Source organism: Chaetodon trifascialis, chromosome 3, assembly GCF_039877785.1.
Source record: "Chaetodon trifascialis isolate fChaTrf1 chromosome 3, fChaTrf1.hap1, whole genome shotgun sequence".
In the NCBI taxonomy this organism is placed as follows: domain Eukaryota; kingdom Metazoa; phylum Chordata; class Actinopteri; order Chaetodontiformes; family Chaetodontidae; genus Chaetodon; species Chaetodon trifascialis.
Genome location: NC_092058.1, coordinates 6,660,763 through 7,208,503, shown reverse-complemented (window position 1 = coordinate 7,208,503; position 547,741 = coordinate 6,660,763). Strand labels below are relative to the sequence as shown.

At 42.9% G+C, this 547,741-nt stretch overlaps 20 protein-coding genes and 1 non-coding gene across 47 annotated transcripts; 9 read left to right on the top strand and 12 right to left on the bottom strand.

Moving 5' to 3' along the window:
• The first annotated feature begins 2,149 nt into the window (after positions 1 to 2,149).
• Positions 2,150 to 124,429, top strand: LOC139328679 (membrane-associated guanylate kinase, WW and PDZ domain-containing protein 3). Of its 2 annotated transcripts, XM_070958599.1 has the most exons (22): positions 2,150 to 2,591; positions 84,656 to 84,772; positions 92,672 to 92,791; positions 98,807 to 99,013; positions 102,035 to 102,203; positions 105,027 to 105,106; positions 105,918 to 105,975; positions 107,192 to 107,298; positions 111,618 to 111,809; positions 112,556 to 113,203; positions 115,881 to 115,912; positions 116,619 to 116,781; positions 116,902 to 116,996; positions 117,150 to 117,357; positions 117,539 to 117,721; positions 118,014 to 118,199; positions 118,466 to 118,562; positions 119,349 to 119,454; positions 119,660 to 119,797; positions 121,553 to 121,691; positions 122,359 to 122,448; positions 122,604 to 124,429. In XM_070958599.1, the coding sequence occupies exons 1-21, from the start codon at positions 2,285 to 2,287 to the stop codon at positions 122,406 to 122,408; spliced, it is 3,402 nt and encodes a 1,133-aa protein (XP_070814700.1). In that variant the 5' UTR covers positions 2,150 to 2,284; the 3' UTR covers positions 122,409 to 122,448; positions 122,604 to 124,429. The 2 variants fall into 2 exon arrangements, with proteins under 2 accessions (XP_070814700.1, XP_070814699.1); XM_070958598.1 differs by lacking the exon at positions 122,359 to 122,448.
• A 5,291-nt stretch (positions 124,430 to 129,720) lies between these two features.
• On the top strand, positions 129,721 to 137,624 carry LOC139350837 (complement decay-accelerating factor). Of its 3 annotated transcripts, XM_070992469.1 has the most exons (13): positions 129,721 to 129,962; positions 131,689 to 131,874; positions 131,994 to 132,093; positions 132,564 to 132,634; positions 132,826 to 133,008; positions 134,132 to 134,194; positions 134,288 to 134,371; positions 134,536 to 134,607; positions 135,978 to 136,016; positions 136,096 to 136,137; positions 136,228 to 136,279; positions 136,993 to 137,068; positions 137,303 to 137,624. In XM_070992469.1, exons 1-12 carry the CDS (start codon positions 129,854 to 129,856, stop codon positions 137,048 to 137,050), a joined length of 1,059 nt encoding a protein of 352 aa, XP_070848570.1. In that variant the 5' UTR covers positions 129,721 to 129,853; the 3' UTR covers positions 137,051 to 137,068; positions 137,303 to 137,624. The 3 variants fall into 3 exon arrangements, with proteins under 3 accessions (XP_070848570.1, XP_070848579.1, XP_070848588.1); XM_070992478.1 differs by lacking the exon at positions 136,993 to 137,068 and having other exon boundaries at positions 129,763 to 129,962; XM_070992487.1 differs by lacking the exons at positions 134,132 to 134,194; positions 134,288 to 134,371 and having other exon boundaries at positions 129,766 to 129,962.
• A 20,923-nt stretch (positions 137,625 to 158,547) lies between these two features.
• LOC139329065 (hematopoietic progenitor cell antigen CD34) lies at positions 158,548 to 175,828 on the bottom strand. Its single transcript, XM_070959191.1, has 8 exons — positions 175,611 to 175,828; positions 165,902 to 166,009; positions 164,740 to 164,990; positions 164,090 to 164,182; positions 162,796 to 162,916; positions 162,404 to 162,456; positions 161,273 to 161,422; positions 158,548 to 160,082 (listed from the first exon to the last, which is right to left on the bottom strand). The coding sequence occupies exons 1-8, from the start codon at positions 175,693 to 175,695 to the stop codon at positions 159,894 to 159,896; spliced, it is 1,050 nt and encodes a 349-aa protein (XP_070815292.1). The 5' UTR covers positions 175,696 to 175,828; the 3' UTR covers positions 158,548 to 159,893.
• A 10,114-nt stretch (positions 175,829 to 185,942) lies between these two features.
• Positions 185,943 to 261,889, bottom strand: LOC139328412 (plexin-A2-like). Its single transcript, XM_070958222.1, has 32 exons — positions 261,528 to 261,889; positions 249,223 to 250,567; positions 246,873 to 247,055; positions 231,137 to 231,271; positions 223,809 to 223,909; positions 220,791 to 220,914; positions 219,641 to 219,794; positions 218,973 to 219,069; positions 216,221 to 216,335; positions 214,799 to 214,999; positions 213,865 to 213,961; positions 212,646 to 212,845; positions 210,581 to 210,732; positions 209,417 to 209,534; positions 208,488 to 208,624; positions 207,864 to 208,031; positions 206,231 to 206,324; positions 203,508 to 203,747; positions 202,092 to 202,235; positions 201,390 to 201,624; positions 200,625 to 200,767; positions 199,273 to 199,541; positions 197,639 to 197,705; positions 197,107 to 197,253; positions 195,686 to 195,845; positions 193,387 to 193,490; positions 191,117 to 191,213; positions 190,326 to 190,525; positions 190,067 to 190,236; positions 189,376 to 189,588; positions 188,141 to 188,291; positions 185,943 to 186,511 (listed from the first exon to the last, which is right to left on the bottom strand). The coding sequence occupies exons 2-32, from the start codon at positions 250,444 to 250,446 to the stop codon at positions 186,416 to 186,418; spliced, it is 5,736 nt and encodes a 1,911-aa protein (XP_070814323.1). The 5' UTR covers positions 250,447 to 250,567; positions 261,528 to 261,889; the 3' UTR covers positions 185,943 to 186,415.
• LOC139328428 (olfactory receptor class A-like protein 1) lies at positions 191,112 to 299,496 on the top strand. Its single transcript, XM_070958223.1, has 2 exons — positions 191,112 to 191,226; positions 298,456 to 299,496. Exon 2 carries the CDS (start codon positions 298,467 to 298,469, stop codon positions 299,406 to 299,408), a length of 942 nt encoding a protein of 313 aa, XP_070814324.1. The 5' UTR covers positions 191,112 to 191,226; positions 298,456 to 298,466; the 3' UTR covers positions 299,409 to 299,496.
• ora2 (olfactory receptor class A related 2) lies at positions 292,129 to 293,103 on the bottom strand. Its single transcript, XM_070993881.1, has one exon. The coding sequence runs from the start codon at positions 293,101 to 293,103 to the stop codon at positions 292,129 to 292,131; it is 975 nt and encodes a 324-aa protein (XP_070849982.1).
• A 1,394-nt stretch (positions 299,497 to 300,890) lies between the features above and the next one.
• phtf1 (putative homeodomain transcription factor 1) lies at positions 300,891 to 310,458 on the top strand. The gene is made up of 17 exons (XM_070958257.1): positions 300,891 to 301,224; positions 301,452 to 301,570; positions 302,371 to 302,427; positions 302,521 to 302,590; positions 302,733 to 302,891; positions 303,647 to 303,827; positions 304,089 to 304,209; positions 305,011 to 305,205; positions 305,319 to 305,564; positions 305,860 to 305,988; positions 306,109 to 306,378; positions 306,824 to 306,955; positions 307,063 to 307,149; positions 307,369 to 307,524; positions 307,671 to 307,766; positions 308,536 to 308,661; positions 309,668 to 310,458. The coding sequence occupies exons 2-17, from the start codon at positions 301,541 to 301,543 to the stop codon at positions 309,686 to 309,688; spliced, it is 2,076 nt and encodes a 691-aa protein (XP_070814358.1). The 5' UTR covers positions 300,891 to 301,224; positions 301,452 to 301,540; the 3' UTR covers positions 309,689 to 310,458.
• Positions 310,459 to 310,622: 164 nt separating this feature from the next.
• Positions 310,623 to 320,682, top strand: pfkfb2b (6-phosphofructo-2-kinase/fructose-2,6-biphosphatase 2b). Of its 4 annotated transcripts, XM_070958258.1 has the most exons (17): positions 310,623 to 310,919; positions 311,287 to 311,442; positions 312,029 to 312,154; positions 312,593 to 312,689; positions 314,141 to 314,207; positions 314,407 to 314,481; positions 315,161 to 315,217; positions 315,374 to 315,498; positions 315,737 to 315,944; positions 316,198 to 316,344; positions 316,748 to 316,852; positions 317,201 to 317,330; positions 317,416 to 317,478; positions 317,572 to 317,636; positions 318,402 to 318,569; positions 319,743 to 319,765; positions 320,402 to 320,682. In XM_070958258.1, the coding sequence occupies exons 2-17, from the start codon at positions 311,358 to 311,360 to the stop codon at positions 320,469 to 320,471; spliced, it is 1,611 nt and encodes a 536-aa protein (XP_070814359.1). In that variant the 5' UTR covers positions 310,623 to 310,919; positions 311,287 to 311,357; the 3' UTR covers positions 320,472 to 320,682. The 4 variants fall into 4 exon arrangements, with proteins under 4 accessions (XP_070814359.1, XP_070814360.1, XP_070814361.1 ...); XM_070958259.1 differs by lacking the exon at positions 319,743 to 319,765; XM_070958260.1 differs by lacking the exon at positions 318,402 to 318,569 and having other exon boundaries at positions 310,625 to 310,919.
• A 1,630-nt stretch (positions 320,683 to 322,312) lies between these two features.
• Positions 322,313 to 328,026, top strand: yod1 (YOD1 deubiquitinase). Its single transcript, XM_070959708.1, has 3 exons — positions 322,313 to 322,369; positions 324,691 to 324,903; positions 325,268 to 328,026. The coding sequence occupies exons 2-3, from the start codon at positions 324,696 to 324,698 to the stop codon at positions 325,963 to 325,965; spliced, it is 906 nt and encodes a 301-aa protein (XP_070815809.1). The 5' UTR covers positions 322,313 to 322,369; positions 324,691 to 324,695; the 3' UTR covers positions 325,966 to 328,026.
• A 1,293-nt stretch (positions 328,027 to 329,319) lies between these two features.
• Positions 329,320 to 335,165, top strand: LOC139328898 (specifically androgen-regulated gene protein). Its single transcript, XM_070958972.1, has 4 exons — positions 329,320 to 329,373; positions 332,538 to 332,691; positions 332,916 to 333,111; positions 333,220 to 335,165. The coding sequence occupies exons 2-4, from the start codon at positions 332,587 to 332,589 to the stop codon at positions 334,287 to 334,289; spliced, it is 1,371 nt and encodes a 456-aa protein (XP_070815073.1). The 5' UTR covers positions 329,320 to 329,373; positions 332,538 to 332,586; the 3' UTR covers positions 334,290 to 335,165.
• A 1,449-nt stretch (positions 335,166 to 336,614) lies between these two features.
• kif17 (kinesin family member 17) lies at positions 336,615 to 342,500 on the bottom strand. The gene is made up of 14 exons (XM_070959205.1): positions 342,270 to 342,500; positions 341,594 to 341,740; positions 341,324 to 341,425; positions 340,869 to 341,058; positions 339,934 to 340,386; positions 339,666 to 339,760; positions 339,362 to 339,563; positions 339,081 to 339,184; positions 338,864 to 338,964; positions 338,140 to 338,368; positions 337,527 to 337,803; positions 337,363 to 337,421; positions 337,158 to 337,281; positions 336,615 to 336,813 (listed from the first exon to the last, which is right to left on the bottom strand). Exons 1-14 carry the CDS (start codon positions 342,498 to 342,500, stop codon positions 336,647 to 336,649), a joined length of 2,481 nt encoding a protein of 826 aa, XP_070815306.1. The 3' UTR covers positions 336,615 to 336,646.
• A 1,359-nt stretch (positions 342,501 to 343,859) lies between these two features.
• Positions 343,860 to 348,711, bottom strand: sh2d5 (SH2 domain containing 5). Of its 3 annotated transcripts, none has more exons than XM_070959207.1 (10): positions 348,414 to 348,711; positions 347,846 to 347,911; positions 347,676 to 347,756; positions 347,510 to 347,584; positions 347,264 to 347,410; positions 346,134 to 346,334; positions 345,638 to 345,824; positions 345,125 to 345,233; positions 344,876 to 345,035; positions 343,860 to 344,428 (listed from the first exon to the last, which is right to left on the bottom strand). In XM_070959207.1, the coding sequence occupies exons 2-10, from the start codon at positions 347,894 to 347,896 to the stop codon at positions 344,222 to 344,224; spliced, it is 1,218 nt and encodes a 405-aa protein (XP_070815308.1). In that variant the 5' UTR covers positions 347,897 to 347,911; positions 348,414 to 348,711; the 3' UTR covers positions 343,860 to 344,221. The 3 variants fall into 3 exon arrangements, with proteins under 3 accessions (XP_070815308.1, XP_070815310.1, XP_070815309.1); XM_070959209.1 differs by having other exon boundaries at positions 345,125 to 345,230; positions 348,414 to 348,710; XM_070959208.1 differs by lacking the exon at positions 348,414 to 348,711 and having other exon boundaries at positions 347,846 to 347,923.
• Positions 348,712 to 349,405: 694 nt separating this feature from the next.
• On the bottom strand, positions 349,406 to 357,653 carry hp1bp3 (heterochromatin protein 1, binding protein 3). 2 transcript variants are annotated; one of them, XM_070959240.1, is made up of 13 exons: positions 357,563 to 357,653; positions 357,018 to 357,098; positions 355,631 to 355,808; positions 354,660 to 354,722; positions 354,398 to 354,554; positions 354,163 to 354,306; positions 353,699 to 353,758; positions 353,058 to 353,197; positions 352,853 to 352,943; positions 352,208 to 352,367; positions 351,750 to 351,861; positions 351,433 to 351,588; positions 349,406 to 350,859 (listed from the first exon to the last, which is right to left on the bottom strand). In XM_070959240.1, exons 2-13 carry the CDS (start codon positions 357,082 to 357,084, stop codon positions 350,340 to 350,342), a joined length of 1,848 nt encoding a protein of 615 aa, XP_070815341.1. In that variant the 5' UTR covers positions 357,085 to 357,098; positions 357,563 to 357,653; the 3' UTR covers positions 349,406 to 350,339. The 2 variants fall into 2 exon arrangements, with proteins under 2 accessions (XP_070815341.1, XP_070815342.1); XM_070959241.1 differs by lacking the exon at positions 354,660 to 354,722.
• Positions 357,654 to 359,039: 1,386 nt separating this feature from the next.
• On the bottom strand, positions 359,040 to 410,803 carry eif4g3a (eukaryotic translation initiation factor 4 gamma, 3a). Of its 13 annotated transcripts, none has more exons than XM_070958237.1 (35): positions 410,218 to 410,803; positions 400,889 to 400,961; positions 395,848 to 396,015; positions 393,906 to 393,998; positions 392,957 to 392,989; positions 389,982 to 390,002; positions 387,658 to 387,837; positions 384,426 to 384,537; positions 384,069 to 384,226; positions 382,826 to 382,960; positions 381,289 to 381,574; positions 379,836 to 380,615; positions 378,592 to 378,674; positions 376,186 to 376,474; positions 375,768 to 375,892; positions 374,198 to 374,317; positions 372,409 to 372,564; positions 371,831 to 372,028; positions 371,157 to 371,303; positions 370,781 to 371,017; positions 369,138 to 369,242; positions 367,612 to 367,750; positions 367,173 to 367,285; positions 366,053 to 366,143; positions 365,282 to 365,399; positions 364,956 to 365,179; positions 364,172 to 364,284; positions 363,625 to 363,797; positions 363,074 to 363,199; positions 362,625 to 362,706; positions 362,130 to 362,228; positions 361,859 to 362,005; positions 360,930 to 361,011; positions 360,656 to 360,802; positions 359,040 to 360,070 (listed from the first exon to the last, which is right to left on the bottom strand). In XM_070958237.1, exons 1-35 carry the CDS (start codon positions 410,379 to 410,381, stop codon positions 359,889 to 359,891), a joined length of 5,499 nt encoding a protein of 1,832 aa, XP_070814338.1. In that variant the 5' UTR covers positions 410,382 to 410,803; the 3' UTR covers positions 359,040 to 359,888. The 13 variants fall into 13 exon arrangements, with proteins under 13 accessions (XP_070814338.1, XP_070814342.1, XP_070814343.1 ...); XM_070958241.1 differs by having other exon boundaries at positions 381,289 to 381,523; XM_070958242.1 differs by having other exon boundaries at positions 381,289 to 381,520.
• A 584-nt stretch (positions 410,804 to 411,387) lies between these two features.
• On the bottom strand, positions 411,388 to 434,820 carry ece1 (endothelin converting enzyme 1). Of its 2 annotated transcripts, XM_070958256.1 has the most exons (19): positions 434,761 to 434,820; positions 428,448 to 428,534; positions 424,761 to 424,899; positions 422,641 to 422,853; positions 422,364 to 422,488; positions 422,108 to 422,254; positions 421,636 to 421,701; positions 421,096 to 421,284; positions 420,635 to 420,777; positions 420,300 to 420,414; positions 416,167 to 416,277; positions 415,975 to 416,073; positions 415,699 to 415,776; positions 415,494 to 415,597; positions 415,057 to 415,167; positions 414,226 to 414,293; positions 413,908 to 414,098; positions 413,225 to 413,320; positions 411,388 to 412,454 (listed from the first exon to the last, which is right to left on the bottom strand). In XM_070958256.1, the coding sequence occupies exons 2-19, from the start codon at positions 428,532 to 428,534 to the stop codon at positions 412,278 to 412,280; spliced, it is 2,259 nt and encodes a 752-aa protein (XP_070814357.1). In that variant the 5' UTR covers positions 434,761 to 434,820; the 3' UTR covers positions 411,388 to 412,277. The 2 variants fall into 2 exon arrangements, with proteins under 2 accessions (XP_070814357.1, XP_070814356.1); XM_070958255.1 differs by lacking the exon at positions 434,761 to 434,820 and having other exon boundaries at positions 428,448 to 428,649.
• Positions 434,821 to 437,183: 2,363 nt separating this feature from the next.
• alpl (alkaline phosphatase, biomineralization associated) lies at positions 437,184 to 453,272 on the top strand. 4 transcript variants are annotated; one of them, XM_070959087.1, is made up of 12 exons: positions 437,184 to 437,331; positions 439,744 to 439,909; positions 440,630 to 440,749; positions 441,923 to 442,038; positions 443,503 to 443,677; positions 446,986 to 447,161; positions 447,800 to 447,940; positions 448,083 to 448,152; positions 448,292 to 448,426; positions 451,302 to 451,493; positions 451,629 to 451,748; positions 452,331 to 453,272. In XM_070959087.1, the coding sequence occupies exons 2-12, from the start codon at positions 439,789 to 439,791 to the stop codon at positions 452,594 to 452,596; spliced, it is 1,632 nt and encodes a 543-aa protein (XP_070815188.1). In that variant the 5' UTR covers positions 437,184 to 437,331; positions 439,744 to 439,788; the 3' UTR covers positions 452,597 to 453,272. The 4 variants fall into 4 exon arrangements, with proteins under 4 accessions (XP_070815188.1, XP_070815190.1, XP_070815187.1 ...); XM_070959089.1 differs by lacking the exon at positions 437,184 to 437,331 and adding an exon at positions 437,461 to 437,606 and having other exon boundaries at positions 439,751 to 439,909; XM_070959086.1 differs by lacking the exon at positions 437,184 to 437,331 and adding an exon at positions 438,294 to 438,786.
• Positions 453,273 to 470,843: 17,571 nt separating this feature from the next.
• Positions 470,844 to 470,915, bottom strand: trnap-agg (transfer RNA proline (anticodon AGG)). Its single transcript has one exon. It is a non-coding gene; the product is annotated as a tRNA-Pro (tRNA).
• Positions 470,916 to 473,606: 2,691 nt separating this feature from the next.
• LOC139329541 (guanylin-like) lies at positions 473,607 to 475,307 on the bottom strand. Its single transcript, XM_070959923.1, has 3 exons — positions 475,236 to 475,307; positions 474,918 to 475,104; positions 473,607 to 473,677 (listed from the first exon to the last, which is right to left on the bottom strand). The coding sequence occupies exons 1-3, from the start codon at positions 475,305 to 475,307 to the stop codon at positions 473,607 to 473,609; spliced, it is 330 nt and encodes a 109-aa protein (XP_070816024.1).
• A 4,195-nt stretch (positions 475,308 to 479,502) lies between these two features.
• Positions 479,503 to 480,194, bottom strand: LOC139329317 (guanylate cyclase activator 2B-like). Its single transcript, XM_070959539.1, has 3 exons — positions 480,120 to 480,194; positions 479,688 to 479,880; positions 479,503 to 479,561 (listed from the first exon to the last, which is right to left on the bottom strand). Exons 1-3 carry the CDS (start codon positions 480,192 to 480,194, stop codon positions 479,503 to 479,505), a joined length of 327 nt encoding a protein of 108 aa, XP_070815640.1.
• Positions 480,195 to 499,854: 19,660 nt separating this feature from the next.
• On the top strand, positions 499,855 to 507,239 carry nmur3 (neuromedin U receptor 3). Its single transcript, XM_070959724.1, has 3 exons — positions 499,855 to 500,025; positions 502,360 to 503,285; positions 505,770 to 507,239. The coding sequence occupies exons 2-3, from the start codon at positions 502,442 to 502,444 to the stop codon at positions 506,198 to 506,200; spliced, it is 1,275 nt and encodes a 424-aa protein (XP_070815825.1). The 5' UTR covers positions 499,855 to 500,025; positions 502,360 to 502,441; the 3' UTR covers positions 506,201 to 507,239.
• A 1,004-nt stretch (positions 507,240 to 508,243) lies between these two features.
• lactbl1b (lactamase, beta-like 1b) lies at positions 508,244 to 527,426 on the bottom strand. 2 transcript variants are annotated; one of them, XM_070959722.1, is made up of 8 exons: positions 527,314 to 527,426; positions 522,950 to 523,025; positions 519,115 to 519,286; positions 516,657 to 516,763; positions 514,774 to 514,931; positions 511,686 to 511,933; positions 510,621 to 510,726; positions 508,244 to 509,513 (listed from the first exon to the last, which is right to left on the bottom strand). In XM_070959722.1, the coding sequence occupies exons 2-8, from the start codon at positions 523,007 to 523,009 to the stop codon at positions 508,535 to 508,537; spliced, it is 1,830 nt and encodes a 609-aa protein (XP_070815823.1). In that variant the 5' UTR covers positions 523,010 to 523,025; positions 527,314 to 527,426; the 3' UTR covers positions 508,244 to 508,534. The 2 variants fall into 2 exon arrangements, with proteins under 2 accessions (XP_070815823.1, XP_070815824.1); XM_070959723.1 differs by lacking the exons at positions 522,950 to 523,025; positions 527,314 to 527,426 and adding an exon at positions 519,497 to 519,609.
• Between the last annotated feature and the right edge of the window lie 20,315 nt (positions 527,427 to 547,741).

The following is a 547,741-nucleotide window of genomic DNA, read 5'->3' as shown; positions in this document are numbered from 1 at the left end:
ACGAGGGAAGGCGTCTTTGCAGGATTTGATTTTAGGTTACGTGTAGTTCCAGGCACCGGGGTCTTAACCACAACATGATTTCTGGGCACACCATGGAACGATTTAAAAGGCCGAGCCATCTATAATCTGGATTTAGTCATGTCAAGCCAACACAAAGCCAGCTAATGTGGGCCTTAACAAAAAAAAAACAAAACGTTAGCCCATCATCAGCCTTGACGTTAAGGAAAAGAGCTCGTTTTTCTCTTTTTTAGTCCCTCCACCACAAATCCAGCAGAATCCTCGAAAAACAGTCGATACGAGTTTGACCGCAGTGTTCAGCCTTTTAAAGGCCGCAGTTTGTTTGGATCCCCGCTCCCCATCAAAGACACGGTAGCATTGTTAATCATCCTCCACGAGGCGATGAATTATTCAGCACAATGTCCAGGGTGGCAACTCTGTATTTAAACACACACTTCTAATGCATCACACCCGGGGAACAGAAACTACTGCTGCTTCATAAATACTACAGAAGGTGCGTTCCCTGCTTCCAGTCATGACGTTAATTAACTTGACCACATGATGCTGACATACACTGTCCTGTGAGTCAACGCGCCCGAATTGTCAAAATCCATCATGCTGTATTGGAGAGGTTTTTGGCAAAAGCAAACTGTGCATCATTTATAACACACTGTGAAACATGACTGCTGATCTCCGGGGATGAAATGACATTTATAAAGCTTAATTAACTTCCACAGCTGCACTTAAACACCACTTCAGTTTTGCATCATCCTGAATTTTTCATGGAGCATCAGAAAACATTTGTCATGCAGCCGGCGTTTCAAGACAAAGGAGCTGTTCCGTACCTCACGAACAGGTTGATGCCAACACACACAGGTCCATGTAAATGCACGAGCTCATGCAGCGCGTGCGCTCCCGGGCCATGAAATGTGTAGGCTTCGCATGTAGGTGGGAACACAGTTTCCCCTTGAGAAAAGGTCAGATTTTCAGCACTAAAACATCCTCAAATAATGGTAATTTATGCATGGACGCGGTACTGAGGCGAGTGCAAGCATGTTCTGTCTAAACAATTAGAAAACAAAGCTGCGGTGTTAATTAACGATTAAATCAGCTCAGAAGCATCTTATCGGCCATGCATGGATAAACGCAGTTGAACGCAGCCAAGCGTGGTGGTGTGTAGGTACGCCGGTGCAAGCCAGAGACCTCGGGGAGTGATGAACTGGAGCAGGAAATTGTTTGGATTTCTCTGGCTGTGTCGCTAGGTGGCGCTGTGGAGACGCTTATTTGGATGAGCAGGAACGTCCTGCCCATGCACACTTACCTCACTCTGTGCAAATGAAGCGTCTTAATTAGGAGTAATTTGTTTTACACGCTTGACGTTAGGATTACACGCTCTGTGTATTTTTAGTTAATCTTGTGCGTTACGCTTATTTTACCAAATGTTCAAGACCTTAAAAGAAATGCAGATAAACATTGGTTCTACATTTTAGACTAAGACTGAAATGACAGCAAGTTACATCGCTGGACTCTTGATTTTTTTTTTTTTTTTTTTTTTTTTTTTTTAATTTAGTACCACAACACACCGGAGGATGGAGCCAGCACGCGCGTCTAGAAGGCGCTGCTGCCGCTGAGCGTAAAAGGGGCGTTTCTGAGCTTGGCAACATCTCTCTTGGCGGTGCCAGGTGTGTTCAAACCTGTAGCAGACAAACGCTCGCAGATGTCTCTCAGCTCAGTCACCGTGGGCTGGCTCTCAACTGCAAAAACCGCCTACCGGTGATCGCTGCCGCCTGTCTGTTTTCAGCCTGCCCACAGGTATGAGGGATTTCTCGTTGACGCACTACATTTCAGCGACAGATACTCCACAGTCCGCCGCCGTGTGAGTAAAATCCTCTCTGTTTACATTTTGTTTTGACTACCTGGCGTCGGGAGGCTCCGCTAGAGACGAAGCAAAGCGCGGACGTGGTTCCAGAGTAGCGATGGAGAGCATGAAACCTGATTTCCTCCCCTTTTGACCGTCTTGCCGCTATCAACTCTCCTGTTTTACGCACAAGGAGCGCTTGGAATTATTGCAACACAAGCAACTGCGCGCACACCGGAGCGTAAGCCCGTGGGATGACAGAGCTCGGCGGCAGATTCACTAAATGTCAGGAAGATGAAATCCCCAGCACGCCGGGAGAATAACTCAGGAGGGTTCATCAGGCCGCGTCACTTCGCCTTCGTTTAACAACATCAAACCGAGGCGACTGTAACCAGTTCGATCGTTAGTTGTTCCAGAAAGGGAGTAACCATGTCCAGAACACTGAAGAAGAAGAAACACTGGTCCAGTAAAGTGGTGGAGTGCGCGGTGTCATGGGGAAACCTGGGGGACTTTGGCTCCGTGGTGGAGGTCCTGGGAGGAGCAGAGCTGGGGCAGTTCCCCTACCTGGGCCAGATGAAGCTGGACGTGCTGGTGTGCCACGTCGGGAAGCTGCCCTACTACGGGGACGTCTTGCTGGAGGTGAACGGGACGCCCGTCAGTGGACTTACAAACCGTGACACCCTGGCTGTCATACGCCACTTTCGGGAGCCGATTCGCTTGAAGACGGTCAAACCAGGTGCGTCCCCGCTTTCTGTTCTGTGTCCCTTGAGCTCTGTTTGTAAAATGAGCGTTTTTGTTTTTTTTTTAAAATATGTGGCATCCACCAAACACAGCATGGTGATACACAAACGATGAAACGCCGGTACTGCCAGTGTGTGATCATCTCAAGTCAAACATCCTCAAATTTCTATACAAATAACATTAAAGGTTTGTTCTTAAACTCCCACTCACATACATTCCAGTAGGTTTATATCTCTCCCTGTGATTTCAGGATTTATACATGTCCGTAAAGTTGACAAAAACACTTCAATAGAACAAAAGGGTCAATAAAGTGAGTTTAGCTGAGTCTGCTTCCCTGCACACTTCCAAAAGGATATCCCAGACGTCTATTGTAAACCTCCTATACTGTCCCATAACTTCTAATTGACTGATTCTCTCACCACTTTGTCAGGGAGATCGAATAGTGATAATGGCAATAATGGCATGTAGCCCAGTTGGAGCCATCTAGGCTAAGTGCACTTACATGCATAGAAATAATGGCTAATTACATCCTCCATTATTCAAGCTGCTCCGCTGCCATTGGCCGCAGAAGCTGGAGTGGTTAGCTGGGTTGCGTCTCATCGTCTCATCGCTGTGCATCCAGCTCTCCAAGGATGCTGGCTGCAGCATCTAAACACTCTGATAATGAGGTCTAATGGCTGCGATGGCTTGGAGATCCTGCTGCTCTGCGCTGTGCTGGTTCTGACCCAAGCTGAGGTCCTCAGGTGAAGGCTTTTAGCTGGTGCTGGAGTTACAGTTGTGTGTATATGAGTGAGGAAGATGGTCTTACTGTGCCTGTGTGCTGAAGCTGGAACGTCTCAACAACAACTGAGACTCTTCCAAAGGTTACATCAGCAGCAGCAGCAGCTGAGACCCAGCAGGATCCCTGAAGATCAGCTGTGTGCACGCACATGTGTGCTTACGGTGTGTGTCGGCGCATGTGTAGTCATTCCTGAGAGCATTTTTATTAATATTCTATCAAATTTTAGATCTTTTATAAGCAAACAAGAGCTGAATGGAAGAATGTTTGCCTGGATTTATGAGCCCAGTGCCCATTAGTGTGCATGCACATGAAGGTGTGTGTGCATTTCATGGCTCCACACTCCCAAGAGCTCCTAACGCCACGCTCTCTGCCCCACTAACCAAGGATGATTAATAAAGGCCATGGAGGAACGACAGAGTGAGGGAGAGAGAGACGCACAAAGAAACAGAAGGGGAGAGAGAGAAGCATGGGGAGAGAGACATGAAGAGAGATGGGGAGAAAATCGGCTCTGCCTTTGGCTCCAGGCTTAACTCCCACGCGAGGCTGTTTTTGCTCTTTACAGCTCACAGGGAAGTAATAGGTGGCGAAGATGGCGAAATTCCTCATCACCCATTTCTTCATCGTCACTTTTACCAGTCTGGCCTATATGTCCATAGTCTCAGTCATATGGGAGGTTACAGCCAGCGTGCATCAGCTCCTCAGTGTTCTGTTCGCAAAAAGGCCTCACAAAGCCCCTCTGGCATCAGCATACAGATGGGGTTGTTATATTGTATGATTACGTATAGCGCATATGTGTCTGCGCTGTGTATACATTCCTGTGTGGTAGCCTCATGTTTAATTCACACCTCTTGCATAATTGAGTTAGCGAGTGGATTTTCTCCACTCTGATGGAGGCAGTGGGCCTGGAGGATCAGCTGTTAGCAGGAAGCCCGGGAAGCCGCGATGACATGACGGCGGCCGGCAGCGACGGACAGGCTCCGAGGGTCTACCAGATGTTCTCCCGTGCTCTTCCCAAGATCCTCCTGCGCTCCGCCTGCCTTGCCCTCTGGAGCTGGTGGGCTTCCCGTGCTGCTGCTGCTGCTGCTGCTGCTGCTGCTGCTGCCTCCGCCGCCGCTACTACTGCTGACAGCTGGGGTGGAGCTAGGAGGGGAGAGATGGAGAGTGTGCCAAGATGCAAAAGCAAAAATGGGGATTTGAGGCAAGAGTAGCGAGAGGCAGAATGCAAGATGCGAGTCTCTATGGAGGCTATTATCTATCTGAGCCATTGATCGAAAGGAATGTGAGCTGAAGGAGTTACGCTCAGCACTTCACTTCTTTTCTTTTCTGTTGCTGCTTCTGGTGCATCATATGTTCTCTAAGGAGAGCCAAGAGTCTTCTCTCACATGCATACGTCCTCACACACATACACTTTCGCTGCTTTGAAATGAAGAAGTTCACACTAAGCCTGCGCCAGGATTTCACAATGTACCGTGAGGTGGATGAGCCCATTTTCCTGGTATCTTTGATTAAGCTGGGAGACGCCTCTATTAAAAGCTCGGTGCTCGGTGCAGGAATCTATTTCTGCCAGTACCCCCAGCTAAGGATCGGAAAAGATGCCTGATGAAAAGCTTCATGAATGGCATCCCAGAATTCTCTTTCCGCTGCTCGGTTATTTTCTGCTGTGCCTCCTATATGTCTGCAGCTTCAATCACTGTGCAATCAAAACATACGTACAACCTGTAGCCATTTATATGCAGCTGAATGGATGATGACTCTGACATCAAATGAATAATTTCTCAGCGCAGCTCACAGTGGAGCCCGTGCAAAAAGCTCTCTTTTGGATGATTAATATGAGCCGTGTGAATGTATGAAACACATGCATACAAGCCCTCTCTCTTTAAAATTGATGCGCCCTCCCTCTACGGCTCTTTATGCCTCAGCCAGACTGTTGGAATTAGTTCTATGATATTTAATATAGTCAGGAAGTCTAACAGTAGTCACCGGATTGCAGGTGTGTTTAAATGAAACTCATTTAAATGCTCAGACCCTGTTGGGGAGTTGGAATCACAGCATTTTGATTGGAAGACAGTCATTTTATCTTTATTGATTTTAATTGTTGATCGTGATCGGTGTGATAATGAGAACATATTAAGTCTGCAGAATGGCATAACTCTTCTGTTTCTGGAACATGCTGAGCTTCATAGACTCTTTCTGCTCTTAATTATCTTTGAAATTTGAAGATCAGATTGCATAATGGGGTTCGCATAAAGCAGCGGCGGGTTCTGCTGGAGCTTACATTGAGAGTTGTCTGCTTCTGCTCACACATCAGCGTATTTTCCATTACCTGCTGATCATGCCAATAGAGAAGAATACAGGGTGACATGAGCCCCTAAGCCCCTGTATCAAACAGCAATAGTGAGTGTGGGTTAATCACATTAATGCACCTCTCATATCAGGAAGTGCCTCTCAATGGAATCATCCTCTTGACAGGCGATGCTTTGTCGCCGCAAAGAGATTTGCAGTCAGCTGCAAAAAAAAAAAAAAAAATGGGGATTGAGAGTGAGAGTGGAATACTGCAGCCCAGAGAGCCTGGTCAAATAGCTAGAGACATCTGCTCTCGCCTTAGAGACGTTTCTGACAGTCAGCTGAATGGAGCAGGAGAGCCATCACGTACACTGCCCCTTTGACACGAAACTCATAATAGAGGAGCTAATTTAAGGCTGAATGAGCTCTTAGTGATTTCAAAGTGGTTATGAGGTTTTTTTTTTTTTTTGCAGATTCAATAAGACTTTTGTTTGCTGCTCTATTGTGGGATTGTTAGCTGTTTGGTGCTTGCGTAGCTACTTTTGCACCTCTTTGTAATTTTAATTGCACTGTTGCCCGCCACGCATGTTACTGTATGTTGTCGACAGCTGTCTTGATGCTGCAGTGTAGGCCAGGCGTCCTTTGGAGAAAACATTCATCGGTGCCAACTGGCTGCATGAAGGCTGCTGAACAAATAGACAGGTAGATAAACTGATTACTGTACACACAGTGAACTATAGGTGGTGGAGAAATCTCATGTGCCTCATTAATATGTTACAATGCTGGTAACAGAATATAAAAAGGAAACTTGGCACTCACATGAAATATAAGCAGAATGGTGCATCAGCCCCTCTTCTGCTGCTGTCTTTGTTGAAACACCGCAGCTCTGATGTGCTCCTATATCGAAGAGCTTAAAGGACCATGCTGGTGTGTGTTGGCACATTTCAGCCCATTCACTGGAAATTTGTACTACGCTCCATTTTGCTGCTGACCATTTTGCGAAGCACGCTGAAGTGTTTCAGATTGCTCTGCTGTTTGCAGTTCATTTCACCCGCATCAAAGTAGGATTCATCTCCTGGGCACCATGAATATCTGTGCAAAATGCTGTGCCAGTACTTCTGGAAGAGCTTTGTCACAGTAGAAGTTAAAACTTTGACCTGTTGATGGTGCTAATGGAGATTTCAGGGGAGCACAAGAGTCCTAAAGATTCATCATCGTGGGACCATGAATGTCTCTGTGGTAATCCATTAAAAAGTGGGCCACAAGGATGGACCAGAAGACCGACACTGCCACCCCAAGAGCCACAGCTCTCGCGTGGCTAAAAGCATTATAACAGTATACACTTTTATATTAGGAAGTGTTAAATAGCATACAATTGAAAATCCATTCATCAGAGCACATTTGGAACTTCACTCCTGGAGTCTATGAAGGCCCACCATCACTGTTGGGAACCACCACTCTTAAAGCGTACTCCAGGAAGGCGCTGATGATTTGTCAGTCTGGGTACTTAACCCCTCGCAGCGTTTAAGAGGAGAGGCACAGCAGCAAACACTCGATCACGAGCCCTCCTGTTTTGTTAACACCGCCAGGCCAGTGGCATGCCACCGCATTCATCAGCCACCGAGGGTTCGCTCGTGCTGCACGGGGACACTTGAGCAAGGCTGTCAAACGGTAAATGCAAGACGGTTGCCACAGCGCCAGAGCACGACAATTAGCAGGAGTGTGTGTTCTCAACCTTCTAACCTCGCCTCATTAATGTCTGACTAACTTTCATAGCTGTCTCTCTCCGCGCTGCCTCTCCTGCTCACTTTGACTCGGAAAGACGTGAAGCTTCGGCGGTGATTTCGATCTTCTGTCGTCGTTCTCGTGATGACTGATGCATTTCGATGGCATTTATTGTGCTGAAGTGTGAGGCCTTTAACCAAATCCAATAAAAAAGTATCTTAGTGATTAAAAGCCTGCGAGTATCCTAAAAACTTGAGTGGCTCACACTTTTAAAATACTTTAAACTAGACGGAAAGGAGGATATGTCTATTTTCCTTCCTTTTTATTTGCTTCTTTGTAACCACTCCATGCTTTTTGTATCTGTTTGGCCTTTTGCTATATCATCCTACAAAGCATTTTGTTGATATACAGCTTGTTTGTCCTCAGTGACTCTCATCAAGCCTCTCCTGTATGTGCCTGAGGCAGCTGTCAGACTTGTAGTGAAGTGCTGCTGTCTTACTACACACACACACACGCACATGTTTGTACTTCTATCCTTCTGAGGATGCTAACTGACATAATGCATTCCCCAGCCAATAACCACTAACCATAACCTTAACCATCACAGCTCAAAGTCCAACCCTAACCTAAACCTTTAAACCGAGTCTGAACCCTCAAACAGCCCTTTGAAGGCCAGCCAAAACATCCTCACACCCAAAGTCTAAACCTCAGCACACATGCGCAGGTCTAAAAGTACACTGCAAAATGTCCATCTTGACACATACTTGAAATTAGACCTAAGACCTAAGATCAGATTTTTTCCCATAGATCTGCCTGATGCTGACCTATATAAATATGTTGCATCAGAAACAGTTCTTGCTTTCTTCTTGGTGAAATCAGATATCAAGATCGATGACTTGTTATATTGTTGTTGTTGTTGTTTTTTGCAGTGCAACCACCACTTTCCCCAAACATTACTACAAAGCAGAGCTGCCAACATCCCATAGCACTTTAGTTGAGCGCCCACTCTCTAATGCCTCGCAGTGAGTTTGCGGGGGCAGAGGAGGAGGGAGTCTGTGGGAGGAGGCGTAACGCCACTACAAAACAAACGAGCGTAAAGTTGCTCCCAACCCTACTCCAAGTCCTCAATAATTCATCAATACTAGAGCCGGATACTCCGCTCGTGTGTATGTGTGTATCTGTGTGTGCGTGATATTGGAGTAAAGCGTCAGGCTGCAGTCAAAAAGCATAGCGTGACTCCCGCTCCCCAGCACGCTGTCATTACTCCCACTTTAATCAAATTGCCGCTGCTCTTCTCGCAGCACATGCATTGACTGCATCTTAAACAGCATGATTAATGAGATGGTTTGGAGCCGGAGCTGTACGTTTTGAAAGTGATGATGAGTGTGTTTCGTGATGATTGCCCTGTAGATGTGCACTTTTGCTTCATGGATGTCATTCAGGCTCATATCCAGTGATGTAGATGTGAGTAGAATAGCTGGTAAAAAGTGATTTCTGGTTGATTTCAGCACTTTGCAAATAACCAGTGTAAGAAAGTTGGAACAGCATTTTCTGATAAGCATTAACGCCTTTTTGTCCAACGCCGTATCTTTCAATAATCAGGCCTGTTTGTCATGGCTACATTCTGGGGGGAAAAGAAAAGGCTATGGTAAAATGTAAATGGTTTATCCTTCGCACTCCTGTTTGTATTTGCTGAACTGGGAGGAAATCCTTCATGTCTTTAATCCTAAGGCCACCTATAGAAAGAGAATAAGTATCTTTAGAGTATAAAATAAGAAATATGAAATTGTGTAGCTTCAACAGTGTGTGGACTGACAGGAAGTTGTTCAGTATCCTCCATTTTTGGGCCCATGTTGTAAATTACTTTGTCATGGCGAGATGTTTGGTCAGGCTTCGGGGCATACAAGGGTGATCATGTTCCCCTGGGAGCTGACCGTGGTGACACAGGTCATAGTGACAGTGTTTAATGAGCAGCGTGTGTGTGTGAGAGAGAGGCAGAGGGGGGATGGTGAGGGGATGGAGGGGTCGTACCAGTACAAGCAAACCGCCTAATCTCTCCAACTCAACATATGCTACATGGAAAAAGCCCATTATGGGGAGTTGCATCTCCAGCATGGCAGAATTTACCCTCTAATTGCATCATCTATAACAGCTTACAATGGCATTGGTCATAAAGCTGTAAAGCATACAAATATCATTTGGGTGTTTATAGTATGTTGAATTTCCTCTGGTGTGTGTGTGTGTGTGTGTGTGTGTGTGTGTGTGTGTGTGTGTGTGTGTGTGTGTGTGTGTGTGTGTGTGTGTGTGTGTGTGTGTGTGTGTGTGTGTGTGTGTGTGTGTATATATGTTTCTATCAGTGGGAGGTTCTGGGGGATTTCAGTTCCTCGCTGCCTTCAGTCCCCATTCCAATTAAAGGCTGTGTTGTTGTCTTAAATGCCTGTTAGCGCTCGCACTGCGGTATAATGGCTAATTCTAATCCTGGCCCAGTGAATATGTATTTATTAGGGGCTCATAAAATAGTTTGTTGCATTTTAGTCGTATGTGGGGCTGTAACAGCGGAGGCAAATTTGCAGTTGGGGTGGGTTTCACTGCTGACTGAATAGATGAGGAGGAGGAGGCGACTAATGGGTACTGAAAGTGGTTATTTTTGCTTTGACCTGCATCCTATTTGCTCCTGTTATCTACTATTCTTTCTGCCTGCTTTGTGAGGAGCTGTGCTTTTCTCTGAGCATCACCACAACAGTGTGATATCTGCCTATCTATCTCCCTGTGACACAGATGTGTCACTCATCATTCTTTTCAAAACACGTTATATTTCCTCATGCATCCGCACAGTAGATGTCCAGATACCTGCCGCACAACCCCTGCAGCTGGTTGTACCATAAAAATTGATTTAGTGTTATCATTTCACCCCCTGGAAACTGCAGAAATCCCTAAATATGTAATCGCCCAAATAGGATCACAACAGGAGCTCAAAATCCCCAAAAGATGTTTATATGTAATACAGCTACAACACGAGTCTTCATCCCCAGTGTGACTTTCTCCTTCTTCTTCTCCTCCTGCTGCCTCATTCCTCAGAGTGCATCAGTCACATCCTGTACATGTGAAAGAGAATTGGGGAGGCGTGGGTCGTCTTTTGGTTGAGCATCGTCTCTGTCAGTGTCTGGGAGCAGATTGGAGGGGACGGCTGGTGAGGAGTCACTCCTCAGTCTGAGAGTCTTGTTTATTTTACCAGAGGCACAGCAGCCATACGGCGGCTGACTGACCCAGCACTGTCATGAAGGACGTTATCTTTATGCAACAATGATCGCTACACGCCACGGTCCCTCCACCCCCCCTTCAGCTGCGTTCGGTGATTGCACACTTGGCCAGCGTGCCGCTACCCACTTTCCTATTATCCAGATGTGCATTATCCTCCAACTGGTGTTTATCGCTGCAAGATAGGGGCTCAGGTCACCTCTAGACAGCTCACAGGTAATGGGCCTTGACATCTGAATTAGTCTGCTCTTTCAAAGGGTGATTAGCAAGCAGCTTAGGATTCTTGGGGGAAGCTGATAGGCAGACATAAACAGGCAGGGGCGACGGGCCGGTGGGGTGCTGCCTCTCTGTGGTTCATGATGGGAGGCTTGCCAGTAATACGGCTCATCATGAAATGGTCACGGTGTGGTTTTTGCAGATGACAGAGGGCGGGATGCAGGGGCCGACTGGGGGCAGTGCGATTATGTGTTGGCACTGGTGGTTTAGCCGCTTGAAGTATATAATTTTCATTATCTGATACTGCAGTGTGAACAGTGAACTGCGCTGCTGCCCTCATAAACTTTATGAATAGAAAGGCTTTCAAATTTTACACCGAAATCTTTTTCCTGTCTCTGTGTCTTGGCTGTGTGACTGGCTGGCCCAGCTGTTCTGCCCATCCCTTCCCCGGCTCTTTTATTATTCCTTGGCTGTGCGATTCGCTGTGTGCTTGTGGCGGCAGGGGAACGGCTGGCTTTGTAGAATCTTAATAGCGGTGAGCTAGCGCCAAGCCTTCCTTTCGCCGTTTGCTGCAGGCGTGTGACTGAATGCCAATGAGACATTAGGGTTGAGATGGGATGGATCAGGCCAGGCTGTGGCAGGCGGGATCAGAGGGACTGTGGAGCCCTTAACCAGGTGAGGAGCGTGCATGTCTGCTCCCAGAGGCTGCACAGCAAGAGGCGCTCTGTGTGTCGGGGTTATCGCAGCGCACCTAATCATCAGGATGCGCCCTCTTCGGTGCCTCTCTGTCAAAAGGGAGATAATCTAAGTGCATTCTGTTCGACTTTGACTTTGCGCCGCTCCCTCTGTAACATACTGCCCCAGAAAGTGAAGCTGTTAGATTAGACCTGTTAGATTCTGATTCAGGAATGACACAATGATAAATGACACCGAAGCAAGGGACACAGTGTAGAGTCTGTCTAAATCTACAGAGGTATGACCATGTACAGCTCAGCCCAGCTCTTCTTCTCTTCTCTTCTCTTCTCTTCTCTTCTCTTCTCTTCTCTTCTCTTCTCTTCTCTTCTCTTCTCTTCTCTTCTCTTCTCTTCTCTTCTGTAATTTGCATCCTCCCCTTTGGGTCAGGCTGGGTGATAAAATGTGATATTTTTCTTCATTTTCAGGGCGTAATAGTGTTTGATGATATTTGCTTTTTTCTGTTGAAAATGCGTGAATGTGATGTCTTATTAAAGCCTCCCTTCTAATAACACTGCTTATGCAGCTGCTTTCCGTCAACACGATCTCTTCTTGTTTGCTTATCATCGCAAATTATTTATTATTGCCTCTGTATAATCTGATGATGAGTGAATAAATAATACATCACTGACAACTGAAGGTTTCCTCTGGCAGGAAACCCAGTGTCACGCGTATGAGGTGAGGGATGACTGAAGTGTGTCTGCATGGACGTGAACCAGGAGTCTTCTTAATTCTGTAGGCGACACAGAAAGCACAGGCTGTAAACAGCACAGGACCTGTAAATGGAGAGCTGTAATGCTCACAGTCTCTTGTTCATGCACACACACACACACACACACACGCATCAGCACATTAATCTGTCTCTTTCACAGCATGCACATGGTTCTCCACATGACGCAGATGTTGCTAACAGTGGGATGGAGTGATGGGTGGATGCAGAAGCCCCAGTCACCCAGTCACTGCCTAATCTGATTACAGACGGCTTCACACAGTCGTCCCGACTGATGAGGAGAGGGCATCAGGGAACGGACAGATGGACGAGCCACGGTTGTTAACAGCTGTGGTTAACTCTGTTGTGTAATATACAGTTGTGGTGTTCAGGAAGAGGAAGGATAGCATTCCAATGTGTCGTATTAGCGGCTGTGTGGCGCCGCGGCTTTGATGCATTTGTGACACAGAAATCAGCCGATGCACGTGTTTGTCCGGTGCTGTGTTTTCAAGTCCTGAAGTTTACAGTCAACGTGTGTCGTCAAACATTTCTCTTCAGACTTCAGACTTGGCATTACTGAACCGTGGGTGGCTGTGACCCAGGAGCAAGAGCGAATTGACAAGAGCGAATTGCTCTCAATGGTCAGGAGAGCATCATGCACGGTAGCTCGGTGTGAGCGTCTGCGTGAATGAGCAGCAAAAACCTTTTAAAACGCTTTTGATAAAAGCGCTATATAAATGTAGCCATTTACTATTTCCATGTCCCATTATTCACCCTTGCTGTAGCGTTTTGCAATCGTCTATATTTCCAGTGTGAGACAGGATCCAGAATGGTAACACAGTGCACAAAGTACACAGGCTGAAGTAGAAAGAATGAAGTGCGTTTATATCAGATTGCATATAGCACACGTTTTACCATGGATTAATTAAGATAAACAAAATCAAGAAGCAGAGTGGCTCATGCTGATTAACATCACGCTCATTATGTTTTTTAGCCCCCCCACCCCACCAAAAGAAAAAAAAAAATCTGACTTTATGAGAGTTGCAACCAGAGTTGAGTGTTGGCAGCTGTAGCTGGAGGAGCTCGCTGTCAGATCCGCGGGGGAGCGACATACAGAAAATGTAGTGGAGTGAGCAGAGCTTCGGCTATTTCCTGTTAATTTTTGTTCTAAATGAGAAGCACATATTGAAGAAATGACTATTTGATTACCCCAGCAGACCAATTAGGATTTTTGAACAATTCACTAATGCATTTTTTTCGGCCTGTCACACAAAAATAATGAAGTCATAAAGGGGCATTGGTAACTCGTCTCTTCAATTATGTGCTGCTGCACTCACATCACATCTGGTTTTCTGTGCTAGTTGCAACATATATATCCAGCAGTCGCTTTAAAAGCCAACAGCGCTCGGCCTGCTCTGATCCAACTCTGCTGAAATACTGCAACACCTGCTGCTTCTCAGCATTTCATGAGCGAACCTGCCTGCCAACAGTCCCGCCGTGTCTTCAGGATGGCTTTTTTTCGAGCAAATAAACATGTTTGGGCCTCAAACTTGCACTTAAATCTGGAATCTGAAATGCTGGCAGCTCGGAGCCGCGGCGCCTCTTCCCAAAGGTTTCATTCCCTTGAGAGTGCAGATGCCGGGAATTACAGATACACTTCGTCAAATTAAAAAGATTTGCTGTGCGCACTAATATACATAATGTGAGTCAATGTCTTGGCTTTGTTCAGTCAGTGTTTGTGTGTTTGGCAAATATCAGTTCGCTAATGTTGTGAGGTTGCTAGCTGGCTGTTTTATTGCTCCCTTGCGGATCTTGTGGGCCCTGTCATTGCTGTCTGTGCTCATTTCTGGTCTTATGCTGCTGCCAGTGATGTGCAGTTAATTTGCATTGATATTAATTATGAATTAATGTCTTGTAGTGGATTAGCTTATTTTTCTTTTGTTAGGTGTTGTGCATTATGATGCTGGTAATTTGGGTAATGATGAAATATAAATACTCTAAAAACGTGAATTTTGACAACTCTGCTGTGATGAAAGTGACTTCTTTGAGGTCAGTTCTTTGCAGTCATTTTAAAACGCAGTGTTAAGCTGTGATTCATTTCTTATGTATGGAAACTTCATTCTTTATTGGCTCATTATGATGATGATGAGCTTCCTTTGTCAGACTTTGCACAGTTGAATGATGTGAAAGAAAAAATCCTCCGAGGTTGTTCATTTTACATTGAGGTGGCATCATGATAATGAAGCTCAGAACATGTCTTTCTTAAATTAATTTGCACAATTTGTCTCTCTTTGTTTGGTGTGAAGTGTTTAATGATCTGTTTTTCGTTGGTAATATAATGTATTGCAGAAGCCAAAGACAAATTTCCACTAAGGTGGACAATAAAGTAAATTTAACAACCTGGCAGCGGCATGGAAAGTCCTGACATAATAGATAAAATATTAAACAGCAAACATAAAGCGTAGAAAGAGATGTGATGTAAGTGCATTAAAAGCAGTCTGTCCATTTGTCTGGTTGCGGATCATGGAAGCTTTCTTACCGTGTTTAAGCTTTAACGACGGTCATCAACAATGAATCCTGGTACTCAGGCTATCTTGAGCTCCACATTTCTGACTAATTCAGACTCATAAATATGAAGGAAGCTTTCCTAAAGTGGCCTTTATAAATAATGATATTGCAGTGACTAAGTCTTTGCATGTCCGGAGAAACAGACTGGCCTCAGCATGCAAGGTACAATGATGAGTCAGGTATTTACAATTTTTAAGAAGTGCATCTCAAAGCGCCGGGATAAACAACAGCTGACATCCAAAGGATCTGTGCTGATGCGAACGAATTCCCATAATCCAGTAAAACAAGTTAAAAAAACTACAATATTTATTTGTTCTCGAACTCAACATGAAAGCAAGCAACATGAAAGTTTGTTTCTCAGGTAAAATCCTCCAATAAGCCTTTGAAAAAGTTTTCCCATTGTGGATTAAAAGAGAGACAGCCATCAATTAAAATCCAGTTTGACACCAGACTGCTGCTGCTTCCCTTTTGTGTGCTTACAATACGTGAAGTGCTTTGAAGTGTGTTTCTCACACTGGAATACGTCTTCTTTGATTCATCTGCGTTTCAAACTTACTGGAGTTCATATAGCTTGCGCTAAATATAAAACGTCTGTTGCGTGCGTTCAGACAATACACGTCAGCGTCACCGCTCTCTGAATTAAAACATGTCTGCGTGCTCATACGAGCAGGTGCCGCTGACGGGCTTTTATCCCGTCAGAGCTGCAAAGTGGCCAATAAAACTGAACACTCGTACGCTCTCCTCCCATTGTTCAAGGACTAGCCGCTCTCTGCTCTGTTGCACTTTGGTCTGTGTCTGCAATTTCATACGGAACGCCAGTGAAGCGTTCTCCAATTGTGGTTTTACCTCTGAAATTTTGATACAGATCTGTTGACTCTGTGTGTTTCTTCTCCGTCTGACCTCATGCCTTCTGTGCAAGTCGAGGCCTGTTGTGCTGCAGAGGAGTTAAGTGAGGAGTTAGGTTGTGTCACATGCGTAACTGCTCTATTTATTTGGAGATCTGAGCTCCATTTTAAAGCCAACAAAGAGCCTTGTTGTATGAATTGATGGAAAGTGTGTGAAACAGAGCATCTGGTGCCTAAAAACCAAGGGGTTTTTAAGGGCTGCAATTAAAAAAATTATTAAGAATTCATGTGCAAATTATGATGTTGATTAAAGGATTAACAGTTTGGTTGATTTAATGTCGGGAAATAGTGCAGAATTCCCATCAGAATTCTTCAAATGGCTTGTTTTGTTCAACCAACACTTCAAAACCAAAAGTTGTTGGGCTTATTTTCATAGAAGACTCAAAAAAACTAGAAAATATTCACATCTGAGAAGCTGGAGATTCTACATTTTGTGCATTTTTCTGTAAAGAAAAAGGTGTTTAATGACAGTGATCCTTTATCAAAGTCATTGCTGATTGAGTTTCTGTCAGTAAAATAATCAGTTGGTTTGAAGGAATGACTGTTTTCTTCCCCCAATGAGTAAAATGTGCAACAAATATCAGTGAAACACTAAAGGACGTCAAATCTCGATGTTCTCTTGTGAAAGCTGAACTTTGTGGGACCTCTGTCGCGGTTATACCATCTCAACAGATCTGTTAGTTTTCAAGCAGGGGTTGAGGCCCTGCTGTGACGCTTCAGGCCAGATGATGCAGCGTGGCATTATGTTCTCTCCTCTGATTCATTACAGACTCAGCCAGTTTGTGTTTTGACATGGCTGACTCTGACCCCGAGCCCCAGTCTGTCTGGATGGCTGTTTTTATACCTGGCTGAGCAGCCCTGCCACTGGCATTCACCCACACATGAACGTACCTACAAACAAATCCAAAAAGACACACTCACATGTGCGCACGGACACACGTGCTCAGAGCTGTCGGGGCTGGACGAGGCGAGGGCGGAAGCGGGTAAAAGGCGGTCTAGCTGTCCATCAAGCTGAGGTTTATTTCCAGGTAATTTGTGTAGGATGATAAGTGTTTTTTGCTTTGAAATTAGCATCAAAGTCTGACATTAACGATATTAATTTTATTATGGTGAATGTGATTGTGGCTGTCTGCAGGTTGACATTTGAACAGTTAATGAAACAGAAAAGGTTTCGCTGGGTAGACTAATGCTTGGGCCAGCAGAGACGACGCTCGTGAAAGTTAATTTAAAAATATGGCATGAAAAAGATGATGAAAATGACATTTTTAGCCCCGTCTAATATTGCGAGATGGAGGTTCATACCCATCCTTTCCTTGTTTGTTTGGTGCTGTCATTTTCAATAATGCATAGAATCACTTATGAGGGATATTATTTTGCACATTATTAACTTAAGGGAAATATAATCTTGCGTGCTAGTAAATCGCAAATTACAGAGCCTTCTCTATTGTGTTTTACACTTCATGTGATATCCAATTAACAAAAAAAGAATGAGTTGGAAAGCTCATATTTTCCCCCACTTGTCAAAACACAGCAGCGGCTCAGCTTGAGGAATCCTGCTGTCTATTGTCTGACAGCGTTCTTATAAATGTGCTTCAAATTACAGCATTGTTGTCTGCGCCTCTGTGGAGAAAATTAATAATAAAAACTCCAACTCCAACTAATATGCAGCTTGTGTGTTGACTGTATGGGGAGATGCAAAAGTCCACTACTGGACAGATTTTCAAGCACATTTTTTCATTTAAGCCCTCTCAAGCATCAAAACAAAACATGTTGCTCCTGGAGATTTTTGTGAGGGGGAACAAAAATCCAATTTTTGTATTGATAAAAATCCCATTTATGGCCCAGCATCGTAGATATATAGTTCTCTATTTGTGAGTCAGATGGCCTGGAAGGACCTCTGCCGTTTGAATTTTTAGGTTGTATTAACAGTAAAAGGATGCAAAATTGAAAGAACAATGCAGCCCTGGAAAATAGTCCGTTTGGCAGACTCTGTCTCGCACAGTGTCCCAGGCTCACAGCCGTGTACCAAAGCAATTTTGTTACTTTGGCACATAGAAACCAAAATTGATCTGTGTAAATAGACTGGATTGCTGCTGCACTGGAGGGGCCTTACGGAGGAACACAGATGAATATATCCACTTATCCATCCGTCCATCTGTCCATTCACCCGTCCAGCCAGACATCGCTTTCCTGACAGGGATGTTGCTCACTGTGACAGGCTTATTGACAGGCCAGAGAGGAGCTCGGGATTATGGGACTAGAGGACGACACGAGGGCTTGTCAGGCTGATGTGTAGGCTAAGGCTTACATGTTGTAGACAGAGCGAACACACCTCTGCGGCATGCATGGAATTCATGTGGCTGCACCTCGACAGAGAGGGAAGCTGTCTGATGAGAACCAGTGGAACCAGTGGCACCGTCGGACACGCATGTCGCTGCCTGCTTTTTATTTATCTGTCTCGCTCAGGACAAGGGTGGATACATGGGAGCTGATTTAATTGTGTTGCTGACCTTTAAAAGGGAAAGAAGAAAGCTATTAAATTAATTCATTTCATGGTCTGGCTGGTAAGCCGCTGAGGGAAAAAAACTTCTCTGTACATAATGTAATGCGCGTTGTATATTCATCGACAAAGCTCTGTCAGTAAAGCCTCTCGATCAAGGCGGTAATTCACATTGGGAGGAATCTGCTTTTTTAATATTTGCCAGCGTAAATGGAAGGAGTGGGTTCAAACGTTGTATAACTTGCAGACAATTTCACAATTTGAAACATAAGCATTATAAATGGGAACAGTTTTTCCATTGCAGTTCTGGGATTTTGAGGGGGATTAAGAAGGGATGCTGTGCGCCTCCACTGACTTCTTCAAGTCCAGCTCAAACTCTACATTTCACCATATTTTCACTTTTTACTGTTCCCAACAAAATTGGGTAAAACCACTCTGTGCTTCCGTTTCAGTTTTGTGTGACTTGAATTTATATTTGACTTTAAAGTTGTCTTTCAGGTTTCCCCCAGTCGCCTCTCACTCTTTCATAATCCCAGTTACAACATGTGCCAGCAGCTGATTGGAGCCTAACTTGATCCCAAACGGAATCTTGATAAATGTTGTAAATGCATATAAAATATGACCATGCATGCAAGATGTACTGTGTATATGAAATTAAATCATTTAATCATTTCTTAATCACTTACTCACACAGTGTCTTTTATGCATTCTTTTGAAAATACATAGCTTTGACAAACATACCTTTTTATAAAGTCGAGCATTTTAAGCATCTTGTTGACCACAGCATGGATGAGCGATCACGTTGCTTTTCATCCCCCCTCCAGGACATGAAGTCCAACCTGACACTACATATGACTTGCAACATTGAGGACAGACTTAGCCTTGGGTTATTTGTCAATTCTAATGTTCATATGTGAGAGGACGGGTCTGCACATTTGTATGTATGTGGCTGAGAGATATCGGATGATGTCTGCGCCTTCAGTGTTTCATGTCTGATGTTTTCATGTCAGTAATTAATCCAAATCTTGAGGGAGCACCTTTTTAAATGGGCAAAACGGAGAGGCGGGCGTGGATAAATAGATTTGTTTTTTGACTGTTTATCCTGATACTTGAATTCTGAAACATGTCTGAACCACAGGTGTGGAGAGGAGCAAGCTGCCACTGCAAAGCCCTGCCTGCCTTTGTGCAGAGAATGGGTTGAATCATCCTGTTCTGCAAAGCCAGTGATTAAGACATCGGTATTCAGATCCGCCCAGCCAAACCAATGATGATCCCCAGCTTCATATTTTAACTGCACCCTGCTACAACAGCTTCAAATCCCTGCAGCAGCATCTTCCTCTTAAACATGTTAAAAGCCTCCAAACAATATAGTATCCAAAAACATCATAATTTTGATATGTTTGGAGGGCCGTTCAGCAGGAGGTGCAGATTCCACAGTCGTATTTTGGTAGCGGATTTCACGCTGTGAGGTTTCCAGTTTACGTCTGAAAAGCAATTGTTGCTGCGATAGAGCTGGATTTCATTTTCCAGCGGCAGCCATTGCCCTCTTATCGCTCCTTTCACTTTGACGCCTATTATAATAGCTTTACACAGACATGGGAAGAATCCCAGCAGCCTATTACCCCTACCTGCATTCAATTTACATCAGCTCTTCCTGAAACGCTAACCCCACCCTGTCCCACGCTGCATTACACTGCTTTTTTATGAGATGAAAGAGGGAAAAGAGGAAAAAAAGGTCTGAAAAGCAGGGAGGAGTGTACACGCATGTGTATAATTTTGCAGACGGCCTTTCTTGGAATATAAACGTCTAATGTTTCCAATACAGAAACCTTTGAGAGATTACAGAGTGAGGAAATGAACGCCCAGGCTCAAACATGTTAAAGGATTCAATGTGGGAAGAGCTTCAATGCTTGCAGTGCTTTTATATTTTGACATTTTTCATTCAACTGTAAAGTACTCTCAATGGTTGAAAAACAACACCCTTTTATACAAAATACAACAGGATGCTCCAGAGAATACGATGAGAAATCTCAAAGCAAGTCTGTGTATCTTTTGCTGAGCACCATTCACTGTGGCCACAACTAAGGCATGATGATAAAATGTCCATATTTAGTTAACATTAGTAGGCGTTACCCACCGTTAGCTGCTGGTCATGCCTAAGCAGCAAGCGCCAAAAACTGCAGTTCCCCAAATGGCCACTTGAGGCTGGCTGGAGTCCGTCCCCATAGACCCCCACATAAAAACAACCTTACATGTCATTTATTTTACATTTCAACATGTTTACAGCCAGGGGCAAAAAAAAATGGTTTTGGTCTCTATGGCTTTAAGTTATGTTTAAATATGACTGTCGGCCAGTCACTGGGTTTCACCAAACAGGCTTCAATCGACCCGCCTCAGCTTCATCCGTGCTGGAGCCACCATCGCTGACCCTCACGAAGGCTCTGCGGGAACCTGTGGGTGACGTCGCAGAGATTACGTCCATGTTTTATACAGTCTGTGGTCAAAAATTATGATGACACTGACTGCAAACGTAATTCACTCTCCGCAGGGAAGCTTTAAAGCGGTGCTACTGGCCTATCAAAGAGATTTAAATTGATTTTCCAGTATAATGTAGACTTTGTGTAGCCTTATTATGCACTGTGCAGCTGTGTTATGGAGGACTTCAGTTGAATGTCCTTCATTCTTGATTCTTCTGTATGGATTATGGAAAACTTGGGATGTGGTTCAGGAGGGCAGGGTTGATTTGTAGATCCTGGGGCAGAAGACAGTTGCCTTTTTGTGATGTAATGGAAGACGTAATGTTCATGCCTGACAGATATTTCACCTCTGCAACAGTATAAGGACTTAAAAATCCATTAATACATACATATATGATATGATAAATACTGGAGTGCATGTGGTATTATTGGATAGGAGCAAGAAAAAAAAGGTAACTGGGCCATTTGACTGAGCCCTTTGACGGTATAATCAAGCTCATGGTGCATTTCATCATCCGTCCTTTACATAAGCAGATATGCAGATATTTATATCAGGTGCTCTTGTTACCATGATTTCATAGAACGGGCAGTGTGATCATGGAGACTTGTGAAAGCTGTTGCCAGGTCAAAGACATTTTTGTAACATGGCCTTGTCAGCTGCTCTCACATCAGATCTCCTTATCTTAGAAACGCTGTGTTTATGACCCTTGGCAGTTGCAGCACATTTAGAAACAAAGCACAAGCACAGGAAAGGAAACTTGGTAAAAGGGTAAAATTAGCCATCTTGAATAATAAGTCTAGACTCGAGGTACAAGTTTCCATGGTAACAGTGCTGAAGCGTGCTCTGCCAAAACCGAAAAGTTAACCAGTCTCACTGGGATAAATCAGACCTCACACAGGATTTACTTGTTTGCATCAGCGCCTGAGATGGGTAGCTGTCGCTGAGACGGCTGACCTCTGGCTACCCCACGGCATCCTTACTCATCGCCTCGCGTGCGGGAGCTCCACCCCTTCATCCGGGCGTTTAGGCCCGAGCATTTCTATTATTGGGCTCTCCTGCATTCATCTGTCAGCGGATGCTCCGTGATGTGAGGTGGCAGGCCGCAGAGGCACTGAAGCATTTCCGCTCCAAGTGCCCTCTCTCCCCATTTCCCCTCTTCTTTTTCTTCTTCTCTTTTGCTACCATCCTCTTTTATTTGGCTCCGTTCCTCTCTTTTGCCCATCTGGCTCTTGAACAGACAAGTGCACGAGGACACACATACTGTACACACATCCATTGTGCTCTCAGTCTCACACACGCACACGCTCTTGCTTTGCCATGGGGAGCTGTGCTAAGGTGTGTGTCTGTGTTGAACCGCTTGCCCTCAAGTCAAGGACTAGATCATTCAAGCATCGCCTGTAAAGAGCAAAACAGTATTTTTTTTTTACTCGTAGCTTCTAATGCGTGCTTACATTGTGCTTACATAGATAGAGTTAAGAGCTGTGTGTGCATTTGTGTGTGTGTGTGTGTGTGTGTGTGTGTGTGTGTGTGTGTGTGTGTGTAGGTGGGTGAATGAACATGCCCACATGTGTCCCGGGAGCTGACAGAAAGAGAGGCTTTAGATAAATAGTCCATTGTCTGCTGCAGAGCTGGACGGGAGTGCACTGCTCTTGTTGCTCGAGTAGAAAGCAGAGGTGGATAACTGGATGTGCCTGCCTTACTGTTGATTTAGAGGAAGGATATGAGCCACCTCTGGCTAGTCGCTGCTGCTCTCTGAGCCGGTATTTCCAGATCCAAGGCGTGTCATTTACCATAGCATGTCAGCAGCCATGTGTGTTCTTGTATTGGTGTACTCAGGAGCAGCAGGGGAAGAAATGTTCTTATTCTCTCGATCTTTCAGTGAAGTCCTCATGGGACCACTTTTCTATCATTGAGTAAACAGACCACCCTGACTCAGTGACATGTTTTATGTATATTTCACATCATATTCAGTCCGTAACAAGTGCACAATTAACCCCAAAGAGCGAATGCACTAACTGCAGGAAGTGTAAAATGAGCAATTTAGATGAGCTAGTTATTTTTTGTGAATATTGCATCAGAGAGTTTTAGGAACTTTTTATGCAAGTCTGCTTTTATTTTTAACAATCATACGTACTTAACAGGCTTCTTGTGTGAATATAGTTTGTATTCAGGTCTGTGCCCTCATGCAGTGAGATTTTTTTAAAGGTTATGTTTTTAAAAAATCATCTAAGATTTAGAGAAAATGAGTGAAATGCTGAGATATAGCCCTAATGTATATTTTCATATTAAGATACACATATTCACCATTAACAAGTTGCCCACTATTGTGCATATTAGCAGCATATTTGCTCTTTATTAGTCATCATAAAACACTTAATGCCTTTTTTTTGGGGTGTTAGGGGTTAAGGTTAGGCTATTAATGTGGTAATTCATGTACAACAGCTCCCTCACTGTCTATCAGCAGTCCTTAGGAGGTTATTGAGGGAAAACCCTTGAAAAATGAATAGTAGTTGGAGAATAGAGTCGTGAAAAATAAGGCACTTGCTCTATGTGACCATTCAGTTGTCAGTTATTCTGAATTAGAATCAGCTTATGATAAGGGCTGTTATGTGAATGCCGTCAGTTATATAATGCCGTGCGTATGGATGCACATTTAGATGTGTGTGTTTCCGCTGTCAGAGTGAGATCTTCCATCTGAAAGCTTTAGGTTTTCCCTTGATGTTTGACAGAGATGGAGATGACTCCATCACGCGCACGTTCAGGTCAGCAGTCAGGAGTATTTCTGCGCTACTCCGAGCACACGCGTTAAATGATCAAATGCGGCTCAGTTGTTCAGGACCTGAGTGAGTTTGTATTTGTGTGTGTTATTTATAGACCACTTTGTAGCTGCATTGAAGGTTTCCCATTATGAGGGAAACAAACGTACTCCTGCAGATGCAGACAATCGCAGCATGTGGCTATAAACCTTTCTGAACTGAATATCGCATTAAAAGTGCGTTTTTTAATGGTGCCACAGCAGAAAATTGTGCATACACAGTTGACTTAAAAACAGGTGCAGAATTGGGGCTCGATAGCATTTTGTCAAATCTGGATCCAGTATCAGATCAGATGATGTGAATCCTTTAAGTCTTTTATCAGATCTTTTCAGATGAAGTCTGTTAAAAAGTTAGACGTAAGTTGAATTTTTAAAAACTCAAATTGACATTCAGAGAACTCAACAAAGAAGACAGATGAAAGATTAACTTAAATCATGACGTTAATTAAGTTATTAACTTGGAACTGGATCCACACTGTTTGATCTTAACCCTGATGATTCGTCAAACACTGACAGGGACTCGCCAGATGCTGAGATCTCTGCCTTTGCAAATTTCTCACAACCTTGAAGCAGATAGAAGTCACATCAATGCCTGATTTTAAATTTGACCTCTTATTCATTAGTTTAATATCTCTACTCGATGCTGTCTGAGTTCTTCTACTGCAGAAAACTACATCCTCCGTGCTCCTGCGAGGAACGTTTAAAGACTATGACCTATTTTACATGCGTACATCATGAAATGCGATCTGAAACGGCAGCCTCAGCAGAGTTTTTTACAGCGAGGATATTTCTCTCAAAGTTTGTTAGTTATCAGATATATCCTTCAGTGATGAAAAATCTCATTTCCATCTGCTCTGTCAGGCTACTAAGATCCTGCTGCTGATTTCACGTCACGTACAATCAGCATGCTTTGAGCCACCGGCTCACATTCAGTCTTTGAAGTAGTCTGCTTTTCCCTTCCCTGGTCCCTTCTCCCATGCCAATACTTTTCCCTCCCTCAAAGCTGTGTTCCCATCAGTCCCTGCTTATAACTGGGGCATGGCTGCGATTGTTGTGCAGCATTTTTTTTACTGAATAGGGCTGAGTTTTTGTGATAAATGCATACATCAGGATTTCCTCTTATGCATGCAGTTTTGAGTTTGGCCTGTGCGTACATGCAGGCCAGAAGAGAGAAACACTTGTGCTGATACGCACCGCTCCCTGTCCTGTCTGCACAGAGACCTGTGAAATGATCAATTTGCATAGCGCCAGGCCTGTGCTTGACAGAGTCTCTGTGTCGTGAGATGGATTGTGATTTTTGTTCGGCTCTCGAGAGGGCTTCCTCCCGTGGAGTGCTTAAACGCAGAATTGATCTGTTTACTTCACCCTCGAACATGGAACTGGTTCAATTGGAGCTCGAGCTGATTGAAGATCTTGGAGTCAATTGCACCAAAATGAAAATCACTAACCAGTTACATCTCACTCTTAGCGGATGACTGCATGACTCCAGTCGACACCCTGTCATGTAAAATCATTTCCCCTCCAATCATTCAGAATTATGTCGTATGTGTTGTTTTTTGTTTTTTTTTTAAAGCAGCGGCCGTTATCAAGCAAAAATGAATATGTCCTATCAGGCCCCTGAAACGTGCTTTTAGTTTTGGGCTGTTGGTCGCACAGTTTCTGACATTTTATTGATCCAGTGATTATTCAGTTAATCAACAGGCAATAATCAATCATTATACCATGGTCTGTGTGAGTACTCGATTCTGATTGGCTGCAGGGTGTCCGTTAAAAAGTACTGTAGGACACCTTTAAAAAAGTTCCGGTCAAATAGCCCGATTGTTCTAAATGATTGCGCTGGCTCGAACGCTAGTTGGTAACCGTGGCAACAGAAACTCAGAACATACGTTAGCATACGTTATTTCACAGTTTATTTATCGCAACGGCAAGACAGCAGACAACAGGAGTGATTTTATAGTTTCCTTTAACCTATTTGGTGAATTTGATAATTTTGAAGACTGGGATGCAGCAGAAGAGAAAGAGAGAAGAGAAGATAAGAAGAAGGAGGTGCGACACGAGGAGGTGACAGCGGAGGACCGAGCTCAGGTTCTGTGGCCAGAGCCGGTTACCTTGGCAACGCGTCACGACGACAGATATTAAATAGTCCACTCAGCCGCTTCTTGTGAAAAACTTACTATTTTAATGGTAAAAGACAACATTAACGTATGAATAATTGATTTAATATTTATTTCTTTCGTAAGTGACCGTGGTATAAGCAGGATAATGCCCTTCGAGGTGTCCATTATCAGAAATGAATGGACGACGCAGAGGTGTGAACAGTCCGACGCGAATGCTGCACCTCGTCGGGCGTTATCCCTTACATATAAGCTTGAGTTGCACCTTTAAATGTGTTTTTTGTGAAAATAAATTCACATGCATTCCTGTCCATTGATTAGCACACGAGCAGGTATAAACGTTCCTTAAGTATGTGAGATATGTATCGGCTCAGTTCAGTATCACACCAAATTCCAGCCTTAATTAGACCAGATTTAATGTTTTACCACCATAATCTGGCCATCTAAATCACAGCTGGCCTGTTAGAGCTACTCATCTGTCCTGGTGGACTCTCTGCTTATTGACTCGTGAGACTCAGTACATGACTCGCATAGCGTACGTGTCTAATAGATTTGCAAGGAATCATTTCCAGCTTCGGCTGAAATAATTAAGTTGACATTCTCTCCCCGATGCAATTAACAATGAGCGCTGTCCAATCTGTGACCTGTTAGATGTTTGATTTCATGGACTGCGTCTTACATTACAAGCCCGAGATGCAGAGCACTTCCTAACAGGAGGCAGCATGTGAAACTCATCAGGGATACATGGTGTTAAGAGGACGCTGCCTGTGAGGCATATCTGGTTCACTTAGCTAATTTTCTTGAGGTGTTGTGAGCTCTGCTTGCTTGTGTACAAATTACTGTCACGTTGCTGTGCTGTGTTGGTGTAAATTAGCAGGCTTGTGCAATAGATTGTTTTTGAATGTCTTTACTCGGACTGCGAGTGAACAACTTTTATTAACTCACACCTGTGATTAATCTTACAAATATCCGTGTGAGTGTTTCTTCTCCACGTCCTTCTTTGCTGTTTTGATTAATTACATCTGTGTGTCTTTGCGCGTCTTTGGCGTTTCATATGTGTGTGTGTCTGTGCGTACATGCGTTACCTTGATGTACAGTAGATCAAGCAGCTCCTCAGATCAGATTGAGTGGCTGAGAGCAGGATGCTGTGAAATTCAGATGCACCATGTGCTGGAAGGGAGGCAGCCTCTGATGTATTTTTAGACGGGCTAAATAATGAATGCCTGAAAAGACTGCTAGGACCCCAGCTGCCAAACCTTCCCCTTTCCTCTGTGCTCACCTGTTCTTCTTGTGTGTGTCTTCAGAAGGAGGGTAAGGAGGAGGGTGTCTCCACCTTCACCAAAGCAGCCTGCTGCCTCTGTCACCGGCTGTCACCGGTTAAAGATCCCGGGCGGCTCATCTGGATTCAGTTCTAGACTGTTACTGCTCTTAATGTGCAGGAACTGGGTGAGACTACTGTACGTCACCTGCTCTCAATGCAGCTTCAGCTCTTTTGTTTTCTAATACTTTGGCAGTTTTTTAATCAGGCAATTAAGGAAATTCAACCACCTGGTTCAACTCAACTCATTTGAGACATTTCTTATTCAAGTTTAGTTTTACTGGTTAGCAGTGAAATCACACAAGACTTTCAGGATGAAATAGAAGATGAAAGCTTCTCTAAGATTGGCTAAAATATGATTGTTTGATATCTGACCGCATATTTTTACTTGATGCTGAAATGATCAGATGATTTATTGATTATTCAAACTGCAAAAAATGTCCAGCTATTTTGATCATTTAACCAGCAAAGATGCCAAACGTTGGCTGACTCCAGCCTCTCTAATGCTGCTTTTGGACTGTTCATCAAACAAAACATTTGACGATGTATTCTTGGGCTATGGAAAACTATGATCGCTGTTTACCGCCATTTCCCCGCATTTTATACATAAATGACTCATCAGTTAATGCTAGATATTAACAGGTCAGTCACTGGTGAAAATTATCATTATTTGCAGCCTTATTTTTAGTTATCAAACTGAGGCAGTAAACGGTTTCCATTATGCATCGTGTTATTGCACTTTTCATACCATAACCGAGCTGTTCCTCTCTCACACTAACACAGAAACAACCCCGGAAGGGATAAACTGTTATTTAGAGCAATTGAGATTTATTTTTTTCTCCCAGAAGGATGTGACTAGTTTGTCCGTATCAGCAGAGCTTTTTTTAAATAAAAAATAGTCAAGTAATTCCGATCAATCAAGCTGCACCACCCTCTCGCACGCGGGGACCGGTGACAGGGTGATGATGGATCAGATTGCGCGTAAAGATGGTGGAGGCCTCTGGGCACGGCGAGGAAAGATCCATGAATAGAGATGATTAAGGAAGAATGGATGGAAGAACGGGAGATGCAGAATGGAGTGTGTGTGTGTCTCGGATGGCATGTGGCAAAACTGGGGGCCTTAGAGGAAGAGCCCGGCTGAGCTTCCTCACAAACTAAATGTCTTAAATTCCAGCCCATAAATGCTTCGGGGCCGATTAAAGGGATGATTACACAGGCAGCAGGGCACTCATTAAAATATACCACGGATAACAATGGCTGTGTCACCATCTATATTCCAACTGCTACATCACCACCAATTTACAGTTAAATATAGAAAATTTGAACCTGCTGGCTGATTTCTCAGCTGTGAAAGACAAGCTGAGATTTGGTAAATCTCTTGCGAAGAGCTCATTAGTTGGTGTTGGAGAAGAACGATCAGAGATGGTTTTACTGGCTGTGCGGGCGCCTCAGAGGTGTGTGTGTGTGTGTGTGTGTGTGTGTGTGTGTGTGTGTGTGTGTGTGTGTGTGTGTGTGTGCGTGTGCGTGTGTTGTCAGTCGCGGCATCTTTCCTTGTGTTTTCCTTGCCGTGCTCCTTCCTCCTCTGAAAGCATCACTATTGTAGTTTGATGGATTTGTCGCTGTTGACATGAGGTCAGTCCGGCAGCTTAAGTCTCTCACACCTTCACAACACTTCTTAAAATGTATGTATTTATTGTAGATGTGTATATTTTATTGCAAAAGAAGTTTGTATAATTGATGTTGTCTCCATCTCGGCCCTGGGGGTAATGCTTCAGGGCCAACGTATCTGGATAATGGATATCCAGGACAAGACTTCCTCCTCTGTGCACCAATCAGCGTTTACAGTCCGATTAGCAGCTTGATTATCAAACTAAACAGCGACTCAACACTTCAGCTGAGATCTATGAACGGAAAGCTGCATATGAATGCAGATGATATCATCATCTTTTGTTCTCCATACCGACTGTTTCCCTGTTTGCCTGCTCAAATGTGATTGGTCAGTACTACTCGGACTACAGGCCAGAGAGCTTCCAATATCAAAATCTTGTCACTTTCCTGCAGATTCATACACAGATGTCTGTTTAAAGAGACGACTGTGGTCTTGAAATGAATGTACAACCGGTGCCCAACACAGCAGTGGTTCGTGGAGTTTGCTTGCCAAACAATCTTTCCGACACTTCAGTTATACCCCAAAAAACAAGGTCTCAAATAGAAACTTGCGTGGCTCTTCTTAGCTGTCTCATCCAAACAACAGAATCCAGCATTTCAAGAAGTTGAGACGCCCCGAGGTCTTACAGCCTTCACAGCCAGACAGTCTGAACCTCACGTGCTGAGCAGAGGATGACAATGCAGAAACATACATTTTATACCCAGCAAGAAAATTTCTACCACCGTTATCTTCAACCACAAGCTACAGAGTGTTAGACAACACTTAAAGGTTCACATTTTTCCAGTTCTGTTTTAAAACAATCCTCCCAAATGTGCATTGAAAGAGTTATTGATCGCTGCCGTTGCTCCTCTGGTTCATCCTGATGATGATGATGCAGTGTGAGACACGCGCAGGACAAAAGTCACAGTCCTCATTCTGTGCAGAAACGCTCTCCAAAGTTCAAGTCAAGTCAGTTTTATTTATGTAGCTCCAACTCATAATAGAAGTTATCTCAGGGCACTTTTCACATGGAACGAGTCCGGACCGTTTAGAGAGACCCTCAATTCCCAGCACTTGGAGAGAGAGAGGGGGAAAAGAGCAAAATGCAAGTTTCACGTAGAGATGAAGTAATAGTAATGGCATTAATAATAATATAATAATCCTGACTGCAGCTCTGGAGGCAGACGTACCTGCAGACAGTGACGAAGCTTAAATGAGGCCTCAGCAGTCGACTCGGTCACATCAAGTCTGTTTCCTCCAAAGTCTTTCTAGTCCAGTGTTGGAGGGACGGAAACACAAAGAGGGAATGTTGTTCCAAATCCACAGTAACTTTCATTTGACCATATTCAACGCACACGTGAGCTTTTTTTGTATTGTTTGAACACAGACTTTAAGGATAAGATGGAGCTTAAAGGTGAAAATCTGAAATATGTACAGTGCCAAAAATACAGACAGGTTAACGGTAAGGATCAAACGCTCTGGTCAAAGGTGAACTAATCCTTTAACTGCATCATGAAGTCTTTGCCTTTTTTATTTATTTATCCATATCACCTTGTCTGTTGTGTATTTATTCAGTTTGAACCCTGTGACTGAGCCTGTTTTTGTTTAGTATTAATTATATTAATGGTGTTTAGTCGAAGTAGTTGTATTTTGTAGTTTTTTTTAGTGTACCTTCATTAGTCTTTACTCAACTCTCTGTTGTCGTTCTTCTTCTTTTCCCTCTGTGGACGCTGAAGAAAGAAAAGTGTTAGTATAGTAATTAAGTTACACTAAAGTTGGCCTCATAAAACAATAATCGCTATCACAAATGGTTTTTATTTTAAACCTTCCTCTCCATTAATCCTCCAAAACATTGTTTTTAGATGTTATGTAACCCCGAGGTCTAATTAAGAAATATGTTTATTTAAACAATGAAAGAAAACAAACGTTGTATCATATAAAAAAAGACACGTGAATATTCACACTTTAACAGAGCATTTTCACACAATTCCCACAATGTTTTCATATGGAAAATAATGAAATAATTGCAGCAGAGTTTGCGCTATACAACATGGCTGCATCTTTACTAGAGTAACACTCACACAGATGTCTGTGGGTGTCCTGACCAGTTCAAACCCTGCGAATAACGGTTTATTTTTCAGCTCAGAGCTAATCGTGATGTCATGATCAGTCCTCACAATTTCCATCCAAAGGCAGCGAGGCAGGTAGAGTGTGGAGCTTTTGAGAAAACCTGTTGTTAGATGGCAGTTTGAACAAGCAGCAGACTGAAACTAAACAGGAGATGAAACCACTCTTGTGCGTAAAAGCAAAATAAGGCTAATGGAAGCCGTGGTGTGAAGACATGGTGTCACCGCGGTGGAAAGATGGCCGATGAATAAATGCTGGTCAGAAAACACTGGGGGATCGCGGGGGCTGCTCTGTGGATCGGTGAGGTGCGGTGTCACGTTTTCTCTGCAGCTGCTGCGCCGCTCTTTCCTTGTTTCGCTTTTATCAATATGGCTCCTTTGATGTTTGTTTTTTGGAGTCGTATCTCTGAGGTCAGCTTTTCTGCTCCTTATCTCTGTGTCAGCACTTCTCTTGATGTAGGGGAGGAGGCCATGTACATGTCCTGAGGGCTCTGTCCAACTTTTGAGCCTCACTAGTCAAAGCTAAACACCTGTCACTTCCACACTCCACTTCCTTCCCCCTGTCACCGGCAGCACACGGGGTTTTGATGGGCCTTGTCCCGCCTGTTTAGCGTCAACGTGTATGAAAAAGAAAAGGCTTTCTCCTTCTTCTTCCCTTTAATACAAAAACACACAGTGAATATGAGTTTTTCTTCCCCGTGTCGAGTTGCATTAAGCTCACTTCAGCATCTGTTCAGGATGTCTTGCTGCACTAACTGATTTAAATCTAATTTTGTTTTATGATTTGTCGCATGGGGTAATCAGGGGAGCTCCTTCTTTCCTAATAATCTTAAAGAAATTAGCTTCAAGTGAGGAGAAACAAATTTTCATCATCAGAGTGGAGAGCTGTGCAGCTGTGCTGCAGTGATTGGTCTGATGACAGTTTCAGCTGGAAGAAATTGCATCATGAAAATAACCACCTTGTATGGTGCATGCTTTAATGCACATAAGGATATTTGGGGCTATAATCTGCTTATCCCATGATAACATCCCCGAGTAGCTGGCTCCTAAGTTAACGTCTTAATACCATAAGAGGAGATTTGCTCGGCTTGGTTACAGTGACCAGCTTTTAGTCCGAAAACCTCTTTTCTCTGGCCGCAGTATCTTAAGGGTGAGGATGGAAAACATTTTTGTTTGTGCTAAACATGACTGCATCCCTCCCCGGCGTTTGACCCGAAGCCAAAATGTTGCACTTTGGCTAAATTTGACAGGACAGAGGCAGGGAACTGTAAATCATCTGAGACCAAATTATTAATACCCACGAACAAGAGCGTGTTTGCATTCAACAGAGAGCACAGAAACATCCGAACGCACTCAAGAATGGAAAACATCTCATAATCTCCCCCTGATGTCACCACACATGTCACCACACGGAGGAAGCGGGGTACAGAGGAGTGTAATCGCCTCTTTGTTTTCAGGGCTACATCTCCTTTAATGGTGTCCTTAAATGTAGCTAAAAAAATGCTGTGTTCTGTGTTCTTGTCCCTGCTGCGGTTGCCATAGATACCCAATGTGCCCTACAGGACGAAGACACTCACAGAAATGTTTAGACACCAGACTGGCTCCATAAGAGCAGAATAACAGCTCCATCAAACAAACAGCACACGGCTGCAAACACCACAGGAGCAGTGAAACACAGAGAGCGTAACCACCTAAACTGAGAGGCTCTCAAACATTTATTACATCATATTTTAGACATTGCTGTCGTCCACAGCAGCTAACAGGGAGGACAGCTGAGCAGGCCTGGAAAGCCGATGTTATAATCATCGTCAGATGCAAATCAGTGTGCTCACCGAAATCCCCAAAGCCATCACCTTTTCTGCCAGGACAGCAATTTTCAAATTTATTGTTCATATTTTTCATCATGGCGGCACGGTGGCGCAGCAGGTAGTGTGCGTGCCTCACAGCAAGAAGGTCGCCGGTTCAATCCCTGGGTTGGGCGGGGCCTCTCTGTGTTAAGTGTGTATGTTCTTCCCGTGCATGCGGGGGTTCTCTCCAGGGACTCCGGCTTCCTCCCACAGACCAAAAACATGCTCATTAGGTTAATTGGTGACTCTAAATTGTACTTAGGTGTGAGTGTGAGCGTGAATGGTTGTCTGTTCACCGGTCCAGGGTGTACCCCGCCTCTCGCCCGTTGGCAGCTGGGATAGGCTCCAGCCCCCCCGCAACCCCAAAAAGGGATAGTCGGTATAGACAATGGATGGATGGATGGATATTTTTCATCATTGAAGGAAACAAAAACGTTATTTAGAGATAAATCAGAGATGCCCCTTTTTGAGAGTGTGCGCTTGATTGACAGCTGAGCCGGGAGGGCCACCAAGACACGATGTAAACAAACTCCTGCCGCAGCTGCAGCTCACAAGCCAAGGAGAGAGAAGTGATTTGTTAGCAGTCGTACAAGCCAAGAAAACGCATAAACAGTGAGTGAATCAATACTTAAAGATTACTGATACAACAGGTTCATACGGAAAAAAACAACAAACTCTGCTAATGGTGTTTTCAGTCTGCTGCTGCGTTCATGTGTGCAGTGATCACACAATAAACACTTATTTACCATTAAAGACTGCAGCAGTGCTATTGAAGAATATGAGGACCAGAGCGCCTGATGTCTAAACCCATCTTGACATTTTTTAAGTGCTACAGTTGACCAGCTCTGGATCAGGCCTGCCAGAGCACTCACGCCAAGCACTTTTCCCTGGTGGATGTTTGTATGGCGGCTCATCCAGGGAGCCAGAGTACAGGATGAGACATGCTTATAGATAAGGAGACGTTCGCTAGCAAGTTCAAATTTGCGATGTGAGAGGCTGCTGTGTGGCTGTTTGCCAGTGTCACTGTCACTGTCACTATGGTACTGCTTCAAATACAGTTCAAATGAAAAGATTTGACTTGTATTTGTATTCACAGAATTTCTTTGTCTATATAGAGAGACAATGGCGTTCTGACTCATTCATACACAAGCAGGGAACACAGCATTAAAACCAAAAAATATCAAATATTCATTCTCCCCTTTTGGACACGATTTTTTAAAATTTATCTATGCAATGCTGCAGTTTAAATTCAAATTTTAAGAAATAAATCAGAAGTATATACCTACAGCAGTGGATTAAGACAAAAAAAGCCATACGAGGGCGGTAAACAGTATTTTTATTTGCCCTTATTCCTGTCGGTCTCCCTTTCTGACAGAACCTGGGATGAATTCAGTCGACTCTATTCAGCTCTCTCCTCCTGTACGTCACAGAGGCAGCAGCAGTAGCAGTGGCGGTGTTGTGTCAGGCTATCTGTCTCTTCCAGACAGACTAGCCATGCATGCGGCTCAGAATAGAGCAGCTGGGCTGGCTCTTAGACTGGGCCAGCAAGTGCTGTCTGTGGTCAGAGAAGAGCAGGCAGAGATATGCCCCGTTAAGCCGAAGCCAGACACGGCCCTGCTGAGAGCCCGTATCAGCTATTCAGCAAAGCCTTCGGGCTCTGAGAGGCACTGGAGTAACAACAGACAGATAGACAAACTGGATGAGGAGCGTGAGTGACGGCGCTCTGGATATGCCCTGCTTGCTTCTCTCCGTAAGTCATATAGTCACATAAAGAAGAAGACCTCACACAAAACAGCTGCGTGCACTTTCTCCCCCCTTACGTGGACTCATCAAAAATGCATGCTCTCTAAGACAGGCATCAACACACGCTCCCTCTGCACCTCCCTCCCCGCCTGTCTGTGCTCTGGCGTCCGTGGATTACATCTTTCTGGAGTCACAGCTCTGAGTTTGAATCTCTGGACATGCTCACCGCAGCAGAGCGTCCTGGTCCAGCCACAGGTGTCCTGACAGCCACGCAGGCTGATCGATCAATTAGGAGAATAAATAATCCTGCGCAAACTCTGTCCCAGCTTGTTCACTCTGTGATTGATTCTCCACATGCTACCAATACTTAGGAGGGATTATTGGCTGATTATTTGGAGAGCCGCAACCTTTTGTTCCACAAATCTTCTAAAAGCCAGCTCTGTACCCTGAATAACATGTATCAGAACTCAGGGTATTGATCACGGGGATGTGATTCAGTCTGACAGTGTTATTAAAGTGTGGAGTTATGATGGAGCTGCTGGTGAAAAGAGGAGTCGGTCACCAATATTCTGCCTCAGCTCCTCTTTGATCGGAAGGATCTTTATTCTCCTTTTGTCTCACATGCACACATGCTGATGACTTTTGCTCTCTCCGTCTTTGCTTTTTCTTCCCATCCATCACATCCATTTCTGTTTGTCCTGATCTCTTTGTTTCACTTTGGTTACTCAACATAACTGGAGTTGAAAAGCTTTGCAGTGTTTCTCTAAAAACATTTCAATACTTCAAATAGAAGCTTATCTGTGTGAAAGAGCCACCCAAATCTGTCTTCGTCACAGAGAAAGGGACGAGGCACTTTGAAAACTTTTTCAATTACAGCATTGATTGGTGCTACCTATTTGATACAAAATGCTCAATGATTCGCTAATTGCCTCCAAACTGGTGTGGCTTTGTTTGTCCAATCTTTATGTATGAGGCACCAGTCTGGACAAAAAGTCAAAGCCAAATTTATGCGAGAGAGAGATGCGAAGAGGAAGCAGCATTTGTGGGGATGAAATGTGTATTGAAGAGGCTTCTGCAAACAAATGAAAGAATCTCTTTTGTACAGCATTTGTTCAATACTTGTGCAGGGGTGACTGAGTGCCTGCACGCACGGTAAATATAAAACCTCACACAGCTCTCAGGAGCATTTAGGAGCAAGATATTGATGCACCTATTGCATTGTTTCTCCCCTAATACTGATCCCAGTGCTCACGGTGTCATATACCGATCTGATGCCAGTTGTCTTTCCTATTTCAAGTTAAAATCTGTATACTCACTGCGCGGTGTTGGTTGGCATCACTTTCTCAACTAGTAAAAAAACATGACGCCGTTTTTCTGCAAGACCTTTTAACCGCAAAATTTGATGGCAACTCTGTTATTCTTAAGTGTAGGATATTAATCATAATCCTGCAATAACACCAAGGTAACTAAGACTACTCGGTTAAGCTTCGGCAAAGATTGTGGTTGTGGTTAAACATGAGCAATTGTGGTCTGAGACTGGATTTCCTAAATGCTCCGAACGTCCTGGCTAACGAGGCGGACCTCACATTGTGAAAGCAGATGAGCTCCTGCTAGCTTGTGAAGCTACCGAACCCTGAGGGACATTTTGTAAGCTGCACTTATTCACAACCTTTCTGACAGTTCGATGAGAACATTGATTCCACTCGTGCACCTTAAATGTAGACCTGGATTTAGGACAGGCTGTGGTTAGCTTAGCTTAGCATAAACACTGAAAGCAGAGGGAAACCGCTAGCATGGCCCTCTCCAAAGTTCAAACATCTACCTAGCAGCACCTCCTATTTCAGTATCTCTTAAACTGCTGCTGTGGAAGCACTGATGCACGCAGCCATTGATTTTACTTTAAGCAGAAACTTTCATTCTGTGATGAACATTTCACGGTAACACACTCTACTTTCCTTTTCAGTCCCTCACACGCTGCTTGCTTTTCGTCCGTCTGAGTATCCCATTGACCATCAAAATGAAAAGGTGCCAACAGTCCTCAGTTGGAGCACGTAGACCACACAGTCCAGCCGGTATACTAGGTTTCGACCTCTTGTTTCACAGTGACAGCTCAAAGTTGTGGGTGATGCTGCTGCAGTATTGATCCGGCAGTACCTGGGTCAGACAGCGGACCGCTGAACCACTCGTTTACTCCTTTAGTTTCCTTTCATATTCTCCCACTGGCACTTCGCTATCATCGGGCATAAGGTGGGTCTCCAGACAATACTGACTTTGGCAGTGCTGTGGTATCCAACAAATACCTCATACCTGATGTTGTGGACTTGTCAAGTCAGAATTGGCGAACCAGGGTTTCTTTTTAAAGGATGATTGTACCACTTTGAATGCGAATGCTCCACAGGAGCAAGAAAAGAGCTGTTTTTCTGCAAGGCCACGTTGTGACTCTGCTCACGAGCAGACTGTCTTTGCACAGCCTTTCACTACATCAGAACAGAAATGGGACTGAGCTCTCTCTCCGGTAACCTTGACCACACTCACCAATCACATTGTAAACAAGCTCCCCTTTTCTTAGGCATGTTTGTTATTACTTTGGACGCTGACACACTCAAGTAATAACATCAGAGCTATGGTGATTGTCTCTCTTAGGGGCAGACAGCAGACTAATTGGTCCCATCTCCTCTTGAGTAGATGTTCCAGGAGCTGGGCATAATCTCATTAAGCAGAGGCGATCAGCGACTGCTGGGCTGTGTGGGGAGAAAAAGGAAGTCCCCTTGTCCGTGTTGAGCTGGCCAGAGGCAGAAATCCTCCTGTGAGACCGACGGGCGTATGGAAACTGTGTCAGCTAGGACTTGTCAGGCTGACAGCTCTTTGTGTGTGTGGACTTGCGCGAGGATGCATTCATGTGAATGTACGAACGAGAAATGGATGTTGTTATGCTTTCTGGGAAAAGCGTCGTCTTCTGAATAGCACAGGTGCAGCTGCTGTTGACACAGTGACTAGCTTTTCTAACAACTGCAAGCATTTCCCTCTTCGGTAAAATTACAGGTGCCAGAAGGCTGAGTAATGCACAATGAGGAATAATTTGTGACTAGGCCATTCAAAGGTTAGCATCACAGCTTCGCCAGAATTCTCCTTACCATGATTGTACAACCTGCTAAAAGGCTCATTTACTTGGCAACACATTAGCTGGAACATTTCATTAGAAGTTAGATGTGACAGCCTGTTTTGGTCAGCAAGTTTGATTAAGGCAAATCGTTTCTTCAGAGGGATATGAAAGGAAAAGCTTGAAATTCTGGTAAAGGAAAACAACTTTTTACTGCAAACTTCTGAATCAAGTATAATGCTGTGAGGGAAAAATACTCTCATTCATGTGAACGGACAAAGATCACGGTCTGTGCTGACACGAGCAGCACGCAGAACATCAACCAAAGTTCACCGCACTTATTTCCCATGCATGTTCAACTCTTTCCAGACATTGCATTATGTCTATACAAATTGCAGAATCATGTCTGCGCTGTCACGTACGTCTCGCTGTTTCTTCTAAATGCAGGAGATGAAGCAGAAATAGACTTGAGTGGCAAACACCAGACATCACTGAGAAAAGACGACATCACACAGACGAATCGAGACAGTTTGTCAATTTACAGTGTGGAGATACAGGGAAGCCGTTTCACTGAGCCTGGGAACTGCTTCGCTCAAATCCTTTTGTGAAGTGTTTCATTTCCTCGAAAATGTTCCACCTCTATAAACATGCTCTTGGTTTCCCCATCAATTATTAATCCATGTGTTTTGCAAAGAGCACACTCTTCAATTTTCAGTCCTGTCGCCACCAGTGGCTTAGAGATATATGTATTGTGATCTCCCGTTCGTATTTCCAATAACACTCCCCTGCACCCCCTGCCCTTACATCTGAAGTTATTGCAATGTCAGACAGCAAGCCATCATCATCACTAATCATTCTCTGAGCCAGCAGGTCTAAGTACTCAGTTGAAGCTATTTAGGTACTTGTCAACAGCACTTTCCAGAGTGTGCTGCCTTTGGCTTTCAATACTAATCAACCTAGATAAGAGTCTACCGACAGCAGGCAGGCCATCTCCTCCTCACCTCCAGCTCATCATACAGGGGCATTAAAGATCTGTTTGTCATCACCTACCTGCACGATTAAGCTTGAATCCAGCTTTCTTATTCATCTTCTTTAATTGATAGAGCTCTCATAGGAGGAGGTATTAATCATCTGCTACCTTTGTTGCTAAGGGGTTGAAGAGCTGCAGATCTTTGGCTTCATTAAAGCGAGCAAAGGACTCCGTCAGTGAGTTATCTGCATCATTAGACTTCTATCCATCTGACAACAGAGACGGGCAGGTAGCGCTGCTCCATTTCAGCTGAGATGAAAAGTCAGCTAGCATCAGATTGCAAACAGGATTTCCTGAAGTCCTTCTCCCTCGGCCTTCCCTCAGAGCTCCTGCCAAAGTGACGGCACTTTAATGCCTCTTATCAATCTCATAGCAAACGATAGTCGAGTTCACAGTCAGGTTCTTCCCCTGTTACCTCTGTTTGGCTCTCTGGCTCCGTCTTGGCTATCTCTTCATCCTTCCAAAGGATGTCATCAACTTTTTTTTGTCCTTATTTACTGGTATTTGTTTCAGTCTGTGTTATTTGTTTCCCTGCATAGCCACAATTATTATGTCACAGCCAAGCTGTCAAACACAATCATTTAGTGATTTAATCTGGCAACAGAGGTGGGTGGATAGCTATGGGTGGATGCAGTTTTAGTGGAAAAAAGCGAAACTAAACCCGTTTGGGCAACATTCACGACTCAGAGCAGAGTGCAAGACTACATGTTGCCAATGGTAACTGGCAGAGACCACTCAGCCTATTAGAGACGGTATACTAAAATACCAGCAATGCTTTGAACAAGATTCCAGTCTTTATAATAATACACAAGGACTTTGTCAACTCTGCAAAGTCAGATTTTACTGCCTCATTTTTTTTTTCAGTTGCAAGAAAACCCCTTCGAATCAGGCTTGAAAAAGACTCAGACGAGTTCATGAGACATCTTTAGATAGACACTGCACTGTAACAGTTTTACCCACTAAAAGCTCAATTGTGCGATACATGAAACTTTTATTTAATGACTAATATGCCTATTTCTGATAACGCTTAACAACTCTTAATATTTGCATTGAAGACGAGCATTGATTTAATATATGAGACCCAGCAGATATTCTTTACCATTACTTAAACCGTCATTTAAATGAACATTTCAGTCACAGTTACACTCAATGTTCCAGCTTTTGGTGTCTCACATTATCCATACATTAATCAACATGTCAGTATTACACGTCTATATTAGCCCCTCTTCTTTTACCATAGGAGGTTCCCATCATACACTGGGACATGCCTCTTCCTCTCGTTCCACATTTGAAGAAGTGTGTTGTTACCATGGTAACCGCTGCCTTATCACACTTACATGAGCATCATTTAAGCTGCCAGCGGTTATTAGAAAAAAGCAGGGTTTAAAAGTGCAAGTGTAAGTCAGAGGAAACTTGTTGAGGCGTCCTTATACACTTCTTAACTGTTAATTACTTGTCTGCATAATTTTGTGTGTGAACATCACTTGCTAATTATATGACGCCTGACGAAACTGTTATAAATATAAATAATAATTAATTAAATGGGGCACCCTTCATGCATTTTCAGCTGTTTAAGATGTTAATGTAAGTAGTTAAGTGCACATTAAAAGTATCTGAAGTATTATGAATGTGAAGCTTCCACACATGCAGATCTGCAGGGACATACTGTACGTCCGTTATATATATATGGCCGTGTGCAGTAAAATACACACATTTTAAATACATTTAGAGCTAATGTGCAGAATGTGCATGTTTGGATGTCTGTATAGCAGCAATATTACCATAATAACAGTGTGTGTGAGTCCTTATGACATCATACATTTTCTTTAAGTTCAAAGAAAAGGTTTCAGCCACGTTGCCTTGCAGGCCCAACTGCCGCTGTCTCCTCTGATCACTGTGATTATCAGAGCGCGTTTGCTATCAAACACACCAATGCCATGTGTTCAGACAAATGGTACAAAGTGAAGGTAGATGATCCACATCCCACAGGCAACACTGTGATCCTGTGTGCTGGAGCAGGGACTGCAAGGTTGGAAAATCGTTAAAGTTATTGATTCAAAATGATGTCATTGCTCGACGGCATTACTGCAAGACTCTTTCCGAACAGCTGTGCCTAAACCATATGTGGAGTTACACTAAAATGATTATCGCAGTGTTTCTCAGTCCAGATTAGTCATGTCATGAAATCAATCCTCCAACAGCTTTGTGGTTTGCAGTGATGATGATGGTTTAGCAGTTCTTCGTAGTGCCTGCTTAGGCCTTTACGATAATTCACGTACTAAAATTGTTTGAAGTGGAATTACGGATAATTATGATACGTAACTCAAACATGAAATGATTCATCGAGCGAGGGAATTCCTCTGAGAGCTCACATGAAACGATGGCCCTCGTTGCTGGCTAGACAAGAGAGGCTGATGGTTATTATTTCCTGGTATTGTTAGAATTAACAATCTTAATTATTATGAGCAGGAGCAGGTCTTTTCCAGTTTAGTGATTCAGACAGCAGTCCAGTTTCGCTGCGCACACTTTTACTACCACTACACAAGACACACTGCACAAGACACACAAGAGAAAAGGAACTCTTAACCACACCTGGTAAAATGATAAATGGCAGCTGCTGTGGATTTGGACTTAATATGAACAGCTGACTGATTGGTTGAATTTACCTGAGCAGCAGAGGGTCAACTCAACAGCACGATGACTTGAGGATTAATTGCCATTTTGGGTTACAGGTTACCGAAAGCTCCAGTTGCAGAACGTTATTAGAGGGTTTGTGAGGATGCTTGCGTGCTTTCTGGGGAGTCTTCCTGTTGGAGTGCAGCTCGTGATTCTGAAGGATGCTTGAGTCTTGACAGATTTGCTTCGGCTGCATTCTTGTAAGTGGAGTCCACTTTGTGCGACTTTCTGCGAGTTTGCCCCCTCCCTGCATGTTGAGGGTAAAATCCAGCTTTTACTTAATGGCACTGGGACGGGTGAAATAGTCTTTGGCCAAACCACATGTTCATCGCAGTGTGTTTTACTGAAAGTTGTTGTTGTTTGGTGCTCGTGTCTCAGTGTGTCCCAGGGGCACAGATTTTGTTGTGCGGTAAGTTTTGGATGGTGTTTTTCCTTGACTAATTGTTGCAAGGCTGCATTCTTGGAGCCTGGCACTCACTTGTTTATGCCCGCGTTGCTCATGGTTGTTTGTGTGACGACGCCACGTCGGATCTCATCCAGTGTTCGAATACCGCTGAAGCATAATTCAAGTAATGGTTTAGCACTGGCACCAGCTGACTTGCGCGCTCAGCTTGTTCTGAGGTGGCGGTGAAAGCAGATGTGGAGTCTTTACCAGGTCTGGTCAGACTGTGAGGTGAATTGAATTGTTTAAGGTGCCTGGATGGTCACTGGAGGAGGTCTGTACATCAAAGATGGCTCTGTTTGACTTGTCCACTGGCCACCCAGGAGATAAGATGGGTCAAGTTATTTTGACACTGGCTATTGCCTGGACAACCTCTATACAGTTGTCCTGATTCCTGTTGGCCGGCATCATGGGGGGCTACAAATTCCACAAGCAATGTCACCATCACTGAATACATGTTTTAGATCCTTTTAGTGAAAATCAGTTGAATTAAACAGCTTGTTGACTTTGCCCCAACCTTAACATGTGTGTCTCAGTAGTGGAGGGCTCCTGTTCAATCACTGTGGACGTGTCACTGGTCAAGCTGGGGGGCGGTTCAGCGTCATTGTTTGTCGCTGAATAATTGGTTGGTCGTTTGACAAAAAGATAATTCTGATAATCAGTTAATCATTTAAGTCATTTCATTTTGCAAAAAAATTCACATTATCTGTTTCAAGCTTATCAAATGTGAGTTTTTCACTTGATGCTTCTGACTGTTACTCTGTCCCCTCTGCGACTGCAACGCTGCTAATTCCCTTGCTGTGTAGTTGATAAAGGATTATCTTATCTCATGCAGCGCTTTCTATATATAAGTTGAGTATCTCTGGTATTTGAAGAATTAGAAAGACGTCAGTAGATTGATAAAAAATCGAGATGATCATTAGTTGCAGCCAAGTCATGATAATAATTTCCAATAAATTACAGAAGCTAACAATACAGAAGTTTTTAATTTACAGATGTTTGAGTTGTTTGATGTAGGGGAGCACAGCTTATTGCTTTATTTTTCTTATTTTATGTGTAGTTTAGAGTATTTGGTGGCATCAATTTCAGGAAATGTCTTTAATTAATTCGTACCATGAGGCCTTGGTGACACTGTCGTTGTTCACCATCCCAAATCACTGTATTTTTTGTCTGTTCACTCCCTTCATACCACCAGTTTTAGCTGTAGCTGTGTAACAGAACCCAGCATCAGGTCTGAGAGACATGTTGAAGTATGTACCTTAATGTCCTATCCCTTTATATTAGCATCAAGATCCCCTGGTCCCCCACTGGGGCTGTATGAGTGCCTTGTCAGGAATCTGTTTTAGCTGCTTGTTGGACCAATTTGTGGCCAGCATTAGGCTTTCATTACAGGCTTCCCAGTGCACACACACCTTGTAAGATGGGACTTAATTAAGTTTATGCTTTCCCTGGCAGACCCAGGGGCTGGCTGCTTGCTTCTGCTGCCGATTGTTGATTTATGTTGAGTCTTCAAGGACAATCTGCTTCCTCCACCACACAACAGGACAGAAAACAAACGCTAGTTCATCGCCAGCTGTTTGGGGATCACGTCTCCCAGATACTGTCTCGATATTCCGTTCTTCATCTCGCCTTGTTTTTCTGTTGCCCCCCTTTCAAGAGGGTTTACTGAAGTTATAAACACTTGATCCTCTGCTTGCTGTTAAGCATTTTTTACCTTTTCTCTCTCAAGTGTTTTTTAGACACTTTAGACGATTCTTCTGTCAGCGAGTTCCCGTCAGTGTTTAAGTATTCCTCTCATGGATCTGAGCTCAGTGTGAAGTGCGCCAACTCAATTTATCTTGTTTTAAGTGTTTGCATGTCAAAGCTACATGAACCATCCACACAAAGCAAGTCTTCAGCTCATCCCCTGAGCCTGCAGGCCATTGAACTTTTGAGACAGGAAGCTCAACCTGATCGTAGCTTAGAGTTCACACAGTATCTTCTTTGGTGTCTAGGAAATATGAATGCAATGCAATGAAAAGGTGTAGCACCATTTTGATCATTTTGACAGAAAGCCTCTCAAACAATGACATCCGCAGTGGAGGTGCAAAAGCTTTGTTTTCTGTGTGGTGCAGTTCATGTAAAGATAGAATACTAAGTCAAATTTAACGTGATAAGGATTGATTGGCCTGTTCTTGCGAATGTGTTGTCTGTGCTCTGTATCTGTTTGGCGTCAGTGTTTCCACAAGAGGACCTGCTTCTCGTTCATTATAAAGAAAAAGACATTTGTCTGTGCTGGGCTCCTCTTTGATGTGTGCTTCCCTCGCTGTCAGCCACAATAAATGAGATTCATCTGAGAAGCCGAGCAAGACAAATAAATCCAATAAGGTTTTGTCACTCACTCTGTGTGTCCTTTAGTGACATCCTCTCCTCTTTTCTCGCTCTCTCTCTCTCTCTTTGTGTTTCTCAATCTCTCTCATTCTCTTTATATCTGCCTCTTTTTATACACTGTTTGCCACTCCCTCGTGAAGCATAGCAATTGTTTACCTTTTCGGATGGGAAAGCGGTGCTCGGTTTAATAAACAAATGCACCCCTCCACCACCCCGCCACCTCAGGGAGTCTTAAAGGAAGCCTGACTGCTTAGCATTTTTGCCTGTTTTGGATGCTTGTGCAGCGCAAAGCCCAAAAGAGTGACAGAGTAGCAGGATAAGGTCTGCTAGACGCCACATGCCTGGAACAACAGCACATCCGTCAGCTGCCTCTCCGACGCGTCGGCTGTGCCCAGGTTCCCGCTCTGAAGCCTGGCAGGCTCCGAGCTCCTCGCAGGTTGTTGATGTGCCACATGACGCTGGGCACCGCTACAAAAGACAGCTGCTGGCTTGAAATGCGTAGCTGCATCCCATTCAGCTGCAACATGCTCGTGCTACGTTCAAGCGCAACCTTGGCACAGGCTCAAGGAACAGGAACAAACCTGTAGATGCACCAGGGAAGCAAGGCAGTAAAGAGAGGTTTGGGCCCGTGCCCAGAAGACTCTTTGTTCCTGTCACAGGGTCACTTGCGCAACACGTTTTTCACATAAAAAAAGGGGACTCGGAGGGAGACGCTAGAGAGTGACAGGTCACCAGTATTGATGTACAAACTTTGAGCCCCTCTATGATTAAACTGCTTTTTGACACTAATTCGATGTGCCGGTGATAATGCAGCTGGGACAGGACTTGAAGGAGCGGAGGTCTGTGCAGACAAGTCAGCTGCTGCCGGTGCAGCTGAGAGGTGAAGCCACAGGAGCTTGTTGTATCCCACTGCGCACCAGCACACCCTCAACACACCTGAACACTGCAGGAGTCTGGCTGAACTCTGTCCTCCGCCAGCAGAGAGTTTTTAGCTTATTAATTAGCTTTGATGCTCCGGCATAGAAGAAGAAGAAGACAACCTTTATTCGTCACATTCACACACATAGCATGCAGAGTTAGGGAGGGAAACTGCACACGCCATGCTTCTTGTGAAATTCTTCTCCACATTTGACCCATCCTTGGTTCGTCCTTCCTCCGCGGCGGACCAGGAGCAGTGGGCTGCCAGCCGACCGGCGCCCGGGGACCCAGTTTCTTTTTTTGTGGTGATCTTCTTGCATGTTTTTAGTGTTTTTGAGGAGGAAACCCCAGGTGAACACGGGGAGAACATGCAAACTCCACACAGAAAGGCCCCTTTCCTCGAACAGCAGGCACCAAAGGCATGGTGGAGGACACGCCCCCAGCGCCCACTGCGGGAATCGAACCGGGACCTTCTAGCTGTGAGGCGACAGTGTTTCCACCGTGCCAGCGTGCCACCAAATCTAAGCTGATTAGCCTTATTTCCATTACCATTAGATTGATAGTGTTGTTATATTGTACAAATACTATGTGTTACTAATATGCATATATACTATATACATATATGATATGCTTATATACTACGCTGTACTGTATGTGCAACATACCAGATATCATATACGATTTAATCATTATAGCTGTCATTGTTCGTGTCATTGCTGTGCATCCCTCTCTCTTCCTCTACCTCTCCCCCTCTCTCCACCCCTCTTCCCTCATAACCGACCGGACAAGACAGATGGCCGCCCACCCCGAGCCTGGTTTCGCTCTAGGTTTCTGTTAAAAGTTTTTCCTCGCCACTCTCGCCAATTGCTCGCTCATAGGGGGATTGTTTGGTGTCTGTAGATAGAGAGTACGGTCCTGACCTGCTCTGTATGGAAAGTGTCCTGAGACAAATATAAATACAATTGAACTGAGCTGCTTTTTAGCTGTTTGTAACGGCTGGTGTGTGGCGTAAACCTGGTATCTGGTGCCGCTGAGGTTGGCGCTGGGCCAGAATACAATGACATTACACACATTATTGTTTTTGAAAATGCTTCTTCGTCTGGCTCACTTATCTGTGACTAACTGGTCTCATTTGTGAGTTGGGAATGACAATGAAAGTTTGGCAACACTGGGATACACTCGCTGCTCAGTCGCTATGATTCCTGCTGGAGTGCTGAAAATATTGAACACAATGCAGTTAAATGTTGTACACTGGAGTAATTAAACAAATGACACCCTCAATTAATCAGTTTTCCTTCAGATATTTTTGGGATAGTGCGTGTGTGATGTGCTGTCAGATGTTAGTTCAGTGTTAAAGCTAACAAATCCTTTCATCATTTGAAAACTATTCCCAGAATCGCTTCTTTGTCAAAATGTCAAAATGTTTTTTTCCAAAAAATCATGAGCAATAATCCAAACTACTCAAAATGAAATATTGTGTATGAGGCATTAAAGCTGAGCAAAGACTCTGCTGTTGTGTGATCGCTGGGAGCTTTGTAAAACTTGGTGTAATGAGCCTGAGAAGTTTTTCTTTGAGGTGAAAACACTGCAGGCTGTAATGATATTAGGTTTGTATAAAAAAAAAAAAATCTCAATTGAAACCACACAGAGTTCTTCAAGCATGTGTGCACACGAAAACCACATTGATTTTTGCGGTTAGCTGCGAGTGTAGAATGTGGATTTAGCTTCCCTCCCCTGGCTCACTGAATGAACCAGATGCACATCCTTGCATCTGTACACTGGTAAGACAGCCCGCAAACATATCAAGAGACGCGACACCCACAGAATTAGGATCCATTAATCAGACTGAATGAATATGCAACAGGGGCTGCTGGGATGCAGCCTGCCGCCTGTCTGGCTAACAAGGCTGGCATCCTGCAGCTCCCCTCTGAAAGTAAGATATATCTTTTTCAATGGACTGAGCTCTGAGCAGCAGGCGTATGTGCTGTCGCTCCCTGTTAGCTGTCTCCCTCACTTCCTTCTGCCTGCTTCTCTCATTCCTCCTCTTTAATGCTGATGCTCACACTCGCTCATTTATGCACTCACTCCCACCCTCACTCGCTCAGCAACAGCATCACCGACTATCAATAGTGAACTATTCTTTGGTGTTACAAGACAGGGATTATGTTGGTGTTTACATGCTCCACTGTGCAGAAGATCGGTTGCATGAATGCAATGAAAACCCTGTTCTTGAATAAAAAGAAAGGACCATAGCAGGGGTTTTGCATGTTTTAGCCCGTTTAAAACATATCACACATGGTGTATATCACAGCAAACCATTTTGCAGACCAGTGCTCTACATTTTTAAATGTTTTTTTTTTGTCTCACCTGCTTGCCACCATCTGGTTTGCATTAATTTCCAAATAACATGACACTTAATTATTGTAGCTGCTTGAATTGTGTCATCCACCGAGTGGTTTTGCCAGTGTTAGATTATTGTGGCTTGGTGATGCATCTTAAGTGGAGTTTTGGATGGCATTGGCTGCATTACCTGAATTATAACTGCATTGTACATTGAGGATTGTACTGTGATGGATTTAACCACTCAAGCAAGTATCAGGAGTCTGTGAGTTGATTTTTATATTGTAATGAAATTGGTGGGAACCAATGGATGCTTCCCAAACTCGCAGCCTTGATTCATTTCCCATAATGCCACGAGGAAAACGGTTTGATTTGCCAAAAAAGCTAAATATGTAATATAACTTTACAGGCTTTTATTTTGTGGTAATCATCTTGACTCACTCTGTCTTTCATTTTCCTCATTACTCCAGGCCATGACCCCATCAACACCATGGAGATTTTGAACTGAAGCAGGCAGTTTGTAGCATGGTAAACAGTCCATAATCACCTTTCAGTGTTTCTTTTAGCGTGCAGAAAAGGCTAAAAAGTCCTGGATGACTTGACAGAAAGTTAAACTGGCAGTTAAACTGGCAGTTTTTTGCTTTAGCTCATCATTATGAAGTACACTTTGACTGCACAGTGTAATCGCTGGAGAGTAATGACACCATCTGCGTTTGGATCTGTTCCCCATAAACCTCGTTTTCACTGTGCAACCTTGTCCTGCCATTGGGTACAATCTCCCTGGAAAATCAAGGCTCGATTTAGGGCACAAAGTCAGGCTGACTGGATCAATCTATGTGAAAAAAAGACAGAAAATTTCTTCCTCTGCAGTTTCTTTCATTTTAACGTGAAATAACGTGATACCAACACAGTCTGCTTTTCTCAACACAAACTAAAGAGTTTCTATCTGCTTTCATGTCTCCATTATAAACTAAATGAATGAATGAACTAACATTTTTTCAGCTAATGTTTTCTTCTTCCCAATGCCAAACCCTTGCTGCAGTTACTTGTCAGCACAAAGCATAATCAAACTATATTATTGACCCTGTTGTCTTTGAGACGTCAGCACTCATACCACTTGGAAAGTCATCTGTTATCGAAGAATAATGCACAATGTCTTTGGCTTTGACAGTTGGTCAGAAAAAAGAAACAGTTTGAAGATGTCACCTTTGGCTCTCGGAAATTGCGAGGGTGATTAGTTCATATTTTTAGGCCAACCCAAGAAATAATCGACAGGTGAATTGAGAATGAAAATCACTGCTAGTTGCTTCCTCTTAAACTGCACTGCACGCCTCTCAAATAGTGTTAGCTGGAGGCCAACACTGCACAGCTCTCTGCCAGCACAGATGAAGGGCAAGCACTTATGATTCACTTATGTTAAGTTACCAGCTCTTCCCTCTAAACCCTCCTTTCTACCTTTGTAACGCCTGTTCTGTATTTAAAAAAAATAACCCAGTTCATACAACCCTAAGTTTGAATAAGTTGGGACGCTGTGTAAAACATAGATAAAACAGAATGCACAAAGAAAATATATTTAATGTTAGACATCATCAGCTTCATTGATTTTTGTAAATATGTGCTTATTCTGAATTTGATTCAGCAGCATGTTTCAAACACTTTGGGACAGGAGCAATAAAAGACTGAGAAAGATGTGGAATGCTCTGAAAACACCTGTTTGGATCATTCCACAGGTAAACAGGTTGATTAGGTGATAGGATCATGACTGGGTATGAAAGGGGCATCCTGGAAAGGCTCAGTCGTTCACATGTGAGGATGGAGTGAGGTTCACCACTTTGTGGACACATGATTGATCAGTACATGGACTCAGGAACACTTTGTAAAACTGTTAGTAAACAGTTCATTTGCAAATGATTGCATTCTGTTTTTGTTGACGTTTTGCACGGCGTCCCAACGTTGCTGCAATCAGATTTGTATGTATGTAATACAGTCTCACCTCAGCAGGATCAAATGAATTGAACAGAGGCCCACTGCTGGTTGATCAGGCGACATACCGAGCTCTGTTGCAGCCATTTCTGCAGGCTACAGTGTGCAGATGATGCCTCTGTAGATGCCAGTGACCTTTCTGCCCTTAATCTGTGAGTTGTCCAGACAGATAACAGTCATTCTACATCAGATACATCTGTTTGAGAAATACTGAATCAGAGATGGGACGTGGAGAGGGCCAGGGAGAGGTCGCCGCTGTGTAATAATAAATGTTAGATATGGCTTTAATTGCTGGCATCAGTCACGGCAGTATTAACCTGGTTAGAGGGAACAGTCATAAAGCACATTCTGGGCTTCTTTCATACACCAGCCAATAAGGACTGGGTCCCCCGGGTGCTCCGAGGAATGCTCTTTCTCAGCCGCGGGGCTTTTCTGTGTTGAGGACTCCAAAACCTGTGTTATTGAAAAATGCTATCATCCTTCCCTCTGCCTCTGGAGTGTAAGTCACATGAAAACACGTAAGCCTGACTTTCCATGTAAATCACAGAGGACTACATCCAAAGTGACACAGAGGGATGATCAATACGCCTGTGCTGTCCTCCTTCCCAACCATCTCACAACATGGTTCTTGTAAGTTCATCACTTCATGTTCTCCCGAAAAAACTGACCTACTTAAAGTTGACTCTGTATTCTCACTCTCTCTCTCTCTTTTTGTGAGTTAGAAGGGGAGTCTGGGGGTGGGCAACTGCAGAGCTCATCTCCCATGCATTTGTGTTTCATGTACAGTCTCAAACTTGTAAGCGGCACAGTTTTTCTTTTCTTTTTTTACATGCACGTTCTCAGCGATGCACGCGTGCCATGTGAATCTCAGTTAAACCAGCTTGTACTTTTTACCTTCATGCTACAGCTGCTTCCTTTTAGTAAAAATCAGCTTATTTACTTCACACGCTGTTCATCTTTGACCACGCTCGCTTTGAAAATGTGCCCAGGGAACTTTTGTCTGTCTCAGAACGGGCGACAATGGTGGATGTGATTCTCTTTGTGGTTTGCTGGATCCAACAGATTTTGTTCTGTGCCGCTATCGTTCCATCGCATCCTCCGTATTCTCGGAGCAGCAGGTGACAGGAGCACCCATTAGGCGCCAGTCGTCCTCGACTGCCGAGACACGCCACGGCATGAGGGACAGCACTGTCATCGGGGAGCAAGATCGTGTCATAATAGAGAAGCCTTCAAATAAGAAACCCACCCAGTCTGACATGCAGCCTTTAGATGCAGGATTCAGACAGTCACCCGTTATGATGCTGAATTTCCAACTTGGATGGAATCCGATTTAAAATGCAGACGTGTGCACAATCAGTGCATCAGGTTGGACAAAATAAGACTAGAATAAACGTCCGTATGCACACAGACATTCATCACTACAGTAGCACCCCATTTATTACGGCAGATGGAGTGAGTCTCACTATCTCCGTAGACATCTGCTACAGGGAGGAACTGTGTGCACTGTGTGAAATCCAACGCATCCTCTGGCTGTGATGAATCAGACGGTGAAGAATGTGTTGGTCAGTTCAGAGACAACAGGTTTTAACCCTGCCCTGCATCATAACAACCACAGGGACAGTGAGCCATCCATCTACACTGTATTGCAGGCTGAGTGCTGAAGCCAGCGCAGGAACGCCTAAAGCTGCAGGTCCTCTAATGATTCTGACCGTACTGTGTATGCAGACTGTGTTCTGGCTACCAGTTAGTGCTAATGTCATTTGTCTTTATGTGCGTCTTGGTGGAAATTTTAAGTTAAGAATGTCGTCACATTATGCAGCATCAAGTTGAAACGGCGTTATTTTAATGCCTTAATCACAACGACCAGCACAAGGACTAGTAAATGTACACAGTAGTGATGAGTGTGCAAAAAGGCTGTGGTGAACCGGGAGTGTCATGATTGATAATTATCTCCTCACCCAGTCACATTCCTCATCTAATGTCTAATGTTGGACCAATTATGAAAATGGCTCCCCAAACAGAGAGGGAGACTTCTGACTTATCGGCTCATCCTTGTGTGAAACTCATGCTGTGGGAGGTGCAAGATCACAAATGTGCAGCATTTATGCACCTTTTACAGCTGTGGAGATACTGAAGGCTGGTCACGGGGTTCTCTCTACTGACTGTACTGATTTTATTGCAGTTTAAGGATGCTGGGAAAATTACATGTTAGAAACCTGTGCCAGTGCCAACTATTTTGGCTAGTGCTAATTTGTCACAGCTTGAAAATTTGATTTCTAGTATCCATTTTGGTGGATGGTGCTTGATCCAGAAGCACGTTTAATATCTTCACTCAAAGCAGATTCTGTTTCTGCTTGTTCTGTACTTCACTGAGCAATTTGTTGCTTATGTTTAATGAAACATTCACACACTAGATGCCATGATTTTCTGTGGCTCCGCTAAAAGTCTGTCATCAAAAACATCAACAGCATCATTTGTAACCCAATAATCAGCATGTCAGTGGTCCACCCTGATGTCGTCCATTAAGGCTGCATCCACACTGATATGTTTTCGTGTTAAGATGCATAACTTTTGTTATATTTCCGCCTGGCGTCCACATTACTGCAGCATGTAGAACCCCTGAAACGGATTGAAACTGAGACTTTTGGAGACGATTTTAGTTTAAAAGCTCCAGCAGTGTTTTGAATTTTGGCCGGTTGTTAACTGAGACTTGTGGAGATCATGATGCAGTCATACCAGGTTCGCCTGTCAGTCACGATGTGTCCTTCCCTGATTCGTTAGGTCCCCATCACATGACACAGAAGAAATGAAATGACACCAACCTGTATGCTGTGTATCTATAAGCCTTCACTAACAGCACTCAATTCAACACAGATAAGGAGGTGATTAGAGGTGTCGCTTAGGGAGGCACCGATTAGCTTTTTTCACCTCTGATACCGATGCCGATATCTGAGGTTCGTAATCGGCCGATACTGATCCAATACCGATACAGAAAAACAGCACTGAATTCCCTAACAAATGGTATTTCTCACTGTGTGGAAAAGACTGGGATCATTCTGTTGTGCATCAGACTCGACTTAAACATTTGTTTCTTATTTTTTAAAATGGGGACAGGGGTCTGATCTCATAAATGACACACAAATTTGTACAAATAAAAATATTGATTTAATTCAGCATTTCTTTGTGCAGGTGTGTGTGTGTGTGTGTGTGTGTGTGTGTGTGTGCGCACTGGGTCTGTAACCCCACTCATCCCCCTCCTGCTCAGTGCATACACACAGAAGCCATCACACTCATGTAGTCAAACCAATAATGTGTAGCTTGAACAGAAAAAAAGTTGAGAAAAAATAAAATAAAATAAAAATCAAAGTGGCTCCCGCTTCGGCTCCCAGGCAGGAGCTTTAAGAGCACTTTCATCCGCAACCGACACATCACTGAAGCGTTATCCTGGTAATTTCTCTGCGTGAGAAACACAAGGTGTGGCGTGTGAACGGGTTGAAATGCATGTATCTCACACCCAATGCGTGAGACTTGAGAGCTTTGTGGTCATGTTATAACGTTTTACCGCCGCCCCTCGGAACATTTACTGCGGATGTATTGCGAGTAGCTGTCAAGCGATCCTTTCGCTCGCTTCATTTTGAAAACAATGCGATCCACATTATGTGCGCTTCAGCACTGCGTGTTGGTTGCGCATGATGCCCCTCACAGTGCCTATAACACAACGTTAGACTGAACAGATCAACCCTTATGTGTCGGGCCCAATGTCACCGATACTCGATCTAGAATTTTCTTCAATATTGGGACTGATACCGATATCGCATCCCGAGTGTTGCTGAGACGTGCACACCCGGTATAAGTGAACGACCATGTGATATGTGTTTTCAGGCGTGTAGTCTGGATGGAAATATTTTCTGATATGGTGCTAAAACCCTCGTCTGGACGAAGGTTGTTTTCATTTTAAAGCACAGTTTTAAAATGAAAACCTATTAGTGTGAACGAAGCCTAAGGCGACTGTCTCCACAGGAAACCTGCACTTTGACCATCACTTCTCTCTGACGTGCTTTAGCTCAGCAAACCCCCAATGTCTGGTTCAGTCAGCCCCACAGCCAGCAGACAGCATTATTCCACTGCTGTGAAGGTTTGAGCTCGGAGGTTGTTCTGGGTCTAGTCAACAGGAATGACCTCTGGCCAGATGTCAGTTGACCGTAACCTCTTTATGCAGCCATTGTCATTCCCTGTGGTGATGCTGCCAAAACAATAAAAGTTCACGGCGACCTGCAAGTGTTTGGCGGCACATTTGTGAATTTGCAGGGTTCGTTGCTTGTTAGTTATGAGGTTAGTGCGAGCGGTGCTGTTTCAGTGTAGTCAGCCATGACAGTGGTCTCCTTTTCTGATTTCTTTTTTTTTTTTAGCTTAGCACAAATAGACACCACACATTTTGTCCTTGTCATTTCTCCATTTGTAGGAGACATTCAGCGAAAAAGTAATGGAGTCCCTGTGGAGACAGGCAGCCGATATGGCTCTCCTGTGGGGAGAGTTGTACTGGATGGATAATGTCACGGACCACTGCTTAGAGAGAGGGGGGAGGGGAGTGAAAAGGAGATAGAGATAGGAGGAAATGAGAGGGTGTAGGAGTGTTGGACCGCAGGTAGCAATCACAAAAGAAGTGTGTGGAGCATCGGCGCCGTACACATGCATACTGTACATTCACACACACTCCCTCTCTCCTTCACTTGTCAAAGAGCCCACAGTGCTCAGGTGGCGAGTATTAAATTAAGCAGGACTGTCAGTGTCACATGCTGTCACATGCACAGAATGTGCTTATTAAACCTCCATGCGCATTAATCACCCTCTCAAAATAATTATCTGTCGAATCAGTGACGAGGGGATTTTACCTGCAGATTGATTTTTTTTTTTTTTTTTTTTTTTTCAATTAAATGTCTACCCTAAATTAAAGAGCTCTGTCATCGTTAATGATGTTTTGTATTACACTACATACGTGGCTCTATGCTGTGCAAAGGCTCCTTTTGGGTTCTGAGGTCAAAGAAAAAAATTCACTTTGAATTTCTCCTCTCTTATTTTTTTATTCACTTCTTTGTCAGTCATAAGGAAGCTCAGAATTCATCATAATGATTGTTAGTGAAGAAAAATGTGGGTGACAGGCAAGAAGAAAGCTTTGATGATAATATTCGGCGCTCATTTTGTACCCTTGTGTGTGTGTGTGTGTGTGTGTGTGTTGCGTGGGCGTAGGGGCATGTGTGTGTGTGCATGTGCATTAGTCCCAAAGGAGGCCTTGCAGCAGCTGCATACCTCCCAGAGAGCGCAGGGAAACGGGGGCGGCATGCATGTACTTGTTCTCACTTCTCACAGATGGGAAAACATCACTCCACAGGTGACGCACACACACGCACAGCAACGGCACGCCTTACTGTAGTGGCAGTTAGAAGTGTACTTGTGTGTGCGTGTATGGTTGTGTGTGTGTGTGTGTGTGTGTGTGTGTGTGTGTGTGTGTGTGTGTGTGTGTGTGTGAGAATAAGTAGGTCATGCTTCCAGAGTGAGAAAATAATAGATTCACATTCAACTTAAGTCACAGAAAATGAGTTGGGATTCTATCCCCACAACGAGAAATGTTTTTCAATTACCTCAAAGAGCGAGCTGCACGCCTCGCTCAATGGACCCGCTCTTAGGTTGAGCTGGTGTTCGTACGCAGATGCGCGCAGATGTTTTCGTGTGTCTTTCCACGTAGACGCGGCGATAACGTATTCTTGTATGTTCCATGAATTACTCCTGACCAATGGTCGGAGCTTGTCTTTGGTTTCCAGGCACAGATTCTCCAGGGGTGGAGCGAGGAGAGGGTATTAAGCTCTGGTTTGACAGGCTCCATTTTCACATGAAACGAGTTGCTGGAAATCACAGATATACGGGGCTGAGTAGAGGAGACATCACAGAGAAGGCATTACCTTTTAAGGCACTGTGGTGTTGTGGTGTAGCACACTGCAGCCTCTGTGTGTGTGTGTGTGTGTGTGTGTGTGTGCGCGTGTGTTTGCGCGTGTAAGACAGCGAGACAAAGAAAGGGTGAAAGGAAGACAGACTGAGGCTACATACTATGTTAATCCTACCATATAGTTTAGTCAGCTTCTGGTGATGCATATGGATGAGACAAATAATTCATGTACATATATATTTATATGTATATATAGATATATTTGTACATTGTAAGGTGTTATTGATACACTGGCCCTAATACAATCATATATTCTCTTATGATGTTAAGGTAGAAAATCTGCTTCCTATTTTAAACTGAACCTTTCTGCATTCTGGCAGTTCACCTTATTTCAGTGTTTTCACTATTTGGTGTTTGAATGACACCGACCGAGACACTTCCCACTTTTTAGCACATTGTTTCATCATCCTATAAAACTGGAAAGCTCTTCATAATGCAGTTAATGTCAGTGTCTGCATTTTTATGTCCACGTGTTTAATGCCCAAACTGAAGCTAATAGGACATTAGTGTGCTTGCTAGTGTTCCCAGTCTCCTATTATGCTCGGCTAAGATAACAAACAAGTGCATTTCTGTCGAAACATGACTGCTCTTTTTTTCCTTTGTGTAAGCAGGTGCAAGTCTTGTTCAGATTAAATCTTAAACTGCTCCTTTTTAAAGAAAGGCCTGGTCAACAAACCTAAACAGGATAAGAAAACTGTCACACAGTGAACAAATTAGTTTAAATAAAGTCCAGTTATTTTGCAAATATATGTACATTTTCAACCAGCATCTGCACAAATTCAAAACAAAAGCATTGACTTGAGTCAGAACCCTAAAAAGTCACTTAATACCAGGATGAAAAGCTATGTTTGTGTTGTACCTGCGGCACCCAGCTTCACTGCTGGGTGTGCTTCGTTCCACCTGTGACCGCACCCGACAGCGATGGCAGTGATGAAGGTTAGAAGTTAAAGCAAAACCAAGACTTTCAGCTGCTGTTTAATAGTTTTGTTATTTTTTCCAAACTGTCATTTGTATAAAGTCATGAGTGCATCACAAGAATGGAGGAACCTGCCCTCTGAGGGATTGACTACCAGCAGGCACACCATTCCTCAAGTGCAGTGCTGTGCAGGAAAGCTGCACCCAATGATAAATGCACCCCTTTAAAGCTAACTACACCCAGACTGACACTCTCTCGAGGCACCACTTCACAACTGGGCCTTGTCACCTGCGTGGTAGATCTGACTGACCACCACACACACCATACCTGAGTGTGGTCACAAGACGCTCTGTCAGCCTTGCGTCAATGCTTTGTCACCATGCAACTTTTAGTGTGGAGTTTGAGAGCGGTGTGTTTGGGCTTCACACACTGATGCTCGCCAGCACCATGGAGCTGCTCAGTTTAAGTCCTCCTGAGAGAGACAGTGTGAAGCTGACAGACCTGATGTTCTGTGATCGGCAGGAGGAGCCATCCAGCTGGGTACGGAGTCTAGAGTGTTCTGTAAGTGACTGAGAAACCAGCAGCAACGACGGCGAGTTTTATGATTTATTTTATAGTTTTATGGGAAAGATTCTCACATGCACAAATACTGATAAGCTGTCCTGGTCCATATGCAGATAAATTGTTTCTCTCATTATGGGAAGTGGTGGAAAGAGTAGAGACAAGACACCCCAAAAACTGTCATCACCTGGTGACAATCCACTGTTAAATGAGTTTTCTCTGTCAAAACAGTTTGTAGTATTGTTAGAAAATGCCTGTAGGCACTGCTGAATAGCTGCTGTGTGACTTTCTGCAGTTCTTCTGTCAAGTTCACCCAGCAGCTATTCCACCCGAACAGGAAGCCGTGTGCGCCGACACCGATCCTGTTGTCGCAATACGTTCTCACCTGCTATTAAAATGCAGAAGGATTTGTTTTATGTTACAGCGTAGGCGAGGAGTTCAATTAAAATGCATCTAATTATGGAGTGTGCGTCGCAGTTGTGGAAATTCAAAGGACAGGAGCAGAAAGTGAGGGAGCCTTTTAAAAACTTCCTATAGTGATCTATTAAAGGTTGGCTCCCTCGGCGATGCTGCGGGATTGTTAAAAAAATAAAAATAAAACTTGACAGAGAAAGAAAGTTGAACATTGACATTCATTCTCCCGCTGCTGCTGCTGCTGCTGCGACTTCATCCGTTTCATGAATTTTATTTATATTTTTCTTTTCTCTGCAGAGTCTTTCAGGTGCTTGTTTAGCTTTTAGGCTGCCAGTACAACGTCTGTGAAACCACCCCGTACGACAGTGTATGATCAGAAATAGAAATCTAATATAGCATATTCAGAAATAATGTATGCTGCTAATTTGTGCCCATTTTCTACCTCAGTAGCACCGCGTAAGGTTTGATATACAGTTTCAGTATTGTTTGTATAAACAGCTTTGTCTCCACTCTGCAAGTTTTCATTGTTTGGTTCACTGGAAAGAGATGTTTAGGCAAATCTGGTGCATTATTGATAATGCATTACATGCTCTTTATGTCTCCCCAAGTCCACTTAATTAGAATGAAAATCACGCGGTGTTATTGCTTTCCTTTGTTCAAGTTTGATGGCGGAGTTATGATAAATGTTGTTTTGAGTGCGTCGATAACTCCGCTGTGAGCCAGATCAGCTTGTTTAGCAGAGATGTTTTGGGGGAGAAAAAGATTTTCTCTCAGCTTTTATCTATACCGTCCTCTGTGTTCCCAGGCAGACAGGTGTAATTGATTGAGAGCTCGGTGTGCTAGACAGAAACGGCATGTACAGTACTCAGAAAGCTACTAAAAATTTTGGTGCCTCGTGCTGAAGTGATACGCTGTCTAGACAGAGCAACGTTGCATCATTCTAGTTTTACAGCCAGCACCACGACTGCAACATAAAACCTGTATAAAGTGCTTGTTGTTTTTGTGACTTGCCATAAGCTGCAGATAACTCTTTCTGTCTTCCGCAGAATGGATGTTATTTTGTCCACTGGCACGGAAAATGTCACGTGGGACGTGAAGGCCATGGGTCCCAGCCCATTTCAGCCAGTATCAGCCAGTTAACACCTTAGTCGGACTTAAAGGTCACCTCCCTTACAAATCTCCTCATACATATTCATCCCTGCTCTTCTTCGAGACTTTGCTGAGCGAGAGCTTAAGCGTTTCTTTTATCCCCTCGTTCCTTCCCCTTAACCGAAGGAAACCAGCCTCTCGTTCACATCCTCCTTCTTCAGCGCCCTCCGGTCTCATCTCAGCTCCTCAGCCAGCCAGCGCCTCAGAGGAGGCTGAGCTAGCACCCTCAGATAGCAAAATGCCCGCTTGGCCTCCAGGAAGAGCGAAGTGAGGAAGTGAGCTGCTGAGCTAGCTGGCAAAGCGATATACTCCAAGTCCTCTCTCTGCCCTCAACATTACTTTAGCACCAGCAAAGTATCCCCTAATTAGCAACTAATCTATTATGGATGAACCACTAATGCATCTGTAGAAATAACTACACGGTCGTGCCTGCGTGGGTGTTTGTTGGTTTGGGTGCAGATCCTCAGCCGTGCTGTATCACCCATGCATGCACCAGTGTTTGCACGGCTACATGTGCATGCCCACATCCAGTGCACGTGTGCTTTAACGTGTTTGCACGAGTGTGGCTCCAAGATGTTGGATATCGCCGTCAGCGTTAGTATCTGGTGCTGCCCGGCTCATTAAAAGCACCCTGCGTTCAAACCACAGGCGAGAACAGAACAGTAGTGGATAATCTCATGAAAAATGTAGGGGAGCAGCAGCCTTATCTCTCGGGCCCTGTGCTGGGGTGGTTTGTGTGCAGCTCCAGCCCTTTGATGTAGTCCATTGATCTCCCCTTGCTGACATGTTCTCCCAGGCCCATGGCTGCACCAGCCGGAGGGGTGATTAGCCTTATTAGTGTAATGGAGGGGAGTAAAGGGCTTTAGAGGTGGAAAGGATGGAGGAGAGAGGAGGGAAGGAGGAGGCAAGGAGGAAAGGAGGGATGTTTGGCCTTTACAGGAGATGACGATCAAGCTCTTGCCCATAAGTTTGTCTGGCTGTAATCACAGCGAGGGAGGAAGGGAGGAGGCCGGCTGCAGCAGCGCGAGCCGCTTTGTGACTGGGTTGGGTTAAAGTGCAGCACTGCAGTCCTTTGTTGTACTGCATGCTTCACTGCCGTGATTTATCGTCTGTCTCAGAGGATGAGTGCTACTGTAGAATGCAGAATTGGTTTTGACTTTCAAGGAGGGGTCGAGGGGATTTGGCTACATTTATGCTGAAAACTACGATAAACACTGGAGCACTGTGGGTTTTTGGCTTAGCTGCCAGCTGGTGCTTCTGAGAGCAGCGTGCTACAGCGGCAGACATCATTTAATATGAGGAGATAGGTCAGCAGCAGGAAACCAAATGAATGACAGCGGAACACTGTAGGGGCTTGCTAGTGGACCTGCGGTGACGTCAGTGTTATGTTAGCAGCGCTGAGTTCTTTTCAGGCGTGTGGAGAGGAATAAACGTCAGGATGTACTGCGTCGCACATCGCAGAGATAAGCTGTTAACCGCCAATTTAGGAAGATTACTTCAGATAAGAGGCTCTGAATGTGTGCTTTTTTCTCTTAAGTAAGAACCCAATTTGAAAGCATTTCCTCGACAAGGCTGACCACTCCTTCTCTATGACTTTCCCATCATTCACTGCACAAGTGCATAGACAATGAATGTGATTTACTGCCATGCATTACACCGGCAATCCGGCCGGAGTAGCCGGTCTTAGTGAATTCCATTAAAGCGCTTTGGTTACAGTGAGAAAGCCGAGCGGTTCAATATCCCTGCTTTCCAGACGCTGCACTATCGCACAGAGACGCTCTGTCAGCCGCTGAGAACCTACACATCTGCCTCGCTGTGGAGACGGTGGTTGGAGATAGAAGGTCATGGTGTAAAGGAGGAGCAGAGGCTTTAGGGGAAGGGGAGGCTGTTTGCGGTCGTGGTGAGAGCAAACAGTCTGGAGGGGGTGGGAGGATGCTGAAGTTTGACAGACAGGAGCCTTGTCATCCTTTACTCCTCTCTTCTGCCACCATGTTTTTTGTTAGCAGCTCAGGGGCTCGAACGCTTGTGTGTGTGTGTGTGTGTGTGTGTGTGTGTGTGTGTGTGTGTGTGTGTGTGTGTGTGTGTGTGTGTGTCTGTGTACGTCCTGTGAGCGGACACGGCCGTGCCACAGTGCCAACGAGAGGGGTGCATCGGGCAGCAGAGGGACAGAGCTCATGTCTGTAACAGTATAGTAGCCTGTCGCTCACACCGTCAGCTTCCTCGCCAAAGTCGGCCTCGGGCTTGATCAGCCTCACAGCGCAGCTCGGCACAAAGCCGGCACCTCTGTCCAAACATTTGAATCGTTGCGCTAGCGAGAAAAAAAACCTTCACTACTGCTAACATCAAAAACCTGGGATGTGCTGCGGGCAAAATACTCTCAAGATATTGTTTTATCATGATATTTATTTAGTATATATTACACCATAGTAAATAAAACCTAGCTCAGTATATTTACAGTAACTACCTGCAGTGTTTTTCATTTTTATACTTTTTATTATTGAAACTAATTCACTGACTTATTGAAAAAATAGGATTTTTACTTGCTGCAGAGGTCTGACGAGGGGTCTGACACACACACACCCCTCTAATCACACATGACAGTCCCCCTTTTTTTTGCAACACATACTTTTGGATTTGACTTTTTACGAATAAAATAAAGTCTCTTTTTGTGAGGAAAGAAATGCATTCAACACATCTATTAGACCTCAAGAGCACATTGTCATTTGTAACACTGACTGTACCTGAACACTGAAAGTAGCTTTGACATCTCAGTAATTGCTTTTTTAAATCAGTTATCTGTTCAGAGCTAGAAAACAGGAAACATAAGAAACTACAGCTTTCGCTTATTTCTAAATCAGTTTTGAAGAGAATCGGCATTAAACGAGCTGTTCAGTCATTTTCAAAGCTTTCGGCTCAGCAGCAGCTCTGCTCACGTGTGTTGCAGCATTTGTTTTTTTCCAGTCACACTCAAACACTCCTCGGTCAAGGTCTTGGAGCTCGTCAGCTGTGGGACCATGAGAAGATTTAGCTGACTTTTTGGCATCTCCAGAAATGACTGAGATGATTCATTTCCGTGGCACAGAGGTCGGGGAGGTGCGTGCAACTAGAAACACACGTCACACACTCTAGCCAGTGCAGCTAACCTGTATCTGCTTGTCCAAACAGACCGACAGGTAAAAGCAGAGAAACTCCTGAAGACCCAGGCTAGCTGTTCTATACGGTGTTTGCATTGCATAAGTTTTTAATGTTACTTCAGACCATTATTTATATTTTTGTACAGTCCAATACTGTGCAGATACTCCATCTTTTTTTTTTTTTTTTGCATTTTAGCCCAGGTTGATTAAAGTGTGCAGAGCAAAAGCAGAGGTGGCTGCTCCCAGGACAGCTTCCTCCTTTTAAGTGAATAACTGATTTTATGATCAAGAACTGATAAAGTCAAAGGATCAGTACTGGTATTAGAAATGATTGAACAGTACCCAGCCCTGCCTGTGGGGCAGTTAGACGTTCGGCGCGAACACACAGCGGAGGGTTATTTTGATCCTAGATTCTACAAACCCCTTTTCATCCCATATCAGCGACTCAGAGAACATCTGCCGCTGTGTTGTCGTTGAATGCAATATGATGACAAATGTTATTTTGAGAAGAAAACAAATTAGAGTCTGACCAGCACGTCATGATCAGCCCCTTCTGAGCTGCTCTGTGTGCTCATGTTCAAAGCCTCTTTTTCTCTCTGTGTCTCTGTCGGCCTCTTTCTCACAGCCACACATTCACAGATGATGACACAGTGTTAAAGTAAACAAGTCTTCCTCTCTCAGTTGTTTTCACTGTTTCTGTCTGCCCAGTCATGCCCCCAACACACACACACACACACACACACACACACACACACACACACACACACACACACACACGCACATCTCGTCGCCCATGTTGCTTTATCACCAGTAGACCGTGAAGAGAGACCTTTTTTTTAATGAACACAGTAAACACTAACAGGACGACAATCTGTCTCTGCTGGGGACCTTTTCTTTTTCCAGCAGGCTGTCAGGCCCTCGCTGTATCACACCTCAATAATCTCAGGTCAATTGCTTTGACCACAACACCTGCTGGCTGCAAGATTGCCCGCTATCATCTTAATGGATCGCCACTCTAGATACACTTTAATTATGCTTCACTCCTGACACATCGCACAGAATGTCAGTCTTTTTAAATGGCCAAAGTGCAAGATAAGCAGGAAGTTTAAAAGAAACGCTCCTCTTTGGTTCCTCCTCTGTAAATCTGCATCTGACCGATAGCACAGGGAGTAAATATTTGCTAAACCATGACATCTTGTTTCTTCTCCCACAGCTATTTTCTCAGAGAACAGCCGGGCTCTTGCTGTGACAAGATGACAAGCTGTGTCATGGCCCTGTAGCAGGCCATGATTTACACTCACACTCGTGAGGACAACGACATGCAAAGGCCACATGTTCAGAATGCGCGTGCGCACACACACACACACACACACACACACACACACACACACACACACACACACACACACACACACACACACACACTGCATGCATACATTGAGGAGATGCACACAGATAAACACACACAAAGGCTGACCCAAATCTGTGCATTTGTGACTCTTCAGCCCCCAGGCTGCAGACCAGCAGCGCATACCAGCTTCCAATACCACACACCCGCTAGTGTCGGTGACACACATCGGCCACCGTGGCAACCCCATCTGTCTGCCAGCATCAGCACCACAGTGGGCGAAACGCGGGTGGTCTTTTGCTCTGAACTCAGCCGGTCCGTTCTCCCTCCTACTCCCCTCTTGTCCCTGCTGCCGGGAGACGCTTCAGTCCAACGCCGTCTCCACTCAGTGGCACTGACTCATTTGGTTTTATTGTTAGCTAGTCTGTTGTTGTTTGAACCACTGCAGGGTAACAAACTGTAATTTCAAGTGCCAATAATCTGTTTTATTTATAAGCCCGACAAATACGCAGGAAGACAGTCTGGATATTTGATTTTAACAGTGCCTTGTGTTCAATATTTACTTCCACTTTCCCCTTTTGTTTTATATTTATGAGGGGGTTTACTGGATGTTTTTAATGCCGCACCATCAATGGTTAGTCAACTGTAAAAAGACAGAGGTCTGCTTTATGAGATGCGATGTCTAATGAATCCTGAAGCCATTTGCATTCTGTCGGCGCTGAACAGAATGGGCCAGGCAGGAGAGCTCTGAGGTGCCTCAGAGGAGATTTACTGTTATAACATCGAAGACAAACAACGAAGGGACGGGATGTCTTGATAACAGCAGATCATCGGTCCCCTCTGAACAAGGCTTGAAAATCATTCAGCCACGGCCCCACCGCTTCCACGTCGCAGCTTGCATGTTAGTGGCGGTGTCGAGTGATGACTGAATAATGCCAAAGTTGGCTTTTTGCATGGAGAGGGAAGAGTTGACATAAGGGAGCAGCCTGTGTTGTGGTGATACGCTCTCATATCGTATTCTGCCTGCGCAAACGGCTGTCATCCAAGGCAGATCAGGAAGACTAATTCAAAGGGCTTATGCATGCTTAACAGCACTCTGCTTGGTTTTAGCAGTTTATTTACACACTGTATCTGTGTGCATAAAACTCTCTTTTTCCTTTTTCCAGCCGACCTTCAGACTGGAATTGGGGACTGTTTCTGACTCCGACAAAATGGGTCTCTTTAGCATTTTACAGAACGGAAAAAGGACATTCCCGTTTTAAATGTATGCATTTTCCATCTTTATCTACAGCGATGAGTGAGCTGGAAAGTTAAGTATCGTGCTGAAGGACACTTGTGTCAAACGCATTATCCATAGTGGAAATCAGAATAGTTTTTTACGAGCTGGTCCCTGCAGAATACTGTTGAACAGCAGCAGGACTGCAGCAGCCACAACTGTGCTAAAGCTGTAAGCAAAGACCAACTTTTTTTTTTTTTTGGTAAAATAGAGTGTGTGAAGAGCATACTGAGTAGCATTCTGCTTCTTTTGGCTTGTTAACACAACATGCTGCCTCCTCACAAGCTCAACAAGATGCAAATCACACACTCCTCCAGCCTTGGTTGCCAGATCACAACTCACTAAGCTAAACGGAACCAACGGAAAACAAGAAGACTCCTCATCTTCACCCCGTTCTTCAGTATTCACCGGTGGCTGAGAGCAAACCTCCAGATGACTTTCGTTTTGGAATGAGCCTTATCTGCTTGGAGTTTTGCCTGGCGGGGCTTGAGATTTCCAGCGTCTGCCATCGCCATCCCTCCCTCTCTTCCGCACACTGAAATATGTTCAGTAAAATGAACTAGCTGAAATTAAGAGCGGAGATTTAAAGTTGATTAGTCATATGAGTCGGGGAAAATGTGCTCTTGGATCCCACACACTCAGAATATCAGTATGGAGGCTGAATTGGAAGCACGCATTAAATTTCTCCTTCATGACTGTGTAACCTTGAATATTTTTGGCCTGCGAAGCCTTCACAGTGAGAGTGATAGATTCTGAAGGTGTGAATTGGACTTTTAAAGCGATGCTACAGTGGTAAGTGATAAATGAGCCTGTATGACATGCAGCACCCCAGGGACAGTCAGCTCCTTAATTGCGGGGAGGGAGAGCTGTGCTGGCATGCTAAAACCGGAGTGGTGTTGATTGCACAACACACTGCATGCGGTCATGTGACACAGAGATCATTATCTTAGTGTGTTTGAATTAATTATAACCAGCGAAATTCATTATGGTCTTGCTCAAGGTGGCTAAAGAGCTGAAATAAATCTGAAAAAAATCCTCAGCGTAATCGCTTCCTGAGCTGCATTCACTCCCCTGTGACCCTTGTTGACTTTCTAATTCTTTGTGTAGTGATGTCCTCCAGTTGTCATTTCCCTTGAAATTGAAAGAAGCCGTGCTAAAGCTCCGCTGGATGGATAGAAATAGAAAGCGGTAGATAGGAGGGGAGGGGTTGTGGCCGGAGAGCGCCCTGGCATGGGAGGACGGCGATTTGGCAACATCGGCATTGAGCTGCCTGCCTCTGATCCCCTCTCTCTAATTCTGTCTTCCCACGACAGAGAGCACCCAGCCTCAGTCTTGCATCCATTATGCATGGATGAGCTTTATTGCATTATGTTTTTTTAGGCTAACACACTTAGCAAGCTTGTAGCATGCACAACCCCTCTCCACCAACTCAGTGAATAATTCAAGGCCAGGGCATTAGGCTCAGAATAGAGGTGCTTAATCAAAGGCTACAGCTTTCAGTGCGGCTCAGCGCCGCCCCATTGGCAGTTGTAACCTCAAGCTTGGCACAACTTAGATTTTAAATAGGAAGTTGAATTATCAGGCCAGAGGCGGTCTTTGGAGGGCTGTGTGTGCTCTGAGAGTCTCGAGATTGTAGCGTAATTCAAAAATCTTGCATTCATCAAACCTCTTAGCTCGTGTCGTGCGCGGTCAGGACACCTTCTGCGGTACAAGCTCCTGAAGCTACGCTAAAGAAACGGCACCCTCGTTCTGTTTCAACTTGAATCCACAAATCTGATTTACGCTACGTTTTTTTTTTTTTTTTTTTTTTTCCTTGAAGATCATTTGCCTATGAGCGCTCCTTGGATGTTTGCCTACCATTGTGGATTTTTGAATATTATTTAATAATAAGGCTTCGTTTCATCTCTTTTGCTGCAGCTTCTGGGCTGTGCAAAGTAAAGCTGCTGTGAGATGAAAAAGTTGAATTTTCAAAATGTCAGCTTTTCAGGAATTTTGAAGACCTGCCTGGTTATCAGATTATAAAGCTTTTTTTTTTCTTTTTATTCAACAAGGGTTTATGATAATGTTTTTGCTGCCGCTTGAGACAAAATTTGTGACCCAACGTTCAGGTCAAGTCAAAATTGCAGTACATATATACACATATATACTGTACATACACACTCATACATACACATATTTCTATGAAATTGTGTTGCTGATTCACTTTCCATCCAGATTATGACTTCATGCCTGCTTGTCCAGCATCCGTCAGTCCCTTCTCTCTTTTACTTTATCTCTGCTCCTTAAAAGCTGAAACTAATCTACCTTGATACTGATATATTTTGATTTTATTTTCCCAACCATATCTTACTTCCTCCCCCTGTATCTCATTCTCCAACCTTTCTCTATATGTGCCTCCCTGTGTCCCTCTCCATCTTCATCTGCTGTCTCTCCGTATTCCTCTATTTTCTTTTCTATTTCTTTCCCGTCTCTGTATCTCCCTCGCTGTGTCTTCATTTCTCCATTTATTTCTTTTCTCTCTCTCCTGCTTTCCCTCTCTCTCTTTCTCCCCTGTAAAATGCATCCAGGCTTCCCTCGGGGGCTAATCCTGTTGGAAACGTTTCAGGGAAAGCGGATTATCTGTCGGAGCGGCATGATTTTTGGAGAAAGTTCACTCACACTTGATTAAATTAATCATTGTCCTCCAAAACCCCTTATGGTTTTTCCTTGTGGATATTGGTGGAGATAAATAATATCCTCAAACAGCATAATTCAATCAATAATTTGGGGGGTGTGTGAGCTCTCTCTTCACGTGGAGGAGTGGGTCCTGTGGTCCAGGCGGTGCTGTTGAACCAGAGAGTGGGTGGCAGAGCTGCCTGGAGACTATTGGCGAAGCTTTTGTCGGCACAGAGACCATTTTAATCTGGCAGTTTGCAGGTCGATGCAAAATCTTTGACAGCTTGATTTATCCTGGCTTTTTAATTCACCATTGGATTGCTTGAAGGTGGCCTCGGTATGCTTTTGTTAGAGCTAGACAGAGAGTAATGCCTGATTTGGTCTATGCTTTCATAATTTATATAGAGGTGTCAGCATGCGTCATGCTGCCACCGCGGAGATTTGCTGCAGAACACATTAGAGGGAAGAATTAGTGTGTGAATACAGGTGTGTGTGTGAGTACAGGTGTGTGTGCATGTGTGTGTGTGTGTGTGTGGCCAGCAGGCAATTGTTAGTTTGTTGTTTATAGCCCATGAAGAGCAGTGTGGTCAATGAAGCATCACAGGTGGATAGGATGCAACATAACCTTGAAATGACGATAAACTTTCCACTTCTTTGCCTACAGCCATCCCTCCCACCCTCCCATAATCTCTCCCTCTTTCTCTGTCTCTCCCACACTCCTTCTAACCAATACCACCCTTTCAAAGGCAAGCCTGCCGAGGCTCCATTTAACAAGAATATCCCCTCATTACACAACTGCAAAACCTTAAAAGTTACCATCCGCTAAGTGGTTTAATTTAAGGCAATGAAAAATTCCCTTTCAAAGGAAATAATTACAGCTGGTTCTTCAGGGGGGCATGTAGCAACAGTGTTTATGGAGGATAATTACTATGCAGAGCAATTACTCTACAGCAACAATTGGTAGCTTTACCCCACATGAGTATGGGGATTAGAGCTGCGATCATCCTGGGTGTCGAGCGCTCGTCTGGGTATGATTATTGGAAAGGTCCAAGGTTTTGGCGGATCGAGGCTTTTCTGTCTGCCCTCTGTGCACCACAGCTATAGCACCAGGAAGGTGTGTGTGCTTGTGTGCAGTGTGTGTGTTTGCGTTGTGTGAGGGATGCAGCAGTAAGTCAACTATCCTGAAGACACAAGCTTTAGAATATTTTTTTGAATTTGGGCAATGCTTGTTCTTGTCAATTATTTTAAATTATCAGTAGTTTCCATTTATTGTTTTGTGTATAATATTAGTCTCTGAAAAGGTCGAGATATGCTGTATGTAAAGCATAAAAGGAAAGATTATTGGATTATGTTTTTTTTTAATGTGAGGTGGAATGATTGTTGCCAAGGTAACAGCCAGTTGGGATCCAAATAAACAACAGTCAATCAAAAGAAATCAGCAGAACACAATAGAGGAGGTAAAGTCCGTCTGAAAAGGTTAGTCCATTCTGTCTGTGCACTTCTTTTGAAAGTGAACATTAATAATGACCAGTGTGGTTTGAAAACGGCTCGTTGTATCAACCAGAACATTTGTGCATTCATAAAATGTGCATGTGGTTGTGTATTCGTGGATGTGTGTGCATGCATGTGCGCATGTTTGTCACGCTTCCCTGCTGCGGCACAGGTTGCCGCCTGAAAAGCGGCAGCCCCTAACATCCTTACTCCGTGTCTCCCCGGAGATTCATCACGTTACATCATGATCCACTTGCTCAGCAGACATCCTCCCTGAAATGCCTTTCAGGTTTGACTCCTCAGGTCTGGATACCGTAGTCTGTCTGTTACATAATTTGTCTGCAGGAAGATGTGGTCTCTTCTTTCTTTCTCCTCTGCTGCTTTCAACTCCGCGCACACACCTGAGGTTGTCTGTCTTCTAGAATCAATGTATCCGCCGCAGATTTCACTGTGGACTGCAGAGGAGGGATTCACACCGCGGTGGATGTGCACGCTTTTTGAACTGGGCCATGTGCAAATGGGGGAGAAAAAATAGATTCCGGTGTCTTGCGCACAGCCACTGGTTTAGAGAGGTTATGAAAACACATTGTTTCTACTTCACAGACCGCTGCTGCAAATCGCCTCATCTGTGGTGCGTGTAGGGATTTTGTGTGCATGTGCACGGACAGACGCTGGAATACATATGAATGAATATATATGCTGCATATATCAGCGGGAATGACATCATCGAGCCAAATGGTTATTCAAAACAACAAAACAAGCCATTTGAAGACAGAAATGAGCTTTTTATTATTATTATTATTGTTCTCTGACAGTTTATAGATTAATTGATTGATTAATTAGTCTGAGAAACAGATTAAGCACTAATGGAAAATATTAATGTTGCCTGTTTTGACATGAGCTGCCAGAAGAATTTGCATTAAAATGCAGTAATGAACATTTTATGGGATACATCGTCTGTTTTTCTTCAGTTGTTTAAATTTTAATGACATTTACTGTGAAACATTTACTGTCCTCTTATATTTACAGTTATTCTCATATTTGATAATAAAGTTTATTGATGCGCTGTAAAATATTCTGTCCCAGACGTCTTTATCGCAGCTCTCTGAGAGCTCTCTCAGATTTTGGAGACTTTGCCAAAAATGTTTCTTGTTTTTATCGCAGTCAGATATCACTCTGAGCCTGTTGGGACACGAAAGCTTCGTCGTGTGGCTGTTCGCTGTTCATGCTCACGGAGCGTCCTTTTCACAACCTATGTGAGATTATGAACAGGTCACGGCACACACCTGAGCCAGGTTGTTATGGGGTCGTCATGCGAACTGTCAACATCCCCGGCCGTCGCTAACAAGTTCTCCTCTCCTGCCCTCCTCACGTGTTGCCTCCTCCTCCTCCGTTCAGCTCCGGGCTGTGCTGACTCACTCTCCCTTCTGTCCTGACCGCACTGGAGTGTGTCTGAGAGCGAACTTTCCCCAAAGCCACAGACATGTCAAAGCTTACCCTCCATGCTTGTCTCCATTGACTTCTCGCCCAGTTAAGTGTCAACACAACTGGCAGAAATCCCTCGGCCTCTGCAGCAGGCTCCCTCCTCCTCTGGCCGCTCCTTCCTTTTTGGCCCCCCCTCGGAGCACATCCTCGTCGGAAACGTGACGTCTCTCCCCGGTCACATGACCGCAGAGAGTCAGCCTGACAACCTACAGACGTTTGTAGTCTTTTGGTTTCTTCCTCCCCTCTCGCTCTTCTCCCTCTGGTTCTTCTCCTCTCTTGCTCTCTCTTCAGCCAAATTACCAAAAAGGAAATAATAATATATATATATATACAGTGTGTGTATGTGTAGTGTATGTGCGTGAGGGTGTGTAGTTGATTAATTGAGTCCTTTTTAAAGCAAAAATGACAAATTAGCTGCCTTTGTTAGTCTTATGTAATAGTAAAGTGAATATATTTGGGTTTTGGACAGTTACATAAGAAATCTGAAAGCGTCTTCAGCTCTGGGAAATGGTGTTGGACAGTCTTTCCAATTTTTGTTCATGTTTTACTCAGTCATTCAAGACCTCATTTACAACTTGGCCAAGTAAAGAAAAAACATAGGAAGAAGATTCTAGACTCCAAGAAACACAAATAGGAAGCCACAAATGACAAAAAGCCAAATCAGGAAAATAATAAAACTTTCAGAATAAATAAAGCAATTAAAATTTGACATTTTTATAAAGCAGAAGGATTTATCTAAAGATATTTGGCAGATGAATCTGAAATGAAAATAGTTTTGAGTTTTGAAGTCTGTCTCAGAGATTTCTGCTGCTTCTGAAATAGTGAAGTTTTTCAAATCATTATCTTTTTTTTTTCAGTATATTCTACAAACCTCACATCAAGAGTTTAACAGGAAGTTTTCATTCTGCAGAAATCGCTTCTGAACTGCAGCGTTCTTTGTTTGAAATGTCATTTTTCTGTTATGAAAGAACCACAAATAGATTTCCATTCACCTCCGTAGTGTTGAGGTGTAGGCAGAGACCTCAGACACTGATGTCTTACAATTGGGCCAAACAAAGCCAAAATCTCCACACTCTCAGTAACACCTCCACACTCCAATTTCACTGGGATCTGCCACATCATCACTATCCAATGAAAACCACATTTGCTCATTTTTAGGGTTAGTGAGGAATTAAAAACTGTCACAAAGCTAAAAACAAGGTGTTTTTTTATTACATGAAAAGTATTTTGGAGGTACGTGATATTTCAGACAGTAATAACATGAGCTTCAACCCAGGGCCTGGTATAATTGGAAACCTTCTGCGCTGGTATGATCCCTCAGTTTCAATACAAATACCAAAATTAGTGTGTAGTGTAAGTAAAGACTTTCGGTATTTGGCAGCAGTTGTTAGCACATTTTGATAAATGCCAGCAAAGTATTGGGCTTTGCTACCTAACCCCCTTCTCACCCATCTCAGGTGCCTCTCAAAGCTTAACTCATACAGTTTCTGCACAGTCACTTGGGAATACAGTTCAGTTGTGTCCCTACCTGAATACGTACAGTACATGCATTATATATAAGCAGCATTTCAGGCCAGAGGAATCGAGGTAGTCCAGCGCAGTCTCAGCTACTGTGGCTGCTTTTTGGTTGACAGAAACTATTTTTCAGAGAGCCACCAACAGTGCCTCTATCCCTCAGCACCCAAATCCTGCAATCCCTCAAACTCCCTCAGCCTTTTGCCAATTAGGAGCGCCGCACACGTTTCCAGCCGCTTTCCTGCAGACTCCCTCGCTGTAAATGGTAGTTATAGCCAATATAGCCTCATGATGGGGGTGAGCAGTTAATCCCCGGCTGCAGATACACAAACACACCTCCACGGTCTAATCAGCACGGTCTGTTTTCACCTGTGACGGAATTTCTCTGCCACTTTTCCTCTCTGTCAGTGTAATATCCTGGCACGGTGCCGACACGTCGTTCATCCGTTCGCGGTGCAGGAGGTCAAGGTCTGAATAAAAGCGTCATCATAATCTCTGCGGGAGACTGAGAACGGACTTAGACTGCAAAATGCTTTCATTGTTGTGGACATAAATATACATTAAGCAGACATTGATGCAAAGACATAATGGCAGCTTATAACATAACGCAACGAGGCTTTGCATAAAGCTGTGTTGCACTTTAGTTATTTTCCTGGTGTCAGAGCTGATGTAATCGGGGTGTCCTGTCATAAACACGGCAGGGATGTATTGTGTACTGTCCTTTTTATTACTTGCATTGTTATAAATGGCTCTCTGGGTCCTCTCAGTCAGCAGGATTAGAGCCCAGGATTAAGATTCTGCACAGTGAGCGAGTGGGTGTGCAGTGAGCGAGGAGAGTTATTGGAATTGCCATCATTATCCTCTGGATATCTCATCATGAACTTCTCACCTCAGTGCTCCTTCAGCTGCATTGTACGCTGCATTTGCTGAATGCACACATCTGCACAACATTACGTGTACAGATGTTCAAGAAGTTCCACTTTTCGCTGCGTGCTTGCTGGAGTATCGCAGCACTTCCGCGTCGGCAGCAGCCGTGGCCGGAGGCGTCATGTTTTCGGGTTGTCCGTCTGTCTCAGGCTTGTGAAGGCAATATCTGAGGAAGGCATGGAGGGAAGCGCTTCACATTTTTCACAAATGTTCACTTGGACTCAAGGATGAACTAATTGGATTTTGGTGGTCAAAGATCATGATTTAGGCTATTACTCAAGAATGAATACACTAGTAAAGACACATAAATGCCTCGTAGGATAAACTTATTATTACACACATTAGCACATTATTCAACACCATAACCCAGGAGCAGCAGGGCAGATTGTGACCATATTTCACATTTGGTCAGATGACGAATTGGTGACACTAACTAATCTTGGGAGCCTTGAAGCTCCTTGAAGCTGTGGTGACTGTATTGATCTTCAGTGCTGCCGGGTTGAAGGTGTGTGTGAAGCATCCACCTTCTCTAATTCCAGATTTTAGGCATTGTCTGCTGTTACGGGTACAGCTTTGTGTTCTATCAGAATTGGATTTTACTGGACGGGCATGTGCACAAATACAAGGGGAATTGGAAATGTTTCACTGGAATCATACATGTCAATGCAGAGGTAACTTCCATTTCACCAAAAACGCACTGAAGACCTTTTATTCGACCTTTTTTATTCGAGTCTTTACGACATGCGTCTGGACAGACATGGGTATAAACTGCTACTTCACTGGTTTGCGGAGGCAGTATCTTTAGTTTTCTAACTTTTTTACCACTCCTCTTCTGCAATTATCTAAAATTTTATCCTAAGCAGAATATTATTTTGACAGTTATTGACAAGAAGTGGGATGAGTACACCCTGCAATACTGCAATCATATTGGTATAGTAAGATATTGTATGTACAGTGCATTTCCTGTAGTACGCTTTGCACTGTGGCGGAGGTGCTTTTGTCCCGTGTAGGTTCTCAGCCTGAGGTTTCAGATCCTCTCAAGGGGCGGCGAGGTGAATCTGAGGTGTCACAGGATTAGCAGGATTTGAAATAAGAAAAATAAAATTGTTTTGCTGACTTTCTCTCTGATGTTTGTTTTTTTGTGCTGTGCATTTTAACAGTTTATAGCTTTGCTTAATTAGGCATCTCAAAGAAAAGCTGACATTGGTTTTTGTTGAAGAGGGTGCAAGCGAAAAATGAAAAAGACTGGAAGGCAATACTATAAAACATATAAGGGTTTTTGGATTTACCAAAACCTCTGAATGGAGTAAACATCACTTACTCACTCTAACAGCGATGACAGATGAAAGAGCAGGCTTTTCTTTTAAATTTAACATATTCAAAAATGTCTTACATCACAAGTACCTGAGTGTGTGTCGTAACTGATGGATGTTATCACCGCTGAGGACTGTTGGGTAACTGGGCGCTGCAGTTTGGTGGGAGTGTGTGTATCTGTGTGCAAGAGGTGAAACGTCTGTGTGTATGATGCTCTCTTAGCACAATGCACTTTCATAAGATGCCCCATTGCCCCCGGGGTGCTCTTTGCTCACTCAGCAATAAAACGCATGGTATTGGAGGCGATGGGCTGGCATTTCAGGCAGCACAGAAATGCCTTTGCCTTCCACAAGATGATAAAAGAGAAAGTGGAAGAGGATTCTTAGCCCGGAGAGTAGAATTAGGCGGTGAGCTGCCCCTTTTGTTGGGTCTTTGTGTGATGACAAACACATCCAGATTGACTTGTCCTTCAGTCCAGTCCTTGGGAAGTTACTTCTAATGATAGCGTACTGTAATAATCTACATAATGGAGGACTACAGAGTGCTGAGTGGCACACAGATTCTCACTGTTGCTGCTCTGGCACGCACACACACACACACACACGCACACACACACTGTCTTGCCCTCTTTCGCTTTCTTCCTCTGCAAAATCTGGTGAGGCGGCTGCTGCTGTCTGAAAACAACAAGGCTAGCACATCTCATCACCACAGCAACAATTACAGTTCTATTTCAAGCATATCTTTGCCTGTGCGTGCGTGTTGTTGAATTAATAATATGATCCTCTCCTGTCAATCTGTCAGTCACTTAAACGCCTCACAGAGAGGCAGAAACGGAGAAAGCGTGAGCCAGAGATTTCCCTGATTCCCGTCCTCTGCTCTGCGACGGCCTGAATTAACGAGCACTTTGTCGCCTCACTCCTATCTGCCGCCATTGAGGAAGATGACTGCGATAGCCCATATGTCTCATCATTCCCTGACGGCTGGTGGGATTAATGGCAAAGCTGCAGAACACGTCACTCGGCAGCGATCGCCTGTTAAGGATGACTCAGCCTTTTTTGCCCGTTGTAGACTCATTAAACATCAAAAGGAATGCCTGATGAGCTCCGTAGTTGAAATAATGCACAGAATCTGTTACACAGTAAACCGTATTTAAAGCAATCCTTTGGAGAGCCTCTTTCAGGTAACTGCATTTCCCACTTAGAGTGCCTGCTAGTGCGTTTCCCAGCGTACATTGTGAGATACTTGTGTTTACAGTGCCTTGGTGTGACATTTCAAAGAGAAAAACAGACTGCCATTAGGTCTGAGGCAGATGTAAGTGGTGGTGGGAGATTAGGAGCCAGGCTTTTGTCTCGTGTTCGACTGCCTGAGCATGTTGGTCGGCTTCTACCTCATTTCAGTGGCTAATACGTTCCCTGTCTTACTGTTTCCTCCCGCTCTCAATAATTGAGTGCGTCTGGCCGAGTTCTTGCTCCACAAAAAACACGACTTCACTTTTATGGAGACATGATTTGACAACAAGCTGGGGATTAGACGGACCCTCCCACAAGCGCGGAACAACACAGCTCACTTGAGTCACACTTGTTTTTTAGATATAACTCGAAAATGCGTTTCTCTCTTGCAGGAAGTGTTTGCATGTGTCTGTGCCAGATTTAGTTTTGCATGTGAAACAGGTATGAGTGGAGAGCGGGGGCTAATAAGAAATGCTCACCGGGTTACAGCCGTGCTTCCAGGCTGTGTGTGCAGAGAGCCGCGAGGATGCGCATGACTGCAGGGAGCAACGTGGATTGGAATAAAAGCTGAATGAATCTGATTCATTTGGGAGCAATAAATAAACAAGAGTGATTTGATGCTGGAAAGGCTGTCAAGATTCATCTTAGCGAGATTATTCAGAGATCAAAACAACATGCGAAGTACAAGATGGACAGATTTTTGACTGGAGACAAAAGAGCTGGTGGTGCATGTTGATCAAACATGCCTGTCAAATCAAAAATATGAAAATGCTCGCCTTGCATGTGAAGTCTCTGTTTTCTAGTCTACAGTCTCTGGTGTAGTTGCATTTTTAGCCATGCAGAAATATCTTAACAACTGTTCGATGAATTGCGATGATATTCTGCACGGACATTGCCCAGAGGATGAACCCTACTGACTTTTCCTCTAGTGCCACCATGAGGTTAACATATATGTGAGATGGATCTCCATGAAATTTGGCACAGATGATCTTGTCCCCCTCAGGATGGACTGTAAGCTGATTGCTTTGATGATTTCCTCTTTTTCAAATACTTTGGTTTATGGTGAACACGCTAAACATGACATCTAATAAACATAAGCATGTTAGCATTGTCACTGTGAGCGTGCTGACGGTAGCATTTAGCTCACATTTGAGCTAAATCATCAGCCTCAAAGAGCCTCTAGCACAGCTGTGGTACAAACTAATGAGAAATGTATGAAAATATTATTTGGCTCCTTTTGTTGCTAGTTTTGCCGGTATTGTCACGAGCCAATAAAGTTAATCTGATTTACTTGTCAGGGGTGTGAGGTGTCTGTAATTGTTACTTTCACACACAGCGAGGAAGAGCAAAGTTCAGATTTGCCCATCAGTGCGGTGCAAACTTTGGTTGGATGGATAAATGCTCTCTTATTATGAGGTTTAGCAGACATGTTGTCTGAGCCAGATGCTAAGTGGAGACCCACATGGGATGTAAAGTGCGTGTATGTGTGTGTGTTTGTGTGTCTGTGAGTTAATTCTCCAGCTGTCTCATTCTGCACAGACCACATTAATGATAGAACAGAGGCATGGGCCATAGTCTGCTCATTAAAGAGAGAGTGGAGGAAGAGATGTGAAATGAAGAAGAGCCAGACTGGAGGAGCATGAGGCAGCGAAATAGAAAACTAGAGCTGGAGTCTGACGGTTTGAGGAAGGAGAACGTGAAGGTTCGCAAAATAGAGCAACACCATGACTCAGCACCTGCGAGGCAGCGCTCCTCCTTCCTCTCGCCACCTTCTCTCCCTCCTCCCTCCCATCTCGCCGTCTCTCTGGGACCAGGACTTCTTCTTTCCCCTCACATTATCGCAGCGGTGCTGGCACTCCTGCTGTTGATGCTGCTGTTAATTCGCACAACCCCAGCCCCCCTTCCCCCGCCCCTGCAGTTCTGCTGAGTTGGGCTGATCTCGCCTTTACCTTACAGGAGGAAGGTCATGCCTCCATCTCCTGAGTGGTGATGGATGGAGGGGGAGGGGTTGGCGGGGTTGGTGGGGTGGCAGAGGACAGGAGAAGAAAGCATACGGTTAGTTAACTTTAATGCGGAGGCAGATGTTTCATGTGTACTTATTAGATCAGTGGGCTGGAAATTGTGTCATGCTATGATCATATGAGGGAATATTTGTAGTCTTTATGGGGGGGTGGGGGGGGCTGTGGCTCTGACATATGCACATGTGGCTTGCAGGCAGTGGGAAGGGATTTAAGCTTTTCTACTGTTGCCATTCTTATGGTAAAGGAGAATAAATACTTATTGTGTATTTAAAGTATCTGAAACAGTCACATGCTGCAGTTATTTTTAGATTATTTTCACTCCACACTTATCACACTGCAGCAGAAATAATTACCTTATACTACTTTAATTTCCTGAAGTCACGCCAGCATCAAAAACACAAAATCTAATCACCTTTCTGGATTTTTGTTTTGTCTTGTTTTTTGTGTGTGTTTTTTTTACTCCCTCTTTTAGGTCATCCTTTTAAGCTGCTTATGCCGGACCTCTGGCCCGCTGCTAAAATGAGGTGAAATGACAGAGTGTGCAGAAAGAGAGAGAGGGAGAGGGAGAGGGAGAGGGAGAGGGAGAGGGAGAGGGAGAGGCTGGGGCGTGTGAGACCGCCGCCTGTTTAACTTTGCATAGCTCTGTAGCCAGCCAGCCAGCCAGCCAAGCAGACAGACTGAAAACAGCCACACAGCAGGATCCTCCAGCCGTAGTAACGCTCTCCATTCCAGTTATATAAGTGAAGAGAATTCATCTGACGGTACTGCGTGAGGTGTGAGATCATAAGCCAGGCTTATGGCACAACACTCACACTCTTCGCTTCTCTCAGCAGAGTCGGCGAGATGCCCCATGATCCCAGCCTCACGTACGGCGGTCTGAAAAACTGAGCGGGCTCCCTGCTGTAACCTTGCCACTCAAAGGCGCCCGTGGGCAATTTCGTCCCCTGAAATGGCCACAAGAAGCGGCAAGGTTAGAGCAGGATGGGGGAGGTTGGTGGGGGGAGAGGGGGTCGCTGCTGTCAGGCCAGGAGAGTGATGAGACGAAGCAAACCAGAGGTCCTTCAGGTGTTGGGGGCCACCGTTTGACTGAGCGCCACAGGGGAAGAGGAGAGCCTGATGAGGAGGATGTTGGTGACCTGTCACAAACCACATGATGGATGGAGAGGGAGGACAAGACGGGGGGGGGGGGGGGGCTCTACGGTTGCATCTGCCGGCCTGCGAGTATGGGTGAAGCAGAGCATCACAGAGAGGGATTTAAAAGCACAGAGTGTAAGAAACACCTCGGGGTAAAATCTCAGAATATGGAGCGTGCAGAAAGCCAGAAACGTACAAAGAGGCAAAGCAGGCCAGAAAACAAACAAACACTAAAGCAGTTCGAAAGATGGCTGCCCTGTTGTTTTGGGTAGCGCTGGGATTACATTTTTATGACGATTGTTCACAAAATGCATTGGTTTTCGGTTATTTTGTTTTTTGTTTGTTCTTTTAATTTGTTGTTTCTGACAGTTTATCGGCTTCTTCCAATTTGTTGCACAAGCGAGGGTTGAGCAATCACCTAGTTATAACTTAATATCACAAATTTGTGTTCGACTTTGTTGAATTTGCTCTCTTCTCTTATGAAAAATATTGCTTTTTTCGGTTACACCGCATGTGTCCAGCCTTGAGCCAGGCTGTGGGGCAGCCTAGGTCTCACAGATTCGTTAAATGTCAGCGTTTCATATTTATCACGTCCACATTTTTACCGTAGGTATCAAAGTGATTTAGTTCAGATTACTGGTGCGTGTATACAGTGTGAGCTGATTTTCTCATCAGGAAGTGGAGGGGATGGAGGTGCTGTGACAGCGAGGTGAGATGTTTTCCAGCTGTGTTTGTGGGGACAGAACTGGGTATTTTTAACGATCCAATAAAAGATTCAGTGCTGCTATAAATCACTCCAGCTCACTGATTTGTCCAACCAATAGAGATATTAAAGGGAAGTCCAACATTTTATTAACAGAATGGAAATATCTCTTACTGTTGGCAAATTTGTAAGTTTCAAAGTATATAGAGTCATTCTGCCCACCTGTAATTGAAGCTGTATGATGTTTACACTGAAATATTCAAGATTTCATTTCATGTTTTTTCCTGACAGATTTGGTCTCGTTGGAAATTTTAGGACTTTGATATACAGTACTGTTGGTTTGAACCATGTTCTCTGGCAAAATATGGCAACATCAGCCCAGAAAAAGTGACAAAGCCCTCGGAAATATGGCTTTTGTCCATCAGAAGCAGAAGAGGAAGTATTGTGACGTTGCTATGGAGCCATAACGGTGACCGCTGCCCATTCCTCTTTTCCTATTTACAGTCAACATCGGTTTCTTATAACCACAACCACAATCATAATTATGTAACCCAGACCATGATCTTTCCCTAACCCTCAGCAAGCTGTTATTGAGCCTAAGATTGGTCATTCTGGTGGGCAATTATGAAGCATGTATTTTATTGGACTTGATGTTTAGCTGCTTAGCGCACTGTGCCTTCATAACAGCTGACCCTCTAATAGGTCAGAGAGGTAAGGAGTAAAATAACCAGCCACTTTAAAGGTAAATAACGAAGCAACTTCTGACAGATCTGTTCCTCCTCTACTTAAAAATCATCTACTAGTTACACAGCAAAGATCTTTGGATCAAAGCATACTGTATGTAGCAGTGCCTGGAAGTCCCATGAGTGTCTATTTAAGAGAAAAAACAAAAGGAGCACATTCAGTCAATCACACGTGTTACATGTGAGAAACAGAAATTGCAGTCTTTTGCACAAACATCCAAAGCATGCAGTCCATGCGCACTGTGTGACTTCCCAATGGGTGAAATACGCCTTTGGTGTCTTGATAAGATGACCCAGCGCGCTGAGAAAGGTGTCAGGGAACAGACCTGATGACATATTCTCCATTCAGAGGACTGTTAATTAAGTGACAGTCAGACAACAGAGATAATGACCTCCCAGTGGACGGCCCACCTGCCTCGGGGAGAATGCCTCCGAATGAAATGTGGCGGTAGACACCCAGCGTTTGTTTGCACACATTTCGCTGTGTTTAGAAAAAGATCCATCAAGAGGAAAGAAGATGGTTCCACACACAGCCGTGCTGCTCCAAGGAGTATTTCAACATTTGGGAAAATATGCTTATTTGCTTGGTTGTTGAGAGTTAGATGAGAAGATTGATGGCGCTCTCTTGTCTGTACGATAAATATGAAATTACAGCCAGCCCACGGTTAGCTTAGCTTAGCATAAAGACACCCTCTTCTTTAATACTGCGTTATTTGTACGGCTTTAACAAACAACAGTATAATGTGTTAATAAGTGAGCTTTAGAGTTGCTGGTTGATACTTTCAGACAGACCCAGTTTCCACCTGTTTCCTGTCTTTCTGCTAAGCTGCTATAAGAGAACTGGCTGCTTGCAGTAGCTTCATCATAAGCTTACAGATATAAAGACGGTATCAGTCTTCTCTTTTATCTCTCAGCAAGAAAGCAAAAAGGCAGATTTCCTGTAATGTTGACCTCTTCCTTTCAGACTTGCATTCCTTGGTGGCTCACGCTGGGGCATAAATGTATTTTTACTTGTCTCATCAGAAAAAGCTCTAACTTGCAATCTAGTGATTGCATCAGAATTAGATAATTGGTTGGAAAGTGCAGTTTTGATGAATACCATTCAAATTGATTTGCCTCTATAAGATAAAGTAATGTTACGCATTCAAAACAGCACATGAGTTCTGGGAATTTTAGAAAATAACTGATTGAGAAGTAGATGAGGCTCATTGAGGGAAAGTTGGAGCACCACTAAAAAAAATGAAAACACTTCATCGCAAATTAACTAATAGAGCTGATTTTTTTTTTTTTTTTTTGCTCACAGTGATATCAGTGTTTTTTCAGGTTCATTATCTCACAGCGTCATTTTTATAAAATGAATTTGTGCATTTTTCAAGGACATATACAAACAACCGAACGAATCGGAGATGCATGTCATGTGCTTGTGTGAGAGTGAGATCTGTCTGGAGCTTTGAGTGTTAATCTAATTCTGTGGCTTCTGAGCGAGGTGTTGGTCTAACTGAGGACGTTAACAGTCTGTCGCCTCGCAAGGGGCGCCAGGCGCAGCCTCCGTCGCTGCAGATATTTTCTCTGAGCCTCCGTTTTTTGAGAGGAGGAGCGCTGCTGATGCTAGGTGAAATGGCAACACGCTGCTGAAGGATTCCCGTGGGTGACCTTGTTCTTTTCTGACACATCCTCTGCCATCACTTCATGCAAAAATGACGAGGCAGCAGAGGGGAGCGGAGGAGCCGAGTCTGAAGCAACAGCTTAATTTAACGGAATCACTTTGATTAGTCTCATCCAATTCTGAGGAAGCCTGAGGACACAGCCCATGATATAAATGACAGGGAATTTTCTGCCATCTCACTGAGTGCGCTGAGCGTGCTGGAGTGACATGAATAAAATGAAACAGAAATGGTAAAAGTTGAGAATTTCAAAAAAGAAATGTGACAGAAACGAGACCAAATGTGCCCCCTTGTGATTTTTGACAGTTACAGTATGTCCATCTTCCCGGCTGGCTGTAGAGAAGTAACCTAGAAGTGAGTGGATGGCTGATTGGGCACAATAGAGCCCATTGAGTCCTCATCACTGAAAAATGAGGCCTGCTACAACAGCGGTGTTATCTGTGGGAAGGAGGAATGAGGAGCTCTCTCTCTCTGATGTGACAGCCTCACTAACAGTCTCTGACAGGACCCAGGAAGCCACAAAGACCACACTGTAGCACTCTGCTTGTACCGCAATGAGCAGATCAGAGCAGTGTGTGCCTCTTTCTGTGTGTGTGTGCTTTTTCTTTCATTTATCCGGTGAAGTGTGACTGAGCATGCTTGCCGTACCGTCTCACAGCGGGACTCGCGGTCCACACCTGGTGGCTCTACTGTACAGCCACAAACATCCACTGCTCAGGCCTGCTGGCTACTGATTGTTAAGGTGTGTGTGTGTGTGTGTGTGTGTGTGTGTGTGTGTGTGTGTGTGTGTGTGTGTGTGTGTGTGTGTGTGTGTGTGTGTGTGTGAGCTACAGAGAGCACTCAGCTCCTGCAAGAAGATGTTATCATTCTTTCATCATCAAAGGGAGAGTTTCATCACTGCAAATGTAAAGTTTTAAGTCCACAATTAAGGACTGAATATGTAGAGCAGCATCTGATGTGAACTGCTCGTGCTCGGGGAGAACAGGAGAAGATGAAAAACCAGTCAAATCAAGTTTATTTGTAAAGCCCAAAGCCCTCGCATGCAACGTCTCAGTGGGCTTTGAAGGCCCTCAACATCAATGATTCCTGACCGAACCCGAGCTCTCAAAGAAAACAAGGAAAACAGCTAGAAAAGACGCTTCTCGAAGTTTAGGAAGAAAACCAAAAAGGAGGGCACATCAGGGAGGAAAGACATAAAGAGGAAAAAGACGTTAATGAAAGAATCACCAAAACGTTACCAGCTACAGTGGCATGGCAGGTGTTAATTTCTCACTAGTTGCATCTTTCCTCCCCTCACACAGCCCAGGATTTGCTATTTTCTGAGTCGTACCTCGAATCTGAGTCTTAAGCACCTGCATTCATGTAAGAAGTGAATAAAGGAGATGGAAAAAGCAGCCTTCACATCTGTGTTTGAAAGGTCTTAACTACTGTATGCTTAGCTTTGGTTGCTATTATTAACTGTTATGTAATTCATTCTTATTTTATAGTATTGACAGCAAGCTTTGACTGAAAAAACTATCACTGAAAGACATGATGACATGATGTCAGATGTCTCTTATTTATTGTGGGTTTAATTGCCCAAAAGTTGGGATGCTGTGGCTTTAAGGTTTTACGGATTGGCTGATTTTGAACTGTGTTGAATCCTCCTTTGGATGCTACGTCACAAGCCTCCGTAAAGCATATGGAGCACATGTAGTTTGTTGAAACGGCCTTGTTTCCCTATTAATTCCCTCGTGTGCGAGCTGAATTTGAACAAAAAGGATATTCTGGGACAGTTTTGCGAGAGAGTTGCCAGATTGGGCCTTGGTTCCCCAGCCTCAGTCTGTTTGTCTGTCAGACCAGCTGTGATGCAGCCCTCTTTGGAGAGGCAGACGGAGAACATGCAACCTTTATTCTGAAAAGCCAGGCCCGCCGGGATGACGGCTCCTAAAACAGCGTCAGATGGCAGCGATGACTGTGGACATGAGGGGCATTTTGATGTGAGTCAACAACAGCCTCCAAAACTTGAAGCGAGAGCGAGTTTAGAGCACAAAATAATGGGATTGCTGTGGTGTCACACTAATGGCCCGTGTTGGTTTCTGTCACGAGTGGAGCAGGAAGGGAGGATTTGAGGGTTGAGAAAGCTTGCTGAAATATTCCCACAGCTCATCATTATTCTATGGCCCCTCTGTAGTGAAGTACATCTCCCTCTCTATTAGCAGATACAGTACTTCTACAGTAGCAAGATCTCATCTTTACTCCCTCTGATTGGTATTCATAGCAATGCAGAGACGAGTCATGCTGAGCCGAGTTTGGTCTGTATGTGAACAGAGAGGGGAAGGGAGACGGAGAGAGAACAGGGGGGAGAAATGGGGAAAAAGAGTGATTACTCCTCTGTAGTCAAACTGTTTCAAAGCCGAGTCTCCCCTTTCTGTCAAGAGATGAGGCTCACGCTGAAGCTGAGGGCAGGCAGACACCGAAGATCTCTTCCTGTTTTCCAAACTCCTCATCATGTTCTTTCAGAGAAAAACTTTTTTCCCTGCTTGTGTATGACGACTCTGAAGTCTTCCTCTGCCTCAAACTTTGCATGAACTTCCTTTGTTTTTACAAAGGCTTCTGGGAGTTGAGAGCAAAGGCGAAATCTTTTCAGATTTTCTCATGAAAATCTCCGGCGCCTCCTGTTTGAGGTTGTGGCATTGCGCATCTTTGGTGAAAAGTTTTTGAGGCTTGTTGAAACTGTAACAACAGTCGAGCGTGAGCAGTGCATCCATCATGTGTCACTTAGCAGTTTGGATTTCAGATTTGTTGCTTCAGATGAACTGAGGCGGTGATGACAGTGAATTCGGCTCAGTCCGGTTTGTTCTTTGAATTTCTGACAAGCTGTCTTCACTCAGAATGCAAAATAATCAGAAAAGTAATCCAATGCAGCGTCATGCTCCCTTTCCACCCCACATTTTAAGTATTTCTAGGCCAAATATCCATCTGTAACCTCTCTCCCACCCTAAATCTCCATTTACCTTTAATGATTGAAGTGGATTTAACGGAAGAGATCAGAGTTTAAAAATCTGTTTTACTTTCGTCCTCCCCCTCAATCTGACCCTCAGTGATTAAAAGGTAAATCAACAAGGATTTAAGGACTTAGCCAGAAATAACAGGTGGTCATACATGCTGCACATACATACTGTACACTGTATATGTAATGCTGCAGATGATATTGCAATTGTGTGAGTGAAAACCTTGTATGAAATGTATAAAATCTAAAGAACATATATTCTCACCGCTGTAAGTTTATCCAAAGGGCTTTGAGAGAGAGGTTTTTAGATCCGAATGGTGATGGGCTTTAACCCTGGATAACTGTGGCTTACTAAAACTGACTGCTGAACTCTGCACTCATAGAATAAAACCTCTCTTTTTGTAATGCGCCTTTAGTTTGTGGCCTTTAGTCTGTACTTTTGATATTAATGGCGTTTGCTCAGCCTTTATCATTCCCTCTTGGGATGACTAAATATTGAACTGAATTTAACTGAATATATTTATTTTAAAGCAATCTATTATATACTATTGAGCGCTCAATATCTGTGAAAATACCATGAAATTAAACATCTATGCTATTAATGGCTAAGTACAGCAACAGTTGTATCTATGCTGTGGTATTGATCGCGTTGTGGGGGTATGTGTCATTTGGATAAATGTCCTTTTAGACCTAAAGCCTTCTCAGAGACCACCACGATGCTTTCATTGACCCCTCATGTCTCTGCTTGCTCTGTCGTCGCAGGTAAAGTGCTGAACACGGATCTGCGTCACTACCTCAGCCTGCAGTTTCAGAAGGGCTCGCTGGACCACAAGCTCCAACAGATCATCCGGGACAACCTCTACCTACGCACCATCCCCTGTGAGTACATCACACAGGACTGCATACGTAACCCTCCTTCACTCACAAGCACCTGCGAGCACAAAGAAAACCGGGCGAGCACAGTACGGCCTGCTTTCAGTACATATATGCTTTTATCTGAAGCACCTTATGGGAACGATGAGGAGGTTATGTGTGCATCACACAGCTGGAAATCCAAACCACTGGAAGCAGCGTTAATGTGTTCCCTCCCTTATACTCACAGCACGCTCACACACACACACACACACACACACTGCATTGTCACCCTCTCACAGCCCTCTGTCGCACATTTTATAAAACACGCACACTTCAGTGTCACCATAGCAACCCGACCAAGGACATCTCTCTAACCCTCATGTAACTTATTTACTTCTGTGCGGTATCACCGCAGTGATCAAAGTCATATTCTTTCCATAAATAACCTTGCGTTTTCCCTCGGCTGCTCTGCTTTTTCCCTCGCTGACATTCTGCTCAGCGGGGCCGTCACCAACTATTATTCTTCGCTGAAATCAGTAATGAAGTGGTAAATAAAAAGGTTGCTACTGTGCGCTGCCTAGAGCCACCGCGAAGAACAGCAGCTGTATACATTTTCAGAGTCACAGTAATTCATGCTCAATGGAAATGTCCTTTGATTGCCGTCATTTACTGATAATCTGAATGAAATAGCACCCTACGTCATTGCAAAGAGTGGAAATGTTTCTGATGTCACCGGTGTTCAGAGTGGATAAGTGCGCAGTTTGATTTTTGCCATTCAGACATAAACCTTGTATCTGTAAAATGTCATATTCCAAGAGCTCAGGAAAAAAAGGAGAATTTTTAGCCTGACGTCACTTTATTTGCTTTCTTTTTTTTTCTTGTAGGTTATTCAAAGGGTTTTATAGGCTTGGGTATCGTAATCTTTTTAAGTGGAGGCATGAAAATTACCAAAATTAGAGCGATAAGGCTGTTAGCACAGTAAAGGTGCAAATTAATATCCTGATTAATGTTTGTGTGGGTTGCAGAAATGCAGGTTATTTGTCACAATGGTGCAAATGCCTCCCAATTTAGAAATCCAGATTTCTTTCAAATAAATAGCATCTGTCTGCTCCTACTGTAATTTACACACACGGCGATGATTATCAAATTAAAAAGGCTAGGTAATTTCTATGTCATTTATTATAGGGGCCTGAACAACTCGCTGAATTCCCTCCTGAAGTGATGCCACTTGATGTTTTAAAGAGCCACTGCGCTGCGTTTTTAAAGCACCAGATGACGTGTGGACGTGAAAATGCATCAACAGGAGAAGTGACTTCGTAATTCTGAGAGTGTGATGATGCTCACGCAGATATTCTGGCCTAAATATTTACCACATCCTGTTGAAGAGCGACTCCGCTCACAGGAGCACTGTAATTGAGTGTAGTCAAGGTTTTAGTCACATGCAGAGCGACTGCTCCTGAGGCGATGACAGACTCTCAGGCACAGCACTGTCACAAACAAGCAGCATCTCTGCTCTCTATGCCCCCCCGAGGGCTGGAAGTTGCTTGTTCAGAGGGGACTTGGATGCACAAGTGTGACATTTTTCAGGAAGTAAGCTGCTTACCTTTCATGTATATTTAATTTGTTTGTTTTCATCTTGGAGGTGGAGGAACTTTCCTGCAACCCCCTGCTCAACCGCTTGGTTTCTTCTTCTCCGTCTTCGTCTGTTTGGTCGTCCCTGTCGCCCCTTTATTCGCTCACTCTTTCCTTCGTGTTCTGAACTTTGCTGTTTCCTGGGTAGTTGAGTTCACTGCACTCATCTCAGGTCAGCTGCAGAGGATGGACGGAGGATGATTATAGAGTTTTACAAAACCCATGCATCAGTAATTTCTCTTCCAAGGACACTCTTCCAACCTGTCATTCTCACCCGCTCTTTCCTCCACACACTGCTTTCACCTGCACACCCCTCGATCTTAACTACCGCAGGAACATGGCTTTCTGTTTTTTACATGTACAATAGCGGCGGTCGTTGAGGTTTTATGGCCCGTAACCACCATTCATCATCAGCAGCCAGTAGGCTCGCTGCATGAGTCTGACTCTCTAATCCCCAGCTTGAATTACTGTCTTAATGAGCAAGAGACCAGGACTCGCACAGTGACAGCACCTCCATCATTCACTTACTCGCCTTCAGTCTCCCATCGTTCACCCTCTCTGTTTCACTTTCACTCTTTCTCTGTTTCAATTACCCTCGCCTGCCTTTTTTTTTTACTTGGGTTAGCCATGTTTTTCTTTCTGGTAGCAGCTTCCTTCATATTTACAAGTTGATTTTGTTTGTGCGTCAAGTAAAAAATGTGAAAAATCAGAAAAGCAAAAACAAGTTTGTTTTTTTTTTAATTAATTGCATTGAACAGTGTTATGAGCTGCAAACAAAACGGGTGAAATAATCCCATAAATCTGCAGTCCTCGTCATTAAAAGATTTGGATGTCGAAATGGAAAAATCTAAGTTACAGTGTGAAGTGTTCACGTCTCAGTATCAGGCGCATTCACGGTGCAATGTGTAAGATGTGTAAACTAACACGTGTTGTGTTGCAGAGATATCTACTTAAATTAGCATGCTAACCAGCTAGCTGCAGCCCGTCCTGTCTCGTAACACCACTTTGTACCTCAAGAGGTGAGAGTCCGACAGTATGGAAACCTGCAGGTTCAGAGGGGAGATGTGTGCAAGTTGCAAGCGCTCTTAGCTTTTTTTAGTCTCTTAAATAAAGAAATAAACCCACAAAATGTCAAGAAAGTAAATAATCTTACACCTGTTTTCCTTATTAAACAGAAAAAAACACCAGCACACCTTCTGTATTCAAGTTTCTCTCCCTTACTATCTTACCCTGGTTTGGTTCTGCGAGTCAAATGTGATAATAATCCAGCTTTAGGCGCTGCTTTTCCTGATGACCGGCCTTCCTCTTACTTCCCTCCTGGTCCTTGGTTCAGCTTGTTGTGTCTTCACCTTCACCTTCGCACCCTTTTCCCTGTCGTCAAACTGGCCTCTGCTGGTCTTGGTGGCTGTGTTTGGTGCTGATCTGGTTGTGTTCACTGGGAGGCTGCTGGTGTCCAGTTCTTACATATTAAACCATTTAAAAAGGTGCATATGCTGTATAGATCTCACCTGATCCAGAGCAGTTGTTGAACTGAACCATAACAAAAATAACATTGACATACAGTTTGTCTATATTTTCACCAATGTATGTTAAATATTTATAACATGCAAAGTTTAAAATCCAAACATCAGCTGTATGTGGGGCATCAGTTCAGGATGCAGACGCCTCGCTTATGAATTTCTGATGAAAATGTAACATCTATATGCACTGATATATGCAGACAACTGGCCACGCTGACATTAACCACAGTGGACAACAGTGCAGTGCACACACAAGACAAGCTGCTTGTTGAGTAATGGGCTTGTCTGTTGCTTTTTCTCAACTCCCAAAACTCAACTGCTCTTTCCGCCGTTGTTTTGCTCTTGCAGCTGCATCCTCCAAACGTGCTGTACATGTTTGACTCCTCATCTTTTTTGGCAAAGAAACTTGAGAAGTTATTTTCTCATTGAGGGAAATCAATACTTGAGGTAGAAGTACACATGGCAGCTGAGGGAGCAGTGGTACGCCGCAAAATTACAAATGACGATACAAGACTATTTCTTGAATGTGATGAACATCATAAATTGCTTATAGATAAACACGTCTGAGGGTGAATTTATGAAATCTGTGCGACTATCACACAGATAGCAAGAGGATTAGCAGAGGCCGTTTGTGTCACTGTGCCAAAGGTCCACTTTACTTAACCACCAGCCTCGGTGCTGTACTCACATACAACTGCAGCTGATCTGTGCTGTCCTACCAACACCACAGGGTCAGAATGCTGAGCCACACCACACCGGGGCCTTAATGAAAGCATTAATATCTACTTTTGGGCCAGTTATGAAACCTACAACAGGAATGTTCAAGTAGAAAAGAGAGACAAGCATCGAGTATGTTCTGTAATGGAGGGATAGGAGAGGCAGTGAGGAGCAGGGAGGCGAAGAGAGCAAGGTCTTTACTGTGTGTGTGCGGTAAATCCCAGAGGCTCCTTCACTGGGTCTTGGGCTGAGCTTCATCTCATTTGGACTCTTACAAAAAAGCTGGTGGAGACTCTCAAGAGCTCCGGAGAGGACAAAAGGAGGAGGATTTCTCTAAGAGCTCAGGGTCACAAGCAGCCCTCCGACGCCCCGCTGAGATCAGAGATGGGCAGAAACAGTTTGATCTCGCACAAACTCTCAGTCTCACGCCTGCACACACACACACACACACGCACACACACACTGCTGTGATGTACAGTGTAGGTACACGTGCACAGAAACGCAGGGACGAGCCACACATCATGGACACGTACAGCTGTGATCTTTGTGCCTCTTCATTTCAGCAGCAGATTCCTTCTTCTCCCTCTGCTCCTCAGTTGATTATTATTATGTTTGAGGATAAAAGAATAATGGTAAAATGTTGGTGCACAAGTTGTTTTGCATTTCTTGTTAAATGTTAATAGCCAGTGCGACAACAGTGGGGTAAGCGTACGTATACGACAGAGCTTGCCTCAGTGTCTTCAAAGCGAACACTCTACAAAAGGACCAAAAGGCTTTGGCTTTGTAATGGTCCTCTTTCCTCTCTTGTTCCCTCGTTCTTTCTCACCATTTCAACAGCAAAGCCATCTCTTTTCTCTCTCCTCTTCTTTTTTTTTGAAGTACCAACCAAAAAACCATGCACGAAATCACCATGTTAAATTTATGGCCTGCCATTTCTGACTGACTACCTCTGATGTTCCCGTCGTGACATCCTCTCAGTCCAGTTGGTTTGAAAATAGGTCTCAGCAGGGCACATGTGTGAGACTTTGCAAGACTACGGTGACAATTTGTTTCGGTCTGGGATAGACAGACACATGTGAACACGGTGGCTTCAAGCGCCGTGCACGGCCATAAAATTAAAGGAACAGTTTGACAGATTTTGGAAATTCTTTCCTGTCAGGAGTCAGGTGAGTCCAGTAAATACAAAGCTACAGCCAGCAGCGGGTTAGCTTAGCAAAAAGGCTGACAATGGGGGGGAAACAGTAATATGCACCTTTGCCTAATTGCATGTAATATCCCATTTATTTTATCTGTACTAAAGCTGAAATGTAAAATAATGACAAGTTTTGGTTCATATGGGGGTTATGTCGGCAGAGCACATACTGACTTCCTGGACTATTGGCGTCATTGTGAGGTTGCCAGGCAACCAGCAGAAACTCTGAATGGTCTTTTTTTATACTATTGTTTTGCATGGATTAAGGAAAGATACACTTAACAGCCCTTATGCTTAGCTAAGCTAACGGGCTGCTAGCTGTAGCAACATATTTGCTGTTCACACATGAGAGTGCTACAGTATCCCCTGCTCCATCTGCTTTCCCAGGACTGCACGATCCAAACACATCCCCTGTTGTATTCACCAGCACAGTGTAAAACTTTGTATTCTGGCACAAAAATCTCTGTTTTCTTTGACAAAGCCGCTCCACATTCCTCTCTTGTCTAATTAACTCCATTAACAACTAATTAATCCACTGCACCTTCTTCCACACGCTGACATCAGCATGCACTTTGTTTGAAAGCAGGTTGTTGTTTTTTCTGTCAACACCTGAATCTAAAAGGAAAGCACGTCATGATGTTACAAAGGTCTGCTTTAAAAGATCTGCTCCTTTTACTCGGATGTGCCCTCAAAGCTCAGCAAGCCCTCATTATATTGTCGTTGACCGATCCACAATAGGAGGCTTGTGGTATGCATCAGTGTGACATCCGGGATGATGGTCCGGGGAGATACATAACTGTGGCTCAAGTAATTGGTCTGCAGGGGACATTTCTGAGTGACCAAAGCCAGCGACGGCAGGCAGGCAAGTTGGTAATGAGAAGCATCAGAGTCCGGCATTCTCACACACGACGCAGTGTCGGCTGGTTTTGGTAACATAAACTGCGGTACATGGCGCACTGTGGAAGGAAGCTTCTCTGATGGTTTTTTCCCTTTTTCAAACTGTGCTTTTACTCCTCTGCTCGGGTGCAGGGAAGCTGTCACAGCCCAATTAAGCGAGAAAATATAAGAGTGGAAAAACAAAAGGGAATGGCAACATAAAGCTATTTAATAGGCCATTGGGCCGCCGCAGTCTGCACGGCGGCTTCACTGCTAATTGGCACAGACTCTACAAGTGTCAAGAATTCTACTAAGAAGGTGCAACGACATATTTCAGTGGGATCCCATCGTAGCTGCGGAGTAATATGCTGCTTAAGGTTGTTTCAATGCAGCACAGTATGTGTATGGTTATCAAACAGATCAGCAAATGATCTTAATGTGTAATGAGTATAAAACACTGCTGCTGTACCCTGTTGCATTGTTTTAATGTGTGAAAGACAGTCATTAAACTCTGATCCTGTTACAGAGCCTGCTTCTGACTCATCGCATAGCAGAGCTTCAGCTGATGATGCTTTCTGTGAGGAGTTAGTATCTTCTCCCGGTTTGCGCCGCCTCTCCGGGCTGCTGCGGCGTGCTCTCATTTTCTCCGACACTGAAGTCAAGTTGATTTGAAATTTTAAATTGCCTGTTTTTTTATGGATGTAAATGAGTATGTTAGCCCCTGTGATCGACCGGTGGCCTGCCCGGGCGTCTCTCAGCCTCCCTCTTACCCTCAGCCCACTGTCCTCCCTCCTCTCCCCACGACCCTGAGAAGGATTCTGATCTGAAGAATGAATCTGCTCCCTAACCGTGGGTGACAGTAAATTTAGGTGACAGAGATTGCCATGGAATGTGGCAGTGATGATTGGTTCATGCTGTGCACTTTGTTCAGCCTCCCATGCAGTAAATAACTGCTGCACTGCCTCCTATTCAGCTGAGGTTATTTCTATGGAGTTTACAAGTTTGGTGACACGCCACCTAATTAGCCTTGAGTGCAATAGTGACACGGTCCTATTTATTTATTCATGGAATATGGTTTACATAATCCTCATGCTAATGTAATCATTTGGTGTCCATTTGTGCCTTGTGGATATTCACTGTGGAAGGAAAAAACCATCAGTATTGAAATAGACTGTGGCTTCACCACAGGAGCAGAATCCGCACTCAGAGCGGCCTCCTGTCATTTGCATTGATGCTACCGTCTGTGGGACTGAGTGGACCTAAACCCCACCAGGAGGTTACACAAGCCAATGCTTCCATCATATTTCAAATCCCTGATTTACTCAGCTGTTTGCTTCATTTCGGCTGCAGCCAGCACATCGAGGACCTCCCAATAATAACTTGTTAGCAGAAGCTGTAGTTACTCATAGAGGATTAAATGAATTACACCCCTCAGCGCTCCACAGTCCTTCATCAATTATCCATCTTTCACAGGATGCCACCAAGGTCTTTTTGGATTTTTGTTCCAACATGAGATATCCACCCTTCTGAAAAATGTGCTGCAGTCTTTTGCAGAGATGCACCATGAAAACACTTCCAAACTGAGCCCTCTGCATCAGGCGGAGGTTGTGGTCAAACATGTATACGTGCAGTGAAACAAATCGTTTATTCACAAGTTGATCAGCGGCGCTCATTAAGAAGACACATCTTGTTGCTGCGCTGGAAGAGAAGAAGAAAGTGTTTGATAAACAACTCGAGTTGAGTGCTTTTGCTTTTGTTGTGTGGAAACCTTGAAAGTGTTTGAATCTCAGCTCAGAGCTCCTTTCAAACACGTTAAGTGATGTAACGTCGTTAACCTAAGGACAGTCTGTTTCTTAGATTCTCAAACATTGTTATCTCCAAACCAACAGCCACATTTTCTACACTCCTGTCATATCTACACTTGTCTACACTTGCATCTCATACCTAAAGCTGGCTTTGTTCATGCATTTCTCTTTTTTTTCCCAGGCACCACACGGCTTCCTCGAGACGGGGAGGTGCCGGGAGTGGACTACAACTTCATCAGCGTTGGAGACTTCAGGATCCTGGAGGAGAGTGGACTCCTCCTGGAGAGTGGGACCTATGATGGTAGGTCTCACCACAGAGTGAAGGATTCGAGAAACCTGCAGGTGTGCGTGTGGCTGCATGTATTTCTGTACGCTATTCACGCTGGCAGCTCTCTATAATGGAGTGAGTGTAAGCTCGATATTCACAGTCATTATGACTTACAGCCTGCCTTAGTGAAATGTGACAAGTGGGATGAAATGTATTGATCAGTGAAACATGATTAAAGACTTGTTGGAGGTGACAGCCAGATTAGCAGCGATACTCGCGGCCGTGTGGATGAACTGTTCAGTTTCTCTGCCTCTGAGGGAAGCATGCAGACGTTGTATTTGAATAGAAATGGAAAAACTGTTGAAATCAGGACAAGGGTGGAACTCTGTTGTCAGCAGGGATTAAAATAAACCAGAAATTTATCACAGACTAAATACCAGCAAGCTTTTTAGAACCAGAAATAACCAGCAGGTGATGACAGTTGTGGTCTGCAGGTGCAGATGTGTCCTTTTATTGCAGGCACTCAAACAGTTAGTGAGCTAAGCAGTGAATTACAAGGCCGTAGCCACCATTGTGATCATGTTTGGTTTTGCAGACACATGCAAAACAAAGGCACAAACAGGCTCTGCTTGTTGACTTTTTATGTTTGTGTCTTGAAATCTCCCCAAAAATCCAGCGAGTTAAGGGGTCAGCGCTTAAAAATGTTCTTCGTACATTTTTCCTTTTCCTAAATAAAGCACCCGTTTCAAACTCTGCCCTCTGAAATTTCTCCACCACGTCTTTATCCATTCTTGCCAATATACAGCAGGTATTCGCATAACAGAGCGTGAGCATGCAAGCAGCCATAGCACCTGATGGTGACCTTATGTAAACCAGTCAACCTGCTGATCCCACCGGCTGGCTGCACAGTCACACATCACTTGTGTTCTCACTCTCAAGTCATGCTTTATTCATGGGATAAACCAGCATCCTCCTTTCCCCCTCCGTGTCTCCTCCCTCAGACGCGACCAGTAAGCTTTGGCTCAACACAAACATCCAAAATTTGAACTTGAACTTTTAGAGCTATTTAAAGCACCAGACCTCCCCCTCTCCTCTCTTCACTCTCAAAAAATTATGCTTTAATGAATGTCTATTTGGCAGCACCTGGCTGCAGTATGTTTACTGCAGTGGTGACTGATGTCTTACAATAATAAGCGCATGTTCTTTCCAGTAAGAAGTTTACCCAGCCAGAGATATTTCAGCTGAAGTGTTTACCATTTCTAACACCTTATTCCACAATGGAGCCTAAGCACTCGCCCTGCATTGAGAGGTCTTGAAAAGTCAGACGGTCGCAGTGTATTTGTGTCATGAGAGGATTGGAATGGAGGATTTCTCTCACATTGCGCAATGATTATGGCAATAACATGATAATCTTCCCGTTCTCTTTAAGCTCATTCTTTCTTACTGCAAATCCAGGCTGCTGTGAAATGGAAGAGGATTTTTGTAAACGCTTTAGGGCCAACCTCTGGTCGCGTGAATGGACCTTCCCCTCCCCTGCATCGTTCTCTCATTCACATTCAGCTGTGTCTCGTGCTTAATAATTAAAACGATGGAGTCAAATCCTCATCCAGAGAGAAATGTTCTCATAGGCTGTTTGCACATGACGTCACGTCACTCTTTTGTCGTGGCGCGAACTGCAGATGGAGGGCAGCAAGTGATTTTTCTGCATAGGAAGCACTGTAATACACATTCAAAATGCTGATGTTTTGCGATTTGTCGAGGACCAAAAGTTGTTGATCATAAGGGTGAAAAATGCACGAAATTGACTGAAAAACACCAGAAAAATGGCTGCAGCCTGCAGTCGGGAAGAGTCTGATAATGGTGGAAATGGTGTAACATTAGCTATTGTTTTAAATCTGTGCCGATAAACTTAAAGTAATAGCTACAAGCAACACGACAAACACTTGTTAAATCGGCATTAACAGTTTCGCATAAGACAGGTGAATGTAAATAACGTACCGTCTTGTTTTGCGACGATCCACATCTTTAGCGGCATTTCACTGGACCTTTGCGAGTGGTTAACCAGCAAATAACTGTAACGTAAACATCAGCAATCAGCACTGCGGCGCTGAACGCTTGTTGCTAGGTTAATCCACAGGACAATAGCAGCTCTCACCCTACCAAAAACAAAACGACAGTCAGAGCACCTTGGTATCGAGATCGTGGACCCAACCGCCAACAAAAAAGCTGTATGCCTCCAAACTTTTGGTTCAGGTGAAAAATGGTATTCATAACGTAGGGGCACATGCAGCATATGATCTGATTTTCTGTTTATACGTATCTCTCATAATTTCATCTAAACTAGCACAGTCAGAACTTTCCTCCATCACGTCCGTCGTGGCTTTCGCTTCCTGCCCTCCATCTAAACGTGACGTGACTGCAAACAACCTACAGCTGAGAGAAGCTTTCTCTGGGTGTGCGCAGGTGTGTTTCTGTGTGTGTTGTGTTGTGCATTTATGGATGGTGAAGTGTATTCAAACCTGTGCTGGCTGCCTGTTGAGGGAATTTCTTCCAACAGTCTCTGATCCCGGCGATAAGGTATTAGTCCCCCTCCCCCACCCCTCATCCTCGTAGCACGGTGGCAGCAATGACATTGGACACACACACAGACGCCGGCACACACACATACTGTATGAGCACACGCTTGCTCATCTGTGCACACAGAACAAATCCCATCCCTCCTTGTGTCGGGATAGATCATCTAAGAACTCGGAAGATCAGGTTTCAGGAGCTGCCAAGTCGCCCACGAGCTGTCCTTCGTCTTTGAGCTGAAGCCAGGTGGGATTTACACCTTTTATAGAGACGATGACCGTGGGTAGAGAGGGAGAAATGGAGAGCATGCTGAGGAAGAGCATATAATGGAGCGAGAGAGTGGGTATAGAAACGCGCTGAGCTCTTCAGCTCCCAATGGAAACCCCCTTTGCAGTGGAAGCAGGGCTGCCTTGGCTGCGTGCAGATGTGTGGATTAGCTTCTCAAAAGTTGGAAGTTTCAGTACGCTTTCCTTGAGAGAGAACTGAACACTGTGATAGCAGCAGCCCCCCCCCCCCCCTAAAACCCAGTCAGCACAAGTGCTGCATGGCTACTGTGGCAGAGAGTGTTGATCTCTCAGCAGCACAGTGAAGTCAAAGAGGAGCTGGAAGTAATTGGATTGAGGACTGGGATTTACTCCATTTGGTTGTGCTTGAAGTGCAGTCTATTTTTTTTTCCATTGAAAAGAGGAAAATAAACAAGGACAGGCATCCTCTTGTATAGGTCACATGGGTTATAGCCCTTCTGTAAAGAGCTCATGAGTTACCTTCAGTTCTAAGTGTACAGTCAGTGAGTTGTGCTCAAGGTACTGAGCTAATGGGATTCTTAGCTAATCATAATGGTCTTACTAATAGTCCCAAATGACTTGCCTGAACGCTCATTATGTTAATGGTTCATGTATAAGGTTTTTTTCACTGCCTAGGAAATATTTTGTGGGAGTTATTTAATGCATTGTGCACATAATTTCAATTTAAACGCCCTCTCCTCCAGTCTTATCAATCTCCCTGCCATCCAGGACCCTGTTAAAACCCCTGCCTCCTCTGCAGAAAGGCTGATCGGAGGTCAGGACACAACACACATACATACTAGACAGGGTAAGGCTACATCTGTGGCCTCTCTATGATTGTTAGAGTACATGCTGGCTGCTCCATGTTGCTCCGGAGGGTCCCAGGTTGCCTGCCAAGCAGACACAACAGCCATCTGCAGCAGGCACTGAGAGTGAGTCTTTCTGGGCTTTTGCTCCCTGCTCAGTCTCGGCGCCTCTGAGGTTCAGGTTGGGTCACTCTCAGAGAGCAAAACAGAGCAGCCGAACAAGAACTGAATAGTCCAGTGCAGTAAAGTGCAATACTGGAGGGACAGCCGCCAGGAAAACAAAGTTCTGCACGTACAGAAGAGGTTTTTTCCTGACAAATGACATCTATAATCTGCAACCGGGGACAGCACAATTCAGCCAAATCGAGATCCACTTTAAATCCGTTGTTTTGGGATCCCCATTGTGATAATGAGTCGGACTTTAACGAGGAAGGAAAACAGACCTGCAGATTAAATTGGTTGTGAATGTGAGTGCAGAATTCATGAATTAGTAGCAATGTGTGGTGGGTTGGTGGGTGGTTGTGTGACTGCGTAACTGTCTGTTCGGGATCTTGGCAAGATGAAAGTGCGCTCCTGACCTTGTGTAGCTTATGCATAGTGCCCTTGACAACAGGAGTCTTTTCATTACTGGCAGCCATGAAATTGCTTGGACGCACTTTGAAAGAGGAGGCTCATTCTTCCTGGCTCATCAACCCTGTGACACGGGGATCACAAGTAACGTCGGACAAGCTCCCCTGCTCATCAGCTTATGAGGCTTCCCTTCATTTATAATAGCAAATGGTGCCACAAATCTTCACTGACGCGCCGCTTTCACACACCTCCATATCTGCGACACACATTTATCAGGGGCCAAGAGACATGTTTGTAAGTAATTAATCACAGGGGTAGCGTCTGGCTGATGAATGTCAGCGTGTGGCAGGAGACAGGCGGGGATTAGCTAGCAGACCCAATCTCTCCTTGCTATCGTTGTGCCACCCCTGTTAATGAAGCCATCTTTGACAAATGCGGATGTGTGTCGCTTAGTAAACACAGAGTGGAGCGACGGGGTGGGTGGGGGGATTCAGGCTTTCATCCTGCCTCCTTCTCCTCCCCAACATTCCCGCTGCTTTGAGGAAGATGAGCATAGCTGCATTAACCCAGTTTGCTGTTTATTGTAGCTGGCACGCCTGAGGAGATGAGGCCGCGCTCGAGATGGACTAACTTACCAAAAACCGCTGTTGTGGTGTTGCTGTGTCGTCCCATAAAGCTGCTGGAATGACTGTGATGTGCTCCTCAGAGCCCTCTGTTTTCCCTGGCATGCACGCCGTTGTCAGCTTTCCCTCTTTGTACCAAGCTATAAAAAGATCTGGAGCTGATAAATGCTGCTCTTACAGTACTGCATTTGTGATGTCTGCATGTTCACGCTTAAGTACATCAAAGGTTCATAACACAATGGTCCCGTACGCAGCTGGGTCCAAATGAAAATAAGATCAAGTTTATGGAGGCTAATTAAATCTCTGAAAATCCCTGTTTCCCAGTGGAATCTCTCCCCATTCTTTAATTAATCTAATTATAAATCATGATTTAGCTGAGTCGGCTCAATCTGATGATCGCTTATTGTAGAAAGCGAGTAAATATTTGACCTTACAAGTGGATTGATATCATTGCGTGAACACATCCGACAGAGCAGCATTTAGCAAACAAATAATCATAATAAATGGTGGGGATGGAAATGAGTATACCATTATTTATAATCCTAATAGAGGTTGAATAATTAGCCATTCTACGCCTAAATTGAGTTCCACATACTGCTCACCAGCCGTACATAGATAGATCATCCCCTGAGCTAAATGAGCAAATAATTTAACAAAGTTTTGCACTCTATCCCCTCTCTTTACGGTGCTCTGTTATCCCACTGAATATTTATAATCCGTAACACAAGGTTTTTCTTCATTAGCAAGAAAAGCAAGCTGAGAGATAGATAATTGCTGTATTCAGTGATCAGTGTAATTAGTTGCTGGCAAATTCCAAGTGAAGTGATTTTAATGTTACATGAATCATGACAGGCCTGTGGTACAGTTACGGAGGGGAAACAAAGCGGGGGGTTAAGAGACGTGAAGATCATGCAGAGGGAGCAGACCGCTGAAACTTGTAAAAAGTCAAACTTGAGCGCCGGTGTGTGACATTTAGAGATTTAATTTCTGATTTGGATGCAGTGAACTGGAGTGATGTTAGACATGGTGGATGATCTTTGACTGTGTCTCCTGTGAAATTGTAGACTTTATGACACACTGCTCTACTTGTTTCTTTCACGCTGGCCTGCGCTCCTTTTCTGTGGCTCTTTATCTGCTTTTGGTTGCATTATTTTACCAGTCAGTCTCTCATCCTCCCATCTTTTACTCTGTAAGGTAACTACTATGGGACCCCGAAGCCTCCGGCGGAGCCCAACCTGGTGCAGCCTGACCTGGTGGATCAGGTGCTGTTTGATGAAGACTACGGTGGCGAGGTCCCCAGGAAACGCACCACCTCAGTCAGTAAGATGGACAGGAAGGACAGCGCAGTCCCCGAGGAGGAAGATGATGATGAGAGGCCACCGCTGGTCAATGGATTGCCTGGTCAGTAAATGTCAAAGCACAGCATGTCATGTTAAATAACGGAGATTCTGCTATACTTTGTTTGTCCTTCAGTTGTGGAATTGCCACATTAGGTCAATGTCACTGTCTGTTTCTCTTGTAAGACATGAAGACTTCGGCTTGTTGCAGATTGTGTACCGTTTGATGGGCCCAGAGGGGGTTTGAGGACACTACAATACCTTTCATACAGTATCTCAATCTGTCACATAAAACGGCATTAAAAGATTGTTTGACTACACCCTCCTGAGCACACTGATCATCTTTCTTAAGCTGTCGTCCCATCAGCTTGTCATTCGCCTGTCAGTCAGGGTTGTAGTAGTTTGTAAATGCGCATCAGATGGTGCAAAAACACTTTTTTTCCTAAGTAGACGGCAGATGAAGGAAATTTGTTGCACGGGAAATTGTAGCTGTTGCAAACACTTTTTTGTGTTCGACCAAACATACAGTATTACTGAAAATTACCGCTGATATCGAGCAAAGCAGACAGTTTTGGTTTTGTTTCTCCAGGTTTTTAAATATTTGTCTCTGAGATTTCTGTCACCACCACAATACAAGGAGTGGAATTTTGTTTGCTGTGCCATCAGTGGACGAGATCCAGTATTTTGGACCCGCTCTGACACAAAACCATGGAAACCCCACCTGAAACCACTTAAAATGAGTTTCCAAATGAAGAAACTTAACCAAAGACTGTCAGACACAATCCCAGGGACAACTAGAGCCAATCCAAAAGCAGTTGACCCAGATAGAAAGAGGACAACGTCTCCAACTCTTTTCTCATTTTTGCCCTTTGGATATTGGATCAACTCATGTTTTAGACATACTGGCACGCAGGCCTGTGGCAGCAGATCGGGACCCTTTCTGACCCCAGTGATTGAATGTAATTTGGACCTGGTCCGCCTTGGGTGCCAGGTCAGGTCTCAGTTAATAGTAGCCAAGCAATCCCATGAAGACCTGTAGGTCACACAAAAATCACCAGCGGCATCCACAGAAACTGTGCCCCCCTCGTTCTGCAACAGAGCTGAAGCGATTATCAACAGAAAATTAATGATAAATCAGTTAATCGCTCTTCATTTTTCAAGCAAAAGTGCCGTTCTGTTGACGGTTCCAGCTTCTTCTCTGTGAGGATTTGTTGCCTTTTACTTGCCTCGCATCAAACGGTGAGGAAATAATCAGCAGATTAGACAATAATGAAAGTAATGGTGAGTTGCAGCTCTTCTGAGGATAAACCACAGACCTCACTGTCAACGGTTACATCTCCAAACGTGAGCAAAGGAAGCAACATACCTGGATGCCAAGATACCACAAACTATTATTATTATTTGAATTTTGGTATCTATTTAGGGACTACATGGCTGACACGCTGTCTCCAGAGTGGCAGTATTTGCACACATATTCAAATGTGCTGGCTACACTGATGATAAATCTTCTGCTGGCAATGCTGTTACTGTTACCTGCTAATACACTGTGCCATAGGTCACCTTGAGAAAGCCTCATCCAGAGAGCAGGACAGTGTGTATGTGATCAATCAGGACAACTCTTCGGCTCTCTAAGGAGCAAATCTGTCCTTAATGCTCACAAGGAGAGCAGCCCTGCAACAGAAATAGGTCACCGCTGTGCACCATACCTGGGGTTTTGTAGTAAGGGAATGGGGTTAACGTCGAGGCAAGGCCAAGCTGAAATTGTTTGGGTTTTTTTTAGAGAATGAAACATTGTTTTGACAGTCACGGCTCAAACACTGCTTGCTCAGCTGTACAAAGGATTCACATAAATCCAAAGTCTGTTTGCCCAACCGCTCTGTCATATTGAAATCAAACACAAAACGATGCCCAGACATCCAGGAGTTCTTTTTATGGAAAGAAACCAGTCACAAATGGCTGCTCAGCTCCAGCCCACAGCTGTGGCAGTGGAGTCTCAGACCAGCCATAGATGGGCAGAGTTATGGTCGAATGAAAAAAGAGGTTAATGGAAAATGTGAGCTCTAAGTCTCTGAACTCTTGACTGCAGCTTTCCCCCATCTTTGCTCAGACTGTCCTTATCACACACCCTCTGCCCGCTCCCCCGCAGTCCCTCTGTAACCCAGCTGGCGGGTATTGTGGTGCGGGCCCTCGTCATACTGTGAACCCGAGGAACTCAGCTCTCCTCCAGGCTCTGCCCTCGGGCAGGTGTTTACATGGCTAGAGCACATGCAACATCTTCACCCGTGTGCGTTTCCTCTGTCTGATTGTGCCTTTAAATACGAAGCACAAGTGTGTGTTGTTGATCAGCGAGGCGAAAGAGGAGAGTGTGTTTCAGATGCTGCAAATAAGTAACGTGTTGATGCTGCTGTAGGCGCTCTACAGTTTGATTCTGAGCAATTATGTATTCAATCTAAAATTCAGACGGCACGATCTTTAGGAAACACATCCCCCAGAAATGCTTTTTTGTGGTGTGTGTAATATCTTTTGGCATCGTCCTCTGTTGTGAGGAGGTTAGCTCCACATAAAAAGAAAGGGATGAAAAGCACTTGTGTTTCATCCCTTTATAACCATCTTCTGAGGGAAGGCATGAAGTGCTAAGTGAATTAGCAGTGCCTTTGTTGCATGGTTCATGTTCATTGTAGAGCAGTTTCTCATTAAAGGGGAGTGTCTGCAAATGCAGTGTATATATGTGAAGAGCAGCAGTGAAGTATTATCATAAAGAAGCTGCCTTTGGGTTCAAACGGCCCTTTCTAATGTGAATCCCTGCCTCTGTCGTTGCAAGCCAAAGGGAATGTACACATATACACATACACATTGGTATAAGCATTAACACTGTGTGCACATGCAAATGCAAAACAGCCCTTTGGCAAACACATGCACACAATCACTCTCATGCAAATCCTGTGAGTGACATTGGCTCTCCCTCCACTCGCCTGCAGCAGGCAGGAGAACGAAGGCAGAGGTGTTCCTGCAGGCTAACCTTCCCCTCTGCTCTGTTTTCTCCCCCAGTTTTTCCCCTTTAACCATTCGCTCTCTCACTCTGCAGACCACAAAGAGGGAGCAGACTGGAGGAAAGCGGTGCCCAGCTACACCCAATCCAGCAGCACCATGGACTTCCGCACATGGAGCTCTCTCCCCCGCGATGACAGCCTGGAGCCTCTGCCCCTGAACTGGGAGATGGCTTACACTGAGACCGGCATGGTCTATTTCATAGAGTAAGTGAAGGACACAGCCCACAGGTCATGTGACCATTTAGCGCTGAAACAATCAGTCAGCCAATTAGTCGGGCTAATTGATGAGCATCAACTGAACTGTGGTTCCATCCTCCTCCAGTATGAGGTTTATCTCTATGATATGTTACCATAAACTTTGGGTTTTTTAACAATTTTAAAACACGCAGTTGGAATCATTAACTCCATGCACTATATAGATTTTGCATTTTTGCAAACGTTTTAGTGAATCAGAATTTCTAAAGCACATTTAGCTCTCACATGCTGTCATTGCCTGAAATGTCAGACAGCATATCAAAATAATGTCCCATGAATTTCCATGTATATTAAGTCTGTGCAGTTTCAACAAATGAAAAAATGACATTGTGATGAAAGAGAAGGACAGGGACTGACTTACACTCAGTTGCCAGTTTATTAGGGACATCTAGCTAAACGCACTCAAACACAACAGTCCTGCACTAAATTCTACATTCATCAAGTTATCATGATCAGTTTTACCTCAACTGTTTTTGAGATGTGTTCATTCAACTGTGTATGCTGTTGAACTATATTGCATTATACATTTATTTCTGTTATTTAGCCTGCCCTCAAGGATGTAAATGGGGTGGACAAAATGATAGAAGGACCTGTTAGTACAACTCAACAGCAGCACAAACTGCGTCCTCTAAAACGATCGTAAAGTTGAATCAACACCTCTTTAAATCCAGTTCAACTAAAACTGAACTTTATGGTCTTCCTGAAGGTAGGATCTAATACAGGACGGTTGTATTTGAGTGTGTTGGTGTGGTCAAACCCTGGTAGCCTGCTTCGAAAAGCTATTAAAAACACATCCATGAGCCACAACACTGCACTGGGGGGAAAGTTCAGCCATTACCTTGAACATGTCGGTCCTAAATATACTAAATAATACATGTTAGTGCAAATGTAATCAGCAGCTGAAAATAGTCCCTGACAAATGCGAAGGCCTCCTGTTTGAGTAAAGCTATTGTAGGAAATTATTTAGCTTTTTCGTGCATAGATTAAACCTTATTTGTTCGAGCCTTTAAGATTTAGAGTGTCAATAGGAACCAGTGGGCTTTTGAAGAAAAATATAGAATAACAGAAGCTGTAAGAGTGAGATTAGGTGCAGTGCAGTCTATATGCTGAATGATGACAGTTGAAATTTGGGGCAACTGTCGACTTGAGTGCTGTTGCTTGTTGTTAATTATGCCGTCTTACAACTGCAGTGAGGTGTGTTGCAAGATGCGATGTTAAAAATGAAAGTGTTGTGTGTATATTTGATGTCACACAGCATTGTATTTACTCCTGTCGTCTTTATGCATAATGAAACACAGATAAATGTTTCTGTCAGCGTCTAATCAGCCCAACAGTGGGCTTAGGCTCGATCCCGGGTGTGTAATGATGGGTTTGTGACCCACAATTTGCATCACTTCTCATCACGGAATGATTTAAAAAATGGCACTTCAGAAACACTGTGTTCAATTAGAAGGGAAGGAAAGAGTGAACTGCAGAAGATACACAAATACTGAAACCTCCATGATGACAGACAGGGAGACGGGAGTTTAAATGATCTGAGGCTCCACATTTGAGGGATAGTTCTGGGTTGTGCTTATACTTATCCACAGGCAGTGTATTACCTGCAGTAGTTAATATCATTTTAAGTGTGCGTTATATTTAAAAGATTTTCACTGCTTTATCTTCCGTCAGACGTCCCTTTCCAACAGGGAACTGAAGCTTTTATATCATTCTCCTAAAAGCAACCAGACTCCTCTGACAAAAACAACAATTTTCCCTCGTTGCTGGTCTCCCGCTGCCTCGCTTGGTCAGTCTGTGTTATTGTCTAACTCTGGTGTTTTATGTTAGTTTGGATCTGAACCAAACAGCGTAACACTCACTAACTAACCAATGGAGGCAGCAGTAGACTCCCATGATCTGCCAGGTAAGATTATTGCTTTTTTCAAAGCGGTCGAGTGGCTTTGAAGAGCGCTTCGGTTCCCATCAGATCATTGATTTTCTCAGGTGGGTCTAAGGAGGCTAAACATGTTTTGCTGCTGCCTTTGTCCACAGCAGTGCATTGCTTAGCTTCTGTACCGGCACTCCTGTCTGCTCCTCCAAGCTAAGGCGTGCCAACCGCCGTCTACTGTAGCTAATACACTGCCCATGGATAAGTACATCATACAACCCCGCTTCAAAAAAAACAGAGCTAGCCCTTTAAATAAAGCTCAGGGCTCCAGGATGGCAGAAATGCTCAGATTTATTACCCAGTGACTCCCACAGTTGTTTACTTAACATAAAGACTAGAGGAGCTCTCTCGCTAAACCAATCGATACTTTGATTTTAGAACAATCGAGTAAACAAACCTCTCTCAGAGGCATTTTTGTGTACGTGCATACGTGCATGCGTGTGTATGTGAGTGCAAGCCAGTGTGTCATTATTCATATTTGGCTCCGAGCCACTTGTCTCTGAAGATATCAGAAGACCATTGTGATTTTCCTCCTGATTACACACCCCACTTGTTTAACACATTTGAGGGTAAACGAGTTTGTCGTGTTTCACATTCAGAGGGTTTTTTTTCTCCCCTCTGAAAAGCCACCTAACCATGAACGCGGTAAAGTGACAGCTGAGCGTAAACCAGTGGATTAGATGTTTGTTGATGAATGCAGTAACCCTGGTGCGCGAGGGCGGATCACACAGCAGAATAAGGTTGTCGTTTTTCTGTTTGCTGGCTACTTGTGCCTCAGCAGCGCTTTCTCTGCTGGCACAGGTCATTATTGTTGATATTTACTGGCTGCCCTTTGTGCTCCGCAGCCACAATACCAAGACGACCACGTGGCTGGACCCCCGCTTGGCAAAGAAGGCGAAGCCCCCTGAGAAGTGTGAGGACGGAGGTACTGCACTGCTCAGCTGGTCTACTCAAGCATGCAGTCATTCCATTAATTACTGCACCAGCATTTACATAAGGCCATACCTCCACTGTACATTACATGATCCATCACTGCACATGATTTCGCACATTTAATTGAACAACCAACCGGGGTAAAATGTGACCGTGTAACTTTGAAATGACACGTCACCTAAGAGTAACCTGGGGCATCACAGTCACGTGGCCTAATTTTTCAGAAATCTAGAGCTCGGGTATACTTTAAGGAATTCCAGACGTGCCTTTGTATCCCCAGGATGCTAATGTGGGCTTAAGTGCAAGCAGAGACAGAGAGCGGCCACGGCTGAAAGAGTGGGACCCTTCCAGCTGGGTTTTAATGGATTTTTACAGGCGGACAGAAAGCTAGTTGGTGTGCTGCTTCTGAAAAGCAACTCCAAAGCTCTGTCTTCCGTGAAGAGCTCTTTTCTCTCTCTCTCACTTTTATTCTCTCCCTCTGCCTGATATGTTCATCAGGGCATGACGTACATCAGCCATTCCAGCCGGCCTGCTTGTTGAAACCACAGAAATGTTCACTGAATTTATTGTAGCCTATTTTCATGGCTACTCTCTTATGCTAAACATCCCAGTCAGGGGGAAAAAATACACTGGTAACTACTGCTGTACCTCACCACCATGCTGAATGAGTTACAACTCCCAGATGATTGTCTACTAAATACTGCGCCCGCTCATCTGCTTCTTTCCTCCATTCCGTTATCTTTATGTGCGCTCCCGATTTGCATCCTTCCACAACACAATGACACGCTGTTTTCCTTTTGCAGAGTTACCTTACGGCTGGGAGGAAATTGACGATCCGCAGTACGGCACATACTATGTTGAGTAAGTTATCGATTTGTTGATGTATGCAGTTTCCGAGCCCTCCAGCTGCCAACATCAGTGCAAACTGTTGTATCACACTTGTTCCTCGCAGATGCATGTAACACAGGCGCATTTCACCAGAGGGATCAGAGCACAAGTGCATATTACACTGCTTAGTGTACATTAGCAGTGAACCGGCATGAATCAATACTGTCTAAAAATAAACAAATGGATGTTGTGCACGGCTCATTTTGTTCATCTCGGGTAAGGAGAACAGTTGAGGATTCTGATCAGGATTTTCCTATTGTTTATCAGTGGGTGGCGAAATGAAACTGCGGGTAGCTTTGCAGTGACCTGTATGTGAACACAGCGCTGATTGTTCTCTCGCAGCGTTTTCGCAGTGTCTATGTAATAAGCATGTGCATCCAGTAGAATGCCAGTCTGTATATATGTCTCCACATATTGTTTGTATATTTGTCCGTGCAAAATGTGTTTTTGTGCTCGCCACCCCAGCAGGAAATCAGTGAAACACGGCCGTTGTAACAGCAGTAGAGAGAAGTGGGGAGATTTTCAGCAAGGATGCATGGAGGGGGGGAGAGTGGGGGCTGCAAGGCGATGTAGCAATCTGTTGTGATGAAAAGAAAATGGGAACGCTGGCGTTGTTTTATTGCTCAGACTGCAGAAGGATCCCTCCTAGGTAGAAGTGACATGAGAGAGAGACTCGTGCTGTTTGGACAAGGAGAGTCAATGGCATATAGATGGGGCTTGTAGCTGCCAGTGTTTTAGCTTGAAATGAGCTCACTATGAAACAATGGCCGTGGTTTTATGCCAGGGGGACAACAGGCTGTTTACCTTGTTCTAGAGGAACAGGATGTTGCTGGCAGTCGGGAGGTTCATTTCCTACAATATTAAATTGCTAAAAGCCGTAGTAGTTTCCCCACATAAGGGGAGGCAAGCCCGCCTTTACTGTATGTATGCATGCTGTGTTTATGAATTTATTTATAATGGCGCCACTATAGCATCCCTCTATTAGAAAATCATGGTTCCTTTATAGGGAAGTGCATGCATAATTAATTGCAGAAAAATGGTGCAGTAAGCTCAATAAGTCAGACGTGTGTGTGTGTGTGTGTGTGTGTGTGTGTGTGTGTGTGTGTGTGTGTGTGTGTGTGTGTGTGTGTGTGTGCTTACATAGAGTCAGAAGTCTCTTCTCTTAAATCCAAGCCTCTTTATGTTCCAGCCACATCAACCAGAAAACCCAGTTTGAGAACCCAGTCCTGGAGGCAAAGAAGAAGCTGAGCCAGGAGACGGCTGCGATCCAGCAAGCCGCCGCGGCACCGTCCCAAGGTAACAACAGCACTGCAGAACCAGAATCCCGTTTGGAGCGTTCCAACACGTCCCAACTGCGAACGAGTCGGACACGTGTAATTAGGTTTTGCACACATGGAAACTTGCAGCTGCCACGTTGCTGCTCTAACACAGTGACCTTTAAAAACATCATGAGATGTTGCACCTTTTCTCGAGTGTCCCTCGGGTTTCTAAGACATGCTATCACATGTATCGCTATAATTACTTCCACCAGCTTTGTTACTGAACAGTCGCTGTTTGTAAAAGCACCACAAGAAATTCCGGTCAGACTGAAGTCATCTAAGACGAAGAATCTCTTTGTGTGCTCGTTCCTGCCTTTTTGTGCTCTCATTAGCTGATCTTGTACTTCTATTATTTATGATATTCAGGAGCAACAGGAGGAGAATTCTGGCTTCATTCACGTTGTGTAAGGTTTTCTCTGAACTCGTTCTATTTCTGTACTCACGGTAAATCAGTCTGGACATGAGCATCGACTAATTGTCTAAAATATAATTGTAGTTTAATTACTTTGGCTTATGCTCTGTACAGAGGGCAACCCTTTCCCCTCAGTCACTGTGATGTGATAAATATTGTTTTCACGGAGTAGAGAGCGGTTGTCGTTTCATGCAAGGTCAGCTGAACGTGTCAACCTTCAAGTAGCCTCAAACAATAATAGATTGTCAAAATGAGCTTTTTTTCCCCCTAGTTTGCTCATATAATACAGGTTTTTGTCAGCGCTGCAGTAATGGTCTGTTCTTTAGGTTGACAAGCCATTTTTCTCCTGCAGTAAACATAATGAATTAAGCATGTTTGCATTACAATGGATGTTTAATATATTGCAGTGCTGCAGCGGTGGAGATAGGCAGGCTCGTAGCGCTTGCAGTGTTTCGGGGAGTGAGAGAGGGAATGCAGGGGAGGAGGCCGGCTTTTAGCGGTGCATATGGCAACAGCTGCTGGAACAGCACGTCAGAGAGGCCAAGCATAATCAGACGTTTCTCTGCTCAGGTGTGTGGGGACAGAGGAAACCGCCATCTCGCCCCTGATTACAGATTACACAACCTAGTGAGCTGTCAGGCGGTTGCTATGATGAAATCAAAGAATCATCAAACGATGGTTACACCTCAGGCTAGAATTCAGTTTTTTACAGTTTTCCAAGATATGAGATTCCTGGGGAGTTTTATATCACAGAAATGACTACTATTAGAGCATAAATACGCCATCTGAATGGGGTGTGTGCAGATACCCATATGCAGGAAGTATAGTATAGTAATACGTGCATGCTGTAATAATTCAGTATTCATTAAATCTTGCTCATTTTTATCAAATGGCATTTTCCTCATTTGTATTTCCACAGGTTTACTTGACATCATAGTATTTTTATTCCAAAATGCCCATTTTTGTCATTTTTATTCCATGGTGATCTATTGAATATTATCCATTTAAATGTACAAATTATAAGAGGTGTTGCTGCAGCTAAACCTGCAAAAGAGACAACACTGCGGTTTTTGCATGTTGGCCAACATTCCAGCCTTAAATGTGCCGACACGTGTTCAAAGTCTGCTTTGCTCTGATAGGTACATAGAGTACATTGTATGCTTAGGACTTTCCCCTTTTGTCAACACTTGGCTTTGCAATGAGAGATGTTTTTAAATTCTGCTCTTCTTGGAAACAGCAGCTGCATTGATGTAATAAAAGATGTCTTCCCAATTATGTTGTATAATGTCATTGAGATTTACAACACAGTTGAGTCACACATGAGAAATCAAGAACCGTGGCTTTCTGATGCGGTGGATCTGACGGATTTGTCTGCCTCTGGCTTTCAAACCCTACCCACAAACATTGGCACAGAGACCTTCCTTGGACTCTCCCACACGAGTACAGTCTCGCACTCATTTCCTTCCTCCGTTTCACTCTCACTCCATTACATCTGTCTGTTTCTTCACACACAAACGTGCAGTGAAATGGTTATTTCAGCACTCAGTCAGTGGAAGAAGGAAAAACATTCCATGTTGAGTTTATCAAGCAATTTGAATGTGATTATGTAAATGAGCTTTGCTTGATCCATGCGACAGTGTGGACATCTGGAGTCCACACTGACTGTGATAAGTTACACTCACTCACACCCGTTCATGTCTGCACTAGATGTTTCTGACTGCTGAACTGTTTGATAGTTCGAGAGTGCCCGCATTTAAATTCCTCGCACGCAGCTCCCAAAGTTATAGTTTTTATAACTGAAAGAAATGAGAGGGAAAATGTGCAGTTGTTGCTTTCCAGTCTGGCTAGAAAGCTGCTGTTGTGATTTTGAGGAGTAGATATGGAAATACTGGAAGTCACTGTCCAATCACCGTGTGCATCAGAGAGAGATAAAGAGGTCGATTCCAGCTTTAGAGCAGTTGTTTTCAGGCGAGGCACACACATATGTTGATGCAGTCTTCTAAAATCCAATTTTAGCAGCGGATCTCAAAAGTCTCATAAAAGCGGCAAGTGTAAATTTAAGCAAAGGGAGCTGCAACTCTTGCTTTTAGTTACCTTAAAGAATAAGGTTGCTGCTTTTCTATAATTTTCTTACTGTCAGCAAAAGCCATTAAGTATTGTCTGTGTAGCCCAAGCCTAATATCACTTATTCCTGTGGGGCATAGGCCTCAGTTGCTGTCCAGAAACCAGTAAAAACACACGAGTAAGCTGTACTGTTGCACTGACTTTGTTACCATGCACACAGACACTATTTTGAGTCAAGCCCACATTCATGTACTGGTGGCATGAACACTCATTAGTGAGACAGTGGTGGCTGAAAAGAATCAATGACAAACACATGCTAATTTAATGTTTTATCAGTGCTGGATGTGTGCCGGTACTCACCTGTACACAGTGCCAGCACTTCTTCATGTTAGTATTTGGTGCACCAGCACTTCCACAGGCTGCCGAAACACTTTACTACCTTCTCCATTACAGGTTCTGTGGGAGATTCATGCTGGCTCTAAATAAACAGCGTTACCGGAGGGCGCTACATGACGCTCACCTGTTCCCGTTCTCGCCTGCCTGCTTTTCTCTGTCTGTGCTTGAGGTGGTTCGTTTATGTGACACAGTAAAAGAGAGAGAGAAAAGGAAGTTCAGGGATATCGAGGAGCTAAGGGCATGGTGGCTTCAGTGCACCGCACACTAAAGCTACTGCACAGAGGCAATTATTTTTCACTCTATTTATTAATTGAAATGTTTGTTCCCTTCATTAATAAATGAATATATGTTGTGAACAGCAGCAGTATCTCCTCGCATCTTTTATTCTCACAGATACGATAATTAATACATACCAGGAGCAGTGAGTAAGGTTGTTTTCTGCTTATTTTTCCTTTGGCTGCTGTTCACTTTTAAATTAAAAGAAACCGGTAAAATAATGGCAGGTCATTTTCTAAACGTACAGTGACACTTCTGGCTTCCCAGAGACAGACGGCCGCATCACAGTCTCTCAATATACAGCCCAGGAGCTGAAATGTGCGCCATTTGTCACCGGCTGGCTTCAGTTTTACTGTTTTTGAGCTGAAGCTATAGTGCAGCTCAGGCCAGAGACCATCAGGCAGCAAGGAAAAAATGGTGTGTCCATGATCTAAAGTGCTGATACCACAGTAATGCCAGATAGGCGAGCTGCTCAGTTTAATGCAGTGTGACCCTGACAGTTGGTTATCTAGTGTATTGCGTATGCCACAGCCAAGCTGCAGGTCCATATTGATGTTGCCACTGACCTTAAGTTGTTCCTTACTCAAGTTATAAAAAGTCGACACTGACAAACCCATTTTTTTTCCGAGTCACTGGCTGCAGTATGGAGGGGATAAGAGAGGACGTTGTGCTAAATTGGACGCTGTCAGAGGTGTTCTATCAGTGTTCTGCTCTATAGTTTTGTAAAAGGAGGAAGCACATTACAGTTAACAAGCAAATTAGCATCCAAAGCTAACATTTTATATCATCTCATCTGTCTGTTTGTGCTCCTTTGTCAGAAGGGTTGCATAAAAAGGTCTCTGTTGATGGCTTTATCTAGTTTTAGGCATGTACATCATGCCTGTTAATTAGAAATGACTAATTACTATGTTGATCCTCAGCACATAATGCGTATAATTGAGGTTCAATGCAGACATGGATGGATTTTGCTGTCTTTCAAGAGGGATATGAGTTTATTAATCAGCGCTGCTGCGTTTGATGCCGAGCTCTGTTTGGAGATTTGCACTTGTGTTTCATAAAGCTTGTCATTCGCTCAGGCTTTCTCCCTACGCTTCCCTCTCCACCAGCTTTTCACACGCGTATGCTCACATGCACACTTTCTTTTGCAGGTAAGGGAGCTGTGTCTGGTTTCACTGCAGACCCCAGCCAGCTGAAGGGTGAGATGTACCACACAGCGCTGAAGAAGAGCTCCCAGGGATTCGGATTCACCATCATCGGAGGTGACCGCACAGATGAGTTTCTGCAGGTGAAAAACGTGCTCAGTGACGGCCCCGCCGCCCACGACAACAAGATGGCGTCCGGTGAGCAAAAACCTCTGCAGATGTGCACACACTGTTTCAGGCAGAGAGGTTATTCCTGCTCAGACAAGCAGTAAAATCTCCTTCAGCTGGCTGGAAGATCTATGAGTTTATAACCGCTAATTTCTGCAATATTACAGAAAATTATTTTGCAGCCCACTTCTACCAAGTGTGCTACAACAAAGCACCTGGAGGTATTACTTTTACCTCCGTAGTGTTCACTTAACCTAACACTGTCCTTCGAGTTCAACAAGGCAATAACAACAACTCTAGCTCTGTCAAGGGCATCGTTTTAAAGCAGACAGTCTGATTATGGTGGGTGCGAGGCCATTCAGCGTCTTTGTTTTTTACTTTCTGATTGTGCTGTTGCCTTGCGGCTGTCTACATAAACCAACAGCTGTGAGCTCTGTGCGTGTGTGAGTGTGTGATGGGTACAATGTGACAGAAATCTGCACTCGTCTCCCTTCCAAGTAGTTGTATCAGAGAGTGCTGTTCGGGTCTGTTCAACAATGGAGCGAGTGAAGGTGGGACAGGGGTAAAGTAAGAATGAATGGTAGACTGAAGATAAAGCAAAAGGAAGATGTGCAGCTGCCAAAATGAAAATGAGAGCGGTGAGGAGGAAAGGGACATTTTAGAGGAAAGATCCCTTTTTACAAAGGAACGAGTGCTTTCCAAAGAAATGTACAGAAGTGATGTCTAGATTCCAGAAGTGAAACTCCCCGTCACTCTCTGATCTCTCTCTGTTTCAGGTGATGTGATTGTTGAGATCAACGGGATGTCTGTGCTGGGGAAAACCCATCCAGAGGTGGTGCAGATGTTCCAGTCTATTCCCATCAACCAGTATGTGGACATGGTCCTCTGCCGTGGCTACCCACTTCCTCCAGATGTGGATCTAGACAGCGACGACCCTCTTCCACCTCCTCCTCCCCCGCCGGCCACCCAGCCCCAGCAGGCCCTGCACGGTGGCGAGGTGGTGACGGCCGTGCCCCTCATCAACGGACAGCCGCTGCTCGTGAAAGGCGACGTCCTCCACGGCTCCTCTCAGGAGCTCCATTATGTCACTACGGACGCCAGCGGTCGGCCCGTCGTGGCGGCCATGCCCAACGGGAGGCAGGGCGAGCGGGGAGAGGTGGCCACCACAATGCTGCAGCCAGAGCTGGTGAGCGTGCCGCTGGTCAAGGGGCCCGGAGGATTCGGGTTTGCCATTGCTGACTGCCCGCTGGGCCAGAAGGTGAAGATGATCCTGGATGCCCAGTGGTGCCGTGGCCTGCAGAAAGGTGATGTCATCAAGGAGATCAACCGGCAAAACGTCCAAACGCTGAGCCACGCCCAAGTGGTGGACATCCTCAAAGACTTACCAGTGGGCAGCGAGGTCAACGTGCTCGTGCTGCGAGGAGGTGAGAGACTGAAAGAACAACTCGTCTCTGTATTTGTCCGGCTGACTATCTGGCTATCTCACCACCTGTCAGTCTGTCTGTGTATCTATTCATCTGGCCGTCTGAATGGCTGTGTGTCCGTGTTATTCTATCCTTTATTCTCATGCTTTAATGCCGTCTCCTGTGTGACGTAATTTGCTATTGCTGTCAATACAATTTCAACAGTGCCCATGGGAGGTGAGGTCAGCGTGCTGATACTGACAGGAGGTGAGGTGATGTTGTGGTTGCTTGGGGGGCATCAACTGACCACACACTGTTTTTGTGTAGAAGCCTGGGTGATGCCACTGTGTTTGTGGTCTGTATAAGGTCACCACAATAGAGACCGCTGCCTTTTTTAGCTACCTGCACTTCAGTAGCTGTTGCATACAGACTCAAGTCTTATTTCTCGGCGTCACATGTTGCTTATTTAGAAACTGTGCATCTCGAGCATTTCTGAAACATTCCTCCCGTGTGTCTCTGCTCAACCCGCTTCTGTTTATGATGACTCCCGTTCAGGCGTAATGCAGTCTGTTACAAGTCTTAGAGCAGGAATTACATAAGTGTGGGGATGTGCTTGATTCCAAGGGAGAGAGAGAGGAGGGTATGCACCCTTCAAATGTCTCCTACATCATCTCCAGCCGCCCCAGGGTTTCGCTGCGTAAGTCGATGAACCCCGGATTGGCTTTGATCATCAGCAGAGTGCAGGCGATTTCTGCATGCCTCTACATCCATGGCCCCTTAAAGAGGCTTGGCTAAATGTCTATAGAGGGAAGGTCCCCAGGGGCCTCCTCCCCATAGCTGCTCCCAAACCCTCCCCTCTTCTCTCCCAAACACCCACATTACTCACCCTTGCTGCTGCACCACCATCACCATGTGCTACTCCACTGATGCACTGCATGACCCCACAGTCAAAGCTGAACTGGGCTCAGCTTCACCCAGACTGCCCAACTGAGGAGCTAATGCCAGCTTTAACCCTCATTAGACAATGGCCTATGGCTTGGAAGAGGATCCCTGTGTGTGGGGGGGGGGCATAAATTAGTTTACACAGCCACATTGTGGGGACTCTCCATCCTTGTGTAGCATAATGTAAATCATTCAATTTAGGGTAAAGACTTGGGTTAAGTTTGGATGAGGGCGGGTTAGGATTAGGGAAGTAGTGGTTATTGTTGCAGTAAGTCTCCAAGAAATTAGTGTAAGTCTCTGTATTCTTTATGTCTATGTACTGTCCCCATTGTCCCCAGAATTGATGGAAATGCATGTTTGTGTAAGTGCAGACATGTGTTGCTTACGTTGTACGTTGTGTGTCTGCACAGTCACAGTCACATTTGTGGGGACTCGCCTTCCTTATGGGGACAAAAAGCTGGTCCCCTTAATGTAAATTGTTATATTTTATGGTGAAGACTTTGGTTAATGTTAGGGTAAGGTTACATTGAGGTTAAGGTTAGTTTAGTTATGGCAAGTTTCCAGGAAATGAATGTAAGTCTATCTATTGCCCCCAAAAATTATGGAAAGACGTGTGTGTATTACTCACATTTTGGGGACACAGATCTGTTTATACAGTCACATTATGGGGACTCTTCTTCCTTATGGGTACAAAATATAAGTCCCCACGACATAAATCATTACATTTTACAGTAAACACTTGGTTTATGGTTAGGGTTAAGTATGCAGTGGTTATGGTTATGGTTAGGTTAATTCTCCAGGAAATAAATGTAAGTCTATGTAATGTCCCCAGATGTTATGGAAACGCAACACTTTGTGAGTGTTTGTGTGTATATGTGTGTAATCAAGTATTGCTTACATTGTGGGGACTCACTTTCCTTATGGGTACAAAACACAAGTCCCCACAATGTAAATCATTAAATTTTGGGTTGAAGACTGGGGTTAAGGTTAGGGTAGGGGTTAGTGTTCGGCAAGTAGTGGTTATGCTTATGGTTAGGATAGATCTCCGGTCTGTGTAATGTCAGAAAACATGGAGGGAAAACAGTGCTGTGCTTCAGGTGTGTGGATGGCACACTTCTTTCGTGCCTTTGATGCCTCCAATGTCGGATTGGGAATTCGGCAGTGAAGCAGAAAAATGCCGCTGTGTCTCCCCTTTTACATCAGGCTCCATTAACCCCTCATCAAGCCAAGTGTTAGTCCGGCCCCACATGGCTGCGGGCTCCAAAGGAGTGTTTGTTAATCCAGTTTATGCAGGGAGTTCAGAGGAGGGGAGGAGGGGGCTGTAAGAGATGATCTGTAGGGAACAATCTGAGCACTTGAGATGGAACGTGTGGGTGTGCTGTAAAGCGAACAGAGAGAGGGAAGAGAATTATCGGTCATTGAATTATATGCATGAATCTCTAATGCCCTCACCCGCTTCCTCAGCCCCTGCAGTCGGCTTCCATGTAGTCAGCACTCCAGCACATGTACTACCTTTATATCCCCTATGTATCTTTAATCGCACATGGATGTATATTCCCTAATGGAGCATTCTTTAGTGAGTACACCTCTTGAGTTTAGAGCAGCTCACTGGTTTATTTTTATGCTCACTGCTGCTGTTTCACAGTCAGAGAGGCAGTGCCATCTGGTGGACGCTGGTTCAGTGATCATTGTTGTTCCAGTTCATATCATAGCATTTCTTACCACATTCCTGTTGTCTTTATATGTCTCTCCATAGGTCAAACATCCCCTGTGAAGAGTCTAAAGCCTGTGAGTAAAAACATATCTTTTCCTCTTCCCTCACTATTGTTTCCCTGTGGGAACTTATCCCGCAATTTAATTTCAAAGCTTTTTGTCCTTCAGCTTAACCAGTAAGCCTCTGTTGCATCGAATTAAATGATAGCAATAAATTTGAATATTGATTATGTTTCTGGGCGCCTCCTTTTGTTTGCTCTGAAAAATGGTCTTAATTACTTCCTTTCAGTGTTCATATTCTTAGGGCTGTTGTCAGGGGATTGCAACGGTAATGAAGCATGGATGAGCCTCTTCAGATATGCTGGTATTATTAATACAACAGTTTTAGATAAGGAAGTTGCCCTTTCTGCCTGAATAGGTCTGTCACAACCAGGGGTAAATCTTTGGTTTTCCCGTGGATGTTTTATTACATTCAAATCCCACTGCTAGGGCTTCAAAGTAATTGGAGGAATCTAAAGTAAAAACAGCCTATGTTAAAAAAAAAAAAAAAGGGAGCCGCTGAAGTGACCTTTATTGCTTTAGGTAATCTATCACCATTAGCTGCTCGGCTGCTTGTCTGGGATAATGAGTTGGCCAGACTATCAATAAAATATGTCCTTCTTAGCTGAATACCGAAGCATATGTGATTTAATGAAAGTCTAAGATTGGGATTGTAGTTATATTGCAAATAACAACACTCAAAGCAGTAGGTGGTGTTGATGGTACATGTATTTCTTCTCAGAGGCTGGAAATGACAGCCAGTACAGAGACTTTGGACGGTGCAGACTCAGCCCCCCAGGCCCTGCCCTACCACTCCAACACGAGCACCCTGCGCTCCGGCGACTCCCCCAAACGAGACGCCACCGAGATGTACCTGAAGTCCAAAGCCCTGCTGGAGAGCAGACGTAAGTCTACGCCCACACACCTTCGCTTCCTCTCAGAAGTTTGCTTTTTAACCTTGTGTCCTTCTCAACTTGAAACCGTGACCTCCCGCTCAATACTGATAGAGTATTACTCATCCGCAGAGCCTCACACCAAAGACATTGATGTTTTTCTAAAGAGAGACATTGAAACGGGCTTTGGCTTCCGCGTCCTGGGAGGAGAAGGTCCTCAACAGCCAGTAAGTATATATAACAAGCAAGTATTTTAGTCTCTATTATGTAAACACTGCTCTATAAAAAGGCGGTTGATGTGAAACTCCAAAATAATAAAGTTTTATAAGACTTTCTATTTCTTCAAAGGCCACTTCTCCATTATGCTAACCCTCTCTCAGAATGTCTTTCCCCAGGTGTACATCGGCGCCATTGTGCCCAACGGAGCCGCAGAGAAGGATGGTCGTCTGAGAGCGGGAGATGAGCTGATTGGCATCGATGGTGTGATGGTGAAAGGTCGTTCGCACAAGCAGGTGCTGGATCTGATGACCAACGCCGCCCGTAACGGTCAAGTTATGTTGACCGTACGCAGGAAGGTCATCTACAGAGGTAATAATCAGAACAGCGCCTGACGCAATTTAGATGTTTGTGAGACCATTGTATTGATAAACGTGTTCAGCTGTCTCTTGATATAATGACAGTGAGTGTTAAGATCATGAAACACCCAGTGTCTCATTGGGCTTTCCTGCGAAAAATCCTCTTTCACAACATCTGTGTCCTTTCGTTTCAGAAGCGACAGAGGAAGAGGCTCAGGAAATGGCCCCAGTGCTGGTGAACGGTTCTCCCAAGCTACCTCGCCTCCCGATGCCCAGCGCTCTGGACCACGAGTCTTTTGACATCACACTCCACCGTAAAGACACTGAAGGCTTCGGCTTTGTCATCCTCACCTCCAAGAGTAAACCGCCGTATGGAGGTTGGAGTTTTGTTCTTTGTTTCTTTGTTTTTTGGTATTTTTTCTCCAGTCCATATCGGACTGCATGTTTGGTGCAAAACAGATGAGTCCATATTAATTTAAATTTCATGAAATCGTTAAGAAAATGCAGCAGGGTATGCACATCAAAGACAATAAGAGAATGACTGATCCCTGTATTCTGGTGTCATGGCGAGAAATAATTATGTTGGTGTTCTGGATATTTCAAGGTTTTCACAGTCTTCTCTCCATCTGAGTCTCAATGTCTCATTCCTTTTCACATCTGCTGTTGCAGTTATTCCACACAAAATTGGCAGAATCATCGAGGGCAGTCCCACCGACCGCTGCGGCCTCCTGCACGTCGGAGATCGTATCTCAGCGGTCAATGGGCGCTCTATCATCGAGCTCTCTCACAATGACATTGTTCAGCTTATCAAGGATGCCGGCAGTGTTGTCACATTGACTGTGGTTCCTGAGGACGGTGAGTGTCTCTGTGTGCCCACGTCTGCATTTGCTATAGTAGTATGTTGGCCTTGTGATGAATTTGAATATCAGTATTAAGAATTTAGTTCTCAATTGAAAGTAAATGAAATGACATCTTTGTATCACTGTAAAGCTCCCTCATTTAGTAAGAGTCGGATTACAATGCTTAGAATTGTTAGTGTGCATGAAGCACGTTGTAGAAGGATTCTGTACACTGTACGGGCATTTTAACAGTCATGGCTGTAATGACTGAATGTCTTTTAGAATACAAGGGCCCTCCATCTGGAGCCAGTTCAGCTAAACAGAGTCCAGCTCTGCAGCACAGAGCCGTGGGCCAAAGGTCAGCGCTGCAGGATGAACGGTAAGGATCTGCTCTCACACAAAAGAAAAGCATGAAAACAAAACCAAAGCTTTCAGCCACCAGGGGACAAGGGCCTTTGAAACTGTCCAAACATCTTGTGCATACTGGTAGATCGTAGCTCCAACTAAACTCTGACTGCACCAACACAGTGCATAGCTGTCCTGGGATCTGTGCCCAATAGAAGTTAATCGAGGTTTCAGAACGAAACCATCGTCACAAATACCTTAAAAGTACAAGTCACCAAAATATACATATTAAACTTGTTACATATGGCAATACTGGGAAATTACTGTGCTGGCTTTTTTATGCTTTTTTCTCTCCAAATTGTAATGGCCAACTCCTCCTTCACTGTTGGCGCTCTGACTGGCTGCTGCCACCCCCACTTCTGGCCTGAGGAAAGCGCACACTGAAGCAGATCGGAAATGCAACAAGAAACTCTAAAATTGAAAATTAAATCACATTATAGCACAGTTATGGTGCTATTAATACAATGATGTTGCTACCTGCCCTGACAAATTCTCCTGAAACAAAAAACTAATAGAAATATGATATAAAGTGTGTGTGTGCAAGCGTGTGTGTGTCAGACATAAAAGTGTAGAGTGTGTAGTGCATATGCAATACAGTGCAGCGTTCAAATTAAAATATCCAAGTGTGAAAAAGCATCTCTCTCTCTCTCATTTAATATCCAGCATTACATTTTTCCATAATGGCTTTCTGGGTTTATGGCCTGCAGCCTGCTGTTTAGAGCATGTATTACTGAAGGAATACATCTGTTGTTTGTTTTAGTTATAACCTGGATGTGGAGGAGAAGAGGGAGGGAGTCAACTGGTCCGACCACAAAACTCTTCCACTTAGCGAGCAGGGAACGCTGTGTGTGACGGGACCCAACCAGGTAAGAATAATCCTCTTATTGCTTCCACTGTATGTTAGCAACTATCTCATACTGCTCAAGGCTCAAGTTTTTACATAATGCACATATAAACTCCAGTTTTTATCAAATATTACTTTTGAATACATATAATATACTGTATATGTATTGTCTTGATGTGTCTCTCTGTGAGTGTGTTACTGACAGTGTTATCTTATGCGCTGTGTAGGGGTGTCTCACAGTGGAGTTAGAGAGGGGTCCCAGAGGTTTTGGATTTAGTCTGCGAGGGGGAACAGAGTACAACATGGGCCTGTACATCCTGAGACTGGCTGAGGATGGACCTGCTCAGCTGGACGGAAGAATCCATGTGAGGGCTCCTTTTATCTCAATACTCGGGGTTGGACGGAGAGAGCAACATAATGCTAATTTTGCTATTCTTGGAATAAGTTTGCCTTCGGGGTGGCGTTAAAAGAAAGGTCGCGGGGTCATTAAAATCTAAGGTCATTATCCCAAAGGGTTAATGAATGTGAATGTCACTGAAATTGATATATCAGATTGTGACACATCTTGCTTGCGCAGTTGAGCGAAAGGAAAGCCAGTGGGATTTCTAAAAACTGAAATTGCGGTGGAATTGCAAGAAAGGTGAGAGGTCACCGGAGCCATTAAGATTCATTCTGCCTGGATAATATCCACACCAAATTGCATGAGAATTAGCCAGTAATGTTGAGTCTGTGAAGATCCTCATTCATTCAGGTCATGGTACGTCTAAGTGCCTTAGACGGAAACTGGAATCGCTTGAGTTCTAGAAGACATTTCACCTTCTATTCAAGAGGATTCCTCAGTTCAAACTGACTGGTGGGGGGTCCCAGGTATTTATCCTCTTGAAGGATCCTTCACGCCTTGGGAGTCGCAGGTCACAGGTCGGTCACAGGAACGATTCGCATGTTGGCCGGCTGGGTCAATAACTCACATTCACACCATGACTCGTGTGACCCCGACGACTCACATGATGGTCGGGTGGGTCAACAGCTCACACGAAGGCAGACGTCGCCATCCACAGGGCCTTCAGCTAACAAGAAATATCTGATGCTTGATTAAATAAAAGTCAGCGCAGCCCTGGGAAGCTCATTTAGCTGCGCTCAGTAGTGTAAGATACAGTTTGGCGTGCCATTATAAACCATTACACTGCTGAAATCTGATATTGAACATTTACTAGTTTATGAAGGGGAGAGGTAAATCAGAAAAAATATCATTTCTGTTACCACATGCTGAATGCACCAGAGATTAAACTAATGAATTGTGTTTCAATAACTGTCAGTTACACCGTTGCACTACAGATGCTTTCAGCTATGATGTGTTTGCAGTTTTTTTGTTTTCATTTAGCAAAGTAATCGAAACTCAGTCTCCACACAGCAAAACATAAAGGGTTGGAGGATGGTCTTTAAGTCTCTTTCAGCCTCAGACTTGATTAGATTTTGTTCTTGTTTACTATTTATTGATTTTTATCAGATTTGTTTCTCACCTACTGTACATCCTTGAGTGTCTATCCACCCATGCATGTCAACGAGCATCAACCTGTCTTTAGTGTCCTTAATTATGACACTGACCATTTCCAGGAAGGTCACACTGTAACTGACCCTGTGCTTTTTCTGTCCACAGAGGAGGTTCAGCAAAATTAGGCTTTCCCCAAGGGGATTAAATTATCACATTATTATTATTATGATCAGGAAGAGAGGGAAGGTGGTGCAGGGAGGGAACAGAATTGAAGCTCCCAGCAGAAATCAGTCTTCGGCTTGCCAGATTGTGGTCTCTGGGCATGACTTTGCCTATCCAAGGGTGGAGAGGAATGTCAACACTGATTAGATCCCAACAAACTGACATGTTTACATGCTTTATCCTGAGTTATTTTGTCATCTCCAATAATAGATGGTACCTCCAGGGTATTACAAGGCGCCCGCGTGTGTGTGGTATGAAATTCAGATTCTTTAATTATGCGTGTTTGTGTGTAAACATACCGCTTCTGTATGTTTGAGTGAAAGCGTGTATGCATGCACAGCGGCGTGCGCTAAGCTTCGAAAGGTGTGTTTCTGTTCAATAATTGCATTTTCTGTTTTGCTGACAGGTAGGAGATGAGATAGTGGAGATTAACGGGGAGGCGGCACGCGGCATTTCCCACACACGGGCTATTGAACTGATCCAGGCTGGAGGAAACAAAGTGGTGCTGCTGCTGAGACCTGGAGCAGGCCTGGCTCAAGATGGCAGTAAGTACTGAATACACACAATTCATTCAACTTTGGTCCAAGGTGAAGGATTGTATTAGTAGGCAACTTTGGTACTTACTTAGCCAAATGACATTTACCAATTTGCTCCAAAAATACCTGTTTGGAACATTCCACAGGCTGATCGGTGACAGGTGATAGTGTCATGATTGGATGTGAAAGGGGCATCCTGGAAAGGCTCAGTCGTTCACAAGCGAGGATGGAGCGAGCCTGTCTTAATGATAAGATAAGCTAAGCTGTAGCTTCGTATTCAGAGCGGAAATATGAGAGAGGCATCAATCTCTTCATCTAACTCTAAGCGTCCGAGCCTATTTCACAAAATGCAATGCAATGCATGCATTGTACAGCATGTTTTAATTTTCATCTTTGATCAATAGATGATAAAACTTGGCATCTAGATTTATTTTATTTCCTAAATGTGTTTACTGGTTAACAAGGCCAAGACACTGGGTCGTTAAATACATGCTGAATCCATAGATCCACCTGATGTCGAGCGAATGATAATGATCCTTTTGTTGATTGATGGAGACTATTTTGGAATTGTGTCACGTATTGATTTGAATTTTCTTTTATTGAGTTTTTTTATTTATTCATTTAATCTCTAACCATCTTCTTCCTTTTGGCTCCTCTTCTCTTGCCGCTGATGCAGGTAGTACAGCTTCTTCGACTGTGTGCTACTACACTGAGCACCAACACTAACATCTTCACTGCTTTTAGTGGCCTCTTCTCTTTTACCTTGGTAATTCTGCCCTGTCTCAGATCTTCCCTCTGCTAACCTCTCAATATAATTGACTTTTACTTTCTTTTTAGTCTAAATTTCATTATTTTGCATGAACATCTGATATCTGTGTGCCCATATGCTGGTTCCTTGTAAAATATGTGCTTTTCTTACAGGTCAACGTGATCAGAAACGCATTTCACCCACAAGCTATTCCAGAGAGGTGTTTTTCTCTGACACATCACCCCTGTCCTCTCCATATCCCACTGGGGCTTCCATCTTTGTTTCCTCTCCCTTCTCCAGCAAACTAAAACACTCCCACAGCTGGAGTGCCATATCCCCACAAGGCCTCAAGCCCCGCAGCAGGGGTTTAAGCTCAGTGGAGGAGAGTGGTGAGTGGGCAGACAAGGAGGTACAACGGCTCTCTCCCGCCTCCCCTGAGCGTATGAACTTCTACAAGAGGACCAGGCCCACAAAGGACTCCAGAGAGCTAAGCAGCCCAAAGAAAACAGGGGAGACATTTCCTAAAGCCAAAGAGCAACATAACACTCCCAAAAAGACTGCGAGTCAGGCACAGGAAGAAACTCTGAGCAAGAGCAGGACATCTCAGACGCAGACAACAACACGAGCCGCAAACCCTAGGAAGTCTCCTCAAGCTGGACAGCAAGTGGCTTTGACCCTGCAGCGCGCAGAGCATCAGCAAGGCCCTCAGAGGAGATTAAAAGACTCATCCAGCAGAGAAAGCTTGGATCTCGAAAAGAAAAATGGCAAAGCGGGCAATCTTGAAATCAGGCGATACACACAAGGAAGGGAGATGGAAGGGAGAGGAGAAAGGCCCGACCGTGAGCAGGAAAGCTTTAAAAGAAGGGTGGCGGCAGAGTCTCACCACCACAGGACATCTCCTCATACAGTCAGAGAGAGCGAGAAAGGAAAAGACTCAAGGCAGAGAGATGCTAACGGGAAATCTGCGGAGGACATGAGTACAAGCAACAAGGCTATCAACAGAAGAGAGTCGCTGCTGGCTTTCAAAGATAAATTGAGTAGAAAAAGTTCTGTAGCTTCGCCCAAAGAGGCAAAAGGAAGGGAAGACACGCTTTCCTACTCCTACAAAGACGGCAGTAGTAAGGAAGGCAGTGTGGCCTCTCTCAACAGTATTCCAGGGACCCCGCAGAGCCCAAAAGGACCTCTTAGCCCCGGCCCTTGGAAAGTGCCCAGCTCAGCCAGAATCCTCTCCGAGGCAGAGGTCCTCCGCGACCCTTTGTGATAGAATATTGAATCGCCCAGACTTGAGCTGTGCCATGGAATATTTAACAGTGCCCTCAGTGGACAGTTTTTTCTGAGTTCTTCCATAAAACAGAGACGTGCAACACGGTGCCACTTTTATTACCTTTGGACCATGTCCAGATTTGTCTTTTGACAAGGTCTTTTTTGGGAGTCCTGTGACATCAGACGTGGCATGTAGCAACTCCCCTCCGCCTTGTCCGCTGCTTCGGCATCTTTGATGTGGGACGTCAGCATGTGCGGCATGCTCGGGGCCTTGCCAGACAAGACATTCTGAAATGTGAATATGTGCCAATCCTGGGAGCCTCCTGTGGAACATCAACTACCAACAGCGCTTCACCCATTACAATGCAATGACCCATATGCAAAGAAAAGGAGAAAGGCTCTCGCCTGTAGTATACACCACATGTGACTGTCATCTACGGTTTAATTTTGCTCTCGGTCTCATTGTGGGATATTTTGACTTGTCTTTTTCTTCAACGTTTGCTCAACTGCATGCAGTCGGTCCTTCTGTTTGTTTTACTGCACGTGTTCTGCACATCACTGAGGATGATCCTGTTTCTTGTTTATAATTCTCATTCTGAGCACCAGGCCGATTTCTAATACAATCCAGCAAGCATTCACTTTACCGGGGACTGTAGACTGTTCTTATGGTTATAGACATGGCTCTCCTTCATACAGACAGTATCATTAAAAAGACCAGAAACTTGTGGTTTGAGAACTTGTTTACCATGTGTATGATAACCAAGCTGTGTGTAATTTATTGAGATAATAGATTAATATGTGTATATGTAGCTGTACCAAGCCATTCCACATTTTGATATAGACTTCAAAGATTTGTCCCATGTTATTTGAGCTTTCACCATCCTTCCAATGTACTTCAGTGGTAGGGATAACCATGGATCTTGTAGTTCATGAAATGTATAGGTAGCGTGCAAACGGCTGTACCAAATGTTTGCAGTCGCTCAAAACGTGTCTCATTGTGAAATATAATATATATATATTTGAATGTGTCATGTTTTGCAGATTCTAAACTCTTTAACTATCTATTGAACTCCATTGCACTGCATCTGCCCTTGTAGCATAACAGAATGACCATGAGTTGTATTTAATTCGTGATGTTGACTTGCTACTAATGCATTAACATTTTATTATTGTTATTATTATTTTATAAAGCTGTTTCATTTTTTCTAAAAGACTCTCCGTTTAAGGCCAACGTGGCAATTTATATAATACTGTGCAAGGTCTGAGTCATGCCCCTGATGGTTTTACCTTTGCCTATTGAGAAAAGAAAAATGAGGGTTTTAAATGTATTTTGTCAATCCTGCTGTGTGATTATGTGCCAGGGTAGCTTGAAGGATAATGGAGCTTAGGGAGCGATGTGGTGGTTTAGGGAGATATTGAGCATGCTGCTTCTCTAAGACAGGCATACAGAGACCCCCACCTTTTTACATATTTTAAGGGAAGCTGAGCTGATGGATAACAGATAAACAATTGGATGTGGGAGTCAGTGAAAATGAGAAAAAGTCTAATTTCACTCTTGCTTTACTACATTTTTGAAGCTTCTGCTGTAAAATCAGAGCAAGGAAATAGACTCAAGGTGCCCAGCTATAGCTAATGAGATTAAGACATATTCAGATGAGCTCAGGGAACGCAGTATAGTAGCAAACGTGTGATAAAGTCAATATCAGGGACAGTGAAATGGTGGTTAAGGTCTGTGAATGGCTGTGATAAGAGCTTGTGATTGTATAAGGGAGTTTTCAGGTTAAAGATGACTAGATCGTGCACTTTTGAGCCAATCAGTGGTAGGTTTTTGTGCAATAGTTTGGTTGGTCGAATGAATCAATCCAACCCGGAGTGTCAGGTACAGGCAGTTCAGTCTGGTGAATCAGATAATGCCCTTTTTATTGTATGTCCCCTGCACTGTTGTACTCCTTTACGCTTTCTTTTTGACCATTTTCTGTCTCATCTCTGTATCATACTGTGGCCTTGCATCGCTTCATTAGAAAAACAATCCTCGTGGTATCTTCTACATTCTGTAGGAACGGTAGATGTAAATGTTTGTACATTGTACAGCACCTTTATAAATACTTGCTGAGTGCTCTTTCTGGGGGAAAAAAATAGAGGTATATTAAATCGCTCCATTATTTTTTTATGTAAAAAAAAGAAAGAAAATATTTAAAAATGGATTGAAAAGGATAGACTATGACCTCGACATGGTGTTCCGTTCATGCACTGAAAAATAAAGTTTTACTGAAAACACCCTCTGGACTTCTTGTAAAATGCACATTAATTACAAGGTTTGAATCAAAGCCATGCTTTTCTGTTGATGATATTTCATTGTTCCTCCAACGCAGTCAGGTGTCATGTTTAGATTAATTTCTTTCACACCACGGTCCAGCGTTGCTGTCCTTTCACACGCCAAAGCAATGTAAGCTACTGTTACTATGGCAGATTTCCAGTTGTCATGGTAGCCAGCTGTTTTTCTCGACAGGTCGGAGAGAGCGTGACGACACAAAGTAGATGATTTTCAATTACAAGAGAAAGCTCAGAGGCATTTTATGGATGCGTACACGTTGTGGCCATTAAATATCCATTTTTCAAAGGCAGGCATGAATCATGGGGCCACACTGCGAGAACACAAATAGAAATTGGTCGGATCCCGATGAAACTTTCAGACCGGCTGCAAATCCTCAATGAAGTTCCAGCTGCGTGAGCGATATAAGGATTATATAAGCTACGAGTCTGCTGAAGTGCCCTACTGTATATTTTATATAAAGCAGAGACATATGAATGGATCACACACTGAATTGAACAAATGACTCGAGACAGGTGTAGCTGTGAGAGATTAATTAAAAGCTGTTTGTCAAAGGCTCTGCAGCGTTTGTGTGGGATTCAAACATTTGTAAATGAAAATTGGATTATCTGCAGGGAGCTTCAAATCAAGACTGATACAAGTTTACTTTGAAATTCTGCACATTTGCAGAGCTCTTGTCGGGAAACAGACCAAAGACTCATTTTATAAACTTTCTATCATTTGCTTTAGGAATATTCTGCAATGCATGCTTCTTCTGCAGCTCTTTATCACATCAAATGCATGATTAGACCTGAGAGATGTCCGCCGCACTGACCAGCTCCTGCAGGGCACTTAAGGGCATTGGAGCAGTTGTTTTGAAGGTTTTATTGATGTAGAAGTACAATTTATCTGTGAATGACTGCTTAGATTCTGCACCTCTGTTATGTTAATGACTTTGACCCCGGTTTGGAAGACACTTGCTCAGTCATTGAGAGCTTGACACCATCCTGGAAGAGCTGCCTTAATGGCGACAGAACGACTGGTAATTGCACGTGGTGGGATAATTGACTAAATTGCTTAGAAATGGCCGGAATATCACATTTGTTATGTTCTATTTCTGCCCCAGGCATAAAATGATGTGCAGAGCTGGATTGTACTGACGATTTCAAAGCAGAGGTAAACGTTCTGCAAAGAGCTATTGTCTTTGACCTTCTTTTTTAACTTGCACTATAATTTTTCTTTTCCAGGAAATGTCACACTCTGTGTGGATTTAGAAATATACGCATTAGGAAGAAAATCTGACTTTTAAGATACTTGAATCCAAATATGTTTTTATTGCTTTTTCTGTCATAAAACAGACACATTCTGCAGCATGAATGTGGAGATCAGACGTGGGGCACATTTTATTAGAAAAAAGAAGAATTGTCTTTGTTCTTTGCAACTAGACAAAGTTATGAGGAGGGTTAGAAGCAGCTGCTGATGTCTGTAGCTTAGAGTTATCCAAAGTTAGAGATGTCAGTGGGCATGCATAAATATTTTTTCTCTTATTCAGAATTGCACCACAATCAGCACTTCTTGGTGTTCGTTCACCACCCAACGCACCCACAAAGCATGTTTTCAGATGGATGCAGTGCTTATCAATAATGTCACCTTGTCAGACACCTTAATATAGTACTGAATCACGTTTCTCATTGGAAGAGCACAACACCACCTAACTTATGCACTGTTTACATGATAATGATATAAGAAATTTTGAAGCAGTGCCTTCTTTGTGCCACTAGATGGCATCACCGTGCAGTGACATGTTCAATGTGCATGGTTAAAAATGGTACACATTTTTGTAGGATTAGGTGTAATGGTTGTCTGGGTTGGGGTTTCTGTTGATTTCTGTAGAGATCATTATCATTAATGCATACCATGAGTAGAATATCCACCATTTGAGCTTTTTCTTGTTAAAAATAGGTATTTCTGGCAGCAGAATATGAGCACTTATAAATCCCACGAAGGCTTTTGTCCCTTTAGTTTTGTGAAATTTGCATATGAGAGGGAAAATGTTTGCCAAAATGACGTATTTTGTACGGTAACATCCGTTATGTCACTGAGATATATGTCTGTGAAGATGTACAGCATGTGTTGAGAAAAAGATATGATCCTGCTACTCAGACATCCCATCCTTTGTATGACTGAGCAGGAGAAAGGCAGGTGAATTCTGACGCACTGTTGACCTTTTTTCCCCTCCATTATCAGACTTGAGGAGAGGCAGATGCATTCTTCTGGGTTGCTTGTCGAGAGGGGAGGTGTCTTAATCTTTCACTCAGACAGGGTGTTTGGAGAGATAAGAAGCGCAGACTGTGCCACAGTTTGTGAGTCTTTCAAACATGAGAAGTTGCCTGGTAAACGAGCATTAGTTACCAGCTAATGCACGTTTTTAAAGGCCTTAAAAGGACATGAGGTGCACCACAGGGCACATTTTATTGGCTTTACATCCAGCTAAGATCTCAAGCTTCTTTTAATACCCTATACTTTTTAATGACGTAATGTGCATCACCAAACATATCCCCCATCCTGGTGTTTCCTCACTTGTTCAAAAACACTGACGAGAGTAACAGGTTCCTGAACTTTGTTTGCTCTTTGTTGCCAGTTTTGTGTAAATGTGGGTTTCTCAGGCAACCCTGGGTGGAGGAGGGAGACGGGCCCTGTCAACAAACGTCTGTGGTTGAAAATGGGTGGTGGAGTTACTTGGAATTTACCCCAGACTGTGTGAGGCAATGAGGCACAGCCCTCTTGTTGAAGAAAACTGTGGAATGTATCCATGACAATAACCCAAACCCCAGAAAGTGAGTCAGGCTCTGTCATGTAGTATAAACTGCTATGGAACATATTATTTTTTACTAAATCGTATATGAAATGTAAGTTGAGTTGAGTTTGTTCTTATCTGTTAGTGAAACTCCACAAACTTGTGGATCTGAATCACCCCAGAACAGAATAATAAAGGGTTCCCCTTTTGGGGATTCACAGAGGGAATACCCTCTTTAGTCCAGGACACACCCATTATATTTCCAGTTTTTGCTGTTGCTTAGGGAGACATCTCCACGTTGGGGCTGGATCTACTGAGCTGCTATAACTTGTGGACAAACCAGCAGTTTGTGCTCATCTGCTGATCTTTAAGAGAACAGACACATCTGTCGGTGAAGGTGTTGTGTTAAGGGCTCTTTGTTCACCTTGAAACCTTTGTCCGTGTCTGTTCTCTACACTGACGCTGGAATACATTAATGTCAAGTAAGACGGTTTTAAATGCGGAACTTACTTTCCGGCCTTTCAAAATAAGACGCTGGCGATAGCGTACCAGCATGGTGTATTTTCCAAGGGAGAAATTGTAACATTTACAGCAGTACACGTGAGCTACAACATAAATAGCTTGACACAGAAAGAGGTACACAAGAAATGAAAGAATTACAACAAACAAAACAAAAATCCTAAGTCAGTGGAAAAACATACCTTTAAATATAAAAATGCATTTACAGGTATATGACATTCAAAAGCATGCTATAGACATCAGATGTATAAATTGTCAGTTAAATGTGTTGACAAATGTTACAGAAACACGTAAAATATCTTTTATATTTAACTTACGTGCAATTAAATATTGCCTTAAGTCAGCTGCGTGTTAATGACACTGCTTTTATTATGAAGGCGGTGCATTGTCACTTCCTGTCAGTCTGGTTGTTGAGAATAACTTGACCTCGGACAAAATGGACAGTAGTGGTGCGTTCATGGGAGGATCGCGGATGACCGGCAGCTGGTCGCCTCTCTGGAGGACTTAAACCGAGACTCAGACGCAGAATCTGGATGTTTTCTGACCGTCTTCAGGCCGGCATGGAAGTTTTACGGGACACCTGTGGACGGCGCGGAGTGGGACCTCTGCTGTTAATATACCTCTTTGTCGTGAAGGCTGCAGGTCAGTGATATCATGAGCCGGCACTGTGCTTAATGAGATAATATTTATCAGCGTACCGAGTCACATGAGAGTCCCTGAAAGAAAAGCCAGGCTGTATTTTCTGTTAACTGTCGCGCACTGTTGTGTCTTCCTCTGTCCAAAAAGCTCACAGACTTATCATTGGTAATTGTAAAACTTTTTCACAGTAAGATCACTGTTTTAGGCCAAAATTCACTATAACAATGAATAATTTTAAAATATAGCAATATAAAAGATCTGTTGTGTCCTATAGAACTGTTTTGCCATAATGAATTTTTATGGCGCCTGTTTTTGTGAATGGTGTCATAGAAATGTTAATTTAAATATATAGTTTTTTGTATATGGGTCATAGTTGAAGGTGGTGTTTCGTTATATTGAGATGTTTTTCTAATAATCTGCTCCCCTCATGTATATAAATGGGGAGGACAAAACATTAGAAACAGCTTTCAGTAGAGTCCAGTGCATCACCTTTAACTATGACCTCTGTGATAAACCTACACCTTGCACAGATGTGCCTAATAAAGTGGCCACTGAGCATAAAAGGCTGTAAATTAGCAATGTTGAAGTCGTTCCAGTTTGGCCTCTGTAGGATTATTCCAGGACTATTTTTGTGAGATGAACCGTAAAGACAAGAGATAAATCTTCCACCATGGCCCCTAAATATTTCAGAAATGTTGTTGTAATTTCCTTGGAGATAAGATGTGATTATTTTGGCCCCACTTTCTAATAAGCTAACTTTGACAAGTTTTATAACTCCTAACTATTGGCTTTAATATTTGTTTGGAAATAATGTTTTATAGGTCAGTAATCCTTATGGGTTATGGAAAACCACTTACTTGGATTAAGATCTATTCATTAATAACTAAAGTTCTGTCGACATTTACAATATAATTGCAGATGTGATGGATTAAAACCCTTCTATCAATTATTTATTTTATTTACAACAGAACTATTAATTACCCAGCGGAAAAACCTGGCAAACATGTTTAGTTTTTGGTGGTAGCTTATAACCATAAAGCATTAGTTGACACAGCGGTGAGGCAGAGTGGCGGCAGGGGAAAGACCCAGAGCAGACAGAGGAAGCAGTATGATGACTTCAGTGATTTATTGATGAAATACCTCACAGGCAGGTACAGGCAGGCCGGCAGACAGGAAACAGGGAGTTCACAAGAACGACGGTTACATATCCAGAGGGCTGATGGGGAAAGTGAGGGCAGGTGAGAAGGCGGGCAGGGAGATCAGGTACTGTACCTGCAGGGCTGATGAGAGACGTGAGCAGGTGAGCAGGTGGGTGGGGCTGTCAGGTGATGGGGAAAGGAGGGAAAGACAGAAGGCATCTGGTGGAGGGATGGGAGATGGCAGTGAGCCTGGAGAACGGGGAATGTGGCTGGAGGGTGGGACAGAGACTTCAATAAATGATTTATTAATCAATAATAACGTTACTAAATAAACAATCATAAATCCTTAACAAAGGATGTTTTTGTCCTGCTAAAGACAAACTGTGCAGTGAAATCAGGACATTTCCTCACATGGATGGAGTCGTCTCTGGAAACGAGTACACCGCAGTCTGATGTTCGCTTTATTTATTTGCTTATTTCAGGCCTTAATGTTTACAGTATTACTGACTGAGGCTGCATTATCGTCTGATGACTGTGAAACACAAAGACGTTGCTGCTGATGTTGCTTCTTCGTCTCTTTCCTCCCCCAGCCGACTGTCCTAAACCTCAGGGCACAGGAAACATTGTCTTAACCAACGAAGCGCTTCTAATTAATAATTTTCCAGAGGGCTCCGTTGCCACTTTAGAATGTGCTAATGGATATGTGAAAGAAACGGGCTCTGGGATCACAACCTGTGTTGATGGGAACTGGACTGAACCAGATATCATCTGCATAAGTGAGTCCTGGTTGATTTCAGTTTAACTCTACTGAAACCTCATTATTCTGTCATTCTGGGGTTAATGTCCTGCATGAAAGTCCAGCATCGATGTTCTCCCCTTTCTTTTTCTATGACAGAGAAGGACTGCGGTCCCCCTAAACCTCAGCCGAATATGAGCTTTAATACCAGCGGTGGTACCCTGTTTGGTGACATGATAACAGTGTTTTGTGATAAAGGGTGAGTATACATGAAGAAGATATCAAATCTTCACATCTAATTTCTGTTCGGCTGAAAATAAATGTCTTAAATTTAGACAAGCAAGTGTGGGCGTGGTGCAGCTCCAGTGACAGCACACAGGGAGCCCTCAGTGGTCGCTGTAGTCAGTTTGCTGTTCTGCCAGAGAGTCCTGCTGGCAAAGAGGCCGAGACGGCTGTAGCTAAGGTGGATTTGCTAATGGAAAAGATTTCTAAAGAAAAAGACAAATGGAGCCGCGGCGAGAAAGTGTTACGTCATGGTTTCACTGATTAGAAGCTCTGCTCGTGCCAACATCCAGAGCTGTTGATACACACAAGTAGCTCTTCACTGAACTCTGCATGAATTAAGTTTCGAAGTTGAAAATGACCTTTCTGTTGCATTACATGGCTGCGCAGTATTAATTCTTCCTTAAATAAACAGCCCTGCTCTATTTTTCCGTCTTCTTTCAACAGTTACCAGATTAGCGGATCGAGCTTCAAGTGGTGCTACGCGACAGGGTGGTCTGGAAGAGCCAAGTGTAAAAGTAAATGTCTCTTTCTTTGTATTTCTCGAAGCCATAAAACAATTCTTCTTCAGCAAAAGCTGTTTTTCAAAAGACAACCCGTGTTTCTCGAGTTGTTATAATACATGGCAGCAGTTTTTTCACCCTTCTCTGTCAGCCAGCAAGTGTTTTTACTCTAAATTACCTGAACACCTTTTTGTCTGGTTCCTCAGTTGTAACCTGTGACAGACCTGCTGAAGTGGCCAATGGCAGAAGCTCATGGGATTCTCAAGATGTCCCAACATATGGAGAGATCATACATTACCACTGTAATGAAGGATACACCCTCGTTGGGAAAGACAGCATTGTGTGCGGCGAAAGTGGTGTATACGATTCTCAGCCTCCTGAATGCAAAGGTAAGCTCACTGTTCCCGCTGATGAGAGGCAGGCTGAGGAGGCGTGAGCTTAATGCATTTCAAGTACTGTTGAAGTATTTGAGGACCACATGGGTACCCTTGCATGTTTGAACCACTTATAATACTCTTTGCATCATTACCGACCCTTTTCAAAGCATTCAGTAAATTTGCAGATAGATTTCCAGTCTTTTACGTGGCCTCTGGTTTCAATCCACTGCAACATGAAAATCAGCCTGCAGCGGGTCCAGGTTGGTGTTTTCAAGGACATTCAGGCAAATATGTGAGAGTCAGACAGCGATTAGCATTGCATTCACCAGCTGAAGTAGATTTTCTGAAAATTAAACCATGAACGAAGAACAACTCGAGATCACTCTCACTCCCAAGCCTCAGAAATCAGAGGGTTGTCCCCAATGAGACAAGCTTTAAGCAAGTTCAAAAGCTCTGCAAGTGGATTTTCACACTGTAGTGGAAATAAAATCCGAACATTGGCTGCCTGCCTGCAACAAATCAGTCAGAAAACCTCAGTTGTGCTTTGAAATGCTGTCATGTAACATGAACGATTTGTAGTTAACAGGCTGAAACCGCAGCCGTGGTATTGTAACTGTTTTCCAGTCCTGCAAGATCAGTAGCCAGTTTGAAGTGCACTTTCAAGCATTTAAATGCGTTCAGCTAAAGTGCACATACTGTCGGTGTTGCTATGGTGCCACCAAGGACACTCAGCATTGAGCGTCTCCACACACTCCTCTCTCACCTGTTTCATGAAGCCGTCTTCAAGCCTTTTTTTCTATTAATTCTGTTCATTCATGTCTGTGAATGTCTCACTCCAAGCATTTTTTGTTGTAGCTGCCAAGCTCATATTCTCATTAACAGCTCAACAATGCGTTTTGACCTCAGAGTAACCTCGCTTTTAAAGACAAGTATTGCGCAATGTTGTCTTCAAGAGGATGATAAACCTCATGAAGCACAGGGCTGCTGTGAGAAATAAATCCCATCCGAAGATGCATAACTGTCATTTGCAAGCACAACACATTCTGCATGTAACACGAAATCTGTTTGCACGCTCCACCGTCTCATAAACGCCTGGTGATCGATGTTTATTTTAACCTCGGATGAATTCTCATAGGTGTGACAGTGGAAAGAATTACGACAGAAACGCTCACAGCAACACCTACGCCTCCAGCGCAAGGTAGAGAAATGGAAATATGAGTAAATATAACAGTTGATCACGACGAGAAATCCCTTTTTATTTTGACAACAATGATTATTTTCCATGTCACAGAAGCCTCCACTTCTACAGATCCAGCAGCCACAGCTCACAGAGATAAAACTATCACACCACCAGCTGCCTCACCTTCAGCGCCAGGTACAGAAAAAACAGCTCAAAACGAGGTTGTAATTCAGCTGGAACTCTTCTAGTTGCAGCACGAATGTACTGTTTGCGCGCATCTCAGGAATGGCTTCTCAGCTTCACGGCTTTTATGCTATCCGAACATGAATCAGGAATCACTGTGGTCGCTCTTTTCAAAGGTGGCAGAGGCATTTTGTCAGGCGAGGATAGAGCGGCTACAACCGGTGTAACGTCGACAACATCATTTCAAGGTATTGACCAGTTTAAAGAAAAAGCAGTCAAGCTTGAATCTTCTTTCCATTCGGAAGCTGCACAATTACAAGCTTAAGTTTAATAACGGAGTTCTGTTGCATGGATTTCTACTGTGCCTCCCCTCAGCACGTGCTTCCCAAAGCAATCCTCAGTCTGAATATAATGGGCTTTCCTAAACTTTGTGAGCTCTGCGTCTGTTTGCTCTGTGATTTGTTATTCCAGTTAAATTTCCCTGTTGCTTCAGTGGAGGGAAGACAGTTTTTTTTACTGTGGGATGGAAAAACTGTAATAATGGAATACCTGGATTTTTCTGAAATGGATCTGTGAGTCAAACTCTAGTTTTAATACTTGAAACTGGTCATAAACGGAAAGTAATGGGTAGCAGTGGAAAATATAGACAGCACCGTAGTAGAAATATAGCGACTCCTGCGCTTCGCTTGGATACACAAAACCATTTAGGATGACAGTTATCATCAGTGTGGGCAGCTGACCATCAACCATCGGGCAGGTCAGCCGGTATTAGAGCTCACTGAATCGGATTCTCATTTATTTTGCTGCCTTTTTAGACATTTCCTGGGCTACTGGAACTAACAAAGTTAACTCAAAAGGCCTATTAGCTTCCTGGCAGATGCACCCAAGTGTAAAACTGACAATTTGCCGTTTTTTGGAGTAATGTGCCGGGCTTTTTCTCGCAGCTCCAGGAAGCCACTGCTCACAGCCAAGATGTCAAGCGGCACATAACCGTCCTGTAACATGGGAAATTGTGTTTTCACACTTTTGCACAGATTAAGGAAATGAGATATAACATATAATTAGTGAGGTGCTGGAAAGGAGATTTTGTCAGGCTAGCTGTTTCTCCCCATTTCCAGTCTTTATGCTGAGCTAACTGGGCTGTCCTGTAGCTTCATATTTAACAGAGAGGCATCAAACTTCTCATTTAAGTCTCCACCAGAAGGCGAATAAGCATTTCCCAGAATGTCAACCTTCTCCTTTAACACTGTGATTTATGTTTTTATTGTTTGCAAAGCAACTGATAATGGCTTTAATTTACTGACCGAAGAGAGCTGTCATGTCTCCCTCCCTCAGTCCCTGTCCCACTTAATATATGTCAATGTTTTTGGTCTTCTTCCCTTCACTGACCCGACATGGAGACATGGAGATGAATGGGCTCAAAGCATCGCATGCGACATTTTCCACAGATAAAAACACACACCAGCAAATTAAAAGGACAGATGCTCTAATCAACTTAAAGTCTGACACATAATGGATTTAAATAAGTAAACGAGATGCTCAGACCTTCTTGTACGAGCTGATGATGCAGTCTGAGTCTGTCAGTTTGCTCGCTAATAATACTGTTTTATGCTTGCAGACATGCGCGATGGGGCCGTAGATGTTAACAAGGATATTGGTGAGTTATGGAGTTGTATTCAGATGATAACATGAGTGCTTATTTATGCTCTGCATTTAACTCTGCGTGTGTCTTTCAGGATATACATCTGTTATAGTCAGTGTGATATGCATTTCAATAGGTAATGTACAATTTTCTCTTTGGACTTCACACTTTAACAAAATTTTGTAGTTGAAATACAAAATGCATTAAATCTCTTTTTTCTTTACAGTTGTTTGCATACTCCTTTTCTTTTTACACAAGTTTCTGCTGAAGAGAAAAGGGTGAGATCCAGTATTTTACTCTTAACTCTTTAATGCATGACTCATACTTGATTATGCTTTTTATCCTTCTGTTGCTTTTTCTCTTTGCACTTTTTGCTCTTAATTGCACAGTAACACACCGGTCAATTACAGCACATATTTCTGTGAACAAACACAGCATGCAGGGAGGTAACGTTGGGCCCTGCAGCAGATCAGATTCACATTCTTCACAGCTTTTTAGTTTTTGAGCCGTTTGAGGAAATCTAGATGTCAGTGTTTCCGGACTCGTGCTGAGAAATGAGGGAAGTCAACAGGAAATTCTTGAATAAAACCGGCTCTGACATAGAAAGCAGCATCAGGAAAAATGTTTCCCTCAGGCCCGAATGAATCAGGATGTCTTTAATAATCAAGTTCAATAAATGTGCAGGAAGTCAAAACCATGCAGAAACAGGAGGGCATATTTTGAATGTCCAGAGACGGGGACGCTTTTCACTGCAAAACAACAACTTCTTATTAATGTTGTGAAATTCATTTGTAATCCATTAACTGTGTGCATTAAATCAAGGTTTAAGCTCATAAAAACTCATTACTCTCTCAAAGCTGCAATGACTAACACTAACATTGCGGAATGCCAATTAAAAATGCAATAAAACACCATTTGGTGAACTAATCAAATTTTAACCAACAAATAATCAACAACTCTGACACAAATTCCTTATTTGATGACACTATAGCTCATATGACACCAGAGAAGACCTGAAGCCGGAGTTATTACAGTTCCAAAATCTTTAGGTTGCCAGCCCGACTAAGGTACCTGTCCATTCCTGTGTATTTACTTTATCAAGAGCTTTTGCCATAAAACAACCAAAATACCTCTGAAAACCATATTGAAGAAATGTTTATGTGCTCACTTCTCATAAAAAAACATTAGATATATATTAGAAATGACGACCCAAAAAGCATGAATGATCTCTTTTTCTTTTTTTCCTGTGTGAATGAAAATCAACATGAACAGTTTTTTCTTTTTTGTCTCGTTCACACCAGCTCTGCAAATGGAACCAGGCCTCTCTGTTAAAGAGCATCTGTGACCAGGAGGGACGTACCAGCAAACTGTAGCAGTGCCTCTCTGAGTCAATGAGGGAATAAAGTCACTTCAGCATTACTGCATTTCAAATGACGGATAATCAAACCTAAAAGTATCAGAATTTAAATCAGCATCCAGCGATGAAAAGCACTTTTTGTAATGATGTATTTTTTTATTGCCACTTTATTTTAACTATTGTAAATACTTCATGTCACTATAGTATTATTATTTTGTACATTATTTATGTTATAAACTGGAATAAATATTTTAACAATCAAGCCATGTGTTATGGAGTGCTTAGAGTTTTTAACAAGTCTTAAAGTCGTAAGTTTACGTGTTACTAATGTGCTGTTTTGTTGGGACGGGCTCATGAAAAAGGTGATTCAAGAGGCATACAATGCGGTTTATTCAGCTTGCAGGCTGAAATTGTGACTGATAAAGATACAATCAGCTGCATTCTTCGCCTCCTGACTTTCTTTTCTTCATTGTCCATTGTTCTGCGGCCCTTTTCGTGAGCTGTGAGGAAACCTTCTTCTAATGGGAAACCTTTTTTCATGAGAAAAGAGTCCAGCAGAGCACCTACCATCAATGACCCATGTAACATGAACTACCATATCAATCACGAGGGGAAATCCTCGGGAAAGTGATCAAAATGTTTTTGACTTTGAAATGTGGAACTGAAAGGGCTTGCTAAGTCAACGGAGCATTAACCTGTACGAGCTTGTTAACCATTCATTTGATATTTGATGTGGAGGAGGTTATCTATTAACCTGCGACTACCAGATCTGAAAAAAAATGTCCAGTCTGAGTCATTTTTGTGCTGCATGGCACGACTCAACATACTTTAAAGGAGATAAGCCTCCATTCTGAGGAATTACCTTGAAGCGCTTTGTTCACATTTTTCAAAGTAGCAGATTTTTTTGCTTAAAGGAGAAACTCAATGGTTGCATTCACATGGCAGCAGTGAAGGACCAAGCCATTATCCTGGCAGGGGTGTGGACCAGCACAGAGAAAAGCCTTATAATAAAATGTGGCTCCAGTGTTTCATTGTACTCTGGTTTGCTGTCATGCCACAAGGCGTGAACTGTGCCAGTCTGGGATCAGAAGAGAGGGCTTCTTGTGTCTACTTTAAAAGAACTTACAAGTTTCAGTAAATCATTTTGGTCAGATTTTCCAGTTTATGTCAGTTATATGACTCAAAAAAGTGAGCTTTAGATGGATGCTTTGATGCTTTGAGAACCTCTGGAAGAGAAAAACATGGTCGTGAACAGGATGTGCACTCATCTTGGGAGTTATTCGTCTCAGTTATGTGGACAGTGGAGAGGAGGAGTTTCTCAGAGAGACAGTGGTGGTGTTTATAGGAGCCGTCAACCATCCTCCAAACCCAGCCCTAGAAAAGAAAAGATTTTATGATGCTGCTCTCGTTGTTATGTTGAGCCATGTCCATTAGTCTGTGGATTAAAATCAATACTTTTGATTTAAAAGATAAATCTGGTGATTATTTTTTATTTGTCAGCAAATCCCAAGAAAAGACCAAAACCAACAATCCCGCGAGCGAGTATTTTCTGTGAAGCCACTGTTGCCCAAAGACGATTAAGAACACAACACTGAATCTCACAGTTGCAGTAGATGACACGTTAAAATAAGTTTTTTTAAGTGTGCATACACCGTATGAGAGCTGCAAATACTGACATTGAGATAAATCCACAGAAAGTAGTCCCTCAGAAAAACACAATTTACTCTAGTTTGACTAATGTTTGCTAGCAACTCAATGTTCCTGGTTTCTTTGGGAAATGATATCGCTTGATAGTCAATATTTGAGATCATGTTTGAGGCTGAGAATCAGACAGACTGCAGAAGTTTAAAAGTATTGAGAGGTAGCTGATACACTAAAACAAGACCAAGAGTCTACATCCATGCTAGCTGCTCTGTGAGGCTGTACTTTGGTGCTTTGACCTAAACCCTAACGCATCTTAGTTTAGCATGTTAGCATGCTAACCTTTGCTAATTAGCTGTGTGGACAAACTACAGCTGAAGCTGCTGTAAATATCATTAGTTTTGCAGGTTTTTGATGCTATGATGGTGCGAGCCATGTTTTAAAAGGATCACCAAAGTTTTTACAGTTGATCCTACGCAGGATATGAATGTCTGTGCCAGATTTCAGAGCAATCCATCCAATAGTTGGACACTCAAATCCAAAAAAGTCAACACTTGCCAATATTCATACACTTATTCTCTGTTTCTTTTGCCTCCTAAAACCCTTTTCAGAGACAATTTGATACTTTTCAAAATGCCTAAATGACGTTCAATGCCAAAACAAGTTGGAACAAGAAAATCTGATGTGAGGGAGATGCACCATACGGCAGTGATGATACAGGATGGGTGTGGTCCTGTGGTTGAGCAATGGAAAACAGGTTTTGAAAGAGGAATCAGTGCCTCTCATTTAATGTCTGTACCACACCATTCATAATGATAAAATCGCAATCCATCAAATAGTTCTTAAGGACTTCCTGTTTCACACAAACCATAATCCAGTCATGGTTCTATTTTACACTTCATATTAAGGTTAACATGTTCACCATTAACTACCTGCTTGTTAACATGCATATTAGTAGCTTTTAGCACTTTATCGGTGATTATAAAGCACTTATTAATGCCTTATTCTGATTACCACATTCAACAACTACGAGGTCATTAACTGCTCATTGATAGTAAGTAAAGAAAGTGTACATTCATTTTTATCTTGATAACCAAACCCTCAATAACCCTAACCCTCAGACTAAGGTATTAATAAGTACTGTATAAAGAGCCAATATGCTACTAAAATGCATGCTAACAAGCAGCTACTTAATCATGAACATCTTGACCTCAATATACTGTAAAGTGACCCTTATTTTTATTTAATAGTATCTTGAATAACCTGCTTTACTGGCCCTCTGCTGCACCTGCAACAGTGCTGTCACATGTGGCCTCAGCACAGGATGTGAAGAGGCAAAAAATCCTGACAGCAGGATATGTGCAGGGTGTCCCCCCCGTCTCAGCAAGTTTTCCACTAACTGAAATCAGCAGCATTGATCCCCAACCTCTTTCAAACCCTGTTTTTCCACCGTACAAGTTCAGCACCACACCCATCCTGTCTGGTATCATCACTGTCTGGAAAACTCGTCGAAAGCACGTAATCTCCCAAACATCGGGTTTTAACAAGCTTCTTTTGAGGCTGAACGCCATTCAGGTATTTTCAAAAGTATCCAGCTGACTTTGAAAAGGCTTTTATAAGACCCAACTTTTCTTTAATGTAATCCTTCAATTCAAAATTAAAATGGGAAATTGACCAAAATTGGAGTTATGAGGCTTTAACATGACAAGAGCAAGGTGTTACTCAACACCTACTAGTTTTCCATTTAGCTTCCATGAGTGTCTATCCTGTTTGTGAAGGACAGGAACATGATAATGACAGATCTGTCTGTCCTCTTTGTGGGGATCCTATTACAGGAATTCACTTCGTACTTATAAATCATAACATAACGTAAAGCTTTTATGCTTTAAGTGGTGTTCAAAAGACACGTGGTTGTAAACACACATCTAGGTCGAGGCAATTTCCATACATGTTTTTGCAGTGTAAACAATTGTGGCCCCTCATTAGTTTACGTGTTTTAGTGTGTTTAAACTTTAGATGTATACACAGCAGCATGCATGTTTTAAGTGCTTATTCACATAATTGTAAAGACTTGCATCCCCTCCCATTAAGCATTTGCACACATAAATTCAGTGTAATACATGTTTATAATGGACAGATGCTTCATGGGGAGTGAAAATGATTCATTCTGACACAAGGTGGTGAATTAGCTGGTACAGATCCTGTCAAGGTGTCAGCCTCAGTTGAGTGAATTCCTGCTGATTCTGCCTCTCTGGCCCTCTTCAGCCACATTTCCACTTTCCCAGGCCCCTCTGACTTTTCTCCTTCCACTCCTGAGCCTCCCTGCTCATCTCCCCACCTGCACCTCATTCCCTCATTAGTCACCACACACTTTATGTATATACCCATTGTTCCTCTGCCAATTTGTAAAAGATCTGTTGCTGTTTTTTTTCCCGGTACCTGTTCTGCATGTTGATACCTGCCTACCTGCCTTGGCCATCTGGAGTTATTAGTATGGCTGTGCTGCCCCCGTGGCGTTGACCCTCGCCTGCCTCGTGATTCTGTCGGTCTACACAAACTGTCTCTGCTGCAAAAACTCATCGCACACTAGCACTCACTCTGCATTTGGGTCCTGTGACAGATATTAATGCAAGAAGACCGGATGAGGCTGGAGGGGAGTTCAAAGCTTATTATGATAAAAATGAGCAGCAGTGTAGCACTCAATCAAAACATTTTAAGCTGCAACGCAACAAGTTTTAAACTTCAACAAGACGTGCAGCTTATCCAATGCTTGATGCCTCTATCACTGGAGTGTCACACTCCCTTTAAACTACACCACTTAAAAAGGTAAGACTTTATTTATCCCACACCAGGGAAAGTCATTACAGCAAGTAAGTATTAAAAAGGCAAAAAACAGCAAAAACAGTGGCTAAGGCTATGTTTACACTTAGGGAATACGCATATGTTTTCATGGGTTTGGCCTCTCGTTTACACGCAAACAGAGTTTTTTTCACGGAAAACGATCATTTTTAAAAACTCCAGCCAAAGTGGAGATTTCTGAAAACGCTGGTTATGTGTTGGCGTGTAAAAAAAGGGTTAAACTGCATTTTAGGTTCTGAAACGTCACAACATGTGACTGAAAATACCTAACGTCATGTGAGCGACCTATGTTTACACTCGCGCCCATAGGTTTGGCATAGTTATGATGTGCTCCACGGCGTATTTATCCGAGTTCATGTAAAAGACAACATTTTTGAAAACGATGTTGTGTGCACAATATTATTTTTGAAAACAGAGGGGCTAAAATATCCGTTTTCCAAAATACCCTGCTATGTGTAAACGTAGCCTCAGAGGGGTCAGAATAAATAGTAAAGAGGATATAGAATAAAAAAAACATCACTATGTATCTGACCATTATGTACAGATTATAAAAATACTCATTTCCATAAACAATAGGCTGAGTAAGACATAAAACATTCACTAACTGCTGATACAATTGATTGTAAATGCATTAATAATATGATAAAATACTTAAATGTGGTACATGTCACTGAGTTTTAAGACCGTTCATGCACATTTATAGATATTTATGGAGGTTTCCTTGAAGTGTCACATCTAAATTTGAAGTCATTACAATGTCAAAAATCATTCACTCTCAGGAAGTTTTACATCAAATGCAACATGTTACAGCTGGACTTTTATCTGGCTCCCATGACATTAACCCTTCAGGATCATGATCCCCTGATTGGTCTTTATCGTGTGTCACAAAGAGGAGGAAACTCATCCATCAGCCCTGCGTGAATCCCCCCCCTTTTATCCTGTTCCAGCCACGTGGTTAAGCATTGACCAGTGGGGGGGAAATCTCAGAGGAAGTGATGCAGTTTTACACACGAGGTAAACAAGACAATGAATCACACCACACACACACACATACTCAGACTAACGCATGTTTATGTGACATTGCAGCGTAAACGTGGTGAACTGTCTGGGACGCACACTGTGGCATATGCCGCTTTGTTTGTGTAATTTTCCTGCACCCCTGACATGGTCACACATAATGTGGCGAGTGTGGTGAGAGTGGTCATGGCACAATAGACTGTGCTGGGGGGGAAAAAAAGGAAAAGCGTAAGAAAGGCTTTGTAAAAACTCCTCTTTAAAGTTATTCTCATGAGTAGGGCGGATGGAGATCTTTCAAGTGAAGACAAACAAGACATAAACGGTTCCCACTGAAGCCATCAGACCAGAAACAGATGTTACGCGTGAATACCCTACCATCAGTGTGGCAGCGAGCTCAAAGTAAATGTTTACATGCTTTTAATAGAGCCGCTCTTAGTGCAAGCACCCTCACCAATATGGATAATTATTTTTAATTGCGCAGTCAACTCCAGTTAAAGAAAAAATGAACATCGGCTGTAGCGAAACACTGCACACTATGTGGCCTTTATGTGACGCAGCTTACACTGACATTTGTGGTGCAGGCATACAATAGCACTAACAGACTTTCAGTGCTGGGCTGGTTCTGCTTTTTCAGGACTGTAGTGTCACTTAAAGTGAGTCTGTGTTGCTTAACAGTGGCCACTCCAGCTGTGTAAGCAGCAGTTATGGAATAACAGCAAATTCAGCAACGAGGAGCTACTACAGCAGCTGAGCTCAGCGGAGGATCAATCTGACATTCGCTCTCACTTCACGCAGGTGCTGACCAGGTGTGTGGAGTGAGTGGATCTTGGCTCTCTCAAGACATCTTTTTTCATTCTTTACCTACTTCTGTCTCTCTTTCCACGTACAAATGCCCATGAATGCCTTCCAGGAAAGACTGTCTGCACTGTGAAGCTCATATTGAAACTACTGTCAGCTCTTGCCCCTCTGATAGCCAGCTTTTCACTTTGCCTTTGAGTGTGGCCAATCAGATCAACCCAACTTTAACAGGAGTACAAGTAGAGAAGGTTAGGAAGTCAGAAAACTGGCTCATTAACATGTATCTAAAATTTGCAGATACTAGCCACCATACTAGACAGCACTGGTCATCCCAGACCAATTATGGCTGTAGCAGCACAATCTCTGAGAGCACTGAGGAGAGAGAGGGTGACTTTAATGCTTCTAAATCCAACTTTTCATTTGTGAGAGAACGAACATGCTATTTCAAAACTCTTTCACTTGAAAAAAAATATTTTCCTATCTTTACTCCAACTGTGCTTTTAATCTTCATGTCTGCAGTGGCCAATCTGTAATTTTAATCGTCAGTCATCCTCCCACATCTGCTGAGGTCGAAGGAAAATTCTGAATGTGACTTTAATGCAACCAAAGATACCAGTCATACTTGCCACATCACAGTGAGGCAGGCACGGCAAGTCAAAGCAGGGCTGGGTGGACTCAGAGCTGATGATGCTGCTGCTGATGTCATGTTGAACTGAGGCACTCCTTGTGACTCACATTCACTCTGAAGGGAGACGACGTCGATGAGGTTGACAAATGAGTATGGTCTTGTTTGCTGTTGATATAGTAACACTCTCTGCTATGAATATATCCTCAGCCATTCGCCAGGTTGGCCTCTTGCAGACACCAGAGATAAAAATAAGCCGGTGCTGAGGGTGGAGATGTCTCCCCCTTTCAAGGCTAGCATTTCAGTATTTTAAGCCTTTTCGTTTTAGCTTTGATAGCTCCACAACGCTTATCCCTCTGTTTGTGAAGGTCAGCTAGTAGCGGAGAGTCATTAAGAAAGCGGTGGTGGACGACATGTAAGAGAAAATGTCAGAGCAGGAGAAGGAGAGTTTCTGGTGGTGTAACAGTGTGAAATGTTCCTATAAGTTGAGGCAGACCTGCAATTCACAGCCAAAACAGCAAAACGCTCACACTATCAGCTGAAGTAGGACTTGGCTGGCACACTGACTATACTGCTGACTTTGTTGGTCTTTTAAACATATGTTTCTGTTCAAAGACATACTGGGATGCTGGGGGAGGGAGGCGCTTCTGCTGTTTAGCTTGCCCTCAATGATATAAATGGGGTGGACAAAATAATAGAAACCTGTCAGCATAACAGAGCAGCTCCAGAAAGCGCAGCCTCCAAAATATTCAGCTGAATGACTGCAGCAACTGAGCATTATAACAGCGATGAAGGTTATAATTATTATTATTAATCTATTACAGGACTGTTGTATTAGACCGCCTGGTTTACCTAACCTGGCAACTGAGTGCAGGTGCATAATTGCTTTTTCTGTTAACCTGCTGTTAACCTTGACAGTGTGGGTTAATCATTCATAAATTTTAATTAAGATTTTTTACTCATTTATTCAAAAAGACAAGTGTATTAATATATATGTCAGTGATGTGACATGTGGAGGGTAATAAGCTCGACAGTTACAGGCTTGATTTTTCCAGTCCAATTTTGGCCCCAATTCCCCATCCAGTCTCCATGTAATGGCGCAATCAGGCAGGCATGTATTAAAAGATTACATGCCTTAATTAAATTAATCTCAAAGCACAAAAACTCAGAAGAATTGCCTCTGTGATCTGGTGTCAGAGAAAGTGACAGGCTGTAATTAGAAATGGTTCAATAACAACTTACAGTCGTTGAAGTCAGACGTGAAGTCTCTGAACAGAGGTGACAGAAAAAAATAATTTAAAAGCACACTGAACTTTAACATAGTTATATCAGACACATAAAGCCCATTTGTTATCATCCAGGTCGAAACATTGAGACTTTGACAAATGAAACACTGTACAACTTTGAGTGAAATCAGCTTTTCTTTATTAATGGACGCACAGTGTGGAGGTAAAGACACCGTGTGTTAAATTAGCTAAAATTCTGAACTATTCTAATATTTAAATACGAGGAAAACCTCACGAGTTTGACAGCTCTGCAGTGGGCGGACACACATCCTCTGAAGCAGTGAAGCATTTAATGAAATAATCTCTTTTTTTATCATCTGTTCCTGCAGGAAAAGTACAGGAGGAGATAACTGCAGCACACGGCACGACTGAGGTTGATAATTCGAGAACAAACTGAATTCTTAAAAAAAGCAAACACGCCAACAGAGGAGAACTCAGATAAAGTTAAGCTGATCGGGGTCATCCAGTAAAACCATTATGGTGCCTTGGACAGCCTGGCTGGCGGTTCAATGGTGCCATCTTCTGGTACTTTGAGGAAATGCATCATGCAGCTGACAGTCCCTCCACATTGTAACCGATTTCAAATGGTGCTAGACATGATGGAAACTCTGAACACCAGAGGAAAACGGTCAACCTTGGTGAGAGGGGGCAGGCGGGCAGGGGGGGTCAGGTGACTGGACTCATCCAAAACCTTCTTTACTTCTCATCACTGGGGCTGTTTGGAGAACTGATCCCTGGAACCAACGGACACATACTCATCTGTGGATGTATGAGTTTCACACATCTGGATGCAAACCAAACTCAGTCAGTGAGCTTGTTCCTGCTGTCATTCCTGCAGTCTGTTCCCACTCAAGAACACCGATTTCAAATGGTGCTAGATGGGATTTTGTACTCTAAGACACCATCTGAAACCAGTTCCCTGGGGAGGATGCCTTTAGATAAAACGCTTTCTGGAAGCCACGTCTTTCTGTGATTAGAAAAAAAACACATTACTGTCTAAATAAATCAACATGTTGCATGAATTTGACTAAATGACTAATGCTATCAATGAAAGCGGATCATCTTTTCAGACAGCAAATTTGATTTGTGCAAAGGGAATGTAATGAAATTTGTACTAATTAAATTTGCTATTAGACATTTTCCAGTGTCTTTCCAAACTGCTTGATATACTCACTGTTTTGCTTTGTAATGACGGACAGGTCTCAGAGGATACTGTCCTTACCGATCCATCGTCTGCACAAACCACATGTCAAAGACACAGAAACATGCATTTGAGACAAGGTAGTAGCATGTTAGCGTGGACACATGGACAAAGAAAACAATGCTACGCAGGCAGTTCATTGAATAACCGATTTGTTTTTGCTCTGGCTGCAGATAAAAACAAATTCCAGCTCTTTAGGGTGCAGATCTCTCCTCGTCACGGCTTTTTGATATGGAGAAGTCTGATTTCTTTTTCCTCTGAAAACCTCTGCGGTCTGTTTGAAACGCTGCCCTCATGTTTAGGTGTGGTGTTGAGATTGCATAAAAGAATGCTTAATAACCATCACCTCGACTTTTGGTGATTTAATGGGAAACAGAATACGCACCTGTTTTATCACACACACTGTGAAGGGAAATATTTGCACAAACCACATTTGACTGACTACAAAGACTAGTATGTGCTACAAACACGGCGTATTTTAGAATATAGATTGACAAGTTTGACATATTCCCAAATGTCTGTTTTTGAGCTGATACTGTTCCCTTAAAACTTGGAGTTACAGCTCTCTCCAAACAGGGACCGACTTAGAAAGAACCAGAAGCTCGGAAAGATGCAGACTCTTCAGTGGCACCGAGACCAATGAGAAGAGCGACTGAGTCATGGCCGGCTCCCCTAAGGATGACACAGCATCTCAATTCCTTGCATTAGACGTGCATCAGATGACCAAGATCTCAGGGTAAGAAAGGGCACGGCAGCAGACTGGCACCAGACGAACCCCGACAAAACCTGTCTATGAATCATACTGGGGAAAAATACATGTCCCTGTAGACTTCTTTGTAATGCACAATAGGATACTGTGTCCTCTCCTGGGTCTACCTCAGGCATCCAGTCCCACTCCTGCTCCAAGAGGGGTTGACTGTGATTGAAGATGGAAAAGCCAGATCCTAAAATAGGTGAGGATTCATTAGTGTGAACCCCTGTTGTCCATTCCTATGTGGCATGCAGTACAGTACGTCTACAGAGAGCTCATTCCAGACTTTCTCTGTCACTATTACTGTCCCTGTCTTTTGAAACGACGGCACCACACCAAGACAATTAATGTGGAAAGTTCACTGGATTCTGTTTGCAGCTCTGGCATTAAAAGACTGGCAGTAAGTGCTTTCTCAGTGTCTCGCACGCTGTTGTCCTGTTGATGGGAAAAGGTGACGTAGCAACTAATCCAAAACCTTCATGTGTCTTTCGGGGACAATTTCCCTGACTGTCACTCCCTAATCCTCTTCACTGCTAGTTTAGTGTCTTGGCTTCTAAAATAACAGTTCTGATTGGTTATTTTTCACCACTGATAATCAAATGTGCGCATATATGATGGCCGCCGTTTCACGGACATGTGCTCTGACCCTAACAAAAGATTAATATATCCTCGAGTGCTGCCAGTATTTACATGAACACAGTCAGCCGCAGGAAGTGCTCGGGCGGACAGTGTAGTATGAAGGCTGCAACACTGCTTTCATCCGTCTTCTCCTTGTTTTCGTTGTCCTGACTCCTCCCATGTAACGCTGCTATTTGTGAACTCTGCATCTACCTCCCTCTTGCTCCCTTGTTCTTTTTACTACGAGCTCTGTTCGCCGACGACTGCGTGCAGAGGCTGCTTTCTGCATCAAAGCTTTTTTTTTTTTTTCTGCCAAGTCACCTGACCGTTTACTGCTTGTTTAAAGGCGCATCAGCCCATTTTAAAACCAAAACAAAAATGAATTGGTTTAACGTAGGGCCACTGTATCGACCTTTATGCGCTGTGCGTCTTCAGCGACGAGGCGCAGTAACGGATGCAACAAATAAAGTTAAATAAAAGCCAATGACGCAGATAATTCATCAATCAGAAAATAGACTGATCTTCTGATTCAAAAGACGCATAAAATCCATTTGGTCTACAAACATAAGACCACGCATCCCACTGTGCATCAGGCTCAGAGGACTGTAGAGGCCAAATTGTGTCACAATTTGGGTCACATTAGAGCAGGTGACGTAAAATGACCCCCGAATGCCTCTATGTGTGTCACAGTGTGTGTGCGTAACAGTAGGGGGTAGGGCTGTGCGCATGTGTGCATGCGTGCACGTGCAAATTGGGTAGGTGGTTAATCCTCTTACAGATTAGAGGTCCTAATTTATCAGGAGTGAGAATGGCAAACTCATCGAGGTAATGTGTTTTTAAACCGCCTCTCGATGTTTGCTCAATCAGGGAAAAACTCCAGGATGTCTTTCTCACAGCCGTTAATACTATATTTCTATATACAGTGTTATTACCACGTACAGTACAGAGGAATTATAAAGGAATCACGATACTTGACTGGACCAATTAAAGCCAAAGTTGGCAAAGCCTTCATTTCCTAACTCCTAAGAGTACCGTTTTTGTTTGGATCGTGTAACAGCTTGGATGTCGCCTTCTCCGTTGCATCATCTTCTCTTCAGGGCAACCAGTTGCGAAACGCTGGGAGATGTGAGGGCCTTAACATGTTTGGTTCAGCCTGACGCTTTGTTTGTTCTGTCTGCTGCACGGTGGGTGGAAACAGATGAGAGGGCCACGACGTAAGCCTCGATTTACACTTTGTCACCCTCTTCTGGCTCCCACTCTGCCTGTTGGGAAGTATCAGATGCCTCGCTGATTACAGGAGTGGCTTTATGAGTTAAATCACTGGAGATTAAAGTGTACATGAAGGTTTAAAATGCGCCGGTGCGGTCGTGAAGGAGATCAGGTTTCTAGAGAAGCTGGCTGATGTTCCCCACTGATCAGCTGTCATTTCGGACAAAAACGCAGAAGCAACAATAAGTTATCTCACGATTTCATCTACAGAAGCTAAGACGTACCTCAGCGCAGAGAGATATCGAGGTAATTAATGACGCCGGTAATGAGAGGCACCTTCTGCGTCTATGTTAGGTGTCTCGCTGCTAATGATACCTGTGAATGAATGCTGCCTCACACTCGTCTATTAATACATCATCATCTAGTGAGGCGAGCGGTGCTCCGAGTTTAATTTTAGCACTGTCATCTCTTGGCTCTGCGCCACCTCCTATTCTATAATCTGTGCGTAGGAGGGATCTGTTTTAAATGGCAGTGGGTCGCTCACCATGTTCCCTGAAGTCTTATGTGGGCTACAGGTGATGCTGGCCCCCTGCTGTAAACACATCCATCAGGAGATTCACCCCCTCAGGAGTCTTGTTTCCTGCATCTAGCTTTGGCCTGACAGCATCTGCTGAAATGCGTTTGCTCCAGCTGAAAAAGCAGAGATCGTTTTTGTCGTCGTTGTTGTTGTTGTTCTAGCACTCAATAACAGCATTATTGTGAAATTTCTCCAAGAACTCTGAATAAAACTGGGCTGAACGCATCGCATTTAGCCCACTTGTCCGGGGCTCTTCTGTTTGTTTGACTTGAGAGGCAGCGCTCCTCCCTGCAAAATAACTATTGAGGTCACGTTTCCTTGTCGGGGAAAGTGGGTCACTTGTTCTGCTGGTCAGCCTCGGAAGACACGGTAAACATGACTCGCAGTCAGAAAATCTATTCTGATGAGTGGGATCTCGGTTTTCATATTTTCAGAATAATGCTAATAAGCACAGGGCCTCTGCTCTCAGGCCATCCGGGACACTCTTTCAGTGATCCTCTTGTACTTCCTCTCGTGACCTTTACCTGTTTGTTTCAAAACTACCATAGTGACATTCCCTCTGGAGTCAAGTTTCTATTCAGTACACATAATTAAATTTCTAAAGCTCCCCTTCCCTTCCCTTCCCTTCCCTTCCCTTCCCTCCTCTCCTCTCTCCTTCTTTCCATTTCCCTGCCAATGGTTTAGCACCTCACGAGCTCTACTGCTGATTCACCAATTGACCGAACAAATCCACTTGGCAGTAAGGAGTTCGCTCCTCCTGCGTGGCTGATTTTCACCTCGGCAGCTCCGAGAGGCGAGGAGGCACTCTGTCTCCCGTCCCTCTGGCAGGTAAGCAGCAGGAGGCGCCACACCCTCCTTCACCAGGGCCATTAGGAAGTACCAGAGGCCGGCAACCGTGTCAACAGCAACAGTGTCATCACATCAGGTGTGTCAGCGTCCTATTGTGTTCTGGCAGGTGTGCATTACGACAAATCTGCTGAATGGCTCTCTCACAGAGGCAGCAGCTTTAGGGAGGACAAAACTACAACTTAATTAGAGACAGCTCAAGGATTTTAATTTAGTGACATAATCACATAGTATTTGGGGGGGATTCAGGCCCCAGAGATAAAAAGTAAAACCTCAGGGGGAGAGGAGGAATACCTGTATGTCAACATCCCCATTACTTTACAGCAGATGATTCAGCCCAAGGCTTGTGCGACTCGACAGCACCCCCTATGGTTGGGAAATAGAGCTTGTTTTCATCATATCAAGTGCGCACTAAAAAGCCACATTACTATTAAGGATCTGCTGGGATCTCTGTGACGCAGTTGTTTGACACCTGGAAGATAAAACAAGCTGCGTCACTGTTGTGTCGCCAACTTGAATCTTAAGTTTGGACTTCCTCTGAAATTACACGAGCATTACAAGGACCGTCCGTGTGTCAATTTGCAACCAAGTTTGGAAAGTATCTTCATACCGCTTCATGTAAAAGGTGTAGTTTTTTTTTTTTTTAATTAACACTGGAACAAAAGACCGGGAAGCCATGAGGTGTTCAACGATCGTGCCAATATGAACTGCGTAATATCGTCCTCTCCCACAACAGGATTACGCACTATCCATCTCTTGCGCAGCATCCTATTCCGAGCTCTCCCTTCACACGCCATCCCCGCCGATTCCACGCTTTGTTTACCTCTACGTTTTAACATTAAATCCAGGCACAACTTCAGTTTCAGACCGAGAACAACTACGCTGTCATGCCGTCGCAGCAAGTTTCACCATCGCAGCGGAAATTCCCACTGGATTTTATGTGGCTTGTCGGTCCTTCTCGCTGACGCAGTTTAATTTACCTGTTGTCATGTCGATGATGAAACACTCGTGATTATAAAAAGTGTTCAGAGTCTTTCTCGTCGACATCCCCCCGCGCCTTGTTTGGCTGTAAATGCGTGACTTTCGTTTTCTTTCTTTCATTATTCTTTGCACTTTCACAACATGCCTCCGGGCTTTTATTGTTACCTTCTCGCCCAGCGCTCGAGTGGTCATGAATTACATAGTGGTATTCTCTAAGCAACATACGCAGCATTATGTCGCTCTCGCCCTATAATAACATAAATAACTTACGTGTTTATCCCAAGCCTGTTTCCCTCCCGTGCCGAAGGCGTTTCATCCATTTCCCGGCCGGCGCCACTCAGACCCGGTCCTCGGTGAATGGACAGTCCACCAGGTTCCCCCCGTTTCGGCCTTATTGTCGCTATTATCAATCTCGGAGCGCACGTTTATCACAGTGTATCCCCCTAACGATTTTCCATAGCGCAACACGGATCCCCGCCCCTGACACTCCCCCAGCCGCTGGTTGGCCGGCCGGCTGGAGAGTCTTTCCTCATCGCTAGAATCACATGCGGCTGACGCATGTTTACAAACATCGGTGAAATCACATGGTAATGGGCGCCGATTTACCGTAAACTACCTCATCTTGACGCAGCTACAGATGTCGTGCCGAGAGGCTATTATTCTATTATCAATGACTATGGAAAAAATGAAATAACCATTTATTTTTAGAAGGACACAGCCTATCTATAGCCATACATATAGGATATGGTAATATATATGTATATATATTAAATATCCTATCATTGGGATATAGAGAGTGGGAACCCAAGATTTAATTTACTTCTTGGTCCAGTGGGTCCCAGCTTGGGGAATTAGTGGATATTAATTATTATAATGATAAAAGAATTACATGCAATGCAGAAACGTATTCAGTTTCTTTTGTTTCTTTTTTTGTTGTATTTTTTATTGTGTGTGTGTGTGTGTGTGTGTGTGTGTGTGTGTGTGTGTGTGTGTGTGTGTGTGTGTGTGTGTGTGTGTGTGTGTGTGTGTGTGTGTGAAAAGGAAAAAAAATACTTTTGGTTGAACTGTTAAAACCCATGAGGGGTCACAATACATTACAGGCCAAAAAGGTCTGGAACCATTGCACTTTATGTTACACGTTGTTGTCGACTTCTGACCTCCTGCCATAGTCTGCTATAACCTGAGGTAATTTTAGGCGTCATAATATCCACACGGTATCTCAGATTAGGAGCTTTTATGGTCCTGTTTTTCCGCTATCTTTATTAAGTCTAAAGGATCCCTGTCAACATGTTTTGTATTTTACAGTGCAACGTGTGAGGTAACAAGGGGAAAAAAAGAAAACTAAATTGCAATGCCACTTCTCTGCCAACAGATGGCAGTGTAACACTCAAAAATGGCTTGGTGGAGTGACTGGCTCTGTTTCTGAACATGCTTTGACATCACCATATTACCATATTGACATCATAGGCCTTCAGTATATATTTCAGTAGGGCTAAAGCCTACTCAATGTTGAATTTATCTGACAGATATCTCTTAAAATGGGATACTGTATGTTTGTGTGGGCACAGACGTTTTTCTTTACTAATGTTTTGACTCAAGAAACCAAACTACTAAACGACTAAAAAGAAAAAATAATACAGTGAACCCAGAGGATATTGGGGATATGCGGCGCTATATTCGTAGGAAAGCCACACATCGAGTGCTGTGGGACACTTCTGTCGTGCGTTGGGCGTGACTTGTGCAAATTTTACGGTAACTCACATGTGCTCCACTTTTGTGTCCCTTACGGTGATCAGTACGCACCATTATATCACGTCAGGTCACGTCACGTTTTGGCGGGATACCAGAACCTCCGTGAGTGACGCCCTCCATTAAAATCAGAGTGAAAGACGTCATATTTAACTGGCACCTGTGCTAGTGCCTTGATAAACAGTCACAGCCTTTCAAGTAAGTACATGAAGGCCATGTTTAACTGGTGTGTAGTGAAGTATGCCCTGAATGTAGCTTTGGCTTTGATTAAAAAAGGCTACAACTGTCAGTTTTTTAAGAGAGAACAAGCTAACATCTGTTTTAACGGTGGCCTGGCAGCCATGTTCTTGCGACTTAAACTTCAAGCACACCGTTAACTCGACTTCCGGGTTGAAAACGCCACATGAGTTCCATTTTAAGGTAGTTTTCGTCACAATCTCTGGAACTAATCAGGAAAGTGTAGGTCCCTGTGGTCATTTAACTGCAACCTGCTAGCTGAAATGACAAAGGACTCCCAGCAGGTGGAGATACAGTATGTACTATTGGTCGCGCTCTGGTGGAGACACAGTTGGCACACTGATCAAGTTTTGCTGTACCCAAATCAGATTCTCCACAGGATGTTTCCTGTGCCTTCAGATTAATGATAATGATCATGGTGACTGTTCATTTTCTCTCTTGTATCAGTGCACAAGTGTGCATTGGTGGAAAGTAACTTAATGAAGCACTTCAAATACTTGTACTATTTCTGAGTAGTTGAGTTTTATATGTCTCCAGAAAAAGAAAGCTGGATGTTGTTCTCAAACCTGATGGTCTGTCTGTATTAATACATTCCTCTGATTGCAAGCGTAGAGGACAGCGTGCAGAAGGCTTTTGCTCTGTTTTGTCAACCCTGTCTTGTCCTGCACACCTGTCCATTCACAGGTGTGCAAAAGCTTTGCTCCTTGGACTTTATACTCAGGCAATATTGTACATTTTACCCCACTGCACTGATTGACAGCTATCATTGTTTGCAGATTCAGATGTTAAAAAAATATGATCAGCTTGTTGTCACAGGTCCAGTTTACTGCTATTACCTATCAATTTTTTACTAAGGTAAAATCTTGACTGCAGGACATATCTTTAGTTTTACATTGGTGGTATTGCCACTTTTACTTAAGTCAAGGATTTGAATACTTCTGCCATCACTGCTTATAGATTAGGCTGCTTGGCTTATTTTTAAATGTCTGTGATTGTGTGAAAGATGCATCTGACCATCAAGTCTAGGGTCGTAGCTCAGTTAGTCGAGTTGGTCATTGGGTGGTCTCAAAGCCGCATGTCAAAGTTTCCTTAAGCAAAGCACTAAACCTCAAATTGCTCTCAAAATGTGTTTGTGTGCGCAGAAATATTTATGCCAAATGAGTGGAAAAATCTTTTTGCAAGAGGTATTGTGAAATAAACTGTGGCCCTGCTTGTATGGCAGATTTGACTTTGGTATAACACAAAGGTTGGGATATTTGTTGTAAGAATAATCCTCAGTGATGGAGCGATGCGGTCTTGTTGATAGCGACTGCTGAGCTGCTATCAGCAAATTGACCTTTGCACCCACTCAGCTTCCCAGCAGTTGTATGGACGATGGTAACCTCTAGCCTAGTGGGCTTTGTCAGTGAACTGTTACAGCAGGCGTGTGTAGGCTGTCAGAGTGTAACAACAAGGGCGGAAAAAGGTCACACCAGCTAGAACGGCCGTGGTGGTTAATTTGCTGTGGCTGCGTCAACTACACACACACACACACACACACACACACACACACACACACACACACACACACACTCCAGAATATTCATACCCAGAATGACAGGTGACCAGGTGACCACGTGTTGTGTGACTGAATCTTCTCGGCCATCAGGAGCCCATCGGTCATGTACTTTTGTCCCAAAGCACTCACTGGCATTAGCACTACTGGACCATTGCTGACAGTAACACCAGTAACTACAAGTCTGTGTTGTTTTTTGTTGTTTAGATTCAGATTTAACACCAGCAATTTCTATTTTAATATCATGAGATCCAAATATTAAAGTGGGATTATATACCAGACTAAATGATTAGTATCAGTCAATCAGTGAACCAGTCAGCAGATGTTTAGTATTTATAATCTTTACTCATTATGCCATAAACTAAAAACACAAGTTGGCTTTCATGAATATTTAATATCTGTTTGCAGTAAGGACTGGCAAATGAATGCAATTGAATGTCTTTGGAAAGATATGTACATAACAAGAGCATTAAGCAGATAATGACCCAGCAGAAAGCTATTGAATTATTTATATTAAATAATTCACCAGTAACATTCATAACATAGCTTAACAAACAAAAATCACGTCACGGTTTCACCTCTTAATGTGTTTGTAAGGACATGCATATGATAGATAGATAGATAGATAGATAGATAGATAGATAGATAGATAGATAGATAGATAGATAGATAGATAGATAGATAGATAGATAGATACTTTATTCATCCCCAAGGGTAATTCACAAGTTCCAGCATATTCCACAAATTTTAAGTAAAAGGCATGCAATAAATAAATAAATAAAAATAAAGCAAGCAAAGAATTAAAAGTTAAAGGTAAAAAATGTAAAAATGTCCACATGCCCAGTGCAAACAGAATTAAAAGTAAAGATGTCCAAACAGAAGTAAAAGTAAAAATGTCCAATGCAACAGAAAACAAGTTTAAATGTCAAGTGTTTACATGAGTTTAAATGAGACGTCCAGAGTTTAAATGTCCAGTGCAAACAGAAAGCAAGTTATGGTGCATGTTGATATATGAGTGAGTGTTGATATATAAGGAACAGCTCAAGTGTGGATTATTGTAGAAATCATTTGCTCATGGCTTAGGGAAACCATCAAGCGGCAAATACTAGCGTACTATCATAGCACAAGACTATTGGACTTCTTGGAAAGAGAACTTACATGCTTTGTTTGATATGTGATCTGTCATACACCTACACGGACCCGTATCAGGCACATCAAGACATGCTGTAGTGTTTTAATAGCAGGCGAAGTATAGTTTGTCTGCACAGTCCCAGCTGTCCCAGTGGTGATCCTGCAGTGAGAGGGCTCCGCAGCGGTGACTCCAGGCGGGGCACTCTGGTTCCTTGCTTTGGCTCCAGGCCTTGTACCTCATTTTGTTCCCCTTCACCCACAGCCAATTGTCAGCCAGGTAGCGCAAGCCGATCCACATGCGGTCTGTCTGGGCCTCCCTGGTCGCCTGCAGGGTTTTCGTCAAAGCAGATTCAGAGTCCACGCTGACCAGATTCGATTGCTGGTTGTGACAGTGCCTCATTGCCTCCTCCCATGTCTTGTTTTCCTTCACCAAAACCAGGCTGCTATGAAAACAGCAGAAGTCGAGTTTGTCTTCACAGTTCAGTTTGTGCCAGCGTGTATTATCTAGTGCCACACATCTGTTACTTGTGCTCTTCCCTCCTGACCATTTGAAGAACGATGCGTTTTTCCCTCCTGACCACTTCCACGTATCGCTGTCATCTTTGTAGAGACCGATCCAGGCCTTAAAATGCGAAAAGTCTCCCCATTTCTTGAGGAGGTTGTCATTTTCCCAATGGTTGTTGAGTGAAGATAGATCAGTGTAATGGTCTCTACAATGTTTTCTGGCCTCTGACCATGTCTTTTTTGTGTATACACAAATATTTTTCCCCAAGCTGCCACAGAGAGCCACCTGGAAGAGACCTGAGAGAATGAGAAACCTGACAGCACTTTTCTTCATACTGAGTTGACGTTGAGCTTTCCTTCTGTGGAGCTTTCTCATCCCGTCGTTGGTCTTTACTACACTTGAAGGAGCAGCAGGCATCCAGTCACAGGTGTGCTTATACAAACTGAGAGCATTCAAATCTTTACAAATAAGGCTTAATGGGAGGTACCAGCTGAAGATCGTCTTGAACTTGTTGACAAATATTCATCGGAATTTTTATTTTGGAAATTTTATTTATTATTTATTTATCTATGTTTAGATATATATGTGTGTGTGTGTGTGTGTGTGTGTGTGTGTGTGTGTGTGTGTGTATGTAGATCTAACTAATCTATCAAGGAATCACCATCACTCTAGTGACTTGACTTCAGAGAAGCTCTCTGATAATGGCGTGTTTTTGGATTTGCACATTCAAACTACAGGCTTAAGTTCTACAGGCTGTTTTCTCTTCTGCCTTAGTCAAAATATTGATTTGCATTTCAGTAGAAACAATGACTGAAAACCTTTCATAATGTAATTCTGTAAGCACAGTAGGAATAGTTTTCTTGTACCAGTGTTGGATTCTGTTTTTCCTTTAAATCTTATTTAAAGTTTGCTTCATTCAACTTGAGTAATTTATATTAATTTGAGAGGGACAATCAAGCTCAAGTGTCCATTTTAAAGTGAGCTCATTTAATTTGTCATTGCCTTTGGCTGAGATTAAATTAGGAATAATTTGCTTGCAATAAATCAGATTTTATTTCATTATATTTAGAGACTACTGCTTAGCAGGAGAGGACTTTTCATGATAGTGTCCATTGTTTTTGGTGAAGCCATTTAGGATAATGACTGTACTGTACTTCACAGTTGTATATTAAGATAGTGGACAACCCATATTAAGAATCTGAGTTAATTTTAAGAGACCAGAGATCTTGGATATGCATTACAACTGTATATGTTCCAGTTTATACTGTAATCCTGTACTTCACTGCCCTATCCCGGCTCAAACGCTCATGTGAATTAACTTGTTAAGCTTGTTTATACCTAACACCGTTGTATTTACATACAAGCGCCTAACCTGCTTGTCAAATCATCATAGCCTTCCGAGAAGTGTGTGTGATAGTGTGTGTGTGCATGCTATCGATTGATCTCCTGAGTATAGCTATGCATTTTATAATGTGAAAAGAGTTATGTTACTGGACCTGGTGTGAAGCATTTTTTTATACATGTTTGTATGTCTTTAAATGTTTCTGTTCATAAGTGAAGTAAGCACAGCACAAGTAAGCTGAAGACAACCCACACAGATATTGTCAACAATCACAGTTTATGAGTCAGACACAGGTACTACTAACAGAGAAAGCAGGTGTATTTACACATGCAGCAAATTGTTTTAAAGAGAAGCTAAGAAATGTGTACCGCTGATGCAAAAATGTTTTATATCAACAAGGAAACAGAGGTGATCTTGGGAATGCTGAACCTGCTTTAAGTTGTGTTGGGATTTCATGGCAGTGATTTGTTCACCAGCTCTGCAACTTAAACACCCCCCACCCCCCAGTCTATTTTTAGTTTTCTGTGTTTTTTTCACCATTCCCGAAGACGGTTGGAAAAATGAACATTGTATTAGAAAAAGAAGAAACAAAAACACTGTACACAAGTATCATAATGGAAATCACCTCACAACCACAAAAATAGAAGTGTACTTTGCAACCTGGTTTCCCAGTCAAACTTTGACCAAAGGTCAGTAGTTATCGAGGTTTCAGTCTAAAAGTATTGAGGCAAATACTGACAGCGGACATTTCCATGTTAGCAATAGCTTGGTAGCATTAATTCATTCCTCAGAAAACCAAAGAACAGGCTTGTTGTGTGCTGTCTTTTAACTATTTTGTACATTGCTAATTCTATGTCATCTGCTCTTTGGTTTCTGTGACGAATGTTTACAATGATAACAAACTATTTTTTTTTTATTACATTCTGACAATTTGGAAAAATATAGCAAACCTTTCGTTAAATTCAATCTTGATGGATCCCTTTCATTCACTTCGTTTTTGCCAATCTCACACAGAACAGGTCTCAACAAGGTTAAGGCAAATGGAGGCTACAAAAACAAACATTTCCTGAATCACATAGAAAAAAAAACAATCAAGCAGTGAGCGTCAGTCCTTTTTACAATAGCACAAAAACTGGTCTCCTTTCAACTGCCTGGCTTCATTGGTTTCATTGCACCACAAGCGTGGATTGAAATAGTAGAGCATTCTCTGCTTCTTCGTCTGGGCTCAACAGCACATGTTTGGCATTATTTGGTGATTATACAATGATTGTTACTACTGGACTGAAGTCAGGGCAGCTGAGAAATCCCAGTTGGTGCCCTGCTGAGCAGTCTCAGTCCCAAACACAGCGTTTGTACTGTAGGCTCCTCATGACACCAGCAAAGGCCAGCGGTCCCAAACTTTTCACATTACAGGCTTTATCATCATCATAGTCATGAGCTTCATCATTGTTGTCATCGTCATCGTTGAGGAGAGGAAGAGGGGAGGTGAATGTGTTTGATGGAATCATGTTGGTTTTGTCTCAGTGTGTCGACAGTCTCTGAGGCAGCAGAGGGGCTTGTGGGTAGTGTGTCACAGTGGGTGATGGGTAGGTCTGGGGTGTCATGATTCACATCTCTGTGTCAGCCACAGGGGTCTGGGTGGCAGAGTGTCCATTAGTAGTCGGGGCAGGGTTGGTCCCATTTTCTGGTGGAGACTCGCCGTTGACGGTCGGCTTGTCGAGGGGCTCCTGGGGCAGGGGAGCCACGGACACCAGGGTATTGGCCTGGTTCTCCTCATCCACCTGGAAAGACTCGGCCTAAGAAAAGCACACAGACGACAGTGATATGAGAGCTCATAGGTTTAAGATACACATTGAACACCAGCAAGTTTGATTTCACTGTTCAAATATGACATGCACATAAGTAAGTGTTTGTGGGCAAAAGTAAACAAATGCATTCTTTGTTAATGAGTTTTATGGGTTTCAGCTGTGTGTACACTCAGATGGGTGTCGGTAAATTGCTTTTACTGTTGGGAGGTTAACAATATGCTCTTTTGTTCTTTTGCTTCTAGCTGAGAATATGAAGCATTTGTAAGTGACTTCGGTTAAGTTTGGTGTGGTGCTTTGTCTGTCTTTGAGGATAATATTTGACGCCTGTGACCAAAACTTAATCCAATAAATAAAACGCCAAACAAAGGCAAGTTGGCAATCCATTCCAGCCAAACCATCACATGGGTGTGCCCCCATATGTAAATGCTTTACGAAATGATGTCATGAGCTTGAGAGGGAAAAAAAACTAAAACCATCTGTAGCCCCCCTGGCAAGGGTTTGAAGTAGAGCAAAGAGCACTCCATGTTGCTTTGAGTTGAGGAACATGCGAGTCAAGCATGTCCTCCCTTGAGGAAGGAATTGACCGCAGGATAACCATCCATTTGACCTCAAATCCATATGTTCTTCTTTCAAATAAACAGCCACGGTGTACAGTTTCCATAGTCAACTGAATCTTGTGGGGCCAAATTATTGCAGGTAATGGCAGTAGAGTTGGTTGCTTCACTGCCAGCCCGCAATGCTTTTCTTTACCTTCACTGAGGGGGGCAATGCAGGGTAGACGGAGAATGTTGGTCCAGGTGGGATTTCTTTTTAATGTATCTAGGCTTGCTATCAGTATCAGTACACTTTGTTTAATAGCTGAACTCATGAATATATTTAAGTGTAGTAAACAAAACAAATGTTTTATCATGATACGAAGATGAAAAAACGATTCTCAATGTTTTTTTTAATAGCTTAGTTACTTCCAATATGATCTCTGCTAAATATGCATCAGATAGTATTGTTTTAAACATGTGGTAATGAAAACTTATCAAAATATTGTCACTTTTGACATCTGTGATATATCTGATGTCTGTGATGTGAAAAACCACTTGTTGTAATGTTTCCTGTGGTATCAACAGCTGCAGATTGTTGGTTCATTAGGTGTTAACAGAGCAAAACAGCTGTGATCTACTCACCAGTCTGACTCCTTTGGAGTTCTTGTGGTGGGTCTTGAGGTAATAACCAGCTACCAGCAGCGCAGCCAGCAACAGGCCAGTCAGCAGCAGGGAAACCAGCACCAATTTTGAGTTCGGCCCCCAACGAGGAACAGCCTCTTCCACATCAGTCTAACAAAAATGAGAACAAATTAGTGTTGACATTGTGTGTCTACTATACCGAGTCAAAATCGCAGTGCCTCTAGGAAAGCAAACAAATCATCAAACACTCCGTACAGACCGAATCTGACACGCATGAAAACTTGAGATACAAAGCAGATGTTAAGGTGTGCATTGTGTGTAATCATTGTACTGGCAGAAGGGGTTTCATTATCCGGTTACCATTGTCTGTTAGACGAAAAAAACAACCCCACCCAAAAGCTTTGTTTACGGAGAAGTACCTACAGAATTTGCAGTATTTCCTCTGGCTTCAAGACAGGGTCAGAACAAAAAGATGGCTGTCAGCAGACCGTGGACAGTATAATGAAGAGTGACTGTTTGGCTGAAACACGTAAATTGCTAATAAGGTCATTCAGTTTATCGTGGAGTGAAGAGGGAAATGTACTGCATGTTGAATGCAAGAGACAGCGGGGAGTGACAGGCACACCCATAACCCGAGATTGTTCCCTAGGTAGTAGAAAAAATGTTTTGCAGCTGACAAGTGGATTGTTTGTGGGCTTTTTGTTTGTCACACAAACTGTCAGCCTGGCAGCTCGAAGCCTTTGGAAAAGTCTCCAAACTCTGTTTTTCTTCTCCCCAGTGTATTTTCCTCGTCTAGTTTCATTATGAGTCAACCAGCAAATTTGTGATGGCTGAGTCTGTTGGATATAACTATTTACTGTTGGATGTGTATTTCGCAGGCCCTTCGTGGTGCATGATGTGATGTAGGCTGAACATGTGACATCCAGTAATTGCTTGGTGCATGCCTTAGTCATGCCCAGAAAAGTTAACCATAATGCATTTGGAGGAGAATCAGTCACACATAATCACGACTCTACAGTTCTGGACTGAATATTTTCTAATATACAGAATACAATAAAACTACAGTAATACTAATAAAAGAGACGTACATGTGTAGAGTATTTCTAACATGCAACAAAAGTGGTACTGTACCTTATCTTTGATGTTGTCATTGTTGAACTTGTTAGCCATTCCAGCAACATCAGCTGCAACAACAAAAAAAGTATTTATTAGTATTTTTTCTCTTACAGTACCTTTTTCTTTCACAAAAAGGAGAAACGCTGCTGTAGTGATGAAAAAGATAATCTATCGAAACTGCTAGTAAAGTAAATTAGAGTCTTTAGAGTCTTGGAGCAATGGAGCCAATATTAATGCAGGTTTGAATGAACTGAATGTCGCCACTTATTAAACTCACAAAGCTCACTCATACTGTAACAGCTGCTCATCTGAGGCTGATTGTGTATCATCTGAAGGCTCATGAGGTGTAACAATGTGCTCTGTCCATCTTTTTGTATCATTTTAATTACCACAAGAATGTTACTGACCTTCAACATACTTTCCAGAGACAAGAATTTCGTCCGAGTTGTCTTCCTGGAAGAGCTCAAGTTTGCAGTCCTCAGAACACAGCTCCTGCAGAACACTTTCGATCCTCACTTTAGTGTCTTCCTGCAAGGAGACCAAAATCAGAGCTAATCAGAAGTGAAACACTTTTAATTTCAACACAGGAACGGTTTAATTGATCATATTTTCAAATCAAATCATCACCTCCCTGCAAAGTCACAATGCCTGCTTTCAACATCGCCTTGAATGTTCCACAACATCTCTGATCCCTTTACTCTCTGTTACTTTATCTGTCTTTCTCTTCATTTCAGTAAGAGCTCTCACAAACCTGCGCACAACCTTTTTCCTGATGTAATCTGATCCAAACATCACAAATCTGCCACACTGTAGGAGGCTTTGATCCCGGTTCAGGAGTGGACAGATGGCTGTCTTACAAGACTACAGGAAATAGTGACCTCTGTCTGGAAATCTTTGTTTTTCTCTTGTTTAATATATTATGACATTTGGTCTTGACATTTTCACCAACATTACATGCACTGAAACACTAGATGATCCTCTCCATCACTCAGCTGGATGGAGATATCACCAGAACCTGCTCAGTATCTCAGATCAGCAAAAACAAAATTCCATTACAGAAGTAATCCACTCCTTAAGCAATGCAGGAGTCAAAGCCTTCAGAGCCTCCTCAGTGCTTCACTCCTCCCCACTGAGCAATATTACATTACATAATAATGTCCTTAAGAAACATTTAAATAGTTTACACACTCACAGGATTGCAGGTTTGCACTAAATGAGATTAAACCATGACTTAAAGTGTTGAGTTGCATGGAACCAAAATAATAAAGTTCTCTTTGTTTGAGTATGCAAGGAGCCCTCTGTTGTGTATCTTGCTGCAATGCTGAATAATACATCTGCTGCTCAGGCGATATGAGAGCCACAGATAGCTGTCACTGCCTCTTAAATGAGAAAGAATTTCCTGCTGAACTTATATTTAGCAAGCTGATAGCCAACTGGGAATGGCATCAAAACCAAGCCAGAGACTGTTTCCCTTTCTAGTGCAGTTTGTTGGTTTGTGTGTATGTGCATGAATATTTTGCACCGCTGCATGGCCCCTGAAAGATTCTGAACTGCCCTCTCTGCTTTATCGTTAATACCACTGAAAATTTATCTTTTAGACAAAAACTTGTTTGTTTTTTTTTATCTGTTTCTGCCACATGAATAGATGTATTCCACACATAAGCAGATGCGTAAACAGAACGAGGTGTTTTCTGAACTTACGCAGTTGGAAGAGGTCTTGAGTTTTAGACTGACAGCGTTTTTGCCCTGGACCGCCTCTTTGCTGACACAGACGACATCATCCCGTGGCACAGGCTGCAGAGAGAAACCAAAACTCCTTATTTATCCCATGACTTTCTCTTTGTGTCATCCTGCATGTCCTCGGCCAAATTGCATAGAATTTTAAGGATTGTGGCCAATGCTTTCAACATGTTATGGTACACAGCATTTTGTTTTTCTTAGAGCCCCTCTGGTTATGGGATTGAGATCAATTATTCATACACTACAAATTGATGTCCAATTTTGTCTGGAAGCATGACATTTGCAAACAAGCCCAAACAAATGTGGCCCATGGAGATGCTCTTCCCACACTCGTTTTCCTATGCAAAACATACTTTCACCCTTCCCTCTCTCCTTTAGCGCCATTTGCAAATAGTGTCATGTCTTATTGTCATTTGAAACATCTGACAAAAAATTGGACAAAATGTGTCAAATCATGCCAGAGTAAGACTAGTAATATGTTAAGCCTCAGTCTCAAGTCTCTCAATGTAACCCTGCACACATAGCCAGACTGCGTATTGCAAACCAGTGATCTCATGACTACATTAGTTTATGACAGGCTGAGTGATCTGAAAGGTAGTTATTTATCTCACCTGTGGTAGGTTGTTGGGGCCGTCGCCTCTGCCAGGAAATGGTGCTTGGGTCTCTGGTTGCACGATTACTGGTCTATCAGTATGTACCTCGACTGTGAAGTCACTCCTGTCGGCTGCCCCCTCTGGAGCTGCGGTCTCCTTGTTGTCTCCTGCCTCCTCTGCCTTTTCTGTAGCTGTTGCTGCTGTTGTCTGTTCAGTCGGTTCTAGAGAGCCCACACTAGGGAAAACGACAACTTGTGGATCCTCTGACTCTGCAAAAGCAATTGAAAAAACTTAATTTGTTGGATATGAAAGAGCACAAATAGGCTTTAAGATGGAATTTACAGTTTGAGTATGTAGAGGTTTGGTTTCACAGTTGATATAGACACAAGGAAGGTATGATGTTCTGTTCTGTGAATTGGATCAGCTCTATCTGTGCTTGACTTGGACATTTTCTTCCTCATCTTCCTCTGTTTAATCATGTTGCTCGGGCTTGTTTTTGCTTTTGTCTCTACATTACTCCAATCCTGATTCCAAAGAAGTTGAGATGGTGTGTAAAAATAAATAAATAAAACAATGCGACAACTTGCTAATCCTGTTTGACAAACATACTCAATTAAAAACAATACAAAGAAAATATATTGTTTTACCTCATCAGCTTAATTAATTTTTGTAAATATCTGCATATTCTGCATTTGACTCTTCAAACAAGTTGGGAAAAGAGCAACAAAAGACTGGGGAAGATGTGGAATGCTCCCAAAAACAGGTTCTTTGGTAACATCCTTGAAAGGCTCAGTCACCACTTTGTGAACACATGATTGTATAAAGGAGATCACTACATGGGCTCAGGAACACTTTGGAAAACTAATGTCTGGTGTCATTCTGTTTTTATTTAGGTTTTACATGGTGTCCTAACTCTTTTGGGAACAGAGCTCAATAATAGTCTTTCAAATATGACCTGTTGTGGTTCTAAGTGTATATCTGTTGGCGGGGACCAATGGTTTCGGAAGGGTTTTAATGCATTCATTTTGTTAGAAAAGTAAAATCAGCCACCACAAATATGTTCATAGATTGACAGAAAACAAATGATTCGAGTGAAATAGGTTGCACTGATAGGTCATCGTAGTAAACTTCCAAGTGATTTTGTTAGAAATGAGTGGTATTATTAGTCAGCGTTTCTTACTGGGAGCTTCAGTCGTCTGTGGAATCATGTCTCCTCGTACGTGCTCCTCTGCTTCCACAGGTGGCACCGTTGCTGTGACGACGTCCACGTCCTGTGCCACGACTCCTGCTGTACAATCAGAATTAGGATTTATGTCACTTTGTTTGAAAAATACAATTTGCATATAAATTACCTCATTTACATGAATACAATGGCACATAATTACATCTGTGAGAAAACATCCCGTTCTGACATAAATCCTACAGATACACTTGTGTTACAAAGCTTTTCCATAAGCTAGTGTTGTCAAATTAATGTGCTTTAGCGGAAATTTTCTCTCATTAGTTACTCTTATCAGCTTTATCACAGTTTGAGTTTGTGCTTGAGCTGTGCAGCAACACCTTACACCAACTCTTATGGCGTGACCTTAAATCCACAGGTGTCAGCGTTGAGGAACTGTCTGTAATTAATAACCCACTGGTGGGCTAATTCCTCTGCTCAGCCTCAGCAAATGAACTGTCCCTCAGTACAAGATCTGGACTGGTCCTCCCAGGCGAAAGCTGTGACCTCCCGTTCCCTCCCATTGGGACGAATGCTATGAGCTTCTTAGGGAAATCTCTCTGCTCATATAACACTCGCCAAAGTTTAAAACCAGAAAGATGCAGCGCTCACTAGATAGCATGATACAAACTCAGCAGAATCACAGCAGAGTTTGGCCATTGTAATTGTTTGTCATCATCTTTTGTGTTTTGCATTTTCCTTTAATCTCTTGAAGTCAAAAAAGTGAAAAGTGTTCATACCATCACCAAAAAAGGTGGTCTAAATAAAAAAAAAGTATATCTTTAGAGAATAACCTTTCCCAGTGTTTGTGTTGAGTACAGTTACTCAGAAGAATCATTAGGTATTACTCACACGAACTCATGATTGTTCTCCAAGTGATGATTTGATAAAGTTGTAACGTTAGAGTGAAGCTCAGAGCTGAGATGATCTGCAGTTTTCACCAGTGTGCTATCTTAACGTCAATTACCAGCCTGATGCATGAACTCACGCGGTGCATGAGAGCCCTTTGGTGCGCTCACAGTCAGATTTCTTTGTGTCCCATGAGGCCTGTGCAGTGATGGAAGATTAGGTAATAGATCTTATTGCAGGAGATAAGTGATGCTCTCAGATCCGTGGATCACATCATGAAGTCATTCACTTTGAAATGCAATCTTTCTCACTCTGAGGTTTTTCAAAAGATCCTGCGGTCACAGTGACTCACTTTAGGTTAGGCACAGATGGGATGTACAAAGTAAGTTTCTGAGATATATTAATGTGAGTGGAATGATTTTCCATCAACCCTGTTAAACAGTTGAATGCCCTGATTAAATGTGCGGCTGAAAGGTGCCAGGTAATGATGCCATTGAAAACATCACTTTTTCCACATTTTTGAATAATGCAACAGGCCATTATGCCATTTTCCATTTTCAGGGAGTCATATGACTTTGGGGTAAGAGTCCTTGATAAATTGCAACACTAAATCAAAGCCTTGATAGGATAATTCAACTCGGCTTCTCTCATCTGTAAATTATTTCACCTCCAAAGTTGTAATAATCTGGAAAACGTCCAGGCCACCTTTTCTTTTATGTGTTAATTTGTAAAATATGCTGCCACACCCTGCAGTCACTGAGCTGCTGTGATTTGCTCAGGTCGAATTGCAGTCCTTTTACCCAGATTTCCCTCTCTCTGTCTAATAACAACAGCATTACTTCACTCTCAAAACATTCCCATAATGCCTTGCCACTGCAGATCTCATTACTTCTCACTTTCTCACCATGTCAGTCCTCGCTGGTTGCCAGATTGAGTTTATGATTGATTTCAGGTTTGTAATTGCAGCGTGCTGCCCCCTGTTGAACCAAATGTAACCGGCGCTTGTTCTGTTGTTTACATTAAGACTGAAATTACTTGCTGGCTTTGTTTTCAGTAGTAGTTAGATCTTGGAATGGATGCGCCATAGTCATAAAGTTGTATTTGTATTTGTATCGTCTAATGTTTTTTTGGACTCGTGGCCTTTGTGTAGCGTGTTTGTTGACAGAACAAATGATGGAAACCAACGTTTTACAGCATAACAAAACATGTATAACTTACTTATGTTTAGTAATCTGGTAATTAAATACCTCTTTAATTAGAGTAATTCAATATTCCTATATTATCAGCAATAAAGTGTCATTGTATTTTTCATAGCTTAATAGTTATGTTATATACTCAAGTGAAATCCAGAAACCTTTAGAAGTAATGATACACTTCCCCTTCTTTTTTTCGTTGGTCACTTTAACACGTCATACCTCATGCTATTTCCCTTCCTTGTACAAAATGTTTTTCCTCCTCTTCTCTTCCTCCCATTGTCTCCTCATGGTCGTCTCACTGTCTCCAGTCAGTTCTTGAGGTTTTCACACGTGAGGCACATACATTCACACAGTGGTGGCTCTGTGACACATGTCCACTGACTTCCTTTGATAAATCATTGTGACAGGCAGGTGCCAAAAGTACAGAGTAAACAGTGTGTGTGTGCCGTGCTGGCAGGTGGGGCAGTAATCTCCAAGGAGGTCTTCTGGTATTAGTGTTAACAACTGTCCTTTGCAGCTGTCTGTCATACAGTATCTTAACAGGGCAAATAAACCCACTGTTAGTAACTGATTCAAGTAAATGAGAGCATGCATCACAGTCGCTGACCTCTTTTTGACCGTTTTTGTGCTTTCCTTACTCAAGTCAAACCTAGACTAAAGGGCGAGAAAGCTCTCTTGTAGACATGCTCACGTTTCACAGAGGAGCCAGAATGTTGCAGAATTTGCCTCATCTATCTGTCCGTGGCATCTCTAGTTCAACATTAGGAGCATTAGCGTGGGTGTGGACCAGCTACAGGTCAAGGACTCCCTAACCTTGCTAAGTCAGACCAGTAGAGCCCTGGTCTGCAGCCTACAGCTGCCACCTCTCACACACCTCTGGGTGGTCTGTCTGTTTATTTTGCTGGAAAGGATGAGGTTGAAAATGGGTGAGATAGTAGTCATAAATCAGGTTTACTCATACAAATGTGAGAGGCTGAAATGTGTTGTTTCAGCTCTGTGACCCCTTTATGGCAGCAGGTGATTTGTAGTGGACTGGATGGTAAAACTCGTCAACTGCTGGAAGTTAAAAAAGTCAAAAGATTGACTCTGTGGCTCTTGGATATGTTTAGTTTTCAGGAGCAGTTTAGGGTGGTCTCTGGTGGGATATGGTGAGATATTGTGGTGAGTGACAGGAAATGAATTCATATTTCCTTTTTAAAATAGAGGGAACCACAACGGAATTGACATCATTTTAGGACACTGTTTCTACTGCACACGTTTGAGTTTGAAGGGTTAAGAAGATTTTAAATCCATACCGTAAAAAGCAACTGTTTTACTAGTCTTGTGCTAATGATGTCATGGCACCTCAAGCGCTCTTGTAAAACTTGCCTGCTACATTTTCCTGAAGCAAAACATGCTTCTTTAGCTTCAGACACAGCAACACACGGTCTGTTTTTGCAGCACTGCCAGTAAACTGTGTCCAGCACTCTGACCAGCGATCACTCATTACACAAAAACAACTTTCCTGACAGGCCAGAGCCCAGAAGGAATGAAATCTTGGCGTATAATTGCCTCTTATGACCAACATTTACAGAAACAGCAGGATCTGATTGACCACTTTTTATTGTTTTGTTTTCATTGTGGCCCTAAAAGTCTGGCTATTCTTCATTTCAGGCAAAACCTAGATTTTTCTTTTTAACAGAAAAGCCATGAATTCTTGCTTTGCTGTTATTTATTTACTGTGTATGAAGACAAGAGGTGCTGCAAGAAGTCTTGTTCCTTTGAGATGAGATTGTGGCCTCCTGTACCTTTGTGCTGTAGCTGATGCAGTGGTGTCCCTGGTGTTTGCTGCAGCGCTGCTCCCTGTGTCAAGTCAGCACACCTCCTGACAGTCTGAATCCATCACCACGTCACTGCCCTCTACCCTCAACAGGAGCCACAGCTAAAGGTGATTATTCACTGATTTGACTGAACTATTCCATGCATACTGTACACCAGAGACATCCCCAGCCCCTCAGCCTCACAGCAGCCCCTCATAACCACACAGACTTCTCTTTCATTCCTTCTTTTTGTGCGATGTCAAAAAGCAGCCAAGATTTCAGTCACCAGTCGTGTGTCTCGCTATCATTGCACAAACACGACAAACCTAATCAGCCTTGACTCCATGTGTTATACAGCCCGGGCCCTGACTTCATTGCTCTCTTGAAGATTTTCCCACCATATTGCTCTGAGTGACGGCTGCGGTCTGGAAATGCTCTCCCCCGCACCCCCCATCTCTTGGGACTCTGGATGGAGGAATGTGGCAGGCTTTAGAGGAAGACAAGCTCGCAGTTCCACGCCCTTAGCCCTCCCAACCCTCCCTGTCTGCTCACCCTCTCCCAGTCACGCACAGCTACTCCCAGGCATCTATGGAGGTGAGATGTAGGCTTCAGCTCTCACACCTCCCACGGCATATGTAATGCAAACTAAAATGCCAAGAGCCATATTGTAACAGCTACTTTGTCTTCCATTGCCCTGGAAAGCTTTGCCAACTTTCAGACTTACATTGCTTCATGGTGTATGCAGTGGCTAAACATGCACAAGTTCCACATTAAGCCCTTTTTCTTTGCATAACATCTTATTTATGCTCCTTTTCATAATGACTTCAAGCCTGAAAACTCTGCCAGTACAGTTCTTCACTGACCAGATGTGCTGTAGTTCCTCTAATGGATAGAAAGATTTTCATGTCAAGTTTCATTGTTTCAAATTTAAGATGTTGTGCAGCTTAGCACGCCCTCTTCTGAATGCAGCCAATGCACCCACTCATCTACACTGCACATCTTTAACTGTGCACCCTATTGTGTGTCTATACGTGAAACATGATCCCGCTGGCTTTGACCTCCAGTCCTGGCCTGGCTTTCAGAGATGTCCTGAGCTATGTTCAGGAGGGACTGACCCCAGAAATATGGCTTTATACCCCCTTTGCCCCCAGCCTCTCCCTGCTTCTGTCAGGGAAAAGCCTTTGCTGTGTAATGGGGCATGGTGAGGTGATAATGGTCTGCACACGTTATTGGACCACCATGTCAAAGTCCCAGTGATTGAGGTTCTACTAGCACCTTTCCTGTCACATGCAGCATGCAGCAGTTACCACATGAGACAGTCTTTTCTCTGGAAGTCAAGACAGTCCAACTCTCAGGCCATAAAATTTATCTCAGATCTTTTTTATCCACAAATGAATTTTGCAGCTGTGACCATTGCCAGAACCCGTTTTTCTGCTGGATTGAAGCTGAATAGATGTCAAAACTGTTTTGACTGAGTGTGTGAGAGTCTGTACAACCAAGACAAGTTCTATAAACTCTCTCAAGACATATCGTCTCCTCTTTTCTGTCAGGGTTACATGTCCTGGAAATATTCCTTATGTATCTGTCTGCACGATGAGTGTGGATGGCTTATACAGTGTTTGAGGGAGGTCTGTGGGAAGGGCAGCACAGACGGCTCAGCTTATGATTCCCCGAACGCCCCTCTGTGGTAGTTAATCACCATCAGGTCAACAACTATAACAATAAAAAATAGTTACAAAACCATTATTTTTTTTCGGAGTAATATTTGAGTAGGATTTTGGTTATTTCATGTGGGCTTTCTTTTCTTGTAAATATGATTGTATGCCTTCCAGTTAGTGTAACACGATACGCATTACTTTAAAGCAATGCTGAACAAAAATTACAGAAATGCTTAACTGACTTGTCTTCAAGTGGAGTTTCCATTCCTCTGCTGCTCCTGGCCCTGCCTCAAATTTGTAATGTCAAAATGCTGCTTCAGAGGTCCTCTGACATCACTGTGGCGTCAGTTGGATAGAAATTTGATCCAAGACCACGGCCCTCCACCCCACCCCACCCCTCCCACACTCACCCCAATGTGGATTTTCAATAAAAAGTTAAATAGAAGTTTGAGACAAAACAGGAAGTGAGATCTCTCTCTAATGCCTTTATTAATTTAAGTTTTGCTAATCTGGCCTCCCATAATTCTGATGTAATTGTTAAAAAACAGAATGAAAGTTATCAAAATCAACTCTAACAAAGAGCCTAAAAACGTAGTTCTCTTTGTTTCAAATGTAGCTACAGAAGCTAATCAGAAGTTTAGATTGTGAAAGTATATTGCAGAAATGAACATGTGCCATTTTATTTTTTTCAGCCCCATAAGTGGTTACATCTTTTTACCTTTTCTTGACAGTATTCTGCATTAATGGTGTTTTCTTAATGAGTGTTTTCATGATTTAATATCCTGCTGCTCTTAAGGAATCTGAATTTGAGAGTTAAGAGCGTGCTGAGGAATGTGACATTGGAGCCTGGTCCCTTAGGGTTAAACATGCCCTGCAACTCTACCCTCTTTGAAACAACAGACTGCTGACCCCACTATCTTGACCCCCCCCACTGCGCCCCCTCCCCTGTCGTTCCTGTCACAGCGATTAATAGCAGAACCCAGCCCATTCTTCTCTCTTGGCAGAAAAGCAACTGGATCTCATGGTTTCAATCAGGCCCGTAGAAGCAGCACTTACTTCACCCAATGCTGCCCAGCTGCAGCGTTCACCCAACCCAACCCCGAGGCCAAGTGCAGCTCCTTATCGAACGCATGCTGGCTGTTACTGGGGACCACAATCAGGAGACATGACATCTGCTTTCAATTGGGAACATTATGACCCCCCCACCACCACCACCACCACACCCCCTTCCAAAACACACGCGCTCACAATTGGCCACTACAGTTTCTCTGCCGTGTGCATTACCTCGAACGAGCCTGTCTGCTTTGAGTGTATGCAGGTAGACTGTTAGGGGATCCTGTTGCAGAGTGAGGCAGATCTGAGCATCAGTCGCGCAAAGGCTCAACATTGATTTTCTCCAGGAAGAATTTGAGACATGTCTTTTAAAAAAATCTAACAGAGTAATTACTTGTACACACATCCAAGCGGAGGTATTGGAAAAACAAGCATAATAGACCATTAAGACACTGATCTGGAGTGTAAAGAGCGGTTCCCTGCTTTTGAAACATCGCTTGCTTTCATTTTGACTTTTTACAGCAGTCAGTGTTGCATCTGATGCTCAGGCTTTGACTTCAGTGTCCCATCTGTCTATCTAATTGATAGCACAGGTCACATACTGGTTGTTTGATGAAGCAGCTTGTTTGGCTGCACCGTGTCAACGCTTACTGCATGTGAATACACAGAGTAAATAGAGGCTGAAAGTACAGATGCTGGAAAAAGTTCAAAGACAAATCCATTAAGGGCCGAGTGGAGAAGCAGCCTTTCTCCCATTTGGAGAGGATGAAAAACACTGTCCCGGGTGAATGACGCTCTTGTGTGTGTGTGTGTGTGCGCGCATGCCCGCCCAGATGTCTTCTTGCCACCACTGGCACACTTGATTTGAGATTTGACTTGGCTCGCTCTGTGCTACTTTCTTCATGAGTGGAATGAGCGCTGCGTTGTTGACATTGTTTCAGCGATTCTTTGGTGCATCTGTTCAATGGGCTCTGCACAAACAATGATTTACATAATCGCATGCTCTGGGGTTGGCAGCAAGGTTGGGCAGGGTTTGTTGCTTAACTCGAGAGCCTCCTAAAACCACTTCACGCCCCGGCAGAGCTTAGACCGAATTATGAAAATTGTTTGTAAGTACAGTTTTCAGATATTTAGTCATTTCACTCATAACGAGGTGAATCTCTGTGCATTGCCTCATCGTATACTCCAATCACTTAAGGGGCTTTCCCCCGGTGTGTCTGACCATCTCGTGTTCAGCCTCTGCTACCACGACCCTCCCTCCGGGTTGTCTGGGTAACCGTTACACTCGCTAACATCTGTGAATCCGCTCTGACCTCATCACAGTAAAGTTGTACACTTAGCCCAGCTTTCCTCTCCTTACATAACTCTGCCCTGCTCCATACTTCAGGGTTGACAAGACAATTCAGCAGGAGAGGTTTTTTATGTCTCTCAGGAGACAGATGCTTCATCCTGTAGTTGAAGTAAACTTGCGTGGTCTTCATTTTTTTCTTCGCTCCATTTCCCATCGGTGTAATATCTGATATCTGCGCCGTCGCTCTTCATCTTGTTTGACACATGCGTTGGGCACAGCTGCAGTGTGTCACATGTTTGGAGTTGCTTTGTATTAGCAACTTGTGATTTTTCAGAGATCAACATTGCAGTTCACATCAATAGCTAAATGTAGAATAAAAGTTTTGCTGCCGCTGGTTCCGAATCTATAGGTTGACGTGATGTCAAGGCAGTTTTGTTTTCCAAAGCAGATGCAGCTGCCTCTCTCACTGCTGATGACCTCATTCCTATAAGATACATCCCCTGAACGGACGGGACAGAAGGTTTGAATTAAGCAACCCTGTGTGTGATTCATTTCCAGCCACAACAGAGAGCATCGTAGATGATAGTATCGCTATAGTTAATTCTCAGCTCCATTTGTTTGACATCCTGGGCTCGCTTCGTGTTTGTTTAGATTTGAGCTCGGCATATCCATCTCCAAAGTTTCACAGATCTGTTTTTTTTTCTCTAAACGATCCATCTCTAATTTTTTCTTCCTGCCACTGCAGGCGACTTGTATGGCTGGCAAAACTGGAGTCTTATGCAATCACACTTCCAGATGAATCTTTACACTTACGCAAAGCGCTGAGTAGTATTTTTACAAACATTGTTTTTTGCCTCATGTGCTCTTGGTTTTGAGTAGGTTTTGATTTCCTCTCATATCAGTTTGAACTTGCAATTGAACTAAAGTGGACGCGTTGTAAGATGGGCTTGGACTGAATTCAGGGGGTGTACAGTACATCCTGCATTGCACAAAAATTGATGCTTTTATCAGAAGCAAGCAACCGGAGTTGAATTGGTAAGACAGCGTGAAGATGTTGCAGAGGTTTAGTCGAGACAATAGCTGATAAAGAATTCTTACTGTACAGAGAGCTCAGCCATGTGAGCCACATGTCGTCTTTACACATAGTTTACCATCGTTAGTCCTCCCCGATGCCTCAGTAAAGCCCCTACTATATCAGTGCCACCACATTTGAAATGTACATTAATAACCGAACTCCACACCCTCTTCTCATGCTTCAGCTGGCCTCACATTACAACCAGCTAAATATAAATACACACATTTCTCAAAGTCCTTGAAGATGATGAGAGTCAGGTCAATGAAATAGCAAACATAGCTCCAGAGGAAGGCTCACAAATGGTTTAACACTGAATAGTGAAAGGTTAAAAGGAAAATTATGAGAACATGCGTCATACTGTAAAATCACAAGATAGAGATTTTAGCTTTGAATCGATTTCAGACTTCCCTCTGCCTCTCTGTAATTATAGAAATGCTCTCTCAAGAATGGTCCCTTTGTTTGCCAAGCTGTGGCCCAAAGGAATGTTTTTCTCTCAGCATATTGGAGAAAAAAACATTATCAAATCTTTTTCAAAACATCTACAGTCTCACGCGTTTTCAGCGTGGAGATAGTATGTCAGCATTCCAGAGAGTAAAAGGGTTGTAGGGTTAAAACCTGGACTCAACTCAAAGACCATTCAAACGAACACTCCTCCACCCCAACCCCACCCCTCCTGGCCCTCCCTCCCTCCCTATGCATGGCCATCCGATCTCTGAGAAGTTGACATTTAAGCATTTTTAACTACTCACCATTCAAGAGCGAGGCGACGAGGAGCAGAGCGAAAGCCAACACTTTCCAGGGCCTGTTTGTTGTGTGTGCGGAGGATGCTGCCATTCTCGTCCTGAGCGTCTGGCGGGTGTGAGGGAAAAGACAGAGAAAGACAAGGGTGAAGCTGGCGGAGCCTGAGCACTTTAGGGTTTCCTCTTACCCAGAGCGGGACAGGGTGGATAAAGCACCACTTGTGTTCTGTCAGTTTTTATACAGCCCCCCCCCCCTCCCGCCCTCCTCCCTCACTGTGGCCCAGCCCTACACCCCGTCTTCCACTGGCTACTTTAACCCTTCCTCTGTGCCCCCACCCTTTACGAAGAAGCAAGGCAGACGGAGGGAATGAGTAGAATGGGGTCTTGTTGGGATGTTGTGTGTTTTAACAAGAAAAAAATAAGTGCAGCATTCTTCAAATGCCAGTAAATCTTTAGACTTCTATCTTAAATATGCAGTTCTAGAGCTTGAATCCACCGTAATTAAGCTGCAGCATGTGTGATGTTTGTTGCAACACCACATAATACTTTCTGGTGATCATTTCTTCATCCTTGGCTCGCACTGGGTTGCAATGTCTGCCTGAGCTGTGAAGCCTGTCTGGGCGGCAGCAGTAATCCACTACACAATGAAAGGTGATAGCTGACAATAGGCAGTGACACTCTGGTCCTTAATAGGCTTACGGAGATAGACCGTGAAGCAGAATATCATACTCGAAAACAATAGAGCCATCCACTGTTATGCTAATGATATTAATCCATTTCAGTGGCCCGGAGCCCCCCACCACTCTGCCAGGCCATCAATCAACAACAGCCGTCCCTCTAGTGAAGACACCACAGGATCCGCTTAAACCTTTCACACTTCCACACACTCTGAAAGCAACCAGCCCCCCTGCAACTTGAGAGTCTTTGCTTTACTTTTGTTAGCTCTTTTGCTAGCAGTTCTCATGCTCTCTGTAAATCACACATCTGGAACCACTGGTGAAGGTATGCTAAATGACTTGTTAAAAAAAAAAAAAGGGCTCCACCCTCCTAGACAACAAAAAGTAGCAGCAACAGGCGAGTTGAGAAAAGTAAACCGGACTGCAGCTACATCTTACATGGGAAACGGCCTTGTAATTTGATCCCAGTCCCAGTGCCCGTAGTCTCCCTGTCCCAGTTTTGGCCCCATCCTTCCCCCCATCACCCCATTTCCTCCCTGTTACCCCTCCTTCCTCCTTGCCAGACCCCTATCAAACATTCAGCTCAAACAGCAGGGTGTCGAGGTGGGCAATTGGCCCCTCACTGTGACTCAAGATGAGCTTTGCTGAAAACCCCAAGAGAAAAATCAGTGGTGTGCCCATTACAGCAGCCACAGCTGGACGGCAGCAGTCATGTCACCCCAGTAAAACATTCATTAGACTGTTAGCTTGTTAAGTATTTCTGCTACTCGAGTCCTCGTGAATCACAGCTTCTTGTCAGATGGCAGGAAGGCACAGAGTAGACCTTTTCTTCAACAACGGGCAACATGACAAACCTCAGCAATTAAGCGTTTTCCTTTGTATATTTCCGCTTCCAACTTTGTCTCTGTCAGTCTTGTACAGAGCTTAATACCTTGATTATTCTTACCTGTTTTTGTGACTTGTAAAGATTTATGTTTGACTCCACATTCGTTCCCTTCCTTTGTGTCATTGTAGCTTGAAGGTAATAATAAATCTTCATGTGCACTTACAGTCAGAACTCATCTCAATCTTGTTTTGTGACAGGGTTTGGTCTGAAGTGTCACAGAGGAGCTCGCCATGGTCACAGAGCAGGAAACCAACGCAGCCAGTGCGTGCATTAAGTAAGTGCATTCCTCCTTACGGTCCTTTACAGAAAGCTGGTCTGGAAAACATTTCTACCACTGGCATCCTGTGATTTAAAGCCTATAGGCTGGCTTCATATGGCTTTATTTGTTTGTAGTATATTGACTGCTCTGCACATCTGTTGCAGTTTATGGAGTTTGAAAACATAGCCTCCCTTTCCCTTTTAGCTGCCGCACTTCAGTTACAGGACATTGCGATCATCATAGATCTGCCGGTGTTGTAGATTATTTCTGACAGCAATGTGTATTTTAGTTTAACTTGCAAGTGTTTTTTGAACAGATTTGAGGTTTGGACTTTTTACTTCCGTGCATCCTCGGAGCATGTGTGTTAAGCGCTGTCTGAAAAGAATGACGTCTCAGGAGAATCAAAGCAACCAAGTTCAATATCAAAAGAGGCACTTTGTGATTTTGTGCTTGTGCTTTCTCACGAGGAGTCCCCTTCAGATTTACCCTGTACTTTAGAGACCACAAAAATCCGGAGCTGTTGCCAAACATGTTGTGAACATGCAATTTTCCTTCTTGTTTTTCTTTTCTTATCTACAAGTCAAAGATTTTGGATTCACACCCATCTCAAAGAGAAAACAACAAAACACAGCTTATTGTTATTAGTTGGGGGGACATAGTGCTTAAGAAAACAGTGGTGCTACAGCCTTTTGTCTGAGTGCATGGAACATTAAATCAGATTTCTAAAGGGTGTGCACTCCAGCCAGTTTCCCCAGGGGATTAGACTCTTGCTTATGTGCTGGTAATTTAGTTAATCTGGTTTCTTCAGAGCATGCATTTAAAATATGTCAATGAGCATCTCTAATTACTTTCCTGAGTCAAATTAGCCAAACCGTGGTGATGAAGGTACGTCCAACAGCCTGGCTCGAGTCTGACCGTGTTTCATTTCTTGGATGTATTTTAGGCAAACGGTCACTGGTGTTTGATCCAAGAGGTCTTATTTTGTGGTAATGGAAGTTTAAGCTGCTAATTGGACACCCCTAGGATCGCTGAGGCTTGGCTGACGAATCAGTAGGCTACTTTAAATGGCAGATCCTGCTCACTAACTAGGGAGCTTATTAGCAGAATATGTCATGGATTATATTCCCAGAGGAGTCCTGCTGCTTTTTTTTTTTTTTTTTTAAGTTTGCATGTACAGAATTTAAAGCTTTACTCATAAACAACAAATTTACTGAAAGACAGTAATTTGTTGTTTATGGCGTCGATGTTTTGCAATGCCAGCACTGGTACCTATTCATCTGAGAGCAAAAGTTCAGCAGCAATGGATTATTTGTAAGAGCCCCAGGCAGGGCTCTGAACAGGAAGTTGTAAAACAGCGACTCTCCTAATGTGACCGTCTTTTGTGGGAGGACTTCTTTGCCACCCGTTCACAATTAACAGTATAGCTTCAGAGATTCATGGTTCTGTTTTGTCTTAAGTCATGAGAAAAGACAGAAAACGCTCCGCTAAATTAATGGTGTGGATATTTTTGTAAAGTCACTGAAAGGGTGTCCTTAATTTAATTTTGGTTAAATTATTTGTACGAACACACGCAGACGCACACAATCGCAGAAACACACGCCCGTTGTAATACACATTTTATGGAGCTTTGAATATAGGAGCCATAAATCCCACAAAGCTCACCGATTGGCTACGTAGGAGGGAGCCTGTCTCGAGGTGATTTCATGAGTGCAGGAGAGGGAAGCTGAGAAGGAGGGAAAGTGAGGGAGGGCTTGGGAGGAGGGGGTGTAGCAGTGGGAGGGGATTTCATTTCAAACTGCAGCAAATGTTGACCGTTACCTCTCTGGGCTGAGCGGTGAGGTCCCTCGAGTGAGCGGGAAGAAGAAAAAAGAAAGTAGAAAGACAGGAAGTGCTGCTTTGGTGAAGTCACTTCTTCCCAAAACAAAATGTGAGTCAAGGACGTTTCTGTGTGGGCTCCCTTCACGGTCTCAGGGCACAGCCTGCATTCTCAGTATGTCTGCATCTTGACCTACAGGACCACCGCATGGCTCTGCAGATGTTCAAAACCCATCAGACACACACACACATACACACACCCTCAGGCAGCAGTGCTGAAACAGACACTTTTTGTCACTGACACATGCTTCCCCTTTGACCTCTTCCTCAATCACATTTTCACAGCCTCTCACATGATCCTTCTCTCTCATCCCAGTTTGTGCTCAAATTGATGTAACCAGTGAATGAATGAAGAATGCCCATTCAGTCTCTAACCCAAGTCATACTTGTGATAACAACTCTGTCCAGAAGATGGCACTAGCGGACTGATGTCCTGTCCAGATCAACCTCCTGGACATTAGTTTCATCAGTACATCGTTGAACTTAAACATGAAGCAATAACAGAATGCATTTATTGCTTTTTACTGTATGTTTTTGTGGAACTGAAATTATTTCCACCATCACATATGTAAAGAATCTGGCTCTTACTGTTAGACAGTGAGTGATGAAAGCAGTTATGACCAGACTCTGCGAGTGACCACGTCGTTGCTGGTGGACAAAAGAAAAATTACAACAGCATATTGGGCAAATTAATGGCGTCATGGATTAGCTCATCCAATAAATCCTGAAGCTAGTTGTTACTGATAGGGGCTGGGCTGTGGTCATTGGGGATTTTTTTCTTTGCTTGGACAGATGTTTCTTGTCCTTGGCAACATACGCCTGTTTGATTGTGTGCACTCTGATAATGCAGTATGCATTTAATTAAAGCAGCAGGAGACTGATGCTCACACACCTCAATTGCCTCAAGGCTGTGTTCCAGTGGTGCTTCAGGGAATGAGACTTTGGATTGTACAGTAGACGGAGTGTACATTATTGAAGAGGGGGAAGAAAAACACAGGTAACATTTGTACAATTTATATCCACTGATAGTGGCTTCTGGTTGACTTTCCAGCTGAAAGGAACCGCCAGCCAGAAGGAAAACATCTTTTCTCTGTATACAAAAAAGACGTGTGTGTTTGTGTGTGCGGTTGTCTTGCAGTCCTGCACAACAAAACACTCTACAGCCTCAGTGAACAGGCAACACCTTTTTAACAGAGTTTAAGATTTTTATTGGCTAGTATTTCATGTACTCAATGCAGGGCTATTTTACTCACATCTATGACAAAGAAGGGCATCAAATCCTCCCATTTGAGAGGATGAAGCCAGACTTAATAGTCTTAATTCTCAATCAGCAGTCTGAGTGTATTGAATAAGTGTTCCTATTATTGTATCCACCCCTGTTTCTGTGTGTGCACAATATGCATGAAAACATTGCATCTTCATTTAGTGCATATAATGATGTGACGACCCAGCCAGCGCTCCATCATTCTCTGACACTGAAGCACAGCCTCGTCCATTGACTATTAACCCAAACACTGCTGTGCTGTTCAGGGCACATTGTCAAAGTCCAAGGCCTTTTCCATTCAGCCTCCCCTCTACAGTTAGAGCAGCAGTTTGAATTATTCTTCAAGATCTGCAGTGCGTGTGTGTGAAAGGTCCATTTTGCCTTGAATCCATTGTTCTGGGCAGCAGGAGAAGCTGAGGATCTGTGTGCACCTTGCATTGTACTTCCAGTGGTTTTCAAGTGTTGCACTGTTGCAGGCTGTTGTATGACTGTACATCTCATATACTGTATAATGTAGCTGAATCAATCATGGGTCCAAACAGAATGAGATATGACAACTGTCAGGGGCTGATTGAGGAATAACAGGTTTCTAAAGGCTGCAGTAGCTCCATAAAACTGTTTGGAAGAATCCAGCAACACACAGTCAATCAATCAAGAGCCATCCTGCGGCTTTCTCAGCTGTCAGTAGGAGAGGTTTGAGTCGTAATGATCCTCCACTGTGTGTGTGTGTGTGTGTGTGTGTGTGTGTGTGTGTGTGTGTGTGTGTGTGTGTGTGTGTGTGTGTGTGTGTGTGTGTGTGTGTGTGTGTGTGTGTGTGTGTGTGTGTGTGTGTGTGTGTGTGTGTGTGTGTGTGTGTGTGTGTGTGTGTGTGTGTGTGTGTCTCTACAGTAAATGATGGGGAATTGCCGGCTGCTGAGTGTAGGCGCTCTGACAAGCAAAGAGAGAGGAGAGGAAAGACGAGGGGTTAGAGCCTGGCAGGTGTACAGAGGACCCTTCGATACGCTGATAACACCCCCACCTGGATCTGACAGGTGCGGGTTGGGAGGCCTGGATGTTCATACAACCCTACTCCTCCCCCTCCTCCTCTCTGCTCAGCTTGCCCAGAGCCCCGAGGGTTAAACATGAATAATGAATTCTGGCTCCTTATGGCAAGTGCTCAGGAGCCCCTATATGCTGCTCACACGCCATACCAAATACTGTCACATATGACAGCAGCGCAAACTGTTCTTCATTCCGAGGGGCTGCTCATCACATGCTTTATTGTCAAATTCAAAGGGGTTTTGTCATTTTTTCCAGAAGAAGTCTTTGTTACTTTGCAAGCTCAGCTCCTCTTTGGTGTCAAATGTGCTGCTCTCACCTAACAAGGTGTGTTTAAATAGCACTATGTGCTGCATTTCCTCAGTATGATTGCAGTTGATTGATGGACGGAATTAAAAACCGTCTTTCCCACAAACCCTTTTACTTCCTGGTATGCCGTTAAGGGGACTTTGTAAATATAATGTAAATTGTTATGTGTAATTTTCATCACACACGCACAAAACATCTACAGACAGAGGTAAAAAAAAACCCAAATTTTTCAGCTTATCAGTAGAAAATAAAGCATATGGTGAAGAACAGCCAAACTGGACTTCACGCAGCAGTGACTTCAGCTAACAAACGGTTGAGCAAAGGTGTCTAATAATTGGGCCGCAGGTACATTCAAACCATGTATGTTGCTTTGAAACCTCTCAAGATGTGTCCCTGAGACCAGTTCCCTGAACCATCTGGAGAGAGGAGGAGCACTTCCGTTCCTCGACAATGATCCTCTTTGACGCACCAAATACAGGAGTCTGCTGTCTTACATTTCCTTTACTGCACCACTATCTGTACATTGATTCATTTATTTTTGTTCTTTTCGAGGATGATGAACAAGCTGGAAGTGATTGTTCCATCTGCGTTTCTTTTGCTGACTCGAGCTGTTTGTTTGGAAGTACACCGCCCTCCTCCTGTGAGGCTCTGCAAAGCAATCCAGCAGAAGGACATGCGAACCAGAGGCAGCACACCGCTGAGTTTCTGCAGATTATGTGTAATTTTTTCAAAAATGATCCTCTTTACAGTAATCATACTTGACTGCAATGTCCCAATATTTGTGGTAAATTGATAAAATACATTCAGCACCTTTTCAACAAGACATGCTGCTTGTTTTGCACCAAGTTCCAGTTCTCATTTACAACCATAACTAAAATCATGATTAATGATGGAATTTCATTAAAATCTTATGGCAAATGTTGTAGTAGGCTCTCAGTCAAGTGTATATGGTCACTGTTATAGAATGAATTTCCTTTTGATAAAAAGCTTTTTATGTTCCATATGTAGAGAAGTCAGTGTCCAACAATTAAGTTAATTTAAGTCCAAAGGCTGAGCGATAGATGCTCCCCTGGGATTTCTGATCTCTGACATCATTGTCTTGCGTTTGAAGCCCTCCCATGAAAATCCAATAATAGTTTAACTATCAAATTAGTATGCTAGTGGTCCGCTAACATAATAAATATAGATTATCCAGTTATGTGCGGCAGAGAGGATGACCTCACCTCGGGCAACTTTGACTAAAACATACAAACGTCAGAAGTCAAAGAGCAGAGCTGTTTGATATGATGCAAGTCAAAGCTAAACAGTCCGAAATGGAAATTTACTTACTTTCCGTATGAATTCAGCATTTTTAGGACACGAGATTTTGATTGCCCATCGCTTCACATTAAGATTTATCAATATAAAATAATTATGTTCAATGTGGTTTTTCAGTATCATGTTAGCATGAAAGAAACCAGGCGGAAATCATTTTCATCAGCTGCGCATTTAATGTATAACAACAGTACAAAGTGAATCTTTTGCTTGCAAAATAGGAGTGTTTTTTATGTACAATATTTATACAATAATATATAGTTTAAAAAACATTACAGTTTAAACGTCTGACAGTTTATTGCACAACACATTTATAAATTATCATCATCAAACCACACATGAAACAGATGAGTTCTGTCATATTTCAACACTTAACAGGAAAGGTAATTATTATTTATCTTATTTTAGCTTGTTCTTCTAGATTAGCATGAGTCAAGGTCCTGTGGGGAGTACATTAACCCCACTGATACTGAATTGGTAACAAAAAAAAGAAGAAAAAAAAAGAGCAGCGCTCCAGAGCAAACTGATAGATAGTCGTGGTGGCGATTACATGGAGCCATGAAAACAGCCTCAAGCGCAGAAAGTTCATCTCTGACCGCTGCAATGGCTGAAATGCAAACAATCAGAACTGAAACCCTGAAGTAACGCGACGCCTCAGGCTGAACACTTCATCATGATAATCATTTTAAAAGTTTAGATATGGCACTCTATAAATACAGCAGCAAGGAGACAACAAGCAGTCAGGTAAAATGTACATCTGAACGCAAAAGTATACGCTGAAGCGTGGAAACAGGAAGCGCTGTGAAGCAACAAACAGTTTTAATGGATGATCTTTACAAGGATCAACTGCTGATCCAAGCATGTCATTAATCATATATCCACTCCGTGGACAAAATATTAGGAACACCGACTTCATACTGAGCTGCACACTCTGTCGCAGCGCCTCGCCCCAGCTTTAGGAGTCCCTCTCCATCTAGTCTCCTATGTCGAATTTCCAGATTACGTTCGTGGATTTATTGGGGAAAATCAATAAGGCATCAGAGCCTTCATCTCACTTAATCCGACCCGATTAGCTCACAGGAGCAGCAGGTGTTCCTAACATCCCGTACACTCAGAGCATTTCAAGTATCACGCTTAAATGTAAACAATGACTGATGAGACAGGGAGGGCAGAGGAGGGGGAGCGGCGCCGTTGGCCGGGGGTTAGGCTGATCTGATCCCCGATCAGACTCATAGCATCATTAATCATGCTTTTTGCTACAGTTCAATTTGGTCTCCACTTATCTTTGAATGGTTGAATTGGTGGTCTATAGATCATCACTGTACAAAATTTCCTATCAAATGGGATCTTTTCCGTACAATGGCGTGTATTATTAATAGCCTCTACTGGAGCATTTAACATGAATGAAACATGAGACATTATATTTGGCACAAAAGCCAGGGATTGGGTCTGGATATATCTCTTCATATATTTCACATTTGAATGGAAAGCCTTCTCAGTGTTACATTATTAAAGAGCTGGACTCTCACCTTGTCAGTGACAAATGCTGTGTACACTGTTCAACCGCTAACAGGGTTGTAAATCAGAAAGTCTTCATTAAACACAAAATAACTTATGGCAGGGAGCTTAAAGTGGGTAAATGGAGAGTAACGATGCCACAGTCTTTAGTGTTGTCTTTTTTTAAGCCTTTGAAAGGCAACAGGAAAAGGCTTAATGCAAAGTTACACATCTCTGCTCTGAATGGCTCCAAATGGCGATGTCACTCCAAGCAGGCGATATGTAGTACGAATGAGCGTCCTTCATCTCTGACATATGAAAAGTACTTCGAGTCTTGTCTCACCACATGTGCCGTCCCATTAAATTGGCTCCTGTCTTTGTTGAGCTCCTCCAGTGACTTTTCAAGTTGAGTCATTCTTTATTAAGTGCTGTTCTCAGAGCTCCAGCAGTGCCACACACACACAGTTAGTGTAAGGACCCACTACAAAGACAAACCATTACCCAGCGGAAAAGAGCTGGCTGCAAATTCAGCAGCTGTGATGGCCCAAATCCTCCCTCTCTGTCTGTCTCTGTCCCTCTCTCTGTCCCTCTCTCCTCTCTCTCTGTCCCTCTCTCTTTCTGTCTCTATCTCACTCACACACACACAGAAACTCTCTCTCTCTGTCTCTGTGTCTCCCTTTCACTCTCTTTTTCTGTCTCTATCTCGCACACACACACGCACACACTCACACACACTCTCTCTCTCCTCTCTATGTCTCTCTCTCTCTCTCTCACACACACACACACACACACACACACACACACTCTCTCTCTCTCTCTCCCCTCTCTATGTCTCTTTCTGTCTCTCACACTCTCTCCCCTTCTCTATGTCTCTCTGTCTCTCTCTTTGTCTTAATCTCTCTCTCTCTCTCTCTCACTCACACACACACACACACACACACACACACACACACACACACACACACACACACACACACACTCTCTCTCCTTCTCTATGTCTGTCTCTGTCTATCTCTCTTTGTCTTACTCTCTCTCTCTCGCTTGCTCACACACTCTCTTCTTCTCTATGTCTGTCTCTCTGTTTATCTCTCTTTGTCTTACCCCGTCTCTCTCTCTCTCTCTCTCTCTCTCAGTCTCCCTCTCTCTCTCTCTGTCTACAGTATCTCTCTTTGTCTTACCCTCTGTCTCTGTCTCTCTCTCTCTCTCTCCCTCTCTCTCTCACTCTCTCTCTGTCTTTCCCTCTCTCTCTCTCCCTCCCTCTCTCTCTCTCTCTCTCTCTCTCTCTCTCTCTCTCTCTGTAGGAGCCTTTTTAGAAGTTGGATGTTTGCCTGTTGGAGTTTCTTCTGAAAAAACGATGACATTGGATTCAAAAGTCGTGCTTTGGGACGTTCTGCTGTTTGATGTGTGCTGTGGTTTGTGTATGTACAATTGTATGTGTGTGTATATGCATGTGTATGTATCTCTTTGTGTATGTATTGTCAGTTTGTTTATACAGTAGGTCCATTAAGTCCGCAGTGTGTGTGTGTGTGCGCACACATGCAGCTAATGTGTTCCTTCATGCGCACATCTGAGTATCACATGTGTTGCCAGAGGGTTTATAACTCCTCTGCTGTAGTATGTTTCTGTGTGTGTGTCTCTGTATGTATAGTGTGTGTGTACTGTATGTGTTTGTGTAAGCATGTGTGTCTGTGTGTCTCAGCTCTCTGTAGACATTGCTAAGATGATCTGCTCCACTTTATACGCCAGCTTCTGCTTCTGGGCCTGTTCATCCTGCTCCAGTGCCTCAATGATCTAAAACACACATACAGAAACACACACAGGCACAAACAGTGAATCGTTGGTCAGCTATGGAAATCATATAAACATGCACATTACAAATCAAACAAATACACAGCAGTTGATTTATTAGAATTCATGGCATATGTATAGATAATCGCAAAAAATATGTAAAGTAGGCTAGTTATAACTTAAGCTGATCAAGCAGAAAACATTTGCTGCTTGCAGCTTCTAAAAGGCACGGATCTGCTGCTTCTCTCAGTTACTGTTATATCATTATTATCATTATACATGTACATAAGACATCTATATATGGGTTTTGGACTGTTTCTTTATTGGATAGTGATAGATTCAGACAGGACACAGGGGACAGAGACAGACATGATGCAGTGTAGCGTGTGTTTTAACCATTCAGCTACCAAGGCGATTAATTGAAAAATCAATCAACACATTAATTGCCAATGAAAATAGTGATTAATTTCATCTTGATTTCGAAGTCTTTAAAGCGTAAGTTAACACCCCTGAAAGTGTTGTTTGTGCGGGCCTCCAGTGGTTTAACTTCTCACCTTGCTGCATTGTTTTGCAAGTTTCCTCTAAGACAAAGATCATCATCTGGTACCGAAATGCTCCACTATGGTCACCAGCCAGTCACTAACGGTCTGTGTGCTGTTTGGTGCTGGTCAGATAGTGTAAAGAGCATTTATGAGAGTTAACAGAGCTACCAGCATGCAGCTGTTTTCAATGAAACGCTCATAAAGCTTTTGAGGATTCTTAATCATCTGGGTCGTGATTATCCAAGGAGGGTTGAATCAAGGCCAACTGAATTTGTAGAAGCTTCAAAATATTTTGCCTCTCATCTAAGGGGCTTCTTCAGTGCTGACTGGCTGGTGGGGGGTCCCAGGTAACCTCTGTGGGGTCAGTTGGCAGGTTTTGATACCACTTGGGCTGTTAGTGCTCCTGGCTGTAGTCAGTTGCTGGAGTCGTTGGAGTCAGCTGAGGCCAAGTGTAAACGACGTCGTTAAGGCTGTTAGATGAGGCCAAATGTGAATGGTTGTTAAATCTCCTGAGAAGGGACGAAAGGACAGCTTTGTGTGTGTGTGTGTGTGTGTGTGTGTGTGTGTGTGTGTGTGTGTGTGTGTGTGTGTGTGTGTGTGTGTGTGTGTGTGTGTGTGTGTGTGTGTGTGTGTGTGTGTGTGTGTGTGTGTGTGGTGGGGGGGGGGGGTGACTTTAAGTCTTGTCTTCTCTTTCTAACCATCTGTCCTCCTTGTCCTAAACATGTGCTCTGTTGTCCTGGAATGAGTGGCCCTTATCGTTCAGGTGTGAGTAAACTGCTGATTCTTGACCCAAGGAGTTGGCCCTCCTGTGTTTAGCCATGCATTTGTTCAATGGTTGTTTGGTTTCCCTCAAATATACAACTCTGTGCATTCCTCACTGCACTGGACTGCATACACTAGGTTGCCTGTCTTGTGTTTGGGTGTGCGGCCTTTCAGATAGGACTTTAAAGGCGAGAGGCTACAGGGTCAGGTGATAATTCACTGCTATTAGTGACATCTTTCACCACACACAGTCATTTTATCCTTTGTTGCCAGCTTGTCACACCAGCAGGATCTCTACAGCACATTTCTACGTTACAGTGAGCCTCACCTCTTGGCTGTACTTGCTGACGTAAGCGTAGATCTCATGGAGGGCACTGAGCATGTTGAACTCACTGGAGTGAAGGCGGGCCTGTTCAGCCAGATAGGCATTCATATCCTGATCACTGATGGCAGGCAGGCGGTTGATGTCAGCGTAGTACCTGAGAGGAGACACACACACACACACACACACACACACACACACACACACACACACACACACACACACACACACACACACACACACACACACACACAGTGTCAGAGTCAAGGGCACAGTCATGCATACCAAAGCTCTTCTCCTCACTTTGATCCAATGTTTTGCTGGTAAAAGTCAAAGAATATCAAATGTTAAAGGTGTCAGTAAATCTGAGAAGTTTTGGCAGGAAAATAAGGAAATGCGTCACTCACAGGTTCAGCCAGTTAGTCATGGTGACTTCAAACCACACCAGCAAACAAACAAATGCTGAGCCTCATGTGACTATACTTATGCAAACTTTCACTTTACTGCATATTCATTTTGTCACTCCCAACCTTATCATGGCTGCATGATTAATTGTGTCACAATTCGCAATCTTATTTATACACAAAGATCCTGCCTAATTGCATTACCAGGGAGATCTGTTGCACAAAGCCAAATGTTCCTGCTTTGTTCCTGAAGTTGCATCAACAAAGGACGAAGCGCCATTTCAGTTGCATGGTAACAAAGATAAGATGTCAGGCGAACAAGAACAAAACGAGTCCAAATTAGGAGATCCTCTCTGATGATGGCAAGCGAGAGTAGATATATTACTCCACCAGTTGGGACAAAACCTGCTACTGCTGGTGCAAGAAAAGCACATAAATAGCAACTGCTGTTCTGATGTAGTTGCTGAACTGTGTAGTAACACTACAAATAGATACTACTACAGAATACTATATGATGAAGCTATAAAAGCTGCAAAACGATCACACTATACACAAATTGAGGGTGAAAATCATGATCTTATTTTATCCAGAATCACCTTATTCCTAAAAACAAAGCATTAAGCCAGCACTAACCTTACATATAACAGACTCAATCCTACCTAAACCTAATCTTATTTATAAGAGGAACAAATATAAATTCTGACTTTCACCTAAAATACAGGCCCTGATTCTTGGCTGACCCTGTGAAGAAGTGATGGCAGCCAAAGAGCCCTCTGTTTGGGGGATTTCGCATCTGACTTTACATGTGTGTACACACACACAAGCACACATACACACCTTTCTACCCAGCTTTTGTAATGCGGTATGTCCTTGGCATAGAGTAGCTTGGTGGAGGGTGAGTCTTTGCCCAGACGGTGTTCAGACGTTGAGCAAGAGTCCATAAAGGTTTGGGCCACCACAGACAGACAGGCGTCCGTGATGCTGCTTTTATGGATGTCAAACACAAACTGGGGATTCTTGATCACGTTTACCCAGAAGCGCAGAGGCAGGCTGTAGACATTGAAAGAATAGAGAGACAGAGGGAAAGGAAGATTTTTTACATTTTCAGACTTCAATAAAATGATTAACTTCGTGTGTAAAAGATGTTCCTGTTTGATTTTCTTCTTATCAATCCCATACTGACTTCTCAAATTGTCTTTAGTCATGAGAACAAAATGCAGATAGAGTTTGGAGGACTATTACTGGATGTAATTTTGGGCTTTAAACACCAGGCTTGCAGATTGTGCATAGAAGTTAAGAAGTTCTTCAGAGAAAAATAGTTACAGCTGTACAAAACACAAGAGAGTAAGATAAAATGAGATAAGGGAGCACATTTGAATTAAGAGTTAATCATTCAGAAATGTTCAGTGGGCACCGAGCATGGACTGTCAGTGATGAGTAAAAATCTGAAAATGAAAATTTCTGTAGGAGGCATTCCAAACGGGCTTGTGAGAGAAAGCGAGCTGGCTTTGCAGTCGGTCTTTCTCACCAGTTGCTCTTCCAGGTGTGGCGAACGTCCATGTCGTGGATGCTGTGCCGATCGGCCTGCTCGTCCAGGAAATCAAACATGTATTTGATTGCTAGAGGCAGGGCGGTGCCCCGACATACAGTGCTGAACAGGGTCTCAAACAGGTCGTCCACAAACTTCTGCAGTGTGCCCTACAGAACAAAGTGCATTGAGTTAAGACTTGTAGTTTCTACTCTAAGTAACAGTTAAAATATGTTGTTAGTGCGACAGTATGCTGCACCTTCGTTGCTAGTAGCCTCGTCAGGTAGATCTCAGACACCATCTTGCTGCCGCGCTCACCCTCTTTCTGGTCCCCGTGGTCGTGGTTCTTGACCAAGTGCCAGACTTTGACCCCGCTCTCCAGGTCAGGGGTCAGCATGGGCACACGGGAGTGGGGGCTATCCGGGCTGGTGGGCGTGGAGCGGAAGGGTACATCCACACCTAGATGTCAGATATAGAGAAAATATTCCAAAATGCTCTGATGCAGTTTGGCTGGTGCTTTTAGAGTCATTATTTCATTGGTTGTCATAGTAATGATGCAGACGTGCACTCATTCACTAAAAGCATGTTTACTATCCGAGCTGCAGTCCATGCTTTCTGTCACTGTGTTTTTATTTTCTACCCTTCTTGTCATCCTGTTTATCACAAGTTGTATTTTTACAGAAAAACCACTTCAAACCTATTATGAAATGTTACTGTGAGCCGCTGTTTTCAGGATGTCATTTGAATTGTAGGATGTAGATTACATTAAGGAAACAAAACTGCATTTCATGTGTCCTGATAAAACATACACAAACACCACATAGCCTGAAAACTAAAGATTCAAACATAATGGTTTTAAAGGTGGATGCATTTGCTTCTGTTCTGCTTAATGTTTTTGAATCTCACATTGCATCTCTTTGTTTCATATGCTGTATAACAGTTCCTGCTAATGTGCTTTACAAGAGACTGATGAGTGACAGCAACAGATGGTGCAACACTGCTGGAAGCGGCATGAATATGAAGTCTTTGTATTCCTCCAACAGTACTGACCGTATCTGCTGATGCTGCGTGGGAAGCTGGCTGAGGAAGGAATGTTGAAAGAGGACATCTGTTTGGGCACCAAGGCCACCACACAGCGCTCAGACACCTGGAAGACCAAGGTAAAGCCTGTAGCTTATACATGTGGGGCTTGTAGCTGTTATTCAGAAGTAATCATGGCTGGAATTTAATAAAAAATATTCAAGATCAAATACTAAGGTCCAGGAATTCATAAAATAATGATTCAGATGTGTTGAATGTCTTCCATAGGCAGTCACAAGAAAGACGAGCAATCAACTAACGATGACCCAGGATTTGGTTCAAGTAAAACATGCAGTAAATCAACCTATTCCATCATCGTTTGCTTGACAGAAATACAGCTTTTATCACAACAGCTTCACCTTCCAAATAGACACAAACCTATCCATATTGAAAATATCTGCTAAATAGTGATGGAATTCCTCAAATAGACTGAACTGAACTTAACATCAACCTTAAAACTTTGAATGAAACTTCAGTGTAAAAAAGAAGAAATCCTCCGCACGGCAATATAATTCAGCTTTGTAAAGGTCAAATGCAGCCAAGGTGGAGGAATGAAAAGTGGGTTTACCACACAGAAAATTTAGCTCAGAATTCATTACATTCATTTCTGTGTACTTGGTGTGTGGAAACCCCTATTTTACTTTTATAAGATTCTGCGTTACTAACAAAGACAGTTTCAGTACAACTAAATTTCATGATAGTGCTTCTCAGCTTAGATTAAATCCATAAAGAAGGACTTTGCGATAATGAGACTTAAGGCAATGCAAATGTTTTCAACACACACATATCTCCAAGGTCTGTTGCGAATAAATGTCCATAAAAGAAGAAGACACTCCTTATTGCTCCAGAACCTGATTGAGAATCATCACGTTTTCTTCAATATCAACTGAATCCAGTGAGAGTTGTCTGAACATTCATGGGTACACTGCAGACAGGAACTGCTAATAGCTACTTCGGCATACTTTTAATTCGCCCACATGTAGATAGAATTCATAGTGAAATATGTTTGTGCTGATTTGAGCTCACTGGCTCATTGCAAGTGCCGGTCCGACATTTTGCCTGTAGTCCCAGGTAAATACTGTATACCGTCGCTGTGGCAGATGTGGCGAGGTCATCTGCAGCGTGAAGACAGTTTACACTACTGTTCTGCATGAGCGACAAATGCAACTAATGCAAATCCAGCTTAGCAACAGAACAAACATTTCCACACCTGGCAGAGAGATTAAGAATGAAAGAGTGAAATTTTTTATCTCCTCCATAGATAGGAGGGAGTACATGCCTCTTTTGTCAAAACACACTTTTAGCACAGAAAATTTCCTTTGCCGTTATTTCTCTCTTTGTTTTAACAAAAGCATGCTGCACTGAAATATTGCCTGCATGTGAGTGGTTGGTCCAGTTGGCCCAAAGCTGACAGTGAAGACAAACATTTGACTGACAAAGGAACAGGGTGACTCATCCGAGGTTGGTGACCTGTGTAGTCGTATTTATGAGCTGAAAATAAATGTTGTAAAAGACAGAGGCACACAACTGCATGTTCGGGTTGACTGAGCGTGCTTGTGACCGGGAGGTTAAAAAAAATGTTGGCAGTGTTGAGATGAGTGATATGAATATGAATGAGTAATCCTCTGTCCTTCATCAACAATATCTGCTGTGATGCCCTCGAGCATCTGGATAATTGCAGGTTTTTTTTAAAAAAAGGTTGATTCAAGGTTTGCAGGAGTAAGAGTAAAAAAGCTTTGTAAGCTTAGTATTGACCAGAGCTGAAATGATTAGTCGATTGACAGAAGATTAATGTGCAGCTCTTTTGAGCATTTATTAAACGTTTTAGTCGCCTGTCATAATAATATGCCAAACAATTGAATACCCCTCGCCTCACCCATCCCTTTCCAAGCATGGAGGGGAACCTACAAAACTCACAAAAGGTGCTCTCTTGTAATAACAGTACTGTAATGACATGGCAGTACAACATGGGGGCTCTGTGGAAGAGCATCCACTCTGTAGATATAATGAACTCTTTCTAAGGTAACAAAACCAAACCATTCATTCTCTGAATGTGAATATTTTCTGCTTTGCTCTGTTTTAAATATTTCATGAATTGAATATCTTTGGATTTTGGATCGTTGCCTGAACAAAACAAGCTATTTGAGGCTTTGTGATATGCATTTTTTATTGTTTTTTTAAGGCAATTCATCTTTTAAACAAGATTAGTCGCAGCCCTGGTATTAATATAATTAACAGACCTGGTAGTGCATGAGTGTGTTGAGTCTCTTCCAATCGCTCTCTATCTTGGTGGTGATGTCCTCATCCTGCAGGACCACACGCGCTGTTCTGCCTTGCCGCCACTCTGTAGGAAAACACAATCTATAGTGAATATGTGACATGCGGCGTTCTGGAGAATGTTTGTATCCCAGGTGCCGAGTGACAGTTACGTATCGTCTAATGTCCATCGTTTGTCTTGCCCTGTCCCTTCATGCTGCAGGTGAGGTCATGTTATCCTTGTGTACTGTATTAGTATGTTCTTTGAAACCCAACCTCATCATGGAACCTTATTCCCCTCCTCCTCTGTTAGTGGTCTCAAGTTGATGTTTTTATGCACGTTTAATACTAAGAAAACTGCCCTTAAACCTTGTTGATGGCATGGGCTTTAATATACAAGCATAACTTCACTCCTCACAGGGTTTGTATCTAGAACAACAGATGAATTTTGTATAAAAACAAATCTTTTTTTCCCCCCAGCAGTGGTTTAGTAATACTTTATTGTTCAGCTGTTCAACCAACGTGGTCAACTTTGTAATTATGTTTAATTTATTCACTGCCATGGAATCCCTGTTTCAGCAAAGGATTGTTTGATGCCGTCCCCTCGGGTATCATTTCTCTCTTTAAAGACCTTAAGGGAACGGTAATCATCTCATGCTGTTAGATGCAACTGAAACAACTTTTGGGAAATCTTGTTTCTCATAAAAAAAGGCAATCCTTCAACTTTTTCAACAAGACATCGTAAGTACTCCCTCTTCCTCATCATACTGGTGCATATTTATTGGACATATATTTGTTGGGGAAGAGCTTGGCTATTGCTGCATTATTTTATTTAACTTATTTATTTTTGTTCACAGCGTCAAAGAGATCTTGTATAAAATGCTTCACAGGTTTTACCTCACAAATCATTATTTGCCGAAACTCAAGATTAATTTCAGGTTCAACCTTTGCAGAGAGCTTGAAGAAATGCTGGTACATTTATTTTGGTCTTGCCCACATATAAAAGAGCTGGAGCAAACTGTCATGATTTATTGCTGATCATATCTACCTTCACTTTATATTACTTCAGAAAAGTTTGCATTTGCCTAATGTGACAAGAATCTCTGTTCGCAGTTCTAATTGACCAATTTGCTCATTATTTTGACCAATTTTGTTGAATTATAAATCGAATTCTTAAATTCTTACGTTTTCAGAACTTACAGGCCATATCCAATATGTCTTCTATATCTGAACGTGCAGTCTTTATTATCACAACCCTCAGTCCCCCTGGCATGTCTGTACAACCCTGATTCCAGAGAAGTTGGGACGTTGTGTAAAACTTCAGTAAAAACAGAATGCAGTCATTTGCAAAGGAACTGTTTGCTGACAACGGTTTTGCAAGGTGTTCCTGATCCCATGTAGTCCTATCCTTTATACGATCATGTGTTCACAAAGAGGCGGACCTCGCTCCATCCTCGCTTGTGAACGACTGAGCCTTTCCAGGATGCCCCTTTCATACCCAGTCATGATACTATCACTCGTTACCAAGCAACCTGCTTACCTGTGGAATGTTCCAAACAGGTGTTTTTGGAGCGTTCCACTACTTTCCCAGCCTTTTGTGCTCGTATCCCAACTTGTTTGAAACATGTCGTCGGCATCAAATTCAGAATAAGCATATATTTACAAAAATCAGCTTAGCAGCCAACATGTCACCAAGACGGCTTCTGGTACATTTCTTCTTGACAATTAAAGTGATTCTGCAAACACAATAATCGACACGGTGCCTTCACTTGGATTTAAGATGCCCAAAGCAACAAGGAAAAACTGATCCTCTCTTAATCCCTAACCTGTGAAAGCCCCTTAAGGTGTAAAACTACAAACCCAAAGCAATATCAGCCTCTACCTACAAGGTATCTTATTTACTCCCTTTGAAGATGCGTGTCAGCTGGATTTGTGCCGAGTCATTCAGTATAGGATGACATGTTGTGGGCGTAAGCTTAAGTGTAGGTGAGCTGTCAGTGAGGTTTAACGTCAGTGCTGGTGAGTGTTGCTCTGGTTCGGGCTGTACGCAGGTGTGGGGAGGGGTTGTCTTCCAGAAACTCATGTTGAGCCCTTTGTTGATGTCATGCGTCTTCTCAGCGATAACTCCCCTGACATGCCCACTCTCAGCTGTATTCACCCCTCCTGTCATTATTCCAACATCTTACGTGCCATGGCAGTCTCTGCTTTATCCCAGAAGATAGAAGACAATTAGGCTTATGAAATTAGTCTTTCACAGCACGATTGCACCCAATGCAGCCTCACCCAGATCCATGTCTGCAGCCCGTGGTCGCTGTGAGTAGGGCATGTTCTTGTACACCGCATCCAGGATCTTCTCCTTTACCTGGGTAATGGTGTCACAGTTGAGCACCTTGACAGGGATTTCTGGGCTGTTCTCATTGTCTGGGTTCACACAGCTCAGCGTCTGGGGATCCAGGATGGAGAGAGATTTAGAGGAGGGGGTAAGAGAAAGAGCGAGAGAGAAAAAGGTGTTGCTTGCTAGGAAAGTCCTTTCATTACCCACTCCTCAACAAACTGTCCTGGCAGAGAGGATCTTGGCCAGAAATGTAATTTCACACCTCCGGGATGTGGCTGTGCAGCTCTAGCCAGGGGCATTAAACAAGTAATGAGACACAGCCTCTCAGACTCTCCGGCATGGATATCAGAGAGGTGTCATCCTGTCGCTGGCTGGCTCTGCGTCGGAGCTAAAGCCTGAGGGGGAACTTATTGTGATGGGCCGGTGGAGGAATCCAGCCAGCTTAATTTTAATGGAAAGGTAAAAGAAAGAGGCATATTGGTGTTGTACAGGTGGCCGTACATCACTCTGGTGCAGTTTTGTTGACTGCTTATTCTTGATTCTGTTTCACTATTTCTCCTTCTCTAATTTGGGTAGCTGGGCTTCTCTTGTCAAAGTTCATCAGGCCTAGAGAAACTTAAGCACAGAGGTTTGTAGTAAAGGGCCAAGACAGAGCTGTTAAAATCAATAAAACTGCAGTATGGGAGATGCAGGGGGAAATCCCAGGTTCTACAGACTGCTGTGGCTCAGGTAGTCCACATGCTGAAGTGTCCTTGAGCAAGACACAGAAAGCCTCTGTTAATGTGTCTGTATGGGAAAATATATATATCACATTTTTGTCCCTGCACTGCAGACTGCTTCAGATTTGAAGGGATGTCTGTATGCACGGTGGGATTGCAAGGCGATAGCATGGATCTCCTTGTATATTATTCCATCCCAGTCTGCTGTCTACAGTCTGCTCCCTCTACGAACCAACGGTGGGAGTTAGTGGTGGCAAGGACTGCAGTGAACGGGACTTCAACGTACTGATATTTACTCGAATAAGAAAATGAAGCTGGAATTGGAGTTAAACTCACAGCTGAATGAGTGGCTGTGTCAACATTTTAAGGCCTTATTTTCTCAATTTGTTTTAAAGGCATTTTGTCAAGATCACCTTCGGCTTGAGGAGATGAAAATCTGGCTGTGCAGAGTTTATTTGTCCACTGCCATCATATTATTCAAACCATCCAAAAACTTACAGCAGTCATAAAATTACAACCACAGCCCAGGCGCTTTCCTCATTTCTGTGGATCCGTCAAGGCTTTTTGCCAAGAGATGAACAAAAACGAATACAGACAAAATTTTGGACTTTTTTCCTTCTTTTTTTTTTATTAATGTCTTTATGACTCACCAGAGTCTTGTATTCAATCTGCTGCCGGATGAGTTTGTCCTCACTGAGGGAATAGCGTGCCTCTCCAGTGATGGAGTCTATGGGTCCCTTCTCCATTTGCTGTTTGATGGCACAGAACAGCATGAAGAGAGGCTCGCCAGCACACTCCTTTGTTTTGGAAGGGAACCCGGGGATTAGAGTGAAAGGTGGGAGAAAGGAAAATAAGACATAGGAAAGAAGGGAAGGAAAGAGATCTGTATTCATCAGCACAGGCGATGAGCCTCAGGAAGTAGAGCATGACACATCAGACATGAGAAAATGTAGTTTCCTCCCCTTTTGAATTGCAAAGCTGGAGGTATCTTTGACCCCACAGGTAACCATTATCACTCCACAATGCCTATGAAGCTCACAATATCAGACAGTTAAAATGACAGCTACAACAACAGAAATAGCAGGCTGCTCCTTCATCAATGCAAATAATTTTAAGAAGCATCGTCATAGCATATCACTTTGACACCTGTAGCGATAAGGTCTGAGGAAGATTTCACTTTACCTTGAGAAATTTGTGGAGCAAGAAGGCAAACCAATTTGTCAGCATCTTCTCCGCCACAGACTCTGTTCTGCAAGACAAGAAGAGAGCACACTCATTTGTTAGCAAGAGACGTCCCACAGAGAGCTGGAGTGCTCTGATTATTCTTTTATAATTTAAGACGCAGAAGAGCCTGACATTGTTGGAACCCAACAACACGACATGGAGAGTTTACAGAGAAGCAGCATCCTTACTCAGCCGCTCGGTCTCACAGGACACACGCTGTAAGTTAAGTGCTGCTGGTGCAGAACATATTTGGGTCATGACATAATTGTGCACAACTTAGATGTCCACTTCAAGTCCTTTCCCCTCTTCCTTCGTTGCTGTGTCTGCAGTTAGCTACTTAACATGAGCACAGATGGGAAAGATTTGATGATTTACTGTAGTAAATCCATTAAATTGTGCAACAGTACCCTGATCCAAAGCCTGCAGCTGTCTGGCCACCAGTCACTTTCCCTCCTTAACCTGCTGTCACTCCTTTTCGGTCCTTACCTGCATTTCAACCCTAACTTGTATTGACTCTTCTGTTGACAGCACCCCATTAAATTTTAGAGTTTTTTCCGCAAGAGCAGCATGTTTGGGCTAACAAGTTCTTGTTGTACCGGCTCCCATGTGAACTCATCCTTATATTTAATGAGTGTACTGCAGATTGAGAGAGCCCTCGTTTTCAAAAAAGGAGAAAAAAAAAACCTCATGAAACATTCAGCAGGCCAGCCTCAGCACTGGGAAAACAATCGACAGATAACCAGAGGTGGAGGAAAGAGGGAGAGAGGCGAGAGAAAGGAGGAGAGGAGAGGTGACGGAGGAGGAAACGTGAGCTCCAGCTGAATGTTTCATGAGTGGCACGCAGAAGATAAGTCAGGCTGACAACGACTCCGCCGCCGCTGCACTCACTCTTCTCCATTAGGTTCTCGTCCTCTGCCAGTCCCTCCCACTCTCTATCACTTTTAACGCTGCTGTCTTTCACCTGTCCGCTCAGGCACCCCATTTCTCAGACTCGTAACGGCTGTTTCACGCCGCAGCACAAAACAAAGCTGAACAGAGGTGGGCTTTTCTTCGCTGGCCTAGTTACTCATCCATCAGAAGTGCGGTAACTGGGCTGGAAAGAACAATTCGCGAAGGAATTATCTATGCCACAAGATAAGCCGCGCTGATCAGAGCTGGTCAGGTTTGTGACAGAAAAGGCCTTAAAGTGGAAAAGATAGAGATAAGAGAGGCGAGGAGGAAAGTGTGGGGTTTCTTCTAACTGTAACATGCTTTGGGTTCTCTTTCGAAGCAAAATTGAATCGAAGGCGCGACTATTGTCTGACCCTGAGCTTCTCCAGTGAAGCAAAAAGATTTTGCTTGTTCAACTCACTGCAGTGAATTTCTACTTTTTGGGAATGCCTTAACTCGTAAGTTAAGGCATTCGCTCTGAAGTTAGAAGACTCCAAAGTAAGTAATCCAATATTCAGCTGAACAACATGACCAACAGGACAAAATGAAAGGGCACAACTTGAATTCTTTGTTGATGACTGTAACGTAAAGGTTATTCTCAAAATGTTTAAACAGCTTTTTGTAAGGCAACTTTTAGCGGCAGCGCAGCACTCCTGGTTTACCTGCGCAGGAGGAGTTTGGGGTGGTTCTTGCTCTCCAGGTTGCGTTCTATAAGGTCTGAGAGCAGGTGTTTGAGGATGTCTGTGGCGTACTCCAGCCGTCCCTGCAGAGCAGTCATGATGAGCGAGGCCACGTAGCCGCGGTCACGCATGGAGAAGGAGCGCTGCAGCTCCAGTGTACGGATGAATGTCAGCAGGAAAACCTTGTTATTCACCAGCTGAGCAAACTGCTTCAGGGCTTTCTCCACATTCGCCTGTCCGCTCCCTGGCACCTACACACATGAATGAAAAAGACTCAGCATAGATGGAATATACACAAGACTTCTCATAAACCATCACAAGGCTGAAGTGCAAAACAGCCACTAGTGTGCTACAGGCTTAGCGCAGTAGCAATGATGTAACCAAATCTGTTCCCTCCAGGAAACTTTTAAATCATAGTTTCTGAACTTCAAGAAGTTTATCAAGATAATAAATAAACTAAGCTTCATTTTCTGCAACAAATTAAGGGCCTGTTACTGTCAAGTCAGTAAGTTGAAACTGCAATCAGAGAGGCTCTTGAGAACAGATATTTTTGAGATTGTTGTGACCATATTCACAGCTTGATTACAAAAACAATTGGCAGCACAGGCCCAATTTGGATCTTGAGTACTTGATTAGCTGTTCTAGAAGTAATGAAAAGGTAAATGGCTTGTCATCAAAGTTTCTCCAAAATTAGATATGAGAGCAGGACAATAATAAAAAAACAGTCCTGGCTATATGAAGCACAATTTTAAATCTCTTGAGTTTGAGAAAAGATGATGAAAATACCAAAATCAGAACAAAACAAATCCTTCACAAGACCAGTACAAAAGAGACAATGAACACTGCTGCATAGTGCATGCTTCTTGATCAGCACATCAGTACTGCATCCTTCAACATCCAGCTTATTGATGCATTGGACTTTGACAAAGGAATATGTGAACAGTTGACAACCTCTTCATAATACCCTGACGTAAAGTTTCTGATGTAGAAAATAAACCTTTTCATGATTGGGTGTAGAAAAAGTGTTTTGGAAGCACAAAGTTAAGAGTCAGAGACCAAGAAAAGTTTGAAATGGGTGGATGGTTGAGACAAAGGGAGGGAGCAAATAAGATGTGCTCACAAGCTCCTCCAGATGATGTGGACACCATTACACAAACAGACCTCAAACCGCTGACATTTGCTCACACTGCTCTCTTTGACAGCAGCTTGACAGCACTTGCCAGCAAGCCAAAATCAATTTTACTTGAAGTATACTGGAGCCTTAAGGTCAAGATGTCAGAAAAATGGTTGAAACTGGATTCAAGTACAGCGGCCCTGCTTCAGAGGTTTCCTACCTCTAGCTCTCTGAGCACGGGGTGGTCATCGATGCCGGGGAAGAGAACCCTCATGGCGTAAGTGCGATAGTCCAGATAGGGGATGCCAGCTCTGTCCAGATCGCTCGTCAACTCGTTGATGTCTGTCTGCAGCTCTGCAAAGGCTGCATATGACAGAGGTGTGCATTGAACATCTTGCCAATCATTTTGTAACATTGATCTTCGCAGCAGTTTATCACAATAAAGCTAAAAAGTGCTTTCCTCTCAGATGAATACATGAAATAGTCTAACAATTGTAAAAATAATGACAAATAGTGATTAGAATGAATAGAAAATTTAAGAAAAGTTCACAATGTATCTTACAGTATATATTTAATTAATAAGAGTTTTACGAGCTGCAGATAGAAAACAGTGTGCAACCTTTTTAAGGTTACTTCATTGTCTCCCATTGGAGAAAATCGTCTTGAGTAAAGGGACTCAGAATACAAATGTCTTGCCTTAAAACCTTTACAGCCTTCAAATAACATATCCATACTCAGTAATGACCTTTAAGCTAGCCTTTCAGTCATTCCCCAGCCAATATAGTATATAAGTAAATAAATCTTCATCCAAATAAATCATTTTGTTAACAAAGCCACCACAAATGCCAGTCAAAGCATCAGCTCTCAACAGAGGGCGCTAGAGGGCAACTACTATTTAGGAATTTGGTATTTGGGAGTGAGAGTTTTAATGGACATGAAGTACGATTAATGATTATGTTAAGTTTCTCATATCAGTCTTGCTCACCCTCCTTGCACTCCAGAGCCACTCTGGACTCCAGATTGTCCATCTGCATCTGCAGGCGCTTCAGAGTGAGGTCATTCTCATGTGACTTCCGTCTGTAGGCCAGCAGGACGATAATGACGATGATGAGGAGCAGCCCTCCTCCAGCTGTGATGCTGAAGATAGCAGGAAGGGTGAGCAGGCTATCGGACCGGATGTGAACCTCTCCCGGAGAGATGTGGAGTCCTCCCACTTGGACCTGGATGATAATAATCCAAGCATAAGCACACTGTTTCAAAACAGTGTTTAAAATGCTCAAATAAAGAGAATAATCATCTTTGAAAACGGCTGGCAATGAATTCAAAACATTGCTGCTGAGGAATTAAATGGGCAAGTACAATGGAGATATGGATCATTTTCCCTGAACAATCGCCTTTGAAGAGAAGCATTTTTAAAAGTTCCAGGCACAGCAGCTCTTTTCTCATTATTTGCAAGAGTGCCTGTCAATAATTCTGGAGGGCAATGTGCTGTAATTGGGAACCCAGCAGACCATGAGTGACAGACAATGACAGAAAGCTAACTGAAAGCCTGTCGGTGACCCACAAACACGGTGGCGTAAAGACAAGCACTGACCTACAGACAGTGACCCACATCCATGCAGACAGGCAATCAGATGCACAGACGGACAGAAAACAGCCGGATAGGCAGAAACGCTTTGAGACTGACCAGGACTTTGTGCTGCCCGGTGAGGTTCGGTGGCTCACAGAGTAACTGAGTGTCAGACACAGTGAGAGAACAGGGCGTATCTCCAATCAACACCGTGTAGTTCAGCCTGGCTCCACCCGACGCCGATGGCACCAGGTTACGTCCCTGCAGCACAGTCAGACAAGCAATGTACAAAACTGCAGAAAATATGTCACAGAGAGCAAATAGTTCTTTTAAAACAGCAAGCGGTCATTGATTCGGATCCTGACACACAGAGATCTGGTCTAATGCATCAGATGAGAATGTGTTTCAAGCAGAACTGTACAGTAACTATGCAGAATACTTTTGTGTAACCCCATTGAAATTCTTTCTGATCATATGCATAGCATTTTAAACTCAATAAATGATCACCCTGCAATTTTGGGGCATTAGTGTAATTACTGTAATCAACCATGTTGGAGAATTGGCAGCCAGTTTTTCCGGCGCATTCTACAATGTGAGTCATAATTTGCAGGAAATCTGCTAAATAATTTTACCTAGCAAAGGCAGAACCAGTCTGTCATGTTCCTCTGCAACAAACAGAGCTAAAAAAGCGCAATTGCGTGAAAGTGAAAGGTGGTTTGGAAAACCTGTTCTGGAAATTACAAGATGTAGCCATGTGCTGACTGAGAGGAAGAATGGGAGCACACAGGGGGTCATGGGAGATGTAGTTTTTCAGGAAAATGTTCACTAGTGTAACGTTTGTTTAGAACATGTGAATCAAAGGCAATGTTGTCTAGAAATTGCCTATTCTTATATGTCTCTATCACTGGCTACATCAACACTAATAATGCGATTATGGTCAATTATGCGATTGAGGCATTACTTAGATTTGGCAGTTCTTTGAAATCCCGTTTTTTTTACATGCTACGTGTTGTTATACTCCCGTTATCAGCGAAAAGGGCGAAGAAGAAGATGGAAATTGCGATTGTGATCTTTTCGCCTATCAAGGAAACACATTATATCCATATCCGTCAAAACTTTCAACATTGGATTCCATTTCTTCTGCTGACCAAAAACGCTGTTTTTTCAGGCCCGCCACCATCTTTCATATGACGTTTATGATTCGTGTCACTTCCCTGTACATGCGCAATGTGATCAGAGGGAAAGAAATACGATTAAGGTGTATACATGTCTTCGTAATACGAGTAAAATCGCAGTACTCCAGGTATCTTAATGCGATTAAGCTTAAACTGATTATGAGCTTAATGGCATTAACATAATTAAAGTATGGTGTTTACATGGGCTCCACCATACTCGCATTAAGGCCTTAATGGTATTATAATCTCATTATTAGTGTCCATGTAAACGCAGCCAATGACAGATAATTACAGACTTGATAGACTTTACTGATAAATAAAAGAAACCATACTAGCAGCAGCAGGTCAGGTGACGTACTTTGAGTATGATTGGAGCGCCGGGCTTCTGCTCCAGAACACCTGACAGACTGAGGGGCTCCAGGTAAGGGTTGGGGTAGTAAACAAAGCTCGTATTGTTGTAAGTGAGCAGAGCTTGGACGTTGTTGAAGACGAAGCCAAACTCGTCCACGTGTTTGATGGTCTCCTGGTCTGCACTGTACTCCGCCTTCAGGGAGGGGGCGAAGCAGCTGATGGTGGTTGTGTTCAGCACTTTGCATACCTGGAGAGGAATCAGATCAGGTGGTACACATGTTACAGTGCAAACAGTACCTACAACCAGGCCGAGTGTGAGACATATTACAGTAAGCAGACTGCACATATCACCATACATGTATTTAATAGTACACTGGCTCACAGTGTTGTTCGGTGAATGAGTAATACTGACATAAATTACTGAAAGTCATTGATAATTATAATTAGTCTTCTCACAGAAATTCCTGAGTCAATATTTTCCCCTCAGAATGTCTTTTATAAGCAATTCAACTTTAAAAGCATTTTAAATCTTCTAGTAATCATTAATTGTAGCTCATGTGAAGACACGAAGGCAGTAAATTAAAGGAACTTGCATTTTTTAGAAACTAGAAACCACTTTTGCCGAATAGATCTGAGCATTTCATGCCCAAGTGTGAAAGAATTACTATTCTCAATGGTTACTGACATCCAGATGCTATGAATCTTATGGTGCCTTTTAACATTATTCAACATATGCGTAAAGATACTGATGATCTCGATGGTGTTAACCTACATAACCTGAGATTAAAGATATCTATATGTCTGACTGGTATTCATTAGCTGTTACAGTATTCCCAGCATGTTTCCTCCCATCCATATGTTCACCTGTCTGCTCTCGTCTTTGACCTCCTGCCTGTAGATGTACGGCAGCTGCGTTGTCATGACAGTCGCTGCGGCACTAGTTAATATGGAGCGTTTTTAATAGTTTTGAATCCATTTTTCCAGCATATTTCAGCTGTTTCATATGAAACCAATCACTTGCTCCACTGATGAGGTTAATAGAAAATTGCTATAACAGGTCTGTGTCTCTGCTGCTTTTAGCTATGGGTTCTTTATCAATAACCAATAGCTCTCTGGAATTGAAATGCAGCATCTGTTTTCTTCTGCAGTTCCTTAAAATCTCTCAAAATCAAGCAGATCCCTCAAAGTCCCCCAGCTTCAGGGCGATTTCCAAGTTTCACTTTTTATCTTGGGTTTCACAGAGAGTTGTTTCAAGTCAATTAACTGCTTTTGTGATTCAAAACATTTTGAAGCAATTGGAGTTGTGTTTTCAAGATATGCGCGATAAAGAGAGTGCCCTCATTAAATTTACCAATGACCCTCTTTTAGCTGCTGATTCGGGTTAAAGTTCAGCTTTAATCCCTTCAGATCTTAGTGCTGCCAGTGACACTGTAAAACATGCAGTTTTAATTGACTGGCTCAAACTCTGGGCTGGCATCATTACCACACTGTTTAATTGGCTCGGGGCATACCTCTCATACGCAGCGTTGTCTACAAAGAAAAACACCTGTTCTTCAAACACATTACATGTGAAGTTCCTCAGTTTTCAGTGGCCTCATCTTGGGTTTCTTTCACATGCTTCCACACGAGCAATATGATTATCATATAATATTATCACCTCCAGATACAGTTTGTCTTTCCACTGTCACACATTTTTACCCAGTGCAGCCCAGAGGCACATTGCTCTTTTCAGGAATGCCTCAGTTTGTGTTTCTGCTGTTAAATAACTGTTGAGACTGACCTCAACTTTCCTCCCCTCAGCTAAGTGCTTTTATTTTTCCAAATAATTAATTTATTGGCCTAAAATATTTAACACATAAGCACCCAATACAAAATCTGGTACAAGCAGACTATTTTATCATTCTATTTGTGGCATCTCTTCACTAGTTACTTGTTTCAAATTGATTTTTTAAGATTATATCGATCTGTTTCAAGGTGGAACAAAAATTACCCTGCACAAGTTTCAACCCTGTGTGCAGTCTCACATCTTCAGGCAATTCCCTGACTGGTCCAAAGTGGAAAACATGAGGCTAAAGGTGACTGGACTTTTGCCATCGGGGCCTCAACACTTTGGAACAATCAATCACTTTGAAGCGACCTGCCTAAGGAGCTCAGGCAAGCAGAATCAGCACCATAAATCACCTCCCAAAACTGAGTTGTACTTTCATGTCAGTGTTTTAAAATCTCACTTTGGACTGAGTCTCTATGGAGCCTCTTTCTAACCCCTTTGTTTATATACGGCTTCATTTTTACACCCACAGCAACACTGACATTTTACAAACTACAGCTCATTAGATTTTTCAGTCTCTTAATTGTTCTCCATCCTGCAGGCTGTTTAGTACAGAGACAGAGACTGGCTGTTTTTCTGCCTTTGTTCACACGTTAGCAGTGTTGTAGGAATACAGTTTCAGACCAGCTCTTAACCAACCTGTCACCCAACTATGAGTAAAAATAAAGTTCATATTATGTGACTACAACTGCATAAATGCTTTACACTACATTTGAAAAATGTCAGTGCAGATCAGTGTGAAGAAACAAAAAGCAGTAAATTGACCACTGCACTAAATCCACCTTGTTACAACTGTACCAAACTATCAATAGAAATTAACTTTGTTGTGACATTTTCTATCAGCTTGAGCAAGCAACATCAATAAAGTTTGAGTGCAGTATATTAGTAATTGTCACACTTACATTGACAGATTCATGGCCGGCGTATTTGACTCTGACCCTCGGCTCCTGAACGACATCCAGGTTGGTTCCAGTCACTGTCAGTGTGGTGTGTCCACTGTTTGCAATGAAGGAACAAGTTTATTTATAAGCAAGTAAAACCAAACACCGTGTCAGCCCCAGGTCGCCTATATGTGAACAAAAACTGCCTTTTCTCCATAATTTAATTAGTGATAACGGCAAAGAGATCAATCTTTTTAACTTGCAAACCCAACATTTTCCAGGAAAACTGCATTAATGCAGATTCATGGAGGTATACCTGGCATGGTAGCTCGCGCTTTGTTATTGGGCAGAAGAGCCAGATCAAACGGCGAACCAGCTGGCTGCTATTTCATATTCATCCGTGACTGTGAGGCTGGCATAGCATGAATACAGGTGCTGCTTGTTTACATATCTGTGCTAGATGTGATTAAAATGAACAACACGCTCTAATCTCTGCATAACCTGTGCTGCAGTGTGAGCTTAGAAAAGTGTAGCGTGGAATTGGGGAAAAAGAGAAGGAGAGACAAAGGGGAAGAATACAAGAGAGAAATGAAGGGAAAATGGCTTGAAAAAAAACTGGCCAGTCTAGTCAGTCTGACAGAGTGCCAGTCCTCCTCTCCTCACACTTCAAAGGGTACCTAAGCTTGTAGGGCCACATAGTGAGACTGCACATTCATGATGAGGGCTCTTGATTGCAGCTCCACAAAGCTCCTCCTGTCACCAGGCTGAGGGCCAGGGTGTCTCTCTGAAGTCTAATCTGCAGGGACGTAGTGCTGGGTAATCCCACCCGAAACCAAATTAAATGCCAACTTTTATTTAGTGGAATACAGGTAACGCACCTCTCAGCTGTGATGGAAATGTTTATGCAGCAAATTCACTCTGGTTGTAATATTAGCAGCATTGCACTCAGTGAAATAAGGTAAGTGCATGGTATTTCAATGAAATGCTGCGTTTTGAGTGGTTACTTTGTTGTGATCCCTCATTAAATATTGTTTAACACTCTTGTTATAGCTGTCTAGCACCTCTGTTCTCTGTATCACTCTCCCCTGTAACCCTGACTCACAGATTGCCTGGCACCGTGTTAATCTGTACGAGCCAGGCCTCCACACTGAGACGGGGAGTTTTTCATATTATTTATTTTTCAGTGGAAAACTACTGCACAATTAATGTAAGCAAAGATAAATAGACAGTGTCCTTGACTATGTTTTGCTCAAAGCACATTCACTTGGGCAAATGCTAATGAATGCATACTGTATGTGTAAAATAGATCTTATGTGCTGCAATGCTGCAATTTGCAAAATGAGATCGCTGCCTCTTACATTAAATATTACACGTCTCTATAATTAAAACTAACACCATACTTGCGACCAATGAGCATGTTACTGCCCTGTAGGACTGCCAAAATTGTCAGCAATTTGCAAGTGACAATCGTTTGTTAATCTTGAAGCTGCAACCATTTGCAGCCTGCATCTAAGCAGTACGTGCAGAATGTTTTTTGTGTGACAGACCCTAAAGTTTGCATGTCCTCAAGGTCCAGGGAATGAGCCTCCATCCTCCTGAGCTATCAGTGCATACACGGGACTGGTATCTGCTGTGTTATATTGCTCCGTGTTACCTGGTGATGCTCCACAGGGGTTCAATGCGCTGGACTGTGGGGTCTTCTATGTACTCAAACGCCAGACTCCCGGGAACTTTGGCCCGGTCGACACTCAAAGTGACCTGCACCGGTCCGGCTCTTGTCACAGACGGTGCAGAGAAGCACACAATCTCCAACATGGTCCTCCTGGTGGGAGAACCAAAAGAGTGATTTATTCATGCCTTTGATTGTGACTCTGCCCACTGATGCTGCAGTGGCAAATCCCCGACTTCACGCAGTTATGAGCCATGCACATCGCTCCAGTACTACAGGGGCGAGGATTCATTATAGACTGTCCCATCTCTTCCTCGTTACAGACACATTAGAGATGGAACACTGTAATTAGAGGGTGCTCTAGCTAATGGCTTCCTCGCCTCAGCCTCCTGACTCCTACCATGTGAGGCATTTTGAACTTTAAATAGCTATCTATAAATATGCAGAGAACAATACCTACCGCTTTGGGTTTCATCACACCACACAAATCATCATTAAAACATTCAGTTAACGCACGGACACTGAATTTTATGAGAAGCTTCTGTTAACGGAGCAACCTCTTACCATGTTCATGGAGATTAGACAGGCCGGTTATGTTATCAGACTCACCTGTACAGCTCACAGGTCTGATTGCCAAAGTACACATTAACAGTGCTTCCAGCGCCCAGGTTCTCCCCAACAATGGTGACCTTTGTGCCCCCAGATTCAGGTCCTCTGCCTGGAGTAAGGGCCAGCATTGAAGGGGTCTGTGGAGAACCAAGATTCATTAATGTTTCATTCAACAGAAATCAAACACAGAATACAGTATGTCCTATTAATTGTCTGATTCTTGCCTGGCCTTGCCTCAATAAAACACTGTGGAACTAAAAAGTTGAATGGCAAAACTGTTAAAAAGGTTGACCAAAGAGCTTTCTTAGAAAAAAAATGTTTAATGAACTTTGAAAAGATGATATATAAATAATAATACAGTGAATCTTCAAAAGCAAGCAAAAATCTCTTTTAGTTTCAGCTCAGTAAAGTACACCATTCTTTTCATTAGCAACACACAATGAAAAAACATCAGAGCAACTTCATTATGATGATGAACTCTCTCATGCACAGTCTACTGTATGTTGTGCTTGATCGCAGCGGCTTGAATAGATCTAATTTATTTTTTCATTTTATTTGGCCTTATTTTAACCTTGTTTATCCCATTGAGATCACAGATCTTTTGTCCAAGCATTAATTAACTGGCAAATATAGGGGGAGTGACATTGAAAAGATCAGATGAAACATTTGCACAAAGACAACCTGGACTCTGTGTATTTCAAATCGTTCAGGAAAACAATGATTTGAAATTTAAGGTTAGTCTTTAGTTTAGTCTCGTTCCATGCAGGAACAATACATAGATGCAGAGAACCTAAGAGCCTTTTCCCCCAGTTCAGCTGAAGACTGTGATTTCCATATTTCTATTAATTGGCTGTTGATTTTCACCTAATTCAGTTCAGCCACATTGCCTGCAAACACATGAAGTTAACATGCTTCGGTGTCAGAATTACCACAAAGGAGTAGAGCTGCGTGGACTGCGCACGTAGTTCTGGTCTGCATTCGCCAACGCACAGCTTAACTGGACCTGGTGCGTTTCCCTTCGGCGCCGCGGCCATCTCACACACGATCCTGCCACGACAACGGACGCAAATGCATTGAATGGGTGTGCACGAAAAGGCGGGCGTGGAAAAGATCATCATGCATATATGTCATAACACATACGAGGCACACACAGCATGGTGTCACATTTGTTATGGGATGCACTGGGGGAAGATGGCCTCTGCTGGTCAGTGTGATTGAGGCAGACTTTCATAGAAGTTGTGGGTCAATACAGAGGGCCATCTTTCTTCCTAATGGGAAACCTATAACAGCAATATAACTCAAATGATAAACTACACCCCTCCTCGTCTCCAGCATGATTGCCACCCACCATTACCTCCGGTTGCCATGACAACACAGGGGTTTCTTCAATAAATCAGTATTGCCTGTCAGGTCAATAAGATAAAGTGCGCCATGAATAAGTCATTATAGCAACTGACCCCATGCTGAAATTAATGGTTGTTACAGCTGTAATGCCATGTTTTAAAGCACTGTGCGTGCCAAATGAATGGCCCTGCCGAATGCACGGCCCCGTGCGAGGAACTCTGCGTTCCCTGATACAATAAGAGCACCCAGTGAATTGTCCCTGCCCAACCCTTCTATTCATACATCATGAGAGTTTTCCAATTTTCTGCTGGCATGTTCTTTTCTTTTTCTTTTTTCCTTTTTTTTACAAGGATATAAATAAAGTCCCTGCAGCCTGAGCCCAATCGCATTACATGGCTGTGAGAGAAACACATGGCTAACAGATTGTCCCTCCAGTCAGCGACATGCAGCGCATTTCAATTACAGCTGTGCCGACAGCCTCATAACGACAACGACACAAAGACCGTCTCTTCCTTTGGCTCCGACTGCACCAGAGCAATGCAAAGCCCCCCACACAATCCTACAACCTGATGAGGCATCACTGGGCTCCGGCTTATTCACAGACTGTGAGAAAAATAGTGTGAGAGCGAGAAAGAGATTGCATGTGTTTATTTTCTCATGTGTGTCTCTGAGTGTGTGTTTGCATCTGTACAGTACAGTACAGTATGAATCAATGCATGTCTGGGCACAGGAGGGGAGGAGTCTCTTACTGCTCTGCAGTGATGTATCCCTCCTCCTGTGGGGTGCACTGCACACCCGCCACTTCCACGTTTCCCTCCAGCTCAGAGAAGGACAGACCCAGGTTCAGGCCCTGGATGGTGACCAGGGTGCCTCCCTCCAGAGGTCCTGCCACTGGGCTCACCTACACAGGATGGAGGAGAAAGAGACGACGAAAGGATTTTAATTACAGTTATCGGCTTGTCAGTTTTATCCACCCCCATATAACTCAGCACGGCCTTGTGTTGTTAACTACATACTGAAAACTGTAAAACCTGCAATGCAAGGGCAGTTTATTTACACTGATGTTTTTCCAAATAGATTATTCCGTTAAAGACAGTAGTATACTCGTAGATTACAGTTGCCCATATTGGAGAATGATGTGCTAGAAACAGAGTTAGAATTAGTTACAGTTGTAGTTGAGTCACAGAGATTAACTGGTTTTCCAATCCAAGAGGAATACAGTGATGCTGAAACGCTAATTCTGTATAAGCCCTGGTCAGAAATATGACTGACGATTTGGAGCACTTTCACAAAATACCAGCTTTAGGCCAGAAATGCTATCCATCAAAATGTACGTTGGTTAACAGCATGCAAAACCTTAGAACTATCTAGAAAACAGAGGCGACTGGGCGTACTTTAGGTTTTTGATTCTTTCAGCTGCATTTGATTTAGCACTTGACCTGTTTCTGTGTAACCTCTGTGTAAACAATAAGTACTTTCACCCTAATTCTGTGAGTTACATAACTCACTAAAAGGGATTTTTTTTTTCTCAAAAAGTCTTAAAATCCATTCTAATTCAAAACAAATGAATAATGCAGTAGATAACAAAACCTGAAGAAACCTATCCACAGTCCTTTCCAGGGCAAAGTTAACCACCCCAGCAGGAATACTTTGGACCTGCAGAGCAGAACAGGAGCGGTGTTGGAGCATCACCCCCTCCGTTCCCGAGCAGCACTCGGTAGCTGCTTCATTCTGCTGCAGCTCCTTCAGAAACACTAATAATGTGACAGGGACATCAAAGGCTCGCGGCTCTTTGAAGTGGAAGAGCCTTGAATCTGTGCCTGACCCACTGTGCCTCATTCAAGAGAATGAACAGGAGTTTGTGACATAAAAGATCCATCACCACTCTCTAAACAAACCAAATTCATTTAGCCGTCCAGCACTGAAGGCATTCAGCCGGCGTGGAATTAAATGTGAGAGGTAAACAGACACTTGGATGGAAAGCTGGAAAGGTGGCCACAGATAAAATTAGTGTTTATTGTTGACTACCAGGAATAGCAAGCAAGATGTTTTGGCATAGTGTTTTTACCAGGTACAGATAGAAGAACAGTTGAAGAAACCGGCTTGTGAGCTGGGCTTTTGTTCAAAGCCTTTAGCCTCAAAGCTCTTCCAGTAAAGGCAACAATAGAACTCAAACGGTGGTTTCTGGAAGTAAAAACTAATTAGAATCTCCATGGGAAATTTGGTTATACTCAGACTGTATACAATCCCAGAGACGCCATAAGTTGTTTTAAGAAATCTTGTTTTTATTTCCACATGCGAAGCACTGAAGTATCCAACAGTCTCAACCTGAGGTCAAGCAATCAGATGTTACGGTTATGATATTATGGTGACTCGAGAACGGAGAGAAATAAAGCAGTTTCAGCTCCTGTCTCGCCTTGGTTTCTCTGTCTCGCACTTCGGTCAATGTATATTTGGCTTTTCATTGCTAAAAAAACCCATGAAACAGGACTTCCATCATTAACCACAAAGTTTTGGAACAAATTACGACAGTGTCATGATCGCCTTCAGCTGGCATGCATATAGCTCAAGATTTAAAACTTTTATTACTTTGATTTAGTGAACTGTTGGAAAGAACAATGGAACATTTAGTTCAAGGAAACGTCTGAAAAAACAGTTGATAATTGGCATGACGACTAACACTGAGAAATGTGTAACCGCTTATTTTAAATGAAACTGCATTTTTAAGAAATCTTGTTTGTGTATCATTTAAATACACATATCTGAGCTCGGTGGCCTGACTGACTGACAGACTGACGGGGCAAACAGACAGACCTCAGTAATGCGTGGGTTGGTACACTTGACATTCCTGGCAGAAAGGTTCAGCCAGCGGCTAGCGTAGGGGGAGATGGGAGGACAGTGCTGCTTCATGGTGCATCGGCCCTCGCCACTACACCAGCCACACTGGAACTTCCTCTCCGCCCGCAGACACATGCCACAGCTGTCCCGCTGGGCGCTGCATTTGTAGAGGTGCACTGCGGGATGACACAGAGGATATCCGGTCAGTTCAAATAACAAGTGATCACACATGACAGTATTGATGTGCTTGAAGCTGTCAAGAAACAGAATATCACTGCTATTTACAACTACTACTTTTTACACAGTACCTCAAAAACTAAGCTTAAAAAGTGCTTTATAATAAAAAGTAAAAAAAAAAAAAAAATCAAATAAGACCCAGAACTTAAGATATAAACAAGATAAAATAACTGAAATCAAATGCTAAGCAAATAATAATAAGAGCCTTAAGAAGAGATTTACAGGAAGATGCTGAGTTTGTGTGCCTGAGCTCTCCGGGTTATGAAAGCAAAAGTCAACCATGACAAATATTCTGTAACACAGCAGAATTTGAACCAGCATGCAGCGCTGTCACGATTCAATCAACTGTTCAAATTTAATCAAACTGATCAACCAATCAGAACGCATTCTCTTAAACAGTAGGTCTTCACAGTCAAGGGCAGAAATAACGGGCTGCAACCTTAGACAATCAACTTGTGCATTCAGTATAATTTAGAAGAAGCATGTTTGTTTAAATTCCTTCTTTTTATTGAGAAAAAAGATGCTGAAGTAATCCAGTGAGCCTCCCTTTGTCTCTCACATCCTCTCTCCTGTAAGTAGCCTGCGTTTGTGCCCATGTAAAGTAACTTACCTACGTAATGACAGGCCTGTTAAAATTCATGGCCGTCAGTGCGTATATCCTTGGGATGTATTTAATGTTCAGCCCACAATGACAACTGACAAACACCCTTTTCCTGCATGGTGATGGAGAGGATACCAAGAGCAGCCGAAAGAGCCAAACTGAGCAAATACGAAGATTCACCCTTCATCCCAGCGGGCGCACAAGTGATTGGCTGCTTTTTGATAACACTCCCTGCTATTGTGAACTTTCTCTCAAGGCCCTTTGGAAGCCTTGAAGTGATCTCCATGACCCATCTATCCCCTGTGGATTGAGTGCTTTACACTTCTCAGGCCTGGCAGTGATGGATGGCAGAGGCACCTTTAATCTTCTCGGGATTGTCGATGATGAAATTGCCGTTCCATACGATGGAGAGGTCCACTGCCAGGTCGCTGATCTTCACACCCTCGTACATGTACTGGAAAGCAGAAACAGAGAGTGAGGGAGTGTGTGGTAAGTGGATCCAGAGTGAGAGAAGGTGAAAGAGAGACAGAGGATAGAGTTAAAAAAAAAAGAAAAAGATAGAGAGAAAGACAGAGTGGGGGAAAATGAGAGGATGAAAGGGCAGCAGAGAGACGAGGCTTTTAACCATCTGTCATTTCTGCCATGGTTGTCTGCTCCTCTCCTTTTTGACATGGAGGGATGCAAACCCTGGCTGGGGTGGCCGATCATCCACATCTGAAGAAAATGGCCTTTTCATTCATTGTCACCGAGTAACAAGGTACGCTTTGCATCGAAATTTAGCCTGTGATTTGCATCGTGCAACATAACTCCCCAAAAATCTCCTGTATTCTCCCCAAACCTGTCACTGCCTGTTCGGGGCATCACATTCACGCTTTGTGAACATCGAGATGTTATCTGACAATATCCACCTTACAAACCAAGGTCATGTTGAAGTCATGGTTTTCATCCTTTTCACTTTAGCCACTTTTCCTTTCCTTTCCTTTCCTTTCCTTTCCTTTCCTTTCCTTTCCTTTCCTTTCCTTTCCTTTCCTTTCCTTTCCTTTCCTTTCCTTTCCTTTCCTTTCCTTTCCTTTCCTTTGTTCCTTAGCTGTCACTTTCCTCCTTTCTCTCAAATGCGTTGCACTTTTCTTCATCACTCTCACTTTCTCTTTCCTCTACTTTCTCCTCAGTATGCTCAGCACCTCAGGCAGTATTCACTCATGTACCCTATGTACCTTGCCTACACAGCATCCAAGCTGTGTGCCTCATTTGACAGCTGTGAGACTCCCACAGGGAGTGTTTGAGGTCATACCGAGCTGTTCTGGCATTGCACGCTGGTGCTGTTGAAGCGCAGCGCCGTGACACGGTGGCTGACACCCTGCACATGCACCACGCACTCGTAGCCCCGCTGGCCCGACTGCGGCTGGGGGAGGTTTCGGGCCCTCAGGGTGATGGGTCGGACCTCGCCGGCCGGAATGAGAATTTCCCCAGAGTGAAGGAGCTGAGGGCAGTCCTGTGAAAACAACGTACAAACGCATGTAATTGGGCCATTCGCAGTCAGAGCACGTATTGTTTTCATGTCGTCTCTGCTGTTATGCCTTAATATCACTCATGCATAATACACAAGTAGTATTTTCACTAGTTTCCTCTCAGAGATTGATTATCTACCCACAGTGTGTAGGCATCTATCTATATTATCTTTATACAACGATGTAGCCTGTCCATGTGTCTGTAATCTATATTAATACATCTGAATTTGTTATGTAGACATGAAGGAATTACACAGCACTGGGATTAATGAGGCGAATAAATCATTAATCCAAACACACTTTGCATTAATGTGCTGCATGTTACACTTTAAACTACCGTATATTTAAGACTATGAGACTGCTCCGTTACGAATATCTACTGCGTACTACTGTACTAGATTATTGAGAACTATACTTTTTGTCAATGTTTTTGCAGCATTTTGTAATCCTCTTAATGGTCCAATCAGTCATTTTTAGACAGCCCAACGATGGCAAATAACAGTTGGTCCGTCCACTGCTTTGCTCCAGATTTAAATATAACTACTGGACAGATTGCCATGACATTTGTTACGGGAATTCACAGTTCCTAGATGATGAATCCTGATGACTTTGGTGATCCCCTGACTTTTCTTCTCGCACCACCACGAGGTTGAAACTTGTGTTTTTTAGTAAAATGTCTCAACAGCTGTTGGATAGATTGCAATGACATTTGGTAGAGACATTCATGTCCCGCTCAGGAAAACTTCTGGTGATCCCTTGACATTTCTTCTAGCGCCACCATGAGATTAGAATTTCAATTTGTCTCTTGTATATGGCTGAGTCCTTGCACAACCAACGACAATCCCATCAGCCTCACCTGTGTCTTTACTGCTGATTAGCAAACGTTTGCATGCTAACACACTACTAAGATGGTGAACATGTTAAACATTATACCTCTATTGCATCAGCAGGTTAGCAATGTTAGAGCACATCAGCCTGTTAGCATTTTGCTCAAAGCACCATTGTGCCCTAAACACAGCCTCACAGAGCTGCTCACGTGGCTGTAGACCGGTTCAGTCTCTGTAGTAGAGCTATATTTTCACACTTAAATCACGGATTGTGCCTTTAAGGTAAAAGTGTCACACACGAACAGATAAATTATGTGCTTGAAAGCTGCACTTTAATCAGCTAATGAAACTGTAGCTCACAATGTGAATGTATAATACCTCTGAGGCGTTGACTCTCCCCTCCTGGAAAGAACAGCTGCTGGGGTCGTGGGTGCACAGGTTGCGGTATTTACACCAGTGGCAGCGAAACGTGCTGTTTACACAGGACAGACACCTGCAGGAGGAAACGAATGCATTACTACATACTGCGACATTTTAATAATACATCCTGTCTATTGAGTTGTTCTGCATTTACACAGAATGTTAAAAAAAAAAAAAAAGATGAATCCCTTTATTTCCTGGGATTGAAAAGGGGAGACTGATAAAGGATTTGAGCTTTCTGCTGAATATATCTTGTCAGTGTGTTTCATGATGTGTTTTCAAGATCAGATGTCCCCAGTTTCTATGCACAAACAGCATGGATGATAGCCTTTTTGTCGCAGATGACAATAAATGACTTTAAGCATGAAGTCTTGGCAGGAGAGCAACTATTCAAACGTCTCTGTCACTTGAAGCACTCTTAAGCAGTTGTGTTATATAAAGAGATGTAATGTATCTAACAAGAACACTGTTTGCCTGTGTTCAGCTTTTCAGTTCATAATTCATTGAGGGGTTTTTTTTGTTTTGTTTTTTGTTTTTTACAAAACTGTGCTTTTTTCAGCTTTTCCACTGTAATGAAAACAGTACATTTTTAGACCACCATCCAACTCTGGATTATATACAAAATCTGGAATGAAAGTGACAGCTGAATATCTGATGGGTAGAATTGCACAACATCTCTGGCTCTGATTCGGTCGCTGCAGCTAGCGGTCAGCTGTGGATTAAAGTTGTGCTCAAATAACCCTGTTGTACTGGATTTAATCACATTTCATTCAGCAAACAGGGGCTGTGATACAACTTTGGGCGGGGAACTAAGAGGTAAAGAGATGAGAGAACTTAGATGGGTGATGCACTTCTGTGGATATATCAAACAGGCGATTGGAGAGCTGAAAATTGAACATTTCCTATTTTCCTGTGGAGGGTATGTGAACTTTGCTGTATATGATAGAGGTGTACCACTGTGCAGAAAACAGATCCAAGCACTACCCAAGTCTGATCTACTGAATGTGGTCATGCAAAAAGACGAAACCATGAGCAAACTGCAAAACCACAAGCAGCACTCCAATGCTGCAGCTCACTGCAAGTTACAAATGCCAATAAATGTAGCAGCAGCATTAAATTTTGATATTAATTAGTTGCCCACGGCCAGTATGGACATAGAAACGTGTGCTTGTGTGTCTGTGTGTGAGAAGGAAATTTGGGGGGTTGGGTATTAATAGAACCAGACTGGCAGGGAGCTGCAAACACTGGATAATTAATTATGGAGGGTGATGTGATGCTGAGGTGATGGTGGTAGTGGGGGAGGTGGAGGAAGAGGTGCTGGGTTAGGAGTGTGTTTGGTCTGAAATATTAATCACAGGAGTTCGCAGGGTCACTCCGCAGCTAATGGAGGCCGTATTGGTGTGGGGCGGATGTTATGAGCTTCCGACTGTTTCTCTAATGGCTTAATATGGTTATATTGGGGCATTCATGTCGCAGTCAAAGAGCATTTTGAATAGGTGGCATGTGTATCCACTGAAAGCTAATTTCCAGGGTTTGGCTTTGAGTACACAATCAATCATGTGTTCCCTGTTCCTTCCTCGAATGAACTTAATTGTACATCCCTGAATTCAGCTTTTGTGTGCTTCTGGTTCGGTATTATTCGTGGCAGTTAAAGGTTAGAGAAGTGTGCATGTACAGCTGACACTTCAAATCTCAGTGACGCCTCAGAAAAGAAAGGAATACTACTTTCTGCTACTGCTCACAGAAAGTGGACAAAGTGCCCCAAACTCATAAAGCTCCTTCATTTAAAGCTGGCAAACTAATTGGCATTCATCCTAGTAAGATCCACCTTTGTAGCAGTGCTTGTAATTGTTATTCAGAGGGAAACACTCTTGTCATAGTTTACTGTAACGGTAAATACTGTTGACATTAGCATAATGGCTCAAAATCAAAGCAGCTTCCCTGCCCAGTCAGGAAGCTTATATTGGCAGGGTAAAACAGATGAGCATTTAAATAAAGCCCCCTTTAATTTATTTTATCTTCCCTCAAGGCACCAGAGCAAGGCTAAAAATCTGAAATGTCTTATGTCTCATATCTTTCCACAAACACAATTCTGTGACGGGGCCCCTCAGGACAAAGTCAAGTCAAAAGGGGTGTGTGTGAGTCTAATGCTTATCTATTTAGGGGTCCTTGGGGGATTGCTGGCCTACAGCGAAGCATACTCAGCTGCACCAGTAAAGCTGCTCGATTAATAGGCAGTTTCCAGGAGTGAATATGTATAAGGTGTTGCGTAAAAAGAGCGTCTATGCTTTGCAAAATTTTAGTGCGTACAAAAAAATTAGCATTGGGAATGACTGACAGAAAATCGGTACCTATTTCCATTTAATGCTGTAAGCAATGAGCCCACAAACTGCCAGTTCAAGAAAAGTCGGAACAAACAGGCCATGGCAAACGCCCCATCATGTTGATTTAAATGAAACCTGACAGATAAATTGAACTCAGAGGTTATCTAACAGCCAGATCTTAAGTGGAGTTGTGAGCATCAGTACATCATTGGGCTAAATTAAGTTGTGCTCTTCCATCTATTGAACAAATCAAAGGTGGGGGGTGGGAGGTGGGTGTGTGTGTGTGTGTGTGTGTGTGTGTGTGTGTGTGTGTGTGTGTGTGTGTGTGTGTGTGTGTGTGTGTGTGTGTGTGTGTGTGAGAGGGAGGGGTTAGCAGCTGGACTCACGTTTTATGTGTGCTGCAGTTGTAGAACTTCACCTCTGTGCTGGCGACCATTTGACCGGTCTCCTTTGAGTTGAGGCGAAGCTCGACGCCGGCCCAGTCTGAGAGTAAGAGGAGGGGGGCGCATAATGAGTGGAAGGACGCAGAGAGAGACAATATGTGTGTGAGAGAGAGGAAGAGAGAGAGAGAGAGAGAGAGAGAGAGAGAGAGAGAGAGAGGACAGTGTGAAAACGAGGTGAGAGAGAGAGAGACGAAAGGGATGAATGAGAGAAATAAAACAATGAGCGGAAAGCGGAGGTCAGAATGAGAAAAAAAACGTTAATACTTTTATCACACTTCTGTAAAGAGCCACCTGGTGTCTGCGCCTCTGCAAGGGCACATTGCTGTTGTCGTGAGAAAAGCTTCAGTCAGAAACTTCAATTGGCGGATTACTGTATATGCTCTGAGAAAATTCTGCTGCTCCTTGGTACTCACCAAGCTCTTCAGATAAACAAAAAAATGCAAGGTGGTCAATCCGAAAAGGAGGCTCTTTTTCTCTGCCTGGAATATTGATATTTTAAGTTTTTCACCTGACATTGGCATCAGCCGACGTCTGTACATTCAGGCCGTTTCACTTCCTGTAGCACGCAGCTTCATTTTTGATCTGTCCTCATGCACGATATCTGAGCTCACCTTGTCCTTCTGGTATCTGAGGGACCTCCTTCCCGGCCGGGGACAGACACATAACCCTGTTCCCGTTGACGTGTCCCTCCACTTGGGCTTGCTGGCCAAATGAGCAGGTGATTCCAGCAGAAAGGTCTGGAACGTTATTCACCTCCAGCAGAAGCTAAAAGAATAGGAGAAGATTATATATACTGTAACTGTGCGTTGACAGTCAGATATGACACATTTTTTTATATATTTTAATTACTGACTGAGTTAAGGGAATAAGGAATCATTATATCTGTGTGCTAAATATGAAGCTGGAGCCAGGAGATGGTTAGCTTAGCACTCCCCTTTCCAAGACTGGAAACATGGAAAAACAGCTAGCCTAGCTCTGTCCAAAGGAAACAACATCTGCCTATCAGCATATCTGAAGTTCACTAATTAACATTTTATATCTTGATGGTACAAAGGCCGGGCTGTAAAAACAACAAAATAGACCCCGACAATTTCCTACACCCAGCCAAGAATTACTTCAGCACATAAGCTCCCTGTAAAACCATAATTTACTGTTTTTACACTTGTGTTTTTGTGCACAGTAAATTATATTCAATTTTAATTCATGATCTTAAGGAGTGCTGGTAGGCAGTGTTTGTTACATTTGGACTGGCTACCTTCCCCCCTGTTTGCAGCCTTTGTGCCAAAGCTAACCAGCTGTTGGCTCCAGCTACATATTTAAAAGACCGATTTGAAAGTGATATTAATGCTCTCATCTAAGTTTTAAAAGGAAACAAGTGTATTTCCCAAAAATGTCAAAGTATTCCGTGAAAATCCTCTGCTCCCACTGTACGTCACTCCTCTGTGCTCTTGGCCACTGTACAAAAACAGTTGAATTAAGCTTTTAGGAAGTGTAATCAACCTTTTGGCAGATGCATCAGAGATGCAGACACAAAAATAACTCTCACGTCCACGTGTTAAAACCAAAACAACACCGCCCACACAACAGAATCGCCCTCCTCTCTCTCTCTCTCCCTTCACCACTCACAAAACCAATTTTCTCAACCCGGCTTATACCCACTGTTCACGTGGCTGTACAAGGCTACTCTCAGCGATTGCCTATAAACGTCGGCATTGTGAGTAAAGTGACAGTGCTGATTGGTGGAATGATAAGCACACTCACAGGGACACTGTGTGCTGACACAGCAATGCTGTCCGGGTGAGCAATAACCTTCACGCAGCGGTCGATGTCAGTGGTGAAACGGAAGGTCTCCTCGGCCCTCTGACACCGATCCCTCCTCGAGCACCTGTGGAGCAAGAGGGACTCATAATTAAAGATGCATTAAATAGTGCAGCAAGTTTAATAATGAATTGCAGCCAGAAAACTTTCCGGACTGTCGGTTCGTCACCTTGATCCAGACTGAAATATCGTGATAGTTCCTGGATAAACTGCCATGAAATTTGGTCCAGACATTCATGGTGCCTGGAGGATAAATCCGACTGACTGGTGACCCTGTGCCTTTCCCTTTGGTACCACCATGAGGTTCACATAGTTCTTAGTTAAATGACTATTGAATGGATTGTAGTGAAATTTAGCACAGCCTCAGGATGAATGAACCATCGAGCACCATCATCAGGTCAAGATTTCAGTTTGTCCAAAACTGGGGTTTGTGGCTGACTGCATGAAAACTGACTGACATGCCTATCAGCCTCAGCTGTGCTTAGTGCTGATTAGCAAGTGTTAACATGCTAATGCTAAACATTACATCAGCTAAACATCAGCTTAATGGCATCGTCCTGAGCATGTTAATGCGCTGACATTAGCATTTAGCACGAAGCAGCGCTGTGCTTGAGTACAGCCAGGTGCTAGCATGGCTATAGACAGTGTTGTTCCATAAACAGCATGCAAATAAAGCTAACAGTGAATGACATGTTAGAATTCAAATTGAGAGCTGTAGTCATCCATAACTGCTCCCTGAATCATATTATAAAATATGGTTGTATCCCAGATGCAAACTTAAGCAAGAAGCTCCACATATGAAGGAGATGGGATGGATGGATGGATGGATGGATGGATGGATGGATGGATGGATGGATGGATGGATGGATGGATGGATGGATGGATGGATGGATAGGGGTGTTCGGATGAAATTGCTGCTTGTGTCTTATGTGAAATTAAACACTGACTTATTTTTACTTATGCAGCATAATTATCTTACGTCATGTATGTAACATACTTGTTTTGAGACAAACTATTACGTTTTCTCAAACCTTACCAAGTAGTTTTGTTGCCTAAACCTAACCAACCTGCAGCCATTTCACAAATTTAATCACATAACAATGAAGTTCCAGAATGTCCAGGGTTTCGGTATGAGCACATGTTGAATCATTACTTTCACATCTTTTCTGCTTCTAGTAAAAATTGCAGAGCGCATCGGTAGAATAAGCTTCGACTCCTATATTCAAACAGGCAATTAAAAGTAAGAAGTGAAAGGGTCGACACCACATGCGACCTAAGAATAATCTTGTAAGAGAGGAATGCAAAGTATAAGTGCATTTGAAGTTATGACAAAGGATAGAAAGGCTTTTAAAACTTTCAGCAATTTGTTCAGTTTTAGAAACAGGGATTTGTTGTTGAGGAAGGTTTTAATGTGGCTCTACTGATACTGATTTCTTTGAAAGAGGCATTATAGGAGTTAGGTCTCTGCAGGCTCTGATAGTAACAGGCGGGCTGTTCTTAAACACGAACACTGATTTAAAAAGAACAAGAGTTTCTCGGCTGTAGAGTTAAATTGTAATGGCAAACTCAGAGAGAGTATTTTGGCTGTACACCATCATCTCCTTCTTTTAAATGTGTAATGCGCATAGCGAGGGGAGATGGTACTTAATACACTCTCAGATGCTGTTGAGGGGGTGGCACCTCCTGAGAGAGCTCAAAGAGCACCGAGGCCTCCGCTGTAATTACAGCACAATATAAAAGCAGAATGGAAACGGCGTGACAGCTGTGGCTGGCTCGGCTCCTTGGGGCGGACCGGAGCCACAGGAGTACAGACAGTCACCCTCTGACCGCTCATAAGCTGAAGTGCCTCCAAAAAAAGAGGATGCCTTTCATCTCTCATCTCTTTTATTCACTGTGTTTTGTCTGATGGAGCCATTTGTTCCCTTTTCCTTCAGGCTTTGTACATGTTCAGCTACGCCCCCCCAACACTCTCTGTCAGATAGGTGCTTTGGTGCACCGTGCCAGGGGTGGGAAAGTGTAAGCCTGAAAGGGGTCCACATGGCACTCTGTGAGAGTCATTCAGAGGCTGGAAAAAGACCCCAATCTGGATTTAATAGAGAGAAAAAATAAAGTAGCCTCGTTCTGCAGTGTGAGGGATCATGATTCACTTTGGGTTACTTGAGGGAAGAGCAGCCTATCCATTCACTGATAAGTGTAAGGCATTAATTTAAATAAACAGCATAATGGGACTTGCAGACAAAGTCAGCACTCAGGAAAAAAAGGAGAAACAACTGTTTAATGAGGTAATTTAGATTAAAACAAATCATTACTTTTTCCTCTCACTTCACTGATGACTTGACAACACAGAGAGCAGCAATTTAAATAGAGCTTATCATCATCGAGATATTGCCAGCTGAATTTCAGACGTCATATGATGAGGCAGGGGTAAATCCCTGGCTGAGGTCAGCTTCAAACACAGCAGCTGGTTCAGAAACACAGGGTTTTAATCTCCTGAATCCCCTTTGCTCCATATCGAGGTATTATGCAAGCTAACCTGGGGGTCAGATAATTAAGATGGAAGAGATAAGCTCGCTCCGTCAGGTCCAAAATGTTCCCCGGGTATGCAGAGGTGCAGTTTGTCCACCCGCTGCGACTCACAGGCTAATCCGTCCCTCCTCCACCACCTCCCGCCTGACAGACAATAAAATCTGGTGGGCATGCAGTTTCTGCTGTCCTAAATAGTGCTATTTAAGAGGGATCACACTGGCCAACAACCACTTCCTGCTTTTCTGTTTGTCCCACCAGCTGTTGTTAATGGTGAACTCATGGGAGCACAACAAATCTGCTATATTAAACTGCACAAATCATATGACCACATGCTTGTTTCTGGCTTTTCTACGAGCTGTTTGGTAAACAGTAATGTTGTGGTTTTAATCCCTTGTCTGTGATGTGTGTGTGAGAAACTAAAGGAAACAGACTCACATGTTATACAGGACACACCAGCCGCAGTGGGGGTCACCAGAGCTCAAACACTCAGCACATGTACTGTACTGCTCGCAGGCCTCCACGGGGACCTGAGCCACCTGAACCAGAGGAAGGACAGGGAGGGTTAAAGTGTGGAGCAGCACACGTTCAGGAAAGACACACATGTGAATTATTAAAAAACACACAGTGCAAAAAGGTTTTCAGAGAGAGAATGAAAGCTGCTCTGCTCGCTCTTTGAATATCATATCAACAACATGTTTCGGCTGTTTGGTCTGTGTAAACTTGGGCTTCACTCCAGCAGCAGCCGTCTTGACTTTACATCACACTCGAGAGTCTGAAGCCCATTTTGGTCCTTTTTGTCCTGCACATTGATCCATATCATACGATCTTTCATTTCAGGATAATTTTGGGGCATTTTTGCCTTCACTGTGTAATTCACAGTGGAGACACAGACAAGAGAGAGAGAGACTGTTTATGACATTCAGCAAAGACCTTGATGCGACTACAAGGCAATGACACTCCATACAGTCTGAAAGGAATATTCAAACATAAATACATAAATAAGTAATGAATAGAGGTTATCGCAGCTACCTGATTACAGATTATAACGTGGTTGTTAGTCGTACGGTGGTGATTTAATTAACTGTCCTGCCACATTCAAGCAGTTCCCAGGATCAGCAGCTCATTTTATGTGTCTAAAATAAGCGTTTAAGGATAAATAATGTAAGATCAAAATAAAGGAAATAAACTCTTAACAAGATTCAGATCATCAATAAGTCTGAATAATAATAATTAAAATAATCTCAATATTTTTGGCCACCTATAGGGTTTATAATAACATCACACTTTCTGCTGTTTCATGGACTTGGATTAATTAATTAATTGAGAAAATAATCAGCCAATTAATCAATAATGAGAATGATAAATGCTGCCCTAGTTGTTATTTATTTAAACATTTTCTACTCGTGGAAGAGCGTGTGCCTCCTCTCTTACTCTCAATTCTTCGAGGCCTCAGAGCCCCAGACAACATTTGTGTGTCGAGAAACAGAATTATTGTCACATTTCACACAGCCTGCCAAGTTAAAAGTTGCAATAAATATGCAGTTATATCCTAAAAGAGTTCAAAGATACAATTCAGACGACCAAGTAAGAGGGCTATTATATTTATACTCATCCAAAAAAATGCAACTATGAGAGAACAAAGAGGACCAGATCAAAACAGTGAAACACTTCGTTTGCCCTGCACATGTTTAAATGATACCTCTGTGCAGAGGACCTCTGATTTTCAACACTTTTTTTTTAGAAATGTCATTCTTCTGATTAAAGTTTAGTGTGACAGAAGTTAAAATGGTTGCCATGGTGTTGAAATAAGGCCAACAAAGACGAGCAGCCAAAATATTCTGATGAAATAATAAGCAGTTTTGATGAGGAGAGACCAAAGCCCGTTTCATCATGTCGCCTGTTTTGCGATATATGGAAGCGTCATCACAGCTCGCACTGTGGTCTATCCCAGAGGAAAACAAGCCATTTTTTTCTGCTTCTCTTGCTGCTGACACACATTTGCAACGTGCAGCGTTCTGGTTCTGCCCACTTTTTTTTCCTCAGATGTCAGAAAGCACATGAAATGACACAACTATTTAAGAAGCATGCTTTGCACCAATGCTCTGATTTAACTTTCAGGCTGTTCTTGCACTACTAAAGCAGTGGCGATTTGTGGACTCCTGTGATGTGTTCACTTACAATGTGAAAATATTTTATTTGCTCAGGTGAATCTCAACTTAAGGTGCAATATGTCAATCCTTCAGTCAGGTGTATTTGCAATATCAGTGCCTGTTGTTCATCCATCCATCCATCCATTTTCTATACCCGACCATCCCTTTTGGGGTTGCAGGGGGGCTGGAGCCTATCCCAGCTGTCATTGGGCGGAAGGCGGGGTACACCCTGAACCGGTCACCAGTCAATTGCAGGGCAACATACAAAGATATACAACCATTTACGCTCACACTCACACTTCATAATAATAATAATAATACATTTTATTTAGAGTGCCTTTCAAAACACTCAAGGACACTTTACAGAGTGGGTAAAAACACAAGCAAAATACACACCTAAGGACAATTAAGTCACCAATGAGCATGTTTTTGGTCTGTGGGAGGAAGCCGAAGTGCCCGGAGAGAATCCACACATGCACGGGAAGAACATGCAAACACAGAAAGGCTCCTGCCCGACCCGGGGATCGAACCGGCGACCTTCTTGCTGTGAGGCACGCACACTACCTCCTGCTCCACCGTGACCTGTTGTTCATATTTTTATATTCCTTGTTTATATTGATTATATTGCTTGTTTGATATTTAATGTCTTTTTACTGATGCCCTCTATTTTTGCTATCCACTTTGCTGCTGTAATACCTGAAATTTCTCCACTGTGGGACTAATGAAGGTATATCTTATCTTATCTTATCTTATCTTATCTTATCTTATCTTATCTTATCTTATCTTATCTTATCTTATCTTATCTTATCTTATCTTATCTTATCTTATGAGAAGTGAACTATGAGCACAGTTTAGGTTTATGCTGCCATTTGTAACATACAGTAGCACACACAGGCAAAAAGAAAGACCATCACGCACTCTACTCCCGCTGACACTTTCACTGCCATGAACGTCTGGCAGAGCATAAGCTCTCCATTAGCTGCTCTGAGAATCGCTGCTGTCGCACGGCCAGCACACCCCCTGCATACAAAACCAGGTTGGAGCTGCAGCCTGAGCCCAGTTATTTTATACTTTGTTATTATTCGAGGTCTGGCCGTATGATGCAAGCAATTTCCTGATGTAAGCAATCACAAATGAAGAGTGGATTATGGATTAGAGTGTCTCCGGTGCTCTTGATAGCATAAGTGGGTGCTCTCTCAGGTCTGTGTTGGCAAAATGGATTATCTGCTGCTCCCTATGAAATAACTTTCTCTCCTTTTTCCAGCAGTTCAGAACCCATTCGGTGCATTCCATTAGCAAAATGATTTTGTAGCGCGGGAGGGGCCGAGGGTCCTAAGTCCATTTCTGACGCAGTGGGAGTAATCCATGAATTGTTGTGGACGGGAGCTCGTCTAAACTAACAAAGTTGGTCTGTGGCCGTTAGGCAGTGTGACCTTTACAAGGGAAGAGCTATGGATCTTCTGCTTTCTGCTGCCCTACCGAGAATCAAATGTGAAGCTCTCGCTGCACATCAGAGTTGATCTGTTTAGTGGAACTGACCTGAGCTGGGATGCGTTGTGTTGAATCCAAATAAGATCAGAAGACGTTAGGTTTTCCTTAGGTTTTGTGTAAGAAGCATAGAGGCTCAGCATGTGAATTAGCTTCAGTCTGTCAGTTAGATTGTGTCGTAATCACATTGTTTTCAGATTATGGTCGCTAATGCAGGCGTCGTTTTACAGTAAATTGAATGGTGTGGACGAGCTAAAACATGAAGAAAAATACATTATAATAAAGTGTTGGTCATTTATCTTATGGATAATAAACCTCAAGAACATTTTCCAGAGAGACAGATGACAGAAATGCTGAATGAGAAACAGCATTGAGCCACAGAAACTCCTGTAGGTGAACAGCAGCAGGTGACGTCAGGTCTGTACTGCAGGTCTGTACTTTTATTGTGTCCTGCCCAGTGACAGTCACCATATAATACACAGTGTACACACGTAACTGCAGTGATGCACGAGGATTCATCTAGATTTTCATGGTGAGCTTAAATTGAAAAATACAGCTCATATTGTGGAGATGAGTCTCATTTCACAGTCCGATGGGTGTACGACTGTACGTGCATCCCTATCAATCGTGGATGACTGATCATCCTCCGTTTATGTTCAATGTACTGCCTCATGAATCATTCATGACCAGGGGAAGTATGTCGTTTTTCTCATCAAGCTTTTTGTTTGTCTTGTCTTCTCTGAGTTAATTTCTTCAGGAGAAACTAGTCATTTAAAGCAAACACAGAACACCAGTGAAAAGCCCCCCCCTCCGTCCCTGAGAGGCCGAATCTGTCTTCCAGCATTGTATCATGGCAGGGACAGATGATTGCGTCCACTTTTCCAGCTTTGGGAATTACAAAATCTTTATCTTTTCACAACATCTGGTATGCCCTTACACTAACGCTTGAACTTATCATCCCACCAATTCGCTATCACTTTAACACTTTCATCCGGATTTGCTGGAACTTTATGAATGCTGTCAGATGAGCATACAGGCTTTTAGACCTCTGTATTACTGTCACCCTATATCGTCTGTCTGGCTCTGGAAAATCCCCAGCCATCATGTTGGCTCACGTGATGGCTGCTTATCGGGTCATATCCAGGATTTTGTGCTTTTAGGACTCAGCAGAAATTAAGTGAAACTGAAAGACAGAATTGGAAGGATTTATTGCAACTTGTTCATTATTTCTGCTTTTACTGTGCAGCAGAAGAAAAACTAATGAGCGGTTTCTTAAAATTGAACGATTTCAGTGTTTGAAACTGAAACACTGAAACAAATAAAGAAAATTAAACGTAAGACAAGTTGTGGTGCAAATGTTAACAAATGTCTTGGCTGACGAAACGCTTTAACAGAGTAGATCACGTATACAGATGTGACATTTAAGGAATGAGTTTTTCAGTTTTTGAACGTATTATGGTGCATTAGTTTTCTCAAAGCCGTACGCTGTACAGCAGTGATTTCCAGCCATACTTTTGGATTATATTGAAGTTTTTCTGTTCTGGATGAAAGGCAACAAACAAATATGATTATAACTTGGTGTTAGGCTCATCATCGGGTATTGTATATACCTGTAAACCAAACTATTAACGCCTGTACACCATCTGGATTCGGGCTTCATCAGCGGGGGAGTTAACAGAGAAAAGTGCTGATAGTGGCTGTAATATCTGCAACTCCAAGTGTTTGTAATATAAGATAAAATTGACTGAAATCAAAGCATTGTCTGTTCAAGGATCAGTCTGAGTTGTATGAGAAAAATACCTGAACAATATCATTCAATTACATCCAGTTCAAAATCCATTCGAATGAGCACATCTGGAACATGACGGATGGGGTTGGGGGTGCTTATCTGATAGAGGGGAGGTACGACAGGTTGCCGTGCAGCATCACTCACGCGCAGGTTAGAGAGGGAAGACAGACAGACCGACAGAGGCGGAGAGAAAGAAGTGGAAGGGTGGGATTTTGAGCAATGATTTTACATTTTACAGAGTGGCACTTTGAGAGATTGCCCTGGAAAAACCCTGCAGCAGCCCCCCCCCCCCCCCCCCCCCCCCCCCCCCCCCCCCCCCAAAGGTTTAAAGCCTTAGCCTTCATTCCGCAGACAGACGAGTGACATTCAGTGAGGTTATTGTGTGTTTGGATACTGAGCATTTCTATTCTTAGAAATGATCAAACTAAAGGCACGCAGAGAGAAAAAAGATTAACTGCTGTGAAGCTTTTTTTGTTTTTTTCATATCAATAATGGTTCCCAAATGATGTTTTGGTGCGGACTCACACGCACACAAACACATATATCCACACAGGCACACTGATTCCCTCGTTTCTCTCCTCACTCTTCATCATCATGCTAACCCTGCGTGTTTCACTCGGCAGGAGACAGAAAGGCTCATTGTTATTCCACAAGGGTCGGCTGATCTCAGCCAAATCTGTCTCTGCCTCGCTCCTCATTCCACATCATTCCTGTATTGTTTGGCTCCCAGGAATCAGAAAATCTCTCATCTCTGGGATCTGCTGGAAATGTGGGAAATCTGTGAGTGAAGCCCTCTCCCTGGGGGATTCCTCGCCCGAGCTGCGGGAAAGTCTGAAGGGAAAGCTGAGCAAAGATGGAGAGGGAGACAGAGAGAGGAAGGCTTTACTCTGCTCCGAGTTCCTGAGGGCTACAAAGCCAAAGCTGTTCTAATATTGAGAGAAAACGCCCGGCCAGGCTGGGTTTGGCTTTTGCTCGGTTATTATGTGTCACTGGAGGCGGTCTGAAAACAGTAGCTGGCTATCTCCTTGAAGGAAGCATGTGTCTCTCCTTGAACGACCAGAGCTCATCAATAAGTGATGCCCCGTCTCTTCCAGTCTATCACACAGAAAGAAGAGCCGCCTTGATTTGTTTCAGAAGACAGTGCCCAACACAATGCTGTCTCTATTCTCCCTCGCTCCTCAGATGACATCCCTTGTTTTCTTAAACTTGATGCTTTTATAGGTTTTCAAACTGGTTTTTCAAGTTCCCAGAAAAGAGTTTTGGAGCAACTCTGAAATAACTGACACAACTGCAATTGTCCCGATGCCCTTTGCCTCTCCGTCCTGTGACTGCGGCTCAATACATTCCAGCAGTCAGAAGACAACTGAGAGCAGTGATAGGGGCTTTTTTTTTTTTTTTTCTGGCCGCATTGACACCTAATCCCATTTCACAGTGCCATGCAGACGCGCCAAAATAATCACTTGATGGGAGTTGAAAGTGATTACCACTGTTCACTCTTATCTCCAATGAGTGCAGAGAATATCGTCCAACAACAACAACAACTGCTCGCCTCTGTGATGCCGGGCCAAGTGAGGAGCAGACAAGGGGGGGATACAGCCACGCGGGGGGAAAAAAAAAGCAGCTAATGGTTTTCTATGGGGTGTGCATGTGCGTGTGTGTCACGTACAAAAGATGCATGCACTGTAAGTTGATTCGCATGGATAAGTAATTAGAACAGTGGTCCATCCCCTCACACACCGCCTGCATATTTTACAATGCCGACTGTAGACACACAGCTTGTGAATGTTTGGGAATTGCCACATTGGATTTTGGGGATAAGTCGTAATCATCTGGTAGGATTCCAAATAAATAGCATTAATTTATCATTTAACATAAATTAATGTTTTTGGTTTGAAAGTGCTTCGCTGCTAATTCCCGAACTGTACACAATAATAAGGCCGACTGTAATGCCGGTATCTGTGCAGAAAAAAGCCAGACGTTTCTTTTTGCAATACCCTGATAAACTGGATCCAATTAAAATCCTCAGAAAATAGGAATTGCTCATGAGTTTTACCTAAACACACATCTAAATACTATATTTCATGTTTGTTTGGACGGTTTTCATTGACCCAGTGGCAAAAATATTCCCAAAATATACATTATCATGTCAAGTAAAACTTTTGACTTCATGCTAGACATACGCATGCACAAGGACGTGTCAGCATGGCGAACGGTCACTGTCACAGGGGCTTGAACCCGCAGGCCTGCAGCTGAAGGACGGTCTCGCTACTCGCCACATCACCCTGCCACTTGGTGTTTCTCCCGACAGCGGCAGTGAAATGAGGGCGTTTCCTCACCTGATTGTCAGACATGACATAGAGAGAGTTCCTGTCCAGGGAGAAGGCCATGTCCCGGAGGATGGGGCTGCTATCCTTCATCACGGTCACTGTCTCGTACAGCACTCCTTCCTCCTGAGGACCGTCCACTCTGATCTGCAGAGACACAGACAAATACAGAGATGGAGAGACAGTGAATGCTTCGCTGCAGGACACAGTGACTGAACTGTTACTGTACATTTATACGGTGACATCTGTTGTCCACTGTAGACTATATCAATTTGTATGCTTTGCATGTTTCATTTTACATCTGCATGCAAGCTCCTTCTGTCTCTCCAAACCACTGGCGTTATGAGAAAATATTCTTTAAATGTCAGCTTTGTAAGAAATGAGAAAAACGGCACGTTTTTAATTTGGCGACCACATAATTGCACTTTTATTTTGCAGAGTTTGGTAAGTGTTCTTGCTTCAAATGGTTAGAAAACTTATAGGGTGGGCTTCTTCACTTTGGGGGATTGGACCAATGCCAAAAACATATCTGCAAATTTCAGCACACTGTGAAGCAAAAACCATGAAAAGACCATTCACATCAGTGAAACCGTCAACCTGCAATCGCAATCTGTGCAAAAATTTCCTTGTGTAGGCTACAAGCCATTTCCTTTTGTTCTATGTTGACAAATAGACTTATCCAATAACTAATCAGTTGTAAATAAACTCTCCTCCAGTAAGGCAATCAATTAGAGCATTAGCTCATTAAAAGAGAAGCTGCTTATGGGAAATCACACACAAAACACTTGCCGGTGATATTATGTAGCAGTTACCCTCTCTGCCTCTGTTTAAGTAAAACTTTGCAACATTTTTGTGAAATATTGCTGCACTGAAAGTTGACTAGCTAGTTGAAAAGATTGGTAACTATTAGCTATTTAGCCTAGCTTAGCGACATGAAGACTTGAAAGTGCTAGCCTCACCAACACTAAGAATACACCCTCCAACATTTCCATAAGTGCCATGTTTTGTCAAAATGTATCTTGTTAGCTAACAGGTTTGCCAGAAAATGCTTAGCATCTAGGTTTTGGCCCTGGAAACAGCTGTTTAGGCTACCTAGCCTACAGTATGTCCAATGTAAAGGCTAACATCATAAACCACAATGTCTCATGTTTTATTTATGCATATCAAAAGAATATGAGAGCTTTTAGGTTGTTGGAAACATCTTAATTAACACTTTGCCAAGTTAAGATAAATTGTTTCTTTTTGCTTTCATTCTTTGTTTCCTTTTAAAAACCCAAAATAATTTACAATTTGGTTTTCACTTAACATTTAGCTAATATAACCACTGTGTTTGGTTTTATTACGTCTCTGCATTAGTAGGGTATTAGCTCTGATGTGGACCACAAGCTTACACAATAAACTGGAAGTTTACAATAGAGTTACATGTAATTTATTCCTTTTTTGCACTGCCACCCTCTTGACTTGTGGTAGTGAGCTGTGGCTTAGGAATCTCTTCATTATCCATTCATGCCACCAAGAAAAGCTACATTCATTGTAAAGGTGAGATTTAGAAGAGGACAGAGAAAAAAGGAAAGATGGATCAGCTGATGGATTCAGTAGTCCAATTGGCCGGTGTGGCTCTGACCTAAATCCACCCCTGAGGTTATACCCATGACGCAGAAGAGTTTTGAAATGGCGCTCAGTGAGCTCAGCCTTCATTTGACTTTGGAATGACTTTCAGGCAGCAATCTTTTGGGGCTCATTAAATGCAAGCATGGAGAACAGATGCCCACTGGTGAAGGGTTTTCGATTCTCCTCTCCCACCTCTGCCTTCAAACAAAATGTGCTGTTGCAGTGAAGCAAACAAATAAGCAGGTCTGTCTTTGTAATAAGTGGCTTACTGATGTTGGAGCTGTCCAAAGGCGGCCCTGTGTGGATGCGAAACTGTTTGTTAAGATGTAAAGCGGCGGGTGAGCTGAAAAACCCTTTATTATTGCTGATATAAACTACCTGTTAGTTGTATTCAATAATAAAAGTGTTTTAATTTCTCATTTACTCACCACAAAGACAAACCTCACTGTTTGTATTGCATAATTGCCCAATGTGATTTGTCTGCCAAAAAACTAGATTGTGCTCCTTCAGTTTTTTATTTCACAAAAATACCTTTACTTACACTCATAAAACCCATCTTTGACTGTTGGTGTGGGAATGATGTGAATTGCATCATACAGTAATCATAACTTGACACCTGAAGTCAGAATTGTGAAATAATATAGGAAAGTCTGAATAAAGCATGATAGCTAGAGAGACAAAACATGCTCATTATCTATGGAAACCCAGGTTGAAGCCCTATTTAAATTCCAAGGAGACTGGATCATTAACCACGTGATGCAATTACAGTAAAGCTGAATTAATTTCTCAATCATAATAATTGAATTAAATGCGAGATAATGAGGAATTGGAGCAGAGAATTGTGGAAGTGTTGCGAAACGTCTGCGGTGCAATTATGCCAGTCTTCCCTGCATGCGTCATGACGTGCGGACTGAGGCGACCTCGCCACCCAAATCACATTTGAGTAAAGAAGATTTTGAATGCGTGCCAGGTCTGGCTCGCACACGTGGTGGCAGAGCCTCGGCAGTCTCTCAATGGGGACAGTCAATCAATATGAACTGATTACATGATTGGATCCCCTGGGCACCAAAACTTCATCAATCAATCACGCCTCCACCTTCCAGGCAGCTGTGCCTCTCCAACCGTCAGCTCCGCCAGCCAAGAATGAAGAAGGGAGGGAGCAAATATGTGCAAATGTGTGTGTGTTAGCTTATGTGGGTGGGAGGGTACATACTGGGGGGTACAGAGAGGGTGGGACGGCATCTTGCTCATGCAAAAACACAAAAGTAACAAGCACAATAGTGACGTGATTGTCTGCTGATTCCAGATCATAAGAGGACGCAGTTTGTCTCTCACAGGTCATTACCTCGACACTGCGCACAATCCTATCCTTTGAGGAGTTATTTTACGACAGATTTATCTTGGAGCTAAGCTTCTTTCTCTCTCGCTCATTGTCTGCTTTCTTTCTCGTGCCCTGTGTTCTCTTGCTCCTACTCTTCCTCCTCCTTATCCTATTCCTCCTCTCCCGTACCACAATCCCACACAGTAATGGAGCCAGTTTACATTATTTTTTTTCCCACACTCTTCATTTCCTAAATAGCATGGATAGAAACCAGAGCATGTGGTTAAACCATGTTAGAAAAACACCCAAACAATTGTCCTTGAGAGGGACCGATACTGAGCCATGTCTGTGTTTAGTCGGGTATGATGAAGCTGAGTGAGGACCAGGGGTGCAGGAATGAGCTCAGACAAACACTGACCCATCGTGACTGATCCGCGGTGTTTGATTTCAGCGGATTTAAAAGTGGTTTTATCATTTAAAACAGGGCTGACCAGGCAGGAGACCTCTGGGAATACAACAGGTCCTCAATCTCTCCTTAAGCCCCACAGCTCCATAATGAGAGTAAGGCGGGTTTAATTGGTTTTATAATGAGCTTGCTTGCAGGAAGTGACACACAAAGTTGCACACACGCATGCACATGCTCACCTACGTACACAGGCATGCAAACAAAGACAAAGCTATGCACTTGCATACAAACACACTTACACAAGCCACACTCACTCTTTTGTTGATTTCTGTCATTAAATTTGTAGTTGTAAATAGTTTGCATAATCACTTGCTTAATCAATACACTGGCATGGATTATGGCATATTACACACACATATCCAGTATGCAGCAATCCATATACAATACAATATAATAAACTTTAACTGTAACTAACAGGACAAAGATCTCAAATCTAAGTTGACTGTAGTTTGTTGACCTCATTAATTACATTAGCCATGTCCTTTGTTTGGCAGGGGAATTATATAGTGTTGCCCTGAAGGGAGCATCTCACACTGGTTTGCCATTAATGATTGACAGGGCCTACCTGTGTATAGCTTATAAAACCATTAATATTACTTATTATTATTGTACATATTGTGCCTATTGCAGATCGTTAAGTGACTGGACTGATCAGGGGTCAGCTACAAAAGCTCAGTACACCTTCTGTATGATTGTGCAGCATGTGTTAAAATCACTTTTGCGGCGGGTTTAACAAGACACGGAGAATGACGACTTATTTCATTCTCATTTCAGGGTCCCTTCAGCTGCCGTTGACCCTGTGAATCATCGGATTTCAATCCACCTCGAATGGCTCATGGTTGCGTTTGCACTCAGTAGAGAAATATATATCAAAAAAATTACCCGCCCGAGATGCATACATGAAGTGTAAATGGGGTCTTAGACGGGATATTGCTTTAAGGTCAGAGTCAAGGAATACATGTTTTCCACAAACCACAAAAAAAGCCTTTTAAAATTCAAGCAGACTCCCCTTGTGTGGTCTATGTCATGTAACAGAAGAGCTGAGCTGATTTGCCATTAATACCACATGTTGGTATGACCTCAGTGAGTTTCTCATTTTAGTCTCTCTTCCCAGCATCTCACAACTGACAAGGGTATATATATATATATATAACCCATGAATAATATTTAAGCCAATAAAAGCAATATCCTTTCTGCTGCTGAAATTCCCTTGCAGAACCTGCTATGGATATAAACAACACAGCTTAGCATTGCTTCCACAAACAGATACGTAACCTGAGCCCATGTGCTCTTAACGAAAACAGCCTCCCTTTCCTGGTTTGCATCTTAAATGCTCCGCTGCACTCTCATCCTGTGAGAGCCAAAGAAAACAAAAAACCCCCGGACTTCTAAGATGTCACTTGGCTTGAGTCGGGTTGGCTCCGTTGTAAAGCAGCCAGACCTTGCATGAGCAATACACTCACCCAAATGTCTCCCCCGTGAGTATTTGCATATGGGGTTGATTTTGAGTTTCATTTCAGCCGATGATTTTATTCATGCTGAGAGGAAGTCCACACATCAATGTCCCTGAACCCCTGATTTTCCCCTGTAGATTAGGAAACCTTGTAAGGCAGATGATTACTGTGTTTATATGGTAATGGCCATCCAATCTTAAAAAACTGTGTCCATATGTGGCCAGCCGGTCTGTGCCCTCCGATTTCACCCAGCTAACCTAAACATATGGATGATGACCCAGGAGGCATGGAACACTCTGTTCAACCAATCATTTCCAATCTGCCACTCTGACAAGGTTTCATCTGTCCCTGAAGACGGGTCCGTCCGACTTGAACTAAACAGGAGGTTGGTTCACTTTCCATTCAACAACATTCTACAACAAACTTGTCTTATTCAGTGGAAATCAGTGAGTACTTCTGCATGCAAACATCTGATTAACAGTAAAAATATTGTCTTTCATGTAAAACCACCAAAAGTAAAGAAGTCGCAACCAGAAAGCCACACATAAATCTTCCATTACAATGGAAAAGGGGCACAGAATGAAAATACACGCAAGACTAGCCCTAAAGTAGATGTACACAGATTTTGGCACAGGCTTGACTTAATATTGTGGCACAGGGCATGCAGGGACATAAGGTCCAGACAACTGGCCACCTTTAAGGTTGAGCGGCTGTGCATATGGTCCGATTGAGGATGACAGCCGAGGAGAGCGGGCATTGATTAGCCTGTATATCCATCACGGCTCTGTGAATGCTAATGAGACGTAGCTCAGGATAGAGCTGAGCTGCAGCGGCTCATGAAACTGAAGCGCGTTGGGGGGGGGGGGGGGGGGTCACCGAGCTGGAGATGTGTATTACAGGACAGGACTAATCATTCAGCCATCACATTAACTACAGTCACAAAGAGAGGTGTATTGATCACAGCCACTAGAGCCGCTGTATGCTGGCAAGTGCCCATACCTTAACGCGATTACCAACTGGGTCGGAAGAGAGGTCATAGCATGTGTGTGTGTGTGTGTGTGTGTGTGTGTGTGTGTGTGTGTGTGTGTGTGTGTGTGTGTGTGTGTGTGTGTGTGTGTGTGTGGGTGTGTGTGTGTGTGTGTGTGTGTTTTTGAGGGTTATTGTTAAAAGCCTTCCAGTTGCAGCAGCCAAATTTTCAGTTCACCCTAACCTTCAGCTGCATGGCAAGCTTCCAAGTCTTCATACCATAATTTCTACAAGTTGACCACAGTCTCCCCTCAGTCTCTGCATGTTCACTTCTTTTCTCTCTCCTTGAGGACATGGTTTCCTGTTCTCTGTTTCCTGTCCTCCTCCGTACGCCTCCCTGTCCCTCCAATCATTCCCATTGTTTGTCAGGTTCCCATGGCCCACCAACAAAAGCAGTGGGAGGGGGACAGTGGAACAATTCATGGCACCCGTATGGTCTTCATTTTCCTGACCGCAATGCAGTCACGGTCCTCTTGTGTGTTTCCATTTATGTGACGGAGCAGGAGAAAGAAAAGAATCAGAGGGAAGAGAGGACAAAGAGAGACGGAGTGGCTAAATAAAACTGTAGTCAGGAAAAGCAAAAGAGCGGACACCTTTCTGTTTTATCACGAAACTGCCTCTCTTAATACCACCGACTATTTCAGCTACCCTGAGACATCTAATGGCGTTCCGCTCTGAAGACTTCTACCCTCAGGTCCAGCTCCCTTCTTGCAGTTATGAAAATCCTTTCAATTTGGCGTCAAACACACCTATGCTGCACGTGCCCCTCCCCCTCCTGTGAAACTCCATTCTAATGATTTCAATCACTAAATCTCCCCATCCTGTCCCCCTTAGAAACCGTGACTTTGAAAAGTCCAAGTCGTTTAACCGTGCACTGGAGAATTTCTCCACCGGTCAGCTCTCAATAAGCCATAATGAATCCACTATTTGCACAAGAGAGTATTTGACTGAGGCTGTATTTGCCGTGAGCTTAACATTTTCAACCATTTCTAGGGAAATGCTGCAGGGTAGCATTGGCCATTGAGCTAATGTGCTGGTCCATCTTTATTTTGTTCAACAATGTGTGCATCCTGTAAATTATATTTGCCAGATATTCGCTGAGATAATTCTCCCACAATGGTCGAACAGCAAAGGCACCGGCGGCTTGCTCAAGAGCAGTGCTGAGGCACCTGCAGGGATCAGATTTGTGATGCTTCAGTTACAGGACAGTTTCTCCCCTGTCGAGGCTTTTGTCTACCTAAGGTGAAATCTTCTGGCTCGCATTAAAGGATTTAATCATATATTAAAATATTACTGCCAGTCTTAATACACTCACTCTGTCAAAGAAGTATTCAGTTCCACTCTGCATGCCATTATAGTCCCTCTGAGCATTACTGTGCTCTGCAGAAACATTTGCTCAGAAAATCAATTCCACTCAACACCTGTTATGTGTTTGAGGCTGTCACAGGGTAAGCATAGGTATAAAGTCACTCCACAGTGTGTTTGCTGCTTACTGACTTGCAAAGCTACAGCAGAATAGAGGGAAAAATCTGCTGTCCTTCTTACAAAAAGTGGAATGGAATATGAAACCTGAGGAGATGTGTTTGTAGTCTTTTTGGAGCTGGATAATACAAACTGATCATACTAATCTAAACCATATATAAAGCTAATTCTTTTGTCTGAGGATATCTTGACAGAGCGTCACTGTAGCCGAGGCAGGAATAGAAATTGTTTTGTAGTCACATGCGTTGCACTCTGTCCAATTGTATAATGCGTGACCAGACTCATTTGATCCGCCCAGACAAAAGGGGAATTCATAGTTAAAGGGTTACAGTGTAGCAACAGAGCACATAGCAGCAGCCGCTCACATGCAAATCCCTCAAAATGTCACTACACGCCAGGGCTACATGGCTAAGGAAATACCATATGGAGACTTCAAGAACTGTAATTGGTCAGCTTTGGCTGCTTGTGTTTTCTCCTGCATGTATCTGATACTGGTGGAAATTGCTGATAGTGAAGACAACATGGACAAGTTGATCACAGTGAATGAGAGAATTTAAACACAGCGACTGCATTAGTCTCCTATTCAGCAATTAGAGAAGGCAAACGTTTCCCTGGTTGCTCTAATGCACAAAGTGGATGAAAGACAGTAAACACAGTTACTGCTGGGAGAGTAATTAAAGCATGATATGTACGATATGTACATATCTGTGCTGCGGTGGTGCTATCAAAACCACCTACACCGTGAGTGTGCCTGTGGTTAACCCCTTTCATCATCCGGCTTCATACAAAGAGCTGCTACTCAAACACAACGATGGATATCCTTACTGATTTGAATCAATGGCTGTGAGTCACTCATTGTTTTCTAAGTGATCATCAGTAAGCTATCACGCCACTTCAGTGTCTTTCTGGTTGAAGTTTTTTTTTTCAGTTCAAAGCCTTGCTAAGCTCTGTGTATAAGGTTATATCTCAGCAACCACCTGTCTGCTGCAGAGCTTTTGCACCATGAATGTTTCTCTAGCTTTTGCTGTCTTTTTTTACGCTTTTGTCAGATGGTACCTTATGTTAGCCGAGCTGTAATGTATATTTATTAAAACTACTAAGCTGTCAGTCACCAATTAGAGGAGTCCTAATGCTAAAAGCAAGTCCTCATGTCTAAACGACTGAATAGGCTGATTCCCAGTGACTCACAAAGTGACATGACCTCTGGAAAGTTCCAGCAACTGGTGTACCAGACCTTCGGCATCATGTGGTTAATGTTGTGAAATGGTCACAGATTGCTTAGTTTTAGGCACCAAAACTGCTTGATCAGGTTTAGGAAAAGATCATGTTTGGGTTAAAACGTTAGGTAGGTGACTCAACTCGAGTGCGTTGTGTAATTTAAAGCAAGTCAGTGTGTAAGTACTTTACAAAGGCAACTGGACTTGCTTGAAGACGTTTCACCTCTCATCCAAGAGGCTTCTTCAGTTCCAACTGACTGGTGGGGGGGTTCCAGGCATTTATCCCCTCCTAAATATCTCATTTTCTAAGATATCCAAGTTACAAACTGTTTAAAGGGTTTATTAAAATCACTGGGTTATTAAAAAGAAATAATCAACAAGTCCATCAGTTGTAAACTTTAACCCAGTCACAAACTAAACCTCGGTGCTTCAAAGGATTTGAAGTTTCTCTCAGTATGTGTTCATGTTGATTTAAATGTTGTGTCATCAGGCTCTGCAGGCTGATGTGTGAGCTCAGTCTTTATCGAGCTTGCTCAGATTTGTTTCGGATCATCACATGAGCAGAGCCGCACCACCAAACAAATGCACATTATTGTTGCAATAAATGGTTAAAACCCATGACTGTGCTGACTGAAATGCTAATCTTGCATTCACTGGGTCCCACTAGCATTTAGCTAACAAGTGGAAACTGTGTCATCAGTGCCACTGAAAGTTGCATCTATCTACGCCTCCTGCCTTGAGACTGGAATATATTTAAATAAGGATGGGTAAGAGGTAATGGCTTTTACCTGGATTCACCTCATTAGTGTACGTCATTCAAAAAAAAAAAAAAAACCTTTTGTATTCAGCCCAAAGCTACCAACAGGGCCATATAACTCAGCTAAAATTACCCACATAAGGCAACAAAAGTGTCACAGATGACGATAGAAATGTCCTGTTATATCTGGACTAGGAGTGGCCTAATCGAGAGATGTTGATGGACACTTCCATATGCTGCACGGAGCCTGGGTGGTGAGACTGTTGGTTATCCCCATGACCTTTCACCCCAGTTAGACCCTTCCTGTGGCAGGCTTGACCTTTGCAATGGCCCTGCTGCCGGAGTGATTCGCTGATGGCATTTATTGTCATGCCCCATTTCCACTAAGCCTGTCCATTTGGAGGTGATGGAATAGGATTCGAGAGGTGACCCGCGCTCCTCTGAGGCTCCTGGGAGTCTGAATCATGGCTGCACACTCTGTCAGTGTAATGACCAACTCTGGCCTTAAGACACTCAGCACTTAAAGCCGTAATGATAGATTTCTCACTCGTTTCACCCAAACGTGCTGTTCACCACCTAAACACATGCAAAATGTCCATTTTCACTCTGTGTTGTTCTTGGTCTACCTCCTGTTTCTACCTAAATCTGCCCCTCTCTCCCTTTCTCACTAAAGATCTGCCTTTTTACCTCTGTCTTTATTGTTTGTTCTCTTTGCCATGCTTCTGTCTTTGTCTCTCAGTTTCTCTTTTTCTCTCTTTCTGTGAGACAGTCTTGTCTTTTTCCCCAATGGCTCATCCAATGAAAGAGCTGCAGTGATGCTATCTGTGCTCCCAATCTGGACCCGTGTGTGTGTGTGTGTGTGTGTGTGTGTGTGTGTGTGTGTGTGTGTGTGTGTGTGTGTGTGTGTGTGTGTGTGTGTGTGTGTGTGTGTGTGTGTGTGTGTGTGTGTGTGTGTGTGTGTGTGTGTGTGGTGTCAGACAGATTGCTCTTCATAAGACTGAGGCCCCCAGGCTAATGTCACAACAGTCCTCTCACACATTTCCTCAGTCAGTTGCATGCTGTACGACTGTGCAGTAAACAGAGCCCGCGGTGCTACCGAGTCAATCCAGTTAGATCAGAGAATGAGCCTTATAGGATCTTGATTATAATATATCGTTGCAGTTTGCATTTGAAATGAAACATGAAGGACAATGAGCTACATCAACTTCATGAACCTCTCAGAAAGAGGTCATCTTATGTCTGTGATCCCAGTGTGAAGGATCCTGCAGCGGTGAAGCAAATCATGTGGATGTAACACATCCACAGCGTATTTGTGTTTGGTTGCCTGTCTTATCACGTTAAAGTTGTTGTTCCGTGAGTTTTACGCCGGGATCAGACTACATGAATCTATGATTTTGTCATGGCTGACGAATTGCTAGTATTGAAGAAGAAGAAGAAGAAGCGTACTTTTTATTATCACACACAGAGTTTAGTTGCACACTACACGCCATGCTTCCGTGAAATTATTATTCTCCGCGTTTAACCCATCTTTGGTCCGTCCATCCTCCGTGGCAGACCAGGAGTGGTGGGCTGCCGGCCGATGGCGGCACCCGGGGACCCAACTCTCTGTTGTCACCGTTGGTCAGGTGGTGATCTTCTTGCATGTTTTTAGAGGGGGTTATTTAGGGAGGATACCCTGGGTGAACACAGGGAGAACATGCAAACTCCACACAGAGAGGCCCCTTTCCTCAAGCAGGCACTGAAGGAATAGTGGAGGACATGCCACCAGCATCCACAGCGGGATTCGAACCGGGACCCACTACCCAACCACCCACCCAACCCACTGTGGCTGTTTATGAACAACAATCTGGTGTGTAGTTTGACATGCTAAATATGCTAAATGGCCTGTTGTGCAGCATCTGGGACGGCTCACGACACCCCAACAAAAAGTCTAAAATCCTTTTTTTTTTTTTGTTTGGACCTACCACGACATGTTGCTGCGTTTACCAATCAGCTGGTAACCATGGCGAAGAGGAGGAGGGATGCTGAGGCTGCCCTTGTCAGATGGAACAATGAAACAGACGAAAAGTTTGTTGTCCATACTCCTCTCCATGCCACTCAGGAGCACGTCCACAGCCATCTGCCAGCATCACACACAACACTTCTGCATGTTTGACAGCTGTTTCACCCACCTCCCCGATGTCATCTGAAGTGCACTTGTTCATGAAATAAGACGTGTTGTGATTGGTCTAGTCTTTCCAGTCACCCGACCAAGAAAGGCCAAGAGTTTATGACACTGTGATCATTAGATCCGACACCATGACCATCGTCAAAGGCAAAGATATCGTGTAGTTTGATCCCGGCATCAAGCGCGCCCCAACATTTCATAGTTTGCATTAAGGGATCAACATGCTTTAAACTGTTTGTCAGATTGTCAAACAGTGTCTCAATCCCCCTCCCCTCACACCTTTCTGACATCATTGGGGGATTTTTTTCTGACAGTTTTGTAACTTTATGAAACAGAGAGTCTGACTTGCTTTGTTGACCAAGTGCGTGGAATTCAGTGCAGTCTAGAGCTGAGAGGATTAATCGATTTTAGCTTCTCATATGTGAGGATTTGAGGATTTTCCTTGTCATAGATGATAGTAAGCTGGATATCTTTTGGTTTCAGATAGTTGTTTGTTGATCAAATCCTGTAAAACAAGCATTTGGGGGTACATGTTTTTTCACTATTTTCTGGCATTTTATGGCCAAAACGATTCATCAGTTAATTGAGAAAATAATCAGCAGATTAATCAGTAATGAAAATAATCATTGGTTGCAGGCACGAAGTATTCAGGACTTTAACTTCTTTGCTTTTTAACACGTAAACACGACTTCAACACAATGAATGCCTTTAAGGTGAGTCTCTCTGATATTATGCACCATTATCCCCATTTTATCGTTTTTCTTCCTTCCCCATGACAGCAGGTTTTTCTCGCTCCTCATCAGAGTGTGGCCGTCCAGAGCAGCCATAAACACTTTTGCCTTCAGACGCGGTCAGGCACATCATTTGAACTAGTCCCTTTCAACCACACTGTTGCCTTTACACTTGTCAGTACTCTGCATTCATCCTCAATCCCTTCACTTGATGATGCAAGCACGGCCGAGCAACAGAAAAAGACTCCATCTCTTAACCAGATTAAGTTAAAAGCAGGAGAATCAAACTTGTACTTGGAACACTCAGTGACATAATTTAGATTTGAAATAAGGAATACTAAAGTTAGACTTTAAAGGATAAGGCTGGCAATATTCTATATTTTTCTCACTGTTAACAAATCCAATGAAAAGACCAAAACCAATAATGCTTTAGTCAGTCTCTTAATGCTTTTAGAATTCCCCAGCCTGTCTGGCACTCAGCCTCCTTTGTTCCTGCTGACTTAAATCTTTCAAAGGGAAAATATAAAAACTAAAGCTAAGTCATTTCCTAAAACAGCTGGGCGCTGTAGTTTTTAGCAAACGTTACTCGACTGGGAGTAAAAAGTGCATTTGTTGCGGATTATTTTCAGACGCGGATTTGGTGTGGTGGTGAGTATATAAGGCAGCAGAACGGTGTATGTGGGATGACTCAAAATAAACAACAGTGTGTGTTCATCGTAATGAAGGAGCGTGTCACCCAGCGCAACAGTGTGGCTCAGTGTTGTGTTTTTAATAGTCTTTGGATGGCAATGGAGGCTTGCGCTAAGCTATATCAGGCTTTACCTACACAGGAAATATCAATAGCATAAATTCATTGTTGGTTTTAGTCTTTTCACTGGTTTTTTGACAAAAAGAAAAGTGTATATTATCAACAGATTTATCCCTTAAATAGAGGAACGCTTAGAGTGGACTGAAACCTTGAAACCAGGAAAAAGAAACTGACAAAACATAAAATAGAATTTGAACTGAATAAAGGATAAGAAACCAATTAGACTTTTTAGACAAGTAAATTATTATTGGAAATCACTGTATTTTCTCATCAGGTGATGAAGAGTGAGAAGCTAATGGTCTTTATAAATTAATGAGTACACAGAGATTATGTTTCAGTGAAGTGGTCCTTTAAGTACTTTGCAATGCTAAAAGCTATTCATGCCAAAATCCACCCGGACATTGTTAAACAAGTGGCACTAGAGCTTCATAATGTCCTGTCACTAATACAACTAATACAAAGGAGTTGAAGGAATAGGCATTGAGCAGTCACGGGTGGAAATTTACATCAATTTGTCCTCATCCAGGAGCCTGTTCAAGCACAACATGTAGCATGAAGTCTGCACCTTTGTTCGGCTGCATAATGTCCCACCATAATCACCATTATATATTAAACATAACCACTTCTGCTAATTAGGCCATTAATTGATCAGATTATTGCATTAATTAGTGTTAATGAATTAAAGATCATTAATATACAAATGTACTAAGGCGGTGAGACACACAAACAGTTACAGGTGATCAGTGGTTATTTCTCACAGATAACTGACAAATAGTTTAAGCAGCACAGACGCCAGAATAAAATGTTGGCCTTGTACATTTCTGTAAACCACAGATGCTTTGTATGTCATGCAGATAATATCAGTGTTTATGCAATAGGTATCAAAGTGATGTAGTTCAAAATTACCAGCACATGTATAGGAGCTGAGGAGGGGATGGTGGTGGCGTAAGCGAACTGTGCTTATAGCAACAAAACCAAGTATTTCATGTCAAAACAGGCTCTTTTTCCATCCCTAAGCAAGTGGTTTTTGTGCCTAAATCTAACCAGACCTTAACTCTGGCACTGTCACAACATAAAATTGGAAAAGTTTCTACATGTCTGTGGGTTTGCAGAAATGCCAACATCTATTCTGGTGATTGGGTTGATGTGAGTGATGTAAGACATTAAAGGGACATTGCACTAATTGCGCACATGAAGATCAGTTAACCTACAACACGGCCTGTGAAGACAGATTTGTTAAGAGAAAATAACTCCAACGATGTCACAGTTATGTCATCCAGGATTATCCTGTCTTTGGCTCGGGCCCGTCAGATTCTTACTGCGATACAAACTGTGGACATGTAGGCATTTATGAGACAGTCAAACAAAGAGATGCTCTAAGTTGTATTATGCGAAGTTTCAGTGTTTTTGGACCTAAATTCGAGGATATCGGCCTCTGCTGCATCAATTTTGACTTCTTTTTGCAGTAGGTCTCTCACAGGTCCACAAACTTTATGGAACCACAATATTAAATCACTGGAGTACAATTCTAATTTTCTGCTTTAGGTTTTGTTGTTGATCCCTCAGCATTATCATTTTGTTTTAAACTCAGTGTATTTTTGCTCGTGCTTCATCGGGTCAGGAATTTAGGGGAGTGACTTGAATTTTCATACAAGCTACAAAGAACACTTCTAATGATGTTTTGAAGAGTGAAAAATTCATGTCAAGTACACAAAGATCCCATAATTTAGCATAACCCGACTGTCAGACTGAATTGCCATCTTTCATTATGTTCAAGGGAAGGTGGGCTATTTAGCAGTAGCATTTGAAAGGAGCAATTAACAGAGCTGCTCTATCGGTGACTTGAAGCTTGAGGTCAATGGAACTTGTACACCAACATCAGTCTCATCCACACATTTTATGCAATTTTAAATGAAATGTATCTCGTAGTAATTTCATTAATGTAGCTAGCTAAACCTTATAATAACATGCTTCTCCCTTTTAATCCTGCTAGCTAAGATATGATTGGTTGATTGTTTGGCTAACCAATGGGAACAACATCGGGCCTGTCTGGGCAGGGGGGCATTCACAACTGCAGGAGCCATCAGCTACTCCGAAATGGTGCTGGCCTCGTGGTTTTGTTGGTCAACTAGCCGACTACTCTGTGAAATCCCTAGTGAGCAGTGACTCTGAGGTCTGGGATCAGTATATGTTTTGCATTATATTAAAAAACTTGAACAGGAAGATAGCTGAAGAAATCACCGCTGTGTTTTGAGTAGATAAATTAAGTTGTTTGTCATCAAGAGGGTCTGGCTGCAACTCTTGAGAATTGCAGCAGTTCACTGTTAAGTAGGTAGACAATCCCGGAGTATCTGAGTTCAGAGTGAAAGACGGCAGATTAAGCTTGTCTTCCGCCACAGAGTCTGTCAGAGGAAGACAAAGCTCATAATGTAAAGCAGTCACCCTCTAATCAGAAGGTTAGTGGTTTGATTCCTGGCTCCTACATGTCAAAGTGTCTTTGGGAAAGATGCTGATCTACAGCTCATTGTGGGAGTGTGTGTGAACGGTTCTTACTCCTGATGAGCCGGTGACACCTTGCATGGTAGCCTGTGTCACCAGTGTATGAATGTGTGAATGGGTGAAAGCTGACTTGTGTATTCTTTGAGTGGTCGGTAAGACTAGAAAAGCGCAATATACGTGCAGTCCATTTAGTGTGTTACTGCTCTCACCTTCTTCAGCCGTCCACTCCTGGTCCCCAGGAAGACCACACTGTGTCCATTGTAGACATAGGAGGTGACAGAGGTCAGCCTCTCCCTGTTCTCGGTGTACACTGTCTGACCCGACACCAGCTGAGAACCCCCCAGGGGCTGGTTTATATCCAGGCCACAGAAGTGATCATCGATGGGAACAGGCTGCATGGAGAGAGGGAGGGATGGGGAGATGGGGTTGGGGGTGGAGATGAAGAACGCATTAAGAGCGTGAAAGCAGAGGGGTGTTTTTGGAAAAGATGAGGAGAAGAAAATGGGATAGGAGGTTTGGGAGGGAGGGATACAAAAGGGGAGAGAGTGAAGGGAAGGAGGAGTGAGGATGACAGTTATAAGGAGGGGAGGTAGAGGTAACGAGAGAGAGGGAAGAGCGTAAGTGGGACCCAGAAAAATGACTGAGATCACTGTAGACACATACGAATATGAGAGGAGAACTCAAACTGACTTCTGGTAAGCATAACATGCATTAAGTGCACAATTTCCAGGGTTAAAAATGGTTACTTCAAAAGGGTTTGGCCTTCTGCGTTTATCAACAAGCCTTGGAGCGGGCAAATTTGCAGAGCAGACTAATTGCCGATGGCAAACACGAGAAACGCTGTGTATTTTGTGCCTGTTTCTGTGATTTTTAGATCGCTTGATCTGACATCACACAAACACACAGCACAAGAGATGTCAGGTTTTGATTAGGCATCAAAGAGAGCATCATGCTAAGCAGTCTTGTTACATCTACTAACATGGACCTCAAACCTTTGCTAATTGCCTGTCACTCAGTGTATAATTCAACCTTTGTAGGGCAGCTAATTTCTTACTTCACATCCCCTACTTCTTATGCACATATTAGTCCTTACTGTGCTTTTTCTTTCATCAAGCAACATGCCTGAGCTTTAGTGAATGTGATCGGTACATTTCATATCACACCCAACTCTACTCTTAATGAGCAACTTTTTTTCGGGTTAGTATGTGAGCATTCGGCTCTTCTCTTTTGAACCGAAATATTGTCCGATTATGTGAATATTTGTCATTTGAATAATTGTTGCATTTCTTAGTCTGAAATTGTGCATGAATGTTTAATGTCATAACTTTTTAACTACTTCGAAAGAAGCGTCAGAAAATATTGGACCAGAGGACTAATCTTACTGACTGTGGTGATGCTCTGAATTTTGCTCTAGCACTGCCATGGGGTTGACATTTTGGATTTTTAGTTGAGTTTAGTTTAGTTGCTGAATTGCAATTACCGCCAAATAGCCTCACAACTGACAACAGATCAACCTCAGCTGTACTTTATGTGTAGGGCAAATGATCAGATGTTAGCATGCTAACACCACAAGCTAAGATGGTGAACATAGTAGACATTGTACCTGCTATATATCATGTTAGCATTTACATTTTGAGTGTATTAGCGCCACAAAATCAGCATTTAGTTTAAAGCAGCAACTTCACTAAGGATAGCCTCACATAGCGTGGCTCTAGACTCTTTTGTCTTGTTACGTAATTTTCTTAACATGAGCACATCTAAAAAAAATCTTGACATAAAACAGAATATATACGATATCAGTATCGTTCTCTAAAAAGCTCTATCGATGCATCTCTGGACACACGTGGCACATACTGTTGATCTTTCACTGAGTAATTAATCGTGTAATCAAAGCAGCTCAGTATCAAGTGATGTCTTAACAAAGCTGAACCATTGCATTTCATTTACAGTCCATTTTAGATCTAAAGCCCTTTGGTTAACTGCACAGTGAGAGTTAATTATTGTATTATTATGTGTCTCCGTCCTCCCTCAGTTGCTTTATGAATAACATTACATCTTATTTGTTTGATGGCATGGTACAATCAAAGTACATGTTGGGAACCACCAGAGCAATGGATGTGATGAATATCATTGTTTTCACGGTTGCTTTCAACTTGTTTCCATGAAAGCCTCTCATTATGTAGAATTATAGCTTTCACAAAGGCGCAGACTTGGACATTAACAAGAAAGCCCTTTTCTCAAGATCAAGAACAGGTCTCAGAGGGTTCAAATACTGCTGACAGCGACAAGAAGAAGGAAGGATATAGGGAGAGGGAGAGAAAGGGAGGAGAGGAAGAAGGCGGGAGTCAGTGCCCAATCTCCTCCAGCTCTTCTGCTCTCGTGGGATCCTGAACACCTGAATGGTGTCTTCAGCACAGCTCTCACATATTTAGGCTGCAACTTCTATTAAATCTATATCAGTGCTGCTTACCACCATGTGGGTTTCATAAAGGGTCTAAATGTGTGTGTGTCTAAATCAAATGGATCAACAGGGCCGTCCTCTTTCTACAGTCCACCTACCGCCTTGGTGCACTGCACATCCTTTCCCAGCAGCCAGTGCAGCTCCAGGTTTCCCTCTCCCTGGTAGCAGGACTGCAGCCGCTCCTTGATGCGTGTGTTGATCTCTTGAATGGTGAAGACGCAGAGAGCAGAGTGGTCCGGAGGGTCGTGGCACTGCTTCTGGCCCTTGGAGAACACGGCAAAGAGCACGTCCTCCTGGGCGCTGATGTTGAGCGACTTTGCCAGAACCCTGCCCGCTTTGGACAGGTAGGCCGCTTGCAGCAGACGGTACTCCTCGCCTCTGTGTACACACCCCACAGGAAGTGACACGTATGAGTGGAACTTCTTGTCACCTTTGCAGAGGCGGATGATGCGAGAGGTGTAAAACAGGTCGCCGGGAGAGCTGCCGGCGGGCATCCCGTTCTCAGGCGTCTCTGGCTGGACGGTCATGAAGTAGACGAAGTTGCCGCTTGCGAAGCCGTAGATGTAGTAGATGTCAAAGTGTGGAACAAGAGCCAACGTGTCTGATGGGATTTTAATGAGCGAGGAAACAAAGTCAGTGTGAAGCTCGTAGTCCAGCATGGCAGAGGACTCTGGGTCACGAGGCAGCTTGCGACTGGAGATAGTTGGGAAGTAGTCCTGTTTGCCACCGACGGCCGTGCCGATGTACAGAGTCGCATCCTGACCCTGTGAGGGAACAACAACCCCGTACATCGTGCCTGTCTGGTTGTCACTGGACAGGTAGTGTTCTTTCTTGTGCGTGGGCTCCACGAGGATGAACAGGTCATCCAGCCTCATCAGCTTGCAGACACCCTGGTAGAGACTGCCGCAGGCCAGCAGCCGGTTGTGAGAGTAGTCGATGAGCAACAGTTTGTTAACATTGTCAGTGGAGGCAAGTGGCTCAGAACAGGGCTGGACAATCAGTGGAGGATAACATGCTTTGTTGTCGTACTCTGGCCCCGTATCGTGGGACACCAGGAGGGTCAGATTAGCAGACAATTTGTAGATTCGGTTGACAGCTCCGACGTACAGAGTCCCAGTAGACTGATGCACAGTCAGGTGGTTCAGCGACCACTCTCTCCTCTCTGATTGGAAGGTGTTCAGAGTCTGTCCAACAGTCGTCTTTTCATTCACAGAGATTAGAGTCAATAGCCACAGTGCCAGGGGCCATGACATGACCTTAAGAGGACCATGACCTTTAGTGAGGCCGCAGTAAGTCCATCCTTTATCCAGGCACGTTCCCATCCCCACGGGGCTCCGAGAAATACCAAGCTCAGACAAAACACTTGGGGTTGTGTGTCAGCAAGGAGCAGGATTGCACTGAAAAAGATGAGCTGAAGTGCAGTCTTGTGATCTTCACATATTTCTGAAAGAGAAAAGAGAGATATTTGTTTTAAACTCAAAAGATCCTTGATTCTTTCAAGGGTGAAAAACTGCTTTCACTGTATCATTAAACACTCCATCTACAACCCTAGAAATATATGTGCTTGTTTTCCTTCTATCACTGCTTAGTCAGACACATGAGACATCAAAGAAACAAGTAATCATTTGTTCAAACTGTCTTCCCATATTTACTAGCCCAAGAGATGGTCCAATATTCCCCCCGTCAACAGGGGGGCTCATTGTTTTTGCCTCTTTGTAAGAGAGAACTAACTGTGGCCTATTACTTGAACAAAGCGGTGACACACTGTGGCTGTGCCTTCCCTCTGTTTGGGTGGCTAATTAAATGATCCAAATGTATTAATTATGTGCCCATATTTTGGGCTCCCTGTTTTCCTTTCTCCCCTCCGCTTCGTTCCTTTAAATGGTTGAATCCAGGAGGAATTAATCACTCTCCACTGCGGCCGACATTCCTAAATTAATCAGGCTTTTTCCAGGGATGGCAGGGAGTCATTAGAGATTCAGAGCCAGGCAGCATCAACTCTCACACTTTCCTGTTTAATTTCATTAGCATATTTTATGTAGATGTTTCCAGGGACAAACAACTCTCATACACATGATGGACTGTAGGATGGACGAGTTAGACGCATGACAAAGGATGTTTGATGTGTTTTTTCTCCCTTGTCATCACTATTGTGTGATGTATGTTGCAGTTTGATGCCTGCTGTTTCTCAGACAAAATAACCTAATTTGGAACAAAAAACGGGTTGCTGTCTCAAAATAAAGACAGATGTTTAGTGAAGGCAACACAAGGATCGTAGATAAAGTGGCTTCACGTACAACGTTACTTCATCGAAGTCCATTAATGGAGTAATAAAACTGCCCGAATAGGAGGACGGACCATAAATTAAGACACCTACGTCGCCCTAAATCCTGTCAGTGTGCCACCAGAAACCTCTCCTATCTGGCTTCCAAAGGCAGTTTCTGTCCCCCCCCCTTTGTCCTCTCCTTTGCCACATCAGCAGCCCCTTCACACTAACATTTTTTTTTGAAAATCATTCAACCCCCTTCAGTGAAATTTCCTCTAAAGATATCGCGCCAAGTGCTAGAAGGCTTCAGCTCAAAGGCAACTGTCTTTTTTGGCTGGAGCTAACGCAAACAGGGTGCTTCCTCAGTGAGACTTCCTGGTATAAGTAAAGGTTAAATGAAGACAGCCATGTCAGATCCTAATGTGAGGGTCATGATGGGTTGGGTGCTCTCCGCTGGCTGACTAACAGGACGTCCGGCTGAGTTGAGCGGGAGCCAGGGATGGAGCGGATGGACTGACACTGAGCTGGCTGGGCCAACTCCAGCTCCACTCCAGCATCTCCTGTCCATCTGTCCCCACCAGGCTCACACCGGGGGACAAGTCACTCGAGTGTCTCGACCTGCTCTGCTCAATTTGGCAGGCTCCGTGCGAGCAACCCTACCAGTAATTGGCCACCAAAGAGTAACATCTGTCGCACTCCGTATTGCTGAATTTAAATCTGAGGTTTGTTTGTTTTTCTCTATTTATAACACATGACATTTACTCAGACCTGTATGAATCAACCTTAGTCACACCCGGCTCATCTATCTTTATTTACCCCGGCTTAAAATGTTAGATGCCAAAAGCTTCTTCTTTTCTGTTCTTGACCATTTTTTTTCCGACTGGACATAAAAACTGCGTTAGCTTTTACTACTTCTCAGAAAGCTGAGATTTGGTGAGACACGTTGGCTCTTATATTTACAGCTTCTTTATTTTGGGCAAAACGGTGTCCAGCAAATTCCTTCTGAAAATCCTTCAAATCATCTGCTTTGCAAGCTGATGAGTCCCTGAACCAGTTTCTCTGTTGATGTAGCCACAATTTTCTTTCATTTGTCCGTTTCATGTGAAAACGCCATGAAAAGAGTACTCAGGCATTTTGAAATGCTTCAGAGGAAGCAGTGACAGTCCGTCATTTTGACGGCCCGTGGGTAAACTAAAAAATAAACTCTTTGCAGCATTCATGTGTTTGTTTTCAGTGAACCAAGCTGCCTAAACCTGAGGTCAGCGGAAACCTTTACTCCCTGGAGTGCAAACCTTTTTCTATATCTTTCCTCTGCTTTTTGATGTAGGCTTTTTAGTAAGAAGGGGATGCTGGAATGGGATGTAATGTAGGCTATTAAAGAGCTGTTTGAAAGTGGGCGGGTTGGATCACAAAAATCTGACTCAATCTTTTGTGCGTATTCTTGAGCTGCCACAAAAAGGCGCAGACAAGTGATTATGTGTTTACCACTTCACAAAGGGCTGTTTCTACTTTTTGGTGTCCAGCAGAATCCCATTGCTTTGAATTTCTCCTGTTCAAATCGCACCGCAAACTTCCAGGTGAAAACCTCCGGCGTCATTTGCATTTTAATCTAATCAGAAGCGCTGTTCTCAGCTAGAAATAATTAATAAGAGGGCTAACATAAATAGCAGACAAAATGATATTTGAGAGGCCAGATTTGAGTCTGGCATGACCTTAAAGAGGCACCATCAGTGCTGCCCAGAGGTTAATTCAGTGTTGGGAGTCTCCAGTCGAACCCTCAGAGGAATTACACAACAGGGCTAGAAACAAGAGGAGAAACTAGGAAGTGCTGGTGGCAAACGAAGCCGGGCAAGCATGCAGGCAAGCAGCAGCCTCGTCGTTTCATCCATTTCTGTTCTCCCGGCTTTAGTCACGTCTAAGGCGTGCAGTCATGCTGCTCAGTGTTTACCCTGGATTATAGAGACAACTCTTTGCCCTGCGCAGTCCTCCCTGCTGAATTCTCCGCCTCGCCACTCAGACACGCTCCAGCCCAGACGTGACTCATTCACACTCACACACAGGAACATGGTTTGCTGAGGCCTCTGGGGACGCGAGCTCTCAGCGGGGACCAATAACAGCGCAGAGGAGGAAGAAGCCGGCCTCTTGTGCTCCACAAACATGACCCTTTGACCTGGATCGAGATCAGTGGAACCAAAGCCATCCTTTGGGTTCAGCTTTTATTGGGGTGAAATGCTGTCATAGCTTCTGTAGCGCCCTGTTAGGCATGATTCATGGGACAGAAGGGATGGTTAGCTTTTTTCTAGCTCTTGTTTGTTTGACCCATCTGCCATCAGAGATGAACTAAAACGTTCACGGGGGATATTTCTTTGTTAGGATGCCTATGTGCATCATTTTCACCGCTCGCTCAGGTTTCATAGCAAGAAGTGGGGTTTTGTCAGTGACTAACATTTTTCTTGTGGGAAATTCACAAGTTGCTGTAAGTTTAGTGAAAATTAATAGCAGCTGTCATGAATGATATCACTGATGATCTTTTGTAGTGAAGATTGCACCTTTTAAACTCAGTGGGTAACGTCAAAACTCATAACTATCTTTATTCTTGAAACCTTCGCATTTTCAAGACATTACATTTCCGAGCACCAGCAATGAGGTGGCACATCGTGATCTTTTCACTTAAAAGAAAGGCAGATTTAGAAGGAACAGCACGGTGCTCAAGTTTATCCTGTTTACGTTTTGGATTATAGATTTGTGTGAGATCGGGAGCACTGTCGGCAGACTACGCCATGATCTTTCTAAAGGTCAGGAGAAGCGTCTCAGCTCTCACGCTTAGTCAACAATGGGAGTCACTGTCACTCGTATCAGAGGTGATAAAAACATTTTTTTTGTTGTTGCTGTTGTTTTTTGTGGCCTAGATTTATAAGACTGCACAAAAGCAATAATGGTGTAAGACCACAGGGGCGGAAAAGTGTCTGAACTACAATAGTCATAACAGATTCTGTCCTCATGATTACAAGCCGGCAGGGCAGGAACACGCAGGGTTATTTCTTCTGTGTCAGTAGGTTTTCAAAAACGGTGCTGCTAATGAAAGTTGGGAGTTTCTAAAGTTTCTTTGTGGAGATCATCTCAGATTCAGGGAAAAAAAATGTTTAGCTGCAACACTTCCAGGTAATGAATTGTACATTGTTTGCGCTTATGGTCTTATCTAAACCCCCATGGCCTGATGGGATACTTTTGTCTGGGGTTTTCAGCAAATACACACGGACGAGTCATTCGGGGGGAGGGCCTGCGTCGTACACATTACACATGAATGAGCTGGGAGGGCGCCAGCCGCAACATAACTTGACTTCCAAATGAATAAATGAAGGCAATTAGTAGATCTGTTTACAATGTTGTGGAGACAGAAGTAGGTCAAACGTGGCAGAGACAGGAGGGAGGAGGGAGCCAGCAAGCCAGAGCCAGGGGCTGTCGCTGGTACCTACAGTGATGAGTCGGGGAATTAGGACATGAAAATGCCGTCTTTATTAACGATGACTTATAAATGAATGTCATACTGAATCACGAGGGACCTGTGGGGTTTATTAGGAAAAAGGATGTTTTGTGATCAGTCCACCGTGTTTTATCTGTGGCTGCCCAGGGCGTTTGGCTCCGCCCTGTAAGGCCTCTTCACAGAAGCCCAGAGCCTCAGAGGGCATCATGTGCAGCGCGGAGGCTCACGCTGCACATACCCACAGGATATCTCCACTTTGATGCCGCACAGTGAAATTTTGTGACAGTTGGCCTGTGGTTAATTTTCATCATTATGTTCTACAATGGAAATTCAAACAGCGTTGCTCCCCCCGACATTTCTCTGAGTCAAGGGGGAAAAAAATCTTACAACTAGTATTTAGATTAATGACGCTAACACTTTGTGATGCTAATATTCTCTAGGAACCAGCGTGAACTGCTGTAAATTCATTCAGTTTTGTTATCAGCTCTTCTGGCATGTCATTGGCATGATTTCGTCTCAGCAAAAAGGAACCGTAATTTTCTTTTTTGTCCATACTTGTTGTTTAGTTTATTGGTCAGTGCAGATATTGCACACTTTAGGACTCTCCAGCCAGCCACTAATCTTGATGGTAGAGCAGCGGAAGATGTCTGCAGGGAGCAGTAAAACAACACTATGTCATCGCTACACGCTCTGCTCTTAATAACTGCAGGATGCTGCGAGGGACCTGGGCAGAGGCAAATGTGACATAGGGGACCAATTCCAACACATCGCCACAACACAGTCAGCAGCCTCCTCTGCAATGCATGCCATTATCTTAGGCCGCATGCATTATACATGCAGATACAGTACTATGTCTGAAATTGCTGTTAAGAGCAGGACCAGATGAAGGGCACTGCTGCCACAGTCAGATTTAACCATGCATGCCTTTCTCCTCCCTTCCCTCTTCTCAGCTCTGTCTCCTCTTCCATAAATCTCATTGTCGGTCTTCCCTGGTTAATGGTGACCTCAAGCAGGCTCCTCTCAACTGCCGAAGCTCTCGTGTTGCATATATGATGAGCATAGAGGGGAAAGTCAAAGTGACCTCCAGCACTGTGATGAAAACCCATGCAGCTCGAGTGCAATAGAGGGTCTTCTATAATTCAGTGACCGCAGAAGAAGACAGAGCGAGCTGCGTTTTCTTGTGGAGTCACACAGCATGTGCGTGTGAGCCGTGCTGCAGCGGCTGCCCGGCACCCCTCATCATTAATGTCGCTTAAGTGCAAAAGGAAGAAGAACAAGGGGTAAACAGAGGAGTCCAACCGAGGCTCGGAGTGATCTGTGGACAGAGCAGCTGAGGGGAATAAAGATTGAGGCTGGTGAAATGTGAGCTGTGCTCTCGAGCCCAGAGACAAGTATAGAACAGCTCTCCAGTTGTGTTTTTTTTGTACTGTAAGAGCACTCTCTCATAGCCATTTTTGTTTGGCTCAGTAACTACCGGCATGATATTCAGCCTCTAGCGTGGCTGTAATTTTATTGTCTGTTCCCATCGTCTGAGTTTTTGTCTTTTTTTTTGTCTGAGTTGACATTTCTGCTCAGACTGATTCTGTTACAGATGTGCAGGGCTATATTGCATTTGCATGCATAAATCATGGAGACCTGACAGGGAAAACACATTACATTTGGGCAAGACCAGACCCTAGCAAGTGTGTGAATGAGAAAAATAATCAAACACAGTGATGCAGAGCATCCATGTGAAGCTGTGAAGCACATATGTCCGTAATTCCCACACCACTGCACACAGAAATCAAAGAACATATTCCAAAGAAGCCTGTATGTTTCCTCGGCTTCCTCCCTCTTTGCCCATATGGCTTTATGGGGTGGAGGATGCCAAGGTTGGAGGTATCTGGCACAAATAATTACGATCAAAGAAATTACAATGCAAAAGGAACAGCTGCTGCCTCCACTGCTGACAAATCACTGTGAGCAAGAGGAGACAACGAGAGACGGCGAGCGAGCGAACGAGCGAGCGAGCGAGAGAGAAACAGGAAAGAGGAGGAGAGATGGTGCGTGTTCTACTATTCGACAACTTTCCCTCTAAGTATCTGCTGCTCCAAAACCCATTTAACATTTAATCCGCTGTACAAATAAGGCCTTTGGTGGCCGTTCACCCAAAAGCTGTACAAATACAAGCATCTGCCCGGATTATCTCAGTCTGTCTCCACGGTCGGCCCAGCCCAGCTTGTCCCTAAGTCTAACCTACTCTGAAACTCTATCCCGTCTGAATGTAATTTTGGGCAAATGCATAGAAATTTCCTCAATGTTCAGAAATAGAAATAGCCTGGTTAAAAGTACAGTACCCTAGCGATTCCAGAGGTCTACCAGGACTGCAAGCACAGGTGACTTTCATTCAAATAGAAATTCACCAGAAGGCAAATGGGATGCAAGTTTTTGAAATCTTTTTACAAAAGCCCCTGAAGGGATAACACAAACTGGGGAAAACAGTAAAGAATTTACAGCGAATACACAGCAGAGAACATTTCCCATCGCTGTAACTTGTACTTCTTGATAGGACTTGATCCTCAAATTAATATTGAATTCTCCAAGTCTATTAAGTAAGTGCCGTCCCACCTGGTTTGCGGCTGCCAAGGGCTGAACACTGCAGCAGTCTCGGATGTAGTCCAGGTGCTCTGGGCTTCTGGGACATGTTGTAGGTGACTGATGACTTACTTTTTTCAAAGACCAGGCCGAGCAACTCATTCAGCAGGTGTTTGCTTGCCAAATTGTGGCGTTAGCATTCCTCCGAAGACTGTCAGCGAAAGTCACAAGGGAGAAGTAATTCAGTTGTGTCCTCCTTCTGTAATTCAGTTTAGTTGGGTTGAATTAAGCACATGCTCTTTTTTATATGTAACCTTTAACTTCCATGAATACTTTCCTCATGCTTTTAATGGGTGAATACCCCAAACTGCACGTCATGTTCTTTGAAATTTGGTTTTTCTGTGAAGGGGCTGGTGAATGTGGATATTGTTTAAAAATCAAAATGTTATTTACTGAGAATTTCACCTACAAGAAAGCACTAGAAATGGAAAATCATTTGAGTCAGATGCATTTGCTGAGGGAAGTCGTTGGATTTGCCATGGTTTTACCACATTAGGACCAATTTCCACACATTTTCCATGTCATATAAGACATTCTCCATGACCGGCATTTGCATTTCTAGTCCTATATTAAATCTCTACATTTTAATTGAGAGCTAATTTGAATGTTCTAATGCAAGACTGTATGATATTTTCAGAGGCTAGCACCATCCAAAGCTGACATCCGGTGGTGTAGCATTGCACCCCCGTAACACTGGAGGATTTTTAAAAAGAAAGGTCAAAATTGGTGCCGAAGAGGCCGAGATATAGTGACTTTCATTCCCCAGTATGAGTCAACACTGGATCCTATATTTCTCATAATGCAACTTGATAGCATCTTCAGTTAACTCACCCTGCCAGGTAAACGTCCACGTCTTTCAAACTCTGCACTTTCAGTGAAAATCTGTGGACTCCAAAGCCCCAACCTGAGATAACCCAGATGATATCGCGAGCCTATTTTCTCAGACTTTGGAAAAGCTCCTCCAAAGCCACAGAAAACATTTTACAGCTGTTCCCTAAGCTGAGCAGTACTTCTCTTGATGAGTAAAGTGATTCTCATGTGTAAAATCACTGGAGCGCCCCTTTAAGAAAAAAAAAAGAGATTACGAACTCTTCAAACTCAAAAGTCATGTGTCAATACTTTCCTAAGAAAACAACACATGTGACATGCCTCAACTTTGTGTGTGTGTGTTTTTCTTTCAACCATATGCTTTCTGCTTGCACAAGTGCCAGAGAAAATCATGCAAAACACACATATCAGCAAAGTTATTGCACTGTTTGTATCAACAACAGTGTGACAATCTGGAGGCGATGCGCCATATTGCAAGACCGCCATCACTGCATGCTGAGCGCTGCCAAAGCTGCCATCTGGCAGGTGAGCTGCACGCTTTCCACTTGTACCTCTCCTCCCTTTCACTTCTCTCCTCCGCTGTTTGTCGCCACCTCTCTCCTTGTCTCGTCCTGTCTTTATTAGTCTTTCTCACTCCTGCTATCTTTTCCACCTCTCCCGCTCCTCTCTACCCCTGTATATCATCCCTTTTCTCCACCTTTATCTACCTGTGCATCCACCTCCCTGCAGGCCGGGATCACACACTGAAACAAGAGGAAGCGTGAAGATTGAAAGGGGGATGCAGGAGAGGGAAGCGTGAGGACAAGAGCATATCGGTCGTGCTTGATGATCTGCAGCATTTTGTTCTCTCTCCCTTTCTTTCGTGCTCCCATCGCTGTGGCTTTCATATCACTGTTTGCGTCTCTTCTCATTTTGTCGCTCTCTCCCGCTCTCTGATGTATACACTCCTATGCAAAGACTCGCTAGTCAGTGCACACACATGTAACAAGCACAAACATGCAGTAAGATGTGCACACATGCAAACACGAACACACACACACTGGGGGTTCTCCTCCTTCTTCTTCCTCAGGCTGTAGCATCTGAACAGTCGTGTTTAATCAGTGTCTCCGTGGGCAACGGGGGTAGTAGCGGTGGGAGGGGGGTGAGGGTTGGAGGTGGGGGGTCTCCAGCTCTGGGTAGTAGCAGTGAGCTGCTGTGCACTCACACACCGTGTAATTGTGTTACATACACTAATTCGCCTGATGTACTATTGTAGCGACTGTGCGTCGCCTTTGCCCCTGACCCACATCACGCTCCCTGATATTCAAATTGCTCCAAAATCAATGTCACGGATTGAACTGCTGGTCATTTAAATCAAAGGCTGTTTTTTCGCAGCTGTAGTGGAGTTGTGCTGGTGACTTCTTGCTTTGTTTTTCTGTCTTCTGAAACCGACAGTGTAGCTCATTAATCTCTGTGGAAGTGAAGAGAACACTTAACTCCGGGCTTGTGGCTGAAGATGACAGAGACAGATGTTCTAAATTACTTCACCTACACTGGTCCGGCGTTTCCTCCAGGGTCAAAAGACTCCAAACTCGTTTCACATGGAGCCCCTCTGCAGTCATAACCGCCATTACAAAAACGTGAAAATACAACACTCAGCAAAGTGGAATCAATAAACAGTCCAACAGAAACCCATTTTTAATGCTTCATTTAGTCGGGCATGACCTGTTTTGACCAGTCTGACCCGATGTTGTGAAAAACGGTATAAATATATGATGTGAACCTTAAACCTGCTGTAGTAGTCTCTCCACTCATCATTTCAGGTTACACTGAATGATCCACAGATGTGAGGTTTCAACAAACGATTTCTTTTAAACTAGCTCCAGTGAGATCTGATCAAAGATCTGTGGATTAGCCTGAGTTAGCGGCACATTGTCGCTCCAAAGACAAATGTCATTGAAATGAATATTGTCATTCAAATATATTCCATTGCATTAGTGGGACAGCGCAGATATAAAGCCTCGCCGTTTAAGGCTAGAGGCATCTGCACGCCTGGAAACCATGAAAATATCTCTCTTTGTATTTTAGAATAACTGACCCTTTAATGGGCCTGGATTGGTTAACCCTCAAATACATTTCTAAAACTCCTCAGATGAACAGCAGTCATCACACGCCAAACCTCCATTTCATTTGTTGCTGTCAAACGCAGCAAAAAGAGAGAGACAGAACTAATGTGGAGATTCATTTAAATTCTAAAATTAGCAGGCAACTGATAAAGTGCCGGAGCGCATGACTGGCATGAGCACGCCAGGAGAGAAGCCAATCTCTCTCCCTCTCCCTCCCTCTCCATGAGAGGCTTTACCCACTCTGGAGGGGCCGGGAGAATAAAAGCTAGTCCAACTGGCCGGCCAGATAAGCCGGACCAGAAAGAGTACACAGAGGGAAGAGGGGTTCATCTGGTTTGCATGAGGGGTGAGAGTCAAAGAGATGTGAATCCAACAACCAGCCCTCCACCACCCCTCCTCGCCCCCTCTACTACCATTCACACACACACACAGACGGGGGATGCACTCGGTCAACAGCATTATTGGGGTTGGCACCGCTGAAGCTGTGTGTGCTTTAGTTCTTTCAGGCTCCATCTCGGCGGCTGCCCAGCCTTATCAGCGTCCCAGTGGCTTCTGCTCTGCCCCGGCTGCCAAGGCTGCCCGAGCTCCGGCTGCAAGCGGCAGGGCAGCAGTGGAGGAGTGACTATCTCCAGGCTAAATACTTCACTCCGGTATTCTCCAGATGACCACTGATCTGATGCTCTGGCCAGAAGTGTCCACATGTGTAAAGAGCTCAGGAAAAATCTGCACCAGCGGGCTCCTCTCGCAGGCTTTGTCTAAAGTAGAGGGATTTATCCTTCTATTAATGCAATAATTTGCACCAAGCCTACACAGTGCTGCCCTGCCTGTCTGTCATACACTGAAGATGAGACATCTGTCTTCACGGCATCTGTCCACATCTGTCGGTTGTTACAGGTGGCCACCGGAGAACTCATTTCATTATATGCTCATGCAATATTTTACATACTACCTCGCGCACAATGTCACTGGGTGTCTTTCACTGCGTCCGAGGCGCGTAAAGTCTACCCAACTTTACCCCTCTGCACACTGCCGGGCTGCACTACAGGCTGCTGCTCAGCCACTAACAATAAAAGATGGACTACTCACCTTGAAATAAGAGGAGACTCATTCATGAATAGCGCAGATCCGGTTATTTCGCTGGGATTTTGAGGGGGAACGTCCCGCGTCTCAGCCAGTCAGTCAGCGGATGAGTGTGGACGCCAAATACAGCGAGATGAACTGCCGGTTAATGGATTCCACGCGCCGCCCGTGAAGTCATCTGGACAGCAGTGAGCATCTCTCAGTCAGCCGCTGAGAAGGAGCCGGTATCAAGTGACCCTCCCACCTCGTTCAGGGATTGATCGTTTTCTGTAACAGACAGCCACACTACCTCTCTCTCTCTCTCTCTCTCTCTCTCTCTCTCTCTCTCTCTCTCTCTCTCTCTCTCTCTCTGGATGCCGGTGCTACATGAAGTCACCCATCAGTTCACTTGCACCTCACGTACAGTGTGCGCTTTTAGACCCAGCCTCCGTCGCGTCATCCTCTGCTGGCACAACTTGAGCGCTTTGCAATAATACATTTTATGTCTGTTAGGCATGTGGACTCTTCAAAGTGTTTGTGGATTTATGCATCAAGGCGGATTAAAACGTGTTTTTCAGTACGGAGAAATTAACAATACAACAGGTATATATATATATATATATATATATATATATATATATATATATATATATATATATATATATGAGATTTGGGCCCAGCCTGCGTGTGTTATCAGCAGCGCGCAGAATGGAGATATGTCAGTGTCTAAAATAGGCCTATTTGTCAAATGATTGCTATCTTCATGTATTTGTATACTGACTTCTTCCCACGTGTACAAATGTCTTGTATTTTTGGTTTATTTCATTCTCTTTAGTGAAAATGTGTAAAAATGTGGTTTCAGAAGAATGTGATGGAAATGATGTTGCAGCTGCTCATTTGCTGGTTCGGCCCATCTCACCCAGTCAGATAGGCGGGCCCGTTTGAGCATTTTTTAAATGAATTATAGAACCATTCACACGTTTTACAGTGGATTCAAATTCGTTTTATTTTCATTAAGAAGTCCAGATAAAACACAGCAGCATGCACGCCAAGTTTCCGTTGAAATACTGCCATCTGTAGGCTGAATCAGGCAACCACACATCTGTCTGACACAAAGCTGTGATCCAGCGCTTTGTTTTAAAGAGGAAACCTCACTATGGAGCAGTGTTTGCTTTCTGCTTCAGGTAACCGTTCACACACATGTGACTGTTGTGTAAGAGGGTGTGTGTGTGATGCGTGGCCTTTGAAGGACAGCTCCTGCATGCATGCACACACAGCCAGTCAGCAATGTGTCCAGATGAAACCCACCGCTACCATAGAACTGCTTACATTGCTGAATTGCTCAGTAGGCACTTCTGACAGTTTTCCTGGTGTTGGTGGGGGGGCACACAGGGTCCAAGGGCCAGCTGTCTGCCCCTCATTATCTGCCATTTGGTGGGTTGGAGATGAGTTGGAGATGTCAGACGGGCTACCTGTTAGGGCTGGGCAGCTCTGGGTGGCCGGCGGACTCCCTGAGGGCTGACCAGATGGCAGCTACTCCTCACTGGCCCCACGTCAGGCGCTGGGGTTCATGGGGCCTTGTTACACACAAGCACATTACTGTAACGCAAAAACACACACGCCTGCAGACATGCAAATACATATGAAAACATACACTCCGGGTAGGCACATGCACAGTCGTAGTGCTGGAAATAGGTATGCAGATGCGCACAGGGCTGCAGGGAAACTGCAGCTTCATGTGAGGGAAATAGAAAAGCGGTGTTGAACTGGCTTTTAGACCTGTGTGATGATGTGATTTTGCTATTAACGATTCATTTCTAATTGTTAGGATGCCTGTCTATGTGGACTGAAACCCTAATGTATCAGTAATAGAGCTAAAACACAGTACACGCAGTAAGGGTTATAGTAAAATCCAAGCAAAGCATGATGATTCATACTCGTATGAATGACCCACCCTAGCTGCTTTTTAATGCTGGTGGAGGCAGAGGTGTAGACGAGGAGCGGAGCCGAGTTGTAGAAGATTCACTCCACAGGCTGAATTACTCACCACTGTCTAATTCAAGGACGAGAGTAGCTGTGAATTAGTTTTCAAGCTGCCGTGCAAACTCATGTTATCACTTCTTCAAGAGCAGCACTCGTCTGTGGAGCCTCTGGAGAAAAAACTCACCGAGAGGAAAAGCCACAGGTCAGCCGCTCAGATGAAGAGCGTCTGAAAGAGACCGCTGTAGACGCCTGAAACAGAATCCTCTTTGAAATACCTCATTACAGCTTTGCAATTACGACATGCTGTTTTTGTTTGGATGTCCTTTAACATCTCTTACTTAGATAGAGGATGTTGCTACTTAAATTGATGATGCTAAATGTAGATTCTAGCAAGAAAAGCTTGCAACTGTGCAATTGGAATTAAAATTGGATTAACTTCTTTATTATTTAGTATTTATGTCAATGCTTAATGCATAACTAAGGGTCATTACTCGAGCTTTATCAATAAATTTGCAAGGTCAATAATCTGTATAGACCTATATTATCTTATCAACCCATCATCAGACAATAATGTCAATATTAGATGATTCTGCAAAACCATAGACTACGTTTAGTGACAATACTCGGTTTTTACAGTATCTCTGAATGGTATCAGGAGAAATCATATTATGGCAAATAAATCATGGTTAGGTATTCTGAGAGTCAGGCGGCAAACTCTCATTTAGGGAAAGATTGTGGGTCCAGTTAATAAAATGGTCATAAAATAGTCTCATTCAACCAGCCTCATACGTCCCAGACACTCTTACTCTCCGCCTGGCTACGTAAAGAGCGCATCACTTCCTGTTTTGGCACTGAACTGACATTGGACACGATTTAATTTTTAACCATAAAAAGTGCATGTGTTGGTCACAGTTCTTTAAAAGAGTCAAGTCAAGTTATGTTGAACATTTATGTGATCGATCAATACGTAAGAATATTGGCTGACATATCCATATTGACATCAGTATCAGCCTCAAAAATGTCCCAGCTTCAGCGCTGTTTGTTACCTATAGTGGCGCTCATGACCAGTTATTACAAAAAGTATAAAAGCACTTGAGTAAAATCAGTGTTTTGCGCTTTGATGCTGAAAGGTCCTTTATGTTGAAACCTTTGCTTTGTGCGCCCTAATGGGACACAATTTGTACAACATTACCCTCCTGCCCTTAGACCCCCATTTGTGGAAAGGAAAAACTCCTTTAACAGGAAAAGCAGAAAGACAGAAAGATGTAATAGATGGACAGAATAGACAGAGGCAAAACTGGCCAACTTTGGAAAACTACAGAAAGTAAAATTACACAAAATTACACTGTACACTAAATGTCCACTCTTTTTTCTTTTCTTTTCTAAACATCATACCAGGGAGGCACTTTAGCTGGCATGAGAGCCACCTGATCGGTTGAAATGCCTTGACTGTCAGCTGGAGCGTTGCTCTGAAATGAACTCTAAATCTACATCAAACCCTAACTGTAACCTCGTACACAGCAGAGATGTGTTCATTATGATTATTACGCCGTTGCTCCGGGTTTCTCCCACAGAAAGGACCCAAGTGTAGCAGGCAGCTAGATGCAATCTACTTCATAAAAATTACCATAACAACACAACGCCGTGGAAGGAGGCAAAGGGAGGCGCATGCAAATGGTACGGCAATGAAAGAAGACCGCAGGCCCAATCAAGCTGTCATAACACAGAGAATAATAACAACTGAAAGCCATTAAAACCTTTCACTCCAAACCGTTACACCTCACTGTGCAAAGAATAGAACTGAGAGGCCCTCATTTTGCCTAAACAGTCACATACACACACCAGGTTTTATCCAGCTCACATCCATCATCTCCAGATTATAATGAGACATTCATCAAAAGGAGTCTTGTGCAGGAAAACAATGATCTATTCCCTTGTTTGTCATTTGTTCCTGTTTAGACTTTTTCACGGAAATGTCTCTTCTCTGCCGCCCATAGAAACATTTTCAGACGTGTTTTCCATCCTTGAAAAAGTGCATGTTTTCAGGCTCCATGTTTGGGTTAATAACGTGCTCGTGTGGCTGTTTCAAATCACCAAGGCCTGATGTAGTTTAATCCTCCATTGTTGTCCAAAAACTATTAAAAATGCATCATCATGCCACAGCGTTGCACAGGGTGACATTTTCCTTCATTACCATAAACATGGGCGCTGTTTTGAGTCGATCCCACACTCACCGTCCTGCTGCTGTAAATAGAGCAGGAGTGTATCGGTGGGAAATAGTCCCCAAAAAATCTCCTCTTTACTCCTGTTTGAGTAACATTTTGCAACAAAGCACAGCTGTTTTAGGAGATTGTTTGATCCTTTTGAAAAGTGAAGCCTATATTTCATTAACTTGGTGAGCTGTTTTGAAAGATTTCTGTCTTCAATGCTCTGTTGCTGAATGCCACAGACAGGCTGGAAAATCCTCACTGTTGGTTTTGGTCTTTTCACAGCATTTGTCGACAATAACAAAAATATAGAATATGCCAGCCTTATCGTTTGAGTGACAAACCCATTAGTGGATAGATAAAGGTTTGAAAGACATCTGGGATCTTTCTGTGGTCAGTTTAGAAGCAAAACAGGTAAACAGATAAAGCTTTTTTCCTTCTGAGTCCACATAAAATGTTGTCACACGCAGTGTGTGTCTGAGATATACGACAAAAAATTGGTTTAAAATAGAGTGTTAACAGTATACACATGAAGAGTAACAGCAACACTATTAACCTCATTAATCAGCTGAATGTAATCAACATTTTAGAGTTAACATTGTGCTGCCACCACTTACAAACTCTGGATTTTCAAATCACTGTGAGACGACAAACACTGGCTGAAAAAATGGAAATATCAGCCACAACCCTGCTGTGTTATGTGATGCGACACAGGAAGCTGTCATGATATCTGGCAAACTGACTGCTGCAAACAACTGCATCAAAACCCAACACTCACCCACAGCCAGAGAGACTCTGCTACATGCTGAACACCCCAAACGTCCAGCATCAGCCTCTCACACATCTGCATAACAGCTCTATGACAGAGTTTCAACTAAGCTAATGTGAGCTTGGAAAATAATGGAAAAGACTTTTTTGCTGTTAGCATTTTAGCACAACATCATGCATGTCGCCATTATTTGTGTATTTAAAACCTATTTACAAGCTGTTAACCAGCTCATGGGGCTAGTGTTAGCTTAGTTAGCTGGCTAGCTGCTAAAATATGTAGCGACAGTTGTTCTTTTGGATAACAAAAAGTGACGGGCGCCAGCTAGAAGTAAGAAGGCTGCTTCTTTACACCCACAGGCAGTCAGTGTGAGATATGCGGGGGGATCACCAATGCATCCCCCTTGTTAACCTGCCATCCCCTCTCTCCGTCTCCCGGCAGCAGGGAGAGTGCAGGGGCAGAGGGGTTGATCCTTTATCTGTCTGAGGTTTGTGCATGTTTGAATCAACGGCCCTGATCGTGGCTCTCAAATATCGGTCGCCTACCTGCGGCGTGTGCTGAAGTAGGCGACGGATTGTAGATTGTGCCTTTTTCTCTCGGTCCAGCCCTTCTGTCAGCTTCTTCTGGGATCATTGGTATTCTGTAAACTATGTAAAAGAGTCGTTCATGAGTCAAGTCACTAACGGCCGCCTGTTCCACCTGTTAGAAATGAACAAATCACCTACGGGCACAGTTAGAGTAGCTAAGAGGACGCAGGGCCCAGCATGTAGTCAATTGTACAAATCAGGCTAAAGAGACGCTTTCAAACACACAGTCTGTTTCACACTTCAAAGAGTGGATGTGTGATGTGCCTGAGCGGCCCTGTGCTGGGGGTCAGTGGCTCAGATGATTATATTACAGCAACGTGTCACAGGACCAGCTGCACACAGAGCTGTTTTGTCCACATTTTCACCATCATTATTCGAAATCCGTCTGAAAATAAGAGAACAGCAGAACGCTGAAAGACGTCACACATGCTCAACATGCAGAAGTAATGAAGTGATTAGTTTCAATTACCTGATAAGTAGTAACTTATCTTGGCGATATAATCGTCTGTATTGTAGAACAATTAAATCTGATTTTTCAAATGGAGGTCTTTGACTTTCATTCATAATTCAACCTACCTTTTTATTATTTCCCCTGGGAAATTTGTCTGGAGAATAAAAGCACTGATGCTTCCACTCAGTCTCATTATATTAATTAATTTCCTTGTTCGACAACACTGACTTGCTTCATTTGGATGAACAATGAATTATTTTATTCATACAAATTCCTCTAAATTCACACTCCGGTAATATGCAAACACAGAAACAGCGACTCTTTTGCACATACTGTGAAATGTTTTGACATACATCACAGTGTCAGGATCGCTGACTTTTAGTTGGTTTCCCTGGTTTCTTATTTTGGTCATACCTTGAATGTGCGTTCGTCTCTGTGGTCTTTTTGTATTAAGCTTTATGAAAATCTTTGAATTTGAGTCTGAATGTCTGTAAATGTCTGTAGCAAAAGATATTGCTAAAACAATGTGAAGTCCAGATTTTACATGCAGTAAGTCCTTCCTGCTCTTGACGATGATCCGGCTTCAACCTCTCTGGGTCTTCACGCATGGATTCCACTTTAAACTACAGATAAATTGCATTGTAGACATTTTGTACATGCAGTACAGGGTACAAATGAAATACTTTCTAGGCCCTCAAGCACAGGGCTGAAGGAGGGAACAACTCTCTGTTTGCAATGCTTTCTTTTCAACAGTATTTATTGTGTAATTATACCAATACGTGATGCTGCATACTACAATCCAACACCATCACTTTGAAAAAGGGCTGAGCTATATGCTGCTTCATTTTTTTAGCCCATATACCCGAGACTTACGCTGTAATACAGCTTTCTTGCACATTTTCAGTGTTTTGTCTTGATGGTAGTGTTTTGTCAGTAAAGAGTAACGGCCTCTATCTCAGCTGGAATGTCTTATGCATGCTTTCAGAAAACAGATTAAAAAAAAGGTAATTTTTTTGTGGGTGTTAACACTATTCTTCAAATTAAATGTTGGCCATCCATCCATTGTCTATACCGCCTATCCCTTTCGGGGTTGTGGGGGGGCTGGAGCCTATCCCAGCTGTCAACGGGCGAGAGGCGGGGTACACCCTGAACCAGTCGCCGGCCGACCGCAGGGCAACACACAAGACAGACAACCATTCACGCTCACACTCACACCTAAGGACAATTTTAGAGACACCAATTAACCTAATGAGCATGTTTTTGGTCTGTGGGAGGAAGCCGGAGAGAACCCATGCATGCACAGGAAGAACATGCAAACTTCACACAGAAAGGCCCCGTCCAACCCAGGGATCGAACCGGTGACCTTCTTGCTGTGAGGCACGCGCACTACCTGCTGCCACACCGTGCTGCCAAATGTTGGCCAATAAAGGTCAATAAAGTCTGCTTGAGCTGATGATATGACGGACGGAAAAGCTTATCTCCAACATCAGTTTTGTTCATTTTTTGTACTTACATCACATTAAGCACATATTTACACATTTTATATCTGCAGTCATGAGGGTCCACAGCACCAACTCTCATGTTTTCTTCTCCAGCAACACAAATAATGTGCATATATTAACATTGAGCAATACTGATACGACTTTAAACCATGTCATTTCTCTTTGTGTTCTGTAAGTATATCATAATTATATATAATATAATGATATAATAATTATACCACAACTAATGTCATAACATTGTCCACACTGTTATTCCATTATTCCCATTTTCCTGCCTTGTTACCCACTAACAAGATTATTGTACCTACTAATTTTCAAATAGATACTCAGTCGACATCTTATTTTCATATATATCACACGTATGAGTTATTTCACTTTCTTTTTACCTTTATATATAGCTTGTTTTGCCTTTTCTCGTTTTGTCAGTCAATATGATTAAAAAATGTTTTTATTGTTTTATTTAACATGTAATTTTATATATATATAACTATCAAATATCAAATATCACATATATAATAATAAATAAAGTCATAACCTCACAAATCATATCACACACTTAACTCAGTGCCAATAGGCAGAGCTGCCAATGTCCTTTATGAAAAGGCCTCATTCTGTCACTTATGTGTGAATTGTCCTCGTTGAAAGACCTCCCAAGGACTTTAAAGACGAACAATGTGAAAGCTTTCAAACAGTGAGTAAGAAATGAGTCACTGTGTTACTGAAGGTGAAACAGAGTATTACTGAGAGTCATTTTAAGAGGATGTGTCAAGTCCAAGCAGCTCAGGCAGTGTGCGCTCACAGCTACGTGTTCGGCTCACTCGGTTCGCAAATTGAATTAAACTGCAAATTATAAACTAACGACGGATCCCTAGTCACAAGTTCCTGACAGACTAGAATCAGGGCAAAAGATTTCCGCCTTCCTGAATCTTACAAACACTCCACCTCCTCCGCTGATTGAATTTCGAGTAAATTGACCCTCTCCTCAGTTACAACAGTGAGTAAATGAAGTTCTCTGATCTGTTTATGTGGACGCTGTGTTTATCAGCAGTTTATTACCCTCATTGACTCTGAAGGTATTTTGCAGGATGCAGCATCCCGTGGCAGGAGGGAGGGGGAGGCAGACAGTGGGAGCCAATTGTGTGTGAATGTGATATGAAAACACACAGTTCGCCCATCACTCATGCATTTTCATCAGCTGACATTTGCTGACATTTTGTGGCTTCCTATTTATTCAAGCGCTTATAATGCAACAAATCAATACTATAAATATTGATAAAACTAAGCAGACGTGGAAGACCTGAATTGTTTTGTAATGCTGTTGAGCTGATTTTAATCAAATCTAAACTTTTAGGGCATTAATTAGGAGTGAAATGCCGCTGCTTCGATTTATCTTCCAGTGTCCTATTAGCGTCAACCATGTACTGCAAATTCTTTTTATGAAACTAGAAGGGATTTTTGAAAACAGAGAAATATTTCTAATGGCTGCATTCAAGTTTGAAAGCTTTATTTGTGCAGGGGAAACGCTCTGAGTACAAGCTGTCTTTTAAAGGCGTGCCCTTAATGTTTTTCTTTCATTCCTCTAATCCTCTAATTATTACTTGTCACTACTGTTTCTATATCAGTGTTTGTAGATTATATATAATACATGTGTGTACAGTTTGGGTTCCCTGGAGAAATTCTGTTCTGATGGTGTCAAATATGATCACTCTGGAAATTTTTGAGGTAAAACTGAATGCAAAAAATCACTAATGTAGCTTTCACACAGGTTTCACTGAAGTCAAACTGTGTCACTAACCTTTCTGACTGATGTTAGTCAAAGGTCAAACACCTGCAATGTGAATATTCAGTGCATCAAGCACTGTAGTACAATTTTGAGGTACTTGCGCTCCACTTGAGTGTTTTTATATTATGCTACTTTACGCTTCTACTCCACTACATTCATTTAACAGCTTCAGATCAAGATTTTACAAACAACACGTGTGATCAGAAAATGAAATACGGATGGTATGGAAAGCATTTAAACATCTGAGAAAGGGACACAAACTCACTTTAATGGAACATAACAGCACATGAGGAGGTTCTCCAAATAGTACCAATAACTTCTTTTGGTCTTCGGTCGCAGAGCTGTTGATGATGACTGGTTATACAGGAAATGAGTGCTTGCTAAGCCCCGCCCCCTTAGTTACTGTTGTTAGCAGGTGCTCATTAACAGGTCATTGATTCCAGACAGCTGGATAAAAACAGGTTTCTTGTTTCCAGCTGATGACTCCAGATTCAAATGGCTGAATGACAACTGTCGCGAGCAGGTTTTAGTAGCTGTAGCTCGCTGACAGTAATACTAAAAGTCAGCCAGTTGGTTGAAAACTCCATCTCCAGCTCACTTTTTAATGTTTCCAGTCGACTCGTTTTACTACTAGAACCCTGCAAGAGGCTCTCGAATGTGTGTTTGATGGCTACATGCATGATGCCATGCTAGGAAACTGAAGCTAATGCTGCCTCTCCTGGGCAAAAAGCTGGTAAGAAGGAGCAGCAGTGTAGAGTCCTGGTACGACAGTATTATCAGTAATAATGTAAGTAAGATGTTATATGTTCTTACTTAACCAACCTGACTATGGATGCAACACTCTTCTATAGAAAAACATCATCTTGTCTCATCTTTCCTTTGGCAAGACACTGAACTGCAAATGATGACACGGATGTGCCATCAGTGTGTGATAGTGTGTGAATGGGTGAGCATGGATCATCACTTTGCATAGAAAGTGTTGTGAAAGCCACACAGTGTGAGAAAAGGATTTAAGGATGAGAGCAAATTGGTGAGTTTAGCAAACACAATGCTCTCTAACACAAGTTAACTTCCTCAAGCCAAATAAATAGCAGGACTGTGTCACTATCCTTACCCAGAACTCTGATACACAAGCATCTTGGCTCCCATTGGGTGCATGTTCTGGTCCTGAACAGGTACTTTTTTACCATAACCTGTAACCCAATGCCCAAAACACTGTGATTATCTAATTACTGACAGTTTTTAATGCACGTGTTTGAACCTAAAATCTGTCAAACTGCCAATTTCTGCCAAATCTGATGTATCTGTTGAGTTCCTCTATATACAGATGATTCAGTTCCCCAAAATACCAATATTTCATATCCATCTCACTTTCTGAAACATCTCCGCCTCTTCATTAAATCTGAGTTTATTTCGTTCCTCTCTTCCACGCTGACTTCATGGCTTCATCACTCGACCGTGCGCTACCTGCTTGGCTCGAGCATGAACCCACCCTGCTGGGATGTCTACCTGTTCCTGGAGGTCATTCCCTCTGCGAACAGGTGGACAGAACTTGATCAGCTCACTCAGCATTTCCCCATATCCTGTGCAGCAGGATGCACTCCTCATGCCAAATAGCTCTGGTAACCTGCCCACTGCACACATTTGAGCCTGGTGTATGCATGAGTTCCTCATAAAAAATGCCCGTTTTTCTGAGGCAAATTCATTAGATTTTTATTAATTCACACTGAGCTTAAGAGATCCAGTATTTTGTTATCAAGCAAGAAAGTCGAAGGCTATTAGGAAGGTGTAGAAAGCCAGCACTCAGGGCAGTGTGCATCGTATTTTAAGAGCACTTCCATATTTAGACCAGCATCAGGCCCTTTTTATTGAAGAGGGCTTAGAAAATCTTGAATATGTTTGACCTTCTTTACTGGAATTCATTTGCATCTGGCTTATTGGATGAAAGCAATTTTGTGTGCCACGTAAATTGGCGTTTTCTTGTCAGAAGACGATCCTGCATGTGTAAATATTCAGCAGGAATAGACTGAAACCTTCCCCGGGGCTGCAAATTAAGGTGGTGAAATGTAAAACTGGGTTCTTAAGTGTAAGATGTGGAGAATCGGTGTGGTCAAAAAGGGGCAGAATTGCACCATCGAGGAGTTGAAAGAGGAAATGAAGAGGTGAGGAAAATGTCTAGCACTGCCATTTAACCACCAGCTCAGTGAGATTTCAGATTGCCCCCTGCAGATGTTCTGGGGGTTGCCTACTGAAACCTCAGCACAAACATAGGGGGGAAATTTTGGTTTAATTTGTGCTATAAGAAACGCACTACAGACCTTGAGTGATGATAATTCTTAAATTGCCTTCTGAAAATGGCTGCTGATGAGCTCGGCTCCGGCATACATTGGACACTGGCTGCGTACAATGTGTGGCACTGATTAGATCTCTGCAGGGTTTCTCTCACTTTCAGCCTTATTATTGGATTCTTTCACAATACACAGGGAGGATGAAGCCTGTGCTCAGAATAGAGTTTAATGCCTCTACCTTGGCACAGGAAATCATTGCACAGTGGTTGAGCAAATAAAAGGAAGCGAGGCAAAGGAAGAGAGTGTGCTTGAGCATCAATCCCTGGTTTCTGGAAAGGACGTGAGGACTCATGTTGGTTTCATCGTTATAATTACTATCTTATATAAAGCAGAGCAAACGTATCAGGTCTATACTTCAATTCACCTTGTGTGTTTTCACAGAGCACCATTGCAGATTTTCACAGAAGCGTATTTTAATGATCCAAGTCTATTTTCTTCCTTCTTGCCCATAGCTGCAGTGATTGAGTTTTGGGCTCTGAGCGCTGCCAACATGCAGGCGACCTGCACTCAGTACTGTGCCTGAATGCATGCCATGTAGACCCAGATGGAGGACTGAAGCTGCTGCTAACATGCTGCTGACGCTACATCTCCTGTGTTGACAGGGTGTAGCAGGCTACATCCACGCTAACAGCATTGAAATCTATCAAATAAATGCATCAGAGAGTCCTTCTAAGATGTAAAATATAAATAGAAATACTCAAGTAAACACAAAATACCTCAAAATGAACTACAGTAGGCCACGACAGCAAGTAGTATGTATTAGCCTAACTCAACACTAAACTTTGCTTCAGTTAGTTTTTAGCCATGCTAGCTGCGTGGTGTAATATCTGTACAGCTATGAGCTCGTTTACGGTGAAGTTTGACGCAGACACTCGTGGTGATGATGCATCCTGCTGACTTTGATGACCCACTGACGTTTACTGCAGCGCCCTCATGAGGCTCACATTTGTGATTTTGAGTGAAATGTCTCAACTATTGTATGGATTTAAAATTGAAATAAATAGAAATAATAGATAAAAACATTCATTCTTCATCTTGCGTCATCATCAGTGAATCTTTCAGTTTGTGCAGTACTTATATTTATGCCCAAATACCTGCAAAACTCATGACATTCCCATCAACTGCACTTTGTGTTTGAGGCTAATTAGCAGATGTTAGCAATGCTAACACATTAAAATAAGATGGTGAACATGGTAAATATTATGCCTTAGCATGTTAGCATGTTGCCATTCTAGCATTAGCATTAAGCTCGAAGCATATCTGTGCCTGCAGTTACTTAAAATTAGTGCTTACATCGAAATATACATATATTCATCAGTAATATATATGTATAGATATAGTTATATTATGTAATAACACTATGAAAGAGCCATTCTGTTGTCTGCTTACTGAGTACTTTTACTTTTGATACCATGATACCATACTTAACACAGTAAAATAAAACTTTCATTTATATTTTCACAGTTTTGTTTTTTGTTTTTTTACTTAAGTAAAGGATGTCAGTGCTTCTTCCACCACAGTAATTATAACTACTGTTCAAAATCACATCATTTAAAAACAGTTTTGACTCTCAAGCTTGAGATGAAATGAGGTTATCCTCTCATTTACTTAATCATAGTAACAATAAAGTGCTCTGATGTGAAAGCCTTCAAGTTAGACAAATGGAATTTTAATTAGTGTAGAAAATTCATCACGTGATATGAGCAAATACGCCCAAATAACCTGTCCTACAAATCATGAATCTCACCCTGTCTACTGCAGGTGCAGCAGGGTTTAGAGAAAACAACACAAGAGAAAATAATGGGAGAAAATGTCTCACTCTGTGTATCTCTGGGTGCTGATGGATCTCAAATGAAAACTGATTTTATAATAAAACTAATAAAAAGACATCAAAATGCATTTGCAGGTGGTTTTTCATCTTCTTCCTGCTGTGCTTTTAAAAATCCAGCTCTTTAATCTGTTCATTTGGCACTTTTTCCATGAATGAACTTCAAGGTAAAATCTCGGTGATGGACGCTGCTGATCAGGCTTTCATTATTCAAAATCAACCCAGAATAGTTATTTTATCGAATGTAATGTAATGTCTGTCAGTGTCAAACCTATAGATAGGGAAAGCAGACACACAAGTCTTGGTATGTCAATTTCAGCACCACGGACAGCTGCACTCAGTCATCTTCCTCCGCGCTGCGTTTTGAAATTGCCAGTCCAAAGCAATCACAAAAGTTTTGATGAGTGTATATCTGCTCCAGCAAAGTTCTGATGTGACGCACTCACCCACAGAATGCCAGCAGAAACAAGAAAACACACACCTGAGGTAAAATCCATATTTCCTCTTGGAGTAAAATAATTACCGCTCTGACAGCCCTGTCCGACCCTCATATCATACCATCATCACTGCAGTTCTTTATCTGGCCTGACATTTGAATTAGGTGGTGTGATGTCCACATTTCCAGAGGTGAGGCTTCCTTGTGTTTGCTGTCGCACAGCGTCACTACAGGAGAGATGATGACCTGCGCACCATGCTCCACTGAAAGCCTTAATAAGCGAAGCCCGGCACCCGCGCCGAGGAAGATCTGCAATATCAACCAGCTGATCAGCAGGTCACCTGGGATTTGTATCCTGGGCCTTGTCTGATGAATGAATCATTTCCTCTCATCTCTCTCTCAAAACACACTGTGTCCAAAGGCTGGATTGTGGAGGACATCAAATACAGACAGGGATGTGAAGGGAGGAGGAAATATAGACACGGTGCTGTCATGAATATATGAAAACCCTCTTCAGGGAGAAACATGTTGAGAGAAAGAAAAATGTATTTATCTTGGATGTCTTCAAAGATTTTTCCTTGGGATTGATGCAAGTCTGCGGGCATTATTTCAAGAAAAATGACAATTTAACTTTGGGACACCGGTCCCTCTGTGTCTCCTTCTCTGTCTCTGCTTAATTTATTTTAACGAGGACCTTGAAGTAATTGCATCTCGTTTCTTGCGAGCTGAGTGATTTTATTTATTTATTTATTTTTTGGGGATGTGACAATGTGGCTTCCTGCGAACACGCTGGCTGCAGCTCAAGCTGGTTTTGTCGTCGCTCTGCTCAGTGGGACGCAATATTAGGCAAGCCCCCTCTTTGCTCCTCCACCTCATCCACCATTGCTCCAAAATAGTCACTGATCACGATTTGTTCTTATTATTGGTGTAGAATTTTATCTACTATTAGCATTATACTACTGCAACATATAATTACATTGCAAATGATACATTTTGGGAAATCCGCTACTCGTTATTTTTTGTTACATGAGTTACATGAGAAAATTAATAAGAATCTTGAAAATGTTGAAATATTACGTTAAAGGAGAGGAATGCCGGTCTTCTACATTCTTCTTATTGTTAGCAAATTCTACTAAAAGAACAAAACCAAACATGAATCGATCCTACTAACAAGTATTGTCTCAGTAGCCAAAGTCTGATATACTGCAGCTTTTCCCTCTGTAACATTTACCTCCATTGTTTTTCCAAAAATCATCAAAATTCAATCACACTTGGAGCTGAGGATCTCAAACATGACAGGGAAGTCGGACATGTTTTGGTGTTTTCATGGCATTTATTGACTAAAAGAAAAGTCTAAAATATCACCAGACTTACCCTTTAAAGCAAATTTGATATGCCTGGTTTGCACTAGCACGAATGTTCCAGTGAGTGATTCTACAATTAACATAGGATTACATGTCTTAATCACGGGATTTCAAGCTTCAGCTGCCTGTATCTTGGGCGAATCCACATTCATATTCCCCCACCTAAACGATGATCAACTTCTGATGCTGCTTTTCTCCCACAATAGCTTCCACGAGTCGACTAATCCCGGGTTTTCTCTGCTAAGACGTGCTGACATATTATCAAAGGTTAAGCTACCTCGCAGACACAGAGGGAGCCTGTAGAATTCGAATTTTAGTTCAAGTTGTGTGAGGGGGCTAATGAGAACTTGGGGATTTTTAGAGTTATTGGCCGTGATCAGGTCAATTGGAAGGTAGTCGGGCATCAGGAGGAGTTGGACCAGGATGCCTGCCAGAGGGAGGATGGAGGGGAAACAGCAGCAGAAGCCCCAGACTGTCTCAGTGACAGGCAGACATGCTCGGGGTCATGCACAGTGGTAATTCCCACAAAGGTCACACAGAATGACACCTACCAGCATTAAACCTGGCCCTGCTCTCGCTCTCTCCTCAGACCTGTAATCTGTCTGATTCGTCTTCCTAGCAGTGCTTGTGTCATCTCTCACGCTGCTTTCAGCCTTACTAATGCCACCTCTGACAACGAGAGGGCAAAGAGGGCAATCCGTGTCGCATTCCTCAGATGTGATGTTTCTCCAGGTGCATCCGACTTAAAGGCAAAATCTCCCGGAGTGTGTAACACCAGGGAAATCAATGAAAATTTATTTCACAGTGAGCGGGTGTAACTTTCTATTATTTCTTTTTTTTTATTACCTGAGGAGGAACAGTATGTCAAGGATTTATTATGGTGTTAGCATTACAATGCTAAAGCAATTTGGTCAACTCCGGCAGTAAATTGGCTTGTCACATCAGATAGCATTAACGAGATGAACGGAGAATGCCAGGGTGCACATTAAATTATGAATGATGGGAATTATATTAACATTTAAATGAGACAGTCATGGTCCAGTGGAATTACAAGTTTTCAGTGTTTATGGTGTGGAATGATGTATCACGGGGAAATCAGAAATGAATTTTGGTGTGTTATTACATGCCCGTGGTTGTTCTTTGCATAACAGCAGTTTACTTCTAAACAGCATCCTGATGAAACTGATGTGATAACTAATCATCGTGATAGGCCCATTAACAACTGGCCTGTCTCCAGTGTGGTAAATAAGTCAGAGGGAAATGGAGAGCAGCAGCAGAGAGGCTCCATATGTTTACATTTCTGTTTACTCCATATATCTGCTTCTTGGATGAGAAATGTTGTCACCGTGTGAGTATTTCTTCTGAAAGCACAGCTCCTGATTCCCCCTGCTGCAGCTCCAGCAGGCTATAAGCAATCACAGCAACATGTCCAGAGGGGATGGGGAAGGAAAATGAAAGCAGCAAGTACAGGCAATGACCTTTGCAGACTCCTAGCATGATAAATGTCAAAGGTTTTCTGTTTTTAATTTGTCAGAGTTTCCAGAGAAGCCTGACCTATGCCTACTTTCAGCCACAGCGTTCCCATCACAGCAGTCGCTGAAGCGGCACCTCAAAACCTATTACTACCCGCCTTTGCTGAGGCTGGTGCTGTCAAAGCTGCAAATTAGCCCATTTGCAACCTTTCATAATGCACTGTAGCAAGGAACAGCTTGTTTTTCTCGGGGAGGGCTGACGCTGAACTATGTAATGTATTGCAAATGTGATATATTGCAGACAAACCAGAGAATATGTATTCAGATTTGGCAGGTGTCACTTTTGTGCCGCTCTGTAATCCATTGTGCTTTCTTAGCAGATTTGGACCTTTTGATACAGAAAGAAACAGCAGTATAATGAAATCAGGGCGTGGTTTGGTGTTTGTGAAAGTACACACATCTTTGAATTCCTTCACACCCCGTCATCAATATGAATTTAATGCTGATACCTGACAAGTCCCTTGAAATCGCTTCAAATCTGTACAAAATATCAGTAAGAGCACACCACTGTCTGTATCCACTAAACTGTGTTTCTCCTGGTGTGTCTTTACCTTGATCTTACTCCTGGGAGGAAAATAACAAAATTATGTCAATTTTGCAGGTTATTTTCCTGCCGCTTGCTTTCTTTTCAAAGTGTGAAACGTTATTTTCGGGGGAAAAAAAACAACTTTGCAGCAGCAAAACAACAACAGATCCAGAGGTCAACAATAAGGACATACTGGCAGATAAACACATGGGGAAACACATTTTGGCGCCAGACTTAACAAGAATCCAGGAGGCTCATATGTTCCAATCAATAGCTGTCGTGGCTGTGCTGCGCCCTGCATGCATACATTTCTGTGAAACACTTAGTTATGGAAATCTGGTGAAAATGAGTTTTTCCTTGATGGTGTGTGTGTGACTGGTGCAGTTGCACTAAACTACAATAATTAAGTAGTGATCGAGATAAGATGATTCAGTTAGTCAGCTAGTTTTGTTTATTATCATTTGAGATATTCCCCTCGTGTCTGTGGCAACCGTCAGACAAATACAGCCACAACAAAAGACATGACAGATGTTTAACAGCAGCAACATCACCAACATCACCAGATACCTCCACCCTAACATCTCATATTCACCATGTTCACATTCACCCTGACTAATGCCTGCCTTTCCTCACCAACTACGGTTGATGACCCACCATCTTGCTAGACCTAATAACCATCTCATTGAGTTTGTAGTCAGGTGGCTGGTCGGCCACTTGGAGGCTGTGCAACAAGTTGCAAACACAACACTGACAAATTATCACTGTCTTGTTATTAAGTAGAAATGGAGAATGTGTTAGCAAACAGTTGCTTATTTACACATCCAGCAGACCCAGACCAATATTTTCATTAATGTGGAGTCTCTTTTAGCTCTGTTTTTGGTCCCCACCAGCTCCTTAAGGGAAGATCTGACTTTTTATTTGCAAAGTGCAGCATTATGTTCACCAGCTATCAGCGATTTGATGCCCTTAACAGGTATCCTACCTAAATAGCATATTTAAATGTGGCGGCTGTGACTCAGGAGCTAGAGCGGTCATCTGCCTATCAGAAGGTCGGTGGTTCAATCCCTGGCCTCAGCAGTCCACATGCCAAAGTATCCTTGGGCAAGATCCTGAACCTCAGAACTGCCTCTGCTGCTGTGCCATCAGTGTGTGCATGTATGTGGCTTTGGTTAAAAGCGTCTGCCAAATGACTAATTGTAATTGTAATTGTAACTCTGAGTTTACAGCCATGCTAGCAGCTGTTTGAGGCTGTAAGTGAGCACAGCAGTGCCTAATTACAGCATGATAAAATAGCCTACTAATGTTTAGTAGATATATTTGCCATGCTAACCATCTTAGTTTAGCTTGTTAGCATGCACAAAATACAGCTGATGGCTGAGTTTGCAGGTATTTGGACAAAGTGAAAATGCGGTGTGATGTTGGCACTAAAAAGAAAAGGGATCAGCAAAGTCAGACAGGTTCATCTACTGATAGTTGCTGATATGTTTCAGTCTGGATCAGGGTGGGGAACCAGCTGACTGACCAACATTTCCATCCCCGAGCCACGCTGCCAACAAGACCAAGAACATTTTAAAAAGAATAAATAGCACAGTTAATGTACATAGATAAACAATGAAAGGCTTAGAGAGTTTAGAAAAAAGTTAATGTATTCAACATTTACTGGCGGATTATCTTATTTAAAATTCTGTTTCACAACAGAGATGATATCACTGGCCAAAGATTCATATGGCATGATTGATGAGAGCTGGACTTTTTTTTTTTTTAAACCAAGAACAGACATCTGAGTCTCAGAGGCTTGATTACTGATTTGTGAAGTAGAAGCAGGAGCAGAGAGTTCGTTCCCCTCAAAGCGCTCTTTGTTCCTGTCTTGGAGTGCTTGATCAATGAACGGCTAGCAATCATTAAAAGACCCTCTGGTCGATTCCACATTAGACTCCATCTTCCTTATTAATGGACTTTTCTTTTTCTGCCTCCGCCTACTCTGTGTTTCAAGAAAAGCACGATCGTATTTTGAGATGAAAGTGTCAGCGAACAGTGGGCTTACTTTGGGATCTAAATGTGGGAGCATCCAGAGGGAAAGCACAACAGCACTCAATGTCACATTACATTTCTGGTGATATCTCACAAACATTCCAATCACTTACAGGCTGGAACCCAATCTTTGAGATTTAAATACGAGACATTTGACCCATCGCGGTGGGTGTATCCTCAGAGGTCATGTTTTTCTGTGAAAGGCAGAAAGAGCGTTTCCTTAAAAAACTCCTCCTGCCTCAAAAGCCGCAGAGCTCTTCAGCATGCAGTGAGGCTGCACTACGCTGACCTTCATAACGCAACCTGAACCTCTCTCCCCCTCCCGAGACCCGATGTGCTGCTGGCTTGGACGTTTTCCAAGGTCAGGTGGAGGGCCGCGGTCCTGTGGGGAGGTGATGAGGTGATGTGTCCAATGCCCTCTACTGTTAATGAGTATATCCTGAGGGGCCATAGGGGGGTAGAGGTAGGGCGGAGAGGTTGAGGTGAAAGGGTCTCACACCATCCTGAATGGATCAGATGTGTGTGTGTTTGTGTGTTGAAGGCTAAAGAGAGGTTGGTGGTGGAGGGGATGAATATTAGTCGAAGAGGGGTCGTATTTTGATATTGGCGCTGTTGCACAGCTGCGAGTGATGTGTCATTTTAGATGAAAATTACAGACAAAGATCACTGCTGTCTATTATATGCAACACACCTGCCTCAGCTCCCAGGTATCAACGGTGCTACATTTAATCAATGGAGCGAAAGCGAAGGGATGCACTGCATTGAACTGTGTCAAGAGAACAAGAGTAAAGATTTTACCTTGGTTGTTGGTGTAGCTGTACAGTATTCGAGGAGTAGTTAAAATTGATGTTAGGTGGTGTGAATTCCTCACTTGTAGTAATGGATGGACTCCAGGCCTGTGTACAGAGACTTTGTACAGTATGTTCTGTGACTAGTTAGCGCTCATCTATCAATATCACTACCAGTGGAGAGCTCAAGCTGTCCTGCACACATACTTGGTCAATAGAGCTGATTCTGATTCTGAACTTTGTTTACTGCTCGTGTGTTTCAAGTTGATGAAATTTAGCATTTGCCACCTCTGTAGTCTCAAGGTCATGTCGGTCAGTCGCCCCACTGGCCCAAACTGAAATATCTCAGAAAACAAATGGATTGCCATGAAATTTAGTACAGAAGTTCACGTTTTCCTCGGGATGAATTCTAATAATTTTCTTGATCGTCTGACTTTTCATCTAACGCCATCAGTCCAGACCTGGTTTATGACCAAACACCTCAGCTCAGCCTTACCTGTAGCCTACTTTGTTTAGCGCTAACTGGCAAGTGCTAGCATGCTAACAAGCTAAACTACAATGGTGAACATAAAGTTACACATGCCAAACATCAGCATGTTAGCATAGTCACTGTGAGCATGTTAGCATAGTTACTGTGAGCATGTTAGCATGCTAATGTTAGCATTTAGCTCAAAGCGCTGCTGTTCAGCCTCACAGAGCTAGCATCTCTGCAGACTCTTCGTCTTGTTTTTCATCCAAACACAGACATAATCTGCTTCATATTTCATTTCGTCGCAATAGAAACCTCTTCTTTCACTTCCCTCTGCTCAGATTTACCCCAGTGGATGGATTGTGTGCTCTTGACTTGAGAGAAATGAGTATTGTGGCACATTTGTTTTTTCAGATATATTACCATGATGCAGAAAAAGAATGAGAACATCTGTGTAGTGTTTTCTAGAGATGAGCACCATCCATACGGATCCTCCCAGATCTCACTGACCTGCAGTGACAGATAAACAGTCTACCGTTTATCGAGCAGCCCGTGTTCCTGCAGATACACCACAGATGTTGCTTTCGTGCTGAAAATGAAAATGAAGACACGACTGCTGACCAGCGGCAAACGCTCTCTCGGGACATGAATCCAAAAATTATCATCAGAGTAGTTTTCTGATAGTTTTCGATTCGACAGACAAGACCGTGCCTGTAAGAAAAAAAAACCTGGCAGTTCCATAAAGGCAAATTTGGCACTGCTGCTGTGTCATTGATCGCCTGGCTCACTGTGGCGCTCCTCCAGACAAATGAGTCAATACATTATTCAGTGCGCTGAGACTTCCACAAAACATGTGACACTACAGAGAACTAGTGGCCTCTGCTGCATACTTACCAAAAATATCGTAACTATCATGAATGCAACCATAAATCTGCACTTAAGGCGCCCTCTAATGTGTGTTGATTTTCTTTTTTTTTTTTAATTGGCTTTGCAGACATGTTCGGGATGCAGGAGGGTCTCTGTCTCTCTCAACATCTCTACATGTGTGGATGATTTTTATCACAGACCTGTTGTGTAAATGCCGCCCCATCTGTTAAACGGCTTTACACTGATGACTAAGAGGCAGGTGTTATGTGGTCGCAGCATCACATATAATGACATAAACATGGGAGAATCGTTTGTTGACAGGTTCATCAGTTGTTCAGTTTTGTCGTGAAAGTGCTCCACCGGCTCTTACATTATCCAGTCTTATTAATTTTGTTACCAAACTGTCAATGAAGTGTGACGAGGCTGAAAAAAATTGCCTGTTTGGAAGTGTTTCAGCATTTGTTCGGTGAGGGAGACCAATTAGGAGTCTAGTCGTGACCAGTATTAGTCTGAAACTGCCTGTCAAAAAATGTGGATTTGTGACAGCGCAACAACTTAGTATGTAAGAATCCTTACAAAAGCTTAAATAACTTTGAAGATATACTACACTGAAATTGAGGGGAATAAAAGCGCCGTAGTAAGTAGTAAGTAAGAGCATTCTTAAAGCAGTTCAGGAAACTTTTTCATCAAAGTAACACATCTAGAGCTGCTTCATGCTGCTGGCTGTCATTTTGAATACATACCTTTTATGTAAGTGCAGGTGCAAACATCAATTTCCAAACTCAGCACTTAAGCCAGGCTGGTTCACCAAATGGGTAAAGCAAGCAACTCGAGGGGCCCTCAGACCCCCAGAAGGTGCTTTTCGCTACGCTATCCCTTGCATTGGTTTGGGAATTTGCACACCTAAAGTACAATATCAACCTGTTCCTGCATATAGATATCGTCCAGCCCCTGTTATAATGTAGTCCTAAAACCTCCTAAAAGTTTGTCTTCTGCTCACATGGTGAATTTTCTTATATCAAATTACTACAAACCAGAAAAACAGGGGCCAGGTAGTCATCCAGTGTGGGAGTGCTGGTTGGTTTCAAGGTGTCTGGGTGCAAAATATAATGAAGCTGCCATCAACAGTGTTCTGTGCACTCTACCTGATGGGATTTTGGAGGAAAAGGGAGCTCAGCAACAGTTTTTTTCCCACAAACAAGTTAACCCAGCGATGCACTCAAGGAATGTAGCAGAATCATGTTGTGATAACACCATAAGGAGTTATCATTTGCTAAAATCTCATTACAATTACTACAAAGTTCTTGCACAGCAAAGTCTTACAGACGGATGTTTTGGATCAAATGCTCAAAATATTTGCATGCTGTCACTCATCTTCTTTAGGTGACATTCACATTGATAAACAGCAACAGTATTCAGTATGTATAAATACATCCCAGGAACACACAGCAGTCAGTAGGCACCAGCAGCACCTCCCTGGCATTCATCCAAATTATGGTAAATGAGGTTTTTTCCAGGCCTGTTACATAAATATGCTACCACTGAGCATGTAATGCCTAACAGTGGAGCACGTCACTCCGTTGATCATCAGTTCAATGACATACTGTGACAGACAAGATGTTTAAGACTATACCTTCATACCACTGAACCAGCGTTATTCAACTTGCCCCTTTATTGTAGTACTATAGTACAGTCAACAGGTGGCACTCCCTCCTCCCCCATTTCAGATACTTGACGGTAAACTTCCTGGTTCTGTCAGAGCAGCCAGCAGTGACCCAAACTCCCAAAATGTCCTCCCAGCTCACAAATGATGTTTTCCAAAAGTCAGCACAAAAGTCCAAAGTAAGCTGGTCGGACATTTGGGGATTTAGGAGCACGACGGGGCAGCTGCAACAAACCCACTGAGTGTGTCTTTAATTTGTGAGGTGATCCACCTCAGCACACCGTGGAGAGGGAAATCGTCTCAGTGTGGTACCGGGGTACACTTGGCTGGTATAGTGTGCCACTCATGTCTTTTATAATTACTCTGACAGCAGCAGTATGATACACACAGGATCCATCAAATCTATTATTCAGTGTTAAGTGGGTGGAGTGACACAACTTATTCTGAAAAAGCACAAGGAGACTCAATTTTTCATAGTACATGGAGTAACGCTCCTTGTCATCACATGCCCACAACTCCCCACTCTGGGCAATTTGTCATCGTATATACATCCCATTAATAGTGTATGGCTGCGTGATGCATTAAAGTGCTCTGTAAAGTACAGTAACTGCGGCTCCAAAGAGGCACAATGTTCTCATAATTTTCTCCGCACATTATTCTGCACCTCCTTCACCTGTGCGAAGGGTGGTAGTGGCAGGATGAAATATGTGTGGCTGTTATGTCAGCACATGCCCAAGTTGTATAACTTTACAAGGTCTGTTGCTGTGAGGCACAGATAGCAATCTACGACTGTTTAATAGAGCGGTCATAAATTTCTCCAACAGCTTTGAATTTAGAGTTGTGTTAAAACATCCTGCTGCTTTAAGGGCCTTTTGTGAGAGTCACTTAACCGTAGGTGGACAGGCATATGGAGCAATGAGTTGAAATTGCTTAATGCACCAAACTACTTACGCAAAATAAGCGATGGCGACATTCAGACTGTATGAGCTGGATACTGGACTAAATCAGAGGATGCAGATGGCTGAGATTTCTGGTCCTAAAAACTGATGGTTTTTCATATAATAACAAATAAACAGCGACAGTGGAAGCTACCAACACTGCAGGACAGAGCTACACTTTGAGTAACAGCTTAAAACCCCCCTGAAGGGAGAGTGAGGAGCTGGACGTGTTGTGCACAAGCTGAGCACATCAGCGTAGTGTTACTGCCTAGATGCCATGGTCTGCAGGCTTGCTCCGTCTTGTCTGCATTCCACAGCAAACACGGGGAAGTGGCTCGTGGAAAATTCCACCTTTGTGGCATTTAGGGGTGATGATGGGAAAGATAAAGGGCAGGATCCTAGTTTCAGCTACAGTGTGGATTTGGCACGAATCAGTGAGTGATAAAAATACTTTATAAATAAATTAACTCTTAAAGGAATAGTTCATTTAGCTAAAAAAAAAAAAAATGCTTATTGCCCGATGAGAGGATTAATACCACTCTCATGTCTGTAGTGTAAAAGTAAAGCCACAGCCAGCAGCCACTTAGCATAGCTTAGCATAAAGACTGGAAACAGGGGGAAAGAGCTAGCCTGGCTCTGCCCAAAGGGAACAAAATCTGCCCACCAGCACCTGTAAAGCTCCCAAATTAAGGCAGCTGATAACACTGATTATATCTGGCTTGTTTAATCTCTATACAAACTGAAGCGTAAAAAAAGACACGTTGTGGTTTTATGAGGGGACTATTTTGACAAGTAGGCTAACCACACCCAGCGGAGAAATCGCCCAGTAGTAAATAGTGAGAGACATTACAAAAATCTGATGTATCTTGCCATCTACAGATTTTGTAGACTTTCAGTTTCTCCCACGTTGATTATTGTAATTCCCTCTGCACGTGTCTCCGTCAAGCTGCTCTAAACCATTTACAGTTAGATCACAAAGCAGCTGCCAGGCTGTTAACTACAACTAGCCTCACATTACCCCTGCTCTTACTTCCCTCCATTGCCTTCCTGTAAAATTCTGAATAAACTGCAAGATCCTGTCGATTCCACGTAAAGCTCTGCACGACCTTGGCCCAGTTCTGATCTCCTTGTCCTATATTCCACTTCTCGCCCACACCAACCACAAAACAAAAGGTGATCTCTGCTGTTTTAACTTCCCTCATCAATCAGGTTTTCTTTATCTTTATACTGTTTGTAGCAGCTTCTAACATGCATTTTTATAGGCAAGCCTTTTTAAAAATCTCCATTCTGGGGTTTGTTGTCCCTTTTTTCCAACCTGGTCTGTCTTTCATTGTGCTGTGTTTTATATTGTATTGTATTTCCACCTCATTTGTCCATTCATTTTTAGCTTTTCATGTGTGGGATGCACTTTGTAACTGCATGCTTTAAAAGGTGCTATATAAATAAAGTCTTATTTACTTACATAATCCCACATAAAAGTGCACACTGTCCATCACTGATGCTTTAGTTTTTGTGCAGATAAAGCAAGAGCCAGGCTAGCTGATTCCTCTGTTTCTAGTCTTTGAGCTAAGCTAAGCTAACGGACTGCTGGCTCTAGCTTCATACCTACTGTACTCTACTACTCCACAAATATAAAATGCAGAAACAGAAACATACATACAGTATATTTCAAAATCCACATTGGCAAACAGAATTCATGTACAAGATGTAAATATCCTGTATCTGAGCTGTTTTTGGGTAACTTCTGCTCGGTATGTAGAGACCTGGCTTGATGTCAGAGTGTCAGAGTGTTGCACGATATTTGGGAATGTCAAACACGTTTTTGAGCAAAGTAGCAGGGCTGAGTTTTGCATTTGGTTGACTTTTCAGGCATTTTATTCAAAATAAAGAAATAAACCGAGCAGGCAGTTGCAGCTTCACTATCATTCCTCGAGTTTAATTCAACTTTGAAACCCCCAGTTTGAGCCCTGATGCGTTAGCTGCCTTTTAACTGCAATCATTTAAAGAGATTAAAATCTGGGTCCTGGGTGTATGCATTCACACAGCATTCAGCATGAATCAGAGTCCCTCAGGGACGCTGGATTGGCTCATCAAAGGATAAATCTCTGCAAACTGACATGTCAGTGAAGCCCGTTCCTCCCTGATATACATTTATTTCTCTCTTGAAATGTATCTTACTCTTTAAAAAGAGATCTTGATCTCACTGAGACTACCTGAATAAAGATAAAACAAAAACTAATTCACCCCTGAGTAATAAATTATAAGCCGCACATTTAAAGGTACTGACGTAGCACATACTGATACTTGGGTCACGTCAGGGCAGGTTTCAGCTCTCAGTTCAGCCAGTTAAAACTGTGACTCCCATCTTCCTGGTGAGAGATTATTAATATTCAGTTGTTTCTCAGAAGTTCATATGACAACATTTCCAGGCCTGTTTATAGAGTTTTCTTTCTCCAAACTCAGCAACCTAGCCTTTTCTTTTCCACTCCTTCCTATCTTTTTCTTTTCCTATACTGTGATACACTGCTGGATAGGGAGCAGTGCATCTTGAATGTCTTTCAAGTCTCGGCACAGCAGTGCATATCTTACCTGAGAGTGGTGGAGTTGCAGCAAGCTGCTGCCCTCGAGCCTCAGAGCCTTAAACCCCACCCCCACCCTCCTTCAGTGTGGTCCGTGTCCTCACTGGTACACTTTGAATGGGTTTAATCTGCTATACAGCCTCCCGGACATAGCATAAGCAGACATTGTAATGGCAGAGCTGTAGTTTCACTGCTTATGAACTCTTTTCTCCACCTGCATTAAATATTTTCTCTCTATTTGAGTGCAGTTTGACCTTGTCTTGCAACATTTCTACAAACTTTCTGTACATTTAAAGGGTTGACATTTTGAGGAAAAAAACTTTCTTGCAGAGAGTAGATGGAAAGATCGATACCACTCCCATGTCTTTACGGTATGAAGCTACAGCCACTTAGCTTAACTTAGCCTAGAGACTGGAAACAGGGGAAACAGCCAGCCCGGCCAGCTGTTTAACTACCTGTTAAATGACACAATGTCATTTTCAGTTTTTGCACAGATCAAATGGGATACAGTTTTAATTAGTGAGCTTTAGAGATTCTGGTACCTTTGGTTGGAGCAAAGCCGTGTTCCCACCTGGCTTTAGCTACGCAGCACAGTGTGGGAGTGGTATCAATCTTCTCATCTGACTCTTGGAAATGAATGAGCTGTATTTCCCAAAATGTCAGACTATTCCTTGTGTAGTAAAATCAGGCTGTCAGAACCATAAAGTCACCATTAAACCCCCGAACCTGCAGATTTATGTGGATATTAAACCAGCATCTCAGCCTTTTCCACAAAATGTGGGTTAATCAGTATAAATCAAGAAGTGTTGCTGCATTCATGGAGACAGAACAGGCCAAACCTTCACCTTAACTCTAGGACTCCCTCTCACCATCTTGAATACGGCTCCTTGCTGACGTGCAGTGCAGCATTCCAGGCAAGCTGAGACACGACTCTGTTTGTTCCTAGTCTGAGGGAATCAGTTAAACTGGGTGGATGCGTGGAAATGGGTCACACACATACAACTCTGTAACTTAAGAGTGCAAAAAATAAAGTTAAATCATGTTAAACTCGTGTCACCTCCTGGCAGGTAATCTGAGGTCGAGTTCAGACCACGTTGCTTCCACATAGTGTAAATATTTTACGCATTTGTGTCCAGAGCAAACAGCAAACGGGCACTTATTTAAAACACGCTCCTGACTCTTCTACTGTGTGCTTTCTTTTACAATCAGTCCTGCACTTTAAAAAAAAAAAAATCAAATGAGTTGATTCACTGAAAGTACAGTTTCTGTATGGCGTTTTCCATCAGTAGCTTCACTCAAACAGGGAATAAATCCTCTAAACAACACGCCTAAAGAAACATCCCTTTGAAGGAAAGGCAAAGACGGTATCAGCAAACATAAAAAGGGCTTATTACGGCTGTCATTTCCATAAAATTTAGGTTTTGAAAGTACCGCAGGATGTGTTTATTACATTTTCACCACAATAATAAGCCCCAAAGTTTCCAGTTGCTATAGTCAGCCAGAACTCTTCATAACTGGAAAAAACATCAGAGAGAAGATTTTTATGGGATTAAAGAAGAAGAATAACTTTCAAGGTCACCGGATTTAGTCGATCATTCTGATGTAAACAGGTGAATGACGCTTTCAAAGCACTTTCATGTATCATTATCAAATTATTTGCAATTGATTTTGGGAGATTAATGTATTGTTGAATCATGCTCCTTGACACTATTTGCATGTATGAGCATATTAGCTGCTCCTGCATCATTATAACCTGCACAAATTCCTGCATGTGTCACACAGTGATTGAAGTGATTCAAAGGGTTTCTGCGGGGGAGGAGAGGGTTTGGTTTAACATTCAGTTCTTGAGTAAAAAGGGCCACATAAGGGTGTGGATGGGCTTCGAGGCAGAAAGGGGGCGAGGTTTAACCCTGCTGCTGCCTTACCATTGGTGGACACGGGGGACAAAAATGCCTGTACCTGGTGCAGGTAAACAGACTGACATCAGGCACAGCAGGGGTTGATCGGCTGGCAGGATTTACTGCGCTCCCTCGACTTCATTTAACCGACCTCTCTGGACAAGTTGAAAGCTTTTTTTATGTGTCTTTTGTACAGGTTTGTGTTGTATACCTCGTAACGGAAGACAAACAAACACAGTGTTAGTGTTTGTAGATTTGTAGATGTATTTCTTCGGTGGATGTCAGGCGCTGGTGCTTTGTTGTGTTATTTCTCCTGCTAGCTTGCGCGCATTTCACCCATCTCGCCTTGTCAAGCAGGTGAGTTGCAGGTAGAGGTTGAACTGACGATGACAGTGTGCTCTTACCAGCTCTGCTAGTTCTGTTTTAACTGCAGAATTAAGGCTTGGAGGCAAAGTGCAAGAGCTGAGGGTGATCTGTGACTTGAGAGTGAGGCAGTAATGGAGGTTTACTTTTGTGTGGGTTTGGTCTCTACATGTTTAACAGCACCCTGCATTAATTAGGCTCAAAAGACTCCAGACGGATGGAAAACAGCGAATGTACAGGTCCTGTCTTGCGCAGGGAGAGGCCTGCCTGGCACACCCTTCACACACACAAAGAGACGTGACCACACACACGACCTGTTTTTCATGTATTTGTTCATTTTAACTAATCTGCCGCTTCTTTCCCGACAGAAAAAGAATGACATCACTGAAAGCGTTGAAGGGAATCAAGTGTTTCGTTCCCACTGATTCCTCACCGGAGGCGCCAGCACGCTCGCCGCTGTAATGAAACCATCCATGTATTCTATCCTTCATTCCACCGGAGTCTGTGTAAAGTGCCAATCAGATTTCAGTGGTTTGAAGAGTAAGACACATGGAATTTGTCATCTGGAGAAACCTTTCCAAAAAGTATAGTCACATTACGGAGGGTGTTAGTGGTTGAAGCTTCTACAATAAAAGTGAATGTTGACAAAGGATCAACCTTATTGTCCGCAATTTAATGTCCTTTGATGTCAGCCTGGTGTCGAATGCAACAGTTCTGCACAAGCACAGAAAGGAGGACTTCTCCTCCTACTTACCTGCATTGCGACAGCAGTTGAATAGCGCTGCACTGATTGCACTTTAGAGTTATTGCAGGATCACAGAGCGCTGGCAGCCACTTTATGTCTTTTGGACTGTCACTCACAGAGGTTGTTATGTCCTCACCCTGTCTTTCTGCCCTTGCTTCTCCAAGACATGGCAATTACATAATTACTCCTAAATTCCCACATTGCCACATCCACAGCAAACTCTTCGAGGCTTGTGCCAAGACGTAGCTTTGTGTCCCTAAAGTCTCCTCGTCTCATAACTGCACCTGCAGACATACGTTCTCAGCGCTGTGTTGAGTGATTCAGCATTGTAATGAACATCTTTTTCATCTTTTTTTTCTCTAAAGAATATAGTTTTCACATCAGGTTTTTAACCAATTTTCTGTGAGACAATTAACCTGCCTCATTAGCACAGGACATTTCCCAGATTCTTTTTAAAGCCTTAATTATAGCTAAATGGGCAGCTGGAAGTCATTTGACAGCCACTGAGTCACCCGGCTATAATTCTTCCATCCAATTAAGATGGAGAGAACATAACGAATAAACAAACAAAGTAACATAGCGCCAGATCAGCAGGGATTCATACAGACCTGTATTGAGTAACAGGGTTGTTATGACAGTTTTCTTCCTTAATTATAGACAGGGAGACAGTCTCTTCCCCCTGCCTACAGGTAAATCATCTCATCCTGAGCCACAGGTGCTAAAATCCACATCAGTTATTTCACAACATATTTGAAAAGAGTCACAAAGATGATATTCGAATAAATATTAGGAAGATGCGTCATTGTTATGACTATAACTCAAACCACCACAGAGGAAAAAAAGAGTCTCCAGCAATCCCCATCACAAACATTATTTACCTGATATATAGAAATACAGAATGACCCACACATGACCCAGACTTAAGAAAAATTCAGTCCTCAACATCTTGCCTTCCTCTGCTGCCCTGTGAGTAGTCAGTCACTGGTGGTTTTCTCCTGAATAGGCTTCTTCTGCACTGCGCACCTCAGCCTGCCATTCACCTTCCTGTTGGATGCGATGATGACCACGGGGCTGAGTGCTGCATAGAGCGAGGAGAAGAATATACGAAGGTCAGAGATGAGCGAGGATGTCATGGTCTTCCTCATGGTGAGAGTGTACACCCAAGGCCCATTATCTACCCCATAGAGGACCACATACAGGGTCACAAGGGCTACCACGGCTTTGGCAGCTCGTTGCTTGGACCTAGTGCTTCCCCCGCCACCACCACCACCACCACTTCTGCTGCTGCTGCTGCAGAGCCCCTTCATCTGCTGGCTGTGCTTGTAAAGGAAGACCAGGATGATCAGACTGGCTAGAGTCACGAGGGCCATGGGCACCACGTCTCTGCCCACCTGGGCTGCCCCGTTTGCCTCTTTGGACAACTTTGAAGGAAATTGAACAAAGCAGAATTGTACATTGATGCTGTGGTTTATCAGGCTGGAGTTATTGTGGGTGCCAAAGGAGAAGAGTATGGCTGCCGAGCTCATGCAGGTGTTGACGACCCAGAGGAAGAGGAACACAAAACTCAAATAGTGGGCTACCAAATTGCAGATGAAGACCCAGCATAATCCAGGAGGGGCAATGCTCAGGCACTGATAGGCACTCAGGACAAAGGTGAGCCAGATTGAGAAGGAACGGGATGTTCTGTAGACAAAGATCACAGCCTTACAGCCTACGTCTCCGAAGATGTGGGCCAGGCGGAAGGAGGCCAGGGTCTCCAGCAGACAGCGAACACCCACCACCAGCAGGTTGACACGGGCCAGGTGCAGGATAATGGCGTCAGCTGGGAGAAGCTGGTTCTCCTGGTACAGCAAGAGGAGGAATGCCAGGATGACGGCAGTGTTACCTGGGACTCCCACAACGGTGAGGGACAGATAGAGCATCCCACGGACGAACTCGTCTGATGGCATTCCTGCAGGAAATAGAAAAGAGTGCAAGGCAGCTTTAGCAGTTGAATAAACCAGTTATTGTTTTTAATGTCTTTCTGAGTAATACCAAGCATTCAAAATGATATCAGAAAAACACTGCAGATGTTTATGCCTCTACCTGACAACAGTCACAGCTAACAAGGTCTGAAGCGGACCTTTCCCCGCTCCCTCTCTCCTGAAGTCATCGGCTTGTTTGTACTCTTATACTTGCAAACAGGTAGCGGCTGTTGGATCTGTTTTTCATGGTCCATTGACTTCTCTTCCCTCAGCCTCCAATTACTTGAGATCAATTCAGATGACTGCCTCTGTCCCCTCACTGGATTTCCGACCGACAGGATAACACAGAGAAAGCTGTGTTTAGATTAATTTACAGGCCACAAAGATCCAAGCGGTGGACAGAGAAAATGGTGTTAACGAGGAGATAATATCTATTAGCTTCATGTTTATACTTAAAGAAGATTAAAACAATTTCTCAGTGTCACTTTACTGAATGGAGGCCATTGAATACCTTTTCTAATTACTGGTCCTATATTTAGATTTCCTTAGCCTTCCTTAGCCTTCACATTACTTTTGTATTTTTCATCTCTGCAATCAATTTTAAAAGCCACTTCCTATTAAAGAGACCTTTCTTGTGTTGGTTAGTCAAATACCAACACCACAGTGTCCTCCAGTGGAGAAAGTCGAAACAAAGTAAAAGCCAGAGGACGTTCCGCTCCGTCCATGTGATGGATCGCCCACAGTTTCATTTGTGGAGTGTGACCGAGCACCCAATTTATGATTGTGTTGTTCATCCCAGGCAATAAACATTTTTAAAACCGAATTAAACCTAAACTGTGAGGATGTTGTAAGGGCGAATCAGTATGTGTAGGCTGCATGATTTAAGTGCAACATGTTCCACAACGGGGACTTAGTAATGGATTTTAAGCTCGAGTGCATGATGACACCTGTCCTCCACTGGACCTAAACAAGAAAATACTACAGTGTGACTATCAGTGAGATTAGTTGCATGTAAAATAACCTTGTTACTTTTGTATTAGAGTTTTTCAGGTACTGATAATGTTGAGTTGGTTTATTGATACTTAATTCAGATACAAATTTGAGGTACTTGTACTTGACTTGAGTGTTTACATTTCATGCTGGTTTATACTTTTTTCCTTTTATTTCACCTTTATTTAACCAGGAGCATGTCTCATCTTCAACTCTTTAACGTTTCAACAGGAATATTTTCCTTTTTACTCCACAATTTTTTTTTACAGTCAAATAATTGTAGCCACTTCTTACTTTATTAGCCAGACAACACTATTCCAGCCAGTCAGCAACAGGTGGTGTTCACGCTTGTGCACAAGAGGCATGGTGGAATTGGGTGGCACGGTGGAAAAGTGGTAACACTGCCACCTCACAGCTAGAAGGTGCCAGGTTCAATTCCCGCCTTGGGCGCTGGGGGAGTGTCCTTCACCATGCCTGGGGGAGTGTCCTTCACCTGCTGCCCTTTATCTCGAGGAAAAGGGCCTTTCTGTGTGGAGTTTGCATGTTCTCCCCGTGTTCACCTGGGGTATCCCTCCCACTAAATGGTGTCAATGGTGACAAAAAGGAACTGGGTCCCCGGGCGCCGCTGTCGGCTGCAGAGGAAGAACTGCCAGGATGGGTCAAATGTGGAGGAACAATTTCACTGAAGCATGGCATATGCATGTTGTATTGTTGCTGTTGTTGTTGTGTTCACCAACAGAATTTCATGTGCATGTTGTGTTGCGGGGCTGCACGGTGGCGCAGCAGGTAGTGCGCGTGCCTCACAGCAAGAAGGTTGCCGGTTCGTTCCCCGGGTCAGGCGGGGCGTTTCTGTGTGAAGTTTGCATGTTCTTCCCGTGCATGCGTGGGTTCTCTCCGGCTTCCTCCCACAGACCAAAAACATGCTCATTAGGTTAATTGATGACTCTAAATTGTCCATAGGTGTGAGTGTGAGTGTGAGTGTGAATGTTTGTTTGTCCTTGTACTGTATGTGGCCCTGCAATCGGCTGGCGACTGGTTCAGGGTGTACCCCGCCTCTCGCCCATTGTAGCTGGGATAGGCTCCAGCCCCCCGCAACCCCGAAAGGGATAGGCGGTATAGATAATGGATGGGTGGATGTTGTGTTGCTGTTGTTGTTGTGTTCACCAAAAGAATGCCATGTGCATGTTGTCTTGTTGTTGTTGTTGTTGTTGTTGTTGTTGTTGTTGTTGTGTTCACCAACAGAATGGCATGTGCGTGTTGTGTTGTGATTAATAAAGTATGTCGTCTTCTTCTTCAAAAGGGGAAGGGTAGCAGAGATTGCATGCTAGCATTGTGTAATTGCATTGTGAAGAAGGAGAGATGGCAATATCAACAATCTTTCTCCAGAATGACTCAACCCCACCTTTATATTTTTATCTTGCAATTTTATCACTTCTACTTAAGCAGAGAGTCCAACTTCTAATTCCTCCGCTGTACTTTACATTTACAATTAATAACCCTTCAAATTTAACTTTATTGTCCTGGAGAGGAAATGTGTCTTGCAGCCAGGTGTAACATAGATTGCACACAGACTTGAATAGAGATAGATATCTAAATAGATATCAGAAAAGATAAAAAGTGTGCATATCATAGATATAGAATGAAAATCTAAGGTCCTGGGAGGTCAATTTTGCTCCCCTCCCCTTAAATGCAAATAAAGAGTCTCAGGCCCATCAATATCAGAAAGGAGACTGCTAAGCCAAAAGCCTCTTAAACCACATTTTTGCTGTGGGACAGATTAAGTGGCACAGTGAGGGGTGCACTGAATATTCCCTCTTCACCAACCAAAGCTGTTGCCCTCGCCAACATACTTAAAGGTGCAAAAGGTTATAAAGTGACATATCTCTGAGCTAACTTGAGCTGATTGCAAACAACGAACTTAAACACTTGAGAAGTGACCTGGTTTAAAATGATACAGCACAGAGTGATGCAAATAAAATACAGGTTAACCAGGATTGTTTTTGTTTGTGTCTTAAACAGTATGACAATGTCTTGTTTCAGTGCAGCTCATTATTATACATGCAAAACCATGAGCTGCCCCATAATCAGAAATACACCATGATGTGTCACATATATTATTATATGTACACAAAAAATAATCAATTCCAAGACCTTGTGCATATAGTTTTTGACTTGACCTGTTTTATACTAGTTATTGTGTATTATTCATAGCTATAACAATATTTGCTCATGTAAAATTCAGATTGAATTAGTGCAATGGGAAAAAACAATTTACATCAGCCATAAACAAAAAAATCTATATATCAAATTTCATGTCAGGGACGAAAAGCCTGGATTTTTTAAACTTGCAATGCAATGTACTGTACATGATGCAATCCCCTGAGGTAGGACATGCTTGAACTTGCCATTTTAATTAGCTCTTTGAACATGTAAACATGCAAAAAAAACACACAGGGAAATAACACATCTGATGATGCTTTATTCCAAAGGCCACTCCCAGGAGAAAACAAGTATCTCAAACAACACTGTTTCAGCACACAGGCCCAGTCTGCATTTTGCAGCTGAGAAAACAGTAATATAGAGCCAAGCAATAGGTTAGAGCTCACATTTACATGTACAATTTATGTGGATACTGCAGGAAAGCAAATTACAAACTTCTGCTGTAGCATACTGTGTGTCAGCACTGAGAGTTAAGAATGTAAATGAATAATGGCTGATTGTCCCTATGCCCCCAATTAGTACAAACATGCATTGTTATACAGCTAATTGTCTTGCTCCTCTGTGTCTTTTAACACACTCCCAGGACATGAAGGAGGAAGAGAGCGCAGGCTAAAGCACCAGCTGCGCATGTAAAAGCCTCTTTATGGCTCATTCAAGGCATCATCAGGCTGCTTCTGCATCAACAATAACCACACACTGTTGTCTCCGCAGGGGTTGTTTAACTCTGTTTTTTTAACTCCACAGGGAAATGGCGTCATAGTATTTCAGAGGATTCGTGAGCGCTGTTTCTGTCTATACAAGCTGACAACTGATATGTAAGTGTAGGAGAATACCACTCAAGTGTAGGATTCAAACGAGATTTCACATATGTTATTCATATGACTTTAGGCAGCTCACTTGCTTTTTATGACGATGAACAGTTTCCCAGCATTAAAGCCTAAAACTAATCTGGAATACTGTGTTGATGTACAGCCTGGAGCACCTTCATTCATATTGAAGAAGCAGGGTGATTTGCAGACTTATATTTATTTAAAGTTAGATATCATGCCTATGCTTCTGTATTCAACTCCAAACCAAGAAATGTAGTAAAAATTTCCAGCTTTCGTGGTTATTTAATGGTTTATTTATTTATTGTGAAGGTGATCAGGATGTCACATATTGACCACTAAAAGTCCATGACGTGATGGGAGGCACAATCCACGGTCTTTGTTGTGCGCAAAGATATTCCAGAGTTTATCTGAATTTAATATGATGCTTGGGCAACCTGAGTTCGATAAATCAATTGGAGATACGGTAAATGGACTTTTCTAGAGCACCGACCAGTCAAAGCTCTTTACATTGCGTTCATACACTGATGGCAGAGGCAGAGGTCAACCCGCTCATCAGGAGCACAAGGAGCTGGAGATTGATCCACCGACCTTCTGATCAGTAGACAACCTGATCTGCCTCCTGAGCCCCAGCCACCCTATGAAAAGTCTTTTTGGCACCAAATTCCCTCTTTGAGTTTCTATGCCTCTGCTGAGGCACAGCAAGGAAACGCATCCTGGGAAGCGAAAAAGACTGATGAGTGAATAAGGCTGTAACTTTGCTGGGTACCAACTTGATCAGACGTCTGAAGCCTCATATTAATAACTTCAGAACTGGACTGTGAATTTTGTCCTCCATGGCCAGTATGAACAGGAGGGGATGATACCGCAAGTGGAAACTGTTCCTACCTTGATATGGGCGTTTGGTTATTGTTTTTTTTTTTAAAAATGTGTGTATCCCTCAGTGGCACAATATTCCCTTTGCGGTGTTTTCGTTCTGAGACCACCTGAGTCAGATTGAGTTTGTTGCTTTAATTTTCCAGACTGTGGGCTGAACTGTAATGTTGGCCAATGATCTCGAAGGGCATCGAAGACTATAAATTGTAATTACACAGGCTATTAAACTGTACTGCACGACAGACTCTATTTTTAATCTGCTGCTTCAGGTGAGCATCATTTTCACTGAAAAACATCCACGAGAAGACGTGATTACATTCAGTCTATCTGGTTATATTGGCTTTCTCTCAAACTCGGAGGATGTTTCTTGTGTGCAGTGTTTCCATAACAGATTTTCTGTCTTCTTTGCAAAGCATGAGGGCAGGCCACGGTGTCATGGATCTGTGTGTGACCATCAAAGGGGTCTCCTTCCTCTTGCAAACAGGTATGGGCATCCTTGGGAACACCGTGGTGCTGCTGGCGTACACCCACATCATTTACACCGAACCCAAGCTCCTGCCTGTGGACATGATCCTGTGCCACCTGGCCTTCGCCAACCTGATGCTGCTCCTGACCCGCTGCTTACCCCAGACCATGACTGTGTTTGGGCTGAGGGACCTGCTGAATGATCCCGGCTGTAAGGTGGTGATCTACGCCTATCGCATCGGCCGGGCTTTGTCGGTCTGCATCACCTGCATGCTCAGTGTGTTCCAGGCAGTGACCATCGCCCCCGCTGGCCCACAGTTATCCAGGTTGAAGCCTGCACTTCCCTCCCTGGTCCTCCCCACCTTTGCAGGACTGTGGCTCCTCAACATGGCCATATGCATCGCAGCCCCGTTCTTCTCTATGGCTCCACGAAATGGTACTGTCCCTGCCTTTACCCTCAACCTGGGCTTCTGTCATGTTGACTTCAGAGACAACCTGTCCTACGTGATCAATGGAGTGGCTCTCTCTGTGAGGGATTTCGCCTTTGTCGCTCTGATGGTCGGCTCAAGCGGTTACATCCTGCTGCTTCTCCACCGCCACAGCCGCCAGGTGAGAGGGATCCGTCGCTCTCAAGGGGGTGGTGCAGAGACCAGGGCGGCCAAAACAGTCGTCACCTTGGTAGTTCTGTACGTGGTCTTCTTCGGGATTGATAATGTGATCTGGATTTACATGCTGACAGTGGCGAAAGTGTCACCAGTGGTGGCTGATATGAGGGTGTTCTTCTCTTCCTGCTATGCCTCTCTCAGCCCTTACTTTATCATTTCCTCCAACAAGAAGGTCAAGGCAAAGATCGTGTGTTCAGCTGAGCAAGACCAGCTGTCAGCAGACAACCAAGAGTCGAGTGACAAATGACTCCTTCTCTATCTTGACAGGCTGTCGACTGACCTGTAAGACAGCAGAGTTGTACTGTCAGACCTTTTCATTTTGAATGCTGGTGCACACATGACTGTCATTCAGCTAAACAATGGACCCTTTAGAGAGTAGAACTAGACAGGACTGTCTTGCTGTGGGGTAACAGGGTTTTCTCATTTATATGTATTTTCATCAAAGTCATAAATATACAGGTGTCTGCACCTGCATCGTGGTTTGTGGTCATTTTTTCTATTCAGACCAAAAAAAAACAAACATTGTCATTGGAGCTGGAACAATAAGTCAATCAGAAAATTAATCTGCATCAATTGTGAGAATTGATTAGTCATTTAAGTCATTTTGCTGAACGTCCCCTTTTTCCAGCTTCTCAGTTGTGATGATTTGCTGCTTTTCTTGGTCTTTTGTGATCATAAACTGATTACCTTTGAGTTTTGGACTGTTGGTGGTCATAAAAAGCAATTTGATGGAGGCTGCAGACACCATTAACAACACCGAGGTTGTGTCCTCAATATTATCTCAGGGAATTTGAGGGTTTTATTTTCCTGTAAAGCCATTTATATTGTACAATTTCATATAGATGTCAAATGGTAAGCTTTTAAACCTTGTTTTAAAAAAGTAAAAATCATTAAATTGTACTGTATAAGGTCAGAAACACCCATTAAATGAGAGTTGGAATATTTTGGCTGGCAGTAGCTCAATCATTGGGGTTTTGGCTTGGGAATCAGAAAGTGTCCAGTTCAATTTCAGCATGCACCATTGGAGGGTGTGCACAGGTGAGTTAAAAAAAAAAAAAAAATCACTGAAGGGCTTCATAAAATTCTTCTTCTTCTTCTTCTTTTTCTTCTATCCAACAGAATTGCATGCCATTGTGAGAAAGGCCTTTAAACAACATTCAGGCAATTGTGCAAGGAGATAGATTGAGGTATATTTTAATCAGATTAGCTCGTTAATACTGAAAATGTAGGGAAGGGGGGAGTGGGGGAGCTAGTAAAAAATATTATGGGGCTGTTGAGGTTGCAGTATCTCTAAAAATCTAAAAAACTTTGTAGATCAAATGGTTAATTGTTAAAGTAACGGGCGGAATAAACAATGGTTAAAATCATTGTTATTCGCAGCCCAGATCATTACATTATGTTTTGTTCACTTTCTCTGGCTCGCGCTGTATTGCTGCGCTCCGATTGGCTGAAATGTTAGGAATAACTTCAGGAAAAAATATTTCGCATGATTTGGCCCGTATGTTGACCTGTCAGGCAGAACTTTTTCTTTACTAGAAAACGGCAATAGTCATCACCGATACTTTTGTGTTTAAACATAAAGCACACATTGTTGAATTAAGTTTTAGAACAATAGAAACGGTTTCTTGTACGTCATTTTAGCCACGGAAAAGACTTTGGACGCCGCCTGACTGAGGGCAAATTTCGCCTGCGAGACCTAGCTCGGGTATTAAAATGTCCATGTTTCAGCACAACAAACCCCGGAAATGGGAAGCGGAAGATTGAGCCAAATGTAAAACAAGAGTGAAGTTAGCAAAGTGCACAATACCTGAAATAGACATATTGGCAACTAGACATGTACGTAAGAAAGACGCGATTTACAAACGTAACATTAACGAATCAGTTTGTACCAAACTGCGTCGAAAAGTGGCATCAAAGCGTGTAGCTAGTAGTTAGCTCTGTCTGACTACAAGACGCTGCAACGCCCCTGAAAGTGTTGACGAAGTATTTTACAATCAGTTTGTGATGATTACTTAAGGTATCTTCCAGTTTCTGCCAAATTGAGCCGTGCTGCCTTGTCTCAGGTAAGTAAGGTTACGTCGGCCTCTTGCTAACGAGCAGCCATTGTTAGCTCGCGTGTGCTTGGTTCCAACGGTTTAGTTTAACGTTAACGGATTTAGTTTCATAACCCAAACACTGAAACGGTTCGTGTACAGACTTCACATTTGGTTTCTTTTGTTAACCCTTGTTCTCAGTTGTATTGCTTTAATGTCAGTGTGTCTGTGCTCCGTTTTTTTGGTTGTTTGTTTAGTGAACAAATCTGGATTTCTGCCCAGTCGTCTCTCTTTCCTGAGCTCTTTGTGAAATGACTGACTTCACGTCGTCCAGCACCTGATCACAATGGCCAGAATAGCCTGGTATCAAGAGAAGGTAAGACACACATTTTATCACCTGCAAAGGTAAAGGGTCCAGTGTTAAGCAGAGTTAAGTTAGCTTGCATGTTTCTGTTTATATCTTCTTATCGTGAACGCCATGTTATATGTCAGTAAATGCAAATAATCTCAGAGAAAAGCCAGCACACACAAGTTCAAGACTGATGTATTGTTGCATTAGTTTATTTGACATTTGGACATTGTTTTTGACCTGCAAAAACCTCTTTTTATGTAATATATGGTTTTCCTGGTTTTGTATCACTGTATACAAACCAGGTAAAGCTGATGAAAACAAAGACTGTATGACCTGTTCAGCAGGTTACCGGATGTGCAAACTAACACGGGGGTTCTTACTAAGACCGTCTCATTGGTGCAAAATTGTGATTCACTGTAACTTTTGAATTAATCTTAAGAGCATTTCATCTGCTTTGCATGAAGGGTCAAATAAGACCTGATGCCAGGCTGTTCAGGTCATGTGTTGGCACGTCTAAAAGCAGTGAAGCACAAAGAAAGTGTCTTCTGCTGCTGCTGAGCTATTAGACGACTGAGTCACGTCTTTAACATTGGAAATGTAATTAATAAGAGTTAAAATAGATCTGCTTTGATGAAAATTTCATTGGTTCATATTCTTTTTTTAAATGCATTCATTTTAATTACCTGGTTTATTTTTTATAGGCTTATATGAATGCATATGTTAAAACACTCTTACATAATAAATATGACCGACCGCAGTTTGACAAAAGGCTGCAAATCCCAATTTGAAGGAGAAGTTTTATTAAAGTTGTGTTTTTGCTGCAGATCGGGGCCTATGATCAACAAGTCTGGGAGAAATCTCTGGAGCAGGCAGATCTAAATGTAAGACACCCACACATCTCTGTAAAGAAGAAGATGTTTGTGTGTTCACGTTCTGCATTACCGCCACATAAATACTTCTTACTGTTCATTCAGGGTTTGGACAGCAAACCAAAGAAGACGGGTCACATCAAACCAGACCTCATCGATGTCGACTTAGTGAGAGGTGAGGATCGACGTGGAGCAGTTCTCCACCTGTTTTCAGTTTGTTTGATAGCAGACACATTCGCAACATCTCCCTGTGCTCTGTTAGTGTCACTTAGGTTTCAGTGAAGCTGTGTAAGAGACTTTGTCATTCCTCCCGTCAGGATCAACTTTCAGCAAAGCCAAACCAGAGAGTCCCTGGACAGCTCTGACTCGGAAAGGTCTGGTCAGAGTGCTGCTGTTCCCCTTCTTCTTCCAGTGGTGGATCCAGGTGACCTCCAAGTCCATCTCCTCATGTATCCTGGTGCTGTACTTCATGCAAGGTTAGCTCACCATTCCTATTCATCCCGGGGCTGTGACTTTCCCTGAGGCTGCCCTGAATTTGAAGATCAATTAAAACACTAACATAATGACCAGAACTAGGGTACAGGTAACACATTGTAAACTGACTCATAATGTGTTGTCTTGACATTATTCATCTTCACAACAGACAAAGATATCATTAAGACGTGTTGAAGAATAGTGATCTGTTCATGAGCCTCTTCTAGAATGCCATTAGCAATCATTTGTGTATTTTAAGAGAATATTTGGAGCTGTAATGAGTTAAGAAACAGGGCGTGCACATCGAGTCCAGGTTGTAAGACTAACTTACAAAGTAGAAAGAGAATCTGCGCACTTTGTAGACTTTGGTTCCTGTTTAAGACAGTTTTATTGCAACAGTTCTATTTTCAGCGTGCAATGTTCTTCAGTTAAAACATTACTGCTGTTGTGAAAATCCTTCGGATGGCTGCTGAAGGGTTTGCATTTTCTCTTTTGACTCTGCTGAGCCATGGAAACACATCAACACACTTGTTAAAAGCCCTGAAAGGAAATAAATGCAGTATATGATTTTTGCCATGCACTCAGTTCAGTATCTCTGTTGGTCTTAGTTTACATTTAATCATGTGCAACAACAAACGTGCAACGCACCACACATGTGCGACACAGAAAGACCTCATTAGTAAGCATGAATTCTGTTATAATGGCTCCCCTAAGACACCGTTTTGTTTGCGATTGCCAAATGTTTTGCTCCCCTCAGTGGCAGCAGTGGTGCTGTACTTGGAGGTCCCTGGGGCGAGTGCCAGCGAGGTGTTTGGCCCCATGTGTCTGATGCTGCTGTTGGGCACCGTGCACTGCCAGATTGTGTCGACTGAGTCCAGCCGGTGGCCCTCGGGCAGTCCAGCTGCCAGCTGCACCACCAGCCCTGCGCGCAGAAGGAGGTGGTTTTCTCATTGTTAGGCACTGCACACTCATTTGCCTTTACCAGCACGCTGTCACCTCTTGGTGCATGCATAAACTCCCAAATTATGCACACAAATAGACCAAAAGACCTTTAATCGACCTAAAGGTACTCTGTGGACTAAAGCCTCTCTGATAATCTCAATAATTCTCTCACTCCTGTGGTTTCAGCTCATTTTGTAATGCCTGCTGTATCTGCAATCTCTTGTCTTTGACTGTTATATTTATTCCATCTCCTTCAGACCAAGGAAGGGCAGAGGGCTGAAAAAATCAGAAGAAAAGAATGACAGCGGGGATACAGAGCAGCAGGGGTCCTGGCAGTTTGAGGAAAGCCAGCGATTGTACAGGAACGAAGAGAGGAGGGTACAGTCACTCATCTCACGAGTCATTATCAGTGCTGTGCTATGAAGCAAAGAAGGAAGTAACATATGTCAGCAGTAAAAGTCATTTTCAGAATTAAAGCAACAACAGTCTGTAAAGTCTCTAAACTGTAGGTCCACAGCCGAAATGTGAGCATTGTGTTGATGTGTAACTGATCAGTAATATGTGTTCTAGTTTGTTTGTTTTACTGTCTCAACATCCGTAGAAAGGCAGATTGATTCTTACGTGAGTTAATCCTAATTTAGCGGACAAATGACACCAATATAGCAAAGATAAAGATGATCGCATGTATCTTGGATACAATCAGTGACCCTCCTCGACTGTGATTGGAGCTTAGAATAAATATTAGAGCCTTTGTTATTGTTGTATTCATTCGAGGGCCGTCGTGTTGTTCGTGTTCATTAGATTATCAGATGGTTGTTTTGTTAATTTCCTGTCGTACAGGATCGTATTCAAAGCTGCTCTCGCCTTAAGGTTTTTAATTCCACTCTGACTGCAGGTTAGTACACAAAATGTGCATTCAGCAGCTTTTTGGTGCACCTATACGTGCATCCAGGTATAACGAAGACTAGCTCTACTGGCCTGGTGTGTAATGTGTGTTTGTATAAATTTGCGTAACTGTCCTCATTTTCATAAGCGATGCCAAAGATGATTGGCGCCTTTACAAATACATCCAACATGACTCGGCTAAAACACAGATGTCATTTGTGAGGTTTGCTCAGCATCACGCATGGTTTGGACTACGTTCTTAAGATGCATGCGTGTCTTGATTTTCTCCCACAGAATGAAAGAAAGTCAGGATTCGGGGCATCTGACGAGCTCTCCAGTGAGGACGAGGAAGGGGTACAACCAGTGGAGGTAACTCATCCAATACCTCATCAAGATCGGCACCCTGCTGCAACCTGGACGTCTGTACCAGTGTCTTCTGTTAGGAAGAGAAACCTGAAGTCCAACCACAAGCCCACATTAAGACCTCAGGTAAACCTTTCTGTTACACCGTGTGCGAGTGAGATGAGACATAAAAGCTGGAGTTGGATGTATACTTTACTTAAGTTGTTCCATTGAAACAACTCTTAACACTCTGAAAACAGGAAGGGAGTGGAGCTTACATCAAGATGAAGCCTCGAGAGGTGGAGCGCCTCAGGCCGAGCGTCAGCTCTCGTCCCGCCTCAGACACCGACGACACGATGTGGGAAGAGCTTCTCCAAGGGCCCGACACCGCCTCCACGGGGAGCAGTGACAGCGAGGGGAACGGGAGGTACACCGCCGGCATGGCGCTCCCACAAACCACCACTCTGAGCAGCGATGATGAGAGCCTGCAGCAGGGAATCACTGGAGTAAGAACAACAGAAACCTTCAGTGCTCCTCTTTCACCGGTCCTGTCTTATCTTGTCTTAAGGAATGTCCTGAATCAACATGTTGGTACATTTTATTCATGGATGTCAGACACTCCTAAAGGGATACAACTTCATGGTGTTCAGACTAATGTTAGTTGTTATAAAGGTATTAGAAACCCCATTTATCTAAAATCCCATGGAAGACTTCACGCAGACTGTGATTTGTCTTCAACCATCTCCTATAATGTCTCACACCACCAGTAAACTGGATATTATTTATTGTGTTTCGTCTCAGAACCAGCTGTCGTGGCTGCAGGCATGCCATCCATCCAAGGACCGTGTCAGTGCCATAATATGGGAGCAGGGCGAGTGTAAGAAAGCAGACATGTCAGTATTGGAGATCAGTGGGATCATCCTCACACGGGTACACATTGTCTTCTTCGTGTTGCATTAATTCTGCGGGTAAAGATTGTTAGAGTTACAGACTTGAGCAGCATTATTCGGGTGTTTTTTAACCCGTGTCTCTCGTGCTTCTCGTTCTCAGGTGAAGCTGGTGGAGCAGGGTATGGGTTACCTTGTGCTCGGAGGGCTGATGACCGCCATCCTGGCGCTGCTTCCCTTTGGTTTCCGCTTGGCTCAGCATCTGGACGTGTCGAGCCTCGGCTCCCTGTCCCTGGCAGAGCTGGCAGAGATGGTGATGGGGCCATCTGATGCTCGGGCCTACGCCTTCTTCTTCATCACCACAGTGCAAAGAGTCTGCCTCATAGGACTGTTCTTCTTCATGATGTGTGTGGCTGAGAGAACGTACAAACAGGTGAGCAATGATTTGAAGCGTTGCTCTTGTGCTTTGCTTTTAGTTACGTCTCTCCATGGGTAATATTTTAAACAAATTTCATGGTTTAGCCTAAAGCTAACTCAGTAACTCGACAATATGATACTTCCTTCTTACATCCCTGAAAGTGCCATGGAAGCTGTTCAAAATTCAAACAGATTCACGATTTTGTTTTGCATTATACATATTTTGGTTTTTTTTCTAACATAACTAAGGTAAGAGACAGAGTAAAAAGAAGTCTAAGGATCAAAGCTCCACACTCATCAGTCCATTTATTCGCTGGTGTTGGCTGGGCCTCCCTCTAGTGGCAGCTAAGAGGTGGTATCTGAAACCTGATCACCCACTCGACTCTTTGCAGGGCTGTTCAATTCTGTCAAGTGCTTCTCTGTGTATCTCTGACCGCGTTTCCCATGTTTCCCTCTATCAGAGACTCTTATTTGCGAAGTACTTCAGCCACCTCACCTCAGCCCGCAAGGCCAAGAAGTCCGAGATCCCTCATTTCAGGCTGAAGAAAGTCCAGAACATAAAGATGTGGTTGTCTCTGCGCTCTTTCCTCAGGGTTTGTATTCTGCTGCTGTAACGCTCCCTTCTTCCTCTCATACTGTGCATTGTTTGTCATCTGCCTGTCTTTGTAATAACGCGTAATTGATTTGCTTTTCACTGCAGAGACGAGGGCCTCAGCGCTCCGTTGACGTCATCGTCTCCACTATCTTCCTGTTAGCGCTGTCCATTTCGTTCATCATTTGTGCGCAGGTCAGTCATATCCGCTGGGAGAGATCTGATCTGCTTAGAGGAAACAGTTTTAATAACCTTGTTCAAATAGTGTGAGTCCTGCACGGAGATGAAATAACAGCGAGGTAGCGACAAAACATATATCCGTCTAATCTTATTACCTGAGTGAAGATTAGCCTTCGTTTTTGTGTAATCTTCATTTTCAAGAGTACAAACACGGTTGCTTTTGCCCTCGCTCAGCTTCTGCACAGCCACAAGACATTCCTAGAGTCTCTGATAAACTGGGAGCTGATGGTGTGGGCCTCCTCCCTCATCCTCTTTCTGTTGCGGCTCGCCACGCTGGGCTCAGAGACCAACTGCAAATACAGCAACTCCTCAGTGCTGCTCACTGAGCAGGTAAGAGCCCGAGTCTGCAGCACGCATGGGTTATTTCTCACAGGGTTCAGCACTATGGGCAACACCATCAGCTTAATGCGGCTTTAAATAAATTATGATGTCTTTATTGTGCAGTTTACCGCATGTGAACCTCTTCTCGGTTGCAGATCAATTTGTATCTTAAGATGGAGAAAAAGCCCAATAAGAAAGAGGAGCTCAATATAGTGAACAACGTTTTGAAGCTAGCTACAAAGCTGATGAAGGTAAGCAAACAGCTCCTTTGTTTCACAGAGTGGCTTCATCTGAATTACTTTGCTTTGCAGTGTACTGTAAATCACCAGCAGAGCCAAAACCTTCACTCGTGGCAGTTTTTAAAGTTTTTACAATCGTTTTCCTCCAGATCTTAAACCGAATCTTTTAATAAAGAGAATTCACTGATGCGTTGTGTCAAACCACTGTGTATACTTGACTGCACACTGCAGCTACACACAGCATTCAACAGCCACATTTAAGTCATTTGACTGTTTTGAGTGAAACAGTCTGAAGCAGGATTTGAATGTCTCAAACACATTTTTAAGACATTAAACAAAAACTGACTTACAAGTTTGAAACACTGCCCAAATGTTAGAATATAACATATCATAGCATTTGAATTACTGTTGCTTCATCCTGTTGGCCTTGTTGAAAACAGCCACTGATAGCTGATATCGGTCAGTTAAAACTCTGCGTGGCTTCAGGGTGAAGACACTGACCATGAACTGCAGTGTTGCCACTTTGTGTCCGGTTATGGACCTTTTGCTGCGTTCCTCATTTCCAGTCATATTTCCTCTGGTATTATCTAATGTTCAAGGATTGAATCGCCTGCTGTGTGTCACTGCAGACATCTAAAATGAATTTGATTGTATTCTAACTCAATTGTTTTATTTCTAGTGGAGGCTCAATGGAGCTATTTTTGTCTCTCTGGCTTCGGCCCTGTCCTCGCCTTGAGGTACGGGTGCTCAAACAACATTATATTCCCTCTGACCTCCCCAGGAGCTGGATACTCCGTTCAGACTGCTGGGTCTGACCGTCAACCCTCTGATCTACAACATCACCAGAGTGGTCATCCTGTCCGCCGTGTCTGCTGTGGTCAGCGACCTGTTGGGCTTCAACATCAGAGTGAGAGTCTTTCTGCTAAATGTGAACATTGCAGCGCTTTGGTTTCTAATGGTGCAAGAAGACAGAAAAGAACAGAAGAGAAGACGCTTTGCTCATCACTTAAAGCACTGCGAGAGCGTTTGATTAATGTCTTCTTTTCTGGGCTTAGAGACTACAAACATGGGTATTTACCAATCAGTTGCATCATGGGAAATGTAGGATGCAGTGATTTTGATGGTCAGCTTTAAAACTCATGCTAACTCTACTTCAGCTGCTTCAGTGTGGACCGTGCTGTAATAAAACAATGAAGTGGCATTTACATGCAAATGATGAAAAATTAAATTTCTAGTTGCATTTTATATAGATTGCTCTTGGTGTTGCAGTATAGAAATATCTTATAATTCTTCTTGCTGCGGTCATGGACATCTGTAAGATATGTGGGCATGTAAACAGTGCAAGATGTGACTGATGAAGAGGATGATGGAGAGTGCTTTTCGAGTGGTTAGCAGGCAGTGCCTTTATTTACTCAGTGTGTTCTGACAAGCACCAAAGTGCTCTTAATGAAGGCAGGAAATACCGTAAGTTCAAAAGACTCATATCTGTGTGAAGCGTGTGGAAGTGGAGTCCGGAGGCTGTTAGCTTAGCTTAGCAGAAACACTGGAAGCAGATGGAAACAGCTAGCTTGGCTGCACCTCTAACCACCACTCATACTTTTAACATTTCTGTTTGTGCGTGGATTAAACAAAAGAGATGTTTATCTTTAGAGCTCTGGGCCCATGTCATTTCAAACTTTGAGCAGTTTTTATGCTAACCTGAGCTAATTGCCTCCTGGCTCCAGCTCCATATTTATTGCACAGACATGAGACTGGTATCGATCAAAGAACACCAATGAGCAGACTCCTCAAAATGCTCCACAGCTGCTGATGCTGGATTTGGACCTGTGATGATGTGTTGTGACATGACGATGATCTTCTTTTTTTTTTCTCTCTCTCTAATCAAAGTTTGATCTCTTCTGCTTAATTTCCAGCTGTGGAAAATCAAGCCTTAATGTGAAAACGGCAAACCACTAACAGTCGGACACTGGAGAGCAGGAGCTCCCCTCGTCTGCTGTAGACAGCCTCTCATCCACAAAAAAAAGTGCAAACCTACTGACAGTGCAGTCATTGTCTGTGCCTTCCAACTGAAACTTCTGTCTTGAGTTTCATCTGTCACTCACAAGCCTGGGATGCTCTGACAATGGCTCACGCACCATTACCGGCTCCTCAGCCGGTGTGCCAACAGTTTCCATCAGCCGCGCCACTAAACCAGTGCCTAACCTTTGACCCTTGAATGTTCCTCAGAATGTGGTTGAATATAGCGGGAGGTTGAAGTCTGAGATCATTTCAGGTGTCTGTGGCATCCAGATTTCCTCATGTGTCTTGTACAGATGTGTGGACACTGTGTGAACATGTAAATAAGTTAAATGCAGACGATGATGTAGATAGTTTAAGTCTTATTCGCTGATTTTTCTCATCAGTTCATTAGTACAGTAAACTGTAAAAGAAGCTCCTATGTGCTATGTAAAGCCAATAAATCAAATCAAATGGGCGGCATCTGTATGAAATGAAACATCACGGGACTCAACTTTCAGCCTTTTGTACTATTTAAGGAGGAAACATTGTGATTGTAAGTGGGCTTTATTTATTTGGGGTTGTGTCTCAGCGCTTAAACTTGTAATGGTACCTGTAAGTCATGACTCGGACCACGATCTGCCTTTTGTACTGAGGACCATTGTTGAATAAAGTAAAATAAAAAAGCTATGCAAAGTGTTATGCTCAGAGCAAATGATTGATGGAGGTGAATAAATGTTTTTCATCCGTGGCATCACTTCTGTCCTCTCTCTCTCTCTCTCTCTCTCTCTCTCTCTCTCTCTCTCTCTCTCTCTCTCTCTCTCTCTCTCTCTCTCTCTATTCCCCCCCCCCCCCCCCCCCCCCCCCCCCCCCACGCGCCTCCTCCTCTGCAGGGCCCTTCATGTGCATTTTGCTCTCAGGGCTTTTCAGTTAACGGTATCGCTCTGTGTCTTAACGTTGATCTATTATCAACGTTACGGTAGGGGGGAAAAATGACGTAGAGGCACACCTCCGGCTTGGAAGGACACCAACCGGCTGAGGAGGCACCTCGGCACCAAGGACAGGCCGACCAGACCGGCTCCTCCGGCCGCAGCGGCAGGCGCAGTCTCCCGCTCCTGCAGAGACGGAGGTGTTCTGTCGGGCAGGACTCTTCATTCACCTTTCGAGCAGGTAAAAGAAAGCAGTGAACACGATGCTGTTTGAAACGCTCCCTGTATGGATTATGTCTGAGGAGGATTATTTTATGAATTTTCATGTCTGATCTAGTGTCGCATGAACTCAGTCACCTCGGTTAGAGATGAAATCACTGCTTGCCTTCCACATATGCGCCTTTAAACACAGTGCGCTCAGCCAAGCGGTTTTTTTTTTAAACAGATGATGTGGCAGAGCCTTTCATCTTAATCCTGCTCTTCTGGTTTGCATCCTCGGACGTTACCAGGGATACTTAAAACCGAAGATATTTTTAGAAAAGCCACAGCTTTGCGTGCAGGAATCTGTTTTATCAGAGTTACATGTGTGCGTGATTCCTCTGTTTCAGCCCAGCTTGGACAATGCCCTTCTGAGAGAGAGAGAGAGAGAGAGAGGGAGAGAGAGAGAGCTGATTTCAACATGTCAAGCACTCAGATAGACAATGGCTCTGCAAACTCAGCAGAAGCTAAGAAAACAGACCTGAGGATGAATGAGAAGAAATGCTGTAAGTAAAGTCCAAGTTTCCCCATAATTAGATCTGAGCATGTTCTTCTGCGTGACTGCTTTGAGCGCCTGCAGGTGCGCTTGTAACACAACACCTTGTGGTCTTCACTCTGTGGTGGATCACAGCTCGTTCTGAATCACCTCTCTGGAGGGCTCCGGCCTGCGAAAGGCAGCAGTGAAAAAGTGAATCTCTGCAGGCAAAAGAAGAAAATAGTGTGTGATGTCTTCTGTGGTTTCTGCTGTTCTTTAAGAAAATTGCTTTTCTCTCCCAGGACGTTTCTTCTAATTTCTTCAGACCCTGCCTATGACCCCAGTCCAGAGATGATATTTATGTCTAAAGAGACAATTATTTTTGTCCAGCACACACATGGCCTAGTTATTAGATTGCCTTAATCCTGGAAGGATGGCAACAAAATGCACTTAAGATGCAGTATTTCCATTGGTTGACATGGTTACATTGAAATACAGCCTGACCTTCCAGGACACAGTGCATTTACTTCTATTTTAATTAACTTCCCTGCTTCTTATGCAGCCTTTTTTGTTATCTTTTTGTCTATTAATGTGCTTGATAAATGTCTCCTGTGTAGCGTGGGCTTCCTATATGACTAATTCTCCAACAATGATCGTGATGATCGGCCTGCCTGCAAGAGGGAAGACCTACATGTCAAAGAAACTCACGCGGTACCTCAACTGGATCGGAGTCCCAACCAAAGGTGGGACATGACAAAGACCTGCTTCCCTTCTGAGTATCTTTCAATTTACATCAATATTTTAAATCAAATTTCATCTAAATTGCATTCAAACTAAAGCGACAGACAAGTCTTTTGTCACCCTGCAGAAGAAAGAGCTAATCAGAGTATTAAGACTGCTGAAATGTTGATTACAGGTGATATGTACCGTTTTTGACTTTCAGATACTTTCCAATGACGGTCTAAACATTCTCTCTATTGTTGTGTGCAGCGATTGCCTCCTCCTCCTCACCCCATATGACATGTACATTTTAATGTATGTACTGTATGTCCAAGCATCTCAGAACAGGAGACTAAATTTAGCATCAGTTCTGTTGTGAAATTAGTAATGGCTTATAAAAACTACCTCGGGTGACTCCTCACGAGCGCAGCGAATATTAATGTCATGTGTTCTTTTTGCAGTGTTTAACTTAGGCGTGTACCGCAGAGAGGCTGTGAGAGCTTACAAGTCCTATGATTTCTTCCGCCACGACAATGAGGAGGCAATGAAAATAAGGAAGTAAGTATGCAATTTTGTTCAGTCATTACACATAACTTATATAACCTGAGTATAACATTTCCTCCACTCAACACGGGTCTGTTTGGTATTCTGCAGCCCCCACTGCTGCATCAGTGACTAAGCTGTTTTTTTGGCCAACAGTCGATATTCAGCCGGGGTCAGCACAGCATTCGTGCTGCCTTAAAATGACACTGATCTGCGCTTTATGTGCGCACACAGACACACATGACCAAGGGTCACCACCAAATTCTTGTGGCTGCTCATTTGTATTCGGATCAACTGTAAATCACTGCCGATTTCACCAGAAAAATCTCATAACTGCCTCTTTCCCTCATGGTCTCAACCAGCAGTCGTAATTCAAATGGTGTTTGCAGTTCATGGCTATCTTGAAAATGTGACAGACTGTTCACCGCATCCCGGTGCTGAATTGTGACCTAGATATTAAACAAGCTGCTGCTGTCACTCTGAAGCCGACGCAAGCCCTCCAGGGTGTTACATGGGTTTCCAACCTGGGTCAAACAGCAGCTGTGAATAATTCTGAGAGTTTATCTTTTTGCTGCTGGAGTTAAAGGAAGGATTTGACATTTTGTGAAATGCGTGTTTTTTCTGGTCAGACGGGTATGATTAACCGCATCAAGCAGCACTCGATCATCCCAAATCTGCCCCACTGAGTTAAAGCAACAGTTTGACACCACTCTCTCGTCCTATAAAGCTACTGCCAGCTTCCTGTTAGCTTAGCTTAGCATTAAAGCTGGAGACCGGGGAAATGTGATAGCCTGGCTCTGTCCAGAGGCAACAAAATCCACCTATCAGCACCTCCAGAGCTCAGAGTCAGTCTACCTGTTTCCCTGTTTCCAGTGTTAATGCGAAGCTCAGCTAACCGTCCCCTGGCTGTAGCTTCATATTTATCCTACAGATGTGAGAGTGGTATCGATCTTTAGGTCTAACTCTTGGCAAGAAAACGAATAAGCGCATTCCCAATGTTTCAAACTCTATCTGAATGGGACAAAGTGGTGTTATTCTGTTCAGTAAATCCCACCGATCTGCCCTCCAGGTTGATTTAATCAACCCCCAGGATATGACATTTCTGTCCAAAGAGCAGTGAAATCATAAAAGCTGTGCATTCTCTGTGGTTAGACCCTCCCAAGAAGTGTGGTTTGAGATAACTTTCAACTCAGATACCATGGATGAGTGCTTTAACACAGTATTAGATTAGTAGATAGTAGATTACAGGAGTAGATTACAGGTCTATTTGAGTTAACAAATAAATAAATACTAGAAATCTAAATGATACCTACAGTATAATAGTAATACTTTCAGAGTTTTCCTTGTCATTTATTAATCATATGCAGCTCACATTCAGAGTAAACTTGAGTGATTGTGGATTTTGGTGAATGGGAGCAGACTGAGGCTCATAGCGAGGCCTGTTTGTTGACTCCTGTCTCCCACAGGCAGTGTGCTCTGGTCGCTCTGCAGGACGTGAAGGCGTACCTGACGGCGGAGGGAGGACAGATCGCAGTGAGTCCTCTCTCTCTGCCATTCTGTCCATCTGTCTCTCTGCCTGCCTGTGTCTCAGCGCTGGCTCATTTCCATAAGCTTTAAAACACCCAGAACGGAACTTAATCCTAAACTGTCCCACAAACATTTTACCATAAGCACACACACATCATGCTTGGGAAATATTTTTACTTTTCGTCCCTCGTGTTCCTTTTATCAGGTGTTTGATGCAACAAACACAACAAGAGAACGGCGAGACCTCATTCTGGCGTTTGTGAAGGAGAACGCGTTCAAGGTAAGGCTGGCTGAATTAAATTATTTTAGCTGTTCCCTCTTGGGCCTTGGTGGAAACTGAACTTCAATGTTTAAACACCGTGTGCATGGAGCAGTTTCCTGGACTTGGAGCGCAAAGCTTTTGCTGCCCTGCGGCCACATGTGGCTACAAGATAATAGCACATTAAATTAGACCTTCATCAACCAAGATCATGTGAGTCAGCAGCTTTTAAGATATCAAGTGGTGTAACAGAAATACAAGCGTAAAAGTTCTCAGTAGTATCAGTTAAGCACTGATTGATTTGATTTAGAAATGCTCTTACAGGTGTCCTGTGGAGTCTATGATTTGATGCATTTCCTCCTCCTGATCACATTACACATTCTTGCTGCCAGTTTCATGCTATTCCGCCTATCGGCAGTTCTTTCCAGTAATGCACCAGTAAACAAAGCAATGCACCAGGAAATGTAGAGAAGAAGACGACCGGCTAGCAAACATGGACATAGGCCAGCTTCAGAATATTCAAGAAAATCAGATGTGCAAGGAAATGCACTCATTTTGAATGTAAACATAACTCTGGTTGCTTGCAAGAAACCTCCACAGGTTACCCTTAATAAGACGGTTTGTCACTGTGTTGATTCAACGGACAGTTTCATGGATCGTTTGCACATGTTGACCTTCCGAGGTGCCCTTTTTCCAACAGGTGTTCTTTGTGGAGTCCGTGTGTGACGACCCAGAGGTCATTGCTGCTAATATTCTGGTATGATCTTATGTCACCAACGAGACTTTAACGATTGACTGTGACCTCTTGTCCAGGTCAAACCCGTAATCTATTAATATTCGCACTATCTGCAGTGTTATATAAGGACCATCGCGCTCGCTCACATTGTTTGAATGTGCTGAATACCTGTGACAGGAAGTGAAAGTGTCCAGTCCGGACTACCCTGAGCGGCACAGAGAGAGGGTCATGGACGACTTCCTCAAACGAATCGAGTGCTACAAGGTTACGTACCAACCGTTAGATCCTGACGATTACGACAAGTGAGAACTCATCGAATCCTACTCCTTCTATTTAAGAGTTAATACTATTTACAATTTTAAAACTATGAATTACAAGATAATTCCTGTAAAACTCATTTTAAAAACGTACTTTTCTAACATTGTTAGCATCTTGTGTTTGAGTTTGTGAAATTACATTTGCAGTTCAGAAAATGAACACTAGATGGTGGCAGTGAACAGCCATATTTGATTCACCTGCATGACTCATTGGCACCTGCAGGGACCTCTCTTTCATCAAGGTGGTGAACGTGGGCCGGCGCTTCCTGGTGAACCGGGTGCAGGACTACATCCAGAGTAAGATCGTCTACTACCTCATGAACATCCATGTGCACTCTCACTCCATCTACCTGTGTCGGCACGGAGAGAGCAACCACAACGTTGAAGGCCGCATCGGAGGAGACTCTGGGCTTTCTCCCCGAGGGAGGCAGGTGCGATGGCTCAGCTTCTCTTTTGTAATCCTCATTTTATGAACTGCAAAGCCGGCGTCTTCTGAAAACCCAATTACGAACCTCTCTCAGGGAGATAGCTCAGTGGGATAAGGTGTACTTAACTGCGATATTAAGAACACCTGTCATGACCTTTATCACACTTAATCCTCTCTTTTACTTCTTGTCTCTGGCCACTGAGCATGAATCTATTGAAATAGAATAGAATATTGTCTCCGTCTCTCTCACACCCCAGTTCGCCCACGCCCTGCGAGATTTCATTGAGGAGCACAAACTGTCAGATTTGAAGGTGTGGACGAGCCAGCTGAGGAGAACCATCCAGACAGCGGAGGAGCTGCGGGTTCCTTACGAACAGTGGAAGATACTCAACGAGATTGATGCTGTCAGTGCCCTGTCATCTAACCTCCCACGTTTTACAGTTCTAAGAATCACTAGATTCACAGAGCTGTCGTGCAGATCGACAGAAACTGTATTCTTCTGAGACACCTTGGGTTAGCGGGGGGAAAGAAAAGACAGAGAAGCAAAAGGTTTCAGAAGATATTGGTCACAGAACAGAAAACATTCGTCAGTGCAAGGAGAGAAGTTATATTAAAAGCCTTTATTCAGCCGTGCATATTTGTTCAAGCTCACAGGGTCTTCATCAGGACAGAAATTTTAGAGACAGACCATATTTAAATCAGTCAGTCGTGTCTTCTTGGCATTGAGTTGTTGTCTTTATTGTGTGCAGCGGACCTTTTCGCTCGTGCCTGTGACAGTAATTCAGATGCTCTGCTGTCCTTGTTCAGGGTGTGTGTGAGGAGATGACTTACGAGATGATCCAGAACACATTCCCAGAGGAGTTTGCTTTGAGGGACCAGGACAAGTACCACTATCGCTATCCAGGAGGAGAGGTGACCTGACACACTGCCTCCATCCCGCACTTTCTCACTTCAGTGAAAATCAAGTTATTAATCTTGTGATCATTCACATGGGGTATTATGTATATGCTAGAAGACACATCAGGAGCAAAATACGCAGTCAGTGCCAATGCCGATTTCTACGGTGGAACTGCAGTGGATTCAACTGCTGCTTAAACAGAACAGAGCCATTGATAATGTTATTAGTGACACCTGTGCTTTTCCTGCTATGACAGTGAAAGTGTCTGCTGTGAAAGGCGGTGGTTTAATCCGGCACTTCACAGCTCTCACCTGTTGCTGTTACAAGTAGCGAGGGTAAAACAGCCTCTTCTCTTTTTCCAGTCCTACCAAGACCTTGTTCAACGTTTGGAGCCGGTCATCATGGAGTTAGAGAGACAAGGCAACGTGCTGGTCATCTGCCACCAGGCTGTGATGCGCTGTCTGCTGGCTTACTTCCTGGACAAGGGCGCAGGTCAGAAAAGCACAATGTCACACACACAGATGAGATCACGCCAACAGATGATAAGGTGTTGTATCCTCTCGTCTTCATCCCACAGAAGATCTGCCGTACATGAAATGTCCGCTGCACACGGTCCTCAAGCTGACCCCTGTTGCATACGGTAGGTCTTCAGACAAAGCTCTGTCCACGAGACTGACTTTTGTCTCGTCATTTGCATGTCTTACTCCAGTGTATTCTGTCGTTTATCTTCCAGGTTGTAAAGTGGAAATGTTCTATCTCAATGTGGAGGCAGTAAACACACACCGAGACCGGCCTCTTGTAAGTCTGGAGCTGAAAATTCACATAAATGTGTTTTCAACATTGTTGCATTGAAGCCTCCAATGTGATCATATATGCAGAATGTGTTTGCTGTTTACTTACACAGTAATAATTTTAAACATATCAGTGAATCTCACCGTCTGATCCGAAGTCTAATAGACTCTTTGTCTTGTTTGTTGTGTCTGTTAGCTGAATGCGATCACATTCATCCTGTGTTTGAGGCTTTGCTTCCTTGACTTCCCTCTCTTATACCCCTGTTTTGTTTCGCCCCTTTTATCTTTAATCTTTAATTAATCAGTCTGGCCTGAGCTGTGAGCTAATGAATGCTGTCAGTTGTTAATTTGGTATTATTTCACCCTGATGGAGGCGATGGCTGATCATGCTACTTTGCTTGGCTGATCTAATCGTTATCGTTGCTCTGGTTGCATCCCAATATTATGATTATGTGTACGTTATGAAAGACTGCTGTATATGAGCTGTTGGCCCCATTTTGAAATGTTTTTCCTTTTCCCTTTGTACCGTTTTGTATCTTGATGGAAACAGATTTCTTTCTGCTGTGTAATCAGCTCATTGTTTAGTGTTGTGTGGTGGAATGGCGTGGTTGAAACGGTCACTGAAAACGGCTTCAGTCGTCTCACCTGTCGCTGTGGATCCATGTGGAGAGGGCGGCTTGTTTGATTGGCTCTGTCTGGTCAGGTGTCCCCCGGTGTTGTGTGTTCCCTGATCTTTTTTCCTTAACACTTGCGGTATTTCATCTCCTACCAGGGTAAAATCCCGAAGGACTCTGCTCTCATACATCGGCGGAATAGTTACACTCCCTTGTCCAGTCACGACCAGGTCAAGCGTCCCAGGCTCTACAGCGCGGGCAACCAGCCCTGGCTGCCGCTCGCCCCCACCCCATCAGCTCTGATGCCAGAGGGACGGCAAAGCCAAGTTAGTGCCAGAGTTACAGGCTCCCCCTCTACAGCCCTGATTCCAGAAAAGCTGGGTCACTGTGTAAAACATGAATAAAACAGAATCATTTCAAACGTTTAACTTTATTTTCTGAAGTGTTTCTGAGCCCATGTAGTAATATCCTTTATCCAATCATGTGTTCACAAAGTGGTGAACCTCGCTCCATCCTGAACGGCTGAGCCTTTCCAGGACGCCCCTTTCATACCCAGTCATGATACTCTCGCCTGTTACCAATCAACCTGTTTACCTGTGGAATGATCCAAACAGGTGTTTTTGGAGCGTTCCACATCTTTCCCAGTCTTTAGCTGCTCCTGTCCCAACGTGTTTGAAACATGCTGCTGCATCAGATTCAGAATAAGCAGATATTTACAAAAATCCGTGAAGCTGATGAGCTCAAACATTAAAGATATTGTCTTTGCACTTTTTACAATTGAGTTTATTTCCAAAAAGATTGAAGAACTCACCACATTCTGTTTTATTTAAGTTTAACACTGCGTCCCAACTTTTTTGGAATCTGGGTTGTAAATCAGTCACTCGTCAACTGTGATCAGTCACCTCCCACCACAGTTGTAACCCTGTGTTTGGCATTCCCCCGCCCCAGTTTGGGATCCTCTCGATGATTTGGTGTGTGTGTGTTGAAAGTGACGTACATGGAATCCATCTCTCTGTCTTCTCTCTCGGGGCATGTGTCGGATCTTCAGTGGGTTGCTCTCCTCCTCTTGTGCCTGTGTCTGTCTCAACAAAGTCAGGGGTTTGTCTTGCATGACCTCTGCTTCACCACTGGGCTGTCTCCAGCTTGAATATGCAGACCAGCATGCCGACTTTTTGCAGAGATACAAAAGACACACAAACATCAAAGACATCTCTTACTATAGTTTGTTACACGTAGTAATGAACACATTATTAGCTCTGAAAGATGCTATGGTGGTGTTTCCATTTTTTTTTAATTCAACTAAATTTGAGAGCAATTTGAGAAACTCATAAACATAAATGACAGATTTCAAACTTGGGAAAAAAGTGAAAATTTAAAAATGCATATTCATATTTGTACGTGTATTTGTTGGCCTTGTCTTGTGGGTACAGTGCTTCAGCTCCTCTCCACATTTCTATCTATCTCTCTCTTTCTCCATTTCCTTCAAATCTGCCTTACAGCCTCGGATAGGAAGCGGCCGTCTGTGAGTATCTTGGAGACTGAGTAAACCAGCCCTTCATTTTCTTTCCCATAATTCAACTCATGTCATAGTAACCCATGTCAATGTGTTATCACAGTGGTGTACTTTTATGGCTTTCGATCTTTGGGTTTCTGTAACCTTCCATCACCTTTGCACTTTAGTCATAACAAAAGCTGCTGGTGGCTTTGTTCATCTTATCAAGGACACTATCAGACACTGATTCTGTGGTAGTTTCATAACTGGCTGCAACAGTGAAATGGACTTCAATAAAACTCCTTGATGACAGTATTTGTTAGACAGCTACATATTTATCAAAGGGAAAATAATATAGCTGCTGTACAGATGTTGAATCTAAGAAACCTGATGGTATTTGAGTACTGATTTGCTAATTATTACAGAAAATGAAGTGTGTTGGATTATGATTTGGAGCCAGTCCGGGTCAAAATGTGATTAATAATTAATCACATCTTGAGAAGCTAAAGGAGAGTCTTTTTACTAAACTTCCCATGATGACCTAATTTTTCAAATAGGAACTTAAGACTCCCGGGCCTCCCGCGAAGCCATTAGTTTCCTGGAATAGGATTTGCTGCTGTGAGGCGTTAATTTGTGAGAGTCAGTGATATTCTCTTTGTCTTGAAGGAGTCCCTGTGCGAAGGAATCGACTTTGACAGCCCCGAAGAAACTAGTGGCTGTGTCCGCTTCTGAGTGAAGACGAAAGCGTCTTTCTTCGTGCCACAAAGCGCATTCTTGGAAACGACGGTCTGATTAAATGTAGGATGAAGTCAAATCACAGCTGTGGCATTTTGAACGATCTCAACCTCTCTGTGTAACTTTGCTCTGCATGTTGAGGCTTTGAACCGGAAGCCTTATTATTAGTATGAGAAACACTTCTGCATGTGCACCAAAATCAATCCACCAACGAACATACTGTATTTCACAACTGGCAATGAATCCTCTGTAAATACTGCAATGCCTTACTAGAACTAGCTCCTCTGTATTCTCCTCTGAATGTAACCAAGTTCTGCATTATGATGAAAACCAATTTTCACTACTGCAAATAGAACACGTTATAAAGTAGATGCAGTAAAAATATTTTTATAATACAAATCCAACATACAATCAATCTGCAGTTGTGATTCAGTAAGCCATCATCTCTTATGTCTTATGTTACTGATTTGGCATAGATTTGAGAAAACGTATGTACTGTATATTCTGAAGCAAATTAAAACACTGTATTGAGTTTCTTTCTTCTATTTTGGAGGTATTATAGGTTTTATGTCTTGTTAGAAAACACCACAGTGCTGGACATACTGCATACCAGCAGCAGATCACGAAACATAAGTATTTTTCTGTCAACAGCCTACTGTATTAAGATGGTGTTATCTTTCACAACGGATTAAATGTTCATCTGTTAATCCACTGTTCTTCTGGCCAGTGTAAATGACATTTTGCCACAAAAACATGATATGTTGGTTGTATGTTAGCTGTTTCTTAGCTCTTGTGTTCATGCTATCATACTGGCCAAGCATTTGTTTTCATGACTTCAGACAAATTTATCTTTACTGCTGAAATTTTTCACACACAAAATCCTTTGATTTTATTCAATAGCAGACAGTGGTACAAGTTTCGTTCTATGACTATGTAATGCTTGATGTTCATAAGTCAAAGCAGCCTACTTGTGCCTTTTTAGAAGAGAATAAAAGTGAATTTTGAAGTGACATTTTTTCCCACTGATATGTAGGAGACACACAGGTCTCTGCAGCACATACAAATGGAGTGATTTTATGGTATTTTATTGTGTGTGACCCTCATTTAATTGTTCCTTGTTTCATGTAAAGTTGTCTCAAAATTATTAAAGAACTCAGTGAAACATGAAGAATCTGCTCTGCTTGATAAATTTCAGGCCTCAGTTTTTAGAAGAGGGATAAAATGACAGGAATTATAGTTTATTATTAGGGGACAGAAAGGTATGGGGCAGGCGGTCTGGCGTCATCCTCCTTTATGCTTCGCTGTACCTGGAGTAAAAACCTCAACACACAATTTAACTACTAGAAACTTCTAGAAAATAACGAGTTTAGGTCTCATATCAGAATGAGTGTTTTTTATTTTCTGGGTTTAAAAACTGATCATTTGGAAAAGAGGCCCACAGTTCACCCATTAATAAAAATGTAAATATTATTCGTAAGATCATTTAATATTTGTATAATAGCGACAGCGCCATCTTTCTGACGTTTAGCTTGGAGCGTCTAGGGCTTATGGGAAATGTAGTTCGTTATATGCCGCTAAAAACATAAACATTAAATTAACAACAATCTAAGCGGGGCTTTTAAAAAAAACTACAGGCCTTATCTAAACATATGAAGCGAACTACATGGCATGACATGAAGCTTTGTTCCGAGGAAGAATACTGAGCTATTTGCGTAGTTACAAATGTGTTTGAATGAGGTTGGCTTATTACTCACTTCGGCTCTCAGCTATTAGGCAATTTACGGTAACGGCGCTGGTTTATTAGAGCGTCATGACGTCATATAGACGTAAACTGACGTTCTACACATCGGTCTCTCACTGGATGTTTATTGTTTGAGGCAGTGCTGCAGTTAACAGCAGGTAAGAAAACAAAATAACTTAACTCATTGTCATGTCGCTTAAGATACTCTGTCGTGTGCATATACGTCCGTTGACAGTTAAGAGGGTTTATTGAAGTGTAACCGGTAGCGAAACACTCGGAAAAAATGTCCATTTAACGCCAAGTCAATGTGCAGGTTAGCATGCTAAAGTTAGCAGAAGATAGCTGCATGATATAGCTAGCTAACGTTAACGTTTGTCTATGACTCCGGGTAAAGAGCTGTGTTTGTTAAGCAAAACTTTCAGGATAAATGTCACTTGACTATCTGTCGAGTTATGCGACAAGTGGTTCCATGTAACACTGCTTTTTTCTAGTTTTTCAGGGAGTTTCTAGCTTAGCGCTCTATCTGTTTGTCTTGCTGTTGAGTTAAGTCGTCAACGTTAACTGGCAGAACAAAGACCTAAAACAAAGAAATGCCGCTGTCATGTGTTCTCCTCTACTGCTGCTGATCATCAGCAGTTTAATTGTTGTGCTGGGTCCATTTGGAAAGCAGTATTATAACATAAAGATCAGCATAATGTCGGGTATCCAACATCCTGGTTCTTGCTGTGTTGTGTTGGCTAACAAATATAATTAGCCAGTGCAAGCTAATAAAGCTCATAAAGCATCAAAGTTAACACTGCTAACTTAGCTAGTTGAATAATCACCACATCAAAATGTGAATGCAATAGACTTCATAATCAATTCGAGCAAGCAGCATTGTGGTGTACAATAAGTTGTGGAGGAAGTATTTATATCTTGAGCAGAAGTACTAATACCACATTGTAAAATAACCTGTTACAAGTACAAGTTTTGCATTGTGAATGTTACTCACTTAAAAGTAAGTACAATCATGAAAATGTATTTAAAGTATTAATCAATGCATGAAATGTCCCCTGTGACCATTACACTATATATTATGTCATTGGAGTATTCCTCATGTAAAAGCAGGATTTTACTGTTGTATTTAGTTGAAATTGAGCTAATTTTATCATGTAAAAGACTGCAACTAATGATTATTGTCATTATTGATTGATCTGCTTATTAAGATTCATATTAATTGATTTATTTGGTATGAAAAATTCAGAAAATAGTGAGAAATGCTGTCACATTTACCCAGCGCCCAAAGTGACATTTTCAAAGAGTCGCTTTGTCCATCCATCAGTCTGAACCTCAATACTATTAGTAAATCACAATTAAAAAGCACAATACTCCCCTCTGAGACTTAGTACCTTTAAGTATCTTAAATCTGTACTTAAGTACAGTACTTGAGTAAAAGTACTTCGTTACATTCCACCACTGGGTACATGCATATTTTCTGTAAGGATAAAACCATATTTAAGTGATTTAAGGTCTCTGAAACCCCCTCAGTGATGGCATCTGGCCCTGTTTGTGCCTCACAAAATCTTTTTTTTTCACGTTTATTAGACTTGTGCATAAATTAATTAAGATTATTTTATTTTAATCACAAATGAATATCACATTGAAAAATTGTTAATCAAACACTAATCTTGTTTTCATTTTAATCTCCATCAGACATTTTTACATCCTGTCACCCATCCTGCCTCCTCACAAAACCTACAACTCCAGATAGTTCAGTAGAAATTTGCTCATTCTCAAATGGGGGCCACTCCTCAGCAGAGTTAATATTTGAGAAGCTACAGGAATTTCAAAGTGAAACACTGCCTGTTGTTTACTTTTGGGCTAACACTAACCAACTGTTGACTTTTCTGCAACTGCTATTTAAATAGGAAATTGCAAAATGTATTTGGAAAACTAAAAGTTTTTCTATTGTGCTACAGAAATGAGAAAACTACATTTTTAACAGCAACACACAGACCATCTTCACTTTGTGCTCCTTATTATAATCATGTCCATGCAGCCCATAACAGCTTTGAAATGGCAGCACAAGTTTTATTTTCATTTCAAAAATAAAATGGTGAATAAAGTGACTCTTTCATTTACCAATATAATTCATTGACAGGCCTTTTGTCTTTTTTAGAATGACAAAAGTCTTTGCTGTGCTTCATGACTGTGTGAGTCACCAAAATTAACAACAAACAGTGAACAGCTTTCATCTCTGCACTGAAGACAGATTACCCAATTCTCAAAATGTGTTTCCAACAATTCAGTGTCTTATATCATATTTGCTTTCAAGCATTAGAATGACAGCAGCAGAGGCTTTTATGGTCATTAACAAGAAAAACTCCAGAATGTCTTCAGGAAAGCTATTACAATCTCTTTCCAGCAAATGCCTCGGTGGATGGGTAAAGTTCAAGCCAAATAGTTGCAGTGTTGCTGATATGTTGTCATGTGATTGCAGGTAGGATGTTGCGGCTTCGCTGTAAAACCAAAAATGGGAGCCACATAATGCAGGGCTTGACTCATCAGTCCTGTGTGCAAGAGCTGAAGAGCAAGGTGGAGGAGCTGACGGGTATCCCCTGCGATGTGCAGAAAATCATGGTCGGTTATCCACCCTCCAGCCTTGATCTGCGAAATGGAGATGCTCACCTCAAGGACTACCCCATCAAATCAGGTATGTTGTTAGACATTCAAAATATACAGATAACCTGAACCACTTCACACCATTTGTTGTTCAAAGATTTTAGACTTTACTTTATTGATCCCAATTTGGGAAAGATTGGGATCAATCTTGGGAGATTAACTGTTTAAACTACTGTTGTATAGTGTATATTTTGACATGAAGTATAATGACTGGGTGAACATTTAAGTAAGCTTTAGAAGAAATAATCATTACGAAAACTACAGAATTCTGCAGATTAACCAGCATAACTGACACCACTGGAATGTTTTCAGTTGACTTCAGTGCTTTGAGGGACTCAGCTCTGTTTTTTTTTTTTTTTACTAAAGTCTGAACTGTGGTGTGTCATCCTCTGCAGGAGACACACTCATTGTCGAGGAAGAAAAAAACAAGCCAAAGCCTCAGGATCATCCCACTGTGACTAAAGTACCACGCCTGGAAGCCTCACCTGTGCTGGCACGTCGAGTGGTCCCAGCTGATAACTCCTGCCTCTTCACCAGTGTGTATTATGTGGTGGAAGGCGGGGTGTATGACCCCGCTTGTGCCCCAGAGATGCGAGGCCTCATCGCTCAGATCGTATCAAGTGACCCGGCAGCTTACTCGGAGGCGGTGCTGGGAAAGACCAACGAGGAGTACTGCTCTTGGATAAGACGTGACGACACCTGGGGAGGAGCCATCGAGGTGTCGATCCTGTCCAAGTTTTACCAGTGTGAGATCTGTGTGGTGGACACTCAGACGGTCCGAGTGGATCGCTTCGGAGAGGATGCTGGCTACCACAAACGTGTGCTGCTCATCTACGACGGCATCCACTACGACCCACTGCAGAAAGAAACACCTGGCTCTGACGCCCCACCCCTGACTATCTTCTCCACCACAGATGACGTAATCCTGGCCCAGGCCCTCGAGCTGGCAGACGAGGCCCGCCGCAAGCGGCAGTTCACGGACGTTAACCGCTTTGCATTGCGCTGCATGGTGTGCCAGACGGGCCTGGTGGGACAAAAGGAAGCTCGTGAGCATGCCAAGGAGACAGGCCACACCAATTTTGGCGAAGTGTGAGCGTTATGTTGTCTTTTGTCCCTCTCACAAATACAAATACAACCACCACCAACCCCGTGCCCCGTGTCTGGCAACTGTTGGTCTGTCTGTCAATCTGCTTGTGTGATCCTCTACCTCACATTGTCCAGCGACATCTATGGAGAATCTGCAGACACTGTGTTCAGCCTCTAACCGGTTCAGTATTACTTTTAAACTGCTGTCAGTTCTCAAAGTCAGAAATGCTACTGCAGTGCTCCGATGTCATTAAACCATCATTGTAGTCTGTTAGGGATGGTTTCAGATCTGTGACTGGGTCAAGTAAAATATGCAAACAGTTCTTAGGATTTGTTTTAATCTGTTTGGAGCACTCGATGGCTGGGTTGTATTGATAACTCTCCAAATAGTCGCTGATGTGTTGTCAGTAAGAAAATGCACCAAATTGCCAACAGTTACTGCGACTTGTATGTGATTAGAAAAACAGCCATCTGGCTCTAGAAAGAATTTAAAACAACCACTAAGAATGATTTGCACTATGATGTATTCACTGTTGTCTTAAGCGCAGCACACAAAGTTTGACTGTTATTCATCATGTTGGTTATGTAGCATGTTTTTTTATTTCTGTTGTTGACAGATCTACGTCAGAAACTAAATAGTAAAAACTGCTGATTTGGTTAACTTTCGATGTCTGAAGTGTTCAGCACAGTAGGGCTGTTAATGCTAAGCTGGATTCATCTTTATACAAATGTGCTATTTGTGACATCTTTTTGAATTTACTGAGCCGTGGTCGTTGAGTGTGGGCTTTGAGATTGAGGTTATGCATTTTGAAATACAGTATCATGTTGCAAATTGTGATCAAAATTAGCTGAATTACTAATGTGAGAGACTTTTCCCTTATTTTTTTTTCCCCTTTTTTGGATGTTGCAACATGGTCATCAGTGAGGTTATTTTAAAGTAGACAAATGTAATGGTGCTGAAAACAAAACATTTTACAAAATCAGTAGCTCTTTGTTTTTCTTCATGGGTACAACAGTTTTTCAGGAGTGTCATTTTTAATTCTAGTGTGTAATTTTCAAATGTCATCATGCTGTAAGAACTAATCTTTTTAAAAATGCATTTTTTTTGTTTTATATCGCTGCATATTTTGAGGAACACTAAACATGACGAGCATTACATTTCAGAAAACAAATCATTGTGAGAAGATGGTGTTTTGAGTGGACGCGTGGAAGACATTCTGTATGAGATCAATCATGTTCACTTGATGCATTTACTGTTCAGGTACTGTCCATACATGATGTGCTTTGCTAATCAGTATTATCCATTTACATTCACAGTTTTCACTTCCAAGCTCACATTTGCAGCCCAAAAGTAACTCTAGTCAGGGTGTTTGAAAACTATGAGTGAAGGTCAGGTTTGGTTTAATATTTAGTGCATGCAGTCCAAAAAGTCCATTCTGCTCCACTGTTTTGCACAATTATAGCATGTTCTCAGTTTTTTCTGCTAAAGTCAGCCCTCGTTTCTTTGCTAGTTCCTTTGTAACTCACTGCCTGAAAAGCATGCACTAATATTAAACCACAGCTCAAAAATGTTCAATTGGAGGAGATCACGAACATATTCACAGGATTTTTATTTTTTTTTCCTTTCAGCTAAGTTTATTGTGGCCTCGTGTTGTACAGAACCAGTATTTGTACTTCACATGTCTGTGATGGCAATATTGGTACTGAGTTGTTGCCAAAAAGGAAAGTTTGAGAGTGGAGAGGCTTTTTCCTTTTTTTTTTATTAGACTCAGATGGTGTTGGGAATAAATGTAACAAAACTAAAATGTCAAATTATTTCTTTGTTTGAATGTGAATGACTCTTTTTTTGTTTCCTCATCTCTTGCTTTCTGTTGTTTAACAGTGATTATGGATTAACAGGCTTGCATAAAAGTGAAACTATGAAATGGCTTTGTTGTATTTTGTATATACCAAGTTCTCATGACTCTTCAAGGACAATAACCATGAATGTTGCACACAAAGCACTACAGAATAACTGGATTTACTTGATTTTTTTTTTTTCAATGTTGTGTCACAATTAAAGGTTCAAGCTGATGACGTTGAGTGCGAGTCGTTTTGTATCTGCTGTTTGTTTTTCAGTTAACTCAATCTTGCTTGGTCATTATGTTTCATGTCAGTAGTGATTTTTCTTTTAGTTACTTTGTTGAACTTGCTTTCTAATTATTATTGTAATACTAATTGTGCTCATATTGCCCATCTATTTCTTTCCTATTGACAATCCATGGCCAATGGAAATAAACCCTAGTTGGCTCAACAACACTGATCCTGCGCCATCGTAGTGGGATTACACTACCTTCATGTTATTTTAGGGAACATCTACGCTCTCTTAATAGGATCAAAGATTTGTTCACTAGCTGTTTGACCAACTGTAGCAGCTCCCACTGCTATTACAAAAGAAGATGTGGAAAACTAGGAGTTAACAGGTGTCAATAATCATTTTAACAACAGCTGCAGTCAGTCCAGCTGTGCCCTTAGTCTCACCTTTGGGTTTTCTCTGATGATTAGCTAACAGTCAGGCTTCCCAGCTCGCAGCTTGGAAAGATCTATTTTACATTTTTTATTTTAGAAATGTGCTGACATGTCAATCAAACTCTTGGTATGGACCATTCAGTCTGGTATGAACGTTATCTGTCAACACATTGTTTAGTTGTTCAACCGAAAATAATAATAATTCGTTCATCATTTAAGTAATTTATAGAGAAAACATGTCTTTCATTCCCTACTTTCTTTTTGATAAGTGTCATTTTTATGCAAAAAGTGCCAAGCATTGCTGTAGATTTAAATACCCAACCGGATATGAAGTAGTTAAAATCAGCTCATCTACAACAGGAAAAAGCAACATAAAAATATTAATCCAAAATCACAACAAAATACTGACACTATTTTTCTGCAGATTGAGTAGGCTACTTTAACTTTGAGTACATTTTCCTGATAATACAGTTTTACTTTTTTTACTTTCTATTTAAATATTGGCTCATTAATGATTTGTACTTATTGTTCAACGTGTAAAATAACAAACAAAAAAAAAAGCATTCAAACCTTAAGTTACTCACTTATGCTGTTCTAAAAATGACCGTGATGCGATAAGTCAAGTAACGTTGATGTAACGAAAACACCAGTAATCACCTCCCAGAGAGTAACGAGTACTCCGTAGCAGCGACTGAGACGCCGATCAACAGATTACTGCAGTTGCAGGTGCCATGACAACGAGGACTCGTGAGTCTTAAGGAGAACGCTGCGCTCTGATTGGCTAAAAGCTTAGGGCACAAAGTCCTTCATGCAGCTATCACACAATCGCTCGCGCACACCGCGTCCTCACTTGCACGAGAGGCAAAAGATGGATGAGTGACTGAGGTGCGGAGGGTCAGACAGGTACGTGACCGACGGGAGCAGCTTTCACCGGAAAACTTTAACTCTGTGGTCCGTTCATTCCACTTATTGTCAGTTTAAACACCGTTTTAAGTTAGATAGTGTTGTTTAAATCGAGTTTCTCTTCTGACGTTAACAGGTGAATCTGTAGCTCACGTGGAGTCAGTTATGGTGGATTCAACTGTTTGTATTTCCTGACTAAATCCTTGTTTCTTTAATATTTTGTTGACAGATACCGATCCTCTCCGACTTTATATTTGTTTATAATTGAACCCTATAACCTTATATGTGTTTACAGTGTTTAGTCAGCTTTTATATTATTTGCAAACTAGTTTTACTTGTCTTCCGGGACTGAAGTAAAATCCTTATGCATACATAACACCTTTTGACTGGTGGATATTTATGCGTGTTGTAGAGACTGGATTTGGGACAGATAATCTTTATTATACTTAAACAGCCTAAAATAAACTAGCAAAATAAACAAAATTACAAACCATGCTGAATCTGAAGGCAGAGGGTTGACTTCACCCGGTTACATCACATTATGTCATAATTAAGTATAATAAATACCATGGCCGGGTGCACTTTTATAGCCACAATTAATGTTATGAGGAATGTGTCAGACGGTTTTGTGAGAGCTAAGCTCACCCTGGTTTTCGTGGCAGTTGCCCTCATGTTGATAAGTGCATCTCTGTGGAGAGAGCATTATGTGTTCTCATTGTCCTTTCACTGGAAACTGTCCATGGGGGTTAATGACTAACTACTACTAAGTCTAAGTCTTATTAGCCTGAGGTTTTGTTATGACAGCGATAAAACCCAAGTCCCACAACAGACTTCACAGCACAGGAACACTTCAAAAAAATGATTTTGAAAAAATGGGTAGCTTTAAAGTTGAAGTCTATCCGTATTTTGCTTCCAGGCCACAGCAGCTGCTCTTGTTATTTGCATGTGATCAATCAAGATTGTGTCGGGTTAAAACACAATAAATGTTATCTCAGAGTTTCCGCTGTTCCACAGATTCGTATCCTGACCTGCATGCAGCAGGACAGGTGGGGATATTTACATATTGGCCTGGTGATAGGGGCTTTAAAACTCTACAGCGATGGGATGACACAGTAAAGCATGAACAGCGAACAGGAGGGCTTTTGTGCCTCTCCAGCAGCACTTCCCTCTCAGGTGTTGAAACTTATCCGAAAGTGAATTTCTTTTCACTGGGATCAGACAGAGGTGGCTTTATGCTAAACTTCCAGCCCTATTTCTGCCATTCCTGTAGAAAAGCTGAATGCACCAGTTTGTTGTGGCAGAAATCCCATTCTTAAATTGCTGTTAAACAACTGCTCCTTTAGTTTCTAATGCATTTACAGTACATGCACCATTAGGAAGATGCTTTTATCCAATGTGTCTCACATTGGCAGAATAATGTCTACAATTTATCATCCCCAGGTGGAGACCAATCCCTAATGATGCCATTAACATTCGCATTCTCACCACCTAAAACACCCAAATTAATACTGTTCTAATACTAGACTGTTACAGTAAGACAGTGTGGTCAAACTGCATATCATATAGCTTTTAGGAGATCATTGCTGCTGCTGCTGCCCTCAGCTCCCTCGGAAACTGATCCGGTCGAGGAAGATTAGGAGTGGCATGTGTGCTGTAATCTGAGTCACATGCAGTAAGAGGACTAGTTCGATATCTGTCAGAGACACACTAAGCTATGATACACTGTCATTCTGTGAGAGGAAGGCTGTCCTGTCATCAGAAAGCTGGTGTTAGACAGGTCTGCGTGTGAGACTGAGCAATTTAGAAACCTGGAAAACAGAAAATTACATCTAAACACATGCATCTTATAAAAGACTGTTGCATCAGTGTCAGCCACTCAACTACAGAGTATGTATCTTTTACATTACTCTGAACCGATTGCCAAGCATTCTGTACTCTTATAACTGGTTTTCAGGCAGCCATTAGCAAAAAGCTTTTGCCTTAAATCCATCACAGTTAACATTTAGTCACCTTAGTTTGTCAAAAGCTACATTAGAGTGAGGCAATAGTGAGCGTGGATTGTTTTGAAAGTTTGTTTGCAAGCTTCAACATCTCTAAAGAAAAAGTCAACTGTTGAAAACACAGTCGACCTTACAGAAAGTCAGGCCGTGAACCAAAGGGCCACAATGCAACTGAAAAGCAGACTTGCCAGCATGCACAAAAAGACAGAATATGAGGCCATACGGAGCCTTTACAAAAAGGCAGTCATTGCCGACTCTCAGCATCCTCTCTTCTCTGAATATGAACCTTTGTCATCAGGAAGAAGACTGTATGTGAAGCAGTGGACTGTAACACTGAGCAATTTCCCCTTGGGGACAATAAAGTTTACTCTAGACGAACAATTAAAAGCTATCGATAGCTGATTCTACAGAGGCTGTGAAGGGCTTTTAAACACTTTTTATTCTGTTGTAATGGTTTGAGTTGTCTTTCGACACATATAAATTCACCTGTAATAGTTTTGAGTTTCTCTTGCAACACTTTCCCCTAGAGCTGTGGGAGTGCTCACTGTCATACTGTGCCAACCATTGGACCCAGCGGTAGTTCTTTAATGGCATGATGATGTACAAAGTCTACAAATTGTGCTCCCTCATCAAAGTCATGCTTTTAGAAATGTGTTCCTTGGATGCAGATTCTTATGCAACACATTTGATTTCTTTATTGAAATATTGACCCCTACACAGCTCAGCCACAACGTAGGCCATTTTAACACTACAGGCTGATAACATGAACGTAAGACAGAACTAATTTCAAAGGTAACACAAAAGCTATTGGAAGGTTAGAGCTAAATATTGCAAGGGAGATACTGCAAAAGGATCGGAAGGAGGAGGAAATATTTTAAAGAAAATTCCCAGTGTTGTACTTTAGGGACTCCATAGTCTGCATATTGTACAAAAAATGAATGCAAATTAATGGCTGTGTGGATGATCGATGATCTGACAATCTGTGGAAAATTATCCAATGAGACATAAGGATAAACAATGCGGTTAGAATATGGAAAACAGCTAGTATGATCCATTAAATGGAATCTACTTTTGAATACTGTGGTGGTGTTTTTAGAACAATGCTGTTCTGCCAAGCTTATAGAGGAAAAGTTTAAACTGTAATTCTCCATGTATACCTTTTTCAGAGTGAAACACAACAATCACTGCCACTAAACCTGGATAAGTAGGGCACTAAGATGCCCAAAAGCGATACCTGGCCAGGTGGCTTTGGATTGGAGACGATGACCGGCATGGACAGTGCTGGCAGCTGTGACAGCATTGTCAGTGCCAATTCTGGCTTTGTAAGTTACTGACGTTACCCTCTTTGACCTTAATTCTACTCCAACTCATTATACAAAACTACATGAAATATCAAGACAAATCCATGTACTGAGAGCTGAAAAATACAAGCTTAAGTTTCATAGGTAGAAGTAAAAGGTTTAAGGCTGAGGAGTTTATGACACTTTTGGGGTCTGTCATTGTGGATTCTTCACCAACATGAACGTCCTACTTTTATGTATTTCAGAGCGATGACAGTCTGGAGCACCTGTCTGCTGAGGAGAAGGCCTGTCTCATGTTCTTGGAGGAGACTATTGAGTCTTTGGATACTGAGGAGGATAGTGGACTGTCCAATGACGAACCTGACCAACTGCCCAACCCTGGCAGCGTTGCTGCCAAAGTGGCTGACCTGTCAGCTTCCATGAGCAAAAGCAAGCTCAACAGTGAGTTAATCTGGGGGCACAGATGTAGAATTAGCTTGTAGTCAATGAAATACTTAGAGGAGAGATCTGTTGCATCTATAGTGACGAGTGTGCTTGTATTTCTTTCAGGTTCACAGAAACCTGCCTCTAAGGAACCCATAGAGGAAAATGTTGACGCCATGCAGAGCTACCTGGTTCCTACAACTCTTGTTGTGGCAAGCAGCCCACCATGTCTTGTACCAGGTGCTAAGCCAGACAAAAACCTCAGCTCTCAGCCTCACTTCAGTCCTTCAGAAGTACCTTTAGAGGTCAATGTTGTGATACCTTCTGTCACGAAACCCAGGGATTACTCTTTTAGGACAGCTGAAGGTCCATTGCCCAGAGGTCCTCTGTCCTATGAGGCACTTGTTCATCTGCGGAGGAGTGCCTCCACTAAGAAGACACCTTTATGTCCCACAGTTGATCACACTGTAGACTTGGACAAGCACCTTCCTGTTACAACGGAAGACCCAAACCTCAGAAACCCGCCGAGATCTGACAAATCCGACTCACGGTCAAAGACAGGTCCAGTTGTTGCCCCAAAACCCAAAACGATTCCTGCCAACATATCTGTAAAAATACAAAATGAAGCATCAGTAACCTCAGATGCTTCACACGGTGTCAAGCAAGCATCAGATCCCCAGGTCGTGAGACTGGAGGCTTTGCAGAAACTGGGCCTAATGAAAGACCAGCAGTCCAAAAATGAGACTGTAGCCCCACCGCTTCCCCCTAAATCTGACTCCTCTTTGCATCCAACATCAAACAGATTCACAAAAGGCCCATTTAATGTTAATCCATCAAGAAGCCCATCGTTCTGTTATTCTCAAGTGCCCTCAGAACCCAAGAGCAAGCCTCTGCAGAACAGTGCCAGTTTCCATCACTGCTCCAGACGTGACCAACAGCCTGCGTCTGTATCACATCCCAACGGACTGAAGGCACCTAGTCTGGAACGCTCCATCACCTTGGCGCACCACAGAAATGGCGGAAACTGTTCCGAACCGCGAAACATTGCAGCCGCCATGCCAGTGAAAACCACCGCAGCAGCTCAGCTCGAACCCCACAAAGCCTCAAACTCGGTCGGATACACTGTGATGATGGTGCCCGGGATGGGAACCGATCGAAAAGAAGCCCTCAGGAAACTTGGACTGCTCAAAGACTGAAACAGATGAACAGCAGAAGTCCGCCTGCGTAAATGCAGGAGAGGTTCAAGAGTACCATCAGCTTAAAGAGAGTTAGAGCGTTAAGCGGGAACTTGGCACTTTGGCAAACTTAAGCAGAGCAGGATGAAGGAGAGGAAGAAAAAACGAGGGGCAACACCAGCACTTTTAATGTAGGTCGTGATTACGTACTTTCTTATTTGAGGGCAGTTTTTTTTCCAGCTCTTGTTCTTTTGTAGGTTTCAGGAGTATCTGAAGGTGCACCTTGCACATTTAAACCCCTGCGACTGCATGGTATCGTAACATAACGCCACCTAATCAGACATTTCTTCATGCACTAATATGCACACACAGGCTTCAAGAAATGATTTGTCCTTGAACAAAAATCACTTCTTTGAATGATGGTTATGTACTGAAGCAAGCCATATTGCGGCTCTCCGTTCATCTTGTTCCGTACATAACACGCTGCTCCGTTGTACTTAAAGAAACGTCAGCCCAAATCAACAGACTTCTTACATTCCTGATCGTTTCAGAATTCACAGATGTGCCTATAAGTGCATTGTTGAGTCCAGTATTGGAGCAGTCAGTTAATGCTTTCAATGTTTTGGGGTGATTTTTCAGAGTTTTCTCTAATAGCTACCAGCAGCACATTATTATTGAGATCTGATGCAACGATAGCTCACTGATTTGTTTCTACTGCTGTTTTATACAGTGCTTCTGGTTTAGGTGGTTTTAGAAATTTGGGATAAACGTAACTGCCTTCATCGATTAATTACTGGAGAAGTTCATACAGAATAAAAAATAACAGCAATGTGATTATTTTTACCTTCTCTTTACTATTTCCGTAAATACCGGTGAAAATAAAGCCTGCAGCTTACACACTGTGTGTTGTCATCTTCATCCTCAGGTTTAAACACAGCACCACACCTTATGTCAGTCCACCTGTTTCTGTGCAAGTAATAAGTAAAACTGCACTGTGGCTTTACGTCTCTGCTCCGTCCAGCACTCCACTTACAGAACAGACTATCAGTCGTACTACTCATCTTACACGCCACTCGAGCTACGAGAAAGCCTGCTCAGCTTTTCTTCCATTATCCGATTATCTTGAGCCCCACCTCCGTGTGAACTCTGCAATCCAGTGTTTTCCTTTGTGTTTTCTCCTTATGCCTCCATATGTAAGGCTTCTAATTCCTCCCACTGATTTATTTGAACGGCAAGGCATTCGTTACGCAACAGTCTCGAAGCCACTGAATAAGCGTGCAGTTGATTATTGTAAGAGATGATTACAGTTGCCCTCTGTAGTGTTATCTCTCAGTGAGGCAAGGGTCTCGCCTAATGGGCCAGTATCCGTGTCTAGTGTGTTTGTGCACGGGCAAATAAAGGGTGTCAAGTTTTGAAACTGACACGGCTCTCTGCCGGTCAAGTAATATTAAACAATGGAATCAGACCATAGCCAAAGTTAGAAATATGATACACAGACAGAAAAGTGAGCTGCAGAAAGGATTGAGTTCATCAGCAGAGACACGAATAAAAGACTACAGCGCTTGAGATGTTACTGGGTTGCAAACTAAACTGCATTTTGCATCTGTTGTAACTCCTATATCATCAAAATAAATCTATGCAACCTTTTGATATTGGGATCAAACTGAATTTTCAGGAGATTCTCAAGCAGAAGTTAAGGGTTCTCTCGTCTTTATTAGGCTCAAGTCACACCAAAATCCACCATGCTGACCCCAGAGGTCACATGTAACCTGAGATAATCGTCTACTACCTGTCAGCACTGCTGCCTTGACAACAGCCCCCCTGACCCACGTGAGTCATCTATTTTCTGTGACACTATGAACTGGTCTGACACATTGTTGACTGAGGTCTTGCTTCTTATTATAGTTCATAACTCTCTAAACAAGCCTAGTTTGAATGGCTTTTTAAAGTAAATGAAATTAGGCATAAAGTGGATGAATTGTTTTATTTGATGTACTCAGCTGCAATTGTAGAGTTTTAAGTGTTTGATAAGGAACAGGTTAAAAATCTGGTTTACAATCAGCAAAAACACATGAGAAGTTAAATATTATAGTAAGTGGACTTTGAGTGCTGAAATCACAAGGTTTTAGTTACAGTGCAACAACTGAAGGGTAGTTTCTTAAAGCAGGTAGCATTTTGTTCAAAGCATGATTTAAAACACATGACAGCTGGATACAAAAAGTGCCAACTGTACACATTTCTGGTTAGCTCTGGTTATCAAAAAATCCATATTTAATAATTTAGTATACATTGTCTGCGATCAATCACAGTCTATAAAATATTTTAAGTCCAAGACAGATAGCAAGACGTGTTGCAGTGTGCAGGGAATCCCAGTCTTTTCAAAGCCCGATGTGCGATTTGCTTTTTTTGCGCTTCACCTTACCGTTGGACACGGGCACATCCAACGACTCCAGGCGGAAGGGCCGCGAGCTGACAGGCGGGGTCATGGTAGAGCCGCTCACAGTGATGTGGGCTGTCCCGTTCGCCAGGGGAGGAGAGTGGATGGCTGCAGGAGGAGAGCGCCATCAGATGGGTAAAAGCAGCACAGGAGGGAAAAGGCCTACATTTAAACTGGTTTGGACCTGTTGTAGGCTTTAGTGCTTTCACGCTGAGAACTGAAATTGGGTCTTTTGGATAAACTATGTTTGACTCTGACTGAATCATTTTATTCTTCTAAAGAGCAGAAACACACAGAACGATAACAACCTGCAGATTTACCACAGTGAGCATGAAGAGACTTCATTCTGCAACAGAGCCAATTAGCTAACCATTAGCTATTATTTCGCATCTTAATCACCCTGCACTGTTCAGTCTCTGGTCAGTGGAGAAGTCTGCAGGTCCTGGTCTTACCGTGTCCCTTGGTGGCCTCACGTCCCAGCAGCTGGCTCGCTCTCTTTGACTTGAAGTAGCTGCTGGCGATGTTCTCGCTGTCACTGCGGTCCAGCATTTCCCTGTACCTGTCCTCCTCCACCTGCTAAACACACACAGGGGTAAGGCTGTGCGACAGTGTTTCAGTGTTTGTGAGCAGAAAATGATGCATGGACCATAAACACACCATGAACGGCTCTCCAGCATCAGCGGCTGAACCTCTGCGAGCTGAAAGTTTTGGAGCCACTGCTACGAAACAGAAAGAAAGCGAGATGATATTTAAGAAAATATTTCAGGAAAACAGACTTTACAGCTACATCATCTTTTACTGTGAGTCAGTTTTCTATATGCCCTCTTTACGCGGTGCACCTGAAGGCAGCGTTGTTTTCTGCACCATCACCTCCGGCAGCCTCCAGGTGGCGCTGTCCTCATCCCAGACAGCTTCTTTCTTCAGGCGGTCCAGGTTGCTGTAGTTGCAGTCACGGCGCACCAGCGGCACCATGCGCTCCAGCAGGCCGTGCAGTAACTGACCCTCCCTCTCCAGCCGCCGGATTGTCGCCAGGTAGTCGTTCCTCTCCACCTCGAACTCCAGCTGCAGGTCTCGGATCTCCAACTTAGCCGCTTTCAGCTGTCAGGACAGGTGGATGTGGCTTTACAGTTGAATGGCAGAGTGTATAATTCAGCACAGAAAGACACTCCACCTTCATTTAGCGCTAACCCTGCTAAATAAACACTAGTTCATGTGGTGTTTGTCCTGCACACCCTGAACCCAGATGTTGAATATGCAACATATTGAGGCTCTGATGTGGTAAATAAATCATTATCGTGTCAGCCATGAGGAGCAGCAACATGGAACATTTTCCACTGAAAATAAAAAAATCTGATTTTCAGAGGAGTCAAAACATTTTACAGTTTGAACATTGCTTCAAACCTACTGTGTGTCCGATAGAACCCGCTGACCCACCTTGCCCTGGACTTTGACCAGCATCTGGCTTTTGGCATGGACCTCCTCCTGGATGGAGTTGTAGACGTTCAGCAGCACATTTTCACTCTCCTCGCTGTTCTCCGACAGAGCGCGGATAAGATGGACTTTTCTCTGGTAGGCCAGGTTCTTCCTCTGCCGGTGTCTCTGCTGTAGCTCCTTGTTCCTGGCCTGCTCTCCTCCCACCACCTGCTGCTCCAGCTGCTGCAGTCTGTGGAGAACGAACGAAGGAACACGAATGCACCATGGAGATGGCAAACTATTTAAACTATATTACAAAAACAGGCACTTGAGCGACATGTTAGCTAATGTTTTTGTGATTATATCAAACACAACCTGCTATACTAATTAGGTCGTTATAAATAATTAAAATTAGGTCAAAATAAATAATGTATTAATATGTAAATATTTCTTTGTCAGCCTACTTGAATTCTTATTATAACTTATGGGCAGTACTGACATACAGTATAAATACTAGACAGTAATAGTTAAAATAAATAGCTTTGATTTCATTAATATGCCGTTATCAGATTATCAATTCTATGGGAACTTTTTAACACTGATACCAATGTATCTGCGATAAGCTGATATCGATCGATTTTTGACCACTATGACAGCGTGCTGCACATCCGTATGGTGAAGAAAAACTTGTATCATGGAGTTCAAGCAGTGCTGATGGTTGTTAGCGTGTACGATGTTCACAAACCTTTCCAGGACGTGCTGCTGGTCCAGAGGCTCTGCTGCAGTGATGTCAGGTGAGGCTATGGGACCATCTCTGACCAGGACTGCTGCACAGGGTATGGCAGGCTGGCTCACCCACATGAGGAAATAATACCCATTATGTTTCTAATGATCCTTCATGCCAGCAACTGTAACATGTTCAGAGTGATTAGTGGCTCATGGTGGAGGCCTGTGAAGGGTACCTCTGTCAGGGACGTGTCTCCTGCTGAACTGTGGGTCACGGGTTCAGTGCTGTGGTGGAGCTCTTCTCCAGTGAGCTGTGTCATACAGCTAGAGCTCACCGATGCTACGAGCAAGACAATCCAAAGCAGTGTCAGAGTACAAAGGGGAGGACACAATAACATGGACACCTGATAAACAACAACCTCACTAATGCTGAGTTTTGTTCAGACTTAGGAGTATTGATTCACTGGTGCTTTTTGACAGAATCATGAGCATCAGAATCATTTTCCAAACTCCTTACATGGCTCTTTGTTGTGGGCAGATGACTTTCCATCGTCGTTCTTTAGGACAGAGCTCCCCCTGCTGGTTCGAGCCTTCTCCAGATCAGACAGCTTGGATTCATAGGAGGAGCACAGGGCAGCAATGTCCTCCTGCAGCTTTGCTTTGGACTCCTGCTCTGCATTGTACTCAGCCTGTAACTTGGCCAGCCTCTGCTCGTACTCCTGTGGAGAGCGCAGAATACGGACCCATAAATCAGCTGGTTCTCACACAATGCATGTAGAGATGTGAAGTGATATATTGGTATGGGAACGGCCTGTAGTTGCCTCTTTAATCTTCTCCTTCTCTGCTTCTGTGGTGCTGGACTGTGGCCTTGAAGCAGCAGCAGGGGATGCTTCAAAAACCTGACCAGTCAGCAGAGCTGCACAATAAACAAAAAGCAGAACTTGTTTCTTTTCAGCAAGATAGGAAATAAAAAGCATTAAGAAGCGAATGCAAATGAAACATGTCTGAATTTAAAGAATTTTGCAATACGAAAGAAAAAGATGTCTCCTTGATATCAAAAGGCTGTCAGTCAAAAAATATCTCACTTACACGCAAGGTCAGCGGAGCCCAGCTGGCCTGAGACGAGCGCCCGCAACTTCTTGATCTCCTCCTGATACTCTCGGAGCAGAGCATCCTTGGGGTCCTCATTGATTCGGGGCCTGTTCTGGATGCTCTTGGCCCGGTTGGCGTAGCGCAGCGTGCTCAGGCTTTCCTCATAATTGTTGTCCGCGGGGGAAAGACAGGCGATCATCAAGGTGCGTGTGTTTCCTCCCAGAGAGTCCTGCAGCAGTCGGGTCAGCTTGGAATCCCGGTAGGGGATGTATCTGGAGCGTCCGTCCACCAGGGCGGAGATGACGTTCCCCAGGGCTGAGAGGGAGAGGTTGATCTTGGTGGCCTCGCGGAGTCGCTCACCAGTGGCGCCGGTTTTAGACTGACGCTCGCTTCCCGCCAGGTCAACGAGGTTGAGTTTCCCCGCTCGCAGATGGTCCTGGCCAGCCGCATCTGAGAGCGTGAGGTGACGAGGCAACGAGGAGCAAACACAACGTTAAAGTATGCATCTAAGCAGACAAATCCAACTTGAAACACTAAAATTGTTAAAGAAAATAGCTGTTGGTGCTGAGTGATTAGATGATGATGATCTCTCTGTAAAGCAGTCTGGTTAAGATGTGTTGACTTTGATTGAGGTCCATGAATAAAAAGACTTGACTATTATCATATGTTATTTAGCTGCATTGTTTTCTAAAAACAATAAAATAAAAACGCAATCATTTACAAACAAAACTGACAACAGTTTTACAAAGTGTTCCTGAGCCCATGCAGTAACATCCTTTATCCAATCATGTGTTCACAAAGCGGTGAACCTCGCTCCATCCTTGCTCCCAATCATGACACTATCACCTGTTACCAATGAACCTGTTTACCTGTAGAATGTTCCAGACAGGTGTTTTTGGAGCACACATGGTATTGTGTGTGTGTGTTTTCACCTGTGCTGCAGATCTCCAGATGGATGGTGAAGATGGAGTGTGAGCGGGAGGAGTCTTTGTTCATCAGTGTGTAGCCCACTGCCCGGTTCCTCCAGCCGTGCTCTATGATTCTCTCGCACTCCCCCACACTGTGCACAGTGTGCATGGAGAGGTCCCGCACATACACCCCACGCTCCGGATGCTCTTTCAGCTACGCATTCATCAGCCACACGCACACACACACAAAAAAAACAGCATCATCCAAATGTGTCGCCTCGTTCAAACCTTGACCTTTGAGGAATCGTTATTATTGTGCTTTTAGGTCACCATGGCAACTTGTACAGTATTTTGCACCAAACATACGCGCCGTGGTCCCTGTCAGAGGACAGCCTGAGGAACAGGTTTCATAACGATTGTCCCTCCGGAGTCTAACGTTACACCGAGCAGCCTGATTTGTTTATTGAAACATGTCTTACCTCCAATCTCTGCTTGGTGTCACTTCCCAGCAGGTCTCGGATTTCTTCATTGTAAATCTCCAAGTAGGAGGCTCTCACCAGGAACTTTGTGTTTTCTGCACACTAGCTTGCACACAAAAACAAAATTATTCTCTCTGAGCGCACAAGAGTTTAGACGAGGCTGCACAGCGGCCGAAGCAAACATGCATGTTGCTGAATTAGAGCTTCACGCTGATTTCAAGCACTTTAAGATGGACATGCTCCACAGGTAACAACAGTTGCTCAACCTACCTGAATACTCTCAAAGATGTGCTCAAAGGCTCGCGGAATGACCCCCCTTTGGGCCGCAGGCTCGGACACTCCCTGCATGGTGAAAGACTTCCCGCTTCCAGTTTGTCCATAAGCAAAAATTGTGCCATTGTATCCCTCAGTGACACCCTGCAAGAGGAAGAAACATGGCATGAGTCAGGAGGCTTTTTTTTTTTTTTTTTTTTTAAAGACCGGCAGCCTGCTGACCTTTGTAAGTGACTGACAGGAGGCTGTTAAGTTAATAATGAGGTCTGGAGTCACTAGCAATAAGATATAGCCTGCTGTTGTTGGACGGGGGGTGTCCAGTGACCCAGCATGGGATCTCCACAGTCTTTTTTCTGTGTTTACACTGAAAGCAAAAGACCAAAAGACAAACACTCAACTAAAAAAAAGCAATAAAATGGGGCAAATATTACTTAAAATATGCATAATTGTCTGCCAACAGAACAGGAAAATAAGTAAAATATCTAGTAGAGTTTTGAAATTCTACTTTCAAGCATCAAATTACTCAGAGCCAGTCACAAAATATTTTCTTAAGCAGCATGAAACAAGTGAAAAGCTCTAACATAAAAACTTCCTGTAAGAAGCTACAATGTCAGACAAAAACCAAACATATATTGCCTTGGTTGACAAATCAAAATGGGCTCCAGGCGCTCACCTCCACCAGAGGATAGGCGATCTCATTGTACATCTGCTCGGTCGTTTGATCGATGAAGTAGGTCCCGTCGAAGGTGAACTGTTTGGGGGGCTCGTCCGCCGCTCCGGGCTTCTCTATGAAGCACTGGCAGCGGTGCAGGTCCATGGACAGCACCATCTTAGAGCAGAGAGCCTTCTCCCTGTCGTTCAGGGGCCTGGACCGGACCACCACCTTCACAGCCTCGGAGCCCATGTTTCAACCTCCACTCCGCCGCAGCTGGCTTGTGCAGTGGATAATACTTAAAGTAGAAATGCTCAGTTTCCGCTTTATCAACGCATGTCTGCACAGCCGTTGCAGCATTAGCTAACCTGGAAAATCACCTGACATGGCAGCTAACGGCTAACTGACAGCTCACACCCTGCTGGAAGTCCACTGAGAAATGTTGAGGACATCACACTGCAGGTGATACTCAAAGAAAAAAAAGAAAAATCAAGTTGAGTTGGTGGAAACCTTTCCAAAGACGGTGATAGTTCCGGTCTGGTGTCCTCTCAGGTCTCCTGCCATTCTGCGGCTCACCCCGCGGCGTTTCCAGGTTGCTTAGCAACCATAAACAACCGTCAAAAGCCTACTTAATGATTTTTAATGTATTTATCAAATTGCCAGTTTATTAGGTGCATCTAGCTAAAACTAAAGCAGTCTAATTCAACAGTCCTGCAGTAACTCCTGCCTTCATGCAGGTTAGAATTAAGTTTTTGTTGAAACTGTTTAAAGAAGTCGATTCAACTGCGCGGTTATTTCGAGGCTGCATTTGTGGTGCAGTAGAGATGTATGGCGTTATGATGACAGGTGTTTTCGACTGCATGAGTTTTAGCTTGGTGTACCTAATAAACTGGCAACTGAGTGAATATCAGTTCAGAAATCTCTTGCAACCACATGTGGAGTTTAGCCCTGAGATTTAGAAACTGTACAATGTCAGCTGCCTTATTAGCATCAAAGTAGCATCTTTGCTAAATGAGCAGCAGAGCTGCAGGTGATGCTGTGCCACACAGTCACACATGAAGGAAAATAAAGCTTTTCCAGGTGAGGGTTGAAAGCAGAACACCTGTCATTTAATCTCAAACAGGGGTGAACAATATGAAAACTGTTTGTTGGCCTAATGTGAAAAAGATGGTACAAAAAGTGCTGAAATTTGAAATTACTGAATTCTAACACAGCGTCTAAACTGGAAAACAATATCACAGACGATCAGTTATAATGACCCAAATCCCAGGGCAGACCAAATATCACACCACTGTCACAGTCCATGTGTAAGGTATATATTAACTGCACATTACCTGTTAAAATGACCAGAAAAACAAACACAACAAAGAGTTAGTCTGACAGCACACAAACGCTGAGGATACAACACATTAATACACACTGAAGGGTCAAAATATAAGAAATATTCAGTGTCACGGTCGTGTTTTCTACCAGGACACATCATCATGTATATCATGACTGCTTACATATCCTCCAGGTCTAATGTCTAAACACACTAAGAGTAACATTTAGGAAAGATTAAAATGCAATGGAACAAAATTTGATCACATATTTGTGCGACATCGGACCAGGAGCAATGATCTGCATGATCAATGCCAGTTTCAGGTTGTTCGTTTCACGTCTTAAAATCACTAATAAACTCCACGGATGCTTCACAGGCACAAATAAAAAATATGTTTAAAAAATTACATTGAAAAACATAAAAGCAGCAAGCACAAAACATTAAACCTTTGACATAGAAGTACCCTTTGATGAAAGGACTCGTAGAATATTAAGTGCCAACACTGTTAATAGGTGCATTGTGTTATACTGAAACGTTCCCAAAACACCAAATGTCATTTAAAAGTAAGAGATTATATTTGTGCAAAAGAAAAAAAACCCAAAGGTGTCACTTATTTTGAAGGTTGGCAGTCCGTTGTTCCAGTGTCCAGGGTTTACACCCATTCCTTCCTGTGGGTACTTTTCATCTTGGCCTTGGTCAGGCTCTTGCGAGGCTTTACAGCCTGCTGTTTGCTGGCGTTCTCCTCCCACTCGTAGCAGTGGTTTACCCGGGCACAGCTCAGCACACACGGCAGCTCATCCTGGACGTCCGTGAAGTGTTCGATCAGCTCTGCTATGGAACTGAACTCAGTCTTGTATTTCTGCCACAGAGATGAAGAAACAGAGCAAACGGATGCAAAATCAAAACCCAGGGTAGACAGAATGATTAGCTTGGCAATTCATTTTTAATCAAATCCAACAACTTATTCTTACTTTCAGTGGAGTTTTGAACTTTTGGCTCAGTAAAAAAGTCCAAATATCTCCAATATTTTGGTATGAAAACTGAAAATCTAAGGATATGTTTCCTCTTCCACACTCATAGGGGTGCTGCATGGCCAAATGGTATCGACATCATAGCAGCTGAACTAAGGTGTGACCGTGGAAATGAATGTCATTCATTAAGCAACAAGTGGCAAAGAGCAATAACTCAAACATAATTCTATATCTTATGATTTCTTTTCGCTACAGATTTCGGTAAATACTAGCCTGGAAGACAAAATCGCTGATAATTCTGTATAAGATTCAGTCTGCCTCAACAGAACAGTTACCTCCAGCAGCAATTTCCCTTTCCAAGTGTTTTCTATGAGGTGGGTGACCAGACCAGAGGGGAAGCGAATGATGAGAGAGCCACATTTGGGTTTTTTAGGATGTGGGCACAGGAGGTACGAACCCATAACGTCGTCTGCAAGCAGGGAATAGCTGCTGTCACTGAAACGCAGAAGAAAAACCACCGACACACTCAAGGCAAAGAACAGGCAGCGCCAGCGAGATGTGCTCAATGCATGAGTGGCACTCACGTTGCGATACCAGCCCAGCACCACACTGCTTGAGCCAGTGCTTCTTCGGTTTCGGCCAAGCTTGGAGCGCGGGATCTCCTCGCCGGCGTCTTGTCTTGGTCCTTTCCTGCTTCATGCATAAGAAGAGAAATCATTGTGAGTTTGGAGATGTTTACGCTACAAGGAGTCCAACAGTGGAGAAGAGGTGGACAGCATCTGAATGTTACCCCAACTCAGTGAAGGAAATGTGAAGTAGTGATAAAATAAGCCATAAAACCAAAGCTCGTGTTTCAGTGCTTTAAAGCTAATTGTAAAATGAACATCAGTGAGAGAGGCTCAACAGTGAGGAGCTTGTGTGACCCATGTGAGACAAAAACCATTATCCATCACTTCATGAAGCCGTCCAAACGACAGAAACTACCTACAGACACCCCGACAGACAGTGAGTGACTGCCCATCACCCAACACTGAGGGATTTGCTTTACCTAATCAACTCTCTGACCCTTGACAGCGCTCTGTGAACGCTTGGCCCACCTTGTGACTCGCTGAGTCGCTCCTGAACGTTTCGCTGTTTGAGCGGCGTGAACGTGAAGGAGCGGTAAGCCCCCGAGCGCAGCACTTTAGTGCGGATGGCTTTCTTGCGCACCAGGGAGGGCGAGGAGGTGGGGAAGACCTCATCCTGGCTGCTCTGCGGGTCTTCGGAAGACTTTTGGTTCTTCTTCTGTGGATGTGGGAAAAAGAAAATGCTTGAGTACGGGTAGTTTACGTGTATACGCTCGGATGGTCAACTGCAGGAAGTTCAGTCTTGCTTTGGTTTGTCCTCTTCAACCTCATGGACCGTTTGGCACATGCGTCAGTAACCACAGTCACTTAGAAGCTGCTAAAGGGGACTTTGCAAAGTAGAAGGGAAACACTGGGGTTGAAGACACTAAAACATATCGTAAACAGCTCCGCTTGTTGGCGCTGGTGAGAGTTTGCGTGCTTGTGAATCGATTGGGCATCACATAGAAGAAGACATTCAAGTGCAAACCTTAGTCCCCGGCAAAAACCCTTGAAAAGGGGCTCTTCTGAAGGACACCAGGGCACTGACACTGAGAGGGAAGCCATGGTTGAGCAGGGAGGGGTTGCGACGAGGCAGCGCCCCAGCAGAGACGTCCTGGGCCTCCTCTGGGTGCTTCTCTATGTAAGACAGCTGGAAGCAGCGGCAAAGCAGCAGGTTCAGGAACTGTGCCTGCAGGACAGAGAGTGGACACAGAGAACCCAACAGTCACATCCTCATGATACGATCAATCTGAGAGGCAGCATCGAACATTTTAGGGTGTTATTTGATAAAGCTAATTCTTTGCAAAGTGACACGGGAGCCTTGTTGGACAGGTCTGTGGCACAGTTTAAAGCAGGGCGGGGGAATGTCCACACTCCGGGCCACATGTGGCCTGTGAGGCAACTCAGAAATACAGAAGATTTTCTCTGGACAGCTCGAAAACATGCTAAACTGGGTGAGCCGCAAGGACAAATGCAAGGACAAAGTTCTTCAGGAGAGTTTGGGTGCCCAACACTTTCACAAGACCACATCCTGACAGAGACAGTTCCATGGTGAGCGAGCTGACAGCCGAGATGCTGAAACCTCATTGAGAAGGAGAATTTATGGAGGAACACCATGTTTCTGCTGCAGAGCTGCCAGCAACGGTTCTCTTTGGTGACATCCAACAGCAAACTCAGCCACTGCTTCTGCCTCTGCCTGTAATTACTGAGATGGTGAAGTATATTATTTACCAGCATGTCTTACGAGGGTTTCTCTCTCATGTTAATAGCAGGTTTTTGCGATAGTGACACTGAAGTTCTTAGGACTGTGTGTACAGGCTGAGCTCAGTAAACATCCACCTCGTGTTGTGTTGTACTAATCAGGGTGGGACAACTTAACCTGGTGATTGAGAACACCTGTGTGGCTGATCTGGGCCTGTAAAAGCTACAAAACTGTGACAATTTCTGTTTTTATTTAAGATGTATGGCCCTATCGATTATTCACCATCTCAGCGCCCTTTGATGCATCACAAATACACTTTTTATAGGAACGTAATGTGGAAAAAAAAGGAGATATTTTCTAGCTTTATAGATTTCCTTTATGGTAATCAGAGAACAGCCACACGGGCCCTTTCGTACCGCTCTGGCGTGCCGAGCTTGGAAGACATGGCAGTACAGCTGGGCGTCAGTGCTGCCCGGGTTGTGGGAGACGAAGGCAAACTGGGCATCGATGGGCCGGGCGGTGGACAGGGAGACTCTCCGCAGAGCGTGGGCCATCAGGAGCGTCTGCAGACAGAGACAGGAACCAGTGATCCCAGTTATGCTTCCAGGTTAAAACACACTCAGAGCAAGCTATGAGCATAATGTCCTCACTGAGACTCTTACCGTTTCATCCTCATCGTACACCTTCACACCTTTGATGGAGAATTTTATGGACACAGGCCTCCTCCTTCTGCACTTCTGATGAAGACAATCAACATATTAGGTCTCGTATTCTCCATGAAACAGAAATGAGGGCGTTTTTAGCAACGTCAGAAGGCTGAGGACTTACTTTGAGGGACTTCAGCTGAGTGTGCAGCTGCTCTATCTGGTCATCCAAACAGCGGTCGTCCACAGGAAATGAGCCCACATACTTTAAAGCAAAGACATTTTTAGACAAAGAAACTCAGCAAAACTCATTAAAAAGACACCAGTGGAATAAAATGCCATGTGTAGAGTTACCTCTGCTGATCGTGTCACTGTTCGATCTTCTCTGACTGGTGCCTCACCCATGCTGCTGGTTTCTCTCTGGAAAAGCAGACAAAATCATCTTAGACCCAAAAGCAAATTGAATACACTTAAAAAAACAAAACAAATAATAATAAAAAACATGGACACATTTAGGAAACTAAGCTGAACAATCACAAAAAGCAGTGCTAAAAGGGGTGTAGGAAAACAAACTCTGGTCTGTGGACAGGACGTCCACAGGGACGTGTTTGAGGACCATTAAATGTCATTCTGATAAGAGCTTTTGGAGAATCTGCGCCTGGTTGATGTTTTGCAGGTCGTTGCGCCTTTTAACGCATTTTTCAGCGCGGTGAACGCGTCAAAGTCCAATCCACGGGAAGGTTTTTCTTTCCCGAGCCGTGGACAAAAACGCAACACGAGTGACTGAAAACAAAACTACGAGCGTCGGTGGATCAAACTTTTGACCAGTTTCCGCCGCTCGCAGACCAGCAGGACGCCGGAGCGCGTCCGTCGGACTCCGCTCACAGGTCCTGACGAGGCTCTGAAAATCACTCAAACTCACTTTTCAGAGTCGGGGAAGCCTCCAAGCCACAGCCGCCACCTCCTCCGCCCTGTCTGCGTCTTCCTCACACGCCGTAATTGACGCCGAGGTCCTCCTCACCTTTACCTGCTGTCGCTCTGTGGTCCAGGTGTGCCGCTGCTGGCCCGAGGCGGGGCTGGAGGGGAGCAAACCCGGGGAGGAGGAGGAAGAGGAGGAGGAGTAAATGAGCGCTTCTCCCCCTCAGACATGGAAGCAGGCGGAAGATAAAGCGTTGAATCACTTCTCCCTCCCCCGCCGCTGTCTCTATCCACACTTTTTTTTTTCCAGCTGCGCACATTCCTGGACATTGCTCAATCCATCCTGATGACGTCACACGCCCGGTGGTGGGAAAGTGCGTCCGGATCCTCGACTTAAGTAAAAGTACCAAAGCAACAATGTCAAAGTACAGGAGTACTATCAACAAAAATACGAGAAATGTCGCCTGTGGCTGCATTTTACTGCTGCAGCTCTCTGAGGTGAAGTTGCTTCATCTAACTTCTCTCAAAACAGTGATTTTTTTTTTTTTGTACACAAAACAGTGATTTTTTTTTTTGTACACATAACTGATTTTTTTTTTTTTTTTTTAACTTTTCTATACTGTATCCATGTACAGGGCATAAGTAAAAATACTGTCCGATTAATAAAAGTGTCCAAATCTCCACAAATTCAAGCATTGCAGTTCAAAATCAAACAGTGCAGCGACACACACGCTCTTTTTTGTTTCCAGGTAAGACATCCGCTCATTTTTCATTAGTGTTAATCAAAACATTCAGGAAGCGAAACAGTCACATCAGGTGAATCAATTCAGTGGTTCGGGTTGTCATCTGGAAACTCTGCTGCTTCTCCCTGAAGCTCCCACATCAAAAAACATCGCCGTTCACTTCAAGTTCAACATACCTGATACTACTCTATGTTGTATTTATGTTTTTAAATATTCTCAATGGGCATTGAATAATTAAAAAAAACAGCAAGAGTTTACAAATATAGCCATTTTATTAATGACTTGAAAAAAAAGAAGCTTAACAACACAAGGAATACATGCATGCAGGGTATGTATGAGCTAGTATCCTCCTTTTTCTTAGTCACAACACACATTTCTTACAGTTGGTACTGAATTACAGCTGTGAAGCGATAAAATCAATTCATGTATATGTTTTTTTTACACACACATCAAAAAAACGCTTTTCTTCCCCCCTGTGTGACTTGTTTTGAGATGAATACTAACATAGTGTTTTATCCTCTGAACGTCCTCCACCTGTCACCTGCAGGCCTAATCGTCTCTGGGGGCAACATCATGTTTGAAAATAAACAAAATATCAGCCGTTGATTAGAATAATAATAATAACTTTGAGGACACGTATGGATAGAAATTCAGATTTGGATGCAATACTGCATGGCCAAAATATTCAAATAATAACCTTAAAGTCTGTGTTTTTATAAAACAATATCATTAGTAACCGTCTTTCAGCCCATATTCGAACTTCATGGACCTCATTTCCACCCTCCGTAACACTGACACTTCATTTGATATCAGGAACGTGTGCTTCCAACACCTAACGATCGGATGAGGAACAGATAGAAAAACGGAAGTCACTACATGGCTCTAGTTACAGTATGTCGCATCTTGCTGTGCTCTCTCCGTCCGGCAGCCGGTCGCCGTTTTTACTGCAACGCTAACTGAGCTTTTCTACGCATGGTGATTAAAAAGGAAACTCAGGAACTCAACGTACAGTGAACTGAACTGGTAGGGTAATGCTCTTATTCTACAATAGAAAAAAAAACCAAAAAAAAAAAACCTACTGCCCCGTTGAAAAGGGAGAAAACATTGATAAAAAGAGAGAGAGCACTGAGCGAAGCGGCAGACTGCTGTGCGGCCACAGCAGTCCAGTCCGGAGGACGCTCCTGGGATCAGTACTTCCCTCTCTTGGACTTGCGGGGAGACTGCTTGCTGCTCTTCGCCCCCTTTTTGACCGCAGGCTCTTCCGTGGATGACTCTTGAGGCTCGGGCCGCCTCGACCCGCTTTTGCTTGCTGGCTTTTTCGCTGCGGGCTCCTCGTGGGACGACTCTTCGGGCTTGGATCGCTTGGACCCGCTCCTCGCCGTCTCCTTCGCGACCTCCACCAGGGACGGCTCTTTGGGCGCGGGCCGCTTGGACTCCCTTTTGGTGAGCTTTTTAACGGCCGGCGTTTTGGGCTTTCTCGCGGGAGCCGCTCTCTTGACGAGCGCGGCTTTAGATGACGGCGTGGATTCCTTCTTAGAGGCTGACGGTTTCCTCGCCGGCCTCTTGGCTGAAGGGGCCGCTTTCTTGGCCGGAGACTTCTTTGCGAGGGGGCGTCCTCTGCCTTTGGCCTTTGACTGACTGGCGCTCCGAGATTTCTTGGCCGGCGGAGGGCGGCGAGCTTTGGGTGGAGGCCTCTTCTGAGATTTCCTACAAGTAATTTGAACAGGCAGCGTGTAATTATACACAAATCACATACGAGAGCAAAGAAAGCAGCATGAGTGAAGAGAGTAACGCCTGCACGCCGACTCCAAACCACACGTTTATTTAGACGGACAACATTTTGATTCCTGTTGGATCTCCGTCAGGTCAACATCGTCAACAACGGTTGTGTCAGTGTATAATATGATGCATACGTGTGATGATGATGATGATAATGTGCATTTACACAGCTGATTTTCTATTTTTTATCCTTTTTATCTTGACCCAGCTGTGCCACTTGCTGGCTGTAACGACTTGATTTCCCCTGGGTGGGATCAGTTAAGTCTTGTCTTATCTTATGTTTGTGATGCATGTCTCTGTCCTCCCGCTCTCTGGGTTTAATGTGCCGTCTCGCTGTGACCGTCTCTACCTGATGAAGATGCAACTGGGATCCACGTGCTGCTCGTCTAAATCCATGTATGGAGTCGCAGGCGCCACTCTTCATCATAGCAGCTGTTTCATTATAAATGACGGAGGAACTGCAGACCTTAGTCCTCTGTTAAGGACACGAAGGACACCCACCTCTTCCGGGAGGGAGCCTCGTCCTCGGACTCCTCCTCTTCTTCTGACTCTTCCTGGTCCTCGTCAGACGAGTCAGCTGTCCGCCTCTGCTTGGGGGAAGGCTGACCGTCTTTCTTGGGAAGCTTTTTGAACTTGTCTGGGTACAAGATAGCCGGGCTGGAGAGAAAAACAAACACAAAATGATCAGAGAAGATGACACATAGAAGACAAGTACGGCAGCTGTGTAGGTTCCTCTGCTGCGACAGCCACTTTGTCAAAGCTGCTATTTAAACAGTATGAAACAAGGAGAATAAAGGACCCCTTCCCAAATGTTGTACCTGGGGTAGAAAGGGAACGAGAGCTGGTAGGTGCCCGTGAAGCCGTGACCGGTGATCTGCTCCATCCAGCCGAGGACTTTACACTTCGTCAGGGTCCTCCTCAGATTGGCCACTGAAGAGGAGAAGCACAAACTGTGTTTTTCAAAGCTCATCCTGCAGCGAGTTCAGGTTTCAGGTTACAAAATCAAAAGCACACGTTGCACAACGAGTCCTTAAAGTGACACTCTGTCTCCACCCAAACTCCACCGTTTGAGATGCTGAGATATGAGAGAGACGTTCACGGCGCATTCAGAAAAATCTTCAACGCTGAAGCCTCAAGCTGAACTGAATCAGCAGCTGTTAGGAGAGGAGCTAAGCTTTAATCAAATTCAAGCAAAACTGGATGGATGGACAGCAGAAGGGTGGAGGATTACGCTGCAGGTGTGAAAGTTGTCAGTAATGATCTGAGGCGGTCTTACCTAGTTGGTACTCCTTTCTGTCCTTGTTGGCGTCGACTAGGTATTTACGTAGAGTGGTGGTGCTGCAGGTTTTAGGTTCATTCATGGCTGTGATGGCGGCTGTGATGGCGTCCTCCAGGGCGCCGCCTTTCAGCAGGACCTGGTTACCAGTTCGCTTCAGCTGTGAGTCAGACATAAACATTTTTAGGATATGAGGTCATCTTCTCATTTCACGCCATCTGTAGCTTCTGGCTCTGTCACCAGTGCTTTTAAAGGATAAGTCTTGTGAGTTTGTCATTTTGTTTTACTGAACTCAATCTCAAGCATCAGTCATGAAACTTTCAGAATGAACACGTGTTCCTGGAAATAGCCTGGTCCCAAATAGCTCACTGTTAGGTTGCAATGCTTGTGTGAGTTTTTGCACCCAAAGGACAGGTGTGCTATTACGAGGAGACGGAGTGATGTCATGGCAGGTGCACTGCTCAGGACTCCATGAGGATTCTCCAGAAAGCTGCAAGCAGGAATACCAGAGGCCAAGTAATCAGCTCGTTCCGGACGGGCAGGTTTTGATCAGCCACTGCATGAGTGTCGCCGATCCCTCTTCACAACAACTGAACAATTTATGTGCAACAAAAATGAATAAATCGGTGTTTTAAAGAGCTTTACCTGGAAAGTCCCTCTGGCTCCTTTCCCTGTGATTTGCTCCAGCTGACCTTTCTCCACCGCCTTCACCAGCGCCGCCTTTAGGACTTCTGGCCTGAGGACGAACCACAGTCATTCATGTATTCAATTAACACAACTTCACACATCACACGAGTTACTGAGCTGACAGAATCAGTGGTTAAACTGTGTGAAACTTGATGCTCCGTACCTGCTCTCGATGTTGAGGCTGGGGAAGTGCTGCTCCAGGTATTTCTTGATCAGGTTGTAGGAGGCCTCTTTGGGCTCACAGAGCCGAGTGATGATGAGAGGAAGAGCGTCTCCCAGAGACTCAGTCTTCTGAGCAGCTTTCTAAAACACCATCCGTTTACAGACATGACTATTACAACCAAACACATCCCAGTCTCATAGGGAAAATTTGGAAGAGGAAACTGTTGACGCTACGTCATCAGCAGAAGGATTAGATCCATGAAACACTGTCACTGTGATTTCCTGCTGAAGGTATTCTGCTGCTGAGCACAAACACTGTCCTAGCTGGACATCAATGGACGGGATTAAAACTTAACTCCTGACTTTAAGAAACATTTCAGTGCTTATGAGCTTTCTTGCACAGAGTTAGAAGATCAGTAACTCTGATATCTATCCTAGCTTAGCCCAGACTGGAAACGGGGAAAACAGTTAGCATGACTAACAGTAAGATCACTCATCAGCACGTTTTATCTCATTTGTTCAATCTGTACAAAAATATAGGAACTCTGCTCGGCAGCCAGCTGAGACTGGAGGAAGATGCTGCTCCCTTCCAAAGAATACATTAACTACTGTGCATCACTTCCTGCCTCTGCTGTAACTTACCTTAGACAAGGTGGACTGCTTCCCGATGGCGAAGGTTCCTGAAAGGCCTTTACCCTTCAGCTGTGTGAGAGACAGCAAACACGAGAGTGAACAGACCTACATGACATCTGTGAGGTCGATCAGTGGCTAACCCTTCCCCTGAACGGCAACCGACCAATCAGAGGTGAGCTCAAGCTGTAGTAAGATCAATGATCGACACTTAAAGGTCCGGTGTGGAGGATTTAGGGCTCCCTGCTAAAAGCAAACGCCCTCTCTAGAGTCAGTGTTTGGTTTGTCTGTTCTGGGCTACAGTAGAAACATGGCGGTGCAACACAACAATTCTTATTATCAGGCGATAACACACCTGAAAACACACTCAGGAATATTATGTTTCATTTCTGCCAATAGATCCCCTGAAATCCTACAGCTGGACCTTTAATGTTCCACTGAAAACGTACGTTCCTTCACCAATCGACGCTCTTTACCTGTTTGATGGTTCCCTTCTCCAAATGCTTCTTCATTGCTTTCTTGATGAGAAACTTCTTCTTGTCAAGCTCCATCCCCGGGTATTTTTTCACAATATATTTCATGACGGACTGGTATGAAACCCCGAATCTGTCGTTACAAGACTGCAAAAGAAAGCGGACAAGAAATCACACATAGGAAGAAAGAAGCGCGGTGGCTGCTGAGAGCTGAGGTTTCCAGAGTCTGCACACACACCGTTATAGCTTCGATGAGGATATTATCCACTTTGTTCTGAGTGCCTGCAAAGTTGGTGACGGGCACTTTTTTGCTGGCAGTGACGCTAGCCCACGCAGGAATTGTCCTTTTCACCTTCTTGACTTTGGCTTTCTCGTACTTGTAGCCGTCCTTCAACCTGTCGCCAAAGGGAGCAAGACACAAGTTCGGTGAAGTGGCTCGTTTCTTTAGGAGCGATATTTCACTGTGATTGTTACCACCCTTATCTTTATCACATCCTCACCTTAGTAGGAGAACATAGCAGTGTGTTGCACATTGTCCAGCCGCGCAGTCCTTGCATTTGTCACTTTGTCCGTTTGCCACCGACGGGAAAGACAAAATGAAGTTTCAGAACATCTGTCTTAATGATCATCATGGTAATTTGACCCTAACTGAGCTGCTAAGCTAGTGTGCTAAGTGCAGGAAGGAGAATGTTTGCTTTGCCAAAGGTCTGGGAGAAGGAAAGAAGGAGAAATTACATGAATGATTAACTTGGAAAGCCAAATTTAATGCTCCCCTGTTCTTCCTCGCCTGTATCTTATTTCCTTTAGAATACACAGGCACCCAAACATATTCTGGACAAATGGTTGAAAGAAAGAAATTTGTCCAAGAGGCAAAACCGTTTGATCACCTACAGCTACACTGCAGGGCCTTTTCCTAAAAATCACAACATCCATCCATCCATCCATCCATTATCTACAAGCGTTTAACCTTTGGAGGGTCACGGGGGGGGGGGCTGGACACTGGGCGAGAGGCGGGGAGCACCCTGGACAGGACGCCAGTTCATCACAGGGCTGACACATAGAGACAAACAACCATTCACACCTACGGGCAATTTAGAGTCAAATTCAGACATATTTGGCTTTTTCATACTTTCTCAGCATCATTCTGAATGTTGTTCAGCTTGTCGTCGATAACTCTGCTCTATCTGTTCAGACGTTCACTGAACTGCTAACAAAAGGCCAAACTTTCACGTCCTCTCCTCCTGGACTCCTCCAAGACTGCGGTCAAAGGGACTGGTACACCTGTCTGACGTCTGTCTGATGGATGTGGCCGTGACAGGTCACATCTTTTGGAAATGCAACACTACAACCACGAGAGGAGCAGTCTGCTGTTATCCAGCAGAGGTAAGGATAATAGAAACGGATAAAAGTGCTATCAGAGTGAAATATCGCAGTGTTCAGAGTTGCAGACTAGCTCTCTGGTGAAACTCACTCTTTCTTCTCCGTCCCTTCGCCTCCCTTCTCCGTCACGGCGCCTTCGGCCTTCTCCCCATTCTCTGTGGGCTCTGTGGCGCCCGTGGCCGCGGCCTCCTTCGACTCGGCCGTTGTTGCTGAAGATGCAGCCTGCTCCTCGTCAGCAGAGGGCGACTCCTCTGAGGAGGCTTCAGGCTCTGAGGGGAGAAAGCCATTGAAATTAAAAGTGGAAAAAGATGTGCAATCAAAACACATATAGACATTTCTTTTTTGTCCCCCCTCTCTGATTACTTTTGGCATCGGGTGTACTTATTCAGAGTCCAAGCTCATGAATGTGCAATTAACCACTATAATATCTACATTAAACTACTATCAACACAGGAAGAGGCGTTAAGAAGTCAGCTCAGATTCAGCAGATCATCTCGTGTTACAAAACCTTGTTTTACACACTGCATTGTAAAAAATACCATGGTGATAAATGACTCTGTTTTTTGCGGTTTTCTATTTTTGTTTGTTCTGCTTTTGGAAATAATTTTGGAAAAAAAAAAAAAAAAGTCACACAATTTCCGCAATTCAACGAGAGAGAGAGAGACTGTGGGAGCATCCCGAACCGCAAAATCACAACCAATCTCAAAATACACGTCAGGGAATAATGTTAACATGCGCAGATAAAAGTCTGCAACCCACGGTTAAGAGACGCTGATGCTGTGACAGACACGGGATAAGAGGCAATGGGGCAAGTCTCCGGCTGAAATCGACCCATGGATGCTGCGGTTATATGATATGCACCTTAACCACGATGAAAGACTGATGCTACTGCTGCGGTTGTACGCGAGTGTAACACCTTTACAGTGTGTGGTTTTCCTTGTGTTGGGTTTGATTTCCATACTGCTGTGCATGATTCGACCATGTGACTCTGGACTGACTGACTGCTGATCTGCTGTGGTTAGACCTTCACTCTGCAAAGTGTCAGAGATGCTGACTTACTTCATATCAAAGTGTTGATGACAGCTGAGATTTCTGTTATAACAGCTTAAATATGGTGTTTTTCTGAGCTTAAAGGCTGCCTGCTTGTCCGTCATATCCACATTACACTTTCATCCTCTCATAGAGTTGATATTACCCACTTCTAACTTTAAATCTGCACCCAAGTAGCTAAAATACTGCAGTATTTGATTCTGACACCATCTGACTGAGTCTAACGACGTGTCTCTGTGATGGATTGTTGTAAACACAAGCTCAGCATGCCCACACGTCCATCTCCAGACTCCACATGGACGCTGGATGTGTGGCTGTCATGGCCCCTGAGTGGGCTGTCATGGCCCCTGAGACAACAGAGGAACCTGTGTCAGAGATGATGGTGCGTTCACGGGTCTTCGGTTAAGGGGACACAACCCCGGCCTAACCTTTCTCTGCTGCAGCGGAGGGGGCCTTCTCCTGGGTTGGAGTCGCTGCTGCTCGGCGAATCGGCATCACACGAGATTTACCTGCATGGAGAAAGAACACGTATGTGAGCACCAGGGAAGCACGGGAACAGCACCGGTTCGAGGCCCGCTCTGTGCTACGTTATCTGCGTGGTTAACGTTACAAATGGCCAGACTGCCAAACCCACTTCATTCATTGAGGCCCATCATCTTCACACCGGAGAAAAGATGGATTTAGTTGAAGGGTGGCTACTTTTAAGACGCTGCACCGCTCCCTGGCCCACCCGCCAGCCTTCGCCAGTGCATTCAATCAATTTCACGCAACCCAGAAAATGAGTAGCCAGAAAATTTCGGCAATTTCGCCATTTTGTCTTGGCTTACACACACAGTGATGGCGTCGCACAAGGCAGATAAAATTCATTTCAGTTGCATGGAGTAAAAACCACCGGCCTGCGTCTTTTTCCAACATCGCGTCTGTGCAGCTGCGTGTATGGCTAAAGGCGTGACTTGGTACGAACGAAACTTACCTTTTGCTCGTCCCGAAAAAGTGAGTTACTTTGTACTAAATTTCTGCACGATCCTTTATTTAGATTTCTCTGTTTACGAGCCCCGCCCCATAAGACCGTTGGTCACGTCGTAGCGTCACAGAGCACGTTCAAGGATTCCCACTGTCATGGCCGCCCATAGCAACCGCAAAAAGCCCTATTTTGTCTGTAACGAACAAAATATCGAACAAACTCCACCAAACAAAATGTGATTCAGTTTTCAGCGCGTGGTTTAGCATTAGCCGACTGATGCTAGTGGAAGGAAGCTAGCTAGCTCTCCGACAAAGGTGTTTTTTCCGCTGTCTTTCAATGTTTTTTCTGAAAAGCTCGAGGTTTTCTCTCCATATCTTAAGTTAACTCGATGTCTTCTACCGTAAAGGTTATTAAAACCTGAACGCATCATAATTTTAGCCGAGATGAGACATTTATTACAGTGTAAGCGTTCAGGAACTACAGCACTGAAGAGGTTTTGGCAGCCTGTCTACGGCTGAGGCTCATGGGAGCTGTAGTTGTCTAACGCTAACAAAGTTCAAATGAGGAGAAGCTCGACATTTGTGATTTAATACAGTTGTAGTTCAGCGTAAAACATCTTAGATGTATTAAAGTTGACTGGAAAGTGATCAAATAAGTCCACTACACAGAACTGAAAGCTGCCCCTTAAAAACGGGCACTTATCCAATAACAACAGTGTATATCAGCAGACTTTTTCACCACTATCCCTATCAGGACTGTAACTAACATGTTTAATCTGTACTCTTTAAATACGGTTTGGTGTATAAAATATGTGGAAATTGTGAAAAATGCATATACAATGACCCAACATCTGGTATGACTTCTTGAAATGGCCTATTTTGTCAGAATAGTCCAAAACCCAAAGAAACAATGGCATACAACAGAAATTCCTCACAATTAAAATGCTTGAATTTTCTGTCAACTGACGAATCGATTAATCGTATCGGCTCTCGTCTCCATGTTCACAATGGGTGCCTAAAATGCCATATGGATGAATTCCAAACAAACGAACAGCTGTAAAGACAAGTGAATGCATCAGAGGTCTAGTGACAGCCACATTTGATGACACTGTGGAAGGAATGAAACTGCATGCCTGAGCTCATGGACACATGTCTCAACTGGATTTAGACGCAAAAATCTAAAACTTGTGGTCGAAGACAAGCGAGAAATGAACAGTTTCAACACCAAGGCACCAAATGTTAGTTAATTCATGAAGACTGTTGATACTTCCGTGGCTCAGCAGACCAAACCAGCGGCTCCCAGCGACTCCAGCTGCTCCTCCAGGTCAACTCACGCAGCTCTTCTGAGGATGCCACGGCGTCACCCAAACATAAAAACTCCTCAATTTAACACACAGACACACACACACAGGGACACCACAAGAAAATAACCGTGCAACCCGCATCTCCAATCATCAAAAGAACAAATCATGAGAATCAGCATTTTTTAAATACGTTTTTTGTCTTTAATGTATTTACAAGCTTTAATCTGCTCTGTAGGTCTGAAGTATTACAAGCATTTCACGTTCAGCGACCCTGGCCATTTGCTTTTTAAAGTTGCATTGTTGCTCATTTCGTTTGGATTTGTATCCGGTTTGTTCCTCTGCGTTTGTTTAGACAGTTCTGTGGACTGACTTGCATCGCTTCTTGAATGCATACCTCTGCCTCTCATGAGGCGTATGTACAGATATCGACGTAGAGCAAGCCAAGGCTGAGGGAAACACTTCCTGGTTACTAGGAGATAACCTTTGACCTCAAAACGTCATACGTGGACAACGTTAATAGCTTCTGTGCATCCACTCCTTTTTATCTCTGCTTCCCCTTCATCCCAAAATAATTTTGCTTCACCCTGTTTTAAACCAAACAGTGTGGAATCCAGGGAGCTATTTATTTCACAATTATTATTTTGTTATTATAATTAATTATATTGTTATTTCTGTTGTCATGTTCTCATTTGTGAGCATCTGCAAATGTTAAATAACTTTCATATTTGCAGTCCTTAAAAAAATAATAAATTAAAGAGTCCAGAACCTATGTATCTTTTAAGTCTCTTCTTAAAAAGTAACAAAAGAAAAGTAAGTTAAAATTTAAAACAAAAATATTTTCTATGTATAATACAGGTATTTAGTGCTTCCGCCGTTGGAATCCAAACTCAAAATGGCGGCATGTTTCAGAACCGTACCGCAGAAAAAAATTCCAGCCGTAAACATGTCGTCCTGCCCACACAACCATTTTGAACGTTTGTTCTGCCGTAAGGATGCAGTTCTACTACGTCGTGTCCCCGGGTGTCTCCCTCGTCAATTGTCCTCCGACTCCTCCTCCGCCTCCCGCAGCCAGGTGAAGAAGGCCGTGACGGACTTGAGGGCCACCCCCTTACCGTGCTGCTCGGCGGGGTCTTTGCTCGTCTCCCACTTGTAGAAAGCGTCCTCTGAGATGACGTCCTCGTCATACAGACAGTCAAAGAACATCCGGAGAAGGTCTGGAGGAGCAGAGACACATCGGTGAGATGAGGACTCTGAAAGCTCGACTGATGAGTGAATCAAAGAGTGAAGTCATTTACACAACAGATCCGACTCTGCTTTCTGTCCTGCTGCAGTAACCCCTCACCATCTGTACTCCAGTTCATTAAAAAGCTTCCCAGCAGCTCCCCTCTTTGAAGACATGCACTCTGGAGGAGGTGCGGACCACTGTTTTAAATCTGGGAGGTTCAAAAGAAGTTCATTTCCTGAGGCTGTTCCACTCTTAAAGCGTAAATCCTGCACCTCGAGGTACATTTTGTTTTTGTTCTGTGGTTTTCTACATAATTATTTGAGGTATTTTAGTATCATTCAGGTTCACTCATATGAACTCATGTCCCCTGTTCCCCAAACTCCATCTGCAGAGGATCATGTGACACAATCAGCAGCTTCAGACCAGCTCCTACATGCTGGTCTGGGTTATATTGTCTATCATAATATTTCTTAAAACACTGGTATAAATAAAATTTTAAAAGTAAGCCTCATAGTTTCGTCAGGAGGAGTAAACAGGAGGAGGTAGGAGGAGTAAACCATGATGCAGCACTTACTTGGAGGCTGATCGAGGGCGACGATCAGCGCCTGAAGTGCATAAAGTGCTTGCAGCTGTCGCTCAGTGTCTGAGTTAAGGTACTTGAGTAATACAGGCAATCTCCTCTGGATGATGGCCGTGTCCACTCGACAGTTGGTGTTATCATCTGTTCGGTAAAGCAGGAGGCAGAGTGAGCGCACGCTGCGGCAAGTGCGGCAGCGTGTAAAATTGCGATCGGCGGTGCAATCTGAGCAGAACGCAGGGATCGCTCCTCCAGGTGGTGGAGCGCTTACCTTTCACTGCTGCCTTACACACAGCTGTCATCAAGGCCCTCAGGAAGGGGGACGAGCTCATCTGAGATTCATCTAGGTTGGCCTGGGAAATGGAGCACAGCGGAGGACAAAACACACCATTCGTCAGTTTCACGTGGCTCAACACGCGAGAACGGGGAGCACCTTCAGTAAGAATACAAAGAAGGAACAAGTCACACCCAACAAAGGGCGGATGAGTGCTGAGTGGAGTGCTGTGGGAGGATTTTGCCTGAATTGTGGGAGCAGCACAGAGGGATGAGCTGTCCTCAGAGCACCAGGACAACTGTTTACGATGGTTTCCCTTTGCATCATGTACTATTTTTGGATGCTCTCATCACTGTGGCCACAGTTAATCCAGCTGCATTTCTGACCATTAAAACCCGCTCCAGCAGCGTCTGTTCCAGACCGTCCGCAGCAAAGTTTAAACCACCTGCTCCAGCGAGATCTCCACATTACCTTCTCCTCTCTGCGTTGATTTTTGTAGATCGCTTGACTAAATGATTGTGTTGTTTGGCCATTATAAGCCACCGTACCTTGAATGGGTATCCATGGCAATACCAATGAACATGCTCTGGTTCAGTCTGGTTCACAGTCATGTAACTTGACTCGTCTGTTCGTGTTGTGTTTATTCTCAACAAACCAGCAGTTATTTCAAGACTCACACGTAAACTACGTTATACAGTTTTCATCCTGTTTATTTTCTGACTTGCGACCCTGCAGGACCTGCGAGATCCCAGTCCCAGAGCAGCAAGCACTTCCTGCCTGTGAGCATCTGAGCAGACCTTCTGTCAAACCTCCACTCTAATTCAGTAACCATGTGTCATTAATACCAGAGTGCCCCTCTGAATTTTAGCCACTGGCTAGCAGAGTCTGGGTGAGAAACATGTGCATACGTGTCCCACTTGTCATACCTCCACCCAGTCAAAGATCTGCTCATCACTGGCCATGTCCTCCAGGAGGAGTCTCTCCAGCTGCTGGCTCAGCTCCTCAGGAGACAAGATCCTTTTCGACTGAGCCGCCTCAGGGCTGGAGCTGTCCGACAGAATGAACTGGAGCTTCTGTTTGCATCGAGAGGAGAGGACGTTGATATGATGAGGAGGTGACACACAAGGAAAAGACGATGAAATGGACAAAAGAAAGCGGAGGAAGGGTACATTGATATCTCTTGGCTTTTTCACCAACCTGTTGTGAGATGAAAGTCTGGACGTCCTCTCCCTCAGGCAGGAAGTCGGTCCAACTGAGGCCAGAGTCCCTCCACAAAGAACTCACAGTCCTATGGCTCTGCGGGGACAAGACGAGACAGCGTCAAACCTCTCCTCACCCAAATATCTCATTTCTTCAGTTTGACTTCCAGGCAGGAAAAAGATCTTAACAGGCTAAAATACACGACAAATCAAAAGGACAAAATAACCTCGTCCATCTGATTAATGCTAATAATTGTAGTTTAGGAATAATCAAAAGGTAGTGCAACAATAAAACTGCATTTTTGTCCTTATTTTGGCCTTCAGAACAACATTTCTTCACATGGCTGCACATGATATGACCAGTCATATAATCCACCCTTAACCCTGACAGACCTTTAAGCGAGCTACTCCACTGGCTTTACAATGTGAGCAGGCAACATCAGCGTACACAAAACTAATTCAAACGACAGCTGCAGATGAAAGTGTTGCTTACCATTTGTTTGCATAGTAAGTGCAGTATTTCAGAAATTAAGATCCCGGCTCTTCCCACAGGAAGCAAAGGTTTGCTTAGTTCACTGCGAACAAACAGAGACGACAGGAATGAAACGTTAAATAAAGCTTTCAAACAGAAACGCTTCACTCTGAGACACCGAGGACAGTTTCCCATGTGGTCCTCAGTGCCTGTGCGCTCCTAACATGCGTGTCCGAAATTAACCTTGGAGACGAGTGCAGGAGGGAGGAACATAAACCCGAAGCACGTCGCTCACAGTGCGACAACACTGATCAAACTGTTGTATTGTGGTGGTAAACAAAGCAGCTAGTTCGGCCAACACGACATATGTGCACATTTTTCCTGAGCAAACATGCCAATTTTTACTTCATTTTTAGCATACGGCCTCCTACAGTATCGAGGGATTGACTCGGGTGTAGCTGTGTGAGTACCTAAAGAGCTCTCTCATAGAGAAGCCCCCTTCCCTCAGCACGGGGCTGAGCAGCTCGGCCAGGTACAGCCAGATGTGGGGAATGTCGATGGCCATGTCATCCGCTTGCTCCAGCGTGTCTGCAAACCTGAGAACACAAAGACACACAGAGGACACAGCTTAAAATATTGTCCCAAAACAGATGTTTCACAGGGCTGAAAGTTGACAGTTCACACAGAGATTATCTTATACACAAGATTGTTAATAGTTTTTAAATGACCATTTAGTTTTAAGTTAATTCTCCTGTTTTTCAATGCAATGTTTATTATTTTCACTTTCATTTATTTGACTATAGAGCACAGCATAATGTTTTATTGTAGCTACTCGCCACAAAATCATTAGAAAGGGACATTTTAGAACAAGCAAATGTGTTTCAATCAATATTCTCACTTTAACAGAAAAGTGGCCGAGCACTAAAAAACGCCTGCGACTCTAAAAAGTGAACGTTAGCTCCTCGTCCATAGAAGCGGCTCGATTGTTGGGGCCGAGTGCTTTCAGGCGAGGTGAACTGACCCTTTGCTGAAGTGGGGTTTGGGCAGGAGACCCTGCTGCAGCAGCTGGAAGAGAAGCTGGCCCATGTGGTCCCGTGTTATCTGACTGCGCTCCAGAGTCGACTCCACCCCGACACGCACAAAGATGTTCAGCTGAGAGCCCAAGTCCAGCTCGTCCACGCACTGGATGGCCTCCTGCGGGAGAGACAGACACGTGTGGTCACATGACATGTTGGAGTCTTTCAGTTACTGTTACACACCCAGTGATGAAAGAGGAAAGATTAAAGCTACAACCCAATAATTTAGGATAAACACAGGAATCTGTAGACTTCATTCAATGTGTTTTTAAGAGGAAAAATCAATTTTCACAGCATCACCAAAGAAAATTCGGCATTTAAATCATAGATTATGTGAAGACAAATCAGCTGTTTGAATCCTGTTCATCCACAGGACATGAAGCAACTGATTTATCATCAACATCCTTCTATGCACCCGTTTGCAGATGCACATTCAAACGTTTGCACCTGAACTGGCGACTGCTGCATCTGTCTCCCTGTGAATCTCAGTACCTTGTAGTCATTTATGTGCAGGAACTCGTCGATGATGGACTTGGACTTCCTCTCTACCTCCTCCTCAGACAGAGCAGGTCTGTCCGGGGTCTGGACTGCTGGCTCAGCTTTCACTGTCGAAGAAAAATAGAAAGATCCATGACGCCTCTGATTAAATCCTCCACATGAATACCAGCTGACATTCTGATTTGAATCATTATGCTATTTACAGATTATGAGCAAAGTTTGCTTCCAAAGGTGCAACTTGTGATCCACATTTATGCTTTTTAGGGAAAACCTATCAGGAATAGACTATTCTCTTAACTTTAAAGGCCTAAAAGTGTTGACAGCCATAGAAATTATTGGCAAAGCAGATTCAAAAACAATATATTGACATTTGGTACTGGGATGATCCTTTTGTTTATAGACAGGATTTCAACCTGCTGTAGCTCCTACACTGATTTTCATGGACTGAAAAAAAAAATGTATAAGTAAATGTAAATGAGGTTAAAATGAAGGTATGTTTGTGCTGATGCCATTACAGGAGAGTTTGCATTAGAAATGTTTGAACAGCAGAAGAAGAAGAAGAACAGAAGAAGTTGATATTTAATTTAATTTCATCATTGTGATCAGTTGAGAAACTGAAATTCTATACAATTTTCCTGTAAATATAATAATATATAAGAACATTTTTGAGAACTGTACATAAAGGTGAAAATAATGGCAAAAACTCGATTTTCTAGCTGCTGTTGGTTTAAGAAAATAAATCAGTTTGTCTGCTGTCGTGCAGCGCCGTGCGTCTCACCGGCCTCCTTGATTCGGCTGCGCTCCGGCTCCGTTTTGTCCTCGGTGACGCTCGGCCTCCGGGGCTCGGCTCCCTCTCGCTCCCGGTCTCTTCGCGATTCGTCGAGGATTTGGCTCTCCAGCAGCTCCTTCGAGCTGCCTCCCCTGATGAACGGTCCGGGCCGCGACGACGGAGGGGTGGACATCAGTGGCTTGTCGCTGCGTTCCCTCCCTGTGCTGCCCCGACTGCAGGGAGAAAAACCAAACAAGTCAATCGGACTGTTGCAGTATCTGAAAGAATAACTACCAGATGTGCAGAGATACTATGATTTCTGTGATGTCCTTTACCTTCCCAGAGCTCTCCTGGAGTCAAACTCTGGGTTCTGAGCAGCAGTGGCGGAGGGCTGAGGCGGAGGCGTAGACTGCAGCGCAGAGTAACGATTGAGGCCGGCTGTCCGTGACAGTTCTGTCATGCAGAGAAAAGTTAGAAGAGACTCCAATGACAACAATTAGCATGAAAAATCCTGAAAAATGTATATTAAATGTTTGAGTTAAAGCCAAATAATTCACTGGAGTGTTGTTTCACCTGAGCCTCTGAATATGCAGTATGACTAATGTGTCAAGAGGGGCAGAATCCACGTGACGCAGCGACTGGTCAGATGTGTCAGGTGGGTCTGAACTGCCCTCTGTCTCTTTAATTACTCTTTACACAATTGACTGTCACATCATAACGATGTGACATTCAGGAAACTTCAGTTGATCTGACCATCACGCCTGGTTTTCAGCATCTAGTTCGGATGTCCTTTCATCTCCTGCCATCTAATCTAGTTGGAAACAGTTTGACTCTTTCAAGAAATGAACCTTTCCTTCCACTCAGATCTTGACATGTAATGTGAAAGTGAAATCTGAGCCCGGGAGATGAAGAATAATCCTCCACCTCTGAGTCACTGTTTGGGGTTTGCTACGCTGAATCTGAGGCACAAGATGAAGTACGTTTGGCTGCGTGATGAACATCCTTCTCACTGTCTTTCACAGCCTGTGCAAAACCGCCAGCTCCTGCTCGTGCCGTGTTTCGACCCACTGTGGTCACTGTGGGTCAGTTCATTTGCGTATTCTTACCTGAGTCACTGGCCTTGGCTCCTCCACTGCTGCCCTTCACCCACGTGACTTGAGCCCGAGGGCCCAACTGGATCTTCTCGTCCATTTGAGGCTGCAGGATAATTTAAGAACAAGTTGCAAGCTCACATTGAAAACTGAAAGCAGAAGGCAAACGAAGACACACATTACTTGATCCACAGCCATGCTTGCATTTTGTTTAATTCATTCTTCTGCACCAGTTCACCAGTTTATTTGCATTCAAGGTTTCAAGACCGCTTTGGTTAAAACCTTTGATTCAAGATACTAAATCAAGGACAAGTAGCACATAAGACACAAAGTATAACATGCAGTGTGGTACATAAAATTGTCCAAAAGGACTAATAAAATTAGTGTTCGACTGGTATGACTAACACTGAGAACATGAGAGAATTCCTCCAGCAAGGGGAGCTCTGCAGGAAAAGAGGCCAAGACAACATTTGGTCGCATGGTGGTCATGGTGGCAGTACCTCATGGATCCAGCAGGGGGACTACTGAACATGAACCACAATAATGCAGATCAGATGAGGGCAGGGGCTGTGTGTACACACGATGAGCCACAGGATTCCTCTTGATGATGTGTAAACACTCGTCTGCTGTGTACTGAAACTTTCTACTGCAAGAACGGCAACCACCGGGAAAGCTCGACTTACGAGGAAAAGCACTTAATGAGCGTGAGACGGGCTTGTCGCGACATGAACGACCTCACACATTTGACTAAATTACAATGCGGACCTGACGTGTGTGCAAAGCAGTCTGCAGATTTAATCACTGATCTCTTGCTGTCACCACGACATTGAATGCTTCTTCTGTGAATCTGATGCTTTTTTCGACTAAACTCGTGTGAGTTTCTGATGATGGTTTCACACACGTTTGGCTCGGTTAGGCCAGTGGTGAAAGCTGTCAATCAAACTGCTGAAGATTAAACAACAGAGATGGATCCGCTTCCAAACAGACTCCAGGTTCAGGGTTCATTTGTGGTGTCAAAGCAAAATGGATCAACAGCAGGATTTTATGACAGCAGATATACGATTTTAGCATGAATCAGAAAACTTAACTACTATACAAAGTATGACTGTGAGGTGTCGAGGGAGCGACGTCTCACCTTGGAGATCTTTGGGATCTTGGTGGGGTCGATGGTCCTGCTGTTCTTGGTCATGGGCACAGTGTTCCAGGTCTCTTCCCTCTGCACGCGCTGATCTCTCTGATCCCTCGAATCTGCGGGGACGAAGAGACACGCCCGGACACGGTCAGGTCAAAACACGTTCAGTGGAAATTAAATGAATTCAATCACTGAAGCCGAGCGACTGTGACAGGGGACAGACTGACACTTTTGACCGTTTCTGCTTTACATGAAGAAACATTATAGGTCAGCTAACAGATGGGAGGGAGTGGGGGGCTTCCTGTCTGCTGTTGGGCACAATAGCGTCCCTGCAGGCTGTGTGGACAGGAAGTCTGGCTGTATGCTTGCAGGCTTCCTGAGTCACTGTGGCTGCGCCGATGTGACTCTAAGCCTTAAAGAGGATTGGGACTGCGGGCCTGACCTGGCCGCCTCTTGCTGTCCTTGGAGAGCAGCTGCTGGTGCACTTTTCTCTGCTCCTCCTGCTCTTCGATCTTTGCCTCCTTGTGGATCTGCTCAATTGTTTTCGGGCCCTGGTCGGCTCTCCTGGACACCCAGTTGTGCTGAAAGAAGGAGGAGAACCAAAAAGACCTCAGAACTGGACCAAGCTGTGGTGTCAGAGTCAGCGGTTTCAAAGCAGTTTTCTTTTTCTTGATCTGAGCTACTACAAATCCCATAACAGATCATTTTTCGGGTGGATGCATATGCTGATGATTCAGCCAATAATCATTACTGGCTGATGTGTTAACAGTGTTATCAGTTTCAACTTGCATTCCAGTAGATATCTGCGTCGATGCTGAATATGGAGGTTTTGTTTTTAAGCAAAGTGGATCCTTGCACTGCCTAAGTAGCCTTGCTAATTTAAAATTTAAATATGACAGGAGCGCAGCACAGCAGGCTGTTTCCAGCGTGTCGTCGAACACAGTGACACTGATTCAAACAGCCTGCGTTGGGTAAGAGCTCCTGTATGAGACAATCACACGATGATCAATGCAGATTTCTCGTTTCTCTTCCTGTAAGTCCTCCTGTTTGTTTCTGACACTGCTGTGAGCCCAGGTGATGTTCATGCATATTTGTCCATGTATTTAACAAGGACGACACTGTTCAACACTGTTACATAAGAGGAAACAACGCATCAGATGTAGTTTTGACCAGTTTTGCAATCGTAAATGAGTCCTAACTTTTGTGGTCTTGGTAACTTTTGTAAGTTTGTTTTGATGATTTTTACCAAACAAGCATGCTCCCTTAACGTCTGGAGAACTTAATCTAAAGGGAAGCGTGAAGGGAATCTCTGTAGCACCACAATGCTTTAGCTTCATCAAAAAATATCAGCTCCAGCGATCTGGATATTGATTTTGCTAATATTTTGATTAATGTATGTGTATGTGTAAGGCAGAGCATTTTAAAGTATCTGACTGAAGGCTTAAATCTAATTAATTCATTTAATTCTTTTATTTGTGTGTGCAGGATTTCTAAACTGTCTACAACATGGAAACTTCAACCTTCAACATGAACGAAAAGGCTATTTTTGATTAATCTTCGCTACGTCTGATGATTCCTGTTACAACCGCTGACAAAACACCTGTGAGATCACATTTTACTGCCACGGGCTGCATCAAGGTCGGCCGACACACACTCCTGTCAGTGTTTAGACCATTAATAAACATACTGATGGTTCAGTATCCGCTCATTTGCTGTGAATGTCTTTACAAACACTGCAGCGTGCTGAGTGTGTATTAATACTATAGGAATCTGGCAGGAAAGTTGTTTTTCTGTCATACATACACGACATTTCGTCACATTATCAGCAGTCAGAGGTGATCAGCACCTCAGCTGTGAAGCACATGCATGTGGATGCAGTTCATGTGCTTCAGGTCCAGGTTTGCTCTGCAGTGTACTTCCTCTCGGGCAGAGCAGATAAAAAAAGAAACATCACAACCACACACTCACCAATCTCAGGTCTATAACGTCCTGCAGCATAAACCGTATCCGAGATGACGTCTTCCTCTCCTTGACAATTTTTTCCATCTGATTGAAATACTGATCCATCCGCGGCTGAGGAAGGAGAGCGAGAGGGAGAAGGTTAATTTGAGACATGAAGGTTAGATTCTCTGTTTCTTTATTCGAGTTACTGGACAGCAGTGGAACATTCTGGGAGAGAGGGCAGAAAAAAGAATAAAAAAAAAGAACAGGTCCGACTCAGCGTAATGGCCCCGATTTAAAAACGACTATGTTCACAAAATGACTACATTAAACATGATGAAACTCATCTGAAGGACAAGCTGGATGATTTAAGACCACGTTCTGTGGGATTTAACGCAGAGAAACTGCTCTTCTGTTGGCAGGCCGTGTAAATATCCTTCAGTGGCAAACAGAAAAAAAGAAGCAAAGCAGAAATAAGTTGTTATGCTGCGTTCTGAGCAGTTTCCCTGCTGGTCAGACGGCTTTCCTTTTTCAGGGTCATCAGTAGATGATGAGGATCAAACCAGACGTTTGAAGCACAGCAGAGAGAAAGCAGAAAGGCCTTCGGTCTCTCCCGTGTCTGTGGGGATATTCCTGTTTCTGTCTCTCCTCTGCCTCTGGAAGTGAATGTAGCCCAGCTGGTGTGGGATCGAATCCCACCAGAACTTTCTCTTTCATGTCTCTCAAAACTGTGCTGCTGTAAAGCAGAATCACCTCCATCATCACCTAATTTGCCAAAGAACCGACCGATGCAGAGGAGTTCGTCTTGGTGGCACGTTAGCCGAGGCACGCTGATGTACCACACTGAAAAACTGTCCACTTTGTGATTTCATCCCTGCAAACAAGGTCTGAGCCAGCAAGTAACTCAAGTTTTTACTACAGAGGAAAAACATCAGGCCTGTTCAGTGTCAGAGAGCCTCTGACCGTGTTATGAACAACTTAACTTTGTGTCACACCAACAACCTTGAGGTTGTGCTGGTATGTGTGATGCAACTGCAAGTGACAGCCACATCCACAGTTAATCTTAATATTCAATACTAATAAACTTTATTTATACAACACTTTGAAAAAGTTACAAAGTGCTTTACATAGTTGAACCATTTTAACTTCAGTATTAAAAAAATCAGACTGCTTTTGATCTGCTGAATAAATTTGAAGCTTTTCATCTCCGATCTGTGACAACATGCTGCTTTTGACCCCTTAAACACTGATTAAATAAAAGACTTTAGTCAAACTGCAACTTCATTTACATACCAGGGATTCTGCAAAGCTTCACACATTTTGTTGTGAAGGCTGTCTGAGCCTCTGCAGTCTCTTGTTAATTGAAATCAGTGGTCCTCATTGTATTTTTTTTTTTTTTTTCAAATCACCTGTGTAGCACTTTCCCACATGGAGCTACTTTGTCACAAATTCTAAATTACTAAATGATGGTACAGCCAGCATCTGGTTAGCTTAGCTTAGCATCCTGCTGCAGGCTATAGCTTCAAATTAACTGTACTGACATGAGAGTGATATCAATCTTCTAATCTGACTCGTGACAAGAAAACAAATAACTGTTCCTTAAAGCACAAACCTTGAATGCGTTAACAATTTAGGCTCGCTTAATACATCAGCTTTCTCCTCCGCCTCACCTTGGCCTTCTCGAAGTCCAGGTCCTTTCCGATGGTGGTGAGCAGCCTGCACAGGCACTCCAAAGACTCCTCGTCGTGGTTCTTCAGCAGCTTGACGACACAGTCGTGCATGATGGCTTCTGTCAACATCTTGAGCTTGAAGAGCTCGCCGATGAACTTGATGTTGCCGATGGAGCGCCGCCGGGCCTTGTCCTTGGCGTCCTCCAGCTCTTCCTGAAGCCGCTCACGCTCCGTCGCCTGAGGAGACACAGGAAATGTGAATAAATAATTGCACAGGGGGTGCCCCACAAAGCCTCTCGCAAAAGTCGAGCCAGAGGAGATCTTAATGCTGGTGCGGCGTGAAGTCTGGTGTCACACCAGTCCACAGACCACATACCGATGCAGCAGAGTCCAGCTCTTTCTGCTTCCTCTCGAACACCACATCGTCCACCTTGTCTTTCTCAAACTCCTTCTGGCAGCGGTTTAGCAGCAGCTTGCGAAAGTTCACTGTGGTGTTGGGTTTGTCTGTCATGTGCACTTTGAGCTGGACATGAACAGGAGACACAGAAGATAAAGTATTTAGACAAGTCGAAATTTAAGTTAGACGACCACCTAAACCTGTAAAAATATTTAATAGTGAGGCCACAAGACTTGTGGACTACTGCACCCTTTTCTGACAAACATTGACATTTCCATGTGTGGATTATGTAAAGTATGCATGCACAGTTAAGAGCGACCACAGTTTTTCTTAAAAATGCCTTTTTAATGAACAGCGGCTCATTTGAAAGAACCGTCAAGACGCGACTTATTTCATACTTTCGTTGCAATTGTACAACAGCAGCCGTCTTTTCATGCAGATACCGGTGTTCGGTGGAAGGCAGAGGATGTTACTTATTGTTATACTAGAATATCTGTGTCATGTTGAGTTGAGGTAAGATTATTCATTCACTTCCCCCATTAAGACCAAACCATAAAGCATTAACCTCACAAACAAAAACACGATTCTCATCTCTCCTAAAGTCGGCACACATCCACCCACGTCTCTCCTCACGTACCCAGCGGCCCGCTTACCGTGGCGAGGCAGCGGCACATGTTTCCATAGGCCACAGAGAAGCTGGGCTCGTCGATGGCCTTCTCAAAGACCAGGTCGATGACCCCTTTGAGCCTCTCCTCGGTGTCGATGGTCAGGTCCGTCACCTGCTTCATCAGCTGGTTGAACTTCTGAGGCGTCAGCTTGTTCAGGATGCTGCGTACCTTCCTGAAGAGCTCCTGAGGGGAATCAGTCAGAGAGGGCAGTTAATCACCGGAGTCATCACTCAGTCCTTTGGACATCTCATTGATAACTAGCTCATCGGGACTGGCTGGTATTTTATAACAGGCGTATTTTTCCTCGTATCTGTTTATCATGTGAAGCTGCTTCATTCTGTGGTTGGTTAAATCATTTACTGAGTGATAATAATCAAACTATCGTCTTGGGTTTTCAATTTTTACTGAAATGATTTCCAGTCATTCAAAACTCTTCCATCAAATAGATTTTATGATTCATAAGCAATAAATACATGTCTGGTGCTGATATCTGATGCTTTTTAATACTCTGCTTCTCTTTTGTATACTGTGTGTGTGTTTGTGTACCTTGTGTGTGTGTATACCTGTGTTTTGAGCATCTCTGGATCCTCTGCAGGGCCCTCCCTCTTCAAGCCAGGTTTCCATGCGTTCTCTGATTTTTTCAGCTGAACGTCATCATTCACCGACACGTTCATGATGATCTTTCTGGGCGGAGGCCGCCGCGTCCCAATGTTCATAAGCTGTGAACGCAGAGAAAGACGGAGTGCGGCATGTCAGTATCACAGAGGGCTGGACTACGAAGCGAGAGTCGTGCGTTGGCACGTATGTTGAGGCTAAAGTCAGAGTTTTCAACATCACGGAGCTGGCTGGTTTTTAACCCGGCCAGATAAAGTATGCTGCACATCTAACCTGCTCCAGAGGAGGGTGAGTTCAGGTTTTTGGATTTAAACCTGATATAAAAAGCTCCATCCTGTATCCTCATACTCTCTATGAGCGACTCAGATTCTCAGCTGAGGGAATACGATGAACTTGCTGCTGCACGTTACTAATGTCTGTTTGCTTCAAGTAATATTAACACTACATTTTCCACAGCATATCATCCACACACTGAAAGACTGATGCATACACGACTGTGATGACGCTCTCATTCTTGGTTCTGTTGCCTGGCTCATTTTACACTGCTGGCATTGCAGTTACTAGAACACCAATTAGAAAACTGACTGATCACCAAATCACAGATAATCTTCAATATTTCTCTCAGATTTGCTCAAAAACTAAAGTGACTTATCTTATTATGGACTAGTGTCTGACCTAAATGCAGTTCCTGAGTGTAATGTTTAAACATGCTGTGTCCAGTTTATAGCTGAAGTGCTTGACAATGTGCAGTAAACAGGAGGCATTAAGTTGTAAAATAAATATACGAACATATGAATTTACACAATTAGCAGTTTTCTGCCAGCATTCCTCTCTTTCCTTCTTCACAGCAGCAGTGCTGCTTTTTGCTGTGATCATTTTTTATACTGTTCATAGCTCTCCACTGTAACAGCCTGCTGCTTTTGATTGAAGTAGGCGGCATACGATCAGTCTATTTCATGTGGAAGAAGAGTCAAATGATTTTGGAAATTTATGGGGATGACAGTTGATAACAACCGTCATGATTTTGTAGAGCCAGCTCACGCAAATAAAGCCTGGCTAACGGTCACTGCAAGCTGCAACTATACGATCTATTAACGGGTCACATTAACGTGTCGTCTATTTCAGTTTTAAGTGTCTATCTGCGATGAAAAACAGCAGTTAATCAAAAGCATAAAGCCACATTATTATTAGTTAGCTGACAGTTCCTTGTGATTTTAAGTGCCATGAGTAGACTGTAATTGTCGGCCAGAAGACTCTGCACATCACCTTGTAAAATATGGAATCTGCTCTATTTGAGCGGAGCCACGACACTGAGCCGGCATTGTCCAGAAGAGCAGCTGCACTGTAATGTGCTGCAGCACTTGAGTTGGTTAATTCTAATAAAACAGATCTGACAGCGGAAAAACGGTGCTGCATTGTACTTTTGAGTGGCATATCAGAGAGTTCCTGCCGCTGAACATTTATAGACATCAGCTGAAACCAACTGGAACCAAGTACCTCAAAATGTATCCTGCTATCCCCCGACTATAATGGAAAAGTTTGACAGATGTGTGGTGTCTATTTCATTTTCCCCCGACTGAAAAGCACAAAGTTATCTATTAAAAATGAGTACAAACTGTGTGTTGAGAGGAAACGGAAAGTGGGAACTGGAGGACTGTGTGTGTGTGTGCGTGTGTGTGTGACTTTATGAATGATCGAGGCGGCTTGAGTGTGCGTGTGTGTACATGTGTGACTCACCGCAGCGCCTCGCCCTCCGGTCATCTGCCTGCCAAAATCTGCAAAGGCAGGTGTGAAATCAGGTCCCCTGGAAATCGCCCTGGAATCCACCACTCGAGATGGCAACTTGTTTTGGTTCATCTGTGCGACACATAACATACACAGTAGATCATCACATGCACGCATGCACGCATGCACACCCACACACACACACACACACACACACACACCCACACACCCACACACCCACACACCCACACACACACACACACACACACACACACACACACACACACACACACACACACACACACACACACACACAATGAGCTGAACAGCAGGGGGAGCAGTGATCCCCTAATAATAGTGGCAACAGTAGGACAGGAGTCAGCCTGCTGGGTGTGTGTGAGTGAGTGTGTTTGTGCATTTCTAACCCAGTGGTCCCTTAAAGGTGACCTGTTGTAAATGACAGTCATACAACGTTAGCAGAGTTTGGTTTATGTATTTTTACAATCCGGGTAATAAATTATGCTCAGCGGGCTCAGCGGGCCATTCAGTGAGAAAAGTCAGAACCAGATGTGGAAGGGAAGGAAGGAAGAAAGGAACGCAGGAGAGAGCGAGATAGTTGTGGGGGAGGAGTGAAGAACAAATCCAGCTCTTTGTCTTTCAGCTGTCCTTGACTTCCTCGACTCTTTTCCAGAGAGATTTTGCTTTCTCCCTCTGAGAAAATGGGACTATGGGATTGTAAAAGCAACCGCTCGCCGGTCTGGTTGTTCTTTTTGGAGAGGTGGGGGGAGGGGCATGTACTCTTAACACTGCCAAGTGTGACATAATAGCAATGTGATTTTAATCAAAACAGCATTTCGGTGGGCCATATGCTCCACCCATACGTATGTGTGGATCAGAGGAATGAACCAAACTCTGTGGTGTATCTTTGATCCAGTGCAAACAATCGAGCAGGCAGTGGCTGAAACGCTGCCTGTTGCTCTGAGCTGATGATGAAAAAGCCTGTTTCATGAGGAGGTCTGTGCAAAACTAGGGCTTCAGCTGGTGACCGTTTTCATTATTGATTCTAATCATTTAGAATATATAATAATTATTTAAGACGACCTGATGATTTTTGTAAATATGTGCTTATTTTTTGAATTTGATGACAACAACATGTTTCAAACGAGTTGGGACAGGAGCAGCTAAAGACTGGGAAAGATGTGGAATGCTCCAAAAACACCAAAAGCTCAGAAAATAACGAATAATGCCATCACAATATCCCAGAGAGTGAGGTGAGATTTTCAGATTTGCTTGTATTTGCATGTAAATTTGAGAAGCTGAAAGCACAGAATGTTTGGAATCTCTGGTTCCTAACAGACTAAAAAGATTAATTGACTATGAAAAGTTAATTTCCCGTCGACCGACACTGTGGCCTTAATGGAGACAGAAAACTTTCCAGCCATTTTCCCATTTTAAAAGCGACATTTAGAGAAGGCCCTCTTGAGGCTGGTGGTTATCTGCTCAGGAAACAGGGAAGCACAGATAAGCTTCAGCCAATGATTCACCTTGGTTTGAGGATATCTGCACCGACTGGCTAACTCACCTTGTCCAGCACCACATCGCTGATGGGCGGGAGCCCCTCGGGCTTCTGTATGCAGGCGGGCATGAACTGGAAGCCCAACAGGAAGTCCCTGTCATACTGACGCTTCCCGCTGGACTCGGCCAGGTCTGGACCACCAAGCAGTGTGTGAGAGGAAAGGACAGAGAAAAAGAGCAGATATATATGAAACTAAGTCACTAAGTGAATTCTTAGGGACAGACTACAAGTGAAAAGTAGCCTCTTGGTTAATTCTGGCATATTTACAGTGATGTTTATAAACTGAATAAATACATAAACTGACAGTTAATGCTCAAAATCTGAATGTCAACACTCATATCATGGCAGACCTGTTCTACTGTTAAAACTGCTGTATTTTTACTTTAACATGTTCATCTGTCCAAAGATCGGGGCCCTTTCTAACCTTCCATGTCCTGCGGAGCCCCGGTGGAGTTCTCCTTGTCTCCGTGGGTGGCTCCACTGTCGCTGCTCTCCGTCTCCGAAGTGTGGCCCGCCCCGTTCCTCATGGGCTCCATCTCAGCCTCGCCGTTCTCCTCCGGGGCGGCGGCCTTTCCGTCAGCCTCGGGGCTGCTGGCGGGAGCCGGGGCAGGGCTGGAGGTGAAGACTGGCGGTAGGGGTACCGGGCTGCTGCTCAGAGGAACCGACTGCGGGGCCTGGTCTCCGGCAGGCTGATTCGCTGGCCTGGGCTCGTCCTGTGTGCAGGCGAGATTCAGCTCTTAGATCAGAACAGTAAGCATGACGCGCTGCTTTATTATCATTTGGCGAGATAATAAACGGATCATGTGGCCCTCTTGGAGTGTCTTGTGGGAGATTTGAACTACAAAAAAAAAATATTTGACCGTGACAACACATTGAAAAACTAGTAGCATCACCATTTCTCCACATTAACAATGTCTATTATTATCAGCTACAGAGCAGGAAGGAGGTCAGCTGCAGACAGGCTCAACGCATCAAGAACTGTACACTGCAGGAGAGGAAAATGAGGGATGAATGACTGTACACAGAGTGAAGGCAGGGGACTCAGGGAAGAAGGAGAGATTATGAAATCCAGAGCAGGAAGACGGGTCAGGTACAAACAAAAGACAGAAAAGAGGAAAATGGGAACTTGTCATAGCGGGCCGTGCTATTGGTGGCACTGCACAGAAAAGCCAATTCTGGTATGATTTTCTATAAACCATCAATAATGTAATTAAAATATTGTGCAATCTCATCTCTGCATTTCAACTATTTCTTGTTGTTATTTGTGTTTTATGTTATAAGAGGAGGCACCTGCAAGTGATGTTCAATCAAGTTTTTAACCTTGTTAATGCGTCCATATGGTGTTTTTTTATATACCACAGGACATGTCATGAGTGAAATAAGCAACGCCATGCCTGAGCATTTCTGCCTTGGAACTGCGGTTGCCCAATAATCTTGGTTTCACGAGCAACGTACCACACAAAAAAAACCATGTCGCTACCCTACGTGTTAGTATTTTGAGGGATAAGTTTAACTATTTTCAGAGCGACGGCATCGTGTTCTGTTTTCAGCTACGAAGTTGGAAAATGACAAATGTTGAGCCTTCACGTTTCACCAAAAGATCAGACAGTCCGAGAGCCAAACTGTAGCCTGCAGTAACCTTTTTCCAGAGGACTGTTTTGAAAATTTTCCACAAAAACAGATGGGTTCTGCCACAAAACTCGCAGTGCAGCCGACGCCGTTCCATCCATTTATCCTGGGGACAGGGCGAGTGGGAGCCAACATGCTGGTTAGTTTATCTATCTTGTGTTTTATCTGTTCACTGTGTCCAAACAAATCTGTACTGCACTAGATAATGTTAACCAATTTTAGCCTGCCAAGTTCCATGATGACTCATGTGAAATGCTGACAACATTTCGAAGCTGCTCAGTTAGATGATGACTATATTCTTAACCATCTCTGACAGAAAACACATGAGTTTGGGGCTGTTCTTCTTCAAAATTGGTTTCCGGTTTGAAAATGTATGGCTAAATGACTCCTCTTTCACCACCTGTCGTTGTGTAGCATATGACAGCTAGCAAAACAGAAAGCGAGCAGAGGTTTGTGTGTTTGGTGAGGAGGTACGCTCGAGCTGCAGGAAAGACGGGCGGAGACAGCCCGGACTTGTTGGATGCACACATACTAAATGAAGGCAAACGTGTAGAGTTACATCTGAAAGGCATGAAGGGATATTTGTCATGGATGAAACTTCTAAATAAATAATTTTGAAGAACAGAGATGAGTTTTTAGGGGTTTAATCAAAGCTTGGAGAGGAACTTTAAAAGGCTTTGTGTGAAATATGCTTGTTCAGTGTAGCCTGAAAGAAGCCATTTATATAAGTTTGTACCACTGGCATTTAGTGGTGTGAAAATTCTCCCACAGCTACGAGCCCAGAACAAAACAATAACGCAGAGGAAATGAGAGCGGCGCGGAGCTGACTTTACATACAGAGGGCTGGGTGAGCGATGAAGATGACAGATAACTGCTTGCTGTCGTTCTCGGATGATAACAACACCCCAAAGTCATTTATGTCGGCTTCCTCCACCACACATGTGGAAACATTTTCCACTTGAACTGTTGCCCACTTTGTGCCTTTTCCTCTTCTCGCTCACCCTCTCTGTCCCAACCCTTTGATACTTCGTAGGCATTTTAAAGCGTCTTGTTCGTAAATGTTGTGATTCACAGGATAATTATCAACAGGCAGCTTTTACCCACACATAACATTTGAAGTCAAAATCATCTAAAACTTGAATTCATTTAAACTGAATAATAGCTGGTTCAGTCTTGTGTCCTCTCAGGCCTCTTTTCTTACCTCATCCTCCTTTTGAGGTGCGTCTCCAGCACCTTCATTTGGTTTCCTCCAGGTCTTTGGTATAGCAGAAGCAGTCTGATTAACTGCAGGGGAACACAAACGCAGGAAAACGCAATCAGCCGCAGCCAGTAGGCAAACAACACGACCACAATTGATTCAAAAGTGAAATCTGGGTTTAAAATGCAAGGGCGGCATTAAAAACATCTTTTTGTCTGGCAAATACTTAAAAATGTTTAAACCGACGATGGGTAGCAGATGGTTACGGTCGCTGAGATAATGAAAGCCAGAAAATGACATAAAACGCTTTAAAGTCACTTGAACTGACTTAACTATGATGTCTAAGTAGCAGACGTAGTATTTTAAAGCTCACTCATCTCTGACCAAACTAAAACACACATTATTTGCACATAGTGTTTGATAGAGCAGAAGAAGAGGGATACATGCCACAATAATGAGCCATGATCTTCAACGACATGCAGCCGGTATGGAAGAAACTGCTCACTATGCTCTTCCTGCTCAAAGCTCCTTCAAATCCAGTGCCAACGGGCACTCATTTATCATAAACACATCTTGCTTTTATTCATTGGCACCAAGAACATGATAAACTAAAGAAGCAGTGACATTTCTTTGACTGTGACGACACAAACATGAAAGGTGTGTGATAGCGCTCTCTCCTTCCACAGAGAGATCAAACATAAAGCACATTATCTAAAAATGGTTTGCTGAATCTGACGTTTAAAGGAAGGAGAACAACCTCATTAATAAAACATGCTTCACGTCACTACTGATAAATCCCTTTTTGTCCTGTTTCAACTGTCCTCTCCAACTGCCTTCTGAGCTTCCTTGGAAAACAAAAATAACAAAAATGTGGAAATAATCTTACATAATTTTCAGGATTTCTGAGAGGATGTTAACTCTGACCATGTTGAGACTTGACTTCTTAGGGAAGCTACTGTCAGCATGGTGCCTGATGAGAGATTATCAGCATAGTGTGCTACATGTGCATTCATAAAACACCCCAGAGCATGACAGAGCCACTTCATTGTGCTAATTAGGGATAATACCATGAAAAAAGTGGTGTATTCATAAAACTGCCTCTCATTTTAGGCTGGAGTGTTAAGAAAAAAAATTAAAACTCTTTCTTTTTGGGAAAAAAACAAACAAAAAAAAAACACTTTTGGAACAGAAACATTATCTAGGCTCCAACAAACTTCATACTTACTGTAATGCAGCAGATACAGTACCTGTAGTGGGACTCTTCCTGGTGAGTGCTTGTTGCTGGGACTCTGTTTTGCTGTCAGCAATGCCTCCATGTGCCTCCGTCCCTAATCTGGGGACGAGGTCTTTACTGTCTAAGGACTTGCTCGGCTCGTCGGTCTCTGTTGTGGCCTGCACTAGAGGCGGAAGGCCTGGGGGGAGCGTAACCGGCAAAGCTGGAGCAGGGCTTGAGGTCAGGGTGACTGGCACCACGGCCACAGGTGCCATCGGGGCGAGCGCAGCAGCAATGGGCACCTCTGGCCTCACGTCAGAGGGCAGAGTTTCAGAGGAGGAGGGCTCTCTGTAAGCAGGAGCAGAGGCCTGGGACTGGAGTGCAGCTGGGGACAGAAGAGAGGGCTCATGGGCCGGGGTGTCTAGCTCGGTCCCGGAGTCTGCGAGACCGTTCAAAGCCTTGGGAGACGGTGCTGGCGAGGCAGCCAGGGGTCGCGGGGTGTCTGAAAGAGGCTTGTCTGCGTTTGGGGTCTGAGGTGGCGCCAAAGAGGGTTTGTGCTCCCCGACCGAGGGGGAGGAAGAAGAGGCTGAAGCAGTGGACTCCCTGGCCGAGGGACGTTCACTTTTGTTGGCCACTGAAAGTGGGAGAGTGGCAGGGCCGGTCATCGAGGCGGGGAAGGGAAGCTCTGGTTCAACGGTAGAACAGGGCTCAGTGACAGGAGCGTTGGCCTCAAGTCTCTCCACAGGGGCTTCAGGCTGCACAAGCCCAGGCGAGGAAGACTTCTGGACAACCGGCTCCAGTTTTGGCGTATCATCTGGAAGGATGAAGAGTTGAGATAAACACACAATTCAACCATCAAAGGTAAAATTTACATCATATATTTTACTGTGTGTAGAGATGTCTGGACGAACAGATAGATTCAAAAGAAAAGAAAAAAGGTCATTATGTAAATGCAAGTTCATGATGAGGACAATCACAGGCTCAACAGGCCAAGACAGACAAAACGTTCCAGCATTTGCATGCAGTTTAGTATTTTAAAGCTGCAGTCTGAAGCTTAGTAATAAAACTTTCAGACAAATGGCTCCAGAATGTATGCAAAGTATTACTGGTTAAAATGTTCCAGCTGATTATGGAAAAGCAGCTGCTGACGCTGCACTCTGATTTGCAAGTGAAACAAAAGTGAAAGCATTCAGTGTGCTTCCTGTTCTGGGAAAAGAAAGTGATACGCAAAGTGTTTTCTCAGTGGAGTTACTGGACTTGCTGCTCCACATGAGGGGGCACTGCCTGACACAGGAGGCAATGACACAGCAGTAAAACACACCAGTATTCAGTGCAGCTTTCTTGACTGTCTGATGTTGTATTCGCAATTTGAAATTCATATATATATATGGTTAAAACTGTCTAGATTGTTACAGTAAGTGTGGGATCCCTACTTGTTAGGAGTTGAGGATGTATGTTAAAGAAAGAGAGGCATTACTGCTGCAGACCTGGCCCTGGTTTGGTGTCTGAAGCCCCAGTTGTCAGTGGCTGCTGTGGCTGTTGGGGCTGTGGTGGCTCCAATGTGTAGCCTCCAGGATGGGCTTGCTGTGGCTGAGGAGGCTGCATCTGCTGCTGCGGCGGCGGCGGCGGCTGCTGCTGCTGCTGCTGCTGCTGCTGCTGCTGTGGCGGCGGCGGCTGCTGCTGCTGCTGCTGCTGCTCTGGAGTCTGGCTGCTGCTCAGCTGCTGCGATTTGAGGTAGAAAATGTGAGGATAATGAGGGTGCGGCCATAAAAACTAGCAACACAGAAAACCAGAGAGACAGGCACAGAGATGCAGGCAAGCACGCACACAAACAAGTAAATAAAAATAAACAAGCCCAAATGCAGGATTAAGCAGAAATAAGGAGTCCAATGGGGTATGGTTCGATTAAGAAGACAGCGATGGAGGACGAGAGAATGGAGATCAATGTGGGAGGAATGGCAGAAGGAGGGGAAGGGCTCAGAACAATGCACATACAAGGACAGAGGAAAAGGGGATAGATACAGAAAGAAAGAAAAACAAAGGGGGCACAAAGAGACAGAGAAAGAGAGGAAAGACACTGTTAACATCCACAGAAGGACACAGGGAGAAAGAAGTCACGTTTTCCTTCTTCAGAATCCAGGAAAGCTGTCTTACTTGGGCTCAGTACATTTCATTTATTTATTTTTTTTTAATGTGCTAATGGCGTTTGCACGGTTGTTTTCAGCTTCGATATCATGACCCAGAGCCCTGCTGCTTTCCATTCTACCCATCTGATTAAGAGCTGAAATGCCAGGAACAGCAGAGCTTAGAGCTGCAACCTCTCATTGTGTGCATCCAGGCAATGCACTTGCACTGAAATACTATTTTTCTTCTTAAGGACAGAATGGGTAGACAAGAGGGTCTGAGTAGATTCTGTAGAAGGAGGAGGAGAAAACACAAGGTACATATGCACTCTACTGTAAAAGAGTGAGTGAACAGTGATAGGAAGGAAGCAGGTGTAAGGTTAAACCAGAACAAGATCGACTATTATGCCATAACTATGTGAAAAGTGGTTTTAACAAGTCATAAAGCCTAAATATATTAATCTGAGTGCCTTTGAACATAAACAGCTGCAGGGATATAAAACAAAACCTTGACTCCTTGTGCAGCTGGAGAACATACAGTAATCACTCGACCACATTTTTTTTCAATTACTAAACTACTAAACATAGGTGCTTTTTAGATGCTGCAATTATCTTTTTAATGCAAGTCCTGAGCAATAACCGATGGGCATGTTGTAGCCAGAAAGCCGCCATGAATTTCTTATGAGAGGGCAAGATGGCCGAGTAAATTACCAAAGAGACGGAGGCCGCGTCGTGTCCGTTACAGACATGGTGGAGAGCAGAAAGGATTAGAGCGCAGCGCTCCCAAGCAACATGAGACGCCTGTCCTCTCCTCAGCTAAAGCTCCAGTCTAATCAGCCGCTCTTAATGCTAGATCAACTGTAACTACTGCAGGTGAGTGGGGGTGTCAAGAGAGCCATACCTGTGGGGGTGTAGGAGTAGAGGAGGGGCGACCGACAGGAGGCGTTGAATTCCTGCTCCCTGAACCCCCTGCCATGATCTCCTCTGTGATATCCCTGCCACCCTGATTGGGGTCACGGATACGGATCTGGGAGGACAATGGCACAAAAAACAGACCTCACTAAAGCGGCCAAGTCTTAGAGCAACCCTGCCTCAGCCATATTTTCTACACAGTTTTCACCAGAAGCATTACACACCAACAGGAGGCGGGTCTAAATTAGGAATAAAACAGCTATTGCGTGATCGAAGTGTGTCCTGACATGAGCATCATACTCCAAATGAAAAAAAATATGAGTGTGTTATCATAAGTAAGATGTAATGAAGTGTTGGTGAGGCTAGTTACGCTAGTGCAGAGTCGGTGCACTCACATTAAATTCAATTCAGTCTGGAGTGGAATGCCGCTTTAAACATTCATGCTAAGGGTAAGAAAACAGGTCGCTGACACTTAAATGTCGCCAAGTACTCCAGCAGAGATAATAGAGACAGCAGAATATAATTTCTCCATTGTGTGTTTGTAAGTAAACACAAAGCGGAATACCTGCAGACACGCTCACAGGCATTGTCGGTTTTGTCAAGCACAAAAAAAATGTCATACAGTCAAAATCAAAGTGAGGTGTTTAATCCTCCCTCTCTCTTTTTCTACATACACACATTCACACATATACATACACATACGCAGATTACAGTAATTACACACTTGTGGAGGAGAGAGTTGAAGAGCTAGATGAAATTGTCGCCTTTCTACTCGATTTGTAAAATAATTCCACATGTTCCGCAAAACATGAAACACTCTCAGCGAGGGAAAATCAATTGTTTCTCTCGACACAAAGAGAAACCAGAACAGCAGAGCGAGCTCCATCTCCTGATGAAGATTACGCTGACTGATATGATCAAAAGCTCCAGAACAGCCACTAAAAAGGCTTTGAGGCGAGAGTGTTTGGTCAGCTGCTGTTTCCAAGGTCACGACTGAACTGCAAAGCTCAACTTTCAAGCAAATATGGACGAGAAGTCCTTGAAGTGCTTCACAATTTTCTTTCAAGCTTCCATGAAAGAAAAGAAAAAACAAAGCAAAAAAAACAACAACACTATTAGTGGAGGTTGAGGGTGTAAAACACAAGCAAATCTCTGCGAGAAAAAGCATTTTGGCATCTTCTGTCAGACGCTGCCTCTGGAGAAACACACGAAGGAACTACTAAGATACTCACTGTTTTCTTCTCACGCTTGGCTGGTGGAGGTTGCTGTGGTGTAGGCACTATGATGGGGGGTGAGGGGGGGTACACAGTCTGTCCTGGGTAGTAGGGCGGACCGGCTGTGGGAACGGGGGCAGGAACAGAGGGTGAGACAGGTGGGTACCTGAGGGGATCTGAGGGAGTGTGCGAAAAAAGAAAGAAGAGAAGAAAACACATGTTAGCAGAACGCTGATGCATCTCCTGCTTTAGGGAAACACAAAGCTGATGGGCTGCGTGTGTGTCTGCGCGACTGTACGATGAATTCAGATCTTAGATGTGATCTGGGTGAGGGAACAGAACTCGATGTACGTCTGTGTTGGATTAATGACTCACGATATGGGGCAGGGTACTCCCCTGGCCCTGGCCCAGGATAGAAGGTGCCAGATCCTGGAGGCTGAACAGAATACTGCTGAGGAGGACCCACGTAGGGCGTACTGTGGCGATACTGCAAGGAGAGAGGACAGAGAGAGCCGGATGAGCACATCATCGCCGAGGACGAGGCGGATACTGTGAAAGAAAATCATTACAACTGCACACTTTTGCAATCAGTGGTGTTATTTTCTCGACATTTGCATTTTATTTGAGGATTTTAATGTGTGATTTTGGATCTATTAAATTCTGCCTGGACCAGCGTTGTGAACTGCATTTTTTAACCGGTCAAATCTAACCAGCACCAGCTGCAACCACAGCGTGTTTCTCTGAAGTCACACAACAAACAAACAAAATAATTGCAGCGGCTCTCCAGTAGCAAATGTGAAATTAAAATATTTTTGTTTAATTTCCACCTGCAACAAAGTGTGGCGCTAATGTTTAGAATCTACGTTCCTCGTGATGAAGTTATCAAAGAGAAATGCTTTATATAGCCGCCTCTGCTACGTTAAAGGAAGAGTTCAACATTTTGGGAAATTCACAAATTTGTTTTCTTGCTCTGAGTGAGATGAGAAGCTTGATAGCACTCTCACACCTGTGTGGTAAATATCAGCAGTGTTGGGAAAGTTCATTTCTACATGAACTAGTTCAAAGTTCAGCTCACAAATTTTAAAATGAACTAGTTCAGTTCATAGTTCATAATTCAAATTTTTTTAACTAAGTTCACTGTTCTAAAAATAGTTCATAGTTCTTTTTCCATATGTTGCTGCAAGCTATTATTTTTCTAAATATAGAACCACAGACAGCAATTATTTTATCAGTTTTAACACTGTAACTATGCTTCAGATTTCATCTTTATATCCAATTTTGAATCCTTATCCAACCAGGGTTTACATTAGCATTGAGGGGACAACATTTCCCCATTGCTGCTTTAACGCTTTGTTGTTGTCCATTCAGTCCACACTAGCAGCAGCTGCAGCTTTCACCCCATGTGACTGAAGTGCGGATTTTCTTTTTGAAAGCTGGCGGGCAAAGTTTGCACAGGAAAGTAAGATTTTTCCCATCCTCACGACCTTGTCATAAAACTCATTAAAATGATCATACGACGCCTCCTTGCTGCTTCACGCATGTGGCGGTGCGACACTGGTGGCTGGTGTTGCCAGATGTTTTTTCCGCTACATATTAAGGCCTGTATACGGTGTGTTTTGCCGGGTTTTCGCCTGGAAGGCTCTGTAGAAATCTGGCGCCCTATTGGACGAAGTTAAACTGCGAGAGCGTGCTGTTCACAGACACCAGAATGAACGAGTTCACAGTAACGTTCATCAGGCAATAATACAGTACGTTCAGTTCACGTTCGTCCAAAATATGAACGAGTTCATGATCTATCGTTCAATGAACACATTCAGGCACAACACTGAATATCAGGCTATGGGCAGCAGACAGTAAACTCAGCTTAGCACAAAGACTGGAAACGGGGAAACAGCCAGTCTGGCTCTGTCCAAAGGTAAAATGTGTCGACAAGCACCTTTAAAGCTCACTAATCAACATTATATTGTTTGTTTAATTCACACAGAAACTGAAGTGTAAACACGTCACATTCGGTTTTATGAGGGATTGTGGTCTGGACTGTTTCTTGGCTAGGGGCAGTACCTTTCTGGAGGCTAGCTATTTCCTCCTGTTTCCAGCCTTTACGCTAACGCAAGGTAACTGGCGACTGTTCAGTCTAACCAGGAGCAGCTGCAGCCAAAAGACATTTTCACAGTATTCCCTCACTACAAGCTGAAAGCCACAACTGCTGAAACAAATGTGAAATTCAAATACAGCTGCTTAATTTCAACCACGAAGAAAAAGGAATTCTGATGTTTGTAATCTGTCTTCATTACAATAAATTAAAATGATTTTTTTTTATATATGTAAAATTGAAATTTTATTGGATTTTAACATATTATCCAGAAATAAGACAAGGCAAAACAGTAATAACAAAATAAAACCTATAAACAGGCAGGTTATAACAGACATTGACACATATTAACTTAAAAGAGGGCAATTACTGAATCATAGTCCTATTTCAAAGTACTACTAGTGTAATATAACGCATCATCAGTCTCTTTGCTTCGCCAGCTTGTTTCCTCCAGACATATATTGGCTAATCATTCCACTGCTCATTGATCATGTCATTTCTCCCATTCAGTCTCGCCAGCATCTTTTCACATGCAGCTGTTTGGAGCTTCCATGTATTCAATGTAGGAGTTTGAGGTTCCTTCCAACATCTTAGAATCACCAGAGCACAAGTCATTCGGCCCATTTTTATGGTTTTGTCTCCAAGAAGACATAATCTCGATGATATGGGAAGTTCATATCCTAACCATTTACCAATATAATCCAGAACATTTCTCCACAGAGCAAAGGGACATTCCCATAGTGCATGCATGTATGTGCCGCGTTCTTTTCTACATTTCCAGCATAGCTCATCTTTAATTAGACCCATTTTATTAAGTCTGGTTGGTGTATAATAATATCTGTGAATTATTTTATACTGGATAAATTTGCCTCTAGCTTCTCTAACGTATTCCTCGGTGTTAGAAAGAATCCCCTCCCATACTTTTTCATCCACTGTACAACACAAGTCTTTTTCCCATATCTTCCTAAGAGTTTTACAGCCACTGTTAATCCTCCAGGGACATATCTCATACCACTTAGATGCTCTATGAAACATTGGTGCTAGTTGTACGTAGCTTTCTATTAAATTTTTATCTTGATCAAAGGAAACTTTCTTTTTAATGCAGTCTCTAATCTGTAAATATTTCCAAAAGTGGCCTCGTCCATCTAGATTCTATTTTTTCCTTAATCTATTATAAGAAAGGAAATTGCCTTCTTCAAGAAGATCATCAAATATTCTAACACCCTTTCTTAACCACTGCACCCAATAAATCGTCTGTTTACCTATTTTTACTTTTGGATTGTGCCATACGGATGAATATTTTTGAGTACTATGGGAAATCTTGCATTTTTTATGTATTTCTTGCCACACTATTTTTGAATGTATCAGAATAGGATTCATCATATTATTTTTCTCTTCTTCAGGAGAGGTAAGATCAGTATTTGTATTTGTTCCACCCCAGTGTTTTGCCAGTTTTGCCATTTCAAAAGAAAGTTTGTTTGTATGAATTCTAGGTCTTCAGCGTGTGCATGTCACCTGTGGGATGTAGTACTGTGCAGCCTGTGGGGAAGGGAAAGGCATGGGCGCCATGGTCATCATGATTGGTTGGTTAGCGGGGTAGACAGCCGCCGTGGGAGTCTGTGAGCCCGGCCGTATGGAGGGTGTGTTTGTAGGGATGGTGGGCCTCGCAGTCTGCATCTGAGTCCTCTGGAAAAACTGAAAGCAACACGTGAGAGAAACAACAAAAGACATTCAGTGCTGTCCCAGAGGCGGCAGTCTCATTTCAGAATGTTTCCATGCTTTATCTAAAATACGAACACAGCGCAAAGCTCCTCAGATGTGTTCACCATTTGGCCTACACATTTCTGACTGGGAGACAGCCCTGGTTTTAATCAGCAGCTGCAGAAAAACGCCTGAACTCTCGTCAGTGCTGCAGACCATTACATTAAAACCACTCTGAGGGATGGAAGACAGAATGATTTACAGGCAGACACACAGTTTTATACTTCTGTCAAATGCCTCTATTATCAACCCATACTCTCCTACATGAATTGATTTACTGGATATCTCAAAGATTTGGAATTCACATTGTAACTGGTGAGCTGTCTTATAATTGAGATGAACAGCATCTACAAAGCAGGGAGCACTGCCATCTCTTTATACACTATGGTCCTAAATATTTCCTCCTACAATCATCTAATTAACTAAAACCAAAAGCTTTAACGGCATGATTCATCCATTCATGTTGAGATGACATTTAGTAAAAGAAAGCCACGGCACATAACCGTCATCAGCGACCGTCTCAGCTCTTCCAGACATCCACAATCTTCACAGACACCTTCATGAGGTTCATACACAAACGATTGGTGGATCATAAAGAATTAGGTTTGGAAAGGTTTCACTGACTGGTTGGAGTCTGACTACAGCGTCTGACTATTTAAAAGATGTAAAACAAAGCACATCTCTCTACACTTTGATTTAGCTTTTGTTTGTTTTGTGATCAATCATCCAATTCAAGCTCCATTCATCAACATAACACTGATGGAGCCATATTAACTGGTGTGTCAGTCAAAATTTAAGGTTTTCTCACAGGCATACCCCACATCTGCACACACACTGGCAGTTTAACGTAGTGTTTCTGCCTGGGGGTCATTGGGTTTGTACATGTCTTTCAGATCAGCCCGTACTGGCAGAGACAGGCCTGATAACTGTTTCCTACAGGCAACTTAAAAGGGATTAACCAAAGTGTAAATTTCATTAATTCTTGTTTTTCACATTTTCCTATTTTTAAGCTCTTTATTTTTCTTATTTTGGCCAGTCTGTGCACTGTGAAAAAGCTGCACCAGACCTCACAGCTGTAAAAAATAAAAACTCTTGGACTGCCGAATGCCTTCGAATACCTCGTTCTGTGCCCGAGCAGCTTGGCCAACCTCGTAGCTGTACTGAATGTGTGACGCACGGCCTGGCTCTCTTCATCAGGCAGCAATATGGCCTTTTCTCGTACATCACAGAGCACAAAAAACGTAGAAATTATACTCGTGGTGACTGAAGCTACAATGAGTTTAATTTTGGACAAGCTTTGTGTTTGAACGGGGCTGAAGAAAGACCACCACCAACAGCTGTGACCGACTTGCAAACAACCAGGACTCAAGCTGGGAATACCCAACCTCACTCACAGTGTGCTCCAGGGAAGGAGAGCAGAATAAACAATGCTGTAAAAGGGTCTAAAAATACCCAGGAGGGAAATCACCTTTAACATAATAAATCAGATTCAATGGCTGTATTGTAAGTAGGCCTGTGGAAATCTGGGAAACAACGAGGAAACTGTTTATTACCAGCTGCCCAAAGACAGACTTAAAATGCTGGCAAACAGACAAAACAACTTTTCAACATTGTCAACAAAAATAAAAAGTGCTCTGTAACTTAATCAGTGAAACATCCAGTGGGCATCTCCAAAATAATATCAAACATTGCATATTTCTAACAGGAGACAGGCACTTTCTTTCTCACATGGACATGAAAGGAACTATAAAAACATTCTTTTTAGGGAGAAACACACAGTATCTTTCATTCCACATGCTGTTCATTAAACTGTGCAAGTTAATTAAAAATGACAATGATATTTGTATGATAAAAATGACAAACGTATGAACTGAAATTCCAAAATATGATCCTCTACACGATAAAAAGACGGGACACGGGGATAAAATGATGATAAAAGACCTCTCTGCAGAGCACACACTGGAGTGAAGATGTGGGGGGGTGCGGGGTAAAAACTCAGGGGGATGGGATCATTTAATGGTGATCCTCATCATGCCATGCACGTCTGCAGAGACTTTTGACACAGAGGTAACTGTTACCTGGATGGGCCTGAATCCTCCCTTGAATATTGAAAGCAGGAAAGAGAGAAAAGCCATTGGCAGACTGTACTGGTGAGACTGAAGCCTCGACACAAAAACAAGCAGGCAACATTCACCCACACACACCAAAACAGGAAGCTACCTCATTATTTCTTTTCCTGAGCCACTTTGATTGGCTAAAATAACTCAGACAACAGAGAAGAGCTGGTTTATGACTGACTGGAGGAGGGGAGGGAAAAAGCTTAAACGTTACGAGTCAAAATGTCACGTCAGAATCTGACGTGCACACGGGCCTCTCTCACCCAAACACACGCTTTTACTTCAAGAGGTATTTCCTTCCTCAAGCTGTGCAGCCTGAGCCTGTGTGCCAGTCTACCTCCTGCTTTGCCAATTTGGCACTTTCCAGCCCCAGTGGGACCTGGCTGTCACCTGCGACAATGACTTGAGCTTCTCTCTTATGGAGCTCATAGGTGTCACTTCACTGGCCTGGTAATCCACCTGGCTCATATTGATGAAATAAATGGCTGCTTTTGGTGAAAACCTTTTGTTTCTTTGAGGGATGTGGGCTTATGTTTGCACTGAACAGCAGAGAAGAAATTTAGTGACACACACTGAATTCAGGCTGATATTTAGCCTGATTTGAACCATTTCAACCAATTTGAACTTCATCTTTCCCTGAGCATCATGGTGCAGTCAGTGGAAATAAAGTGAAATATTGAAAACAAATATTGCCACAAATTTTGCCAATCATGGCCCATATGCCGCATGTTAAGGTGGAAATGCTGACAAAAGCCTGCGTTACACATGAAGGTGTGTGACATTTGTGCCGTTTGAAGCATCAGAGAGGACACACTCATGGGTAAAACTCAGATTAATGGAGTTATTCACACTCTGAACAGCTCTCTGGAGGAAACAACAATAGTTGTTTGTTTTAGTGGTTACTGTAATTTCCACTGGTCTTGACCTTTTAGTTCACACACACTCACACAAAAGCTGTGTTTGAAATCCAAAGAAGTCAGTTACACCGATAAGTGGAGGAAAAAAAACCCAAAATAATGATGATCCTTGTTTGGGGACTGACTTATGTTTTGGCCAAATGAATTAATTTTCTCATCTCTATGTACCCTTTACTGTGCATTGAGTGTGTTTCAGGGGGACAATGGCTGTTTTCTCCATTGGTATAAAAGGCTACTGTTCGGCTTCATCTGCTTTCCAACTCCACTTCCGTGGTGGCACAAGAGATCCCAGCGCCAGTTTGTGTCAGCCAGAGCATGCACTTGCACTCGCACTTGCACTCACACTTGTGTGTGTGTGTGTGTGTGTGTGTGTGTGTGTGTGTGTGTGTGTGTGTGTGTGTGTACACACTAATGTCTGCAAACACACCCGACACACTTTGACACCATACTATTAATAGTCTGTTAAAAATATGTCGACACAGAAGCATCCAGAAGGTGAGGATGTTAGACAACAAGTTACAGAGGACATATCTCGGGGTCCTGGGGTGTGAATCACACATCAGCCTTAAAAGTGGGCAGCTGCACGAATCATTACAGCGTGAATCAACAAACACAGACAGAACAGGAAGTCACATGGACTGAATGTCAGCACTCAGGCACATCTAAGACTCTTAGGATCCACGACGTAATACATGAACAATGTAAACACTGCCCTGCCAGACATGAACACATTAACATGCCCTTCATAATCTAGTGACATTGGTGTCAACTGCCTAACAAGATCCAGAGTGTAATCTACACAAGAATCAGCCATGAACATAAACACACTGCGGCCGCTCTACACTTATTTTCACTGCAGCCTACCCGACCGCTGGCTACTATCATTTATCACTTTGTCGTTTTTTTTATCCTCAAAATCAGTGATGATATAGGTTTTCTACACTCTTTATTATATACATTTTCAATCATGTGAAACAATCATTAGAGTAACTCTTAGTGCCATTTGTGTCTCCATTGAATCTGGCTTGTCAATGTGGTTGTGAAGAAGTCTAGACCGCAAATTTTCCACCCAAGAAACAATAAAACAGCCAATTTAATTAGTCGTACCTTGGTGTAATTACTGGAAACAAATGAGACCATGGTCTCATGAGGGTGTTGTCACTGCAAAACGTCTGACAGACTAAGCTACGCACACATGGAAATAACTATGTCCCTATTTCTGTTTTTGTTGCATAAAGCAAGCAAAACAATAAAATATCTCTGAACAGCGGTCTGATTGCACATAATGTCTCAACTACGCTTAGGTCAACAATATTAAGGCCTTAAAATCAAGGAGAAAAAAATAACGTTTATCATTAAACGACAAGTTGGGGTCAGCCCCTCAGGAGACCGTTTACATCCTGTTTGATAAGCAAACATCAGACAACACAATATCCTGGTCAGTGACTCGTTTCACCCCTTGAATGCAGATCCTCCTGATTTTCTATTAGCTGTTTCCTCTTTGGTTAACTGTAATGAAGATCTATCATGTTAAATGACTGATAATCACTCAGAGAAATAAACAAAAGTGTAAGGAAGGCTGGGAGAATCACACTCATTAGGATACATCCTGTGCAGAAACACTTAAGAGCTCAGACACCCACAAGCTTCATTACATCTAAACCTGACAAAGACTATTAAGTACCAATTCAATTCTTGGAATGAACTAAGACCAATCTCACCATAAAAACAAACATGAGTAGTGCAAGGACACACCCGTCAGGAAACAGCTCTGTGCACCTGGCTGGAGATCTTGATTAAATCGCAGCACGCTCAAAAAAAATCCCATGATAATTAAAACCTCTTTAACTGCATCCAAGATACTTGGAGGCTTTCAAATCTGAGATCTTTTTTTTTTTTTCTAAGGAACAGCAGACGCCCCACAAACAGCCCTTTGCCAGCAGGTACCAGAAAACTGCTTTGATGATGATGATGATGCAAGAGAGGGAGCAGGAGGGGCGTTCAGCAGGGGTAAATTACCTGATGGTGGGTTGGTCGAGGGCCCGTAGCAAACTGGTGGGGGAGGGAGGAGAGGTCCAGCAAGGAGATTTGAAGCAGTGATGGCAAAGCGGGGAGAAGAAAGAGCATAAGAGAGACACAGAGATAAGATGAGCGATGAAGGCAGATGCTTGAAAAAAATACAGTACAAAACCACAGAGCAACAAAGCTTTGAAGACACATGGCACGTGACGCAGCGCTCAGATCCAGGTCAAAGTGCACAGCCTGCTTTAAGATACGCTGGGTTAACCGCATCAGGACAATGTAGATATTATCATGCTGAATCTTATTCGTATGCTGTGAAGTAAACTGCAGAGGGATGAAAATAATTTCCAGTTTATTATGTGGCAGCACCGTACACACTGACCCGCCTGGTTAGCCTTGCTCTATTGATGGAGGCTGGGCAGCAGCCAGGGAAGATTAAAGAATAATGCTTACCAGGTGTACGTATACAGAGAATGCTCGCGAAGTAAATATAATATCTGGCTTTTCTTTCTTTTTTTTTTTTTTTTACTTTTTTACCCACAAAAGTTGTTAGCTATCTTAAAATGGCTTTCCTGAGGCGACACTGGGCACAGACTGTAAGATAGAGCAGCTCGACTTAACACAAGCAGATATTTTAAGCTAAGTCAGATAACAACACAGTGAGGGGGAATAACAAAGCTCCCATATTGCCACCAGTCATCCAGCACCGACGACTACAACAAGCCTATAAGGCAACAATCAGGAGACCACATCAAAAAAAAAAAAAAAAAATACAACCTATGTCAGTAAGTCAGTGAGCAGATTGAGATCACTGGACATTTCGAGAGCTCCATTTGGCTTCAAAACACCAAATCTTTCCACCAATGAAACTTTCACAGTAAAGCGCAAACTGTTTGGGTACTTGGAGGCTGGTGTGCTGTAAATCTACGACCAGAGGGACACTTACCGGGCGACTTTGTGGCTGTGCATTCATTGGCTGAGTCTGGGGAGAATACACTAAAGGGGCAGAACCAGCATTTTGTCCAGGGTTGTATGGAGACTGTCGAAAGAGGAAAAAGTACAGAGACAGAGCAGGAGAGGGTTCGTTACATACAGACCAGGAACTCTGCAGTAATCACTCACTAATCATTTCATTAAGACATTTCACAGACCAACAGTAACCTGAACAATACACCAGGCATCACAACATTAACTTACTTGGGATGTTGCTGGGAGAAAATGTTTTTGATTGGGGTTTATGTACTGCGCAAAGATAATTGGTACCCTGAAGGACTGCAAATCCTGTGTTCCTTTATACTCCATCTAGTGTGCAGTGGAGCTAGGCAGAGGTGGGTTTGAGCAGATCTGCTTACACTTCTTCAAGCTGCTGCTGGTGTGCTTGTGATAATTTAATTCTGAGCTCGCTGACAAGACTATCTACCGGAGGCTGGCGAGAGAGTGGAGCTGCTTTGGGGTGAGGCAGTGGGCCATTAGGCTATAACAGTAAAGAGGAACAACCGGATTCCTCGGAAGCACAGTCGCATACTTCAGAGAAGCTGAGTCATGGAGTCAACACATGTGAGCGGCAGCAGCAAGGCAGCAACAGACGCCACACGTCTGAATCTGTCTTCATGACTAAGAAATTATCATCTTACATAGTTTTGCCTGTTTGACTGTATTTATTCATGTTTTTCCTCCTAAAAAAGGTGCAACCAGAGGATTTAATGTCGCCTTAACCAGAGGGTAACATGAGTAAATCTTCCTTCCCATCATGCTCAGCTTGGATTTATTTCTGTTGTGCTTTGGTACTCTGAATTTTTTCATTGCTCTATTCCATCAAGTGTGTGTGGTTCTGGACGCACAAGGAAGTCCCTGTTAGATCTCTACCGTATATTTAACCCTTTCCTAAGCCCAACCATCTCAAATCCTAATTAATTAATTAATCTTGCCTAAATCCCACCTAATCACTGTGCTTCGGCCCTTAACCCTGGTAGCATACAGGATTTTACACCCACATCCCCTTTTAACAAATTCCCAATCCTAATTAATCATTTCCCACTTTGACTTTTTACAGAGCTCTTACCCAAAGAACCTCAGTCTAAAAATGACTGGCAATTCTTGAAAAAGGTTAAACTGATGATGTCCAGGCTTCCCAGAGGACCTATCAGCTGCAGGGCTCCAAGGTGTAGCCTGGTGTTTAGTACCACAGCCTCACAGCAAGAAGGTTCTGGGTTCAAACCTATTGTTCATGTGGGTTTCCTCCATGTGCTTCCTCACACAGTCTTAAGGCACACAGGTCATGTCAATTTGCGTTTTTCCATATGTGCGTTTACTCTGCGATAAGACCTAAACAACCTAAGCAGGATGTGTTTATCTCCACTTTGCTGCCACCTGACCCTTATCAGGATTACACAGGTACCATAATCAGTAGATACATGTTTTTCTATAGGCACCAGTGCACAGAGATTATTCTGTTAGACCCTAATTAAATCAGTCATAATCATGCATTCATCTGAATTTCATTAAAACACAACACCCATGCACACGCTTCTGGATTAGAAAAGCAGTGACAAAGAAAATGGACAAACAGGAAAGTAAGACGTAAAAAGATGAAGTGAGAAATAAGAAGTAAAAACAGGTTAGGGGTAGGCGATAATTATTATACTTACATTTCAACAGCATTAAGCCAAAATAGGTATGTTCCAATTTCAAATATTAAAATAACTTGATATCATTCATAAAGATACGTAAAGCACAAGATCCCTAAGAAATTTTTATTGAGAAATGATCATTTCTGGTGTGGAACTGTCGCCTAGCCCTACCACAAGTCACAAAGAGCAAGCAGACGAACGCACAGATCAAACATGAATATGCAGAGAGGATGACGGCGGACACAGTGACAAACTCACCCCACCGCCTGCCTCCCAGCCCTTAGGGTAGCGATATGGGGAAGCTGTGGGTACTGATACCTGAGAGAGCGCCGCGGAGTGGGCATGACCGGGCGGGGTGCCCGCCAAGCTAGGGTGTCCCTTTGTGATGTCGTGAGCAGTGAAAGGAGGGCCAGCATGCCTGGGTACCTGGATCACAGAAAACAGTGCGGTCAGACAGGCACACAAAGTGAGACATCATGTCAGACTGATGCACACAGACACACTGATGTTGGGAGCAGCAGTGGCAGGATTCCACAAGTCATTAGTCCTCCCCCCTGCTGAGGAATGTAAATTAAGCGCTCAAGCTCCAGGATTAGGCCCTGTATGTGTGCAGGGGTGAAGACCTGCACTGTGCATGGGTGTTAAAGCCTGCTGGGGTTGGCTAAAACTGGCCGCTTCTGCCGTCTGCTGTGCAGCGTAAGGATGTCTGGGCCTCATATGGCAAAACTGGGTCAAGTAATCATATTACAAGCCCACTCATCTGTGATAGATAGAGTGCACCTGGTACAATACATATAACTGAGTCATGCTAAACAAACCTCATCAATATGGGTCAACAAAGGGCTCAGGGTAGGCACCAGCCAAGTAAGCAGCATCGGGAAAAAGATGAGATTTGACTCGGCTCTTAGCCTGCGGTGTGGCAGGATGGGCCTTAGCTGCTGCAGCTGTGGGCTGGCACCACTGCAAGTGCTGCTTGTTGCTGCAGCAGGCCTGACACGCCGGGGAATGAGACAGGATACTGCAGAAAGAGAGCAGGAGGCACACACTCAGGCAGCTTGGAAAGCCGGGCTTTCTCTCCGGGGCCTTTTTTTTTTTTCCTCTACGCAACCTGGTCGTTAGAGCTGATAAAGCAAAACTAACATTTCAAAACTAACATATCCAATTTGTATTATCTTTAAATCTATCAGGTATTACAGGGAATGTTCTGTACAGCTTCTATAGCTATAGTACCAATCCCTCCTGCATCTCTCCATCTTCTCTGTCTGGCCCACTTCCCTCAGATGACCTGGGATAAAGCAACTAATCTAGCTGCTGTTGCCAGGGGAGGAGCCTGCTCTGCTTCAGGCGAGTGACTGATTCTGAGGACATACAGAGTGATGGGTTGGGGGAGGGGAGGCAAGTGGCTGTATAGGAGCTGTACATGAGGCAAAGGGGAGGGGGGGAGAGTGCACCAAGCCCACATCCACTGCACAGAACAACTGTTTCATGCCATGGGCTCGTTTTATTTCCAACAGTGTCATCATTGTTGCAACCTTAGAAGAACTTTCAGCGCTAGAAAATCTCATAAAATCTGCAGTCTTTCCGGCACTGTTGTGTTGCAGTGGATAAATAAGCTCACAGCTCAATAGCCTATCTTGAAACATAATGTTTTCATGTGCAATGTGCAGCAACGTGCCGTGCCTCCACAATTCAGAAATGTTATCATTACTGTAAACGCACACAAGACAATATTTTCCCACAAATTACCACTACAATGTAAACAGCAAGGCGGTCTTAGCAGGTGCCACAACTGTATTTGTTTTGTAAGCTCAGTTTTTTGTGTGAGAAAAATCAATAAAAGGGGAAATCAATATTCTTATCTTCTAATTTCTGCAGTAAACGCTCATTTACAAGATGAACAACAACAAACATGGAGGTTTGTGTGGTTTTAAAAGCAGGATTGTCACTATCAGTATTGCAAAAAGTCTATAAAGCAACTCCAGCAAACCAGTGCCCTCCAGGTGAATGCACAGTTGGCTTATTAGAGGAGAAGCCCACAACAGTGCAGCAGAGCACTGAGGGTCTGCACACAGCAGAGCTCAGCATGGATCGCTGTACAGCATAACGTCCACTTGCAAAGGCTGACTGTCACATCAGGCAAAGATCCTCAGGGGAAGGCAGGGTGCCATTCCAGGTTTGTTTCTGTCTTTGGGGAGATGCAGTAGGTGTGGCTGTTCACCAAGGTCGGGACAATAAATGGCCCCAAAGTTCGGCAAAGGGACCGCGTGTGAAAATAAATTTGGGATTTTTTCCCCCAAATTTCACTGTCAACATGAAGCCCCAAACTCACATAATGATGCCTCAAGGAGGGTAAAATAAAACAAGAATTATGTGAATATTACTGTGACAAAGATCAGATACAGGAAATGTTAATTAACTCCTGAAGGGGACAGTGAATGGCAGAGGTCCCCTGAGGTGACACATTTCCACAGCAGGCCTCCTGCGGTCAGATCACAGCGTAATGTCTCAGCAAGCATGCCTTCCCCTTTAGGTAATTAAAAAAAAAAAAAAAAAAGAACTACACACAGACGCATGTTTACTGTGCCTATAAACACTACACAACCACTTGCAGAGATTTGTTTACACATTCCAAAGTATTCAGTGTCAAAAAAACCTTAATTACTGTGACACAATGTTAAAAAAATCTAAAATGAAAAATGTACACAGTGTTTGCTCTTTCCATTGGTCCATTCATGTTAGGCCTACTGCTTTGCACACCAGTGACCAACAACCTGGACAAGAGGACCTGTGGGGAAGCTACGATGTGGTGGCACAGCAGATGTAATGAAACCCAGAGAGCTGACAACACACATGATGAAAATTAAAAGGGAGAGGAGACAAAGAGAAAGACAAGACTATTCAACCAAAAGTGGAGGTCAGGTGATCATATGATCTTATCAGGAAAATCATGTACTGCACCAACTGTAGGACACACGGCAGTGAGAAGCGGAGGGGTTAAGACAAGTAGTTTAAACCATAAAGGATGACGAAACTTCCATCGGCCAAGCATTGTGACTAAACAAAGACTGCTGATTCGCTACAACACTGTTTTGGTGGAGTCCCTCTACATACAATGCATTTATCAAGTCAGGCACAGTCGCCTGACGGAGAGCTAGGAGAAGATCATGAGTCCACACATCAGCACAAAAGACTCCTGCACAGTCCTTTACACACTGTCCTCTACACTTGCAATCAGAGCGCTCATGAAATCGGTCAAACGTGACGAGATGGGAACGCCGTTTCACAACAGCGCACAACACACGTGACAGGCAAGAAAGGTCAACCGCTCACAGATATGACCGTCGAGCACTGTGCTTGTTAAGCAGCAAGCATAAAGTCATTACGTTTGCGACGTAGCTATGTTATTCATAACGCTAGTCAATTCACGTTTTCTCAAGGGTGAATGAAAGGCCTGAAAGTTGGAAGCACTTAAAGGAACCTAAACAGATCAGAGGAGAAAAGAAGCTCGAGCAACCACAAAGTTCCTGACGGTAACGAGCTACAGTGATGGAAGAGGAGCTGGTGGGGGCAGTTGGGCAACAGCAAGGAAGATGGAGGTGTGTTTTGTGGGTATTCGATCAGTGGACAAACCAGATGCTAGCTACATCGCCAATTCGCCCTTCAGTAATGGAGAGTAGCTCTGAGACAGATCTCACACTCTAGGCATACGCTGTGAACAAAAGACCCCCGCACACTATCCTCTACAATCACAGAAATGTATTCATAACAACTGTTCAGCGCACAGACGTTCATCAGGTTATTTTTCTGATTGCAAGTGTCGAGGACACTGTGTGGGAGCCTTTTGTTCTTTTTTCTTAACAAAATCAATGACTACACAAAACATCAGAAGTTGCTGATTTTATACAATTTTTGTCGAACATGTCTTGGGCATCTTAGACATGTTGTTGTAGATTTTGGTGACTCTGCAGTGCAGGAGCTCATCACCACTTTCAAACTGTGCTGCTGAGGTCTGGGGTGAACGTGGGAGAAGTCCTGAACCAGGAGACTGTTCTAAAGTCAAGACCGTACCAGGACGCTGGTGTTCCACAAAACACCTCCTGGTCTGAGGTCATTTGGCAGCGAGGCCAGGACTGACCAGACAGGCTCCACGTGGATGCCCTCATCCTTCACATCACTGCTCCAGCAGATGCGTGTTAGTGGGGATCCAGTATCATGAAGCTGGTCAAAAGTGACTGGCTGGCCAGACCTGCTGACTTTACAGCTGTACTCTGCTTCCATCTCAAACTGTGATTCAGGCTCAGCCATCAAGTTGTGGCATGTTGGAAGCCTCTGGTCTCGAAGGCCAGCTTTCATGAAGCAGAGAGCCCGGCAGAAAAGGGATGAATGAGACGATGAAAGCGTTGAGGACCTTTCATTTCTCTCCTTCACTCTTACATTCACACATTCAACATAAAGTAAAATTGTTTTTAGGACTTTAGACAAAATGAATTTGTTCCCTACTGCATAGATTTCATCTGCTTTGTATTATATACTTCTGTTCTTAATAAATATTTAAATAGACAAAGTTTTTCCACTTTAGTTATTATCTTTTCAATGAATCATCTGCACCCATACATAAGAATTACTCTCTTTATGTCTTTGTCTTTTCAGTTGCATGTTTTCATACAAAAGGAGGTTCATGCACAACTTTATCAAAGCTGAACACTTGATGACTGTAGCGTTAACATTTTATGCAGTCTTGATTTGGGTGTTCACAGCGCTCATTTCCATTTAAAAGCATTCTAAATCTTCACTCACTTCACCTCACTTAAACTGCAGCACACCAACTGTAATCAAGTCAAACATCCCAACAAAATCGTGGTAAGTGAAAATGCCGAGAGGCCAGTAACTTTGGAAAACCACTAGCCACGCAAGTCATGCGAAGAGGGGTTTCTCTTTCCCTCTTGAACTCAATGAGGGCAGACTAAACATTAGAAACCCCTCTCAGTAAAACGGAATGCAGCTCAACAGCACCAAAATTAATAACAGCCTCCAAAATGACCATAAAACCGAACCAACACCTTGTAGCCTTCATTGGGGGGTGGGGGGTGGGGGGGTAAAAGACTGCTTTCATTTTAGCCAGGTGCACCTAATAATCTGGCAACAGATGACCAAATGTTTTTGGTACAGTCATGGTGAAAGTGTATGCAACCACACACAGTCTGCATTTGAGATCCAAGTCTCACACGCGTGTCTGAAGTGTGCATTTTCTGTACATGCGCTGCAGCATGCAGGTGGATATGTTGGTGCCGTCACTCACGCTGTAGACTGCAGCGACTCCAGGCTGTGTGGGGAAGATTCGGTCGTCCAGGGATGGCTGAACCCGTGGGATTCTAGAAGTGCGTTGAGGAAAACTCTAAACACAACTGCAGACCAGAGAGCTAGATAAGAGTTAGACGCTCAACAGGTAAGATTCCTGTCATGTTTTAGGAATGCATGTCAGGCCCGTTTAAGTCTCAATATTGCTGACTGAACCACATGAAGAGACTTGACCTCGTATGTGTTTGCTGTTTTATCAAACACTGACAACTCTGCTGAAATTACTTCCTTCTATGCTGTATGCAATGCATTTGGCCGATTCAGATCCACAGGGCTTTCCTCAAACCCCGATGGCTGGCGTAGTTAGATTTCAAGGATCCCCCAACCACTCCACTCCACTCCACCCCGCCCAAAATGCCCCATCTCTGAGTACACTATGTACCTTCACCATTTTGCAAGTGTTAAAGGGAAAATCTGAAATGGATTTCCGGACCACCTCAGCCAAGACGGCAGACGGAGCAGATTAGACAACTGCAAAGCAATAACAAAGGTACAAACTTCATCCAATATTAACCCTCTTTTTCTCACGCTAAAAGCAGCATAATAGGTCAAATAAAAACCCTCTTGTCCCAACACTTGCAAAAACCCACAACACTCCTATCCCTATAAATACTTAGGTGTGTCTGAACACAAACCAGAGCAGAAGATAACTTTCTGTCAGCCCTCTGAAACATGTAATAATGAGACTCACTTAGGAACCAACACTCAGATGTTAGAGGAGACAAAAGGGGGAATGTGCAGTCGCCGCATAAAAGAGGGAAGCCCTGCGGTTAGTAACCTGCTCAGGCAGTTGTCTCTGACAGACACACTCACAGACTGCTGGTCACATGGTTTATGGGAAACTGAACGTCTGGCTTTCTTCCTTTCACTCATATCACGCCCCTCTTTTCCCCTTAAGGGCAGGATTACAATAGAAAAGAATTATTTCACACAACATGTTGTCCCACTGTGTTGGAAATCAGAAATGTTTATAGGCACACTCCGAGGTGGGGTGAACAGCCAGCGTTGTTTGGGGGAAGGAGATACCGCATATAGATAACAGTCCCAGAACACGTTCATACTGTTGCACTCAGCTGTTCACCTTACAAGTAAACACAAACACTTGTGTAACAAATGAAAAAAAAGGAGGTGAGACAGAAGTTCAAACCCGACGCTGTCAACGTCGCACAGCCGACCAATCACGGCACGAAGCGGGTGTGAATGTCAGATCGTCTGCCTTAGAGAGCTACCATCCGACGAGCAGTTGTGACAGAGTAAACTGGCCCCTTAAACCCTCTTCCTTTACTCCATTCTCGCCTGCAGGGGCCGTCATCTCTTCTGGCCCCCTGCCAGCACCGCTACTCCTAACCGACAACAAGAGGGAGAGAGGGAGATATGGAAAGAAAAGAATGGTTTAAAACGAGGGCTACGTTTCAAAAAGCAGGAGCACAGCAGGAAGCGTTATCTGTTTCACTGTCGGAGAATTCGGGAAAACAACACGCCCACCCCTGCAACACACACAGTGCGCGCACACAAACACACACACGCTGAAATTAGGAGTAATTAGAGGCTCAGTCTCTTCACGCTGACATGATAGTCTAGGTGAGGACAAGCACAATTACGCTGTGCCATGGGCAACACAGTATTTACGTGTTTATCTTTCGTTTAGATGTGGCAAGAGTATCAGAAAGACTGAAAACAATCCACTGAAAGTTGTGTATATTTTTCAGCGACTTGCTTATTACCTTTCATCATCTAACAGTCTTATTGTGGTACATCCAATGCCACAAAGCACAAAGCCGGTTAGAAAATCAATAGTAATAATCACTTGCAAATGCTTCTTGACCCCGGTGTGGTGGGTGACAGAGAGTGACACGGATGATAGGGGCTATCAACAGTGCAGCAACCTGATCTGTCTGCTCTACATGACCGCTGGCGGGTAGGGGCAACTGTGTCAGGGACGGTAAACAGAAGGACGGCAGCAAGATGTACGCGCTGCGAAACCAGGGTTCAACCTGCTGGAGTCACAGGAGCGAATCCACCTGTCGCCAACAGAGGCAAGAGCAGGAAATGCAAAGGCAGAAACGACTGGGTAAGATGAGACGTGGAAATCTTCCAGGTATTTTGGCAGACTCGATCTTCTTACAACTGCAGCCAAATTGTAAAAACAAGAGATTATTTAAATGGCTCAAAGCCAGTATGCAGATTTCTGTTATCTCACAAGGAAAACACCTGTAGTGACAGCAGAATGTTGTTAAGCCAGAAACCGGTAGGCATACTTTTTGAACACTTGTGTTGAGCCTTTAGCTGGAATAGTTTTTCATATCACATTTTGGGGAAACTCAAAAGGCGATACAGAACATAACATCTATTCCGCAGCAAACTGACATTTAAGCAACACCCCAAAGAAATGGATTTAATTGGAAAACACATGCAGTTTTGTTTTCCCTCTGGACAACTTGCAAAGTAAGTCTATTTCTGTGCCTAAAAATGTATTTGTTTCAGACAATCTGTGGCAAAAAGTGGAAGTCCATTCATGTAATATGATGCACTTAAACCACAAGATTTTGTACTTAGTTTTGCAGGTTTACTGCTGGTGGTAAAAATAATCCAATGCCCTGATACCAGTTTGAATGTTGATGTGCAGTCATGTTCAGGTGATCAGGCAGGGGAAACAAAATGTCCTGCAGTAAAACACCATCTAAGTCCTCCATGTGGGTGGCCAGGTAACCAGATGGATGCAGACACTTTTCAGGCAAGCTCTACGACATATATCAGGCACAGCCATGAAAGTGGCTGACTACACTAATTAGACATTTAGTCATTAGTTTGATGTCCATTAATTTTCTGCTTGAGGAGAAAGAGCAAGCACAATGTCAACTTAGAGACTCCAGGGAATAAGAGTCTCAGTGTGGCTGAAATATTACGTGCAGCATCCAACATTCGACCCTCACTGAGAGCAAAGAAATTTAGTGTTCAGATGAAGGAGGATTGAAGGTTTGCAACCATAAATGAACTACGCCTCAAGGATTCTGGGTATTGAAGACACGGGCCACAGGTTTCTTATGACACCCTCTGCACATGTCCACATTCATGCATACATTGTGAAACGGAGCTTACATTTGAAAGCTCCTAATAACACCGGACCGTCATGTTGATTATCGCTAATGGGCAAAATTTGGGTCTCCAACAAGTCTGCTGCCACAGCCTATGACAGGCACTTGCTGACCCTTTGTCTCTCAGGAGATCATAAAGTAGCTTCAGCCACTCCTCCTTGACCTCTGACCTCCACAATGACCTGTAAGCCTCAATTAGGAGGTAAAAGCTGCTGTGGCTCCTGCTTCATCATTAGCTTACTGTAAAGCCATTAATGTGCTAAGTGTATGAACGGGAGAGGAAGGGGAAGGCAGGAGGAAATACAGCCTCACAAATAGCTGGGGTATGATGAGGAGGATGCTACAGCTCAATAAACTGCAATCTGCCATTCCTGAATAAATTAATGAATCGCAGCTGTGTAGTTAGCAACCTCAACCCTGAATAAATCACGTGAAACACCCAAGAAAACAAGGCGAGCGAGGGTCAGGAGTGAGAGGTGAGCTTCGGATTTGCTGACTTGACCGTGCTGCAGGCAAATATCAGTAAATCAAAGTGTAATGTCTGCACTTCCACATAATAAAATACAGGCAATTTCTTTGGCACAGCAGCGAGTCTCGTGTTAGCTAAATATGGCATGCATTTCAAAAGCCGTGTCTCCTTCAACAACACAGGCTACCTGGAAATCTCAGAGTGGAGGCACAGGAAGTGAGAGGAGACGGCCCAGATGGTGCAGACACAAACCCTTCTTCTCCCTGCTGGCCCACTGGCCACTCTGAGACACACACACACACACACACACACACACACACACACACACACACACACACACACACACACACACACACACACACACACACACACACACACACACACACACACACACACACACACACACACACACACACACACACTTGGATAAAGCTCACAAAGCTCTCACTGCCTGCCTGCTGTTGCTGAGACTGCTCTTTCACTCCAGTATGAACGACAGGTGATAGGTTGGAGGATTTTGCTCGAGCAAGCCAAATCTGAAGGAACAATGCTTCTGGATTTCTACAGCACAGATTGTGTTTGGTTTTAAAGGAAACAGGTAGTCAATCTGCACCACAAAGGAGGTAGATGAAGAAAGAAACGTAAAAAACAAAATACCAATTGGACCTTCCGAGGATAAATCAAGTTGTACTGAACTGAAATTAAAATAATAATATGTTGCTATTTAATGGGTAAATCCACATTCAAGCTACCACTTACTTTGGGTTTCAATTACTAATACAGCCATGATGACATGATGGTGACAAGGCCAAGTATTTCTAAAGCCTGAGATGATTCCACATGGCCTGTACAGAGAGGACTTCTCCGATTTAAAGATGGCCCGAATAGTTTTTAATCCATGTAGGCCGAGTCTGCTGGTGTCATTCCAACAAAAATCTGAGGACCAACACACTGGATTCTTTTGAGAGAGAGATGGGAACTTTCAACTGTATAGTATATTTGTTGGAGGGTAAAACTCCACTAGCAGCCAGAACGCTGCATTGTGCATCTCGGAAACGCTGCCAAGGTGTGTCAAAAAATGCAAAATGCTTCCTGTTAGCACAGTCAGTAAGCACAGTGGACATAACCTTGTCCTTTCTTTATCTTGCAGTGACAGCTACCCTCTGCGAAACACAACTACTTGAGAAAACATGAATTAGTCTGATGGAACGTGTAAGAATTTCTGTTGCTGCATTGTGAGTCAGACACAGGTGATAAATTACATGAGCCAAATTGCACTGACCAAGAAATGAAGAATTTGCTGGGAGACCCTGCGGCGGAAGCAGAAACACAGGCCAGTAGTTGGAAACTGCAGCCAGGAATACATCATCACGAGGTTACTGGTTTATGTTTAAAACAGCAGCAGCACTGAACTTAGCCAGCAGTACCACTTGCCTGAACAATGAAAACCGACCCAGCTGACAAAAAAACGCCTGCCAGTAGAAGCCAACAGTGCCAACAAACAGCACTAAACTACTCACCAAAGGCAACTTTCACACCATGAAATTTCTATTTTTTAATCAGATTACGCTTTGAAGGAAAGGACTTCTGAAATGTGTGACAACAGAGGACTGAAATAAATGGCTGACACCAACAAGAACATGGGAACAGGGACAGCTGACAGAAATGGTTGCTTAACATGACAAGCGCTGCTTTGCTGTTTATAGTACTTCAGCTATAAACCCTTATCAACTCTGGCTGCAGTGTATTCTAACAGTGCACGATATATTGCATCTGTACACTTGGAAGACAAAGCATAAATTCTTGCTCCAACAGCAACATTGACACTGTATTGGCAAAGGATGTTGCACTGATTGCTGACAAGCAGGCGTGATCATTCTCAACTCCACCATCCGCTTTACTGCATCACAGTGTGGGTGGGATGGATCTCCACACACAGAGAGTTTGTTGCAAATACCGAGTATCATAGAAGAGTTAAAAGCAATGGGATTATAACCAGAAGATGACAGCTTTACCATGAATTACTGATAGTATTTGCTTTTTCTAGATTGAATAAAGGTGTTTATTCATGAAGACATAAAGAAAACATCCACAATGACGTGTAACTGCGACTAAAAACACTGACAGCGTGCAGAATGTCTTCCCCGACAGGCCACTCCCTCTCTGGAAAGAACAGTCCTGCATGCTGGCTCATAACAACTCAGCAGTTTATTTATAACACCCCACAGTGAGTATGCTCATGAGATCGTCGTCTCATGCAGGCTGCACACACCTGTCCTGAAATACAGGACTACTGTGCTGTGTGAGCTCCCAGCTGGGCACATACATTTCATAGCTGCATGTCATAACTAACTGTGGCTACATGCCCGGCTCCCAGGTTGAATTAAACTTTGCTGCTTTATTGACAAATGCTGTCATCCCTTTGTCCAAAGAAAAACACAAACCATGAGGACAAAGAACTGAAGGGAAAAAAACTTGGAAAGTTGTGAGGGAGAAAAGGAGTGGGCCTTTTCAAAGGGAGATGAAAGTACTGTACCATGAAAGCTGAGGGGTTGGAGGGGGTGCCCGGGGAGACAGGCAGGGGAAAAATGGGGAGAAGCCCTGAGTTTTCTCAGCTGGGCCAGTAATGGGGTGAGGTGAGCTGTGGGGGGATGGAAGGAAATGAGGGAGGGCTGAGGCAGGCTGGGTGACCTGGGCCTTTGTTGGCAGATGGTGGGAAGCGCCACCTTGGCCTCTCGCTCTGAATGCTAAGCAGTACTGCCATTGTCTGAAAAGTGCAGCAGCAGACGCATGCGCTGCACGTTTCTCTGGCAACCAGGAACAGAAACAAACTGCCCCCCCCAGCACTGCACACATACACGCTCCGCCACCCCGTTTCTCTGAACCCCTGTGCATCTCAGGACTTCACAAAAGAACATGTCAACATCCTCAAAGTGGGAATTCCAATACAGCAGGAGCCAAGGCCAGACGGACCGTAACGTGCGCCCACACTCCTGACCTCAGAGGTCTCCAGAGAGTGAGAGGTCAGACAAGCGGCGACACTCAGAAGGTCTGTTTTCATATAGATATGAAAATTAAATGCAGTGCAGTCCAGTGCAGTGCTGTCTAAAACTGGGTCCAGGGACCATCAGGGAGATGTTGGAAATGACACAGAGGTCCCAGGACAAAGCAGACTAGTGTAATTTTCCTGCAAATTCACTCATTTGATGTCAGAACAATTTATCCTTTCTGTAAACTCCCACCTACTGCACAGATGGTTATGTAATGCAAGAAAAAAGTCATACTTTATCATAGTGTACGACATTCAACAATTCAAAGTGAACATTAAATACAATCCAATTAAATTCCACAGCACCACAAACCATAAACTCCAAAACGACCAAATAGTTGAAACAACGCCTCTTCAACACACTGTCAACAACAAAACTAATACAAGTAAACTTCATAGAAGTAGGCGTTATTGTGCGGCTGTTGCACTGGATTTAATTTAAAGTACATTAGCTTTGTGAACCTTATAGACTGGCATGGCATCAGTGTTTTCAGCCCAATATTCCAGGTGTGGATATAATATCACATACTCTTTATAGAGTATTGGATGTTTTGGATTAAACTTAATTGAAGTGTGTTCATGATATTACCTCTAACCCCTGAATACATTCTTTCAGGTTGTATTTAACAAGCTGGATTAACTCTAATCTCTTGATGACACTTAAAAGCTATAGTAACATGAAATTGTTTTTGCAGAAACCCACTATTGCACTATATGGCAATCTGCCACAGGTTTGTCCCTGTACATTTCACACGGACACAGGAACTCCTACAGTGCATGAGTGGATCAATAGCCGTAACTTCATCAAGACGAGTCAAATACTGCATTATATCGAGCAAACTAAGACTGACCACTTTAGTCACAGTTAAAGCTAAGCAAGAATGATCACAAGGAACCAAAAAGTCAAGTAGAACAAGTGCACCAAAGAGGGGTTCTGTCTCGTTCAATGAAAGGGAGATATTTACCATTATTCTTGCCTAATCTTGTTAAATATCCCTATCCCTTAAACACAAGACACCCATTGAGTGAAATGAGAGGGTGCAGTTCTGTACTCAACTGGTGGGCACGTACTATCATAGTGCTGAAAGTAGGTTAAGCAAACATAACAGTCGTTACAAAAGACTGGAAGGTCAAAAGGGGACATGGCTCAACAGATAAGGTGATCGTTATCTTCTGTCTTGTGAGAGACTTACTGATCTAACTCACAAACAATACAAGTAACATCACAATACACTGTACGCAAGAGAGGGTTTCACACCATCACCTGGCATCAGCAGCTTACTCCTTACTGCCCCTCACAGATGTCACAAACACAGGGCGGCTGTGATCGTGGGTGGCAGGAAGTCAGGTTGAGACATTACACCCCAAAGCTAAGCCACAACAGGGGTTGTCAGATCACACAAGACACATCTCTCTGCCACTGGCAGGCAGGAGACGTCAACTTAATCCTCCCTCTCACAATACTGCCACCATGCTGTAAATAAAACAGGAGGTGACATAACCACTGTGACTTCACTCCACCAAAAGTAGGGTAGAGTAATACTAGATTTATCTCTGTGTGGAGTCAAAGGTGAAGGTGCATTTTTTTTTTTTTATAACTTAAATTTTTATTGAGTTTTCACAAGTGTATAACAAAAACAATAGCAATACAGCATGGAACTAACAAACGGTCTGGAAGTGTTACTGTACAGTCGTGAAGGTGCATTTTGAGGAAATGACAATGCAAGTACCCAGGACAATAAAGGCTGAAAGACCCACACCCTGCATGATAAATGTTTGGAGACACATTTCTGGGAAGACACAAACGCATCATCGTAGTGTAATATCTGTGAAGCAATTTCAAGACTTATCAGCTGATGATGCTTTAACAAACTGTTCATATGAAATCATAAGCCATTTACTGTCAAGAAACTAGCTAGCTACTTTCTCAGTGCTAATTTCTACAGGCTGTCATCCTCAGGGCTCACCGGCCCGGGCACTGACAGGCCTGCAAAGGTGCACCGTAGCACCTCTTCAAAACCGAGCTAATGTTATGTGAAATTGGAAATGACGTTCAATTCCCACTAACCGGGCCTCATGTGGGCTAACGTTATTAAGCCACAGGTCATCGTCCTGAAACGGATGAGGCTTTGCTCCCCTGCGACGTAGCCTGCACTGACTTGTGCACTTGCTAGCCACAGAAGCTACCATTAAATTAGCTGGCTGGCACAGTAACGAGGCTAATGCACCTTGCTAGCCAACAACGATAACTGAACAAAGCCGGTAACCGGTGTGGAAAGCCTGATAGCTCGCCGGTAATGGAGCTTTCATACACCAAATAACGTCAACTCAAGTATCATTAATCTAAATGCCAATATATTCAAATGACAGCTATATTCCATCACAAACGTAAGTAAAATCGGTAGTGTAGCAGGAACTCCCAAAAATCAAACTGACATTTCCGTTAGCTTTGACAACCGGCTTGATAAGCTAATGTTAGCTTACTTAGCTAGCTAATTGTCCCCTCCCCTCCCAGCTCCCTCCAAACGAAACCATCATCCCCGCATCCAACCAATATTATCTATCCCTAATAAAAATAACAGTGTGTGTTACTGTCACAATGGAGAGTTAAATGCATAAAATCACAAGACGTGTCTGTTACCCATGTCAAAGGATACTGAGGTGGTGGTACAGCGCCGGGCTGAGGAGCTGTTGGGGCTCCCGGCGGCAGAGACACGGAGGTCAGGGTAGCCCGCAGTTGGCTCGACGGAGAGGGGCCACTTCCAGGTCCGCTAACTGCGACAGCGGCGGGTTTGGGGACCACTTTCGGTGGCAAACTCATCGCAAAAAAATCAACAAATAAAAACAAGACCTCAATAAATACTGATAAAAACAACGCCTAGCTTGCATGCATAGAGCAAGCGTAGCAGATTCTTGAAGCAGGCCCCAAATCCCTTTAACGAACTGGGATAACGAAGCTCGAATAGCAATACAAACGTCTTTTTTTCATGGAAAGTCGCTGTTCGGATCAGCGGTGCTATTCATGGGGACGGTGGGAGGTTTAGCCTCCCTCGCCCGTCCGGAACCTCTGCGGATCCGGCTCGGTTCGCTTCTTTCAAAATAAATAATCGCCACGATCTTCAACCTCCTTCGGCGATCTACCTTTTCTTCTCGACAAGTATGTTTTCTATCATTTTTTTCTCACAGAGATGAGAGACTTCGCCAACATGGCGTTGCGGCCGCTTCCAGCAGTCCGGGCAGGACAGATGATTCGGCAATTCTCGGCCAGTTACGGCTTCGCTCGGCTAATCAACTAACCTACTATCAAACACAGATACAATGCCTGGCTCATGTGTCTGAAATACTGATTTTATTTTCATTTTTATTAATTTTTTTTTTAATTATGTGGTTTCAGAGTCCTAAACTTGGCTGATGAAATTAAAGATTAGTCCAGAATGTAAGAACATGACACTAACAATGGATAACATTAAAACCAAAACAATGAAAATAAGATATGCTTGATTACATCAAGTTGGACAAATTATTCTAGTAATTTGTGTTTCTACATGGCCAAAAATCCTTCACATCTAGTATTCACATTTTTACAGTCGAGTAGTTCATGGCCTGTACTCTGCACCAGCAGCAGGACTATAATACGGATTAATGAGCTATTAGCGCCATCTACCGTCCTCCTGGCTGCTTCGCATCCGCAAGTGAGCGCTACAAAAATGTGTGTGTGTGTGTGTGTGTGTGTGTGTGTGTGTGTGTGTGTGTGTGTGTGTGTGTGTGTGTGAACTCAAACAACTAAACAAATAAAGGACATAACACTTTGTTTTTTGTTTTTTTTTCAAAAATTGTTTTTACTATACAAAATAATTTGATAAACTCTTACTCATAAAAACAGGTATGGCACATCATGACTTAGCCCACATGATCACGTTTTGAATGGAAAAAATAGTTGATGCTTTCATTTATTGCTGTGAAATTCATTATTCCTTCATTGTGCTTCTGTATTATCGGCCTTCCATTGCAGAAATGAAATGCCACCAATGAGACACTGCTAGCTTGACACCAGGTCCACAAATTACTGTGTTTTGCAACAGTTTGACCAGATTGTACACAAAATGTTTCTAGAATATTGCAATGCTCCAAAGACTGTGTAGTATTCAAATATATTTAGACCAAATCTTAATAAACAACTTTGTTTACATTACCCGCATTTTCATCTTCCACCAGGTTAAAAATCTTGCAGGTTCCTGGTTCATTGACATAAACCTTTGTGACCATAAATAAAATACAATTTAAGTAAAAGGGAACAGATCCAAGCACAGTGACGAGTTACAAGAAAAAGAAACGTCACTTTGCTCATTTATCACTTTATGTGACAAACAAGCAGCATACAAAGTTTGACAGTGGTTACCCCATTTTTTCTGTAACCATTTGTTGGGTTTCCAGTGTTCAAAGAGCGCATTTATAGCTACATTTCACTTGAGAAGTTGGGGAAAGCTGTTTGCTAAAGCAGCAGTTCTTGTGGAGAAGCACTGAAGGCCGTAATCCTCCATAGAGAGCAGCCCCATTTTGTCCTGATAAGGAGTCTGATAAGCATTAAGTGGCAAGGTAGTAGGAGTTTCAGTGGTTGTTGTGTTCGCTGTCCACAGAAACTTTGTCAGTATCTCGAGCTCTTTTCCCCAACATCCATTTCACTCTGCACTGATAAACAGCACTGAGCAATGAGGCATCACCAAAGCTCACACTTATGTTTAGGGTTCATGGGAGCGTCTGCTTTGCAGCCGAAGTGCTTTGAGAATTCGCGTGAATTGGAGATGGTGCCGATGACTCTAAATCTTGATGGGCTGTGAGGATCTGTGATTACGCCCTCATGCGAGCTTTCTGGCGTCCTGACAGTGCACCATACCTGCAGGAATAACAAAGGATAAAGAAACGCTAAGTGAGGTCTTTCAAAATGAATTGCTGATGTCTATGAAGAACTACAAAGAGATTTCATAGGCTGGCTTGAATTCCTTCATCCTTCAAGGGTTTTTGAGATAATTCATTTAAAATTTCCTGCCTGTGACACACTCATGTTTGGGCTTGCTTTATTTGGATATGTGTCGTTAAGTTCCCCTCCAGTGTGTTTTATTCCTCTTACTCCCTGCCTGTAATGTTTGAGCTTCGCTGTGCTGAATGATGCACATGCAGACTTTGACACTAGACTAGGTGGAGAATTTCTCAGTGATCACTCTGAATCCGAGTTTAAGACATGAACGTATGAGCGTGATTTACTAACATCACTACTCTTTCAGAGCCAATCAGAGTCCAGTATGCAGCTTACACAAGTGTGAAGTGGAAACTTGAGGCCTCCAGTACACACAGGAGAGAATGGGCTCTCGATGAAGCAGGAGATATGTTGAGGCCAGCGGCTAAACTTTGGAAGTGAACAATATCTGCATATTCATGTGGAATTTCAACAAGGAAGAGGGCGTAGATGCCATTTTGAGAATTTCTAACAAGGTGTTTGAAACATATTTGTAGAAAACCATATCAGTTAAGTCCTAGCAGAGTGTCTCTGTATGTCTTGAAACATGTGAGCAGTGGAGCCTTTAAGAACTACAGTAAAAACAGTGGTATTAGTATGTAGTAGTATGTATCAGTAGGAGGAACACGAGTAATGTGAGAGACACAAACCTGAGCAAATCCCAGAAAAAACAGCTGATGGTTCGTCATTCCCAGCGCAGGCAGCGTGGCCTCCTCGCCGTTCTTTTTAATCCAGTTCACATAAGCCTTCGAAGCAACAAATGATCATGTTACACATATGCATTTGCTCGTGTGAAAGTCTACGGTGATATAGACCGAGGGAAACAGAAGATCCCCTTTAGGTCCTCTGCTGTGTCATTTCCCTCCGGTTGACATATTCCACATAACACAGGCTGCTTTTACTTCCATATGATTTTCACATCTGCTTCAAAGCTTGTGACCTTTCATTACATGGAAAGAATGCGTGCATGCAAAGAAGTAACCAGAGGCTGACAAGGCCACTCATAACCACCTGTTGCATTTACAAGGCTTCACTGTAAACCAGACAACCTGCTTTTCCAATACAGATTAACGGATGTGAGCCACAGCAGCCTCGACAAATAAAGTAATGCAGGGGATTAATGTCAGATCTGCGCGACAGTTTTCTGACCTTAACCGTGCAATCTGACAATGCCGCTGATGGAAACATAACAGCAGAGGTCTGAAGCTTCCATAAAAAACAGCATTGTAGTAATTGCTTGTCTACATCAGTGGCAGAAAACCATTTCCCTTCACGTTTTAACCACATACAGGAAATATTCAAGGTTTCTTATGCTTCCTATCTGACATCGGACCTCGTAGGCGGCCTTGAGTCCACCGTTGTCAGCAATGTTCTCTCCCAAGGTGTGTCTTCCATTCAGGGGCTCCTTGTTGACGCTGTAATTTCCGTACTGCTCCACCATGCACTGGGTCTGCTTCTTAAAGGCCTCCACAGAGGAGTTCTTCCACCAGGAACGCAGGTTTCCATCCTTGTCGTATTCCCTCCCTTTGAATGAAAGTGGGAAATTTACTCTGCCGCGCTGTGCTTTGAGTATATCAAACAATTTCGTATTAGGATGGTTCATCTTTACCCTCTGAAATGTAAATTGTTTAAAACTAAAATATTTGCCAACCTTGGTCATCAAAAGCGTGAGTCAGCTCATGTCCCATGACTACACCAATTCCACCGAAGTTAAGGGCTCTGAAAATAAATAAATAAATAAATAAATAAATAAAATAAAATAAAAAAATCACACATTTTGAAAATGGACATGCAAACAACCCTTCGGTGTTTATGTTTATGGCCCACAAGTTGGTTGAAACAATGATGGACATTTTGGGAAAAACACTTCATGCCGAGAGTGAGATGAGAAGATCAATACCACTCTCAAATCTGTCAGTTCAATATGAGGCTGGAGCCAGAAGCCATTTAGCTTAGCACAAAGGCTGGAAACTGAGGGAAACCACAACAAAACCCACCTATCAGCTCCTCGACGGCTTGTTATGTCTCGTTTGTTTAATGCGTACGAAAACCCGAGTGAGGTCACGTGTCGCAGTGACCTCATGAAGCCTTGTTGTCACTGTGTGTTAAACATCTCAGATTTGATCAGCAATTCAACTGGAACCATATCAAATAGAACGTAAACAAAAAGTAATTCATGAAATGAAACAAAAAGGCAATTCAGCTCGAGTATCAGACTGAATCTGCCGCATGTCAAACGACTCGTGTGTAGCTCGAAAAAGCAGCTGATAAATGAAATTTTCTGTGGATAATGTTGAATAGTTGCCTTTGTTTGCAGCCAATACTGTTTCATTCCTCACTGGTGATTCAACGCCATCTTTGCTCCATGCTGTGTTTATGGTTTCAAGAACTAAGGACTTGATTGTCAAATTGTTTTCTTTTTGATTATGATAATATCCGTCCGTAGATTGGGTGAACCTGAAGTGCAACGTAGAAGACCTACTTAGGCCACGAATGACTGTAGAACGGAGCGTGAAGAATTCCTGCAGGCAGGACCATCTCATTCTTGGTTGGGTTGTAGTATGCATTCACGGTTGGGGGGGTCATGCTCCACCTGCAAAAAGAAGGAGCACAAAGCCGCGACGTGAGGCCGACATCAAGGTCGCGACCAACTCAGAGCATTGATTCTGCCCCGCTCTGCTGTGCCAGGCTGACTGCAGATCAGTTTGGAAGGCATGGGAACACTGATCTGTCCCCCCTCAGCCCCCCCAACCCACCCCCCAGCCTAATTAGAGACAAGGATCAGTTCAGTGGAGAGAAGTTGGTTGCCTGGGAACATTTGTGGATGGCAGCAGTATTCTGCTGAGCCAGCACAATGACAATGTGTGCAACCTCCCCTCCGCCAAGCAGAGTGGGCGGGGGGCTGAGGGAGCCACTCACTGGTTCCTGTTGGGAGTTTTCCTCAGCTGGTCTGCGGTCACTCTGGCCGAGAAGTTGTAGTACTGCATCACATTTTGGAAGTAAAGTTCTGACACCACCTCGAACTGAAAGAGAGACGAATCAGAAGTGACACAAAAACAGTTCAGCGTTTCTGTGAGACAAAAAGAAGTGACAGAACTTATATCACACTTCCACATTTACCTACATCATTGAACACCTTGTCCAGCTTTGTGGCGTTCATGATGAACTCTGGGTATCCGACCATGTTATATATCGCATCTGCCTGTTACAAAGAAAGTCATAATGATTAAAAAAAAAACTGCAAAGGTGCATTTTCACAGCAGGTGGCAGTGCTGTATTCTCAGCCACTTCAGCTTCAGCACACACCAGCTCTACAGAACTCATTTCAGATGTTAGCATCTCCCTGCAGCAGCAGTAGGAAAACTTCCTGGGCTAGAAGTACACAACATCTTAATCCCACCTTTTCTTTGGCTGCTTTTTTTGTCTCTGAGTCCATCCAGCTCACATACATCAGGCTGTCCTCAAACGCCCTTTTAATTTCTGCCACCATATCTTCAGCCTGAAGCACAGAGTCACAGACAGAGGGAAGTCAGAAGCACATCATCTCACACTGGGCGCAGCTAACGTGAGGGAGGGACTCTGAAGCACTCACAACGGCCTTGCTGTCCTCGGCAAAGGTGTCTTTGACGAACATGGCTCCGAGGGCAAAGCCAAGGGCGCTGTCTGTGTCGCTGACGCACAGCTTCCAGCGCGGAGTGCAGCTCTGCGACATCAAATGAACACATGACGACAGGTTAAAGAAAAACGCATCCTCACATTCTCTTAAGCTGTTAAGTAACATCGGCATCATTATCGTTGTTCGACTCATTTTGTCTGGTTCAATTAGTCACTTCCTACGTTTCCCAGAATCAACATGAATAACCAGAGGACGTGGGCAGCTTCAGACCTGTAGTGATAGTGAAACAGTGTTTTTACTAAGATAACGCAGTCTACTAATAGAGCGCTATCCCTCCTGCAAAGCCCTGTGATAGTTTGCCAACCGATCTGTTCCTGCTTCTCACCCAGTGCATGCTGGGATAGATGCCAACCCACCACGACTCTGAATGGGATAAGCATGTAAATAATGCTGATGTATGGGTGGATAACTTACCATTAAGAAATGAATACTGAACAATATCAGCATAGCTGGATTGTTTTTATCACTTTGTTTTTACTATTTTTGTTTTTTTTAATCGACTTCATTGCAGTTCAATAAATGTTTCATCTTAGAGAACATTAACACAAGCAGAAAATGAGAGAAAACTGCTGGGATCTTTTGCGACCTCTGAGCTCACTGTTTTTCAGGCAAAGCTGAGCTGTTATCACTCTGTGGGCTGAGAGACGTGAGTGTCCTCTCTCGAGGTGAGTGGTGGGGGTTTTTTTTAGACATAATGGCAACAACAGGACACCACACATGCAGATTCTCTGGCTATTTACAGTCAAAACTGAAGGAATGCATGTAAGCCCACCAGCAGAACACCATCAACATCAACAGAGGGGAGAGATTTCAGAGTGTCTTTGGCTTTGTGTCATATCCTCCTGAGAACCGAGGAAAAAAACTATCTTTCAATTTCGTATTTTTTGTGATTTCCTGCCTCTTTGGGGCTAAAACAACAACTCACAATTTAGAATTTTGTAAAAAATACTTTTAGTTTGGATTTTACAGCACGTCCACTGTAGTGGACTAACAGAACGATTTTACCGTAACACAACAAAATCATAACAGGCTGACAAAAAAACAAGAATGTCAATCCATTTTTTAAATGAACGGCAACACTGTTGCCTCACAGCTAGAAGGCGCCGGGTTCGATTCCCATCTGGGGAACCTCCATCATGCCTTCAGTGTCTGCTGCACGAGGAAAGGGGCCTTTCTGTGTGGAGTTTGCATGTTCTCCCCGTGTTCACCTGGGGTATCCTCCATAAAATTTACCCCCACTAAAAACATGTAAGAAGATCACCACCTGACCAATAGTGACAAGAGGAATTGGGTCTGCGGGCGCCGCTGTCAGCTGGCAGCCCACCGCTCCTGGTCTGCCGTGGAGGAAGGACGGACCAAGCATGGGTTAAACACGCAGAAAATAATTTCACGAGAAGCATGGCGTGTGCATGTAGTGTGCAACTGTGTGATGTGATAAATAGAAAGTATGTTTCTTCTTCTTCTTAACATTTGGCCTGCATCTTTTGTTGAACTACTGAACAAAACTGACATTATTAAACATTCTTAACATTGCTATTATTTTTCCCTAACAAAAAATTTAACTGAACTCTGACTCCAATTTATGATTCCTGACATGTTCATAAACAAGAATATATGATTAGCATAATTAAAAACAATATCTTAACAATATTTGACTTATCTTTTCTCTTTTCCTGGCATTTGCGTTTTGCTGCAGTCTCCACTTTGTCTCAGCATGAAAACAAAGTTCCCCTCATCCCACCCAAACACATGAGATATCAATGGAAAGGCCAGGATGTCTTCTACTGAGCACACCAGGACTTAGTTGGGTAGCTCAAATGAGTCAAAAGATATAGACCAAAACCAAATGTCCACTACAGAGGACACAAATGAATAGGCTGGGTCTCAGGAGGATATGTCATTAAACCTACAGAAACTAGCTCTGCATGTAAAAAAAAACAAAAAGTTTGTGGCCACAATTTCTAGAATTCTACTGAAAATGTTGCAATTTGTTGCATTCTGGTTTAACTTACATTTACAAAAGATTCCAAGACATAAACACAGTATAGAAATGGACAGTATCCATTGTCAACGACGCCATCTATCTTAAAACAGAGGTTAAGTTTAAAATCAAAAACTCCTACTCAAACAGCTAATTCACTGGCTGTGGGTAAATAAAAAAAAAAAAAAAACTGCATACGTCTTTATCAGGTGAAAGGAAGGACACGGACAAATGGAGCTGCATGTATACGAAGATAAAGAGGAAACAAGGTTGGAGGGAGGAAATGAGGAGTTCTGAGCAGGTTGTAAATCTGTGCACAGATGGAAAAAGAGACACAGCTGTGCTCACACGTAAAACCGATACACAAAGAGACACACGTAGAAAGTTTGGGGTTTGTTGTTACAGCTTGACCCCAGTTGGAAACAAGGCCGAGGGAACAGGATCTTGCTCAGATAAGGTCTGGGGGTCACCGGAGCCTTCACAGTCAAACTCACTGAGGAGGAAGTACAACTTACTGCCTGGTCGACTTCACGTACACGTCTGAATATCTTCACCCATGTGTCTAATTAAAGGCTCAGTTCACCCCATGTACAGGAAATATTTTTTCATTAACTGTAGTGTACTGGCATCGAGCAATGTAGGTTATTCTGATTTAATTAACTGCAGATTTAAGATATTTGTCTCTGAGGTTTCTGCTTCTGACCCGATATGATGAAGCTGAATGGAATTTTGTTTGTGATGCTCACAGCATTAAAAAAGTGAACAGCAGCGTCTCTGAATAATCCACACACCAGTGAACACTTTTCACTCAAACTATTTGTTTGGCTGAAAGCAGCAAATGTAACTTTTTTAGGCCACAAATGAAATTCCAAAAATCTCTGAAAAATCTGAAATTCCCCAAATCTCTGAGGTCAACCTCAAAACCTGGGCATGAAAGGCCAAAACGATCTTTTTTGTAGTCTGGGTGAACTGACCCTGAAGCCTCACCATTAACTAGCAGACTGTGTTTATGTGTAAAAAACAAATTTACTGCAGATACAACTTGGCAGAAGTAAGATTCTCCTTTACTGAAGAGAATATTTTTGGAATCAAGACTGTGCCACATGTAACACTGCAGTTTAAAGAGTGTTTTCTTATTTTTATTTTTTGGTTGGGTTTGGGGTTAAGGTTAGCACTTTTAAGCACATACAGAAGACACAACCTGTAGAGTAAAATCACAGGTAAGACCACCGTGCTGGAAACCGGTTACACATGTAAACTAGAGCTGCAACGATTAATCGAGTAGTCAGTTGAAAGAAATTTTGATGCCAACATATCAATAAATGTTTTCATTCATTGTCGTTTTTCAAGCAAAATTGTCAAACTTGCTGGTTCCAGCTTCTTAAATGTCAGGATTTGCTGCTTTTCTTTGTAGCAAATGAAGAGGCTTCAGGTTTTCAACTGCTTTTTGGACAAAAGTTGAAGACTTTAATCTTTAATCAGTAATGAAATGAATCATTAGCTGCAGCTCTGATGGAAGCCAAAAAAAATAAAAATCAGGTTTCTCCAGCAGTAATGTAGCTGTGATAAGCAGAATTTTCTATTAAATCTCCAATTAAGGAAACCAAGTTCAAGAAATTGGGTTGGAAGCCAACATTAAACACTGACTGATCATTTACTGCTCTTGTAAAGTCTTGCGATAATGAAGGGAAAACTCTGCTTGGTGCCAGTTTCCATCTATCTGCATTCAGTAATGAATCCTTTGCTAACTGTCACACAAGAACGAGAGGTCAAGTAATCAGCTCTCTAAACCCAGCTGCTCGGCTCTGAGACGTTTCCTCCACCAGAGCACACCGGCCTTCTAAAAAGCCCACATATACCCAGACCACTAGTTCCTCTACGCCCGACACCTATTCGAATAAACGTTTAACGGTTTGTTTGAGGCAAAAAGCGGTAAGACAATGACGAACAGCACCTGAGATAACTGTATTCAGTTATTATCTGCCACTTTTTATCTGCTTTGTGTTAAAATCTATGCGTGCCATGCTGGATCATAGTGACTGCACAAGGCCCAAAGTTCATCTCTCACCTTCTTGGTGCCGTACATGATCTCAAGGAAGCGCTGTTCAGCATCCTGAAACCTTTGGTCCAAAATGGACACCATCTTCCTCACCACCTTCATTATCATATAGTTGTTGAGTAGGCTGAAAAGGAGATAAGACATTGATTGACTCTTCAACACTGCCTGAATGGGTACCATGGTGCCTTTTAATAAGACAGATTTATAAATATATATTGTGTAAACAGTGTAAAGTTTATCCCTCCTTTCTATTTTACTGCATCATTATGAATCAAAGTGAGCTGGCAGAGCAAAATCCAACATGTATTTGACATAAAATGGAAAAACTATGAAGTATATCTGACCTTTTGTTTGTTTTACTTATGAGGTCAGAAACTTTCTGGAGGTATTCTTTGGCATAAACAACCACTGGCTCTGACTCGTTGAGCGGCACGGGAGCAAACACCTCTGTGAGGTACGGCATCCAGTCCACTGCAGGAACCAGAGTCTGCACAGACATAGACAAAACACACACACACACACACACACACACACACACACACACACACACACACACACACACACACACACACACACACACACACACACACACACACACACACACACACACACACACACACACACACACACACACACACACACACACAAAAGAAAACACAGAGACATGCTGGTGAGGAACGTCCCACGCCCTGAAGATTTAGATCTACGTTTCCTTTGTTACATGGCAGGAGGCGTCAGGATTTGTCTAAGTGCTGTAAACTGTTGCTGTTGCTGTATTTGGTGGATCAAACCTGGAGAAACTCACTGTCAGATCCCTGGCCTCCATCTTATGGTAGATGAGCTCCTCATCCCTCCTCTCCTCCTGAGGGACGGTGATGTTGGCCAGGGTGGTTTCAAAGTCCACAATCTCCTCCATCAGCGTCCGAGACGTCTCGTCGGAGCCGCCCAGGAGAACCCCTAACTCCACCAGGAAGTTGAGGTATGCCGTCAGATACTGCCAAGTCCGAGATGGAGGTGGTTGGGGGAGACAATGGGTGTGTGTATGTGTGACAAAATTCAATTAGGAGAGTAATCCTGAGCTATGCAAATCCAAGCTACTATGCAGAGTATTTCCCCTGAAGCTGAAATATTTCTCTTTTAATATTGCTTAACTCTATTTGCAAAAATTTGCAATGAGCCTTTGGGTATTTTCTTAACGGAATTCCAAGCAGTTTTTTTTTGTTCTCTCTGCAGAAAATTCCAGAACTTGATTTGACGAACAGACTTAAGCTTTAATAAGTTTTATTTTCACTGTCCAGAGCTGTGTGACACCAGCGTGATGCAGTAAACGGTTCGCCCGCGGTACCTTTTCATTAGCCGTTCTGTTGAGGTAGTAATCCCGTGAGGGCAGTCCCAGGCTGGACTGATCCACCTGGAGGCAAGAGAAAACGTCCTGTGACTTCCACCTCACTCTCCATTTCAACACTCGCTAACAAGCCGTTGTTTTCATTCCTGCGTTGCCAGCATGCAGGCTAAAAGCAGAGGCTCGCCAAAGATGCTATCAGTACCATTTCTAATGACACCTTACAGAGGAGTGGGAGTGAACTCTCAAGTGTGAAACCAAGACCACTGTGATGATGATGATGATGAGAGGCTTGTCACTAGAACATCAGCAGTGAGTGCTGTACTTCAGTATATTTTTGAGGTTCTTGTACCATGAATGTCAGTTTATTGGCATGCGATCAAAGGCCTCAGTGAAGAAGCACTTGAACTGTGTGAACGGTTTGAGCACATGCAGCCTATAAAACAGCCTGTCTGCAAATCTCTGAGCCTCTCACCTGGATGATGTTACTGTTGGAGTTTTTGGAGTCAGTGCTGACGAACACGGTGAAGAAAGGTGAGGTGCGGTAGTTTGCCGACACCATCCGCAAAACTTCCTGGAAGTTGTCTTTGTCCCAGGGTCCGGTCAGGGCCCATCCTCCTATCTGAAACAGGCAGAGTTTAGGTGGACACTCGGAGACAGCTGGTTCTCTCAACAGGAATGAGAACGGATTGAAATGTTTGATGTTTGACCGCTTTAGGAAAGAGGCATACCTGGCTGATTAGCTCCTGTAGTGGCTTAGCTCCTAATTCCTCAATCTTGGCCTCATTCATGCAGGCCTGATAGTATCGCTGGGCCTTTTCCTCAGCCTTACTCAGACCTTTCATCGTTGTGTTTTCTGCCCGGAAAAGATAAAAGATAAACTATGTGAATGAAAAGCAAGCCAGTTCCCCCAGCTCTGGAAAATGAGCCACAAAAAGACGCATTACACCTTTGACTGGGGCGCAGCCAGCTGAGGACACTGAACCGCACTCAAACAAGGACCCTTACCTAATAAATGCTTCATTACAAGCATGTTGTGCTCCCACAAGTAGCTGAAAGACCCCCAGCGGGACTTGCCCTCAGGGAGGGGGTTGTTCTTCACCCAGCCCCCACAGGCAAAGCTGTAGAAGTCATGGCAGGGGTCTACAGATCGGTCCAGGGCTCCCATGACGGCGCTGGCCACAGAAATGCACGGCTCTGTTAGGCACAAGCCCGGGTGAGCTGCAGGAGAGAGGAGCTTTTAAAAAGAGCACGAGCAGTTCAGAGATAGCTCACTCTTGAATGCATCGTCAGCAGAGAAACAGAACATATTTGAGGATCAGAGTGGATAATCAGAAAATTTCATGGCAGGGCATCCAAATGTACGTGGGTCTTCAGACCATCTGGAAGCTATTACTTCATACAAGGTAACAGTCGAGATGTACAACCTGGAGGGAACATTTCTCCCTGTAAAAATTCTTTATTAATGATTAGCTGAAAGGTGATGGTGGATGATTTTCTCCTCGTTGGAGCCTGGAGGAAAACGGAACTGTTGCCAGCAGATTATGTAATTGACTGATGAGGTTTCACGATCCTGTATGACTTCATGTTTCAAGACTGAGGTTCAAGTAAGTCGCTTTCCTTTTAAAGGAATCCTCTCTGGTCAGTGTCGCTTCCTCAAAATGTCTGTGAGAGCAGGTACTTTGTGTATGGTGATTAGAGGCTTGTGGCTGCTCTGTGTTGCTTTCTCAAAGCTTTAACACAAACGCTGAACAGGAAGAGCTCTCGAAAGCTACAGAAAGTGTTTAGAGAAGTGTAAGAGCGAACGCAATCCAAGGCGACAAGTCACCGCTAACGCGCAACTAACAGTAAAGACTTCATCTATCTATCCATATAAGGTATCAAACAGAGACGGAGCCAAAGTTACGAGCAGTGATGAGGTTAGTGCCCCGCCGAGAGTTCATCCTTGTTCCTTTTATTATTTCAAAGTGTGATCTGACATGAGGTTCTGAATGGGAGGAAGTGGCAATACGTTTCCCATGGTGAATTTGAGGAAACCAGCGCAGATGAGACGCCGCCTGGATGTGATGCTAAATCCACAAGCCCTTTTTCCATGATGAACAAGCTCAAGGGAGAGATTTGGAGTTGTTTTTAGGCAGCTTAGCTGAGGTGGGGCTTTGGTTTTAAAAAAAAAAAAAAAAAAAAAAAAAATCACATATACTGTATTAAACAGCACAGCCCTGTAGTTACTCGGGATGGAAAGATGAAGAAAGGATGCACGAAACAGCCTCAGAGGTTTACGGCTTTTTTTTCTAACACGGACACTAAAAACTGATTCTCAAAGACCGGAAAACAGTTGTTGTTTGCACTTTAATGCCTAAGATGGTCACCGGAGCTCACATCTGTCAAACATTTGGAAAAACTGCATTTTAATAACCTTGAGATTTAATCTCAATAATGACTTCTGTTTTTTCATACAGCTTTGCTCATCACTAAACGGTTTGACATGAGAAATGTCCTTACTGGCTTTCTTGCCCAGAGTTAGACAAGAAGACAGATTCCACTCATGTCTGTACGATAAAGGTGTAGCTGGAGCCAGCAGCTGGTTAGCTTAGCTTAGCATAAGGACTGTAAAGAGGGGGGAAACAGCCAGTTTGGCTCTGGCCAAAGGTAACAAAATCTGGTAACAAAAAATGCTTAATCCGCTTATTTCTTGGCCAAGAAATACTTGAGCATAAACCCCCCTAAAATGGCGAATTGTTGGTTTTTCCTTTGGTTTTTGCAGGGATTAAACTAATGAGATATGCGATGTGTTACTTTGTGAGCTTCAGAGGTGCTGGTGGGCAGATTTTGTTGCCTTTGTTTGTTTCCCACTCTTTCCAGCACCCTTTCCAAGCTAAGCTAACCAGGTGTCGGCTAGCTTCGTGTTTATTGTGATGGACGGACGTGAGGGTGGAGTCAATCTTCTCATGTAACAGACGGGCAAAAAAGCAAAGAGGCACATTTCCCTCACACATTCCTTCTAGGCTTTCTCCTCTTTGTGTTTTCATTTGGAATTTTTCTTCTTTTTGGATAAAAAAATGAGAGTTTTCCTCTGGTCAGACGGTGCTTTCTGTCCTCATCGAGCGTAAACAGAACTTTGAACTCACTCTGCTTGTAGAAGACCCCAGTTGTGATGAGGGATATAAACAGGCCCACAGACACGACGCACAGCCAGAACAGCAGCCTCCTCTCCCTCTGCGTCCTGCCCATCCAACACGAGGAGCCACGGCCGTGCAGAAGAGTCACCTGCGCGCACACACACACACACACACACACACACACACACACACACACACACACACACACACACAGTAAAACCTTTAAAGAGCTTCATTTAATCCACTAACTCAAATATGATGCTTTTGATGAAGTTTAATATAACAAAAAGATGCAAAAAGTGACTTTTAACCCAGCTTTAAAACTCAAACCCACCCTCTTAATAATGCTGCTTTGCTGAACTAAAGCATTGTGGGATATCTCAGGGATCTGATGACAGGTTTTGTTTCAGAGCACAATGGCTTCTCTGCTGCGGCGCTTCCAACCCTCCTACACAGAAAAGGTTAAGCATTCTGCTATTGTTCCCTCCCTTCTAGTTTAACATTGGCTCAGAAGTATGCTTTCCTTTCGCTTCAGGCTGGGAAAGCACACAACAATTCTGTTCAACCATATCTGCCGCTTTTGTGGTTCACCTGTAAACGACGAGGAAGTCAACCAGGAACCACAGACAGACAAGAACTCAGTCTGTAGATATTCAGCTTCTGAAAAAAGCTCCGGAGCTGGGAGGAAACTGCATACTTTGTGGTCAGAGATTGAACATTTTTTGAATCAAGGACTGATGCAGTGGATCTTAAAGCAGCACACCCTGCCCCTGCACTTCTTCTACTGAATGCTGCTTTAGTGAAGGTTTCCTGGGGAATTTATTTCCTACAAGAGCGACTCCAAGGGTCACTCGCAAATCTGTCACAGGGCGCATTTAGCACTCTGGCCGGTCTCTGAGAAGCCGCGCTATAGATAAATGCCAGATCTTAGACCTCACTTATATCCTGGGGAAGTCAATTAGCCCTGAAGTGTGTGTGTGTGTGTGTGTGTGTGTATATATATATATATATATATATATATATATATATATATATATATATATATATATATATATATATATATATATATATATAAGGATCCGATTTACTGCTATTAGCTTAGACGAGGGTTCAACAGTCAAACTTAATGTGGCCAAACCAAATGCCAAAGCCACAGTGGCTTCTTAATCCCCAGAGCTCAGCGTGTTGGGCTGGTTTGGACATAAACTGAGTGTAATTGAGAGAAGAATCCCACTGCCAAGCCTGTGCACTTTCCATCTGCAGTTTACTGCAGTGCAGTTTATTGTCTCTGGAAACTGCATTTTATCGCCCTGAAAATCACAGGAAAATGATAATTGTCTGAAAGTCTTGAGATCTGAGCTCTTCAGGTATAGTCTTCAGTTATATAGTCGTATAAAGCATGAGGAATGACTGCAGTGAAGGATCTCAGCTGCTTGTTCTGGGAGTTCAGAAGTGCAAGGAAGGCGATCAAATCGTCAATAAAAGAACCCTTAAAACCTAAAAAAAGGCTTTGAAAAGTGCCCAGAGCAAACTATTTTGCGGTGCTACTTTTCAAAACCAAAAGTATGGTATCAGAAAACGCTGTGAAACTATTTGTCAATCAGAGGTCACTTTAAAAACATTCATTCAAACTTGGATGAACTCCACAAAAGCAGGACAGTCTAAAGCCGCCTGCGTGTGCAGACGTGCGTCGTGTGACAGACACAAATCAGTGTCACAGTCAGCGTCACAATCAGCGTCACAATCAGTGTCAGGCATTTTGCAATCTCAAGCTTATGAGACAATATTCCAAACTGTTGAGATTTGAAGTATTCATTCAGTGCATCTGGGCGTGTGTGATGGCAGCTTTCTGTGACTGAATTATCTGGATGTGTAATGGGAATCCTTATTATTCATCTTCTCTTTACTCAGTCGTAAGTATTCACTGTCTTAAAGCCACATGAATAACCATGTCATATGATTAGGTGTGTGCGTGTGTCAGACGTGTGCGTGTGTCTGCTGACCATGCAACCACGCGCATATGTTATTGTGCACTGATTGTACAACGCACTATGACGTGCCTATTGTGCTGACATTGTTTTGATGATAGAACAAAGTCATCCTGTCTACAAAGACAATATATTGTATATAATCTACCAACTTCTCCTGCTCCGGGCTCTTTCTTGTCATCTCACACTCGAAACAGCAAGAAGGGGGTCCGTCTGCAGGCGTCAGAATAAGCTCACAGAAAGACAACCAACGAAGGACAAAATTGCCAGAACAAACTTGGCGTTGTCGGCAGGATCACCCGTGAGGCGACGTTCAGGACTCAGCACTGAGGGTTTTAAGTCTGTACAGCTGGAGTCTGGGACTCCAAAACCTTGAACCTCCCTATCAAAGACGGTAGAGAAGAGGGGGACCTGGTGATCCAGAGAACCTTTCCTGGCACACGACCTTGTCTTTCTGGTGAGTAAATTGGGAAAAGGTAAACGATCCTCATCACCTGGGGTGTGTTGTAATGGACGTATTAACAGGGCAGGTTTTGGAAACCGTTGTAGAGTCTGGGACTCATAGGTACAGCCCCTGTTCACGTTAATAAAGCTTTAAACCATCGTTTAGGTTTAGGTTTGCTGTTCTAAGAACGCAGGGGGTTAGAATAATTTTACACTCTCATGACAAAAAAAAAAAGTGGGGAGTTTAGTAAAAACAACGAAATTAAGGTTAAAAAACTCTAGAGAAAACCAATAGTAAATATCTACATATAATTGGTTATCTGATCTTGTTGGTAAAAAAATATCAATCTCAATGGCAATTTCTGAATAACTAAAATTTAACTGAGATTGTTAAGGTTTTAAAACTGTTGCACAGGTGGGATTTAGTTCAGAAACAGCCGCTGATTTGTTAAGAAAGTTCTTAAATAGTGAACTGTGCATCACAGCTGGCAAAATTAGACTCAGATCTGCAGAAAACATCAGTGGATCTCTGATTCTGCAAAAAATGAGGCACAGCATGAGGCTAATTTCAGGGTCCATAAACATGAATGGACCAGACAATGACACACTGATTAAAAAAACAATCCATGCAAATTATATGGACAAAAGAATAAACAATTTCAGTAACTACAATGTAAATGGTTCAGATAAAAATAACCACATTAAATGTAACAATGTGGTTTTACACCATATAAAAGTCATCCCATAGTTCATCTCTTTGCCTGGCATGACTCACTTCATCTCATCTCATAGTTTTGAAGCTTCTTCCCGCATTTCAAGCCGCACAGTGCAGCATGAGGCAGGTTCAGCAGGTCGGACGTCATGTGTTATGCCGGCTTATTGAAATTCGAAACATGTTGTGTCTCAACGAGCGAAGGCAAGAGACTTGAAAGATTACATCACGAGGGTTCGTCAGCAGATCAGACGCCGCAAGTTATGGAGACACATTAAACTAAGCCCTACCTGACTCACAGGGTTTCAGCCGAATCCATTTTGATAAATGATTTTCACATTTTTCCTCGTGAGCTGACGGCAAAGTGACCCAGTGAAAGCTTTTTGGCACCCACCTGTCTCCATTCGAAGCCATTCTTAACTGTTTTTACAGATTTTACATGACAGCGGAAGAGTGTGAAGCCCCAAAAGACCCGTACATTTTTCCTATGTGCTCTATAGTGCACCGGCGGTGAGCCATTAGCTTATTAAGCACGCGGTGTTGCATGCTTACCTGCATAGGTGATGAAGGGTAGATGTCGTCACCGGTGGAGTCCACCAGGTCTTCCTCATCCAGCGTGGCTCTCTTGTATGTCGACATCTGAAAAGTTAAATGCAGAACAGACTCTCTCAGTGCTTCCATGTTCCTTCCAGCCCCTCTCCTCTCCTCTCCTCTCCTCTCCTCTCCCACTCGCGGGCGTGTGTGTGTGTGTGCGTGCGTGATGTCTATTCCTCAGCAGTGTGTGAGGCTTCAGGGTAGGGTTTCCCTCTCAAACCCATCAGGAGGTATCTGGTTTGTCTTGTTGGAGCTCTTCCACTCAAAGACCGAGCTGGCTCTCAGAGAGCGTGTCACTCCCCTCCTTTTAAAAGAACTTCTCTGCTCCCTTCGACTCCAACAACACCTCTCGCAGCCCCCATGCTGCCTGGAGGACACCGCCGGGGCACAAACGTCACGACAACAACAAAAACCTCCTCCTGAAAGTCCTTGTGTGATCTCCTTGTGGGTCCCTCTCTTCCTCTTTAACAGCTCTGCGGTTCTTCCTGGGGCAAACTTTTTTCTGGACTTCCTCCTTCAGTCTAGTCAATGCAGACACGGCACGAGAGAAGACGGAACTAGTGAAAAACAGGAAGAAGCACTGATTTGCGCGACTTACATGACTGAGACTGGGTGTGTGGAAGTGACTGTGCGTGTGTGTGCGTGTGTGTGTGAGCGCATTCCCCAATGTGGTTTCACTTAGATTTAGGGAGGGAGCCTCGCAGCTAAAGTTCACACCCTGTGTCTTTTCTATAGGACACGGTGCACTCAGGGGAGGGGCCCGGACAAAACACCCTCCTCCCACTACATGCTTGTAGTTGTTGCTGGTGGTAACCGTTACCTGATAGGCAGGGCGGTCAGTTTAACCCCTCACCCACAGGCCCACTACCACTTAATGCAAACAAACAAACTTAATGCATTTTAAATACTTCACTCCTCATTAAGGTACTTTGTGACGAAAAGAGAAGCAGTCATACAACACACAGTACACACAGTACACACAGAGTACACACACAGTATAACATCCATACAGGATTAACAAGAAATATATAAATGCCATTAATACAAATAAAATGTCTGCTGCATATGTTGCATGTAGAGTAGATAAATAAAATACAATCAGTGATCCAGGTACATTACTGTAAATAGTATACTTATAATATGTATCATTTAATCTAATGTACTGTATATAATATAAGCTACACACACATCTATTCTGTTTCCTGTATACTTTTTTATCTTGACCCTTTTGTACCACTGATTTTGCTTTTTGTAACTGTAAGCTGTAACGACTTACTTTCCCTGGTGTGGAATCACTAAATTCCTATCTTATCTTATCTTATCTTATCTTATCTTATCTTATCTTATCTTATCTGTAAGTTATTAATGCTGTTGAAGGTTTGTTCACATCATCACACACATGTAAACAGACCTATATATCAGCTGCATGCCAGCTGATGATTACAAAACCTAAATCTGTGAAACCTAATCTATCGTCTATACGTGAACTCTCAGACGTAAATAACCTGTAATTTATGCAGTCCAACGAATGAAATGTTCACACAGGTAAAGGTGCCACGGCTGGAGTACGAGGCACCACAGAGGCGTGTTTACATCTGACTTTCTTGCACAACAGTGCCAGCCCCGTGACGAGGGCAATGATTAACTGCAGCTGTCTGTCAGAGTGATTGCTCAACACAGCTCGATATACAGCCGGGCGAACTCTGAGGAAAAAATCCTGACTACGTCTCTGCCAGCTTGAATACAGCGAGCGCACATCAGACGTGTAGCCCCACACAATCTCTGTCCTTCTGGACGTTTACCTCCAGTCTCTGGCTTGGCTCCACTGTTGACATCCACTTAGCACAAGACAAACCAGCGACCAAAGATAAGTGTTTACTTGATGACGACAGATTAGATTTTGTGGTAAACACAACCAAGTGGAGAGTCAGTGGGAGATCCATGCTGAGATCCATTTCCAACTTGTTTCACGTAAACATGTCGCAGAGACAGAAAAAACATTTTCCCACCACAAGCATTCCTGAGAATTTCAGGCAAAACCAAGAGCACAAATTCCTGTTAAATCTTGTTTTCTATCAGACAAGATGCCGCAAGTCAACCGCAGCAACACCACGAGGGAGCCGCTGCTTATATTGACTCGCGCTGGTGTGTTTTTAAACTCAGCCACAGTCAAGTCACATTATCGGCTCCCTGAAGGACGGCGGGGACAAAAGGTGGAGGACTGAGAGAGACATGGAGAGACGGTAGGAGGAGAAGTAAGAGGACACCAACTGTTTTTTAGGACACTTTCAATTATGTGAATGGCTTCAAAAGACCTACAGCTGAAAGCCAAAAGGGCCTAAAGGGAGATATTGATGTATGATGCGCACACACACACACACACACACACACACACACACACACACACACACACACACACACACACATTTAACCTGCAGTTCATGACAGGATTAGAGCTGCTCCATTTAACAAAACGAGGGATTCTCAATCAAAATACTCAAACTGAATTCTGTCACACATAAGCATCACATGCTGAACCCCCCCCCCCCCCCGTGGTATCCACTGGCACTGCGGACTGTGTTGTCACACACACATTCCTCAGCACACAATCGCTGTTTTTGAACACTTTCCTGGCATCAGGGTCTGTGCAGATGTGCTTGCACATGTTGCCACACAGACTGAACCCCCCCCCCCCCCCCCCACCCACCCACCCACCCCTGAAACCCTGCTTGGTGGCAGCACCGCCTTCCCCTTCCCTTTCCTTTTAATGCTATTTGGTGACTAACATCAGCCATTTGTGAGGAAACACACATGCCTATGAAGTTATGCGTTCCAAGCTTCCACCTCTATAGGACGAGACCCGATCGTCCTGAAACGAAGACTTACATCAAAATATTTTAAATATGAGGTCATCAGCATGCTATGACTTGCTGCGACGGCAGGAGTGTGAAAGCTCTGTCGTGTGGCATCTGTTGAAACTCAAACCTACCGAGGACTTCCTGTTGATGTCTAAACTTTCTTCAAGTCACGCTAAGTGACGACAGGGAGCCATCTGAAAATACAAACTGATGCTCTTAACAACAGTCTGTGGTCAAGGTCAGTTCATGATAGTGAGCAGCCGATCTGCCATTGTGTCCCGCAGAGCGCGAAGACGTCTTCCCAAAGAGAAGCTGAGAAGCAGCACAAGGGGTCAGGCTCCCACGATTCTTGGAAGCAACGTGAGGCCACGGCCCTCGAGCGAGGCCGTAAAACCACAAACATGCGTCAGTAATTCGTCACTGATCCTGCAAACCAGGCGATTATTTGTAGCGCGGGGGCAGTCCTCCAAGAATAACTGGAGCATGTTTGTGTTTGGGATTGGGTGCTGCGTTTGTTTGACAGGGACGAGCGTTTGGCCGCTTATTTCTGAGGAGAGAAATGAAGAAGACGGTGAGAATTTACAGAGAAACAAGAGGGCTGACGCAGCTGAGGCTACAGGTGATTTAAAGGCGCGTTTGACGTAAGATGCCAGTAAACACACTTTGCATCTGAAGGAAGGCGGCGCAGTCGACCGCTGCGGTAAGCCAGTCAGATGCTCGGGCTAGATGTGGTTTCAGACCACAGAGGAGCAGTAATTAAAGGCCACACGCCAAAAACAAGCTAAGTGACAATCTAAGCCTCCTATTCAGCGCGATAACTCACTTGACCTCTGTGATTGGAGTCACGTTCCTCTTGAAATGCAACTTCTGCTTTTAAGTCTGTAACCTTTTAAGTCTGTAAGTCTGTAACCTCAGCGTAGAGTAACCGCAGCGAAAACAGAACTTCCTCCTCAGGCGTGAAGCAGTCACTTAAGCATTTTTTTTTTTTGTGAATCTCAAAGGAGAACGCTGAGGTTGGGAAAACATTCCAGAAATGTCACCATGCCAAATGTAAACACGACCACACGCCTTACTACAAGATTAAGAAGCGCAGTGTAAACAGTCTCATCTGATTCAATCAAACTGGTTGCACACACCGCAAATACATCACGCATGAGGCTGTCGACTGCCCCTTTGACTTGTATGTGGGGTCTCGACCCTGTGCCACGTGCAGTATGCGCTTGTGTATCTAAGCTGACTTGAGGATGAGGACTCAGCACGGAGATATTCAGAAATACAGCGGCTGGTCACTTCAGCTTTATCAGGCTGTCCGTCATGTTCAGTTCCCTGTTTTCTGCCTGAAGGGAACAGATAAGACCAATGTGTCTCAGGCTTCAGCTCCTGACCTCTGACGTCAGGACAGCTCTGGAAATGTCTTTCTTTTCACAGCACAGACTTGTTTCCTTTGGAGAAAACACCCTGATAATGAAGCGTTAACAAATAAAAAAAAAAAAGCTACTTTCCCAGGCAATCGGCTTTTCCCTGCTCCGGAGGAGGATTGTTAAACTAAGCCCAGACGTTTACCGGAATCATAGCACTTTTGGTTTATTTTTAGGGATGCAAATAAAATAAAGAGCCTGCGTTTTCCCTCACGTCCAGGCTGGAGCTCTGAAATTCTTCAGATTCCTGCTTGTCCGGCTCATTCTTCTGACACGTTTCAGGTGCTCTGACGTATGGGCGGTGATCAAATATCACCCAGTCGGGTCTTGTGTCACCATCATGCACTGTACATCCACTGCATGCAGCCACTGTTTTATGCTCAATCAGCCTCACTACAATAGAACAAGACATGATACTGCATATTTTCATCGCATGTTTACACACACTGACATATTTCACACAAACTATCGATTGCAGGGTTTTTGCAGCACTCCGAGCATAAGCTCAGGGAGCTCGCCTACGATGAGATTTTGAGCCAAGGCACAGAGAGATAACAGGAGATTACCTGTTCCTGCTGTTGTTATGGTGCTCTGGAGCACAAATCACGATCACACCTTGTCAATGAATAACTGCAGAGTAAACCGAGCTCCCCGAGTGTAACACATCCAGAGCCGGGTAACATCAGTGAGCCAATCAACCACTCAGGCATTGGCCTTTATGAGCACAAAAAGAGTTCCCAGAAGCAAGTTATCTGTTGGGTTTAATGTGTAATGCTGGATTTTAATATTTTTACTGCTTCAGGAGTCAGAACAACAGATAATAAAGCAGAACAATGAAAAGGCACAGAATATCTGCCTGTGATAAAAGACTTCACGTCTTCCTCAGCTGACAACTACATTTTGGAAATACATTGGCTTTAATACTCTCTTATTTTATTCTACATCCAGAAGCTGTTTCCACTGTAACTGCTTTCATTTCCTCTTCCCGTAAGGCACTTTAACACCTGTTTTGCAATATAAATCAAATTTGCTCGCTCACTGTCATCATTCATTAACAAGATGACTCCTCATTACGTGTTTCGGGTGGGCTTGCGTGGCCGAGCCTGACAGCCTACAAACATAACATTTTCCATCTGCCACTGATCTTTTAAATTGGTTTATGCTCAAAGTTAGTGTTTGCTTACAGATCCTTTTGATTGATGATCTTGTTCATGCAGTTGCTTACAATCCCCCCCCCCCCCCCAAGCCCCCACAAAATAAATGAGCTCACAACAAACCATTTCCATAGTGAAAGTAAATATTAATCTTGTGCCACATTAAATCAAGCAAAACAAACATGCAGATGTAAGGCAGCTATACACGAATGTGGGTTTTGGTAGCAGCTGGAGGATTTGTTCAGAGCAAAAGGCTAAAATGTTGCACAGGCCACTGAAAATGGTCAAAATGGTAAATTGATGAAGACTATGTGACTCACTGACAGAGATCTGAGTACATCTGGAGCTCAGATGGGGAAACCTTAAGCGTGTCAAAGTCCTTCCAAGTGGAAGTTTGTGAAAGCAAGACCAAAACAATGTTAAAGGTAGTCTGAATGAGAGTGCCGACGTGTTGTAATATTAAGGACAATTAAAACCAGCAAAAAATCAGGTGTCCACAGGAAAATTAGAGCGACTTCACACGAGATTAAAATCCAATGCGGCTCCAATAGGTCACTGAACTCTACGCGAAATCCTCAGAAGAGCCAACGTTGCATACTTTGTAGTTTTATAGGAAAAATAATCACACAATTTTAGTTGTTTACAAGAAAATGTTGTTAGGAAAACATTTTGTTTCGTGGCAACAACCGCAGACACGCCTGGAGTAATCAATTCGAGCGCGGCACTGAACACATGCGGCACTGTCGTTCCTCAAAGAGATGATTTCAGCTAATTAAACGTTTGGTGATTTACTTCCCGGCGTGTCTGAGGGTCGCTTCCAGTCAGGGGGACGTGTTCTTACCCTGCTGTCGGATGGTCTGCCGCCGCTGCTGACACTCTGCTGCTTTCTGACCGGGGGACAGTGAGCGAGCCTCAGCTGAAACAATCAAAGAGACGGCGCTTCACTGTCAAGATAGTTCACGTCCCACTGAAACTTTCTCCGCTGCGACGCTACCCCGGAAATCAGCCCGCATTCCGTTCCAAACGTTTCTATTTACAATAATAATAATAATAATAATAATAATAATGACAAAAACCAAAAAAATACTTTGCATCAGAGGCTCAGGCTGTTTGAAAGTAATACGCTGATAAAAATGAGCAGTCTTAATTTTGAGCACATTTTAGTAACTGACTGGTTGACTGAACTAATACATTTTGACTTAAAGCTAATTTATTGTGGCCCGTTTTCTTTTCCATCTCACTTGACAGAATTTCCTTCTTTTTAAGCACATTTGGTGGAACATTTTCATTTCATGTAAGAAATATACAGCTAACCTGTCTCAGTTCCACAGATTGCTAGCTAGTGAGTAATTAAAATGGGAAAATAAATGAACTGACGTGCTAGCTGCCTGTTGCAGTGTGTCAATTATAGAATAATTGACACAATTATAGAATTATCAAACTCATGTTAATGCCTTACATTTACCAGGAAGCTGCCAATGGTTACTAACATTAGAAATTCAAATTTTATATCCCGTTGACGGCTACAAGTTCAACCGCTAGCGTAGACTGTATAGCGTCTATGACCATTAACCACTGCCTCACCAGCTAGCTAGCTAACATCTAGCTAACAGTTTGCTAGTTAACGTTCATCCTTCAAATGATTTATCTGCCTGTACTTTAGCGACATTATGAAGCCACATACATTTCACAATGCTATCATAAATTATCAGCATTATAACCTTAAAGTAAAACAAACTTCTCAGCTGAAGTATTAGGCTACTATATAGTGAAGGGGAAAAGCAGAAGCTCCACTGCCTTCAGTGACTATTAGCTTTAATGGAGCTGCTTCTGCTCTGTAAATATTGATTTTTCCAGCCAGAAAGACCATTAAACAGCATAGGATGAGCTGGTCTAAAAGCAATCGAACGCATATAGGCAGGCTGTACATACAAAATCAATCATGTTTGAGTGAAGAAGAGACCACATGGGTTAAAATATCCCATAACAGATCGAAGCAGCTAGCTGAGGCCTGTTTGGTTGGGTGGGTGGTTGAGGTTGGAGAAATAGATGAAGAAATACAAAAGATAGTGAGGTTGATGTTGTATTTCATGTCATGATTATTCTACCTGTAGACCTCAGCCTGCTGAACATGTTTAGCTGCAGTCATTTCAGGCTGTGAGGGGCAGGAAGAGGCCTTACAGTGACCTCCAAAGGAGGATGCTGTGCACAGCAAGGAGTCTAAATGTAAAATTCTGCCCCATAAATAATGAAAGTCTACCCTGTAACTGCAGGAAGATTATCTATTTATTTATTTAGTTATTTATCATTTTACCAACAACTACAATAGGTCTACTACTTACTACTACAAATTTAACCACTGTTTATATTTATTTTTATTCATGTACCTGTCCTTTTTCATTTCTTGTGTGGGTTTTATTTGTAGTAATTTCATTTCATGATACTTTACTTATACTCCAGCACACTTAAGAGAGATTTTTTTATTTATTTAATTTTATTTATTTATTTATTTATTTATTTATTTATTTATTTATTTATTTATTTATTTATTTATTTTTTACCCCATTACATTTTCTTGACAGCTTTAGTTTTTAGTTTATTTACAGATTAAGAATTTCCATTAAAAATATATGATCAGTTTTTTAAATTCTGGTGCATTTTTATGGATGTTCTTGCATTTGTCATTGAGTTTTATTGTCATTTTATTGTGTCATTGTTTGCATTTGATTTGATTTGCATTGTTAGTTTTGTGTTGTTCTGTGTGTGTTTTCTTGTTCAGTGTTGTGTATTTCACAGGACAATGCACGGGCATTGCAAACTAGTTTAGGAAATAAATTATGCAGTATGTGGCATTTGTCCAAAGTATATACTTGTTCGTAAAAAATAAGTATTGATTATGAATAATGTAAATAAACAAATAAACAGTGACACCAGGCCTTTATATAAAGCAGATAAATTACCTCTACCTCAACCAGCTATAACATTAAAATCTCTGCATACATGTTAATGCATCCATAATAATAATTCTACAGTACATTTTTCTGACAATCTCTTTCTTTCTTACTAATGATGGATGCATTGCTGCTAAAAGTATGTGAATACTTCCAACACCACTTAGTTACAGTGTAATGAGGATACTGTGTCCTCTGAGCAATGCATCGGGCGTCAGACAGGCGGAGCTCTCGGTCCATCCACAGCATGGCATGGTTATTTCTAAGCCGTTTTCTTTTTTTTCACCCCCTCATGGGATACAGACCGCTATTCTCAGACCCCCAGAGCCAAAGTCGAACAAGTGTGGCCTTATAAAAAGGGCTGGAAGCGGCGACAAGGAGCAACATTTCAAGGTGAAGCACTGAATGATCTGCAGGCGCATTTGGATGTAGATTTCTGTGGCCGGAAAACGCCGCTCGCAGTGAGTAAAACAACAATGCAACTTTGTTTTCTCCTGGCTTGCTTCACAGATAACAGGTTGCTTTTGGAGGAACACGCTGTAGGCTGAAATTTGGTGACAGCTTGTTACACTATTCGCATCTTTTCCGCGCAGCATCCGCTCTGAATGTTGCTGAGTTTATCCTCGCTGTGAAGCAATGTGAAATGAGCCACTCTGGGCTTTAAAAGATGGAGTTTTTGTTCATCTGTTGCACCGACACCAGCTCTTTAATGTCCTGATTTTCAGCAGGATAAGTGCTGGTCCTTGATGGGCTTCAGCTGCACACTTTTAATACGTTTATTAATAAGCATACATGATTTTATGTTGTTATACTTAATAAAAACCTGCAGTTGGACATTGCATAAGTGTTTATCTGCAGCTACTCCTGCTCTCCCATCTATCTATCTATCTATCTATCTATCTATCTATCTATCTATCTATCTATCTATCTATCTATCTATCTATCTATCTATTTGGCATTCTCAGATGCAGCATGGACTTTTGGTTTTGGGGCATGAACAATTTGTACTTAAGACTGGCAACACAGTGATTATAAAATGTGATGTATCATCTCTTAATTAGCTAAATATTCACGTAGTGACAGATCACTCAAATAAGGAAACAAAACGTGCCCTTTAGAGTGAAATTCAGGTAAAATGTTAGTTATTCTGTGTGCATGCCAGAGGTTCGATAAGGCAGCCTGCGAGACGTAAACCAAGTTGCTTATTTGAAAACCTGCAACTGTGTTTAGTGTCCTTGGGAATCAGAGTGACCCGAGACAGAGAAGATAACACAATCTTGTCTGAAAACCAGGCACAGCACAGTAAATAGAGGTTTGATCAGAATATTGTGGAGCCTCTGTCTATCCACCCTCCACTCCTGAGCATAATTACAAGCCTAATCCTTTCTGTGGAGCTGCTACCTGCTGGAGTGACATATTTAAGCGACTTGCTTCAGGCTTCGGCGGCAGCGCAGCGAACAGCTCGAGGGGGATGTGAAGCTATTTACTCCTGGAGAACTTCACCCCATTTGACACCCGCTTTGGAGCAGCCCGACGTCTGGTGACGCCATGACTGAAGTGGGATCCTACATGATACTGACCACTGGCCTGACTGGTATGCTCCTGTTGGCCGTGGTGGTGCTGCTTTGCTACTTCACCTGCAGACTGGCTGGTTCGCTGCCCCTGGGTGGACCTGGCAGATTTTAAGGGCCACTGACCACCTCTGGCTTGCTGCATCGGAAGAACGGTCCAAGCAACTGACTTCTGGCACATCACCATGGAGTCATACTTTACCCTTTTATTACATCCGCTGAGTTCTGCCTGGTTGGTTCTTTTACATGCTCGGGTTGGTCCAGACTTGCCTTTATCTCATTATTAACCCAGATGCACCCTGGCATGGTTTCCAGTCCAAGCAAGCTTTTGGAGTCGTTGACGAGGTGATCTTTTGCAAGCTGTTTGGAATTTCATTATAGTCAGAATGGAAAGGTGGTGCGTGTACGACAGGCCAGGGCTTGATAGGAAACACAGCTCACAAAATAGATCTCCATTTAACTATGTGATACTTGACTGATCTCACAATTTGGACTTTGCAGAATTGTAGTATTTGCATGCAACGCCAGCCACACTGGAAAAGAAAAAGAAATCCTCTTGTCAGGATTTACAGGTGAAAGATTTTTCTGATAAAATATTAGTATCTTGAGGGGTTTTTTTCTCATGCGTGGATGTGTCCAGTCAATCATTTGGTGTTAATCGGCTTTATTATGGCCTTTAAACCTCTTAGTGCTATGGAGCTCAATCCCATTAAAATGACCTTGACTATAAGCACAGGGAAGAAAGGAGCAGAGTGTGGATAATTATAGATGAAAGCCTGACTGGCCAGAACCCATAAGGGCCCCTATTGTGACTACTTACATTCACAGTGAGGCCTCCAGCTTAACTTTACTCCGCTCTCCTTTTGTTTCTTCCTCACAGCCTGATGGTGGGCTGAAAGATCTGCTTTTCACGACTGACACCTGGTTGAACAACACAAAAGAAACGCATTTCTTCGCTTTGACGACATGAAAACGGCTCGCTGCATTCCCCTTGTTGCTTCTTGCCTCCTCACACATCCCTGTTTGGCCTCTTTCTGCATTGGAGAAGTCCTCGAGCGAGAGGGGAACTGATAGAGAATTGATACTCAAGTGCCAAATCAACAGGACAAGCCTGCGACTGTATTACAGAGTGCATTATTTGAAGCATCACAGCACGAATAGGAAGTGTGTGGTTTGCCTGAAACGTAAAGTGTGCTCAGTCAAATCATCGCAGAATGAATATTAAACCAGTATGTCAGAACGGGTGTGTGACGAGATGACACAGACGTAATTACTGGTGTGCTTGTGTGTGTTCTTCTCCAGCTGTGACACGACTGCAGACAGGCTTCCTCAGCTTCTCAAAGTGGCATGTTATGGCTGTCTAGAGTCACGCGTCAGCCACACAGAGACGACAACATGAAGGTGACAGCCCTGCTCATCATTTGCTCCTGTCTGATGTTGGAGAGTTTGGGGAAACCACAATTCCCTGGTAAGTTACTGTGCTGTTAGTCAGTCGCCACCACAAAAAAAAACAGCAGCTGTCCAGTCGTTTGTGATGTGACAGGAGATGTTTTGGAGGATTTTTGTTAAGGTCGTGTTTGGAAGCCCAAGGAAGTTTATTTCAGGGACGGATTTCCTGCTTTTTAACAGTGGATATTTTTGTGGCTGTATTTAGTTTGGTGGTGCCAAGAAAATAACAGGATTTCACTGTTTGCTTGAATTTTCTGTAGAAAATGATCACCCTGCTGCTCTGCAGGAGATAGACGTGTATTTGTCCTGTAACAACTTCTGCGGTCATATTCTGTAACAAGATTTGGACCTAGTCAGACGTGTAGAATATGGATTATTAACATTAACATAACATGAAATGAAATGTCCTCCTCCCTTTAAATAATTTGACTGATTTGGTGACAGTTTGAGCTGCAGTGATTAGTCAGTGAATCACTTAGTCAATCAAATTGTTTTAATTGAATTAGCATTGTTGTCATTTTTAAGCAAAAATGCCAAACATTTGCTGGTTTCAGCTTTCAAATGTGAGGATTTGATCCTTTTCTTTGTCATACATGAGAGTAAACAGAGTATCTTTGGGTTTTGGACTATTGGTTGCATAAAACAAGACATATGAAGACACTTTTCATTTTCAGACATTTTCTATGTTGATTCCCTTAACCATCCAGAGCCAATCTGACTTATTTATTGTCATACACAGAGCAAGAGAAGGATCCCAAGTTTTGGAATACGTGGGCCCAACGGACCCTGAAGAACGCCCTGACGCTGCAAAATCTGAACAAAAACAAAGCAAAGAATCTCATCTTCTTCCTTGGGGATGGTAAGCCACAACATCATCATGCTTGCATTCTGATTTCCCCAAATCCACTCAAAGGTGGAAAGGTAGCATTGCTGCAGAAGGACTGAATAGCAGCAAGCTCATCACTGCAGGTCCCTTTTGTCAAGTTAGATAAATAAGATTAATTATGGAGAGTCCAGCCGAGCCAACATTTGTATTGAAGCTGAAATGTTGTTGCAGTGGATCCAGTAATCCAGTAGAAAATGAATGAGATTCTTCAAATGTTTGCCAACATGCGAGATGAATCAAACAATACAAATGTGCTGCCACCAGATCACAGGGCTTCTGTTTGGGCAGGGACCCTCATTGGTCGCATACTAACCTTTATCCTCCATTAGGCCTCTGCGCTCTCTGTTTGGACTATAGGCACAACATGACATTCTTGCACACTGTTGCATGCACAGTCATGTTAGCGCAGTTAGAGAATAACAGGGAGTGTTGGACCACTTCAAGTTGTAAGATGGCACAATAGGGAATGATTGTCCAACTAGGAAATTGAATATCACAGGAGCTGATTCCTCTGTGTACCTCAGAGGCTCATGCAGGATTTATTTATGCAGGGCAGTCTTCAACATGACTGTAAGGCAAATGGTACTTATGAGTATTCCTCACATTTTGTTTTCCATCCAGCGCAAAGCACAAGAAAGGTGAAGTAGGATGAGGACAGCAGTTACTTTGGACAGGATATTAAACTGTTTCTTTAATTTAAGGCATTCACTTCAGAAAACAATAAAAGAAAGTCATGGGAAATTGAATTCATCCAGATCTGGAGATCCTCGCTTCCTGTGACCTGAAGAATTATAATACGCTGTTGCACACATTTAACTGTAATTATCGTCAAATGCTGGCATCCTAAGCACAAGTCATCAACTTGCAACCTGCAACGAGTCCAGGTCCTTTCTCTCTGTGACCTAAAAAGTGTGTGTTTCGTTTGTCTTTGCTTTATATTGTCTTCTTCTTCAAGTGTCTGTTTGTGAAGGAGTTGATATCTAAGAAAATGTTTGGCCTAACAGCAGTCATCTTGTTCAGAAGTGTCAAGGAAAGCAAAACCCTCTGTGCACAGCAGTGAATGGAGTGTCACGTGCAGCCTCTTTCTGTCCCGCCCTGAGGGAAAACGAATGCAATCCTAACAGTCGACCTGCTTTCGGTGTCTAGGGATGGGCGTTCCCACGGTGACGGCTGCTCGAATACTGAAGGGTCAGCTGAACGGACAGAGTGGAGAGGAGACGCAGCTGGAGATGGACAAGTTCCCTTTTGTGTCTCTGGCCAAGGTCTGACTTATTATGACATCATACAGTATGGCACAATGTATTGATCTTGCTGTGACCACTAATGGCTTCCTGACAAGGCCTGTGACCGCACACAAGGTCATTCAGTGTGTCATGTTATACAGGCTGTGCGTTATGTTACAGATCTGATGAAAAGACTGTTTGACCATATTCTGTGTTTTTCTTACTGCCAGCAAATCCCATGAAAAGACCAAAACCAGCAAGCAGCTGATCCTACAAAAGTGCCACCATCAGCGTGTTTTAGTTTGAAGGATCGCCTCAGAAAAGGTTGATGGAAAAGGCAAAATTTGAAAAAAACTTCTTCAAAGGTCCTTTTTGCCTTTGTACAAGAAAGAGTTAATTTATGTAATGTGAGATGGACGTTCTGACCAAGCAAACCTTTAATTCTTTTATCTCTTCATTTTTGTTAGGCTATGCCTTTAAATGCAATATTTCTTAGACTCAAAATGCAGACCAGAGACAAGAGTTGGAAAGGAAATAATTTATTAACAATAATGGTGAACAAAAGACGCACTCATAAGGAGTGGAAAGAACAACAAAAAATGCATTCTCAAAGAGTGGAGATAAACAAACAAAAGGCACTCACAAAGAGTGGGGACAACAAAAGAAAACAACAAGGTGGGTTGAGGCTGAACAAACGCTGGACGTGGCTGGTAGGCGCTGAAACAAAAGAGCACACATGAGAGGCAAAAAAGAAAAGAACTATCATAAGTCTTACAAAAGCACATGAGACAGCAACTGGCAAAAGACTGGGAAATATTCACGCTACTCAGGCAGGTGCGCTGCTGGAAGGGGGGGCGCACCCAGACTGTTGATAAATCTGTTTGGATTATCCAGAGAAAACAATGAGATTTGTATGTAGACTTTATAATATAAAGTGTATAAACTTGGACTCGGTGTCAAATGATTTGAAGAAGCCTAATTAATGCTAATTAAAGGTAAATTATACATCAGAAACTGGAGACTGTGGTTGCTGTGCACATATTCAAGCAGCTGATGGCTAAAAATGACACTAACCATTGCAAATTACAGAACTGATCAAAAACAGTCGCGTATATCAGTTGTTATTTATTCTTAATCTGCGGCTGAAAATAGTCCCTCAAAAATGGAACATTGTCTTGTTTGCATAACTTTTGCCTGAACACAGTGCCCAGCTGTTTTAACAAATTATTAAGCCTTTTTTTAAAAAAAACATAAAAGAAATTTTAGAGACACGTTAAGGAAGTCAAAAAGTATTTTGTTGGGTTTGGTCTTTTCATGTTTTTTTTTTTTTTTTTTTTCCCAAAAATAAGAATAACACCAGCTTCATCATTCATCTCAGTAAATCTTTGGAATAGCACCAGTTCAGTTAGTGCCATGTCTAAACAAATTACATCACATTACAAGCACATCATAAACATTGATGTTTGAGTTCTGACCACATGTCAATGGCCTGTAACCCTGCAGACATACAACACTAACGCACAGGTGCCAGACAGTGCTGGTACTGCCACAGCTTACCTCTGCGGGGTCAAGGCCAATGAGGGCACGGTGGGAGTGAGTGCAGCTGCTGTCCGGTCCCAGTGCAACACCACTCAGGGCAATGAGGTCACCTCCATCCTCAGATGGGCTAAGGACGCAGGTAGCGTTAAATAACCATTACATAACACAGGCCTCTTTCATTCACTCTACAGGGATGCAGAATTGTAGCTTTTCAGATGTTTGCAGTCAGTTATCATGCCGTTCACGTCTGAGGAAACATAATTGTAGTTATAGTTACTGCTGTGCTAAGGGGAAGTGGGAATACTCACCGGGGCGACTTGATCGCTCAAAGCAGTGACTTTGAAGTGCTCTTGAAAGTGATTTTCAGCTGTTCATCCTTTGAACCAAAGTTCTCCTTAGAGCAGTTTGTAATTGACATTAACTTGACCCAAAGAGGTATTTTTTGTGTGTATTCTCATTTAGAACGACAAGAGACTAACTTTCAACCACTCATTTTTCAACAATCTCTCTTGTGCCACTGTTGCTATGAAGTTTCGTCAGGTTTTTGGTTGTTTTTTTTTCTCTTAATTCCTGATTTTTCCTGATGTCCTCCTGATTCCTGGTGTGCCTAGTAGTAGTAAGGTTTAGGGGTGGGTATTGCCAAGGACCTCATGATACGATACACATCACGATACTTGAGTCACAATACGATATGATATTGCGATATCCAAATTTTGAACAAATTTTAAACTGAGTCAAAACAATGTAATTCAAATTATCCATGCCATTTTATTGTAACTATACAAGAGAGTTAAGAGTTAATATGTCGGGGTGGTGTCTTACTAAATGAGTTCGCAAGTTTATTGTGTTACCCGAATATCTAATGGGAGCGAAACAGTGTTTGCAAAGAGCGTACTCTTTGTCCAGCTCACTGTGTGTTTCTCCTTTCCTTTGGAATCCAAAGTACCTCCAAACATCTGCCTTAAAGTTTGAGGGCGTCTCTAGTTTAACGTTACCAGCCATGTTTGCTTGTTTTTTTCCGGCTCCACTTCCTCACTGCAACCGCCAGGGGAAAAAAAGAGAAGAAGAAGAAGAAGAGTGCCTTGCAGCGAGGTAGCGGTACAGCGACACCCCACGGAAGTCCTCCTGGACTTACAACCCGTCTGAAATATGATCTATTAATTGAAAAAATATCGATATTCAAAATTTGAATATCGATATTGAATCGGAAGACAAAGGGTGAATCCCATTTCTCTTTTCTACCCCTACCCCTTAGCCCTACCCCTTGTCCCTTGCCCCTTGAAACGGAGTGCCAAGGGGTAGGGCCGAAAGTCAACCCCTTGGAATTGGGACACCCCTTTGACAATCGCGTACGTCATCAGTAGTCGCCGCTGCCTCTTACATAGGCAGATGCGACATGCTAATGCTACCGTCACATTCGATTTGTGTATGACATTCCTGCATGTTGTATCCCACAACGCTGTCAATGTAACTGAATACCAGCAGCGAGGTTGCCAAAGTTATTATTGATAACGTTATCACTGCAGATTATCAGGCTGCCCACAGAGCACCGCTAGTGGCATTCAGCCTGGCAACGGTAACCACGTAACTGAAGCCTTGACTACTATCAATTTTTTTCGGGGGTTTTTTTTACGAGGAAAATGACCACTACACTTTGAAACAACGTTAAAATAGACAATAAAGTGGTTTTCGTACATTTTAAAACTTCGTTCATGGAGAAAATACCGGTCTTGCAAGGCATTCTGAGAAATCTGTCGTACCCCTCCGTTTGGAGTGTGCCTCGGAAAAATCTCCGTTTGGAGGGGTACATAGCCCTACCACTTCCCCCTACCCCTCCGTCATAATAGGAATTGGGACACCCCTACCCCTCCACGTGAACCCGCAAAACGGAGGGGTAGGGCCAAGGGGGAGGGCCAAGGGGTGAAATGGGATTCAGCCAAAGTATCGCGATATATTGCCATATCGATATTTTTGCCTACCCCTAGTAAGGTTAGATATACAGTTGGCTAAAACCCCCAGGATCAAGAATGGGTTGTTGCCTTTGGAAAGCACTTAAAAGTACCATGAGCAGGATGAATGAGAATCTTCACAGACATAGATCAAGAATGGCCTTTTTAAGAAGAGGTTTAACTACAGCTACTTTAAAGGATTGTGTCACATAAACTGTAGACAGATTGAACTTATCTAGTAAAGAAGTGCTAACTAAGGGAACTTCCTCCAACTATTAGACTGCATCGTCAAATGTTCCCCCCTACAAACTTCCTTCCAGGTGATAGATCTCTGTCCATTCTCTCCAATTTCTCTTTCATTTGTGAGGTGCTGTTTGGTCATTGAGAGGAAAATTAAGTATATACTGGAGTTCTAGCCTCATTTCCAGGATGTAGCTCTGTAAAGAACTGTTCTATTAGAGCAGGCTTTTTCATATTTTCTCATTCCTGGTGTGTTGTAAGAAAGTACCTGATGTAGGTATTATGATGTTGTGAATATCAGAAAAAAAAAAAAAAAGCAGTCCTTGGTAATGCATCTGATGGTCTTCTTGTACTCAGCTTCATGTAGTTTTTCTGTAGAGAAGTTGATAAAAGCACCAAAGTATCTGAACCCATCCTTAGTCCATTTGAATCCACATTTCAGTTGAAACGATTTTGGAATTTGGCCACAGACATCCATAGATTCAGTCTTATCTATGTTAAACAGTTTTGATCAAAAGCCTGGAAGATGGCCACCTCTGCCAAGTGTTCCAATGAATGACATCTGATTTTCTTGAATGTGTGCTTTCACCCTTCAACGGTACACTACAGGGTTCTACAGTCTGCTTGAACACAACACTTTGAAGATAAAACAATAAAAGACACCACAAAGAAGGAGATAGAGATGTGAAAGGATTGTGTACCATGGATTTTCAGAGGGCGGTGCTGGGGATAAGTTAGGGGTGGGTAAGGGTCAGGATGTGTGTGTGTGTGTGTGTGTGTGTGTGTGTGTGTGTGTGTGTGTGTGTGTGTGTGTGTGTGTGTGTGTGTGTGTGTCTGAGAGCATGTGTGTGGGTGCAGGGGTCACAGATAATAAGAAATCCAATCATTCCTCAGGGAACATGGCGAGCAGCAGCTGACCTTCTGCACAAGCGAATAGAGAATAGAGTGTTTTTCATCAGGTCATTTTACAAGACTGTCCTCTGCTGTTTGGCCTTTAGTGCTTTTTCTTTTTACACCCAGAACATTTAGTTGAAGAAAACCATTTTCATGCTGATAAATCCTGGTCCATCCATTGATCATCAGTGGACGTTACTGTTAAAAGTAGTAGTCAGACTAGGGATATATCAATATCAAAATCCGCACTCCTTGTTCCATACAGTGCACTTCAGTTTCAATCAAAGCTAGCTTATCTAAATCTAAACATGTTCAGCCCTTAATCAGGCAGCTGCCTGTGTGTGTATGTGTGTGTCCACTGCAGGAAAGTCAGTGGGAATAGTGACAACGACCCGTGTCAACCATGCTACTCCGAGCGCTGCATACGCCCACAGTGTGGACAGAGACTGGTACTCCGACAATGAGATGCCAGCTGAAGCACTGCAGGACGGCTGCAAGGATATCGCCAGACAGCTCTTTGAAAACATTCCCAACATTGATGTGAGTCAAAAGTATTAAGCCTGACACGCAGCAGGTGATGTGTCACCAGAAAGCCCTCAGAGTTTCAGGTTATTTTTAGCTAATTCCGGTTGCACTGAAGATGCACAACCCTAGTCACTTTGTTGAACTTCTATGATTTCAGAAGAGTACCAGTATTGGACTATTCAAACAGGTTTAACCAATTTTTACTATGTGCTGATGATGATGTGTTCATTTATAATTGATGGTTCCCTTCTCACAAGCAACTTCGTGCAAAGTTCAGCATAATTAGACACACAGTCCTGAGGAGCCTGGGGCCCTTTTAAGACTCACGACGCTAACATTACCTTAATTATTTGGTTAACTAAAGCTGATAAAATCTGCTAGCGACAGTGGTCGTCTGTTGCCTACTAGGAATTAGATGCTTTTCTTTACCTCTGTTGGAAATCAAAGGACCATTGTTTCAACAATAACTGGGAACTTTGAATTTTAAGTTTACCCACATTATCATGGTTCACTGCATATGCAAATGGGTAGCAATAGTAGCTAAGGTGAGCAGGGCTTAGCTAATTGTCATGTACTTAGGTCATGTGATCTTTTGGTCCTGAAATGTTCAGCTCCAAGAGAGTAATTTTTTATTCTGTTCTGTGACTTTGAAGGTTATTATGGGTGGAGGGAGGAAGTACATGTTCCCTAAAAACACATCGGACGTGGAGTACCCCAGCATTGCAAAGCACAGCGGCACAAGAAAAGATGGAAGAAACCTGGTTCAGGAATGGACTGAGAAAATGAAGGACAAAGTAAATTTCTCCTCTTCTTCTCTCTCTTTGCTCTTCTTGTTTGTCTGTGCCCTTTTTTATCGTCCCAATTACATTTACATATTTAGGATTTAAAATGACTGCAGTCACACTGTACTGTATGTGTCTTTTTTTAACTGAGCAGAAAGGCCATTATGTATGGAACAAGAAGCAGCTCTTATCACTGAACCCTAACAATGTGGATTACTTACTGGGTGAGTTTCCAGTCTCAGTGTCATTATGAAGCTCTCATTGAAGTGTAAATGAAGATCCTTATGTGTATGCATTTGCCGTGGGCTTATATTCTACATGTAATATCCTATTGCTCCTTGAACCGTGCCTCTGTTATTCCAGGTCTATTTGAACCTGGGGATCTGACGTATGACTTGGAGAGGAACGCTGAGACCGATCCATCGCTGACAGAGATGGTGGAGGTGGCCATCAAGATCCTGAGGAAGAACCCCAGTGGATTTTTCCTGCTTGTGGAAGGTGAGTTTGTAGTCTTGTGGTGGAATTGGACTGTCATCCTTTGTTTTGGGATTTCAGAAACATCTGTCAGCCTTGTCTTACTGAGTTAAGTCTTAGTTTTTGTAAGAGACATTTCAGATTTCAATAGTGAATGTCCCTTAAGGTTGGGACACACACATTGTTTGGGCTGATTATAGTTATTATATGAGTGTCACCACTGATGAGCTTGACCAAGTCTGTCATAGTCAGGGCCAGTCAGTGATGACAGTTGGGAGATAAAATGATATGGTGTGTGGTGTTTGGATTGTTTGCCTCCTACGGTTGTTACCCACCGTTGTTGTTAGGATTGAACATTTTGGGAAAGACACATGTTTGCTTTCTTTCTGAAACTGAGATGAAAAGATCAAGACTTGGCTCATGTTTGTGCATGAAAGAGTACTCCACTGATCTGGTCAAATCTGGAAAAATCATTCCACGCAGTCTTCTTCCTTGTTAAAACCTGGAGATAGAACCTTGGAGATTCGGGTGTGTGATGCTAATCTACCCCAGAGCCACTAGCCTCAAGCATAGATGAGGATCTGGATAGAGACACCTGGGAAGCTCACAGATTTTTTTTCTTTTTCCAATGTGTCAAATGTCTTAAGACCAAACTGACATTTAGCAGATTTTTCTGGAAAAGGTTTTGGACATCTTTTCTCATACATGCACCAGAAAAGACCTGTAAATCAGACTGTGAAATCGGAGTTGGCTGTTGCCTGGTTGAATTGCGTCAGAGGACATTTGCAGGAAGTCAAGCCTTTCTGAACTTCCCCCTCTGTTGCCGCTGAGCGTCTGTTAAATCTCTGTAGCTCAGTGGGCGCCGCTGGGCTGCAACGCCAGGCCCCATTCACAATGAATAGCAGCCGATTGCTGTCCAGGCTTTTGAGTCTCTGTGTGTAAACAGCCTGAACCAACCGTATCTGGTGAGGACTGATTTTGATATACTGTAAACATCTCTGTAGAGGTACAGTGTTACTGTTACTGGGAAGCTACACACAGTCACTGTTGTTTCCCAAGAAATAGTTACCTGAAACCATAAATTGTTGTTTTGCTTGTCAACAGATCAAAGAAACAAGAAACAGCATGTTAACTGACAAGTTGTATAGGTTCTTTCTTTCACGGGCTAGCTGTTTTCCCCTGCCTCCAGTTTTTATGCAGTAAAGTACAATAATGTGTTCGTCTAGCTTGTCAAGTGACTGCATCCGTGTTGTTCTCTTACTCGGTCTAATGTGAATTTGACAGTTCCCAAAAACAAAGTACTGTTAATTGATGACATCTGCTGACAGGCGACATAGGGGAAACATGACCCAGTTTGCTAATAATGCTGTGAGAAGGTGTTCGAAGACACAAACAACATGAACTCATGGAAATAGAGTTTGCCTGCTGCTGGTTCACTTATCACTAAAAAGCCTTCAAACCTTTAAATGATGTTTTCTCCTGGAGTAAACAAGAGTTCAACAGCTTGAGTCTGTTGATAGGTCCCCCATTTTTCTGTTTAAACGGTCCTAATTCACCTAAAATATTGAACATGAAAATGTGCTTACTTTGAGGTAGTCGGTCATAGATAACTTTGCCAACATGTACCATCCCTGAATGCTCTGCCAATTTTTCATATTGGCACCATGTTGAAAAGGACCCTGAATCTCTCTATTCCTATTAAAGTTACTCAAGCAGTCTGCTAACTCACTTAAGAGCACATAAAAATGTTCCAACTTTTTGAAAGACTTATGAATGCAGATAGATAAACTTATCATTATCACAGCTTCCTCGTCTGAAAACTATTGACATACCAGCGGAAATCAATGGAAAACATTCTAACGATTCACCAAGTTGGACATAGTTTCAATAAAACATCAACTCTTGCAGTAATTTCAAAAGCAACTATTCTCACAGTCTTTTACCTTGCTGTCAACTTTACTGAATTGTCCCTTAAAGGGAAATGTATTTTGCTGCTGTTAATAAAATACAAAGAGTGACATTCAGTACCGTTTACATGAATAGGTATGAAAAACATAAAAGCCAGCAAACATCAAAGACAAAACAGTCAAGGACTCGGAAGCAGGAGACAACAGTGATATAGGTACAGAATGTAAAACAGCATTCAGCAGCTATGAAAACTGAGAAATTGAATAGTGTGTAGCATAAAGGAATTTTTTTCTATCTGCTGCCATTTATTCAAGGAAGTCTAGGAGAGGAGAAAATATGAGCCGTTCCATCAAAATTCTTTATTGTTCTGCTCTTATCATTATTATTGTCAGCAGCATGAGCGCTGTGAGATCTGTGAATGTCAGCGCAACATTAGATACAGCATGCGCAGGAAGGTTGATGTTGATAACCGTGTGTCCTTGACTGAGTCTGTGCAAAGAAACACAGTTGCAGTCAATGGCTGTTGAGGGTAAACACCTGCAAGCATGACAGTGATTGTTCAGCCAGGCGGAGCGAGAATAAAACGGTTGGTGTGTTTCAAACAGTCAAGAGGGCTTGTCGGATCGTTGAGCACCCTCTGAAAGGAGGTGAAAGAGGGCCCCCACCCCTTTTTGATGGTGGAATTTTTGGGGCCTGCAGTGTTTGTAACTTGTCAGATATTTTGATAATTCGATTGATATGTTTTATAGGATGGATGGCAGGCAGTCATCCTGAAGCACATTTGCTTGGATTCATTCATTCATTCATTCATGTACCTCCTCCGGAGTTCAAGAGTCATCAAAATTAGTTTATGTTTAACAGAAAAATTGTTCTCTCTATTATGGTTATTTAGGATGTGACAGGAGATAAATGAACAATTAACACAGAGACATTTCATCTCACTGAGTGTTTGAGTCTAACGGCTAACTGGAAGTATTTGCGTCTCTGTCAGGAGGGCGTATCGACCACGGACACCACGAGGGCAAGGCCAAGCAGGCGCTGCATGAAGCTGTGGAAATGGACAGAGCCATCGGCCGGGCAGACCTCCTGACCAGCATCCACGATACACTGACTATAGTCACTGCTGACCATTCTCATGTGTTCAACTTCGGAGGCTACACCGCCAGGGGAAATACGATATTTGGTATGGGCTGATAATGATGCACATGCAGTGCTGTATGTATCTTTGTTGATGTATCTGTATAGCAGTGCTGTAAGTTACATTTTCACTGTGGGTTTGTTGTGATAATGGGGTTAAATGCTCTGTTTCCATCCAAAGGTCTGGCCCCAATGTTGAGTGATATTGATCAGAAGCCCTTCACCTCCATCTTATATGGGAACGGACCAGGTTACAAAATTGTTAACGGTGCGAGGGAGAATGTCTCAACTATTGACTATCGTAAGTAAATGTTACAGGGAAAGACTCAAAGAAAACTCACCCTAAATTTCTTAGATTTTTTTACAAAAATTGGGTTGTTACCCAGAAAAAAAACAATGGTAGATATTGTGATATCACAAGCTAATTTTAGTCATACGAGGATAAATCTACGCAGAAGGGAAGGTGATTTTAATTTCTCCATCTGAAGCAGCAGTGACATATATATGAATGCATTTCTTTCCTCATAAAACATTTACAAAGATGATTTTTAAATATTTTAAATACAGATTGTTTTGCATGTTTATGTGCCCTCTTCTTCCCTGCCTTCATTGCAGCATATCTTGGAATGTTATTGCCATCTGTAGAATACTGGAATAAGATGAAACCGTTGGCAGGATTGCATGTCACATCATGCATGTGCATCCTTATGCGTGGGCATAAACAAAGCAGGGACCCACCCATAGAAAAATAGTCCCTAGCACAACTAGAGAGCAAAAACTCACCAGGGAACCTTTAATTTAGGGTGGATGTTTCCACCTCTTTTCTCTCTCTCTTTTCCTCTTTCTTTTCTCTAAAAACAAGAATATCTTTCTGTCCTTTCAGAGGAAAACAACTACCAGGCCCAGGCAGCTGTACCGCTGAGCATGGAGACTCATGGAGGAGAGGATGTGGCTGTGTTCGCTAAAGGCCCCCTGGCTCACCTGCTACACGGGGTCCACGAGCAGAACTACATCCCTCACGTCATGGCATATGCAGGCTGCATCGGGCAGAACAGGGAGCACTGTATGCCGGGCAGCGGGACTGCTGGTTTGCGCCCTGTCCTGTCCTTCATCACAGCCCTCTTCACAGTTACCCGATTTCTGTGCTGACCTTCCCCAGACAGTCCTCATCCTGTTAAAATCCCCAGTTTAACCAGTCACACGTTTGAAGAGTTCAGTTTTTGTTGTTGTTTTTTAAATGCTCTAATTTTACTCAACACTGTTTTGATCATGGGACCACTGCTAGGGCACATTTGTGTTGCGATAATACAGCTGACACAAGTATAAGGTTTCAGTTTTAGTTTATTCAGGCAAATATGTAAAGCATTATATAGTCAACACCCCGGAGGATGCACTGAAATGAAAAGTGGTGCTGCAGAGATCACCACAAAATCAGAGATCTCAGTTGTGATTTGTCTATTGAATAGTTTTCATTAAAGGTTTTAGGACCTGTTAAGCCTATTTGTTAAATGTAAACCCTTTAGCTTTCAATAGATAGATTGGATTTACAAATGTTTGAAGATGTTTCATATCTTAAATGTGCAGTTAACAGAATCTACCTCATACACTTGGAAAAGATCTCTCATGTAATTATGATGGACAAATTTTATGCCGAAACCAGAGGCAACTGAATGTATAATTGACAGAAAAAACCTATATATTCCTTGTCATACACCTTGTGCACACTTGCAAAAAAGCACTGAAGAAGCCCACCTACCATTGTTGTGTCCAGTAACAGAAGCTGTAAAACCTCTTAACCAATAAAGAAATATTTGTTTTCTGATAATCTTTTGTCATTCGTTTAATGGTTCAACTTCTCTTGAATTTTCTTTATATCATATTTTATTCTGGTTTCCCACATTCCCACGTTTCCCCTAGATTTTCATTAAAGCAGTGCTTTCAGTGTTAACTTTTCTGTGCTATGCAAAGTCAAGTTACTGATATTTGATATGTTTTACTGGGCAAGAAGCTACAGGAAGTGTATTGAAAGAAAAAATATTTTTGACATGTGAGAACAATTAAAGGCTGGAGAAGAGAAGAACCACCACTTTCCTCACATGTATGAAAGTGTAACTGCTGTAGCCAGTTAGCAGTTCAACACAGGGTTTAAAACACAGTTTCGTGGTTTTCCAAATGGCACACATCTGCCCAGAAAACCGCTGCCAGTGAACATCCTTTTTTTAGGTTGTCACATATGTTGTATATTGTACTTTTCCATCTGCTTTATTGTGGCTTGTGTGGAATGTGAATGGACTGCAGCCGCTCATTCCTTGGCATCATGCGGTCACTGGGAAAACAGAGAAGGACTCATGTTGGCTGAAGCATGAGAAAGGGGAGGCTCTGCTTAAATGGGTATGGAGATGAAGTCCTCGTGCTGTCACTAGTGCTTTCTAAATATCAGCACATATAATGGCTGCTTTGAGTCTACTGAGGGCCTTGAGGGCCACTTCATGCTTTTGTGTAATCTTGCTGATAAGGATTTTTCTTCTATTCCTCTAAAAATCTTTGTCCTGTAATCCAGTTTTATCTTTTGTATTCTATATTAAGAGATGACGAAGGGTATCAGATTGTATGGCATGAATATTCAAGTGGGCTTTCAACCCCCAACTTTCCCTTGCTTTCATATATATGTGACTCACAGTGCTTCTTATAGTTCCTGAATAACGAAACCTTTTATTTTCCAGGATGATGAAACAGGTGATGAAACAAGGACAAGGCCTTGCTGGTGTCTTGGGTGAACGGCAATATGAAGTGTTCGCCTTGCCAAAGCATCGCTATTCAATCCATCAACGACAGGCAAGCAGTTAAGACGAAGAACAATAGCTGGTGAAGTTGTCACACATATCAGCTGGAAGCGAGTCAGGGCTGTAGGAAGGGCTGCTTAAGGTAGCCTCACCAGACGTACAATTTTCTCAGGCAAGCCATGATGTCGGATGAATTCATTTCACAAAGCCTTGCATAAGGTTCCATGCCAGAGACACTGTAATTTTCTCCGTCTCCTCATATGAGATCCTGCCTTTTATCCAGCCATTATGTACACAATGTCCACAATTAGTGCACAGCAGTTGTAGCATTTGCCTGTTGACCTCATAAAATAACTACACAAGTGGTTGTGGGTATTTCAGCTCATTGACTGCGTGTCCACCTTACATTACCAGTAAACATTCTGCAAACAATGCTACTGCTTCGTTCTAAATGTTAGTAGACGTTTTCTAACATTCCAGGCAGCCATTGGTCTGATTAGACATCTGAATCACTCCCCACATCTCTGATTTGTTCAGTGATTCATAAGGTCTGGTAATGTGCCAAATGATGTTTACGTTGTACCTGGATAAGAGACGCAGTGGACCAATCAGAATTTAGTAGGTCTGGATTAAGAAAAAGGAAAGTCCTGCACAACCTGCTAGCCACCTACCTACATCTATGAAAAGCAGCAACAGAAAAAACCTATTGTGTGCATGAGATTGGGGCAGCGGCAGAAGTTGTTGTAAGTCTAAAACTACACACCCACGCAGGTGTTTTCCGTTATTGCTGGCTGATTAGATGCCAGATGAGGTTAGAAGTATGTGGGGATTACAAAATGTCACCAGACTCCAATGTAAGAACAATAAAAGGTGAAATTTGTCCCATGGGAAATGTAAGTCAAGCAAAGTCTGTGCATGCCCACACAGTCCTGAGAAGAGGTCTGATCAGCCGAAATAATTAAAATAACCCGTGTGGCTTTCCCATGGGTTGTGCAACTGAGTTATTTCTTTTGCATCCATGCTAGAAGCTTCTGTGTCAACTGAAAAGGACATTGAGAGGATGGACACGTCACTGCCGCCCAACGTGAAATTAGCTAATACAAACACTGTCAGGCGGAATGAATAAAGTAAAAGGAAATGACAACTCTGACTCGGCAGTCATTGATTCCCCTTCATTCCCTGAATGCACAATATTGTTTGTAAAACCTGGTCCAGTTGTGTAATTCATGACAGTTAGCATAAAGTCTGCATTACCATTCCAAAACTGTTGTAAGGTTCTGCAGATTTTTCATACTAGTCTGCACTGGTGTGATTGTTCTATTACATTACAGTATGTCACTGTAATGTAATATTGGCCAAAAGTCTCATACCATACAGAAATACATATAAAAGGACCCCCACAGCTTTCTAGAACTGTCAAAAAAATCTAATCACAATGCTTAACAAAAATGTAAAGATACATAATTTGCACTTAAAAGCTAAAGTTAGCCAACACATTTTTATGGTCTTTTAAACCCCAGTGACGCACCAGTGGTCGAGTCAATACAAACTCATGTGCAACCAAACCCACAGAACTTTATTTTTAGTTCTAGGGGGATCCCAAAGCTTTGCAAAGATAACAAATGTCTGGCTGTGTATATACTGTATATAATTTTGGGGAAATGTGTGTAAAGAGTGTATAAATATAGTGTCAGTGAAGAGTGGGAACAAGTTGATATATAACATATGGGAATGTCAGATGGAATTACTGACTAATTTTCAAGCTTAAAGCCACTGACAGTGGAAAACATGGAAAGCTATGTCATTTTGTTCTTTAAATCTGAGAATAATCAAGATGAAAAAGTTGCTTGCATGTAACGTATCATCTACAAAACGCTCCCTGTAGAAGTTTTTTCCTTGTCAGCTGTTCGTCAGAGCCTCAGTTAGAACGTCCACTGTGAGCCTGGATGTAATGGAAAAACTGTAGCTGCTCTGCTGTAGATATGGATCTTGATTGACCGTGAAAAGTTCTGACTGTGTCATCAAAGCGTCACTTGCCCTGACACCACTGACATCAAGTCGCTCATCAAACACACCACCTCAACTTCTCTGAGCTGTGACAGCTCGATGCTTTTCATTTCACCCCCTCTGCTCTCTTATCTCTCTGCTCTCTTTGATTTGGCCGATTTTACTTTGACTGATGATGTTTTAGATCAATCAATCTCTTGGTCTCCATATCAGGGACCCACTCTTCAATCTGTGTCATGATCTCCAGCCCTTTGATTCATTGCGCGTATGGTTAAATCATTGGGGGAAAAAAAGGAGTGGGTAGGGATTCAGAGCCTCAGACAGATCAAACTAAGAAAGCAAGGCGAGGCTGACAGCTCCAGGCTGCTGTATAAAAGGAGCAGTGAGGCTGCAAGAAGATGCTAATTCTCCCCTTTTCAAAGCAGAGATCCTTCCCTGAGCAAAAATGGAGTCAATGACCCTTCTCCTTTGGGTAATCTAGTTCAGCTGAGTGCGTTTAAAAACCCACAATGATCCACAACCTGATCCACTATGCAAAATACTTAATCATAAATGTAAAGAGGGAAGTTTATTACTTATTAGATCACAGGAAATAAATCCCATATTTAATTTTGCTGAATTTGGATCAAACATTTTGTGTTCATAAGGATTTTTACCAATGTTATCGCTAACTGTTACTCCTGCTTGTTATTTGGATACTATGATGAATACTTTTGTCATTCTCTCTGCACATTTCTGGACCTGTTCATAATCTCGCCATCTCTTATCATTTCCTACTGGGAGGAGGTGAAACACGTCCTAATCGCCTTTCTCCTGAGCTCCCATCACGCCTCTCGGGGCAGCCAGCATGAGGTCTAATCCCTCTGCAGCTAATGAGGGCAGAAAGAATCAGGCCTGGGCCCTGACTTTTGCACATATTTCCATTTGCTTTCTTCAATTCTTTGCACAGCCTCACCATCATAAAATAAAATGCAATAAAATGCCCTCAAAATGTACAGGGACTGAAGACTGAAGCTGAGAGTGAGAGCAGCCATAGTGGTCATTTTTATGGAGGGAAGAATCTGCAATAAAGTCCGGAAGCAATGTGCCCACCAAATTTACATACAAATTAGAAGCACATGAAACCAAGCTTTTAACTTAATTCCAGGGCCCCTAATTATCTATACCTCGTCACTAAACAAAACACTGTTTGAATCCTTTCAAAGTAATGAAGCTAATCATCAAAAATTAGAGACATACAGTTTGTGAGTGCTTTAGGTTGGAGGCCAGTCACTCTGTTCTTGTGACATTTAGTGAAACAAAAAGTGGCTTTATGAGATTCCCCCTTCGTGACTGTCAGCCAAACTCATTTCACCTCCAGGGGTCACAAACTGTTCGCCATTGATAAGGTAACACTTACTTCTCTGCTCTGCTGTCTCTTATCATGCTGTCACAGGTTGCGCAAAGTCAGTCTCCCATTCACCATCAATGGAGAAGCTTCAGAGAGAGCTGATCGACGGCATCACAGATTACTGCCTGTGGACAGCTTTCAGCTCTGTGATCGGCCTCTGCATGTCCATAAACACCAGGAATGTCCCCTGCTTTTACATTTTCCTTGTTTGACAAGAACAGCTGCAGATTTCAGGTAGACATGTGTGGGTTTTTGATCTGACTGGGTGTGTGCGTATTCATATCTTTCAAATATTCACTGCATGCACATTATTCTACCAGAGTTCCTTGACATGAACGTTGGGTTAATTTGTAGAACAATTAGCCACAATTTGCTCTATTATGTAGTAGCAGTCAATGAAAAGTGCATGGTGTGCATCTTGTCATTTTATTCTCACAGTTTAGAAACTTGCAGGCTTATTGCCTCTCAAATTAGAATGGATTCAGACTGAAACCAGCCCTGTGTTAAAACAGCAGAAGGGGCTGTGTTGGTGGGGGCATGTTGTTAAAAGCACCTGTGAGACAATGAAATACGATCCAGGACGTCCACTTTGACAGTTTGATGGATTCATGTGTCTAAAGGCATACGTATCACACGCCAAAACACTGCATAGCTCTTTGTAATACTCAAACACAGGATTTTACAGAAGCAGAAAGTTATCACTATTTTATCACTGTGTTGATTGTGGGGTAAACAGTAGAATTACGCCATTCACGTTACAAAGCAGTCTACCAGGAATGTGACTGCTTAGCCAGCAAAGACCCTGAAAGAAATCTGCGTTTTTCACACAGGTTTTGGTCTGAATGTGGCCTTAAGATGCTTGCTTGATAACCAAAAAATTGTCCGGAATGAAGATTCCTACCCAAAATAATTAATCCAGGTTGGTAATTTCTGTGGTTACTTTTGGTTGTTCTGTTCTGTGTTTACTTTTGGTGTTTGAAATGATTTATGTAAAACTGAAGTTTATTTGGAGAGCTTTGGGAGGCTTGCACTGCTTCCCCCACACATGTTGTTTTACCATATTGTCCCAATCTCTACAATGGAGGGGGAAGTGGAAAGTCATCATGACCCATAGTCAGAATGGACACAATTATGGGAAAAAGATCCAGGATAGAAAAAAAAATAGTAGAAATTGGAAGGATTTGCATGTTTACGTGTCATGACTATTAACGTAATTGGACAGCTGATGGTATCATGATTGAAAAGTTTGTTGGCTGATTGTTAAACAGCGCACTGATGATAGGGCAGTTTATGTATGGGTTTAATTACTCTGAATGACAAACTTTGGGATTGCATTCTGGTGTACTGAGGCTGCTGCTGCTGCTGCTGCTGCTGCTGCTGCTGCTGCTGCTGCTGCTGCTGCTGCTGGTACAGAAACAGATATCTCTGCCTTCAGCAATGGATTTCCCCCCATTTTTCCAATTTTGATGAAATATGGTGAGTGTAGAAATATCACTGTTACATGTTGATTAGGCCATAAACAATGAATGAGATGTTGATTTCCTCAGTTCCCATCAAGACTGACTGTTTTCTATGGCAAATACAATACTACAGCAAAACTGAAAAACAATTCGACAATGGGGTTATTGTCCTAGGGAGAACTCTGAGAATTCCCATTAAAACTTTAAAAACAGAGAGAAAATCCAATAAAATATATGACAGGATTTTTTATTTCAAGATAACAGAATGCCTTTTGAGCCTACAACCTGAACTATAGCCCTTAACATCTCTCAGGGAATGTATTTGTTGGCCAAAACAAGTTTTTCCAAGCATAAAATGGATAGCATAGGGGTGAAGGTTGGGCTAGTGGGTGGTGCTGTCATCAACAGAAAAATAATAGTCTTGGCTGCTGTGCTTAAAATGTCACTCAACAGCAAGCAGTTCTTACAGTAGTAAACATGAAAGCAACACAGCATTGTTACATGACTGCAAAATAAAGGTTGGGTGGATGGTTGGCTGTACGAAATGTGTGATTTTGTTGGGGATTAAGGTCTGCATCCTGTTTCCTACTAACAGGTAATGTTATTTTGTCATAACTTTTGTGTTAGTTGCCTCACTTTAAACATGACCTATGATAGAATCAGCACTTTAGAAAATGCTCTTATGAGGCATTTTGGGTCATTTTGGACCCATATGGCAATGACAACTTATTTTGTCATTTAGATATGAGAAATTACAGTAGTTGCCAAAGGATAGCAAACAGCAGTTAACAACAGCAATAGGAGCAGCAGCAGATCGAGAGGTGTGGTCACTGCTCTCCAACCAATAGAGCACCAGTGCAGGTGCGAGATTTTTTTTTCAGCTGTACCTTGAATACTACAAATTGCAATAATCTGAACATATGAAAGCATGTCTGATTTGTCTCAGTTGGAGGAAATATGATTGCAGCTTTTGTCAAAACCGTTGTGTACATTTTGAGAAAATTAAGAAAATAAAGTTTTAAGACATCCAACACTTGATTTCTGAGCGACAAAGTAGTAAGTGAAGTAAGCAGATGATACAGAAATCTGCGTCAACAGCTTAAGAATGATAGTGAATGTGTTTGCAGATATTTCCTTGTGGTTCAAGGATGGCATCTGGGGGAACACCACAAATCAGATTAACCCAAGAGGAAGCATCATGACGAAAAAAAAGCAATTCATACAACCTTAACAAGTCTTCCGCAGTATCCCTGATGCCAACCCACTTTTTAAAGACATTGAAGTAAAATTGTAGGTGGCTGTTTTTGATGGTAAAATCTGAAGCTATCCATGTATAAAGAAGAGAGGGTGTCATTCAGCAATGCATTGTTTAGTTATACCATCTGTCTGGCAATACACAAAATATTTTCAGCCTTCATTATGTGTTTACAAATGCAGGGATACCATGTCTATTTTCAGGGTGCCAGGTAAGTAAACAGCTGAACGGAATCATTGTGGACCTAAGGATTCTCATTCAGGCTGAGAAAGCTGTGGGTCCATTCTAGGTGAAATCACAGTGATTCCATTCACCCATTTACTTATCTGCCACCCTTAAGTAGACATTATATCCCTGCATTTGTATGGCCAAAATTTTGTGTATTGACAAGCACATGAATGAAGTAATTATACAACGCATAGCTGAGTGAAACCCTCTCTTCTTTATACATGGACATAGATATTTAGGTTAACGCACCAGCTGGTCAGAGTGCAGTGGCAGCCTTATAAATAGAACCTGAAGCTGAGCCATAAGCTCACAATGACTGGTATTGGGTGAATATCAATGAGCGTGTTATACAATAATCTGGCCACGGTGGGTTGTTGAAATTTCTCCAATCTCATGCAACCCAGTGAAGATTCAGACCAACAGGAAATGCAAAGATTGAAGAGAAACTCCTGTTGGGCCAAACATGTCAAGTTGTTATTCTGATGGGCTTCACAAGTCAAAATGGATTGAAGTGCAGCAATGAGAAGAAAACAGAGCTTGGCAGTGCTTCGTGTTTCTTCAAGTGTCTGTGTCAGAAAAGGAATTAATACCTCCATCAAATGTCCTCCCCCCCAACCCACACACACACACACACACACACTTTTCAAAATCCTGTGTTTGTCTCCCATATCATGGTAACTCGCTACCACGATGCTGTCACCCCTGACGTACCAATGTGCTTATTTTACATTGATCTGATGGCACACTCTGCCAATCTGATGCAACACCAGCATAAGTCGGAATAGTAATATACTTATTTTAAACCAGATTTAGAGCTCAGGCAGGCAGTATACAGGTCACTTCTGTTTCAGCCCTATTGGTTAAGCAGCCACAGCCACAAACAAGACACACAGATGAGGCTCCACAGCAAGCGTGACGCTGAAGGAGAGTCAGAGAGATGCTGACAGACTACAGTAAACCCTCACTATTCCCGAAGAACAATTTGTTGTGCAACAAGACCACAAAGAGTGTGTCCAATTGAAAAACAAATGTTGGAAAGAAGTCTGGGAGGAGTGGACAGTCATTCTTTCCAGCCTCTCTTCCACTTCTGACATATTGAACTGAATTTCATAAAGATTCCAGAAAAGTTTTGATTAAAGTCTCCACTGATGCCACAAGTTTTTGTGCAATTATGACTTTTTCAAATATAACTTTCTGCTGTGTGTCATCTTAAATATGCTCTCAACAGGCTTGGGCTCAACTTGTTGTTGCAGTTCAGTAAATTTACAATTTCTTCAGAACTGCAATTTATGAAAAAGTGTTGTTGGGAAAGGTTGCCACGTCTGGAAGCATGAAAATTCAGAGTGCAATCCAAAATGAGATGACAACAAGGGTCAAACAGAGAACATCCTCCGCCTCAAACACTCACCAGCAACTCCTACATTTTTTTCAAATTGAGTTGTTTGGTTTGCTTCATCTCTGCATCAGCTTTCTCTCCCCGTTTCCTGCAAGCAGAGCTTTGAAACAAAGTCGAACTGATCTCTTTTGTAGTCTCCTGGCTCCCACACATTCCCTCTGCCCTCTCCTTTTGGCCCTCCCTAACCTCCCCCACCCAGTGTCTTCACTCTCTGTCCACAGCTGCATGCATAAGTTGATCCACACAGTGAGTGTAGCGCTACTCCCCTCCCAATCTCTAAAAACCAAGTGGGCGAGGGGGCACTAACTTGTTCTTTAATGAGCTTTTTAAGCCAGAAAGCAGTCACTGCAAAAGATTTACCAGGACAGACAGAAACCTAGTGACACTTGTTAGAGCTGACATGAAGTCCCGTATCTGAGCTCAGGGAACTACTATCATAGATGCAGGAAGAAGGATTTCCTGTAGGAAGAAGTTCTCATCAAGACAAAAGTTTTCATCAAGACTGGAGACTTCCGCTGAATTCACAAAGGTTACTACCATTCTGTTCATACAGCATCTGTACAGTAAAATAAAACCAAAGTTTGCTTCATCATGTTTGTAATCTTTCCCGGATAAACCATTAAACATAAATTCAAAACTGAAAATGTAACCCACTAATCTATTGTAAAGATGGACTGACATGTTTTCCTACTACATCTATCCTACATGATAGGACAGGCGACAGTTAAGTCAATGTCTGCTGGCTAAACAGCACTGTTTCTTCTTCAGCTCTTGTATGACTTAAAAACAATCGAGTGAACATACAGTAGGTTTTGGATTAGTGGTTTTATCCAGTGTAGATGAAGTGACCTTTTGGTCTCATCCAGCTTTACCATAAAAATCCTTTGGAGGTTTCTGGAAAGGATAAACTAAAACAGGGCAACATCTTTCTAATCTGGCACATGACATTTTCTGGGCCTTTGTCAGATGGGACCACTGGATCTGGCTTTAAGCAGAGGGCCAAAGCAGCAAGGTGGTGTCACATGTGATGAAGTCACAGAATGACTTTCATCATGACTCAACATCGATCTGTTCCTTGAACTGATAAAATGCAGCAATTCCCAAGAAACTGGCTATCCTGGAAAACCAATCATCCAGTTCTCCCTCAACACCTCTGTTTTCCTCTTGAGTAATCACACGTCACAATCCGGACTGCTAGCTTTTAGATTTGTTGCAGTAGAGCCGGCTTCAGCTGCGCATCGTACTTTGGCTCATGTCCCGAAACTACAGTGTTCATCTGGCGAATGTAGAAGAGAATTACAGTTAATATCCAATTAACCTGATTGCTGAACCCAAATCCCTTCTCCCACAGGCTGTTACTGTTGATAATGCCCCCAATTACCATACAATATTCGGGGCCTTTGCCTCGTTACATGGCAATTAACAGAGGGTCCAGTTACACTTCATTAGAGCACATAGCTCCATTCGCTCGTTCAAGATTGCAGCATATGAATGGCTGCTTGAAATTCTGCTGAAACAGAGGATTCTTTGATGTGTGTTAATGAGTGACTGTTGGGATTCAGTTATTCCAAAACAAACCTCGAGGGTTAATCATTATATATACATTCTTCCCAACAACTGACTGGATCCATCAATGAATACATGAGCAAACATATCATTTTCTATAAACTCCACAAGCTTGTATTCAACCATTTGGCCCATGAAAAATTCATTTTTGTTGAGACTGCAGGATTGTGGTTTTTCAGAGTTTCTTGGTTTTTATGTCATCCAACTCATCTATGCAAGAGAGTGCATTGGAAAGTAAAAGGCCATTACAAACATGTTTATAATCAGAAGGTAATCAGAGGTTTAAATCCCATGCTGCTGAACCCTGAAGACCTCCTATCTGTCCATCTGGCTCTGAAATGGGATTAAGCATTGATTACATGGAAAAATGGGGGGGGAATGGAATGAGAATGGATAGTAAATAGGCAGAAAGAAGAGAGAAAGCTTAAAAATACTTGTTTTAATTTTTTTTTTTTTTTTGAAAAACAAAAGCCATGGTTGGACTCTAGCACCAAAGTTGTACCTTTTCAAATTCATTTATACTGACTGTCTGTAATGAAAAATTATTTTGCAAGGCTAAAGCTCTATTTGGATGGGATTACCAATACTGGGAAAGGTGAGGAATTAAATAGTCACTGTGCTTTTCTGTTATTTAACTGTTGTTCCAGGCAGTATTTACATAAAAAAATTACAGTCTGTAAGAGACGTGGACATTCAAGACAAAAGCATCCCCGGGGAGGAGAGATGTGAGGCAAAGATACTGAGATTAATCAGTCAAAAACCATAGCCATGCTCAGAGTCATTGCAGTCAAATCTTAACACGAAGACATGAAACACACATTGATAATAATTTAGTGTGACTTAGATTTCCCAATGATATCATCACCTCAGCGTTAGAAATTGAGAGTAATCACATTTTAAAGTTTTTTTCAGTATGAAAGTAATCCAGTGATAGCTGTCAGTACATACATGGGCACACCGCAAACAGGAAATGCAAATAGCTAATTCGGCATATTTTTAATGGGAACAAAGACAGGACTCAAAAGAGAAAACCAGTAACTCCTTGTATGATGGTTTTCATTTTTCTGCTATCACACTGTTCACCAAATAGGGTTATACTGTCTTTTAGTGTATGTGTACATGCACAATTGTATTTTGTGATACACCATGGAATATTTGACATAAAATGGTATTTTTTGACAGTACCATGGTACAATACAAAGTACAGGCTGATGGGAACATCATTAGCTTTGCAGATATTTGCTTATAAACCAAAGTGTATGCTGACCTGACTATTGTGTGGGATGAAAAGTCCACCATGATTATCTGAAGCAGATTCCATCACAATTTATCCAGCTGTTATTGAGACACTTTATTATAAAACAACCTCACTGTGGCACTACGGTCAGAGGATCACTAATGTCCTCAGGTTTCATCCTCTTGGGACCATGAATGTTTATATAAAATTACTTGGCAATACATCAAAGTTGGTGAGATATTTCAGTCTGGACCAACGTGGTGGAATGACAGACCAATCACCACTAATGTAGTGAAAAAAGAAACACAGAGAGAAAGAAATAAAACATAGAAAGGAAAAGACGGAAAGACAGTCAGAGATTCGACCTCGTGCCTCAGTTTCGCCCTCAAAACTGATTCACCTCAGGTTTAACACAAAAGAGCCCTGTTTCACTGTCTGGATGTGTGTGTGTGTGTGTGTGTGTGTGTGTGTGTGTGTGTGTGTGTGTGTGTGTGTGTGTGTGTGTGTGTGTGTGTGTGTGTGTTCTTATATCATCGCAGATCACTTCCCAGCCACATTGTGTTCTGGGAAAAAAAAATCTCTTTCTGAGAACTCTGCAGGAAAGGAGAACAGCTGTTTGCACGGGGAGAATTTGGGTGGTACGGCTTCCAGTGAACGCAAATGCTTATGTTTCCTTTTCTTGTGTTATGGCTGCGAAGCCCCTTTGGCAGAACATCTCCGCTTGCCAAACAAAACTAAGGTTGAAAGGTCATGCTCATGCCAATCATTTACAGGGTGAAGTTTGCTTATCAGTCATGTCACATTATTATGTTATTCACTTGAGGAGTCAATTTTTAACATGCATTGCTATGGCACCAAAATAGGCAGATGAAAGACATCCCAAAACACAAAATGACAAAAACAAGTCTTCTTCCACCATCATGCATATTAAATGTGAACATGTAGATTGGTATGAAAGTTGAATTATTTGAATTTATGCTGGTTAAGATACACTCTTCTAAGCATTACATTCCCTCAAGGACAGATAGTACAGATCTCTGCATTGATCTTTGTTATAACTGGGTACTGGTGGGCCTCTCTTCACAGCAAATATCTTTTTTGAGGATTTGCTGTTGCTCTAGCAATAAACAATTTTTATGTCAGTTGACATTTCCACAGCTAAACAAAGATGGATCTGATTCAGTAGCTTCGATTATTACTTAGGAGACACAAATCCTCTGTCAGACTGGGATGTGGTTGTGTTGCAAAATCTTCCTTTGGATAAATCTTGTAGGATGAAGGTACGCTCCTAGAGAGCAACTCGACAGTGATTTACAGTGTTAGATTTGATCAGTGTCTAACCGTACACTGTGTAAATCATGGATGTCATCTCCATGATGTCACCCATAGGTTTCTGAAGAGCCACGGTGAGGACTTTGCCTGACTCCGCCAAACTAACCCAAAAATGGGCAGAGCTAGCTGTCACTCAAAGAGGCCATACCTATAGTTATGCATAACTTTAAGCCTTAATGTAATTTTAACAAGTGAATTATCTAAAAATTCACCCCCACACACAGTATTGCTACAGTAGCAATAGTACTGTAAAGTTGTGCATCTTAATATGGGGGTCTATGGGGATTGACTTGCTTTTGGTGGCCACCTCAGGTGGCCAGTCGAGGAACTGCAGGTTTTGGAAGTTTGGTGTTGGCTTCACTTTTCAGGACTGGAGGTAGATGCTTTTGCCAAACTTGTCACTTCCTTGTATTATTGAAACTAAAAATAAACTTACAGTGAAATGAAATGATGCATTTGTTTAAGTACTAATAAATGAAGGAAAATTTTGGAAGTTCACTGTACTGACAAGAACTGCCTCAAAACTATTCATACTGTTGATCTGGTATTGATTTTTTGCTGGTGGTGAATCAACATATAGAGCTGCAGCAATTAGTTCATTAATTGATTAGTTATTTTGATTAATTGTGTCATTTTTCAAGGCCTACGCCAAAAATCTGACTGTTCAGTTGCTCAAATGGGAGCACTGGCTACTTTTCTTGCCCTTACATCACAGTACATTGAATATCTTTGGGTTCTGGACCAGCACAGACATACATTTTTCACTATTTGAAAACTCTTCTGATGTTTTATGGACCACACATTTCATCAATTTGTGCACAAAATAATCAGCAGATTAATCGATAACGAAAATAATGACAAGCTGCAGACCTATTAACATTTGACTGGAGGCTGAATGTTAAACACTGAAGGTTAAAGCAGTATTTTCACATCCATTCAGACGTCACACAGTCTCACAACATGTTGAGTGTAACAGCAAGGTAAGTGACAAAATAATGAAATGTCTCGTGATTCATTCACTGGATGAAAGAAATGGAGTTTGAAATTACTAATAATTATTTTACTAGCATATCTGATGTTTGTGGATTATATTACTGCTGCATTAATGTGTATATTGCAATTTACTGCTGTAGCTGTTTATGGTTGAGTACGTTTAACTACTTAATATACTGTTGACTGTTTAATCTACAGCAATGCATCATATTCTATAAGATTATCATGTGTTTGCAGCATTGCTGTCCTGTGGGAACCACCTATCAGTCAACTTTTTGTAAGCTCAGAAAAACAGACCTGCTTTCAGCTTTGTGCTGATCCATTTTCCAGCTGATTCAAGAGGGTTTGAAAATTTTCTCACCCATAGAGGAACACTTAGTCTTTCAGTTTATCAGAAACATTCAAATAAAAAAAATCACTAAATCTGGAGATATGCAGTTTTCACTGGATAGGAAAGGTATGAACAATTGTAGTCTGAAAACTAACAAAATGTGGCAGTTCAGCATAAATGTAATTTGACCTGTAAAAAACAAAAATCTTTTGCTTTTTAGCTGAACAAAAAGCTTGTACACCCTGGCCTATGAGCAGAGTACTCCTGTATACTGAAATGGTTTGTCTTTATGTCACACTATTACCAAACGCAGGCTGTTCAAAGAAGTACTTTGATTCCAGAAACTGATTTGCAGACATCATTTACAGGCACAGGACATACTTGGAGGTTTGTAGCTTGAGTCAGTCCAATTATGGATGCTTCAGGTTGCATTCAAGTCAGGACTAGCAGAAGTTATAGAGTCACACAGCCACAGAAACTACGTATCTGATGCGCTCAGTTTCTCTAACAAATATTTTAATGTGAAAAACATCCCCTGAAGAGTAAATTTAGCCACATGCATCATACATGTTTTTACAGCATCACTGATCAGTCATCTTTGTGTTGAGCAGTGAGATGATTACGTGTCTTGCTGCCTCTCAAAACCCCAAAACCTTGTCAACAACTTTTACAACTATGTGTTGAAGATATACAGCAAAGGATGATTTAGTGATTGCATGGCTCGTATAATTGACACCAGACAGCATGTTTTTACCATTACATGCATAGTCAATTGGCTTGGGACATACAGCTTTAGCCTCAGCCTTAGCCCTTTAGCACAATATCATGTATGTAGCCATCAAGAGCATGTTCAAGAGCGTCTTTACAGGATTTTTGTTTTGAAATAAGTTGAAATGTCTGCTGCAGACTGTGTCTTCCACCAACTCATGGAGCTAGCTTAACAGACTAGCTAGCAGGCTGATAAAATCCGCTAGCCACAGTTCTGGTTTCAGGTGGCAAAATCAATGGTTGCCACTGAAGATAAAACAATAAACTGATTAATCCATAGACAGAAAACCAGACAGTAATTTTCATAAATGATGTACCATTCAAGTGATTTTCAAAGCAAAAATGTCAAACATTTGGTGGTTCCATTGACTGCATTTATTCAGCTTTTGGGTTGGCTTACATTACATAAAACTGAGTATCTCTGAGTTTTTGGTCCGACAGAAAAGGCCATTTGAATGTGTCACATCGGACTTTGGGAAATGCTGACATTTTAAAGACCAAACAACTGATTAATTAAGAAGATAAAGAACAGATTAATCAATAATGATTGCTGGCTAGTTGCGGGATGGAAATGAGAAGCCTTCTGTCTGAAGTGAAGCAAAGTATTTTGATTGACACACCTGCCGCCATTATCACCATAAACTCTCAAAGGTGCCTGTTGGGAAGATTACTCAAGAGGTGTAGTAACAGTTACTGAAAGGGGTGGAGTTTTGCAAACAGCCAATGGACACATCACTGGCACTTCCTGTTACCTGATGAAATTTATGAAGATTTGCTTGCAGGGGAAAGAGGAGCGGAAGTGTAAAAGTTTGACTCATCTGATGTGAACAGCAACGTGTTGAAATCAAGTTTCAGGTTTCAGATCAACAATGTTGGATTTTGCGCAAATGAGTTACATCATTTTATGAGCGAAGCCTTGGGAAGGCATGCATTACACAAACCATATCTCATAACTATCAATTGATATAAGTCCTTCAAAGGCAGCTGATGGATGTGGGGATTTAGGAGTTCAGGGCTGTGCAAATCCAAAACTCTTCAAAGCCAAATCATACGTTTCTTTGCTTCATTCCCCTTATTGCCAGTGAACACGAAGTCTGTGGGCTGGGGCCTTTCTTTGTGGACTTTGCTTGTTCTCTTGCAATCCAAAGCGTGAACGTTAGATGAGATGGAAACTCTAAATCTTGAGTGTGAATGTGATTGTGTTTATCTGCCAATATGTATGTTTCTTGGCCCTGACGTGGACTGTCAACAAGCTTCTCTCTAAGTGTGTGCTGATATGAGCTCCAGCAGCTCAACCCTGAACAGGATAAGTAGTAGAGCCAAATGAGGGATGCAGGGATGGTTTCCTTATCCTTATAAAACAAGCCGTGAAAAGCAAAACACTCCTCTTTCAGAGAAGATGAGACAAAGGAACTTTAAAAAATTACTGGGAATCTCTTTCTCATGGCTTTCTTGGAACTGAGGTCATCATGACTTTTACAAGGATGTGGTTTCAAGCTCTTCTCTTGTGCACATTTTGTACTTTTCAAGTTGTGTTGAAGTTTTCAGAGCATGTTTTTTTTTTTTTTTCAATAAACAGGAGGCAGGACATGGTCAGGACATTACAATGATATAGATATTGTAACCTGAACTATTATTTACTCTTTTTATATATGGTGAACAGTATTCTGCCATATATAGTGTGGTGTTGAAGCGGTTACTCTGTGCCACTGTCAATGAATTTGCCTTTCTAAACCAAAATTTTTTCTCATGGCACCATGCAAAAAGCATTACATGTAAATGCAAAGAAAATATGTTGCAACGTAACTGAACTCTTACCAGCATTGCATGAAAACAACTTTCATGTGCTACCAACCTGCTCTGAAATCTGCAGCATGTAGTAAAAATAGTTTGGTTTATTGTTCCCTCTAGTGGAAATTTAGAGGAATGACTGAATCACTAAGCACAATGACATACAGTAAGAAGTACTGGCAAAGCTATTCAAGACACCAAAGTGAAGAATAAAGAACGAGGAATGACCCCTCTCACAGTGTTATATTATTATATATGTAGTATTATTGCATTGTTATTGTTGAGGGTTTAAGGGAGATTTTAACATTGTTAGCAGTAACTCTGGGACTTATTTAAACAGCTTAATATAGTGCTGGTCAACACAATCCTATCTTAAAACGGCCAAGGGTCATTCAGCACAAACCCATCTGTGCAGCCAATCATTGAGCAAAACCTGTCAAAGTTTATTTTCTTGTGGAGATGAGGACATTTCAAAAGATAGCAAATCTGGAAAATGATGTGAAATATATTTTTCAGTTGATGAAAAAGTGCATGTTTACATTTGAGTATTTCACTGTGTAAACAGCATAGCTTCAATAAAGAGCTGCCACAAGCTGATACAGAATATACATGCGATACTGTCATACAGCATGATTTTTAGCAAACTTAAAGCTACTTAATCAGAAAAAAAATCTGTGAAATCAGAGGGGAAACCTGACTGTTTTGGTGTTAATTATTATTTTCTTGTATTTTTTGTTTGTTTTTACTTTGTTCTTCCCATACGTTTGTTTGAGTGCTGTACGTAAGTACACTGAAAGTTATTTCCATCCGTTACCAAACCCTGTATGTACAAGCAAACTTGAAAAAGCGCAACCTTTCAGGGCTCGTCCGGGATTTGAACCCGGGACCTCTCGCACCCTAAGCGAGAATCATACCCCTAGACCAACGAGCCACGTGATATTTCGTCAGACCGCTTGCAATTCATAAGGAGGTATGAGGAAATACACTGACGACATTTCCACTGCTGTTATCTACGCGTGTCCAGCAATTTCACTTCAAGTTACCGCCTCCATATTGAAGCTAAATCACGACTCTCCATGATTGGACCCAACTAAACGTTACTGAATGGAGATCCGCCAGTAGTTATTACCACTGGCAACCACAACTTTAGTTTACTTCTCTGTCTTCTTACCCGAGGTTCTTACCCGAGGTTCTTACCCGAGGTTGACTGACATCGTTAAGTGCGCGTGAGGGTTTTTATCCTGAAACACAAAACTAAGCGAAACAGGGGGCAAGATGCAGCATTTGAGTCAAAAACACAGAAGGAGAGAGATATGACAGCAAAAACAAATTTCTGTTCGGCGAAGCTCAAAGTCAATACTTACCAAAAACATGTATTTGTGTGTTCAATTAACGGTTGGACCTGTCACTTCGAAATGTACGTTGGAAAAAAAAAACGTTATTTTAAATTCGACACGTTGTTACGTCATTGAACTACCGCCAGAGGTCGTCGCGCGCTGTCCAGAAGAAACGGAGGGCGGAAGCAGAGGATCTAATCGAGGAGAGATGTCTCCCTCCCTCCTACTTCCGTCTTCGTTTCGATCCTGCTGGGCAGATGAGCATATCACTCTGTTTCTGTTCAGGAAAAATCTGCTTAATCTGTTTTGTTTTTTCTTGGTGTTTATGTCTTCAATTGTTTTCTGTTTATTCCTTCCAATTTTTTGTTTTTTTTTACCCTCTGGTTCTGCTTTACTTTCTTTTCAATGGAAACTTTTGAACTAAATGAAGTCACCATAAAAAGGTAGTATGATGAATCAGAATCAAAATCAGAATCAGAAATACTGATTCTGATTCTGATTATGGATGAAAAGAGTATAGTCATGAATAGGTTATACTTCAGTCCAACTTTTTCTCTCCTCAAACCAAAAGCAGACTGCAAAGATACAAACAGCTGAGATGAAGCACAATCTTATATGTGGATAGCCATTAATTTTACAGCTATCTCTCAATAACTCAGACAAAACAGTGTCAGCTTTATTTCTAATTATTTTAATGCACATTATGAAGGGAAACACATCAAGGATTAAACACAGTGTGAAGTTTATCATTTTTATTAGACCAGTCTATTAACAGAACTATTAAACTCATATTATTAAATCATTGGATGCAACTTAAACACAACACAAACAGTAGAACAACTTGAAATTATTGTAAATAAGAGTCCCCTTAATGACTGATGGCCACTGATGACACCTGATGGCTGTGAAGCACAGAGGTAGGAAATGCATAGTGTATATCCATAATGCAAATTACTGAGTGCTGTTACATGAATTAGCTGTTCTCATTGGCTGTACTGCCAGATTGAATGTTTTGGAATTTTTGATGCCTGCACATGTGTGACGTCCTGTTACAGGTTACTGAGAAAATCCACCCATTATTTGGACTTCTACAGCAAATTGAAAGCAGTGTTAACATCAAGATGAACACATTTTAACTGTTTATCCCTGTGGTTGGGTGAAAAACTAAAGATAGAGCTCTGAAAGCACAGCAGCAAAGTGTACACAGATGGGTTATTGGATTTGCAGCCCAGTCTGGGAATCTATATATTTTTCTAAATAGAGTGATTCATCTTTCAAATAGACAATCTTTGATTTTAATAGTGAAATCAATGACAGTTTCTTTTTTCTATTTAACCTACTTTAGTATTGCAATTTGCTTTAATGAGATTCAACATAATGTCCTTTAATTGTTTTTCCATTAAGTGGCTTTGAAAGAGCATATTCCTTATGTGTGTGTGTGTGTGTGTGTGTGTGTGTGTGTGTGTGTGTGTGTGTGTGTGTGTGTGTGTGTGTGTGTGTGTGTGTGTGAACAGGTATTTATCACATTGTGGGGACAAAAATCTGTTTACACAGTCACATTGTGGGGACTGACCTCCCCTATGGGGACAAAATGCAGGTCCCCTTAAAGTAAATCATTAAATTTCAGGGTGCAGACTGAGGATAGGGTTACGGGTTAGGTAAGGTTAGGTTAGGTACAGGGTTAGGAATAGGCAGATAGTGGTTATGGTTAGGGTTAGGGTAAGGCTCCAGGAAATGAATGTAAGTCTATGTAATGTCCCCACAAGTGATATAAACACAACGTGTGTGTGTGTGTGTGTGTGTGTGTGTGTGTGTGTGTGTGTGTGTGTATGTGTGTGTGTGTGTGTGTGTGTGGAGGTAAGATCTAGAGTGTGTGAGCATTACTGTATTCCTGAGAGTAGCAAAAACTGCTTTCAATGATGCCAAGAATACATATTTTTTATTATCAAGCTGCACCAGACTCTGCACCAGAGGCTGAATATGGAAGCAAGGAAGTATTCAAACCTTACAGAGCGTCTGATTTGACACTTTACTGACAAGCGATTATGTCGGCTACATATTAACAGCAAAACCTATAAAAATGTTGAAAGACTGAGTGAGTTTCATGTATCTACTGAAATCCTCTACGGTGACCACTGGGCCTTGAGAACTGTTGGGTTTGGTCGCTGGGCGCCTGGACGTGTTTTGCCGATGTCCATGGATGCTTCATACATGGAGATGTGGAAGAACTATGGAAGGTGACGCCTCCAGAGGCTCTGAGTTGATGCGTCCATCAGACGGCAGCCTCAGTTCAAGCACCCATAGCAGGAGGGGTTGGCACATATTTCACAAGGATCCGTAGGTGTGATGATATACACTGTAAGGTGCACGGAGAAAAACATACAATCATAAATATTCATCTGTCCTAAAAGATGTGTCTGTGCCACCTGAGGGCCAGCTTTTCAGCTGAATGAAATTCTGCTGATATTGATAATGGGATCGGTATCCAGATTTGCCTCAATGCAGTAATAAGGGTGCCATCTGTGTCTAATGAGCTTTAATGGCCCCCAAAGACTATTTGCACAGCTTTCCACAGGCCTCTTGTCTGGCCTTATAGTCGTAGAGCCACTTTATGGCACAACAGTTGCAGGATGTGCATAATACAATGTGTAAACAGTGAATGCTCGAGCGAGCCAGCTTCTGTTTTCATTGTCTTCAGCCTTTAATGTGACAGAGAGCGAGTGCCTGAGTAATAAAACTGTCCGTTAACAGCGTTTATAAGAGTCTTTGTGAGGTTGTTTCTGGTATGAAATTGACAAATGTTGATGTTGATGCTCACTGAACATGGAGTTCAGCATGTGGTCAAGTGGGTTGTTATTCGGGAAATAACTTGACATTTTTGGAAATACGCTTATTTGCTTTCTTGCCGAGAGTTAGATGAGAACACTAATCCGTCTGTAGGGATTGTTGTACAGATTAAACTAAGTGGGTATAACTCATTGATTAGCAAGCTTTAGATATGATGGCAGGTGAATTTTATTACCTTTGGACAGAGCCAGGCTAATTGTTTCCTCCTGTTTCCAGTCTGAATGCTAACTGTTAAACTAAGCTATCGCACTTGATGCCTCTTACTTTAAGGAAATGTTTGGTTAAAATGCCCCAAACCAACAATTCATTTACACAAATATTGTTGGTGTAGCCTGATTTATCTTATTCCTCTGTGCTCCAAATACATTTAAAAAAACACATCAATGAATTGATGTTGTAAATACTCAGTATTGCACCAAATGTGTATTAATCCACAGCCAAAAGTAGCCCCTAACAAATGCACTGCTTATGCCGGTTTGAGTAACATTGCCTGAAGATGACAGTGCCCAGCTGTTTGAAGAAATTACATTAAGCAGATATGTCGCAAGCACAGCTTCTTATCCATGCTGTACCCTCTGTAATGTGCTGTTCGGAGATGAAGTGTTTTTGCATTTATATACAGATCAGAAAACACATTAGAGGGAGACTTGAGAGCACACACTGTGATTTGTTTGTGCCAAAACAAATCTGATGTCCTATATTCCAAATCTGTTATTTCCATATTTGTTATGAGTTTCACTCAATCATACCAAGCCTGGAGAAAATGAGGTCCGTTCCTTTCCCTTGACACACCGGCCGAAAGATCTGCGGCAGCAGAGGGTTGGCGCAGGCGGCCACAACGGTCGCCTCAGGGAGGTGAGGGCTCACGTTGTCGTCCAGATCCATCAGCTTCTTCAGCTGCTTCGCTGCCTCCAAAGGGAAGCTCTTGTCTCCAACCTGGAGGGGGAGGAGCAAGCACTTTGAGGTGTGAATAGACAAATCTGACATATTTGATGGGAAAAATATGAGGTCTGAGGGCTGAACTCAGTATATATGCAACAGTATTTCCAACAACAAGTGATACTCGCCTTAACCTGCACGCCTGCAGCTCCTCTGCACACACACAGCACCAGAACAAGGACAACGCCGAGCACTCTCATTTTCAGATGATGTAAGATGCCTCTCAGGTCAGAGGAGTGTTTCTTCTGTGCTCGCTGTGTATCTGCTCTGCCTTTTATAAGGTGTCTGGACAGATTTGTAAGTGATTTATTAACAAAGGCAACTGGTGGGTGAGGAGAGTAAAGGTACGAGGGGACACTGACTGATCAGAGATAACCAAAGGCTGGTGGAGTGCAAGTGCATTGGATCCTCTTTTTGAGTTTATAACCACTATATATTAAATATGTTTATAACCTCTATCTCTGTTGTTTCCTCCATCGGCACAGCATTTCATTATTGACTTTGGGTTTCATCTTACTGTTTGATGCTGCAATGCCACCTAATAAATCTCATCCCCCGGCTCTCTCCCACAGATATTCGTCACAGAGCTGCCTGATAAGGAAGCGGACATATATACACAGAGCTGATCCATGTAGGTCACCTGCTTGTGATATTTGAAATTATGACGTTTTCCACATGTTGAATGGTCTTTTTTTTTTGATTAGTGACGCATTGCACCTTATTGCAAAAGGCTTTGTTTTTCCCATGAACTTTAGATGTTACGTCAATCAAAAAGAGACTTTAACTTTGATATACGCAATTTTAAATCAACGGAAAATAGAAGTGGCTCAATCCATCTTTGGTGGGAAGGATCAGCTCTTTCCCAAAGTTCAGCGACAGATGAGGGTCAAATCATTGCCGTCACTGTTCCCAAAAGTCGCATCAAAGTCACAAAATCGACCCGTTTTGGCAGGTTTGACTCTGAGGAAACTGTGGCTTCAACTTTCGCTTTTCTTTGTCTTTTATAACTTTGAGACAGACTTTGTTTGTTTGTCCTTTGGGAGAAGAAACAGCAGAAAACATTGACTTTTCGCACACTGAGGGTGGTGTCGCAAGCAAACATTTACCAATAGCAACCACCAAATTATAAATATGAACCTAGAAATGTGAAAAATGTCTGACCTTCAAATAATCCACTGTTAGAGACTAGTTTAAAGATTTTAGTCCTGATTATTGTAAAAAAAAAGAAAGAACAATATTCTGTATATGATATACAAATGTCCCTCAGAATACACACACACACACACACACACACACACACACACACACACACACAAAAGGCGTTAATGAAAAACTATGAAGTAAATAGACAAGAAAAATCAATAAAGGCTGAAAATTGACATTGATTTTCATTGAATACGCATTATGTAACTAAACTGGAGGTGCAGGAGGAACATAATTTGACAAACAGTTTAAACACAATCTGAGTGAAACTTATAATTCATATAGAAAGTAAACTCATCTTGTTTTGAGATCACGTTGACGAAGAAGAGAAAGAAATGTCTGCTGTGTGGCTGCCAGACAATGAGTGATATAACATGAAATCTAAGCTTCACAAGCTGGTGAACTATTGACAAATGAGAATGAGATCATTATTTGGAACAGCACACGTCCCAAAGTAGACAATTAAAGGATGTGCAGCGCATAAATCCAGCTCTCAATCATTAGTGGAAAGGTCCATTGTGGCTTCTGGCGGACAAAAGAGAGAAATAATCCTTTGCAGGCCGAAATAAGTTTCAGTGCACTTCAATATGACGTAAGAGAGCAGATTTGTATGAAAAGGAGACTTTTTCCTCCCTATAATGAAACAAGGTAAAACACAATATGCACTGCAGGAGATTTTTGTTTTAATGAAATATAATTTGAACCACACTGATGCTTGGAGATACAACTTAAAAGCTGCAAACAAGAGAGATATAAAATAGGTTAGATATGATCTAATATGGCGATATAGTGAACAGGGTGGAGAGTCGGTAAGCCTGTCACAGTATGCAGTAAATCTCAAGTTAAAGCTATGGTAGGTGATGTATTTTAGATGCAGTTTTTGTAACGTGTTGAAATTCTTTTCACATCCCGACAGCAATCAATAAATCAGATACTAAAATCTAGTATCTGTGGCTGCTGCAGGGCTGTAACTGGTCCGAATGAGATGATTGGATGTCTATTTAAAATGCATGTGCGTATGGCTTGTGCAGTCATGAGTCCAAGGAGGTATAAGTGTTTTGATCTTTAGGTGTCTTTGCTGATAATTCAATGAGACAGCAAAGGCCGTTCTTCCAAGGTCAGTTCTGGTCCGGGGCTCCTGGAGCGTCAGCCTCTCATTGGTTAAATATGGGCCAAAGCAGCGAGGATGAGATACATGTTAATTTACCAGCAAGAGGTTTGGAGATAAACAGAACCAGTGATTACTGTGTTGCTCAGGCGGGGAACGCCCACCGACTTTATCAGAAGGGTGTGTGTGGTGAGTGTCGCAATTATCACCTGTGATGAACCTGACTGCTGAGTGATAAATGGAGGCAGCAGCATGTTAGTATGTGAAATCTTCATGACAGGAAAGAGGCTTCTGCAATCCTCTATCTCCAGCTCAGGGGAGCTGCTTTGTTACACAACAAGACATTTTTAACAAGCCACCACTAAAGGGCTGAATTTTCCGGCATTTTCCAAGCATTTTTATTAAGTCCTTTACGTTGAGTTTTATCTCCTTACATGTCTAAATGTTGTTTCAAAAGCCTCTCCACACTGCCAGGATATAAATCATGAGGTAGGATAATATGTCCTTTTTTATCACATTTGAAATATCAAATATCAAAATGTATCTGCTTGCAAACACGATGAGAAGAAGAAAAAGCAACAACAGCAAATAAATACCAGAATTCACCTTGTCAGCATCTCTGCACTTCCACAGTGTACAGCATGTTCTGTATTCAGAGGTTGATGTACTGCATGTTCATATCGCTTCAGATATACACACTCATCACTACATCAATTATCTGCTTTCAGGCATCAAGACTGTGAGTATATTGCAGGTGTTGGAGTAGGTCCACTGGTGCCCCAGACTGATAGTGTATCTGTATAATGAGGCAGTTTAGCGGGGTCGGATAAGATGCATAAAATAAATAAGTCAGAACACAAACCATGCTTATACTGTGCGCATGAAGCTGAAATGAAGGCGAAGGATTGCACTGAGAGTGCATCCCACAGGTCCCACTGGACTCAAAGCAAATCATGTGGGAGCAGGCGGTAATGAGCAGAAATCCAACAGGAGCAGGAGTAAGAAAAGAGTCAGCGGCGGACTCCAGAACAAGGGCAGCAGCACTGAGTAAGTCCAACTCTGGAATAATGTAAAACCCAAACTGCATAGAGTCTGAAAATGTCCACATTCGTCGCCCCAAGTGATACAGTCAAAAGAGAAATGTGGCTCATAATGACTTCATAGAGAACTGACACCCATCTGAGCAGCTCTTTGCAGCTTTTTACCTGCTTTCAGCTCCTTGTTTTGGTTTTATGTGTGGATATTTACTGCCGTCATGTACATAGCCATTTCTGGCAAACAAACCCTTATACCTCCCCTGTCTGCTACCTGCCCAGCAACCAACCAGTTAGCGACTAGCTCATGAAGAAAGCTGTGCATGTAGTAGCTAAAGACTACAGTAGATACCAGGAGACCAAACTAAATGAACAGTAATTACAGACCTGCATTCATCAGGTGACCACAGACACAACTCCAAATGAAGGCAAATGTTGCTGTGTGTCAGATGGACCTGTGAATATGTGTTTGCTTGCTATAAGGTTATATTAACGTTATAAGCCAGAGACATAACGGGGCCCTTATGCCTGTCAAATTTTAATGTTTTCTGCCCCCTATTATTATGTCCCCTAGGCAGCTTTAAGTATATTTGAAAGCAAGACTTTTTCCACAACTGGGAATAATCTGTAAAGACTTATATGTATACATATAGTAATGATAATAGTACTGTAGTGTTTTAATTTGCAGGAAAGAACACAATGTATACATGATTTATCAATGAAGGCTTTTTATTCAAAACAATGTTAATAAAAAGAAAAATGAAAAAAGAAAGTTCTCTTTTAAATACAGCTACAAAGCTTGGTAAGATAGAAATGTAACAAACAATGTAAATTTCAGAAGAACAATAAAATGGTAAAAAAATATGCTACAAAGTAACAGTTTGCAAAAAAAACATACCTCAATTTGTCAGATTTTTTTTTTCTTTTTGGGGCCTTTTTTGTCTAACAGAGACTTAAAAACGTGTAAAATGTAAATTTTAAATTCTCTGAAATAGGAAAATAATCACAAGTTTTAAGCTGGGCAAAAGGTTTCTGGCTTGCTGGGTCCGTTTAGCAGCCAGTGCAGGCGGCAAAAGCGCAGATCTCACAGACGTCCATGGGAACCATAGCTGAAATAAACACAGGGAAGACGAAGACATCAGGTATGCTGCTGAACCACCTGCACTTCAATATCTACCTGACGCGTCCCTTTAAATCCCATCACAAAGACCGGCTGATCAGTATGTTGGTCTCACCTAGTCTGGCGAGGGACGCAGATGCACCCCTCTGCTTGCAGATGGGCAGGAACTCCTGTGGGAGCATGGGGTCGGCACAGAGGGACATGGAGCTCGTCCTCAGTCGTGGGTTCTGCTGTCCCCTCACACCACTGCTCTCCGTCAGCTCCTGAAGCCTCTTGACGGCTTCCAGCGAGAAAGACAATCCATTCTCCTGGAAGATTGTGGAGTTAAAGCATTAGTTTAAATAATGTGACAGTACAAAATGTGGCAGGTGGTTTGCAAAGTTTCCACAAGAGTTTGCACAGTAGCTGTGCCATTTCTGCACTGTAGCCCGCCTGACCTACGGATAAACAAAGCCACTATTTCTTCTAATGTTTAGAAAATTACCCAGGGCAGGCAGCCTTGTGACAAATACATCAGTCATACAGGAACGTGAAGTGCTGCACCCACCTCGACCTGCACGGCCTCGGAGGTCCAGCCGAGAGCCAGGACAAGAACGGCGATGATGGCGAGCGTGGCCTTCATGGTGAGAGTTGACAGTTGTTTGTCTTGTGGTTGTCTCTTGTTGTTGGTCTGCTCAGCAGGTGCTCAGCTCGGTGTCTGCTTCTCTTCTGTCCACAAGCCTCCTCTTAAACAATTCTCCCCTGCAGCTCAGGGGTCATGTGACCAGAGGTGCTACGAATGGGAGTGATATTCTTCTCACAGGTTAATGAGTAGTGATGGGGTTTTACAGGGTTGTAAAGGGAATTCATAAATCCTACTTTGACCTCATCACCTGTCTGATTATTTTTTATGGACCTCTGGCTTACTTGGCTTCTCTGTCTTGCAGAATTGATCACACCTCTGGTGGGTTAAACAGTTACTCTGCTGATGACGATGAAGCCGCACCAGCCCATCGTTAGACAGTCCTGTTTCACACACCTCTGCAAACAGTTGAACTTTGTTTTGTAGGCTGAAGTGTCTGAAAGACCCAGACTATATCATATTCAGAAGAAAGTCCTATGATTTTATATATAAATGTACTGAGTGTTACAGAAAATCAATATATGCTACTAAATTTCATGCTAGTTATTATTATTGCCCTGCTTTCCTTTTAGTTGTATTAGGAGAAACAAATGCAACTGCATCTAACTGGGCCAAAACAAACCATTAAATCTATATGCAAATATTATTTCATCCCATGTGAGTTGCATGCACAGCGCTCATTAGCCTGTGGTGTAGAATAATCAGATGGTATTTACTGAATACTCGTGCAAGAGTCGAATTCTGTTCCTGCTTCTACTGCAGAAAAATGTTCAGTTTATTTATTCAGCCCTTGAGCCCAAGAGCTGATGTAATTATTGCTAACAAATATGAGATATGAGTTTAAATCCTAAGAGGTTTTCAGACCAATCAGATGCAGGGTGTGCAGTGTGTGTCGAGCAGCCGTCGTAAAAGCTTTCAGGATACAGGTGTAGGCTGAATCACAGGACTGAGAAAGGAGTTTCCACATCGCTCATCTGCTGCAAATAACATTGATAACTATAGATAGCATTTCTCTTAGTAGGACAAAAACACTTCAGCACAGACAGACAGACTCATCGACTGTTGCAGGAATCAAACCTGTGACCTTCCAGTAATGGCACGACTATCTAATCGCCCAGGCTCTCAAGGGCAGCAGGAAGCCACGAAAAAATCAATTCACTCCGCTTGTAAGTGCCACCAAGCGTGCATCAACACACACAGCAGTGTCAGGGCGTGGCAGGCAAGAGACATATCTGTGAAGTATTTAATGAGCTCATTAAAGACAATTCTTTACGCAGAGCATGAGGGATCTATCTATCGAACAGACCCGGGGGGGGCACACCGTACCTCGACACTGTTATCGTCATCAAACTTTAATTTCTGTCAATGGAAGAGGTGGATTGAAACAGAAAAATCGATTTCTCTGTCTATTCTATTCTATCTATAATTAGTAATGATTAAAGTTGCAATTTATAAGGTGATTAATAATAAAGGATACGGATGGTTCCATTTAGTCTATTTTTAATCATCAACAGTTCACTGAATGAAACAAGTATTATCTGTGTCGCCTCAAAGTTCTCCTTCAGGGAACCTCAGATTCCCACATCATTGTGTGGCCAACAATTTGTGTTAATTTGATTAACTGCTCATTCATTTGCCAATAGTGTGCACAGCACAAAATCACAATGTAAAGCTGAAACGATCGGGGCTCCAGGCAACATCGGCATTATCACATTAAGTTTACCATTTCAGTATGTATTTGCTTACACAAACTGAAATTGTGCCACTTGAGTTGCTTAATTACCCCAAACTACAGTAACGACAAACTAACTGCTGATTCTTAATTAAAGCTATAATAGGTAATGTATTTTAGAAGCCTTTTTTTGTCATATTTGATGAAATTGTCTTTACATCCCGACAGCAAGGAGTTAACAATGACACACAGCTCAGCATTTTCTCTCCTGGGTGGTTTAATCTAAGCCAGCCTGCTTGGGTGTCCGCCCACAGTTCAAAGACATTCACTTTGGGTGTGTGAATGGTTATCTGTTTGTATGTTTCAGGGTGAACCCCACCTGTCGGCCAATGTATGATGGGAGAGGCTCCAGCCTCAGGTGACCCCGCACAGGATCAGGGGGAGAAACAGCGAGAAATAAAGGCAGCATTATCCTTTATCCTTTAGTCTGTGTTAGTCATCATTAGTATGCATCATACAGTCCATACAGACAGGTGGGGGTGGAATATGATGCTGAGATTGCAATGTTAATCAATAACACTCCAGACAGGTAAGGCTTTACTCAATCAGCTGTTTGGAAACCAGGCTAACAGGCTGCCGTGAAAGCAGGGAGGCCGTCCAGAGGAAATGTGTGGGAGGTGCAGTGTCATACAGCAGAGGGAAAAAAGAAATGGGGGTGTGCTGATGTGTTGTAATAATTTAAGTTTGCTGAAATCTTAAAAACTCAGTATTTTCGTGGTCTGGTGTGTTGTGAAGAAGTGTTTGGGTGAAGGTTACACATGACGGATTTGCACTCACTAACCTCCTAGAAGCTGCTTATGTGTTAGTTATCAAAAAATTAGAGCTGACTAACTTCATAATTAAATGAATAACTGTTCATTTAAAAATGTACTGTTCGTCTCAAAGGTTCTTTGTTGAGCCAAGAAGTGAAAGACAGTCTCCAAGTCATGGGAAAGGGCAATTAGTCAGACAGGTACGACTAATGAGCACCACTGAGGCAGGAGTGAAGTAAATCATCAGCCTGAGTGTGAATAGAATATCTTTGAGTGTTTACCGGCAAGTCGGCAAGCAAGCAGAGTTTCTCACTGAGGACACTGAGGCAGTTAACAAGCTGTTAAAACCACTTTTTAAACTTGTTGAGGTAAAAGTGTTGGCAAACGGTTGCCTACTTATAAGACTGGCAGACATTAGCAGCATTAGCATGAATTTAAAGTCAAATTTCTGTCCACCTCTCTTTTAGCTCTGTTTTGCTCTCCTTGCTTAGGCTAATATCTGCTGTTAAGCGGCTAAATGCTCCACTACGGTCTCCAGCTCGTTGCTAACTATGTCTTTCTGCTGTTTGGTGCTGAGCAGGGAGCATACAGTCAGATATTTTGAGGGGTTTTTTTGCTGAAAATATCCGGAAATGATGCTGATGAGAGCAGTGAGACAGTCAAAACAGTCAAGCTGTAGGTTGTAAAACCAAAATAATGAGCTGAAAGATGCTAAAAGCCTTCGTAGAGCTAAGGAGACCAGCAGAGTCAGGGGTTAAGTCATTCCTTTCACATTGCATTTCATGATTTGACCCGTTGTTCAAATAAAAATGAACGTGACCTGCCTAATTCAGGTCACACTCCAAACTTGACATCATGGCAACTCCTCCCTTTTAACACCTTTGGCCTCCATTGTCGGATCCATGCTGCTACTCTACCGGAAGTCAACACATGGTCTCTGAAACACTGTGAGTCAGTTCATGATGAAGGCAGAAATGAGCAGCATTTATTCCCAGCAGGATGAAAGTAGACACAAATGTTTATCAAAATGGGAGTAAATGAAGCAGAGATATTACTAATCTGAAATGTGATTAACCTCTGTTCTTGACAAGACTTGATTGCCTCGAGGTTTTTTTTTTTTGTCTCTTGCTTCCTTTAAGTAGCAACAAACTGTTCCCCCCAGATAGAAGTTTATTACTGTTTTTCAGAGAGTGCTCATGCTGCAAGGCATGAAGGCCAAAGAGGTCTGAGCAATGATTATCTGTTCTCAGTGATTAAGCAGATCATTTTGAAACTGATAAGGTAGAAATTACAGGACTGTTCGCTGTGTTATTACTCTCAGTTTCCTAAGTGTGCCCTCTCTGTTGTACTCCACACATTTAAATATGCATGTTTGCTGTCACTCAGCAGTACATACACACACACAAACACACACATATGTACTGTATATACTGCATACACATTCACACATTTGCTTTCACACGTTTGGTTTCAATTACAGTGTACATGTGAATAACACTTATTATCCAGTGATTATTCTGTGCAGTTACAAACTTAAACCGTAAGATAAACTAAAAAATAATTATGAATAATGATGAATAAACAATGATGAATAATGATTCATATTTTGAAATATTTTTGGAAATATTCACTTTCTTGCTAAGACCTATACGAGAAGGTTGATATCGCTCTTGTGGCGGGGTTAATTTTGAAGCTGCAGCCAGCAGCTTGTTAGTTTAGCTTAGCTTAGCATAAAGAAAGGAACCCTGAAAGTGCAAAACCAGCATTTTGTCATAGGTTTTACACTGTGCATGAATCAAACACCATAAGACATGTTAATTATTAAGCTTTAAAGGTGCTGGTAGTCAGACCAGCTATTTCTCTGTGTTTCCAGTCTGCTAAGCTACAGTAACCAGTGAGAGGTGTTTACTTCCTCATCTAACTTTCTGGGATATTGTTCGGGATAAATTGACATTTACGAGGCACAAAATATCTCCTCTGTGTAATTACATGATCCTGGAACCAGCTTGTTTGATGTATAAACTCTGTGAACATTAAACACATAAAAGTGAGTTCTATCAGATTTACCAGGTGTCACAATTTAGGTGCATGTAGCCACTTCTTATCTGATCTTCTGGGTTTGTAAAACACACACTTAAACAGTCTCCAGCTGTGAACTGGACAAATCATCCTTGTCAAACATGTTATGTCACAGTACAGCCAACAAAGAGATAATGTAACTCTCTCAAACAGGAACTACACTGAAATGCCAAACTACTTGAAAAACCACTGAAGTGCATGGCATTGTTTGGCTTGATGACAGAATTAGAAACAGAAATATCACATGAATACAGACGTGTATTTTGTGGCTGGTCTGAAAAGAAAAGACATCATCATTGATCTTTGGCTAAAACGTGAATCTAATGTTACATATAACGACTGTGCATGAGCGCATTTGCAGATACAGTACAAGTAATACGGCTTGGTGTGCTGCTCTCATAGGTCACATTAACACGTGAACATACAATGTAAAGCTTAGGATTCTGGGAATAAGTCACGGAAATTTAAAGGGATGTATCATAGAAAAGCACGAAACAATATTATTATTAAACTCTTATCAACTTTCGGCCATATGTTTAAAGATTTTGCTTCAACCCTATCGCCTGTGCCCACAGTGCTTTGCAATCTGGGCACAGTGTAGAAAATTGATTGTGTTATGGCGAATCTCATTGCTAATGATGAGTCTCACAGTTGGGGTGCTTTAGTTTACACTGTGTATTAGACAAGGACCAACAGTGGCAGCTTTACAAAGCCATAAATTAGCACAGATGGCTCCTCAGACTGAACAGACTGAACATGTGGGGATTTATCAGGAGTGTCAGATTTGCACTCTTTGATCTTCACCAATAAATCAGTCTTGTGTATTCTTCCTGCAGGCTGGACATCATACCGGTTTGTGTTGTATGTACCGCCAGTGTTCCCATCACTTCACCGTCCCCTCAAACCTGCCTAGAAACTCAAAAACATGTGAGTGAAAACGGTAAATCAGCCACTCGACACTGAGGTCAATGTATTGAAAATATATCTGTCATAATGTGCCTTATTGCGATGATTTATAGCATAGTTTTCAATATGAATGGCACCCTCAGAGTCAGCTTTATAATAATGACAACATAATACCATGAGAACATATAATAAAAGTTACAGTGAGGCTATACGCCATCTGCACATCGTAATATGGAGTTTGAATGTAATGTGTGCTGACTGATAACAGACCTGTGGATTCTCACACCCACAAAGGATGAATCTCAAAATGCTCAACGTGATGGGAAAGCAGCAAAACTGTTTTATCAACCCATCCATCCATCCATCCATCCATTATCTATACCGCCTATCCCTTTCGGGGTTGCGGGGGGCTGGAGCCTATCCCAGCTACAATAGGCGAGAGGCGGGGTACACCCTGAACCGGTCGCCAGCCGATTGCAGGGCCTGTTTTATCAACCCATGCCAGAATAAATGTTGAACTTTTCGGTTTCTTTATATTTCACGTTTTAATTTTATGTTGTGACAACACTTTGGTTAAGCTCTGGTTACATTTGGGCATAAAAACCACCTAGTTAAGGTAAGGAAAATACCATGTTTTGTCTTAAAATACCCAGTTTAGTCTGGCGAAAACGGTTGAAAATCATCTGTCATATCGTCATATACATGCACCTGTAATCTGAACTATGTCACTTTGGTACCTGTTGTAGAAATGCTGATATGGTTTGTATGTACAAATTTAATGTACCCATGGTTTACAGAAATGTACAATGCCAACATTTGATTGGTATTTTTTAAAGACTTCTGTCTAAAGTATTCCAATTAGTGCTGCCAAAAATATTGCATTGTTAACACGTTAACGCAAATTAATTTTAATGGCGTAATGTTTTATCGTGAGATTAACGCTCTTTGTGACCTAGTGAACTTGTAGTTTGTTATGAGCTGTGGCCACTGCTAGTAACGTAAGAAAAACTACAGGAACTGGTTGTAAACCGGAAACAAAACAATAGGCACGCACCACGTACGTGTTTGGTCTTGTTTGCTCGCTAGCTGTAAAGGAGTAGGCTACTGGTTTGTGTGGGTGTCAAGCGCGAAACGCCAAAATGGATGCGAACAAGATTCTGAATGGAAAGTTTAGTTACAAAAAGTTGCCAGATGGGTCGACTGACAAGACCAAAGTTATCTGTGTGTATTGTTGGTGTGAACTGAGTTATCACCGTAGCACATCCAGTCTGAAATATCACTTAATATCACAGCCAAACACACGGCGAATGCAAATTCTCCGCCGCCTCCTTGTCAAAACCAGGTGACAATGGATGGCTTTCGACAGAGGCACATGGATGCTATTATGTTCAAAGGAAACTTAAGAAAGGAAAGTTTAAGCCATGATTCAACTGCACTATAGGCTGAGTCCTAGTTTACAATGATGTGCACTTTGTAACTTTATTTTGGATCACCCTGTCTTGATCCCTTAGAAAAGGTTGTTGAAGGGGCTTTTTTGTAACCAAGTATTTATTTTTTTGTCATCTGTTTATTGACAGTGTTAAATCGTGTGAGATTTGATTCATTCAAATGTAAATGACTGCTCAAAGAATGTTAGTGTGAAATATAACACTACATGTTGTTGTTTTCATTAAAAAAAACATTTGCACAAAGCAAGCCTATGCACTTTGCCATGTTGATAACAGTATTAAAATGATAATTCAAGGGACATTTAGAATAGTTAAAAATGTGCGATTAATTTGCAATTAATCGTGAGATAACTATGACATTCATGTGATTAATCGCGATAAATATTTTAATCGGTTGACAGCACTAATTCCAATAAAACAGAAAAAAAGATCCACACATATAACTGGAGAGAGTGGATTGCAGGAAATAATTGCTTCCTTTCAAGATGTTATGAGCTAAAAAGGCTGGGAATTACTGCTCTGATAAATTCCGGGAAACAGACTCATGTCTCTTTCTTTCACACGTGATTTATTATCATTATTTATCAGAGCATCGTCTGAGGAAGCTGTTTCATTTTCATAGTTTTTTAGTGATTTTCTTGATCTTGTCACTGGACTGCAACCGGATGTGACCAATCTGACGACACGCAGACGCGCTTGCCTTTTAAGTGCCGCTGATGTTATCTTATCTTTTATGGATATTTTGGAAAGGAGTTGTGCCAGTATATGCCTTGTACAAAACAATCACGGCCATGTTTATCTGACCTAGTGAAGTAACTTATTATCTAGCTGCATTGATTAAAAGCGTCCGGCTCAACATGCTACACGTGCATCACGGAGGGACCAATACACTGTGTGCGGTGTGTTTGTTTCTGCACTTGTTGATGATCTGCAGGTGCAATTTGTGGTTGATATGACATAATATAATAATCAGCATTGTTGGGACTCTAACCCTGGGCTGCTTTGGGTGCCCCACTCTACATCTTAACCTCCAACTCATTTCTGCACGTTTATTCTTTTTCCTTTTGAAAAAATAAATAACCTACTGATCAGAACCGCTCATCTGTTGTGGTGTGAAGTAGCCAGAGGCAGGGAAACACTCACAAGATGCAGGAGGTGATGGCCAGAAAAGGTTTATAGTCTTGGCTAACACAGCATTTCAGTTACATATTGATTATTTTTGAGAATTTATTGCCTCTAATTATCACTCGGTCCAAAAGTCAGCCTGTTGGGTCCATAGCTGATTCATTTGAGCGACCCAAATGAGTTGTAAAAGATGAAAAAAAGCTGATGCTGAGCAACAACAGAATAATATATCACAATCAAAACTGGAAATTTGAATGTCCAGCCTGAGAGAGTAAATCATTTGACAGTGGGAATATCAGCTTGTTTAAAAACTGTGGCTGCAGGTGTCAGGTTTTCCAAGACACTGACATTTGAAGGATCTTTCGTGTCCTTCGGCGTTTCCCCAAATGCTCCGTTATTTTTGGCTCTAGGTGCCAGTAGGTCCACCACTTTGGTCCAGGCCGACATATTTTAGGACAAATTGCCATGAAACTTGTTACACACATTCATATTCCCCCACCAGATGAATTGTAGAAACTTCAATGATGCCTTACCTTTTCTTCTAGCACCGCCATCAGGTCAAATGTTTAATTTCTTCCATTCTTTGATATTAACCAAAAACCTGCAAACTAATGGCAGCTCCCTCAGCCTCTGCTGTGCTTTGTATTTAATGCTAATTAGCAAATGTTAGCACGCTGACTTGCTGAACTAAGATTGAGAACATAAACACTGCCCTTGCTATCAGCATGTTAGAATTTGCATTGTGAGCATGTTAGCATTTAGCTCAAAGCACCACTGAGCATGGCTGGTTTGTGCTTAAGAGTGATTTGAAATGTACCCATCAGTTGTTTCATCACAGGTCTCTCAGATTATTTAAGAGAACAAAGTGAAGAAGAAGAAGAAGAAGAAGAAGAAGAAGAAGAAGAAGAAGAAGAAGATAAATAAGGAGGTGAGGTTTTCAGCTCTAAATAAAGGCTCAGTGTCTACGATACGATACGATACGATACGATCATATCATCATCGTCAGTATCATCTTTATGTGCAGTGAAATCAGTAGCGGATGTAAAAACACACTTACAGCATAATCCATCTATCCATCCATCCATTTTCTATACCGCGTATCCCTTTCAGGGTTGCGGGGGGTGCTGGAGCCTATCCCAGCCGTCAACGGGCGAGAGGCAGGGTACACCCTGGACCGGTCGCCAGTTGATCGCAGGGCTACAGCATGATCAAAAACAAAAATAGCCAATCACAGGGATGTGAGTAACAAATCAGTTTCAAGCTGTTTTCAACCATGCGAATAAAGTTGCATCTGTTTCTAATTAAACTGTAATTATTTGTGCTTTTACTGACTTAAAAAAAGAAGAGGCTGCAACTGACTCTCGTACAAATACATCATTATCAAGGCTTGGGTGCTGACATCTGCTGTCTGTGATTATTATACAAACAACTAAATGTGTCACAGGTGTACAGTAATTTATTGTTTTGTCACTTCTAAGTTGCATTTATTCCTGATTTACAAGCTTGTTTAAATTAGTGTACTGCATGATGGGAGTCTGTGATTATATATTAATTACTCTTTCTCTGCTCTGAACCATTTCTTCTGCCACGACTAATCTTTCTAGCTGTGACATGTTGGTTTCACTCTTTTCTCTCTCTGTCTGAATAACTGTTCCTGTGCTTCTTGTTGAATTTTGTCCTGAAAATCAGTTCAAACAACAGTGAATCACATGAATTTCATATTTTATGTGGTTATTATACCACATACTGATGAAAATCAGTATTCATTCAGTTATGGTCAAGTTGTGTGCCCTGCACTGCCATGGTTACTGAACACATAAACAATAAAATAATAGCTGCACAGAGTGACATTTATTTCAGATTGCTGGCCTTTAAAATGAAATGACACTATTTGAAACTTTTATGTCAAGGTCGAGGTATCATGTGAGCTGATGGCAGCGCCGCTCTGCATGTACTGCGCCTGCTCTCAGATGATACAACCATCAGTGCTGTTTTATTGAGGGAAGGAACCTGTGCAAAAGATCTGTGCGTACAGCTGATTTTATTTTGAGGCCAACAATCCTGATTGTTCTGTAAATCATCACCTCAAAGCAAAGAGCACAGCCCTTTTTATGTTCTTTTATGATTTATGTCTCCGGTGTTACGTTTCAGACCCTTTTCAAAGACTGTCGGGGAGTGAAAAGCCAAACATGTTCATATGATAAAGATAAGAGGAAGTGCTAGTGAAAGATGCATTATGTGAGATGAATAGCCCCGCTGTCTCTTCAGTGCACCATGCTGCTTCAGGTCTTTCACGTTCATTGCACTTGAACTAAACTTGATTCCTGCAATTTATCACATGTTGTTCTCCTCATTAACCAAGCACAGACCAAGGAGGACGTGTGAAAACTGGGCCACATGCTTGCCCGACTTATTCATTTTCTTTAGTTTGATGAAAAATATTAACTGCGGACCATAAATTCTGCAAATGTGCATATTTAAAAATGTTTTCTGTCAAAATGTTACAAACTTACGTATTTGATCCCTGTGCTGTCCTCTCCAGCTCTGCCCTGGTGTGCTACATTTGATTGCTCAACAAGGTGCACCTGAGGCCTCTGGCATGAGGACTTGCTGTCTCTCAGTCTGTTGTCTTCTGACTTTGTGCCTTTCCGTAGCCTTGATTTAGGCCCTTACCGCACGCACATGCCTGCTGTAACTTTGTGTGTGTTCAGCATGAACGAGCATCTGAAACAACAACAATGGCGGAAATATTAAGATAATTAGCTACTATTTTTTGCATTTTCAAGTTACTACCACCAAAGGAAGATGAGCTTGTCACTCATACTCAGAATATTCTTCTCTAGTATTTGAAATATTGTTGATGTAGACCTCGGGTATGATGTTACAGGCACCAGTTATATTATCTGGCTGCAGTAAAAGTAGGCTCAATTTATTGCATTAGCAGATATGATTTGTCACATTTGGTGACACTCAGTATCAATGCCAGGACAAACTTTATAAATAAAATGACATGGATGCTTGAACATTGCAGCCATATGTGACTGTTGAATATCATATTCCAAAATCATGTGCATTCATTTGCTCCACTTTTCTGGGCAAACTTTGGAACCAGGCTTGCAGGGATTTGCTCCCAGTCAGCCTCAAGAGCATTGACCAGGTTGGCCACTGGTGTTTGGCACTAAGGACTGGCTCGCAGTCGCCATTTCATTTCATCCCAGAGGTGCTGGGTGGGTCTGAAGCCAGGGCTCTGCGCAGGCCAAAGATCTGCTTCCACAGCAAACTGAGAAAGGCATTTCTTCACGGACTTGGCTTTGTGCTCGGGGACATTGTCATGCTGAAACAGGAAGGGCCCTCTGTAAACTATTATCTATTCACTATTATCTATTATCCAAAACATCATTGTGTGCTGTAGAATCAATGCTGCACAAATGGATTTTTCCTAGCAGGCAGTTGCCTATTTACATGTCCAGCAGCAACATTAGCGTTCATTTGCAGTCATGTTTGTGTCTATGTAATGAATGTAAGCTCTCTGCACTCCCTTTGCTCTCTCCGCATACTCCTGAGGGAAATACGACTCTTTAGCTGTTAAATGCTCCACCACGTCCACTTGACTGACTGTGTCTGTCTGCATTGTTAACGGGTAGCAGAAAGTGAATCCATCTGAGCTTTTTTTTCCTGGAAACAGTTGCTGCTGATGAAGGACTGATGGGAGCGGCGAGAGTGAACCAAAACAGTAAAGATGAGGGTCAGAAAACCAAAACAATGAGCTGAAACAGGATGTAATGGTCTGTAAAGAGGAGGGGGGGCTGTAGAGTTAGATGATATGAGCAACCCCTCCTACATTCAGTCATTTTTCTCCTTGTTAATGTAAAAATATTGATAAGTGCACCTTAAAGATTACATTTAATTTTAACTAAGAGGCCTCGTCCAAATCAGGAAAAACAACCCCAGACCAAAGCATTGTGTGGTGTCCACAGACTTTTAGCAATTAGGTGCATTTTTAGGGTTAGGATTAGGGCTGAGTTGGACACTACAACTGCCTAACCGGAAAGTTAAAAATAAACCCGGCTCTAAACAACAAACAGCAGTCATGTGAGGCACAAACTCAGAGGAGGTGTGTACAGTCACAACCTGAACTTACTGTGCCCTCTGTTGGAGACCTCAGGTTTCAAGGCCGATATCTGCTTTTTACTGATAAACTCTTACCCGTTCAGTCGCTGCAGTCATGAATGTGAGCTAGAACTTTAACTTAGAGACAACTGACGCATGAACTCTTCTTCAGATGAGATATTGGAGGGTAATGGTGGGTAGTCTGTAAGCAAAACAGTATGTTTTCCTTTAGGTTTCATTGAAAAATACTGATTCTTTTACTGCATGTGTAGCTGGGTGGGAATTACTGCTCCACCGCCAGATGGCACTGTCTCGAATTAGGTTTCCCCCATGAGCTCAAAGGATATTGAGGATCAGATGAGAGATATGTGGGTTGCAGTCAAACAGCCGAGGAAGGTTTCTACCTGAGTGAATGGACCTGGAAGGATCTAAATGGCAGCCATGATGAAGGGTGTCTAAACTCTCTAAATGCTAAGGAAAGGTGCAACATGCCACATTACACCTCCATAGCCTGTATCAGCCATAACAACTTCAAAGCATTATCAAGTGGACATTTTGGAGTGTTTACTGAATTGATAATCAGCATATTAACCCTTACGCAGAAATCTGTCTTTCAGGAACAAGGGATATTTTAGCCAAATCCAACATGGTGTTAAGTCAGGAGTCAGATCTGTGTGTTTGTTTGTCACCATTAGCAGAGGCTCCAGTCTGCAGTGCTCTTCATACACTGTGCTGATAAACCACCGAACGGTAGAGTCCCATTTGTCTTCATGATCAAAGAAAAGTCCATACTCTGTCTCTCTCTGTCTCTCTCTCTCTCTCTCTCTCTGCTGCAACTGTGCGTTACTTTTTTTTAAACTCAATTTAATTTTTTTTTTTTTTTTAAATAATGCTTGGTTTTAGTGGGTGCTGCAGCCCCCTCAGCACCCCATCCTCCCACATCCATTATTCCTTTTCTTATTTCAATTTCAGCCCTGGTAGTGAATTCATATTTTTCACTGGGTTGTCCACTTTTATATGAAACAGCACAGTAAGAACACATTACATTATGCTTTTAGCAGTTCTTTGGAACATAGAAGTTTCTCCACAGCAAACCACATCAGTAACATCAGCTGTAGCATGAGTTGTGTCCAAGTGGACTCAGATTCTCTAAGCACCACGGCTGTCTTTTCCTGTCTCCTCCTCCACTCCTCCACTCCTCTCCTTGACCTCATGATGTTTTCCATTGAGGGCAAGAAAAAGTGTTTCGGAAAAGATACAGGACATTTTGTTTGACTATTCGACCCCCCCAGAAGTGGACTGCCACCTTGTTTTCTCATGCACTGTTTTTCTGGCTACAATGGGCTGTTTTTGAAGGTTCGTATCTTGTGAAATGTTACTGTTGGTGTAAAATATCAAGTGATAGACACGTAGAAGTAATGGACACGTAAAGATGGTGGAATGTGTCAGTGTATGTTGAAAACAGGCACGTAGACAGTGTCTAGAACAAGGTCTTAAGGTCTTACCAACAAGAACTGCATGTAAAGTGGAGAACGTCTGCATGCTTTGGTTTTAAAGCTTTTATATTACATTATTTTCCTGTTCAGAATAAAGACTCCCAAAAGCTCAGTGTTTTGCCATGCAACATATGGCTGAAAGTAAATGCTGTATTGAGCAGCGAAGGATGAAATTTTTATTTCTTTTGTATTGCTGTCTACTTTAAAAACGCTGTTATTCAGTCCAGCACAATAGCAGTGATTCAGTGCTTCATCAAAGGTTATAATGACTTAATCTGCCTCCTGTCTCGTCATGTGTTGAACATTCAAATTGTTGGGACTTTTCAAGGTTGTGCTGAATAGTTATTGAAGCTGTAATGTACAATTCAGCTTAGCTGCCTTGTTTGTGTTTCATTTTTTGTTGTTCAAGTTGTACTGGAGACAAATAAATGTTAAGAGTCCCTCCTCTCGTATAATTAGCATATGGCAACCAGCATGGCATGATGCAAATGTGCCTTTAATGGATCTGAATGGCTGTTGTGGCCCTTTTGACCTCCTTTTTTTTCCCTCTTTGTGCATTGTGAACAGTGTTCTTATGCATAAATATTACACAGCACCAGGTTTGCCATGCGGTAATTTCATTAAACAAATTAATTTAGGAATATGAATGAAGCACAGAACTCGACTAAGAACAAACTAGAGAACAAGGTCTTAAAGTGGCTATTATGAATATTTTTAGATTCAAAAGGCTGGCGTGACTACTTGTATGTGTATGTGTGCTTAGCACCAAATCATGGACAGACAAAGTTAGCGACTAACTGGTGAATGAAGTGGAGCATTCAGCAGCTAAACAGCCAGATATCTCCTTCAGGAATTGGTGGAGACCAAAAATAGAGCTAAAATGGGAGTAAATAACATTCACCGTATCAACTGTAAAGGTGACATCAGTATTGACAACATGTTTCTGCTGCCCCCAGCAGCCACTGTTTTGACTTTCTGATGCCTCCTCTCTGTCCCTAACCTGCAATTTGCCCTTTCTCTTGCAATTTTCTTATAAAGTATTGATATTGAGACTCTGGTGTATTAATTAAACTGAAGCCTGTTGTAGAGAATGACTTGAAACCTGTTAATTCAGAGCCCAAGTTCAGTCGCTGCAGGACCTCTTGCACACACTGGCAACTAATGGCTGGGGCGATATGATCAATACAGAATGTATAATCTATTTCATAATCTATTTTATTGTTTCGTCCAAATCCTGTGCTTGTTTTCAGCTGAGGTTTAAAGGATTACACAACAAATTCAGCAGTACAAAATGTTTCCTCTGTATTAAGTAGGTTACCAGTTCTCCTTTTTATTCTTTGTGTAAATTAAAAGGGGGAAATAAACAATTTAGAGCTGCATTAAATAAACACCAAGACAAATAACTTTGAGGGAGATTTACGACAACCGCTGACTGAATAAATAAAAACAGCAGGCGGTGTGGAGCATTTTTATGGTGTGCACAGATTGTGAATAAGAGAGGCATTATTATATTCACCACACAATATGGAGAGCCATACCAGCGCTGAATACTAATACGAATTACAACTTCCTCCGTATCACTTAAAAAAGTAATAGTCTTTGAGGAGAGAATGGATCTGAAGAAAGTAGGTCATTCGAATAATTATACAGACAGAAAAGCAACACTTAGCCTGTTTGTTTTTTGGGTTGATGCGGTCAAATTTTATGCAGAAGTGAGAATGAAACTGTCTGATGTTTTATGGATGAATGGGTGCTTATGAATTGATGGTACTGGTGCATTTAACCTTTGCTATCAAAAACAGAGGACAAAAGATCCAAAAGTGTATCAGGCCGGGGATCAGCGGTTTTCAGCCAGGAAATGGAATATTTGATTATGGGTTGTGGGGGTTTTTCAGTGATGGCGTACTTATTTTATCTGCAGCAACATGCAAGTCAACAACTGTAAAAACAGCATTTTGTTTGACACTCATTTAATGAGGCAAAAGATAAGGACTGCATGGAAGAAAAACTGTGAGAAAACTTCAAATTGAACCTCTTTTGAAAAGTTTTCCAGGTACGATCAATCATCTCTGTGGTTGGCAGAGAGCCTCACGGCAGCATTAGGGCCGGTGCTACATCACACTGTGGTCTGAAGCAGTGCAGCAGCTCGAAATCTCCCTCAACACATTTGACTTGGCTTTAGATGTATACAAACACAGCTTAAATAAAACACTTCTTTGGTCACATCATTCCAAGTCTTCACACAGTTCTTCTACATCAAATGGTACAGATCTTTCTCCTTTGAGAGGAAATGCAAGCTGAGAGACTGAAGTGTTTCTATTCTAAGCTACGGGTCTTCAGTGAAAGGCATTTCTTCCATTCACTTCAAATATATCTGACAGCTGAAATTGTTCATTAAGAGTAGACATAATGAACATTTAAATTGCTAATTTACCGAAAGTTCAATACGGCGAATGTATATTTCACAACCACGTGTTGAGTAGAGCCTGTTGTCTCTCACAGATCAAATATAGGCTGTTCTGTCACTCTCATGCTCCCTGCACAAGACGACATTCCCTTCAGCTTCGTTTAATGACGAACAAGAGACTGGGGAAGACTGAGAAACATGATCCACTGAACACATGTGAGCTGTGAAGAATTAAAAACGTATATCGAACATGTTGGAGTCCAGTGTATTATTGGAACATAACACAAACCTGATAATATGTAAACGTGTACATAGAATTGAATAATTAGCTTTTATCCACATGAGAGAAATAGCAAAGACAGACTTAATTGGTGAAATTAACACATGGCTGAATAAAGTATTATACACGGCCAGCGACTCAAGTTTTAGCAACTGCTCAATACTGGCAAATACAGCGTCCATGAAATGAGATGTGAAAATGTTGACCAAACTGAAAATGCCAAAGGAAAAGATTAGAAATGAATCTAAACTCCAATTAACCTACTGAGAGTACTCTAAAAGGCCTGAAATGAAGCAGATGTCTGCAGATAAAGAGGGCATATAAAGGTGATGTTTCACCATCGTCATCAGCACGACTGAGATCTCTTGAAGGGACAGCACATTTTAATCCCAGTCACACAAAGGTCTTGTTCTCAGGTACAGACAGCACAGCTGATCTCATGGGCACATTGTGTCACATCCAGCAGGTGGGCAATAAGATCTGTGATATCTGAGCAATGACTGGTTGTTTCAGGTTCAAGCTGGAATTATTTAGAGTCAGAGAACATCTATCTACTGAATCAACAGCCAACAGCCACCAAAACAGGCAACTGAGGGAGTAAGACAAGCAAACCCCAGAACAAAGGTGGAATTTAAGAACACTGACAAACCACATTAACACAAGGAACTCAGGCGAGCGTACTAACAAGCAACAAAAGCAGGAGACCTGACAACTGAGGGAGGGAAAACACATGGACTAAATACACAGGAGGCTAATTAACTAACGAAACACAGGCGGGAAAACACACATGGACAGGAAGTAAAACAACACATGGCACGTGAGGACAAAAACCTTCAGAATAAAACAGGAAACAGACTAAGCAAAAACCCATAACCACAAGAGTTTTACATATATATATCCATCCATCCATTTTCTATACCCGACTATCCCTTTCGGGGTTGTGGGGGGGCTGGAGCCTATCCCAGCTGTCAACAGGCGAGAGGCGGTGTACACCCTGAACCGTTCGCCAGTCGATCGCAGGGCAACACACAAGACAAACAACCATCACACTCACACCTAGGGCAATTTTAGAGTCACCAATTAACCTAATGAGCATGTTTTTGGTCTGTGGGAGGAAGCTGGAGTGCCTGGAGAGAACCCACGCATGCACGGGAAGAACATGCAAACTTCGCACAGAAAGGCCCCGTCTGGGGATTGAAACGGCAACCTTCTTGCTGTGAGGCACGCGCACTTCCTGCTTCACTTTCATGCATGAAGACACAAACACGGTGTGAAATTCATCACTTACTGTGTGACCGTTCCGTGTAGAAAGGACTTCAGTGACGTCACCCATGACAACCTTAAGTCTCCAGTCACAAAACTCCGCCAGACAGATGGGTTTATTAAGGATGGATTAATGACAAATCATGTCGAGCCGCAGCTTTAATGGTGGATTGTTGGGTTTAATTGCAGCTACAGATGAGACTTCATATCGTCTTCCTATAATGACTTTGCAAACTAGATGCTGATAGCCGTAGTGCTTTGCTGCCTCCAGTTAAATGGAGACTCGATATAATGGAGGCAACTGCAGTAGGAATGTTTTGAGAATACAGGTCAACAGTGGGAAATGTATTGTGAGTCTTGATGTTAGCAGAAATCACTTATTCTTGTCATGCTTTTAAACATTGGCATGCTACCGGTGGACACACACAGACGCCTCGGTCTCCACTGAAGTGTTCCCACCTCTTTTGAAGTAAAATTCTTTGGGTTGGGTTTTAATCATTTAGAAAAGGTGTCCCTTTGTATGTCTGGAGGGAATTCAAAATGATGCAGCTAAAACAGCACTTTCAGACCTTTGTTCTTACATGCAGGCATGTGGCTTATCAGCGGTGCAAAGCAGGTAACAGTCCTGGGGCCCCAAAGCCCCAGGGGCCGTAAAAGCTTTACTGTACATCTACTGGCCTGTGCACATTTCCAGGACAGGGTCACAAAATTTTAAGTCTTAAAACAACAATAAGGTGCCCATATGAGGGCTGAAGAAATCCATGAATGTGTTTCCATATAAGCGATGGAGGCAAATCAATGTTTTTATCATGAAATAGAAAAAACTGTTTGAATAGAAAGGAATAGGAAAAGTATATGCACAGTAATATCCATCAGTATGACACGGTAAGGGCCTGAGTGTGCATGGTCTTGCTTTTTTAGCTTGTCATGACACTTTGTGAACCAAACAACAAACCTAAACTAAGTTTAGCATATAGGCTACATACATTACCTTCCTACAAGCTGCCTGCCTGTAGTTGGAAACCAGTTTCCAACATATGGCTTTCTTAATACAAGCGTGAACCTGCGCCGTACAGGTGAGGGAATTCTGAGCTTTTCCTCCATATTGCCTTCTGAGGCTGGCTGCCTGCCTCATGTGAAGGCCACCCAGGTATTCTTCCAAGTGTGAGCTTGCCAAGTGGCACGCTATGCTGCAAACGCACTTTGCTTGGTGCAGTGAAAAACCATCATGCTGCAGTACAAGCCACTGAAAACTGTGTTTCAGAGTGCAGTGGTGCGGCTGTTGCATCCAGAGCAACTGAAGCTCATTTTTGCCCTGTGACCCCACAGCAGGTTAATCCAGCCATGCATGCAGGGTAACACATGAGCTATAAGTCAGGTCAGTTTTACTTTGACAGCCCAAAGTCACAAATCATGTACACGAACAAAAACAAACAGTCATAAAGCACAGTGTAATCAAATTTCTTAATCACCACACAGGCTTTTAAAGGATTACCGGATGAAAATTACTGCGTTTGGTAATGATGCTAAATCTCTTTATTTTACCCTGACTTTGAAAAAAAACTGCAATTCCCTGTAATAACTCAAAATGATACATTTATGGCAAAAAGAGTGAAAATACAAACACTTTCTATTTTTGCTAAACAGCTGGGCCTATTATAGACACCACCAGCGTGAACAACGGTAATATCTGGCCCAGAATTAACAGAAAAAGCTTGATTTTATTTGAGTAAATGCTGAGACACCTTCCTCAGCTCTCTCAAAAAACACAGATTAACCTGCCTTGAACAAAATTAAAAACACACCACTCTCTCTGACCCCCGCCCTCATAATTTTTGTGCAGTCCCTCAGGTTTCCATGTACAAAATACACAAAAAACCTCCTCCCTGTAAAACCCATGTCATCCTCATGCTGAATTTGATTAGAGTTTAATTAGCTGCAGTGTTTTACATTTATACCGTGCAGTACCTTTATTAAACCATCTCAGCTAACGGATGCATGATCTCTGCCCCCCCCCCCCCCCCCCACCAGCTTCCTCTCTGTGTGAAGCGGGCTGCATCGCAGTTGCCATTCCCCTCTCTCTCTCTCTGTAGCGACCAGAAGCGCGTCCAACAACTTCAGCGCGGCTGTTCTTCTTTCCATCGTTTCGTTTGCGCTCCCGCTCCCTCATTACCAACCATGACCGCACAGAGAGCGCGTTATAGGAAGCGCGGTGCAGACCAGCAGTGCCAAGGTGAGGTTTATTTCTATTGTAAATGTAAAAAATTAAGAAAAGTTATAGGCTACTATGTGTGGACAAGTTTAAAATATCCTGCATGTTTTGGTTGTCTTCTTTTTTGTTGTTGTTGCTTTTTGACTCATGCGTCAAAGTATTTATCAAAGCATAAAGACGTTTAATGAATCTTAAGTCCTCAAAATAATAGATAACGGTCATTTTGAACATTCTTCATACATTTTTTTAAAAGATACCATCAAAATGCCGTCAGACCTCACTGCCATATGACAGAAATATTAAAGGAACATTATATTAAATTGTCCTTAAGCTCAATGCAAACAATGAAGACCACTGGCTATTAGTCACATGACCTTGATTTGCAGGGTGATGCATGGGATGTGGCGATGAAAACAACCTTCTGGAGGACAGTGTAATGTGTAGCGCCAATTATCCTTTGATGAGAATGATTTCAACCATATTAGTGAGGCAGCAAAAGCAATATTCCTCAACTTCCGGGTGAAATCTGCCATTTCAATACAAGTGCTACTTCATTTTCTATGACCGCCAGAAAATGTGCTTTTTAATTAAGGGTCCGTCTGAAAAATCATCTAATTTAGAGAAAATGAGGTGTAATGTCTTTACTGCAGCACTTTATGGCTCTAGAGTCTCATTATGTGCTGTGAGGTCTGCAGAACGGCGTACTTGAGCTCACAGTTCCTTCTCCTTCACACAAAAGTGAAACTGTTAGAATAATAAAATAGCTTTCATTTACCATACCTGCTAAATAAAGAGATGAATGAGTAATGTATTTCTGCACCAGGTCATCCTGATATTATCAGGTTAATACGCTCATTCAAAATCCTTGGCTCCTATATCACCTGCTGAAACAAATGAGGCACTTGTTGTTGTTTTGCACCTTTGGGATGGCACATTTCACCTGTCTGTCATCTACACTAAGCGGTTATAAGAGCTGGAACAATTAGTTGATTAATCAGTTAGTATATGGAAAATGAACAGGGGTCTATTTTGATAACTGATAGACTGTTTCAGTGTTTTTCAAGAAAAGAAGCAAAACATTGTCTTATTTCAACTTGTCAAATATGAAGATTTGCTGCTGTAAACCTCATATCTTTGGACTGATGATCAGATAAAACAAGCCAAATATGTGTTGAAAATTTTGTGTGTGTGTGTGTGATTTATGAAACATGAAGAAGAAATGTTAAACTGGATTTTGACTCGCAGTAGATAACATCACAGAGTCGTTAATCAGATGAAATCCTCTTCTGTTAGCACTTAAAAAAAATAGCATTTTTCAGTGGGAAGTAATAAACAAACAATAAACTGAATGCCTGGTTTACATGGCAGCATATTTATGGTGACCCTGCCAAAACATCCAACCCCTGTGCAAGAAGAAGAAGAAGAAGAAGAAGAAGAAGAAGAAGAAGAAGAACAACAACAACAACAACAACAACAACAACAACACACGTTATAGAAAAGATAAAAATCAATAATAATAGAAATACTAAAAATGGGGAGGCGGCTATATCCAGTCAAAACCAGCACAGAAATGACAACAGTGGGTTGAGTGAGCAGGCCAGGAAAAGGAAAGTGGCAAAGAAAAATAAATAAAACAAAACAAATTAAAGTACAATATACATCCTGCTTTATCTTGTTCATATTTGGCCATAGTGAACAAAAACATGGGCAATCAGTCACGAGGAAGAACAAATAAGCCATTGAAGAGACAAAAGGTTGCCACTTCTTTAGAAAGCACTCACCAGACCCTCTAAGTGTAAACTTCATCTTTTCTAGATGAAAAACAGACATCCTATCTTTCAGCCAGGCAGGGAATGGGGTGAGGGATCAGGTGGGGGAGTCGGTGATTTCCAGGTTAGGAGTGTTCTTCGCCGGGCTAGAAGTGTTTCAGAAGCAATTATGTCAACCTCACTGGAGTTGAAAAGCACCATTGGAACTGGAAAATGGCCAGTAAATAGCAAGGTTCTGAAACTATTATATATCAACCACATCAAAAATTGCAGACCAGTATGCTCCAAGCTTTTGACAAGACCAGGAAAAATGTGAGAAGTCTGCCTGCCACTATTATCCCAAGAGGGAATCGAGAAATTTCATGCAGCTTGGATTTACTGAAATGGGCTCTGTGCACAACTGCTGGCTGCATCAGACTGTGTTGAGCGCAGGATGATGAAGAAGTCACCATCTTCTGTCAGTCCCATTCCTGGTTCCCCTTCTGAGCTTTGACTTGAGACTGGGTCCCTGGTGGTTTGACGAATTTCAGGTACAAGCTCCCTGTGAGTAGGAGATATCGTAACAATGCTTTTCTTTTTATAACAGGTCCCCAGTGTTGATCAAACCCAGAAATCAGCGCAGGATGTGTTGACAGCTCCTGTTGTAGCTCCAGTTGTCCTCTCTTGAAATGGAGCTGTCTTTGCAGGCCTCCCCTTCAAACGCATCCAAACTGCTCCTCAACACCAGCATGTCACCAAATGCCACTGGGAATTACACCAACGACCAATTCACCGACATCAACCTCTTTGAAATCCTGGGTCCAAAACGATCTCCCTTCTTCCTCCCTGTGACCAGTGTTTACCTTCTCATCTTCCTCACTGGCTTGTCTGGAAACCTGCTCACGTGCGCGGTGATAGCAAAGCACAAGAAGATGCGAAACCCCACCAACCTCTACCTGGTGAGCCTGGCTGCGTCGGACCTCCTCGTGCTTTTGTTCGGGATGCCCCTGGAGATTTACGACCTGTGGCAGAACTACCCCTTCCCCTTCGGCGAGGGCGGCTGCTACTTCAAGACCTTCCTCTTTGAGACGGTGTGCTTCGCCTCAATCCTCAACGTCACAGCTCTGAGCGTGGAGAGGTACATAGCTGTGCGGCACCCGCTCAAAACGCGGTACCTCGCCACGAACAGGCACGCCAAGCGGGTCATCACCGTCGTGTGGGTGGTGTCGATGGTCTGCTCCATCCCCAACACCTCGCTGCACGGCATCTTCTACCTGCCAGAGAGGATGGAGGAGTCGGCCATATGCACTGTGCTCAAGCCCTTGTGGATCTACAACATGGTCATGCAGATCACCACTGTGTGCTTCTTTTTTGTGCCCATGATGGTGATCAGCGTGCTGTACCTGGTGATGGGTCTTCATTTGGGCAGAGAAAAACGGCGGCCCAGAGGGACCCTGGGAAACAACTGTGGCAGCAACACCCGAAGAAAGCTCAACGTGAACGGGCGCAGGAGGCAGGTCAACAAGATGCTGTGTGAGTTTCCTGTTTTCTCTCTATGTGTCTACAGAAAACATGCATTAGTGTGATTTGACCCCTTTAATATGACTCATCAGTGCCAAGACATGTTCCCAGAGACAAAACACGAGGAAAACACAGAGCAGTTCTTTGTCATGGATCATTTGTATTCTGGACAGCGTCTTTTTGTATCTTCTAAGCTTTGGGGCTCAATCAGATTTCATGGACAATGTGAGCCCTGTTCTTAGATAATTGATTGGTTCTTTTCTTTCTTCGTGGTCAATTCTGTATGAGGAGTTTCATTCTAGGCTGACACAACCATCATTTAAAACTTCTTTCAGCATGTGACAGAATAGCTGGTTTTGAATTCCAGTGGGAGACATCCTCACGGCCCTGAACACATCTAATTTTGGTTTATTTGTGTCAGCGATTGAATCCCACATAAGCAAAATATTATCTGCCAAGGCTGGAGCATTGCAGATGTTTTCACAGGAGAGATATCAGCCAGTCTGAACTAAATATCAGACTCTGAAAATCTGATTTTGTTGCTAAGGAGACACAGCTGTCAATCAAATCTGATTAAAACACAATCAGTCCTGAAGATGCTGATTTCCATGGCTGAAATATTAATTTATTACTAACGATAGATATCTGAACAATTACTGAAACCATTACATGTACATTTCAATTTTCACAAAATGTACTTTATATAGGGTGGCACGGTGGGGCAGCAGGTAGTGCGCGTGCCTCACAGCAGGAAGGTCGCTGGTTCGATCCCCACGTCGGGCGGGGCCTTTCTGTGTGAAGTTTGCATGTTCTTCCAGTGTATGCGTGGGTTCTCTCCGGCTTCCTCCCACAGAACAAAAACATGCTCGTTAGGTTAATTGGTGACTCTAAAATTGCCCTAGGTGAGAGTGTGAGCGTGAATGGTTGTGTGTCTCTATATGTTGCTCTGCAATCGACTGGCGACCAGTCCAGGGTGTACCCCGCCTCTCGCCCATTGACAGCTGGGATAGGCTCCAGCCCCCCCGCAACCCCGAAAGGGATAGTCGGGTATAGAAGATGAATGAATGAATGAATGTACTCTATCTATCTATCTATCTATCTATCTATCTATCTATCTATCTATCTATCTATCTATCTATCTATCTATCTATCTATCTATCTATCTATCTACATAGATAGATAAAGTAAATTGTGTGTGTGTGTGTGTGTGTGTGTGTGTGTGTGTGTGTGTGTGTGTGTGTGTATACATATATATATACATAAAGTAAATTTTGTGTGTGTGTGTGTTTCTCTTTGAGTTCAGGGTTCATCAGTTAATGTAAGCTTGCTAATAGCTAACATGGTCAACATGGTAAACACTGCACCTGCTAATCATTAGCATGTTAGCATGGCTGTAACTCCATTAATGTTGCTCATTTTGTCACAAGTATTTAATGTTATAGAGAAAAAGATTAGAGATTTGAAAATATTTTATTTGAACAGTTATACACTGTACCTGTACACACACACACACACACACACACACACACACACACACACACACACACACACACACACACACACACACACACACACACACACACACACATATATATAGTATGTGTGATTGAGTCTGTGTGTCAGTCAGTATAAACTCATACTGTACAGCCACACAGAACTGTATTTAAGTTCATCGTGAGGTCCTGAAGTTTCCAAAAGTAGCGTTAGGCAGAATTTTCTGGAAATGTGAATAAAATGATGCACATGTCAGTGATGTAATTGTGCAGCTGTTGCATCATGGAATATTTCAGTCAGTGTAAACACCACATGGAGCTTGAACAAGATGATACAGAATTTAAATGTGATTCCATCAAAGATGTTTTTTCCAACCATTAAGCTTTACTTGTTCCTTTAGGAGGTTAAACAGCCAAATCTCACAAACTTTGCTGTTGGGAACAAAGATAAACTGCGGGCCAAATAGTGTAATTCCCCACAGCTCAAGGAGAGGTCCTCAACTTGCTCATTTTATTTCAATAACAGTCCAAAACCCAAAGATGTTCAGTTTACTTTGAAATATGACAAAGAGAAGCATCAAATCTCACATTTGACAAGTAGGATCCAAAAGGCATGTTTGACTAAAAATAATAAATTCATTATCAAAATAGCTGCAGATTGATTTGATAATTAATTATTTAGTAAGCAATAATTCTTGCAGTCCAACTGACTTTGTTTATATCTCTGCAAAGTTTTCTTAAGTTAGTAAATGCTAGCAACCATAAGGTATCTAAGTTCCTCTTTAAAATGTACGTACTGGTGGGGGAAAAACACCAAAAACAGTGGTTGATTCCCACATATATCCACTGTATGGTTTTTAGCATGTAGCCCCCTGTCTCTCCACTCTTTCAATCAAAATACATGAGAATACAACAGAGTAACAACAAAGTGAGACATGTGTTTAACCTTCAACAACAGAAAAGCTTTTTAAACAGCTTCATTGTCTCTGGCCTGACCCTCTAGCGATCGTGGTTGCAGTGTTTGGAGTCTGCTGGGCGCCCTTCCACATCGAGCGGCTCCTGTGGAGCTCCATCAGCCAGTGGACCGATCTGATGCACAACATTTATCAGTATGTCCACATCCTGTCGGGGGTCCTGTTCTACCTCAGCTCAGCGGTGAACCCTATCATCTACAGCCTGCTCTCCACACGGTTCAGGGAGTGTTTCCGAGAACTTGTGTGCTCCCAGGCGGAGGATAACAGCTCTATCAGAGACTCGCCGCCGTTCCCTAAGATTTTACTGGATCCCTCTGTGTCAAGCTCCAGAGCTCAGGCTGAGGGTAAGGACTCCAATGCTTTCATCCCTTTGCTGTCTCCCAACATGACACTGAGCATGGATGCTGCAGTCCTCACATGTACATGCAAAGAGACGACCTGCAAGACCTCTGTGTTCTAATTTATTCGAATGAGCCGAGGAGCAAAAACTAATTTAAAGGAATAGACATTTTGGGATATATGCTGATTTGTTTTCTTGCAGACAGTTAGATGAGAGGATTGATACCACTCTCATATGTGTTAAATATAAAGTGACCCCCAGGAGATTAGCTTAGCATAGCATAGCATGAATATTGGACACAGGGGGAAACACCTACCCTGGCTGTGTCCGAAGGTAAGAAAAGCAGCCGACCATTGTAGATGGTACTAACTAAACCACTCCATTCATCCCACTTTTTTTAACTGTTGCCTGCAGCCTTTTCTGCAGTGAGTCAGTTAATGAATGCTGCAGCTTCACAAGTCCAAGGAAAGACAGCTGTTTCCCAGCTGCTGGAAAAAGTGAAACAGGTTAACCCTGAAGCCCTGGTAAGATGCTCCTCTACGTTTAAAAGCATTGTCGGTGGTGTAAACACAAAACAGATCTAGGGTTGAGGTATATTTTTGAATGGGTTTGAAGGGTATTTAAGTGTTTTATTGTGCTTTTTCAATTGGTCCAAAATGTCAAAGTGTTCCTTTAAACTCATTACATGTCATTTAAGAGCTTGTGTGTGAACGTTGATTTGGTTTGTTACAATGGATGATATTGTTCAACAGTGCCTGCATATTCCACCTGCTGTCTTAGTCTGTAACTGCTGTATGCCTTAGAGGGTGAATCCGGAGGCAAAGTAGGACAATCAAATCTGATCTGAATAACAATGTGTTGTACTTGATGATTTCTGTTATTTGGAAAATGTTTGTGTTGCTGGGCAGCAAAAAGTATTTGTCTGTGTTGTGTTTCAGTGGAGCTTGTAAGCAAAGATTGTAATGCTTTACTGTGAGCTTCATCTAATCTTGTTTTGTCTCTTTGTGCACGGCCAACAATCATGTATGTGATTTGATTGATTGGTAAGCTCTTGTTCACTGTGGTTGCAAAATTGAAAACTGATTATGGCTATTTTAAAAGCTACACAAATAAATGTTGAAGCTGTCCAAACGTAGCTATTAGTTTCCTCACTAACGGGATACATTTGATGTTTTGTTACTTTGATGACTGAAATATGAATGAAGCATAATGCTGAAGAGTTTTATTCATTGTCACCATTGCATTGTGTGATTTCTGGAGGCTGCTTAAGACCCATCTAACATCTTACCCAAAATAACAAGCCTCAAAAATAGCAGAGAAAGAACACATGGTATAATCTGCATGTTGGTACAGTTTTGTGTCAGAGCTGGCTTACAATACTGCATGACCCAAATGATTTTTTCCTCCCACCATCCAGCAGAATGAGTCTCACTCTGTGGGCTGTGACAACAGCTGAATGCCAGTTTCACTCATCAATAGCTGGATAAGGTGGATACATTAGATCTGTTTTTAGGCATTCATAGTCCCTTGATATCAATCTTTGCACCTGATGCTTCAAGAGTAAGAAACGCTTTCAATATCTATTCCATTTCCTTCTCACCGTCAGACAGGCAATCTCATGAAGGTAAGACATCAGCCTTAGCCTCATGAGGGCTATTTTTGAACCACTGAAGCTGTCATTTTTCTGCAGCAGTCCGGGCAGTGTATTATTCATATTGATGTTACAGGTTGCAGTCCATTTTTTGGTATTGAACAGCAAAGAGTCACACAGGCAAACAAATGCCTTTTTGTCCTTAATTAATAGGGGAGCCAAAATGTTTTGCACCTTTGTTGCATCGAAGTGCACGATTGTTAACCTTAGTTTGGCAGTTCCATGCCTGTGACAACTACATTATCTAAGTAAAAGTGATGCATATTCACATTTGCCATGAAAATGTCCTGATGTTACCTGCCACAAGCATAGTTCATACTCACATAAAGAAATGAAATCATTCTTTTCTTCCACACCAATGGAGGATGAATATGTATGTGCTGATGAGTTCATGGAACTGCAATCATGATCCAAGAATGGAAAATAATTAAATGTATGTTAATATTCACGATAATGACGGCAGCGAGAGTGTGTGTCAGCATTCTGATGTTCTCGCTCATGAAAACGATGCAGGCAGGAAATCACCACGATATGGAAGATCAGTTGGGAGGCATAATGAAGGACCAGCAAGATGAGGACAGTCACATCATTCAGCAGAGAAATTAAGTTTTCTATGCAAGACATTATACATATTGCCATCCCTCTCTGTGCTCAATGTAAATCAAGAGCACAATCACATTTTTGACCACCAAAATGCCCCCAATTTTTCCATTTGGTCTGTCAATATTCACAGCCTTCTTTTGTTGACCTTCACATATCCCAAGGACACGTCATTTGTCTGTAGGATTCAGGATCCCTGCAGTTCAGCTTGAGAAGGACGGCCTGCGGGCTATTCTGACCACATTGTATGTGTTAAGTCCTGGTGCATCGAAACCGGGGGACAAACCACGCTTGTCAAACGTGTAGAAGTTAAATAATTGGCCATCTTGGGCTTCCAGGGACACTGAGGCTGTGCCAACTCGCAAAACACAAGGGTACTCTTTTTCAAAAACCACCCTGAACACCCGCTCCACCAGGTAGTTGAGCTTTATTGTCCTGTACTTCTCTGGGATCAGCTCTTCAATCTGAGGCCCAAACTGTTGCATGATCAGAACTCCGTCCGACCCGACTTTGATCTCGTAGAAGGTGATGTTGCTGTAGGTGAAAAAGCCGACGTAAGGATCAGGGCTTGGGGGAGGAAAGAGGACCCTCTTGGCCTCCCTGAAGGCTTTTTCTATTGCTGGGATGATGTGGGTGTAGGCCTTGGTGACCACATCCTGGTTCTGAGACCGGCTGCCAGCCATGAGCACCACTAGACCAAGCTTCAATCTGGGCACCAGGGAGAAGGTGGCGGAGTAGCCGTCCAGATCACCATCTTTACGCACCACCTCATAGCCCTTCTGCTCATTCACCTCCCACGGTGTCCCAGTGCGGTTGGCAAAGTAGTCCTTATCGCACCTGAAGAGCGGGGTCAGCATGATCTTTAATGAATCTGGCTCCAGCATCTTACGGTGATAAGCGCCCAGGAGCATCATGGCAAGCTTGGCCAAGTCTGCAGTCGTGGAGAACATCTGACCAGAAGGTCGGTACCAGCCCAGGTCATACAGCGGGGCTGGTTTTCCGTTGGAGTACACTCCCACAGCTAACTGGCCTTGCAACCCCGGGGTGATGTCAAAGCCGGTGTCCTCCATCCCCAGCCGGTCCAGGATGTTGTCTGTGATCCACCGCTGGTAGTCAACGTTGGCCACTCGCTCTGCCATCACATGAGCCAGCAGCGAGAAGGCCAGGTTGCTGTAGTGACATCTGGAAGGAAGCAAGTTAAAGAGATGGAGAGTGTCTCAAAAATCTGGTTGTTCAAGGAGGAAAAGCTCAACACCACTTGTTTGCAGGATGAATATGAAGCTACAGCCAACAGGTGCTCAGTTTAGCTTAGCATAAAGACTGAAAACATGGGGACACAGCTAGCCTGGCTCTGTCCATAGTTAAATAAATCTGCCTACCAGCACCATAAACATGCTATATATTGTTTGTTTAACCTGTACAAAAACTGAAGTGTAAAAACAAGTTGTGTGTTTTTACGGGTGGTTATGTGACTATTTCTTGGCTCGGGGCTCTTACTTCCTGGTGTCTTGTCGTCACTGTGAGGTTGCCAGGCAACCTAACTGCAAAGTAGAGCTACACTTGAAAAGTAGCCATAAGATAAACTCACAAGTTAAATGACAACTTTTATGTTTAATATTGTACATGGTCCTAAATAAATGAAATGAAAAAAACTTGTCAGGTAGTCACTGCCTCTGGCTTATGAAATCCCAAAAGCATGAATTTTAAGCACCAGAGCTCAGTGCCAAAAGGCAACTCCCCTGCAGGGTTAGTAAAAGGCTCTGAGATATTAACAATTAATCTGAACATTTTTCTTTACTTAAAGGTCAAATGTTTTTTCCAATCAGTCTAATACGTACAGACACATAAAGTCCTGAATGTGTAGCATGCCAAGTAGACTTGACATTTACTCATAAAACCCCTCTCAGGTTAAAGTCATTATATAGATATATAGCATGTCAGGCCTGGTGTGCTGTAGGCAATAATGCACTATGGTTTCATATATTTTAGAATGACAATGCAGTCCTAAAATGCCTCAGTTCCTGGCAGGGTTTGTCAAAATCACACTGATGTATGGAATAACTGTTTGACTACAAATTAGCATAACAGTTTTAACAGCGTCTTTCCTTCAAGTTCAGGAAAACACACAAAGACTTAGAATATGTTTCAAAGGCATCTTCAAACTGTGCTCCATCTTGCATGAACTCTCAGTCAATGACAGAAGATTTTTATATAATTTAATATCGCAGTTTGTGCAATACGAATGTACATATTGAAATACTGGAATCAACATAGCATAACAAATCTTACTTGGTGCCCGGGTCTGCGACGAGGACATCATCTTGGAGCAGATTAACTGCAGATTGTGTTTTTCCTTTCCAAAGCAGATTTGTGGCCCGGAGTCTCCTGGGCAGGCCTGGATCAAGCAACAGTGAAACAGTGTTAAATAAATAAAAAACAGCAAGTGTAACAGATGGATTGTATTTGTAGGCACAAGACATTTTCTTCTATTGTCCCACTTTATAGGAAAATGAGGGTTCTTTGAAAATGATTATTATGTTCAGCCTTGAAACTTTGATGATCATCAGAGACAGTGGAGGATACTTCATACTTCTTCTTGCCTCAGGCGTTTGGCTCATCCTTTAAATTAATTCATTACATAGAGTGAAGTTTTAAAAATTGAAAAACTTCAGGGAAACAGCCGCCTGTTTGTGCGTGACCATCGCAACTCTTCTGCTGTGTCAATGTTTGCATGCAGCTGTTGGAGGACTCCAGTATGAAATGAATCTGAACAGCTCAGATACTAAATGCTAAATTTCACCGTTGCAGGGATCTACAGACTGGAAGATTCTTATCTTTTCTCAATTAATCATTGATTATTTGGTGCATAAGTTGTCAGGAAATAGTAAAAAAAAAATGTCCATCATAGTTTTCTAAAACTAAAAGTAACGTCCTCAAATATGCTTTTGTCGCCTGGCCAACAGTCCAAAGCCTGGAGATATTCAAATCAGATATCAAATGTTTAATCATCAAAATAGTGGCTGATTCATGCTGATTCAACCAGCATCTTTGATGATAATATCAGTCAGAGAAAACTTTTTGCTTCTTCTTCTCCTTCTTCTTCTTCCTCTTTTGCTTAAGTGTTTGTTTTTGTTCCACCCCTCAGTGTTTATGTGGGTGCAGACGTGTCCATGTCCAACACCAGCATTATAAAACAGAACAATTTTACAAATGCCTTGTGATTTTGGCTGATAGAAAAGATGCATTTTCACTCTTAAACAATCTGTCTAAGACGTGCTGTAGATTTAAGTGCTAAGGGGCACGTTGTATCTGATCAGATCTCAAAGCCTTGAATCTGTACATCTCTGGATGTACCTGAGAGCTGGCTGGCCATCCTGCGCAGGGTGACAGAGGAGGAGCGGATCTGAACTTCCCCGCTGTCCAGAAATATCAGGCCATCGGTCACGTATTTCAGCTCAGAGTCTCGTGTCTTCCCCAGAGGGTTTTTGATGGTGAAGTTCTCCACATATTTCTCCAGAGGGTCGTCCAGGGAGCCGATCTTCCCGTCCTCCCACAGTTTGTACAGCATCAGCGTCGGGAAGATTTTGGAAAGGCTGGCAATTCTGAAGGACCGATAACAGAGCAATGCGACTGGTTGAATAGAAGGAACAAGAACTTTCTAATATATGTGGAGCCAGATTAAAATAAATGTATTGTAAGTATGGTCATTTATCACGTAGCAACATGCACACTTGTAATCTGCTAACTTGGTTTATGCATCCAAATCATGGCAGGACTAAACCATTATTCGTCATACTCATGAACCCTTAATGGAAAAGTTTGATGCTTACTTACTTTCTTACCAAGACTTAAATGATACGATCAATACCAGTCTTTTTCTGTATGTTAGATATGAACTTTTCCAAACCAAGTGCTGCCTAAACATAACCATAAATAAGATGAGCAATGAAATACATAGTCAGGGAACGATTTTGTGGCTTGCCAGGCTCGTTAATTAACAACATTTTCTCATTATGTCAATAGAAAAGTCATTATGTTCTGCTGTTGCAAATTAGTTGTATATGAACATAATTTCTAGGAGACAAGACTGACTGATTTAATTTACCTTAAATAGGATAAAATGAGACCTTAAATGGAGGACACAAACGAAATTGCAACTTAAAGCAGATTAAATAAGAAAACAAATACATTTAAACAAAACATAAAGGTCAGAAATACTTTAAAGTTTGTGATTTGGTACCAATTTATGTCCACGTCTACAACTAATTATTCACTATAAATAAGATGACAGTTTAAATGTACTATATTATGACTCAGGTCGATCCTATGATAGGGACTTGAAGGGCAGGGGCATAATTAATATTACAATTTTTAAGATTTTTATATCATTCTGCAGCTTCCCAGTCGAAATACCTCAAAATGCTCCCTTTCCCACATGGCCCGATGTTGGTTCTGCACGATGACATTGCTACAGCTATCGATAATTGCTGCATCGCGTGCCTTTAAATGGATGGTTTTATAATTAGAAGACAGCTCCGTCTTCCACCTCCACGCTTCAATCTCTCACTTTCTCTCCACGCTTACACAGTCATGTGGGTGGAGGTGCATCACCGCTCTAATCAACATCACTGCTTTTTGTTGATGAGTGGGCGTTTCCATTTGAAAAGAGCAGAAAAGGATCCAGATGGAGTGGACCTTAAAGTAGAAAGTTATTCTTTTAAGTGTAGGTAGGTGTTAAATATGTAGCTTTGATAGCAAACACTAAGGACATTTAAATCAGTCTCTGGCAAAAACATGGTTGTAAGACAGAATGTTTTTCTTCACACATCTTAATACTGAATCTTACAATTTCACCCTCACGGTGTGCAGCATGACCGCCTCCACGAGACAAGATTGCAACCGACCACACAGATTGTGAAAAAATGACATAAATGGAGCATTAACCCTGTTCGGAGCAGAATGAGCCAGAGCACTTACAGCACGCCTGAAAGGACTCAGTAATTCTTTGTGCACCTATTTTGAACATCACATCTTGAAAGAGTTCGATCTGCTGGTGACGCTAATTATATGAGTGGTTGCAGATTGACCGACCATCCATCATGTATGTACGCATGTATATCGTCAGATTGCATTTTCTTTTCATGTTTGACACATTGAGCAATTTAATGAGGACATTTAGATAATTTGTATAACCACCCTGGGTTATAAATGTTCAAATGTTTAACAGAGAGTCTGCTTTGTGAGAAGAGTCAGTTTGAGACTGAAAGGTCTCAACACCAAATATCTGTGTAACTGCGCTCCCATCAGTCTCAGTTCTACTTTGTGTTTAGTGCTAATTAGCAAATGTTAGCATGTTCACACCCCAAACTGAGGTCAGCAAGGTAAACACAATGCAACAGCATGTGAGCATTGTCGTCCTGAACACATTAGCATGTGAACACTTGCATTTTGCCCAAAGCAAAGCTGCACTGAAGCACTGAGTCTCACAGAGCTGCCAGCTCGGCTGTAGTCTTGTTTTCATGCTAGCATCGTTGTGAGGTTTCCTAGTGCCCAGTGCAGCCCTCCAACCGTGCGATACCTATTACTGTTAGCTCTGGTGCACCCATGAGCTGTCATTTGGGGCAGTTCAGATTTACTGCGAGCAGCTTGTCACTGTAAATCTTCTTTTGTGTCTACTGATTGCACTGGACTCATGTTAAACTGTGTGACTCCTATCTCCCATTATGAATTTTCACATCCAAGCTTTTCACTTAAACACATAGAAACCTATTACGTGTGCATTTTGGGGCCTCTTTTATTCATTACGGTATTCATTATTTGAAGTACTTACATTCAGCGTTATCAAAATGATCTGTTCTTATAATAAATGAATTTAACTGCTAGTTCTGATCAGTTTTATGTAGCTAACTTTCCCCTGCACACCTGTTACTTTTAGAGTCATCCCCAGACAACACGACCACCATCCTGCTCCCACATCAATTACACATCAAAGTCCGGAGCGCCTGCACAGATGTGCACTGGATGAATAATAGTTATATCCAGCTTAGGGGCCCATTACGATGAATTAGGGTGATGTAATAATGCTCCTCATACACTGAAAACACATTGCTTCCTCTGCCGCACAGGAAACAATGTGTTTAATGTTTCAGACTGCAGCAACTAAATCGATAAAAGAAGAGCTGGTTATTGAGAAAGAGCGGCGATAACTGCTGTGGCTGGGTGGATGTAAAGCTAACTTTACTGAAAGAATTGTTCTCATTATTATTCATTATTATTGTTGTTGTTGTTTATTGGTGGGCTGGGGTACTTTGGCTCATGACCTCAGTACATGTAACATGTTGGCTGCTGCCCAGAAACATACAATTTAATCAGAATTAAAGATGTTAATGTGTTTAACCCACAGCAGCATCTGTGATATTTGTGCTGTAGGTGCAGTGCTCACCTGTAAATTGTGTACTCGTTGGGGGGTCCTGAGAGAGGGTCACTGCTGTTCCTTTTCCCAAAGTTTCCGGTCCACAGAACCGTGTCATTTAAGATCACGATGGCCGACAGAGAGGGGAGGCTGATGGGGTTGATGCTCTGCCGTAGCAAAGCGTCCACCTGGAAGAGACGGAGCAGGAAGTGAGGAGTTTCTTCTGGTCTGCAGACCCCAAATATGACAAAAGAAACGCTTTCAGATGTAAACATGGACCATTTTTCTTTTTCTCTTCTCTTGATGTAACAATAATATGATTTGCCACTAAAATGCCACTTTCCCCTTCACTGTTCTGTCATTGTGGCTCTGTCACAATGTTTCTGTAACTGCTTAGTGATGACATTTGTCAAAGGGTACAGCTCTCAAACTTTCAGGCGTGTGTGTTCAGTTCAGATGAGCAGTTTCATCAGAGAAGCAGTCAAACTTTTCATTTCAATATGTTTTCTGATGCCCAAAGAGATAAAAGTGTCCAATAGATCAGTAAAGTGATGAATTTTGAATGCAGAAATGATCTTCCAGATTTACCTTGTGGTGCTTTGTGAGGGCCTGACCCCCTTGGGGGGGGTCTAGATCTTTTTTTTTTTTTTTTTTTATAGACAACGTTTCTTTGAGTTAATGAAGCGCTATATTTCTGTACCCCACTGGAGTCGTGTAGGAATGACAAAGATCCTGATTTTGGTTAAATGTTTGAGTCAATACTGGCTTTTTCTCTGTTAAGACCCTCTGTCATCTTTCCCTAACATTAACCAAGTGCTGCCACTGTCGAACCATAACCATAAAAAGTTGAATAATAGTCAGAACAAGCTGATACTGCTTTGCAGGATTTCCCATTTTAGTGGAAATCAAATGACATGTGCTGTCAGTAAACATAAATTCAGTATCAACATTTTTACAACCTGTCAGCTACAAATGAGTTAGATTTTCCTTAAAAAAACACGATGTATTGACTCATGTGGAAGTTATCTCTCTCAATCATCACTGCCTGCGCTTCTTTTAGCCAATAGCAGCAGCCAGGCAGCGACTCGAGGAGGAGTCAGCTTTGAATGTTGTGTTTACTGACAAATCCTACTCATTCAGCCTTAAGTTAAGGCTCTGAACACTTCTTCTTCACAGACAGAGTGAATTCCTTCATGTTTGACAGACACAAAGGCGTGCGCTCTTTGTATTGACAGCTCAAATGTACTTTCTCTTATTAACTGTAAAATGAAACCCCAGAGCAATTACTTTGATGTCCCATTTTGATACTGGTTTAATGAGCACAGCCTATGAATTATATTCCATCAGGAGAAATCAATGCCTTTTGCCTGTTACGTGAAGATAAAAGAAAGACTCGATTTATTTGCAAGCTGGTCACAAGGTAGATATTAGCAGCCTTTCACGATAATGAATATCAAATAGTTCATGTGTTTGATTTTCATTTTCACTTTGGCTCAAAGTGTTTGGTGGCAGAGATAAAAGAAGCTCTTTTCAGTGCAGGCAAAGTGAAATTCAACAGGCAAACTCTAAACTAATGAGTCGTATTTTGATGCTGATGTTCGTATATTGCTTCATTACATACTGTGTGTTTATGTTCTCATTGCTAATGTGCTCCCACTGCTCTTTATTCTCTGCTTCTCTTCTCAGTGTATTTCATTGCATGTGGTTGGTCAAGTGCTGCTCCCTGCGTATGGAAACGCAACCTTTTGCTCCGTTTTTCATCTACTACATCTTTAATCTCCTTCTGTCGACCGCAACGGCATTTGGTGTGAAGGATTACCGCGGTCAGCTTGTAAATTTCCCTGGACTTGACAGGGCCTGATAGAGATACGAGCTCAGATTTAAATCCGTGCACGACGCATGACTCCTCTCACCTTTTCCAGGGCCTCTTTCAGACTGGGGATTGGATGCTCCAGTGGGAGAGGCTCGGGGAAACGAGGACACATCATCTCCGATTTGGCGTTGCGACCCATCCCTTCATCTGGATGGAGAATGAGAAAAGAGAGAGAAGGAACGATAGAGCCGAGGAAGCACAGGGGGACAGGCTATTGTGATTCCCACTTGGTATTTGATAGAATACTGCATCGCTGGCACAAAAGCCCAAATAATGTATAATAACTGGATGGCTCAGGGATTCATTAATTCCCTCTAGCTTCCTGATGAACCCTGTTGATTTGAAGGTATACAATCTGACAGGAGGTATGATATAGAAGTCGTGGCTGAAAAGAGATGCAGCCTGGTCCCACTGTGAACTCTGGATGAACAATATTTCAATATGTTTCATCGAAGCTTCAGGCCACCATTTGCCTTTTCATTCTAAAGGACCGCTATGCATGAAAAATGAGGTTTTTGGAACATAAAAAGCCGTATGAATGGACATTATGATCTGGAGCACGCGGAGCTGTTCTTTTCTCGTTAATAATGTCACCCGATGCTGCTTTTCTTATATAGAATCACGCAGAGATCACAAGCCCGGACCGTGTTCTGGAGATGAAAGCATCTTGGCTTTGTGCTCTGCTCAAAAGAATGACAGCAGAGAGTCTGATGAGGTGCTGTAATTAAGCGTCAACACATTAAAACCAATCTTAATGATTTGAAGCACCACTTGAACAGCTTCAACAAGAATGAAGCCGCGTTTGACGTGCACACCAGTCTTCCCAGACTGAATGGCCGACAGTTACAATCATGTCACTGTCTTTGCTTTGTCAGTCCTGAATGTCGTCTGTGCTCTCTGATTTTTAAATCCAGCTTGTTCTGTCTGAGGTAAATTTGCTGTCAAGTTCTAGCTGCTAACATTGTTTAATCTGACACTGCCATCTGAGATCTTCAGACTTGTTATGATGCTGTCAGTTACGCCCGCTCCCAGCAAGCACAACTGTGGGCTAACGCTCATCTCGTAATTACAAGATAAAGACTGAACAATTAAGAGACGGTTTTATCTCTTAATTACGAGATCTGTATCTCTTAATTCTGAGAAAATAATCTGTCGATCGGGTTCACAGTGTCGCAGATGCTAAACCAAAATAATAAAACTGATAAACTGTGTCCTGATGGTGGAAAGGAAACGCTCGCTTTGCTTCATGTTGAATGAGTTTTTCATTGAGTTAGCTTCTGCAGAGCTGTTTATAACTCATTCAGCAAGTGTTCCACACAGTCAACTGACAATGATATCAATTAATGAATGCTACTAATTAATATTCAACTTACAGGCCTCCATGACACGTTTGGTCAGGACCCCTTGGTGTCACTTTGTAAGGCTCTGGGTCCCCTTTAATGTCATTTTTCAACATGCAGGGTCCTCTGACGGCCTGCTCGCTCCTATCGCATCAAATGCAATGTCTTTATTATTGTTTTCATCCTTAGCCTATCTTACTTTTGCTGTCATTATCAAGTGGCTTTCATTCTCCATCTTATTTTACATTCATTTTCTATTTTCTGTGTGAAGCTGTATGAAAGATGCTGTACAAATAAAGTTCATTATCATTATGAAATGACATAGTGCAAAGAGCAATAAAGTCCACATTTGGAGGACGATGGGGTGGCTGGATGGGAGAAGCACAAGACGTTCATGCAGGAGACTGGGATTTGTGTCTAATGTGAAAAGAGAGTAAAGGCTGATTTCTTGCGTACGTAACTTAATGTAACGTATATATTTCAGCCAATCTTTTCCTGCAGCTAACCAAGTAGTTTTGCCAGAAGCGCAACCAGAACAACATTAACCATGTTTATTATTGTTCTCAGCAAGCTTTAATTTTGAAAGTCTTACTGGATGCAGCTATCACGGCTATATTTATTACTGCTAATCTTACGTGTTTAAACATGATGCAAAAAAAGGACCCAGCGCCTTAAAAAGTGACGATAAGGGGTCCTGACCGAGCGTCTGCATGTGACAAGCTGGAAGCGAGAATGTGCTGATATATATGATAAACACTGAGTTCGTTATCGAAGTTATTGAAAGGGGGTTTGACCAATAAGAGCGCGCTTCTTCCTACTCATTCCTGGACATGTCTTTATTTTGTTTATGAAGAATTTGCTGTATATGTTTCATTGTGTTAAATCTGTTCAGTTCATTTCAAATCTAAAATTCAAAGGTCACGTCAAGTCAAATAGGCAGTTTTTACATTTAAGTCAACCTGAATAAATATGTGATCTGCAAAAGATTCAACACGCTGCCTCAAAGGCCCAATGGAAACTCTCCAGCATTAATATATAAATATAAAAGCTGCTCAGCTCAACACATTCTTCACCCGTCAGCAGCAATATTTCACACTCAGACAAATCACCTGCTGGTTAATGTGGTCGTCACCTGTTATCTGCAGCGTTTCGTCTTACCTGGCAGAAGTTTTGGCAGCTGATATTGCCAGAGGAAGCATCCTGTCATCACCAGTGACAAAACGAGGAAGAACACCAAACCCAGGTGGGTCCATTTCACCTTCATCTTGCCGGTTTTACCGAGTCCTCGGAATTTAACGGCTGGAGCGGGAGCAGCCACAGCAGGCGGCGGCTTTAATATGAGCACACAACAACACACAGCAGGTTAGCAATGAGAGAGTACAACTGTGAGACTATACACCTCCAAAGTTCCCATACCGGAAGGGTCTGACCACATGTCCTCCTCCATGTTGTCTGTGGAGTTTGGTCGTAAAAGAAGGCAGAAATCTCTGTCAGCGAGTTCTCTAGACAAGTGATCCCTGTTGCACTTAACGGTACTCACCACCTGATGCTTCACAGGCCAGAGCAGGATGGACGGGATTACCGGTGACACAGAAATCTTCTTATCGCTCTCTCAACATGCTGAACGTTTACTCAGAGTTGGTTCTACTGTGTGAGTAATGCCTACACCCCAAAGGCAGTGAATGGTGCTCCATGGAGGTATTCTTGGGCAAGAGAAAGGCACAGACACGGACTCCCATCTCTGACTCCTCACTGACTGGGCTGTAATCCTGGCCCATCGGCACTCCCGTCCCTCACAATTCAATTTCCTCTCCTGCAGCCACAGGCCGTTGACATCATAATCCCCAGATTTATTCCACCAAAGCGGCCGGGGAAGTCTTAATCCCTAATCCCCATGAATCAATTCACTTCAGTCCTGCTTTGCCTCGTGGAGACCACCACCGAGCTGACAAAGATGGCACCCGCTGAGCCAACACAAGAGGAGACGAGGTGATAGGGTGCGCCTTTTAGCCGGAGCGTGAGCCGCCGAGCGCGGTCGCTCGGGTGCAGCGTGTTTAAGACGCGGGAGGGACAGTTGATCTGGGATCTTGAGGGGAATTGAGATAATGAGCTGGGATAATAAGTACTGCCGTCAGCAGCATCTTCACTCTGACCACTGCCAGCTTTGTTAAACTTCATCTGTAAACACAGTTATTTGGCTCCCTCACAGACAATACACAACACACACTGAGGCAAACAAGGTCTGACCAAAAGTTTAATCTGGTCTCACTCTGATATTCAAGAGCAGTGCCTATGCTTTCTAAGCCTGCTCGTCTTATCTCCTTATCTAATGGTGGGCGGTGGGCGGCTCGGGTGATATAACGATATGTAGAATATCATGAGATGAGATTTGCTGTTTAGGTATTCGTCCTTTTAAAATCTCTGGTTGACCCTTTGAGGCAATACGTCCATAAAACGAGTTTTAAGATATATATAAAAAATAATCTGCTTAGAATAATAATTTGTGTGCGAGTTTCAGTTTCTCCCCTCTAGTTGGTGCTACAGAGCACAATGCTCCAAAACAACCAGACTCAACCCAACTAAGGTACTTTAATGTATTTGAAATATAATTAAAGTATAGAAAGTACACTTTTACTTTGTGTGATTAATTTAAAGTATGTTTGACATATACTTTTAAAAAGTGTAAAGTCTAAATAGATTTATTGAGTTAAATGTATTAAAAATGAATATAGCAATTCTGCAGTACTTAAAGTGGTATTTCAAAGTACTTATAATAAGTATAGTTTATTGTATGTGTATTATAAATTGTACTTAAGTTATTTTGACATCCACTATTAGCATGCTTTTTAAATTCTACTTTCATTTCACTTTTATTTTCACTTAAGTATTTATTTAAATATATTTCCAACACACTGGTGATATAATACAATTGTACTGCAAATGTGTTTTAAATGATCATGAATCCTGATTTACACTTCAGTGCACTTACAGTAAAGTTAGTAAAACGTTTTGCCAATTTAACAACTATTTACACTTACACACATCCAAGTGGTACGCAAGGAGTAGCTGAGTACACTCAAGCGGACTTGAATGCGACAGAAGAAGCACCAAGTGTACCTAGTACATTCTTCAAAAGGTATTTAAGCGCGATATTTTTCTCCTGGGCAGAACAGTTTTAAATCAATAATCCTGTCACACTGAAACACCCATCGAGGGTTTTTGAACATATCATGGTCATTATTGAATATGAATCTAGTCACCCTGTATGTAGACATGCACACATGCATATGCTGAACATATTCAATCAATCTATTACATTAACCTTTCAGTATTTGCTCTTGCACTCTTTGCACTCTTTGCTCTGTCGTAACTGTTCACAGTTTACAGAAAGACTAAAAGAAAAGCCTGAAACATAAAGAGTGCAGATGCTTCACGCGGGCATCTTTTTCATTCAATTTGTCACTCGTCTGTATGTAAACATCGTATGTTGTCGTTCAGTGTTGTTTTCACATATATTCTGTATATCCTGCTCCCATGCAGCCTTGGAAAGGCTACTCTACTTTTTGTTTTATGCTCTACATTTCACATCATACAACTGCCACGAAAACATTTGCCATTACACTGTACAATTATTTTATTCATTTTCATATTTATTTTGCAATTATTCAACTGTTGCATCAGCTCTGTGGAACTGTTCTGAGCAATTATTCGATTAACAATATTATTCATCGTTTACGCTGTAGTTATATAGTGTCGTGTCATGCACATATTTCCATTTCTTTCTTCTGTTTCCTCTATATATTGCTGTTATACATTGTAGTATAATGCAAATATTCTTACATACTCTTATTTCTCTTAACCTCTATTTGCTATTTTGGCTATAATTTCTCTATGTTGTTCCATATTACTACTCTCGAGCGGAGCAGCAAGTACTTCTGACTCTGATTCTGTCATTTAAACGTCCCATTACAGTAATCACCCTCTACAGTTTAAACCTAACAATCAATCACACCCTTCACATCACATACTTCAACAGCTCTCAAGCCTGGCAAGGATCCCAGGATCCTCCCTTATTGTGTACTATTATTACCATTATTTTCTTTTCTCACGAACACACAATCATGCCTATAAACATACCTGCCACATTTTACGAATTTCCACTAAAATGCTTTGCAATTACACTCATCCAAGGCACAGTGGCTGTGTTTACTATTATTATTATTATTATTATTATTATTGCTATTATTTCATGCTTGTTTGTTTTGAATATGCTTCGTGCCAAATTCTGTGCATCACCTTGTTTTTCCTATTATGTTTTGTCTCAATTTCTATCCTTGCTGTGAAAACCCTGCAGAGCCACTAACCGATTGTGTCACAGTATCTACAAGTAGCACAATTTCAAACTACATGTAAGCTGACACATGAAGAAGATTCAATTTACATATTTCTGGTCGGCGACTTACATAAATAAAACATACTGTAAAAATCTTGGCAATTAATAGATTTCTGTCCATCGCTGGGAACATCCAGTGACTATCGTTCCTTCACTCAGCTTAATCACAAGATATTAATGGTGCGTCCAGAGCTCAGTGGTGCCTTCGGATGATTATAGGTACGATGATGCGATGTGGGAAAATGAAGTGTGAAAGCAAGCTGTGGCTGATCCTGGTTGCATAACGCGTGATGGCTGGAGAGCACAACAGCTGGCCCATTTCACAAGAGTCAGGCCACACACACACACACACACACACACACACACACACACACACACACACACACACACACACACACACACACACACACACACACACACACACACCATAACCACCAGTAACCATCACAACAGCTCACTGTGTTTGTAGTGTGTTTGCCTTTTTCAGTCCCTGCAAGTGTTTGTGTGTGCGCAGGCTTGAGTTCACACAGCCTAAACGAGTTTGCGTGTGTGCGTGCGTGTGTGTGTGTGTGTGTGTGTGTGTGAGGTGGCTGCTTTTACCTGTGCTTGAACCCCGTCCACCGAGGCCTCTCTGAGGACTTTACTCCCCGCCTTGCCCATGGTTTCGCTGCACCAGCTGTTACATGAAAAACGAAATCGAACAGTTAAAGTTCGTGCACAGAACGTTTCTGCTCTTTGCTTCATTACAGTGAGACTGAAGGTTTAACATCCTAAAGATCTTGTTGCGTTCTCGACGTTGCTTTCTGTGCAGGACATCCACAGATGTTGAGGTAGAGCATTCAAGAACTGCAACACAGAGCCAGCCTTAGGAGGGGTTATTATCATGCTCACAAAGGCAGTGAGAATGTGCACATGTGCAATCTCTTCATGTGAAATACTCATTATAGACCAGATCCACTCGGTCAACAGGCCTGATAGAGAGCTGCCCTCTGGTTCAGATCTGCTACATGTATGGTGTCAGGCGATGAGATGAGCTGGTGTTGCCGAGTGCTGCTGGGAGCTGCTGAGAAAGATTAATGCACCTTTGCTGAATTATTGCGTTTGCATTTTGTTGACACAAACGACGTACAAATTTAGCGCCTCCCTGCGTGGATTCTTTAGCTCTGCTGCTGCACCTTTCAAAGCGCCTGAGAGACTTTGTGTTGGACTTGTTGGATGCTGGTAATGGCTAAACCAATCGTCACCCTTCACACCTTACTTAAGAGCCACGGCGGCATGCTTGACATGACCTAGTCTGTGTAATATGTTAAAGGCTCAGGTGTTTGTATCTGTACAGAATGGCCACACTCGAAGGTGGAGTGAAAAAGCCTGAAGGTCCCAGAGACATGCCGAGACATGGTGAATCACACAAATTGTACAGATTTGCACCCTTTTGGTCATGTCGGCCGTAGTATTCCCTTTTTATTCTTTAATTGCAGGAAGAACAACTATGTGAAATCCTTGTTCCTCCCTTGTTTTCTTCCACTGAGTCTATATTTGACTACCGCTGTGAAGGTTCTTATTGGTGCTTGACTCATACAAAATTACATTTATTAAAAAGTCTTAATAAAAAAGTCCGGGGTGTACCCTGCCTCTCGCCCGTTGACAGCTGGGATAGGGGCTTCCCCCCCCCCCCAACCCCGAAAAGGGATAGTCGGGCATAGACAAAGTCTTAACGACTATGAAGACATACTCTGAAGTCGGTGGGAGCTATGATATATAGAAGAGCTTGGACCGTAGAGCCTGCTTGGCTTGTATTATGAAAGCTGGCTAAACTGTTGCAAGGCTTGATGAGAAAATTTGTGCAGTTGTCAACCTGCAATGAGTCGTGGATGTTTTCATTAAGGCTCTCACTCTCTCTGCCCGCCTTCATTCATACTTGTCTTGTAAGGATTAATTGAAATGCTTCTGAACAAAAGACCACAGCAACACAAACATTGTAAAATGATGGATTTGAAAAAAAAAAGAGAAACGGTGTGCCACTCAGCAGCTGCAGGACGAAACATGCTGTGTTGATCAGTGAACTCAAGCAATCGGTTTCAATGAACAGCTTTTCAGAGTCGCAGTCATATTGTGTACGCTTTGCAATTAGATTTTCTCTGAGTGGGAAATGGTCTCAAGGTCATTTCACCATGTGCCATGGAGACTTTGCTGCTTTTTCTTTACATGTGGAGTAATTTCTTTGCCAAAGCTATAGACACACAGAGTTCACATGGAGCTGCTGCCTTCAAAAAACTCAAAGTGTGTAGGGATGGCTGAATGTATGTGCTTGGAACCATGCTCATATGTAAACCATGTTTTGATAGAAACTCATTTTGATGAGATTAGCAAATGCTCAGCAGGACATTCACTCAAACATAAAGCTGGGATAACGGAGGGAGTCAAATAATATGAAATAAATAAATAACTTTAAACTTGATTCAGCTTGCAGTTCACGTTGAAATCACTTTGACATGAGAACTCTGCAGTCGGACCCTGACAGGAAACGATCTTCTGTCTTTGCTCAAAAGCACAAAAAGTCACACTGGCCTGTTCACAAAAAAATAAAAACCATATAATGTGGTTATTTCCTTTACTCAGGGATGACATGACCTCCTTGAAGAAACTCAGGAATTCGTTGATGAATGAACCATTGTGGAGGAACTGAATCACATTTCTCGGACAAAGTGCACTGAAGGCTGTTTTCTTGCTGATATTACTTCTGATTTTTAAAACTTATTCATCCCGTCCAATTAGGAGTAGCACAGTGGATCATGCATGTTCACCTTAAATCCTACTGCAAAGACGTGTGTAGCCTGATATTTGTACGCCTCCAAACCAATTTAAATTCCCCAAACTATTCAGCAACAAGCTGCGATCTGACCCGGCGTTTTGGTACTTCTTCAGCTAATGAGCTGATAGGAGCCGCTGCTGCAGATCAGCTTCTGGAGGGCTGACCAGGCTGCGAGTTTCGGCACTGTCATTAGCTTGACGATGGAAGTGACGGTCTGAAAATGTCATTTTCAGACGCACCTTTTTATGCCATATCGAAGTCATACATCAGATATACTGTAGAGCGTCTGGTTCTGGGACATTAAATGATTTAATGTGAAGTTCCTAAAATAAGGCAGGTTATGAGACACAGAAACGGTTTGTTTTCATGCCTCATGAAGGCCCGAGCTTTTTACAGCTGACTGCAAAACAAATGTGGTTGGAAGGAAAGAGTTCTGTTCAGTGCTATGAGCTAAATGCTAACATCTAACCTCTAATGCTAAACACAAAGTACAGACGAGGCTAATGAGAATCAGGCAATCATGGCATCAGTTGTGCAGGCATTTACTCATAAACGTAATAGGATCATTTAAGTTACGGGAATCCTAAATCTTGAGTGCCTACATCTAAATTCATGTCAGTAAATGGTGGTCGGACAGACTGACAACACGTAAACCAACTAAACCAACTGCAGGTTAATGCAGTAGGTTTGAACTTGAAGGGTCAAACTAATGAAACTGCAGTTTCACTTGCTGTTACTTTGTTGGATTTTAAAACATAAAATGTTTGCAATGGTGAAGCAAACAAAGACCGTGAGACTGAATGAGTTCAGTTAGGTGAATTCATCTGAGTCCTGTGTAAAAATGTTTACAACCCTGATTCCAAAAAAGTTGGGACGCTGCATAAAAAACACAAATAAAACAGAAAGCTTGCAAATGATCGCATTCTGGTTTTATCCACATTTTACACAACCTTCTGAAATTGGGTTTGTAATACATCAATAACCTTAATTAATGGAATCACTGGACTGCCTTGTTGTTATATTATAATAAATATTGATTATTCTAATACATTACGCATCCTGAGTAGACACTGCTTAATGTTATAATTCTGAAAGTCTTTCATTTCCTCTTATTTCTCTTTTCTCTTGATCTGCTGTCTGTGCTGTCTGCTGCAGCGACCCAAATTCTGACAAATATCATTAAAATTTCATTTCATCACTCAGTCTAACATCATAATGTCCACCAGATTTCTCACTCTCGTTATAATTATGCCGTTCACGAGACAACCTGTCACAGTGAGACGATACAGAGTCTTTGCAGGTGGTGAGGGTATGATTCTGCCTGCTACTGTGAAGCATGAAAGACAAATTCAGATACAGTTCATTCATCAACTTTGTGTGATGAATGAACTTAAAGGTGAAGCACCTTCATCTACATCACACGCAGGAGAGGTTTCTATGTAAAGACTTATAGTTTAAAGAGCGTTGTGCAGCGCTACAGTCACTCACTTAAATTTTCTGGGTTTCATCAGGCAGTTAAAAATCTCAACTTACTTATGTGTTCATCAGCCTCAGTGCTGCTAATTAAAAAGGCCGATATTCAGTACAGTGTATGATCATGTAATCAGACTGCGTATCATGTAATGAGACTATAATAAAGCATGTGTCAGCTGATGAGATATAAGCTTCGAAACAAGTGATCTAATGAGGCCGTCACCCCAAATAACCTCCAGTCGGTCCAAACATCTAAATCTCTGAAATCTGCGTCCCCAGCAATAAAAATGTGGTCGGCACGAGCAATGTCGTGATGATAGAGAGCGAAAAGTAGCTCTTAATATTCCAATATAATCGGTTTCAGGCGATGTAAGATTAGTTTCTAAATTTAAACACCAATCATGATAATTTCTTGTAAAACGTCCATTTGTTACCCAGCTGTATTCAGCTCGGTGCGTCTGTGATATTAAGCAAGTGCGGCTTGTGGTCGTAATTGCTGATTGATTCATCTTCTAAAGATGCAAACAGACCTCTGTTCATAAAAGAAGCGACGCATCGAATGCACAAAGCGTCCAGAATCAAGGCTGTAGAAAAACATGTTATATAAGCTGTAATGAACCAAGCACCTCGTTTCTAGGCCATGAAACATCATACATTGATTAATTCCTTGTACACTTACCTCAGCTTCTGAACCTACTGATTGCTTTTCCCTCCTCTTTATCAGAACTGCAAGACAAAAATATTCCGCTTTTGTTGCGTCTGCGTTTGGGAGCTCGACGCAGGATCCTGACAGATGTTGGTATCATGGTTATGGCTAAATCCTGCTTGTATCAAACCCAGCATTCTGGATTAACCATCTCAGCCAATGGCCACATCTGCCATGGCACAAAAATGGGTGCTGTGTCAGTGTGCGTGTTTTTTGTGTGTGTGTGTGTGTGTGTGTGTGTGTGTGTGTGTGTTGGTGCTTTGCATGGCGTGTGGTTCACTCAGCAAAACCAAAAAGCCAACTGGTGCTGAAAATAGTTTTAACTGACAGGGAAAGATTAAGGCAGGCCAGTAATGAGGCTCGGGGTCTTGAGGTTGTTGGTTTTAGAGTACAGTATTCTGATAGAATAGGATAAAATGAAAATGTGCAAGGATATCATGTTGATGTCAGTCATGCAGACGGATCACATAACCAGTTCATGAAGCCCTTTGCATGAGCACTGTGCTTCAAACTTCCTGGTGCATACACATAAGAAGCCCGTCCCTTTGCCTCATGATCTTGGAATACACACACACACACACACAAATAAAGCAAACTGGCAGAAGCTGAATCTAGACCTCGCTCCCTTGACTCCGGCTCTGTTTTGGGTTTACAGAAGACGTCTGACCTATTTATCTGCAATGTTCTCATTTCATGTTGAATAGGAACATAGGAAAACATCGCCTGCATGCATTTTAATACAAACTGATGAACACAGATAAGAGCCCAGACCGGCTTGTTGTCCGTGACAACAGTAATGCAGAACTGTGTGCTGCTGCACGCTCCGTATTTTCGTGCCTCCGAACACGAAGGAGCATGACAACGCCAATGCGTTCATCTTAAAATGAATGAAATGCTCTTTCGCAGAAATTGGGAGGGAATAAATATGCAGGCAGCTCACTTTGGCGCACATGGCCGGTCGGTGCAGCCTTATTGGTCGCCGGTGAAACGAGAGTCTGCTGTATTAAATGTTCACTATAATATGAGTGTCTCACAATCCCCTTGTCACACTAATACCTTATCTGCAGGATGGATGTGTTGCTACAGGGATTGATCATGTCAGAATTTCTACATAAGGACTTCAGGCTTAACAGCGGACGATATTTAGGGGATATGAAACAAGCTGCACTGCTGCTACACTCTGCCTCCCTGCAGCCTCAGTCCCAGTCATTGCCTTCTCATCCGTCCAGCTTTCTCACCTGTCCCAGGCACCTGACTGTCTCCTGTGTCTCCTTCTCCAATCACTGGCACAATTCAAGCTTGTGCATTCTTCTACCTGCAACTGAACTCCGGCTGAGCCTCATTCCTGCCACCTGTGCATCCTCGTCTCCTTCTGTTTGGACTTGCAGCCTTTGCCTCTAAGCCTGTTTATCATCATGTTACTGTTACAGTCACTGAACTGTTCCTGTCTGCCTGGTTATTTCCATTTTGGCCTTTTCCCTGCTCCCTCTTATAGACCCTTACACAAATAATTTATCAGCTCATGTGCTTACAAGCTGGTCAGATATGATTCAAAAACATCCTTGATATTTGTATTTATTCACTGCAGCCACTGCAGCGTGTCACAGCTTGTAAATTCAAGCCTGAAAAATCAAACGCTGTCCTAAAATCTGTTGTTTGCCACCACGTTTCATGATCACATCCACCTCTGATCTGCACTCCATTTAATCAAGTCTATAATATTCATTAAATGCTATATATAATGTATGATTACTGTCCACTCTTTGCATCATTACTGTAACTGACATCAGTAATCCTCAGACTTTAGCATTAACAGACTAACACTGGTGGAAATGGAAAGTCCAATCCTTTGTTTTCCATCAGCAATCAGAGACGCTGGTCCCGTGCATTAATAAAATGCTTTATACTTTATTTGACCTTTATAGCGGTGTACAGGAAATGTACAGCAGCTTAGAATCCGCTTTCTGGTACGTTCGTACAAACTCCTGACAAACAACAACAGCAACATCAATAAGAAGAAGAAGAAGAAGAAGAAGAAGAAGAAGAAGAAGAAGAAAAAGAAGAAAAAGAAGGAGAGGAAAAGATTACTTGTAGAGCTCTTTTCTAAACAATGTTCCAATGTTCCACAGTCCTTTATACAAACCATAAAGATAAGATAAGATAAGATAAGATAAGATAAGATAAGATAAGATAAGATAAGATAAGATAAGATAAGATGACCAATGTCATATGTTGTACTGAATTTCACGAGTCTATTTTTATGTATGTTGTGATTACAGTACAGTATATTATATCACATGTACTGTGTATTATAGTGGGCTGTATATCAAGGAGAGGTCATTCAGAAAACCCAGTGAGAGATACCACTGGGAGAGAAATTTGTTTTCATTGATTTTGGGTATAAAAGATGTGGCTTTTTACTTTAGTCTTTTAAAATATCCATTGTATTAAGTTAAATGTTTATTTTGTGGCAGTTATTGTTAACTGTCACCACCCCCCCCCCCCCCCCCCCCACCCCCACACACACACACACACAAAATGACCTTATTGGACCGTTAACCCGCAGGTCATTTTGTGTCAGCTGTTTTTCCATAATTGTTCGACTGTAGGGTGGCCAGCTTCAAAGCACCTGGCCAGCGCCTCATGCCTAGAGGACACAGTGGCAGGTGTGGGCGTGCTTCTCCATGTCTGTTGCTGATTTTGTTGTGTGTTTGGACTTTTTTCACAGTTTAAAGCCTCAGAGGTCATCGCCTCATCTTCAAACTTTATTGGCAGTGTGTTTCCCTCACTGCAGCTGTGCATCTACACACAAGAATAATAATGGAAAGGCTGGAAGAGAGGCTTCAGTCTGCTTTGAACGGGTTATACTGGCCTCTAGTGGACAATGTGTGTACTGCACCCATTCTGTGGTTTTTTTTTTTTTTTTTTATCCAAAGATCAGATTTAAAAGTCAAATTATAATCAAATGTTACCCCCCGCTGTGTGCCCCAGCTTCAATGAGAAAATGTACTCTTATGTAAAGCGGAGATGATGGACGACTGCGTGTCCTGATATCTCTGGATTTCTTTTAATTTCCTGTGCTAAAAGGTTTGACAAGACGACTGAGGCGAGGCATCTTTAATGATGCCGCTGCCTGTTGATGAACTTCAAAACAAATGTCAGAACCAGTGAAGTTTAATCTATTTGAAACTGATCATGCTCTGCACAAACTGCTTTGGTTTTTCTTTGCGTTCGGCTGTTAATGTCTCGTCTCTGTGAGCTCGTCGGACGGATTAATGCCATCAGAAGTTTTCTATGAAGTGAATGAGCTGGTGAAGTCAAAAAAGTTATTTCAAAGGCAGAAATAATAATAATAATAAAATGAATAAACTGAGACTGAATCTAATTTAACTGAGTCTCTGAGTGTCCAGAGTCCATGCTGTCACATTCAGTTTTCTACTTCAGGCCTTTTGTCTTTAGTTACTCTTTTTAACTCATTCAAAATATATTTTGTATTCTGATTAGGAATCATTTGATATTTTGGAGGGCAAAAAAGCAACCTGACTCTCATGTCTGTGTGGTAAATATGTAGCTACAGAGTCAACAGATGTTAGCTTAGCTTAGCTTAGCTTAGCTTAGCTTAGCACAGAGACTGGAAACAGTGCAGAGCATCAAGCCTGGCTCTGTCCAAAGCTATCAAAATCCAGCTACCAGCATTTCTAAAGCTGTTGATCTTATTCAGAGCTGGTTGGCAGATTTGTGGCAGATATTGTTCTCAAAATGTTGAACTATTCCTGTAAGTATTTTATTTATTTGTTTATTCCTTTGACAGGAATTCTGTGTCTTGAATTGAGCAACATGAATAAATTTCACCCATCTACTCTCATGATAGTGACAAACAAATGCTAAGATTTAAGCTCAATAGTGCTATGTTTGATGTTTCTGGGGTTTATATAATCATTTATATATTAGAAAAGACATGCTTAGTTATGCTTATAGGGTCACTTTTCAGAGCTAATTTAGTTCTTCTTCAGGTCATCAGGTCATAATCAGCTCATTGTGTCCAACACGATGAGCCACACATGACTGACGTGTTTGCACAGACGGACGTGTCGTTAAATGTAACAGAAGCTGACATTAAAAAGCCGTACAGTGCCACATTATTGAAACGCTGATGACAAGGCCGCAGCAGCCTGAAGAGGTTTTCACAAATTATTGTTAGACGACGGAACAATAAGTGAACGATGAGGACATTTTCTCAGAGGACAACTCAGAAATAGCTGAACTCCATTTAGTGTGTTTAGTCTTTGGCTCTTTGTATTGAGCATCTTTACTCATATGAACCCTTTACAGTTGCTGTTACATCATATTTTATACATATCATCTGTGCTTTTCCTGCTATGAGAGATCAGCGCAGAAAAAGGCTGAAATTACTTTACCGATGAAATTACCTGACATGTAGTGATATATCTTTGCCACTAGATGGCATCAGTGCTCCACTCAGGTTTTCAAACGTCTGGTCTGCTGGTCTGCTCCTTCTCTGAGCCGGCAGCACTCAGATGAATCTCAGGTCACATGAGAAGAGTTACTAAATACCTTTGACTGGATCTCATGTTTTTGGCAAATACAAGAGAAGATGAAGTGCACCATGTGACAGAAAACTGATGAATTATCATGAGACCATATTATAAACATGCTGGTAATCTCCCATTGTATACGATTAACTGTGATGCGTTTTCCAGCAGAGAGGAAAACACCATTAAAGTAAATAGCGCTGGTGGCTTGTGTTGCATCTTGGCCTCCCACTCTCTTTTTTTATTTGATATTTGTGTGCCAAGTCTCTGCAGTCTTGCCAACAGTTGCCACCAACACAAAACCCACAAGACTTTCCATTCTTGATACAAAATTGCAATCAAGTCAGGTCCCCGAGGGAGAGCCGGGGTGCAGCCTCTTGGTTTGGGATGTTCTGCGGATGGCAACAAGCTGTTGTGCGGCCTGCCAGCATGTCAAGCCAAGAGCATTATAGAGGGAAAAGTGGAAAATTAACCAGTGCCAATTGCCAGAACGCTCACGTGATTGCGCCACATGGGAGACACGGTGAGGACGGTTAGCATGAGGCACATTCCAGCAAATGCACTGACATGTGACACTCAATTACAGTATCACACAGATCCTCCATGTTTTTCATCCTGACTTGTTTTTTTTTTTTTTTGGAACGCCACAAACTATGTAAAGTATCCACACAGCACACTGAAGGTCAGATAGGATGATAAAACAGTTACAGGGAGTTTCAGGGCTGTTATTAAGAGGAGGGAAAACGTATCCTAAAGTTTTTGAAGACGTATTTATGGGAAAAAAAACAAAAAACAAAACTCAATTTCAAAACAACATTTTTGTAGCACTGATCTGCAATCAGACAGAGAAATCCACCAGAGAGGAGCCAGAGATAACCAATTTTCCTAACAGCAGCAGCCTCATTAGAGCAAAACGCAGCGCAGCTTTGTGGATATCTCTCTCTCGGTCGAATTCAAGCCGCAGCTTTCCTCTTAACCACTTTTGCTATCCCTTGTTTCATGTACTGTCACAAACAAGCTCGAGGAAGACCACATAAAACCTGTAAATTATTATCATCATTATATCTAACTAAAGATAGAAATGAAAAACAAGCCAAACCAAACCAAAAGGGGCTAAAGGTGCAACATGGAAGAATTTCAGTTCATCACATTCAGCACTAACAACAAAGTGATGAACAGAATGTGGAGAAATAAGCTTTCAAAGATCTCTATGTAATGAGTTGCAGAGATATCGACTATAGGCAGCATGCTAACCAGCTAGCACCTCCTGTCTCATAATACGACTTTGTACCCCAGGAGCTGATAGTGCTATAGTTAAACTGAGGCCTCCGGAGGGCGCTGTCTGATGCTCAAGCTCCCTCTCGTTCCTCTCCTCTCTCCTGTCCCCACTGAAACCCACCATGTCTTTGTCGTTCCCTTAGTCAGAGCTGCTTGGCTCTGGTTCTCATGCTGCTACCTGGGACCTGAAAACCTCCTCCTGGTTGTTCAAAGCTCCTGTGCTAGCTGTCAACACCAACACCTTCCCTGTGCCCTGAGCTCCCGCTCTGCGCAGAGCCAGCTAGGTGAATAAGAGCTCACTGAGCTAACAGTATCTGCAGTTAGCTGTTCCTCTGGTGTTTTGTTGGCCCCTCTGTGTTTGGAGTGTGAATTTAAAGGTGAAGGTGGCTGGTTCCAGGTGAGGCGGTGCAGCACACAGTCGGCCCAGGTGAGCTCAATCATCCTGACGCCTCAGCCGTGACGCCTTCTCCACAGCACAGTAAACATTTCTCATTGCTTATCGAGGCAAACTAATTAAAAATCACAAATGGTTGCGGTGTAACACTGTACGAGTGTCAGCTGCAGCTTCCTGCAGAGCTTTGGGTCTGCAAACTTTTCTGTTTATCCAAAAATCTGATTGAAAAAGAGTTTCTTTTACTCCCTCAGCATAAAGGAAATAGCTCCGCACTGATCTGCTGGATGTTTAGAAACAGAGCTCCCGACTCATCTGTGAGAAACACGTTAAGCTCTCAAATTATCTTTACATTCGGAGAGAACAATAAGCTGCTTGTTGTGTGTTAGGGTCTCGATCTGCTCGTCATCGTCTGTGTCCCAGTTCCCCTCGACATACGTAATAATGCTGTTTACAGTGTGTGCTGGAGATGTTTGTGCTGGTTTTCCAGTTAGTGTACAAGAAATCAATATACTTTTCCACTCTGTCCTCATGGGGAAAAGATCACTCCCATTCACTCATTCACTGCTCCCCATATGATACACAATACATGATTTACTCCATAGTAATCATCATTACTTTGCATCATCACTGACAGTTTTAGCATCACACAGCGGCCGTTTTTGTGTTTATTATAATAGCTATAGTACTTTCACAGGGCAATATACAGAGCATCAGTTTTACTCTATTATGAATCAGATGGAGGATACATTTAGTGCATTACATTGTGAATAAAGTGGAATAACGGCACTTGTAGTTGACTCGTGCTCGTCTAAGGTGGTCCTGACCACATCTGTGCAGTCATGTAATGATGCTGTATGTCACCGTCAGTACAATGGATTAATGCGTAACCCTGAGTCTATCATAAGCCCTTTAGAAACCACTTCATGTCAGGCCCTCGAATCACTTACAGATGAACGTTTCTAAGGATTAGAGCCTCTGTGGCCGAGACCACCGCCCACGGCACACCTCCCGTGTGAAGGTCCACGCCTGCGGCGTCTGACGTGCGTTCGCAGATGAGCCAGGCCAACTGCAAACATGGCATAAAGCAATCAGCCCGGCCTCTTTGTTCTCGTCCGCGGAGCCCGTTGATGATTGTGCGAGTCCTCCTCTTTCATTGGTTTTCTCCTGACCTCTGACCTATTTTCAGTCCAGAGCAGGGAAAAGGTCAACTGGACGGGGTGTTCCCACTAAGAGCTACTCCAACGCAGAGGTCTATGTAGGTCAGCAAATGGCCCTCAGTGTCAGTTGCAAACCATAAACAGATCGAGAATGCTAGAGTGTGTGTGTTTGTGTGTGTGTGTGTGTGTGTGTGTGTGTGTGTGTGTGTGTGTGTGTGTGTGTGTGTGTGTGAGGGGCACGAAAGTACCACTAACTAATTGCAGAGCTGATGTGTATTTCATGGGATGTCACCGCACTGCAGCAAAGTTCCATCTGTTGCCAGTTCTTCTTCATGCTTCACGCTCGTTTAAGCATTCATATGGTTTGTATAATTACTTGTTTTTGACATGCATTACATGATGTTCATGCTAATAATGGTTTTTATGTTACTGGACGCTCCTTAAAGCCCCTGTTGTTTGTACCTCAAGAGTGCTGAGATCAAGACACACTGAATGTTTTTTTTGTCTTCATGTTCATTGAGACAGAAAGAAATTTTAGAAACTTTTTGTGTATTTATTTATTTTGATCCCGCTACCATTGAAACAACTACTTTTCCTGGGCTCCACACAAGTAAGTATCTTATAATGTAAAGCAATTATGTTATTAAAAAATGAAAACAAAGCTAGATTAAGATACTTTTGACCACGAGGAGGCAGAGAGAATCCAAAACAAACTCCACAGGACAAATCTTGACATTTCCAAGACTTGATATCAAAACATTTCACTTTGCAAGCATAAACAGTGAATGATTGAATTCCTGTTTCAGCCCATCAGCTGCTGAGAGAAACGTCTTGGTCTCACACTAAAAGAGAAGAGAACAACCAGCTCGTGTGACTTTTGTGCTGGAAGCGAAAACGCATCACTTCTCTGCGCTTTCTTAAAAACTCAAACATAATCTCAGCTGCTGGTTTCCAGACTTTCTGGTTTGTGACCCCTGAAAATGAAGCTATGTTTACTCGCCGCCTCTCATATTGTATATTGCATAAGCTGTGTGAAAGGATCGTTTTAGATAATTACTATCACTGACCACAATACATCATCCATTCCCGGAAGTGCACTTGGCACAAATACTTACACATCAACTCATTTTCAGGAAATCGTGAGGAAGAAGACAAGCCTTGAACTCACACTTTCGCCATTTTGTGTGTAAAATAAGAAAAAGCTGATTTTGGAAGTCACACAGAAGGAAGTGAAAAGCATTTGAATGAATGCTCATAACTCAGAACTATTAATACAACTTTGATATTTGTGAATAAAAATATGAATGTATTTAAATAATGTATTTACATTTTTCTCCTTTCATTCTGAATAAAAAAATCCTAAAACTCTCCAACAGTATAGAATATACATATTATATGTATGCTTATGTATGCTCGTCCCATCGCTGTGCCAGCCTGCAGTTTCACACTTGCAGATGCTGTCGATTGACATTTACACAGCTTAATAACTGTGGGGGGCCCATTGATCAGCCTCCACCAGCAGAGGCGAACACCGGATGTCTCTCATTATTTCGCACTGCACAGGAGATGTATCGGGTTCATGCGGTTTGACACAGATTTAGCGGGCAGCAGAGCCTCGAGGGGTGGAGCATCGATGCTGCCATGCTTCAGCTAACATCGGAGAGTTCAGGGGACCAAACTCCTCATGACCCCTGTGTGACACGCCCGATCCAGCCAGCCATGGCTTATGGTACAGCTCCAAGCTGGGGAAGCACAAGCACTCCACCATGCACGGTCGGCTGTCAACACGTCTCACACACACACACACACACACACACACACACACACACACACACACACACACACACACACACACACACACACACACACACACACAGCCTGTCATGTCATGTAATGCCAGATATTTGACCTATCCTCCATGTGATCACACCACTTTATATCGAGCATGAAAAATATATAAGGAAATAGATCTTTCAGTCACACATCATAATTTCATTGAATATATTGTTTATTGCCTCATCGTTTGTGTATATTATTTATTTATCTTATATTTTTGCACTACTTTACTTACTGCTTGTTTTTTTGTTTTGTTTTTTGGTCTTTTTTTGAGTGTTATGTTAAAACTGGAGTCAAATTCCTCGTATGTGCATGCGCACGTGGCCAATGAAGCCAATTCTGAGTCTGATTCACAATGATGCCAAAACAAAATTTCAACCAACTTAATTTAGAAAACTCATTTTCTTACCTAATCCCATCACAGTTCAAGCAGGTTGTAATTTTAAAGCCTTTAAAAATTCAATTTCAACAACTGGTTTAGAAGGTAAAATGGCTTTATTCTATTCCAGCTGCTCAGAAATATGCTGTGTGTTACAAACTGCTGCTGCTTGTCATTTCCTCTCTCACCACAGTCTTGAATATAAACCCCCAAACCAACTGTGTCCATGTAGTCACGTTAGGAAGCACCTGAGACTGAGAAGTGACAGGTAAATTCATGAAAACCTCCAAATTCCCTCGCGCCTCTCCTCACTTCCCGTCTCCTGCAGCACGCCAGAAGATGTGTGTCCTCGTCTGCACGTCTTCACACCAGCCACAGTTGTCAATGTCCCTCATGTTATCAGGAGTGGGGAATGTGTTGACAGCCATCGATTTTAATGTCAGCGGCTTCGCAGCGTGTCCTCCTGAGTAAGAAAAAGGCATCACCGGTGGAAAGCAGCCGACTGCGGAGCCACTTACTGAAGACAGATCTGTGATCTCAGAAATCCCACTGTGACACAGAACTTGTTCAGGAGAGTCTGCGTGCACTCTGACAAACTTATCAGTGAAAAAACACGTCTGTCTTATTTTGCAGCTTATATTTTAGAGCAAATGGTAATGCAATGAATTTCTTATCATGCCACCTTTTTCATTATTACAAGATTATATTGTTCTATTATATGGACAAAATATTAAATGTGGACTTTATTATGATCTTAAACTAATTTATATGGAAATATATTAAGTAGTTGTGTAAAAAAAACGACCTTCTGTGGTAATCTACAAAAGGCAAAGAATATAATACCAATGCTGCTTTGTACGACAGACTGTTGGCTAAGCCCCACCCTCAAGCTAATGCTTGTAAAAGGGTCTTAAATATGCATCTGATTGCTGCATACATGATAAATGCTGAAAGGCTAAAGCCATAAGACCCAGACAGTCAGGCAGTGTCCTCACCAGCTCGCGAGGAGCAGCGCTGTTTGTGTATTGCAGGGCAGAGATTGTTAGTCCCACCACTCTAACGCTGCATTTTGAATAACACATCATTAGAATGTTTTCCAACATAACCCTCTGTGCTTTGAACGCTACAGAAGAACATAGTCGGACAGGATTTGAATATGAGGATTAACTGTTGAGCTGAGCAAACATACAGTAAAATAACACTGTCGCACAACTCTGGCTGGAGTTTCTGGGGTGTGAATTTACCCAAACCAAAAAAACAAAAGAGCAGGACTGTTAATCTGACCACCGATGAAGAGCATCTCGGCTCCTGCAGGCTGGATGCTCCAGTCCTCAACGGGTAACAGATAATAACCTCCCTGTGTTATATACGTTATACAAAAACACTGTATTTTATCATCCATATGTCTATTTTTATACTCTTCCTCTTCCTCTTACTATCCTTTCTTTTCTACCCCTACTTTTTTATTTTTGCTGTCTGTAACAGCTAAATTTCCCCAGTGTGTCATCAATAAAGTTTTAGCTTATCAAGATAATACAGCTAGTTAATGACAGCCTTTGAAAATAATGCTTTTTTTTGTTTTTGTTTACAAATGATAGCGGGGTATGCTAATACTTGCAGCTAACATTAGAGCAGGTAAGCCAAAATACAAAGCTTGACAAGACCTGTGACTGGTTTCTGTTGCTCTGATTGGCCAGTTGCTGTTAGCGGTCAGTTATGTGCTCATTCAACAGCGCTGGCATTGGAGTTGTACAGTACAGTATGTTGCAGAAATCTTGAATTTTGGTCAAAATGGCTTCATTCCAGAATCTATATTCAAGATTTTATCACATATATCATATTTCTGTTGTCTTACATGCAGCTGAGCAACCTTCCTGTTTGGTAATACACTGCTCTCGACAAGGCATCGCCATGTTCCCGCTCTGTGTTCTGGGAGCTCCCTTACTTTCAATAATACATGAGTTTGACTGTGTGTGTGTGTGTGTGTGTGTGTGTGTGTGTGTGTGTGTGTGTGTGTGTGTGTGTGTGTGTGTGTGTGTGTGTGTGCCAGCAGTACCAGATGATGCCGCAGGATTTTTTCCCACTCGACTGTATTCGCAGCAGCGTGAACATCCTAAACTTTTTGGCTGAAGCAGTGCACTACACGACCGTCCTATCACAGGGGTCCACTTGAAAAAGACAGCCGACCGTCACGTCCACTAGAGCTGTCCCTCACTAATGCTGCACTCATGCTTTGAATATTAACAGTGTTTATATGGTAAACCACCAAAGTGCGGGGGACTGGTGGACTGAACAAGTATCACTTTAATGTGTTGACTCAGCTACGCCTCTTGTTCCCGTCTCACAGCAGCTGAAGCTTGTGAGAGGCCTCACTGACCTTTAAATCTTTAAAGAATCAGGAAAATTATTTTCAGAGGCAAAAGCCTTTATTTAAATTCAATGCTGTTAAACCTGCATGCTGGTGGCTGCAGGGCTTGAAAACTATTCATTACTTTACTCCCCTGAAATTATTGACTCTGACATCCACAAACTGTGAATATCAAGCTTTGGCGAATGTTACCTAAAACACAAGAGAGGCAAGAGGGGATACTGTGCACATGAAAGTACTATCTAGTGGAGCTTTAAGTACTACAACAGACTACAAATAATGAGATGAGATGACAGCAAGCGATTACTTCATCCACTTTGTGAAACAGAGAAATAATCCTTTTTTTCATGTTATCTGAACACTTTCTCTTCTCCTGCTTCCACTCTGTGAAGACTCGGACCTGCACAACCAGCACCTGCTGCTCTGCTCTGAAGCATTTCAGTTAAATACTGGAAATATTGTGCTACTTTACAGGGTTTTTATCTAAGTTTGTCTTCCATCACTCTTCACATAACAAATTTTATAAATGCCTGAGTGACTGACATGCCTGGGTTCCCTCTAATTGCGATCCAGGACTTACAGGTCTATGCTTGTTGGTTATCCTACCTACAAATCACTCAGTTTACTAGACACAGAGTAAATACCAGACAAGCCTGATACAGGACTTTATGCTTATGATCAAAAAGAAACAAAAACATAAACGAAATCTGAGTCAGAGTGTACAGAAACATGGGTACTTACTTGTCACAGAGCTCCTCTATAGACCTTTTTCAAAGCTGAGCATTTACTTATCTTAGCAGGAAAAATACAAGTGTACTTAATAACACTAACAACAACCGTATTTCATTTAGATGGGCCAGTTACAGGAGCGGAGCTGCTTATCATTAATGTTATTAGCTGCACCTGTGCTCCTCCTGCTATGATAAATTGAAACGTCTCAGTCGCTCTCTCTCTTTGCTTTGCTCTGAAAATCTTCCTCCCAAACCTGCTTGAAGACGTGCTTCTTGTGTGCCTCAGTTCTAAGTGGAACAGCGTCCATTAAAAGCTCTGAAAACTCCTTCACATGTTCTCTAACTGTGTCGGTGTGCAGCTAGCGAGCAATGCTGCCTGGTGTATGCATGGATATGTGGTATTTTATGAACTGGATACTGGATCCGGTTCATAAAAATGTGGCGTCCGTTCATTGCAGTGAAAGTTGTTGACAGTAATCCATCCAAGAGTGGAAAGCAAAGCTAGATTCATGCAAACAAGACGAAAATCTCATGTGTTTTCCTTTGGAGCTTTATTAGCATGTAATCAGGGTCTTTGGTGTTTTTCCTCGTCTCTGTGACAGCAAACAAAACACTGGCATTCACACAATTGTAATGTTGCTTTCTTGTAGCTTACTGAAAGAGCTGCTGATCATTTTGAAACCCACGTCTGGACAATACAGCAGCAGTTTAAGAGAAACAACGGCCTCATGTGTAAGTAAATGGTAGATGCTGATGTCCCTTCCACCAGGGGGCTTGCAGAAGTGTATCCAGTGGAAGGACATTTGTTGAAGGGGATGGTAGTGCCTTATCCCTTGAGCACCCTTGGAGGAAAGTTGATGCACAGCATTAACTACTCATTGTCTGCCCTTTCGCCTCTCTCCCCCTCCTTCTTCCTAGATCGCTGTCTATGTCCGGGCCAGCATCCTGAGTGGAGCACACTCTCATGTTCCAGATATTAAATTACTCATGAAATATTTGCCTGGCCTCCAGGGTCTGCTGCAGCCTGCTCCGAAACCTCCACTTAGCCCCTGAAACGTCTCCGAGTGTAGGCTTGTGTCACCTCTCCGAGGAAGGTCAATTTTTCCAATTTAGAAATGGGGCATTACAGGACATTTCAGATTGCATTAGTGTTAGATTTCTGCTCTTGTCACCTTTTTCCTCCTCCTTGCCGGCGTACCTCTCTTCCTTCCGTTCAGACGGGGAGGGCTGCTTTCCTAAAACAAGCGGTCTGAGAGGTTGAACATTGCATGATTCAGTAACAAGAAAAGGCCTGATCACTCACGCTGTGTGCACTTGACTGTACCAGAAAGTTCCATCGAGCTCGGTGAACCTTGAAGACATTTTAAAGATACAGCCGCAGAGTTCAGAAGGACAGCATGAGAGTTAGAAACTGTCTAGACTGACGTGTTGTGGCTGAACCTGATGGCTACTGGTTATAAGGTTAGCAAGCCACGTTACTCTGTTTTTTAATGCATTAAGCTTTAATTTAAGGTAGAATTTACAGAGAGAATTAGAGTAATTATTTCAGATCAGCACAGCGGAATTGAGAATTACATTTACATGAATATGTTACATTTATAAAAAGCCCAAATCTAATTATTAATATTAAAAAAATGTACAGAATTTACGCATGTATGTGTATGCGTGTGTGTTTTAAAGAATTTAAAACAAAAGTAAATGCTGATTAAACATTCAGCTGCAACACAATTACTCCACTAAATCTGAATATTCACAGCACATTTTTTAGAATAACTTATAATAACTTTGTTCATGAATACTGTATAATATGTTCAAAGAGCTCACTGCCAAACAGAGTGAGCTGATAATAAAATACTAAAATCCTTGTTTAAAATGGCTGAAAATGGCCCTAATTTATCTTTTCTAAAGGGCCACACTTTGCTTGGACTTCTGTTAATCGTTTTGGACGGCTGTCAACTCTCTAAATGCTAAAATGCTTCTGGTGTCATTTTTTAGGAAATCATGAAGTCACTTGGAGTGTGTTTATATCAGATTATCCAAACGGAGTGACGTTCTCTTTATTCAAATGTATATAAATTAGTTTAAGTGAATGAAAATGGCTGAAGCGTAAATGAATGTTGGAAGACCTTGAGGCGAAAGAAGTGAGACAGTTCAGTTGTTTTCTTTGCGTGTGTGTGTGTGTGTGCGCGTCTCAGAGTGGGTGGTGTACGGTACGAGTTATTCTTGTGTAGGCAGACGTCAGGAGTGGTGAGCGGAGGAGCTTCAGCTGAAAGAAAGCCCGGCGCCCAGTCTGAGGAGGAGGAGACGCACTTTACTGCAGCGTATAGTTTAGGTCAGACACAACACTGCAAAAAGTTACAGGTTCAGTTCCCACTGGAGCTGTTCGCACACAAAAAAATCACTCAATATGTTGAATTACTTTCAAAATATCCAAAACTGCAGAAATACTTTGCCTTCAGGAAGGAAAATAAATATGCAAGTGAAGTAATATTTCAGCCCAGACGGCAGACACTGAATAATTTTATTAACACCTGCAAGTACTTTTCTTGAATACTTCAAGATGTGTAAAATGATTGTGTCTATGGTCTCAGCACTGAAATGCTTATTATCTTCCAATATGTTTCTTAGAGATCTAACAAAAACACAGTAAAACAATGCAAACTCAATTTGTGCTGCAGTAATAATAAGTCGTATTTCCAGTTTTTAAATTCTGCGTAATGTAACCTGTTATTTCTTCAGCTTGGAAGCACATGAGAAGCAGATAAAGCAATGAGAAGCAGATGTAAAGATTCCTCTGACTTCAGACCTCAAGCATTCCCATATGGCCACCGAAGGCACAAGTGTAGCCGCGGCTTCGCTTATAGATCTCAGCGAAAAGGTGAGAATCCAGTCACCCGTGATTATTACCAGCTCACTCATGAAATCACCAACCACGGGGCAGTGATGGAGCGAGGAGAGGCAGAACTCAGGAGCTGCTTCCTCTCAGATTCAGGCTGAACTCAGAGTGCCGCCTTGTTTAGCCTCACCACCTGAGAAACACCAAGAAAAAAAAAAAAAAAAGATTTTAGTGTCTGAGATTGGAAAAGAAAATACGCTGCAAAGTCACTCCTATCCTCCCCGACTAATACTACGTTACTTTAAATTCACACGCATTAAATATTTATCTCCTGCTGAGACGCTTTTCCAGAGACTTCCATTTCCTCCAGCATTGTGTTTATTACATCCAGATTAGATTCAGTGTTTTTATCAGTGTGCAGCAGTCTATAGTGCACACCCAGAGTGTTTGTGGGAATTACACGTAAGTGAAAAAATAGTTTCCCGGTGCCATGCCTGCAGAAAATTAATGTTTTCCCATATACAAACCAAGGTTTTATTAATGCATAACTGAGTGTTAAGAATTTAGACGATCCAGACCATGAAGCGTACTTGACCTAAAATAGGATTTAACAGCTCTCTGAACCTCAGAAAGTGGGAGCTTTTATTGCGCTCCCACATTGCTGTATATATGTGTATCTGGAAACCCTTTACAAAAGGCACATAAAACTATAAGGCCCCTCTGAGGTTGGCTATCCGCACTATCCCAATACTCCAGAAACATGGCGTATAAATCATTCAAATCATATCTGTGTTTCTGCTGCATGGCCGCCGGCTTCTGAATCTCACATCCTGCTTCCCCCTGAGTTTCTCGCACTGATAACTCTGTGTGAGGTTGGAATGATAGAGTTACACACAGAGACGGTTTAAGAACACGAGCAATGAATTTTCCCTTTTCATCTGAGCGTAGGTTGAGTCTAAAATATATTTTCTGGTAACTGAATTGGATCCTAGAGAGTCCAGGCCCTCGTTAACAGCTCAAAAAGAAGATATTTAACACTTTTCATCAACTTGATAGCTCACGACTCGTCCGGGTTTTTAGAATTGCTCAGAAACGTTTGAGCTAAAGATGTGTTGAGGGGAAGAAAACGAAGCTTCATCTAATGCAGATGTGAAATAAGGTTAAATACAGTGGAATTTTATCTTCACTGCCCCGACATATCCCAAATAATCTGTTTTCTGTTGCTTCTTTTCGGGGCTCTTTCTTTCTTTCTTTGTCTATCAAAGACATTTTGGCAAACAAAAGAAACATATTTGTTTATGCATAGCCCAAATAACACATTAAACATAAAATAATTGCTTATTTGGGGTAATTACAATGTCCTGTTGTCGTTATTGTGTTGCCTTCACTGTTCTACATATTAAGTTTAAAAAAAAAGTCAGAAAAAAACAACAACAGAAATGTTGATTTTGTTATTGTATTATATTTTTCACACATAGAGGAGTGGAATGTGTAGAAAACCTAACAATGAGGATGGTTAAGATAAGTTAAGATAAGATAAGATATAACTTTATTGATCCCATGCCAGGGATATTTACTTACAAAGGCAGGAATAAAAAAGAGAGGGAGAAAAGGAACAAAGAGCAAACAGACAACAAAAAAGATAAATATAATTGAATAATAATATTCTGTATAAAAAAAGAAAAAGGTGAAATTATTAAGAATTTGGACATTTGAAACATTTTCACAGCTTTCATTTAATAGCTTTGAAAAATGGAATCTAGATACGGGATAAAAAAAATGTTTGGGGAAATTTTCAGTGAATATTTCCTGACATTCTTTACTGTAATGTTGGTCAGAATAATTATTATTCACTCAAAAAAAACAGTGAATTTATATACATATTTTAATATACTCACACAATGTTTAATGGATTGAACAATTAGGGGAAAAACTAAAACATTTCGATTAAAGACGGAGAAAAAAATGAGGTCCATTTGGAATTTGAACATCCATATCTTTCCATACATCTGAGCGTAAATCCTTTGGATGGCGGCTTTATGCTGAGCGGGGTATCATACGCTGCTGAGCTGTATCTGCTCTTTACCGATAGACAAAACATACATTTGTTGACATACATACTTAATGGGTCAGTTCATCAAGTTGCCATAAACACAGCCAGCGCGTACAGTTGGGTCTACTGAAGAGATAAGCCAGAGTGTAAACCAGCTTTCCAGCATAATTTATGACCTACAAGTCAAGCCAGATTAGACCTGATTGGATCGCTGGTGCCATATGTGACCTACAATCTGTGCTCCGCTTGTACGGCAGGGCGGGAGGGTCAGCGATCTCCCTGGGCAAAGGTTGCCATGGGAACGACCTCTGGATGCTCCTCTCTCGCTCTTTGCAGCCCTCACACATCTTAGGGCAGAATTATCCAGGATTTCTTTATGTCAGGCCCGTATTCTTCTGCTCTATTTCCTCACTCTGCTCTGCAGTTTCAGCTCCCTCTGTTTCCTCTCCACGCACACACGCACGCACACACACACGCACACCGACATTTAGAAGCAGTGGCATTTGGACACATGCGTGCATGCATGCGGACACGTACATGTCCATGCACAGCCACGAACGCACAGGGCAGCACCCCCGCCCCTCCAGACACACATATGGTATACACACATACACACACGTCACGCTTTGCACTCGGCCACTCCTGAACACACCAGGATGTTCAGCCAAAGGACGTCTCTGGATACTGGGTTGTTAAACCAGGCAAATTTCTTATAGTCCAACAAATATTTACCTCGTATGCAATCTTTATTTTATCACTCTACTTTAAGTGCTGAAGAGCTCGATTTATAAAATGATATTCTTTACTTGCTTTGTTGAGGCAGCTCATCTGAACGTCTTCTGAGGAGCCTTGAAGCCTGCAGACAAATTCGACTTGGTGGTGACACATTTGCAGCCTGCAATGAAAGATTGTAGCCACAAGCTATGCAGGCTTAGAAAGTTAGCATGTCTGTTCATGCTGAATCTTCAAGGCTGAATCCAACACGATCCGTGATTCACCTCTGAATGTTACGTCGCATGCCAACTTTAAAAGACAACTACCACTGGCTCTTAGTGTGGAGCGCATAAAGGCTTTTAATTAAACGGGGCAATTTACCACAAGCACTGAGCCGCAACCACAAACTACAGGAAAGCGCTTCTCAGCCTGTTCTGATGTTTGTTAGGTTAAAATTGTGAGATGGTCGCAGGATAAGAAATATAGAGGTCAGATAAAGGTCCCCTAAGGAAAATAAAGTCTTTTCTTAAGCCTGCTGAGATCAAATCTGAAACAACACGTACAAAGCAGAAAGAGATCTTGTTGCAAAGTCATTATATTGCAGCGAACACCAGAGAAAATATAATTGGATCCCTCTGGAGATTCCCAAGTCCTCTCCCTCCTTCCTCTCAGGGTTGAGGTTAAATACAAAGGAAATACAATAAAGAGGTAATATCCCTCAGAGCAGCAACCAAGTTAAATTAACCATTTTTTACGCTTTCCAACAGTGAAAGCATCTACATCCAGATCCCGTGAAGTCATTAAATGACTGCAGGATTTTTATTAGATCTTCACTGAACTGTGCACGCGTTAAATACCTGAACAGCAGTTACTTTACTTTTAACAGCCAGTCCTTGTACAAAAAAAACATACACAACATGGCTGCGATACGCTGACGTATGGACATATCAGGATATTACACCACTGCTGCAGTATCAGAGAATCTGAAGTATTACTCATAAAATTCACAAACAAATAAGTAAAAAATTTCTGCAACCTACTCGAACTGCTCTGAACAAACTGTATGGGTATTCAAAACCAGTGATGGTTGATCCCAGCAACAAACCGCTATGATGGATATCTCCTCATAAAATATACATGGCAATAAAACACTGCAGCATTTAAAGCAATAAGGTTTAAAAAAAAGTATAGAAATCCATTCACTAGAGCCGTACCACTGCATAAAAGATAAGGCAAGCTGCCCGTGTCATGCAAATCTTAGCAGACTATCGCCACAATGCAGTTACAATATGCAAACAGCATTTTAAAGACTGCAGAGAAAGATAAAAAAAACCATGAAGGACGCTCAATAAAATTGATTATGCAGAGCAAAAGCATCTCAAACAAGTTTCTCCTCCTGCACAAAACATGAAGGAACTTAATTCACAATCATTATGTGCGCTGTGGCCAGCCAACCTTGGTCATATGAAAAGGTTTCACCTGTGTGTGTGTGTGTGTGTGTGTGTGTGTGTGTGTGTGTGTGTGTGTGTGTGTGTGTGTGTGTGTGAGGCAGTAGCATGGAGGCAGACACACTGGAGGGGTCAGCATGTCAGCGAGCATTGTGTGCCCTGAGGAAGGAGGCAGTTCTCTGAAACGCGTTGGCACAATAAAGTTTATAGAAGGAATCAAGTTGCTGCCCTGAACCCTGTTTTCTTCATGTACAAACTATTATTTCCAAGGACTGAGGACCCCTCCTCTTTGAAGACTTTTATGAAGATTTTTGACTCATCAAAACAATTTACCTCCAACACAAAAACCTTGGAGAAAGTTAGACGCACGCAGACTCTGTAACATGTAGAGAAAGTGGCAGAGGTTTAAATAACGTGACCTTAAAGCAACATTTTTTTAGAGCCTCGTCAAAACTTTTAACCCCTGCAACTGTTCAAGCGCTTCCTTCCACACATTCAGACGCTTTTCAGCAAATTAATTTCCGGTTTTAATTATCTCGACCGAACTGATCCGTAAACGTCTTTATTATTTCAGTAATTCAGGTTGTGAAAGAATTTGAGATGTGTCCATGACCGGGAAACACCTCTCACCTGCAAACTGACACCAGAAAAGTG

Coding starts and splice junctions, on each gene's coding strand:
- LOC139328679 (XM_070958598.1), top strand. CDS start 2,285: ATGTCCAGAACACTGAAGAAGAAGAAACACTGGTCCAGTAAAGTGGTG. Junction 2,592..84,655: donor CTTGAAGACGGTCAAACCAG/GTGCGTCCCCGC, acceptor CTGTCGTCGCAG/GTAAAGTGCTGAACACGGAT. Junction 84,773..92,671: donor CTACCTACGCACCATCCCCT/GTGAGTACATCA, acceptor TTTTTTTCCCAG/GCACCACACGGCTTCCTCGA.
- LOC139350837 (XM_070992469.1), top strand. CDS start 129,854: ATGTTTTCTGACCGTCTTCAGGCCGGCATGGAAGTTTTACGGGACACC. Junction 131,875..131,993: donor ACCAGATATCATCTGCATAA/GTGAGTCCTGGT, acceptor TTTCTATGACAG/AGAAGGACTGCGGTCCCCCT. Junction 134,608..135,977: donor GTCGACAACATCATTTCAAG/GTATTGACCAGT, acceptor TTATGCTTGCAG/ACATGCGCGATGGGGCCGTA.
- LOC139329065 (XM_070959191.1), bottom strand. CDS start 175,695: ATGGCAGCATCCTCCGCACACACAACAAACAGGCCCTGGAAAGTGTTG. Junction 164,183..164,739: donor GCCCCAACAACCTACCACAG/GTGAGATAAATA, acceptor TTCTCTCTGCAG/CCTGTGCCACGGGATGATGT. Junction 162,917..164,089: donor TCAAGACCTCTTCCAACTGC/GTAAGTTCAGAA, acceptor GTCTCCTTGCAG/GAAGACACTAAAGTGAGGAT.
- LOC139328412 (XM_070958222.1), bottom strand. CDS start 250,446: ATGGGAACGTGCCTGGATAAAGGATGGACTTACTGCGGCCTCACTAAA. Junction 220,915..223,808: donor TGGTGTGTCCTGTATAACAT/GTGAGTCTGTTT, acceptor CTTGCTCCACAG/GTGCTCGAGGAGGGATCGGT. Junction 189,589..190,066: donor CACACCTGGAAGAGCAACTG/GTGAGAAAGACC, acceptor CAATGTCTACAG/CCTGCCTCTGCGCTTCTGGG.
- ora2 (XM_070993881.1), bottom strand. CDS start 293,103: ATGCCATCAGACGAGTTCGTCCGTGGGATGCTCTATCTGTCCCTCACC.
- LOC139328428 (XM_070958223.1), top strand. CDS start 298,467: ATGGATCTGTGTGTGACCATCAAAGGGGTCTCCTTCCTCTTGCAAACA.
- phtf1 (XM_070958257.1), top strand. CDS start 301,541: ATGGCCAGAATAGCCTGGTATCAAGAGAAG. Junction 302,892..303,646: donor GGTGCTGTACTTCATGCAAG/GTTAGCTCACCA, acceptor TGCTCCCCTCAG/TGGCAGCAGTGGTGCTGTAC. Junction 308,662..309,667: donor TGTTGGGCTTCAACATCAGA/GTGAGAGTCTTT, acceptor CTTAATTTCCAG/CTGTGGAAAATCAAGCCTTA.
- pfkfb2b (XM_070958258.1), top strand. CDS start 311,358: ATGTCAAGCACTCAGATAGACAATGGCTCTGCAAACTCAGCAGAAGCT. Junction 314,208..314,406: donor CGGAGGGAGGACAGATCGCA/GTGAGTCCTCTC, acceptor TCCTTTTATCAG/GTGTTTGATGCAACAAACAC. Junction 319,766..320,401: donor CGGATAGGAAGCGGCCGTCT/GTGAGTATCTTG, acceptor TTTGTCTTGAAG/GAGTCCCTGTGCGAAGGAAT.
- yod1 (XM_070959708.1), top strand. CDS start 324,696: ATGTTGCGGCTTCGCTGTAAAACCAAAAATGGGAGCCACATAATGCAG. Junction 324,904..325,267: donor GGACTACCCCATCAAATCAG/GTATGTTGTTAG, acceptor CATCCTCTGCAG/GAGACACACTCATTGTCGAG.
- LOC139328898 (XM_070958972.1), top strand. CDS start 332,587: ATGCCCAAAAGCGATACCTGGCCAGGTGGCTTTGGATTGGAGACGATG. Junction 332,692..332,915: donor TCAGTGCCAATTCTGGCTTT/GTAAGTTACTGA, acceptor TATGTATTTCAG/AGCGATGACAGTCTGGAGCA. Junction 333,112..333,219: donor GAGCAAAAGCAAGCTCAACA/GTGAGTTAATCT, acceptor TATTTCTTTCAG/GTTCACAGAAACCTGCCTCT.
- kif17 (XM_070959205.1), bottom strand. CDS start 342,500: ATGGGCTCCGAGGCTGTGAAGGTGGTGGTCCGGTCCAGGCCCCTGAAC. Junction 337,804..338,139: donor TGGTCAAAGTCCAGGGCAAG/GTGGGTCAGCGG, acceptor CTGTCCTGACAG/CTGAAAGCGGCTAAGTTGGA. Junction 337,422..337,526: donor AGGTGCACCGCGTAAAGAGG/GCATATAGAAAA, acceptor GTTTCGTAGCAG/TGGCTCCAAAACTTTCAGCT.
- sh2d5 (XM_070959207.1), bottom strand. CDS start 347,896: ATGGGTGAGGCACCAGTCAGAGAAGATCGAACAGTGACACGATCAGCA. Junction 347,757..347,845: donor CAGTGACACGATCAGCAGAG/GTAACTCTACAC, acceptor TTTGCTTTAAAG/TATGTGGGCTCATTTCCTGT. Junction 345,234..345,637: donor GCGACTCAGCGAGTCACAAG/GTGGGCCAAGCG, acceptor TTATGCATGAAG/CAGGAAAGGACCAAGACAAG.
- hp1bp3 (XM_070959240.1), bottom strand. CDS start 357,084: ATGCCGATTCGCCGAGCAGCAGCGACTCCAACCCAGGAGAAGGCCCCC. Junction 353,759..354,162: donor AGAAGGGAACCATCAAACAG/GTAAAGAGCGTC, acceptor TCTCTCACACAG/CTGAAGGGTAAAGGCCTTTC. Junction 351,589..351,749: donor TCGTTCCCTTTCTACCCCAG/GTACAACATTTG, acceptor TTTTCTCTCCAG/CCCGGCTATCTTGTACCCAG.
- eif4g3a (XM_070958237.1), bottom strand. CDS start 410,381: ATGAGTTTGCCACCGAAAGTGGTCCCCAAACCCGCCGCTGTCGCAGTT. Junction 365,400..366,052: donor AGCCAAGGCCAGTGACTCAG/GTAAGAATACGC, acceptor TCTGCATGACAG/AACTGTCACGGACAGCCGGC. Junction 362,707..363,073: donor TCTATGAGAGAGCTCTTTAG/GTACTCACACAG, acceptor GTTTGTTCGCAG/TGAACTAAGCAAACCTTTGC.
- ece1 (XM_070958255.1), bottom strand. CDS start 428,576: ATGGAAGCACTGAGAGAGTCTGTTCTGCATTTAACTTTTCAGATGTCG. Junction 420,778..421,095: donor TGGAGGCCAGGGATCTGACA/GTGAGTTTCTCC, acceptor ATGTCTGTGCAG/ACTCTGGTTCCTGCAGTGGA. Junction 413,321..413,907: donor GACTCAAGGCCGCCTACGAG/GTCCGATGTCAG, acceptor GTTGCTTCGAAG/GCTTATGTGAACTGGATTAA.
- alpl (XM_070959087.1), top strand. CDS start 439,789: ATGTTATGGCTGTCTAGAGTCACGCGTCAGCCACACAGAGACGACAAC. Junction 439,910..440,629: donor GGGGAAACCACAATTCCCTG/GTAAGTTACTGT, acceptor TGTCATACACAG/AGCAAGAGAAGGATCCCAAG. Junction 451,749..452,330: donor TGTCTCAACTATTGACTATC/GTAAGTAAATGT, acceptor CTGTCCTTTCAG/AGGAAAACAACTACCAGGCC.
- LOC139329541 (XM_070959923.1), bottom strand. CDS start 475,307: ATGAGAGTGCTCGGCGTTGTCCTTGTTCTGGTGCTGTGTGTGTGCAGA. Junction 475,105..475,235: donor CTGCAGGCGTGCAGGTTAAG/GCGAGTATCACT, acceptor CTCCCCCTCCAG/GTTGGAGACAAGAGCTTCCC. Junction 473,678..474,917: donor CCTCATTTTCTCCAGGCTTG/GTATGATTGAGT, acceptor TGCACCTTACAG/TGTATATCATCACACCTACG.
- LOC139329317 (XM_070959539.1), bottom strand. CDS start 480,194: ATGAAGGCCACGCTCGCCATCATCGCCGTTCTTGTCCTGGCTCTCGGC. Junction 479,881..480,119: donor CCGAGGCCGTGCAGGTCGAG/GTGGGTGCAGCA, acceptor ACAATCTTCCAG/GAGAATGGATTGTCTTTCTC. Junction 479,562..479,687: donor TGCGTCCCTCGCCAGACTAG/GTGAGACCAACA, acceptor TGTTTATTTCAG/CTATGGTTCCCATGGACGTC.
- nmur3 (XM_070959724.1), top strand. CDS start 502,442: ATGGAGCTGTCTTTGCAGGCCTCCCCTTCAAACGCATCCAAACTGCTC. Junction 503,286..505,769: donor GCAGGTCAACAAGATGCTGT/GTGAGTTTCCTG, acceptor CTGACCCTCTAG/CGATCGTGGTTGCAGTGTTT.
- lactbl1b (XM_070959722.1), bottom strand. CDS start 523,009: ATGGGCAAGGCGGGGAGTAAAGTCCTCAGAGAGGCCTCGGTGGACGGG. Junction 519,287..522,949: donor TGGACGGGGTTCAAGCACAG/GTAAAAGCAGCC, acceptor CTCATATTAAAG/CCGCCGCCTGCTGTGGCTGC. Junction 511,934..514,773: donor AACGAGTACACAATTTACAG/GTGAGCACTGCA, acceptor TCGGTCCTTCAG/AATTGCCAGCCTTTCCAAAA.